The 576,716-nt window shown below is 38.9% G+C and overlaps 8 protein-coding genes and 1 non-coding gene across 17 annotated transcripts; 5 read left to right on the top strand and 4 right to left on the bottom strand.

The window, feature by feature from the left end:
• Window positions 1-66,920: 66,920 nt before the first annotated feature.
• On the top strand, window positions 66,921-77,933 carry ppp1r26 (protein phosphatase 1, regulatory subunit 26). Its single transcript, XM_059357941.1, has 5 exons — window positions 66,921-67,057; window positions 70,770-74,055; window positions 76,815-76,929; window positions 77,089-77,174; window positions 77,279-77,933. Exons 2-5 carry the CDS (start codon window positions 70,841-70,843, stop codon window positions 77,328-77,330), a joined length of 3,468 nt encoding a protein of 1,155 aa, XP_059213924.1. The 5' UTR covers window positions 66,921-67,057; window positions 70,770-70,840; the 3' UTR covers window positions 77,331-77,933.
• A 115-nt stretch (window positions 77,934-78,048) lies between these two features.
• mrps2 (mitochondrial ribosomal protein S2) lies at window positions 78,049-81,048 on the top strand. The gene is made up of 4 exons (XM_059358161.1): window positions 78,049-78,126; window positions 78,369-78,476; window positions 78,558-78,678; window positions 80,105-81,048. The coding sequence occupies exons 1-4, from the start codon at window positions 78,102-78,104 to the stop codon at window positions 80,649-80,651; spliced, it is 801 nt and encodes a 266-aa protein (XP_059214144.1). The 5' UTR covers window positions 78,049-78,101; the 3' UTR covers window positions 80,652-81,048.
• A 3,244-nt stretch (window positions 81,049-84,292) lies between these two features.
• LOC131993022 (small nucleolar RNA SNORA17) lies at window positions 84,293-84,431 on the top strand. Its single transcript, XR_009396272.1, has one exon. It is a non-coding gene; the product is annotated as a small nucleolar RNA SNORA17 (small nucleolar RNA).
• Window positions 84,432-86,110: 1,679 nt separating this feature from the next.
• On the top strand, window positions 86,111-99,295 carry dipk1b (divergent protein kinase domain 1B). Its single transcript, XM_059358160.1, has 5 exons — window positions 86,111-86,569; window positions 87,989-88,123; window positions 95,732-95,839; window positions 97,075-97,251; window positions 97,757-99,295. The coding sequence occupies exons 1-5, from the start codon at window positions 86,501-86,503 to the stop codon at window positions 98,567-98,569; spliced, it is 1,302 nt and encodes a 433-aa protein (XP_059214143.1). The 5' UTR covers window positions 86,111-86,500; the 3' UTR covers window positions 98,570-99,295.
• An 873-nt stretch (window positions 99,296-100,168) lies between these two features.
• LOC131992692 (uncharacterized) lies at window positions 100,169-101,623 on the bottom strand. Its single transcript, XM_059358355.1, has 2 exons — window positions 101,372-101,623; window positions 100,169-101,023 (listed from the first exon to the last, which is right to left on the bottom strand). Exons 1-2 carry the CDS (start codon window positions 101,556-101,558, stop codon window positions 100,185-100,187), a joined length of 1,026 nt encoding a protein of 341 aa, XP_059214338.1. The 5' UTR covers window positions 101,559-101,623; the 3' UTR covers window positions 100,169-100,184.
• Window positions 101,624-103,145: 1,522 nt separating this feature from the next.
• ttll11 (tubulin tyrosine ligase-like family, member 11) lies at window positions 103,146-130,073 on the top strand. Of its 4 annotated transcripts, XM_059358352.1 has the most exons (11): window positions 104,088-104,214; window positions 108,213-108,302; window positions 108,441-108,540; window positions 109,016-109,149; window positions 113,630-113,920; window positions 114,025-114,309; window positions 115,315-115,410; window positions 115,500-115,612; window positions 123,231-123,464; window positions 125,240-125,346; window positions 128,388-130,073. In XM_059358352.1, the coding sequence occupies exons 4-11, from the start codon at window positions 109,018-109,020 to the stop codon at window positions 128,699-128,701; spliced, it is 1,572 nt and encodes a 523-aa protein (XP_059214335.1). In that variant the 5' UTR covers window positions 104,088-104,214; window positions 108,213-108,302; window positions 108,441-108,540; window positions 109,016-109,017; the 3' UTR covers window positions 128,702-130,073. The 4 variants fall into 4 exon arrangements, with proteins under 4 accessions (XP_059214333.1, XP_059214334.1, XP_059214336.1 ...); XM_059358350.1 differs by lacking the exon at window positions 108,213-108,302 and having other exon boundaries at window positions 103,146-104,214; XM_059358351.1 differs by lacking the exons at window positions 108,213-108,302; window positions 128,388-130,073 and adding an exon at window positions 125,499-125,535 and having other exon boundaries at window positions 103,147-104,214.
• A 3,678-nt stretch (window positions 130,074-133,751) lies between these two features.
• LOC131992217 (disabled homolog 2-interacting protein-like) lies at window positions 133,752-341,637 on the bottom strand. Of its 5 annotated transcripts, XM_059357702.1 has the most exons (18): window positions 341,556-341,637; window positions 317,581-317,705; window positions 306,801-306,930; window positions 233,587-233,699; window positions 222,494-222,612; window positions 181,985-182,138; window positions 179,747-179,845; window positions 175,297-175,851; window positions 159,974-160,118; window positions 158,126-158,270; window positions 156,496-156,732; window positions 156,171-156,372; window positions 154,931-155,118; window positions 150,418-151,306; window positions 147,841-147,978; window positions 140,627-140,829; window positions 139,848-139,935; window positions 133,752-137,756 (listed from the first exon to the last, which is right to left on the bottom strand). In XM_059357702.1, exons 1-18 carry the CDS (start codon window positions 341,593-341,595, stop codon window positions 137,589-137,591), a joined length of 3,738 nt encoding a protein of 1,245 aa, XP_059213685.1. In that variant the 5' UTR covers window positions 341,596-341,637; the 3' UTR covers window positions 133,752-137,588. The 5 variants fall into 5 exon arrangements, with proteins under 5 accessions (XP_059213685.1, XP_059213686.1, XP_059213687.1 ...); XM_059357703.1 differs by lacking the exons at window positions 306,801-306,930; window positions 317,581-317,705; window positions 341,556-341,637 and adding an exon at window positions 254,831-255,498 and having other exon boundaries at window positions 233,578-233,699; XM_059357704.1 differs by lacking the exons at window positions 306,801-306,930; window positions 317,581-317,705; window positions 341,556-341,637 and adding an exon at window positions 254,831-255,498.
• Window positions 341,638-349,657: 8,020 nt separating this feature from the next.
• On the bottom strand, window positions 349,658-360,301 carry zgc:63972 (protein CutA homolog). Its single transcript, XM_059358217.1, has 7 exons — window positions 360,163-360,301; window positions 359,894-360,069; window positions 359,259-359,407; window positions 357,191-357,250; window positions 355,817-355,862; window positions 355,687-355,736; window positions 349,658-350,061 (listed from the first exon to the last, which is right to left on the bottom strand). The coding sequence occupies exons 2-7, from the start codon at window positions 359,996-359,998 to the stop codon at window positions 349,959-349,961; spliced, it is 513 nt and encodes a 170-aa protein (XP_059214200.1). The 5' UTR covers window positions 359,999-360,069; window positions 360,163-360,301; the 3' UTR covers window positions 349,658-349,958.
• Window positions 360,302-431,427: 71,126 nt separating this feature from the next.
• fibcd1b (fibrinogen C domain containing 1b) lies at window positions 431,428-573,091 on the bottom strand. 2 transcript variants are annotated; one of them, XM_059358165.1, is made up of 8 exons: window positions 572,227-573,091; window positions 535,879-535,962; window positions 528,752-529,231; window positions 514,336-514,495; window positions 504,635-504,771; window positions 481,584-481,680; window positions 440,076-440,255; window positions 431,428-435,129 (listed from the first exon to the last, which is right to left on the bottom strand). In XM_059358165.1, exons 1-8 carry the CDS (start codon window positions 572,296-572,298, stop codon window positions 434,864-434,866), a joined length of 1,476 nt encoding a protein of 491 aa, XP_059214148.1. In that variant the 5' UTR covers window positions 572,299-573,091; the 3' UTR covers window positions 431,428-434,863. The 2 variants fall into 2 exon arrangements, with proteins under 2 accessions (XP_059214148.1, XP_059214149.1); XM_059358166.1 differs by lacking the exon at window positions 535,879-535,962.
• Window positions 573,092-576,716: the final 3,625 nt, after the last annotated feature.

Below are 576,716 nucleotides of genomic sequence, written 5' to 3'. Positions count from 1 at the left end.
GGACCAACCAGCAGAGTGATATCCATGAAAATGCTCATTTTAACTAAAGAAAAATGTTTAATCACTTAAAATGTAACATGTTTTTATGTCAAATTTTGACCTAAAAAGTAACTAGGGGGTTACTCACAGCGGCTGCAGAAGCATTTAGGTCCATTCATTTCAATACAAAATGATAAAACTTCTCACTTGATTTATTACCTCAGAATGTTTTTTTCAGGACAACACTATAGTCTCAATTGCTACTAAAAAATGTTCTTCAAGACAATTTCATGTTAATAGTGTAAATAATGGCCCCATTTAGAAGAAAATTGATGATAAAGAATCGTAAGATTTTGGGGCGTGGCTACCTTTGATGGACAGGTCACTAACAAGGCAAAACGTCATCCCGAGAAGAAAAGCAATGCATATCCACGGCACTGTGTCAATAAAGTGATATATATATATATATATATATATATCACTTCATCATATCATATATATGTCTTATATATCTTCATCGAATCATATATATTTCTCACTCTTTGTTTCATTGCAGGTATTTGCTAAAATCACTCGATTTTCATTTTCATTTTTAATTTTCCTCATTAATGACACTCAGCTTTCTTCTGATGCTCCTTGAGATGGTTCTTCTCCTTCAATGGAGTCCAGCTATGTTTAATTAAACTGATTAGAGTTGAATAGGAAAGGCACACACCTGTGACCTTACAGCTCACAGTGCATGTCAGAGCAAATGAGACTCATGAGGTCGATGGAACTGTCCAAAGAGCTCAGAGTGAGAATTGTGGCAAGGCACAGATCTGGCCAAGGTTACAAAATAATTTCTGCAGCACTCAAGGTTCCAAAGAGCACAGTGGCCTCCATAATCTTTAAATGGAAGAAGTTTGGGACGACCAGAACTCTTCCTAGACCTGGCCGTCCAGCCAAACTGAGCAATTGTGGGAGAAGAGCCTTGGTGAGAGAGGTAAAGAAGAACCTAAAGATCACTGTGGCTGAACTCCAGAGATGCAGGGGGAGATGGGAGAAAGTTCCAGAAAGTCACCTGCAGCCCTCCACCAATCGGGGCTTTAAGGCAGAGTGGCCCGACGGAAGCCTCTCCCCAGTGCAAGACATATGAAAGCCAGGATAGAGTTTGGCAAAAACACATGGGACTCCCAGACTATGAGAAATAAGATTATCTGGTCTGATGAGACCAAGATTGAACTTTTTGGCCTTAATTCTAAGCTGTATGTGTGGAGAAAACCAGGCACTGCTCATCACCTGCCCAATACAATCCCAACAGTGAAGCATGGTTGTGGCAGCATCATGCTATGGGGGTGTTTTTCAGCTGCAGGGACAGGACGACTGGTTGCAAAACCTTTTCCAGAGTGTTCAGGACCTCAGACTGGGCTCACCTGGAAGGTGGGTTCACCTTCAAACCAGACAATGACCCTAAGTACACAGCTAAAATAACATAGGAGTGGCTTTGGAACAACTCTGTGACCATTCTTGAATGGCCCAGCCAGAGCCCTGACCTAAACCCAATTGAGCATCTCTGGAGAGACCTAAAAATGTCTGTCTACCAACATTCACCATCCAACCTGACAGAACTGGAGAAGATCTGCAAGAAAGAATGACAGAGAATCCCCAAATCCAGGTGTGAAAAACCCAAGAAGACTCATGGTTGTACTTGCTCAAAGGGGTGCTTCTACTCAATACTGAGCAAAGGGTTTGAATACTTACGGCCATGTGATATTTCAGTTTTTCTTTTTTAATAAATTTGCTAAAGTTTCTACATTTCTGTTTTTTTTTCTGCCAAGATGGGGTGCTAGTGTACATTAATGAGAGAAAAAAATGAACTGAATGATTTTAGCAAATGGCTGAAATGAAACAAAGAGTGAAAAATTTAAGGAGGTCTGAATACTTTCTGTACCCACTGTATATATATATATATATATATATATATAAAGGTGCAGCTTATTTCCCATGAATCCAGTTTTATCACTAAAAATGGACAACAGCACTAGTACAATGACACAATGTCTAATATAATGAGTAACTGAGATTATTTGACAATATTATCGCATTAAACCTCCACTCTGATCATATTTAGAAAACTATTGCATGAACTTGATACATCTAACATCAGCAAAGTATTCTTATTAATATTTCAATTTTGATTTCAAGCATATTGCCCAGTCTCCTCCTGGATGTATATCTATCTATCTTCCGAGAGAAAATCCCACATTTTCTGTTGCAATATCTCTGTAGTGGAAACTGCTTAAAACCCAGCAGCTCCTGGGACTTCCTCCTCTGGGATGCTGCGCGTTGAAGTGTGGATAGTGTTCATGTTGGGTTACTACAGTTCATGTAAAAAGGGCTAAAATGCTGAGGCCCACTGCAGTGGGGCAGCACTGTGGTCCAATAGAGAAAGAGGAAGAGATTCAACGAGCAGCGCCTGGCACATAGACAGTGGGACAGATGGCCATGAGGGTCCATATGGGGTGGAGAGTGTGTCCAAGTGTTCCAAGCCTTGTGTATCTACATGAACGGAAACGTGTGTTTTCCTGCGTGTGCATGTGTGAAACTATGTGATTTAATGTGCCATATGTGCACCTATGGATTGTGTATCTTGTGCAAGTGCATACAGATAAAAATGTCATTTTGTGTGTGTCCATGTGTGAAGGGAATAAACTAGTTTTTTTGGACAATTCCCTGGCCCTAACATTACCACCAGCACGGGTCAAACTGACCCTCAGCATGAGAGGCTCGTCTGCAGGAGGAGGGCCAAGAACACCGCATTACTAACGTCAGTCCATACGCCACCACACATGGCCCACCAACATGGCACAGCAGCATACACACACGCATAAGCACGAATACAAAAGGAAAGATAAAGCGTGACCCAGTAGGACCAGTGTGGGCTGGTGCTAAAACCAATATGTAAGAGGAACTGAAGAAGAAAGGGCAAAAAATATTGGATTTTCAGAGAGTTTCTAGCTAAAGCTTTTGGAAAAACATCACATCGAGTAATATTTTTGAAACATCTACTCTAATGCTTTTAAAAAACATTAAAACTGCCAGCTTCAGGTATAAGCATCAACTTGACAAGCTTACTGTGATATAATTTATGTGAGCATTCCTTTGGTGTATGCTTCCACATATTTCCTCTGCCTACTTGCTGTATCTAATCCAAGGATCAGTGCCAGTCTGTGGTATTAGAAGGAGGAATGTGGACTTTATGGGAATTAGGTCTGGTACATGACAAACGAGCGTGGACAGTCAGGGCTCCCAGACGCTCATGATAATGTCTGATGCAGTCATTTAGGATAAACAGAAGCTCAGGGACAAATGAGCTTAGTCCCTTTCCTGAAAGGAGCTTTGAAATGAGTGCATAATGAAATGTATAATTTATTTATTCTGAGATGCTGGAGGCCCTATGAAATAAACATGAGCAAGAGGGAAAACGCAAGAGAGAGAGAGAGAGAGAGAGCAGAATAGAATGAGGGTGAGGTGGATTGAGATGGAGGGAGAGAGCAGGGAGGGGAACGTGTGATACTGTTGAAGAGCAAGTGAAAGGAAATCAGAGAGGAAAAGAACGAAAACGAGAGAAAAAGAAAAACGTTCCCTTCATGCGTGCCAACAAATACATGGAGAATGTATTTTCGATTTCTGCGTCATTGTTCTCAAAATGATCTGTGTGCTAATGTGTGAATGTGACGGCTTGTCTGCACAGTTACTTTAGTGTTGATTCAGGTATAACTGAGGTACAGGCAAACATATGTCATAATTAGCCCCTGCATACTAGGTTCCATGTTTATTTAATGCCCATTCTTCTAGTGTTAAGCAATCACATTCCAACACATATACACTTTTCACTTTCAGTGTATTTTACATGGATGTGTTAGGAGAATTGATACGGCACTGGAGGCGGGGCCAGAAAATTTGGCTTCTGTGAATCACATTTTTTTTTTATATATATATTTTTGGCCCTTTTTTTGGCATTATTGATAAAGACAGAGTGAAGGGGGAGACAGAGGGGAAGACATGCCTCTATGGTACACGCTCTACCAGGTGTGCCACCGGGAACGCCCCTCAAAATTTAATTAACTTAATTAATCAAATCCTTATAATAAAAGATGTCGTTTTGTCAGGGGTTGGGACGTTAAAAAAAATCTGTCTGGTGATTTAAATACCTCTTTTTTCCAATGTAAGTCTATGGGAAAAAGTATTTTTGGGACCCACTTTCCAGCCTCTTTTCAGAGCACTCTTCTTGGATGCTTATATATCCATATATAATATGGATATATAGTATATTATCAGTGTTGCCAATGAAAGTAGCTAGCATTAGATCCAAAGTCAGAATTGGCGACTAGAATACATCATATTTTCATTTACATAATAATGACATCTTTGCACATTTATCCACATAATACTTTGTGGTTGTGTCAGTTGCAGTGAGGGAGAAAGATCACCTTAAGTTAAAAAAAAAATGTGGATAGAAAAACTTTTAGCCAACTAATGACAATCTCACTACAGAGACATCATATTTTCGAGTGAAAAGAAACTCACTGAACTCCGAATTGAACTCCCACTTATGTGGCATGTGGCCACTGATAGGTTTGAAGGTTTGGCTATACAACAAATGGTATCAGAGGAAATACTTCACTGGTATCAGTATCACTTTAAGGGTACTGGTACTGGAATTGTAAAAATATATATATATATATATATATATATATATATATATTTATTAAATACATTTTATTTATTAACAATATCCAGCCTTTAGACTAAAAAAGTGCCTGAAACCAAACAAACATAGCTGCTGGCCAAAGTCATCCGTTGTAGTTCAAGGTAATTAAATCCAGATTTAATGGATGTTAATGGTTTTATTTGATCAATGCACTGCATTTAAAATCCTCACACAACCAATTCTGTTATAATGCAACCGCCTCAATGACATGAACAGTTGCAAAACCTTAACAGGGGAATCTTTTCCATCTCTGCCATCCATCCCAGATTAGACAGTAATGCAGCATACAGTATAATACAAAAAGAGCACCCAAGGAACTATTGAGAATGAGAAAGTAGAGGCAGACCTGGAGAGAGAAGTTACAATCATTTTGCATCAGCACTATTAAGAAATTGTGTGTTTGGGTAAATAAAGTAATAAATCCTTTCAGTTGCAGGCGTTGCAGGCAGTTTCCATTCAGACGTCGTTAACATGGCAAGGTTAGGGTTGTCAATTTAGCAATGTAGCTGATTCCTCTGCAGAGGTGGGGGTACGTGGGAGGGGGGAAATCAAAAACCTGTCGCATAACAATCAGACATGCAGCAAGCAAGAGGAAGAGGGAGAAAGATCCAGGTGTGACCTCATTTTTCTAATCAACATTAAGTTAAAAAAAAATACAACGACAATCGCTTCTAACATCAGGTTTGAATTAGCTGCTGCTTATTCCAATTAACATTTAATAACAATAAGAAGAACTCGTGATGAATAGAACAACAAATTAACAAAACAAACCCGGGGTTAGTGATTGTTCTCTGCAGGCAACAGATGCACCACACACACAAATCAGTGTTGCTGGGATTTGGTAACCATGGAATCCTCTTTTGAATGCCTTTAGCGCCTTTATACAATCAAATATAAGACATTTATTTATTGGACCTGTTACAGTGTGATGTGTAACAAGAGGGATAAAGGTTTCAAGCAAATATGTTGCTGTATGCCTTCATTAAACACAGCAACATAACTAAGCTGAGGTGAGTGGGTTCAGTCAGTGTTGTGCGTGTATGAATATTTCTCACAGAGCTGCTACTTGGTTATGAACAAAAGCAGAGAGCTGCATACTGTAGCTGCTGCAGTTTGACATTAATGCAAATCACTGGTGCAGTTTGTCATTTTGATCGCTCTAAAACAAAGATAATGTCAGGTTTTATGTCTGGGTGATGATGATGATCGGGTGATTTATTGTTAACATGACCCGAGTAATGATTCTGGTACCATAGGTGTGGATAAAAGCACAGCATTAGTGCATTATTTTACTGTTTTACTCTTTTAATCGACTCTTGAAGGGAAATACTATCTCGATAAGGACTAAAAAATGTTTAGGATAAAACTAGTATTTCTGAATCAGAAATAACTTCATCAGGTACGGTGGATAACTTCATGCTTAGTCCCTAAGGAAGATGGAGTTTTCACTAAAATGCTGCTGGCTGTGTAATGTTTTTCTTAATCTTCTGAATTTGTTATTTCCAATATCTCTATGTTGGCACATGTCCTTGAAAATAAAGCTGCACATGGTTTCAGTAACCAGGAGGAGTTTTCGGGATGCTGCACTCATCAGTGTATGAATGAATTCCTGATGGTGGCAGGTGGCACCGTTTAGGGTAGCCTTGGCCACCAGTATGAATGTGTGTGTGAATGGGTGAATGAGTGCAGTCTGTAGTGTAAAGGGCTTTGAGTGGTAGCAAAGACTAGAAGTCTTAATAAGGGTAGTCCATATACCAAAGCAGCAGCCTTCTGCTTTTTTCCAAAGCTAAAGTTTGGCCCTATAGTAGCCATTCTATTTAATGTTATGAAATGGTTGCATTTGAAATGTGACAATTACAGTCATGAATGAAACTGAAGTATTTTCGTTTTGTTTAGGCAGAAAAACTTTTTGGTTAGCTTCAGGAAAAGGCATGTTTGATGTTGCGTTACTTGACATTACGTTGCTTAATGTTACGTTGCTTAATGTTACGTTACTTAATGTTACGTTACTTGATGTTACAATACTTGAAGTTACAATACTTGACACTAGGTGTTATGTTACTTGACATTACGTTACTAGATGTTACGTTACTAGACGTTGCGTTACTAGACGTTGCGTTACTAGACGTCGCGTTACTTGACGTCGCGTTGCTTGACGTCGCGTTGCTTGACGTCACGTTGCTTAGCGTTACGTTGCTTGACGTTACGTTGCTTGACGTTACGTTACTTGATGTTACGTTACTTGACGTTGCGTCACTGGACGTTGCGTCACTGGACGTTACGTCACTGGACGTTACGTTACTTGAAGTTGCGTCACTGGACGTTGCGTCACTGGACGTTACGTCACTGGACGTTACGTTATTAGACGTTACGTTGCTTGATGTTACGTTGCTTGACGTTACGTTGCTTGACGATACATAGCAGAACACTTGTCATGCTGCATGACTTTACTCTGCGTGATGCTACATTGTGCGATGCTACACAATGCTACTTTGTGTGACTTTACTTAACCGCACAACAAAACCAATATTTGACTTGGAATAACCCATCATTGACCCAGAAGACTTGTGTTTGTGTCCCATTTCAAAAAACAAAACAAAAAACAGTCAAAGTCGTGTGTTGTTTGACTCATCCACCAACCCTCTCACCCTCCCTGAGCGGACATTGGTGGTCTTTATACCTCCCACCCGTCATAATTACCAGAGCAACTGGAGGTCATCACCTAAAGTCAAAAGTAAATATGGGTTGTAATAAGCTTCTTGCAAATAACTAATAACTGAGCTGATAGTTGTGTACTCTTACAAAGAGTTGAATTTCAGCCCCATGAGATACATATCCAGACTTTGTATCCTTACTAATATTGCATAATCTCAGCCATAACTATTACTTTGTGCAACAATAGACGACACAAGCATCAGACAAATATTTCTTAATAATTTAAGAGCAAAACCACTGTCCTGAAGGTGCCCTGTTTTCTTCCCTGTCAGTAGGAACCTATTTTGAATTCACCTGCTACAGGTTTGTGTTGTGAATGCATCATTGTGGGGGTTATAGAGTGGTTGTGTGCCAGATGAATACAGCACTCCACACAGCAGTGCCTCCAGGTAATGCTTTTCCTATGTTCATGCAGTGCAGAATTCTGGGAGGTGGTATTTTCAGATCTGCTCCGAATTGCCCTAAGAGATGTTCTCAGCTCACAAAAATATTCTTTTAGTGGGGCCGCTTTAAAATCACTGCACCGCATCTCTTTATAGCCATATGATTTATGACTGAACCTCAGAGAAAACAAAGCTGTAGAAAAAGTCTGTTTGGGACAATGCATCACACCAACAACAAAATCTGTTGTTGTATCTTTTGCCAGTTAAAGGAATGGGGATGTTTTTACTTTTGGTTCATCTCCAACATCAGTATCAAATGCATGTATTTTGCTCAGAATATTAAACCCATACATTACTTAATAGTAGTGCATTGGGCCCAGAACACAGCTGCTCAGGGCACTGAATTCTCAATGCAATTCAAGCTCAGAAATTAGATTCAAATCTTTATAAAACTTTTACATAAAAGTGCTTTTAAAACACTTGTTGAAATGGATGCAGTTCATGCACATTGGGTCCTAAGGGTCTTTATTGTGGTTATATAGTAGAACAATAAGCAGGTAGCTACAGTGGAGTTGAACTTGTGCCCTTATTCTTTTGTTCTGTTCATGAAGTACATTCCTTTTCCTAACTGAAACTGAGTTCATCTCTGTTGCAGCTCATCCTGAGTATATTATTCAATTGGAAGTTTGCTAAGATCAAAGCTGGAAAGGAGGTTTTTGGTATTTGGAAAAAAAACACTCTGCATTCATATTCTATTTTGCATTGGCGGACTGATGTGGCTGCTGTATATTAATCTAATGCATGCTCACACTGATTCTTGTGATTGCACCTGACTATGTAGAGTCGTAAAAATGGAAACTCCTTCGTGTTGTGTGAGCAAAAGAGCAGAACAGGCAAGGCGATCAAGGGAGAGAGAGCGAGAGGAGAGATCACACAACCTTTTTCCAAAAATGGCACCGCAGTGCATTGCCAGATTTGCTGTTCTGAATACACCTATCAAAGATATTAAAAGTCTGCGCCAGCTTCTCTGCAAGAATCCTCTTCTCTCTTCATGTTCTTCTCATTCACCCCATAACCATAAAGTGGCTCCAAGCCAAAGAATCCGAGGGGATCGGGAGGTCTTGTCATATGAATGTGTGCAAAATAGTAGTAGTAGTAGTAGTTGTAGTATTTTTATCCATTTCTGTTAGAAAATTGACTGAATCTTCTGATTTGCAAAATGAGTCTATAATGTAGTCTTCCATCTTTCTTTCGGAAACTGATTGGAGGTAATAAATCTTTGTAAATGCAGGTAGAGTGTGTATTTTCGTAGCAATGGGTGCTTGTTTTTTTCGGGATAAAGGCCTTTCAATTTGACTATTGGGGTTTTGGAAAAATTGACTGTGGTAAAATAGCATGGCACCACCAGTAGGTAAAAGAATAATAATTCTACAACCAGCAAAGGAGGTTCATATGCAGCAGGACTAGTCCTGGCTAGAATATTCTGTCACAAAAGACAAATTTAATATGAGCAAGTGATGTGTGAAACCTTGCAAATGCAAAAAGCCAGATTACTAAAGACCCCAGCACAGGAAATCCCCCCAACCCCCACTAAAAGCCATGTATATGTATCAATTCAGTGTTCCCTCAATAAAAAATAGAAATAATCTGTACCACAGGTGGCTAGCAAATCAAAAGCTCACCACATAGTAAAAGGAAAACCAACAAATGACAAGAAATGATAACAATGCACTGCTACTTTTTCAATTTAATTGGATGAAACCGTCACTGCTGCAGAGGAGGAAACATCGTATTTATCAGCATTCTAAGAAAACCAATTTAAAACAAGACATTTATATGCAAATATCATGCAACCACACCAGAACAAGATATGTTCTGTGCAGGTGATGCAGACTCCAGAGCACAACCTTCCCTATGATAATTTAGCTGCACTGTGTACAGATAGTGGTGCCTACACAATGAAGAAACAAGGGCTTCAATAGCTGATTGAAGGAGGCTGCCCGCTGTTTCACTGCATGATACACCGCTAACTCCCGGTGAGCAAACATCTATGAGGGGCTGATTCAAAAATCAAATAAGGTAGTTTCTGATCAGAAACTGTTGGAAAGAAGTTTCTCATTAAGACATCATAACTGCAGAATATTCAGCTTGTATACAACAAGAGCACGGATGTCTTTGTCAGTGAATGTATTCTGCATTAAATCTGGTAGGGAAAAACACATTTTGAAGCAGAAACTAAAATAGTTTCCTTTACAAATAAAAGGTGTCAGGGAAGCACATAAAAGTGCTTCAGGAGAAGAGAAAATCATCATTTTCCATCATTTTTCATGTCCCCCAAAAAAACATGGTTTTCTTGCAAAAGATCAGTGGATGTGCTATAGAAATAAACTTAACTTGACTAATTCTTCTCTGTTGCATTGCATTATTTACAGAAAAGAATCAGTGTTCACAAAGTCCATCAAAATCACAGTTTGACCTACTTTCTGCCAAAAATCACATTCATATAAAACAAATATGCAACAACAAATGTGTTTTGTAGGGAACTTAATGCTACTCAGATTACATATATTGACATTATGACAAATAAATGTTTCTATTAGTTGTATCTCTTCACTGTCAACATATTTCATTTGCTTTCCCTCCACCATCCACTCCTGGCACTCTGTTCCACTCCTAAAAACACAATTATCACACATACGTTTGTTTTGCCAAGTATGTTATGAAGGGAACATAATTGCTGCCTGCTTGACTGTGTGATTATATTCAGTGGCAGCGTTTGGATCCAGTGAAAGAAGTGCAATCACAAGTCATACAGAGGTTGTCGGGGTGGATGGAGGGTAAATAAGGTTTAGGATTTTGACAGGCGAGACAGGGGTTCAGAGCCCGAGTGCCATGTGTGATTAGGTTTAGGCAACAAAAGCACTTTAAGTTATTGAAAGATCCTGATTTGATTCTTGTGAATTGTAATTATGTAAACATGTCTTTCTCATCCTTCTAGTAACCTTTGACTCTTTTGAATATTTATCCAAGACTAATCATTCTCTAGCCATAATCAGGGGCTGTAAGTATTTAAACACATTAAAAGTTTAGTTGCAAAGTTTAGTCTTTTTCTTACTTTTTTTTCTTACTTTGATAATTTAAAAAAGCCTTTATTCACGGTGGAAATTATGTTTCTCATTATTGAAGTTGCGAGGAACTTTCATTTTGTGTTGATTTTGGCGGCCCCTGTGGAGAAAAGCGGTAATGTTTCCATAAACACCACTGCCTCTTGTCATAGAGATCTGAAGTTTCCAGACTCCTTCACATTCTACTGCAGCAGACTCTGACAATCCGTCCCAATCAGTCCTGGTTCAGGTTTTTTAGTGTCTCCGTCCCCTCACATTGTGCCCAATAATACTGCCTGGACCTCCAGCAGCAGTGTTGGTGGTGAACGCCCGGTCCTGCCGCCACAGATGGACCCTGCTACCCAACTGTCTCCGACCCCAGACTCACACAGGTCATACAGACCATGTGCAAGGTCCTCCTGACCACCAGCCTGTCTGCGGCATGCCTCATCTCTGTTAGCACAGGCAGACTGTAAACCTCCAAAAAGGGGTCCTGGTCACAGACCTCATGGTGGAGATCTAACCAAGTCCACTGATGTATGTGAAGTGGACGGATCCTGGTCATTTTCTATGGAAAACGGTAGATCTGCATGATGGATACAACACAGCAGGTTGACTGACCGCTCACTATATCTGAATATGCATTAACATAACTCGACTTCATGCAAATGAAATCCGTCCAGTGCAACACACCAGGCTTGTGAAACTCATATCAAACTGACAAACTGGGCAGAGCTGACCAAATATGAATCAAGATTGTGTTACTGCATATTTTTCACGCCTCAAATGTTTTCAGAAACATATTTGAGTCTACTGTTTAGGCAGGAAAATGAGAAAGTTTGTGACCTGACCTCCTTGTTAAAAACAGTCAAACTAAAACCAGAGCACCTGCAGGGGCAAAGCCAGACTGTCTTAGGTCACGTCTTTCCGTTTTTTTGTAGGACTTGATGGATCTCCACCAACAGCAATTCAAAGGGGGCAGCAAGTTGGATCTGGGTTTGTCTGTTGTGGGCTGTTTGCTGCTGGAGCCTCTGATGGAGTCAGAGCTGAAGTAGTCTTTGGTAAACCAATATGGCATGAATCCTTTTGCCTGTGAATCGGACACAGTGGTAGGTGGCCTTGTTTGCTTATGTAGGTCATACATGACATCAGTATTAAACTGAAACTGAGTAATTAAATTTTGATCCAACCTGACATCCACCCTATTACTTGTGTGCAGAAAAGGATGGAACACTTCCTGGATTGGTTAAAAAAAACTCATTGCCAGAAAACATAATCAGGCAGCAATTAAGATTCCTCTACGAAAAAATGAATTTGCCAAAGCAAATTGGCAAAGCAAACAAGTGATATATCAACACAATTTGTGGGAGACATGATTGTGATAACAGGCTCCTGCTAATAGGGCTGATAATTTCACTATTTGTGTTCACTCTGCTGTGTTTCGCTGTTAACACAGTCATGCTGAAAGTAAAATGAAATTCTCATAGAAAGTGAATGAGTTAGATTTTTCCCTTAAAGGGTCCCCGTTAAGGAACAGGTTGGCAACCACTGCTGTAATCTAATGGAACTTCCAATCTCCAATACTCTAACCTTTCAGCTTTGTCCACATCTTTCTATCCCCACTCGTCTCACCACCCCCTTCCTCCTTACCTCGATCTCCCACATACATGATAATTAAAAATACACTTTACATATTAAGAAATGTCACTTCAGCTCACGGACATACCAACCTTGTCTCCCTCCTGTAATTACCTTCCGTTTGCCTCTCTGAATTCCTCCATCTTTCCCACTCTTCCCCATTGCTTTTGCATCTTTTATCTGCTGATGGAGAGTGAAGGCAAAATTGGCTCTTTGGAGAGAACAATGGGAATGGGAATAATTTCAGGAGTACATAATTTATCTCGGCCTGACTAAAGCTCCTACAGGACACCTCCCCGCCTGCATTGCATTTCATTTCTTTCATCTATCCTCTGTATTGATGCAGTTATAGATAAATTAATAGAACAAAATCCACATAGTAGATACAATACCCCTGATTAAAATGCACTTGTATGTGTTTTGTGTAGCTCTCATGACAACCTGTGAAGAGAGAGACGAAGAACGGCGAACCGGAGAGAGCATGTGTAGTGAGGAGATGTGAGAAATGTTGCAGGAATCCATTCTTAGAGTCTCCCACATTAAATATTCCATCAGAAGCTGCTCTACTTGCTCATACTGTTGGGAACAGCTAGACTAACACTTCATCTGTAACACGGGGTATGGTTTACAGGCCCACTGTGGACAGCTCTTAGTAGACACATAGAGCCATATGGTGAATTAAAACTATAATTACACACATTATTAAGGTGTATGTTAAGATCCCTCTGTTAAGATTACTGCGCTTGCTTTGCTTGATAGCATTATTTGCTTGTATTGATTAAAATTCTCCAGTTTTATAAGCCGTGTGGCTTTGTGTTGCTTGTTTTTCTGGGTTTTTTGTCACCACCAACATGCATGCTGTCTTTCTCTCTCTTTCTGTCCTTGTTTTATTTGGTGGAAAAAAGCTTTAGAAGACGGGCAATTACATTGCAACTGCTGCAGTTTTTTTTTCTCCCTTTTTTTTCCTTGCTGTGCTACTAAAGTGACTTGGGATTTGGCTGCTTGGGGACGACAGTGTGATGTTTTGTTAGAAGCGTTTTAGATAAGTGGCATCTCCACAAGTTCCCTCTCCACTTCAGCTATTCATTCACACCCTTTTCTCTGAGTTTATCGCTCTGTGCCGACCCTGGCCACAAGTCTTATTTTATCCCAGCCCTCCCTTGTTGCATTACTCCCGTCTCCGTCTCCTCTGAACCTGAACCAACCCCCAACACTCCCTTCCTCCCTGTTACCTTCATTACCGTTGCTCAGCTTGCTAAGCTTGATCCTTAACCACTTCCAGAGAAAACAGCATTAAATAACCCTCAGTTTGCAGTGATTCTTAAACGGCTTATGTAACTGCTTCTGCTCCAGCTGAGAAAATGTGTGAGGGAAAGTGTTTTGTATACTTACAGCGCACCTGCAGCTCCAAATCCGAGCCTTACCTTTAAAACAATGAGGAAATGAATCTGGGTCAGGATCGGCCTCTGTGGCGCCACGCTTCTCCAGGAGAGATTTCGCAAACCGTTTCCTTGCCGCTAAAGCAATGAAAATGGGGACAACTCCAAGGAGATAATGAGCATCACTGTGTCTGTGTGTCTGTGTGTATATGTGTGTGTATGCATGACTGGCATTATTTATGAAAATATACTGTACTTCTAATGACCCGACACAAAATACCACTCCACTGACAACAAAAATTCATCATAAACTTTTCTAACTAGTTCATTACCTCCAACAAGGTTTGGGTTTGTCTGTTTGTCAGCAGGATTATGGAAAAACTACTGGCCCAGTTTTCATGAAACTCAGTGGATGGTTGTAGCACAAGCCAAAGAAGAATCCATTAAATTTTGTAGCAGCTGTGAATCACAGGGCAGATACATTCTCAGTTTCATTAACACTGCGAGATAAGGCACGAATAAGGCCTATCTGCGCTCTGCTGCCAGTGCCCTTCTAGTTATTCAAAGCAGTGCCACCACACATACAGTACAAATGAATGCAGCAACAACAGCTGCTGTTGCAGCAACAATGACAATCATTGGAAATGTCAGAGCTATCAGCCATGTCATCTTCTTTGTGTCTCATTTGTTCCAATTCCAGCCCTGGACGTTGCGAGCTGTCTGTGTAAGGTGTGTGCAGAGAATCAAGTTAGCATTTTGGGAGCAGGAGCCCCTCTCATTTGGATTCTGTCAGACTATTACCAAGGTATATGGAGAGGCTCTGTTCCATTAGAGCTACACAGCCAAGAGCCAGCGACTATAATTACACACTAATTTAGCCTCCCATCCAGAATAGAAAAGGCAGAGGGATGAGCGAAGTGAAACAAAGAGAGAAGAGGGAGGTTATAAAGAGTCACAGGCAGAGGGAGAAGGAACACAGGGATATTTTTTTTGTAAACAATGAGAGAAAGAAGATGAGAGAGGATGGATTATAGAACATCATAGATAGAAATTTACAGAAAGCTCATTAAAGGAATAATGAGAAATATGTTTTTCAAACAGGAGGGAACGGCAAGCCTGGCTCAGGCCAAATGTACTTCCAGCACCAAAATAATAAATTGTGGTTATTACTGGTGCAGGTTATAACACATTTAATATTTACATTATTTACTATACAGACATGATATTGAATCGCTTTAGCTCTTGGGAGTGAATAAGCGTATTTGCTAAAATGTCACATTCATTCAAGTAAAGTTCATTCCATTCCATTCCAAGTTATTCTTTAATGTTTTATTATTTTTATGAGCCGAACCCACATTTTTGATACTATTAATAAAGGGCTTTTTTATTAGTATTTAATAATGAAATGTATTTAAATTTCATATTTTTTTTATTTAAAACGTTATTTTTTATTATGTTTTGGGGTTTTCTTGTAGTGGCGAGGTCCACCATTTACACTACTCACAATAAGTTAGGGATATTGTGAGGTCCTCAGTGGATTTCATACTTAAGGTGTTTGTGTCACTTCAGTGATTTTAGGGATAGGGAGGCAATTGTATTAGGGTGATAGACACACCTCATTTTGTGTTTTCCACGTAATGGTCTCACTGTGTACAGTGCGCCTTACATATTGGGCCAATACCAAAAAATACAAAAAGACAACCCTTTTCAATGTGGCATCAATTTCAACATTCTGGGGGTATAAAAAGCTGGCATTGTCAGTAAGTCATTCCCAGTTCATCATTCAAGCAGCCATGAACACACGATGTCACTTAACGGATGAGCAGCGCCACCTGGCCATAGCACGCCTTCAGGTTGGTAGCAGGCAGTCAGATGTTGCTCATGAACTCGGTGTGTCTCAAAGTGTCATCAGCAGACTTGCAGCAAGACACAAAACTACTGGCAGTGTTCGTGACAGAGCCAGGAGTGGAGCCCCACGAGTGATGGACCGCAATGATGACCAGTACCTCAGGACCTATGCACTCAGACACCGTTTTGCAACTGCCACACAGCTGCAGGCCCGTTTACGAGAAAAGAGGGGTACTAGGGTTTCCAGACAAACCATTCGCAACCGACTTCACCGCTTTGGCTTGAATGCCAGATGACCGTTGCAGGTGACTCCACTGACACCAAGACACAGCCGTGCCCGTTTGCAGTGGGCACAAGACCTTGTGACCTGGACAATGCAGCAGTGGTCTACCGTCCTGTTCACTGATGAGTGTCGAGTCACCTTGAACAGAAACGATGGTCGTCAGCGTTGCTGGAGAAGGCGAGGTGAGCGATACGCCGAGGTCAACATGGTCCCCAGGGTTCGCTTTGGTGGAGGAGGTGCAACAGTCTGGGCAAGCATCACCAGTCAGCGCAAAACCGATTTGGTGATTGTAGAAGGCTCAGTCACTGCACACTCTTACCTCAGAGACATCATAGAACCCATCATCATCCCCCAATTCCACCAGCACACCCCCAACTTTCTGTTCATGGATGATAATGCTCCACCACATCGTGCCAGAATTGTCACAGCTCGACTTCAGGAAGTCGGAGTGCCTCATATGGTTTGGCCAGCAATGTCCCCTGACCTGAACCCCATAGAGCACGTCTGGGACCAGCTGAAGCAGCGACTGGATGCTTGTACTCCACCCCCACCTGACCTGGCAGAACTGCGCGTAGCACTTGTGGAGGAGTGGAACGCATTGCCTCAGAACACCATCATGAGGCTAGTTAGGAGCATGAGACATCGCTGTCAAGCTGTCATTGCGGCAAATGGTGGAAACACCCGCTACTGACTTTGTCAATTTTGGTTATTTGGGGCTACCTTTGTTATTGTTTAAATTGTTTGGGTAATAAATATTGCAGTAATGAAAATCGTGCTTCTTCTCATTCATTAATAGTAATATCAAAGGGAACTATTACTTATTTCATTAAAATTCAGACCAAATAGGAAAAGCACTCATGTAAATAACAATATCCCTAACTTATTGTGAGTAGTGTATGTGATGGATGCAGGTTACATACCAATGTACAAGGAATTCAAAGAAATACAATGCACAAATATATACACATATATAATCCAGAACTTTGACACCGTGTAGAGTCTGTCCAGAAGTTATCACTTTGGTAGAGTTGTATTAAGTTACTGTTAATGCTGGCAAAATACGGGGAGGCTTTTATTGTGAAGCAACCACAGGGAAACCCTGTTACCAAAAGTGGCAAAAAATCATCTACAGGTGAAATTTTCAGGATTATATCCTGAACGTTCTCCCATTTTGATGTCTGGAGACACATACAGATCGAATACTGTATTCTATACATTTAAAATAGAACAAATGGCATACATATTAATGCTGCCTATATGTCCGTTTTTCAGCATCAATCATTTACACCGGGAGACATGTCACATTCAAAATTACAGCAGAGCTGTAAGGCATTTCATAACTGGCTAGTATCACAGAAGCTTAATAGATCATGAGACCTTCAGGTTTTATCAGCGTGTGGACATTTCTCATGAAAAATGTACGTATGATTAGGCAATGAGACAGGCGGGGGCTCAAAGTCGTGAAGCTATATATGGAAAGCAAGCAGTGAGGGGTCACGGAGCCAGGAGGTGCCGGGGCGATTGTTGAAACAGGCTTACCCGGCGCAGCAGCAGCAGCACCATGGCTATCTCGACCACAGTGGTCTCTCTGACAGGAGGTCTCGGCTGGGGTTAACTAGATTCAGATCCGTGGCTGCTTCAGGGCCCATCACTGCCCGATGCACTCAACCTGAGACATTTAAGAGGAAACATGAGAGATTTTCTTCTCTGTCGCATGGGTATCTGCTCCTTTCTCTGCTCTGCGCATGCTGAAATGGTCTTTTTCTTCAATCCGTTATTCAAGACTCTTCAATGTTTTCTCTCTGTGTTTATCGAAGCTGCTCAGTCGATCGCTAAATTTAGGTTTTTGTTCAAAGTAGTCATGCTTCAGGGAAGCGTGTTCTTTTAGTTGTGTATACAGCCTTTCATTCCTCACTGCTTCTCTGCACTGAAAGGAATTTCCATCTCTGACTTTGGCTCAGGCTGTGGATGGACTCTTTGGACCCTGCTGTTATTATTTTCAAGCTACTAATGGCCCACCGTGGATAGGAAGGTGCTTATTAAAAACTAATGGGCAGCTGTGATATCCAGAGGCATGATTGTATGAGGTCTGAGGAGAGCAATGTGCACATAATGTAATGCTAAGCCATGTCATCTGTTTTATTGTCCGTCTCTTTACTCTGCAATTTGTCTTACTAAAGTGTATTATTCATTATTTCTGAATGGATGTTTCTTTTACTATTAAGCCAATAAAGGGCATTTCCATGTGACATATAGTTGACTCCAGAGTTGGACTTCAACTTTGAGTGATGATTGTATGCAGAGCCCTCTGGTAACTTGAAGTAACTTGACACTTTTCCCAGTAGCACCACCCACACTTTCACTAAAAAACTTTTTCATGTGTCTGTGCATTTACAAAAAGCCATGTGTGCACCTTTAGAGCCAAATTTAGGAATCAGGGTTCTTCTTTAACTGTGGGCAAGTCCCATCGCCAAACTGGGAGTGCTACTCTCTCCCTCATTAGCTGGTTGAGAAGTCTGATGGTGAACTGTCACACTTACTGATTATATTCATACTATAACTTTTGATGTGTTCCAATAGCCATACTACCATAGTGTTATGTATGCCAGAAAAAGACATCCCAATACATTTATTCATTCCTTAACCGTAACCGCTTATCTGAACTTGGGTCGCAGGGGGCTGGAGCCGATCCTAGCCGACATTGGGAGAGAGGCGAGGTACGTCCTGGACAGATCACCAGACTATCACAGGGCTGACACAGAAACAGACAGCTGATCATGCTCTCATTCACACCTATTTAGAGGCAATTTAGAGTCACCAATTAAACTTAAAGCTACATGTGTAAGGGGTGGAGTGTGTGAAAACAATAAGGAATGGAGTTCATTATTGATTGATGCAGGTTCTGAATGATATCGCTGTCGCTAATGTTAACAGAGGGCTAAAAGCGACAGATGCCAGTGCAACACAATCATTTATTAAAAGGTTATTTTTTTCGTACACAGGAGCCAAACAATGTAACAATAAAAAGTATTTTAATGAAGGTTAAAACAACTAACTGCTTAAAAGTCCATTGAAAGAAGTCTGTTTCTTAAAAGCGGTTTCTCGTGCCCCGGCTGTTCCGGCGTCCGGCAGCCACTTGGAGACACAAATAAGCACAATGCCCAACACCAGCATGTTACTAATGGCCCGAAGGGGTACTTACACCCCAGCCAGAGCGATTAAGCTCTACCACTGTGGTTGTGACACCCTCATAACACTCTGGGTTTTCCGTCGCAGTCTCTCAGTGTCTTTCACCGTCGTCTTCCTCTCTGTACCTTGTTTCCCGTCTGTCTTCTCTGCCTCGCCGCTTCTGTTGATTTCCTTTTCCAGTTGAGACCCCGTTCCTCCACCGTTGATTGGTTCCTGTTGGGGACAAGGGCAGAACCTCCAGGTGCAGTGTGTTTCATTTCACGGTGCATTCACAGGCAGTGGGATAATTCTAAAACACACAGATGAATAAAACCATGCAAAAAACTAGACTTAAAAAACCCAACACGATACACAATAAAATTAATAAATAAACCCAGTCCCAACTGCTGTTTGACACATGTCTTTGGACCAACAAGATCTCAAACCTGTGGCTCAGTTGGTAGAGCGGTCATCTACAGATTGGAATGTTGGTGGTTCGATCGCCGACCATGGCAGCCTACATGTCGAAGTATCCTTGAGCAAGATACTGAACCCCAAATTGCTCATGATGCTGCGTTCATTGGTGTGTGAATGCATTCCCAATGGTGGCAGGTGGCATAGTGCGTAGTGTGTAGTGTAAAGCGCTTTGGATAAAAGCACTATATAAGTGCACTCCATTTACCATTTACCATTTAAATTACAAAATAGGCCATTTGTCAATACTACCCATAACGACCCATATGAGCGTTTCACGGTTCGCGGTACAGGGCAGAGCTGACCACATCGTTCTAAAAATAGCATATACGCCATTATACATACACGTACAGTTTGTGGTTGTAAAAAATCTGCAGATTCTGTGAATTTAGGCTACAAAACCACTGACTTAGGTTCAGTGGTTTCTAAACTTACTTTATAAAACACAGTTTAAACAGCAAATAAATGCATGTAAATGCTGAAAGTGAAGTACTTAAGAGAGTGACCCGATTACCATAAGTTACATAAAAAACTGAGCCACAGAAGTTCTGTGTTTATATGAGCAGTTGCAGAACCAGTACCAGAACACAGCATTAATATGGTTACCTTGCACGGCGGCTGGATTCTTGCAACAAAATGAGATCATGCAAGAATTGCATGATCATGTTTACATGAAAATCCATCTGGTCACACTTGAAGTTATGTGTTTGTATCCAAACCAGCAGTTCGGACCATTTTGTTTCCTGTGAAAAGCAGCTGGCAGCTAAAAGTGTGGTGTGACGACACTGACTGTTCAAAAACAGGTTAGGGTATTTGCTGCAATTGCATCATTTATATCGAAACTGGAGGGTTTTTCTTCCCTGAAAGGAGAGCATAGAATGACACTGAAAGCTTTTCTTGATGGAAAAGATGCTTTCGCTCGTCTCCCGACTGGCTGCATGAACGGTATGTGACACTGATGATTCATCCAATCACCTGTCAAGCATTTTTTCCAATGACGGCTTCTGTAAAGATTCTGCCCCTGGCACCATCTGTCTCTTCAGGTTATGTATATGTTGCATGCTAGTGGCATGGCTGTAGGGATGGCAATGTTTGTCTGTTACCCACCACTGGTCAAGACTGAAATATTTCAGAAGCTACTGGATGGGTTGCAATAACATTTCTTTCAGTTATGGTCCCCAGTGGACGACTTTGATCTGCTGGTGGCCGGGGGGTGACCAAAGTTTTTATATTTTTATTCTGTGAGATATCTCAACATCCGTGAGATGGACTGGCACAAAATTTAATACAGACATTTAATGATGGCCAGAAGATAAATTCTGGCCAGATGATGAAATCCGATGAAATGTCAGGGGATGACCAAAGTGTTTATTATTCCAATACTTTGGTTATGACTAAATACTTGCAAAACAAGTAAAATCCCATTATGCCAGCATTATGTTTTGGGTCAGATCTGATTTGGTTGAATTGATCTTATGTCTCTTTCTTGAGGTAAAATGTCTAAGAGCAACGGGTGAGATAAAATTGACATGCCTACCTTTTAGCTAACACTTTTCCCTCTTCAACTCTGAGGTACGCCATTACTAATTCATGGCATCCATGGGAATCATTCCCACAAACTAGAAAGACAAAGTGTGAGTGGAAATAGCCAAGCATAGCCTTGAAAAGAAATAATACAAAGAGACCTCATCAGTACCCAGAACCATGCCATGCAGCATCTTCCCACAGCAATTCACATTAAATATTCAACACAATCATCTAATTGTTCGCTCTAAAGAGATCATATCGAGCAAATATGTGCCCAGCCAAGGTGTGACACATGAGAGTTTAAAATGAATGTGATCATTATATATAATAAGCATGTAGGAATCGTGTTGCCTGCTTTCCATTTGTGCATCATCACCTCCAAACTGATGAGTCACCGTCAAACCACAAGAGTGAACATTTTGTGACACATAAGTTATGTAAGAAGCAGGTTTGAGTGCCAAAAAATGAAGGAATCTTGACATCCAAAGAAAAAATAGATAGACCTATAACCAACCTTAGATAATCCATGCTTTGCCTACATTTTATTGCTGAATTATTTAAAGAAGATAAAAAATACATGGTACAATCTGACCACAAAATTCTGCAGTTTGATCTGTACTACTCCCTAAACATCATAATGCATACAAAAATGTTGGTTACTTCAAGAAGTCTTTATTTTATTACCGACAGAATCAACTTGCTCCTAGTGGTATTTGCATGTGTAAAAAGACAAACTCCTTACAATTCACAGGTAAGGGGAAAGCAGTGGTGTGGTGTGTTGTTTTGTTTGCCAACATTCTGCTCTCCTCCTGACCTACATACAAAATACATCTGTCTCTGCACGAATACTCAGCAAGACGAATCGCTGTAACACCTACACTCAGCGTCATGCATATGATTGTGATGTTCATCTTCATGTTAAACAGATTATCTATTAAACTCAATCTCATTTTTCATGGCTTTGTTTCCACACATGGTTGCATCACAGCTTTTCTCATGATCATTTTTGCATAAAGAATGTCAGCCATATGCCATACTCATGTAAAGATTTTTTTTTTAAGTGGCAAGATACAGCAGGCCATATCTAACTGCATATTATGTGACCGATTCACCACTGTATCTCTATTACAGTGTTGAAGTTACGAGTCATTCGTTCGTTCATTATCCATAACCGATTATCCTAATTAGGGTCGTGGGGAGGGGCTGGAGTCAGTCCCAGCTGGAGTCTCAGTGGACAGTGTAACTAACCCCATTTGCGTTTTGGCTTTAGAACGAAAATAGACACGTTGTAAAATCAAGTTTGTTCCTTTTTTGTTGCCTTGAGCTTAATTTGTCTTATTCCTTGTTTTGATGGGGCTTTTATTCTGAAGGCACCTTTCTGGTATTGAAAGGAACTTTGCTACAAAGGTAAAGTAAAACAAAAAAAGATAATAATGTTACCAAGTCAAGATTTTTTCCCTGACTTTGTGCATGCCAACATAAGATCAAAATTATTTACTGCATGTTTCTTATACATGTCTTACTGCAACATTAAAAATGTAATACCTCAGGCATCCAACTTTGATGAGAGGAGTCTGTTTGTCCTTCAATTTTCTTGATAACCATTCAACCGATCAACTTCACACTTGGCAAGTAAATTGTTGAAGACCCAAGGAAGTGCAGTGTCTAGTGTGAGCTCTTGCGATCCACGGGATATATTTATTAGTAGTACATTATGTATTGAGAGGGGACCCCTATTTACTGTTACTGTATGATGGGTTCAGCTCTCTCTCCATCGCTTACCACAGTACATTCAAGAACAGATGAAGAAAGAGGGATTGGAGGGGATCATCCTTATTGTACCTTAGGCCTATGTTCCCTCAGGCCTACACTCCCACAGCACACGGTTAGGGTTAGGGTTTTTCTAAGCATTTTTTTCATCTGTGAAATGCATGAAAGACAGGTGAAATTCTTTATTTTTTATTAATCTGAGGGCACATAGAGTTGAGGAAACATAGAAATGCTCCTGACGGAAGATGTCACATTGTAGCAAACTTTTCAAGCATCAGTGATGCCGCTTTTAGAATCAACACTTTTGTTCCTGGATATAGCCTGATCCCAAATGGCCAGCTGTTAACAAGTGACGTATTACTCAGGACCCAAAGGAGCATGGTGACGAGTGTGAAGTTCTTTGGATGAGCGGTTCTCCTGAAAGCTGCAAGCAATACTGGGGGCCAAGCAATCGTCCCAACCCAAACAGGCGTGTATTAAACGGGCAATGCACTAGTTCAAATTAACTATTAAAAAAAAACATGTTATCTTATCTGAATGTGTCAGGTATGCCTAAGAGATGAGCTGTGCGTATCTTATTTTGTGAATCTTCTAATGGATCTTGAATTAAAACAGTTAGCACGAATGCACAATAGATGCAAGATAAATGCATCATGCAAAACCAGGTTACCAACACACTGGGGCTTTCGTTACAATGGCAGCATAAATTCTGCTTCCCCAAAAACAAAACTTATCACACACGCTTAAAAAGGTGGCACATTAATTGTAATTTTCAGGGTTACTATGGCACAAATCTAGATTCTGTGCTGAAAAAACAAGTATGGCTAGGAGTTTTATAACACAATCTGACAGTATGTTTTCTATTTGCTAAGCTTCAATGCTTTTTTATTGAAATTCAGTTCAAGTTTGCAATTATTTTCTGGGCAGCAGGTGTGGCTTCTTAGACAGATTACACATCTGTCTCGAGGCATTAGATAATTCTCCAACTCTACAGCAATTATTTATTTATTTTCATTACACAGTCAATCATGGCTCAGAATAGTGTATTTTCTCGTGTTTTTCAAAACCATTAAACATACTTTTACTGCTGACTTCCCCACATTACTGGATGTGTCCTTTGCAGTGTGCTTTCTAAGCAGCGTATGCATAATTTCCTTCCCAGCATCACCTTATTCATTTTCTGTTTTCTGCACTTGAAAACCTAATAGAGAATAAAATATTAGATGTGACAGTCATTTACTTCCCAATCATCCACTGGCAACACCACCAAAATTTAAAGATATTTCTCTTTGTAAGTAAATGAAACAGTTCAGATAAGATTAAAAGGCACCCGTGGGTGTTTCTGTGTGCCACAAGAATAACTCCAAATCATTGTCATGAAACAGTAAGTCCACAAAACCTTACTAGGTCATTTTCGAATGTCTTCCAGTAAATGAGAAATTAAGTAGGTCTGGCCAAAAACTCTCAGAGTCATTAGTCATGCAACACCACTTAGATTTGACCTCTTAAATATAAAGTCCATTATATTTTGGTTTATTGAAAACTTTGTCATTCTGTAGATTTGCAGTAGGGCATTCAAATACAAGTATGCGCGTTTTGGGGCGTCCCGGTGGCTCACACTGGTAGAGCACTTACCACTAAGGCTGAGTCCTTGCTGCGGCGGAGACGGGTTCGAATCCGGCCTGAGCTCCCTTTGCCGCATGTCTTCCCCTCTATCACCCCTTTTCACTCTATCACTTTCAATAAAAGCATAAAAATGCCTAAAAAAAAAAAAGTATGTGTTTTAGCATGAAAATGCTAAAAAAAAAAAAAAAACCTAAAAACAATCAAATTCAGTTTAATTATACGTTATATTGAGATATTATATCCCGTTTCCTTGCTGTCAGACAGCCCTTTCTGACAGGCAACTAAGCTGTTATCTATGCCAGTTGTGCAAACAGTTATAATCATCCATCCCAGAAACTTAACTGCACTGTATATAGTCATATGCAACAATGCAACAATCTCCAGCCTAAACGACAGAGTAGACCGTTTGACACTACCACCAATAATGACCCATATGAGCAGTTTGCATTTCACGGTACAGAGCGGACTGTTCTCAAAATAGCACACGTACAGTTCGCAGTTGTAAAAATGGCTGCAGTTTCATTGCATTTAGGCAACAAAACCTCTGACCTAGGTTTAGAGCCAAAAAAATCCTGGCAAGGCATTATAAAAGACAGTTAAAAAGTAAATAAATGTACGTACATAAATACCAGAAGTGAAGTAGTTACGAGGACGACACGACTGCAGAAAGTGACATAATTACATCAAAACGTGAGGCACAGAAGTTCAGTGATGTTTAAATCACATTGTTTACTTTTGTTTTTACATGGGACACAAACCCTGTTCTCCTGGGTGCAAGACCAGCCCTTATTCACGCCATGCATTAATATTACGGCCACTAGAGGGCGACGGAGGAGTCTTTAACATAAATATGGGCCGTATTTCGTTGTCTATATTGTCATTTTTGAGGGGAGAGTAGTCTCTCAAATGGATGAAAAACTCCTTTCATGCTTTACTTTTTCCCTGGCAGTCGTTTCACCAATGTGTCCATGCATTGTCCTGCAGAACCATGCATCATTTATGTTTAGTCTTTCTGCCCCCCGTCCTCCGGTTCTACCACCACTGAGTATGTTGATACCTACAGCCCAGGTACGACAATAACTCACAGTATCTGTGTTTTCATTCTTCCATTCACTTGTGATTTGTGATTCAAAGTGACAATGGGAAAGTTTGCCTTATCCCATTACTCAATAGAAGACTATTGTGTGTTTACCGTCTTTCGCTCGCTGTGATAAAAAGCAACAATCACTGCGAGCAGACATCAGAGAGGATCGGAGCTATGTGGCAGCTACTTGCATCTACTTTGAAGTAACACTGTCACTGCTTAACACAGAATTATAAATCCAGCTTTAAACAGTGGTGTTCCTTTTTTACCAGCCTAAACAACAGGGTCACCTTCATATTTCTTCAGATTTTTGTGAAAATCAAATATGTATTCTGGTATAAAGTTATGGTGGCCCAAACTGGTTGTAATCACAGTTGGAAAGCAAGAGACTGAAGGTGACTTGCCTTTTCAGAAGGCGAGTGCAGACACTCCACAATCCTCAAAAATCAGTTATCAAGGTCACATCAGGCCACAATCAGCCTTTATAGTGTGTTTCCAGATTTTGTAGCAAATGCATCACTCCAGTCTTTGTGTGTGGCTGCCAGTATAAAGGATATAAACCCGGGTTTAGATAAAGGATCAAGAAAGGTCGGAGGTCATGGGGGCAAGGGGGAGTTAAGAAGAAGGATTACAGGCTTCATGAGAGAGAAAATGGAGAGCTTCAACTCAAAGTTGCAGTGAAAGTTTGGGACTGGTCCAGATCAATCCGAAAAGTTTGAGATTTTGGTAGATATGTATTTACTACAATTAATCTATATGAAGTAAAAAACAGTGCATTCATGTTGTTCAGGCAGGGACAAAGAGAAAGCAAAGCAACAGTTTAGTTTGCGTGTCAGTGAACTGGTTCACAGAGCTATATTTTATTTATGATAACATACTGTAGCCTTTATAATTGCATAGGACCTTGCAGGTGAAAGAACTGCTCAAGGAAAACTACTGAAAATGCTGCTCTAAACATTTATGGTGTTACTTTGTAGATATTACAATACATGCTGCAATGATAGCAATACTGTTGGGCTTTAAAAACAGTGTATGGTTTGGCAGGGGCATTTATATCTGTGTGTGTGTGTGTGTGTGTGTGTGTGTGTGTGTGTGTGTGTGTGTGTGTGTGTGTGTGTGTGTGTGTGTATGTGTCAACCTCCCTGTAGCTTATCTCACATACTACTGGACCAATCAGTCGAATAGATGTTTTGCACATTAATGACTCGCATGGTTGTGGTGATTCACAGTTGTTGTTTTTTTAAAAGCTGAAAGTGATCCACAAGTGATTTATTATAGCTAAAAACAAGCCTTCGCCCACACAAAAGTATGTCGAAATAAATACTATATGATGGCACTGTGTAAAAAGTCTGAATTTATGCTTTGTCAAGTCTGTCTGCAAGAAGATAGGCGAACAACTTTTAAAATGCTTGTTTTCTGAATGGGGTTCAGGACAATCCGAGCTATGCTGGCTACCCCAAATAAACTGATTTTGCTGTGATTTAAATGCAAGAAATGGATCAAAAGGATGCTGAAATAACTGCATCATGATGCTGATGTGTAGAAAGTCTGAATTCATACTTTGTCAGGTCTGTCTCTAAGAAGATAGGCAACCAACTTTTAAAATGCTTGTTTTCTGACCAGAAATCTGCAGTTTGGTGGGAGCACCTTTGTGGTTTAAGTTCTGGTATTGGGCTGGTTTTGGTTGGACATTTGACTGGTTTTGTCACACAAACCTGGCAACCCTGTGCATGGATGGAAAAATACAGATCTATTTCATTATAAGATACAATAAAGTAATCTATAACACATAACAGTGCTTTCTGTCCTCCTCCTCCTTTATGCACTTTGGGTTTAATACAATGCAACAAGACATCCTTCATTCTTCTCCTGGGTGTCATGGAAGCAATTCTCTCTGTCACTCTCCTTGCGTGTTGTTTACAATGTCTCCTGCAGAAATGTGGCCTGACAGCTGAAAAGATCCACCTGCAGAATAGGGGCGTCCTTGGATTATGCCTGCGGGGAATTCTAATAAGCTCAAAAATGCCAAAAGTGCAAGGACTTTCAGACAGGCTGCGAAGGAAACATGCAAAAATAAGAAGCCAACAATATATCCACAGCATAAATTTACCAGCTTATGTAAGAATGGGCTGCATCTGTGTGTGTGTGTGTGTGTGTGTGTGTGTGTGTGTGTGTAGAGGGGGGGAACACAAGACTGGATAAATTATCCTTAATGCAACCTTTATTATCAATCCGTAAAATATTTTTTGGAGCCCTTTTCTATTTAGCGTTTCCCCTATTCTGCTAAAAAATATTAATATTCCATCAATGAAAGACAGGAGTTTATTATGAAGATGTGTTTACATGCAAATAAGCAGGTCATAGTCCTTAAAGTTCTGGTACAAGATGCTTGTGGTGAAATGAAAGCCGTAAATAGAAACAGACAGTGAACATCGCTAACACAGTGACCTACTGATACCCTAGCACACATCCTGGCTCTCTCACACACTGACACACTACAACGCACACACACAAGCATGCAACAATGGTCACCCCTAGATAAATGGGCAGAGAGATGTGGTGTGACAGGCCATTGAGCCCTCCACAGCTTTAATGAGGCCTGCAGCCAGTGGGGACTGACTGGAGTAGCTTTACCAGTATGTTTCCATTACTGCTGCACAACAGCAAACGCTGGATGCACTATAGAAATGACAGGACACATGTGGCCCACAAAAGAGGAAGCACTTAGCTCTAGGATCCTGAAACTTAATATAACTGCTGAGAGAAGAAGAGAAGAGATATTATGAGATTTCTTCCTGTAAGATTGCAGCGATAAGAGAAAAGATGCATACTGCTTCCACAGAAAATGACATTACGAGCTGTGTAAGATCTATATTTCACTGGGAAGAGGCATGCCGTTCCAGGGATGCGGTAAATGAATCTGTGATCATTGTGAAAAAATGTAATGTTGATTTTTTTTTTTTTGTGGAATTGTGCAGTTTTACGGACCAACAATGATAATGTTATGTTGGTAGATTTATGCACTAGTTTACACATAAAACACAGGTGTTTGTTTGCTGTCTTATGTTTTATTTTGTATCTTTAAAACTCTGAAAACAGCATAGAACATACAATTTTAATTTAAAGAATTTTGCTCCGAAAATGTTATCCTCCTTTTAAAAAAAAAAACTTAAATATTCAATAGAAAGATAATTAATGTATGAAGCCTTTCTGAGGTCATTTTTGGACCAATAAAGTTTTCTTGCTATTGTTTGTTTGTTTGTTTTTTATGAGCAACATACATTTCTTTCAATTATATCAGGCATTTTTCTTTGTCTTTCTTCTTCTTTTTTGATATTATTTGACTTTTATTTATACTTTTATATTTACTTTTTATTTGAATTTTAGAAAAACAATTTACCTTAAATACTCGTTCAGTAAATTTTTCGTTTTATGTCAGCACCTTGTAATAGTTATGTTAAGTTAGGTATGTGTTAACGTTAATCAAGTGTATAAGAAGAAACATGATTAATACACTCATATTAATAGAAAATAATTCTGGGATTTTTTTTGGACCAATAGAATTTTCTTTTTTGTTGATTTCTTGTTTTTGTGTTTTTCTGTTAGCGATGTCCAATCATACACGTCTTTGGCTTTTTTCTTTATAAGTATATTTTTGTAAGTATTTATATATATATATATATATATATATATATATATATATATATATATATATATATATATATATATATATATATATATATATATATATATATATATATTGATTTTATTTATATTTGCCTTCCTAAATATAAATTTACCTTAAATACCCATTTGAAAATATTATTATTATTAGTAGTAGTATTATTAGTATTAGTATTAATAATAATAATAATAATAATAATAATAACAGCAATAATGATAATAATAATAATAATAATAATATACTAATAATAGTATTATTATTATTAATAATAATAATATTATTAGTAGTAGTAGTAATAATAATAACAACAACAACAACAACAATAATAATAATAATGCAATTTTCATGTCAGCACTTTGTATTTCTTAATGTGTTAATGTTAATTAAACTAAAGATGAAGACAACAGTAGCATAGTTTAGCTGAGGGGCTTGGTGCCAGGGTCATTTATGTAACCACCACCACCACCAACAATAACAACAACAATGGCAGTCATGCAAATTTAATTCCAGACAAGTTTGATCTTTGTTTGTTTGAATCTTGATGTCCAAATCAATGGAGGATGAATGAAAGGACTTTTGAAATCATGTGAAAGCTGCTGTGAAGTTGTTGGCTGCTGGTCTGAGGGACAGCTGCAGGAAAAAAGAAGAAAGGACATGCAAACAAAACTGAAAATAACATTAAGAGATGAGGTAAGTTGCATGTAAGAGTGAGAGAGGGAGAGGAGAGACAAGATTAAGACAGTTTTAATAATTGTATGTGGCAGGTGGCGCTATTCTCTGTATTCCCTCAAGATTAGTGAGAAATTTATTTTATCTATTGTTCTTTCTAGTTTTAAAAACTTAGGATCTTTAAACTCCGGCTTCAGTCTTATGAACCTCTTTCTATTTGGATAGATCCCTTGTTCCCAACCTGAGGGACCAGAGTCACCAAGCTTCACAGAGGGTCACGAAGCCTTCTTTTACTTTGAAGGACTTTTTCTTATTATTTAAATTTGACCTATATCTCAACATTTCATTCACTTATGTGAAGAAAACCAAATGGAATTTATATTTTTAAAGTTTGGATTATTGTTTGAGATATAAACTTTTAAAAATCTCTCAGGATATGGGCACAATGGAGATGTGAACACAAGCTACAGTATATTCAGAGCCTTATGCAGTTAAAACAACGTTTAAAGTAATGGAACAATGGCCAAGTATCAAGGAGTAGAAAACATAGAATCTGCCAAAAAATAAGCCTTTTAAGTGTCTTAAAGTAAAATTAATTAAAAAAAACAAAAACATAATCTAACCAGAGAATTGTATGACAGGAAAACTAATCTGACAAAAATCTGTTCAAATTTCATTCAAATTGCTAATTTTACTCGAAAGTCCTGCAGTCTTCACTATGTGGGTTTATCCGTTGTTCTGTGGTGTCATTGTAATGCATTCAATATGATATGAAATTACCATTAAATTATTAAAAGGCCAAGGAACTATATTTTATGGTGGAGGATTTCAAAACGTGTATGAATTAATTTATAATGCAGAATCCTCTAACTAATCAACAAGATACCCAACCTAAACGACAGAATAGGTCATTTGTCAATACCACCCCATAGCAAGCAATATAAGTGTTTTTCAGCTCAGGATAGCCAGAGTGGAGTGGATCATTAAAAAAAATAGCACACGTCATTATACAAACACGTATGGTTCACGATTGTAAAGAAAGGCTCCAGTTTCAGTAAATTTAGGCTACAAAACCACTGACCGAGGTTTTGAGCAAAAAACCTCCTGGTGATATAAAAGACAGTTTAAACAGGAAATACATGTACGTAAATGCAGGAAGTGACATAGTTATGTAAATATTTTATCCAGAAAGGAGAGATAGAAATTAATGAGTATATTACCTCAATCTATTTTTGCATTTGGCATTTTGTTATCCATGATTCAAATTCAAATTCAAAATTTACCCCTGAGGGAAAATTCAGTTAGTCTTTTAGCTCTTGAAGAATGAGACAGCCTGATGGCTGGAGCGAAGGATCTTTTGTATCTCTCCGTCCTGCAACGGAGAGAGAGGAGCCGTCCACTGCTGTTTTTTTGGTCCATAAAGGTTTTGTGTAGCGGATGATCTGGGTATTTCAAGATGGCCTCGAACATGTAGACAGTGCATCTCTCCACCACCTCCTCTTGATATGCAACGTATAACTTGTGAGGCATTCTACCTTATTTAAATTCCCTGTCCTCTAATTATAATTGAAAACACACTAACAGTTCTACATATTCCATGTGTGGGGATGAAAATGTGACCAGACTGGATGTTTTTTCATTATCAACATTATTGTTGTATCAGAACATTAATTGTATTCAAAGCATGTCTCATCCAATGTGTCCTCTCACTCTGCTCCATGTGCATTTGAACTGACTGGGGGGCACGTCCCACTCAATTTCAACTGTCCATTATAAATTTGGACGTCACAGTCAGCCCGCAGGGCACAACCCATCCACCGTGTCACTATTCTATTACGAGTTAAAGAGACGCCCCCTTCTTTCTTCTCTTTTTCTCCCTGGGGCTGAGCTGACTCCACCTGCAGAACCCAAAGGACCGAGGACCGCCAGGAAGGGGAAAGAAAAAGGAAGAAGGGAAGTAACAAAGTGAAACAGAGGGGATGGACAGAGTGCACAGCAGAACATGTGGGTGGACTGACAGCAACAGATGCAGATCTAAGGGTGGCAGAGGTGGATAGGATTTCAATGTTAGAGAGGCTGAGAAAATTAGGGATGGCAAGATTGGCAGAAATGATTACACCAAGGCGCCATATTTTTTACTTTTGCACCAGTGGTCATCATAATTACTTTGCTAAAGAATGAACAAAGACATTGACAAGAGAAAACTAAAAATATCTCAGACTCTTAAATAATTCACAGTGATGTTAAATAGTAGAAAAGACAGGAAATAAGAAAATCCTGTGCAGTTACACATCTGCTTGAATTTGCACATCTGCATTTTATTTCCACTGTGTTCAAGTGTTACTGGTGCTATTCTCAGTACTCTCTGTTTGTCTTATTCTATATTGCGTTCACAGTTGCTGCAATGACCCAGTTTCTATACAGAGATCATTAAAGTTTCATATGAATCCAGTGTACCGGGAATAAATACATAACCAGACTTTAGATTTTAACAGCGCATCAGTGGACCTAGAATAAAACATCACAAGTTGAATTTTTTAAAACAAAGAAGAAAAAATGGGAAAAAAGGACAAGGGAATCATAGCAGGTTGGGTGTGTTTTTGTGATGTATCATGTAATGAAATATTTGTCAATATAATATTAAATTTGTATGAAAGTGACTATAATATTAAAGACAAATTACATGTGTTCAGTTTCATGTGTAATCACAGTTTCTTTTCATTTGGACATGTCAGAGAAAAGACAATTTCAACAATGATTTAGTCTCTTAATACTTTACGACTTATGTACTTTGTCTGTGGCTCTCATGCCGAAGCCCATTGGTTCATACTGATATAAATCTTTAAGAAATGGCTCCCAAATATATAGTTTCATTTTTATTTTTAACATTACTCAAATAGAAGTAAATCATCGTTTTGTTAGGGACTATTTTCAGCTGCGGATTAACACACAGTTGGTGGTTTCTGGTATATAATTCCAGCTGCAGGAACTGAGTTGAAAAAAAAAAAGACAGTTCCCTTGTTTGTGGTAATGAAAAAAAACATGCAATCCAGTGCAACAGTATGGCTCATTAAAATGATTTTAATACTTGTTGACAACAATTGTTGGTTTGGGATTTATCATTAGATTATCAGCAAGCTAAAAGCTGTTTATCTCCAGTGGGATGTAAAAATGTGGAAAGATTTATTGTGAAATTTACCACATGCAAGCAAGTATGCACACCGGGTTAGCCATGTTGCCGTGTTTATCCAAAAAGAGAAGCCACAATATATGGATTGAGAGCGCAGCTGAAATACAATGAAAAAAGAATATAGCTGTTAATGCACTTGCTATCGTTATGTTGATCACTGATGCTAACCTTAGCCACAACAGCTAAGGTTAGCATCAAATTTGAGGTCCGATTAGTTTATCTATTGTGTCGCTAACATCAGCAACATTAACATCTTTTGTTTGGTTGTTTAGGTAGTTGTTTGTGCATTATTGAGAAACCAAATTCATAAAATGTTGCCTGATTTTAGTAGCATGCTAACTATGAGCTATGATTTGGATATATGGCATCAGTTGGAACAAAGTATTTTATTTGTCAAACTCACATTACCGCAGATGGAAATTTGCTTTGGGGGGTTGTAAAAAAGGGCTTCAGTTTTAGTGAATTAAGGCTACAAAACAACTGACCTAGGTTTTAAGGCAAAAAGCTTTAAACAGTAAATAAATACATATAAATGCCAAAAGTGAAGTAAATGGACCTTCCGATCAGGGGTCGCTCTACCAACTTAGCCGCAGCCGCCCGTCGTAGTTATGAGTTACGTGAGCCACGTAAGTTAAACACAAACCCTGTTCCCCTGGGTGAAAATCTGAAAGATGTCGGCGGAGGATAGTCTAAAACATAAATGTGATTTTGTGTATTTTGCTGCATGTACAAACACCCTATATTGACGTTTTTGAGGCAAGACCAGTCTCACATTTCCATACACGTAAATCCTTGTTTACTGTTTGCTGTGAAATGTATCATTTAAGTCAACATAAAAGCAACAAATTTTCTTTCAAGTCCTGTAGGCTGGGTTTAACATCATGTCCACTGCCCACCAGTTATACGATAAGTAAACAATGGCAGCTGACAGTCTCAGCTCAGTGGCTGCTGGCATTGTTGGAGTGAAGGTTATACTAAAGGCTCAGAGCTGTTAGTTTGTACCTCGATATCTTTGTCAAAATACAGAGTGACACTCCAGTTGAACAGCCTCTGTGAGGTGTATAAACAGTGGTGTATAAACAGCAGGGCATTGTGCTGTAAAATGGCTTCTCACCTCTTATTTCCCTCATGCACCGACTGCTCTGACACAGCCATGACAGCTGTAGCCCTGTAAAATCTTTCTGTGTTTGACAGCTTGGCCTCCACCTGACCACCTTCACCAGCCATTAAAAAAAACCAGCCTCAACTTGTGGAGACGCTGCAGCACATGCATCTACAAGATTGGGAATATGCTGTAAATATACCATGATTCATAACACACACAACATCAAGCAGTTCATTAATGATCACTCATGAAAAGTGCATGTTGGAGACATCAGCGCCGACGTACATAAGATCACAGGAAGGCATGCTGTCTATCCAAGCTTACAAATGTACATTAATAATTCAGCTGCAGTTTTGTTCGGTTGCTTGCTGTACGGTGCAACTGGCTGCTTTATTTTCAATGCAAGATCTTACTTACTTACTGATAAAGTCATATTGATGACTTTAACATTTGAACACTTCCAGTATAAAAAAATACAGAAGGAAATTGCTGATTATGCTTGATGCATATTTTATTTTCATATTGCCTTGCTTCAAATTAATGCTCAGTTCCTAATCCTAACTATAGACAATCCCATTTACCCAAATGCAAAATTAATTCATCCTGAATTCATTGAAAGGCCTGAGATTGTAGGACCTATAAATACATTTTCAGTCGTAGAAAGAAGGGGTGACCCTGTATAGTTGACCGTTTAACGATTCGATCTAAGGAGCCTGATTTTACTGCCAATCTCACAGTCGAATCGTCTCAGTGGTGGAGAAATGTGGTTATGAAACAAAGGATTGTTCCATTCGGGCTTTATGGGGTGCTGAGGGTCTGTTTTCACATACAACTATCTACTGTCTCACATTTAATCATGATCTTGCCTATTTTGGTATAGATATCAGCCTATTAAGAATACAATTAACAAATATTTGACTCATGCTACATAGTGTGCGTGAATAGAATATAAAGTTACAATATCCAAATCTGCAGGATTTCGGATACAAGGACAACATAGGGCTACTGTTTCACAACCAAAGAATACATTTATTAATCAGAGCATTCACATAAGAACATAGCTAACTGTCTGAACACTAAATCATTTTTTTAACTTATGACTGATTCTCTATTATAATCAGCAGGGGGAGGTACATAGAAACAGCTGACGGCCGCAAATGTCTCTCACTCTGTCTTGTTGACTGTCCCTCCTCTTCTCTGTCATTTCCCTTCTGTCTGTGGATTAGAGGGATAAAATTAGGGCCAAATGTTCTATTTCCAACCACAAGTAGCAAGCAGGCTGAGAAATCCACCAAAGCGGCGTATTCTGTCTGTCCATCAATCTCCACCTTGGTCAGTACTATGGCGAGAACTTCACCTAGACACAACAAATATTTGATATTTTAGATGCATAAAGCTTTAATAGAGGGGGATCAATGAATGGGGCTAAACAGGTGTGGAGGGATGGTAGATGGGTTGAACAAACCTTGGATTTTCACCCAGGAGAATGGGGTTTGTGTCCCATGTGAAAACAAAAACGATGTGATTTAAACATCACTGAACTTCAGCACCTCACATTTTGTACATCATGTTTTTAGGTGTTTTTCATGTTTTTTTTAATCTATCTTTTATACCGGGAACTATTTTGCACCAAACTTAGATCAGTGGGTTTTTTGCCTAAATTTAAGAAAACTGCAAACTTCTTTTTACAACCGCAAACCGTATCTGTGTGTACAATGACGTGCGATTTTTAGAACGCTCCACTCTGAACTGCGAACCCCAAAACACTCATATGGGTTGTTTTGGGTGGTATTGACAGACCATCGATACTATCGTTTAGGTTGGAGATCTTGTTGAAATTCTCAGGGGAAACCTGTCATATAACAAGACTCTTGCTGGTTGCCTGCTTTATGTTAAACTGTGTTTTGTCAAACAAAGCAATTGCAATTAAATGAATTACCTGAAAATGAATAAATGCATCTTGACATATTACAGCACAAGCTTCTCTGAGTTTATGTTATGAGTAAACTGGATTCACATTTCCACACACTTCTGTTCTACAGATATTGTGAATAGAGCGCATGGAGATAAATAATAGGGAGCAGAAACTCTCACGTCAGGTGCAATAAACCATTGCAGAAGTCGAGGACTCTCACTCTTTCAGTTTAGTTTTTATCAATACACCAAGTTCTCCTCAAAAAGCATCAGCGCTTCACTGCCACAAGTGTGATGTGTTTATTGCGATCCACCTGGTACACATTTTGCTGCTTCGTATCGGTGAGGCGTGTATGTTCAGTCCACTCTTTCTTTGCTGATGTTAAAAAGCTGCTCATACACTCTGTGCTGTATTATACTTTAATTCAGAATGGTGATGTCTTGATTGTATCTGGCTCATACATATTTCAATTATTTGGCATGAATTGACAACAATCTTGTGGGAGCAACTAGTTATTAAAAGTCCTGATACCTGTCGCTTATTGTAGTTTAGCTCCTCTCCCTTTTATGGAGAGTGCAGACTTTCATTACACATTTTTCAGTCGTTGAGTTTCCTCAGGAGAGCCAGCACACCACTAAACAAATTGCTCTTTTTCAAAAAATGCATTTTCAGCCTTTGATCCGCTTAGGATTAGACTATGCTTCCTGGAAGTGTGGCTGCAGACGACCACACAAAAATCTCAGCACATGGCCTAAGTCCAATTTCAACTGCATACTGTCAACAAAATTGAATGGGCCATTAGTTCAGTGCAACTTCTTCACCCCCCGTGCGCTGCTGCCACCACAGCAAACTCTCTCGCAACAAATCCCACATCACCTGAGGTACGCGGGCCTCCGGGCATGCCAAGAAAGTCTGAACCTTTCTCAGCTGAGGGTAGTGCTCTACTTCTAGTCCCCAAAGATGACGATCACATCAGATGGAGCACAGTGTGTTGCACGACCAAGAGATGTAATACTCTGTATTCACGGACAATACAAAATAAATACCTATAACCAATATAATACCTATAATACCTCAACACTTTGTTTTCTTTCTCTGGAATTTGTCAAACCGTCACATCACAAAGCAAATAGACCCGTCAGTTATCATTTATGAAATCTCATTTTAATCATATTTAAGTAGCATCTCAAACATTTTGCAGTAAAACCACAAATAATGCTATCTGATGTCATCAACAGAATCCATCAACTCGACAAATAACAACAAGACAGATAATAAAGCTTGGAATAGAAAGGAGACACAACAAACAAATTGAGTCACAACAGACAAGGCTATAATTTTCACCATGCAAAGGTATTGGTTTATGGCTTTGTTTTGATCTATTTGTTTTATTTTGAAATGTATTTTGTTTGTGGTTGAGGCACTTACTGTGTTGTTTGTGTGGAACTGAGCTTGTATAGAAGGGAGTTATCAAATTGAAAGTGAAGTTCTCCCTTTGTATATCTTTCAATGGTGATATTAAGGCTCTAATAAACTGTTTTTGACTACCCGGGTGGAAAAAGTATACTCCAACACAAACTTGCATTGACACATCTTGAGATACCAACTTATTGAGTTATTATGGTCACAACAGAAGCAAAAACATCAATTAAGTTACTTACTGTGCCGATCACTGGTTAGTTCTTGCTGCATGGTGAACTATCATGGTGTTAGCCACGTTAGCAGCTCCGGGGATGGTGATGTCAGTCGGTCCACTAATTGGCCCAGACTGAAATTTAATCCAATTCACTATTGAAGAGATTACACCATTTTGTACAGACATGCAGGTTCTACAGAGGATGAATCCTACTGAGTTTGATAATCATCTGAATTTCTCTCTAGTGCCACCAGCTGGTCAAGTTTTCACTTATGCATTGAATTATATTTCCATATCTAAAAGGTTTATTGGCACCAAATTTTGTGCAGACATTCAAGGTTCCAAGAAAATGAACAAGATGACCTTCATGTTGTGCATGAAATCGCTGTAAGAGCATGTTAATGTTGTTGTTCTTGGTGAAGGACTTACGGCACAGGCATGCTGATGTCGTGTCGAGGTCTGTTCTTCTGTCAAATAGTGTTTCCTCCTGTTCATATCCTCCTGTAGTGAATAAGGTTTGTTTAGATTAGGGTTGAAGGACAAAGAATAGCAACAGGGAAACAGTAGTCGCTTTTCCATCAAATTTAACTGCACATTTTGAAGATTTGCATGAGAAAAGCGTGATGGAAACACCAACATTCAATGAAACTTTGCTTGAGGTGTTTTTTCTGTCTTTTAACTAACTGGAAACGATTTTTCAGAATAAGTTCTGATGTAGTGAACATTTAACTCACATGATCAGCAGTTTTCGCTCTGTCAGTCAAGACGAGAAAGAACAATTATAAGTTGCCCAATTTAATCTATTTCCTGAAGACTAATTTTCTCTCGTGGGTGGCCAAAGCTGTCCGATTAGCAACCTATTTTTATTATCTCTTGCTCAATCTCTTCTTCTCCTGTTTACTGACAGATTAGTCTACAGCAATACATAACACTGCCGTCTTCTGACCAAAGTACGTTTATGCAGCTTCGTTTATTCATTCTAAACCAGTTGATGGAAACGTCCCTAATTCTCATTTTCTTTAAAGCGACATTTCAAAATTTTGCTTCAAAATTCGATTCAACTTCAGTGGAAACAGCTAATCTTTAACCCAACATCAGCATGGCTAGTTCTTGTAGCATTCTTGTTCCCATTTGTATTCTGAATAGTATTTACCATTTGAGTTGGCTTTGGTTGACAGCTTGTGTAGAGAGCAAAAGAGGCGGGATGCATTGGCCGAAATACAATCTTAGAACCCATCTGACGACAATTAAGCTTTTTAGTAGCTTAGCTGACTTAGCGAAGCTGGCTACTTGTAAAACAACATGGTCATAGACATTGTCTCTTAACTCCAGCTACATTCTTGTGTCTTGAGTTGCTAATCAGACTTCAAACAACTACTGGTGCACAGAGCCTTGTTCCTGAATATCCGATATCCTCTGGCTCCGAAATTGCCTCTTGATCAGCATTTTAGCATTTTCATTGTGTGCATGTTAGCATGGTAATGCTAGCTTTTAGCTCAAAGCACTGCTGTGCCTAATTAGCCTACAGCCCCACAGAAATTCTGACTGAGCACTCTGTGTTTAGTACACATGTAAATGAGTAGCTGAACTTTAAGAGTTATTAAAAAGTCATGTTAGCTATAAATGTGCACTTGTCTCAGTAAAAATGAATCAAACTCCATCTACTCATTCATTGTAGCTGCAGGCTTGTCTGTTTCTTTTCTCTTCAGCTGAGATAGATGGGAGATAGAGGAGAAAAGAGTTATTCTTCAAACAAAATGACAGCCGACAGCCAAGAAAAAGAACAGATTCGAACTGTAGTGGGTTTTAGCAATGTCTTTCGAGGTGAATGGCAGTCTTCTTCATTTCTTTCTTATATTGACACCTATTCTTACCACCAGTGAGGCTAGAAAGATATTACAACCCTGCAAAAATTAAAGCAATATTGCCACTTGGGAAGGTTGACTCCTGGAAATGCCACATCTGATGGGTACAAACACAAGTAATCGATCAGTGGTGTTGAAGTTAAAAGATGATAAATGGGGACAAGGCTGGGGATGGTCTAATATAAACCTCCATTTTGTCCGAAACCTGTTGCTGGTACATGCATTTTCATCAGGCCGGAGAACTAAAGATACAGGTTGACAGCTGTAGTTCCTACACTTACTATAGGGATATATTGGTATTTCGAACCCAACACTGTGCTTGTGTGCACACTAAGTTCCTTTCAGCCCACTTTATAAGGCAGCCTCAAAAGCTGATATGAAACCACATGCTTACTGGTTCACTGTGTCCTCCTTCCAGGCATGTTTGTCAGTTTACAGAGCTGATATTAAATTGTACTTCTGATGGTGCACACTGTTTCTTTCTTCCAGGCATCTTTTATTTTCTGAGGCTGTATAAACATTGGGAAGAAGCTACCATGAGCAAAAACAGCATGGAAACAGCTTTGATGTGTGTGTTATGGGAGAAAACATGCATATAAAGAAGGTTTTCATCCTGCACAAGCAACATTAAATCATTCTCATTACTATGCAACCATGATTGCTGGCTATAGCTATAGTCCGAAGTCAAAGAATGTTTCCCAGCAGCAGCTTAGCGTTTCATTAACATCAGAGTAGCTTCAACAAAGTTTTGCAACATAGTGAATCATATTAGGATTTCTTTGTGACCTTCACTCTAAAGCTTGGGGGTGTTATTTGGATCATTTCAATTCTAAAGGACAGTTGCAGCTTGCAATACCGATTTTTCATTCCAACTTAATAATTTAAATAAGTTATGACGAGGAATGAACCCAATATGATAAAACGAGAAGACCTAAGGAATTCATTGGTACCAAGCATCCTAGTCTGCTAAGGAGGGGGCTCCAAAGTTTCTCATGCAGTACAAATGTGTTATTTCTGCCTATTCTAAAATGGTGCATTTGAGTATTTCATCATACAAAGGCGTCCCTAAACAGTCTTGTAATGCATAAATTGAGTATGAGACTCTTGTGAATTCAATAAGCCGAATTGTATTCATGTGTGATGATTGCAGTCCTCATAGTGGCCATTTCATTGTAGTAAGACCAAACTTGGCATCATTCTATTAAATGACCTGTTGTGACCTCTAGATTATTAATAGCCTCATGAAATTTTACAACCACAAACTAGAGACTTAGAACATTCAGAGGATGTATGGCTTCCCTTGGTATACAATACAATAATAGACTGTCTGAGCAACTTCCAGACCAGAAGTGCTCTCCATCCAATCACAGAAAAATGCAATTATTGCAGTAATTTCCAAGATGTCAAAAGTTTTTGATATCTGTGATGTTCCTGAAGGTTTAGGTGTCCTGATGTTGTATTTTGGAGGGATTTGTGACCATTTTTATCCATTTTCAAGTCGTAAATTCCGCACCAAATCTATGTAACAAATGGTGCCAACCCAAAAGGTTAAACTTTTATCCAACCATCAGTAATTAAAACATAGTTAACAACTATAGTTAATCCTCTGCTTAAACCCTAAATCTCTAAATCACTTGCTCCCGTCTGTAACTCTGGTGGCCTACATCAGTTCAGCTAAAAGGCACCTGTTTTAAGCTTAAGCTTGTAGTGTCGCTGAACAGATATTTGGAGACGTGAGGGTGTTTACTCCTGAGGTCTAAAGCCAACATTAAGCTTTAAATGCTTGTTTGTGGATTAGTGTTTTATTTTGTTGGGGAAGAAATAGACTGTACTGTAGAGAGGCGTGCCTGGTGAATAAACAGTCTTCAGAGCAACCAACAGTATATATTGCACATATGATTTTTTTGGGGGTGCATTGGGTGGAATTTTATGAACACAAAAAGGCCTCCTGGGAAATTCCCCTTTCATCCAAATTGATGTTTGGAATTGGTCATCTCCAATACACTGCCTGGTGTGTTTCCATTCTCCTGTTGTGGGAACGTGGTTTGAGTGGATAGATAGAAAATTGAAACATAACGAGGAGAAAGGCAAGGGGGAAAAGAGCAATAAAGTTACCAATGAATGAGTGTCAACCTGATAAAGACCTTTACTGCCCCCCACTGGTGGTGATACACAAATCATTTACAATCAGACACTGAGAGAGAAAGATAAACTTGCAGGATTTTTTTTAAATCCCTGGATGTGATCGAGCAGTTTATGTAATCATTGTGTTCTCTAGTGTAACTTATCATCTTTCTCTTGCTATATTACACAAAGTTTCTGTTTAGGCTGCTGTAACACTTTAATCCTTTTATTTGAACGGTATTTGTGCCACATGCTTCAGTAGCCTACACCTTTGATTAACATTCTCACATGTTGCCAGTTCTCCCTTTGACTGATCATCGAAAAATCCACCATCTTTGCAAACATGTTTTCTCACACTTTAGCTGAAAAAGTAGAGCTTTGGAACATTACACTATCTCGGAAAACCTTTAGGCACTACAGTGTTGTCTCCTAGCAACCAACAAAAAGGGTTGGCAGTGCAGCGAGAGGTGACATTATCCCAAACCACCATCCAGTGATTCCATCTGTATGACGGAGGACTTGCATGTCCATGTTTTATTAAAAGGAAAATGTGGCAGAGGCCCACAGGGGACGAGATTTTTTCTGTTGTTTTTTGGGTTGATTGGTGCACCAGCCACAAGAAAAAAGGTTCATTACTAGAACATCGTATCAAGCTGCTGCCAGGCTTTTTCCCCCAAATAAAAAGTTGAGAAATCCCTAGATTAAGTGTTTGTTTTACCTGAACTAAACAGTGCATTAAAGCTGATGTGATAAGCTTTTGACATCCAAAGATAATGATTACAAATGAATTGTCTTTCAGGAGGTGCGTTTCGATGACCCGATTTTATGTAGAAATGCTTTAAATTGCAAAAACAATTGAAATATAGCAAAAAAGTTTGAATTTTGTGAATAAAGGATGTCATAAACTCACCAGCCACCTGATTATGTACACCTGTTCAACTGCTCGTTAATGCAGATATCTAATCACCCAATCACATGGCAGCAACTCAATGCATTCAGGCATGTAGACATGGTGAAGATGACCTGCTGAAGTTGAAACTGAGCATCACAATAGAGAAGAAAGGTGATTTAAGTGGCTTTGAATGTGGCATGGTTGTTGATGCCAGACAGGCTGGTCAGAGTATTTCACAAACAGCTGATCTACTGGGATTTTCACATACAACTCTATGCCTTGTTGATGCCAGAGGTCAGAGGAGAATGGTCCTTGAAACACATGGGCTACAGCATCAGAAGACCGCACAGCCACTTTATTAGGTACACATTTCACCTAATGAAGTAATTGATGAGTGTACATGAAGAATGGGCAGTATTTACAGCATAAAACTGGGGTGAGAACACAGACTTTCGCCGCTGTATTAGCAATATTAGCAACGTAAATTCACCCGGTGCTGGGGGTCTGACGGACCGTCCCGACTCCCCTTCGGGTGGTGGAGGTTACACAGGTTTACGAGAAGGCAAATTCTTGTCTAATGTGAGGTCTGAGAGAGAGAACAGGGCAAAGGGGGAAAAAAACAAAAATACATTTCAGATTCCCTCCAGTTTCTGACATTGTTTTTCACTGATGGACTTTCGACTAGCTCTCTTTAAATTATGTAAACTTGTTGCTTCTGGATGGTGTGTCATTTTCCACTACTTACATGTGTAGTGGCTTTTCAAAATAAACTTGTTCGCTTCAGGCAAAAAAATAGTTGACTAAGGTTAGGGTATAAGAAAAGGATTGGGCTTAAAGCAACTACCTCCACTACCGGACGCAGTTTCGGGATTAATCAAATAACAACGCTGACTCTTGGTTTCACATGGGACAAGAACACTGTTCTCCTGGGTCAAAGTCCGGGGTTTGTTTGATCCATTCAACCACCCCTCCCTTCCTCCCTCCCAGCCAGAGCAGAGCTTTGTGCTACTTACATAACGTCTGTTACACAAAGCGTATAAAATTGCTATGTGAGGAGTAACCAACCTCACGCTTACCTTAATGAACAAACTGATATTCTCAAAACAGTAGTGGATGGAAACAAGCATTCATTCACATTTCATGATGATTTTTTCCTAACTTCTGTCTAAATTTGTGGTACATTTATGATGGAAACGTTGCTAGTAAGTTTGCAATTTGTCCTTGAATACCTGGAGCAAAAAAATAAACTTTTGAAAGCTTTCACCCTGAAGCCTCACTGGATATATACATGACCTGAACTGGAGGCTGGAAGAAGCGCTAAGGAGCAAATATTTTCACCTGCTATAGGAGCTGAATTTATATATCATGGCAGCAGCTTTCCTGTTGAGCTACAGGAGATCTTTTCAGTAGAGATTTGATATTTTCACTGTACACTCCAGCTCTCTCCTTACATTTCTGTTTCGCCTTGTGTGAGGGCTGAGTTGGCTTGGTGCTGTTATGCAGTCAGATAAATGTGGAAACAATGAAGGGCAGCGTAACTCAGCTGGGGGCTTCTGACTATCAGTGCTCCTGCCAGGTGGCTCTCATCCTGAAACTCCAGTACAGAGACTCCATTCTTATCTTAAAGTTTTGTTCCAGAGCTGGAGTTCTTTGTGGAGATGAGCTCAAATCTGTATCACTCAGCACCCTGCACTCGCTCTGAGAGGATATTCGATATCCCATCAGTCAGTTTTAATCCAGGGATCAATCAGCCAAGGCCTCATCTTCTCCTGTCATTGAACGCACAGGACTGTTTCTTGTGGGTCATGAGCTCTTGTGGAAGTAGCCCCATGTTAGGGCACCACAGGAATGAGTTCTTAAACCATGAAGTAAGTTAGCATTTTAGCTCCCTGGGGTTCATCCTCTCTCAGTGGATGGGCAAGATGCCTGAAATAAGTTATGTGGTTAACAAAAGCTTAAGAGATGTTCACATTTTGTTGTACGACATACATTTTATAGATTAAGTGAACAAACAATCTATTAGGCTACGATTTAGCTAGCTTCTCAAAACTGTTGGTTAGCTTGTCGGAGAGTGTCTTAAGCTAACGGTATAGTGACATCATAGACTGTATATAAATAATGGACGTAGTCACCGTGATGTCACCCACTGGTTTGTGGACCGCCCGTTGGAAGCCTCGAGTTCAGCGTTATACTCATCGCCATCTTGCGTCACCATCTTGTTTCCGATACGCGGAGCAGACCATAATTGGACTGTGGCGGAGCGCGAGGGATCTGACGACACTGACTACACGCCTCTCTACACCGGCAACCCGACTGACAGAAGCCGCTGCTAATTCATGTTAGCATTAATTGGAGCCTTAACTGGGATGTTAGTATTGGCTAGCAAAAAACAAAAACAAAATGTATCTTTCTTACCTCAGAAAACTGAGCAGCGACTCCTTGGAGTGTCTGTTAGTCCAACCAAACACTGAACAAGACATTTTTACTGAACAAAATGTTCAAATAAACTGTCATTAAGTGAAAATACAGTGTGAAAGGGTCAAAGTTACGTCCTCTTTTATATCTATATAACGTTATATATAACTTTATTGACACGTTGCCGTGGATATGCATTGCTCTGCTTCTCTCCTGATGACGGCTCGCCTTGTCAGTGACCTGTCAATCAAAGCTAGAAACGCCCCAAAATCATACGATTCTTTATCTTCTATTTCCTTCTAAATGGGGCCATTATTAGAAATATTGACATCAAATTGTCTTGAAGATCATTTTTAACTAGCGATTGAGACCATAGTGTTGTCCTAAAAAATTTTTCTGAGGTAATAAATCAAGTGAGAAGTTTTCAAATTTTGCACTGAAATGAATGGGCAGATTTTTTTTTGCACCCCCTGCTGGAATTTTCGGTGGATTGCAGGCTTAATGCACTTCCTGGTTGGCATCCATGCTCAGACACGGAGATTGCCGCCTGAGTGACATTCAAGTCTTGCAACCATAGCACAACGTAAGCTTTTTACTTCTGTCGACTGCATTAATGCTTCAAACATGATAAAAGTGGTTTCGTTTGTGAAGATTATCCTGCTGAACCAAACACGTAAGCATCAGAAACATGTGTTTGCCACAGAGCTTATTTTCTCCACAATCAAAACTTGCTGTAGTCCCATAGGCAAATTCTCAATAGAGCGCATGGCAATGCTAACTTCGGTGTTGGACTTCAAAATACAATATTTCGTTTGCTTTCTATAGCATGTGTAAAATATGGGTCTTTTCCCATAGATCACATTACCTATAGATTTCTAAGGTACCAAAATGATGCCCAATGTGATGGCTCCTCCTAACTAGTATCTATGCCCTTAATTATGCATAACTTGACACTTTAAGGGCACTCATTGAAATACTTCTTCCCTAGAGTGTTATTGAAGAGTATTAAAACACGACTTATCTTATACCTAGATTGTCAAATTGAAAATCTATGTGAAGTTACCACATATGGTTCCTCACAGGTCTAGGGGTTTCCCCCAATCCCCCAATTTGTATATACAAAGAATAAAAGAAAAACACACATAAACCATTTTTATTGAGGAAGCACTTTAGAATAAATATGCACATATAAGAGTAGAGGAATATTTTTTGAGAAATAATTGAAGAATAACTTTTTTAATATGATGGTAAGGTTTTTTTTCACAATTATTTTTTACATTGAATACAAAGTTTTACTGTAATAACAGAAGGTTCATTTTAATGTAGCAATATGATGTTAATGTTTTGTAATTTTACATAGAATTCACTGTAACATTTGTAACATTCATTCATTTTTCATGAGGTACTGATACTGGCAATTATAATAAATATACAAACAGAAATAAAACACAAGTCCAGCTCAGTCCACTATAGCCACTTATACAACTGCTTCATTAAACTTTACGAATCAGTTTTGCTCCATGTTGAGTTACAGGTGGACCTTTCAGATCCAGCAGACCATCTTCAACCTCAAAATGTTCTCTTTTCTGCTGCACTACTTGCAGGTTGGTGGCTTAGCTGACAGCTACAAAAGAAAAGAGTACGTTTTTGAGTTATTTGTAATAGGAAAACAGTAACAGTGAACTGTAGATCCACAGAAAACTAAGAATATTGACATTTCAATAGTAAATACAGAATATGATTGACATACATTTTAGATATATAATAAGAAGCGATGATAAGAGTGGAAAAAAAACATTATAAGTACTGTTGGTACCACTAATTTTTTCTTATAATTTAATCTGAAAAGCTAAATAAATCACAAATATTGAATTACTAAATACATTTTAGTAGTATTAGGTCTCACAGAAAAAATAAACACCAATGTATGCCATTAAAGTATAATAAAAAACAATTGGAAACTTCTATAAATTGATTACATTTCTCACTGGATCACTGTATGATGTTATACAAACCTGTGGCAACATCCAATGCAGTATTGAGTACTAAAAGAAAAAGGACCCTAAGTATAGCTTACTAAACGGATTGTTTGTCTAAAAATAGACACTCCATCACTTACGCTAGTGTTACCTGAACAGGATGTATGATCAAATATGGTTCCTCTACTGTTTATGCTTAAAATTTTATTTTAACTTATTTTTGAAACCCTAAGCAAATGGCACATATCTCAACATTTAGTAAGACTATTCAACCACATATTGTGTGTTTCGTCAACTTACCATGGTTAGTTTTGATGTTATGAATGAAGATCTACGAGTAAGTAGGGTAGCAAAATCGTACTTTGACAACTGTGGAGGCACGCTGAAGACATTTGATGCACTCCGGTCCACTGCTGATTGGTCAGATGCAATGGTGTGAGCATCTGTACTGTAGCAGGATCTTCACTGATTGGCTGGAATAAATCTATGTGAATCTACAACCTCACATAAAGGCCATTTTCGATGTCTGCTGAAGTTAACATACATGGTTCCTCGCTCGATTAAAGGATTTTAAGCCTTAATATACTTTAAATTGTTGAGTTATGTAAATTTAACTCAATGTACAATTGTAACAAATGGGGGAATCAACTATGGAGACAAAAAGCTTAAACTTAAAATAACTTTTAAAACATGCTGTAAACAGTTTGTTTCAGCTGTAATGTTAGACATTTTAACATGGGGGTCTATGGGGAGCGACTCTTTTTTGGAGCCAGCCTCAAGTGGCCATTTGAAGAATTGCAGCCTCAGAGGTTTTCTGCTTGAGCCTGACCTGGCCCCAGGGATACAGGCTGTAGAAGCACATTCATCAGGGTCAAGGAGCCCTTCACCTTGGACCTTACCCTCCCAGGGGCTGTTGCCCTTGAAAACATAGCTCTCAGGGTCACGAGGCTAGGCAGAACCCTTGAGGGTATTGTAGGAGTCTTCACAGTTGTTATGTGCATTATCTGCCAACTGCAAAGTCCATTTCAACATTAAAGCTGAACTGGTTGTTGTTGTTTGTATAAAAAAAAAAAAAAAAAAGAAAGAATAACAATATATATTCGTTTAAATCTAATGACTGAAACAGTTTTTGACTGTAAATAAAAAATAATTTGTTTTCTTTGACAAAGTTCAAATTTTAGTCAATTTACTTAATAAAATAAAAAAAGCTGACCAAAGTAACACTAGCTGTCCCCATGTGGCTATGAAAATCTATACTTGCCATTTTAAATATGAATTCAATTTAGTCACAACTCGAACATTATTAGGAAACATAATATCATTTATAAGCCAAGCGGAGGGGTGTTACTAGGAGCTCACTCTAAATAATTCAAAAATAAAAAGCTGCTGGGAAGTTGCTGCATGGTTAGAAGAGACTTGGGGGCTTTTGCTTCTGTTCTTTTGTGTAGTTGTGGTTTTGCATTTTCATTTGAATTATAGCTGTAATGTAATTCCATACAGTGGCAGCACAAATCTACTCACAGAGAGTGAGCGTATTTTAAACTACACCTCCACACCTCTCTTGTTCTCAAGTAATCTCTTAGCCCCCCACCTATCCCGCAAACACACACACATACACACACACACTCACACTTACTCCACTGCTAGCCCCTAGTGGGACATGCATATTTTATAGACAACCTTTCACTCCAATCCCAGTCCTGAACCCGGGGGAGCATTCTGGTTAAAAGTCACATCGACTAAGCAAACATTTTCTTGCCGGCTGCCAAGAACTCAGCAGGACGCGTGTTAACTTCCACCGATGATAATCTTGCTGTTTTATTGGATCATACAGGATCTATGGAAGGCAATCTAACCTTGTCACTTATATTTTCAATCAAATTAATTAGTTTTAGTCCCGATATAAGAGCTCAATGTAACTTTCCAGCTTTGAGTTACACACTGGATTCTTTCCATTAAAACACATGCACAGATGTGCATATAAACTGGCCTATAAACGTAACTCTCCTGTGTTTATCAATGATCCTAGCAACACTTTTCCACACTGGGCCTTCAGGGACAGAGGAGGGGCTGCACATGATGTCATTCTTACTTATAATGAGGTTGGATGTGCTTGTTAAAGCCCCAGAGGAGGGGGAAAAATAAAGGGCACATGGGGATACCGTCCCTTTAGGAGACATATGGTTATAGTTTGAAATTCACAAACACTCCCAGAGGCTCGAGGTGTCAACTGCTAAAAGCTCAGAAAATGTAAAACCCAATTTTCACCTCAGGAACAAAAACCCTTTCTGAGTATAAAGGTGAATGCAACAACTAATGGTGTTCTCATATAGAACACCAGTTACATTATGGAAAAATAATTTCCCCTTTGCTTCCGGAGCAAAAACAAAAACAAGCCAATAAGTCGTCGTAATGTGCAACTTGGAAGACGTTTGTTGCAAATTAGATTTTTCATCTTGGCAGAGGTGTTCTTGAATGGTTCGCACAATTAGAAATTTGAGACAGTACGCTAATTAACTATGCACTTCTATAACCTCATAATGGACAATTAAAAATAAAAAGAAGCAATCTTCTTTTTTACATTTGTGTATAGTGCAGTGCAAGTGATAAACTTCAAAACAACACATGACATAGAGCAAGACAAGCAGGAGGACTAGCCTCAAACAAAATGAAACCAAAGCAAAACAGCAGCAACAACGACAAGAGAAGCTTAGATTTTCTTGTTGTAGTGCGTGTTTAGATGTGTGTGTGTGTGTGTGTGTGTGTTTGTGTGGGTGGACATGCTTTCAGTGTGAAAGACAAAGAGAGAAGAGAGAGCTAAAGGGGGCACACAACACAATATTACGAAAGAGGAATTTCATTTTTAAAAGAAAATTTAAATTAAGAGAAATAAATAAATAAAAGGCTTTCTGACGGCATCTGTGGTTGGGAAAAGAGGTTGGAAAAATTGTTGACATGCTTCTGCATTAAAGTAGCAATTTGAGGCATGTTTGTATGCAGTAAAATATACACATACTGCACTTGTTTATTTAGGGTTTTCCTTTCTGTAAATGCATACAGATCCCAATAATTGTGTCTATTCTGGCACTCTAAAGCAGAAATTGATACAACAAAACACTGACTCAATATAAACAGGAATATTTTTACTTTGTTTTACTGTAAACACCAGGTGTCTGAATTCATGGGAAAATACAAATGTATGCAGGTCAGTCATTTTGCACTTTTGCATTTGCATTTTGCAGAAAACAGTTTGAAATCGTCATGATATTCCTACCACTGCCTTTTGTACTTCTCTTTCATGCAGCGTTTTGTTTGGACTTTGAAATCATCTCCATTGTGCAAGGGGAAAAAACACTTCTTGCTGAATGCAGATCATCTCCTATAAGCGTCATCTGGCACAAAAGATTAATCATATTCAAATGATAGCATGAATGAGTTGTGGAACAAAGTCCCAAGTGCATTACTGCCATGTGATTTCCATGACAGGAACTCATCAAATCATCAGCATTCCCTACAGAGTGGAGGTGTTGAAGGCAAACATATACTCTCTCTCCCTAGCCTTTTCTCTCTGGGTATATGTTTCTCGGTCTCTGGAATATTCCATTAAGCAGAGAAAAATGGATCTGAAGGACAGCTGGGCTCAGCCAACCTGCTGAGAGAGAAATTAAATGTACTTTCTGCACCAATCAATACCCCGCTGTGTGGAGATGATAGAGGGTTGTTGGGGTTAGAAATACTGTGTTTATGTGACTGAGCTCTGAGGGTCATCACGCACTCTGCATCTGCAAACTTTAGATAAAAAGCCGTTTATGTTTGCTAAATCAACACAGAGCTGTCTCTAGGTGACCTACAACGCATATAATTATGAAACAAAGGTTGTTCTTATGCATGCTTTAGTGCAATGTGACTTTTCATGCTACTCTTTTTCATCCAGCCTCAGCATGTACTTGAAATGTCAAGTTGTTCTGTTTCATTTATTCATTTAGCTGCCTCCACAGAATAAATACTAAACAGTTACCACAGTTATCTTCTGCTACACATGTTCTACACCGGATGTCACTTTCCTACACTTCGAGTTTGCCATTCCCCAAAAAACAACCCCATATGATGTTGATACAGCAGCATAAAATGCCCCATAAACGCCCCTACAGAACTTCCTCCCTTCTGGATTTATGTCTATTATTTTACTTATTAGTAGTTTCACAACTTTAACCTGACTGCCACGTTCCCATACTTCAAGATTGTCTTCTCCCAAGAAGCGACCCCATATGTTGTTTGTAGAGCAGCTTAAAACTATGGACTGTATATAAATAATGGACATAGTCACCTTGACGTCACCCATTGGTTTGTGGACTGTCCGTTGGAAGCCTCGAGTTCAGCGTTATACTCATCGCCATCTTGCGTCGCCATCTTGTTCCCTATACGCGGAGCAGACCATATTTGGACTGTGGAGGAGCGAGAGGGATCTGACGACACTGACTACAGCCTCTCTACACCTCAACCTGACTGATAGAATAGCTGCTAATTCATGTTAGCATTAATTGGAGCATTAACTGGGATGTTAGTTTTGGCTAGCAAAAAAACAAAAACAAAATGTATCTTTCTTACCTCAGAAAACTGAGCAGCGACTCCTTGGATTGTCTGTTAGTCCAACCAAACACTGAACAAGACATTTTTACTGAACAAATCGTTCAAATAAACTGTCATTAAGTGAAATACAGTGTGAAAGGGTCAAAGTTATGAGACCAAATCGGTAAACGTCCTCTTTTCTATCTATATAACATTATATATAACTTATATATAACTTTATTGACACGTTGCCGTGGATACCTGATGATGGCTCGCCTTGTTAGTGACCTGTCAATCAAAGGTAGCCACGCCCCAAATCATAAGATTCTTTATCTTATATTTCTTCCATTATTAGAACTATTGACATCAAATTGTCTTGAAGAAGATTTTTTACTAGCGATTGAGACCATATTCTTGTCCTGAAAAAAATTTCTGAGGTAATAAATCAAGTCAAAAGTTTTCAAATTTTGCACTGAAATGAATGGGCAAATTTTTTTGCAGGCAAACTTAGCACCCCCTGCCGGAATTTTCAGTGGATTGCAGGCTTAAGGCACTTCCTGGTTGGCCTCCATGCTCAGACACGGAGATTGCCGCCTGCTTAAAACACATATTTGCAAAGGAGCAAGTGAGGATAAGGAGTGTAAAAGAGGACAAGGACAGAGGGTAGACAGGAGGGGGTCAGTTGACAACTCAAACAAACACAGGACACTGACTGAGGAGCTGGCGTTCATGTCTCGTGTCAAACCAAAAGTCCATGTTGTTATTTGAAGTTACATGACTTAACTTCTGTGCATTGGGCTTTATATCACCTACGTAACTACCCAGCGAAAATGTCATCCATTTATTTTACTTATTTAACTATCTGTTGTAAAGCCTAATCTTTCCCTTTTTTTCTAACATTAAGAAAGGAGTTTTTAACTTTAACCTGACTCCCACGTTCCCATACTTCAAGAGCGTTGTCCCCCTAATAGCGACTCCTATGTCGTTTGTACAGCAACTTAAAACGCTCCGTATTTGCAAAGGAGCAAGTGAGGATATGGAGTATAAAGAAGGACACAGTCATTGAGTAGGTGGGAAGGGGCTGTGGACAACTCAAACAGGAGCTGCCGTTCATGTAACATTTAAAACTCTCAGTCCCTAGTGTTAAGTTTTCTCCAATACAGTATAATGTAAATCCTACAAATCCTACAACATCTAAAAGAAAACCAGCAGTTTTGTTGCAACAAGACAAAGGCTGTCTCTGATGTGGAGAGTGAAAACTGGTTATGCAACACAGCCTCTGTGCGACATTGCAGGGCATCACCATGCCCCAGGTGGCAAAAAGCAAGGACATAGACTTGCAATAACAAATAAGCATGTGGTGAAAGCTTGAGAACACTGTGATAGCAGGAGAGCCAAAAACAACAGACAACTACTCATGTTCACTTGTTGGTCAATAGCAAACATGCTGACAAACACTTCTTTCCCCTTGAGTGGGATACAAGAACAAATTAAACACGGCACAATCGCAAAGCTGAATTAGGCAGATTTCACTCGCTGATTGTGTTGGAAGTTGTACAAATTAATTTGCAGTTGCCGTGGAGAAGGTTGCAAAAAAATACTGACTGTGAACTGAAAAAAACAAGTTTAATTTCCTGAGGTGGCAGGTTTTCTTCTCATGCCAAACATGATGCCACAGCTCTGCTTAAGTCTGTACTGTGCATGTTCACGTGAAAAGCTTGTCAGAGATCAGTAAATCATCCTACAAGTCAAACCTGACAGAAGAAACTATTGTGTTCTTTCTTAGAGACTTACATTCACACTAAGAATAGAAATCCTCAGGGGAAAATAAGCTGCCAAGGATGTAAATCAATCAGAAAACAACATTATGCATTGCGATCGAAGCTTCTGGAAAGGGCAAAGACGTGGCTGAGAATGTCTTGAGGTAGTATTGATATAAAATCATGTAAATAATGTACATTTTCAGCCACCAGGGTGTGTAGACATTCAATATTTAACTTAAATATGTATTATGTTGGCCATGAAATGCAACATTCAGTTACAAATTGTTATGTTGCCTGCCTTCTCAGGTCAGATATTATGTACGGTAAGAAGTGTTACTGGCATATCTGATTGGCTTAATTTATTTTATTTTTTTTCTGTTGAGAATCATCACTCGCCCTGTGTGTTTATGTGTGGGTGGACCTGCATATGTGCATACATGTGTGCTGAGTGGATGCTGGGGCACAGCTGGGGTCTTGGCTTTCTCTCTGAACACCATCTTCAAGCCTTTTTACATCTCATTGTGGAACCTCCGCCTACCAACTCTGTATCTGGTTCAAGCATGATGAGTCTTTTTTCACCCCTGTTTCTTCTAACTGTCGAGTGTATGTTATTCTAGTGGTGTCAGAAAACATTTATACCCTTGAGTATTGCAATATTATGTTTTGTGTATCGGTTATCAAACATTGTGTTGATTTTTAATAGTTTATATGCAAGATTCGTAGCAGACAGATTGCACCAAAAGTAGCGCTATGATGTTGGATGTTACAAAGACTGTGATAAATGCAAAGCACATCCCTGGACTTAAATTTGTCTCATAAATACCTGTAAACGCACAGAGGGTGATTTACAAATAGTCCTTGATTTGCACAAATTTCTAATTTGTAACTTGTATTTTGTGTTTTACAAATAAGTGTGTATTTGTAAATATATTGTGTATTTGTAAATACCCATTTTTCATTTGTAAAAACAAAAAAGACATTGTAAAACTGAAAATTCTGTTTGTGAAGTGTGACTCTGCATTTGTGAATCATCAATCACACACACGCATCTCTTTCCTCAAAGACGCATTTTTGAGACGTTCTTGACAAGATCCACACAGATCCACAAACAAATAGCTTGTGATTTACAAATGGCCCGCCATAGGATTTGTAACTTGTGTGTTGGTTTTTACAAATAAATGTGTATTTGTGAAAATAAAAAAAGGCATTTGTTAAACTGAAAATTCTGCTTGTGAAGTGTGATTCAGCATTTGTGGATCATCAATCACACACACGCATCTCTTTCCTCATTGACGTATTTTTGAGACATTCTTGTCGAGAGAATCCACAAACACACAGTGATTCACAAATGGCCTCAACAGTAGTTGGCAGTGTTGTTATGTGCATTGTTGGAGCTGTTGTTTGGACTCTGCTTAAGGTGGACTTACACTTAAGTATCGATTTTGCGGTAAAGCCACTGTACATAAGTAAAACTGTTTTTCCTTGTCCTACATTACATTAGCACCTATACCGTGAAAATAAAATGAAAACAATGATAACACTATTGCGACTGTGCCCGTTTGGTTAAAAGTTTAATTACCCTGCGTGGCCAGCACACCAGAGCAGAGAGGAAAGAGACCTGCTCTAAAAGACAGTTCAGACAGGGAAAATTTGTTTATGTGGATAGCAAAACACGTGTGCAAATCAAGGACTATTTGTAGATCACCCTCTGTGCGTTTACAGGTATTAATGAGACAAATTTAAGCCCATACATCCCACTGTTCTGATTGCCTGAAAGTCAATTTTTGTCTGTTCTTTAAACTATGACATTCTTCCCTTATCAGGCTGTCTCATTCTTCAAGAGATTCTACCAGACTAACTGAATTTCCCCTCGGGGATAAATAAAGTGATTTTGATTGATTTGATTATATTGCTTTGCTTACATTGCAATATATCGAATCCTAACCCCAGTATTATGATGTGTACTTTATCCCCAGTCTTGCCAATTCACAGCCTTGTTGTTCTTCTCTATATGCATAACTTGTGATACCCCCCTCCCCTCTCTATACTATCTCTATGCATATGGCACACATGGGCAACATACGGCCCCTTGAACAATCTCAATCCGGCCCACGGTGGCCACAAATGGAAAAAAAACGACCTCCCCCCATCAATAAAACACAGCATTATGTTGATGAATCTTGGAGCATATGACTACCATGAGTCTGTACTGTTATTTTACTCCTTTCCAACATCAGACACTGTCTACTATTAGACTGGACTAAGGTTTTGAAGAAGTTATAATTTTTTGGCCATTTTTCAAGGCTTTATTTGATAGTGTGAGAGAGAGTGAAAGGGGGAGACAAAGGGGAAGACATTCGGGAAAGGGCTCCGAGTCGGGCCACCCGCTTGCGAGGTCAAAGCCTCTATGGTACGCGCTCTACGAGGTGTGCTACCGGGGCGCCCAGTCTGCCACCTTCTTTCTAGTGGCCAGCAGGGGGTGACTCCACTGGCTCCAAAAAGAAGTCAATCTGAAAATGACAGCATTCATTCATTCATTCATTCATTCATTCATTTTCTTTAGCCGATTATCTGCTCTCGGGTCGCAGGGGTCTGGAGCTGATCCCAGCTGACATTGGGCGTGAGGTGGGGTACACCCTGGACAGGTCGCCAGACTATCACAGGGCTGACACATAGAGACAGACAATCACTCACACTCTCATTCACATCTACGGACAAATTAGAATCACCATTTTAACCTAAGTGCATGTTTTTGGACTGTGGAATTAAGCTAGAGAACCCGGAGACAACCTACACTGACACAGGGAGAACATGGAAACTCCACAGAGGCCAAAGTCGTACCAGCAACCCTCTTGCTGTGAGGCAAGAGTGCTAACCACTAAACCACCATGTAGCCCAAAAAAGACAATAGTTCTCACTAAATTTAATTCCACAGTAAACAGTTTCCTGATGACATTATGGTCTCCGTTCCCTCGTTTTAAGTCTTCTTCACAACAAGATCTCCAACCTAAATGACAGAATAGACCGTTTGTCAATACCCCCCATAACAACACAGTACAGTACAGTACAGTACAGTACAAAGCGGAGCATTCTAAAAAATAGCACACGTTATACATACACGTACAGTTCACGGTTATAAAAAAGGCTGTAGTTTCGGTGAATTTATGCTACAAAACCACCGACACAGGTAAAACGTCCTGGTAAGGCATTATGAAAGACAGTTTAAACAGTAAATTTAAAAAAATCGTAGTCATGAGGAGGACGTGAGCCACGGCATTACTAAAAATTTAGGTTACGTACAAAAATGTGATTCACAAACTGCGAGCTGTTGAAATTACATAAATACATAAAAAGTCGTTTACTTTTGTTTTCACATGGGACACGAACCCCCTTCACCTTTGCTCGACCCATCCACCTCCCCTCTCTCTGCACCAAGTGTGACAACTTTGATGGGAGACCATCATCTCCTTCTTCAAAACAGAACAGGGTTCATTTTGTATATTATGGTCCCATTTAGATTAAAATAGATGATAAAGTAGGGTATACGCTCGTCCAAATATTGTCACTTCATGCCAACAGATACATAACTCATGCCTGATGGATAAATGTCTATTATCAGTACTTCGTATTTCAGAGTCAGACATGAGTTTGGTGGTCTTGTAAAGAGAGGTGATTGAATTGATACAGAGTTATAATTCATTCTTGGTTAGTTGCACAGTTAAACAAGTTAAATATAACAGAAATAAATATATTCATGTATAAGATAATGTGATTGTTCATAAATAGTAAATAAGCCTGACCTAAGGCATGTACTGCAGTGGTATTAAAGTTTGAGTAAGCTACACACTTAAAATCATCTCTGCAATGTCTTCTATATTCATGTAGTTTGACATAATTCAGCGCTGTGTTTTGAGTTTTAATTAAATTGTCCGATGTGTGCCCCTTCCCTTACTTGACCCTCTGAAAAATGAACCTGTAACCCACCCCTGGCCTATGGTACTGGCTCAGCTGAAGCCCATGAAGGAAACAGCAGAAACTGACAGGTCTACTAACAAGAATCAGCAGACAACCGCACCCTTGTTAACATAGCAAGAAAAATGCTTGTCTCCCTGCATTTGAACTTGCAGAATCTTCTTTTCCCAGACCGCCCGCTCTGAATGCACAAACATGCCAACATGACGTGCACTTTTGGTGTTTGACAGGCGCATTAAGAAAAATAATGGCTCTGCCGTGTGGCATTTGGAGCTCTGGATCAGTTTCATTTTGGTTAATAAACATCAGTCATGTTCATATCTGGTTGTCAAGCTCCTCTAAGGAGATGATGCAGGATGAGAGCAGACAAATTAAGATTGAACTTTTTATTGTAATTAAGGCTGTAACTGTACACTCTTTCTCTCATTTGAACACTACGAACACTGCCAAGAAAAAGGCTGAGGCACCACAGTGGGTCTCTGCAGCCCCCTGTAGGAGCAACATGAATTATGACTACTATAACAACAAATGTCCCCTTTGAGAAATTCATATTTGAGGTTTTACAAAAGTCTACAGAAGATGGGAAAGTTTTTATGTAGTAATGAAAAGTTATAATGAATGTGTCTTGGTGCTGTAATTACTTCTGTAGAACATGAAGAGCAAACTGATTTTTAGAATAAAGCTCCCTGCGTCTTATGCTCCTGGGTGCCATAGACTGTATGCAATATATTATATGTATAGATACTAAAAAGGATTCAATCTCCTGTATTCCAACCCTGGCTTAGCTGCAAATGAAACATGCAATAAGATGCCATGTTCCTCCAGGCAGGAAAAATGAAATGCTCTGATGAAATATTTATGCTTTGGTTTTGTAAGCAGGAGTAAGTTGCATTTGTTTCATTTTGTACTTATGGTTTATTTGATCCATTTGATTTCACTTATCGTCATGCTGCACACTGTTCATTCTCTGTGACTGTTGTATAAACAGATAAAAGATAGAGGAAGTATATTGTATGTTGTTTTTACACAAGTCTACACTGCCATCTGGTGGTACATTGCAGGAAAACCTTATTGTATAGCATGTAGTTATATTTGGTATCAATGGATGGACATTAACTTGAATTGTTTCATTATGTGATGGTAATTAAAACTTGACAGGGTTACAGAGTGGTTTAGTAGCAATAATACCGACTAGAGGTGTAAATCAAAACTTTTATACAATATCATAAAATGTCTTTGGCAAAGATATTTGCTGATAGCATAAAGTCTGCTACAAAATGATTTTGATTCAATTAGATTCAAGGGTCTGCGAGATGATGTCATATGCCAATTTAATGCACACATCAGTTACATTTGTATCAACTTACAAAAAGCAGCTAAATATGATCTGAATTTGTTTTTTAATTAAGAGTAGGAATTTCAAAATGAAGGCGTATCTGAAAGATGATGATACGTATCAATATTGTCACTTTTGCATCGATCATAGGCTGAACCTATGTTTAAGTACAGCATCTTATATTAGGTTTCATGCAGTCCACTTCACATGTTTCTCAAGGTTATTCCCTGTTTTATTTCTATTTTTCTAAGTAAAATTGGGAATCATTAAAGCTTTGTAATGGGGAGTCATTTAACCTTTTGAGGCTTACACCGCTCCCTTTGGACCTCAGTATTTGTAAGGCTGGTTTTCATTCTGGTTTTTCATTCTCTTCTCGAATGTATTAGGAGACATGCAATGCAATGCAATGAAAGATTCTTTTGATGTAGTTTTACACTCTTTCAATACCAAATATTATTTGTAGTTTTTGGGTGGCTTGTCAACTCTTGCTCCAACTGTGTGTTTTTAAAAGGTTATATTCTCTGCTGGCTCTGGTGATATTAACTTCAGGGTTTTTACTTCTTTCACCAAATTATGGACTTCATTTAATCCATTCCAGCTTTTATGAGCACTCTCAGACTTCCTAAAGAGCACACCGAGAGGTGGTAAAAATGAATGTAGTTTAGCTTTTGCAGCAACTCTCCCATCAAGTTAAGTAATTCACATATAATTTCAGTGTTAAAACAGTTTTACTATTCCAGATCAACGTGTTCACTATGATATATCACAAATTATGACTGCTCTTTTTAACATTGTGAAACAGCCCCATGTTCGCTGCTGTAAACATGTCATTCAGGTTGTTAGACTGAACTACTTAGTTAGGTTTAGGCACCAAAACTACTTGGTTACGGTCAAGCCCCAGAAAAAGCATTGGGTTTTGAAGCCAGTTTTTGTATTGGCCAAACACTGGAATTACAATTTTTGGGTCCATCACAAGATGCAACTGGCCAAAAACACTTTTTTCCTAGAGATTATAAACTTTGAGAAAGAGATGTTTGCAGATCAGCATCTGAAAAAAATGTCACTATCAGATTTATTTATTCCAATAACATTTGGAAATTGGAATTCCCATTCAAGAGAGAGTAGCAGCAGAGGTCTCTTGTGCACTTAGGGGCCTTATAGATGCAAACGAACCATAGAAGAAGTTAATTTCATACACAGAAGTCAAACTTTTATGGCTCAATGCGCCACTGAGCAACTTTCATAGGAATGATTGGGGCCTCGCCTCCAATGCCGTATCTAGTTCTCTTTATACATCCATGGTTAAGAAGAAAAGAATCAGGGTTTGCACTAAATTAACTACTTTCCTATGTTACTACTGGACATGGTTGTGTAGGTCACGTAAGGCTTGTCTTGACTCCAAGGCAAAAAGGTTGGGGAACTACTGACATAGACCACAACATTTTCACAAACTAAGGTTTGATATTTAGGTTCACTTAAAATTACATTGACTTTTTGTTTCAAACTGGACATGAACCCTGGCCTACTAGGTTAAAGTCTTGTGTTTGTTTGTATTGATTGTTTCTGTTTTTATGGCTACTACATCACATTACTTCCTGCTTTGCTCCATCATAATTACTACGGCCGCTAGAGGTCACCACCTGGTCACAAATAAGCAGCGCCTCCTGGCTCAAAATTATGTGGATTTTCTACGAATTCAGTGCATTGTTTTTTTCGTCGGTATACCTAAAGATTGTCCAGATTAATACAAATATTGCTTTTCATTAATGGCTTGTCAAGAAAACTGGTTACTGATTTTTTTATAACCTTTAAAATGACTAAATGTTCCAGCCTTTTTTATGTATTATATTCATAGTGTACTGGTTTCCACCACCAGCAGTTAACTTAACATATTTGTAAGGCCTTAAAGGTTCATACACGTGTTTAAGTGGTTAAAGTTGGTGGTTAATTTAAACTCTGGTTATCTTGAATGTTCCCACACTCTTCCCCTTCCAGGCTGAAGAGAGCATGGTTGCTGTCCGTGGTGCTGAACCTCTTCTTTTTTCTCCTTGGCAACTTTTCTGCCTGCATGGCTGAACATAAACTCAGCAGGAGAGACATGAAGAGAAAGGACAGAGAGACAGCTTTGTATTTCCATCATTTCTTTTGTTTTTATTATCAAATAAACGATGTTGGTCTGAGAACTGACGTGATCCTCTGACGTCTATTCTCTTCGCAACGTCAGATTCAATTATCACCAAGTACCAAGAACTAGCCCACCACATCCTCATTTGCATGCAAATGAAAACACCAAATGACTTGGCAAAGTGCATTTCAAGGTCAGGAACATACCAATATGTTGTAGTGCTGCTTGTGCCAGTCTTTGCGCCGCCATGGAAATGGGGCCAATTGTTTCAGTAACATTCCCATTAGTGCTATTCACATCACATCACTTCTTGCAGTGAAACGGAATAGAGGATCCCACACAGTATGCAATTATAATAGTGTAGTTACAGTATATTGGCTCCTTGTCCTCAATACTTCTATGGTTCTACAACAGACAGGCTGACGTTGGCCTGATAAAAACACAATGTGAGCAGAGTAATTACATTCCTTTAAGGCCTCATATATATTTCTTTTGTTTATAGTTTATGGGAGTCATAATCACATTCATTTTTTAATGAAACGTGACTAAATGAAAAGATTTAACCCATCCACTGATGTCCCTAATGGCAGCAAATGCTAAGATGCTAGATGAGGACCGTTAACCACAAATTACACCATTCACAGCGCTTTATTTCAGTGACCTCTGTTAGATCTTTAGATGTGGTGTGGTCCATCCACATGATGAGTATCTACGCCTGCTTGCTCGACTTTCAGCTTCACTTCATTTTAACAAAAAATATTGATTATAATTTTGTTCGCAGTCAACTACACTTCTCATGACCTTTTAAAGACATGCTGTGTCTAATATATTATAAATTGCTGTTAGCTGAGGGCTTGTTCGTGTAGCACAGCCTGAGTTATTATTGGTGGCACAGTGATTGCAGATCAAACATATGTAAAGCTTCAAAAACACACATTTAGCTTTGAAGCCCATGGCTGATGTACTGTTGATGAGTACACCAGTTACTAAAACATTAGATTCAAAGATTAGTATTTGCACCAATATGTTGCATCTAGCAGTGAGGATGCAGATTGAATACATCACCTTTCCAAGCCTGTAGTAGAGCCTACAGTGGCCTTCAGGTAACTTCATATATATATATATATATATATATATATATATATATATATATATGGGAGATGGAAAAACTGAATAAGTTCTGTTGTAGCGAACATTTAACTTGCATGACGGATCAGCTGTTTCTGCTCTGACATAAAAAAAAACAGTTTTTATATTATAAGTTTCCCAGTTGAATCTAATTCCTGAAGACACATTTTCTGTAATGGGAGGCCAAAGTTGTCCAATTTGCAGCCTATTTTTTATAATTTTTTCTCTCTTGTGCAATCTCTTCTTCTATTTACTGACAGATTAGCCGACAGCAACACATTACACCGCCATCTTCTGACCAAAGTATTATTTATGCAGCTTTGTTTATTCGAGGGAAACGTCCCCAATTCGCATTTTCTTTAATGCGACATTTCAAAATTTCGCTTCAAAATTCGATTTGACTTTAATGGAAACATGGTTAGTAACTCACTCACACTGTGCATTTTTTCATGACTTGTTTGCAACCATCAAGACAATGAAAAAACAGATTATCAGGCCTTAAACTGCCTTAGTTCACCTTTGATATTTTTTAAATATGATCTTCACGTTGTCCACTCTCTCTTCTGTCATTCACTATCGATATAATAATAATAATAATATATACATGTCCTTCCAATGTATATGGATCAATTTTCCTATAAAGATAAGAGCAAAATGTCAAAATGTTAAAAACTGGCATAAATAGGCCTACATGTATCAATCAACACACACAACATGAAACACTGGTAGGTTGATTTTAAAACAGCCATTCATAGTTCAGTCTTTTATACTGGTATGGTAGATGTGCCAGTTTTCACACCACATTAAGAGGAATGATCCATGGAGGATCTAATGTCACTTTAATGTCTACGGATTATATTCACAGTAGTGTTTCACATTATTGTGCAGTTTACAGACATTTATATGATGAGAGTTAAGTAACATTTGGTTTATATTTATATTTTTGATTTTCCGATGGCCTTACTTTCAACTTCCTGCACAATCAGCCAGGTATGAATGATGAATGAGATGGATACTAATGTTTCAAAAAGGGAGGGATTCCCAAATATATTCCTGTTTCCACCTTTTAAATGAGAAGATTTGCTGCTTTTCAATGTTATAATTCACATGAAACTGAATGTATTCAGATTTTGGGCGACCTTTTCACTGTTTTTTGACATTTCATAGACTATATGGTTAATTAATTATTCAAATTAATCAACAATGATAATAATAGCCCTGAAGTAGTCATAGATATTATAAAAAAGGGACATACTGGTTCAAATTGGTACTGTATTTGAAACGCAATATTAGCTCCACTCCACTCCACTGACAAACAGCAAACTCAAGGCCAAATAGAACAGGATGCTTACTTAGAGAAGGCAAAAAGCCAGACACTTTGGTGGATTAATTGCCTCTTGAGAAGCAGTGTTGCTTTTTGGGATCAGGAGAACAACCCTGGAACGAAACCCATCAAACTGTGGCATATCCCATCTGAAACAACAGAACATGACTCAGAGCTCTTGTAGGGTGAAAAAAATCTGCACAAACAGGAGTGTTATTGGTATTCGTTAATAGTAGCTATATATATTAAATATAAAAACATTTTTGTTTTCTTTATTTTGCTTTTTTCAAGGTTACACCCAATGTACAAAACAATGGATATCTACAGGACAGATCATTTTTCAGAAATGTATCCCAGAGGACAAGGAACATTCTAGGGGTTTGCCATATCGTATCGTTCACGATAATATCGGTATATTTTTTTATGGTTAAAAAAAATGCATATCATGACATTGGCAACGTTCCTACTTCTTGATGTAGTGGTCAAAGTTGTTTTAATCACAAAAAGCTACTTACTCCCTGTCGCTAAACACATGCAGCTTTCAAAATAAGAGCACAGTGTGTTAGGAGAATCCACCACAGAATTTACAAAAAGACTGTCAAAATAAGATTCCTTAAATAAAACATACAATAACCTTTATTCTCCCTTACAAAATTTCATTAAAATATGCCCACGGAACCCCTAAATGGTTATTTTTATTATTTGCTCATACTCAAGAGTCAAGAGTAATTTTTTTTGTATTTGGCAACTGTTGAGATTTGCACTTCAAACTACATTTTAGATTTTTAATTATTTATACAGACTACAAAAAAAATCATATTTTCTATCTTTTTAAGTATTTCCTAATATCGTCAAGAATATCGTTATCGCAAAAATAGCCTGCAATATCGTGATATTCTTTCAGGGCCAATTTTGTAAAGGTAATAAAAAAAACTTTTAATTTTAAGAGGCTTTATGTGATTCATGTATGTTAAAAAAAATGTCTTTGCTTGGCAGGGAATCCGTTTGATTGTTTGTTGTTGTATATTTATGTGCATATAAGGAAAAAAAATCTGTAGACTCAATCATTCACTTGACAGTCTTTTATTAACATCCAGGGGCAATGAGAGTAAAAAGAGAGTTAGTGTCTCAATGAATGTTGCATTAAGTCAGTTCTGCTGGAGTCACAAGAAAAAATAAAAATCCTAAATTTGTGACAATTAGGGGTCATAATTTAAAAAAAACCCATTTGTGTAAACAGCTTATGTTAAATGACTAATGGTGTTATAGTTTACCTCATATGCCTTTTTCTAGCCCAATTTTTCGAATCACTTGTGACTTAATGTCAAGCAGGCATTGCATCCCAATGAAGAACTTATCCTGTGCATATGCATATAATCCCTTAACCCCCTCTATTTGTAAATCCAATTTGTCTTGGAACCGCTTTTGTTTTCCTGTTGGCTTTATTGAAGCTAAGGACTGTCAGGATCTTTAATGCATTGCCATTTATTTAGTATTTATTACCTATGTGTTGACATTTCCAACAGTACGCAATCTGCCAAAATACCTCTTTGCAGTAAGGTGCTTAAACCTTTTATGTAGAGCAACGTTCATTAAAGAGCTGAATAGAGTTAACGTGATAGACTCATGCATTCTATCAGACACCTTTCTTGAAGATTAATGTTTTATAATATGAACATTGTGAATAAACCAAAGTGACAGGCCACAAAATCCTATTAAAATGATGTTAAATTAAATTGCATGGAGTACCTATATCCCTTTAGATTACATTGAGTGGCAGTTTAGAGAGCCAGCATGTGATTCAGGGTCCTACAGGTTCAAGACCCACGATGCCAACCAGGTGATTGGTCTCATAATAACTGTTTTAACAGAAAATTCATTGAGCACCAAATTAACCTTTTTGCAGATAAGACAGGTCAACTTACAGTGTTATATAGCACAATTTTAGCAAACACAAGGTTTCCAAAGTGCTGCACTAACAATACATATATAACACAATACAAAGAGATGTAGAAAACAATAGAACAGTAAAATGCAATAATATAAAATAAATTTAAAATAGGATAAAAAAATAAATGGTTTTGCATGGTGCGCCGACACCAAAACTTTTGTTTCCTCTCTCCTTCTTTTTCAGTACCGCAGACAGCGCAGTTATCTCTCTCTCTTTGGTTATAAAGTTGTCCTATGTTGTGATTTTATGTGAGTGATGTCATACAATAGCTATTTTAGGCTTTTCAGACTTCTTTTTGCTTGGAGGTTTAATGGTATGTGATAAAGAGCAAGCTGTGTTTATAATGCTGGTTTTAAAGGTGCGCCGGAGCTAATAGTCCTGTGTTGTTGAGATACAGGTGAGTTCTTGATGTGCTCTTGTCTTTGGGTGATCCTATGCAGTAGATCCTGTAGAAATGCAGGTGAATGTATGTCTCTGAAAAATAATTGGCAGTAATTGTGTGCGCGCTTTAACCCTAATGTCAGTAACTAGCTAGATTTTTGACAGTGGCATTTTGACTGACTTTGCAGTGGTTTTAATATTAAGTTCTACAAAATTTAAGCTCTGGCTAATCCTGCCTACCCAGACATGGACCTTACAGCACGTTAGTGGTCAGCCAGTATCGAAGTTCAATACACTGATCACTGTACTAGTGATAATGTCATAATGTCTGTAAGTTTTAACACCATCCACTGTCTTCTTGTAATGTTTGTTTTGTGTCATCCACATGTCCCAAGCATTTTTGTTATGAATAAATAAATAAAATAAAATCTGCAGTTGTCCACTAAAGTCGCTTACTTCAGCCAACAGCTCTAGCAATGATGACAAAAAATAATTCATGCTAACCCTCCCAAGGTGCCGCCAGTTGAAGTATTGTATTAAAGTATAAAATGGACTGGATTAAACATAATGCATGCATTGCTGTCACATTAAGACCGCAGAAAATGTTTCTTTGGGCCACTAATGGTCCGCAGGCTACACTTTGAGCACCTATGCTTCATTAATAGTCTATAATGGAGATATTACAAAAAAGCGTTTAAAACATGAAGGAAATATGAAGTAAAATTGTATGGTAATACAATGTGTTGCTTTTATTTCAATATAACTTAGCCTACAGCCTTCAGTAAATATGCTGTCAGTGTACTGTGAGTTGTGTTATTCTGCTATATGTGAGATTAAACTTTCTAATAAAAAGGCGTATGATAGTTACACTGTCGCTAAGACCTGGGATACTGCAAAAAAAAAAAAAAAGTATGATAAAGGTTACACTTAATTGTTCCCGGAAAAACGTTTCGTTTATTAAACATTAACTGATCAAATTAGACATAGCCTACCTATCACTGTGTTGTTTTATTGTAATAATGTAAAATATAAATTGTATGCATGCATATCTTCCGGTAAAAAAAATACCCGATGCCATATTTGAAAGGGTCCATGCTTGGCTGGACTCTGGGTTTAAGGAAGCTGGTCCAGCCGGCAGTCGGAGCGGAGGAGGGGGACTCGACGGCGAGAGCTTCAGGCGGCGGCGGTGTGTGAGCTGGCGACGGACACCGAAATATCTCCACGACGGCTTTTCCAAACAATTCAAATCAACGCAGCAATGAGCACATCGTTTCTGTAGCGGTCGTTTTGTGACATATCCAGGTGAGTTTAACTTGTGCATTTGTGTTTTGTGGTTGTGGCTGGGTGGAAAACTAGCCGAGGCTAGGAGGGTAAGCTGTGGCTCAATACAAAGGCTTTCTTTGCCGGAGAAAATGCCGGGGCTGCAGCAGCCGGGAGGCCCGCCTGTGTCTTTCAAGTCACCGACTAGCCACTGTTATCCCTCCAAGGTTTCACGCCAGTACGTCTATTTGTCCTCAAAATGTCACCATACTGTTTCATAAAGGCGTTTTAGCGAACATTACTTACGTTCAGCGGCGTTATCGAGCGAGTACCGAGGGTTTTGACAACCGTGGCCGGTACCAAGAAACATGGTTGCTCTGCGGAGTCTCCTATCGCTGCACGCCGGGCGTCGGTGCAGTCCGTGCCGCTAGAGGGTTACGGGGACAGCCGGGGTTTCTCTCTTGCAACCAGGAAAGCGTCCGGGAGGGAAACGCACGCAACAACACGTTCGGTTATGTAATACAAGAAAATGCTACCCATTAATGTTGGCAAGTGTGGTAAAACTTTCTTTGTACACATGATATGTCAAACAAAGTTGGCATATGACTACGTTACGCTACATTTTAGCTCGGTTTATGTGCTTCTCGGCGGTTTTTTTCAGCGGAGCGTCTTTGTTGACCCACCCTGGCTTCCTGTAGTTGTTTGCACTTTTCTACCACGTTTAGCAGGTTATAATCACGGAGGAGATGGTCAGGCTGTAGTCGGGCTGCACATTCCCCCTGCAGGGTGCATACTGAGCTGGAAGGGATGATTTACATTTGGGGTAGGTAGGTTAACAGAGGCTGTTGCATAGCGACTTTTTGACTGGTTAAATGTCCGAAAGCATGCATGTGCAGGGAGGCACAATACTGACTGCTGCACGATTTATATCTGGACATTCATATGACACATAGGCCATCCAAACATCTACGGAGTCCGGCAGGTACCCGGAGTTGCATCTTTTATTCGTTGGCAGTAATTGTGTTTGCACCATGTAACAGGACACAAACGAGCTGCAGTCATTATACATATATTTAAATTAAAAAACCCAGTTAGTCAAGTACCATTGAAAAGTACAGAAGTTTCTTGTACTCTCTTGTAGTAACCAATTCCCAGTAAAATGTTAATTTGCAGATTACTTTTTCCAACATCTATGAGCATTATGAAATGTGATACATTGTTTCCCCAAAAAGTATACAAATTGCAAACATAAACACATTGCTGCACCAATAATTGTAATAAAATAGCAAACTATGACAGAAGGGTGCCATTCCTACTGAACAAGGACTGCTTGTTATTTTAATAATTGCAGTTAGTTTAGCTGATAATACCTTTTTAAAAATCTGATATTGCAGCTTGCATTAACAATACTACTTGCATAAAATAAATGAATATTGTATTTTTCCCACCAGCGATTGAACTCCAGTAGCCCATTCCACTCACGATGTGACAACTTTCCATATTTATTCTGTTTTGCATTACACAGTTGGATGTGTGCTCAGTCAAATCTGCCTTTCAACAAGAACTTAAACATCTTATGTAGCGTAAAAGCTTGAATGAGAGACCAATTGGAAAACCACTATAATTTAATGCTGTTAATCTGAGGGAACTGATACAATAATTAGATTGCACATTTGTATCAAAGTGCAACGGTTAGCCTGCCACTGACACTTTGCATGCTCCTTGATAAATAGATGGACTGGTCCAAGCGACATGTCACCTCAGTTCCTAATCATAATTGTTTCCTTTGATACCTGCCAGGCTCAGTAAATTCATATCTGTTGTTCTAAGATTGATGCAATGGGGTCTGGAGACCTATACTGGCCTTTTAGAAGGCTCCATGGGGCCTCCAGGGGAGAAAAATGTTATTTAACAACAAACAGGACCAATAATATACTATGATAATAGTGTGTACAAAGTCATCACATTTCAAGTGGAATATTGTTTTAATTTGCACCATTTGTGCTGTAATAAAATTAATTTAGCATCCCAATAACAGCTTGGGGCAGCCCCTAGGCTGCATTACTAACTGGGCAAATTGGACACCTGCCTTGCAGCCTCACACTCTTTGGGGTCCTGAAAGCCTCAGATTCACTGTGTGACTATTACTTTGCGGTAATTTGATTAATTGCAAATTTGCACGGTAAAATGCACCATATTGGATAGTAAGGGCCTTTAATCCATGCATCTTCGCTTATCTCAATCTCCATGCACATCTTGTCGATGACTGCGAAAATCAACTCTTAATACTTAAATGTTTTAGATACAATTTTGCTTTCCAAGGCTTTTATTTCTCTAAAACTAGAAAGCAACAACATCCTACCAGTTATGTTTGCCCCGGGGTCCACCAGCAGGTTAATCTGGAAACGAGAGGCCCTGTGTTTTTTGGCATCCTCTGGCCAAAAGACCTGCGGTTCTTTTGGCCAGAGTTCTTTTTGGTCTTTCTCTTTTTCTCGAGCAGTTATAAAAATCCATATTTCCCCTCAGCTTGACATAATGTAGCTGGATACTTCCTTCAGTGGTTTCACAGTAAAAGTGTACCAGCAACACTGCCTCCTTTTACCTTTTAAAAGGAGCAGTGTTGTCATTGTCCCTGTGCAGTTTTGGTGTATAACAAAAATCACTTTTATAAATTTGACTTTTTGGTAAATGGGACCACAACAGGGCTATGAGAGAGAAGCAAGCCTGCCAATAGAAGGCTTTTAATGTTAAGAAGCTGTGGGGATATGACACACTCTACACAAATTCAAGTCAAATTGCACTCAAATCACACTCCTGAACCCTTAAGCCCATGTCCCAGAACTATGTATCACCTTTTATTTTTAACCTGTTAACAACACATACAACAGCCTGCAATAAGCTACTGCAAAATGGTCACATCAAGTTCCTCCACAGGATGGCAGCAGAGCACTGATATTACCCTTTCTGCTGCATATTGAGGATGTGTAGCTGCAAGAATATGTGTTGTGATTGGATGTCTCTTTTAGTATTGGCCAATGTGACAAAGTGTAGGTTAAGTAAAATAGCGGGAAGGAAAGGAAGTGGAAATGAACATATTGTTATAGTCTGTTTCCAACAAATCTACTTCTATTCATTAGTTGATGTGTATATATGTAGAGGGGGGAAATGTTATTTTCTTGAACCTGGTGTTTAAGCCAGTTTGTAGGCAACTGACAAAATGAAATGTTCAGAAACAAATGTAAGTACAGAGGTACTTTTTCAACATTATTATTTGTTACATAGCACCATGTTTTCGTCTCTGTCATGGTGAGAGATCAACAACGGGGACAGATCATGAAACTAAAAGTATAATAATAATAATCAGGTACAATATTAATTATAAAGTAGATTGCCAAATTATCTCAATATATTATATTTCTGCATAATTATTCAGTTTTTTTCATCAAACTCAATAAAATGGATCGGTTTGCAATTCTCCAGCGGTATAATGGGCTTCATTCACAGCTCTTGCAAAGGACTGGACATGTGGACACAGAATAAATAATGTTTGCCATCAGGGTACTAAAGACAGTAAAGAAAATACTGACCATTTGCATTTTTAAGCAGCCTTTAGCTGGTGGACAGTGATTTTGTACCGTTTGCCATTAAAATAATTTAATAAATGATACACACAGGAACTCTAAAGATAGGGGCTTTATTTTTCCAAACTAGTTTGACTTTCCTGTTACCATTTCTCTTTCTGTTTTCTTCTCAGGTTGAACAATGTGCTTGTGATCGGAGGCAGCTGCACTCCAATGGTGGAGGACATCACCTCACTTCACTAGAATGTACTTGATGAATGTACCACCTGTCGCAGCGACACAAACAAAATGGAGAACATGTGGCCCACCTGGAGGCTTTAGACTTCCAAACTGCTTCAATGACTCTGACACTGAGTTGTCCACCATAGGCACACCTATCTCTGATAAGGTCCAGATGATCATAGAGAGCCTTAGGAGCACCCAGTCCTCGCTTGAGATGGGCGACGAGATGGAGGGAAATGTGCTTTCCGGACAGGAAGGTCATCCCCAAGTCTGCAAGGGTGCAATGGGATCTTATGTGGAAACCAAAAATAAAGGTCCCACTGAAAACCAACAGGCAGCTATTTCCTCTCCAATCAACCATGAGAGCAGTGACTCGGACAGCGATGATTCTGTAGACAGAGGAATTGAGGAGGCAATACTTGAATACCTGAAGGAAAAGGATGATCACAAACGAAAGGCGGAACCGTGCTTCACCTTTATCCAATCATCCAAAATCCCCAAGAAAACCCTATCTGTTCCTGAGATTTCCAAACAGAACACTGATGGCAATACATTTTTGATTGCAAGCAGCCAGTTTCCAAAAAGTGTCAAAGCTGAAACTGTCACAGCACCAGCTGTTATTCCTATCAAGAAGTATATCAAACACAAATTGGATGTGACTAAAAGTACACAAACCAAAATTTTAGCATTGCCCAGAGAGCAGACAAAGAGCCCCTCAAAAACAAACAGCCTCTTCAACAAAATAAAGTGCCCGGCCATAGTTAAAGTGGAGGAAGACTCAAATGATTCCAGTAGTGACGATGGCATTGAGGAAGCTATACAGAGATACCAGTTAGAGAAAAAGGAGCAGCAAAACAAAAGGGAACCTTTCAATCCATATGTATTCAAAGAGGACTCTGACTCCACTAGCGATGATGGAATTGAAGAAGCTATTCGCTGCTATCAACTTGAGCAACTCAAAGAGAAGAGTGTCCTGAACACAACTCCACACAAGCAAAAGCCCTTCACAAAGTCATTTATACATTCTGTTGGAAGTACAAGCACGGAAAATATGAAGAAACACAGACTGAGGAAGAAGAAGAAGAGCAGAGCAGAGAAAGAAGGGAAATCTGTTCAACCTCCTTCGGCGTCCGTTTCCATAACCAAGAATACACTCCCAGAGAGCTCGAAGGGTAAAGGAAATGGATTGCTTTTGTTTAAAGTAGAAGGTTTTAAAGAGCAGTCTATCCCTGCCCCTCCAAAGGTTAGTACACCTGCAGAGCTCATGTGTGCTGAGGCAATACTGGACATTTCAAAAACTGTCATGCCTGGGGCCTTCCATAATAGTGTTGGCCTTAGCAGTTGTGCCCCCATCGAATCTTCCTTGCAATCTTCAGCTCTTGACAACTGCCCAGATGAAGAAAGTGATGGCAGCTCCATTGATAGTGAAGAGGGGATAGAACAAGAAATCAGGATGTTTCTTGAGCAGAAGGCCCAAATGCATAAACAACCGCCCACTGCTACGACTCAAGAGCCTCAAAGTGTAAATGAACCAGAGAAAGCAAAGGCAAAACAAGTTGTGACACAAAAGAAACCTAATAGATTGTCTTTGACACAAAGAAGAAAACGTAAAGAGGAAAACTGTAGCAATTCCAACACGTCCGGGACGGATAACAATGTCAAAGAAACTGCACCCAAACCTTCATCTGAGCACGGAAGTGGAATCAGCCCATTGGTGTTTTTCCGTAGAAGCCCACCACATCCAACAGCTGAATTACATAAGACGGAGCAAAGTGGAGAAAAAAGCAGCTCGCTTGACAGTGACGAGGACCTAGACACAGCTATAAAAGACCTGCTCAAGACAAAAAAGAAGTCAAAGAAAAAAACCAGAGACTTAAAGCGGAAATCAAGGATGTGCCCCAAGGATGAAGAACCACTGCTGGGAAATACTCTAAAGACCAAAAAGTTGAAACCTGACTCTATTTCCCAGCACAGCCCTTTGAAAACAGTAGAAAAGAGTAAGGGTAACATGAAAGACAAGTCTGGATTGAGTAAAAAGACTATTTCACAAGTTAAACCAACTCATAAGAGTAAAGACCATGATATGCATGAAGGTGAAACGGCAACTGGGGTTCAAAACACCACGTTGCTCCACAATACTCCAACTGCTCTTGAGATAAAGGAAGATAGCAGTTCAGTAGACAGTGATGACAGCATTGAGCTAGAGATCAGGAAGTTTCTGGCTGAGAAGGCAAAAGTTTCCATCACAGAGAAAAGTAAAGATGGAGAGTTGTCGAGGAACGGTTCTGCTGTGTTTTGTCCCCCACTTAAAGATGAAGACATCAAACAGGAAAATCAGCTGGCTGAAATTCCACGAATAAGTATCAGTCCTCTCTCCGGACAATCTCCTCTGAGAAGTCAGCCTCCAACGCCACCGAGTTTTCTGCCAGACTTCTCTACTGTCGCTGCACAGTCGCATCTGTCCTCAGCCCAATCCTGCAGTCTTCTGGAGCCAGCAGATGGGGCGGGGGCAGCTAGAACAGAGCAATGGAGGCCCAGCACTGGGAAAGGTGCCGTCCAGGACGTCAGCCCGCAGATGGAGAGAGTTCGGCCAGTTCTGAGTCCGAACATTGCTCATTCTCGCTCTGAGTCAATCAAGTGGCGCCAGAGCCTCGGACTCCCCACAACTGACACTCGGACTCATATTCGAACTCCATTCCATATCACTTCATCTAAAATTAACGAGACTGCTTCAGCAACCCCACCATATCAAAGCGGGGGGCCCAGATCACAGACTCCAGTTACTGCCTGGTCCTCTGCAAGGACCAGCAGATCCCCTTTCCCTTGCTATACAGAGACAAATGTAAATACAACTTTCAGATCTCCTGTTTTGAATCTTTTGACTTCTGCCGGGCAACATCCGAGGATATCCTTTACACAGAGCCTTGCACCCGGCCACAGGTCACAGTGCCCTATAGAAGGAGAGACAGAGAGTATGGTGCATATTTCTAAGGACAAGAGTGTGTTTGTCGAGCTGGAATCTAATAGGACCAACCATGTCCAGGTTCGAAGCAGGGAAAGGATGGAGGGAAAGGAGAGAGCGGACTTGCTAAGTGAGATAAAGAGAGAAGGCGAGAGCATGAAGATAGATGATAAAGAAGTGCATCTAGACAGAACAGACGACGAGTTTCTAGATGAGGCAGAATGTGAGTCAGGCAACAGGAGAGAACCAGAGAAGAAGCAGGGCTTTTCCACATTGTAAGTATTTTCTTTGGCCTCTATGTCCCATAGCATCATAATCCAATTTTATATGACTTCATTTCATGATTGCACCCTGCTAATAAACATAATGTAAGCTATGGTCAAGGTCATTTATAGGCTTGAAGGGAATTTTTGTTCATGATAAAACAAAACAGGCATTTTTTAAAAATGTGTTTGTACATTTATATTGCTATGTAACACAATTGCACCATCATGACTGCTTTTTTGTGCTCTGAGGTTAATTCATATCATCAATTATTTGAAAAGCAATACAGTAACATATTGGTACAAGACGCAGACTGCATAAGTAGTGCTATCTAAATGCAGAATACGTCCTTGCAGAAAAATGACATCATCCTAAATATCTTTCACCTTTTATGTGACCAAGAAAAATAACCTCAATATGAAGAAATAAAGATTTAAGGTTAAGACCAAATGCTTAAGATTTGGATGTATCTTTTTAATGTCACAGAGGGACAACACAAATTTGCGATGTTAATCAGAAATATACATGCTGTTATTACGTTATCTTATCCCATTTAATGTAATATGTAGATTTTTTTCAATTACTCTTTTTTTTTTTTTTTTTTTTTATGTGCAAAAGTGAAAGTGTTATTGTAATATATTTCCATCACTGCCATCATTACAGAGATCTCAGTAAAAGCCAGAAGATGAAATATATTTTATGATTAGATCAAATCCCATTTTGGTGTATAGTGAGTCAAAAAATAACAGCTTGGTACCATTACTGGATGAATTATTGTGAAACAGAAAAAGGACATGCATGCAAAACAGTAAATTCTCAAGTGATTGACATAAATTTAATCAGCAACTATTATGAAAATCTGTTAATCTTTTCAGTCAGGCAAAAATTCCAAATTGGTTCCAGCTTCTCAAGTGGAATGATTTGCTGCTTTTCTCTGGCATATAGACAGTAAATTGAAATTCTTCAAGTCGAACAAAAAGAGAAATTTGAAGTTGTCACATTGAGCTCTGCGAAGTTCTGCCGGGAAAAGATTAATCAGTCGATCAGGAAAACAATAATGAAAATCCCTCATCAGTATAACTCTCAAACAACAGAGCAATATGGTGTGTCATAATCAAAATGCCCTTTAACATGCAGTAACATTTAATAAAATCTATGTTTAGTCTCCTAAATGTTTTAGAGAATAATACAGCTTACTGTGACTTTAACTGCCCAGATTCTACCATGCCAACCGTTTATTGTATTCATCACTGTGTAGCTGGGGCTCTATATATCGCTTTTTTATCCCTCCATACCTCTTTAAATAGAAACCACTAGAGGTGGGAATCACCAGAGGCACCACCATACGATTTTATTGTATTAAGTATTTTGCAATATGGAGAGTATTGCCATACAATATATTGCAATTTAACTGTTTAACTGCATTTTGTGTCAGAATTGTTTTGTCAAATAAGGGAAAATTCTGTCTATTCAACTCACTTCAGTCTTTTCATTTCTCCCCAACGATAGTCAAACCCACAGACTGACCAACAAAGTATTCAGTCATTTTGAACTTAACCGATATCAAACAAGTATGAATGACAATAATTGCAGCAATTTCTCAAACTTTCCTCAACTTTAAACTTCACTCAAATCCTGAATTTTTCTTCAGAGAAACATAAAAAACAAGCCTAACTTTGCAGCGTTATTTCAACATCTTCCCGGCACGATATCCTGATGCCTATAGATTCATTAGATCTTCTAGTTTCATGTTATATCTCTAGTATATTCCTAAAAGTGAGCCCACTACAGCCTCCCTCCAAAAATACGGTGAGAATACTGACAGCCCGCCAGAAGTCAGAACACTAAATATCGATACTTGGCGGCCATATATCAGTATAATATTGCCATGCAAAATATTGCGATAATATGCTGTATCAATTTTTTCCCCCATCTCTAATAACCACACTGCTGAAGCTCTAGATCTGGGTGCTTGTAATTTTGATAATTCCAGAAAATAACCTTCTCACCTCACACCCAACAGATGGAGAGCCTTTCTAACTTTTGCACATAAAAAGAGAAAGCCAGCTAACATTTTTAAAACACTTAACCTTTTATAGGCACCATTTTTAGACCAATTTTAAACCCCATTTGGTTCTGGAACAAGCTTGGATCCTTTCTCGACTACCATGGAGATATTGTACTACTGCTTCCCAACAACGTTTGTTTTTCAGACTCAGTGCTCTAAGCTCATTGTATGGTTTAAACTCATAGATGGGAATTTAAAGCTCAGTTGTTAATGAAAGCCACTATTAACAGTCTTGGACTTATTACCTCTATGGCTCAAGTGATGTTCCAGATTCCACAGAAGCCACATAGTTACTCCTCTCTGTCTTGCTAAACTTGATATTTAGTGTGTTTATTTCTTTGTCATGTTGATTTTTTTTCTTGAATTTCCTATGTGAAAAAAGGCTATTTATTTTTGTTTATGAAAAAAAAAGTTACTGAACATGCTGTGCATTGCCAGGTTTTGTAAATATTTTGTAAGAAGTGTTTTCTTTTTTCTTTTACTCTTTCAGAAAAAAACAACCTTTTGCTGTGTCTTTTAAGTGCATCTGTGTAATAAAGAGTGGAATCAGAGCTAAAATGGGTCTTTCTCATTAATAATTAATGATTTGCATTATAGTTTCTTACGTTTTCTGGCCTGAAGATGGACTTTGAAATCAACCATTAGAGCATAAAGTCATTTTTGGGAGTTGGTCTGATGTGTGTCCTGCTCTGCCTTGCCCAGGTCTTTGTCCAGTGCCATTGACCCTGGCATCACCTTCAGACCTTACATTGCTCTTACCTCAGAGGAGAGAAGCACCATATTCAACAGGAGGTATCTGCCTGAAAAAAGCAAGAAGGTACAATTATGTAGAGACTTGGTTTTTGTCTTAGGATCCCTTTATAGTGAAATCAGACATTCAGTTAGCGGTTAAGCTAAACTCCCCAAACTCATTCTGCTTTGACCAAAAAGTTGCCCATATCCAGAGTGTGAAATATGTTCTACACAATGCTTGCAGGGGGTACCTTCTCACAGTAACGCTCCCGTGCAGAGCAAAGTTGTGCAACGTGTCAAAAGAAAGCTTCAGTTCATTCCAGTCAACAGGTGCGTGTGTGTGTGTGTTTGGACTCAAAAAGTTAGTGTTTCCACAGAGAATGATCACAGTGATGTATATAAAAACATTCATCTTAGATTTTCATCTTTTTCAGGACAGGAAGTGTCCAGTGTCCACAGGATAACAAGATAAAACTCTACATTTGAAACATGCTTGTAGAAGGTTTTTGATATGACAGTATGTAGGTTTAATATTTTGCACTTTTTTAGGAATGCACATTTCTTTATGCAAGGTTGCTGTTAATTTTGATGTTGCTGTTTTTTACAAAACATTTTTGAGTTGGGTTTTGAAAAAAATATGTTGCCTTCTGTAATGTTGTGGGTTATACAATGAATATTCTACAAAATATGTAGGGGTAAATGGAAGAAAGTTCACATTGTTTGTTTAACCAATGAAGAGTTTTTCACAGCTTTGTACTAAAAGTAAACCTTTTTTTTCTTCATATTTCCACTGAATATTTTCGGTCCAATAATGTCAGGGTTTTTGTTTGTTTGTTTTTTTTAAACTGATTGGACTGTCCTTAATCAGATGGATCTACAGTTGGGCTTCTTTTGTTGTAGAAAGACGAATTTTTATTGCTAAACGTTTGTTCTAAATCTGGAGTTATTCTAGCATTTTAATGCAATGACCAGTTAAAACATATATTCAACAGCTGTTACGTTTTTTTTTGCCAAACATTCTATATAATTTATTTCTTAAATTAACGATAGATTGTTTTGTCATAGCTAAATAACATGGGGTTGTTATATTCAGTTTGAATATTTGTCCAATAAAGTTCGGGAATTTCAAAGAATGGTGTGGCATCTTGGGTATTGTAGTTCATTATTAGCAAACTGTCACGACATCATTTTACGGCAGTGCAGGAACTACAAACACGCAGTCGCAGTTTGCTGACCTTCTGTGGTAATCAAGCAAGCATGGCTGCTCGGGCGCTGACGAGAGGTATCCGCTCAATGTTATTTTAATTATCCGACGAAGTAAATTATCGTCTTTATATCGTGAGTGCATGTATGCCACTTTAGATGTAAACAACTGTTTTTAGGTTGGTTTGTCTTATGCTTGTAAACCAAACTGACAAGTTAGCAAATGAGCTAACGTCCGTGGCTAGCTAGATAGCTAGCAGTAATCGCTTACTGCAATTTGATGTCTGATATTCTGACCGACATTTCTCTCTTTATATGTAGGGCTTTTAGGGCTACGACACTCCGGGGCGGTTACACTCGGATACCCCTGTGGACATCACTACTCCACCGCAGCGTCCATCAAATCACCCCAACCAGAAATGATTTCAGGTAAGTAAACGAGCTAGCAGTGGTGTGTGAGAAAGTTTTGTATCTTCATACTTTCAGCAATGTTATTTCTCCTACATACAGATAAAGTACTAAGCCTGCCACTTGAGAAGCCAGACTTTTTCCGTGTGTCAGAGCTCTTCTCGGTGAAAGACCTGTTTGACGCCAGAGTGCATCTTGGACATAAAAAAGGCTGCAGGCACAGGTTGGTGTGAATTCCCACATCTTAACTGTTTGATTATTGCAATTAGTGATGGCCAAATGAAGCCCCATGAAGCCTTGAAGCTTTTCATCCAATTGGTTCAAAAAAAGGTTCATTTCTCGAGGCTTCATGTGCTCACAAACCCCCCTACTGGTCAAAACCTTTATTGTCATTTCAACTATTTGTGATGGCCTCTTGTCTGTCTGCAACAGTGTCAGCATGGGAATAATCACTACCAAGAACAGTTTAATTTGATTTCATGTGGTTCATTCATTTAATCTGTTTTTGATTAATTTATGGGTAATGGTAAAGTCTATTAAAGTAAAAAAAAAAAAAAAAAAACGTGTCAGTATGATTTCAGTCAGTGTTTGAATAAATCCAATAGGACATGAGATGTTTATGCTAAACTTGTTGCAGGTTTTTCCAAAGATTAGACAGTGATTGTGCTTATGAATACTGGGGTGATGATGATGATGACTTCATTTTGACTAAGAAACAATATTTTTGCCACTGTGCTTGGACTCAACTTTGCGGGGATCCATTGCGCTTTATATATGTTCATATATCACGCCAACACTCGAACCATTACCTGAACCAGCGAGGCTTCAAACGTCAACAATGATGTTACTCGCCCTTAAAGAAAAAGCCTCGATACGCGCTTCATAAAAGACTTCCTGGATTTCTCGACACACGCTCCGAAGCCTCAGCACACTCTGTCCCATCACTAATTGCAATGATTTTTTAAGAGAGAGATGCTCTCAGTAGTGACATGGGTGGGTATTGTTCAGTCAGTTAAACATTTACTCCTCCTGGCCCATACCTCATATTTGACAGACGTCTTTGTTAAGGATCCTTGCAAAAAAATAATACCATGACCATTTTAACGTTTTTCAATGAAATGCAAATGTAGAATTATCATGCAAAAACAATCCACCCCTCCAGTATCACATTCACTTTGTTTAAATATCAGTCAAACTAATCAAAGTTAGATTTTTTTTCTAACAAATTATGCAACTACGTATCTATTCAGCCATGTTAAGGCAGAAGTACACAATATTGAAGCAATTCTACTGGTTCAACCATTTAAGCGTTGGGGAAATGAATACAACAAATGCTTATTTTCATTATCAACAGGGCTTGTACAGAAAAGTGAAATTGTTTAATTTAAACGTTGTTTTGAAAGTGCTTGATTTTCAACTTAATAATCTGGTGTTTCATCAACAAAATCACTCATATAAACCAACATAACATTAGCTTAGCATGGCAAATAAACGGAGCACAACTGAAAATTGTTCGATAGTGTCTATTAATAAGTCAATAATATACACAAAGGTGACGGTGCTGCGACCTTGAAAATTGAAGCACCGTCAGCCGCTGTGACCATTTTTTTTAATTATTTTTTTAACCTGAATCAAATTCTCTTTCTTAGGCTCATGGAGCCGTACCTCTATGGCTGCCGTATGGACCAGGATATAATTGATCTCGACCAGACTATGGAGCACCTTCAGCTCGCCCTGAACTTCACTGCCCACATAGCATACCGTGGTGGCATCATACTCTTCATCAGCCGCCAGCGTCAGTTTAGCCACCTGGTGGAGAGCACTGCTAAGGGTTGTGGCGAGTACGCACACACACGCTACTGGCAGGGCGGCCTCCTTACCAACGCTCCCGTCCAATACGGCCCAGGAGTCCGCCTGCCAGACCTCATCATCTTCCTTTCCACCCTCAACAATGTGTTTCAGTCACATGTGGCGATCAGAGATGCAGCAAAGATGAATATTCCCACAGTGGGTGTGGTGGACTCAAACTGCAACCCCAGCCTGCTGACATACCCTGTGCCCGGGAATGATGACACTGCAGTTGCTGTGGAGTTGTACTGTCGCTTATTCAAGATGGCTATCAACCGTGCCAAGGACAAAAGGAAGCAGGTGGAAATGTTGGGTGGCCTGTTGCTACCCTCCACACCAAGCTCATGACATAATACATTTTGAAATAAGGGACATTAAAAAATGCATTCAAAAAGTTAAAACCATCTGCCGCTCCCCCTCATCATGCATCTGCATTTGGGGAAAAATCTGTTGAGTGTTTTAGGCTGAGGCCACAATGCTTTCTTGTTTTGACTCGCTATGTGTGTATTACTCTTTCATGAATCTTGTTTCTGTCACATATGGTCTTCTGCTCTAATTTAACATTTTTCTTACATTTTGTCCAAATATAATTGTTGTGCACCACTGACAATGGCTGAACTATGGACTGAAATACTCTCAACTGTTGACATTCTGAAAGCAGACAGCATTTTGTGTTGCTGTTTTATTCATAATCACAGTCACAGGTTGTAGAGCGCAACCTAAATAAGTAAAACACATAATTTGATATCGTTGTCTGTGTTTCCCTCCAATTATTAACTCACTGATTTTTCTGTCTTGTTCACCCCTAAGACCATGTTGGTAGATATGAAAAGAGGGTGATTTTCCAAGCTTGAATTTTACTCTTAAAAAGCTGTACAAACTCTGATAAACAGTTTGGAAAAAGAATATAAACATCTGAAAAGTATTTCAATAATCTGGCAAAGGCCTGTTATCATTTCGCAGTCTTATATTGCATCTTCAAATTGTTTATCTAACCAACAGTCTAACTAAAGATATTCAACTTACAAAGGGAAAAAAAATCCCCACACAGGAAATTCAAACTATCCCAGCTTGCTGTATTCCAGATATCTTTTACTTAAAGTAATTTCTAAGAAAATGTGCATCTTGGCTGTTTTTTAAATTTTTTTATTTAAAAGTTTAATTTAAGTCACTGATTTCTCTAAAAAATTACGATCAGCAGTGGTTTGAAGTTTTTTGCTTCTTTCAAATTTGTCACCCTGTTAAAATAATCGCCTAACTCATTCTTTCAAGTTTTGCAGGAAACACAAGCCTGTCAAACATGACATGGCAGGTATCATGAGCATTAATGTTACTTCAAAGTGTCATTAATATTCATGACACATCCCATGTCATGTTTATGACACGCTCATGTCACTCTTATGTAGACCCCTTCAAAATAAAGTGTTACCATATCTTAAGTCACAAAGGCATGTTCAAAATATTGCCTAAGTCACATTTTATTTTGACTTAGGCATAATAAATCCACTTAAGTCACATTTTATTTTGACTTAGGCATAATAAATCCACTTAAGTCACACACTTGACATAGGCCATTATCTTAAAGGGGTAAAATCACATGATCTGATCAACTGATGATGTAGGCGATTTTACCATAGGTGGCCGGCATCATGAGTTGATTTAGGCAACAACAAAAAAAGCAATTTTGACAAAATGACTTATGCGATTATTTTAACAGTGTGACGAATTGTCTTAGTTTTTATATAATATGAAGCCATTTAGCTGATTTTCACTAGCTGTTGTTGGCTAAATATGATATGATCGTGCTGACTAAAATATTCCCTGCTATTTATAAAGTAGTCTGCAACTTAATATATTTTTATGGGGCCATCAATTTAATATCTTAAAGGTAGTCGCTGAACTGCGAACACGCCTTTTACTCCACTAAAGGCGCTGTGGTTGCTTTTTGACCGCTCAGAGTTTCCGTAGCCGCTTTTAAGCTGTCTGGTGCTGGCTCGAGTTGATCTTCTCTGACTACACAGAGAGAAAAGCGCAACAAGGACAAAATGGTGAGTGAATATGTGACTTTAAACTATACATACGTTCACAACTGTTTTTTTTTATTTTATTTTATTAGCGAACATGTCTTATTACTGATAAACACCAGTTTGACGTGCGGTACATTTGATAATTTAACGTCACTCCTTAACAAAATTCCATTTATTCCAACTGTGATATTAATGCAATGTTCATAAAAGCCGATGTTTACTTTCTGATCAATGTTTCCAAAGTGTTTTTTTTCGTGTGTGGTTAGTAGTTTACTGCTTTCCCTTACATGGTGAGCAACAGGCTATTTATAGTTTTAAGCTGTCACAAGTTGAAGTCCGAGGTGGTATCGCAAATAAAGAGTTTAACTAGTACTTGTACTTGTTATTTACCTTTCAGGTCTTAGTACAAGCTAAATTCTATCCAAATTATTCTGTTTTAGCAGGTTTACTGAGAATGGGTGGGGCGGCACGTCGAACGTTTGAAAGCCTGTCAAACCTGTATGTGGATACATGTGAGTGCATGTGTGTGCAGGCGTCACTTTTTTTTTATTTTATTTTTTCCTTTTTTTTTAGTTAAGTGGATCGATAGTATGAGAACGTATCTTACCAATATCCCAAGTTTTAGTATAATTCTTTTGGCCAACTTTTGGTAGGGAGAAATGTTTCTAGAATTTTCAAAATAAGAGGAAATAAAACTCGCTGCTGGGACACACTTCACTTCCTGCTGCCGGCCACTGGGGGGCCTGCGAGGGTTAAATAATTATACGATCTGGACAGTATATTGAACTATGAAAAATAGGTTTGCAGCTAACGTTTTGGTCCATCTCAATCAGCTAGCACAGAGGACCAATACAATCAGGGAGAAAAATCACAGTTGAGAAGATGTGCGCCTTAATATTATAGTATTATGCCTATAATAGATATATAATTTTCTGTCATCAGCTACCTTTTGCAGCATGGTACAAAATTTGATCTAAGAGGGGTTCCACCCTGTCTTAAATGATGTATGCAAACTCATGACTGATTAATAAATCAGCTGACAGAATGATAATGGACGAGTGGGACATAAGATGTTGTGTATAATATGGGTTAGTTAAGTTTATAATTAAGTTACCTTTCTTATTTATAGATGTGGCCTTCAGCTCTGTCTCATGGATGGATGGACCAATGCACAATAATCTTTGGTATGTAAAAAATATTTCAGTTGTTATAATTGTGTATTGGAACACATATAGACTGTCTCTTCTGACGATTGCTCTTTTTCATGCACAGAGAGAAGAAGTGTGGACAGCTGATGTCAGATATTGAGTTGACAGCTTTTCAATGATGGTAACTGGTCTTGTTAAAATAAAGTGATACTGTAACTGAACACATGAGGGTTAATTTTGCCCCTTGAGACGCAACTCTGACTGCAGTGTCTCTGTTGTGCAATAAGTGGGCAGACAGTAAGACACTGGCTCACGATTTCTCAATTTACACTGTTTTGTGGACTTTGGGTATGGAACCGGGCCAGATACTTATGGACACATGGTTGATATTTAATTCCAGTTAAGTAAATCCTGAGTTACTTTTTTTACTTTCAGTATGTTTTTGTGGTTTCCTGTCTTGTTTATATGCCTTGAGGCTACTACATAGTTCCTGTCAGCTACACCACAAATTGTAATAAACAGCTTCAGAATTGTTATAAAATGCATTTTGTGCCATTTTCTTTCAAGATAAACCCATGTTCACGTAGATATAATTAAACAGAACTTGACTGCAGCTGTTCACATCAAATACATGTTATACTATACTACATAGGCACATAGGACAAAAATATAGTTGTTGCCTAGATTGTTTCCTACTACTAATAAAGGTTTTCATCATATAGGGGTCCTGAGGAGCAGCAGCAGAGTCACTCAAGAAGGTGAGAATTCATGCTCAACTAATACTCGACTATTAGTTTCCCTTGCTCACGTCCAGCTTGCCCCTCGAGGCGTTGCAGTCCAACATTGTGTTGAGCCTGTGTCATGAGGTGGCAGAGAACAAAAGGTGTACATCATCATCTGCATTCAGTTCCTATAACAGTGGGGATTTGGATTTGATGGAGTTCACCAACATATCACTTTAATAACAGCTGGTTAAATGGTTATTGGGATTTGTAAATGAATATAACCAAAGATCAAATTGTGATTTGTCTTCACAGTGTAGTACCTCGATCTGGCAACTCGACATTTGAAGCCATCTGCAGACACTGTATGTATGTACGTACGTATTGAAGACCTTGAAAATGAGAATATTACTTATGAACACCTTGAAACAAATGTGTCAAGATAGCAGAATGAACCTTTGTGATATTTTGTTGACCAGATATTCAATAAAATGTTAAATGTAATTGTAATTGTGTCTTTTATTTAACTTGCGGGAAAGTCAGACCAATACATCTTGGCTGACTTTGCAGCAATAGCAGTTGAAGTTGTTATGTGTTTCCCCTGGCCTTTTTTATTTTATTTTGTAGTAGTAAACCCAAAAAAATGTTATCCCCATTCTTAATATTTTTTCAGATTGTCATTTTATTCCTTGCATATGAGTTAATGATAGGGTCCAGGTTCATGCTATGGAATATTAAATATCATTGGCTCATATCTGTGAACAACAAAACAAAATAAAAAATACCAAACTCAAAAGGAGTTATATGACTGCTTATTCAGCTTCTCATCATAAGTAACCTGCAGTTAATAAATAAAGCAGTAACTTATTCAAATTTCACTTTGTATTTCAAAGAAATAATGAACAATTGTTCATGTTGGATACAGTTAAATGTTAATCTCTATTCGAGCTCCATTAGCAGCTAACTTGAACGTGACTTTGATCAAGCCTCCTTGTCCATCAGCCCCAAAGAGTTTTAGAAATCTGCTTAATTTTATTTATTTTTTCTTAACTTTTCTGACTTTCACAATTGGCAAAATGTCCATCCTCCATTTCCCATAGAGATTTTTAGTCATTTTGTCTTGAATTTAACGAGTCAGCTCGACATTTTCTCCACTTTAACTAGTCCAACGGGCTGGGGCCCATACTCGTACTCGTCCAACTGCAGTTTCTCTGTCTCCAATGACTCCCTGTTCCATGCTGTATTTCTCCATCTGCAGATATTGGAGATAGCTTTGCACACAAGACAGAAGAACCTGCAGATGGTGCCTACACGCATTTGGTGGTGTCATCAGGTGATCTTTCACAGAGGAGAAAATACAGTTTTCTGGTTACTGCCAAAAAATCCAATATCTTAAGTCGTCATTTCAGCTGCAAAAGCTTATACATATATATAATCCTATTTATTAAAATAGGCCCACACCAAATTTTTTTATATATAGAAAATATTGTTAAATTTATATATATATATATATACATACACACACACACACACACACACACACACACACACACACACACATATATGTATGTAGCCTATGTATGCCAGATTCACCTATGTGCTGTGAAAATGGCCTAAATAGGCGAGAAATTGTATGGGTTTGAATTTCAGTCAAGTTTCAAAAAGAAAACATAAGTTGTATGTTAACAATGTTTTTGAAGCAGCTTTATTTGTACAGAAACCGTGGAGATGCAGGCGAGATTTGTGTCGGCGGAACAAAAACACATCACAGCTGAAATCCCGCATCTTTCCCTTTAAAGGAGCGCAGTGATGAGTCGCTGGGAAACAGAGGTTGTGTGCTGATCGGCAGCCCCTCTGCTTATTACCCTGTCACATTTGTGTACAGTTCAATATGATTAAATAACAGAACAAGATTCTTTTATATTAATCGGATTTGCTGTTGCTGATCGCGGCCGGACCCGTCAGGAGGTCTTTAATTGTTGGCTATAATGGAGCTTTTGTGGCCCATATGAAGCTGAAATGTGAAAATGCTCAATTTCAAGGACGGACACTTGATTTTTTTTTCTTTCTCTTCGGCGAATGGTCTGTGGTGAAATAGGATAACAAATCCCTCAGGTCAGATCCAGTGTTGTTTCAGCTCCGTAGCGTTGTTGCAGTGAAAGCTGAGCTGAGCTATGATGCGCTTAATAATTAGACGCGGGTTTTGGTTATTTGCGACGCATGGCGCAGGTTTGCCGTAACGATGTGATCAGATCGGGATCTCCGGTTTCTCGCTGCGCTGCCTCCGAACAGAGTCGCTCATGATGCCGAGGGGTTTGCGGAGACTGGTGCATTTGGTGCTGTTCTGCCCTCTGTCCAAAGGGCTGCAGGTATGGACAGCATGATGTTGTTGTTATAATAACAGGGTTCACTCAGCAATCTACATGTAGGCTATGTCAAACTATCTGCGTCCAGACCACATCATAACATTTTGCGAAAAAGATACCTAAAAGAGAAAATCAGTGCAAACCAACATATCTGCTGTCATTGTTTTGTTCTAAGGTCAAGTGACCAGCTGTTTATTCATTATTGGTTTGGCCTCAGGGGTGGAAACTCACAGCAGTGGCGGTCTCAGGCTGTCCGAGGGGCAGAGGCGAAAAAAATCAGATCGAATCACACATGTCACTGCATTGTGTCTAAATAAATTTAAAGCCACACAACAGGGCTCTTTGTAATTTTTTCTTCATTAGCGGGCACCCTAATGAGCACTTCATCACATATTCCCAACAGGAAGGGCACCTAGAGGACATGTTATGTTTTCTCAATTTAAGGGCACTCTGGGGGGTGCTTTATAAAATAAAATATTTAACTAGAAAGGCCCCTTAGGATGCACTTTATCATGTTTTCTCCATATACGGGCACCCTAAAGGGCACGTCATCACATTTTCCCAACAAGAAGGGCACCCGAGACGGTATTTCATTATGTTTTCTCCACTGTCAGGGCACTCTGGAAGGCACTTTATTGATTTTTTTCCACTAGGAGATAGCCTTAGAAGGCAATTTATCAATTTTACAGCAAAATTATCAAACCATAAGGGCATGCTTTTGCACCTCAGAAGCACTTTTGTGACTTTTTTTTTTAATTTTACATGTCCCCGACCTACCAAGGACTCACTGGGTTGATTGAGATTACTTTGGCATGTAGGCCATAACTGAAAAACATTACATGGCAATTTTTGTAATTAATAGTGTAATTTGATTGCAATAATTTAATCTAATCTGAAAACTTTTGGTTTTGTGAAAATTAAACATTGAAATATTTGCAAAATGTATACAGACACAAAAATTTGTATTCCACAAACATTTTTTTAAGTGCAAATAAAATTCATTTGGCATATTAAGCATTTTCACTTGTTCATGTGCTGCTATTTCTGTTGTGAATGCTCCATCATGATCAGCTGCAGTAGGGAAATACTGCTTACACATTGATGCATCAGAATATGTAATAATATGTCAGACAAAAGGCACAAGTACTTTTCATACTTTTTAGCACATTTTCCCAATAATACTTTTACTTTTATTTGTGAATTTTTAAAGCAGAACTTTTACTTACAATAGCTTTGAGTTGTATGTTTATGTTTTTACTTTAATTAATAATCTGAATACTTATTTCATCATCTTGGCTTCATCCTGTGTCAAGTCAAGTGACCAGCTGTTATTTCACTCATAATTTAGACCTATTTTATCATCATCAGTTATCATGTCTTCCTGTCTAACTGTGTTGTTTTTTCTCCTCTCACCCTCCAAAGAGTCGTCTTCCAGCCATTAAGGTGAAGTACCTTCTCCTGGCATGGCTGGGCATCCTCATCGCCAGCTGGGTCATCTACATGCAGTATGCCTCCTACTCTGAGCTGTGCCGCGGGCATGTGTGCCATATGGTGATTGTAAGTACAGTCTCTCAGTGCTGTGACATCCAAACTCCATCACTGTGATGGTGGTTGGGATCAGCATCATGTCTTCTTATTCTGCTGCACAGCCATTTCCGACAATGGTTTCCTCATTGATTAAATATCATGTTGCTGAGTTAAATGGTTGATTTGTGGAAAGTGATTTGAAATTATGGTCAGATTTTCACTTTATGTGAGTAAAAAAAAAAGACAAGAGATCAATTAGGCAGCATAGATATGATGTAGGGATCCACTATATGGATTTTTTCTGACCTTCACAATAATAAATGCTCCTCATGGTTGATGCTGATATGATAACGCTTCATTTTAAATTTCTGTATCATAAAACAAAGTTTATAACCTGTAGTTTATACACACTTGAGAGTAAGAAAGGCTCAGATGTAATGAGCAAAACATGGAGGATTTAATTTTCCATAGATTTGACCGAACCAGATCTACATCTCTCACAACAAAAAAACAAAAAGTTCTGACTCTGAAAATGTTCATTTCTTTTTTATAGTTAAGTAAATCAAAAAACTTTCTGCCGAGAATTCAAATTCAATACTTTGACATAATTAGTCATATCAAACACACCAATGTATTCAAGTATGTACATGCTGCACTCATGAAGTCAAAAAAAGCAGTTTGGCTTTGTATTATTGGTCAATACTTCATTAGCTGCAATTTAATTATTGTAATTATAGAACATAACACACATTACACTATCTGCAAATAATCTATCCCCCTTATATATTACCCAGGGGGCAAAACCCATATTTTTTGGAAAACTGACACGGAATGTTGTAAAAGGTTTCACACCAGAAATGATATCTAGGACCTTAAAGGATCACAACCTGGGTGGACAACCCGGTCAACTAGCTACTGGAAAGCTACAGGGGGCCAAAATCCCCCTTTTGGGGACATTTTCCTGGCGAAATTTTGTAAATGCAAATATTTAGGTACTACAAAGGCATAAATAGTCCTACAACTTTAAAATTTGGCAGAGAGTATCCTGACACATAGGGGAAAACAGGAAAAAAAGATGCTGGGGTTTACTGCAACTCTAGTTTAAGATATCACCCTCAACATGCCAAAAAAGACAAAAAAAATTACTGTTCGCCTGACAAATGCTCATGAAAATTCATATTTTTCAACACTTTATGTTGAGTATCTATACCTAACATATATATAGAAAACTTCCCTAATTCATAAGCTTCCATTTGAGTCCAAGATGGCCTTTCTACTAGCTACTGGAAAGCCATAGGGTGGGTCCAAACAATGCAACCCCTATTGTGAAAAAAGAGTCAATTATGCGGATCAGACTCCATTCTATTTCTGAGTGGTTATTTGGAGATAGATTTGGAGAGATCATTCTATAAAAAACTGAGCCAACCTATCGAAAGAGCACAAAATACACTTTCAGATGATGCCTTGGTTAAGCAGCTTGGTTCCCACTAAAGCTACATGAGGGAACTGTGCATTTTGTGGTCTCCCCAAAATGAACAAGCAGTGCACTTGTGGTCTTCTGGATTGCTTGCTGTTCAAAATAGGTAAGTATGCTTAAAAAAATTATTTCTTTATAAAATACTGAAGGATTTACATTAATATTATATACAGAAGGACAGTATGTATGTTTGCCACCTATGCTAATTTTAGATTTTTTGATGTTTCAGAAACTGAGAACTGTTTCAGCTTGCTAGCTTGCTAGCAAGCTATTAAGCTAGCAGCAACATTCAGCTAACATTCTGAAAGAAACTGTAAGTCCCTTGTACTGTATTTTTCATTTTATCAATATATATATATATATATATGTTTATCACTGATTGAGAGTATTCCATGTGATGTACCAACCATTTGTTGCAGTGCTGTATGGGATTGATGCCACACCATGATGTACACGATGAAACATCTATACTGTATTTAGCACAAGTAAAGAATAGAGTGAGTATATTGAGACAGGCTGCACTACATATGCTTCAATATATTTTTATAGAACATTATATTCAGTGGTGGCTAGTGGTGAAATTGATTGGGTGGGTTAACAAATAAATTATAAAGTAAAAGTAACTCTCTCTCTCTCTCTCCCTCTCTCTCTCACACACACACACACGCGCGCGCCGTGATCCACCTCATTCATGTTAGCGCCTGCCATTTTTCTTCTTCTTCTTCTTCTTCTTCTTTTTCTCTCCCATCTTGTCATTGGTCTGAAAACAGCAGTATTGGGCTAAATGAAATCAGCCCAAATGACAAGTAAATCACGGGGGAGTAAAACGACACCTGTCAATAAGTTACCGGCCACCAGCCTGCTTCTAATTGGTCAGAACCGATCGGCCTGTGGGCTGAATGAAAGTAGCCCAAATGGACAGCAAATGGAGAGGGCGGGACATGGACGCGCCTGTCAATCATTTACACCCGGAAAATAAATTAGAGCACCCATTTAGAGATATCCATGTTTTCCTTTTAACTATTTGGTGCTTTTGCCACTTTAGATTTGACTAAAACTACATTACATTACATTACATTACATGTCATTTAGCAGACGCTTTTGTCCAAAGCGACTTACAATAAGTGCATTCAACCTGATGGTACTAGACATAGACCATAGGAATCAAGTAAGTACATAACTTTAAGAGCTAACTGTCATTGCTACAGGATACCAAAGAGGTTGGCTCCTTTCCTCGCAGCCACTGCTTATTGCAAATTATACACCTCTTCTTGGATTTAAATTTTTCAGTGTTTCGCCTGGTGAACCTGACATCATGGTGTGAGGAGCTGAATCCTGGATCAGCTAAATCTGATGCTTGTGCACTCACATCAGCTGAACGTCTCTTCTCAGCATATTGGTAGCTCCTTTCATTTATGTACCAATTCCGACATTTTGGGTGCCACTTTGGTGCACTGTCTTCCAACCATTTTTCTGACACAGAATCATGGTGCAGTCTTTGGAAGACTTCATCTTGACGCGCATTAATGGCTTTTTTAAACTTGGATTTCGTTATGGGAGTAATAAAGTGTAGGTATGTATCAGACTGTCCTTGACATATGATACACTTTGTGTAGTCAGTGCTTTTGTCTTCACAACCCTTGCCACCAGACCATGTTTCAGCCGCATGGCAATATCTCCCACGTTTCTTTGGCTGGCTTGTCATCTTGCTACAAGAAGGAACATACAAAGAAATTACTCAAATTATATAATTGTAAATTTAAAGTAGTGGATTAAATTGTGAAAAATTACAATATAATCAGTGATGGCTGGTATAAATGGGCTAGCAGGGCTAAGCCCTCCCTATATTATGCAATAAAGATGAGAAAGTTATAGTTGTCTAAATAAAATACAAAAGATTGTTGTTTAAAGTTTAGTTTTAGTTTGTCTGAAACACAGGCAGCAGCACGTATCTCTGCATGTCTGGCCGACATCTCCCAGTGGATGTCCTCACACCACCTCAAACTCAACCTGGGAAAGACTGAGCTACTCTACCTCCCAGGGAAGGGCTCTGACCTCTGACCTCCACATCACTGTCCAGAACACAGTGGTTGTCTCCACAGAAACCGCCAAGAACCTTGGCGTGACTCTTGACAACCAACTGTCCCTCTCCACAAACATCACCGCCACCACCAGATCTTGCAGATTCTTGCTGCATAACATCAGGAGAATCCGTCCGTTTCTCACTCAGAAGGCAGCTCAGGTCCTGGTCCAGGTCCTGGTCCAGGCACTGGTCATCTCACGCCTGGACTACTGCAACTCCCTCATGGCAGGTCTGCCTGCCAAAGCCATCCGACCTCTACAACTCATCCAGAATGCAGCTGCTCGATTGGTCTTCAATCTTCCCAAATTTTCACACACAACACCCCTCCTCCGCTCCCTGCACTGGCTACCAGTGGCTGATACGCTTCAAGACTCTAGCTCTGGCGTACTCTGCTGCTAACGGTTCAGGTCCTACTTACATCCAGGACCTTGTCAAACTCTACACCCCTGCCCGTCCTCTCCGCTCTGCATCAGCCAAACAGCTGGCGACTCCCACCCTCCGTGGGTCAACTCGCCTCAAAACCTCCTCCAGACTTTTCTCTATCTTGGCTCCCAAATGGTGGAACGAGCTCCCTACCGACATCAGGACCTCAGACAGCCTGCACATCTTCCGCCGCAGGCTGAAGACATATCTCTTCCAACAATACCTCGGTTAAGCCATGGTCACCTAACACATATATATATATTTTTTTAAAAATTGCTCTTCTTCTTCTTCTTCTTCTTTTCTATTCTTTTCTTCTTTAACATATAGCACTCCTGTAGCAATGACAGTTAGCTCTTAAAGTTATGTACTTACTTGATTCCTGTGGTCTATGTCTAGTACCTTCAGGTTGAATGCACTTATTGTAAGTCGCTTTGGACAAAAGCGTCTGCTAAATGACATGTAATGTAATGTAATGTAATGTAATGTAGTTTTAGTCAAATCTAAAGTGGCAAAAGCACCAAATAGTTAAAAGGAAAACATGGATATCTCTAAATGGGTGCTCTAATTTATTTTCCGGGTGTAAGTGATTGACAGGCCCGTCCATGTCCCGCCCTCTCCATTTGCTGTCCATTTGGGCTACTTTCATTCAGCCCACAGGCCGATCGGTTCTGACCAATTAGAAGCAGGCTGGTGGCCGGTAACTTATTGACAGGTGTCGTTTTACTCCCCCGTGACTTACTTGTCATTTGGGCTGATTTCATTTAGCCCAATACTGCTGTTTTCAGACCAATGACAAGATGGGAGAGAAAAAGAAGAAGAAGAAGAAGAAGAAAAATGGCAGGCGCTAACATGAATGAGGTGGATCACGGCGCGCGCGTGTGTGTGTGAGAGAGAGGGAGAGAGAGAGAGAGTTACTTTTACTTTATAATTTATTTGTTAACCCACCCAATCAATTTCACCACTAGCCACCACTGAATATAATGCTCTATAAAAATATATTGAAGCATATGTAGTGCAGCCTGTCTCAATATACTCACTCTATTCTTTACTTGTGCTAAATACAGTATAGATGTTTCATCGTGTACATCATGGTGTGGCATCAATCCCATACAGCACTGCAACAAATGGTTGGTACATCACATGGAATACTCTCAATCAGTGATAAACACACACACACATATATATATATATATATATATATATATATATATATATATATATATATATTGATAAAATGAAAAATACAGTACAAGGGACTTACAGTTTCTTTCAGAATGTTAGCTGAATGTTAGCTGCTAGCTTAATAGCTCGCTAGCAAGCTAGCAAGCTGAAACAGTTCTCAGTTTCTGAAACATCAAAAAATCTAAAATTAGCATAGGTGGCAAACATACATACTGTCCTTCTGTATATAATATTAATGTAAATCCTTCAGTATTTTATAAAGAAATAATTTTTTTAAGCATATTTACCTATTTTGAACAGCAAGCAATCCAGAAGACCACAAGTGCACTGCTTGTTCATTTTGGGGAGACCACAAAATGCACAGTTCCCTCATGTAGCTTTAGTGGGAACCAAGCTGCTTAACCAAGGCATCATCTGAAAGTGTATTTTGTGCTCTTTCGATAGGTTGGCTCAGTTTTTTATAGAATGATCTCTCCAAATCTATCTCCAAATAACCACTCAGAAATAGAATGGAGTCTGATCCGCATAATTGACTCTTTTTTCACAATAGGGGTTGCATTGTTTGGACCCACCCTATGGCTTTCCAGTAGCTAGTAGAAAGGCCATCTTGGACTCAAATGGAAGCTTATGAATTAGGGAAGTTTTCTATATATATGTTAGGTATAGATACTCAACATAAAGTGTTGAAAAATATGAATTTTCATGAGCATTTGTCAGGCGAACAGTAATTTTTTTTGTCTTTTTTGGCATGTTGAGGGTGATATCTTAAACTAGAGTTGCAGTAAACCCCAGCATCTTTTTTTCCTGTTTTCCCCTATGTGTCAGGATACTCTCTGCCAAATTTTAAAGTTGTAGGACTATTTATGCCTTTGTAGTACCTAAATATTTGCATTTACAAAATTTCGCCAGGAAAATGTCCCCAAAAGGGGGATTTTGGCCCCCTGTAGCTTTCCAGTAGCTAGTTGACCGGGTTGTCCACCCAGGTTGTGATCCTTGAAGGTCCTAGATATCATTTCTGGTGTGAAACCTTTTACAACATTCCGTGTCGGTTTTTTTACTTTGCCCCCTGGGTATATACATATATGCATCCCTAATATGATGTTTGTAAAATGTTGTTGAGACAGAGTGGTGAAAAACTCTTTGCAACAAATTCAAGATGTGGAAAAGCTATGATTACTCAACTCAGTACACATTAGATTTGATTTTAGCCAAAAACAAAGTTGATGCAATTCTATATGTTTCATGAGTTACTGGTTAAAGAGAATATGCAGTTATTATATGTTATTCTGCCACGTTTTATAATGTTTTTGACTAGATTTGAAAGTTTTGTTGCCCCAGCTGTGACACAGACGTGCAGATAGTCTTGAAGCAGAAACAGAATACAGGCTTCATGGAATAACACAATAATATTTCAGCTTAGACAACTAAATAGCGTGCATGAATTCTGCATGGTAGGACAACTGGACAGAGGATTGTCTTTTGAGGACGAGGAGGGACAGTTGGGTTTACCTCTTCCTTTATACATGGCCTTTAACGCTGGGCCTGTAGCTTGGCTCCTCTCCTGCTGTGCCCAGCTGTTAGCAGAGCTTCAGCTGCTGAGAACAGAACAGACTCTGACATTTAACGAGACACTGAGAAATACAATGGCGATTAAGGGGATAACATCTCAGAGTAATTGATGCACAATGAAAGATCAATAATGTAACCTTATCATAACGAATAATCAGATCTGCACAGTGAGTGTGCATGTGTACAGTTTGTGGAAGTTTGCATGTCTTTATTTTAAACACTATTAAATAATGTTGAAGAAAATGTAATTTTAGCTCAATAAGATCCAAGAAAAATGTAATGCCAGATTGTGTTACTGCATTGACTATTTCTTACCTCAAATGTTTCAGAGGCATATTTTAGTGCATTGTTTAGCTTTTACATGAGTTTCTGACCTGACTGCTAGTGAAAAAAGGCGAGCCTAAACAAAGCACTGCCCACCATCTGGCACGTCTTTTATATTTGTTTGCCAGATTTGCTGTATCTCCACCATCAAAACAGTGTTTTCATGGGAATGCATTCATGAAGCACCTCACACTTCCTTCAAAGATCTTAAAGGAACAGATGGACATTTTTGGAAATGTTTTTTTGCTTTCTTGCAGATTTAACTTTTGATTTTAGTCAGGCTAGCAGTTTCCCCCGTTTCCAGTCTTTGTGCTAAGCTAAGCTAACTGGCTACCTTACTATTCAGATGTGAGACTGACATTGATCTTCTGTAACCACTTTCTCTAACCAGGATGCAACTTTTAGATACATTATTGCAGAGTCTACCAGAAAAGTGCCCTCACACACACAGGCCTTGAGATTTTACTGTACAGAAGCTCTGATGTATAAATGTTGGATTGAGCTTTGCAAGAGGAAGAGACACTTGGGAAGATTGACTGCTTCCTGTTTAATGTTGTGCATTTCCTGTTTCCTTTTGCAGTGCGATCACTACAGAAGGGGCATAATATCAGGCTCGTCCTGCAAGGCACTGTGTGATCAGAGAACTCTGACCCTGCAGCGCTGCATGTCCACCTCCTCCACACATCAGGTAAAAATAAACAAACTAAACAAAACTTCCGTACCAAACACACTTGGGATTAGGGCTAGGCCATATGGACCAAAAGTCATATCCCGATATATTTAGGCTGAATATCAATATATGATATATATCCCAATATTTTTATCAGAAAGTGAGAGCAAATGGTCAGTCAAAGTCAAATATGACATGTCACAAGTAGTTATATTGAAACTTTCTATTTAAGTGAACATAAATACTGTATAACAACAGGAGTACTTTTTTTTTCAAATCAAAGCTCCATAAAGTGCACATTTAAATAAAAAAATATCTTAAAATAAAAATAGCCTATGAAATAAAACAGGCCAATCTTTTTCCAAAATAAATATATTAATATGAGATTTTTTTTTTTTTAACTATATCGATATATGCGATATGGTCTAATTCCATATCACTTTTAAAAAATATATTGATATATCTTTCATATCGATATATCGCCCAGCCCTACTTGAGTACATGTTTGTGATAAGCTGAGACACAAGCCTTTTTTTCATCTAAAATAGTGAATGAAGAAAAAAAGATCAGACATCCATATCAGCACCAGCACTTTTTACAAGACAGGGGCAATCTACTTACTTCTTCTCTGCACTATAGATCCATTTGCACATTTTTTTTTACATATACATACTTATTTATTGCAGTTTTATTGTTTTTATTGTGTTCATTGTTTTTAATCGTCACATATTTATATATTTCCTGTTTTTATATTTTTTTCTTTTCTTGCACCACGTGGAACTATAAGAAACACAATTTGGATCTCTGTGTGGCTGGTACATATGTTGAAATTGAAAAAAAAAAAAGGAATTTGACTTTGACTTTGATTATGGTCTTTAAATATAAGCATATACCCCAAAGGCATTTTTTCTAATACATAAATAAAAGAAGGATTTTAAAGGATTAAAACTATTATTAGAAAACATGACTTTCAATTTTGAGAGCACAAAATATTTAGATTTTGTGTATTCATGTCAGGTTTACTGCATGTTTATCTTCCATTTGAAAATGGTAATTTTAAGCAGAGCTCATTAGTATAACAGGTAATGGTGAATCAGTGTGAAAAATAATCCTGTTGACAATTCTAAACACTTTTTCAGCTATTAAACTGATGCCTCCATTAAAAAAAATATAACTTGCTTTAGTTGTATACATATAAAAAGCATTATTTATAAGCTGTAATTTCTTATTATTGTCACATTTTTTACTTGCAGGTGTACAGTGGTCTGTGGAAGGAGAGACCTGTTGTGATCAAGTGTGGGGTTGAGGATGTGGTGAAGACTGACGGGGCTCCAGACTCGGTGCTGCGGCAGGAAATGAGCTTATTTGACAAACCCACTCGTGGAACCTCGATGGATGAATTTAAAGAGATGCTGCAGAATTTCCTCAAGGTCTTTCTTTTGATACGCAGTAACACCATACAATAGGGCCGTTTGATTATGCAAAAATCATAATTATTATTTTGGTCAATGTTGAGATCATGATTATTTAACATGATTAATCATTGACTCTTTCTCATTCATTTAACTTGCTTTAACTTTTTCTTTAAAACAACTTGGATTTTGGATGGTGGATTTTGCCACTAAAAATTTATTTTTTTTTAAATGTAAAGAAATTAGATAAACAAATACAATAAATATATGTACATCTGAATAAATGACTTAAAATAATAAACACAAATAAATGTATATATAAAAATAAAATAAAATATGTTTTAATGTTAATCCACAAATTAATGAAATTTTCTACATATATTATATATATTCAACATATTCCTGTCGTACCTGTCTGAAAATAACTTTTAAATAATTTCCCATCCTTACCATATGATATAACATAATGATATTATATTATAATAATACATTTATCTCATTATATTATACCTCCTTCTTGCAGGCTAACCTTGGTGAGCAGCCGTCTCTGAGCACGCTGGTGGACAGGGTCATTACTCTGGCTGATGTTAACCAGGATGGCAAAGTGTCCCTGGCAGAGGCCAAGTCCATCTGGGCTCTTCTCCAGATGAACGAGTTCCTCCTGATGGTGGCGCTGCAGGAGAAGGAGCACACCCCCAAGCTGCTGGGCTTCTGTGGAGACCTGTATGTGACCGAGCGTGTGGGACACAGCTCCCTCTACAGGCTCGAGGTGCCTCATTACCTGCAGGCTCTGGTCCCAGAGGCCCTGAGCTCCAGCCTCAACCACTGGCTCGCCCCGGCCTGGCCCCGCAGGGCTCGCATCACCATCGGCCTGCTGGAGTTCGTGGAGGAGGTCTTCCATGGCTCCTACGGGAGTTTCCTAATATGTGACGCCAGTCCTCGCCATGTGGGCTACAATGCAAAGTATGACTGCAAAATGGCCAACCTGCGCAGCGTGGCGTCTGAGGCAGTTGTGCGGGGATTTCTGAAGGGGCGGCGTTGTGAGACTAACGCAGACTGTACCTACGGCCGGGACTGCACGGCCACCTGTGATCGACTGGTGAAGCAGTGTAACACTGAGGTTGTGCAGCCCAATCTGGCAAAGGTGTGTGTGCTGCTGCAGGATTATCTGCTTTTTGGGGCCCCCTCAGACCTCCGTAGAGATCTGGAAAAGCAGCTACGCACCTGTGTGACACTCAGCGGCCTGGCGAGCCAGATGGAGGTGCATCACTCGCTAGTCCTTAACAACCTAAAGACATTACTGTGGAAGAAGATTTCTAACACTCAGTACTCCTGAAAACAGGTTGAGATGATCCGACCTGTACCTCTATATAATGAGTAAAATATTACATTTACGAGTTTTGCTCACAAAGCTTTGCCAAATGTCTTAGAGGGGGGTGGTTATTAATGTATTTTCACACTACATTGACTGTGAATAACAGGAAACTGTGAAACTGTAAAACAGCAGATGAGAAAGTTTTTTTTTTCTTTCGTTTTCCAATTAATTCCTTTGAGAAGCACATTCATCTGTTACAGACTTAATATTCTCAGGGCACTGCCTATGAATTTATTTGTAAAATAATCTGTGAGTAAACTTAGTTTTTAAAATAGTTTCATAGAATAATCTTCTGTCTATATCTATAGAGGCAGAATGTCAGATCTGACAGGGTGTGATCATTTTTGTACAACTGTAAATATTTGTTGTTTTCTGTGGATAAATGAATCTCCATGTGAAGCAGAGATAAGATACAAATAACGGATGGAATCATGCATATATACAGTAGCACTGTAATATCCCTCCTGGTATTGATCTGATATTAATAATGTATTTAAAACGACCTGAACAGGAGTTGTAAATGATGTTCAGATATGGTTAAACCTGAATGAAATTCTAATACACAAATAAACACAAGTTGGTTCAAACAATAGACTTTAAAGTGAATAAAATTGTATTTATCTTAACTGGGTAAATGATGTCAGTAAAGAAGAAATCAAAAGAAAGAAACTCTGGTAACTTAATCAGCTTTACTGACCTTTCAGTATTGGGATATAAACTGGTACACATTGACTTTTTTTCCAGTGTTTCAACTGCCATAATGTATTTGCAGAAAAAAATCTTGTTTTTCGCATTATATAAGAACAGTGGCATGTTTAACTGTCAGGAAAACATACAGGCCAGTCTCCAGCATGGAAATAATTATCATTATGGATTGACTGTCACATTGGTCTATAGACCTAACTGGGTGGAACATTTTGAGTGAAGTTTGCCTTAGCATTGTGAGTGATCTAGATTTAGCTCAGTAACCTTCTGTACAACAACATAACTTTCATAACTATATCAAATAAGTTTTTTCTTTGTTTGTTTTGATCGTACCAACTCTTCATAATTTAGCTGAAAACTTACAAGAAGATTACCATCATGAAACATGGAAAAAAAATATGTTCAAAATGATGCTCATCACACTTTATTGTTTTGAGTTCCTTTCAAAGAATTATGTCAGTTCCTGAAAATGATCTCAATGGAATTGTATTCTTTTTTGGGGGGAGAGGGGGGACTACTGAGTAACAGGGGGGAAATGCTTCAGAGACACAGTAAATTATGAAAATGATAAGTAAATAAACAATGACTACAGCTCTTCCTATGATTGGATAGGGTCTAACATGGCCTGTAAAATAATTCAATATTTTTTATTGCTTAGAAGTTGATTACTTTGCACTTGGTAAAATCCTGCATATGGCAAAAAAAAAAAAAAAATCTTTAATTTTGTGAATAACTACTCTACTTAAAAAAATAAAATAAATAATAATAATAATAATTGAATAATTGAATAATAAATAGTTGAATTTGCATTGAAACATATTACAGGAATAATGAACTAGGACAGCAACTGCATTGCTCATTTTTATTAGAGTTAAAGATCACTGCACTGTACCCGCATACGTCTGTATCTGATGGTATGCACAGTGTGTGCTACATGAGGGCAGGTATGTGTAGCGGTTTCGAGCGACACTTGTGACAGATCTGTGCTGTTAGTGCCTGGTTTACTGAAGCCACTGCCCTGTCCTGCATGAAGCAAGGTCCTCTCTGCACTGGTTGTCCTGCTTCTTCCCAATCCTCTCTTGGTTCTCTTTGGCATGAGTTCTGGATCTAGAATAGGCCCTCCTTTGGGTGTGTATGGAACATGTACCTCTGCCAGAGCCTTTTGCAGCTCCAGATCACCTTTTACTGTAGGCACTTTGCTGGTCTTGACTGGCCCCAGTTCCCTGTGAGCTGCAGACCCTTTTTTGGGTTTCTTGTGGAAAGGACAATCAATCAGACGGCAGGTATATACACCACTGCCACTCCCCTTAGTTGATCTGTGTCCCTGCTCTTGTTTTGAAACGGATGGGGGAGCTTTCTGTTTGATAGGTGGGAGTACAGGCAGTGTAGATGGGAAAGACAGTTTTGTGTCCGTTTGACAGGGAACCCTGACTGATGAGACCTGACGGGTCTTAACTCTCCGTCCAGGTGCTGGAAGTGGTGGTACTGATATCGGTTTCTTTTCAGCAGTTCGACCCACACTCTCCTGTCGACGGGGTACCATGACTGAAGACATTCTCTGTGTCTTCGGTGCCACCTCATGGAGAGGAGGTGGCGCCACGAAGGATGCAAGGGAGGCACTGGACACACTGGATGAAGGTGAGGGAGATTCTTCTGCAGATGGTTTGGGAGTAATTATCCTTTTGTACTCCTCTTGAAAGAAAGATTTCTCTGCAGAAGTCAATAAAATAGATTAAAAAACCATAGATAGGGCTCTTGGATATGTTGACAAGTTATTCTTCTCTTTATTATAATGCAATTATAAACTTGTCATGCATGATGACCACAAAGCCAGACTGAGAAAAGACATATTCTTGATATTAAACTGCTATCTGCTTTTATTTTCATTTAAGTTTAAATATAAGATAAGAGATCAGATACGAAATGAATCAGTCTTCATATGTCAGTATGTGGGCCTTGATCAGCTCTGTACATTCTCACTTGTAAGATAATATATTTAAAAATTTGAGTCACTTTTTCTACACATGAATGCCTAGATCAAATACCACTCTGACTTACCCCACTGCTCCTGATGCCCAAAGGCGATCTTCTTGATATCTCTAGATTCGTCCCTGTGCTGTGTCATTTTATGCACATGTCTTGACAAACATTCTGGGATGTCATCTGGCTTTGCAAAGATTGCTGCTCTGGCCAAACACTCCACTAAACTTTTCACCCCATATGGTGTGGTATTTCTAGCACTCATTTTTAAAAGATATGACCCCCCTCTACTGAAATAAATGTGATGTGGAAATGTGTGCAGAATGTCTAGTTTGGGCTTCAAGCAGGAGTACAATTCCTTTCTACTGTCATAAAGGGGTTCTGTTCTATTCAGTGGATTCCATGTTCCACCTGCACAATTTTGCATAATACAAATGCATAAATGCTCTTCTCATAGCATTTGCAGTGGATGTATTATTATGCACATGCAGCAGAGATCACTACAAGAATTAAACTATGATCTGCACTATTTGCAGGGAAAAGCCTGCCTTATTTTGAGAAACTCACATTAAGGAAAAGGCCCCAGGTACAGGTTAAATAATACATAAATAAATAAATAAATAAATGAACAAATAAATAAATAAATAAAATAATTGGTTTACCCAATTATCATATCAATGTCCTGTTTTCATGACGTACAGAATACAGCATAATGCTTTGCTCTTATTGGGGGACACAGCCACTAAAACATGGCATCCCCATATTGCCTTCAGGTACTGTCGGAAACAAATACTTATTCTGAGTAGGTACCAAAACAGCATGTTAGAAATGCTTTAGTGTTAGCAGTACATCTCTAAAAATCAACAGATACATACATACACTTTCCTGGAATCGGTTGTTTGTGGTATTGGTGTGTTTTTGCTTGTTTGTTTCTTAACTTTCTGACCTGATCTCTGTTTTTTGTATTTCAGAATAAAAACCTGCGGCTTCAAAACATACTGACGTATAAAGAAAACACATCAAACATTAGATGCGCATATTACAGGCATTTAAAACTACTAGTAGATACCAGTTTTTCTTTATTATTAACCCTCTGGAGTCACCAAAAGCGGCAAAGCATGATTTCTTCATCACATCTAGACGTAAAAACAAAGCAGCGTGGATCCCTACTGTAAATTTACCTCTAAAGTTCTGGCTGTAAACTCCATGAGGCCAGTATCAGTTTGATGATGATATACCAAGTAAAACTGGAGACAAGGTCAAATATATTTTGTATAATATGATAGAACTGGATGCAACCCTCTTATATGTTTTATTTTTATACCTTTGTTCACATTTGCAAGATTTAATTTTTTTATTGAGCATGATAGTGTTTTGAAAGTTAAAAAAAAAGATTCAAAATCACATTCTATGTTGGACTAAAGGACTAAAAAAGACACAAAAAGACCAAAAAAACCTGACAGAAGACACAAAATGACATAAAATAACTAAAAAAGACACAACAACAACAACAACAACAACAACAACAGACACAAAATGACAAAAAAGACACAAATGACCATAAAAGATACAAAATGACTTACAAAGACACGAAAAGACAAAAGACAAAAGGATTCAAAAATGGACAAAATAGCCGAAGAACTAGAGTTAATGTGCGGTAAGTCATAAAACCACAACGCCTCCTGAAAGCCGGAGATTACGAGGAGCTCTAAAGGCAGCATCAGCTGGGTTCAAACCAGATGGAGGCTGGGCAACGGGCTGCTCTGCCTCATATCAGTCTACGGTCTGCCTTCTGCTGCCGCTGCCGAGCTACTGCTGCTTAGCAACACAGGGACGATAACACCGAGAAGAGCGGAGAAGAGGGGGGCTGTGGGGCATCGTTACAACGGTGGTCGCCGCTAGAAAAGTAGATAACGACACTCGTAAGTTAAAGTCTGTCATGAGTTAAAGGGTAGTCAGTCAGCTAAATGAAGTTTGACAGGCTAACGTCAGGTTTAGCTATCCTCAAGTAGCTAGCCCCGGTGCTAACGTCAGGTTATGTCAACGCCAGCTTGTGAGAGCCGCTAGCCTTTTGAAGTTGCTAGTTGACTTATTGTGGCCATCTGGGAAAAAGGCGTTAGCTACTGTTACTTCTTTAGCCTGAGCCGGTGACTAGCTAGAAAACGTTAAAGGGTGTGAGCACATATCAGCTCACTCACTCTTTAAAAAAAAAAAAGAAACGACCAAATGTCTTTTACAATTTAATTAGCCATTTGAGCTAGCAATGCGTACTACATTATTTCAGAATACCGTTAGCTTGCCGGATAATTTCACCCTATGGTACAACTGTGCCCTGCCCAGCAGCGCCACTCATAGCATTTCGCATAATGACTGACCATTATGTAAAAGTCAAGATTCAAGTGGAGCAAATGAAATCACTGGGCGAGGACGCAGAGAAGGAGCAGGGTGTGGACAGTGAGGAGCAGGTGCCAGTGTGTTCCCCCCCTGCTTCTGTCTCACCAGACCCTCCCAGCACCATCACCATAGCAGGAAGAGATACAGCCAACACCTCCATCACTTGTAAACAGAGTAGTAAAAGTCGAAGTAAGCTGGGGAAAGATGACAAGAACTCTTATGGCAAACACATCTCAAATGTTCCATTGCATGGGTCTGTAGTTTCTGGTCATATTGGGAGGAATCTGAATAGACTAGGGCATGAGCGGACACTTCACATTAAAGGAACTGGGAAGATACTGCAGGGCAAGTCGGAGACTAATGGGAACTATGTTACCATCCATCCATCCAAAAACATTCAAGAGAAACACCGTGAGGACGGACTCAAACTTGCAAGGAAGAGAAGACCAGTGACAGTGGATACTGCGAAAGCCAAAACCTCATTGGAGGCACTGAAGATAAGCATCAAGCAACTTAAGTGGAAAGAGGTGTGCTGCATGAGTTTTTTTCTTGTTCTTTTTACTGTTTGTCTTCGATTAATGTTTTTTTATGCATGTGCTGTGCAGGTTTTATTCTTATGAAACACCAGTGTGCTGGTTTAACAAAGCAGTGCAAGGCTGACCTCCCTGACACCAGCTTTCGGATGACAACTGACTTAAGTGATGGTCACGAATGTGCATGGGTGAAAACCTCTGTCTTACCATATTATGTTTGCAGAAACAGGTCAGGATGTGTGTGAGATGAGCTGGATTTTGGTTGTAGAAGTCCCACACAAGCACAGGCTGCCTGTAGTGTGTCTTTGTGTAGGAAGAGCTTAAAGAAAAGGCAGACGATGCACATTTCTTATAGCTCTCAAGGATATCAGTCTGCACAGCACTACTATAACCTGAGATAACTTTTAGTGGGCATTTAACAGTTGGTAAAAGACAATCCTAACAGCTGCAGCCCATAAATGTTACTGTAATGGACAATTAAGACAGCATTAAAATCAATCTAGTAATTACATTAGCCAGCATCCCCCTGGAAAAGCTATTCTGTCTGAACAGTGCTTTACATTACACTCGGTAATAGTTTACCTGTGTGTTTCGTTCCCTTATTAACTCAAATCTGAAATTATATAATATATATATATATATATATATATTATATATATATTATATTATATATATATATCAAGTGTGTTTTACAAATATTTCTACACATTGTTGACTTGAATTTCAAATATTTATACATTTTATGCAAAATTTGCACTTCGAAGACCGTGTCTTAACACGTGTCTTAACACAGCTATTTATATTTAAAGCTGTAGCACCTTATGCACAGCTTTCCAGTAGTTAGACGACCATTTAACTGTATGTTTATGTCCACTATAATGCTAAAATAAATGATGAAACTCAATCCCTTTTTGGTTACACAAGTAAAAAGAAAGTTCCTAGATAGACAGATTTTTTTTCCCGTTTTTATTAATAACCTGTGCTGGTATAGAAAAAAATCACTATAAACATACCAGCACACAGTTTATTCTCTTCCCAGCTGTTTTATCTTTGCAGCCTTGGGTGGAAAATCTAATCGGTTTTTTTGTCTATACCTTCGGTAAGTAAGTGATGACATAGTAAAAATGGATCAGTGTGGTCACTTTCTTGTTAGTTCTAAGGTAGATTTAAAGTAACCAAATGGTACTTTATTTTTTACAAAGCTGTGTCTTGTCATTTCTATCTTCAATAACTTGATATTGCTTTTGAATTATCGAGAGGGCCCTGTGACTAGGCAAGTTTGTTTTTGCTGATCATGTGGCAGGCTTGTAGTCAGGCTAATCATCAGCACACTGGGGCTTTTGAGGCAATATTAATATCAACTTAACTTGTATAATATATGCAAAACTTGCATATATGTATCAGTTATTAAGAACTTTCTGAATTATATATATATGTAGTAAATTGTAAGTGGAGTCATCATTCAAGAAAATAATCTGGAGGTTAATTGTTAATGAAAATATTGTTAGTCGCAGGTCTTATTTCAAGCATAATTTGATTATTTATTTCCAGTGTCCCTATCAAAGTTTGAAGAAGTCATTGATTGAAAACTTGGCACATTATTAATTAGATGACACGATCCCCTTTAACCCAACCACAACCTGATAATGCCAGTGTGGATATAAAATTACAGATGATGGATGTTGATGAAAGTTGTTCTAGAAGAAAAGCAACAACTTATGAGAGGGCTAATTGATCTCGTTCTTCTTTCTCCAGGCCACTAACACCATCTGGTCAATTTGAATGTGATGCAAATAATACCTGCTATCAGCCATTACTAACATGGTCTCCATTATGCATGAGAAGTAAAGAAGGGCAATACGATGAGACGGGCGGAGTAAAGACTCTACTTATCACCGGTGACCACGCAGTGACACTCAAACCCTTCCAGGTCTGCTATTGGAAACGGCAGACAGAAGGCCTATACATTACAACGCTTTGTCCTCACCGTGTACCCCCAACAAAGGCGCTATAGATCCTGTGCTATTTTGAAAGTACCTGTCAATCTTTCAAGGGGTTGAAACTGCAGTAGCGTTGTTTATCAATTATGAGATGAACATTCATTGGTGAAAATCCCTAATGGAGCTGTGAAATGAAGCACGTTTACAAAAAACATATAAAGACATTTTAGTGACTGATCAGTTGTACATTTGGCTATTTACTTCCAAATTACTACGCCTCTACATCTGCAGTACTTTCTGGCTTTAGAGACAGCTGTCAACTGACTTACAGCATATGGCATTCTCTTAAACAGTAGGAAATGATTAGCCTTAAGCGCTTCTAATCCAATAGACTTAGTCCTCTTTGAGGCGGAGAGAGAATGGCAGGCCTGAGGGTCTGAATGAGAACTTTAGAAAATAAGACAAATAATTGTATATATTTAATCACAGGCTTATTATTATTAGGATTCTACAGGCTAAGCTGACATTTTAAAAAGCCTACCACCTGGAGGCTACCTTGGAGCAACTCTAGAAAAAAGTAACCTGTATAACAGAAGTTATACTGGAGGCATGACAGATGTGCTGCAACTTGAAATGACATGTACATATATATGGCTGCATTTTTGTTACAGTACCTAAAAAGTGCTTTGGAGAGAAAATGAATTAGTGTCTCGAGAAATGAACACATGATTGAGTCCACAACAATGGGTTAAAAGTGTTCCTGTGTTTTTCTCTCCATACATAAACAAGATGCCTATTTTGGGCGCTGATCTTTAGAAACTACTCAAATTACTTCGACCTCCTTCCCTGATACGATTAGACAGTTATACGCTGGCATCTGTGTGGCAGTATTTATAGCAGGTCCTGGCTGTCGAGCAGGGTTTCCCTATTTCTCACGCTCTCATGCTAACTCATTAATGAGATTCAGCTCTGTCAGAGATCTATCTTACAGCTGGGCACAGGGGTGGGTCATTTGAGAGCAGAATTTTAATAGCGGTGACGATATACTGCTGCCCTTCCAATACAAGTTGACATCAGATCCTGATATAATAAAGTTAAAAATAGATTTCCAGCTCAATTTTGAAACTCATACATATGTGAGCTGTGTCAAGTTTTAATATATTAATGGAAATCAGGGAGTGCATCTTTAAAATAAATTATTCAGAGCAGTTTCAGCAGGTTATAAGGATGAAGACACACTATAAAAACAACAGAAAGACAGTGATAAGCCTTTACTGAGCAGATACGCCAGTTTACTGTCCTGCCAGTGCAACTAGATAACTTCAGGAGAAAACACAATCTGGATATTTTGTCATGAAATGTATTATTCACATATTATAAGAGGAGAGAAAGCTTCCCTACTGAAACAAGGTTGATCTTCCCATTAGTAGCTGTGTATCACTGACACAGAAGTTCGACAATCTTCACACAAGCATTTGTGATGCATCAACAAACTGAACTGTATTTCTATATTTTTATATTTAAATGAAATCCAAATATTGAACGTGGATTTATTGCAATGTGTGTAAACACAGTATCACCCTAGATCATTTGAGTGGATTTTTAATAAAGCACAGTGAGGAAACATCCAACAACAGACATCAATGGCTGATTACATTTTCTTTAAAAATGTTTTAATTAATAAAAAAAACAGATTATGTGTTAATGCTGAGAAGTGAGAAAGCATGTGGGAGAAATGTAGGTGTTTGATAGGTGTTCATGCACTTGTCAGGGGTCCAAACACTTCTTGAACTCTATCTCTGCTTTGATATGAGATGGAAAATTAAATTGGAAGTGCAGACATGTAATTTGGATATAGCTGTAAATGACACTATAATGATAATATATCCTTTCCTTTTGACTATGTTGTAGCAACACATTTGGTGTTTAATATGTCTGTTTGTATTGTGGGCATGAATAGATGAGTAGAGGACAAAAGCTGTGCCTTGTGCCAGAAGGATTTCCTAGCTTTCTAAATCCTTTTATAGTATCACTTTGTTTCCTTTTTCCCAGCTCCTAACCACAGACTCACGCACTACCTACCATCTTTAGGCAAGATTATCCCTGCGCTCCAGGATCACCAGAAGGACAAACACCCTGCCAGTGCCCTGAGTCATATTAACAGATTAAGCCTCATTTACAGTTGCAGAAATGCATGATTTAAATAATAATCATCCTTTGATTATTTGTTTGCTTTAATCATCTTTTATACCCCTCTGTGACTGTTCTCTCTTTCTTCAGTTTCCTCTGGGAAGACGAGCAGCCTGTGATATCTACTGGCATGGCGTTTCCTTCCATGACAATGAAAATATCGTCTCAGGGCAGGTGAACAAGTTCCCAGGTATTTCACTGCTTCTTCGCCTTTTCTATAACCTCCTGTTGTGGTGAAGCACCCCACACAAATGCTGTCAGTGCAGAGATGGCTTCAGTTCAGCTTGCGGTCCTTCATGTGTACTCAGTATTCTGTAATCATAACAGCAGGGATTGAGATAAACCCTTACTGATCCTCATTGCTTCAGTACTAACCTTTTCATGCCATGGCAGTAATCATGACCTTAGAGACTCTAGAGATTATTATTATTAGTAGTAAGAGATTGACATCATCAGAGTCTCCTGGCTTGCATTTATCTTATATTTATGTATGTGTCATATCAAGTTATATCTTCCTACAAGGTCATTTTTGTTTGCCTTTTAGTCCTTCTATATATTGTATTTGCAGTAAAATTTCCTTTGAAGACTGCCTCCCCAGTGCCTTTTTATTCATGTCCTTCTCTTGTATTTATTGCACCGTTGAAACGGTTTTCTGTGCATTGCAGGGATGATTGAAATGCTGAGGAAGATCAACCTGAGTCGGGCAATGCGGACTATGCAGGAGTTATTCCCCGAAGAGTACGACTTCTATCCCCGTTCCTGGATCCTGCCTGAGGAGTGCCAGCAGTTTTCCACCCAGGTACAGTTGCATAACTTCATAACAGAAGCATTGTGATTCTGGACGTGCATTTAGGGTGTGTCCAGCTCCACTTTTGCCAGTTAAATGATGCAAAATCTGGGCCGCAAGGGATTGTATTTTGTCTATTATGCAATTACAGGGGTGTTTAACTTAAATTAAACATTTCTCCTGAAATGGTGGATTTGGAAAACTGGAAAATAGATCAGTTTTCTGCTAAGGAAATGGATCTGGCTGGTGGATGCTCTGCCTCCTCTGTCCATCAATGACTCAATTTGACTGCATATGAGTAAAAGCACCGATAACCTATTTAACTGAGGAGGCAGAGCACTGCTGCTTGTTCCTGTATTTGAAACAAGCAGACAGTACGCACGTTGTGAACCCTAAACGGCCTTTTAATAGCTTTTTAGCTTATATAGGTTTGGGGGTTTTTGGTGTTTTTGTTGGTTAATGATGCAGTCCCTTTCTGCTGCCTCAAGATAGATAACAATGCACCTAACCTTCCTACATTTTAAGACCAACAAGCCCACTGCCACAAGTATATTTGCACTGGGCATGAAAATGACCAATGTGTCAGTCTGAACAGTGATATTTGTGCTGCTTTGTGCTGGGTGTAGATGGGATCCTATATGTTGTCCGAGTAGAAATTAAGCAGATATAGAACTTTCAGACAAGTTTGTGTTGGCTGTAGTTCACAAGAACAATATTAGAGCTGATTGCATTAGTAAAAATGGACACAATATATAAAAAGTGGTTTTATTTTTTAGTTAAACCTTCATGTAAGCTGTGAGGATAAAACTCAAGGACTTTGCAAAGGACACTTGGCCAAGACAGCAGCATAAGAGGTTGCAGACAACAATACAAGAATGGATGAAATGGATAAACCAATAATAAAAAAGAAATACTACTAAGGGTGAAATTAGCTGAAACAGACACAAATAGCAAAGGAATGATTCAACATAGGATTTACAAAATGGGCTAAATTCAGCCAGAGAAATTGAATTGAATTAAATACAGCTTTCTGACAGCAGGCCTTCTGACTTGACACAGCAGCGTCAGTGCAGTTAATGGCTGCATTCAGTGTACACAATGCAATGCCAAGAAGTCAACGTGCTAAACAGCCTGATCCTGGACCTGGGTAGATGCTCCATCATGCCCACCGAAAGTAGTTACCGCAAGGCATAACCCGCCCTATTCTGCCTTTTGATTGGCTTACTCTGCCTCTGATTGGCTTACCCTGATATTCTTAACCTAACCTTACCCAATCTCACGCCTCGTGCCAAAATCTAACCCAACCGCTGGTAGGTCAGTACGCTGTAGCACCCTGGATCTGGGATATGCATCCGTGTCATTCATTACACCTGTGCTTTTCCTGCTATCAAGTCAAAATGGGACTGCGGTTGAATGGAATTTTTTTTTGCTTATGAAGGTTTGATAACTGAATGAAATAACCATAAAGTATCTAAGCAGCAGCCATGACTAGAGCTGGTTGAATTCCCTAATGCTAAGGACAGGTTTTCCTTATCTCCTGCAGCATAGGGTCATAGACTGTATAATCCATGGACATAATCCCAGTTCAATCCCAGTTTATCCCCAGTTCATTACCAGTTCATCACTCATACGTTTGTGAATTATGATTTTGAAGCTCAGTGTGGTGGCTCTGACTGCTGCCATCCTGACAGTGCCTGACTCCACCTAACTCCTGGCTAATCCAAAAATGGGCAAAGAGGTGGAGCGTACGTCACCTAAGGCGAGCCAAATGAAGCACCTGTACATCTGTAGAATAACATGTTATACCTATATTGCAGAAATGTAACAATTATTGTCATACAATCATACTAGTTGGTATTTATTTCGATAAGTATGAGAGGACAGGTGACTAGAAGCCTATATTCCTTTAATATTCAATACGAACCTTTAAACTGGGTTGTCCATGTTCATGTACTCTGGATGAAACAACACGGTAAGAACACACAGGAATGCTCTTATAGTAGTCCAGGTCCATCCTCGGAACGTTTTAGTTTTATTGGTGTCATTTTGTAGCCTAGTGTAAGAGCAGCCAGATTGTCTTAGTGTCACAGTTGATTTTTTTCCTTAAGTCCTAAAGAATTCTCATTCATTTCGCTCCTTGACTATTTGCCCATGTCTTTTCATTTTGCAGACCATTTTGAGTGGCTTGAGCTGAACGTAAAGACCTTCTTCCCTACATCCACACATGTTTTGGACAGACAGAATATTATCTGGATTATTTCTACTATAGATACAGATTCCACAATTGATTCCTAGAGTAGCTTCAAGAATGAAAAAGAAAGTCTGTGTTTCGTTTTTCCATCCTGCTTCCTCTCAATTGTCACTTTAGCAAATACAACACAGATGCTGAAGTCGCAGAGTCTACTGTGACACTTCTTGAGCTTTTATCTCTGTCCTCTGTTTGCCATGCTACGCTGCAACAGTAGTGTTCTTAATGGTATAACTTGTAAGCCTTGCTCGCTTCATTGCTCAATCTGCTCGAGGGGAAAGACAGACTGTAACTCAGTTATGCATTTTACCATTTATGGTCATCTGGCACTCTTTAACACATGGTTAAATCCAGTAAGACTCTCTTGCAAAGGAAACACAGTAGTGAGAGAGTGGAGGCACATGTGACAAGGAGGGAGAGCCGCGAGGAGAATAGGGAAAGAATGAGCTGCATTTCCCTGGTTGACTACAGTGCAAAAGCGTGTCACAACCAGTTACCAAGTCACCCTAACCCTAACTACTAGAATGGCCATGACAGCCATTCTGGCCGTTCACACATTATTTGCATTTCATCAGTCAATGAAATCTAAGAATAAATGGATGTATATTGTTAGGAAAGGCAACAAGTGAAGGCTGCTGTGCCTCTGGTTGTCAAAGCTGAGCCATGACCACATTATCATGAGTGCTGGTGGACTAATGAGTCACGAGTGTTTAGTCGAGTACATTCCAATTGTTGCCACAGAGGAAAAATCATAAAAATACAAAAATATGACTGTGACTCCAGTTGGGAACGCTGTGTAAAAACATAAAAAATTGAGTGCATCAAATTCGTAGAGTAAGTATTTACAAAAAGAACAAAAGTTTCCCAGTTCGAGCATTACATATTTTCTCTTTGTACTGTATTAAATTGAATGTAGGTCGCAAAGTATTGCACATTGCAATAGTTTTTCAGTGTGAGTGGCATTGGAGTTGTAGTACTTTCTGGATGTAATTTTAGTGGTGTGACTACAACAATGACCATAATATCATAGATTAGACATTTCATACACCAGACCAGCTGATGTGCATTCAACCCATGTTGGACCCGTTTAGAGGCTCCAGTCTGAAGTGTAGTTCATATACTTCACTGATAAACCAGAAAAGTGTAATGTACCAGGCTTCATGATCAAAGAAAGTTTTTGGATCACGTCTACTCTTCTGACCATTCTCACACATTCCCACACAGTCCCTCTCTCCCTTCCAGTTTATGTGGGGGAAAAAAATCAGGATAGAAGTACTCAGAACTCTGTTATGCTTTGTTATTTTAATCAAATGTTAGAATAAAATATTCACACATTTCGGAAAGCTTGGGGTTCTATGGTTACATAAGTTTTATTTCAAAAACTGCCAAATTATGCCCTGGTTGTTCTCGTGTTAAATAAACTGAAAGCGTGTGAAGTGAGTGTATAATTTAGGAGAAGAGTTAAAAATAAAGAAGTTTGATTGGATATTGTGCATCATTCAGATTTGAGTCAGATCCTTTCATAAATTCAGTGCATTTATTTACAAAATTGAAATTATATTTCTCATTAAAATTGCATTTATCTGATAAGTACCCATTGTGTAACTGATTTCAGCAGGTGCCAGTTAATTTGTTATGCAATTGTGCACACAGAGGGGCGATAATTCTGAATTAAGGAAAACAAATATACAAGTAATGGCAACATATATCCAGCAGAGGGCACCATAATATCACTGTTTTATTCCAGTCCAGTTTACAGCAGACAACGCTGCTTCCCATTGGAGAGACAAAATGTTCTGTATTGTTGATTTTCTATAATTTGGGAAGAAAAAAGAAAACACGTGACTCAATTAGATGATGGATGTTTTTAAGCTTGTAGCTGGTTTATATGGGTACTAGATAAATTAAGTTAAATAAGAACATTTATGCACAATATTTTAATGCCCTTGATTTTTGGGTTTAATTTTGGCATCAGAATGCTGTCATGTTGTTCTCCGCTCCCTCTGATTTTTTTGAATGTTTAATTGCACATATCCTAGAACACAACCATTTACTGCATTACAAGATAAAACAATGTTCGGTTGAGTTTTATGACAAATTGTTAACATCTTTCAAAGCACCATAAAACTTTGATCCCTCCAACTCTGTGATCTTTGTTTTAAAGTTTGCCACAGTTTTTGAAACCTGTGTGATTCAAGTGTTACCAATAACAGTCTTGTATTTCTTGATTCACCTCTGCTGTAGATTCGCATGGTGAAGGAGAACGATGCCACAGTAAATCCCACCTTCATTGTCAAGCCAGACGGAGGCTCTCAGGGGGACGGCATCTACCTCATTCGTGACCCTAGTGACCTAAAGATCATGGTGGGATCACAGGCCAAACAGTCTGTGGTCCAGGAGTACATCCAGAGGCCGCTACTCATTGACAAGCTCAAGTTTGATATCCGCCTCTATGTGCTGTTAAAGTCCCTGCAGCCACTGGAGATCTACATTGCCAAGGAAGGTCTGACACGTTTTTGCACCGAGCCCTACCAGGTAGCCACGTCAGTGCTATTGATGCATACTTTGAAGCTGTTCATTTGCTTTTGCTACCATGAAACATACAGATAAGTAAGGTCACTCTTATCCCGATCATGTAGGAACCAAGCCAGAAGAACCTGAGCCATGTCTTCATGCACCTGACAAACTACTCCCTCAACGTCCACAGCGGCAACTTTGTCCACTCAGACAGCCAGAGCACAGGCAGCAAGCGCACTCTGTCCAGCGTGCTGTACAGGCTGGCAGCTAAAGGCGTAGACATCAAGAAGGTGTGGTCGGACATCATCGCCCTTGTCATCAAGACTTCCATCGCCGTGGTGCCTGAACTTAGAGTCTACTATCAGGCTGATATACCGCCTGGTAAACCGGGACCCACTTGCTTCCAGGTGGGTAGCGTCTCTTAGGAAAACAATGTTTATAAGAATACATTGTTCCATTATTCACACATAATGCTCTTGAACATGTACCAAACACAAACACATCATGCTCTTCTACAATCATTTGAATTCCCTCCTTAAAGACTGCCAGGATCCCCAAAGTCCATTTAAAATAAACAAGTATGTTTACAAAGCATATGAAGTGAGATCTTCTCTCATAATCATCAAATTCAGACATTTTCTAGGTGATCTGCACAGTGCAAACAGGAACTGCAAGTCTCAAAAAACATTTTTTTCATGAAGCAGATGTGCCAAAATAGAAAAAAAAGACTACAAACTAAAACACTGATTTGTGCGGAGGTTTAAGATCAATATTCAGATATTTGGCGAAGTCCATCCTAAATAACTTTTCATTGGTTTTCACTATTTCTTGTTCAGTGCACGGATCAAGCTTGACTCATCTTCCTGGCACTGAGCAGAACTTGACAGTAGACTGGAATCTGATGAGCTGAAGTTGTGCATGCAATTTGGCAAAGGAGCCTTTTTATATAATTTTGTTCATAACTTTCTCTTTTTTGCCATAAACTTACTGCATGCACAGCCTCCTCCTTTTAAAAAAAATGTTTTTATCTTTTTTTGTCAATAACTTCGTAATTTCTCAACATAGACGTCTAGAACGAAATGTATTTTCATCACAATATATACACAAACTCCAGTTTAAAAAAAAGTTTGACTTGTATTTTCCACTAACCTCTAGTTCTATTTTCCCTACTGATTTCCACCCACATCATTAACAGGTGCACAGCTATATATACAAACATACTGTATGTTTAAATGAAAAAGAAAAAGCAATTAAATGCATAAAATAAAGCAGACCAGACAATTTTTTACAACTTCTGGTGTAAACCATGACTGCTTTCTGCATAAATCTAAACAGTCTATATTATTCTAAAATTGATAGAAAGAGAAATAAAAGGTACAAAACATGTAATTAAGGGTGTGTTTGTGTCTCAGATATTAGGTTTTGACATCCTCCTGATGAAGAACCTGAAGCCAGTATTACTAGAGGTCAACTCCAACCCCAGTATGAGAATAGAACATGAACAGGAGGTAAGAGTGAATAAAAACATTGGAATAATCATTGTATTAGTATCATTAATATTCACTTTGCTGTAATACATATTTTTGTTTTCTCTCAGGTGGCTCCAGGAGTTTTTGAATATGTTCCCAGTCCGGTCGACGAAGAGGTTAAAGTGAGTGTGATCCGGGACACTCTGCGCCTTATGGACCCCGGCCACAGGAAACCCTCAATGTAAATGCTCACACTCGCACAAACAAACACACACACAAATACATTAGACACACAGTTTCAAAGTTCTTACTTCGTCCTCTGCTTTGTCTGCTGCTCTTAAAGAGTCCACTTTTAAGGACATGATACCTTACTCTGCCCGTCCCTCTTCAGAGCCCAGCTCTGCACCACTCAACAGCTCTCCATAAGCCTGTTAAATGGAAAAATTAAATTCAGCTGAGCCGAGGTGGAAATTCACACATTACTGTAAGTGTGCTGGCTCAATCTTTCTGACTGACCGGCCCTGTGTGGTGCCTGGCAATAAATCTTCTCTACCATTAGAGTTTGTGGGTTTTTTTCCCTCTTAATCTGTTTTTCTTTTATGACAAGAGGATTTACTGTTTCTATTCCACCATCTCCATTTCTCGCCTCCCTCTACCTTCTCCCTCCTTCGCTCATTTCTTTCTTCCCTCCTCTTCAGATTATCTTCTCTATCAGATATTTGATCTGCTTTGTTCTGCAAGTGACAGGGATATCTTCTCAGGGATAATACCCACTTAACAGTTACATTCATGACTGTATAATGCGCCCATAATGTGTTTAATCCTCGTCCCTTCCGCGTTGCTGTATTTTCATCCAGCTAGAATCAGCAGAACCACATCTTGCACTTGTCCAGGGATGAATTACACCACAGTATAATGTCGTATACATATTTAGAATTCTGTTCCTTTTCAGATAATTCCTATCTTTGTACTCTTAGAGACCCCTAATCCTTTAATCTAATGTCCCTCATACTTTTAATGTTGACTCAGGCCCTGAGTTTGTTGGGTTACTCAAAACCTTTATATCTAAAGCTCTTACATGACACTTTTTTTTTTAACTTAAAAAGTTAATGGATTAAGCATTTAAGTCATTTTTTCATGCAAAAATTTAAACATCTGGTTCCACCTTCTCAGTTGAGATAATTTACCAAATTTGTGACAGAAAATGTATTATCTTTGGGTTTTGGACTGTTGCTCAGACAAGATAAGCAATTTCGAAGATGTCACCCTGACCGTTAGGAAAATTGCTATGGGCTTTTTTTCAGTGTTTTCTGAAATTCCGAAATGAAAATTATAGCTTCATCAATAAATAAGCAGTGCCAGTATAAGTCTGCTGCAGATATATCAATATCAATGATGTACTAGCTTATAAATACAAATGAATTGGATATTAATAAAACAAAAATCAAAGTATTCATTTTGTTATTGAATTGGCTGATATTTCAATATCAGATTTTTTCTTAATATTTACATTGGGATCAGCTAAAAAAAATCCACTATTAAGTTATAATGAAGTAAAATAATATTTTCATGTGGCTTTTAAGTGTTATTAATTAAAGGAATCAATGTTCACTTGATCGTAAAAAGTAGCTTTAAGTTATTTAGACGTAATTTGTTATTAGCAATGATCTTAATATTGAACATGACAACAGATTGTATTCTAAAGCATACCTCTGTTTATTTCCCTGTTGTTCTAGAAGCACACAGACACTTTATCTACCAATTTGAAGCCCCCTAAAGCAAATTAAGTTGTCAAAGAATCTATATAAAATATCTAAGAGAGAATATTTACAACCTGCACTCATGTGGTGAGAAGAGGCTTAAGTCCAGACTGGAGTAAGGGGCATCAGGGAGGAAAAAGTTTAGTGATCTTTAATGTAATATAGTTCAGTGTGTCTTTAAAAGTGAAGCACTGCTTATTGTGAGCTGTGGAAGAAATGGTGATGCAGACAAGGGCAGGGTTTATGATGTGGCTAGCATGAATATTGGGATGGAATATACCATGATACAACATATTATCTGGACATTGTATCTTTAGACAGCAACAAAAACATTAAAGTGCTAAATGGCAATAATGACATAAAATAGAAAGAAACTATAGGGTGCAGGTGTACAGGTCATGTGGCATTTGTGATGTTGACAATAAGACAGTCAGTACTCGGCTATTATATTTAAAAAAATCTATTGATTATCAGTACCAAGAAGTGGACCAAGAGTAAAGCTTAGTCCACTCCTATCTGCTTGCTGAACCTGATAAGTCTACACATCACAAATCAGAAGTGTTATGCTAAAAAACATAGAATGTTATTTGTAAACACAATAAACAGGAACTGCAGCAATGATTCATGTGTGATTTATTGCAATTTCAAAATGTGTTAGTATTCCTGTCAGGTTGTGATTGCAGGGAAGTGTGCTGTCAGCTTTGCAGATGGTGACTGAGTTTTGTGGTTTAGGGGGGGTGGATATGCAAATTATGTCCCAACTAGCAAGTGCTAATGTTTATTAAATTAGCCATTAGATTGGATATGCTCCGAAAAATGTAATCATCACTGCAGCCAACGACACGGATGCAAAATAGGATCTCATTAATCATTCAGTTCCACACTGTGTTCATTGTGTGTTTACACTGGCACAAAAGCAAATGCATTGTACATACATGTTTGTCTGGTGATAAACACACATTGTTTTTTCCTCATTGTATCCCACGTTAAATTTGATCCATTTTAAATCGAGCCATTTGTGTGTGAGAAGTGGTGGAAGTACTCAGATCCTTTACTTAAAGGTATAATATGTAACTTTTCCACATTAAAATGTCTAAAAATTACTAAATCTAGGTTATATTTTCTTGATTCGTGTACTTGCACTACCCCATTTTTAAACCTAGATTATCCACATGGTAATTAAGGCAATGGTCAGTTACCATTAATTTGATTGCCTGACAATGGCATATCCCATATGGTTGTCTGACAGAATCTGTTATAAACTGACTTTTTTTCATCCAGTTTTAAGTACAGTAAGATAAATCTGAAGGTGCAGGAGATGATTAAGGGGGTAGGAAAACAAAGTTAAGCTACAAGTCTGAGTTTTCTCTAATCTTTATTTTTTGTAAAATAGACAAGATATTGGTTAAGAGAAGGGGTGACGAGCTAAAAAGTTTGAAACCACTGAGCAATACTTATTTTATAAGTCTCAATGTGCAACCAAGTGGAGTAAAAAGTACAATGTTTTCCTTCGAAGTAGAAGCATGAGGTAGTTAAATTGTAATACTTAAGTACAAGAAGAAAAAAAAACTGTACTTAAGTATTGTACTTGACTTAATGCACTCACATTCTTTCCAACACGCACCCCAGCTAACTGTAGCTAAAAATCCCAACATCCCAAAGCCACTAAGATTATTAAAAGTAAACATAACTAACACGATTAATGCAAGCTTCTTTGAAAATGTGATTGCTGATGAAAAACAAACTCCACCGGCTGATTAAGAGAAATAAGCAGAAGGGATGGAAAATTGGGTAAGCAGTTTGCATTAGAACCAGACAGTCCTTTGATTGGCATTTTAACCATTTTGATGCTACACTATCACAAGATCAAATAAATCTCCAGGACGCCAGTAGACTAAGAAGAGATGATTTAAGCTGTCTTTCATATGCATGTAGTTAAAATTAGTTCAGTTGTGTTTCAATGGGGACTGATTTGATTTCCTTTCTTCTGCAAACTTTCAGAATCATTAACAAGCAGTCTTTTGGAGCACAAACAAAATGTTCCCGACATCGTTACGGGAGGTTAAGTAATGCATTCGCTGCACAGATGGTGCACCCGTAAGTAAATATACTAGTGGCGTGGTCTCTGACAGCTGTTCTGCAGTGGGATGGATGGGATTCAGTCATTCTGAACGCAGAGTTTAGACTGAAGACACCCCCGCATGAATTTGACTTGTCAAGATGAAGTGCAGGAGAGGTGAGAACTGACCAGGCACACAATACAAAGGTGCAAGGAAAAAAAGGTGTTGCTATTTAAAGAAGACTGAGTGAGAGCTTATATAAGAGAGATAAGTAAATATAAAATGGCAGAACAAAGATGGAAAAAGTGGCATTTTAGAGAAAAGGGGGTACAGGTAAATGGTGAATTATGAGGAGGATGGTGTGATGGTATCAGTGACTCTCAGACATGTACTTCTCGCACCCGTCTCATTAATCCTGTGCATGATGTCTCTGAGGATGATTTATGAGCCATTATGTGAGGTACGTGTGAGTGTGGGTGAGAACAAAAAGCTGCTATTAGTAGGCACACATTTCTTAAAATAGTGTTCAAGGGACACGATTACAAAAGCATCATCTGCATAAGCAGAAATGATACATGCTGAGTTGGATTGAGTCCAGGGCAACTCAGGAACTCTGTGTCTAAAATGCAGTGTCTTTTTAATTTGTTTTGTCATTGTGTGATTGTGAAAGCTTTGACTTAAATGCCCATAACCTTCATTTTACACCTGTAGTAACAGATTTTTTTTTGTCCTCATGCAGACAGCAAAAACAAGTTACCACCCTTGAAATATCAACACCTTTTTAAATTACCAATATGTATAATTCAGTGGCATCTAGCAGTGAGGTTGAAGATTGCAACAAAAGGAATACCTCTTCCCTCATCTGTCTCTTGGCAGCCTTCGGGTAACTTAAAAATGCAAAACAGCCAGAGTTTGGTTTGTCCATTCTTGGCTACTGTAGAAAAATGGCATAGTTAGATAGCGAGTAAGGTAGTCTTCACAAATAAACTCTAATTTTTTAAGTGTAAATGCAATTGCCAGAAGTAAAAAAGCTAATTTGAGGCTATAAACAAGCTAAACCATGGTCACATGACTTATGTGTTTTAGCTCTGTTTTGGGTCCCTACCAGCTCCTGAGGGAAATATTTGTCTCTTTATTTACTGAATGCTCCATTATGTTCACCAGTTAGTCACTTATTGTGTCTGTCTGCCGGTTGGTGCTGAGGAGGTAGTAAACTGCTGCCTGCTACTTCTGAAAAAAAGCATTATGGGAGCAGTGAGAGTAAACCAAAAGAATTAGGATGCTCCAATGAGCTGAAACTTGCTCTCTTGTCACATTGTCATTTAATACATTGATACATTGTTGCTGTTATATTGTTTACAGCTGCTTTAAGTTTTGTGATTTGTGTCGTTGCTTGGATAGAAACAAGTGAGAAAAGGGACAATTTAAATCATGCACACACATATTTATTGTAACCTATGGGAGACCAATTTGTTCTATGTGTGTTTTGGTATGACCCGGGCAATAAATTCAGATTTCTAAAACAGAGATTAGTGCGAAGATAAAACACATCTGGCACCTTCCAAGACTTTTGATACTGTGTAAAAGACTTTGAAGATGTATTCATCGGGAGGCCAGGAATAGCATTTACCCCGGTAATGACAGCTAAATTAGGCCTAGCGCTTCTCACACACACTCAACTAACATTTGGCACCAGGCGTCTGTATGTCTTTTTAATAACCTGCCATCCTTCACCTTTTACCCTCGCGCTTCTCCTCCATCATTTCCTCCTCTCCGTCTGCTGGGAATGTTTGTCGACATTCCCCTCACTGTCTGTCTGGCTGTCGGCTTCTGTTGAAGATGTGTCCGTTTTAGCCGAGCCTGTCCTGTCTAAATACATGTGGGTGGTGTCCTTCTGACTACTGAGGGATGATTGATTCTATTAAACATTCAGCAGGGCTCTCTCACTGCCATTCACACTGCTTACTAATTCATGGAGAAAGAAACTGCCTCATAAAACTCTGCAGTACTGAATCCCCTTGACGTGGATGTACCTTTGTGTTTTTTTTGCCTGTGTGTTATTTGTTGACCAAGGGAGTCGTCTTTACAGACGCTGCACACCAACACAGAGGCTTTCACTTATTCTCATTGATGAGACCTGTGCTCAGGTTGCTATGATTTAAATTATTGGAGTCAACTGCACTCTATGAACTAACTAAGAATGATGAAAATGGAATTGGTACTGCCCAGCAGAAGCCGGTGCAGCAAAGCTACAGGAGAGGGAGGAAGATGTCAGTCAAGCAGAGTGTGTACACGCCCGCACACTCCTGAGGGTGAAAACGCACAGAGCGCAGTTCAATTTCTATGTGAAGGATGCAAATTCCTTTGGGAGAAGCTCAATGGGATAGCTGGCAGCAAGAGAGAGACAGGTAGTAAGGAGGGCAATATTAAAAAATTACATAAATTGTGACATAAAAGAGGTGGAAAATAGTGGGACGGTAGCCAATAACACCTGACACTCATCATATTTAATGTAAACAAATGTAATAAGATTTCATTTTGAGCCAAGATCACTACAGCAGCGAAAACGGCAGTAAACTGCATCGGCTGTTAATTTTCTAGATTTTCCTCTGAGGCTGAAGTGAAGTGACATCCTAAATAACTAATCTCTTTAAATCTTATTGAGGCTTAAAGTTATGCATAATTAAGGGTGTGGCTGCTTTGAGTGACTGCTTTGGTGGGTGCCATCACCAACCAGGCTTCATCGAGCCCACCTTAACTCATCTAGCTCCACCTCTTTGCTCATTTTTGGGTAGCTGGGAGTTCGGAGGAGTCCATTCAGCTTCACAATGGCTCTTTGGGTGACGTCACGGAGATTACATCCATATTTTATACAATCTATAGTAACAATATGCATGGAAACAAAAGATGGCAAGCTAACTAACATGAGCCATGTTTCCATCTACTAATTTATATGTGCATTTTGAAGATTCACATGAGAAAAGCTTAATTGAAACACCACAATTTGACAAAACTTTGGAAAACGCACATACAAGTTTTTACGCTCACTTAAGGGGTTTGAAAAATGTGCTAAATGGGAGATGGAAACACTTTTTCTGAATAATTTCTTACATAACGAACATTTTACTTGGATGACTGATCAACTGTTTCCAAGCTGACATGAAAGAACAATTGAAACCAATTTCTGAAGACTTCTCTTCATTTTCTCTTGTGGGTGACCAAAGTTGTCCGATTAGCAACCTCTCTTTGTTGTTATTTTTTGTCTCTTCTCCAATCTCTACTTCTTCTTCTACTGTTTACTGGCAGATTAGCCTACAGCTCTACATTACACTGCCATCTTCTGACCAAAGTACATTTATCCAGCTTTGTTTATTCGCTCTAAACCAGTTGATGAAAGCCATTCGCATTTTCAATTTTCGATTTTAATGGAAACACAGATGTGAGCAATGAGAATATCAAGTTGTATGTTGGAGAGAAACATTGAATCTAAGCAGGATTCTGCTCAGTGGGAAACTCCTCAGAGTACCTTTTTAATTTTTATTTTATTATGATTGTGAGCCATTTCATACCGCTATAAAAAATGCTCAAAGCTGTTCTTTTAATATTTTAAAACAAGGTTGTTCTTTCTTATTTGCACGGAGCTCCCATCAGACAGTAAAAAGGCTGTGAGATGAGGGAGTGAAAGAGAGTTATTTATCCTCCATACAACATTATTCTTCCCGTTTCCCCTGCCAAGCAAGGCTGTAAGTGCAGACTCAAATGAAAAACTTGGTGCATTTTTCTGATCTGTAACACGGCTGAAAAAAGCTCTCTGGGTTAGCCTTCTGTCCTCGTGCTTCAGTCCTGCAGGGCTTGAAGGCCATTACTCAGACCTGCTGCTGGACAGCACAAAAGCAGTAAATGTAGAGACGTCTGTAGTTTCTAGCTCTCTGTGCTTGGCCAACTTGCTAATAGATTTTTAAAAATATCTGTCACTGAAATACAATGCAGTAAAATTTAAAATATTGTTTTTTTCTGCCCTATGATTTCATGGTTATAGTTCCCAACTGAGGGCTGCTGGGCTGGAGCAGGGGGAGGAGATTCCCATGGAGGCGGAGACTCAAGAGGATGAAGGAGCTCTGCCCTCGCTGTGTCTGAAGCAGGTCTACCCCAAATATACCAAACAGTTCAACTACCTGCGGCTGGTGGAGCGAATAGCATCTCTCTTCATACGCTTCCTGGGGGTCAAGGGTAACATGCGTCTGGGCCCCACTGCCTTCCGAACCTTCATCAGGTACAGTTATTTTATGGGATCTAAATGAGCTTCTTGCATAGCATTTGCTGATCCTCCTGGTAGGAGTGGGCGATATGGCCCCAAAAGAATATCACGATATTGCAGGCTATTTTTGCTTTAACAATATTCTTGACGATATTAGGAAATACTTAAAAAGATATAGAAAATATGATTTTTTTTCAGTCTGTATGAATAAATAAAAATCTAAAATGTAGTTTGAAGTGCAAATCTCAACAGTTGCCAAATACAAAAAATGTACTCTTGACTTTTGAGTATGAGCAAATAAACAAATAAAAAAAATAACCATTTAGGGGTTCCGGGGGCATATTTTAATAACATTTTGTAAAGGAGAATAAAGGTTATTGTATGTTTTATTTAAGGCATCTTATTTTGACAGTCTTCTTGTAAGTCCTGTGGTGGATTCTCTTAACACTGTGCTCTTATTTTGAAAGCTGCATGTGTTTAGCGACAGGGAGTAATTAGCTTTTTGTGATTAAAACAACTTTAATTGTTAGCTAATGTTAGCTCGCGGCTAACGAACGGCATAATGCCTGTAATAGTCCAAAGTATTTAATTCGGCTCGCGTGCACACACAGACGCACATGGAGAGATGATGTGGGTGCGGGACTGATACAGATACTTTGCCAATATCATGATATGCATTTTTTTAACCATAAAAAAAATATACCGATATTATTGTGAACGATACGATATAGCACACCCCTACCTCCTAGGGTCTGCAGAATATTCACAAAATGTCCAAATAAAACAAATTCATAGAAAACAAGCACTTTTTGATTCACTACTAATATTAGGTTCTATTGCTTGAGATGCCCAGTATACTAACTGTGTTAAAAGGTTATTCTTTAATCTAGGTATAAGCTGTTGTCCTGTATGTACACACTGAATGGGAGATGTATGTGTTTCACTTGGACCAGTACTCTAATAGAGCTGAAAAAATACAGGATTTCTGTAATCTAGTGCAATGTTTTTCATGGAGAATTAGCAGTCCAGCAGCCTTATTTTGGGCTAATAGAAGTTTATCAAGATCATTTTTATTCACAGCACACTACATGTCAATATGCAGTAACCAGGAAATATGTTGATCAAGTCTTACTCCTTGAACTGTGTAGAAAGCTAGAGCTGGCGAGTTTTTTTTTTCACTTCAGATGTTTCAGAAACACATTTTAGTGTGTTGTTTAGCTGAAATTTGAATGAATGAATATATGAACAAATTAATGATCTTTTTTTTTTGGCTACATACTTAACATCTTAAAAATCTAATTTCACTTTTTTTTTTAACAACCAATAACCAAACAACAGGAATAGGCTAAAGCACACAGTTTATTTTTGCCTATCCTACAGTTTGAGAATGTTTTGCCGCCATTTTCCTGCTTAAAAATGGACGAAGCATCGCCTCAACTTGCATGTGCTGCTCAGCGATACATCATGTGTTTCATTGCTCTGATGGTTTTAGGTCTATTCAGGGGCAATTTGGTCCATGCTCCTTGATTACGCTCCTTGGACATCGAAAATGAACTATGAACTTGCAGACTAAAATGGATTTGTGAATTTGTCTGGAGGCGACAGGCTAGGCCTTTCATTCTTTTTAACTTTTACCTAAAGGCCACCATAGGTTCTCTACATGTTTGGAAAGGGATTGACTGGTATTCAGTTGGTTGTGATCTGCAACCTCAGCACTAGAGGTCACTAAATCCTGTATACTACTCCTTTTATTCATGTGGACTGACGTTATATTTCCTGATTGCTTGTAGGACCTGTAGGCTGAGCAACAGTAACTTCTCCATGGCTTCAGTGGACATCCTCTACATAGACATCACACGTCGTTGGTCAGGAACAATGCCTGACTCTAGAGAAGCAGGTAACAGACACACACACAAATACACACACATGTGCATGCAAAAACAACACCCCCCCACATAGAAACAACATGTAGAGGACAGAGAGCTGGGTATCCTTGAGACTTGGAGCAAATAATGTGCTTGGAGATAATTGCTTGTCATTCTTTGTCAGATTCCCTCTGACACTGCATACCGTAATTGAAATGAGCTGAGATCACAATGTGACAGTGAAGAGACTATCCGACATGAATTATTCAGACGTTGCACCTTGCGAGGAATGTTTGCGAGGCGAAGCGGATGGATGGAGATCACATGGACCGGGATGGAAGGGTCTGTACAGAGGAGATTGTGGGCTGAATTTAGAATGAGCTCATACGTATTCAGGGAGACTGAAGTGTCAGGGTCTGTTATTTCTGTGTATGTGCATTGGAGGATTTGTGGAGGGCCAAGAAGAGGCATAAAACTCATATTTACAAATGATGATGTTTTTTGGCTGAAGGAAACAAAGTTTTAAAAGGACACATGAAGGAATTCTTGAAAGTTCTCTCATCTTGTGATCTGTAACAATTCAGATAATTCCACAGCCAATGACCTACCATCTCTCACCATGTTTTTGTTTTGTTTTGTTTTCTGCACATTTGTCTGTCTCTTCTAGTTTGTGAATAACAGTAACTGCAGGAGCAAATATGAAGGACAGTTCATTTTTTTCTTATTCATTCACTAGCCTTCAGTCGCCTTGTCCTGGGCCCACTAGACGAGCTCTGAAAATTAAAAAATGAACATGATTGACTGATCAAATTGTCCTTTCTCATTGTTTTCACCCTTCTAAAGCAGCAGTGGCTCAATAGTTTAATGAGGTGATTATTTTCTGGATGTACAGTAGTGTTCAAAATAATAGCAGTCCAATGTGACTAACCAGATTAATCCAGGTTTTTAGTAGATTTGTTATTGCTAAATGGCAAACAAGGTACCAGTAGGTGCAGTAGATTCTCAGAAAACCAGCAAGACCCAGCATTTGTGATATGCAGCTCTTAAGGCTGTGTAGTTGGGCAATTAGTTGAAAGGGGTGTGTTGAAAAATATAGCAGTGTGGCATTCAATCAGTGAGGTCATCAATTTTGTGAAAAAACAGGTGTGAATCAGGTGGCCTCTATTTAAGGATGAAGCCAGCACTTGTTGAACATGCATTTCTCTTTGAAAGTTGATTGGAGAGGGGAAAACTTATAAAGAAGTGCAAACAATTATAGGCTGTAAAATGATCTCCAATGCTTTAAAATGGAGAGCAAAAACCAGAGACACGTGGCAGAAAACGGAAGACAACCATCAAAATGGATGGAAGAATAACCAGAATGGCAAAGGCTCAGCCAATGATCAGCTCCAGGATGATCAAAGACAGTCTGGAGTTACCTGGAAGTGCTGTGACAGTTAGAAGACGTCTGTGTGAAGCTAATCTATTAACAAGAATCCCCCGCAAAGTCCTTTAAAAAAAAAAAAAGGCATGTGCAGAAGAGGTTACAATTTGCCAAAGAACACATCAACTGGCCTAAAGAGAAACGGAGGAACATTTTGTGGACTGATGAGAGTAAAATTGTTCTTTTTGGGTCCAAGGGCCGCAGACAGTTTGTGAGACGAGCCCCAAACTCTGAATTCAAGCCACAGTACACAGTGAAGACAGTGAAGCATCATGATATGGGCATGTTTCTCCTACTATGGTGTTGGGCCTATTTAACGCATACCAGGGATCATGGATCATGGATCAGTTTGCATATGTCAAAATACTTGAAGAAGTCATGTTGCCTTATGGTGAAGAGGACATGCCCTTGAAATGGGTGTTTCAACAAGACAATGACCCCAAACACACTAGTTAACCAGCAAAATCTTGGTTCCAAACCAACAACATTGATGTTATGGAGTGGACCTTCATCCAATTGAGAACTTGTGGAATGACATCAAAAATGCTGTTTCTGAAGCAAACCCAATAAATGTAAATGAATTGTGGAATGTTGTTAAATAATCTTGGAGTGGAATAACAGCTGAAAGGTGCCACAAATTGGTTGACTCCATGCCACACAGATGTGAAGCAGTTATAAAAAACTGGTCATACAACTAAATATTAGTTTAGTGATTCACATGATTGCTAAATCCTAGAAACAAAAAAGTTTGTACAAAATAGTTTTGAGTTTGTAAAGTCAACGGCAGACACGGCTATTTTTTTTAAACACACCCCTTTCAACTAATTGCCCAACTACACAGCCTTAAGAGCTGCATATCACGAATGCTGAGTCTTGTTGGTTTTCTGAGAATCTACTGCACCTACTGGTACCTTGTTTGCCATGTAGCAATAAAAAATCTACTAAAAACCTGGATTAATCTGGTTAGTCACATTGGACTGCTATTATTTTGAACACTACTGTATACTGCTCTCCTCTTGGTTGCAAAACATACCAATGATCATATAGAGCAGTATTTTTCCAGTGTATTTAGATAATTGCGATAACAATAAAGGCATTTGGATTGATTAGAAGAGAGTGCCTTGGAGTTCTTTTTGATTTTGGATAAAATTAATTCAGAACTGTCTCAAAAATTTGGAAACATTTTTTGAACAGGTAAGCAGAGGATAGGACATTTGTGGAAATTAAAAATATTTCAGGTCAACTCGTGAGGATATTCACTATTATCCTCAAATGGAAATTCACCACAAACGACTCATTGTGGGTGTTTTTTTATTTATTTTAATTAGCAAAAAAATCGTATATATCTTCCCATCGCTATAGTACAGCCATTACATTGTGCAATCAACATTTACTTTTAATGATGAGTTAAATAAAAAAAAGCATCTAATAACACTTAAAGTATAAGTTGACAACCAGCTTAGTTTAGGGCAAATACAAAAAACAGGGAAAACAATGCACAATCCAACCACCTCACCTAATCTCACAATTAAACTTCATATGTTTGTTTATTCCCTATCAAATACAGACTATTGGCATTTATTTCATCTTCACATTCCTTCCTGTGTATTTTCTTTGGCATCACCTAAACCACACGTTGTTTTGTTGCAGGTATGGGACTACAAGCATTTGTGGAAGCCTTTTTCAACTTGGCAGGTCGCAGGTTCAAATCCCTGGCGCTGAGGGAGCAGGTCGTGTCGCTGCTGGAGCTGTGCGAGGCTCAGCTGGAGACCCAGTCGTGCGTCGAGGAGAGGCGCTCCGTGAGCTGCAGCAGGGCGATGCCACGAGCCATCAAGACTCAGACGCTGGGCCTCGCCAACCCGCAGCTCAACTCCCCCGCTCCCCTGCGACGGGCATCCAGCCAGGACTACCGGCTGCATCAAAGACTCAAGCCTCGCACACTCAGGGCAAACGTGGAGAACTGACGAAGGAGGGGAGGGCGGGGGGGCTCCAACTAGACATCCAACTCCCAAACACTGCCTTTAGCCTTCTCCACAGGAGCAGGGAAATTAGGTGTCCCTCTCTCATCTGAAGCTCCTGCACAGGGGAGGGGGGTGATGGGAGCTGAGAGAAGGACTTGCTTGACCCCTGCTGGCTGACTTGCAGGAGAACTGTTCACAGCCTGATTGCTTTTTCTTCAGAGGAGGAAGATGTCCACAGGAGGGGGTGGGGAAGATATAGAGTGTGGGATATAAGGAGGATGGTGCATTTCTTTCTCCTCTCCTGGTGTGATCATATATGAAATGGTCCAGTCAGGAAGAGAGTACGGCTGCTTTTAATATACTTACTGATTCTACAGGGCAGCTATTTGCTTCCCTTCACCTTTTTCTGCGGCAACAACCTACACTAAGACAAACTTTCTTTTCAGGGATAACATTAAATAATCCAGCTTCATGTTCAAAGCAGTTTCACACATGAATAAATAAATAAATAAATGGGTGTAAGGGAATGTCCTTAGTGTGTGTATTATATTCTTGAATTTGCACAACAACTATTACATTTGCACAGAAATGGATGTGAGGGTGACTGAGCATTTGTGTGGGCATATTGTGTATGTCTGAGTGCATGTGTACTGTATTTATTTGTGTTTAGCTCAATGGTGGAAGCCTATTTATACCGCCAGTGGCTCAGCTGTGCGTCCCAGCTCCGTGAGCCCATTAGTGATGAGTTAAGTGAATAAGTATTCAAAGGGAAAAGGCCACGCCGCCACTTATCCTCTTTCAGTTCAGCAGCTATTCCAGTCAGGCAGCCCTCAGAACCTCCAGCGAACACATTTTTAGGATGATTACTTTCTAGCCACACAACTGCCATTAGGAATTAATTATTTCACATGTAATTGCATGGCACAAAATTTAGTCACATGCATTGTTTCTTAAATGTGATTCAGATAGCCTTTGTAATCTGACCTCATCTATCTGATCTCATGTGTGATGTGGCTTCACACAAAACTGCCACTGGTGGACGCCAGCCTGAAAGGTTTTACATTGTCACTGTTATTTCAAATTGTAAACACTAAAATTACTTGCTGAACGTTAATTTAATCGTATGTTTGTTTATGAAGATTATCAAATGAATTTGTCACATGCAGACCAATAATGGAGTGTTATGTAAAAGAACAATCAAAGACGGTTAATTATACATGGTAAATTTGTGCTATACGTGCTGTAGGACTAACCTATGTACTGCAGTATGTAATTGTTAAGTAGTATTTATAAGGTCATTAACAGTGATTATATGAATGAAATGTATTAATAGCACTGCAACAAATAAAGGTTATTTTGCTCTTTGAACTGAAAATGTGTGATGTGGCCATTTGGTTAATACTTTCTACAGTTATAATTCTATTTCACCGCATATGTTTGCTGGATGTGCATGTTGCTGCAAATACTGAAAGTCCTGTATATACACCATTATGGTCCTACCTCAGTGATTTCCCCTATGGGCTCATTAAAGGACACCATTTGTCACATCATAAGGGGATGATATGTCCTTGATGGCAGCACTGTTGGCAGTTTGTGCTATTTACATCTCTGCCCGAAATATCTCCCCTTTTTTTCTGCATGTTCTTAGACCTTAGATATGTTTCGCAACACAACCATCTGCCAATGTTTTCTCGACCTTCTGTTGCAGAGGCTGTCAATGCCAGTTGATGCTGTAGCTCTAGTGTCTTTAGTCTTCTTAGTTTTTTGTTGTTGCCCAGTGGTCCAACAGCTGGGGTATCTTTCTGTCACCAGTCAGAAAGATATTTACATCCAGCTTCCACTGTTTAATTGTGTGCAGGTTTGCACATTAGACAAGAAATAAATTGAATCTGGTGTGTGCTGCTAATGAAAAAGGCTGTGAATTAGAGATGGACGGATTATGCAGGAGCTTGTTTCACCCCTGTCAAGCACACTTTTTCTATACACATTTGTGCTTGTGTCAAATGACAAAAAGTTTAAACATACTATACTATTACCATGCTCAATGTGGTATTTTAATGTATTTTTGGCATTTTTGTACAAACTACACTTTGATTGATTTTTGACTTTTTTCGACATACTGTACTAAGGTGTTTTTATTTTGTTTTTTGGACTTACTATAACATGGTGGTTTTTAAAAATATATATTTTTAACATATTATACTGTTACCATGCTCAACAAGCTATTCTAAAGCAGTTTTAGGTGTTTTGGACAAACGACTATGACCAAATTTCGCCGTACTTTATAAAGTGAATTTTTTTAATCGATTTTTGGACATACTAAAATGTTGTTTTGTTCATATTTTTTAAATGTGTTATGCGGTTATAGGCATTTTTGGACATATCACAGAATTACCAAATTTTGACAATTTTCGTCATACCATAGATAGATTTACTGTTTATCAACAATGATGACGTATTTTATGGGCAGAGCCTAACTGGTGTCTGTTTAATGACTTGCAACCACAAACGTCTCCGTCCAACTTCAAAGGGCGTCTTTGAGGTAGGTAATCGATAAGAATGAACGCCATTTAAAAAAAAATGTTTTCTATTCTGACATCCAACGGCACAGCAAGACATTGTTACCCCTGAAACTCATCTGTTTTCCTCTTTAGACATTTTTAGGCATTTTAAAATGTGAACATTTTTGACAAAAATCAACATACTATAGTATGACTTTTTTTGAGGGGGTCATTTTTGGACATCCCATAATATGGTGTTTTTTCACTATCTGTGGAAAACCTATACTACAACATGTATCAACTGAGTATAACTGACCCATTTAAAACATTTTTAAGCATTTTAAAATTGAAACATTTTTGGCAAAAATCGACATATAACTTATGTCTTTTTTTTGAGAGGGTCATTTTTGGACATCCCTTATGTTTTTTTCTGTCATCTATGCACATATTATGCTCTTATATGTATCACCAGACTACAATTGACCTATTTTAAGCATTTTTAGGCATTTCAAAATTTGACAATTTTTGACAAAAATCAACATACCATAGACCAATACTTTTTAGCACCAATGATGGTGTATTTTGTGGGCGGAGCCTAACTGGTGGCAGAAAGTGACAGCTGCTGGTCCCAGCATTGAGAGCAGTACAGTTGTCAAACAATATAAATCATCCAGATGTTTTTCCTGATTATTTTTATGGTTTATTATCAAATGACTATGATTATTTTACATGAGTGAGCTGACCCTTAACAATGTTTTGAGATTTCCTGACCCGTATTCACTGTCGGGATGGTTAAAGACCCAAAATAGCATTAAATGGCCAAAGTTTGAGTGGTTGAACATCAAGATGTATTCCTACTATGTTTGTAAATGTTACTTTATGTCGGCAGAAACTCAGTGGGAAACTATTAACGACAGACCTATGAAAACGATAAGGAAATAGAGGGAAACAGAAGAGTTTCAGGGTAACGATGTCTGGCTGTGCCATTGAATGTCAGAACAGGAATCGTAAAAAAAAAAAAATGTCCTTCATTCTTACCGATTACTCTGTCAAAGACTCCCTTTAAAGCAAGACGGAGACATTTGTGGTTGCAAGCCATTAAACGGACGTACTGGACCGCTGAAATCATGTGAAATTCTTACACACAGCTCAACATTTAAAAATAGAGCGGCTGCAATCCGTGATTATCAGTTACATTAGAATTTTGGAAGATTTCAGTGGCCCAATCCGTGTGTTTAATGGCTTGCAACCACAAATGTCTCCATATAGCCTAAAATCACGAGACATCGTTACCCCTGAAACTCATTTGTTTTCCTCTTTATCCTTATCGTTTTTATAATTTTTTGCCACCAGTCTGCGCACGCAACTGCCAGTGATGTAGTCGGGACGTCAACTCCCAAAAAAGTCTATAGCAGAAACTTTATATACTAAAATATTGTTGTGTTACTGTTGTGCTCCTTTTTAAATATGCATTATGCCATTACCATGCTCAGCAAGCTATTCTAAAGTGGTTTTAAGCATTTTTGGACAAATGACAGAATTACCAAATTTTTACGTTTTTCGACCAACCATAGTATGACTTTTTTTGTTTGATTATTTTGTTTAACCTGAGAAAATTAATGCAGACATAATACTAGGCCATGCCACTGAGAATCTGCTCTTTGCCTGGGTAAGAGTAGAAATACAGCCAGATAATCACTGCCAACCATGATGTTCTATGAAATGAGTAGTGATCAGACTGTATAAAATATAGTAGTGATGCATAAAATAGACATTCGAAGCAGATGACACATATTTCTTTGCCTTTGGAGATCATTTGTAGTGGAGTTAAAGTAGGCACTCCTGGGTTGTTACACTGCACTTGGCATCAACCATTTTGTCATTAGTAATTGGCTTAATATGTGGCTTTGTTTACTAGCCTTTGATACTTCTGAATCTTGGGTGTGAGCATTGAAGAGTACCTTGTTTTATCAACCTGATGTCCTAAATGTCTTTGTGAGCCCCGCGGAGTCGGTTCCACTTGGCCAAATAAATAAGTGTGCCTCACAGGGAGCAATTAACAACAAAATAGCTTTCTTTTAAATACACATGAGGAGTAGGCTGTTAATGAGGTCCAATTTCCCCACTCGATCATACTGTATAATAATAAAGATTAATACTGGCTGAGCTATACTTGGCAACAAAGTGTGAGCATTTTTACACAAAATCTGTTCAATTTACAGCTACAGTTATTTGAGAGGGACATGTTGCTACAAAATCCCCCACTACCCTTCCCACTGTGGGGAATAACAATCAGGCGGTATGTAGGTCAGGCTTGCTGAGGAGTAGGCACTGCTCAATCCAGCCTGTCACATCCCTCCATCATACCCTCCACTCTGCCTTTGGACCTCGAGTCTGAGCATATGGTCTCTCTAGCTGCTTGTCATCTATCTAGGCCTGCTTGAGTATTTAATGAACATGTGATTCATCTTCCACACACTCAAATTAAGCTTCATTTACATTTCATAAAAACAAAATGTCACAGAGAACAATGCAGACACAAGGCCACTGGATTTTTTAAAATAGCTAAATAAAACTTTAATAGGTCTAGTTGCAAATGTACATAAATTGCACAGCCACATTTTGTCAACACAAATTCCTCTGTACATTATTGTTTTGTCACTGTCGTCAAAGGAAGCAGAATCCAGCAAATACTTTATACTTTCAACATACTTACAAAAGTATTTTCTACAAGATAATAGAAAACATACAACATCTTTTACTTTATTTATAGCTTTATATTTTTGATTGATCTTTTGTCAGACTGGCTGAAGTGTGAAGAGTGAGTTTATGGTTTTCTGAATTGGAAAATTTGAACTGAGGTGGGAACATGGATGTGATAAATCAGTTTATAGCTGAGACGTCGAATTAGAAAGCAACATTAGTGCGTGTCTTCTACTTTACTTGTTGTGGATCTACTGATGTGGCATCCATGACAGCCTTATGCCAGTTTACTTTTATTATTGTGCACTGCAGTTTAAAGCAAGGTTATGTAACTTCTCCTGAACAACCCACACACTGCTGTTTTGCTAATCTACCGTCTTAACTAAATGCTCAACTTTAGTTTTTTAGGTAGGTGAACAATCGTTTAGTATTTAGAGAAGAACTTAATCAGTAATGTGCCTTGTACAGCAAAATGTATCTATAATTTGCTAATGTTCGCTCATCTTAGCCACCAAGGGCTACTCATCATAACAGAATGAAGGCTTAATAGTAGTTCAGCATAAATCTAATGCTAAGTTGGCAATACAGGACCACATGGGGATGAGTCAAAGTAAAAAAAAATGAATAAGAAATGTGCCTTTTAATATAAACTATAATTTGATAACATTAGCTAGCCATAGCCACCTAAAGCTAGTTGTAATAACAGACCATGTAAGGTTGTAATGTTAGCATCACAATTTCTAGCTGTTTAACTAGTGTAAATGATAAACAGTAGTTTAGCTAAACTGAATCAGTGATGTGCTTTTTACAGAAAAATTTGCTAAGGTTAGCCAACCATAGCCACCGAAGCTACTCGTCACAACACAACAGGAGCAAGGCTAAACGGTGGTTTAGCATTTAGCTAAAACGCTAAGCTATTGTTACAGAAGCAACAAACTGAATCAGTAAAGTACCTCTTTACAGCCAAATTCACCTACACTTTGCTAATGTTAGTTAATATTTGAAACCAAAACAACTGGTTAAAAAAAGACCATGTAGCATTTAGTGTGTGTATTGCTTAAACAATTCATTTTTAAGAATGTATTATTTCTACTGTCGAAAGTAACATAGTCTTGATTTAATCTCTGCAGTTGTACAATACTGTTTTAGGAATGAATGCCTGGTAAAAAATATGTTGAGGAGGAAAGTCCTACATCTCTGTGGAGCTGATTCTTCAGTCTGAGGCTATTCCTTTCTATTTAAACAAAAAGAAAAAGGTAACTCGTTATGCTTATCTGATGAAATTGTTTGTGAATGAGCTATACCAAAAATCCCTTTCTTAGGTTTTGAACTTTGCCACATTTTTAAACACCTGAAACAGGTGCTGTGCTTTAAAAACAAACAAACAAAAAAAGCTAATTATAAACACCAACCATTGAACGTAAAAGTGCATAGAGCTAGACTGATGAGAAATACAGGATTGTGTGGCATCCTCCCCGACTTCCCAAGAGTCAAACTCCTACTTAATCAGTTTTTTTGGCTAGTGATATTACACTCTAAATACAAAAAACAATAGCTTTAACAGGGAGAACACTGAAAGGTTAATTTAATTGTATAGTTCTACCCAATGAGGACAGATGACTGACTGAGCTATTTTGTATTTACAATATCAATAATGATACAGCAGAGTTTGAGCACAAGATACATTTACAAAAAGCTCTGTTAACATTAGGTAAAAATAGTGTGAGCATTTTATTTACACGTTCCCAGGCTGTCCAGCCTCTTGATGCACTCAATTATCATATATCCACTGTATATATGTCTGCAGCAAAGCATTCATCATCGTCATCATCACCTTCGAATTGGCAAAAAAAAATAAAAATAAAATGGTGATACTGACGCTACCATTGGCTCTAGAGCAAGGATGAAGCATGCAGAGCCTCACACTTTGATGTATACAGTCTGTTACAGGTAAGAAAAATGAATACAAAAATATACAAAATACAGATGCTGAGATGGTATGGAGCGATGAGAGCGATGCAAGGAGAGATAAGAAGGACCAAACCCCATGTTAAGACCAACTGTGAGTTAGCATCTTCACATTCAGAAGAACGAGGGATGAAATAGGAGTAAGAAAAAGAGAGAGAGAGGAGAGAGAGATGATGCCACTAGGATTAATAGAGTCACAGTTTGGATGCAGCATACTTCATTACCACTGACAAACAAAGCAGTTAGAGAGAAAATGTTGTAACTAAGGAGGCCATTATTACAACGGCTCACCAGTCCAGTGTATAGTATGAGCGAGTGTGTCTAAACACGTCTCTCATTAGCTATTGTGCTACTAGAGTGAGAAGACCACACATGTGACTCAAACCAAAAATCTAAATCTGGGTTTTATTGATCTGTGTCTTTAAGAGCAATGATTAGCACCAGATGAAGAACCGATCACTTGACCGTGCAAGTTGTGCAAGCTACGCTGGAGCTGTTTGGAACTACAGTGCAGAGATTTTTCCCCACACGTAGTGCATACTATATGTAAAGGGTGAAGCATTGAAGAATTTGAAAGTGGGGGTGACTGAGGCGATGGTGCTGATCACTGCTCGGTGTGATCGTCTCCTCCAGGGCTCTAAAGCAAGCTACACACTACAGTCTTTCATCGTAAGAGAAGAAAAATAAAAACTCCTAAATAAAGGGCTGCTTTTATATTTGAGATTATCAAATATAGATATGTGTGTATACTCTATAGAAGAAAAGAAATGCATACATCTATATTAAATTTCATTAATATAGTATCACATAGAATTTACTTTAGTGTTCATAATACATTTATGTGTGTACAAGTCTATTTTTGTATCCTTTACAAATCCACAGTATAAGTTGTGCCTTTTTTTGCAGAAATAGGGGAGCTGTGGGATAAAGTCGAGGTGTGTTCCTTACTTAAGGCGTTTCATGTACCAATAGCTTCTCTCAAAGTGCACTACATAGGGATGGAGGGGGGGGGGGGGGGGGAGCGGGGGCTCATCGGGACGCTCAGGAACACACCCAAGGAGTGGAAAGGGACATAAAGATAATTTTGGACTAAAAATATCTATTTTTTTGAGCTCCTATTTGGTTCTTTATAAACAATGACTTTAAAATAAAGCACTAGAAAGTAATCCTCTCGAGACAACTAACGTGATAATCCTCAATCCTGCGTGTTATTGTTTTTAAGTGGGTCCACTTGGTCGTCAAGAGGGTAAAGAATAAAGAGAGAGGAGGAGAGGAGGGTGACCGTATCTGGCGGTCGTCACTGTGTGTGGTTATATAGTGGTTTGTCCCAGGCGTAGGCAGGGTCTTGAATTGTCCCAGCGACTGCATACATCCACTGGCAAAGTGTCTGACTGATGGACAGCTTTGAGTTTCATATGTACAAGTTCTGCCCCGCCTCCTCTGGCCATCACCCTCGTAACGAAGGCCATCTGGTGATCTTGTCTTCTTGGGGATCTGTCTGTCACACTAAAGTCCCGCCTTTTTCTGAGTGATGACCTCACTCCTGCACTGGTGTCCAAAAAGTTATCTTCACAATGTCTGCTTTTTAAAAAACACACACACACCCTCGCAGTCTTTCAAACAGGCATGCAGCCGTGCATGCATGTAGACGTCCGCTCATTGAATAACTGTACACGCACAGGCACTCAGCACTCATTCGTGGGCAGATGCCAGCCCGTCTAGCAATTGCTGCTGTTCCTGAACTCTCCGTTTTCAGTGATCTGCAGTTTGGTGGGGTTGGTGGGGGAGATGCCGTTGCGGGTCTGCACACTGTAGCGCTCCTTCAGCTGGGTCAGAGCACTCATCAGACGGGCGTTGGCTGCATCCAAAGAGGCAATACGCTTCTCCTGCACACACACATAAATACAGTTAGAGACACATACAAATATTCAGAGATAAGCCACGATGATCTGTTCTTCCTCAGTTGGAGGTTGTGGAGCCTCATGCAAGAACATTTTCTTATTTTTATCCTGAACATTTCTTACTTTTTTTTGTGAGACTTGCATCTACAAGTCAGATTTCTCAAAACCCTCTTAAATGCACAAACTTGCCTCACCTATTCATAAGGAGGTGTGCAGATGAGACTTAATCATTAACATTATCAATGCCACCAAATTGCCATATAAGTATACCTATTATGCTCAATTTTAGGCAAGTTTTACTCACAAAAACGTTACCAAAGAGCAAAATAACAAAATTCAGCTTCAAGTCCTGCTTGAACTCGGCAGATAAAAATGTAACAGATTTCGCAGGGTAAGTTTAATGTTAGAAGAACCAAAAGAATAAAAATATTATAGATGTCATAGCAGTGGTGAGAAAAAGTTAAGAGAGAATGGTTTGACATAAAATTAGATGTCAAAAACACCCTGCTTAAACAAATATGCCATAAACTTTGTAATGTTATATTACAGTAGGTAATGTACTGGACATATGCTGGACAGCATCTTTTATAAAGACCCTGAGGCTGCTGTTAGACTGAAAGAGTTCTCTACAGTCACAAGCAAGACTGACAACTCGCAAGTCCTAAACTTTGAGTTCCAAGTCCTAAACAAGTCAGAATGCACCCTTCACCAAATGTATTGCAATTTAAACAACAGATTCATAAATACAAAAAAAATCATGCTTTCTCATTTTTCTATGTATTTGTTTAAATACATTTGTACAACTGAACTTCATCACATAAAACAGTAGTGCTGACAATGCATATAGCATGGATGGATGGATTGTATTTGCTATTTTCACGTCAAAGGGATCAAGTTCAAATACAGTCATGAGTCATTGGTGTTAAAGTCCAAGTCAAGGTGCAAGTCTGTTAGGATTTTGTCAAGTTGAGTCTAAAGTCATTAATTTTGTGACTCGAGTCACATGACCTGGACTCGAGGACACACCTCTGGTGAACACACTTATACTTTATACTCCAAATGAATTCAGATGTGTGAGTGAAGGCATTGTAAGTCTTAAGTCATGTGTTTTAGGGGAAACATCTGTAAATAACTTGTATTACACATTTCGGCCCATTCCTCATTTGTGTGAGAAAATGTGTGAGAAAATGCAGCAAATGATGCACCACTTACAAAAACATTGTCATTTTAAAAGGTTCTTGCATGAGGCTCACTGTGTTAATAATACAATGTAGGCAGCACTGAGCCACAGACGCAAACTTCCCTCCCTGTCTTTATAATGAGATTTTTTTTATTTTGGTTCCCTCTGTTCCCTGCATGTTTACTGACGGAGACAACTTATTGCCTTACTGTGGCCTGTTTGTTTGCAGATGCAAAGTCTCATTACTTTAGGCGTGAAGGAGATTAATCACCTACGCATGTTCTTGTCTGGGTTTGTGCAAATGTCATGGTGCACGATAGTTGTTTTTTCTATCTATTCTCTTGTAGAAAATCACTTTGACATTAATCTCCAATAATGCACATTTGTGCTTAATTTTATGTTTGCATACACATAATTTACACTTTCCCTAGCCTATAGAAGAAATGGTGTGACTGAAACAAACACTCCAACAACAGTGATGCCCACACAATTTTTTTCTGCTTAGTTTACAATTATATTCCCGACAATCGAGATTTTTAATTCCTTGCAGCCAGGGATTCGAAAGCAACACTTTCTTTCTTGTTTTCCAAGACAGATTTTAAACACAGTTTTATATGAATAAGAACCACATGGATTATAGAAGAGCTACATGTTGACAGAAAACGAGATAAGAAATTTGTAAATGTATGTTTCATAAGACAGAGAGTGGGAGGGAGCTGGGAAATTCGGCTCAGCCATTCAAGCTTGTCAGTGCCAGAGCTGCTATGAATTAAACATCTCTTTGTATTTCAGTATTTCCTCAAGCAGAGGACACAAGTGACAGCACATACAAATGTGAAACACGCAGACAGAAAGCATCTAAAGAGCCATATGCAACATGTCATGTGGAAACTGACCTGTGCATCTATGATCTTTTGTTTGGAGTCTACCACCGCCTGCATGTCTGAGTGATCCTTCTTTAGCTCCTCTTCCACCGACATTAACCTGCAAACAGGAACATTTTATTTAAAATCTTGAGAACATGAACAGAATTTGCATTTCCACAAAAAAATCGTCCTCTTCTTCTCCCTACCAAGGTTATTATAGTTAACGAAAACTAACGAATTAACGAAAACTAGAATTGAAAAAACATTTTCGTTAACTGAAATAAAAATAAAAAATTGTTTTTTGCTTTTTAAAAAAACGATAACTTACTGAAACTGTATTGTGTGGTTACAAAACTAACTAAAACTAACTAAAATTCTAGTGAAAATGTCCTTAGTTTTCGTTTTTGTCAACTTTTTTCATTCATAATTCAGTGTATTTATTTGAACATGCAACACATGGTAAATATGTTTACTGAGACTGGGATTCAAAACACCCAGAACTGTAAGAGTTAATAACCTTATTGGGGCTGAGATGGATAAACCAAAGGAAATAAAGGAAACATTTATTATGACCTCTTTGAATCACGCACCCAACATATAGCCCATTACAAAAAAAACTAAAAGTAACACTAAAACTAATAAAAACTAAACTAAAACTAAGCATTTTCAAAAACTAAAAACTAAACTAAAACTAGAAAACTCACTCTAAAAATGAACTAAAACTAACTGAATTTGAAAACAAAAATTCATAACAAAATTAAAACTAAAACTAATTAAAAATCCCAAACTATTTTAACCTTGCTCCCTACCTGCTGATGATGCCCTTCATCTGGAGGTCCTTGTCGTCCTGCTGTCGGCGCAGACGCTCCTCCGACTCCTCCAGCCGGGCCTGGTACTCCATCAGCACCTTCTGGGCCTGTTCGTCCTGACCTTTCAGACGGGCCTCGTACTCCTCCAGCTTCTGCACCGACGCCCGCAGCTTCTCCTGCAGCACGGCGATCTCCTGCTGGTACTGCACAAAGAGAAGCCGAGAGATGAGGAGATTCTCATCATCGCTTCAGTCATTATCATCATCATCATCAACCCTATCAGCAGGGTCCCCTTATTCATTACCATAGCTGACAAGTACAAAAAAGAAATGTCTCAGTCAGGCCTCAGATTATGTCCTGTTGTTACTGAGAGAGTATAATTTCGGTCTAGAATATAGAAGGGAATCACACGGTTCATTTGCAAGCCATTTGCATTATTGCACTTTCATACTAGACCTTAAAAAAGTTATTTTTTTAATCAAATTATCATTTTCTTTCCAATCAAACACTCCAACTAACATGGAAAAGCTTTCATTAACACCGACAAAGCTTTTATTGCAAAAAAAAAAAAAAAAGCGAAAAACTATTCAATTCAGCCATTTCCACAGTCAGACCACTGGTTCGGCTTTGAAACCAATGACCTGTTGAGAGGTTAAACTGGCGAAAAGCAGAGAAAGAAAAGAAAGGAACTTTAGGATGAATAAAGACAAAGAGGAGGTGAGGAGTGAGGGATGCAACCAGTGAAGTAGGAGTCTGTGATATAAGCTCTGAAAATCTCTCCCTGACCCCTCGCTGGACCTCAGAGAGGCTTTGAAGGAGTTTTCTTTGGTCTAGGGGGAAACTAATGGTAAAATCAAATCTCTTCTGGGTAGAAAAACACATTTCTTATAACAGTGCAGTATACTGTGATCAGTCAGCGTGTCACTGGAAGAGCAGAGAGAGTCAGACTACAGACAAGGAATCAGGAGTGAGAGCTTAGAGCCGTGCTGCAGCTCTGTGAGGCTGCACTGAACATATACTGTACTAACATCAGCATGCTCACAATGGCAATGTTAACATGTGTAATGTTTACTACAGGTATGCTCACCATTTTACTGACAGTAATGATATCATTTGCTAATTAGCACTAAATGCAAAGTACAGCTTAGGATGATGGGAAATGTGGTTTGTAAAACATAAAAACCTAATAACTTTAGGGGCAGTCCATGGCCTAGAGCAGGGATGGGCAACTGGAGGTCCGGGGGCCGCATAAGGCCCGCACCCTCACTTGAAGTGGCCCTCAGTACAACTACATGTATTTGAGCATAAAATCTTAAAGTTCAGTGTAAAAATGCACAAAATGACTTCTTGCAATTAATGTTGTCTGCTGTTATTGCACTATAAAAAAGAAATCACAGTAAATGTTTATTTTTTATTAGCTTCAAACCTTTTGTATTCCTATTTATACTGTTATACATGCATTTGAGCATGAAATATGTTAAGTTACTGCACTGAAAACATATTGAAAATCGCAGTTTCATCTTATCTGGTGAAGTGCACGGTCCTATATGTGGACCTGTGGTAGTGTCGATGAAAAGTTGTAGGAGGAGGTTGAATTTCCACATTGTGGGTTTTAATAAAGTAATTAATCTAATCTAATCTAATCGGAAATTTAGGACAAAAATTGTGCAAAACAATCGCCAAATTTATCACAATTCACCCTTAAAGGGTCATAAATCTGCTACATTTATGCCAATTCAATCGTTTTTAGACATTTTGCTGCAAAAACAAAACCTCATAGTGATACTAGAGGATCACCAAAGTCAGAAAAACTCAACCTCCATGAGTTTTTATACATTTTGTTGCAATACAGGCCAACTGACTGACACTGACATCTCTAAAGCCACGCTGCTAGCATGAGTAAAAGCTGTAATCAGATCTACAATCAGTTTGCCTTAAATCCTTGCCGTGCTTTGAATCACATACTAACTTACTATTTATACCTTGTATGATGTCAAATTGAGTATATAGCGCATACCGATTTCATTATATGTGGATTTTGCCTATGTGAGAAATGCCTCGATGTATACTACACTGGCAATCATTTCTTAGTATGCGGCATGAGCTTAATGTATGTACTCAACTGCCCCATAATGCATTGCATCTCTTCAGACTGTGCAATGGGAAATCTTGAGCCAGGCTAAAGCTGTTCATTTGTCACTTCATTAAGTTTTAATCTATTTTCAGGCTGAAAAGTCACCATTTAGACCCTCCAAATATGTGGTATGACACCGGTTCGAAATTTTGCTGCAAGGTTTTCAGAGATGAAACAGCAGCTGTCCGTCATTTCATGTAATGCAGTCACACACCTGATCATACTTCAGTCTGAACAGGACTGATGCAATAAATACTGTACTGTATGTAGGCAGTAGGTTAGAACATAGCCATAGTGTTTTCAGTTGTTGCAGAAAATGCTGCTTTCTAGCTGATAATATCAACCTGATCCTGACAAAATTCACTTTTATTATAGCTCACAGTAATACAATCTCTATCAACATTAAAATATCAATCATTCAATCAATAGTTGACCATTATATCTGTGTATTATACCTGAACATGATGATCCAGCCATTACTGATGACAGACTATGAGAGCGACCCTGAGTGATCAGATTCAATAACACACAGCGAGGATGCTGCTGGAATCATTCATCTTTCCGCTTCACCTTCTACTTATTTTCCCACGTCACTCTCCTGCCCACCTCTGGGACATTTTTCCCATCATCCCACTCTTCCCAGGAGGAATTGTGACCTTATATAGATTTATCTTATCGGCTCCTCTTCCCTTTTTCCCCCACGCTTCTCTCCACCTCTAACATCCCTCTGCTCTTGTCACCAGATCCCCTGAGAATGAATGACATCTACTGGATCTGTAAATGCTTTTGTCCTGCACTGCTCTCTCTCAAACACATTATACATTAACTCGGTACTCATCATGTCTTTCTCTATGCCAGTGGAAGGCTGCGAGACAAATCTGGCCCACCAATTACCATAGTTTACATAAGATCTTTCACATTATTTTAATAAGATTTATTGTAGATAATGTGAATAAAAGACTAATTTCAAAACACAACAAATAAGACCTTATAACATTAGAAGCAATGTCTTATTCTGCACAGTGCATGGTGCTGAAATGAAGCCTGCATTCATTCTTTAAATGTATTCTGAAATGAAATAAAAGAAATAAGCAAATAAAACATAATGAAACAATAAAGGCCTGTTTCCACTCCAAACCGGCCTGTGGTTTAACATAAATGCTTACCCCTGCACTACACTCTGTCCTCTTATCTGCACCCTCTCTATCTGTCTGATAAGATTAACTCAGAGCTGGGCTGTCGACTAACAGATTACTTCGTTTTTTATCCACAGATCTGTAAAAATGGGTTTCTCCACAAAGAATCATGCAAAAGCACAACTTTTAATCTTGTGTTTACCAGAAATGTGCTCATAAGTTTCCCGGAAATTAGTCATTTAGCGTAAAAAATTACTAAAACAACCAATTAGTCAACTAACAGGCAGCCGTAACTCAGAAAAAAGCAAAATACTGATGGAATAAATACAGAATGATTCAGATATTTTTCTCCTCATTACTCCTGATCTTATTTTCAGTCAGGTATTTTGGCTGTGTTTCAATATTTACTGTAATATATTTTTGCTGGAATATAACCCCATGTCTTTGCATCACGGACATTTCATAAGTATATAAATAAATAATATACACAAAGGAGATGTGAGATGTGCACAGGTCCTATTTATTATAAACATAACAGTTCTTCATCTCAGCGTTTTTTTTTGTTATTTGTTACTGTTCTTTGATAATGTGCGTTTGAAATTCAGCTAACAGATGTAACTAATAGAATTAACACATCTGAATATTGATAAAACAGAACGGGACAAAAGAGAGTGGGAAACAAATACGCTTTGAACAGATGCATCTCTGCACCTGCTGTCCTGAGGATGATCAAGGTAAATTGTTTATCCAACCAAACCAACATTGAACTCTTTCATTCACAGGACACAATTGAGTCAAAATGGAAGAGAAAGAGTTGGACAATGTATGAAAACCCAACCAGGAAGTTCAAATACTAGAAGGAGGTTTTCATATACATTATTTATCTCTATTTTTGTCTATCCAGTAACAAAAATCTACTTTTGCTACTGTTGAGTTATATAGTTAATGAAGGAGTTCAACTTAAATGTATTTTTTTCTGTAATAAAAAACATATAACTAACTGTCAAAATGGATTTCAAAATCAGATCAGCAGAACAATGTCAGTGCTTCTAACAGGTGCCATTATTTGCCATTCATGTCACCTCAAATTCCTGTATATGATTGCATTTTTGTATATTTATTTATGATTTTATCTGCCCCTGTTTGTACAACCACTTCCCAAAAAGTTGGTGAAAATCATAAATAAAAACATAATGCAGTGATTTGCAAGTCTTTTTTTTAAACTACATTCAACTAAATACAGTAGTAGTAGTAGTAGTAAGACAATATATTTAATATTCAAACCTTTTTTAGATATTGTAATTCAATGGTACATTTCTGATTAAATAAAGGATAAATAAAATAAGCAAAATGAATAATAATGATGTAAATTGTTTGATTAGGAAGCCCACAATTAAATAAAGAAGGCCTATCTATCATGCAACTTGGGTGAATATAAGAATAATATATGATTATTACATGAGTGATCAATAAAAGCAACAAGTTCACTATAAAGCGTATTCTCTGTGATACAGCATAGTATTGAATTCATTTTCTTTTTTATAAGCACTTTATGTTCCCTTTTAATTCAGTTTCTTTTCTCAATATGAGCTTATGTACAACATATGACAGTTATTATTAGTGCAGTTGGAAATGTAGTATTATCTCCCAATAAATTATGAAAAATAACTCCCATCCTTTGCAGTGACAGCAACATTCATCCTCTGCTTCTTGCAGAATCAAACATCAGGATAAAAAATTGCACAGAAGAAAAATCCAACCTTGCTGTGTTTCACATTTATTATGCAGTGAAGCAGTTGCTCATATATATATATCGAGAGGCATTCAACTGGAAAATTAAAAGTCAAATAGCATTTGTTGTTAAATTAAAAAAATGCAAATAGTATCTTATTATTTGATTTCCTGGATTTTCTATTTTGATGTCTGCTCCTCCTAACAAGACACATGCGTGCCCTCATTAGTCACAGAACACTAGATATATACAGTATATGTAAATGGAGTGAAAGCTTAAAATGGCTACAGTAGGGCCTGTATTGTTAAGACTGTATCGACCATTAGCTGCAGCCTGTGTCTAAGCTGCTGTGGAAGATGTACTGTTTTCCAATCCTCCTCTTGTTGCTGCTCGGCTATTTTAAGGTGGCTGCTGCTTCTTTGTTAAGACTCAAGTTATTGCCTTCTTTGGTTGCTCTCCCTGCCTGGGCTGCTGGCTTCTATAAAGTATGAGCTATGTTAGGATGACAGGTTTGTATTCATTATGGATGGGGCAAAAAAGGAAAAAAAATGGGAGAGCATGTGGCAGCCAATCAAAGCAAGTGAAGCTGAGGGTGAATGGTTGTAAAGGTTGCAGAGAAAAAGAAGCAGGAACGAAGGCAGAGGAAGCAGCAAAAAGCCTCTTTCTGTCTCCGTGTCTCTCACATAGATGCAAGCGCACACAAGCTCCAACATGTCTGTGTGAATGTACTGCATGTGCATACACACACACATACACACACACCTGCTTGGGGCTTTATAGTTCATTCCAAAGATGGTAAGGAAAGACGGGGGAAGTTATGGGGGTGTTATTCAAGGTGAAGGGGGACATTTTTTTTAATGAAGTAAGAACGTTAGAACTATAATATCCAATACTGTTGAAGTCTCACTGCAAACTGGATTTCTCCAAGTTACTTTTCATGTCGAACAAAGACAAAAGACAAGACAGTTTTTGATATTTACGTCATCCAAATGCAGTCATTAGTCATTTATTGATCGACAGCTGTACTTATTTTCATTGTCAATTCTTTGATTTGGTTACTTTTCAGGCAAAACGCCAAATATTCCCTTTTTCAAAGTGAGAATTTGATGCTTTTTGTGGTATATATGATAGTGAACTGGGATTCTGTGGATTTTGAATTGAGTGACATGTCCTTGGGTTGTCAGAAATTATCACAGGTATTTTCCACTGTCTTCTGACATTCTATGGACCATGATTATTGAGAAAATAAGCAGCAGAGTATTGGTAATTAAAAAAGTATTTGTCCTGATATTCAATACTGGCTGTCTGACAACCAAGCAGATATTCCTTCCTGTTGCCTCTTGTTGTTCACACAAAATGTGAAGCAACTTTTCATGTGGTGCGGTTACATACGGTCAATGCAAGAGATGTGAATTCACAAATGGAGATGCATCCTTTTGATTCATTAAAAGCAATTAAATCAGAGCAATATCTGTTTTTTAGGGGGTTTATACTGCTGTAGTAGCTCCGTAGCAGCAGCCATTCAGACTCTTATTCACAGATCTGGGACTTTCTCAACAGATACTAAGTAGCAATAGTGGTTATTTCGGCCGTGGTTGATGAAGAAAAAAAATGGCGTTGTTGGTATCTATGCCTAAGCGGTTTGAGCGAGTAATGCAAACAAACACAAATGACCCTCCGGTCAAACTTGACCCGCAAGCCGAAAATCTGCTTTTAAATCTTTACTACGTTTTGTGTGAACACATCTTAATATCTCTCTGCCATTATTGCTGATGCTATAACTTTCCTGCAGTTGATAGCCACGACTGGGTTCACTGCGGGCAAATAACATCCCAGAAAAAAAAACATCACTGAGAAGGCAATTTCAGGAAAATAGGAGATTGAGGTATTACGGGGTCACATGCAGAGCCAGACTGATCCACAATATATCCTATTTACCTCAATTTTATGTATTAAATGCGCATATTATGACTTTAAGTGACAATTTGGGCATGACTAAGAGACCTCAGGCTTAGAGGCAGAGTGGGAATAAATCCAGCAGACAATTAAGTGAAGAAGGGGTGTTTTAAGGAGGGAGGTGTATGCAGGAACTAATGAGGGGAAAAGAAGGAAAGAAAGGAGAGTTAAGTAGGGGGATCAGGGCTGAAGGTTGAGGTGGATTGTGAAAGGAGGGGTTGGTAAAGGTCAAAGGTTGGATGAGGAGGCAGGTTACCTTCTCCACCTGAGTCAGATCCTCTCTGTTTCTCAGTGACTCGGGCTCCATCCCCTCATGGTCTAAATACTGCACATTCATATTCAATAGCCAGGCTGCTGTGCGGTCCAGCGCACTGGGGTTCACTGGGGAGGGGGCCTAGTGAACACAACACAACACACACACACACACACACATGAGCGGAGTGCAAGTGACAGGGAGGGGAAGGGGGGGCAGGTTGCAATAACAGCACAGAAACAACAGAAATAAGCTTGAAATGCACCAAATCATCTGGACTCAAAGCAGCAGGTGGAATGGATACACACCCCTGTTTTCAAGCTCACGCATACACCAGAGCACACACACCTCGAAGATTTAAAATATGTGCGAGTGTGTACGCCGACAGTGTCATACCAGCAGCGAGGAAGGTAAATACTGTAAGAATAAATGAGAGAAATAGAAATCAGCCGGGAGGCAGATACCAGCAGTTAAGGTGTGTGTGTGTGTGTGTGTGTGTATTTCTCTCTGCCAGTGATGGACAGATGAGTAGAGAAGGAGGCCGTGGGCTGTTACAGTACATGAGAGGAAACGTAGGATGTTTTTATAGTCCAGCACACTCTCATTAGCATTGAGGGCTTTTAAAAGTCTGATATATCGGAATCTGAATGGCTGCTAATGGACAGAATCAGATAAAAGAAAAAAAACATCAGCCTTCAACTAAAATGTATAATATTCCACTACATTTTTGGCTTCAGTACCTTCAATAGTGACTCTACATTGAGTTAAGACATAACGGGGATAATAAGGGGATTAGATTCTTTTGAAGGGTTGTATGAGGTACTTTTTATAGTCATTTTTACCCACAGTGGATGGTGGTCTGCACACCCTCAGTTTGACACTTCATGACAATGGTTTGTCGTACTCCGACACTGCCCCTACTGTTCAGGTGTGTTTTGCATTGTAGCATTCATTTCTGAGCTTGTGCACAACCAACGCTACAAGCAAACGCACGACATGTGAGGCAGCCGTCATGCGCATGCAAAAGTATAATTAAAAGCAAATATATCTATGTGTGTCCATAAAAAGTGCTTGTTTTTGCCACTGACAGGCTCAGATTGTTCTTTTAAGTGTCTGACAACATTATGGACAGGTCCCTACAGTGAAGGAGAAGGGAAGAAGCCTCATTATGAAATCCTGTGAGAGGTGACTTGTTGCTGGGAGACGATGGTGCAAATGAAGAAGGGAGTGCCGGCAACAGTTTGTTATGTAGGGAGCGCAGAAATCATAGAGGTCATGTAAAGGATTTTCCAATGTCATGGCTGAATATTTATGATTGAACAATGTGGACCAAGTGTTTGAATTTGATGGCCACCCGTTTTTATTTGAGACAGAGTAAATGGATAATGAGCTCCTGCAGATTGAAGAGCGGACGGGGAAAATAAGAGGGTGAAGCAGGTGCTGCAAGGCTGCAAAGCTCAGGAGATTGGTGGTGTTCCTGTTGGTGCTGTGACCCTCTGCACACAGACGAAGAATGCCTGTGGTGTAAAGAGTGGCTGCCTGATATTCAGATTTCAGAACGAGACTTCTCCTTGAGCAAAACTTTGTTAAACACAATTTCAAACAGATTGAATCATGCAGAAGGTAAATGTTCTCTGTAGGGTCCTTTCCTTAATGTTGTCAGACACTTATAATAACAATGTGAGTCTCTCAATGGAAAAAACAAGCACTTTTAGTGGACATTGATGGTGAACAATTGCCTGTAGGATTAAACTGAGTTGTGCCTGTGTTGTGGCTGCTGGCTGCACTCAATACTGAACCAATTTATAAAATGTTTGTCCCCATTAGTTACACAAATGCACTGGATAATAGTGTCCAGGTTGAAGTTTCCCTTTAGGCTTTGCTATTTCAGCGACTGATAGTTTGTGCTGACTTCCCCTCACATTCAAATTAAATGAAGGTTTATCAGTAAATCAATCCTGCAGACTTTTCCATAGAGAGGAGAGCAAAGCATTATGGTTAATATGCAGATGCACTCCCCTTCAGCCAAAGGGCAACCACTGACCAGAGATTTTAATTACAGCCTATAGACCGCCAATATTGAACATAGACTAACAAGCGAAGGCGCTGAAGAAACAAACAGAAACCTCCCGCTGTGATGACACACACTGTATCAATACACTGACCCAGAAATATCCTGTATGTTTGTATTCATTGGGTCTGCTTTCTGTTGTCGTGTGAGCACATATATATCGCTTGTTAATGAGATGCTAATTGTGCTTCCACCACCCTCATTCTTAGCCCATTAAACTTGACCAGTAAAACAGTGGTGAAGTGATGAGCTGCCTGTATGCAAATTACTGTTATTACACACACAAGGACTGTAGTTCATTAGGGCACAATGTGCAGAGTGTCAGTGCTGAGTCCACCCACACAGCCTTCTTCAACATGCTATGAGACAAATGGGCGTTTTGTAATAGGAACTTTTTCCATCACTGTAATTTCAGGTGATTATATAGCCTGAGACGGCTGTAGCTGGCTGTCTTGAAAAGTGGCTTAATTAATGTCATCTTTAATTATTGCACTGTAAGTTTCACATACCTGTTTGTGCTGAGCCCTCTGCTTGGTCTCAGGACTGTCACCTTTGGAGGAAGAGGACTGCTGTCGTAACCGCGCGCTGCTGCCAGGCCAGTCGGGTGAAGATGTCATCATGTTGCCAGAGGAGGGACGGGGGTAGGGTCCGCTGTTGAGCAGATTTGGGGGTGTGCGGCCGCGGGAAATGTTCTGAGGCGGAGGTTGATCTATCCTTCGCTGCGGCCCGGCGCTGTTCTGTCTGGGGACAGTGGGCTGGTGCTGTGTTTCTGTGAGGGACAGCTGTCGGCGGTTAAACTCCCCTGAACGCCTGGTGTACTCGTCCCCGCTGCTGCCCCCTCCTCCACCTCCTCCTCCGCCGCCATGGTTCAAGAAGGCGTGCTTCCCTCCTGGTGGTCCGTCGTCATTGTTGCTATGGGAACTGACAGAACTGTGGCACTCTGAGCCCGAGTCGGTCATTCCGCGAGGGGACACGGGCAGGCAGGCTGCCATCTGGTAGACCGGGTTCTGGAAGGAGAGGGGGGCTAGTAGCTGGGCGGGTCGGCCTGGGGTGCTTTCTGTGGCCAGGGTGCTGGGGGTCTGGCCTGGCCTCCTCAGAGTGGGACCTCCAGGGATGTTGCCCTGTGGGACTCTGGCTGCCCAGCCTCCTCCAGAAGGTGTACCTTCACCCAGGATGTCTGAGGAGCTGGGACCTGGTCCACCTTCCAGACTGCGAGGGTCCTGGAGGTCCACCATGGACAGACTCTTGCTGCCATTAGCCATGCCCAGGTCGGGTTCATTGGTCTCAGAGTAGCTTGAACTGCGTGCTGGGGAGGGCTGGATCCCTGAGCTCCTTGTCACGAAGAATAGGTCCTTATTTTCCGGGGTAGGGGAGGGTAACCTGGTGAAATCCACTAATCTGAAAGACACAGACCGAAAAATAAAGTAAGTCTGGTGTACATATTGAAACCTCAGCCAAGTGAGATCAGTCACAAGTGATAACCTTGAGCTTTGGACCCACAAAAAGTTAAAACATCATTCTGTAGTTTTCACCATATGTATATGTATTTATAATACATTTTCAAATCTAGCCAGAAATAACAATGTGTAACAACATGACACAAAATAGGATAAGATGTCATAAGATCAGTACAATTAACAAAATGATCAAGAAGATGAATATAAGAGTTCTCATCATAAAAAACACCTTAGGTAACAATACACCCATAGTTAATCTGCTCTGGTATATTAACCTGGAGCATTTCTCCTTGGTTCAATTTTTATTCACATAGAAAAAACAAAACCTGAGCAAATCAAAATGCAATCTACATGAGAACGTTCACTCTGCCTATTGGCCAGAGGTGGGAACAAGAAAGTAAAAATAGGAATAAAGTCCTGAGTTCTGAACTTTTGCATATTTCTGTGGGAGAAACTTTGCTATGCAATTTAACCTGGGGAAATGGAGTTGGCATTTTCTCTTAACCTCGGTAATTAACTGAGCAATATACCAGGCAGAAGTACCAGTGGAATACCGAATGTGCTATGAGGAAATGTCTTGACTGCTCATTCTTCTGCTAGCTGCTGCTGCTACTACAACCACAAAAGTGGCTACAGCACACCTTGCTACAGGAGCTGTCCAACTTGTAGAGTTGGGTTGGATTGAGGTTGGATGACATTGTGACCATGTCTTTTCAAAGCTCTCAATGCGGTTGATTTGGTCCACACCGGAGTGCAATAACTGTGATCACACCTGCCCAAACGAATCACACCAGAGGGGAAAATGAACCAGAGACCACTTCAACCGGACAACCAAGTTACCCTAGAGTAGTTTAGCATTTAGCTAAAATGCCAAGCAGTTGTAGCAGTAGACTTAACAGCAGAACAAGTGGAACTAAATTAGTAATGTGCTCCACATGACTAATAATTTGAAATTAACTATTTGCATTTTTACAACCTTTCCTGTCCTCTCCTCTCTGCTCTGTGTAAACAGCCTGCGGTTCTGTCCGATTTTTAGTCAATATGTGTCGTATGACACAATAATTTAATGCTTTTAACAGGATCTAGTTATTCTGACCGGTTTATTTTTGGCAACCTCTTAAATGACACTTGTAGAATTAAGTGATTTTGACAGAAATATCCCAATTTTAAGCTTTGTTTTGGCTACTTTTTCTATGATAATGCCTGTTTTGACAGTTTCTTCCTACCTTAAATGTGGCAATCTTTTAAAGAAATCATACATTTTAATGGTGGAGTTCAGAGGGTTAAACAGCAAAATTAGTTGTTAACAAAACATTGTAAGCTACTGGTCATAACAGAGCTAGTAAGACTGTAGCAGCAAAACCTAAACCGTAATTTGGCATTTGGCTAAAGTACAAAGCAAGAGTGAGAGTAGCAGAAGTGGAATAGAGTCATAAGGCCAGGTTTTGTGGATGTGTGGCCTCTGCACTCATTTGGTCTGTCCCCCGTTCCCTCACCTTCCCTTCCTTCCTTCCCTTTCCGCCGCCAGATGGAGGCTTTATTGCCAGAAAGACGATTACCTTGACAGACGTGATTTATCTTCCAATAATCTCTGTCATTCACATCACGCTCATCTCCTCCCTCTTTCTGTGTCCTTCTCCCTCTGTTCCATTACCCTTCCTATCCAACTTCTTTCTCCTCTTCATTCTGCTCAATTTCTTCCCCTCTCTCAATCTCGACCCTGTCTCCTTTTCTTTCTCCTACTCTTTATGTCACCGGTTGGTGGATGAGAAGCAATTAGGTGAGAATCGTGAGCTCATATGAATGCCGTTTCGGTATCACGGTGCGCTGATGAGGCACACACACTGACACACATACGTCAATATATGAGCAAACAGTTACTGTGATAAAGTAAGGGGGGGTTGGGGCTTTGACATCAGGTTATATAGGGACATCACTTAATTAGTTCTATTGATCCCGGCCCTGATAATGACACCAGCTGTCTGACTCTCTTCCTGCTGTCTCATCTTCCTGTTATGTACAGTATGATCTCATCTGCCTGCCTGTGTTATAGTGTTGTGTTTACTGGTGTTTGTGTCTGGCTATTACTCATATATCTCTGCTCCTGTTGGTGCCTGGGCCTTTAATGTTAATCTTTCTAAGTGTCACCTTGCCATTGTTCTGCCAGGGAGTAAGAGGACGGGAGATAATCGAGATAAGGTGCTGTCACAGTGTGTATTCATCTACTGGAGAGTAAACGGGGTTTCATCTGGCTGATGTAAACAAGCAGGGGTGACACTCACACAGTGTCATGGCCTCGGCTGACAAACATTAACACTCAGCAGAAGTGCTACTTTGTGAATGCAATCTATTGCAGAAGCAAAGCGCCCTTCATGTTTCCAGTAGGCGGAGGGATTTATTGGTGACCGACCTTCTACAAACCGGTGAGTTCATTCCATTTGGAGAATAGCTGCCTATTTTTAATTTTTAATTTAGTAATAAAAGTACTGTTGAAGGACTTTTTATTTTGGTTAAATAAAGACAGAGTTTTGTACATTTAGTCCTTATTATTAATTGCACTTCAAAAACTCAAACGACACTTCTTAATTATGCAGAGGAGGACCGCAGAACCACACAGCCTTAATGTATTAACTATCCTATATTTATGGCATATATCCGTGCCAGCAGCTGTACCACCAATATACATTAGCTGCCTGTTCACTGTCAGTTACATATTCTGTGCTGCTCACTTTTACACATGCAAATAAACTCCAATATAGAGAAATAGAAAACTAGATAGGTATTGGGAGAGCAAAGATCTCCTCCAAGGCCAATTCTGACTTATTGTGCACCTTGAATGGTCCCATTTTTATGAGTTGGGAAGTTGTTCTTCTGACTTGTTTGTGTTAATGAGCCTCAAGTCCTAATGCGTAAACAACCTAGACGCAAAGAAGTTGCATCATATTTTTTTTCTCGAATCATTTAACGGACAGTAAAGAAACAGATCAGGTGAGCCAGGGTAAGGGTTACCATACATTTAGAGATATTGTTCTGACTTCATGTGAATTTTCTAAGTTGGGAAATCACTTTTCTAATTATTACAATGCCACATGAATGTCGCATTAATGTCTTATCTTGTAATATTAATGGAAAAGAAAATGAATACCGTAAGTCTATCTCCTCAGTGATTCGTATATGCTCCAAAATTTTATTGTATATTTTTTTGGCTAATGCTCCACCCTTTTACCCTTTTTAAGTTTCATGGGAATTGGGCGAGAGGTTATTATGTAACCCTGCTGACCATCTGACAAACACACCGGGCTAGAAACATAACCGCCTTGGGAAAGGTAAAACTAAGTTCAATCTTTGAGGTCCCCAGAAAATTTGAATTTTTCTGGATGTTGATTAAGGGGTCCTGCTGTGTTTCACACACTGCATCTAATTATCCTCTGATCCTTTATTGATGGTAAAAAAAAATAACCACCAAACAGTGTCATCTGCATACATGAATGACCTGTGTGTGTGTGTGTGTGTGTGTGTGTGTGTGCATGTGCATGTTCGAGATGAGATACTAAATATATCCTACCCTGAAAGGTCATTGTCTATGACCATCTTCTGCAGGCCGGTGGAGATGCTGCAGCTCGCCTCAGCGGGGGGCAAGCCCATATGCTCCGAGGATTGTCCGGGTGTCATCTGGACGCAGGACGGGTTGGACAAAGCGGTGCTCACCTCTCGCAGGATCCTGGGCAGAGGACCCAGCTTGGAGGCTGCACTCTGCAAACAAAGAAACACAATTATGTGTTAAGCCAAATTAAATATTACTCTGGACCACTTCAGCTGGGGCATTAATTGGATTTAATTTCCTCTTGCTGTTTTGTTGAATTTGACATTTGCATATTTTTTAGACCTAGTTATTTTCCCTATGCCATGCAATCAACTCTCTTATTCAGACAACATAGTGAATAATAAATCAGGCTGGCCAGTCTGATGGACTCCTCCAGACTCACTGAGATCTCTGAATTATTGAAAGACAAGGTTTCAGAGCGCTGCATGCTCTACACCCCCACAAAAAAACTAAAAAAAACCCTGCCCTTTATCTAATTATTACCAGTTTCCCATCTGCTTCCGTAGCTAATGTAAACGTCCTTGTAAATCCATTAATATGCCTCACCCAACCTCTGAGGCTTCACAGTGTTTTCCCCTTGTGCACTGTTTATGTAATGCAATAATAAATTATTGATTGCTGCACGATAAACATCCTAATGTAGTCTAAGCATGTTTTCAAATCCTCAAGCTTGTGATAATGAAGTGAAGACCTCTGGACCTGCAATCTATATATCTCTATTTCATTTTGATAAAAAACCAAAGCATTCCAATTCACAGTAATTTGAATTATTTTATACAGAACGGTGCTGTGCAATGAAATTATAGCATACCATTATTCACTTTCATTTTTGCTGCAAGTCTCAGTATAATGTCCCTGACCCTAAACTTGATCCATCATATTCATATTTTTGCTTACAAAACATGTTGCAAGGGGAACTTTGTACGCAATATGTGCAAAAATATGTGATTTTTCCTTCAAGCTTCATGTCTGCAAACCCATGTCTAATTGGGGCTACATTTACACTCATTTAGCAGAGACTTTAGTCTAAAGTTTTGCACAAAATAACTAACTAATTAAAACTAGTTGAAAGTACAAGCTGATGACAGCTAATGCATTAATAAATGTATACATGTACTTAGGAGACAATAGGTCCAAATAAAACACTGCCAAATTAAGCTTGTTTAGTGAATATTTACACTTTTTAAAGATAATAAAGTACCTGGTCCATGTGGGACACCACCTCAGAGAGGAGGGAGTGCAGAGTAGAGAGTTCCCTGCCGAGGTCGATGTACCCCTCGAAGCCTGCCGTGTTGGAGATTGTCTCTGGGTTTGAGATTTCAAGCAGGAAGCGTTGCATGTTGGTCCACTCGTGCTCCAGGAACTGGTTCATGAAGGACATGTACTCTTCCTTATTACCAAATCTGATGGCAAACAAGGACAGGAAAGGGAAATAGGGACATAGAGGGATACATAAATGTTATTTTAAGAAATTCCACAATTCTCTGCTAAAAAGCAAGCATCCCTTTATCCAAACACACACTCACTTGGTGAAGTTTGCCAGGTTTTGGGTGACTTTAGCGATGAGCGTAAGTGTGCGTGCTGTGCGGTCATCTGGATACTCCTGCATCAAATTAAAAAGCGAGGGGGACATTATGGCGGGACAGAGGAACCGCAGGAACAAGGACGCGCTGATCAAACGCTCGCTGATGTCCGGTCGACCTCGGTTGCTGCACTCCTGCCGCCATGACGCAAATACCTCCTTCAGTTCTCGTGGAAACACACTGTAGGGGAGGATAAAACACGACATCAGTTGAGAGGACCAAAAATGATCTTTACCACATGACTGGAATTAATAGCGTGTGAAATAGAGGGTGTATACATAAAAAGGTTAAAAGATTCTTTAACTTTAAGTATACCACGGTGGGTCATATTAGTCTGTTTTCTGCATATTTCCCGTTATCATTTATATATTCCCAATTCTGAGATTCTTTAATTTTTACTTCTACTCCCAAATGTAAGAATAAAATTAATTTATCTAATGTTGTACGAGTTAAAAATGCTGTTAGAATTAAAAGAGCTGCACAGGTCTCTTAATTTGTTCAATAATAGATCCTGGAGGACTGTAGCAGAGAAACAGAGGTGAGCACTTCTGAGACATATTTTGAGAGTTAATATAAAAAAAGGGAAAAAAGGTTATGATGAATAGCATGTTTGCTGAAGCGATCAGCGTAGTTGTAGCATATTATTTGCATCTGATTTCAACATTTGATAGACGGTTAGACTGCTTTTCCAACAACAAGAAGGACACCGTTGCTGATTTGATTGCAATCACTTTCCATACATCCTGTGGTTCTAAATTCTCATTATTCACAATGTTTTAGCAGCTCCACTTTGCTTTTTCTTTTCACTTTAGCATAATTTTGTCCCTACTTTAAATATATTTTTGCACAAATAAAATAAACTTTTTTAAAAATGAAATCCGTGTCTCTCATTGGAGTATATGTGTGATTAATCATGTGATCCCTCGAGTGCTGCTCTGAAAGGTTACTCCTACACTTCTCTGCAAGTGGGAGGAAGCTGCTTGATGAATGTGTCTTTGTCTTCACTTTTAGTGGAGTTTTACTCCAAAGTTTGCTCTTCGGAGCATTGTAGATTTCTTGTGTTACTTTAGAAAACAGAACAGATGTCTTTTAAAACTGACAACTGCTTCGAACTGGCATGAAAGCAAATTAAAAGCCCCTTTAATGGCATTGCTTAAATTGTGATTAAGACTCTTCAGAAAAACGGTCTGTTTCAAGGAGACAATGATGCGATAAATTCTTATATAAATGAATTCATTATATGTAATAAAGCAGAATGAATAGTAATTATGGCTTATTCTGAGGAGGTAAAGTGTGTGCCATTAGACACTCCTAGTTTTAAATTGTACACTTTCATATATTCTATTATTGGCTTATTATTATCATTGATGCATTTATGTAATCAGTGTTCATTTTCTCAAGGTAGGGCTAATTTTTACTCCTTAATATACTGTAATGAGGTTAAATTATAATCATAATTTTAGATTGATCTGCTGAGTATAAAGTTGTACTTAAATACAGTACTTGAGTAAATGTACTTAGTTACATTCCAGCAGTGAGTGAATGTCAATGAAAGCTGTGTTTCAGTATTTACCAGTATGAGTTAATGATTTTGCAAAAGGCCAGCTCACAGCACATCTTCAGGTTGCTCTGGTGCTCCTGCAGGTCGCCTGAGGAACACTTGGACGGATCCACCTCACAGTTCTCATCTGACTCATACAGAGCCTTGATGAACTCACCTGGAAAAACAAAGCAAACAGACCAAAAATCATCCTCTGATCAGCATCTTTGCACATCCTGCACTAAACGGTACATCTTTATTTAATATTAAAACATTTTTTAATTGTATATTATTCTTAAAATTGTATATTTTACACATGTGTTATGTTGTTGTATCTTCTTTATATTTCATTGTGATTCTATACCTTTATTATTTTTATTTTTTTTCCTCCATATATTTCCATATATTTGTGCACCAAATTAAGCAAATTCCTTTTAAGTGCAAACCTACTTAGTGTATAAATGCTATTCTGGTTCTGAAAGAGTACAAAATTAAAGAACATCATTTTTTAGACCTATGTCCTGGTGTATCTGTAGGAAAAATACAGCAGCCAAAAAAGGAACCGTGGTGCTACTTTTTTTTGTTTGCGTTGGTGATTTGAAGTGCTTGCAAAGTCCTGCTGAGCTGAGCCGGGACAGAGGAAGAATATGATGCGAAAGCTACAGGGAACAGAGTTTAATGTCGTCCTTGAAATTCTAGTAGGCTGAACCATGAACTAAAAACAAAAAGAAGAGAAAACGACTTTTCAAGAGAAATCACTCTCTAGTTTGACCTGTGACAAAAAACCCTCACAGACTGACAGACCTAGAAGATTCATATATACGGCAAACAAGGTTACACTGACAAAAACGGTGGCAAAGATAACAATGTCCTTTTTGTCTCGTCCACAGGGATAAAAGACGGACCATTACTGCTACCATCTCGATGAGCCAACATCCCGTAAAGGGAGCCCATGGCTGTCCTTGTGGTGCCCCAGTCGCAGTTTCAGCGATTTTAACAGTTTAGCCACACAATAAAAACTCCTCCAAAAACACTGATGCATAATTTACCAGCCCTCCGTATTTCTCTGAATCAACCCTGAGAGGAATGCAAGGCAAAAATGCAGCATCACTATATCCAAAGACTCACACGGAACGACATAAACACACACGTTAATAAAATTAGCTGCATACAGAGAAAGATGTGACGGGAAGGATGTGTGCTGTTTGTAGATTAAACTGCTGCTGTGTACATTTCTGAATCAGGGAGGGAGAAAAGCACACAGTGCATACAGAGTGCTTATTGTTAGGGCTGCAGACGGACAAACACTCGATCTCACCTTGGACTAACATTGTAGCAGAGGGAGCAGGAGGGAGGGGGGTCAAACAATCATCCTGTGATAATTTTCTGCAAAGCTAATCCTGTCAGAGGTTTGGAATTGACCGGATGAAACATTTTTCCTGTCACAGTCTGACCGCTGTTGACCACGGTGATCGTCCAAAACAGAAATTAAGATGACAGAAGAGTTGCTTCAGTTGTCTCGCTGTCAAAATGATCCCTGGGTGGAGTGCACTAATGCATTTAATCTCTAACACCACTTGTGTTTGCTTAATTATACCGTCACTGATGCATTTAAACTGCTGATGCGGCAGTTACACGAACATTTCTGAGTCAATTATTACATTTAAGAGGCAAACGTGAAGATAAAAGAGAACAGAAACATGAAACATGCAGCAGAAGAAATGGACAAACACGGATAAAACAGAAATATATTAAAAAAGATGAACTTCAAGTATGGACTCAAAACAGCTTTTTCTTGATTTTAAAGCTATTTTTTCCAGACGAACAGCAGAAGATTACAGCCTCTGCCGTCGCTCCTTTCCAGATCAGCGCTCCACTCACCGAGGGCGTCCTGCAGGTACTTCTGCCCCACCAGTTTTAAGTATTCCTCTATGGCCTTTGTCGCTAATGTGTTCTCTCTGAAGATGAGGTGTTCGTTTTCCCCGCAGCGATCCACCTCTGACATCATCAAGTCTGTGAGGAAGTCCTGCAGAAACAACAACAACAAAACAAGACGAGCACATGGTTAATGACTGCACGGACATCATGATTGTCCACACTTAAGGATGTCCGTCCATTTATCTTGAATCTGGCATTGGAGGGGAGAGTTTTCCAATTTGGAAAATAAAACTAATAGCAAGATGTAAAATACGAATTAATTTGAATGAAAATGAAATTACATGTATCCCCAAGAGAGAGTTGCTGTTGGCAGGGAGAGCGAGCAAAAAACAAACGAGTGGGTTATAATTGGAAAACCAGATTGGTCATCAAGGTTTCGTCTGACTCATCTTCATCCACTTCCTCTGTTTATCCTGTGATATTTTACATTATTATTATTTTCCGCCTGCGTTCATTTTCATCAGTCCTTTAGTTTATATTGGGGATTTTGCTGCGGCAGACTGTAAGGACAGTTAACCCTCTGAGCCTCAAAACCCACCAACAGGATGCTTTCTGTTTTAAAAGCTCCAATAATTACACCATTTATTATAGCTATAAACAGTACAATGACTATTATCAGTCTTAATGAATACTGTGTTGCAATACTTCTGCTGGGAAAAGTATCCAAATAGTGATATTTGATCTAATTCAATTGATATTTCTCAATTAAAATGTTTGTGCTTGCACTAACCAGATCCTGTAAAAAACATTATTTTATATTCTCCTCAGTGCAACTGAGAAGCAGTGAGTGACTTAACTGAGACCAACAGTCATATGATGAAACTTTGACTGAACTGCATGCCGTTTACACAGAGCAGAGAGGAGAGGACAAGAGTAAGTAGAGGCTGTACAATGTAAATAGTTTAATATGTTTAGCATGTGGAGACCCCATTTTTCTGCCAATATTAACACTTGTAGGCACTTGAAAATGTTGTATATAGATATTTTCCCCCCAATATCTGTAAAAATAAATTATTAAAGAAATTAATCTTTTTTTCATACAAAAGGAAAAAATGCACCTCTGTAGAAACAGTACTATCAAGGAAAGGAATAACTTTTTTTGTCATTGTTTTGAGCCTTTTGTCACTAGGAGTGACTCCTTTCACATACATGTGGTGATTTGATTCTCTTGTCAACATAAAAATACTGATTTTAGCAGCTTTAATTACAATGCAACATGAACGGTTTTATTTTCCTTGTCTTGCAACTATTTCTGCCACAATATTTCTTTGTAAAGGTTCACTGTGCTGCTCACAAACTTGCCTTCATTAACTCATACGATGACACAGGTAGACATCAAAAGTCAGAGTAAAAATAATCTCATATATCAGTTGTGCCTGTTTGCAGAATGGAATAACACTGTCTCTCAGTTTACTACACTGCCGCGCTGCGACAGGTTTTCAAATCACATTTTTACGACCAGTGAATGTGAACAAAGCGTAATTCTGTCATTATAATAAATGGAGGGAAACAAAATGGCTCTACTCATATCATCTTTTGGATCTGACACATCCCGGAGCTGAAACTCAATATGTGGAAAGAAACAGTGTGTTTACCACCGAACGGATGAAAAATTGTGACAGGACTCATATTTTCATTATAATGGCAGCAAGCATTTTCTTCAATTTCATTCAAATACTCAAGAGTGATTTTGACAACTGTTTTGTTGATGAGTGAAAGAAGACAGACTGTTTCCCACTCATACGAATGGAGAGTAGGAAATAAGTGAGAAAACATTGATGCATGCTACAGCAGCAAACTCAAGTTTCTACCAAAAGTTATAATGACTTTAAAATAACACGTCAAATCTAAAATGTGCATTATCTTTCTTTTACATTGGCACATTGGTTGGATTTTTTTTATTCAATGCTCTCACTCATCATATAACTATCTTGTTTAAGAGTGATCCAGACAAAGACGATATAGCAATCATCAGGTAATAAAAAATAACAGGTGGAGAACGCTACCAAAGCTCCCAAAACTTAAAGTTTGAAAGGGAGAGATGGAAATGGAGCCATCTGGGGATGAATCATCCCTTGTTTGGATCCCTTCAACAAATTTCTGGGTGTACTCTCATGTAAGTCCCCTGGCAGCTTGTTAAACTAGGGGAACCAGCGTGGCAGCGAGGGAGAAGAGAGGCAAGTGACAGATGTACAGAGAGAAAAAGAGAAGGAGAGGAAGAAGAGACAGAGCGGTGGTCTTTAAAGAACAGAGGAGGAGGCGGAAAGAACGCGACAGAGCCTCTCAGACGGTTTCTATAGCTGCTGCAGAAGCCTGTTATCCGGCTAATCAAAGATACACCACAGGGAGCCAATCACCCACTGATGTGCAGCGAAAGGAGCCTTTTTTGGTTAACGCATTTGCACACATGCAGCACCTTCATACATATACACACACACACAACCTACAGAGGAAAACCTAAACTTTTAACAAATGTGCGTGTCAACACTTGAATTAAACACAGATGTCTACAGTATAGCTGTGTTAGTTTGTGCTTGGTCTGCTGTTCAGACAGATAATGAGAGAGAAATGTTATAGCATCTATAAACAGAAGTATGTTTTTCTGTTCTAATTGTGCCACAACATTGAATCAAAGGCGATTAAAAGTGAATGTTTTAACACTGATCAAGGGAAAAAACATCTTTTAATTACTGAACTAACTGAAAAATAAAGGGGAATTTCTGCATTTTTCTACCTGGACACTAATTTTCCCATGTTGTTGTGATTTAGCAACTAAAAAAAAAAATCGACCCAGTATTGATGGAAAACACTGCAGCCGGAAGCCACAAAACAGATTACAATGTAAATGGATGGAGCAACTGTGCACCCTCAACATACATCCACGAAAAGCCAGGCTGAGATGGTTATTAGTATAGTTTCTAACCATTCCATGAAACAATAAGGTATCGCTCTGAAATCTAATGAGATTCTCATGACTTGATTCTGGAAATGCAACTAGAAAGTAGTGGGAGAAGTGCCATCAAGTTTGTCGTGCTGGAGTACAGAAAGAGTAGTGCTATCTCAAAAATTCTCAATAAAAACAAAAGTCCATTGCGCATTTCCGAATTGTGCCAACAAACTACATGCAGCCTTCACTGACTACCTTTATTAGATACGAACAGGCTGAAATTGTTGCTAGTTGTGCTACAAATGGTTACTAACTCTCCACTCCACAGATTATTGGGTCTGCAGTGAACATGTGGACCTGGATGATTACTGCCAGGCAAAGAGGAGAAGAATTAAAGTACCAAAACATGTTCACCTAAAAAAACAGTATGGTTCCAGGAGAGAAGAATCCTGCTGCAGGCAGAGCGGAGCTAACGTTAAAGTTACGGTGTTGATTTTGGGCCTGTTTAAGAAGTGAGTTCCCAAGACACTGTCAATGGCAAAAACAAACATTTTACTGGAAACACATTTAAGTTAATGAAGGAATTGCCCTGCCTGTTAACATTCTTTGGTTGCTGCAAGTCTCTTTCTCAGTACCGGATTGATTTAAAAAATGGTTATTCCCTTACTCCCACTTACTCCCAAAAATATGAAAAAAGGTTCCAGGTTGAAAAATACAAGTCCAAGTTTTGGTGAGTCAGTATCATGAGAAAACCTACTGGGGGGCACTCCAAGCAACTCAGTGAAAAGGGTAAATGAAAGTCAGACAAAAAAGACAATTTCTAAGTCACTAATTATCCCTTGGAGTAAAGTTAAATCAATCATTAAAAAATGGAAAGAGAATCCAAAGGAGTGACTGTGCAAGAAGGAGACTAGTCAGGGAGGCCACCAACAGATCTATGACAACTCTGAAGGAGTTCCAGGCTTCAGAGGCGGAGATTGGACACATACAACAACAGTTGGCTCGATGCTTCGGCAGTCACAGCTTTACAGGAGGAGACGAAAAGAGAAGAGAAAAGAAGAGAGAAAAGAAGAGAAAGAGAAAGAGAAAGAGGAAGAGGAAGAGAGAAAGCCACTCTTGGAGAAGAAAAACCTCACATGACATCTTGGCTGCAGTTTGCCAGAAGCCATGTGGGAGACTCTGAAGTCAGCTGGAAGAAGTTTCCTCAGTCTGATGAGACCTAAATTGAGCGTTTGGGCTATTAGACTACACACCATGTTACACTGCACATCATCATAAACACAGCATCCCCACTGTGATGCACAGTGGTGGCAGCATCATGCTGGGAAGAAGACTTCTGAGGGTAAAGGGGAAATTAATTCAGGGAAATCCTGGGGTAAAAAAACTGATGTAGTCTGCAAAAAAAAAAAGCGACTTGGGAGGAGATTTGTTCTCTAGAAAGACAGTGACCCCGAGCACAAAGCCAAAGATACAGTGACTTAAAAACAAGGCTTGTCCTGGAGTGGCACAAATCTACTTAAAGGGAGTGAAATCAAGCATTCGTATCTTAGATTTGTTATTAATTTTGGTTTAAATTCAAAAGCTGTTTCACATTGACGTTAAAGGATATTTTTCTATTAATCAGTGTGAAAAATGTCACATTAAATAGACTATGATTCAATGTTAAATGACAAAACATGAGTTTAATGCATTGTAAATCCTCCCTACACTCCTATTCCTAATGATACTTTCTAGTCCAGGAAACTCATTTATGCCGACAGCATTACAACTTTATAGGAGGAAAATGTCATCCCAATTATGATCTTTCCTCTAACCTCTACCCCCTCTGTGGCTCTATCCCTCCCCTTTCTCCTCCCTCATCTCTGCTCTGCACTCCTTATGTGGCCACTGAGGCGAGCCAAATCCAGGCCTGATTAGAGAGGACGGTCGGATGAAATAGAGGAGACTGAAACTGAAAGAGAGACATCAAAAGAGACATGGAATAATTCCTTCTAGCAACCTAAAACAAAAATTAGATCCAAACTACTGCTTGCAATCACATGCAGTGACATGCAAACACATGATTTGTATCTTTTTTTAATGTTTGGAAGTTATTACAACACATGGATGTAAGGGAATTCAAGGCACCATCACAGTGGATTTACACACTATCTCATCTCAGCCTGAAGTACAAACTGCATTTATTTATGTCAACCATTTTTCAGTGTGTACCATATGTTCTTAAGATTGATTTCCTAACTCCCAGGTGGCCTGGTTCTCATTCCAGTATGCTACTTAAACAAACTTGTTGCAACCTCACCATTTCCTTGATTTGTTTCCCCCCAAAGTTATGATATTACAGGCAAAATGGTACTGTAATGCATCTGTAAGCTGAACCATTGTCAGAACTTTTGTGCTCACAGAGACGTCAACATCACTAATTTAAGTATGCTGCATTGTTGCAGAAAATTCAAACCATGGGCATTTTTTCCAGGACTTTCCAGACAAAAATCAAATCAAGTGTGCTGCAGAATACAGCCTGGTAATTATGTTATATGTGTTAAAACATCCTGTGATGCTGTACTTAAAATGCACATAACAGGAAACTGTAAATGTAAAAGACTATGAGTTACAGCCACACAAGCGCTACTTTGAGTAAAATTCTAGGATCAGCATGCTTATGTGTTTGCATGAGAGTGTTAGAATGCTAACATTTGCTACCCCTTACAAATCTGATATTGTATTTTATGAATGTGTGTTAATAATTATGTAAATGGTAAAAGTGGTCTAAGTGCACTTATATAGCGCTTTTATCCAAAGTGCTTTACACTACACACTACGCTCATTCACCCATTCACACACACATTCATACTGGCGGCTACCAGGGCACACTGGTGCCACCTGCCACCATTGGATTCATTCACACACCGATGAACGCAGCATCGCGAGCAATTTGGGGTTCAGTATCTTGCTCAAGGATACTTCCACATGTAGGCTGCCATGGTCGGGGATCGGACCACCAAACTTCCGATCAGAAGACGTCCAGCTCTACCATCTGAGCCTATTATGTATGTCAATATACCAAAGAAAATAAACTAAGGCAAACCAGTTAGAATAAATACCAGTTATGTCTGTTCAAAATTTCATGGTATTCTTTTGTACAGTTGTTGACTTTTTCCAATCTGACCACAGACTGAATATGGATATAAAGATGGAAGAAACGCCTCCACTTCCTCCCATCGTACAAAAATTAAGACAAAATATGCTGGATATGGGCGCTGCCATCTTGTGCTTTTGATGTCATTTGGAGCCAGAGTCTGCCCAGTTGTGGAGCAGTGGCATTAAGTTCTGACCGATTGTCAGCCTAATCAATCACGAGACCAGTCAGAGCTGTCAATCCTGATATTAAAGCCCCTTTTTATAGCATCAAATAACCAATTAAAACCAAACTTGTGAAAATAATGAACACTTGAACTTGCACCTGCATGATACCTTAAATGGCAGACCATCTTTGGGAAAAAAATATTGGACATGTACCTTAATTTTTTGGTTTGACACATCCTACCAACTAACATGGAGGAGATGGGATTTATGACCTGTACTGCAGCCAGCCACCAGGTGGCAATCATGGTGTTTTGGCTTCACTTTTGGGCCCATGTCATGTCGTCCATCTTGGTATATATTCTATGGTCCGGACTAAAGTGGTGGACCAACTGTGAGACCGGCATCACCATCCTTGTGGGGCTAAAAAGCTTAGTTAAGCTAAAGTTGGCTTACTGCCTTAACATGCTACAGCTGTCAAAGCTTAAGCAAAAAACTTTATTCACAGTAATGGATTACCTATCTCAAAAAACTTTTACAACCCATCAAGTGATATTTATACCACAGTGGAAACCAATGACTCAATACAATCAATACAAAGTTTTTTTAGTAGAGCATTAGAGAAAATGGTCAGTAATGCAAAGAGTGTATATGACTTGTTATAAGATGTTCAATCATGAAGAAGCACCGGTAATATAAAGATTGAGCAAACACGTCTTGAAAAGAGCGACTAGAGCTCCTTATCCTCTTCCGTCATCCCTCAGATTTTTTCTCCGACGCCCTCAATCCTGCACCCTTAGCCCCCCTCCTCCCCCTTCCCTCTGCTTCAGTGCTAATAAGGAGAAGTAGAACGCTCTCTGTATCGCTGCCACATCTCATCACCCAAACCATGCCTCAAAAAAAATCCAGCAGGGGAAGGAGGGTGATATGAAGATAGGGTCGGAGTGGAGGGTAGATGGTGCAGGCACGGCTGATCAGATCTAATAAATAGTAGGGAACAGAGTCCTGTTGGAAAAGATGAGAAGATCCCTGTAGATGGGGTTACTTGCCATCAAAAACTCATAAAGTCTTGTCCATCGCGCTGCTGTACACACAACAATCTAATCACCACTAGGCACAGCCCTGTGTGTGTGCACTGCTTACATCTCTATTCAGCAATATTCCACTGCACAGTTTGCAGCCGCAACTTCTGAAGATAAATAAGCTACCGGAGAGACGACACAATCTGCAAGATCATGATCAGAACTCTTTCACTCTGACAGACAAATCAGAAAGCAGAATAGGATGTTTTAAATCACTTGCTTTGCAATTACCGCACATTGCAAAGCAAGGACATCGAGTCTGGGAAAGAAAAGAAGGGGGAAAAAATGATGAGAAGAGGGTAAGGTTTTTCTTTGCACACGCTCAGATGTTGTTTTTTTGTTCCTATGGTAATATAAAGCAGATAAATACAAGAGTGGGAGCAATGAAATACCTTAAAAGGGTAATATTTGTGCAGGAGAAAGCAAGAAGAGGTAAAGTAACAGAACATTTTCTTCTTAATTGAGTCTCTTTAAAACTGCATGGACCTTGAGAGTATGTAGATGTCTCAATTGAGTTTAAATTTCACTGATAGATCACTTTACCCAGCTGTGTTCTGTGATGAATATAGACCCTGTGATGCAGAATGTAAAAAAAATATGAAGTGCATCATATGTGATATAAAACAAAATATTCAGATGTATTCATAGCAGCGCTTACTTTTCTCTCAGTGTGTCCTGCTGCTGAACTTATAACTTAATGAGAGAATGTATAGTGTATTCCAACCATGTCCAACAGAGCATGAATAAAGTTTTTCATTCGGCAAGAAATGCTCATACTTTGTTCACAGATTGTTTTTATCTTGTGAATGGATAAAAGAAACATCATTATTGGAGAAGTCATGGATTGCGGAACTAATGGGATTCATTAGAAAACAAACAAAATGGAAATTACCTATTGATAGTCAGGTAAATGTGTATATATATACACCACAATGCAGCAAATGCACATTTATGTGAAATTACAAAGTTTCACTCAATAATTTGAAGTATTGAAACAGATAGGTAAGAAAAGATTAATTTAATCTGTGTGTGTGTATGTGTGTGTGTGTGTGTGTGTGTGTGTGCGTGCGTGTGTGTGGGGAGAATAGAAAGCCTATAATATTAGCAATTTGACTGATCGATGAGCCCAGTGTTTGAGCCTGGGGCAAGGGCTGAGGAGAGACTCAGGGGGGAGAAAACAGGAACCACTCCAGCCTCTCCATCCTTCGCTCTCCTCATCTTTCCATCTCTTTCTGCCTCCCCTGGTTTCCCTCCCTGGAGACCAGTGGCTAGTGTTACAGAGTTATAGCCTGCAGCTCTTCCTGTGAGGGTCACATTGGGTTGACTGAGAGGACTGGGGGCCGAATGGAAATGAAAACGGTTCCCCTGTAGGCGCACAGGCTTGTCATTCAACACAAAAACAGGAAAGGCTGCATCGCTCCTGATTTAGCTGCTAGTGCACATGATCATTATGAAGTAAGGTTTGACTGGAGGGGATCTTACAGCAAGTGTCATCAGCATCCAAACATCATGTTTGCTATGCATGTTCCCTTTATGTGTGTGTGTGTGTGTGTGTGTGTGTGTATTTCTCTATGGCTGTCTGTCCTATTTTCCTATTTAGTGTTAATTTAAGTGCAGTGCACGAAGCCTCCACATCGCATTTAGTCTCATACTGTGTTGTAAAACATTATTTAAAAAAGCCAGTTGGTTATGATGTTTCCATTTGTTGGTATTGCAGTTTAATTTATTTTTACAAGGCTTTCTCGACAACAATCAGCATTGTGAAACAAGGCAGAATACAGCTAGATAAAAGTGATATTATCTTACCTAAATTCATAATTGAGATGTGTCCTCGGGTTCTCAGTCCAATCAACCTTTTTGTCCAAAAACCAAAAAGTGTTGGTATTTCACCAAAAAAACAGCCAAAATGCCAAACCCAGAGCTTCGGAACCGTAGCCCACAAAGCAATGAGTGATCTCCCAGTGGAGGTGTCCACTTCCCCAATACAGTCAGTATGCTAACATGTTCACAGTGTTGATGTTTAGCAACCAAAAAAGTTGGGACACTTTAAATTGAATATATGTCAAGAAGGATTAGCAACTGATTGCATTATGTTATATTTATGTTCTAGACAACGTCAGGGGTTGTATTTACCATGTTCACCATCTTAGTTTAGTGTTTTAGCATGCTAACATTTGCTAATAAGCACAAAGTACAGCTGACGCTGATGTGAATGTCATTAGTTTTGCAGGTTTTTTGTGCTGCACATGGCTTGTGGCCTATATAGAGGCAGATCTCATCCCGAATATTTTCTGAGATGGACTCAGGAACAGGAAACATGGACAAACAAAAGCGACCAGGTACAAAACTGTGATAGAAAGCTTGCCAAGCTGAACTTAACCAGGGGTAAGGCTCAGCATGTTGCCAGGGATATGGAACAATGGAGGGAACTTGTTGTTTTGTACTGAGTAAATAATGATCAGCAGCTATTATTCACAAATTGGATTTTACTCATGTGAGTGTATTGATTTATTCTTCCATATTATTGTTTTCTTCCTGTTTCAGCACTCGATTAAAATGCCTTGCTGTGAGCATTTATGTTGGACATTTAAAAATATATGAGACAAATAAATCTCGTAAAAAAATCAAGTGACAAAGACACTGAAAGGAAAGACAGGGAGAGAGAGAGACTAGTCTTTGTAATCTTAGTGCCAACAGAGACGTCAAGAGGCTTCCAGATCAATGTGTGGAGCTGAATGTTTCTCTGTGCAGCCTGCTGCTGTTTGACTCCACAGCTTGCTGCAGTGCTCCTTCCCTCTCTTTAACTTATTTTCTCTCCTCCTTGTCATTGCCTTCAACTTTCTCTGTTTCACCTCTCCTCCATCACTCCAGGCTGTCAGGGGATGGTCAATAAAAATCCTGCTGGAATTACTAAACAGTCTGAAGATATGATGCATTGCCTTTGTAGTGCAAATTCAACAGGAGAGACTACGAGGAGAGCGAGAACACTGATGTTTGCTGTGTGTTCATTTCCTAATCTATAACATAATAATAGAGCCTATACAATAGATATATGGCTTCATGACTACACTGTAAAAAAAAATCGTAAAAGTGGTAAAAAGTCTGGCACTTACCATCAAATAACAGTACAATTATGGATAATATACAATAAATATCTGTTATATATGTTATATATATGTTATATATATATATATATATATATATATATAAAACCTTGTAAAATAATACAGTAAATTTCAGAAAAAATACTTGCATTTTTGTTAGTTTTTTTTCACAGTGTAGCTAGCGTCTCAAACACTTCAAACTCACTGTCTATCTGTCTGTCCGTCTGTCTGTCTCCTCCAACATCCATCTTAGTTTGTCATAAAACTGTGCCCCTCAACATTACAGCTATTTAATAGCCTGGTGTCCCAGACATGACAGTGGCAAACATGGAAGGAAAAATGATTGTCAAAATCAAAAATAATACTGACAACTTCCCTGTTAATGTGCAGGGTATTGACATGTGACTAGCGTGCTATGAAAGCTGCCTGATCCTCTCAGGGGACAACTGATTCATTCAAAGCCATGTAAAAAAAAAGCCCAGAATACAGAAGCACCAGAGCCCTTCATGTCATGTTAGTAAATCATTTGTCACATCATATTATGTACGTACGACAAACTGTGCCTGTGCACCACAGCTGTGGTGATGAGCATCACTGCCCACTGAAGACAGCGCTGAATGCATTAATAAGAATGTAACGGGAGCTGTGCTGCAGGGCCGACGACGAGGATGTAGAGAGGAGAGGCTCACATATTTCGCCCTCTTAAGCAGGGGCTGTTAGTTTACCTTGAGGAGCAGTAACATAAAAACGCAATGCCATAATAACCAGAACACCACCCTCCTCTGACCAGTTATAATAAGGATAAATCCTCCTTATCGTCGCTTCCAACAGTTGGCGTGGCTGAGAGGAGCGGCAGCAAAAATTAGAACATAATCTTCCCGAAGGGGCCGAGGCGTCAAGAAGACTAGATCAATAACGGCGAGGATCCATGCCAGGAGTGGATATTTTCAGATGAAAGAAAGGTGAACTTCTCCAGGCGATTCCAACACAGCAGAGGGTTTTGTTATTGTTGCTGTGGAGCTTCTAATAGTGCTGTTTGGGTGCACGGACATAACAGCGTGTTCCACAGAGGAGGAGACAGACAGGGGTCATGACCTTCCAGCACAGGAAATCAGCAGAAATGTTATCAGTGGATTTCTGATTCCAGCTGGATTTAGAGCTTCAACTTCAAATAAAATCAGTTGACATAGAAAGTAGACTATTTATTATTGTTTTTACTGCAACCCAGAGCCAAAGTGTACACTTCTGACCTATTGCTTTGCTGTCTGAAGCCATATATATATATATATATATATATAACTTAATTCACTGCAGCTCTACTTGCTCATGCATAAAATTGAATAGCTGACCTGCAACCACCTGCTAATGTCTTGTGATTTATACGTAGGTGTGTGTGTGTGTAAAGTTAGCATCTGCACGGCGAAGCAGGGCGTGCCCGTCGCGCTCACCAATGCATCCAGACATCAATACAGCATCCGTAATGACATCTCTCCGGAGAGCTCTGGCCTCAAGACGCGACCGAGCGTGAAAGAGAGATGAGGGGAGACAAAGACGGAAAAGTAGGGAAGAGAACAAGAGAGAAGGAGCGAGTGTGCAACCGAGCAGAATATATTCGGGGTGTAATTATTCGGTGATGGCTGATAAAATGACACAGGAAGAAACAGAAGTCGAGGAGGTGTTGCATACTAATGCCCGGTACAACCTGCAATCTGCATCTCTTAACAATAGCCAGCTGCAATTACGAGCTGTTTCCCACCTGTGCACAGCTGATTAAACACGATGCACATCAGCAGAACTTCAGAGCTGCTGCTGCATCTCCGAAACGAAACGTTCACCTCCCGTTCACCCCCTGCTTAAAGTAAGAGAGGGTGCTCGTGCTCCTTTGTGACTGCCTCATGCAACGGCAATGCAAAGTCTCTGTCTGAACTAGAAGAAATCCACTGTGGTACAGACAGAATTAGAGGCTGAATCATAGATTTGACTTGAGACTGAATGGTTGGAAGCTTACGTGACAATACCAAGGAAGAAGGGACCAAATAACCGAAGGCTCTATTAAGCATTTGGAGGAAAACAATAAAATCAGGCTCACAGGATTTTCCCAGAGTTTATCTTTGCTCGAGTAAATGTGGTTGATTTCTAAATATAACTCACCAAGACCGCACCCAAGTTGGCAGTGCATTAAAAGAACTTCATTATTGTATTGTAACCGGACAAACCGTGCAACATAGGCCGAGATATGTGTATATAAAGCATCTTTGCAGAGGATATCCTAATTAGGCCTGAGGAATATTTCAGAATAAGTGCTTACTTAGTGTCGCTATGATTGGCATGCCATGACTGCTTTATCCATCAAGGCTAAAGGAAAAACATGTACTCAAGTGTACTGCCTAAATATGTCAGACCACTTCTGGCATGATGAAAGCCTTTCAGAAAGGAAGCTGCAGTAGCTAACAGCAGCGACACTTGACATTCTGAAAGCGGCTTTCATTAATTCTTCCTGTTTACGTCAGTCCAAATGCTTGTGTTTGCCTTTTCTTCAAAAAGCAACAGCAGCTTTTCTCTGTATTTACAGACGTGCAAAGATAAAAATTAAAATTCTGTTTGTTTGTTTTGCTTGAGCATGGGGTATATGTATAGGGGCTCTCTCATGATGAGCGTCCTTGAAATATCATCTGTTTACAAGCAGTTTATACAGGAAGAAAGAGCAGGAGGTGAGAGAGAAAGAAAAGTTTTTAGTGCTCTGCTCAGAAGGTGGGGATTAATTGAAGGTAATTAAGGATGTGGCCGTCTCTCCGGGGACCAGCAGAGGCCTTTCTCCCCAATCAATCAGCAGCTATCAGTCCTGAGCCTAAACTGGTACAGTGCAGATAGACATCACTTCTTAAGCACTGATCGTTCATCACTCCGCTGAGCTGTGATAAAGTCAAAGAAAGTTTCAAAGCTCTTACTGATGAGATACTGTCAAGAAATTGAGGCACAAGCTGTCGCGGGAAACTGACGAGGCAGACAAGACGCAGGCGTTAATGCCGTGGCGAAGAAAGCAGCCTGAAGCGATTTTCCACTAAAAGCAGACAGTTATTTCAGACATTACAGGGACAACAAGATGACAAAAAAAAAGTTCTTGTGCTCATTAGAAATGCTTTGGAACTGAGCTAAATCCATCAGTGTTATCTTACTTCTTTCATCACCGATTAATGGGCTGATAGGTTTGGTAATTATTTGATCTATTAAATAGCCCAGTATATCTTCCCAGGACCAGGGATGGGTACCGATAACCGATATTAAACAGACCCCGAGGCCAATTAATTAAAGACTGTTGTATCTTTTAGAGGTATTTTTTAATATTTTGATGTAATTTATTATCATGTGCAGCATCTTATCTGCTCTGTGTCGGGTCTTGGCTCCTCATATACGCTTTTTACTGTAAGGGAAATAAAACTTTTGCGAGTCGAAAGCCAATACTTTATCAATACACTTGTTGAGATACAAGAGATTTTTCTATCTGCTGTTGAAACAAAATTTAGTTATATTTATTATATGAATACATTCTAATCCTGTTAAGAATGTATTATTTTTTTAATTACAAGTTTTAAAAAGCAACTCAGCTACTAAGTATTACGTTCTTTTATTTTTATTGTTTTGTTCTGATAAATATGACTTGTTCATTTGACTCCTGTTCGCTATGATTTTGTGTCTTTATCTTCTCTATCTATTATTAATTTTAGCCTGATTTTGTCTTGCTCTTGTTCAACAGACCTATTTGGCCTTTTGTTGTTTTACTGCCTTTTGCCTAACTGCCTTTAATTAAAGGTGCTGTATAAATAAAGGTATTATAGGAATAAAAAAGAAACGATAGGTGTATTGATAAGAGGAGCAGTACCGAAAAAATCCTAACAATACCACATTTTTTAATAATAAAAATAATAAAATTAATAATAAAAAGATAAAATTTAAAAATAATTTCTAATCCTGTTATGAAGTTTTCCTTTTTTAAATAATATATGTTATAAAACATAACTTCTTACTAATAAAAAAAGAAGCGATAAATGTATTGATAAGAGGAGGAGTATTGAAAAAATCCAAAGGATACCATATTTTCTTCTTTAAATCCTATTTACACATAATAATAAAAAAATATTGAAATAATGATAATTAAGAATTTCAAATCCTGTTTTGAAGTTTTCCTTTTTAAAATAATATATGTTTAATAATTAAATATCAAAAAATTAAATTAAAAAAAGAAGCGATAAGTGCATCGATAATCCAAACCAGTATGGATGAAATACTAAAGATACCACATTTTCTTCTTCACATCCTCTTTCCATCAGCAGCCAGTACTATATCTTTCCCTCTTACGTCTCTTTAATATTCCGGGTCAAAATGCTAATGTGTCTTTCACCGCTCTGCAAAGACAAACGCCGTGCTGTCAAAGCAAAGTAAAATACAGCCATTTCGGATGGATGGGAGATTATCTGAGTCCAACGGCCCGCTGTCATGGGAGACTTAGCTCCTACTGTGGTAGACTAATCTCCCTGTGCTTTCACTGCTACAGACAGCAGTGGATATATTGTGCTTCTGTACTGCATCGGTATGCCGCGAAGCACTGCAGGGGATACATGTAAGGGATTAGCTTGAGTTAAAAATGTAATACAGGCTAGTGGTGCAGCAAGAGGAAATCACCTGTCTGTCTGGTCTTTGTCTGCTCTGTATTACAGCTGTGGGGGGTCAGCAGTTCATAAGATGAGCAGGCAGCGGAGGAACAGTTAACCTGTGAGCTTCATAATGTCTCGTCTGGCAAGATAATGCTCTGATATTATAGTTTTTATCTGTTATGTCTCAATGGGGAGTATAAATGTGGAGGAAATAGAGATAAACCATACTGTTGCTACTAACCTTGGCCTTGCCGGTGCTCTGCAGAATGTGGACCAGCGCACACGCCATCTCCTCCTTGTTCTTGACACTAATCCCGGGCTCGAGCACCGAGCATAGCAGCATGTAGTTGTTGGTGGTGTACTCTGCAAACTCCTTGTACATCTCCATGGGAAGGATGTTCATGCTCTGATAGCGTGCCTTGATCCTAATCATAGGCCCAGATGTCTTGCCCTTTGGGGGGTTAGGCGTGCTGACTTGATACCACTTCTCCATAAACTGCCGTCCAGTGACCGCCGCGACGGGGATATTGACGAGTCCAATGTAATTGTTTTTATCTTTCTTTTTCTTCTTGTCCGTGTCTTTGTAGAGGTGGGCTGTGATGCTCTTGACAGCGGGCAGGTTGTTGAACTCAAAGTGCTCGCCCCAAAAGACATTGTCAGTCTTGAGTTTACAGGTGGTGCGGGCGTAGAGTGAGTCATCGAGGCAAAGCTCACAGAAGTATTTCTTTTTGGCCGGCAGGTCCTTGGCCTCGATGATCCACAGCCTCAGCAGGTTCTCCACCCGCCGACTGTTGTCCTGGAGGAGATAAAAGGAAGCCGTTTCGTGAGATCTTTTTTAATGATTTTTTCCAAAAACACCACCACTGGAAACTTTAAGAGAAAAAGAAAGTTCAAAATGTTAGTGGATAAAACTTAAAAGCCTAAAAAACAAATCTAGTAAGGCTATTTATTTGTGGCAAAATCACAATTATTTCAACTTTGGAAAAAAATGTATCTATTTTAATTCAGTTTATCCTATTTTATGTTTTATTTTTATTGAACATTCTATTCTACTTATTTACAGATATATTTATTAATGCTTGTTTGATTAATCAATTACTTTAGTTAATTTATAATCTGTTAATATTATTATTTTAATTATTGTAGTTATTGTCATTATAGATTTTATTTTCTTTGTCTGTGTGAGTGTGTAACTGCATGAGGGATTTGTATGTTGATGCATATGTTCTGATGAAGAAAAATAATAATAAATCAAAAACTTTGGAAACATCATGCGTTTAAGCTTTTTGTAAATTGTATTTATTAAAATAAACTTTTTTTAAGAGTGAATTTTCTTGACATTTAAATATAATTACAAAGAAAAACAAATAAAAAAATACATGTGAAAATTTGATAAATAAAAAATACAATAATAATAATAAATAATGATAATATAATAATATATAAATATATTTCATTTAAATAACTATACACTTTCTAAAAGACAATAAAAAAGTATACTTAAAAAATGATACCTACTGAAAACTACATAGCAATGAGTATAAATATATAAAAAATATTTATATAAATAAGACAAAAATAAATAAGATCAAATATGTCGTCCTGCATTTTTGTAAACATTAATTAATATCTTCCAGCCAGTAACTAAGAGATCTGCTCTAAAGGAAAGAGCAGTGCTGGATTTAAATCATAAGACAATATGAGAAAATCATTGTAGAACATATTGCGGTACAATAATCGTTTTATCTTGATTATCTTGTTTTCATAATTTTTGGAAGACAAAATCCTTATTGAAAATAACAATCGTTCAGCCCTATAATTTAGTAAACCATAAACTAAATAAATCAAATGACTGCAGAAATAAAGATCCAAACAAGAATCCAGCTCTAACCCTGATTTTGAACTTTCTTCATTTTAAATGACAAAAACATTCCAGACAGGGCTTCAATCATTTTATGTCGGCAATTTAAAACCCTTTCTCTCCTGCGTTTGCAGTCTTCTAAAGAGCTAAGAAATCTCACTCCTACATTATTTCACAGAGTGCTAACCCATTCTTATGTCATCAATTGATTTTGCCAAGAGCGGGGCATATTTTTGGCCCATTATTCAGACTGCCTTGAAAACTACCTCTGAAGATGAAGACAGGAAAAGAGGAGCTAATAATTACATTATTAGAGAGAAATACCAGAGCCTCTCATAATGACAAGGACGCCACTGGATGTTTGAAATAACGGTCGCTATTATAAGAGAGCTCAACGGTCTCTGGATGCTTTTCCTGCGTTACGACATTCATCTGTAGAATGAAAAGGAATTAATTTATTTCATAGCTTTCTGTGGCTCAAAATTCCTCCCAATGTCAGGTGTTTCTGAACTCTGACAAACATTTACTCTGATCTTTAATGTGTCTGTAGTTCACTCAGGTGTTATCTGAGTGAACTACAATGGGAGCAAAAATTCAAGGCATTGGAAGATAGAAAACCTAATCTGTAAAACACTAAGAGTAGAAATATATGGGGCATGAGGATCATATCTCAGCTTCACCTTCTTATAGAGAGTAGAAGAGTGTTTCTTTCTGAGCTGTGAGAAAAACTGGTGATAATACTGACTCCTGTATAGCAGGTAACTTCTATAGCTTCACATTTCTTCTGTAGCATAATGCTTTAAACTGATAGTTATGAGTTTTGAAGTGGGTTGTATGCGATACTTATCCATAGTCAGTGTATTACCAGCAGTAGATGGCAGCTAAAAATATTTTAGCCACTTAAAAAAAGATCCACCCAAAAAAAATCACTACCTTTATAGGTTTACACTAAATTTACAATATTTTCATTGCATTACAGACAGAAGCAATCTTTGCTTTCTACAAAGCCACCAGACTCCTTTGACAAAAACAGTAGTTTTGCCTCCCAGAACACATGAGTTGCTGGTCTACCACTGTCCTGATTGTTTAGCTTGTTTGTGTTATTGTGTCACTTTGGTGTTTTAAATAGTTAGTTTAGATTAATCAAAGTCACACAATATCACAAAGAAACTAACCAATTGAGGCAGCGCTTGTCCAGAAACTCCCCTGTTCTGCAAGGTAAAATTACTGTATTTGTCAAAGGAGTCTGGTGGCTTCGACAGGAGCCGAGATTGGCTTCTTTTCCCTGCTGAAAAAGTCTGTCTGACTGGTGGTAAAGCTGAAAAGATACTCTAAATATAGCATCCACTGTAACTGATATCTATTTTTTTAAGTGAGTTACTTTCAGGTACTCCTGACGGCTTCTCTTAACGTGCCAACTGCCATTACTGTAGGTAATACACCTACTATGGATAAGTACCTCATACAACCGTGCTTCAAAAATCTGAAATATCCCTTTGAGCCTTTGCAGTATTGTTACTCTCACGAGTTTTATTCCTGCAGATTGAGAGCTACATCTGAGTCCCTGCGTCCCATGTGATCAGTGTTAAATAACGCTTTGTCAGTAGTGTTATCAATTTTCCAAATTTCCCTCTTGACACAGCAAAATGACTCCCTACTGTAAATCAAGGTGCTCTATTTCGCCAATTACAAATTAATCTTTGTGTAATGTCACACGGAAACGTATAATCACGCATCATAATTACCCATAATTATCAGCTTATACACGAGCTGAAATATGCAGGTTTAGCATTTAGGGAAAAAAATCACTGAATATCTTTTTATTTCCTTTGTTATTTGACGCGTCTCCTTCCTCCTCCAAAACATCAGCGACAGAAAACAGACTTTAAGGCGAGGTCATGGTAACAAATACTGACCTGTAAACCACAAACTTAAACAGGTTGAGTCTTGTGTGTTTCCTGCAGAATGCACTGTCACATTGTTCCCTTCTTCCTCTTTATGAGCAAAATATGTTTTCAATAAATGCAAATATAAATACTATAAATAACTTTAAGACTGTATTTATCTTGATGGTTTTGCTTATCCTCCATATGCTAGATGAATGGTCCAAACAAGTGTTTGTACACTTTATTCACATTGATGTGTTACCTTAATCTTGGTTTCTTCAGTTAAAGTGTGAAATCAGTTTTTATCTATTGAATACAACTCTTGAGACTTCCTTATCTTGTTCCAAAGAATCTTGGTATCTGACTCCAGTTTTTATGTTTGCCAAAAAAAACATTGCGCTGCATCTATTCTTTCAAAATCATGGAATAATTAAAAAACGCAAAGCAAAGACGGAGAGAGACAGAAAAAACACCTCCATGCCAAAAGGAGGCAATGAGAAGAAGGACTCTGGTATTATTGTTAAAGAACATTCTCTAAAGTTGTTATTAGTGAGTCATTTACTAAATAATGACAGATGAAGCTACGGGGTGAGGACTATTTTCTTGGCTTGACGTTTTTGCCACTCTCCCTCAGCCACAGCTGTGTTTGTCAAGATTACAGATGGTATCGATGCTCAGGAGAAATGCACTTTGGGAGTGTTGGTGTTCCTCGCTGTAACCTCTGTGTCCTCTGCTCTGGAGGTGTACAGTGCCGGAAAGGGCACAGCTGGATGTATCAGATTGCATTGTTGTGCGAGTTACAACACAATGTCAACACATTGTAGCTCGCCGCCTTTACAACAATCAGCGTTGCAAAAGTGTGGCTTGGAATTGGGACACTTGCATGTGAACTTATTAGTGCTGATTGCTGCACACAGCCTCATCACCACCCACTGCGTGTTTACCTTGTTTGGTTGTACTGCTCTCCTCAGATTCTCCATCCATTTGTCTCTCTCGGCTGATGAACGGCAGGAAAAACATTTGCTTCCTGTGGAGGTGGTGACCTACCGCCACACAGAGAGAGACAGAAGCAAAATGAATGCTTTAATGATCAAACACTATGCATAACAATGACAGAGAAATAAGTAGAACAGAATGTTTTTACTAAACTTAGTTCTGAAATACCACTTTGTCTCTGACGGCAAAGAAGCTTATCAACAATGCACACACATGCACAATAGTGGATCTGAGGAGATTGAGGATGACTTGGCAGAGTTGAGAAATGACTGAATGGTGTGAATGGACAGAGGACAGAGATGGCTGCTTGGCAGGCGGGATGATGACTGGATAATTAAAAAATGCACAGCGGGACGGGAAGAGTATGGAGAGAGCAGAAAAGAGCGAAGCAGAATGATGTAATGAGCAGGATAATAAAGATTAGCGGAGATTTCTGGTCTCCATGGTAGACAGTGTAGGATTGCAAATATTCAGTAATTTCTCTCACCCCGAGGCTCCCAAAGGCTTTTTAGCTACATCTGCATGTATGCATATATGTGTCTGTGCACATGTGGATCTGACAGTAATTAGAGGCAATTTGTTGGAAAAGATCCCAATCCGCCGATGATCGTGACGATACTTTCACATTGCCAGTGACTCAAACAAATTATTGCTGTACTTTCATTTAGTTTCTACAAGCAGAGAAATGTAATGTCACTTCCTTCTGTATTTTTTAAAACAGAAAAGTCGTCTTTCTGTGAACTTTCGGTTCTAATTGGCCTTACGCAACAATCAAGAGCGAGAGAAGCTGCTGGATGTGAAAGTATTTCTCTGCACTTTTAATTCACATATCAGTTTATTTTAATGATTGTCATAGACATTTTTTTACATCTAGCGATTCAAATAATCAGAAAATAAACATTATAGAATAGTAGTAGCTGCAGCCCTCGTTGCTAAGGAGAAAAAAAGCCATTCAGAGGCTCAAATCAGAGTCAAATGTTCTCTTGTTTTGTTGTGACTGGGTACATAAAACAGTTTCATAGCTTCGGTTGACCCAAAATATGAAAAAAGCTGATTAATGCAGCTGAATGTTTTATCAGGCTTCAACAGAGCATCCTTTTTTAGCTTCCTGCTAGGCATTAAGAGCACACTTTAAATATCTAAAAGGCATAATATGCAGGATTTTACTGAAAACACAAAACAAAGAATGCACAGACTCGTACAAAAATAATCCCTCTCAATCATAACCCACTAGAAGTTTGGAAAATTGTCTGACCCTGCCCCATACCAGTTCTTTTTTTGTGTTTGGGATGTGTTTCTGGGCGTCACCTTTTGGGCGCGGAGCTACAAAAATAGTGAAAAATACAAATATAGCAAGGCAAAAGATCTGGGGTTTGGATTAATTTTGAATGTTGTGTTTACAAACTTTAAGCAACAATCCTGCATAGTATGCCTTTACCAGAGGCAGCAGAACCAGTCTTAACACCACACTGACATATTATCACCTTCTAAAGATGACAAACAGGCATCTAGACATTAATTTGGGGTCATTGCTTTAGTCCAATATTCGCTCTTCTTTTAGCAGCTAAATGCTCCACTCTGTTCACTAGCTTGTCGTTCATTTTGTCTGTCTGCTGGTTAGTGCTGTAGATTTATCAGAGCTTCTTCTCTAAAAACAGCTTCCTGCTACAGCTGGAAGGTTGATAAGAGCAGAGAGAGAGAACCAAAACATTAAAATTGTTAAAAGCTGAAGGGAAACGCACAAGTCTGGAGATAATTCCCGGACCGTGACCTTTTACACATTACACACACTCATTTGACCCATGACAAATATGACAATGTTGATTAGTGCAGCTTTAATCATGGTGATGAGAGATTTCTTATATAAATGCACCTTAAGTGCAGCTTGAACATTTTGACCTTTTGCTCAAAGAAGCAGAAATGACTTCTGTATTTGCATATTTTTTGTAATGATGATTTAGAAAAGCTCTAAATGTCACTAACCAAACATCGTCAATGCAAAAAATATAACCAAAACTTTTATTTATGTAGTCTTGAAAGCCTGAAACACCTGATCTATGGCTGTGCATGGACACTTTGATGGAGCAGGGGCAGTAGTGGGAATGCTCTCTAGTATTGGTGTGTTCCTGTACTGTATATGCATCTGTGTGTGTGTGTGTGTGTGTGTGTGTGTGTGTGTGTCTCACCTCAAAGCAGTAGTCCTGCCCGAGGATGCTGCTGTGAACAGGCTTGATGACAACCTCGTCCTCCATACTTAGGTCCAGGGCTTCCACAGCGCTACTGGGGCTGAGCAATGACTCATGGGAGCGAGACTCCTTCAGCCTTGGCATCAGATGAGATCTAAGAGTGACAAAAGGAGAGAGAGGAAGAGAACTGAGTCACCCTGCAGAGTCTGAGCAGAAAAAAAAAAGTGAGAGAGAGGGAGCATATGCAGCGCGCGTATCAGCGAGCGTTCATGGTGAGTGTGAAGGAAAGAGAGTGAGAGGATGACGAAGAGAGGATGCTCCGCTCGCCTCAAAGTCAACGAGTCCTCAGCGTGACAAGCTCGCACACTACATCAACACATGTTCATGCACCCACTTCTAAGCTCACTTGCTAATGGATGCTTTGTGACTCCTCATTTACAACTCCAAACATCAATGGATAAATGAAAAAAAATCTTGAAAGATTTTGAGTCAAGCTGCGCTGCAAACCGATGCAGTGGAACCACTATAAATAGGAAGCAATTCATATCATTGATTACCATTAATGGTCAGGCTCAGACAGTTTCCATGATGTGATAATGCTTCACAGTGATAAACATATTTCTGTGGAGCTTCATTTGACAAAAACACATCACACAGACTCCATCAGCTCTTCTCTATTGCAGTGTGACAGGAGCTCACAGTGCACTTTAGAAAGTGCTCAATATTCTGACAAAGACAACCCCGAAGCCCTATTCTTGGCCATTTTCTAGCCAAAGAAGATTAGGGGACAAAGTAAAGAGCTTTCAATTGTCTGCTGTGTTTGATGTCGCCCTACTTTCTGTGTTATTCGAAGGGTTAGTGAACGGCTGTCAGCAGGATAGAGTGTTTGTCTCAATCAAAGACTGTCTTAAAGAAGAAGACGTAGCTTCCAGGTCTGAAAAAGTGAAGCCAATGAAGAAGTGCTGTGAACCTGCAGTCTTTTAAATTGCCAGCAGGGGGCGACTGCACTGGCTGCAAAAAGAAGTCAGATTGTATGAAAGTCAGCCTACTTACTTTCCTAATGAATTTATGGTTTCAAAACTAGTATTAACTCTTCTTTAAAACAGAATGATGTTAATTGTGTAAATGATGGTCACATTGAGAGTAAAATACATGATTAGGCAGGGTATGTTTTAGGGAGTGACCTGGATACCAGGGTAGAGGCGTACCAGTGCATATCCATGGCACAGTGTACATTTAAACAGATGCAAATGATGTGTTTTTGTCTTGGAACTTCAGTTCATTAAAGGTAATTTTTAACATTTTAATCACCTAAAACTGTCTTCTTCAGCATTGGGTTGTACTAAAAGACGCTCTAGTGTAGTGTATCTGTAGAGCCTGACTGATATGGGATTTTTGAGACCGATGCCGATACTGATTTTAGAGGGGGGAAATTCATTTATAAGTGATATGGTGGCTGATAAAGTAATTTTTTGCGTTGGAATGAAATTATACCTTTCTTATGTGAATTGTGCACCAATTTTTCACCACTCTGTGAATAAACACCATTACTGTTCAGTGTCAGTCAATTGCTGAATATTTAAAAAAATAAAATAAAAAAAGAATAAAAAAAATGAATAGCTAACACCATTTCTAAATCACTTCAAGCAACATTTTCTGCATTATATCGATACCGATAGGCTATTTGCCAATATCGGACGATGATATCTGTCAACCGATATATCTGTCAGGCTCTAACTCTAAGAAATCAGTTGTTCATTTTTTTATTAGTTTATTTGTTAGTACACTGTCTTTAAAGCCTTTTTCTTGAGCCAAACTTAGCCACCAATTTAATATTACAGTTAACCTGAATTACAGATGCAGCCTGCTCACCAACGCTAGCATTAGCATTAGCCGGCTCTGTCAGACTGTTAATCTGTGTAATCTTTTGCACTCCAACCTCTTATCTGAATATGGTCACTTCTGGCTTCAGAAAAACAAGATGCCGTTGGCCAAAACAGACGTCCAAAAACCAATGGGTGACACAGTGGCCACGCCCACTTCTGTTATAAAGTGCCCATTAACACATACAATCAACATTGCTGTGCTTGATATTTAGTGTAACATTTAGTTTGCAAAATTCAATATTAGCCAATAATTTTGATATATATTATTCACCATGACATGAACTAATGATATTTTTGTATTTTATGTATGTACAACCCTTGGTGCTCTGGCAGGTCTATTAACCATCAACTTTACAGATGTTCCACTCAGCCTCACAGTGATAAGAGGATGAAGAGCTAAATATGCTAGCAAGGGCTGTAAGCATCAACAGGCAAAAACATTAGCCCCTGACACTAGCAGGACAAGGAAGACGGGGGTCAACTGCTCGTGTAATGAGTGAGAACATTCTGTTAATAGTCCCCTCTGTGGAAGGCTTACACACTAATCCCATGTATGTGAGTTGGCCTGTGAGTGTGTGTACTGTATGTCTAAAAAAAACAGCATTCTAGGGAAAATGCAGCATCCATAATGACAGATTAGCAACCGCATGCAGCTCTTTGTAGAGACAGCCAGCTTTGTTGTCAAATCCACAGTCCAATGTGAAGTGGATAATGATCTGGATTCTCTTTCTCTCTCTCTCTCACACACACACACACACACACGCACACACACGCACACACACACACGCACACACACATTACGTCCTCTGAAATGCAGGAAAATGCATGTGCAAATACCTCAAGGATAGCTTTGCATATGAGCGTCTAGTTTTAGGAGCCTTTTTCCAAAGCACAGCTGCAGAGGAAGTGTGTTTGCACCTAGCTCTGCTTTGTGATTGGCTGGCTGGGTACCGGGCAGAACAGAGAGCGAGTCAAGTAAGCGGAGAGGAGGGGAAACGAGGGTTTTCTAGTGGGATGTGCTGTTAAGAGACAGGAAGGGATGAAACTTATGTCCACAGTCCCAAAATCTGCATAATGACTATGACTCACAAGCAGACAGGCTTGGAAAAGAAAAAATCTGGCAATGCTACAAACATTGCCAAACATTTTAATGAATTGGTAGCATACACATTTCTAATAATTAGTCTAATTGGAAGCATGCATGGATTCTTCCTGTGAAAAAGGACTTGACTGAAACAGCCAGTGTAGCACGCCAAAAACAAGATCCTTTGGAGTAATATTTTGCATGTCGTGAAGAGAGGAATGCATCTACAAAAAATATATTCTGCTATTATGGTTCTTCTTTTTCTCCCAGCATATCATATTAGCACATTAGTGTCAGTGGAAATGGTGGGAGACTGTGAAAGTATGAATTGATGAATAATAATGCTGCCTGTCATCTGCATGGCACTGTATTAAATTGTACTGTAACGTGTAATTTACAGCCTATTGTCGGCCACTTTGTAATAATGACAATGAAAGACTGTCTGGCATGTGAAATCTGCTCATAACTTCTATATCACTCAGTTTGACACACTGTTCATGTTTAGCCTCTGCAAATAACAGCTGGTATTAAAAGTGGGGGCTGCTGTCCTCGTCTCCTCGTTTCTCTAGTCTTTGCTTCCCTTCCCCCAACATCGCCTATTCTCGGCAAATGTCCTTCTTTGTCCTTGATCCTCTATTTCTCTGCCTCCATTTCTGACTTTCTCTCATTCGGTGTTTACCTGAGGTGGAGAAAGAGGGGTTATAGTTTATGTTCGGAGGATTCTTTCAGACTCTCTGGTACACGTCTTTCCATCCAGCTCCTGTTTTTCCACTGTTCTGTTTATGTCTCTCACTCTGTTTATCTGCCTTCTCCTCTCTTGGCCACCAATCAATCCATCCCCTCTTGGTCTTCTGGGCTTTATTCGAGGCCACCTAAATATTTCAGATACCATGCAGGAGATACTTGCAGTGGCCCCTACACACACAGGCAGAACTACATAAAGCCCTGTAGTAATATACATAATAGAAAAGGCCAAGCCATAAAGATGAGGCTTTGTCAAGACCTTGTCAGAATTACAGTATATGTTGCAAAGAGCGCTGTTCTTACTGCATCTATAACACCAAAAAGACACACAGGTTTGTATTTCTATATGAAAACATGTCTGTTTCCAGTAGAAATATTGCACAACAGGATTACATAATACAGAAGCACCAGCAGCTCTGCATCTCATTGCTGGTTTCCACCTAAATGGCATTTTTGCATTTTTTAATGAATGAATTTGTCCCTTCTGACCCTCGTGCACCCTGTGGTGTTTTAATCAGGTGCCATGGTGATACAGAGAGGAGGTGACTCAAAGCAAAAGTTCTGCGTCTAGACGAAAACCTTGGAGACGCTGAAAGAAACAGCAAGTGGCAGAATAGCATGGAAGCTTTGTCTACAGTAGGCACAACATCAAGGTGTATTAAAAAAACTCACTCTGTCTGCCAACTTTTCCAACAGAGCCAGGTGTACACTAGAGATATTTCAGTTTTCTGGCATTTATACTCGGGTTTCTGTGCACAAGTTTAGAAAAAAGCCTGAAAAACTTAAGTGCAAACAAAGAAAGGATGGGCAATGGAAATATCCTCAATAATTCTCACCATGTGCTGCAACAGTTTATCGTAGAAAGAAACTGTGAAAACTTTCTGACAGTCCTTGAATGGATCATAGGTTACATTTATGTTAACTCACCAACCAAAAAGAAGCTTAAAATTGTGATATTTCTGTCAAAATCATTTTTAATGACTAGATACTGTCAAAAACATAAAATTCTACTCCTCAGCAACACTGTGAAGCCATGATTGATTCTGCTGTGACGGTCACATGAGAAATATTCGCTGAAAATTTGTTTACACAGATACGAGAGGAGCAGACAGGAGAGGTTGTAAAAATGCAAATAGTTCAATATGTATAAAATGTGGAGACCAAATATTTTTTTCCAATATTCCTGACACTTGTGGACACTTGGAAAAGTGTTTTATGTATAAATTACTAATAAATTACTAATTACTTAATTATAAAAAAAAATGAAAAAACAAAAAACTTCAAGAAATTCAAGTTGTTTCTTTTTTTTAAATTATGTATGTCATATATAATATTATATATATATTATAACTGTGTTATACGGCACAAAACACATTTTTGAGTTGTTCCCACTTATAGCCATGATTCTGCAGGACTTATATATTTTATATCGAAGTGGCTGCAGAGAGTAAAATGTAAAAAGAGCAAAAAAAGCCCTGAAACTTCTTGGGGTTCAGATGGTTAATTACTTGCCATTCGAACACCTGGTTGGTTGGCAGGGTTCACTATTTAGGAATATATGCCAATACATCAGGCCAAATCACAGTCTGCCATCTAGACGCACTGTGCCCTGCTAAAGTTCAATAGAAACTTAGTTAGGAGAAAGTAGAGGGGGGGCAGAGTGGAGTAATGGATTCTGAGTGTGTCTGGGCTGCACCCGGTGCGCCTTGTCTCTGCATCCTGTAAAAAGAGTTCATCTGATAGCCTGTCTGGGATCTGATAGAGTCTAAAACCTCGGGCCAATATAGGCGTCAGAGCACTTAGACTTCTAACACACTGACCTGCTGGCGAGCTGGCTGGACCACAGGGGACTATATTTGTACTGATGCTCAAGATAGGCAGAATTAATGTACTCCAAATAACAGCACTCTGTAAGTCTACATCCTACTGGGCTCCTACAAGAGTCTGCATTGTTCCACTAAAACTAAATGGACAACAACAACAGCACATTAGAGTGCATGTGAAGTTAATCTCCACATAGTAAATAATATAATACCCTTGTTGTCTTATGCTTCCACTCACGTTGCCGTAATAACCAACATGCAGAAATAACCCCTCATGGCCGGAGCTAAAGCTTCTGACATAACCTAACACAACAAATATTTTTCTCAGGAGACGCCTCTAGTTAATGCTAACGTTAAGCAGTCTGATGTTCCTGCTAACAGTGTTTTCTGTGGTTACTGCCCTGCACAGTGTTTACACAGCATGCTGCTTTGCTGTCAGACCAGCATTTACAACGATCAATACACTCTCCACTTGCAGACTGGCACAGCAATTACTTACTAATCATGCTCTCTACCAAACAAACACATGCATGCATATCAAAAGGTAGAACCAGGCAAAGATACACAAGTTGATTAATGATTGCACACACTATTTTTGACTGTTATGTAAAACCTGACTAAATAAGTAGAGAAACGTAACAAATCAAAGCACAAGCTTCCAGTATGGAGTATGAAAATGATGTGAACTATTAGCGATTTTTTTGCCTCTCATGTGTTACCATTACATCCTTGTCACAGAGCTAAGCATCATTGTTTCCAAATGTGTAATTGTTAAAGAAAATATATTGTAACAACAACTATGACTGACAATGAATTCTTTTTTTAAATAAGATTTATGTCATATAAATTGAGGATAGACATATTATATTTTGGGCTATCTGAACAGGAAACTGTGCTATACTGAGGGTTTTTTTAACAGGTTAAAATATTTTTTTTTGCAGCGGTAGTATTGTAGTATTGTGGTGCTCCAAGTTGCCCCCGCCTACAAATCTTATTTTACAGACTCTTTGCAAAAAAAATGGCAGCATTTTCAATGAGAATAAGAATAACATGAGAATAATGATGAAAGGATGATCCTTCCCTCCAACATTCTGCATATTGAAAGTGCAATATCAGTCAAAATAATCGCAATTCGATATTTTTTTCCAAATCGTGCAGCCCTACTCTGTGGTGGCCCGACACCATGCTAGGATACTTTGTTTTCCTCTAATTTGTTAACCATCCAGCCCATGTACAGCCATGAACGCAGCATAGGAGACATATTTGGCCTGAGCTCTTGAATAACAGTGGTTAGACGAGTGGTTTGTAAGTGTGTACTTAAGGTGAGGTTGCGATACACAGAGTTGTCATCATATTTAATCCCTGCGGAGTTTCGAAATTCATCACAGCTGGCTTGGCTTGTAGACGGAGCTCAAACCAAAAAAGCTCTCGTCAGCCAGCAGCACCAAACACTCTGCAAGCACCTGGGCCCTGAACTCAAACATCCAAGCGGAAAACATCACAACGAAACACGCACACAATGGCACAGTGATTGTCCAAGCTTGATTATGAAACACATGCACTGCAGAGACAGGCAAGCGGACAAATAAGCCATTATTCATGCATCAAGCCTCACACTATAAAGTGTCCATTATTCCCACTGCTTTGGCGCTGAGTCAGTGGAAAGGACCACAGGCTGTGATGAAATAACTACGTGTCTGTCACAGTGCAGAACGCTCTGTCACGGGTCTGATCGCTCATTTGATCGAAGCAGATGTGGAAAGTCGTTCTCGGTGCTTGGCGAGAATAATGACGCACTCACAGCGGAGAGGAAGTTAAAGTCTTCCCACAGTCAGTGTCAGAAAATGCTGCTTCATGCCTCTATTTCACATGTTATTCTGCAATACAATGGCTTTTGTGTTGAGTAAACCCATGAAAATGTACATTTTCATGCATCAACCTGCCATCTGTCGATCGGCATCTGCACCGAAGTGAACAGTTGGGTGATGGGTAGCAGGAGGATACAGACAACAAAACAAAACGTCTGGTCCACAGTGAGAGGCAGAAAGGAGAGTAGTGAAGAGGAGGCGAGGGAAAGAAACAAGGGGGATCCTGTCAGATGTTGCTGGTGCAGAACGGCGAATGCGCGAGCTGAACCACTGACATGTGGCTCCAGGCCTTGGAGCCCAAACACCAATCAGGGAGGCGAGAAGATCCAGTCAACAGAACGGCAGAGCAAACCTCATTCACTGACAAAGTCGGACAGAGAGAGAGTGATCTCTGGAGACAAAGACAGAGGGTGAGTGAGTGAAGTGAGCTGGAGACGCAGCAGCTGATGTGTCAGCCTCCCTATAATTCCCTTTTGACAATAACCCCTAGAGGAAAATTTCCACACATTGCATTGAGACACTCTGAATCAAAAACCCTCTTTCTGCTCATCCATCCGTGATCTCTGAAAGTCCTGATTGGCTGTGTCATATGGCCATGAGGGCTGTAACAATGACAGCGACGGGGAAACACGGAAATGTGCATTTAAACAGATGGGTAACATAGATGAGTGGGCACAGTCAAGTCCGTGTTGGTCCATATCCAGTGCATTAGAGCTTTTGCGGCACCTGTGCTGGTTGATCGGCTCTTTAGGCTCTTACAGCGCAAGCGGACTAATGCACACAAGACAAAAGAGATATTATGCTGGGAAGAGGAGAGAGAGAGAGAGATACTGCTGGAGGCGTCCCTGCGCCAAACAAGAGGGAATAAAAACTGAGGCTATGGTGTGACCACTTCTGTGAAGAAAAATAGTAGGAGCTATAGATGAGAGCACATGTTAGCTGGAAGTATGGAAGGACAAAGAGGGGCTTTCATTTACAGGGAGGAAGGAAGCTTTTAAAGGCAAGAATGAGACACATGCAAACACAGGCACACCCCTTTCCACTAAACACACACACACAGGAAGAGGGGGAGTTAGCTTTAGCATTTAGTATCTTCTAAACGTTTAGCTCCTCCAGGACAGAAGCTCTCAATCTTTTTTCAGCCAAGGATCCCTCACATGATACAGAATTAACCTGGGACCCCTCATACATGTCCCTTGGAATAATTTGACTTTTTTTTTTTTAAACTTTTTTTAGTCTTAATATAACAAATATTTCAAAAATGGTTATCGTGGCCAAAATAATTCACAATGTTATCCCCTATCTATAGAAAATAAAAAATGTTTTTCCCCCATGACTAATAAATATATTTATATCTTTTTTAAATTAGTCTTTTTGGCAGATGGAATTATGAAAAAAAGTGGAAAAAACCCAAGAAGAAATTGAAAGAAAAATCGGCTTTTTTGGCAAATTAATGCCAAAGTACATTTTGAAAATTGCTCATATTTTGACAGATGAAAAAAAAAAAGTGAGTTTTATGGCAAATTAATGTCCCAAAAATTGAAAGACAAAGCAAGAATCCCTGGAATATTTTATACAATATTTTTAGAAGCGTATTATTATTATTATTATTATATCATCAATATTTTCCTTTCCTAATATCAGGGGTATTATCAATGCCGAAATATTGCAACTCCTCTAATGTAAAAAGAACAATACCAGAGAAATGTTTTAACAAAATATTAGACATGTATTATTCATATTTGGAGATTCCAGGAGATATATATGTTAGAATATAATGTAATCTATGAACTATGTTATATTTTAAAAGGTTAGTACTATTTGTGGAACTATGAAGCCTTTTCTGGCAGAGTGAGTGAGAGTTAGTTTGAGAACCACTGCTCTAGGAGTCTGTTTTGAGGAGTCTGAAGAGATGCCTGACTCAGAGCTTTGGCAGACACTACAATGTGGGAAACATTGGCTGGTAACTGAGATCAGGTGGTTGGAGAACAACTGTTGGGAGAGCTAACCCAGCCACCGAGCCAGGCTGTAACACAGACCCACACACACACACACACACACACACACACACACACACAAACGTGCATAGCTTGATTACAGTGAGAGCGTAGAGTCTCCCGCTAGGCTGGGAGGTAATTCAGTGTAACATCTGCTAGGACACTCACTGCAGGAGACCAATACGCAGCGCTGAGGAGCTGCTCTGGAGCGCGGCCGGCCTGGGTTTGGCTGTGAGGTCATGTGCTGAGTGAAAGAGAACAGAACAGCTGGCTGCGACTACAACCACTGGACGGAGGAGATCACACTAGCAGCTGCAGCACACAGCATGCCAATTACCTGTGATGATCTGTGAGGGTTTTAATATATTTTTAAATAACATTTGTGGTGATTTCATGGGAGTTTTAATTCGTGCCAAGCTCTGCAGGATGTAACACATGAGGTACATCCTTTTTACTCATCTCGTTTCTCTTCCCAGGTGAGCTTTTAGAGCCAAGAGTGAAAGGCTCTTTAGCTTCTGCAGTACAATGGACTTTGCTACAGCCAGAGGAATGTCTCTGTGTGGGTGTGTGCTCTAGTCACAGTAATTACATCAGGGGGTGAGGCGATTGAGAGAGGACAGCCAAAACACTGCTATGACAGAGCATGTATAATGAGGGCAAAGGTCACACTAATGAGTAACTCCTTAAGTAGCAGCTATGGTCAAAGGTCAAATGTCATTCTAATGACCAAGGGCCAGCTGGGAGCTCACCAGTGTTATATGAATGGTATATTGATTTAAACAATGCACCTAATGGGATGTGTAGGAACAAAAACCCACCATGATTGAATATGGCTGTACTAGAATTCGAACACACTATTTGTTCTGTAGTCATACAGCCTGGTGGAATACTCTGTCTCATGACTTCATGTCCCTGGCCCAGTGTGACTAGTCACCCACACACATTCACACACACATGTGTGCAGTACCAACACTCACATACACATGAAGACACTGGCAGAAATGGAGCAGAAGAGAAAATATGATTGTGACTGGGGATGCTATGCTGAGGGCCGTGTTACCAATTACTCCGGATATTTTACAAGAAAAATATATTCATCAGTGATGCTTAATATCTGTAGAGTGCTTGCTTTGATCTTTAATGTCCCATCAGCAATGCTGCAGCTTTAAAATTGTGAAAACACGCTTAGTATTTTACAATAGGGCGCCACAGGAATGAGTTATTAAACCCAGAAGTTAGCATTTTAGCACCACAGGGTCTGTTCTCTCAAATTCAATGAGGATTTTAAATGGGTTTTTAGTTAGATTAGATGCCTGAAATAAGGTCTGTGGTTAACACAAGCTTATAGGCGTTCTGTTATACGACATTAAATACGTTAGCAAATACCACCACTTGTTAATTTTAAAGTTTTTACTTATTACGTATTGCTAACAAGTGGCTAAATGAGACTACAGTGGCTGTTGGGGACATTAAACTCTCACTAGTTGTCTCACAGCCTCTAGTTGTGTTTTTCAGTGCTCTTGCAAACTCTTGTAGATTGTAAATGATGTTAATATACAATTTATTAGGCTATGGATTTGCTAGCTTGTCTAAAACGCTGGTTAGCTTGTCAAAGAGCGTCTGAAGCAAACATTAGTGACATTCACGCTTTTAATGCTGAAAATGCAAAAATGGTGATTATTTGTGAAGATTATCCTGCTGAACAAAACATGTAAGCATCAGAAACGTGTTCTCCACAGAGTTTATTTTCTTCAATGATCCAAAATCCAATTAAAAAATCCCATACACGAATTCTCAATAGTGCCCTTGGTGATGCTTGTACAAAAATTCATAATTTTGTTTGCTCTCTATTAAGAGCTTGAGATTAAGAGATGGTCGATATGTGAAAATTAATTACATTTTTGGTAGTGACGTGAAAGTAATGTGATTGACGTGTAATTGGTGTAAACCCAAACAGCCAGTGACACCGACCACCACTGCAAGCCTAATTGTGAATTAAACAGTGCACCAATGTCTTTTTTAAAATGCAATTAATAAGGAATTATCTTCCTCCGTCCCATATAACTCCATTTACTACAATTCGATATTAAAAGGAGAACTACATCCATTTTCAGATTTCGTACACGTGATTCCTATGGTCTAAGACAGTCCAAAAATATGAGTTAACAATCCAAAACCTAGAGTGCTATGAATTCAAATTTGTGATATAATCAAGTCTGGAGCTGCTCCATAGACAAATAATTGGGGAAGATATTATAGATGACATTCAGAGCATCCAGGGAAATAATCTAAGCATATGGGTACATTTCCTGTTTCAGAACTGAAAACACTTCAGTAGAATAAAGCTATTTTAGGTTTTTCCATTCTGTGGGTCCACAAAACTAGTCCCCCATTCACTGTGTATGAAACAGCTCCAGACTTATAGCAAATGACGTCACAAGTTTGAGACTTTCTTCTGTGCTTTCTGGCTTTGAGAGAGAGTAGCTTACAATTAAATTTAACTTTCCCCAGGCACATATTGGAATTCTTAATTAAGGGGTTGTTCCCTTTTTAAGGTTTTTCTCAGAGTTTAGATCAGTCGATCAGCAGTCTGTATATTTATAGTATTTTTAGAGTATTTTTACCCACCAACAGAAAAAGGAACAGACTGCCCCAGTGCTTGGATAATGTATAAATAATGTTTTCATTTAACTTACACTGTCAATAATTTGGGTGTGATGTCTGGTGAAGTCATGGGCCAGGAATTGATTATACCATAAGCACACAAAATGAAATGAACTACAATCAATACGCTGAATTACTCTATTGATTTTTGCTTTTAGCTACATATATTCTGTATTATTTATTATTAAAATGTGTGCCAAAAACTGCATCCCTGAGCTATATTTAAAAATGTGAATGATTGACAGTAATTAAATGCAAAATATTGTTTTACTCAAAAAAAACCAAACATTTAGCACTAGAGTACCCCCCTGCATTTATCAAAACTACGAGGAAATTAATCAGCTCTGGCTGATTCAGACACCTGTCTTGCAGAAATATGTGTTGGATGAAGGCTGGTTCCTGTTTGTGATAATTATAGGTGCCTTTAAAAACCAGCCAACTCAGTCCACATTGCCAATGAAAAGCCTTGACAGGTCAGGGCTGCTTCATTATTTGAAACCTAAGAAAACAGCTTTCATGACAAAAGAAACATCTTTTTACTTTTTGCTTTGTAATTCAAATTACCTTTGACCAACATTTCCGCTCGGCACACTCATTAATTCTGCACTAAAATACCACAGCAGAGAGGAGAGCGGGGCAGAGGTAGGAGAAGACGGAGGCAAAGATAATGTAGTTATCACTATAAGACGGGGGGTAGTGAAAACGCTGGCCTAATTGGGCCAATGTCTGCCCAATTAACTGACTTATCATCTGTCTTCAGGCCATCCAGCGATCTTTAATGTTGAACCCTGCGGGGAAGTGATGCGTCAGAGCGGTTTGAGAGACTGTCCTTCAACATAAGAACCTGACTTTGCTCGATAAAAGATGATTTCTTCATGTGAATCATGAAGTTTTTCACTATAATATACCATTATGGCACTCTGAGTTTAACCTCCTGAACACCACCAACCTGCCAGAACAACCCAAAAGTATGTTTTCTTAAAAAAAATAATTGCCAAAAATGAACCATTTATTGTCAAAATAAACTGTTAAAACAGACATTGTGGTTGGAATTTGAACCTTCTGACAGTTCTTGAACGAATCTTTGGTTACAAAAGTTTCTGTGAGAAAAAGTTACCAAAACGAGGCTTTAAATTGTGATATTTCTCTCGCAGTCACTTAATTATATGTCTCATTCAAAGCGTCGGCAAAAATAAACCGTTGGGAATAACTAGAAACTTAAAAAAACATTAAATTCTGCACTCCTCAGCAACACGGTGGTGCCATGATTGATTCTGCTGAGACAAACGGTCATGTGACAAATATTCTGCAGGCAGTTTACACAGAGCCGAGAGGAGAGGACAAGAAGTTGCAAGTAGAGGTTGTAAAATTGAAAATAATTCAATATGTATAGCATGTGGAGACCACATTTTTTTTTCCAATATAAATGGAACTTGTGAGCACTTGGAAAATTGCTCTATGTATAAATTCCGTTTTTTCCCCAATTAATAAAAAAAAAATTATCTGAGAAATTCAATTTTTTTAATGATTAAATATAATGAACATAAATACAAATGTAGACATTTTTTGAATTGCTCCCACTTCTAGCCATGATTGTGCTGTTTCTATAGAGGTGCAGGACTTTTGAAATACAAGGCCACAGTGAGTAAAATGTAAAAAGAGCCCTGAAACAGCTTGGGCTTCAGAGGGTTAACATTTCCCATTTGTTATTCCTCATTATTGCCCTTTATTGATTTGGCATTTAATTGAATCAACTGCGGCAAAATTGACTATGCTCTAATCACAAAGCTCCACAGCAACAATAATAAACAGACTATTAGGGGCAAGACAGTCACATATCAGTGGCTATGACTCAGCTGTGAGAATACTTGAGGCAGAGCAAGGTCATGGAAGCGCTGTGTGCATCTGTGCTCCTGTGCTAAATTGGCTGATTATTTAGGCTCAACATGATACCGCTGTCTTCCCATATGTTTCAAACATAGCCTATAAATAAAATAATAGATGTCATTCTATTGTTTAGCACGAACTGAGAAAAATATAAATTAGTTACAAGGAAAAAAGCTTTTTCTCTTGAACTCTTGCATAACTGTTAAGTGCTCGGGGAACTGATAACGCCATGTGCAAACGAGTAAAAGAGATGAGGAAGTGTGTTTTTCACTTCTTGACCTGAATATTCAAACGCCCCTGTGGCATTGGACAAAGAAACAGGCGAACAGTCAAGTTCACAAGGAGAAAAAGAGGGCAGAGACTTTCTTCCCACGCAACACGGCAAAACTCTGATGGGAAAAACAACATCTAGTCTATGATCCCTGCAAACACTATTTTTCCCACTTTATTTCGCCTTTTATGCTTGCATTTTATTAATACCAGACTTAGACAGCTGAAGTAGCTGTTGCACATAATTGGCTCTAAATTGTAAAGCATACCGTCAATACCCAAACTCTTCTTTGCACTCTAAAGCCAAGTTTTGCCTCTGGCACCGAATACTTTTCATGTTCAAGTCTAAACGTGTCCTCGTTTTTTTGTTTTTTTTCTCCGCACCTTTCCTCTCCAACTATTCAGTGCTATGTGCTGCACTTTTTCTCTTTTTTAATTAACTATCCTGACCTTTTGTTAAATTCATAATTCATAAAAAAAAAGTACTTTATGGCATTTGTGCAGCAGAAAATAGTTTGATGAAGCCACAACGCACAGCCCTGTGTGAACCGTGGGTGGATGCAGAGACAGAGGTTTTTTAAAAAAAAGAAAAAAAAAGAAACCCACAGTGTGCAGCTGTGCTGTAGCCATCCACTGCAACAAGCACACATATGAATAAAGTATTGAAACAAAATGAGACTTACGATCTACTGAATATGTGAAACATGGTCCAGCAGAACCTCTCCAAACGCACAACTCTGCTTTGGGTCGCATTCCTCACTCACGTCTGGTCTCAGTGTTTTCCCCGACTATTTTTGAGTCTCTGGGAACGTGGCTGGAGCCTCTGCCCTCTGAGTTACACCACACCGCTCCCAAAGGATGTCTGTTGCTACTAACACACCCCTCTCCACATCCCATTTAAAAAGACAGCGCTGTTATTTGGGAGCCTGCCTTTAGCTCTGTGTAACATTATACTGTGATGAAGTAATGCAGAAACACTATGCTCATGACATGCACCTAAGATTCCAGGTGTTAGATGTGGTGCTTTAAATATTATACAGCTCCAGTTTATGTATATTATGATAATGTAAATCTGATGAATTATCCTAGACAATACATCCTATAAGAAATGAATCCTGAAATGTGCATTTTAAGCAACTTTGTTGTACTTTTTTCTTTCATAAATGAACTTTTTCGTCATGATTTTACAGAAATTTCCTGTATTTTTTTAATTTTTCTAAATTAAGTGCAAATGCCATAAAAAAAAAAATTATATTTATATCAAAATTTTAAAAAGTATTTTTTTGAAACATAGATATTTTAATGAATGTCATCTGTATTTTTATCTGAATTTTCTGGAACATAACTTATTGTTGTTTACTGTTATTTGATATTAAGTGTTTTTTACTTTTTTTTTTTTTACAGTGTAGTTTTACTGTGGTGTTTGCATAATAATAATCTCCAATTGAAACACTGCCAAAATAAGGAACCGCAAAGAACGCCCCTGCTGTCTCTGTTCCTAATAGAAAGACAGCAACAATTTGAACCAACAATGGTGTGAAAGGGGTGAAATAACAAAAGAGCTCACAGCCCGTTGTGAAGTTATTTAGGTGCTACTGTCTGAGAAATATAGCAAAATCTATATTTTGTCCAGCTGAGGCCAGTCCCTAGGATACACAGATCTTGTGTCATCATCAGATCTGTCTCCCCTGCTTTTTCTACCACTGACATAGACCCTGAGTTGGCAGCCAGGAAGTCAGCTTGCCTCCTCCTCCCACCATGTTTCCCTGTAGCAAGAAACAAAGGCCCGGCCTTCATCACCACCACTCTGTGGGAAAATGCTGGGTCCTTGGCTGGAGAGAGGGACTCCAGGAAAAGGGAGGAAAAAAGAAAAAAGAGGGGAGGAAGGCACAGAAAAAAAGAAAAGCGGGAGCAAGAGAGAGAAAATGAGAAAATGAGGCCAGCCAGGTTTAAGGAGGAGACGTACTGCCAGATGTATTGTATGGTTGTTTTCTCATAGCTGGCAACCCAGTGAGGGAAGACTGATGTCACAGCTAAGACATGCTGTCAAGAGACACGTCGAATAAAACTGATGATTGAGCTCCAAAACAGCAAAAAGCCACAAAAAATGCCAGTCATCTCTGAAATAATTACATGGAAACAGGTCCAGTTTGGCATGGACCAGCTCCGACACTTATTAAAAGCTTTCTGAATGACAGGAGTATATTTCAGCTCGATCATTTAACAGAAATTGCATGGACGTCATTATGTAAAAAGACTTAAGTGGAACTCTACAGGAGCCGGCTGTCTACCTCAACAATGGAATTCATTGTGAACTATACAGCAGAAAGGTCTCTGCTCCCCATTATAGATGGGCCGGTTCTCCAACTCCAAAACAATTTAAGTATCATTTTGGGAGGTGAAACTGGAGGAGGTTTAATGTACTTGTTCTCCCTGATGCAATGGATTAGAATTGCTTGCTCTTATCACAAGTAAACAGACCTGCATGCCTTGCTGTTTTGGAGAAAGGCTGGGTAAAGGTTAACTACAAAGCCAAGGCAAAGCCTAGAGACTAAACACTCAGGGGGATTTCCTCATTCCTCTGGTCTGGGTCATGATAATATCATACCTCATAGGGTTGTTTGGAGTGGGACTGCTCGCAAATATAATGCGGGAAAGAGAAAAGCTATTCTATCTATAGAAGTTTGTTTGTAATCACTGTAGCAGGAGAGGAATTCTATCTCTACATCTTTATTCATAGGAAAAAGCATTTTAAACAATGGGCTTCTGTACTGAGTCATGTGGCTGCACGACTTTTACATTTTGCATGTGCATTAGTGTGTGCGGACCGGGTTTCACACACACAAACATGAAAATGTATTTGTAGCCGATGTGATTTTGTGAGAAAAATCAATGTCAAATTGTGCCAAGGAGAGTGTAGGCGGGTATGTGCGAGGTTATGAACCAAGTGTGCAGCAACAGACAGCAACAGGATGGGGTCATGGGAGAAGGTGGGGGAGACAGGGCTCCCTTGGCTAACTGTCTGTCTGTAGGCAGTCCCTGAGAGGCCTCAACTCTGAGAAGTTATTCCCCCGCTAACCACTAACCTGTTTAGTAGAGCACCACCTGTCTGCGCAGAGGTAAAGAGAGGGAGGAGGGGAGGCAGAGTGAAAAAATAAATAAATCATTGGTGGATACAGGCCATTCCAGGCAAGCTTCCACAAGTCTGCATCGCAGAGAGGTGGGTGGCGGATGGAGAGAGGGTGAGACATGTTGGACAAGTAGGTGTTGATAGAGGGCAGGCAAGAGGAAGGAGATGAGAAAAAGATGAAGAGACTGACAAGACGGAGAAGAGAGCAAATTGAACTTGCATTAATGTTCCAGTGACTCAATAAGGGAGAATATGAATATGTCTGCAATAAGGAAGACCGCAAGACCAAGAATAATGACTGTAAATGCTATTGGACTGAATCTTGGCAGCGAGTGTTAAAGTTTAATTAGACTCTTCTGTTGGTAAATTTGAAAGGTAATCTGCCATTTGAAAATTGGGCAATATGATGGTATATAGGCTGTTTGTCATCAGTCTGTTCTAGGGTTCTGTGGTATAATAGGGTATTTAAAAAAAACAGATGGTGTGATTTTCAAAACTGTCAAAAACACAGACACTCCTCTTTGATGGTAAGTTGCTGTAATAACATAATGTATTGTAGTACTTGCCACCAGAGGTCAGTCTCTCCTTTTCTGGTGGAAGAGATATCGTTTTCCAAACCACTTTACATGAAACAGCGCCAACAGTCTTATATGACCATGCATTGCCAATGCTATTTTGATGCTATTTACTGGGCAGCTAACTATCTAGCAACCTGACCATCTCTGTAGCTGCCGGCTCCACCAGCGAAGTAGTCTTCTGAAGGCAGGGACTAGAAGGAACGTTAGCTACCAGCCAGCTGTTGGGATAATTTTCTGTATCCAATATAACATGAAGGCTAACTAACTAGTGCTTGGGTTGCTTGATAGCTAGCTTGCAATGTCCCCAATGTCTTTATGGTACACTGGTTATAGAAAATGGGCTGAAGAACACTCATTTGGCAATAGCAATTCAGCTACCTGTGCTGTGTTGGGATGAAGCATTGTTAAATTTTATTGAAAGGCTAGTTAGCTAGCTAGCTTGTAATTCCACCATGCTTTTCATTGCACACTGGATAATAGGCCAGGCCTTGTGCATGTACTGCTCACGCTGCAGTGACACAAGAGGCTGTTGAATATAGGCAAAGTTTCCCAAAAAAACATTTCAAATAAGACTTGTCTATGTAAGCTAATTACATGTTAGAAGCACAGCATTGTATGTTACATAATGTAATACATGCTACTATGATTTCAATCAACTTTATAGCTTTCATACTGTACAGCTCATTTAAAGTCAAGAAAGTAGGGAAAAATAGAGACTGCCCAACCCTAGCCCATCCCGTAATATGTTTGGTCGTATTAGGCAATTGCTGGCAAAGTGTTAAAAGATCAGCCTAATCCAAAGCCAGCGCCTCTCTGTCTAGAAGTAGGGAACAGGGAGTTAAGTGCAAGGAAATGGTAACAAATGGAGGCATTAGAGATCCCTCCCTCCATCCCTTCATTCATCCCTCTATAGCCTGCCCTCCATTTCATTGCATTTGTGTAAAGCAGCTTACTGTAGAGACAGACACACAGAGAGAAAACAGAGATGGGACAGAGACATTAGCTCTCCTGTGTGTTTGTGAAAGAAATATATAGACAAAGATAAGGGGTATGAGAGCAGAAGGACAGAAAGAGACCTGTATGACTGATGCTTGAGAGCTCTCCCCTCGTGTTGTTCCTATTGACTCTGCACTACGGCCTTCAGGGCAGGAGAGAGCGAATGAGTGATTCAATTATTGACAGCGCACAACGCTGCCCCATCATGAGCATATGTTCCTCTTTCATCCTCTCCCAGGCAGAGTAAAGGAGATCCAGAACACTGAATGTCTTTAATGCAGCCTAAATAAACCATCTTTCATTGACAATGTCAAGCTCGATTGAAGTGGATATTCTAACCTTCAATTTGCCAATTGCGCATCTCAAATTTCAAGGTATTAAAGTCATTGAATACAAGCCCTTGGAATAGAATCTAAGGCTGATTCTTTTCATGCTTTACATTCTTTTACATTTTGACAAAAACAAGACTGAATGCTACTGTGCATTTTGTGTGTGTCGAAATGTTTATAGTCTCCTATAAATGTTTGAATCCTGTAGCCTTGAATGGATTCAAATCAAGCATTTTACAATGATGGTGTTAGACCAATGTTCTGTTTTTTGTTGTTGTTGTTTTTTTAAATTAAAAATCACTAATTTGAGAAGCCTGATTTTCTGAACACCAACAATTAAGTTACAATCTTGAAGATCTTCGTGTCAGTCTCTTTGGCTGAAGCTATGGCGATATTTGCAGGTATGTTTTTGGGTCTCACTCGTTTTTAAAGTTTCATCATCTGAATCATCGCTCTTTTCTTCTGTTATTAGCTTTGGCTTGATTATTATTATTATTATCGTTGTCTTTGGCAACACCTATGGCGATAAGTGGTAATTGCAGGTTTGTGATTGGATCTCATTTGCATTTGAAGCTTGACTGTCAATAGTCATCACTCCTGTATTATTCGTTCATAATAAATGGTAAATGGTAAATGGACCTGCACTTATATAACGCTTTTCTAGTCGATTTGCGACCACTCAAAGCGCTTTACACTACAGACTGCACTCATTCACCCTTTCACACACACATTCATACTGGTGGCAGAGGCTACCCTAAACGGTCCCACCTGCCACCATTGGGAATTCATTCACACACCGATGAACACAGCATCGGAAGCAATTTGAGGTTCAGTATCTTGCTCAAGGATACTTCGACATGTAAGCTGCGACGGTAAGGGATCGAACAACCAACCCTTCGGTTGGGGGCCAACCGACTCTACCAACTGAGCCACAGCCGCCCGTAATAACTGTTTACTTCCAATGCTAGCGCAGGCCAGGAAAAACTGTTCGCCGATTCAGGCACAAGTGAGTTGAAGAGCGAGTCACTGACTGTACGCCACATTTTTTTTCTGGAAATGTCAACACTAACCCTGAGGTTGTAATACTGCAAACACAAGGGCTTCCATCAGTGTGCTATAGGCTTGATTACCAATTTGTTACCTAATTCGGTGATTAGAGTAACATAAATTCATCATTTCGTGATTATATGCATCAAAGTGTAAAATCTACCATTTATAAAAATGTATATGTACCGTGATATAGCTTGTAAAATATCACCATGACAGTTATAGGCTATATTGCCCAGCCCTAAATAATTTGAATAAAAAAACTTGAGATTATTACTTTAAATTACAAAACTATTATAGACAACATACAGATAATAGTCCTTAGAAAACACCAATGATGTTCATATTAGTGGAGTCATGATTCAATGTTGATGATTGAGTGTTAGACTGGGCGATGTCTCCACCCCCCTCTGTAAACCGCCAGTGGTTCAGACCTATTGACCCCAACTAGAGTGGCCCATGGGTGCGGCACTGACCCACTCCTCCCTCCCTGTACATGTGTCTGATCAAATGCTCTGCTCCACTTCACCAGCTCTCAGTAAATCAATGGACATCGCAGGGATGATCTATGACAGAGTAATTACACAGAGACAGAATGACGCGAGGAGATGGGAAGGAAGTAGCGGAAAGATATTGTATACTGCTAAGCTCTGCATTGATTCCTGACTTTCCCTGCAACACAGATATATCAAGACCATTATGACATTAAACTTGATGTCATAATACTTCAGAGTTCAATTTCATGATATTAATTTTGCACATTACATAAGTTCAGCCCAAGAGCAGGAATTAAAAGCAACGTGCTGGGAGGTGATTGAACATTGCATAAGAGATTAAGTCACCCAGAATAAATTAGTTCACGAAATACTGGAAAATTAACAAAAGCAGAGTGTCAGCCTTCTTATGCTTTGTCTTCATTTCAGTCATCTCCCCTTTTCTTACACTGTTTGTTATATCTCCATCTCACATTCGCTCTAACCATCTTCCCTTCTTGCTCCAACTGCATGTTTAAGGCTTTGAAAATGACTAACAGCTCTATTTCTCGCTCTGTCATCCCTCATCTAGGTTTCTGGAGAGCAAGCTGTGACCTAAAATAGGATTGGAACACAGGGCAACACACGCTGAAAACATATGCATATCTGCATACATGCATGATGTGCAAATATGTATTCATCTCTGCAGAAACATTTGCTCATGCATGATACAGTATACAGCACCCCAGGCTGCGGGAATAAAATAGGAATCACACTGTTACTGCATACAAATACAGACTGACACAAATGCTTGTAGCATAATATGTAGGAGTCAAGCTCGGTTTTGTTCTGGAGGGCTCGACAGCAGGCTACAATCAAGAGGACCACCAGCTGAGCTTTCACACTGAAACGTATCTGCATACTGCAGTAAACAAGCCATAAAGCCATCAAACTATCATTTATCTGTTTACTAAACCAAAGATAGCTTTCTCCCGTGAAGAAGCCATCTCGGAGGAAAATAAATGTTTGGGTGAATGTCGTTCTCCTGCAGAAACTGTTTAGCTCAACTCTTCCTTCATAATGTGGCAGGGAGGCTTTGGATGTTGAACAGCTACTGACCGTGTTTTCCCCGTCCCCTTAATGAGACACATTAATATGGAATAACTTAATTAGACCTGATGTGTAGTTGCTGACTAATTTCATGCATGTAAAACTGTGTATGGAGCATTAACTGGACCGTGGATGTTTGTGGAAAATTCTAATCACGGTCAGGAAATATATTTAAATAATCCATGCATGAAATGTAAATAAATCTGTGACATCTTGCAGGAATTTGCACTGATTGACTATGATTACTTTGAATCTAATTCAGGAATATAAGCTGCCCCGAGGCCTGGACAAAATGATGACTATCCACCAATATCAGCCCTTCCACTCATCTCGTCCTCTCTTGTGCAGACATTACAGTGCATATACAGCGAAATGAGCTGTTGCTCTCTCAAACTCTCTATCCTCGGGACACACGGCTCTCTTTCTTTTAACTGCTAATTGCCTCCAACATATGACTTGGACTGAGAATGTCAGCCAAAATCAGCCGGCTGACCTCACAGCGTGGCCCAGTCATCTGATTTGTGTTAGCTGGCTGCCCTCCGTCACACAGGCCAGCTTTGTGTGATGTTGCTACATTTAGGTTATGGCCACCTCTCACAATCAAACCCACATCCCTGTATTATCAGCCCTGGTATCACATGGAATAAATGCAGCGCTCTGAATGAAAGCCCTTTGGGAGTAAAAAAGCAATTATATAATAATGATTGAGTAACCTGAATGTACGCAGGATATAGTAGAGTGTGTGTGCGCTCAGGAGAGTAGCCTTCTTTGCATTGTCACTGATACAGAAGAAGGAAGAGGAATAGCACAGCTGGACAGAGGCAGAGCAGCGTAAACAGTCTCAATGAAGCATCCTCTAGTCCATATTTCTATTCACAGCCACACATTCGCATGAAAAAAAAAATACAACCTCCCACTGCATGAACCCGAGCAAACCCAACACACAAAGGATGGCGAGTGACATGTGAAAAGCAAGGGTAACACTCACCAGGCATTGTCAGAATTCCACAGAACAATCAAAGGCAGGCGGGGAGAGAAACCGAGGCTCAGCCAGAATAAGAGAGGAGAAAAAAAAAAGAGGAAGAGAGACAGGGATGGATGAGGGCAGAGGCGATTTCAAAGCTCCATTTTTTTTCCCCCTGCTGCCGATGCAGACTCGCCACTTCGCTTCCTTACTTGTGCTTCTCTTCCTCCTTCTCTCCCTGACTCCTTCTCTCTTTCCTCCTGCTGCTGCTTTAAGACAAGGGGTGGGGAATAAGCGCTACAATGCTCTCCCTCTCTCTTACTGCTCCCTCTCCTCCTCTCGTTCTCCCACCCTCCTCTTGCTCACCCTGTGCAGAGCATGCCCTACTTCCTGTGTTGTCTCTGAAATGGGACACACACTCTTCTCTCTTCTGTTTTTCTTTCATTCGGCATGAATGAATTTATGGGTACCCCCGACACTTGACTTGGGAATGATGAGGATTGGTCCTCTTTTCCTCCTCTGCTGTCTCTCCCCCCCTACCAACTCCGGCTAAGCCCACTCCCTTTCACTGTCAGTGATTGACTGCACCTCCCATTTCTGTTTTCCTGCACAGGGAGGAGCCTGCATATGGTGTGCAGGGGGGGTTAGTGGATCACATGCATGTGTGTGTGTGTGGCGCAGCCTAGCTTGGCCCTGCCCCCCCCTTGTGTTGCTCCAGTGGGAGTGTGTGTGCTCTTTGTCCTGTCAACTCTGGTACGAGGTGTGCTGCTTTCCCTGTCAGCCACCACTGCTGCTGCTGCCGCCTCCGCTGTCTCCGCTTGGGACTGGGGTGGGTGGGGGTTGCTTGTGCCGGCAACCTGCCCTAAGCGTGGACTTGGTTCAGCTGGGAGACTAGGACTCCTGCTGGGGCTCAGACAGAAAAAACACTGTACATATGAGACTGGAGCTCAGCTTTGGCAAAGTGACTTGGCTGATGGGGCCAGCCAAAGGGTTGGTAGTAGCTAGACTGGAATGTGGGTGGGAGGGTTTTGCCATGCTCAATTTGAGCTAGGATTGGTAGACTGGCAGAGGAGATAGGGGTGAGTTTGAGGCTATTTCTAGAGCTTACACACTGACAGGGCTGGCACGGGGGGATAAAGGGCCAGGGCGGGACACACCGATAAGGCAGGGCAGCTGTGGAGAGCTGGTTCAGAGGAGCCACGGCCACTATTCTGCACTCCCTGCACGTCTGCAATGATGTCATCAAACATGACATCACCCTTACCCTTACTCTCCCGGACACATGACACACACACATACACACATACAGATGCACTTGTAAACCAAATGACCACACAATAGGGTGTGGAGGAGGGTAGAAATACTGAGTTCACACCCATTCCAATCAAAAGGTCACAGACACATTGTTGCTTTAAAATTACCAAATCACGAAAAGTACCTCAGTAGCTCACTGCTGGCCACCTGTTTCCTCCTATAGCTGACTAATAGTTCTCCCTTTAACATTTCTAGTGACAGCTGATTATACATTCACTCTATTTTAGTGCTAATCTGTAAGGTTAACATCCCAATTCCAATCACATAATACATGTAGATAGTAAGTATCTTTATAAATATAGATTTATACAGCAGATAAATGCAAACATTAATTACGGGTTCATTAAAACCTGTCCCCTGACGTCTTGGAAATAAAACTACTTAACTGTAACAGCAATGGCCAAAAAGCTGATTTTAATTCAAATTTCAGCATGGCATGTTGTGGATTATAGATTAATTACTCATTCTTAAAGTGAGAGCAATGTCAGATGCAATTCAGTGCAACTGCTCTGCAATCACAGAGTGGTGATTAAACTCTGTGGCACATTTTGAAACAACCATAGTAAGCTGTGTTTATATATAGCATACAGCTTTTAAATGTAAATTCACTTTAGAAATAAACTTTTTGTAAATGTGTCAGTGTTTATGAAAATTGCAAAAACACAGTGGGACTAGTTCAGGCTAACTGTGGCTAATGCATTATCCAACACAACCAAGTTGTATCAGCAGTGATGGCAGAAAAAAGACCTCAAGTATTTCATATCTGCAGTACATTCTCTTGTTGTTGTCTAGACATTTGTTATCTACCTGTTGGGTGTGATGTCCTCAAATCAGATAAAATATTTCTTAACTGGGTTCAACAGTATGGATTCCAGGTTGCAACTGTTTGTAAAGATTTGCTTTTGGTAGTAATTAATAACGACCACTTTTTAATATTTAAAAAATAGAGACATCAAACTACCAAATGTGCACCCCAAAATAAATGCATTTTTAAAATATTTCTTGCATTAGTAATATTTAAATTTTTATGATGGATCTGTGGAAAACATGACAGCAGCTGCACCACTGGTATTTTGTATTGTAGGGGTTGACAGTGGTCATGCTAACTGTAACATTTAAAGTCTGCAATGTATCAGATAAAAAAATTAACAATAAAAAAACTTTTGTTCATTATTAAGCTGACATAATAATAACCTAATTATACTAAATATTGGGTTATTATTAATTGCAACTTTATTTTCTGTTTTGGCAATCAAAAGCTGAAGCCTTGCAACCACTTTTAAAAGTTAGTATTGACTCTATTGTGAAAATATCAAAGCCTTCTAATCATCATCATCAACATCATTATTTTCCTAATTGAAGATAACATTATTAAAAAATAGCCAGTCTAACCAAACACTCTGCATTTGCACAAGTGAAATAAAGATTGTCAACAAACCTACGTAACCTACCAAAAAAGGAAATTCTTAAAATATGCTGTGCAATTCTGTAAAGGACAAAAATAAGTACACACTGACTCAAAGTTCTTTCAATGTATCATTTGAAAAAATGAAAACAGTGTGTTTTCTGATAGAAAGGACATAAGTTCAGGGAGCTGTTTGTGAAGGTTTGTAAATACAAAATGAAAAGCTGAATGTCTGACCAAGACATAATCCAGCTAACAATGACAGTGCTCAAAGAACACAGGGACACTGAGATCTGTCAAGTGCTGTCTCATCTCTCATATTCTTCACTGTTTGTTCCCATATTTACAATTCTCCATGTAGTGAGTGTGCAACACAGTGCATGGACAGCCATCAGTAAAGAATGCAACAGTCGAATAGATTCTAGTTTGTTGCAATGATGCGTTTCTACAACTGTTATCATGCAAATGTAAACGTGGATGACAGGAGAGCATCCTGTGGAATGTAATGCACCTTTGACTTCAGTGGCAGCTCGTCCTTGTGCTGTGAGCAGGCAGAGAGGTAAACAGGCGGTTCGGCACCTTGCTTCTTAAATGTTTGTTTCTAACTAGGTCAGACTGCACCAGCAGAGTCGTGCTGCTGTTACACCACATATGCCCGTCTCTCTCTTTTCCCCTTTTCACTCAGTTTAATTCAGTTCAGGCTATATGAGATAAATATTACAGCGATGGTGTTTTATTAACGGAGCATAAAAATAAGTATTTATCAAAAAGAATGATAAATTACAGTTGCCATGTTATTAAATGTTAGCTGAAAGTGAGAAGATCTAAGATGAAGATGTGTGGTGGTTATATCAATGCTCAGAAAAGAAGTGATTCAAATAATAAAGAATATAAAATGGCAATATGTTGTAGAGAAAACACTGAATATCAAGCCAAAATTAATAAAACAGGATATGTAGGCGTATTTATCCCCATCTGTGCTTCCCCTTTATCGATTAATTTTCTTAATAAAGCCTTTAAGGGACATTTCACCCCAAAAATGCACATTTTTGTCTTTTACCTGTAGAGCTGTTTATCAATCTAGATTGTTCTCTTGGGAATTGGCAAGTTTTGGTAATAGTCAATACTCAAAATTGCTAAAATACATCTGAAAACTCAACAGCAATGTCTCTTTCTGGAAAGATAATCCAAATATAGGACCTAGTTTTAACATAAACCTGCTACCAACAAGGTCTGCTGATTAGCCGGGTGAGAAATTGTTCCACTTTATTTGTGAGAAGGTACTTTATGGGTGATGTCTACAACACTCCACCACAACAATGTAGAATCATACTTAAAGTTAAAGAAAAATACGCTTTTTTGATTTTGGGATGGACGGTCCCTTTGAATCAGACATACCGAAACGGTCTGACCTTGGTGAGAGAGGCACAGCGAGTGGTGGATAGTGAAGAACACCAAGAGCCCATCAAGCTGCAATCAAGGTCTGAAGTGCTCCACCAAACAAAGGTTTTTGCGCACACTTTTTACAATCCAACACTTAATTCATAAAAACCCATCTGGAATTGAAACAACAGCAGTAAAGTTAAAAAAAAAAAAACATGCAAAATTATGATCTGGTCAAAGATTGTGATGTAAGAAGGCAGGTGATGAGACAGTGTGGAGACACGGGTTTTACGCCTTGCAGGGTTCCAGTGATGCAGCATTGCTTACACACAGAAGGGCCGTGAAGTCTTTTTCAGATAAAGATAAGTAACGGGAGTCATGTGAACAAAGACTGTGCACTGGCTTGTATGAGGTAACACTGTCTGACAGGTGATCAGATGATTCTTTTATCTTTGCCAGCCAGTTTGCACACACATTTGACTCTTCATTCAAAGCATTGAGAAAGCCTGGGCTGTCTATATGAGCCAACAGAGCAATAATCATCACATTGAGGGTGTGCAAAATTATTTCTTATTGGCCAAATAATGCACTTCTCTCCAATTAATGCCATTCTATTATATAGTTTATACTAATGCCCAACAACTTCTTCTTCCTGCTCGCAATGCAACACCTCTTAGAGATGCAACAATGTTACTGCCATTGATGTTGCAAATCTCAAAGTACTACTATACTTACTGCTTACTATAGAGTGTCTGTTATATAGGGAGTAGTGAATGAGTGAGCGAGGGAGTCATTTTGGTTTCTGGTGATGTGAGCCACCTGTGATGTGAATCAGTCTGTGAAAAGTCAGCAGGGCCAATCAACATTTGGATGGAAGGCCAGCTTGACTGATCGCTGCTGGCTTGTATCACAAACTGAAAAATGAAATGAGGATAAAGATGATCAATCTGCTTAATAATCCTAAAAAGGGGTTTCATTTTGTAAGTAATCTAAATGTAAAGACATTCAGTAAGTTAGGATGTAGAGCATTCTTTTGCTCCTCATATCACATTCCAACATATGTCTTTATCACTCTGCGTAGTTTTCAGCACTCGAGTACAACAGAAATCTCCTTTTGGCTGAAATATCATCCAGGAGTGCCTGATCATCTACCACTGTCTGTAATTTCTAGTTTACATTTCCTTGAGCTTTGTCTTTGGCCAAATGAATATTGTCAAGGGACTATGGTTCATTACCATCACTAAATTGCACTGATCCAAATGATGAAACTGAAGCATTTGTTAAATACGTATTCTGCCTTTTAGTCAGTTTGGATAAAGTGCAGTGAAATTCATACTGCAGTATGTCAGATGCACAAAAGTGGAGGGACCTGACGTTTGCAATATATGGGCTTTTATTAGTCCACGGCAGAATAAAAACCCTGGCGGACTCCCGTCACAAAAATTACACACCACACACACACACACACACACACACACACACACACACACACACACACACAGACTACAAATATAAGTGAAAGGGAGGGTGAGCAGTAAAGTGGCAGAGAGGCCTGTTAGTGAAGTGAAAGTGGTGAAAAACCATCTAGAGTCATCACCATGGTAATTTAGTGGCTCTGTAAGAGTCACTGAGTACCATCTGGACTGTCAGTGCCACTGACCTCTTTTACACATGCATGTGTGTGTGTGTGTGTATGTGTGCGTATTCTCAATATAAAGAAATTATTTGGATGCCCTTTCGAAACAGGTTTTTCTCTGGCCAAAAAGTTGTATTTATTTAATTATTTTGTTGCATGAATTAATTGAGGTGAAAAGTGGAGGTTGACGAGTCGAAAGGATTTCCACACCTTCTTAAACATCAAATTCAAGGACTTTACAAGGGCTGTCCAGGCTCAATTCCCTCAAATTCAAGGACTCAGCATGGCATGCTTTGACCCACAGACAAGGGTTAATTACGGTTACAACACTGAGAATTTTTATCCTGAGAAAAAGCAGGTTTTACGGAAGCCAGACCAGAATTAAAAAGAGAAAGACACTGTAAACACTTCTCAGTAATGCTTTATCTCTATGTCTATAGTCTTTAGAGTAAAATTCCTAAATTTAGACAATGATGCATCAAGAAAGGAAATAAAGTTATAGTATCTATACTATCTGTGCATGATAATCTCTGCAAAACCTGTGACCTGTGAGTGGATTAAACAGAGGAATGAATGAGTAAATGAGTGTTTGCATGTGTACTGAGCAGTCCTTTAAAGGGATGCGCAGGGAGCTGCTTTGATGGGGCCCTCGGTATTCCTGTCACGCCCAAAGCCCTATCCATTACAGCTCATTACCCGGGGAGAGAATAAAAGAGAGGAGACCCTTGGCCACGCTCGCTCGGGCTCACAGAAGGCCCAGCAGGGTTAAACATCAACAGAACCACCAAAACCAACCAGCTGGGCAGGTGTCAGCTACACTAGGACTGCCCCGGGGATGAATATGGAGATGGTAGAGTGATCAGAGGAGCAATATACAGCACAGCTCCCGAGAACACATTGAACCTAATTTGGTACAATGGAAATCTAACACATTCTGTCCATTTTCTATAGGGACGAGGCGTGCATACTTACTGATTCATTGAGGAAGTAAATAACAAGTAAAAGGTTTTCCAACAGTGCAGAGCTGAGAGGTGCATGGAACCAAGGCCATATGAAATGTAATTGCACATTAGCATATCAAAATGGAACATTCGACTGCAAAGCTTTCTTGAGTGGGTTTGAGGGACTTACAGCTGAATATGAAAAGATCAGTTTTTGGAGGGTTCAATCCAACTGCATGCAGTAGGGCACGGCTCTTTTATCGTAAACTTGGTGTTTTTTGGTTTTCGGTTCGCTTCAGGTTCCAGAAGTGAAAATCCCTTTCATTATCTCAATCAGGATTTTGATTATTAGCCGTAATGTTGTAACCATCCAATGTTGCTTACCACAAGCGGGGAGATGGTAAAGATTATGGTATATGCTCCTGCCCATGATATCAACCTTTTTTTAGGAAAAACTTCATAGCATCTGCAACCCCGAGACAGGTAAACAAGTTAGCTGGATTTACTGCTTTGATCACGTACGAGTGCTAAAACTACTACGGTTAGCTTGGTAGTCTTATAATTTGCAATGGTTAATGAGAAGAGTAGTTCCTTCAATATGTGAAGTCTTGTACTTCTGCAGTCACTTCTGAACTAGTACGATCACATTTCAATATTTTTTAAAAATGGCAGACTGAAAAACTATGCTGTGCTCTACACCATATTATTGTCAGAGTACATTCGCCTTTAAGTTGACACCTACCACAGACTGAATTTAATCTTTTTCATAGAATGAATACAAGCTGTTTATTTTCTGGAATTTTAATTAAAAAACAGACTTATTCAGGCGCTTCTGGACATTTCCATCTGAGAATATTTAACAACTAAACAGATACCAATTTGTTTTTCCTGTTTTGACCCTGACAAACATCTCCTACCTGAAGGAACATTTCAGTAAGTGGGTTCTTTGTCTCTGAGTGTCTGAAACAAATAGAAGCAGTAACTCCAACCAGTCTTATTCAGAAGAGTTTTCTTAGTTAATAAACTAAACTACTTCAGGGACTCTGTGCAACAGATGATCTAACCTTGGACATCAATCTATAAAACTTGTTCTGTTTGACTGTGGCAGGAGACTGAAACAGAAAAACAGACACTTCAAAGCTGAAAAGCCATCTCTGTCCTTGAAGCAAATGAAGAGCCCTCTGTTTATGAAAGCAGGACGAATCAACCTTTTCAAAACACCCACCTCTGCCTAAGCACCGAAACAACAGCATGTTACTCTTGAATTAATAAAGTCCTCATTATTATCTCAAATAGAGAGGGATAATGCCATGAAGCCTTACAATCATCACCAAATTAGGGTCATTAAGTTTGGAGATGCTACTGCTATCCTAGTATGCATGTGATGGAGCTTAATAATGCACAGTGGTAGGTGAATCCTGCTCAGTACAACACATTATTACCCTGAGAGCTCTGTTTCATCCACACTGAATCGTGCTGATGCATTGCAAATGAGATGGTGAGAGGGGAAGGATGCCAAAGAGAGAAGGAGAAGGAGAAAGATGCAGTCTTCTTCTGCCTAATTATACTGCTGCAATGAACATAATGAAAGCGCTGCTGTTGTTTTTCTTCTGATTGGCAAAAAAAATCTTTAACCGGGCATTTGATTGTTGTTGCTATAAGTGCAGTACTTCCCTGGACAGTGTCCTGGCCCGCAGCCTTGCTATGTATGCATATAGTGTGCTAGTGATCATCACAAATAAATACTGGATCAACATTCAAGAGGACTGTGCACTAAATGAATAAGCTTGTACCAGAATTCATTGGTAATACATTTGAAAATGTGAAATAAAAAGATGTCTGTGTGTGTGTACATGTGATCAACAAGCATGTGGCCAGCATCAGCATCAGGTGGGATTGAGGGGATCACTGGAAAAAATGGGAATTAAAAGATGGCAAAGGAGACCTTTTCCCCCCCAAAATGAGGAGAGACAACAGTGTTGGGAGTAAGCAAATTATGACAAATATGAACAAGAGGAAACGCGTAGATGGGGAATGCTGGTGCAGTGGCACGAAATGAAGAAGAAAGGGCAGAGAGAGGAGAGAAGAGGATCTGGGGACAAGTCTGTGTGAGCGCAGGATTGGGTTTAATGTAGCAGAAATCCACCAGTGAACTGCAGCTCCGTACAACAGCTCCGAACATAACTATTAGCATGAGCGGAGCAAAGTGACAAATGACAGCAAAGCAGAAATGGGCCGGAGAGACAGAGGACATTAACACAAAGAGCGAGAAGAGAAAGTCAAATGAGATTTATGCAAGCTACCACCTCCAGGACTGACAGTTAAGCCAATGCAGAAGTGCCTTAAACCTGCATCTTTTCTAATGGCCAGTAGGGGGCGAATCAAGTCAGATTGTCACCAAGAAAGACCAAATGTGTGTCTCCTGTCAGATTGTCAAAAAAAAACAAAAAAACAAATGTGTGTCTCCATCATAGACTGTAAAAAAAAGGGGATGTGTACCTGTAATCTTTTAAAAGAGCAGCAGGTGGAACTCAACTGGTTTAAAAACGAAGTCTGATGTACAGTATAGAAGTCTATTAGAAAATTTGCCTACTTCTCACATGATTGATTACCTCAGCAAACATTTTTGTATTAGATTAAGGTCTCAAATGTTAGTTTCAAGTTTTCTACAATACAGCATGATGTTAATTTTTCTAAAATACGGTCACATTTAGAGTAAAATAGACAATAAAAGAGGGCATGCATTAGGGCGGGACTACCTTGTGATTAGGAAGACACTACCACAGCAACCTGTATATTAGAATAGAGGCATAGAAACGCATATACAAGGCACATCTTTAAAGCCGTGAATTTTTTTTTGGATGTTTTCCATGTTTTCGTCATAGAACTAGCTAACCAAGGTAGCAAACCAATGCTAGCATTAGCCGACGCCTCCTCCAGCTCGACCCTTTCTTCCAAATATGGTCAAACAAAGAAACCAAGTTGGCGATGACCAATTTGGCAAAATTAAGGCTTCAAAACAGTAGTCCACAAACCAGTGGGTGATGCCAGTTTATACATTGATTTCTTATATACAGTCTATGGAATTGAGGCAGGGGCTTATAATACAAAAGGTTAACAGATGCCGGGATGTTGGCAGTGCAAAAAAGTGAATGTCTGTAAGTAAGTGAGTGAGATGTGGAGAGAGATGGGGGAGGGAGAATGGAGGGAGCAATAGAAAAGGTTGGATATTACAGTCGAACCACCTGGGGAATGTTTACAGAATTTAATAACTCCAAATGGCATCACTCCCTCACTATGCCGCTATGTTCTCACATACACACTCCAACACCCCCACCTGCAACAATTACCATGGCACCCATTGGTGCAGCTTTATGAAAAATGACAGGGGGTTTGTATCAAGGGCTCTCGAATCCTGTTACAGGCAGCCATTCAGTGCTACAGGCTAAATCTTCTTACAACACACATGCTGATACCGCTGCTTCACTCCCTTATATGGGCAATGAAATTGTAATATTATCCCTGTCAATTCAAAACAAGATAAATTGAGCAAGGACCTCACCCCGATAATGAGTTTCACTGCCAATATATTTTTTCACCCCCCCCTTTATTTGAAACACAAACACATTCAACAAAAACGCTTTTAAGCAGAGGGTCCTATTATCTAAATGTGTGTCTATTCTTTCCATGTACTGTAGGTACTGTTGAAGTGTTTATCTCTTCTATTCTCATATCTAAAAGAGGAATTGTTCCACTGCTGTAGTACCATTAAGGATGTAGAGTTTGTCTACATTATTGTTTCTAGTCTCATAACCTCTGGTGGGTTGGGATAGGGTTAGAGTGAAAAAGAACTCAACAGCCTCTGTTTGTTTGAACAGGAGCAAGGTATTCCAGACGTCCCTCTCCTCAGCAACTTTTTCCAGCTCTTCCAGATATATAATCTCTCCAACTTGTTCTGGGTCTTCCTCAAGGCCTCTTACCAGTTGGATGTGCCCAGAAATCCTCCAATGGTAGGTGCCCAGGAGGCAGATGCCAGAACCATCTCAACTGGCCCCCTTTGGAAAAAAGGAGCAGCGACTCTACTCCAAGCTCCCTCCAGATGTCTGAGCTTCTCACCCTATCTCTAAGGCAGAGTCTAATTACCCTACGGAGGATTGTATCTGTGACGGTATTCTTTTGCTACCCAAAGATCATGACCAAAGGATAGGGTTGGACCGGTATATCCAGAGCTTCGCCTCTCTGGCTCAGCTCCCTCTTCACCACAATGGTCTAGTGCAACGCATGCATCGCGGCTGACACCGCATCAAACCATCTATCTTCATCTATCTTCATCTCAGGCTCCACTTGTTCACCTCACTCATCAACAAGACCCTGAGATACTTGAACATCCATTTCATAGTACTGCAAATTGAAGGGCGTTCATCAGTGGGCCAAAGCCTCAATCACCATTGTGCCAAGTTATTTGTCGATAGATAGGGAGTTTTCAATTAAAACCAAATTAAAATTAAATTAAACAAATAAGAGTTTCTCTAAATAAGTATTTTCCTTGCAATGAGGAAGCAGAAGAAGGCCTTGAAATAACACTCATAGATAAAATGTGAAAATAAGAAATCGGAAAAGTTAACAGATCTCTTATGGCAGAAAGTCAAAGACTGTCATTATTTTGATGATAGTTTGAATTGAGATAACACTATGACACAATGTCAAGTTCCAACTTTACTTTCCCTGTGTTTTATGTTGATGCTACAATGTCTTTGTCTTCCTTCATGTGCATTTTATTGTGTTCATCCATTTTCCATACGCCTTTTATTTTCTTCAGGAGCCTCTCCCAGCATGCACCTATGAGATCTCTCAGTATGCAGTGTAGTATGCAATGCAAAAATAATTAAAGCATATTGCTGAGCAGATTGTCTGAGACAAGCGAGACAGGGGACAGAAACAGGAAGAGAAATACGGATGTAATAAATCGGTTCAGCCATTTTATCCATCTGCTGATATTCATAGTCTGTGAGTGACGGCACAAAAAGCTCCCCTGCTGTGTGAAAGAAGCAGTCCTTCCATAAAAACATATGAGTCATTGGTGCCCACAGTGCTGAGAACTGAAGTTATCTTCACACACACACACACACACACACACACACAGACACACACACACACACACACACAGACACACACACACACACACACACACACACACACACACACACACACACACACACACACACACACACACACACTTAGATATGCATATGATTAGACACAGATCACAATCAGTTTGTTGCATCCAACCATCACCGTGGCCACAGACACCACACAGACATGTATTCCTGTTATATATGGAAGGGTGGATATACAGGAAGACAGGGGGCGGGTCTGACGACAGCAATGATGTCATAAATGATTTGGGTGCACTCAAGGAAACAAGCACAGTTCTGTCAGTCAAGATCAAACACACAAAACTTTTTACTTCAGTACTGAATGAGTCATACAACATATAAATGACCCGGAATCCCAATGACCAGCAACATCTGGTGTGATGCAACGAGCACGAAAGAGAAGGTGGAGTATATTAATAATTCATTTTTCTGGGCTTTTTGTCCCTTGTCGAATAGGATTGGATGAAATTTCAGATAATTGAGATTTCTTGTTTAAGTGCTCACACCCAGTGCCACTGTTATTATTATCATTAATCCTATTTTTATTACCGCAAGTACTGTTATTACTATTATAACTAAATCATTTCCACTATTATCAATAATAGTCACATTTTAATTAATATTAGTGCTATCATTACTGCTATTACTACACTGTAAAACCCAACTTGTTGTTCATCTTAAATATTTGACTGTCCATGCTGCGAAAGAATTTTATGTCAAGACCACAAAGACAATGAAATTAACTCAAATTAATCTTGCTATTTGCCTCAATAGTGTAGGTTAAAATTAATTTTTGCACAAATCTTTGTTGTGTTGAAAAGGAAAAAAGTTATAATGACAAACAAGCAACATTGGGTTGTACTGTGTACTGCTATTATTATTACATTATTTCCATACTAACGATTATAAATCGTAGTAATTTTTTGTTTATTACTGCTATTACCACTACTACTATTATAACATTATTTCCATTCTAACTATTATAAATCTAAGTCACATTTCTATTATTATTACCGATATAATTTCTGTTATTACTGCTGTTAATAGAATTTAATTATATTCACTGCTACTTTTGCAGTTATTATTGTTGTTTGTGATATTATTGTTGTTGCTGTGCATTTCTGTCTCCCCTTCACATTATTTGTATATTTTTTTATATGGATTGTCTGTACCGTAATTTAATTATGTTGCTCAGTTTGGAGCATATTACTTCTATTTCACTTTGTCCGTCCTGGGAGGGGGAATCCCTCCTAACTTGCTCTTCCTCAGGTTTCTTCCATTTTCTTTTCCCTTTAAATAAACTTTTTCACTGCTGCTATCAGCACATTGCTACTTATTTTTGCACTTTACCACCACCATCAATTAGTGGAATAGCGCGACGCCGTTAGACGGGTACTAATTTGCTGCAGTTGATGAAGACATTTCTGTCTCTAAAAGAAAAAAGTTAATTTAAAAATAAAAAACTACATCTGAAACAATATGAAGAGATGAATCGCACTTCGTGCTGCACTGTCCACCCGAAGCACTCTGCTGTTTCCAAAGACTCTAAAAGCCGACATGTTGCAACTACTATGATATTCATCAGCGTGTCCACAGAGTACAGCAAAGGTCAGCGTCGATCAGATGAGGGCGCGGAAGCTGGCGAGGGTCAGATCGGCGCTGATACAAATAAAATGTGTGGAGCAGACCGGAGCAGCAGAGAGCAACAAGACACATGCAGGTCAGCACACAAAACAGTGACAGACCATCATATGGAGACTCTTGATTATAACTAAACAAACATATCATAACCTACATTTCTTTTGCGACTACAAAGTGATATTCATGCTGTAAATGGATCTATTATTCGACTATGCTGTTCTACTTTTTCAGAGTACATTAAATCAAAGTATGGTAGAGTAAAAAACAGTAGTTGATACAGTGTATGGCAGCGCATAATAAGAGTGTACCAAGTGTCAAGTACTTCAATAGTATTTTATACCACATTTTAAAACGATAAAAAAAGAATACAAGATCAAGAATCAAGAATACGCTTTAAGTTCAATAGCATTGAAAGTACCGAAGAAAACCAATCGAAGGTTGCACAGATAAAACAGCCATTCACATGAATACAAATGTGTGTTCAGTGACTTTTTCTGAGAGAGCACTGAGAAGATTTAAAAATATATATATATTATAGATATATATATCCCATTTTGTGTTCATGGAATGCTTTTTTTCCCTCTTGTTGCTGTGATATCAAAAGAGGTAGCAAGTGTCTTTTTTATTGAATCAAAGTTTGAACTTTTGTTATCTTGACAACCAAAGTGCTATAAAAATGTTCATGATTCATTGTGATTTAACCTTAAAAAACCATACACTCATTAAGTTGTTAGTCACACGACATACCGCAGATTTAAAAAAAAAAAAAATACCCAACTGTTTCTAAACATTTTAAATTGCTTCCACATTTCTGTAGTAGCTTGTCTTCCATCAGAACAGTTACAGTAAGAAATTATCTTACTGCAACTTTCACTTCCTATTCTGTTGCCTCAAGAATTACTTTCACCCTGTCGCCATCTCTAGATGATACAGTACATCTGAAAGCTAAAAAAAACAACCTGAATTGATTCTGCAAAGTGTAATAAACTACAAATAGATTTAAATCCTTTAGGCGAAAAATGCAGTAATTTGTTTGTGTGTATGTGTGTACAGTGTCGGTGTGTGTGCGCCCACACACTGCAGCTTTTTCAGTGCTCAGTGAGTGTCCGGCCTCTGATTAACACAGATGAATATTTCATTTTAGAAGTCCAGCTGCTCCTCATCTGCAGGTCTCTCTCCTGAGACTGCCTCAGGCTACAAGGCCTAACAATGTCATCACAGCCAACACACACTGAAAATGCATGTGTGTATGTGTGTGTGTGTGTGTGTGTGTGTGTGTGTGTGTGTCTGTACGATGCTCTCATAAAATAATCATAAGAAAAATACATGCTGAGGGATGTTATATGAGAATGCATGATGATGCTTGTAAGTTAAGTAATCAAAACTTATATAAATGACTGAAATATTGTGCATAACTCTCTGGTGGTAGAACGTTTGAGATGCAAAGTGAATACTAAGTGTTCCCTGCATGCACTGCATCTCTCACATTAAAGGCTGCACATCTGCACACCAGGGAGTTTCCAGAGTATAGGATTTCCTCCCTCCTCCCTCCATCTCTCCTTCGTCTCATCATCCCTCTTCTGCCAGTTTTCGAGCCTGTCTTCTTCTGCAGCGTTTTCCTGCCTTGTGGGGAGGCTGCTCCCGGGCTGACAGGAGGTGTCACAGACTCCTCTCACAGCACATTACTCTCTCAATCTGCAACTTTTTCATGCTTTCTCCCTCTTTGTCACACAAATACGAAAGCGCACACACACGCGCCATCCTTTTTCTCCTGAAAGTCCTAGACCACCTCTTCTCCCACTACATGAGGATGTGTGTATTGAGACGTATCATTATATAGGAGTCAATGTGTGCATTTGCAAGTGAGGTGTATGTGGTATGTGTTTCTCTATTAAACCAGGAGAGATAAGACACCTCCTGAACATTCCAATTTCCTGTCCGATATTTGCTCGGCGCTTTATCAGAGGGAAACACATAAATGCTGATAGGTTAGGAGACCTCGCTACTGTTTGAAAAATAGAGAAAAGGAGGGGGGTGTGGGGATGAGAAGGAAATTGGAGAGTGATGAGTTGGAAATGGACGGACGGGAGTGAGGTTAGAAAAATAGCCGGCATAAAAAAATGTGCAGAAGTAGGACAGAGAATGAGAAAAGACAGCGGGACAAAGAAGGGGACGTATGAGTTCATTTTGTCCGACTGCACCGGGGGAACAGTTCACTATGTTCCACACTGAACAATCGCTAGTGTTCCCTTGTGATAGTTTGACAGTGATGTTAATGCCTCATTAAAAGTACGAAGAGAGGCAGCGACTCGGCTCGGAGTTTTGAAACCGAAAGCAGTAGAACATCTCTTCAAAAGCAGCACCTCCATTAATTAATCTCCACAGATGGACACCTTGGCTTTTTTCCAGACGCAGCAAAGAGAGTTGCCGGGAATTACAGCTATTACTTGTGCAGGCATGGAAAGATCATCAAAAAACATACAGAGTGCGGGTGCAGGTCAGCATAGCCCGGTGTGGAATCGTAATTGACGTCATTAGGAGAGGGCAAATGTTTGCCAAGTGGCTGAACTCCGGAGGAAATCAGGAGAAGTTATCAAAAACTGGCAATTATCACTGCCTGGAGCGAAACACCATCACATGGGGTAGAGCTGTGGACGGAAGACTTAACATAGATCTGTATGGTTCAACTCTGAGGGCAGAGATGGCAAGGACTGATGATTATGGTATGTGGGACAGCCGGATGAACGAGGCGAAGCAAAAAAAGTTTATTACAGTATATTTTTGCATCCCAGTCTAATATACAATATATATTGCATATCAAAATATAAGTCACTATTTCTGATTTCAAAGGTTCTTAAAAGTCCCCATCCAGACATGTTTTAAAGAAAGTAAAAATGATCTGAAATGATTAACATTTCTTTTAACATGGTTTTCCACCTAAAAGTAAGAAAACACGAGAAGAGAAATTGACAAATGTGGCCCTGCCAACAAGCGCTGCTCGCACTAGGTTGACCGGTGAAAGAGCAGTGCGAGCCGGCTGCAGAGCTCCGTGCCCGGCTCACCATCTGCAAACTGCAGCAGAAGTTACAGAATCTGGTCTATTTTCTTTGCTGCAGTAAGCATTAGAGAGATTCAGCCTCCAGACTCAAATGAGGAGTACTTAGACTTAGACTTAGATAGGTGTAGTTAGCATGTATATGTTGTTTTTTAGCCAGTTTAGCAGTAGCTGCCAAGACATTGGTAGTTGTGACACTGTTACAGTGTGTTTTTGCTCTCTGTACTGACAGGTTAGCTCCACACTGGAGGATACTTCAGGAGGTTCCTTTACTGGCTTTTGATTGGCTTTTCAAAATTGTGACGTACCAAATCTAGCTTGCAGCGAAGTGCATATCGCCCTTTAGTGTAAAAACATGTCTATAGTGACTAACGTTGCACAGATACAGTCAGGATTCTCAAAGTCAGACATTTTAGAGGACATAAATAAAAGTAAAAAAAAAAAAACATTTAGTGGAGAGGGAATAGGCTTAGAATGATCTTTTAGTAGATTCAGAACCTCATAAATAGATAAATAAATTATACAGAAATCTTAAATCTTGTATAATGTGTGAAGTTGAGCTTATATGATCTAATATGTTGGGTCAGTTACATTCATAAAAAGGTACCTATTCCTTATCATATGCTAATAAAAAAGCCTCAGCATGTGTGATGTGTCTATTTACAGGGGAGAGCAGAAAGTTTTATTACTCTGCATATTATTAGATGGTGATGCTTCAGGCGATAACTATTCCTGTCTTCCTCTTTTGTTGGCGCACGTCTTAACAATTTACAATTTAAGTCGCCTTTCTATTATGATGATATTATTCCTATGGTTTCTATTGTCCAGCCCAAATGTTGAGGCAAAGCCATATAAATCAGAATCCGCCACAACTCTCCTCGAAACCAAACGTGCTATGGCATGACACAACAGAGGACAGGAGATTCGTCATGTATCACAGAGAGAAAGAGGGAAAGAGCGAGACATATTAGAAGTGACAGATCGGAGAGTCACTTCTTTTCACGATACACTGACAACACAACACGCAAATGTCAACACTGACCTGAATAACCAGCCATCAGGCAGAGGAGAGACACCAGAATAGACCAGACACATGAACAAATCCAGCATTCACAAACAAACACCTACCTGTCATTGTCGACGCTCCTGAAGCCGGGAAGGATGTGTCTGAAGCTGGAGTTGCGGTCAAGTTTTGGTTGACTCTTGGTGCGTTTTATCGAGCCCTTCAGCCGCCGACTCAGAAAGCCCTGATGGAGAGACACAGAGACAGTCAATAAAACATTGTCACTGCTACTTTGCGAGGGAAGTCTCTGAGATGTCAATCATCGGGCTCAACTTGGCAGCGGGACGGAACATATTAATACCGACATTTGTGATCCACGTCCTAAATTCGGTTGAGGCCGCGTGTCATGAATAGTTAATGGGTAATAAATGAGTATAGATCTTCATATCAGAGTGAGAGCGATGTTCACAGTTGGAAAAGTGAGGACAAGGTCAAGCACACAGTATTCCCTGAATACAAATAGGCATAAAACTACCTACACATGCACAGACAGGACCTTGACAATAAAAAAAAGACTCTCAAAAAGCACAGACATAATATGCTTGTAGGCAATATTTATGCAAAAATGACAGTTTTTTTTCCAGAAGCAGTAATTATGTCAGTTTATGTTACAAACTGCAACGCGCAAACATGTGTTTTATAATCATGCATTGATTCAATGGATACACCCCTTTATTAGTTTTCTCATTCTTCTCTTTTCTGCGTCTGTGTGTTTACTTCTTCTCCTAACATCTGCAATCACACTCCCCCAAGCACCTCGCCATCTCCATGGCAACTGTTGGCTGGCATTAAGAGCGAGAGAATATGAAGAAATGAGATGTGGTGCAGAAATGGCAGGCTGTTGCAAGTTTTTGAGACAGAGAGAGACAGAGAGCGAGAGAGAGAGAGAGACAGAGAGAGAGAGGGGAGAAAAAAAACTAATATTTCTTCAGCTTTTTTTAGACTTCACTGCTGGGAAGACAAGGATGAAAAAGAAGGACTTTGAAAAACGAGAGTTGATGGAGCAACTTACGAGGGCGGCACGGAGAAAGCTGGAACTTAACAAGCAAGCCAGCATGCTAAAGAAAGGACTAAACTAGATTGTGTTCAGGCTCAGGTGTGGCTTTTTAACCAAATCAAACAAAAGCAGCACTTCATTCATCGGCTTAACCCTGTGGAGTCTTGGGCTATCTTGTCTGTTTTGGGATATTTTTATTCTGCCACTAAAAAATGTTAACCATGCCATGTTGGTATCATATTTTTTAGCACAACCTTGGACTCGAAGCCTGATTTTCGACACTTGTGACTCGTGACTCGACTCTGATTCTGACTCAAGCATATTTAAAAAATGACTTTCTCAACAATGCAGATAGTTGACTTTGGAATGTTAATGTCTATTCAGATTCTGTGGATTTTGAAACCACTGGTTGATTTTGGAAGAACTGGTACCACTTTATATTAAGGTACATCTACTCCACATTGATTAGTTGCTTATTAGCATGCAAATAAGTAACACATTGGCCCTTAATTAGTCATTATTAAGTACTTATTAATGCTTTATTCAGCATGGCCCTATTATACAACCATTAACTAAGAGTTTTCCCTCAGTAACCTCAGAATTAATGCTTATTAGTAGTAAGTAAGGAAGTTGTTGTATATGAGTTACGATCTTAATATGCTTTATAATATGGACTTTATAAGGTGGTAGTACCACAATAAGAATTATTCTCCCTTAACACTCAATGAATATGGTCTTTTCCTACATAACTACCACCTTATGAAGTCCATATTATAAAGCATATTAAGATCGTAACTCATATACAACAACTTCCTTACTTACTAATAATAAGCAATAATTCTAAAGGTTACTGAGGAAAAACTCTTAGTTAACCCACTGAAGCCTGGAAAGCAGATACGTCGTTTTGTAGTATTTGTATAAGCTCTCAAATACTTTTTGAATTTCATTTCTATCTGCTACAGAGGCTGAAAAATCTATTATTTATTAGAAGCGTTGACACTTCTGTTGAATTTCCAGAAAAACTTCAGGTTTTAGGGGCTGATTTTAAAATCGCCCAGAGGTTTTACAGACGTTTTAGGCCTCAATGGGTTAATGACTTACTGGTTGTATAATAGAGCCATGCAGAATAAGGCATTAATAAATACTTAATAATTACTAATTAAGAGCCAATAAGGTACTACTTTGCATGCTAATAAGCAACTAATTAATGTTGAATGTGTACTTTAATATAAAGTGTTGATATAAATTCCCTGAAATGGAGACACTAGCCACGTTTTCAACATTAAAGCAAATATCAAGCAAAATTTTGAAATGTTACCTTTCCATCAACTGGTTTAAAGGAAATAAAGAAAGCTGCATAAACATAATTTGGTCATTAATGTATTGCTGTAGGATAATCCATCAGTTAACAGTAGAAGAAGAAGAGATTGCGTGAGAGAGATAAAACAACAACAAAAAGAGGTTACGAATCGGACAACTTTGGCCTCCCACGACAGAAAATGGAGAGAAGACCCAGAGAGCGGAACAGCTTCTTTTTCTTTTGGGGTTTGCAGCAGAGCGGGAACAGCAAATCAGTCATGGGGGTTAAATGTTCGCTACGTCAGAAATATCTGGAAAAGGCGTTTCCATCTCCTGTTTAGCGATTTAACTATTTTTACTAAAAGACAAAAAACACCTCATGTGAGGGTAAAATCTTTTATGTGCATTTTAAAAAGGTTTTTTAGTGTTTCCATCAAGCTTCTCTCATGCGAATCCTCAAAATGCACAGAGAAATGTGTTGTTGTAAACACTTCTGTGTGCTATTATGTTTAATGTAGACCCATTTCATTTGTATATCAGCTCTTTGAAGGTACCAGAATGGAGAACTCGTGGCAATCTTGGATCTCTTAGACTCAACCTTGATGACTCCGACTCAAACTTGGACTCTTGTTATTGACTCGGACTTGAACACTGGGGACTTGGGACTTGGAGTCAAACAAAGATATTTATGACTCAATTCAGACTCGACTCAGGCTCTTCTTTGGTGACTCGGACACTGGGGACTTGAGATGGACTCAGACTCAAGAGTCAGTGACTTGACTACTTCACTGCAACCTCGCCTATATGACCCGATAACTATTTCTTCACTTTGTCTTACCAAAAAGAAAGCAAAAAAAACATAAAAATGGATTTGAATATGATGTGGGTTTTTTTTTACTTTAAAAAACGCAATCATGCTCAATGAAGATTTCTAAATGTTGCAAATGTGAACACGGGTTGCAAACATAACATATACAAGCTAAAATGAGCATCTAGTTCTATATTCTCTATATATTTTCTATATACACTAAATATATTTGACCGTATCTACTTGGTCTATCATCATCAAACAAAAACTGGCATTGAGTTTCAAGGCAGAACTTTAGAGTGAAGTCGAGGGCAGAACTTGATGTTGCTTCGTCTTTACGTCATGAAAAAGTAATGTACCGTGCTTTCAGTGACTCCAGAGTGTTAATATTAGACTGAAATGAGCCACAGTGTAGTGAAGAAACTCATAACCCTACCTACGGAGCCGTGGTCTCATGCACATTTCACAAGATAGTGACAGGGGACACGCAGCGAAAAAGACCTCCCTCAGCCCCAGTCAGGCCATTAACACACCTGTATAATTACCACCTACAGTGTGAGCAGCTCGCCCTGGGCAACAACGGAATAGGGATAATTAGAGAGAGACTTCCAGACAGGCTGCCAGCTGATCACAGAGCAGCCACAGCATCCTGATGAACAACACCTGTCATCAGAAAAACACTCTGGGCGAGGAACAAAGCAATGCTAATGTCAGTATATTCATGCTTACGCCAGTCACGGGAGTGACTCAAAACACTAGCTGTGACCAAGTATATATTTATTTTAGGACTTTTTAGTGTTTTCACATTGCAAAACAAACATCGAGTCTAGCAAAAAAAAAAGCTGTATTCACATGAAAAAACATTATTAAAACATTATTTTCCGAGTGTACAGTGCCGTCCCACAATGCAATGCTCAAAGAAAGTCTACTAGGAGCTACTCACAGCTGTTAAACATTAAAACCAACTGCAGATGGTGCTGAGAAAGCTTGAGGAAAATCTTCAAGTATTAAAGAGGCACGTCAACAATTTCTACTCTTAAAGTTCAGTAGTAGTACTCAACGAACTGGTGAATATAGTTGAATAATTTCTTCTCTGTGGTGCTGGAGGGAGCTTTCCAAAGGTCTGAGACAATAAGTCAGTTTGAGTTCAGAGACTACAAATTTATAACAGAAGGTCTGCATTACAAACTTGGACAGGGGGATTGAAAGACGTGGGAAATTCCCAGGCAGAGAATGTCTGACAAAAGATGCCACAGAGGGTGAAGAACACAGATTTATTGTTCTGCAAAAATAGTTTATGAAAACTAGAGTGTCCAGACAATAAGCCTCAAGCAGGAAGCCAAAAACAAAGACATTTCTGTTTGTATCCACATTTTCTTATTTTCTAAGTAGCCATTGATTTTTTGGCATTCCTCCAGTGTTTTCTTATTTTTGGTCTCTTCTTAGATAAGAGGACATTTGAGTCTCTTATTAAGATAAGAAAAAAACATTTTCACAGTCCCCAAATTGCCTGTCCAACACAAGAAAACACAAGTTTAACAGCTGAGGAAACATTAAAAAAACGAACAAAAAATATCACAAATACCATATGATCAAATTTGGATTATTATATATCACATATTATATTAATTTATTAGATTGTCATCAGTTTTAGGTGGGTCAAACTTTGTTTCAGTTAATCTAATAGTACATCGATTTCACTGCTGCTTAAGTTCTTCTCTTTAAAGCCTTTTTCTTGATAGCATCTCTTTCTATTTCTTGGTCATTTCCCAGAGTATTTGCACACGGCACAACACCTGTCCTTATATAGTGTTTAATGGGCATCGCATATGCTAATAAACAATTATGATCAAGTGGAATTCATTATTCAGCACACCTGGGTAAGAGCAGATTTGGCTGGAACATTTGGTGCATCTGGAGTTTTTTCTCTTAACAGAAAATTAAAAGAAATTGAGGAGACTTCTGCAGCATGAGGCACACTGTTGCATGAAAATGGAACACAGCTAGTGCCGGATTTTTTTAAGCTTGTGGGAGGATCTTATGCATTTTAAATACAGATTGTCACATGAAACATAAAACAAATTAACTGTCATTCATCATCATAACTATGACTGATCGTTTGCATGCATAATAATGATCAGACTTTGTGTTTAAGATAGTAATCCGACACGGTGTATGTGCGTCTGCAGAAAGTGGCTAGCAAATGGATTACCATTGCTACCTGCCGCCACTGAAAGCTGTTCAGAGGCTTTTAACTAAATGAAGGGCTGAGTCACTGCTGTTGGTAAGAGACCGGCACCTGGGCCTCCTGACAGGGTTGCTTTCTGAATCAAACTCACATTTTCTTTCTTTTTTAGCCATCATACACAGCATATGTGTATGTGAATGTGTGGGCATGTGGTTAGATTAGCATAGGCACCATTTTAAACAATGACAAATATGAGTCAGACTCTTTGCAGTACGAATATTGTTTTTCCTTGACTGCATTATGATCTGCTCCTTCAAAACACATGAGGAGAGGCTTTGAGTGGAGGCAAAGGATTTTGACTTTTTGAAGGCAAATATGGCAGTGCGGTAGACATCCTCATCTATGCATGCAAGCGGTGACACACACCTTTCATCATTTCTCAATATCATTCAAAATCACATCCAAATTTATAGTAATTCCACGCCTCTTCGCTGTAGTCCCCGAGGAGTGTGTGTGCCTGCTGCTGTTGGCATATTCACAGCTAACAAATTAAAATGCTTCTCTTTTTTCTCCATCCGCAGAAATAAGTCAGTGAATAGAAACCTGTCCCTGTAGGCGAGGCGGATTGATTAGTGGCTGCTTGTTCTGTTTTTACTTCTCTGCTTCCCCTGATGGATGGACTCTAAAACCACGGAGGGGGAAAGAGAGACAGGAAAAGGGAGAGAAGTCAGGGAGAAACACAACCCTTTTAATTTCTCTGATTATTTCGTATTCCTCGATTCACAACCTTGGTGCACGAGGACAGCGATGCGACATTATATAACGCTGCTTTCTAATTCAGCCAGCCTGTCACAGCCCTGGCAGAGCTATTGCACAGGTTAAAGGTCAACAGATAGTAGCGGCCGATTTCCCCACTTACAATCAGTCACTGAGCATGACTGATGCTTATATTAACACCAGATTAAACCCCACTGGAGGGAGACACACTGCAAAAACGTTAGCATTTAATTTGCCTTCAGCATCTGCTCATGCAAAATGAGTGAGAAAAAAAAACATGCAGGAAGAGAAATAAAGATAGAGACATATGGTGAAATAGAGACAGGACAGAAATAGAGGTGAGACTAGTCAAAAAAAATGGAGAAAATGACAGTAAGTGGCTGCCAGAGAGGGATGAGCTATAGGAGCAGGATAAATGGGAAAAGTGGAGCACAATGTGGGGGTGGCAGAGCATGAGTTGATAGAAAAAAAGCAATAGAATGAAACTAAACGAGGGGGAAAGTGAGGAGAAAAGTGCAGCAAATGAGTGACAAGGTCGTCAGTGGATCAGGGCTCAGCAGAGCACGGCGATGGCTGCAGAGAGAATAGAGCCACAGCTGAAACAAGACATGGTCAAATACAGTAGAATTAAAGTTTTTTTTCCTCTCTGTGGTTTATATTCTGATCAAGCATCAGCATATGGTTACATATGACTCTAGTTATTACATACCATGGAACTGTTTAGTGGCATTTCATGATAACTGAAAAACACACTGTAAAAAGCTCAATAACTTCCCATTTAGTTACACTGTATGTGATCAGCCCTTGAAGCGACACTTCAGATTTATTGAAGCGGGGTTGTATTTATCCATAGTCAGTTTATAACCTACAGCTTTATCTTGCCTTCAGACAGTCCTGTTTAGGTCTATGCAAGGCAAACTGCAGCCAATTCATGCTTTCTTAAAAGCCACCAGACTCCATTGACAAAAACTGTAATTTTACCTTGCAGAAGATGGCAGTCACTGGTTTACCGCTGCCTCCATCGTTTACTTTTTTGTATTATTGTGTGACTTTGGTGAACAATCCCCTTTAAAACACCAAGGTCACACAGTAACACAAGCAAACTAAACAACTGAGGCAGCGGTAGACCAGTAAGTCCCTTACTCTGCAAGGTAAAATTATTTTTTTTGTCAATGGAGTCTGGTGGCTTTGAAGAGAGCATAGATATGTCTTCAGTTCCCCAAATGTTAACGTAAAAATGTTCAAAAAAATATATAATATTTTATAGTATACACTTAAATGGATAAGTTTAAGTCACCTTTTTTAGGTGACTAAAATACCTTTTGGTACAGTACCGCTGTCTGCTTCTCCAAACCGATCATCTACTGCAGGTAATACACCGACTATGGATAAGTACCTTATATAAACCCAATACAATAAAGCCAAACTATCCCTTTAAAGCCAACATGGCCAGTGACTCCAAGCATACACAATGAAAACTGACACCTAATGAGACATCATACATCATGTCATTGTTCTATTGTGTGGAAAATCTATATAAATGTACGCATGGGAATACCATTTCCCTGTGAGCTTGGTTGAATAAAAACTACAAATATCAATGATTTCACACAGGAAATACATAATAATCGCTCAATTAATTAATGTCCGGTGGGCCTTTCATTAATATCATGTTTTTTCTGTCCTTTTAGGTTTCATTTTGTAAACACATACTTGCACACAGAAACATGATACGGCCATTACAGCCAGTTCAACCTGACAGGGGGCATTGCGCATGTTAGGGTGAATTTCAATAAGCTCTTTAATTATTCCACATTTCTACGGTAGACAGCTAATTAGTGGAAGGAGGGGATGGATTAATCTGACCTCCCCTCGAAGGGGTGGAGAGGCTGGTTTTCACCAACTGTACTGGTTCCAAAGGGAATTTGATGGCTGTGAAAACAACAAACTTGTCCTTATTTACTATGTTACTCTGCAAATGTGTGTTAGCTTGCGCATGCCCTTGTGTGTATATGTGTGTGTGTGAGTGCATACTTGATCGTAATCTCAGCCTGTCCAAGCCTATTAAATCAGAGTACCAAGAGGACAGCTCAATTTTATCGCTGTGCTTTTTTTTTTTTTTTACGTTTTCTTTTTTCATGAAATTAAAGCAACAAGTTAATTCTATTCCCTCGGCTTGGCAATTCCAGGCTTCCCTAATGGGGGCTGATAGAATCAGTGCCTGGACAATCAGCAGGGTGTTCCCTGCTTCCATATCAACCTCTCTTGTCCTCCTCTAGCACAACCTGATGAAAACAAGAGACATACCTGTCCAATTAGACCCCCTGCTATTATCTGAGAGGAGAGGGGTTGGCGGGGGGAATGGAGTCGGGGAGAGATTGGATAAGGAGCTAAGTCACAATTGAGAATCAATCCAGCCAGCTAGTGCAATCAGCGGGACGTGGACGTGACAGACTTAGATAAGGTTTGTTTGTCTGCTCTTTAAACAAGCACTGAATAAGAGAAACTACCAAGTTGTAACTTTTATTTTTAATGTATGCAGTCTTTTCTGAATTGGCTGTGGAAGATTATGCTTTGGAGAGATTTTAGTTTCCTTCCATGCCTACTGGGGAGAAATTGTTTTTGAGAAGCGCCGGAGGATCTGCTTATGAGTGAGAGTGTGTGTGTGGCATGCATTTGTGTGTGTGCAGACATTGAACCAAGTCTCTGCAAAAGAACATGAGAGAAAAACATTTTGACAGATTTAGCTCAAGGCCTAGGAGGGGTACTTTAGATGTCACCACAACTCTTTTCACTGGAGGGAGAAAAGTGAGGGGTGGTTTGTCATTGCTAAGAGTGGGAGATGCAGGAGAGGAGGGGAATGCGACGGCCTGCATGAACGTCGTCCTGTTTGCATTCCTACATTTATGTGCACCACCATGCCTGTATCCAATCCACCCGACAATCCATCTACAAACTATAAATATTGTGTATTTCTCTACTGTAAGTGTATCAATTTGATCTGTTAGCAAATATATTATAATATCAACAACTTTCTAGTTAAATATGATTTGTTAGCACTAGTTAGCACCCAACAAAAGCTGATGAAAAAGTTGCTATAGGGAACGAAGTCCACTGTGCCACCATTAGCAGCCAGAAGGGGGCAGTGTGTAGAAAAAGTGCAGCCAAGGGTCAAACATTATCTAGAGAAGCTTTCTTTGTGCTAGGAGTCACTGCTGCTTAGCAATAAGCCCACAGAAATAAGTTAAGTGGTCATGTGATGGAGGCAGGATGACTTTGCTGCAGTGCTCTCTTTCTTCCCCGGAGAATACAAGGAGCTATGCAAGAGACACTTAATCAATATTTAGCCCCTCTATCTGACCCTTTCTGTCTCCTACAAGCTTTTTATTCTTCTTTTCTTTTTTAAATCTCCCTATATCCACTTGGTGATTCCTGGTCGTAGAAAAATAAAATGGTTCAATGACTCAATTCACATTCACAAGACAGAAAGAAGGGAGGATACACACAAGCACATACTCACACATTCACAGCAGGTTACAATTGATATTCCCAGGAAACACTATTTCCGGTCTTTTATATGAACAGAAGAGAGTTTGGCAAGCTTTAGCTCATCAGGCTGTGGTGATTTTACATGTGCAACTCCTCAAATACAGTTACAAATGTTTCATGAGACACTTTATTCTCACTCAGCAGGTGGTCCAATACCAGTGGGTCTGGCCTGTTTGTTTTTTTATTTACTCTGGGCTTCTACTAAGCTTTAGAAGCATCCCAGTTTGTTTTAGTACAGACTGAACAATATCTTTTGATAGATGAGTGGTTATTTATCCTTTTATTATATGTGTGTGTGGGTCCGTAGTTGCAGATGTATACGTATATATATATATATATATATATATATATATATATATATATATATATATATGTAGGCATATGTGGAATAGCCCATAATACATAATAAGTGTATTTATGTATGTACATCATTACACTAATATACTGCCCTTTTAAATGTATTTGTCTCTATTTTTTTTTTAAATTTCAGCCTGTTATTATTATTATTATAATTCATATATAATTATTAAAACAAAATTATTCCAACTTTACAGACATATACCTACATATACAGCCCATTTTGTTTTCAGACACAGTCCTCCTTAATTGTGCTTTCATTTGCAGTGTGATGTGTTTGGAAGAGATTGATTAATAAAGTTTTGAGGAGATATACATTTTATCTGTCAATAATACATCACAATGTCACAATCATTTTCATGGAAAGAGGGAAAAAATATTTTAATCCAACTTTATGAGCAACTGTTGCTGCCTCCTCGTTGAAATCACTGGATGCTGTCTATGAGTGTCGCTCCACACAGGCTGAAAGTTAACATGCGTTGGAGAAGTGTTTATGAGAGACGGAGTGCTGAGTGCTCTTGGCCCTGCTGGCCTAACATTTACTGTTTACAGTTCACCTCCAGGCCGTCATAACCCCGCTCATTATTTATTAATGGAAATATGCACTGCTAATTGCTAATTAGCTTGAAATTGATGACTCATAGCGGAATTTTTTGCTTCATTAACTGGCTGTTTATCTATTGAATTAAACATGGCAGAAAGCATAGCAGATTTGAATTAGAGCAGGATGACAGACAAAGCACTGCTCTGTGTGTGTGTGTGTGTGTGTGTGTGTGTGTGTGTGTGTGTGTGCGTGTGTGTGTGTGCGTGTGTTTGACAGAGAAGGAGTGTGCAGGTGAAGGAGTGTGCGTGTTGGCTCACATGTCAAAATTATTCGGCGTGACATGCAATGAAAAATCACACAGGATGTAAAAAAGCCAGCAGAGGATGGTGTGCTGAACTTAAACCCAAGATGTGTAGATGTGTGATGTGTAGACGCTGAACATCAAAGGCCCTGTTCCAACATTTGAAGTAAATGAGTTTCAGATTGGCATGGGTCCATCTGGACACCAGACCAGCCTTCCGTACACACTGATCTTACAGCTAAAAGCCTCCTAAGGCACACTAAGGTGGAGTTGGAGACAAAGTCAGAAGACAAATAGAGAGGACATGGATGATACATAAAAAAACTCACAGTACTCACGGTGACTCTGAAAGGTGTGGCTGCGGTGGCTGGAGCCTCCATAGTGGGTGTGTTCTTGTCTGAGGAGCTGCCTGGCATGCTGCGTCGGCGTCCCGACCTCTCTGGGGGAGACTCTGGAAAAGGAGATCGACCTTTAAGCATATATTTTTCACAACTTTAGAGACCAATTTTAACTATTTGGTGATTAAAATCATCCGCTTTTGCCAAAAATAACACGAAAAGATTGAAACCACTCATTTCTGGCCAGGAGATGATTAGCCTAGCTTAGCTTAGCATTAAGACTGCATGCAGAGAGAAACAGCTAGCGAGACTCCCTCTAGATTAAAAGCAAAACCACAGCTTTGACACTGACAGAGTGTTAAGTCAGGGTTTAAAGTTGGGTTGCTCAATGGACTTGCACAGACTGCTGCAAGTGAAAGTTCTGATATGGCTGAAACATATTTAACCATGACTAACCCAAACCACAGCTTCAGATGTTTAAATCATGTGCTTGTGCACTACAAGATCAAAGCCAAAATGTTTTATGAGAACATGCAAAAAGAAGTGTTTATGGTTGCATTATGTTACCACTGGGCTGTATTATATAACACATTCCTCCATGAATGCATCAATGAGTCTATTCAGGGATTTAAAAGGCTGGTGCTGATTTTCCTATCCTTCCTCAGTTCACTGAACTTATCTGTTATCTTTTTTATCTTCTGTGTGTCAATCTCATTCTTTCTGTTAACTTGTACACACTGTACAGAATAGTATGAGATCAGTGTGAAAGAAGAGTCAAACACTGTGCACGTGTGCAGGAGCAGCAGATCTGGACCTGTCCGAGAGGAATGTGAGTGATGTTGAGCATGCATGTCTGAACAGATTTCAGATAGCCATCACTGCTAACTGCTAGCTACAGATCAAACAGGTTAGCCAGTTGATGAACTTGTGTAGCACCAAATGATAAATGGAAAGTTGTGTGGACCATTATTTTCTGTTGAACTGCATCTTTGACAAGACATGTGACATGAGTTGAGATTTTCACAATAAAAGTCCCAACTAGGTCAGCAGATTTTATCTGGGATATATTCTGAAAAGTAAATTAATAAAACAAGCCTTAACAAATGTATATTAATATGTGTATAACTAGGTCAGATTCACTGATATAATCTTTTGAAACACACTGGGTCGTCCCGTCACTGAGACCGTGTTAGATTATTTAAATGAGATCTTTGACTGTCTGCAACACTGGAAACTAATGAAATTAATGTTAAGGGTGTGTGGCAGTGCGACTCTAATAAGGATGAAATTATGAAGCAAATCTTCCTCCTCTTTTTCCACACAACACACACACACACACACACACACACACACACACACACACACACACACACACACACACACACACACACACTGTAATATACAATATGAATAAGGAGTGTTCATGATTTTATTGGGAACTCCCCACTGACTGCTGATCCAATCATCTCCAGATTTGGTACACAGCATCTCTAGACTCTCAACACTCAAAGTTATCAAAGCTTGGGGGTAAGCCTTCTTAATTAACAAGGTACCTCATGGGCAAAATATTAGAATAACTATCTTAACAAAGCTTAGTCATAATTCTTCACCAGACTTCAAAATGAATCTATTAAAACAAAAAGTGACAGGATTTGGCATAGGATATATGACATTAAAGCACTAAACTTGATGCCACAAACTGCTGATTTTTGTATCAATTTTAATTTTAAAAAATTTCTCTTTAGAATATGCTGCGAAACAAAAGAAAGAGCCATGAAATTGCATACTCTGGTATAAATAATGGCTTCAGCTAAAAGAGGACTGTAGCAATCGGATACTGCAATAATACTACCAAAATTGGATGAACCCAATTTTGTGCCAAAAGTAATATGACATTTGCATAAACAGCATCTCTAATGAGCCACACACACAAGCACACGCACTTTAAGTGTGGTGTGTCTGTCAGCGCTGTCCTTTCTATTAGCTTGTCAAGCGGAGCTGTGCTAAATTAGCTGTCTGCTGTTTAACCGGCTGGTTGACTGAATTAGCGCACGCTGTAATTGAAGAACGAATGGTGGAATAGCACTTCCTGCTGTGCAGAGCTACTGGCTGGCATCCCAACCCCCATAATTCTCAGCTCAACATAAACATAAACACAGTCCACGACAACAAACAGCAGACGAGCGCAACATGCTCCGACACAGAGCAGATGTCCTCGGTCGCAAAATCAAATCTCTATAATTGAAAACCGGAACCATCTGGATCCTCTGAGCAGCCATTGCTCCATTGCTCTGTGGAGGTAAGGAGGATTTGATTTTAAACTAGCTTAGTCTCTGTGTGACAGAGACATGCTGAGCCTGTCCTGGAGTTTGTATTCCAGAGGTGAGAAATTTGGATTTGGAGAGAAGACATCTGCATTGGCCTCATTTAGCCTCATCACTATCAGTACACAAGAGTCAGGGTGTGACTAATGAGAGGTAAGTATTATGCCTGTCAGAGCAAGTCTCCAGTCCCTGAAGGTGTTCCATGTAAATAAGCCAAGTCAAAATAAAACACTTCTGGTCTCTGAATCGTGGCCTTTAAAATTACATTTAACATTTTATTTGCAAAGCTGTATTAAGTCATCCAATATAGAGGTCTAAGAATATATAAGTTGTGAATCAAGTGTTACCTTTTGCAGTTACATATATGTTTTTATTTTTCTAGAAGTTTACCTGTCAAAAAGGCTTACATGATCTTATTTTCAAGTGTCAAGTCAGGTTTTTTGGGTGTCAAGTCTAGATAATAGAAAGCAATGTACCAAGCATTGTACTGTGAGGTAAATTATTGTTTTTGAGAATGGAGTCTGGTGGCTTTGCAGAGAACATAATGGATATAACTGCTTGAATGTTCCCCGTCAGACTGATATTGATTGATATGGGCCTTTTTTAGGTGGCTAAAATCCATATAAAGTCCACAGCAGAACATCTGTTGTAGGAAATACACTTATTGTGGATTTTGGATAAATTAGTAATACAACACAACTTTAAATACCCCAAACTATCCCAACTCTCCAGTCTCTTGGAGACTGGCTGCAAGTCCTAAGGGCCACGATCACATGCACAATGTATTATTAAGAATTTCTGCAGGGTGACGGAGCTGGTCCCGCTCCACCCTGCAGCCTGTTTCATGCATACAAATGAGTGGGCTCATTAGCGATATATGACTGATGTTTGTCTGAACTTGTCATCATAGTAATGGAGTTTTTCCAACATCTGACTCTTAATTTTTTGTACCTTCAGTTGTTTTCTTGAGTGACAGCTCAAATAAAATGTTACAAGGGCCATTTAAAAAACACTAAAAATGAGTAAATGATGTCCGGGAATGAATGTGTGGAGAAGTAGACTCATGAAAACCTGCTTAATCCATTACCATGGTACAATATTTAATAAAAACTGGAATACGGAACATGTCAAAAATCTCTCACTTCATTATAGAAAACAAATATGGTGGCAATGAAATGAGTGCTGCCATGACAACAAGTGTATTTAATCCTATTAAATCTGAAAATCAATCATGAGTAAACAGGGCAGATAAGGTAATCATGAACACTGACTGAATTAAGTCGGCAGTGTGAATTTCTTCCTCTTGTCACAAATTATTTCTGCTCTCCACTTCCCCCTAGTCTTCTTAATTTCTTTTACAGAAATCTCACCACTTGGTACACAGTTGGCTGCCACGAGCGCTCAGAGGAAAGCTCTCACACACAAACACACATCATTTAGTTGTGAACTAATTGCTGTGTGAAATTGCAGTGTGCACTTCCACATGTTGTCACCATCTGCGCGTAAAGTGTCTCTACAAATGCATGGAAAATGTCCCTCGCCACAAGTCGCTCCGGTGTCTCCGAGTCTAACCTCCGAACCAACAGCAAACAGATCCGGGCGCTCAATAAAACTTAGAATAAAACACTTAACTGAAGCAAATCATCAAAAGCTGTTTTGCACTACATGTGGTGGCTGGTTTCAGGTTGTTAACGATGCTTGTTTAAAGGAGTCTGTCTCACAGCTGTTGATTCAGATATTTCAGGACCTGGAGATGTATGAAGGAGCATCTCGAGTCTCTATTTAACCCATTTAGGCCTAAAATGCCTGGAAAAAATGCCTGTAAGACCTATATTTGAGAGCTTATAAATTTGGCTTTTATAAGAAGTTGAGTTTATTTGTCCAAACCTTCAATAAAGTTTTTTAAATCAACGTGTTTGATTGCGACACTCCCACATGTATTCTGATGCATTTCATTGGCCAAGAGACCGAAAATAGGTAGAAAAAACTACAAATACTACAAAACGACGCTTTAATGGGTTAAGTAAGGTGAATCAAAGGGTCAGAGGCCCCACAAACAACAGCTGCTGTGTCAAAAGGTGAGGTATCTATGAAAAGCCAAGTCTGGAGGCCTCAAAGATGCAGTGTGTAGAAGTTAGGTAGATCTGCTGGCAGAAGGGGAAAACACTATTTAGAATTAAGTTTTCATGAGTGTATAATCACCTGGATTAAGATTTGTTGGGTTTTCAGCTTAGAATAAGTCCTTCATATAAATACAGGGAGCAGGCCCTCTTTCAGGGAGTCTGCCTTGTTTCATCTCCATGTTTCTACAGTTGTCCAGATTATTTTGTGTTTTTTTGTGACCTGAAGGCCACTGTAGGATGTACTACATGCTTTGAAAGGAGGAGTGAAGAAAAGTAGGTTAGGACTGGAAAAAAATATTGAAATTATCGAAAAAATTACGCTACAAGTAATGCCATTTCCCTTAAAGATACAGGTGCATCTCAATAAATAGAATATCATAGAAAAGTTTATTTATGTCAGTAATTACATTCAAAAAGTGGAAATAACACATTATTTAGATCCATTACTCGCAGAATGAAACATACCATGTCTTAATTTATTTAATTTATTCTAATTGCAATGATTATTGCTTATATTTAATGAAGACCTAAAATTCAGTGTCTCAAAAAAAAAGTAATATTCCAAAAGACCAATTTGAAAAAGTATGTCTAATATGGAAATGTTGGCCTCTGAAAAATATGGCCATCGATATGCACTCAATACTTGGTTGTGGCTATTTGACTTGAACTAATGGAAATTGACTTTTCCATGATATTCTAATTTATTGAGATGCACATGTATAGTAAAACTGATAGAGTTGTTTATTTGTAATCTTTCTTTCTACCTAATTTGATACCCATCATGTGAATAGAAGCATTCAGTGGCATAAAATGCCACCAACACTGCTTTTTATTTTTATCCGATGCCACAGGTGGGTAGTACAGGCATACTTCAGAACATTTTGGTGACATGTCAACATGCTGAAATGTTGATGAAGAGTGGGTTGTAGCTGCTTTAATGGCGGGTCAAGAACTGAAAAATTCTTACGGGGATTGCCTGCGACGAAACCATACAAATAGTATTTTTTCCGTAGATCTGGGTACAAACAAGAACAAATACAGGTATCATGTGACTGCAGAAGTTTTACTTCATACTTACTTACTTACCAATAACTTGGTTATTTTGTACAATATCTAGAAGGTATTGAGTACTGTTAATCGGAACTAGGGAGGGGGTAATCAGTCTGTCACAATCTGCAACCTCACCGCTAGATGCCATTAAATCTTGCACAGTGGCCCATTAAGGCCACATATTGTATCATATGAACCTTATTTTCAATTACTCCTTGCATATCATTCTATTTTGTCACTTTATCCTCCACATTCTCTTCCTTATCATGATCATATAATTGTTTTTCTCCATCACAGATCCACTTTCCTCCTCTGTGTGCACTCAGATAGATTAATGTTCTCCTCGAACCTCCATCCTCTAAATTTTCTTACAGTATCATCACAACATCATCTTCTAAATCAAATCAAATTCTCATCTGTCATTACCTCCCCATTGTACCTGTCTTACTGTTATTCTCTTCCCCAAAAAGTCACACCACCACCTCTGCCTCCTTCATCACCATCTACCCACAAATAGAGCCATCTCTCTGATTCCACCCACCTCCAGGCTTTCTCACAGTTGTTTAATGGGACTGTCGTAATGCCAGTGAGAGCCCTGGGGGGCCTAAAGCCGCACAGACTAGAAGATAGTCACTTGCATTTCATTTATGCACAGGTGTGTCCTGGTCTGGCCAACAGAGATAGAGACACTGTAGCCTGTAAGTGAACATATCTCTTAGTGAACAATTAATTAAAATGTTAAAATATTTTTCTAAAAGTCGCTCTCTTGCCGAGAGTTAAATGACATTGATTCCACTCTCATGTCTGTAAGTGTAAAGCCAGTTAGCAAAGTTTAGCATTAAAGTAAAAAAAAAAAAAATACTCACATTAGCACATTTTAAAACCTTTAATTAACACACTGTACCTTGTTAGTTTAATTGACACAAAAATATAAGTGTAAAAATCACGCTGTGGTGTTATGAGGGTTCTTGTTGGCACATAAAGGTTGCCATGCAACCAGGGGAATAAATATTTCAAGCTTGTAACTTGATGTTCCCTTGTCTTTGTTGACATTCCACATTTTGTTTCTGTATAGATTCATCTCTTCCACTCAGGGTCAGTCTATTAGAAGACCAAACGAATCCACTGGTACCAACCTAGTCATAATATTTTGTTGGGAAATATGCTAAATAACACTCAAGAGTTAGGCAATATTTTGGAGAGAAAAAAACTGGTATGCCCATTTTTAGAGGGGTCCCTTCACCTCTGCCCTAAAGATATCCGAATAATCTGGTGCTGTGGATACCCACAAGCCTCCCCTTTGCAGACATTACCACTTTATGCTAAACCTGCATAATTATAGGTCCAAACCATGCAGTTTTCTTATGCAGTATAAATGTGTTATGCTCCCTTATTATATAACTGTGTGTTTGAATATTTCTGCATACTGGGGTCCCTAAACAATCTCAGAATTGCATGAATTGGGTTTGACTGGAAAGCTGGGACTCTTATTGATTCAGTCAGCCCAGTTGTATTCATGGTGTTACCAGGACAAACTGGAGACCTAGGGCATTCAGAGAATGTATGGTTTTGCTCGGTAAATTGACAATAAGGGGGTTTCTGAGCAACTTTCAGAACAAAAGTGCTCACTATCCAATTGCTGAAAAATGCAATTCTTACAATAATCTCTAAATGTTTTAAGTTTTTGAGACCAAATAGGACAGCATGTGTTTTTCTTTAGTGTTCCTCAAGGTCTTGGCGTCTTTATGTGGGGTTTTTGAGGATCTTTGACCATTTGTATCACATTTAGTAGTCAGAAATGCTTAAATTTAGCACAAAATGAGTGTAACAAATGGCATACACCCAAAAATGACTTCAGCAACCGCAGCATCTATCCATCAATCGTTGCATCGTATCTTGCTTCCTTCCCTTAACATTCACTTATATAGGTCAGACTGCATGTTTCCTTAGTGTTTCCCGAGCAGGCGCGCTGACCAGTGCCAGCTAACCTTTCCTTCCTCTCAGACCTCACCAGCACAGGATATTCTAGCCTGCATCAAGATTGCAAACGAATGGTTCAAAGCCTCTCCTACTTCTGAAAACTAACTGTTGTTCAATATTTCCAAACGTTTTGTACGTTGCTATCAAGGGGAGACAAACAGGATGACAATAGTATGAGTGATTCATATTGTGTGAGGTGTACAGGGAAACAGCAGTCTGGACAGGCAGGTGGAAATGTGTCACAAAAACTGTTAGAACACAGACACACAACTGATAACATCTAGTTAATCATCTAAGGGGACAAACAAGAATGGATGAAGAGCATTTTGCATAACGACTTATTTTTGGTGTGGCTGTGCCAAAGTGCTGTGCTCATATAATAATAATAATGACAGTTGACTTTCTCAACACATTTTGCCTGGAGTGATGTGCTTTATGATCTTTTATCACTGGAGGAGCTGGCTGTGCTAAGTGGCTCTGTGATGAAAGAGGAAATTCAAAAAGGTTGTTGTAACTTGTTGTTGCACGGGGTTTTTAATCTGCCTACAAATGATAGCGACAAGAAAAGAACATTCAATATCTACACTCTGTACTGCTGGTGCCACTAATAATCACTCTTTTGTCTTTTTGATTTGTTTTCCTACAAATGACCAAAAGTCCCTCCGAGCCACTGAAAAGACATGTCCATGAACATTTTTGCTGCTGTTTCTGTGTAGTGAATGCTGTGTACAGTCTTGCTCAAACATTATTTCAACTTAACAAGTTAATTGAGGCAAGCACAAACAAATTTGACAACCTTTCTGTGGTGACTAGTTTGGGTCTACTGGCTAAATCTGTTATACATTCTAGTTTCAGTCACAACAGAGAAAAATAGCACCTTATCTGCTAGTTAAGGGTACATATAAATCAAAGTTTTTTTTAAATTATTTATCTATTTACACATCTATTAGATGTGAAGCATCCATTGCATTTATTTTTTGAGTCTTGTTCGTGGCCACTTGACGAACGTAAGGCCAATATTCACTCTTTTTTCGTCTCCACCAAACCCTGAAATAAATATCTTGCGATAAAAAAACAAAACATCATCTTTAGTCCCAAATCCTGACCCCTGTTCTAAAAAGCTGGATTTGAGGGTAAGCGAGATAACTTCAGCTCTAACCCTGGGTTTTCAGTATCACAAAGGTGGTTCTCTTTTAATCTGGCTGGATCACCATCACAACTCATGCTGAAAAGCTAACCTGGCCGGGACCAGGTTATGTTCTCGATAAGAGATCAGTATCTATAAAAGCACCGCCTACTAACCAATCAATTCTCTTGGCACACCCTTTTTGGAACTAAGAATCCTGATAACTAAACTTGGAACTAAGAAAGTTGATAACCACCTTCGTGATGCCACTTATCCGTGACTGCGGTTGTTAGGTTTAGTGAAGCGAGACAACGAGAAGATATCTTGGGTATGTTGAACTCGCTTCACAGTACAGGGCTCTGATTGTCCTTTAAAGGCACAGTCACCAGAAAATCAGAGGTACGTACATATTTTTCCTCATACCTGTAGTGCTAGTTATCTGTCTTACTTGTTTTGGTGTGAGTTGCCAAATGTTGCATATCGGCCATAGAGATGTCTGCCTTCTCTTGAATCTAATGGAACCAGATGATACTCAGCTCGTGGTGCTCGAATTGCCACAATAATCCATTTGAAAACTCAACAGCAATGTGTCTTTAAGAAATCCTGACCCGTTTTCTCAACATAATCCAAAGACATTTTAGTGTAGGAACTTAGTAGGAACTATTTTTCTGAAGACTACACTACAGCTGTATCACTGTGCAGAAGAAATCATTCATCCAATCATTGATGAGAGGCTTTGAGTGAGCCATGAGTCCCCCTTTATAGCTAATAAGGGATTGTGGGCACTGGCAGTGGATTTTTAGGGGGGGGAGAGCAGCTCAACAGTAGATGCCACAGAGAAGTGGTGTACATTAATAGTGTCCTCCTTGGTCTAGCTAGACCCTCGCTTCCTCCTAGCCATTTAGTTCCATTAAATTTGACAAAAAGCTGTCATCTCTACAGCCAATATCTCCAACACTCTGCAGCTCACAACAACAAAAAAAATCTAGGTTAATAAGTGACTCTACAGACAAGAGGAAAAATGCGTAGGTTTGTTTTGGGGGTGAACTGTCCCTTTAATGTTGGTGGTAATATTGTTGTATCTTGCTTAACTGAGTCAGAGCCAAAACGTACAACATATTTACTTAAATTCTGATTAATTATGTATCAGAAGCCAATTTCAAAGTCCTGCTTTATAAATTTAAATTACATATATTGATGCATGAATGAAGGATTAAGTGGGAGAATGCGACTCCCAAACGACAACTTTCTAATGCACATAGTCATTTGATCCACTATAAATATTAAAATATTCTAATAGCCACTTTAAATTGGGTATTGGAACAAGGCAGGCACATAATCCAACCTGTGCTCATCCAGCTAATGAGAGTTTAAGCACAGGATCCTGTTATCAATAGCTGCACGTGTCGGCATTTCAAGAAGTCTATACCCCGAGGGCGGAAAAATAGCCTCCGAAGAGAATGCAGAGTGCTCGTGTTATGACAGGAGGGAAAAGCAGGAGAGGATTCAAACACATACATATATATACACATACATTCTCTGTGGGCCGGTGAAATGTGCAGCGAAAATCACAGGCTGTCAAACTGTGTTTACTGTGTTCTCTCTACCTGAAGGACTATTTTCTCTTGGTCCACCCCTCCTCTCTTCCTCCCTCCTTCACAAATACATCACTTTTCTGTTTTTCCCCTCAAGGACAAGACAACTAGAACTTGTCTTGACTGGCTGATAGTTGCTGTGCTGCAAATAAAAAAAAAAAGAAATCAAAAGAAAGAGGCTCTGTCTGTCTCTGGAATATAAACTGTGAATTAATGTCAATCAAAGAGCAATCTGCCAGAGAGGAGATTTCTCCTTTCATTTATTTTGTCAGAAGGCAAAGTCTCATTAGTGGTATTTCTGACTCCCAGTCGAACAGTGATCCATGTAATGGAGGTCACAGTGGAGGGCCCACCCAGGCACACACTGTATTACAGGCACAGCTTTGAATTGTCAAGCTTTATGGCTTAGTCTAAAACCTTGTGTTAGTGAGAGAGTGAGAGAGACAGGGGAGAGGAGAGAGAGGGGGAAGAGTAGGTACACAGAGACTCTAATGTGTTAACGCTGAACTGTGAGGACAGCACTGGACTTTTGACCTCTGAGATGTGGTATTTACACAGTGCAGAGATGATGGGGTGATAAAGAGGTACTGCTACGTCTCCTTGGAGCGACTCTGTGGACACGAGGGAGTAAAAGAGAGTCATTTCAGCCTATAACAGCCACTAGTTCTGATAAAGTCAACTAACTTTCTGCTGGAGGAATGATAAAAACATCGAAACACCTGGAAGTTATGCCAGAATCAGACACGATAATGTGATTTAAGAATATGCAACCAATCAAATGAATCCTATAGAAAGTATATTAGGCCTTCTGCATATTTTTTATTATGTATGTCATATACCACTTATACGGTACTTTGTATATCCTCTGCATACATTTAAATATATTCATTCATTGATGTTCATACTACTACATGCAACAACCTATTTAACATGCCAACATATGTTTTCTCTAATGTGCAATGTCTGAAAAATGCAAAGTACTCTCAGGAAAACAAACAAACACAAAAAAAATATATGTTAATAATAAATAAATTAATGAATTAATTTATGTATAATGTGTATTATATGTATGTCTTATTTTTTATATTCTTTATTCTGATTTTTATATCTATATGTCTGTTTCTTGAGCTGCTGTGACGACTACATTTCCCCACTGCGGGATAAGTCATATCTTATCTTAGCTTATATTATCTTATCTTAACTTAATAAACAGTGTAAAAAGTGCAAGCAGCACCACAGCTGATTCAAGCTGGATTCTATATTTGACCGTGTTCTAGCGAAATCCAGAGAGAGGGGCTCTGCTTCATGTTTGGTTTGGCACATGCATGCCTTTGTCTGCAGTGTGTTATGGGAAGGCAGTGGAGAAGGGTGGAGGTGGTGGAGGAGGAGGAGGAGGAGGAGGAGGAGGAGAAGAAGACTGGGTTGCAGAAGGAGGAAGTTTGTGTTTGTGCAGGGGGCGACACAGCAGTAACATTCCTGCGACTGCCGACCGAGATCCCACTAACTTCAATAACATCCACTAGCAGACGCTCAGATATGAAACAAACACCCCGTGCAGGCTCGCCGTCACTTGATAACGTTAACAAACTGACATGTGACAGCTCTTGGAGATGGTTTCCCCGCTGAAAACACAGGTTGCACAAGGTAAAACTAGATTGACAGGCCGACTTTATTGGCAAAGTTGTACACTGTAATAAATTATTTAGCAGTCATTTCATTTGACTTAATATATTTGATCAAATGTATTAAATATAAATGCGTCCTTGATTTTGAGGCAGTTGTTTAAGTAACTTTAACATAAAAATGTTTGAGATATAATCTACTTATTTTGATCACATTAAATATAATATTTATATGTATGTAATTCTAAATCAAGAGAATTTTGAATGACTCCAACACAATAGAATTAGTCCGTTTTTAATTGACAGGCACTTCCTGTTAAGTTGCTATTAACTCAACTTGTAACGTAGTTTGGTTTAATTAATAATATTGCGTGCAATCTGTTGCCTCAATTTTATTGAGTAGCTATTGTTTATCTTTTTTTACAATGTAGTTATGCGCATCACTTGTGCATGACTATTGAGATCCGATCTTATGGATTGGTTTTGGATGCAAATGTGTTTGTGCATGTGTCTTTTTTTCATTACATATTGTGGTTGGAATTAAAAGCAAAACCAAGTTGGACTGCTTTCAATGTTTTTTTTTAGCAAAGTTCCAGGAAAGAAAAGGATAGCAATGGCTAAACAAATGCAAGTAAGATAAACACTATAATTCATCTAACCTTGACAGTGTGCATTTATTGCATCTGAAAAATCTATGCTTCCTTGCACGTACTGTCAGCTATATGTTTTCAGGGTGCAGGATGGCAATGATCCTCTATAGTTCTACAGCTATTTCCCCTCAAATCGCTCTCCGGCTCTGGTTTGTAATCTGAGTTGATATCTATGGATTAGGGGGGGATTAGCCTGCACCTGTCCCCCTGTTATTGGACTCTTTTGGGTGCTCAGAAAGTGACTGCGTCATCTGGCCCGTCTCCATGATTCACCAAGCTGAGGGAAAAGGGGGTAGACAAGGACACAGACTCCAGAGATGAGACAGATAAGAAAGTAATCCTGGGTTAAACATTGAGATGATGTGGAGAATCCTGGCGGTCTCACTTCACTGCTTGATTGCTATATTAACTGTCCCTGCCCCCTGTCTCATGTCTCTGCTTCCCCATTATATGGTGCCAGAGGCAATTGATTACATTTTCATTTCTCATCCTATAATCACGGGCAGATTACGGGACTATAGAGATGTGCAAAAGGCCCCAACAACTCTCCCCTTTAGGAGCAGGACATGCAGACTTTATTGTTGTTTAGCTTCTTTTCATGGCTGTTTTGTGTCTTGTTGCAGTCAATACACATGTCCTTATGGTATTGTGTTTCTTTGTAGTTGTTTTGTGCTTTGTAATCGTTTTTGTCTTTTTGTCTTTTTGATTTTGTTTGTGGTTGTTTGTAGTCGATTTGCTCCTATTGTAGCCGTTGTGTATCTCTTTGTAGTCATTTTGCATCTCTTTGCAATTGTTTTGTTACTCTTTATTATGTATTATTATCAAGATTTGAAATTACCTATATGGGGATAGAACATTTTGCCCATATAATCCATCATCATCTATTGGCACATGTCTCTTTGAGTGACATTTTGTCGGTAAAGGCCAGGGGGGGGGGCGACCCTTCTGGCCCCTGGGCCTGTGCCCAATAGGCCAGTTCAATAATCCATTCATGCTGATAATACAGTCCTGACAAAGCAGATAGGAAATTATTTTTTACTCTTATCTTTGTTAATTTCTTCAGTGTTATCTCATATATTCTCCTGTCCCTTGGCCTGATTTTATATGCTGAAAATTAAGGCAAAATGATCAAAGAATGGGGGTTGCCTCTGCTTATTAGTGAAGCCTTTGTTTTACTAAAACATGACCTTAATCTCAGAGAGGATGCTCGGGCACAAACTGCAAAAACAGATCAAAGGGCTAATCTGTTTGAAAGAAAACAGGAAAAGTGATTCCACTGGCCGTAAAGTTAAGGTCTGAACTGTGCGCTGCTGAGCTCTAAATCTATGTTTCATCTCCATCATGTTAATATTTAAAGTAGATTAACACTTTGAGGCATGAATCATTAGTACAGACTTGTTTCCAGCCTTCCTGTGTACACAAATGTAACGTATGCAGTCATTATGTTCGCTGTGCTGTTCTGGCCATGTTTCCCATCAACAGCCTTATTTCTGTCCTCACTTCCCATCATCTGGCTACATCATAAACAGCCTGGCAGAAACTAAACATGACGCAGAAGCCCGGATCAAAAGTGCTTCTTGATAATGACCCATTGAGAATATGATTACGTGCCATAACTGTCTGTGGTAATGCATTATTGAGTTGTTATTGAGTAGTTCAAACAGTTTCTCGCAAGCTACAGGCTTTTTTTTTTTTAACTGTTGTGATATTTCACACTTTCACGCAGTTGTTACTTTGCTGCTGTTACTGCATGCTGAGTTGTGTTTGGTTGCTGCTCTCACTGGAGCAGTCACAGAGCTGTCAGTGCCTGCGTCTGTCAATGTATTTAAAATATAGTCAAACATTTTTCCAGCACTTACTGTCTAAAGCTTATACCTCTTTGGACATGTTGGCTTGTTATGCAACTACTACTGTTGGATTTGTTTTATTGTTCTGAAATTGTCTGGTTCCCATCAGCACTAAACTTCCTCTGACAAAGTTTCCCTTTCCCCTTTCTTGTAATTTTTCCCTTTTTTGTTTAGTTTCGTTCTTCCTCGTTTTAAGAGTGCAACCATTGTTAGAGTGGGCCTGTACAGCCCACTGAGACTGTATGTCATATTGAGCTATACTGTACTGTACTGATGTTGTATTACTTCAAGAAATGTTCAGCATCAAAGCATTGCACTTTTAAAGGAATCATTTTGCAATTATGCTTAGCAACTTTTTGAATAAAGGTAAATGAGAGGATCAGATGAGAGTGGTGTCTTCTCATGGATCCAGGAAATGGTTAGCGTAGCTTTGCATAAAGACTGTAAACACAGGGAAACAGCTCGTCTGGCTCAGTCCAAAGGAGACAAAATTTGCCTATCCTCCCTTTCAGTATTTATATAACACTTAGACCTGCTTTATAATCAAATCAGACATGAAAATATAACTTTTTTAATAACTGATCTCATGGAAATACAGGTACTCGGTAAGAAACAGTTAATAAGGGACAAAATGATGACTACAATACGAGTGTGCAATAATTTATAATTAACACTATATCATCTTTAATCCGTACAAAGTCTGGTTGTCCACTCACAGCAATTAAATAGACCCCTAAGACCACAAACTACTATTTATACTTGGACACTAGAGATAATGTTTATTATAGGGCTGAAAGATATTTGATAAATATATAATATATAATAAATATATCTAATTGCAATTATTTGAAATGCAATATGAGCCACATTCTCCTTTTCATTGAAAAAATGTATTAAAAAGCTCAGGCTGGGATCCACAATACTTAATTTAGAATAGTTTATTTGACATATTGTTCCTTTAACAAATATTACAGCTGCTGCAATTTGGATATGCTCAAGGCCACATTGGAATGTTGTTAAAATTACGATTAATGGTTCATCCCTAAAACTAGTTTTAGCCTTTTTTTTTCTCTTTTTAACTTTAGGCAGAGCCAGTCTCCATAATCTAACCACCCAGCTGTTGGCTCTAGCTTTATACTGAACAGACTGTATATCAGAGTCATTTTTATCTTATTTATCTTTACTAAAATATGAGATGGAAGACTGGGGAATAATGTAAGAGATGAATGTTTTAAAATAGTATGCTTGTGTGTGTTTGTAACACATTTGGCAGCTGGTGTTAAGGTAAGGTGCTGCCAGCTTTCAAGTGAAAATATGGGTCAGCAAGAACAGGATAAGCTGAACCCCTGATGGCAGACTATCTGATACCACATACAACAATATGATGGCAAGCAATAACAACTCAACCAGAAAAACTCTTGGCACATCTACTTCATGAGACAGATGCGTAGGAGAGGGACGAGTAGATCAAAAGTTGAAAGCTCCCTCACACTGTCTAACTTGCAAAAAAATATTTATATGCAAGGTTTCCGGTGCTAGAGTTTCATATAACAAGCTGATATCAGTCCAGTAAGTCTTCTGAACATCAGGCACGAAACAAGAGACAGAAACTTTACTTTGATAAAGATATCCACTTATTTTTTCCACCAAAATGACTCATTCTGAGGGGATAGAAAAGTTTACTACAGCCAGGACTTTATAATTTAAAGTTGTTAACAAAGACTGAAGATGAAAAGAGATAGATGATGGGATCTGTTCTAAAGAAAGTGAACATATTCCATTCACAGGAGAATTTAGAACAAAGGCTTTGATTGCATCAAGAGTTTCCAAACAGCATAACAAGTCAGAACAGACAATGCGCTCTCTCTTTCTCTGCCCGTCTCTGAGATAAGCAGTCATTTTGTATGTAAATGTCAGCAACCCCTGCGAAAGAAGGGGGAAACAGATCCAGAGTGATGTGATGGTGAACCGGGCTGATATAACTTTTCCATTCGCAGATAACGCCTCGCTGACATGCACACACACGCTGAGAAAACAATAACACATGAGCTCACGCAACCGCCACCTGATCTGTCCAGTGACAGCGAACACACAGAGAGGGGGCTGCACTAACTTCCTCAAGATAAACTCAAATAGCTGCTCGTGTTGGTGAACAGGAACTGCCTTTATAGACTGTGCTGCCTGGCTTCTCGAATGAGACACATTTCAGCGATATCGCATCATCTAGCTCCAGGCACATAGAACTGTTTACTGGAGAGAAAAAAAGTTTATTTTTCCTTCTCACAAGCCATATTCAAATAAATTTGCAAAAACATACAGACACACTGAGGGGCGGGCAGCACAGATGGACTCTTCTATCACTGTTTATGTACTTCTTTTTTACATTGATATTGCAGTAGTGATATGATTAAGAAATCATGGAGTAGAGCTGCTGCTGGGTCTTTGTGGTGATCACATAAAGGTGTTCTTGCAATACTTCAGGTGTACTGTGCTAATTACATCTTGCAGTGTGAAATATGGACATAATAATTATTTTTGCTGACCTGAATATCACCCGTTGTGTTTACATTAGGGCTGGGCGATATATCGATATAAAAAATATATCTACATATCTTTAAATGTGATATGGAATTAGACCATATCGGATATATCGATATAGTTCTTTTTTTTTTTTCTTTATATATAAAAGCTGCCCTTAGGGTTTGTCATATTTAGTTATTTTGTAATGTTTGTTATTCTTTTCTCATTTATTTCAGTCCAGTAAGTCTTCTGAACATCAACAAAACAAGAGACGGAAACTTTACTTTGATAAAGATATCCACTGCTATTCCACCAAAATGTCTCATTCTGATGGGATGGAAAAATTTACAGCCAGGACTTTATAATTTAAATTTGTTAAGAAAGACTGAAGATAAAAAGAGACATATATCTGATATGGTCTAATTCCATATCACATTTAAATATATTTATTTCAGAAAAAGATTGGCCCATTTTTTTTCAGAGGCTATTTTTATATTTTTTTTTATTTAAATGTGTACTTTGTGGAGCTTTATTTTTTTTAAAAGGTACCCCTGTTGTTATACAGAATTTATTTTCACTTAAATAATCAGGTTCAATAAAACTATTTGTCACATATTTGGCTTTGACTTTGACTGAACATTTTCTCTCACTTTGAGATAAAAAATATAGGGATATATATATCGTATATCGATATTCAGCCCGAATATAGCGGGATATGACTTTTGGTTCCATATGGCCCAGCCCTAGTTTGCAGGTTTTTATTACTTTATAATGTCACCTACACTTTAGGCAACATGAAGCCAGACAAAAAGCAGGTTTTACTGACTATTATAAGTCCTGGGTGCAGCGCCTAGCATGTTTTCACAGCAACCAAGCCCAATGAACAGAAATGAAAAATACAGAGACACTGCTATATGTCATTTCTGGTCTGCTGTTTTATTTATTGAGGATATTTTGTTATTTTTTCACATCCATAGGTGAATATTCTTAAGAATTAAAACTGCTCTTTGAAAGGGTGTACTTGCATTATAATCCTATTATATTATCATGATGGCAGAAAATGGCAGAAAATTGGTCTTAAAATTACAATTATATCGTTTATGGCAATCATTTATTGAACAACATATCGTCTAACAAAAATAGGCATGCTGTATGATTTGTGCCTTTACTTTACATGGCAAAATAAATCAAAATGACCAATGGTAACCAACACAGGTTTTAATCCCTGTTTACAGGATAATTGAAATGCTTGCTTACACTTCAGCTCTTAAAATTTGTCATTACCCACCATCAATTTCTTACGAGTGCCCAGTCAGCACAATGCATGTCCAACTCTTAAGCAGGTGACAAGCAGACACGCTAGCTCACTCATTAGCTACTTCCATCCTCAGCTGTGTTTAATTCTACCTGATCAAGCAAGTAAGTTGCTAGATTAGCCCAACGTGGCATTTTACCTGCTTAAGTACCCAGGTTACTTTTGGCTTTCCACTGTAAGCTCATCATCTGTGTCACGAAACCAAGAAACCTGGTTTACATAATCAGGGCAGGGGGTTAGACAATCCTGATCTCTCCTGGAAAAAGCACATTTTTGGCGGTGCATACGTGTAACCAGCTTCCTAATTGGATTTATATATTAGCACATGTGCATGTCAAATGCACGCAACTGCCGTGTGAGAGCAACAGAAACAAAAGTACACTGATATAGCTACTTTTTGCACTTTTAGCTCTGTTTTGGTCTCCACTTACTCATAAAACAACAAAAACAGTTAAATGCTACACTACTTCTTTAGTTCTTTAGCTAGTTACTAACTTGGTGCATCTGCTGTTTGGTGCAGGTGGGTGAAAACAACTGCCTGCTTATTCTGGCAACAAGACTGATGAGAGCTGTGAGACTCAACCAAAACTGTTGGGTTGTGAGTTTTAAAACCAAAACAATGATCTGAGGATTAAAGCTCTGTATAGCTGAGGGGAGTTGCATAGTTGTGTGATAATCCTCTGTGGGATTCATCACTACAAGCGACTCTTTTCACATACATGTAGTCATGTGATAGTCATAAAAAATACTACTTATATCTGCTGTTAGAAAGCAAAACAGATGTGGAATATCAGTACTTGTTGCACTACTAAAAAATATGAATAATGCTGGCCATGACGCAGATACAGAGACAGCAGCTCTGACGTTCTTCGCAGCATCAAAAACCACTTGCTTCCTTTTGATTAAATTATAATAATTCCCTCGAGTCAGGAGATTAGGTCAGATGACCATGTGATGGATTCTGCCGACGGGCCCACATTAAAGTCTCCACTGATGTACAATAACACGCAGTTACAAGTTTAGGGACATGCAAAGCACAAACCACAACTTCTTTCAACTATCTTGACCACAAAAATCAAAGTGTGTGGTGCTCTCGAGAGTGGTCTTTTTCCTTCATCTGGGAATAACCTCTCCTCACCCTGTCTGCGTGTCACTGCGTTAATGTGTAGTGTGTAAAAAAGTTTTTTTTGTGAGAGGAGCTTGCACTTAGCCACAAAGATCAAGGCAGAGTGTGTGCGTCTTTGTGCATACGCTCAAATACATGCGTGCGCGTGTGTGTGTGTGTGTATGTGTGCATGTGTGCATGTCTTTGAATGATACAGACAGGGGGAGACTTCAAAGCACCTCTTTCATCAGATAGAGAAACAAAGTAAAGACATACAAACGGGCACCTGCACACTCTGTTTGTCTCTCTCTGGTGTCCTTGTCTGTCTCTTACTATAAAAGACTAACTACACTTACATAATGCAACTTATGGGCAAAGACAAATACAAGCAGGGTTCAGTTTCAGCGAAAGTGAGCCTGATGTTTTCCTGCAATTTGTCTCCACAAAGTTTGCATCATATCCACAGCAACCGAGCAACAGATACGCAACAGTCTTTTACTTAATATCTTCGTTGGCAAGTTACAGCAGTTCACTTGGAACAAAAAATCAATAGGCTGAAGATTTCAGAGCTACTACTTTTTTTTCTCTCAATTCAAGTAACTTGAGCTAAGCCTTGGGGGCAGACTTATCACTATAACCTTGCGGTTCAAACAGTGCCTCCAGTAGCGAGTGCAGGAGTACTGAGAGGCAGAAAAAGGCAGCAAAGTGAAAGAAACAGATCGCTGGAGGACACGAGCTAGCTGAAGAAAAGTAGTTATTCAGTGTAGAAAACTAACTAACTGACTTGAAGCATTTGTTTTGTTGCTAAATTGTTGTGTCAAACGGTATATTTTAATCTTTTTGATTTTTTTCACCTTCCAGTTTTACTACTTTTGTTTTTCTGCTGTTCAACTGTATCTTTTTCTCTTAGTACATTTCAAATAATGTTTTTATCTTGCATTTTTAATTTTTAATTTTGCTTTTAATGTCACAATGTGAAGCACGTTGAGCCAAATTGTATGTATGTTTGCAATATTATTATTATTATTATTATTATTATCATATTGGATACAATCTGGGGAAAATGTGTGCAGAGAATGAAATTATTAACAAGAATTTACTGTAAATTTACACTGAGAAGTTTTAAATTGTACTATACATGTACAGTAATTTAAGTTTAAGTAATAAAAAACGATGATCCTAATTGTGTTGTAAACTTACAAGAATATAGTAATATACTTTTTACTGCAAATTCACGGTATTTCTAAAAAAAAAAAAAAAATGTTAAAAAGCTGTTTAAAAAATACAGTATTCTGCTTCCAATTAATTGCAGTAAATTTCCACTTAAAAGGTTTAAAGGGTACTGTAGATATCCAGTAACTTACTGACAGAACTGTGAACCTAAGTGTTGTAAATTAACAAGAATACAGTAGCCTAATATGGTGTAAGTAAAGTAACACACTGCATTTCTAAAATATAGTAAGAAACTGTAAAAAAACACAAAAAAACAACTACTTTGCATGTGAAGCTGCTACCAGTAAAATATTGTAAATTTACATTGAAAAGTTTTACAGTGTAGGAACAAAAAATATTCACGTCTGAACAGAATGGAGCTCAAACAAGTTGACACTGAGCCGTGAGCTGTCAAGTTGTGGTTGTGCAATTTGAGAGTAGCATCACCTTGTGAATAGTGACACCAAACTGTCAGCTCACTGTGTTTCTCATGAAGCACAAACACATGAGTGTTGCTATGGTGTCCAAAAATAATGTTACCATGTAAGTAGTTCTCATATGAATAATAAAAAAGGTTTGAAAAGGGGAACAGCCTCTTCCTGTGTCGCTAAATGTGTAAAGAGAAGTCTAAATGATGATTAGCCTGTTAGTGAGCTACATATCTGTCTTTTCTGAGTTTTATCAGCTACATGTTGCAGAAACGAAACCCTGTGTATTGTGGTGTATACAAGGCTGCCTAGCGAACTTTTTTAGCAGTAGTAGTAGTATTTATTACCCCTGCTGGCAGCCGGCCTGGTGCGGCTGCGTGACCGGCTTCGCTGACGCTGCAGTCTGGACTTGCCCAGGAATCTGTAGTAGTATGAGGGTCTTCCAGATCCCTTCCTAGTGACCCCGGCCATGGTGCTATAGTTTCCACTCAAAAGATATCTCAACAAGTCTTCTTGAATCTGGTTTCAGTGCAGATAAACTCCAGGCAACATTCTCATGGACTTCAACTCTTGTTTATCGCAAACTTCCCTAAAGAGTCCTCTTTGCAGTCACTCACAGTCTACCTAAGTCCTCGTGGACTGTGTCCTGATCAAATCCACTCCATTGTGAAACCCACTGGAGAAAGGAAAGATTAAACCCATAAAGCATCCACCTCTGTTCAATACTTGTGTCCTGTCCCACAAGCTGAGACTTAAGCTCCACCTTTGAACACTCCCCCTCAAAGTTTCCCACAGCGAGATCCCAGAGGCATGATGTCCGGAATACTGTGAGTGTGTATCCTGAATGACAGGAAAGCTGTTCCTGTTCCCAGTTCCAGAGTACACTAGAGGAATTTTATAGACAGTCAAAAAGCCAGTTCCTTCTCTTTCATAAAGAAGTGAAAGAGTCTGTTGTAACACAGATATGTATCCAAAACCACTATCTTCAACTCCTGTGTGAGTGTGTGTAACAGAGTGTGAGAGAGAGAGAGAGAGCGCGTGTGTGTGTGTGTGTGTGTGCTTTGTGCTTGAGAACAACAGGAGAAAAAGTTTTGGGCTGCAGAGAAAACATGCAAAGATAAGGGATCCAGTGGAATGGATTTAACTAGACAGCTATCAGATTATAGACTGTTTTACTCCCCTTCATCAGTCAAACTAATCTGTTACAGACTCACAGATAAGACAGCAGCTGGTCGGTAAACAAGCCCTACAGAGAAGGAAAAACAACAACCCACTGTTAGTGAGTCCTGATCCAGTTAAAGTCATGCTCCGGGTTTTACAGCTGAACCGCTTTAATTTGCCTCCCTAGGCAAGAAAGGCATGGCAGGGAGTGATGGCCTATCAGAAGCAGATGTAAATAGGCTGTTAAAAAGTGTCAAACAGCCAATCAGAGAGTGCTCTGAAGGACAGGGTCAGGCAGATGGACCATAGTCCACAACTAGACATAATGACACCCATGCACAATTGCAAGGACGCATGAATGTGTGTGCACAATGGGACTGGGAGATGTTAGAATGTTTTTTTCATTGCGATTTCCATAAAAAGTAATCTGATAAAAGCCAGACATGGTTGATAATTACTTTATTTTTAAAACTGTGTGTATCATAAGCATGCTATTGATGCTATCTTGTGTTTATAATGATATAATGTGAATTTCAATATGGACCTGCACTTATATAGTGTTGTACCATCTTAAGTCAGAATTTGTCAGTATGTGTTAGGGATTTTTGTGGAGCAGTCTCACTCCTCTGTAATTTGTGCAGAGCAGCAAGTAGTCAGGGCAGTCAGCCAGCACCACACACATTTACTATTTGTCTTGCAGCTTACAAAGTGGCAGAAATCCACTCTAAAGCAAAGTAAAACCAGCAGGTGACTTTGTGTTAACCTGTAGTCCAGTTTACGAAACAACAAACTATGATTTTATGTTTAATGTTGAGCAAATGAACAGAAATTGTGGTTACACATTTAAAGAGTGACAGTCAAGTTATCCCTTCTGCTTCCAAGTATTGGATTTCCTGTCTGATACCATTACTACAACAACAATGTCCTAGTCCTATCAGAAGTCCTTCAAAACCAGAAACTTTTGCTTCCCGTAGCCAACAACAAAGACAGTGTGTACTGATGGTATCACATATTTAGACTTTTAGGAGCAGTGTGTAGGAATTCGTCTAGGGGTGAGGTTTAACCAACTGAGTACCCCCTTCCCCACCACTCCCTTTCCAAGTGTGTAGTAGAATTACAGACTTTATATAAAGATGGACAAAGCGGGTCCACTTCCTCTCACTGCACAAAAATGAAGCCAAAATATCCCAGAAACAGGAACTTTCATCTTGCACATTTGAAGCCAGAATTATGTAGTAGTGATGGGCTGTTGGTGCCATGGCATCAAGGTCCCACCCATAAACTTCAGAATCAATCACAATCAATTAAAGCTGTCGATCATGAAGTTACACCCCCTTTTATAGAATCAAATATCTTATTAGAACTAAACTTATCAGAAAAAGTAACATTTGAACAAACATTCGAGTGATAATAATGACCTTAAATGACAGAAACCATCTTTGGAAATAATGTATTCCAAGTGTACTTAGATTTTTTTAGGTTGGCCCATGTTCCATCTGCTGACATACTGCAGCCAGCCACTAGGGGGCGATCAAGATGTTTTGGCTTCACTTTTGGGGAGCTGTTCATCATTATACACAATTTATGAGTAGAGACGTCTTTATGAAACGTAACAATGCCCTCTCAAAAGCCATTTTTTTTATTTCGTCTGTTTGGACTTTTGTAGAAACAAGGTGCCAACAAAAACCCAATCTTCGTCTTTGTTTTTAGGTGATTATATGCTAATGAAAACATAATTATGAAAGTTATACTCCAATGCTGCCAATCGAACCTACAAAATCCTACACACTATAACTGAATTAACTGATTAATTCACTGATGAAGGGCACGATTAGATATATCATGACTGAAAGCTCTATAAAACTTGTGATAACCCACAGAGACATCACTGAATAAGAATTCAGAAACAAAAGCATACATAGCAGTCACAAATATGCATGGTCACAAACAACAGCCTGAGTAAAAAACACAAAATGCAACCTCTTTGTAATCAAAGCCTCCCACAGTCCCAAGATAAATGGATGTAAGTATCCCTCTCCTGCTGTCTCATACTCTCCCTCTGCATTACCTCTATAGTTGCACAATTGTTCACTGTGATGCCGCTTGTTGCTAGTGAGAGCAGTGGGGACCATAACGCTGCACGCTGTGTGGAGTTTTTGTCATTACCTCAGCCCATAAACCCACAAGGACAGAATGCAGCAGTGTGTGTATGTCTCTGTATGTCTCTAACATAGGCCTGACTGTTCCCCCCGGTCCCACAGAGAGTTTTTAGCAGGACCATTAGTAGGTATGCATCACTCCGGAGCGAGTCAGAGCCTCGTATCGGGTAGCGAAGGGAATGTAAGGACCTCCAGGCTTCACTCGCTGCTGCAGGGCACTGCAGGAAACACCCTGAAGACACCGTTATCAAGTTCTCATGGAGAAAACAGTGATAAACACAAAGTGTGTCGAGGTTTAGCCTGTGATGTCACATAAATATACACAAATAAGGGCTAGTACTGAAGTCATGTTGCTCTGGCTGGTGTGAGGCCACACTATTTTTTTAATTACAAAGCTGACTGATTTGTCCTGCCTGCCTAACAGTCAATGTGGGAATAGATACCTACAATGAGCTCTTGTTAGTCAGGCCAGGAGCCTATAGACAGCAGGACCGGAGAATCAGGGTCATGCAGAGTTCGTGTACTGCTGCTGGTCTCTTCTGGCTCCAGAGGGCCAATAAAAGGTCAAGAAAAAAAGGTAAAGTAGACCACAGGCTTTTGTTTTAATGTTACTGCCAGTTCTCGCAGTGCGGGATGGGGCCCAAACAAGTAGCATAAATGATTCACAAAGTGTTATGCTGTAATGTTGAATATTGGCTACATTAAAGGAAGCAAGATATTCAGCACATGAAAAACAAGAGACACTAGAACAAATTGTTTACATTTGTCCTAATCTAATTTTGAGAATATTAAAGTATAAAGCATCTAATATTGTATATCTGCTCATGGATAAGAGGCTCGTGTTTGTGACAGCGTGGGAAGGATATATAAATGGCGACCTGCTTGGCTAAGCTGTAATGTTAGCGAGCTCAGGTGAGCTGCCAGTATCAGACTATTCCTTCCACATTGCCAATATCTCACAATCAAGATTTCCAAAAATAATGGATAATTTGCTAATACTTTGTGATTTTATGAATCAGAGTGTATGATTTGGTAAATATATACAAAGAATTCTGAATTGGATGCACTTTGTTTTATTAATGTTGTTCACAGTGTCTCTTTTTTTAAATTTGGGGTTGTGTCATACAAAATATGTAATATGTTTGTGAAAATTTCCCCATTGGTGGACTAATAAAGGAATATCTAATCTAATGTAGTTTTCATTTTTGGGGTGAGCCGTCCCTTTAAAAAGTGAAGCAGTCTGAGATCAGGTACTCATAAAGCTACCAATCAAATTTGGGTCTTAAAAAACACCCCACAAAGTTTCATACAAGGAGTTAACACCAAAGGGGAGATGATCATTAAAATGCTCAAGTTGGTTAGTCCTTTCTAGTCAAGTCTTGTATCTAAAAACTATTAAAAACACATATGGGAGCCACACTGTTACACTGAAACAGTTCCTTCATTATGAACAGAGACAATCGGCTGCAGTTTATTAGAGTAGATGCCACGAACACCATCCTGCTTCTAGTAATAATAGTATCAAATGTGTATTCATCTACTGCAGAAAATAGTCCCCATCATATGCACTTTTACCTTTACATTTACCTTAGCTTAAATAATGTTTCAGTAAAACTACAGTTACCAGCTGTTTAAGAGAATGATTTGCCTTTTTAAAACAGGAAATGAAATGTCTGTAACTCAGACAATGGCATGATAAAAATAACACTACTGACAGCCTAATCCTTTATGTCTAACATGGTGCTGTGTTTTCTAATAGAATGGGGTGTAATAAAGATAATGCTGATTTGCAAGTTTCTTAACACACTTTGATGGCATTACTTCAAAACCAGGCATTTCCACAAGGTATTTAATAGCCCACTTTCCAGGCAGTCAGCATGCTGAATAGTTATTCTACAAGAGCAAAGTGGAAAGGGTTGGGAAACAACAAGTCTTGCAGGCGGATAGAGACGCACTAATGACTTGAATATAAATATATCAAGATGAACGCATTTACTTTACTGTTGTGATCAGCATGAGCCATTAAGTGTGCTGAGTAGAGAATCACTGAGCAGGAGCAAACATTTCAGTTTGGTGTTTGCAAGTGAATGTATGCACAGCCTGAGGGAAGCCATTATTTCCTGTTCCTCTCTATGACCAAAACACACCCAGGAGTCAACGACAAGGGCTTAATGTTAAGTTGAATAGCAGCATATGGAGCTAAATGAATTTATGTTAATCAAACATAATGAAATGCTTTCAGAATTGGGGGAAAGCATCTGCTGTCAGACTCTCGAGACCAGAAAGAAACCTGGGAGATTAGAGTGAATAGAGCTACCTGTTACATCAGGAATCACAGGTAAAAGTCAAAATGTCTTACCTGTTGATGGACCAATGGAGGAATGAGAGGAATCAGCATGGCAGCAAACAAGAAAGCAAAAAGAAAAGTGCAAGTTAGACCAGCTGGGGCTAAAGAAATGTTGTTTTCCTGCTACTTGATTGCTGATTACTTTCTAGATTATTGATTCATGGTTTGCACCATAAAGCATCAGAAAATAGTGAAAAATGTTCAACACAATTTCTCAAAGTCCAGGGCGATGTTTTTAGATGTTTTGTTCTGTCAGTCTGAAACCCAAATATTTGCAGATTAATGTAATTTTAAACTGAGAAATGCAGAAAATCTCCATATTTGGGAAGCTAAAAACTGCATTTTCTTCCAGTTTTGCATGAAAAATGATTTTAACAATTTGATGTCAAAATAGCTACAGATTTTACTGCTCATTAATCGTTGCAGCTTTACAAAGTTTTATAAATTTCTCAGTACCATGTACAATATCAAATGTTGACTTTAAAGAGTTTAGTATACATCTTAAGTAATGCAAAGTAAACATTGTCACATTTGAGATGGTAGTTTAAGAACAATGACAGTTTTTCATCTAAAACCTCAAAAGAAAAGTGAATAAGAACAGAGCTAATCCAATTCAGAGTATATTCTATATGCAATTCAGTGTATATTTACAGTCCCAGTAAAGAGTTTGAACTTAATAAATTGTTAGTACAGTTTTTTTTATATAATGTCACAAAGGATTAGCAATTTTCTCTTGTATGCAAATTTCAACTTTTATTTTATTCTGTGTGTATGTTATCATATTTTTATGAAGAGTTCAAGAAAACAACATAATCACCTCTATATCTCCTATATATTCCTTTAACACATGCTCAGGGACAACATTAATTACACACACAAGGACACTCAAAAGAAACACAGTGGCCACTGGTAACAGCAAAAAAGCCTTCTGAGAATATAAAATATACTTGTGTGAATTAAATTGTCCCAAAACCAAGAAAGTCAGTGAACTTTTTAAGCTGTTAAACATTACTTAGAAATGCTGGTGAAGTCTCCAGCTGATGGGGAAAATGGAACTAATTCCACTTTGAGAGCAAACAAAAAGACAAAGAGAGATGTATCGATTCCCAGCACGGCGCAATCTATTGTCTCAAAATAGATAGTGGGCCTCACGCAGAAAGTGGCACATACTGGCTATTACACCTAAAATATAGCCCCCCATTAGAGCAAAACACCTCAGAGAGAGGCACAGGGATTAGACTGCTCTGAAATAACCAGCATGTGATAAGAAACCATAAAGATTCAAGGATTGAGAGTCCAAATGAAACTTGTTGGTCTCGAAGTGACAAAACATATTAGTATGGATCACGAGGAGTGGATAAGACACAATTGATTGCTACTGCTGCTTGAATATCCTTGGGCAGATAATAGTTTACCCTCTAAAAGACGACTTGACTTTATTATATATAATAAAGTCACTGCTGCTTTGGTGTAAACAGCAACAAACTCCTATAAATGTCAACAGATGAGAGCGAGTTGGTCTTTTTCTTTTTCCAGTTCTCTCATCCTGATGCTGCAGAGCTGAACTGGTGATGTTGTATTGCATTATACAGAGAGGCATTTCTATTATTGAGCCTGCCCTCACTGATAGAGATGGGGTGGCCAAAACAACAGAGACGCCTGTCAGTATATGGCAATACAACTCAACAACACCATAAACTATTAACTAAGGAATTTATTGAAGGACTGTTATTAATTTAATTTTTGCATACCTAATAAACTGGTAACTGCAGTGGTCGACTGCTAGGGATTTTTCAATGGCTGACGCTCATTTTTTTCCTGTATCTGGTAAATTATTAATTTAGAATACTAACAAATGGGAAACAACATTGCTGAACTTAAACATTTACTTAAGACCTTTGTAGTCTCTCTTTGCATTAGTAGATCTTTACTCTGTCTGCACCATTGATTTTAAAAGGTTTTAAAAGTATCCTAAGTAGATGTCCACAGGCGTTAAAACAACTAAACTTTGTAAAATAAAAAAAGGAAATGCTGAATGTGCATTTATCAGCAAATAACAGAATATCCTTGTTTCTGAGAGAAGATGAGAATGTGCAACTTGAATAAAAAAAAAAAAAAAAAAAACACTATTAGTACAGGGGCTGTCCCTGGTGTTGGCTCAGTGAAGTACTCTAACAGTGAAATAATCAAACTTGTGAGTGTAGGCATTGGCTGATGGCGATAATCTCAAAATGGCATTAATCAGCCTGATATTGTAGATATGGCTGGAACTAATTATAATTGATTTACATGGAGATGATGTTCTAAATGATAAAAATAGTCTATACATGTGAGAGTTTAAAATGGCTATCACAATATCCAAGTCCAAGGTAGTGGCATTAAACTGCTTGTTTTGCACTCAAAAAATCCAAAGATATTCAATTTACGATTAAAAAAAAGACAAAGACAAGCAGCACATCCTCACAAATGAAAAGCAGGAACTGGGCAACATGTAACTATTTATCAGGATCAAAATACTTGAAAATCTTTTTTTTCCATTAGTTGAGTCAAGGACAGACTTCACACTTACATGTAACATCCTGTGGGCTTAGAATGAGCCAAACAGCACATCTAAACTGTATCACTACTGACCCCTTCTGGAGAACATGCTAATGTACAGCTGTTGGTAGCAGCACTCAGCTATGACACTTCAAAGTGTCCTGTTGCTCGATGGCTTTAACAGATGCAGACACATAAAATGCACCGTGGGAATGGCTGTGGATCATCACATGACAGAACCAGTATTAACTGAAACATGTTGCACCACATTGCAGGAAAAAGTTCTGGCTATAACTGCACTAGCCTTGACTCAAATTCAGCTTTCTTGTTGTGGTTGGCTTCAATTATACGGCAAGAAAATGGAAAAGTCTGAAAGCAGATAGAGGTAATCACATGGTTGTATAGCAGATATATGATATCATACGGGCTAACTCTCCACTCCAACATCTTTATAGGGGTGTCCGATCAGCTCCTAATCTGAATTAATCCTTAAGAATTTGGAGAGAAAGGATAAACAGATGGGCAGAGAAATCAACCACCCTTCTCTAATAACAGATAATAAGAGGGGCCTGTCTGTTCTCGAGCAAATGTTTTTATCACAGAGAAAGTGCAGTGTCTGAGTGGATTAAAGGGATGTCCGGAAGAAGATCAAAGCCCGTCGAAAATCTCCGGCTATCTGAAGTGACATTTAACGAATACACAAATACACAGGATTGGATAGGGCCCTAAAATAGCTTACTTTTTAAGAAAGCCAGAACTCCCATGCCCAGAGAGCCAGTCATTAAAGTTTGCCGCATAACTTGAATTTCTCTCTGAAGTCGACGTTTGACTAGTAGCTTAATACTCCTGCTGCTATAGTGACAGACTGGTGCCATCTACCCATGCTGTCTTTTCTTCCTCTTCTTATTCATGCTTCCCACTCCCTCTTGGCCCTAGAGTAAAGGCCAAAATTTCAGAATGTACTATCCCAAGCAGAACTCATTATACAAGACTAGAGACAGACAGAGAACAGAGGAGTCTGTGTGACACTGTTGGCCAGGGACAAACAGATACGCATGACAGAGGAGGAGGAGAGCGGGGCAAACTCTTTTTCTTTTTTTTTGTAGCGATGATTAAAAGGAATAAAGAGCACAAATAAGTAGTGAAGAGGGAGAAGGAGATGAGAGAGGTCTCACTAATGAAGCAACCACTTGAGACGAGCACAGCCAGACCTCTGGCAATGTTGTTTTCAACTTTAATGTCAAATGTTCAACAAAGGCACTCATGCACATTCATGCAGCATCATGCTCAAGAAACTTGGATTCATATACAGATTCACACATGCCCAGTGGTCGTCACAAACCGAGTACAATGCAGCATTGCATTGTTTTATATTATCATAGGAAAACAAGTGATTTTTGGGGAACTGGTGAGAGAAAATGGCATGTGTGGAAACTCTTAAACTAACTGATATATGTCAAATAAATAAACATGACATCAACCCACCCTGCACCTGATACTGCACATGCTTTAGCAATATTAAACCCAAGGGGGATTCCCATCCTGTGATAAGTATATGAAAGAATTCTCTCCAAAATACTTGCAGTAAAAAGTCCACAAATCTGAATCCCAGATTGGATAATAGACAACAGATGAGCAGCCAGAAAGAAACTACTGAATAGGACATTAACAGCCAGCAGAGCTAACATTCAGGCTGTCAGCCATTTCTGCAGGTGCTGGTAAAGAACATGAGCATTGTGTGTATTCATTAGACCTGTAACAATTTGTGTTTTTGTACCAAACCAGCACAATATTGGGGTCATGGTCTGGTTCACTGAGCTGCACACAGAAAACGCCAAATGAAAACTTAACACATTCTGACATGATTTCTCTGACATCATGACAAAACTCCTAGGACTACATCTCCCATTAGATCCTCAAACCTGCTTATTAGGAGATACTACAAATATTGATGCACGATTAAAAAAAGCTCAAAAGAGGTTTCTCTCACTGGCCTTGTGCGTTGCCAGGAAGTGCATCGCCATCACGTGGAAATCTGACTCCCAACTTTCTATAGGAAGATGGGTTTCAGAAATGAATAGCTGTGTTCCACTTGAAAAAATTACATAAACACTCAGGAATAACTATACCGGTGATACTTTTACAGAGATGTGGCAGCCCTATTTAGCATCTATGGACACATTGCCAGCTTCTATGGTGGACGGGTTGTAGTTTTTGCATTCTCTTTGTTGTCAGTGCTTTCTGTTGTCTTCCTTGCCTCTCCGAGGTTTTTATTTTTTTTTATTATTAATTAATTTTATATCATTAATATTTTCACTATTTATTAATTTTATTTATCTATTTTTTTTTTTTCTCTTCTCGCTTTTCAGTTTGTGGGTGGGTTGGGGAAGGGGTTTGGAGTTGTGTGTTTGTGTTTTCATGTATATCTTGTTGAATTGAAAACTGAAAAAATAAAATATTCTAGAAAAAAGAAAACACCAAATGTAGATTGATGCACATAATGTGGAACCAAAGTTCACAAGCTCAAGTTCTGTTTGGGCAACAGGTGCTGAGGTTAGCGCAACAAGTCCCTCACACTATGGTGAGTGCTACTTAAATGGGTTTGGATGCAGGTTCCTGGTAAGCTACAACAGCAACTAAGAGAGAGTTGTGTACAAGACAAAGAATGGACACACATCCTGATCCAGTTTGCAATAAAATTGGGGGAAAAGCCTACAATCACAATTCACAAGAGCCTAGGGTAACTAAGGTTGGATAATATCCAACAGTATTTCTGTGACTCTGACTTTTTATTCTTTATAATGTCTTATAGAAAGAGCTATCACATATCTTTTTTTATACTAGTATTGTATCGAAGTTTAAAGTTCCATAAGGATTACATTCAAATCTTCTTTTATCTGATAAAAACTCCAAAATCATCACACTTGAAAAGCCAGAGCCAAAGAACAAGTTGATTAATGACTTGATTATCACAACAATTGGAAATTAATTATCCATTGATCAACATACATCCAACATGCTAAAACACATTAGACTGCATCAACCGGATTTGCCGATAACAAGGATGATGAATATTTGAGTGCTTAGAATATTTAAGCACTAACTGAAACGCTCCTCCTACATGTTTCATTTTTTATTATTTGGATATTTTCAGTTTCATGGCAGAGCAGATGCTTGTCAGTAGTCTCTTGTGACCCCTTGCCTTTTGGGAAAGTGTTTGTTCAGTGTTCGTTCAGTGAAATACAGAAATGTTTAAAATGTTCCTTATTTTAATGATAAAAATAGTTTACCAAAATTCATCAACAAATCAATAATTTCCTGCACTGCACTCTTATGTAACTCTTATTCTTGTTTTTATACCCATTTATTTCTATTTAGTTGTGTTCTCATTTCTATTCTTTTGGCTCTTTAATGACTGTTTTTTAATGTGTATGTAACTGTGAATTGTGTTGTTTCTGAAATGTGCTGTTTAAATAAATTTGCCATTGACACTTACACCGCTGTCTGTACAAAATAAATGGAAAAAAAGTATCCTTATGCATTTGGATTTCTATCTGCTGTTCCAAACGTGCAACAAAGCCTGTCTCCTAAACCAGGGTATGAACAGAAACATGACTTTTTCACACACTTTCATCCATATTATCAATCTAAGGTTATCTTGTCTCTCACACCTTTTCTTTTCTGTTGATAAAAAAAAAGCTTATCATTTTTTGTTATTTTTATTTTTTATTTGTTACCAGTTTAATGTAATATGCTGGAAAATGCAAAAAAAGATGAGAACAAAGTAATTAAACAACAAGTTCAATAGATCTCCATTAGATCTTGATTTGTTCACATACGCCTTTTCACTGCACAACCAGCCATGACAAGACAACAGCTACATTTGCAGTTAATTAAGGCACATAAAAATGAAAAATAAAAAACCTGCCAAACACCTCGAAGTTCAGTATTTATAGTGCTATAGTGTCATTTTATAAGGTGCTTATTGTCAGTCTGGCTGTGCAGTTTGAAGCTTGGCCAGTGGTCTCTCCTGTGGCTGTCTACCTCTCGTCTTATCTCCCTCCTCCACTGGTGGGCTTCAGGTCTTACCGGCCCCCATTGAGCTCCAAAACACAATGGTCCAGCTCACAGCAGAGGGGGAGTCCTATAACCTCAAGGTCTGCTACCACCATTTCTGTTTACCAAGGACCGGCTCAGATTACAAAGCACCCAACAATACAAACAACACAAACACTAACCTGAAATTGTTCTCCAATGCTTCTTGTTCAAGTGTTTGTAAAAGCATATAATTGAATTGTGTCAGTGTAAGCAAGAGATGGCTTCTTTATGACCCAAAGTGCTCCAATTTAATCATACTTTATTTGCAAAATACATTTTGCATGCAGTGTTTGGACAGTGAAGTGCACAGAGAAATAAAGATATAACAACTTCAAGATCACTCTGAGACTACTTAAAAATCAAACTGGGGCTGAAGCTTATTATTTTTTATTATTTACTTGATCAACCTGATTATGTTTATGATGAATTGATGAATCACTTTGTGCAATAAAATTGAGATAAATACCTACTATCACAATTCCATTCACAAGAGCCTAGGGTTACTAAGGTTGGATATTATCCTACAGTATTTTTATTCTTTATACTGTGCACTGCAAAAAAAGAAAAGTTGGGGGAACTCAAAATTTCAAGGCAACAAACTTCGATAAAAATTTTAGGTTGGACAATTAAACTAAATATTTGAAGTTTTGTTTTTGAGTTTGCTCAACTCTGAATTGTAGTTGTACTAACTTATAATTTTACATTGTAATAATTTTTAATCCTTACTTCTGCTAAGTTCTGCAATGTGCTGAATTGGCACGATTGTAACGTCTATGAAATGTCAGCTAATGTTGCGACCACAATTTTGAGTTAGCATTGATACGCTAATGGCTACTCTTGTAGCTGTAACAAGCAGCGCCGCTAGCATCAGTTAGCCGCTAGCATCAGTTAGCCGCTAGCATCAGTTAGCCGCTAGCTTTCGCTAATGACCGAATTTCACCGCTTTCCTGCGCTTCACAACAAAGAAATAAGAGTTAGCAGAACTATTGTCCCTTGTTGTGAACCCCAACTTAAAGATATAAGTAACAACAACTCACCAACTTGTTTTTGAGCAGACAACTGGCTTCCTTTGTTGTGCTAACTTACATTATTGCCCTAAATGTCAGAAATTTATATTTCCAAGTTTTACCAACTTAAATCACTGTTTTAGGCCAAAAAACACAAGTTGGCTTTTTTGCAGTGTGGTATATGACTTATATTTGTGTTACACTAGTATTGTTTTTTAGTTTAAAGTTCTGTATCATGAAAATTATAAGGATGGCATCTTCAAATATTCTTCAATCTGATTAGAAGTGCAAATCCATCACATTTGAAAAGCCACAGAATGAATAGATAAATTACTTGATTATAACAATTGGTAATTAATTACCTTATTTTGGCACTAAATCCACCTAACACTTTTACCCTGTTTCTCTCACAAACACACAGAGTGACACACTAAACACATTGAGGCCAACGCTCATCAAAGAGACAATGTCAGCATTACAGTGTGAATAGCCCACATTCTGTTGTTGACATTTAAGCAAATGCTTACACAGAGAAATCAATCCTCTGTAGATCAAACAAATAAAGCCTGAAAACACACTGGGAGCAGCAGAACAGTTCGCACACAAACACGAGAAGGGATTATAGACACACATCTGCATATAAGTCAAATAGACTGACACTTTATTGATCCCACTGGGGGGCAAGAGATACGTGCACATGCATGCACAAGTACGCTATAAGCTTCCCACAAATTTCCACTGTCTATCTCCTTTTAATAATCCCGTTCTTATTTAATCTTCATGGCAACTCGCCTTTAAATCCCAGGTCAAACATCACGCCACTGGAGAGCGATGGAAGAACAGAAGCAGAAATGAGTTTTGTGCTGTGTTAGGAGGCATTTCACAAACTTTCTAATATGCAGATCAGTTTGTTGTTGCATGATTGAGGCTACAAAACAAAACAAAACTTGCATCTGTTCTCCTGAACCGTTCCCTAACTTCAATTGTTTTTTGAACACAATCTGCTGAAAACTCGGTGCCATCGAGCTCCGGATTTCTCTGTGTCCTACTTTTGTCAATGTTCCTTTTTGGGTGGGTTTTTTTACAACCAGTCCTGCTTCATGGCAACAGACTAGAAGATAGTTATTAGTTTATACAAGGTGATGAAATATTGCGGCCATAAGTAATCCAAATTCTTTTTGTAAGGTATCTGTAATAGTCTTTGCTCTGACAGGACATGCTATAAACCTGCAGGAATAAAATTAGAGGACAGAGAGAGCCAGGAAGCTGGTTTTATAGGTAAGGAAACATGTCATTACAGAAGTGGGACTGTATTGCTTCAATTATCCTCCTCTTAGTTCATTCCTAAGCTTTTTATTGCTGCTCTTTATAACATCCCTCTTTCTTTGTAAAGAAGAATCACCATTTCTACTCCTTTAACTGCTCACTTTCTTTTCTTTGCTCACTCAAGATTCCCATTAACACTAGACTCTACCGTGACAAAGCAAATGTGGGCAAAACCAACCACGCCTGTGTTGATGTGTTGACGTGGCTTTAAATAACTGCATATCTCATAATGTCCTGTTTTATTCTGTAAAACTTGATACTTTATGTTGGAATTTATGGAATTCCGTCACAGCCCACGTAAGGGTCTCTACTCCCCATTCAGCCACAGAGACTCCATTGTCATATGAACAATAGGCAGAATTTGTTAAATGGCCATGTGAAATTTAAGTGGCCCATGGAGTGAGGGTAAGGAGGGGTCACTTGCGATACAGGCAATACTGAAGCTGGAAATTAATGTGAATGTGAAACTTCTCTATCCATCAGCCGCTGAACTTTGATACGTGCAAATGTGCTGAGTGGTAATTGAGCTATCACCTACATGTACACAGTCAGGCACGCAAGGGCCAACTTCCATCTCTGTAATTGTAGTCAATGTGCTGCAGAAATGCATGAACACACAAACACACAGAGGCTGGATCCTATAGAGGGGCTCCTCTTGAAACAAAGGCAAACATACACTCGTGATGTGCCATACAATGAAGATGACTCAACAAATTAAACTGGGATTTGTGGAGGGGGTTGAGGGTGGGGGGTTGTCCATTGAGGTTAGGGGGCTGGGTGTGGGTCGGACAGTTTCTATAGAACACACTGTTGACAGTTTGATAGGGACTATTTCTAGAGTAAAAAGTAGTTACAATGAAAACTGTAGACAGTGTGTTCCTGTGGAGAACAATGATAAGCTTTCTGGAAAGTGATGTCACTGGTCAAATTTCTACATGTAATTCCATGTACCTTCAATATTTTGATGAAACTTCAGTGAAAGACATCTCAAATTGTATCTCTAGTTAGTAGAACACTTAGTCATGGAAAAAAATATTAGACCACCCTTTTTATTACCACCCTAAGTATGAGATGGACTTAGTGGCAAAATAAGGTCATTAATTACCAATTGTTGTCATAATCAAGTAATTTATCAACTTATTCTTTGGCTTTTCAAATGTGATGGATTTGCAGTTCTTATTAGATTAAAGAATATTTGAAGATGTCATCCTTATATCTTTGATCATGATTTTGGTTATGATCAAGAAAAAACATGGGAAATGGCTAGATATCAGCTCTTAAATTAAAGTCCTATTAGCTATATTTGTTGTTATCATTATATTTGTCCAAAGAAATGTACCTTAAGTTCTACCAGGCATTAAAATGAACAAAACGAAATTGGTTATTTTTTTCCATGACTGAATTTAGAGCACAAACTTTCACCACGGTCATGCCCGTTCTTGCAATGTTGAAAAAAGTTTAAAAATAATCTGTGTGATTTGGATCAGCTCCTAAATTCAATGGGCTCGTAATGGGGCCCATGCTACACCCTTCCATCAGAATTTCATTAAAATAAGGTCAGTTGCTTTACTGTCATAATGCTGAAAAACAGACAAAGTAAACCAAAAAACGTATTTTCTTTTCTTTTCATTATTTGGGTGAAATTACCCTTTAAATGAATCTGAGTGAAATGCATCAAATTCAGAAATCAGAGTGTATAGTTACAAAAAAACCACAAAGCTTCAGTTTGAAGATAAAACATACAATACTTCTTAAACATCCCAAGGGTCAGGGTTGTAAACTTCCAGCAGCAGATGGTTTTCTTTTTGCGTTTAATTTATGGGTCACAAAACACTGAAATTCTTGTCTTGTAACAGCAATGAATGTATCTTTGCACTGAGGAAAATACAGTTCTTACAGTAACCTATAGGCTTACTACAATAAATGATGTTTTCATTATTAGAATGATTTCATGATATACACTTAGAACCTGTTTGCAACAGCTTTCCTGTTAGCATTTAGGTTAATAAGTCCACCATAAGATCGCAATGCCACATAAGAAGATTTAACTAATTCATGAAAGTAGCGCTGCTGTGAAGTCTGCATTGCCTGGAAACACCTGTGTCAATCCTACTGCTGTGTGACGGCAACAGCTAGACAAGAAGCATAGGCTCTTCATTTGTTTGGTCAGTGTGAGACTGTCTGAAAACAGATGTTTCAAGCTGAGTTTACAGCGCTGTGACACTGAAGGAGACGGGGCTCAGCTCTGACAGGGTGCGATTTAGATGTCAGGAGGTGGAGCTTGGCTGCAGTCCAATTCAACCCATTCCAAAAGCATTTACTACATTTCTATAAAGAAAATCTAAATCATTGTATGCACTATAGATTCATATACCAATACAGACTTGCAAAAACATTGGCTTATATTCCATCAATCTACTTTAAAGTAGAAGGAAAAAGTGACTCAGTCATCACTCTTGGCTACCATGACTTAATTAATTCCTCGCACCATAAAAGTTGCTCTCACTCTATTTTTAGGTGCTTGTTTTGTATCAGTCTGAAAGATGAGTTCAGAAAGCAGCATGGCTCCTTGATATCTGACAGATACAGTAGCAGTGACAGCTTTTAAGAGGAACAAGTGAAGCGGAAAGACACAAGGTGTTATTAAAGTTTGGAAAAAACTTTAAAGCTCTAACAGCTGATCAAAGTGAGCTACACCTTTTTAATTTCCTGTTATGGCAACAAGCCCTCTGACTCCATCGCTGTCAGCATGGCAGTCTAACAAGTCGGCACACACACAGACACATGGACAAAGACACACAAACTTGAAGCAAAGACAAACACTTAAAGTGAATTATATTTGCTAATCAACGTGGCCTGTAAGTGCAGTCCTCCCTCTGATCAACAACACTTTATCTAGCGTGGGAATCCACATCCGAGCTATAAACAGCAATCTCACAGCGTCTCTCTTTCGACACACATGCACAGACACATTGTGGGTGTGTTTGTGTGCATGTCTGTGTCCTTCCGCAGAAGAAATGGAAGTTGGCAGTGAGGCCAGAGGGAAGAAAAAGGCAGATTCTGTAGCTTCACTCACACAGGGCCTGTATCTTTTTCCTCAAAGTGGTACAGCCCCAATGACAAAAGGTACAACTTCTGTCAGTGTGTGTGTGTGTGTGTGTGTGTGCGTGTGTATACATGCAGTGTTGCTGGATGTGTGTATATATTCAGAGAGATCGAGGGCAGGACACAGGAGGAGTACAATTATCTGGGACAGTGCAGTCTCCACCAGTTGGTTCCACAAAGACACTGACAAGCAACTCAATGCTGCACTTAAAATCAGGCTATTATAACCTCATAAATCATTCTTTTAAACTATATTTTATATCTGCATACTTGCCAATTCAACACAAATTGTTGTATGATTAGAAATGTGTGTGTGTGTGTGTGTGTGTGTGTGTGTGTGTGTGTGTGTGTGTGTGTGTGTGAGAAGGGCAGAGTTATGTGACAGGAAGTGAGGTACATTGGGAGGGAAAGGGGAACCTTTGGGAGTGGAGTTCATTTCCCCCTTTCCTGTTTTCTGTTTTTGCCACAGCATGTTCAGCCACCTTAGCTGTTACGTCACCAAAAATATTTCTCTCACTCCCACAGTGTGTGTGTGTGTGTGTGTGTGTGTGTTGTCCTCAGCATAGTACCTTTAAAATCAGGTCTAACCAAAATATACCCTTAGACAAATTTTCAACAGATATTCCCAGGTCTCTAGGACTTCAGGAAAGGCATGTCCTCATTTATCACATTTCTGTCACATGTCCTGATTTAGCCTGTAAACATGTATGTATGTGTGTGTGTGTGTGTGTGTGCGTGTGTGTGTGTGTGTGTGTGTGCGTGAATATTTTCCTTTCTAAATCCAATAATCCATCATGAAAGGTGTGTTCACAAAGTGTCAAAAATGGATCTTAAACAATACCACTGCTATCAGAACACCCTTTCTCATGTTTAAGTAAAGATGGATGGACTGCATGTCCAGGAGATAAGCTTATGAAATTGAACTGTCTATTATATGTTCAGTCAGTCTTTCTCAAAAAGCAGCATGTCTTTTTATTGAACTGAATTACAAGCCACAACTCTGTGGAATGTGATGCCCTTGCTTGATAACAAAGAAACTAATAAAACATTGTGATACGTTACAAATGAGATATGTTCATGTAAGTTTACGTGATAAGAAAGGTTGAGATGTCAGGATGTAGTTTGAGTTACGCCTTGTTTCTGAACAGTTTTGTGTCATTAATTCTGTATAGTACTTGGACTACGCCCCTTTAGTTATCAACGAAAAGAAATGCATCTCTTTACAGATGGATAGAGATGGGAGAAAAGTTAATGTGTGTCTTTTTCCAAATTAAGGATACGGATTATGGATTATGCACACTAAGGCAAAACAGGGCAAAAAATACATGTATAATGTATTATACCTATTGACAAATAAATTCATATTTATGAATATAGAGATGATCTCTCCCACTTTTAATTAACTTTGAACTAGGTGGTGTAGCCTATGCTAACCAAATTTTGCTAAAATTAGCAAAATAACATTACTCAAATGACACAATTTAAGATAAAGGATTGAGAAAAATAGCCTGTTGGCTAATTTGCTAAATGTTGTGGCATACAATTCATATGGTCTGTTTGAAATCTGCCATTAAAGTTAAAATCTTTCCAACATTTTCTAGGCTAATTCTGCAAGCCGAAAAAATAAAGGAGCTCTAAAACGTTCTCATAAGAATGAATGGAGTTTTGGTTGACTCGCATGCACACGGAGCTATGTGGAAACGAGGAGTTAGTCCCTTTCCCAACTTTCTCTCAAGTTTGTATGTAAACTCTACATTTGCGTGCAACACTTTTTTGTTTTATTTAATAATTAATTGCTTCACTGCAGGCCTCAGATCCTTTCAAATGAACCCTCAGTGCCCCACCAGCCTCAGATGAATATTTATACATTTGATGGTTGTTTGGTGGCGTGTCTGAAAGCTGAGTGACATGAGACAAGTTAGCAAGACTTTAATCTCAAGTTCAAGGAGCTTTTTCATCTGTGGAGCCTCATAAATTAGAAAACAGTCAAAGGTGCACTTAGGCAGCAACAGAACTTATAGCATTGTAGTTGAAAAAGCGTCTAACTATATTGTCCATGCTGGGTTTTTCTGGGGTCAACACCTCGAATTGTGGCTTTAAAAAGCTGAATATTCTCAGAGCGTGCAGCAGGAAGACTAATGCATGCAAACAGTGCGTGCTCTTTTCTTCAGTCCAGTTTCATTTTGTTTTGACAGCCAGGGGCCTGATTCAGTGATGGGCTTTTGTCTCCGCAGATTTTATTGCTTACCACTCTGTCTGGAACTTTGTGATGAAAGCCTGTTTATCTCTACATCAATGTCAAGGCAGATTTGAAGAGAGAGGGGAGAAAAATATAAAAGAGCGAGAAGCCCAAGCGTAAAGATTCCTCTTTTGCATTGCTGTGGGACAATTTCTTACAGAGCATTACAAGTTTACCATTAAAAAGGACGATCTGTTACGACTTGTGTCTCATTTTCTACGTATTGGTCATTATTATATTTAATGATAACATTTGAAACACAGTCACACTACGAGACTGATCAATCAAGTTCAGTCAAATGTTTACGGAGCAGAAAACCAAAACAAATTGTCATTTTATTACCAAAACCGTAAACATCCAGACATTTTACAGAACAACTTTCTGCTTTAACTTTGACCAACTGTACGTAGCCACAGAATTTGAAAAATATCAGCTGATTGAATGGGCGTCAACAGTAGGGGTCTGGTTGAAGGGGAGGTGGATGGGTCAAACAAACAAAGACTTTCACCCAGGAGACGGGGGTCTGTGTCCCGTGTCAAAACAAAAGCCTACGATGTTGGAATTAAAATCAGTTAACATCCATTTGTCACGTTTTTACTGCCACTTCCAGTGCTGCTGTCACCTTGTAACACCTTAACTTCCAGCATTTACATGCATTTATTTTACTTTTTTTATTACTTTTTTAAGGTCTAACCAGTGACTTTGTGGTTTGGTGGCATAGTCATAATGAAACTGCGGCATTTTAACTAAACGTAAGCACTTTGAGCAAGCACCCACTGAATGGGCTGATAACCTTCTCAAGCCCCTACTTGCCCATTCTTATGGGCTGCTATCCACTGATTATGTCCATTCAATCGTCTGATAACACAGCTGACATAGCACACAATATTTCCTATTAAATGAGAGATTATTACTGACATTTCAACTGCACACACTTTCTGTCCTACCTACACTACAGTGTTGTTCTACATCCTGCTGTGAGCAATGTCACACAAACACTCTGTGCCACTCTGCATTACTTTGAGGAATAAATCTTACCCTAAAAACTAACCTTGAAAGCAGGAAAGAGATGTTGGCAGTATAAATATTCTAAACTGTTTAACTAGACACTGAACCACTGCTGGACACCCACTGGGAAGGGACCTGGAATATTTGCTCTGTTATCTCTCGGCTCATTGAAATCTCAATGGGTGGTCCGGCTCCTTGTGAATCAATGCAACAAGGCTTTGTTAGACATTATGGCACACACAATAAATTTTGTACCTTTACATATACACAACACAAATAACATTGCATATGCAAATCAATGCACGCAATCTCACAGAACATCAACTCCTTGTGAGACATTTGCATCCCAGAACTGTCCGCTGTAAAGCCCACATAATGTGAAAGTGGATATGACTCATTGCCTTAGTTATTTATTTATACGTCGTCTTATTTAAATTCTACCGCATTGCTGCAACATCATTAGTTTGGTGACAACATTTAATATTTTAGATGCATAATCTTGTCATGTGTTGGCATCTCAGGTTTAACTTGAGAAATTGATTAAGAGATGTAGGATTTTTGTGCAAAAATTCACCACCTGTTGGCTCTGTTTTCAGATTTTAGAAAATCTCTACTGTGATGGTAGACTTCTTTGCCAATCACAGTTCATTTGAGAGCCAGGATGTTCCATTTGGCTTTTCTACAAATGCAGATGACTTCAGATGGTGAAAGCCTGATTCAGTGGTGGAAATCCTGCTGAGAAAGCTGCTATTCAAGAAAGGACAACAACTGCCTACACTGCAAATCAAACCAGAAAAAAAGAAGATGGACTTCAAAAATAGAGTCTATAAGAGTCTGCCAATAAACACAATAAAATATGTGTGGAAATCGGCAAAGCATTTCAGAGAAGGAGAGTTAATGTTACTGAGCCTAAGGCTCATGGCTGCGGCTACTTTAAGTTCATGTTTATGTAGTTTACAAGTTCGCAAAAAATACAGAACAGAAATTCTCATAGAGTTGCCCCTATATAACAGCATTAGGATCACAATCAGGATGGGGATAATTGAAATGAATGACTACTTGGAAAAGTTATTTTATGAAATGGGCATATGCCCGTGCATGTCTGGTGGGAGCGGCGGAGGACAAATAGGGGGGAGCTGCAGGAGGAGGGCTGGATTTTCAAATTCCGAGGTCTTTTGCTTTTTCCGGAAAACTGCCTACCAAATAAAGAAAGAAAACATTTGCTTTCGTTGTAAAGCAAATTCCCATCGCGTGGAATTCAACTTTGGTAAACTTTGACTGGCAGTCATAGTCTCAACTAAAAGCAAAGAAGTGTGTGTGGCCGACCCCACTTGGCTTTCATTGGCTATAGTTTTCTTAGTTAACGAAAATGGCTCCTTCTCCCCCTTATCAGCAACACAGCCAGAATCTTTCTCTGCGTTCCAGTGTGCATTTTCCCGTCACAAGACCAACAACCACAACAATTCAAACAGACTAGAAACCAGCAAACTGATGTCCATGTGCATCTGATCCTGCACTCATCATCAACATCGCCTCGGCGGGACACGGACACTTGCCTGCATTAGCCTGCGACTGTGCCCTTAAGCTAAGAAGCACAGAGACTGACAGTAGTGATGATGTCATTCAGAGAAAAAAAAATGTTGAATAGACAGTGAATAACAGAACAACTCCTGGGACTTGAATGAAAGCTGCCATAGTAATTGTACTGGGATATAGAGCATATTCTGATGTACAGCTTGACATGTTACATTCGAACATTTGGATGAAATATGTCAAAGATTCTTTGATGCGCAACCTGATAATTAAATGTCAACAACAAACACCTAAAAGTCTCAGCTGTTAACAGACCTTTTTCCTGTTTGCAGATTGATTTCACAGACTTTCCTAGCGAGTCTTCAACAGCACCCTAAATGTATTGAGAACATAGAAGCATCTACTGTAACTACATCTGCGTGCAGCATGGCAGCCTACAACATACAGTACATGCTGACACTGCAATGTGCCTATTGAAATTCTAAGCCTACATGAATACAACCAGACCCACAGTGAGCCCATACATCCGTTCAACTGGCAGCTTCAGTGGAGGGTGTGAATGTCAGAAAGCTCAGTCAGGGTTAAAGCCTCTGTTGAGGGCTACATCTGCTGAGAGGGGCCGCAGAATTCAATTATTAACAGCTACATATGGACTCCAGCTGGATTCATAATGAGAGTCAATATATCAACATATTATTATCTTATTATCTTATTATGAGAGATGCTCAGCAGCCTACGCCTTGATGCACGCTTCACCTACAGTCAATACAAATACACACTAACGCAGCATGCAGAGGGCTGATATGTGCATTGGTCACAACAAAGAGGTCAAGATACACTTGGGCAATTTAGAAGTTGGTGCAATTATGTTTCCTCCATTTAAATTTTCATCACAGACAAACAAACTAATGGACGGAGTAACAGACATTTGTTATTACCACCCATAATGACTCATATAAGCGTGTAGAACCTGATAATGTAATAAATTCCCGATAATGTAATAACCCCGATAGTGTAATAAAAATCTGCACTTGAGTCCAATAAAGTATAACACCAAGCACCTTTAGATTTCAAGAAGCTGTTGAATGCATTCGTGTGTCATGGATACCTCGTTTGTGAAAAACGGATGAACGGGTCAAAAGTTAACAAATATTCAACTTTGACCTGTTGGTGGCGCTAGAGCTCTTGAGCTAGAGTTGCCTACACAGTATCACCACTTGAACCCAAGTAATGGGTGGTCTGCTGTTAAATTATTACAATATTGGGGAATTATTACATTATCAGGACTTGCGAAATGAAGGCTAACCTGATAATGTAATAACCTCCCATTAATGTTATACTTTATTACATTAGTGGTAAAAAAGTGTATTACATTATTGGGAAATGCACATTATTACATTATCGGGCAGTTATTACATTATCAGGTTTTATTACATTTTCAATGGACTCAAGTGCAGATTTTTATTACATTATCGGGGTTATTACATTATCGAGAATTTATTACATTATCAGGTTCTACATAAGCGGCACAGAGCGTTCTACGCGGTTTACAGTTTCGGTGAATTTAGGCTACAAAACCACTGACCTAGGTTTAGGACAAAACTTCATGGTTAGGCGTTATCAAAGACAGTTTAAACAGTAAATAAATGCACATAAATGCCAGAAGTGAAGTAGTTATGAGGGCGACATGAGCCATTGAACTACTACGTAAAAAAGTGAGGTATGAAAAAAAAACAAGTTACGTAAAAAGTTGTTTACTTTGTCTCCTAGGTGAAAGTCTGCCATTGTTCGACCCATCCCGCCCCGAGTCTGACATCCGCCATTCAAACTCCACATCGCTGCCAATCATACTACTGCATCAGAAAAAGATGGCGACAGAGGACAGTCTAAAGCATAAATATGAGTCGTGTTTTGCTGCCTGTACAAACGCCCTATATTGCCTTTTTGAAGGGAGACCAATATCGACAATTACAACCTCTAATCCTTTCAATTTAAAAATAGTCAATTTTCTTTCCAGTGAGATTATAGACTCCCTGTTTATTGTGCATTTCTATGTGGAAGTGTATGTTCCCTCAGTGGTGAGCAGTGGGAGTAATTGTTTGGTTCAGGAGTGTTTTGGGTAAACACAACCTAAATGCAGATGTTAAGCACTTAATTGCTATAACAAAGACGACAATAAATAACTTCCCACAGCCCTCGTTAGTGGTCTGCGCTACAGAAAACAATGAAATGGTTAATTATATAAGTTGATTATGATATCAAGGAGCAACAAATGCCAGTGCACACACAAAGGAAACAGCTGCAGCTACATGCCTGAACATGTAATCTAAAATAAAAGAGATCAGTTTATCTCACACAGAGAGTGTGTCTGTAGATGCACAATGTTCCCTGACAAACACGTGTGTGTAATTTCGTTATGCCAACAAACACGCTCTACCCCTTTTAACTCGCCAAAGCACAAATGCACATACACAATGAAACCACCTCCGTTTATTGCTGTCAAACATATATCAAAATCCCCCTCTGTTGTCTGTGATTTATGGCTCTAACTAATTACATAGCTGTTCTTTAGAGAGCCAGGTCGGAGGGGGGGAAGGAAAGCTGGAAAGAGAGTGGGGGAAATGAGGGCAGGTCATGTGCTGCTAAAGCCTGGAAGCTAGTAAGGTGTTTGTGATGAGGAGACACTGTGGACAGGATGTAAAGTAAAAGACTTTGATATTAAAATACAGCCCCCCCACAGGGTTCATGCAGCTTTTTAAGAGGAGAACAGAACCACTTTAAAAGCAATTTCAAAGTCCCAGACCAAAGAGCCTTTATCGTCACGTCTAAATTGTTAACAAAATTGCAATTGCAATCACATTTACAGAATCCAATTAATACTCGCAACAAACAATATATCGACATTTTGTTTATTTTACTGACTTTGGTTGCATCTTTTGATTATTTAACGCCTGCAATTCCCAGAGTAAAGGATTAACAGCCGACTTATCTCGCTCTTACTTTAGCTCATCCTGTATAAGACACCAGAAGAGAATAAAACAAATATTGTGTTTGTTTTTATTTCAAATAATAAAAGACTTTAGGTTTACATGAGTGGAAATTAACAGCAGAATATGTTGAAAATCAAGCATTTTTCAAGGAGTGAATTGAAACTGAAATATTTTTCATTATTATCAGAAAAATTATGGTTAAAATTATTTATTTCCAATCTTTGGGCAAACCCTGCCTACACATACATAACAGCATGTTAGAGAATTAAATATCTTTCCAAAGTGGATTATGTTGTACAGAATAAATACAGGGCACTCTTGCTATTGAATCACAGCCTCAATCATTGCTTTACTTATCAACATGCAGCTGCGTGATCTTTGATTTCATAACAATTAAAAAATATCTTAACAAGTATGCGCAAGATGAGAGATGTTAATCTTGATTCTTTTCTCATTTGTTTAAGGTTTGTCTTCCTTGCTGAGACAGTTTCACAATAGCTCTGTTGGCAAAGAGGTCACTCCTCTTTAAACACATCACAGCCTCTAGTCAACACTTCAGGTAAGGAGGAACTGACTGACAACTTTAAACATCCACTTTCAAAAAGAAATGCAAAAACGTCAAAGTTCCAGATGACAAAGCCCTTGTTGCTGTGTTTATCTCATAGCACAGAGCAAGTGTATTGCACCGGAATACACACCAGAGATTTACAACGGGAGAGAGGCAGAGATAGCAGAGATATGTGAGTAATTCTGGGATGCTATTATCTCTTTAGCCAGTGAGGCAGCAGTTTATCACAGCAGTCAATCACCAAGTAATCACTATCTGCAAGAACTCCTTCCACTTTCACTGCCGAAGAACACTTGGTCAGCTTCCGCTGCCTGGGCCTCCGGAGATAAAGACGTTACAAAGAGTGAGTGAGCAGACTCACTGACAGATTAGCTCGGCAATTTTAGTTTGAATTAAGGGCAATAAATAAAATGCATCAGTCACACACATTCTGCAGTCTGGAATACAATACAGCCATTCTACTGAGGTGTTTATTTAAAGCTAGTGCTGAAACATTTAGCTGATTAGTCGATTGATTTTGGTGTGATTTTCTGATTTATTAAATAGTTGGTGCGTTTACTGTCATCAAGCTAAATGCAAAACATTTGCAGATTTCAGCTTCCAATATTAAAGATTTGCTGCTTTTCACTGTGTTATATCATTATAAATTGAACATCTTTTTTTTTTTTGACTGTTTGTTGAACAAAATTAGCAACTTTAAGATACCAACTTAAGTTTTGAGGAACTGTGACAGACATTTGTCACTGTTTACATACATTGTATATACTAAAATACATTTAATTAAATAATAACAAGCAAAAGATTCACTTAAAGGAATGCATCACCCCCAAAATGACCATTTATACATCAATTATTCACCCTGTGTGTTACCTAGAAAACTTTGGATTTTAAATATGACTGTGAGTTAATAAAGAATCCATAAAAAGAGAACATTATTTGATGAAACTGAAGTAAAAGGGGAATGCGTTTAATAAGAGAAAAACTATTTCATGACATCCATTTTCAAACTGACACACAACTTATCCAGTATAATCCAAGTCTAATTTCTGCAGTTGCATTCTCAGTACTTCCTAAAACAACTGTTCCATATGATTTCCAACAAAGAAGAAGACCAGTTTGTTTGTGTCCAGAAGTTATCTCTATAAGACGTGTTTCTTAAGCCTAACCCTGTTCTTTTCCCCTAACCTTAAGGAATGTTATGCCTAAACGTAACCACTTTACAGCATTAACAATGTGTTTAAAACAGCTATTGTTCTCTCAGGTAAAATAGCGGGCGTCAAATATCGTATTTCGTAGGTGAATAGCATCGAAAGCTTTCATAGGAAATCATATGGACCCCTTCATGAGAATATGGACACATGCATTTTGGCTATAATCTTATTATTCAAAAAACGTATAAACAGTCTTACACACAGACAAGCGCACTTCATGCAAATGTTCAAATTAGCAAAGTTTTAGCAAAAATGTTTCGACACTTGGATTATGCTGTTTGAGAGTTTGTAAAAGGATGTTTTAATAAAGTTTTGCTATTGTTAAGCGGGGCCCCCTTTACTTCAATTCATAGAGAATTGTAACTGTGGAGGCATGCAAGATGTTTTTTTCAGGATTTCAATTAAACAGTGGGTGAGTAACTTCTGTACAGATGATTATTTTGGCGTAAAATATTCCTTTAATGACAAAAATGATTATTTGCAACCTTTAACAAATCCATGTCAATAAATCAGGTTATCCAGCTGTACAACAGCTGTTATCTGTAATACAGCAGGGTGTTGAATCCAGATCACTGCTGACCTCCGACCTCTACGTCTTCTCTTATGATCCACACTGATCCCTGTCTGGTGCTCTAGCTCGCTCATCTTCCCCTTCGCTGACTCTGCCACCTTAGGAATGTCATTCCAGTCGGTCCATAATTCCCGCTCAGTGTTCCCAGTAATCCCTCTTCTCCGGCTGCTCCGAGCCTACTTCCTTCCCCACAGCTGCCGGCCCGGCTTGCTCTAATAATAGGACAACAATGCCCGCCCCACGCCCGGACACATTGCACTACTACTGAAAAGAAAAAAAACCCAGAACATCTCAAAAACCCTCTGCTTGGATATCTTTTTTCATGTTCGACCACACATGCTTGCTATAACAGATAAGTATTTTATGGAAAAGGTCAGAAAATTAGAAATGTCACCGCAATTATTGACACCCAGCTCTCAAAGAGCAACATTAGATAAACTTGTTGACGTTTAGTACTTCTGTACGTGAATAATAGACTGCAGCATGTAAACACATGTTGGTGGAGGAATGATGATGAGGCTGCACACTCAAGTGAGCTGCTATCTGTGGTAGAGTCAGAGAAAACACTGTAATCATGCAGGAGCTGATAAATGAAGGCTACACTCTGCTAAAGTAGTTAAAGACTACCTTGTGCCTTTGCCACTGTGGGTTAGAATGGGACTACTCCTCTAACAAACAAACTGAAAAGCTTTGGATTTAATGTCACATTCATGTCGCATGGTCCTGATTTCTGTTCCCATCTTCTGCTGTCCCACTTGTAGAAGCTCTGAATCACATGTTACAGCACTTTTAGTTACTGAACCTGACAGCCCTTTTCATTTCTCCCATCAAAGATTCTTTCTCCCCCTACTTTCCTTCTTTCCCTGACAGATCAGTGTGATAATTTTACTTCCCTGGCACGTGAAAAGCTTCCCTCCACACCTCCTCCTCTCTTACAACCCCCCTCCGCCATTCCAACCAAGAGAGCAATCCCACAGAAAAGCTCACAAAATCTGCAACTTAACCCCCCTTTTTTTCTCTCACAGACTTATTAGAAGCAAATAAAAAAATGAAATAAAAAAAAAAGCCAGTGCTCACCTCAGACAAGGTCCCACTGCCGCAGGGAATCCAGCGGGAATATCATCCTCAATCCGCACAGAAAACCCAAAAGCAACAAGTAGTAACTCCAGAGATTCCTCCTCCTCCTCCTCTCTCACTTCCTTGCTCTTTCTCCCTCTGCTTTGCACTCATTCAGGCTGCAGTAGCTGCAGTGGACTGAGCAAGTATGCGTGTGGTGTGTGTGTGTGTGTGTGTGTGTGTGTGTGTGAGAGAGAGAGAGAGAGGGTGTGAGTGTGTGAGTATGATCCTGTGGACTCCTGCAGGGGTATTGACTCTTAGCAGGGTTCAGGTCCTCCCCCTTCTCAGGATCACAGAAGAAAAAAAAAGCTCACCCACACACCGACAGACAGACAGAGAGCAGGAGAACTCTCTCTTTGTCTTTTCTCTCACTTCCTTGCTCTTCAAATGTCTGTAACTCCCTGCTCTACAGCCCCTTTCATAAGAGAAAGCAAATGAGAGAGCGACTGTATGTATATGTGTGTGTGTGTGTGTGTGTGTGTGTGTGTGCACTGGGAATGCCGTCGTGCTTCAGCGCCCGGGGCCGGGAGGAGGAGAAGGAGGCGGAGTTTAGACCTCAGAGAGACGAATTCCTACCTCCCATCCAACCAATCGGAGGGCTTGTTGCGGTTGACCAAAAACCGCGGGGCCAGGCCGGGCCTCACTACCACACTCCAGCTTTAAAGCATTAGCTGGAGTTTGCTGTGCACTTAGCCTTCACTCTGCAGCAGTGGTGTGGATGGTCATCACTGCTTTTTCTTAGGGAAATGACTAGTCTTTGCACACAGTGGCATCTTGCTTTGCCTCACTAATGTCTCAAAAACAAGTATTCTATCCTTATTACAGTGCCAAGCCAAAGAAATGTATTTATACCATGTTTCAGGCACAAACTATAAAACTTTATAAAATATTATAAAGTTTCTAATGTACTAATATATGACAAAAACCCTATGTATGGCAGCAAAATACAGAAATTAGCTGATTTACGTCCCTACTTAGTGAGTTTTAACTTGCAAAATCAATCCGAGCAAGTTTCCAACTTGTTTTCAGTCACCACAGAAAGCTACCACAAAAGGTAACGGTTATGTCACAGAAGGAGGAAGCTGTTTAGAGATGTTGCCTTGTCTCTTCCCACGTCCCTCCCTTCTTCCTGCCAGGAGGAGAACAGCACTCTCATGTTTCTGCTGCCGTCCTTGGCAAGACATTTGTCAAGCCAGGCATTTGTCCACAAAAGTGACAGCAGAGCTCCCCCTCCTCCTGCAATTCACACCAGTTTACTGCTGGCTGCTTCAACTTCAGCTTTTCAACACACTAAAGACTGAAGGCTGTGTCATAAAGATAATATGATGATTTTCTTCTTTTCTGAAACTGCTAGGCATCTTGTTAAAGCAGCAGCATGTTCAAGTACAGGTTGCTGTTATTAATCAACATCATTTCTTTATTGTTGCTGTAATATGATAGTTTCATAAAGAAATACATGATAGAAGACAGTATTTTTTTTAGGAGTCTACAGCTACATAGGGCTGGGCGACATGGCCAAAATTCATCTGGATATAGGTCATTTCATCATCATAATGATATATATATATATATATATATATATACATATACACGATATAAACAAAATACAGCATGTTTTCTGATAATTCTATATGACAAGCTAAAGCCTTTGGTTTATTCTGGAGTAAATTAAATACTTGACAAATAAAAATGACTGACTATCTTCTTGTTTAATCCAGAACATTAGTGCAAAATGAACATAGCAGTTTTAAATGATAAGTTTTAAAAACAGATAAATACACATACATTAAGCCATCAAATGTTCTGAGTAGTTTTAGTGATTATGTGCTTGTTATTATCAATATAGATGACGTAATTGCGTATGACGATATCTCAATTTATGATTTCATCAAGATATGATTCCATTAAATGGCGATAAATTATCATATTGAATTATCGCCCAGCAGCTCGAAGTATATAGGTATGTAGACAGTGACAATGATGTAAAAATGGCATAATGTTGACCATGTTGGTTTTACATCTTAGTTTAGCTTGTTTGCTATGCTAATTATCACTAAGCATAAAGCACAGCTGCAGCTGATGGGAATGGCAATCGTCCTGCAGGTGTTTGATCATGTACCAAAGTACTAAAACTGAAGTATGGACATGAATATGTTGCATTTTGGATGGGAATCAATGCAGTTTTTATCAAGAAATTTCACTAAAAACCACAAAAGTCAACCTAAAAGTCTCACAAGGGGAAAAGTCAACAAATATATTAGGATTCATCATTTCTGAAGCATGGATGTTTGTATCAAAATGCATGAAACTCCATCCAACGGTTGAAATATTACAGTCTGGACCCAAGAGGGAGATCGACAGACCAGATCAACACTGCCATCCCTACAGTTATGCCATAAAATGAAAAGAAAAGCAACAATGTTCACAGAAAATAGGTGTGGCATGAACATGTGCACTATAGGAAACATTTACCAGACCAAAATGAACAAGACACAAAGATAAAATATGGAAAACGAGGCCTTTGGTTCTACTGTTTCTTTTATAAGCTCTCTGTGTGTAATTTTATCTATTTAGACTTTAATAGGCCGTTCAGTTTCTTTAAGGAGCAAGTTTGTGTTTACGGTTAAACAGAACTGATATAGTGATGACAAGATGTTTCCTTTATTCAACTGTTTTTTAATTTATAATTATGCTTATTATAATTACAGCAACGGAGCACTGAGAAAGTCAAGAGGTTGGAATAAACTGATGACAGACATGTTTCCTCCACTCCACATTTAGCAAGTCCTGACTTCCAAAACCAAAATGGAAACAGCTCCGTTTCCAGACACATCCAGTAAACGTGAAATGATACAAATTGTTCTTTAGTCAGCGACATTGTTGGGATGGGATAAATATGTTGATCTATTACCTTCATATGTTTCTTGCTACTGAGGCATTCAGCACGACTATAAAACTCTGCAGTTAAACACGTTGTTGGGAGTTTGTCAGTTTGTTGTGCACTAAAGCTCGGTGATAAGAGTTATTTGACACACTGTGGCATGTGGTGTCACTCCCTTTTTACTGATCACTTCCAAATTTCCAAAACAGTGACAGTTAGTGAGGTTTTTCCCAATGTTTTTTGCTTGTAACCAACCACTTTACATACCACTAAAAACAAAACAAAAATTCAGAAATATTTAAGACCACTGTCAATGGGAATTTGCATGAATCATACATGCAGGGGCATAGTTTCAATGCTGTTATCTTTACGTCACTGTGGTAAACTGACCATCCAAGTGTTTGTTTTCATTATTTGAACCAATATTAAGTTTATAGGAGCCCAGACTAGGTAAAGCAGTCATAGCAATATCTTTTTTTTTTTTACTTTAATGAGAAAGAAAAAACAGAAAAAAATATGTTGATTCAGAGATAAAAAAAAAAACTATTCTGATATAATATAAATGATCAAAATAATATGGCAAAGAAACTGTCTTGCTAATTTGTGTGATAAAGAGCCAATACTTGCACTTAGCCAATCAGATGCTTCAGCCCACCTCCAGTCTGTCTAGTAAGTAGCCAGGAAATCTCATTCACTTATGCCAAAAGCAATCTAAAAACTGGATCTGCAACAGGTTTAAGAGATTCTACGGGTAGGCAAAGTATGTTCTACCACGTTGGCATAAGCTGTTTATGTACTAGTTGTACTTTTGTGTAACTTTTTACACTTTTCAGGTTGCTGGTTTGGATGTATTTTCTATAGCACTGGTAGTTTTTGCAGGTTGCAAGAAGTTGAGTTTATTCTACAGGTGCATCTTTTCTTATTTACTTGTTTTTAAACTGATTTGAAGCTGTGATTTGGATCAACAATTCTGATTCCAAAGAAGTTGGAAAGCTGGTCAAAACTTAAGTTTGAAGATACGATATATGATCTTTGTACAGTTTAAGTCCAATGGAATATATGTCCAAAAATGATCAGCAAATCATCGTTTTATGTATGTTTTAGTCCTAACCAGTTTTAGAATTGGGGTTATATGCAATGTTGTCATGTTTGTCATACAGTTAGTTGCGTCATGTGCTTCTATTCCATTATGTTGAATGACATCTTGGCTCGTGCCGATCTTAAATTCTTCTGAGTCTGGAATATATTTCAGTTATAGTACTCATATACTGTATTAAGCACTACATACTGGTTCATTAGCTAATAGTGCCCTGCTGGTTTTAGAGCAGATTTAGATTAAACCTGTAAGACTAGTCTCGTTACGGTCAGTTTGGCTTAAGTCTAATTCCACCTCTAACAAATAGTTACCAGGAAAGAAAACACTGAAAAGGGGTGAGAGTAAAATTGGGAAAACAGAAACCCAAAGGCTGAAGTGACATAATGAGTGAGCACTTTGGTATGTGGGCTATAGAGTTACACAGGGACACAAAGTGAAGCAGTGAAGTCTGCTCCTATAGACAACTCTGACACGCCTCTCCTTTTATCTGCCTCTCTGTTTGTCTCCCTTTCTGTCTCACTAATCCCTCGCCCTTTGTCACCCTGTTTATTTCCCTCAGTCCATTTGTGTGTGTTTATATCCAAGAACGTGTGAAAAGTTAGAATGAAGACTATGTTTAACCTTGCGTTTGTTCACTCTAAGCAAGAGATTCTGAAAGTCAGGTTCTTGCAAGTAAAATGTGTGACAAGAATTGAGTGTTTGAAAAGGATCATTCTTAGAAAAAGCAGTGATGTTACTGCTGAAATAAAGTTAAGAGCATGACAGCAAAAATAAAAAAAAAGGACAGGATATACGAGGGAGATGAAGAAAAACAGACAGTATGCCAACAGAGAGTAAACAAAGAAAGAATGGAAAGTGCCAGCATGACAAACAGGAAACAAACAGTCTGTCTAATGTGCATCTACTGTATCTAAATGATCTGTTTCTGGAAGTAATTCCATACTGAGTGTTAGAATGCTGAAGAAATGTTTGTGCATAGGCACAACTTAATGCATACACAAAATGACACTGCTCCTCAGAAAACTGAGTCAGAGAAAAATTAGCACATAGAACGACATCAATTCAAATCCGTTTCTGGTTTCCTCTTGCCAGTTAAAGCAGAGAAACACATGAATGTGTATTTCAGTTGTCGGGACTGTCAGGAATGCCATCATTTGCCATTTACAGACACAAAGGCACTTGTGTGCGGCACGTGGGGTCAGGCTGCTACCATGCCAGCAAGTGCTTTTAGTGGAAGGATTCCAAAGAGAATTGAACTTATAAAAGGCCGGAGCTGCGGCGTCCTGGGGCCCAGCGGTCTAACATGCATACCAGGCAACTGCCAAGGTCCTGGGTTTATTAGGACCTTTATCACATGTCATATACGCCTCATCTTCTGTCGGTTCTTACTGCCAACTATCTAATAGGGTTGTCACGATACTAACATTTTCAACTCGATACCAATACTCAGGAAAATATTCGATTCTCGATACCATTTTCGATACCACAAGGATAAAAACAAAGACCCCAAAATTTAACAGAAAAATTATTAACAAGAAAAATGCAACATGTAAAAATTAACAGAACCACAGGTTAAATATTTATAATAAAAAACAGTTGTGCAAAAAGAAACTGCAACTATGATAACAAGCTTCAGATACTCAATACTTTTGAAAATGAGTATTGTATCCGGATACAACGTTTTAGTATCGATAATTTTTGAGTATCGATACTTTTGACAACCCTACTATCTAATAAAGGCAGAATCTCCAAAAGAGTAACATAATTAACTCAGATTGCCTCATTTAAACTGCATGGTTCGGCTTGACTCCCTATTTGTACCAGGTCCTTTCCTCTATTTGGTTTTCCACTGCGGACAGCAGTGTAATGAATTATTCAGCTGATCATCATAGCGACGCATGCATGAAATGCTGCCATTCTGCACTGTGTCATTTTAAATATGGGTCTTGTGCAGTTGCTATTAACGTTAGCTTGGTTATTTGAAGATGGTGCGTTTGTGCACGATATCCTGTGTCATACTAGTTATGTTTCTCTGCGATCAATCATTAGCCCTGTTTCCATGTGTCGCATTAAAGATAATGCGAATTAAGAACATTTCAATCAACTGGTTTAGAGCGAATAAACGAAGCTGCATGAATGTACTTTGGTCAGAAGATGGCAGTGTAATGTAATGCTGTGGGCTAATCTGCAAGAGAGAAAAAACAACAACAATAAAATAGGTTGCTAATCGGACAACTTTGCCACCCACGAGAGAAAGTGGAGAGAAGTCTTCAGGAACTGGATTCTTCTTTTCGGTTTTCTGGCAGAGCAGAAACAGCTGATCACTCATGTGAGTTAAATATTGAATACGTCAGAACTTATTTGGAAACATCACTTCTATCTCCCATTTAGTGCGTTAGCTATTTTTCAAAAAAGACAGAAACCACATCAACAGCGTAAAAACTTCCAAAAGTTTTATTGAATTGTGATGTTTCCATCAAGATGTGCAAAGAAATTTGTTAATGGAAACATGACTGTGTATGTGAATGTGTGAGTGATTATCTGTGGTGTAAAATCACTTTGAGTGAAGTGTAGCAATAGATCTAAACATGTATGCCATTGCTATGCTGTTATTCTTTCCTAATGTACCAGCCTTAGCTTTTGGTATAAACAGTAAATTGTGTTTAATATGAAATAATGAAAGTGTCTCTGACAGAATTTACAGAAACATACATATACAAACCAAACAGGGCTGCTTAATCCTAGACACAAACACACATACATAGTTGCCTTCAGTGCTCCCTTTGAAGTCCTGAAATAGTCTTGCTTTAGCTGTTTTTAATTAACTGAAATCATGGAGTCACATTAATTAGTTGGATTATGAGATACTATATCACTGTTGTCATATCATAACCTTATGTTCACATGTGGGAGTTTTTATATACGGTATATACAGAAGAGCTTGTGACATGATGTGAAGTTTTGACAGCATGATTGTGGATTTATTTTACTGTTATGTTAATAAATAAAAAAACAGACCAGATAGCAAATAGCAAAACAATTTAAATCAAACTTCTGAATTTTTTATTCGCTGCTTCTTCAAAGCTCTCATTTCAGGCTCACGTTGCTGCATTTTCCCATCAGCGTTGGCACTGAAATAAATACTCCAGTGGATCATCACAGATCTGTCAGTGGGTAAACCACATAAACAATGAGGAAGGATAAACAAAACACTGATTAAGATCAGTTTATCTCGTCATTCTAGCATCCTACCTCTGATTAGAATCTCCAAGGAAAAGGCTCAAGTCTTGTAACCGTGCTCTTTCTGGCTATACAAGTTTCCTTTCACATAATCATCAATATTTTCCAACTCTCTCCTTTCCTCAGCTCACCACTCTCGCCCTTCCTGGCACTCTTTTCTCAGTGTGGGACCAGCACATTTACATTTACAAAGACATGAAAAGCACATTCCCCAACATAAATTTGTTGTGAGCGTGTAACAAGCTCATGGCTGTGTTTGGCTCAGTTTCTGCATCCTTGCAGTCACTATGACTTAGACACACATCACACACTTCCAAAGAAAAACATGCCATGGACACACATAAACACGGCCGCACCCACACACACACAAGAACCACACTAACATGCTTAACTTCGACATAATGCACAATCATTTTCACAATTTACCTCGACTCTCCATTGTCTCATATACTCTGCATTGCTTTTCTCTTTCTTGCCCCCCCCCTCCTCTCTTCCTCCTCCTCCCTTCCTCAGCAGAGCTGTTGACTGACAGTCTCTCATCAGGGTGGCTTTCTGACAAATGGGGGCCAAATGGAGTCGTGCCACTGTTGCTCCTGGCCGCAAGTCAGCTCTGTGAGGCTATTGCTTAGCTCTGCTCTTACAGTGTTATTTATATCCACCAGCACCGGACTAGTTTTAAGAACTTTGATGAACTTTTCATGTGTCATCTCCCATGTGGACCTCACAGCTGTTAGTTAGCAATCTGCTGTTTTCTTACTGTCAACTACACTTGTGCAAAAATGCATTTCTTTATTACGGTTTAGAAAATGCTGAATTTCTGTACAAAGATTTTCACAATAAAATGACCAAAGTGGATCACATAAAGAAAGAAAATGTGGAGAGATGTTCTTGCACTTTTATGTTAGATCCCTTTTACAACATTTTTTACTACTGTGTAAATCCAAAATAGAGTTAAAAGTTCTGTGCGAGAGAACTCGAGTCACCAATGGCCTTCTCTTGACCACAGGAATTTTTTAAGGATCCAGACAACTTTACCTCCAGTTCAGTCAGAGGAAGGTAGAGTCTGTGTTGTATCAACAGTCAAACACAAGCAATGATTCAGGTTAAATTACATGGTTGCTACTAATGGATGCCTTAGGTCAACTAGTTTCATATGATACCAGTTTCTTTTCTCAAGCTTTAAAACTGAGCTCTATAGCTTATAACTTTTGCAAATTCAGCTTCATCTGACACACCTGGTGCTTCTTCACACTTTGTTGGCTAGAAATTTGTCTAAATTTGTCTCTTTTTATTTTGTTGTGCTAGCTGTAACCTGACTTTTTATTGGGCCTCTAATTTTTGCTGAGGTATTTTGACTTGACCTAATTTTGATAGGGTACAGTTAATTTACATCTTTACACTAGTGGTACATGTGGGTTTTATTGTGAAAATGGTGCAGTCAAAACTTCACCATATCAGGAATGTGTTTTAATGATAAGTCGGACCAGAGATATAAGTCAGTGAGTAAATTGTTGTACTTGATCCCCTTTAAGGCTCAACCATAGACCTTTACATAGGCTTTCCTGGGCCTTGGCTCAGTTCATCCATACCATTTGACCTCCCCTGATGGTGGGCCTGCTAGGGATCAAAATTTTGTTTGATGTTACTGAGATGTACAGTAAATTACATGCATTAAGCTAAAAGCTGAGAGTCTAAAAAAAGAGTGATATGAAGAGAGACGGGGCAAACTAATTTTAATTTATTTGCCAACTGCTTTATTGTGGTTTCACACCATAAACAGGCAAATTACATTCTAAGAAGACCAACAAACAGAACACCACACTCAAAAGATTGCTGGAGACGTCTTGGCATTTTATCGTCTGAATGTCTCTTATACAACATATATCACAAATTACACGCTCATAAATTACAAAAGACAAACACAATGACTTAAAACTCCTCTGTGTGTGTTTACATGTTTTTTTCAACACAAACAAGAATGGTCTCAAACCAAGCACTCAGTTGTAATCCGACAAAGTAACAGTTTGACAAAAATGCAAACTTTTTAAGAGGCAAAATGCTTAGTCTTAGTTATTCTGAGACAATTGCCAGTAAGAGGCTTTTTAAAGTTGCAGAAAGCTTTAAATACAGGACTGAAAGAGCCTCAAAATGCACTGAGGACAAATCAGGACGTGATTGTTTCAGCCACATAAGGACATGTCCAGGTCAAGGATACATTTATCCAAATATATAGTGTTGTGTCAACACCTTTGCACCTTTGACCCCTCAGAAGGACCACCTAGTCAAGTTTTTAGAAAATATATATATAGCTCAATAAAGCTAGACCACTGAGGACTTCTCTCTGTGTGTTCTTCTGGCTCTTTTGAATCCAGCTGTTTCTTCTCATTTTGAGTTTTATGGTGTAGTACTATCCATTATGCAAATATTCACAGCAATCCTCTTGTGTGGCTGCATGGCTCAGCCCAAAATGTGTGATGAAGGGGTTTTATATATATTTTTTCCTTGTCTTCAGAAACATCCACAGTTTTCCCCACAGATAAAGTCAAATATAAGCAAAGAGGCGAAATCCCTTCAGAAGCAGCCACTCGAGATACATTTGAAAAGAATTTTAAAGCCGAGTGTGAAATGCAATCAGCCTCAATTGGATGTAGACACAATCCGAATGTTTTCCTGAGAGATACCAGGTCTTAAAGTAACAATAGGCCTGTGGTTTGGAACTAACGAGAAGTGAAAAAACATTGATTTAAGTAAAAATATATGTATGTTTCTTTATTTCCAAATAGAGACCAACACATATCAGAAGTCATCAGAGCTAGTTTAGTAAGCAAAGCCTGTGCCACAATACACAGCCAGCCACCCACATTCTTTTCCAGCTCAACTAATTCAGTGCCACTTGCCTTGACCTCTGGAGAAGCATGACAAGCAGCATGCCTTCTTTATTTAAAGCTTCTGATAATGCTACAGTAGAGAATTATCACCTGACTATGCAGCTTTACAGTTCTTTATAGCGATTAAGAAACAGAGGGAGAGTTGCAAAGTTGTTTTCACAGCAAAATAAGTTTGCCTTCGTTTAGCTGTCCAGCCCAAGTTTTTACTCCTTAGGTTCACTCTCACTGCTCTCAAAGTGATTTTTCAAGAGAAAATTTGACAATTTTAAACCTTGTCTTTACCTGTTTGTTTCAGTATATAATGTGAAAATGGTATGGTTGTATTTTTCTGCAAGTATATTTTAATTTTTGACATTTTGTGATGCAATGCATCCTGGTAAATGTAGACAAAGCCGGTAAAGCTCTGTGAAAAGGAGCACTCGGCTTTCTTGAACAAGCACACATTGCAGAATGTATCACATCTACCAACACAAATTGAAGTTGGCAAATATTCCCGTTAAGCTAGTGACTAGCTCGTGAAGATACCGTAGTGGAGCATTTAGCAGCTAAAGTGTCAGATCTTTCCCTCAGGCGTTGGTGAGACCAGAAACAGAGCCAGGAGAAAGTGAATTGTGATGATTTGCATTCATCAGATGGCCAGAAACTTAAAATGCAAGGTGCTTTGGAACAAATATTCAAATTTTCCAGATTTAAAGTTGCAGTAATCAAACAAATTACTTCAATGGTGATGAACCAAAAGAGAAACAACTACCAACCCTACTTTGCAGCCTCTTCTAGCTCAATGTTTTGCCTTCATTGCCCACACATTTATTTGGCAGCAAAAACGACATGCTGTACACCAACTGCTCAACAACAAACAACAGACAGACGAACTAAATTAGCGACCAGGTAGTGAAGAAAGTTGAACATCTGACAAGGTATTTTTCTCAGGAGTTGGTGGCCTATCTATCCCCTAACGTCAAACCCAAGTCCAAGCCATATTGACCTTTGCCAAAATATCTTTCCAACGAAGGTATTAAATCCAGATTTTCTTCCCAAAAGTACAGAAATACACGCATACAGTGCCAAACACAAACATGTTTACAGCTGGAAGCTGGACAGACGAAACATCATGTTTTTATCAGTCTGTAAACCCTCCAGACAACACTCATCTGCCAAGGCTGCAACCTCGTAGTGAAGAAAGTCTCTTGTACACAAGAATGAACTTGACTTGACCTTGAGGCATGGGGAAAGATAGAGTTTCTTCTCTTAAAACAAGATTACAATTCATAAGCTGACAGACTTGTTCCTAAATTTACACACCATGAACCACCCGGCTCCACAGTCGGGCTAGATTTTAGCACATGACAACACAAGAATAAATCTTTTATTAAAACTGAACATTCTTCAAGAAAAAGCCCTGCAGTGCTGTCACCCACAAGACCGCAGTTTCATCTGGAGAAAATCTGGGAAATTTCAGAAGTGTAGTCACAAACCCTAATTTACCTCAAAATGGAAAATGAAAGAAAAGCCCCTTGTTTTTCACAAAAATGCTTTATAGCGAAAGAGACGAAATCTCAACAAGTTTAATCCCCGTCTCATAAAAGTTCTGTGCGCGCTCACACACACACACACACACACACACACACACAAGCAGACTCAGACAAAAAAATGTCCCTGTGTTTTCCCCTCCAGTACATGAGCAGGCATTCAACCTTTCTCAACTAGGACGAAAACTATGCAGACCTATTTACATGTCAATGAAGGCCATGGATAAGGACTTTTCTCATCCTCTCCCTTTATACTTCACTCCCTCTCATCTCTGTGTTCCTATGTGCTCATTTTGATGCCTAATACAGAAATAATTGTAGTGGGATTCACAGTTTATTCCAAAGAGAACTTTTGGCTAGACTTTTGTGTATTAAAACTTAAGATGCAGGTTGACTTCATATATTTGATGAGTGAGTGACACTTTTATATGAGCTTGTTTTATATGAACAAGTACCACTCTTTTAAAAACACTGTTACAAATTGCTTCACTCATACAAAGAAAATATCTAAATTAATAAAGTAAAAATACAGCACTAGGAGAGAAAGACAAAACTGAATCATAAGACGGATGGAGAGCTATAAAAAAAAAAAAAAAAAGCTTGCCTATAAAGATTCAGCAATCTGATAAATTGGGGAAGAGGATTCCTCAGGTTTGGGGCTAAAACAGTGTGATCACCCTTTGTTTTGCAGTTGGAGTGGGGAATGGATAAAAAGCTATGATTTGAGGATCAGAGTGGTCAAGAAATAGAATAAAGAAGAGGAGATCAGAAATGTAACTGGGGCCAAGGTCATGCAGTGTGTATGTAATCTTGAGGTTTATTCTGAACTTTACTGGAGGCCAATGGAGGGATTTGAGAACTGGGATAATTTGGGACTGACTGTAAGTTCTAGTTATTAGCCTGGCAGCTGCATTTTGAACCAACGGAAAGCAATTTAGATCAGCTTGACTGAGTCACATGTAGAGGGAATTACAATAATAAAGACAGGAGAAAAGTTCAGTGTGAATTAAGAGTTCAAGATCAAAGGAGGAAAAGATGCATCTGATTGTTGTGATATTTCTCAGCTCAAGAAAATAGAACCGGGTAACATATTTAGTAACGTAACGTAGAGTAACGTGATAGCCAAAAGTCATAGGCTGGTCAAAGATGATGCCCAGATTATTGGCGGTAGAGTTGATATTTGAGAGAAAGGGACCGATAAGCTGATCAGCTGCAGTGGTAAAGTAAAAACTAAAAACAAAGAATTTTTGTTTTTTCATGGTTTGAGTGAAGAAAAATTACAATCTTTGGTGGCAGTTAAGCAATTACAATAGAAAGAAAGTTGATCAAGGCTATTGGATTTGGCAGAGAAATAGATATGCGTTTCATCGGCATAACAATGACATGACTAGTCTTGAAAGCGACTGAAAAAGTGACCCTGATGCATTTACATCTCACTTATTTACAGTGAAAAGAGAATGGGTCCAAGGATTGACCCCTGAGGGACTCCACACAGCAGGGGGGGATACATGATTGTTGATGCAAACAAACTAGTAAAACCAGTAAAGCTGTACCAAAAAAGCCAACCCACTACTGTACAGTGGGAGAGAATATTGAGCATCAACCATTTGCCATCTGTAACAGGAAATAGGTGTATAAAGTTACAAAGTGTCTTTGCTATAATGGCCGGCTAGATGCAGACAACCGATCAACATCTACTTTAAATGCAAAGTACACAAAGCAATGTGCAACATAAAAACACAAAACGCATAACAAAATGCATAGCAAGCATCTGCTCTTTTTTTATTTAGATTTGGTACAAACAGCAGTGATGTCTGTGCATATGCATTTGTGTGGGTCTGTGTGTGTGTGAGAAAGAGAGAGAAAGTGAAAATTGATGCCCACAAGCCTCAGGAAGCGTGAACTCTTCCTGAGGCTTGCCTGAAGTGAGAGTGTAATCGGATGATATTATTACCCTTTGTACTCTCACTTTTCGATTTATATTGAACCTTTAGGAGGGATCTTATGAAGCTGTGGGCCCTGAGAGAGGCCAAGAGGAGACAGAAGTCAATCGCTGTTTGAATTTCACATTTTATGCTGGGAAACCTCATGTGAAGGTGAGAAAATGCTCAGTGTTCCCACTTATTTGGGTAAGATTGTTAACAGAAGTTCCAAGCCTCAGGAGATGGATAAAAACTGCGAAGTTTCGTCTTCAGCAGTTTTCTTTCCCCTTCTCCATCATGGCAGACAGCCCAGTGCATAAAGCAATGTGGCTTAGACGCTGGTGAGGAGAAACTTGGGTCTCTTGGAAATATGTTCTCTGTTGACTCATTCTGTTAACCACATTCTTCATCAGCAGCACTGCAGAGTCCTTCCCATCGGCCATGAAGACAAAGCATCGTCTTTTCTGGCCCAGTTAATAATACACCACTTTTTCTGCCTTTTAACTATCTAGTTTAGGCTCTAACATTTGGAGCAGTGGAGAAAAAAAAAAAGGAGGCAGCGGAAAATGAGGGGGAAGAGAAAGAGTGAGCACTCTCACTGGCCTACAGAGCAGTCTAGATCCCCCTGGATTTATTTGTGTACATAACTCTTTCTCTTTCTGTCTCTCCCCTTCTCTTTCCCTCTCCCACTTTCATTCTTTCGTGCCGCTCTGAACGCAAACACCCACATGGTGCAACCGCTACACAGCATACAAATATACAGATTCACATAACCATCAAATTATCTCGCTGCTTTTGAACAGAAATGGTACACCCACAGCCCTTGCATATGCCACAGTTAATTATTCCATTCAAAGAGCAAGAGGAGAGCTCCCTCGCACTAAAAACAGCCAGGCGGAAGACGGACGGAAGACGATTCCAGAGAGACATCAGCCAACATGAAGTTTCTTAGCTGCAGCAAAACTTTACAATGCTGTTAAAGTAATGATGAAAAGGGCCGTTAGGGCAAAATGCTGTTAGCAGGCTGTTGATTTCATTACATACCCATGTAACACCCCTCACCCCTCAACCCCCTTCCCAAAAGGACACACTGAAGTCTCATTCATTGGATCACAGAGGCCCTAGTCAACAGCTTAAGAGCCAAATGGAGAGCCGAGTCATAGTAGCGAGTTAACAGGAAAACCATGTGACCTAACTCACTTGTCCGCAAACATGCTCCAACTTTTTCCACAGAATCGCTCACATCATTTCTAGTCTTCTCCCTCCCACCCTGAAAATCTCACTCACCATTCTGTGCCTCTGGATGGGTGCTGGTGTCAGGGTCCATGTTATCTTCACAGTGTGATGAGCGCCCAGATTAACATACCCATATCCTGAGGCAAGGTCGGCTCTGTAACTGAACTGAAACTGCTACTACAACTACCGTTTTCTTTCTACTGCCGCCACCGCCACCTCCACCTCCGTCTCCTCTCTGCTGTTCTCTCCAGTCAGAGCTGCTGGCTCTGGTCTGGCCCCTGCAGCCTGCCAGCTCAGCTCAGGCTTCTACTGCTGTGTTACATCTGTCTGACTGAGCCCCTCTCTGGAGAGTGGAGAGAGAGAGAGAGTGAGAGAGTATACCGGAGCACGGAATGGGAGGGAGGAAAGAGGAGCAGTTTCCACAATGTGGTGGATAGAGAGAGAGAGAGATATGGGTGGAGAGGGTTGTGGATGTGCTGAATGTTTCCACTTTGATCAGTTTTACACGCTCAGCATTTTTTTTTTCTCGTCATAAAGAGAACATCAGTTTGGAAAACATTCACATGGTGTTATATCGTATATTGGTAGTATTGCAGCCTGGAGGTTTACAAAGGGTGGACTCTGACCCGGTTGTGCTGGCTGGGCTTGGATTCCACACGTCTCAATTTGGCACGCAGAACAGCACATGCTGCTTATGCCGACCTGAATTGAAAGCTTATGCAGAAAGTAAACAGTGGGGCTGCAACCATTATTTCAGTTTAAACAACAATTGTGTCTATGAAATATATAATATGTTTTGCATACTTGCTCAAAACTTCTTCTCAATTGCTTTTTTTGTCTGACCTATACTCCAAAACCCCAAAAAGTGCATTTTGGCCTGTCATGAACAATTTTTATTAGACAATATATTATTCCAGAAATTGTGATAAAGATATTGTAATTTCAAGACCAATTTATTCCACTCATGTAATGATAATATAACAGGGTTATAATACAAGTACACCCTTTCAAAGATCAGTGAACTATATTCACACATGAATAAAAGTATCGGACTATCCTCACTAAATAAAACAACTCACTTTTAAAACATTTCAGTATTTTTCATTATTCATTGGGCTCAGGTGCTATGAAAACATGCTTAGGCAAGTGCTGGTGACATTATTAAGTAAACAAACCCACATGTAAACATAGCAGGCAATATCAAGGTCAGCCAAAAAAAATGGTGATAAGTCCATGTTGTAAATATTGTGACATGCCTATCTACAATGATACAAAACTGGAAATGTAAAGTTTGGCTGGAATGATGGCTGGATTGGTTAGATGTAAACATGTTGGGTATAACTTTGCAATGTCCAGTTCAGCGATGGTATTCATCCTTCAAAAGAAGTGTTATCACAGCATCTCTACTGACTGCAACAGTCTGATTATTACTATTTGGGATACTACGTCACTCAGATGGAGCCCCACCAACCTTCACGTTGAACCTGTGGATGTTTTGAGTTATTTTTTCGTCAAAATGTGAGAAAAGACACTGGTCTAGTCCACACATAAACTTTTTTTAAAACCTAGCTTTTTCTGTTCGTTTTGGCCTTTCATCCACACACAAATGCTATTTACTTTTATAAAACTATTAGTTTTAGCTTAGAGTATTAGCCTTTGTGAGTCATCACAAATACAGCAGCATTTTGTGCAATGGTGGTCATGGCCAAAATAGTGTCACTTATAACAGGACTTTTTTACATGTTTGAACAAAAAAGTACAGTTACCCTTCCACTATAATGAGGAATAAAGGATGCACTACTGCACTGCAAAAAAGCCAACTTGTATTTTTTGGCCTAAAACAGTGATTAAAGTTGGTAAAACTTGGAAATATAAATTATTGACATTTAGGGCAATAACAACAAAGGAAGCCAGTTGTCTGCTCAAAAACAAGTTTGTGAGTCGTTGTTACTTATATCTTTAAGTTGGGGTTCACAACAAGGGACAATAGTTCTGCTAACTCTTGTTTCTTTGTTGTGAAATGCGGGAAAGCGGTGAAATTCTATCATTAGCGAAAGCTAGCTAACTGATGCTAGCGGCTAACTGATGCTAGCAGCGGTGCTTGTTACAGCTACAAGAGTAGCCATTAGCGTATCAATGCTAACTCAAAATTATGGTCGCAACAATAGCTGACATTTCATAGCGGCGTTACAATCGTGCCAATTCAGCACATTGCAGAAGTTAGCAGAAGAAAGGATTAAAAATTATTACAATGTAAAATTATAAGTTAGGACAACTTACAGTTGAGTTGACACAAATCTGAATTCAGAGTTGAGCAAAGTCAAAAACAAAACAAAAAATATTTAGTTTAATTGTCCAACTTAAAATTTTATCGACGTTTGTTGCCTTGAAATTTTGAGTTCACCCAACTTTTCTTTTTTTGCAGTGTGAGGTCACTGCTAAATAATAACAATAAACATGTATATATATATATATATATATATATATATATATATACCTTAGAACATTGTTTGCAAAAAATATCTGTTTGTGTGGACTAGACCATTCACAAAAATAATCCATTATTTAATAGTGTGCTGGCAGCATAGACTGGAGTGACTGGCACTGAGTCAAACAATATCATTCTGGCTAATGAAAGCTAATTGTAATAATAAACTCTAAGGGGTAGATGCAGTCAAGCAGGACTTTGTTTGTTAAATTAAACATCAGAGGGAATTTTAAGATGCTTAAAAATACATGCGAGGCAGTATTTCAGCTACAAGGCATGTTCAAATCATTCAACAGCCTTTGGTCAGTTATCCACTTCTATTTAATCCTATCTAAAGTGTTACAGCTTCAGTGAAAATATTTATGGCGAAACTAAAAACTGGAAAGTAGGGCAGCAAACAGTGCCAAGGAATAGTAAGCAAAGCCTTTGGATTTTCCAGCATTTTTTAAAACTTCAGACACACAATGTGGTCTGATAGTCCTTAAAGTCACAATAATGGGCACAATGGATCTGCATGAAATAGTAACACAAAAGCAATTGCATGTTGTGGTGTTTTTTATTTGCTTGAACGTGCAAAAAAACCCGAACCCTTGGTTTTAGTTACTAATAAATGTTGTTTTATAGCAGTGACTTCAACCTAATGTTTCCTGCATGTGTTGATCAGATATTCTTGTTGGCCAGGAGGATTTTTAAACAATTTCCCTTTACATATCTGTTTAATTATATGGATATTTCAGGAATGTCTTTCATGACTGGCTGTCTTCAGTTAATGTCACAGAATCTCAATGTATTTGAGGCTTATTTTTCTGTCTGTTACATTTTGTAGTTTATTTTTTCACAGTCTTCATGGGCAGGTTCACAACTTCTATTAAACCTCAGAAGACTAACAGCTACCCTGAAACTTAAACTCATAAAAAATCTTTTTAAAAGTTTGAGTGTTTTGTTTTCTGGAGGACTAAAGGATGTTCAGGTCCAGGGGCAGCAAAACAACTACAAATCATGGTGATCTCCACTCTATGCTTCATTTTAAGGGTGGTTATGGTTGGCTATTGTTTTGCTTTATTACTTATTACTACAAACTAAGTGTTTGGGGTTAAAAAAAAAATAATAGAAAAATATAATCTTTTGTTTTAGGTGGGAGGCAGATATCCCAGAGCTTATCCGAAGTTTTGAATGAGTTGTGGAATACTATAAACCAGTCATCCAAGAAAAGAAACTTTACAGTATGAAACTTAAAGCTGACACGAATAGTTTATTATGCCATTTGGGTACAGTTTTTATCTTGGGAATGCCAAATTTCTGGAAAGTGGTGACAGAAACTTGTCCACTATTTTAGACATTCTTGTTCCCCTGTCTCCATTTGTTCTGATATTAAACGATCTCTCGGCTTCAATTACAAAAAACCCAACAGCGTGTATTTTAGGCTGGTCTGACAGCTGCCAAGAAGAAGGTTACAATTAGATGGGAGCCTCCACATACACAAACTGCAGCGATGGGTGCTACCACAGCGGCCGATCTATATGTCTTTCTGTAGACAGATGTCACCATGATAGTGTCCCAACCATACAAGAAGCAATCACAAAACTTTCTGAGCAAGGGTGCACGTAGTAGGGGGTTTTAAAGTAGAAAAGAGCTCTTGGCCTACTTTCTAAATTTTATGTCCTGAGCCTGATAACTGTGCAAAATACCATTGCAATTTATTTCTTTTTCTCTTTTTTTTGGCTGCATGTCGCAAACCTGCAGTGGTATGGACCCAACCTTGTAGATGATGCACATTCTACCAGGTGAGATATTGGCTTCCAACAGTTGCAAAACTTTACACTAGAGATGGTCCGATCAGGTTTTTTGGGACCGATACGATCACCGATCACCTAAAGCCTCACCATCCGATTACCGATCACAACCGATCGATCATGTGGGACGATATTAATATTTACATTTTACTCCCCCCCCCCATCATTTCATCCACTCATGCACAGGCCTATAGCCTTTCATTTATGTTGACCTTGTAATCATTTATTTACTAGATACTATTAGATTACCTAGATTGACCTTATTTATTGCATAGCAGTAACTTTAATATTACTTCATAGCAGCAGTGGCACTGTGGAAAACAATATGCCTAAATGGCCTCTATAGGGCAGTCAAGAACAGGCAAGAGCTTCATGTTGAAAGTTTAATCATTTATTGATACTATCCATTCGGCGATGGATCGGATCGGTGATTTTAACCTTTGATCTGATTTTTCGATCGATCGTTTTTTTTATCATATCGGGCCAATCCGATCAGTTGCCGATCGATCGGCGTCATCCCTACTTTACACAAATGTAGTTTAGATCAAAATGACGGGGCCATTGGCACCCTGAATGTACGACCCCTGGCCTGATTTGGCTTCCCTCTGATCCCATTGCTATCTGTTTAGTTCTCAAATTTAACTTTATTCTTAAATCCCACTCTGGCCCGGCGTCTGAGAGAGTTTTTTTTAACATTTTGTGTCCCCTATTTGGGCTTTACAATCTCTTTCACTAATTGTAGCAGACATTATATTGCGTTACAATACTGACTCAATTTATAAGATTTAAGCAATTCTGCTTATGCAGGAGCCTTTTACATTATTGGTTATTATGTTATGCCTATTCCAGATATGTATGTGCAATATGTAAGCAGGGTACAAAATTAGCAGATGTATGACTGGACATGTATATTTACTTGCTTACATTATAGTGACTCTGTGTGCTTTCTGTGGCTCTCCCATATTATTGTTTCGAACCATTCCTTATGCATACAGTGTTTCCATTTGTTATTTCTATTCACTGTTGTAATGTTGCCTGTATGTCTATATTTATTCTGTGCAAATAATCATAAAAGTTTGATCAAAAAACAAAGAACCAACAGTTGAGAACTTTTCCCAAAGCAGCATCCAGAAAAAAGTTTCACCTCAGTAAAATTAAGCTTAGCTGTTCAGGTGGGAGCGTAACAGCGTTCTCCGTCTCTAGCTTGTTTGTGGCAGAACCTCGACGAGTTCAAAAGAACAGAGCAGGCAGCAGCTCACTATTCAGTCGGAGGATGAGACGAGATGAGAGCCCTCTCTGATTTGCTGTGGATTCCTATTCATCTAAGTGTAGTTTTTATTCATCATGCTGCTTATTTAGAGCCTGTGTCATGCAAGGACAAGAGCAGGTGGGGCCTACACCAATGAATAATTTAGTCAAACCGTTGGAGTGTTTGTAGTGTTGTGATGTGGAATATGATTTGAAAAGCATACAGGTGCACACGCATGAGCACAAATGCAGCTTTAAAGGTTAGAGACTGAAGAGGGGACTAGAACATGTATCACTGTTTGTTTTTCAGGGACAAATTAAACAACATTCCTTCTGCCAATATGATATTTAAAGATGCAAACACTTGTTTTTGTTCCTGTGAAATATTGTTTGCCAGTGAACTCTTTAAGGGTGTTTTAATGAAGCTCTATTATCTCACCCCATCACCAATGTTAACAGTAAGTTGTGAAATATTAATTTGGATAAATACCTCAAAAGGTGACAGAACAGAAAGTATGAAATTATATTTAAATGGTACACAAATAACCAATAGAGTAGAATATTAATGTATTGTAATGTATTCTAGCTAACATGCAGGAAAGTGTGGCTCAACTATGGAAATCTGAATCAGCAATTCAGAAATTATCTTACATCATCATCATGGAAAAGTTTAATTGGCAGCATTGCAAAGGTACCCTGTGATTAGTGAAGTAGCTGGCAGCCTGTCTGTCTCGTCTCAGATAAACAAACTCAGACTAATCACAGATGCAGTGTTACAATGCGTCTTATGCTCCTTTCTCATCATCACGTCATCACCTGTATCAGTGAATATAGATCACAAAATGAGCTGCACAAAAAAACCTCTCCTCTGCTCCCACTTTTCTGGTCCTGTGTGTGTGATTTACAGCTGTACAATTGCAGAAAAAAATGGCATTACTTTAAAGTCAAATATGTGCTATGCAAAAAATGTTGGCTAACAGCCGTCACTTTGAGCAGACAGAAGGACATCCCTGCTTGTCTCATCAACTAGCCCTTGGCATACTCTTAACAAGAATGCAACCTCACTAGGGAGATAAAAGGGTATGATGGAAGTGTCCAAATCAAATTCCAGGACGGAAAGAAAAATGGAGGTATTTAAAGCTTTTGGGCCGATAACACAAAATATAATGAGAAAAGGAGGATTGAGACACTTAAAGTTGTACCAAATAATCAATGCTTAACTAAAACCTTTTACCTGAGAATAGAGATTCCTCAAAATTCATTTTTTTCATGTCATTAAGGGGTAAGAAATACATTTGTTAATGCTTTAAAGTAACCCAAAATGCATAGTGTGCTTTATAAATGGTGCTAGATATTATTTATTTTATTCTTTATTTTTAAAGCAATTGACTGAAACTAAACAGTAATTAATTTATTCCTATTTACTCATTATTTTCTCACTTATCATGTATATAATTGTCTGACAATGTCATACATTGTTTCTATGATGTATAATAATGTTAAAAATAATTTCTTAAAGTTTTAAGTTAGAGAAAGTAGCTCTCTGGGCCATAAAAAAGGTCTATTTTCATTCCAGCTCAAAAATGACTGTATCGGCTGCAATATCAGTTATCGGTTGATTTTCCCCTCTAAAATCAGTCTCAATAATCCCATATCGATTGGGTTTAATTGGGTCCTCCTCCCCGGCTCTACAACACTGAGTGATGCTCGGCAGTGCCACTCTTATTTTAGAACAAACTTATCTGTCCCCTTGACGTTTTGCCTGCTATATTTGTGTTTTTTCGGCAATGTGTCTGGCATTTTTAATAGCTTTTTTTGTATTTGTGCTTGCATTTGGCACCTGTTGCTACATTTTAATAGAGTCCAGCCCACTTCCTACATTGGCCAGAGCTTACACACCCAGTGCCCGAAGTCTGATGCCCAGAAACTCCCCGAACACAAGGAAAACGTAAGGTTACTGCAGGTGGAGACAGAGGGATTTTTTTCTGGATGTGTACAAATGTACACATTGTTTTCTAAGAAAATTCTACTGATAGTGCCTTTAACACTTCCTCTTATGGTCAAGGGTTGGAAAATATCTGAAAGCTTGATTCTAATCACAGCACAAAGCATTACTAAAATCACTGTAGTAACAAAGAGCTGTGGTCTCACAAACCAGGAATTCTATCTTTATTCTGTCCGACAACATCACAGGATTCTCAGGACTAAACTCAATAAACTTAATGTTCTGCTCTGTACTGTGAAATAATGACATCATGAAAAAGCACTTAAACTAAATGACCTTTGCAAGCTGATTTAAAGGCGGCTCATATTAGGTTGCATGCCAGTAGACAGCCCAGCAACAGTAACTGTGGGATACAAATACTTGAATGTCAAACCTCAGTGCCACCTAGTGTCTCATTGTGTATGATTCTGTGTGTGCATCACATCTACAAACCTCACCAGTTTTTACCGAGCCGATCCGTCTTGTCCGGAGACATAAGCGCACGGACTGGCACATCCGGAAAGTAATGGTATTATATTACACGTGGCCATAAAAGCAATAAGGAAAGTGCAACATGCCATCTGTCATTTGAAAGGGAGCAGCACATTTTTCAGAGTCTGTCTGAAGTGCAGTGAAGTGCTATGAAGCAGCAAGCTCTCCATCTAGTGGATATGAGGTAGAAGAAAAGAGCATCAGCACTTTTAAAAGGCTCACCCAGGCATGTGAGCAATGCAAGGCTCACTTGCATGTGTAAGTGTTTGTCTGGTTATGTCACTGAGGAGCAGAAAGAAGTGCTTTTCTTGGGTTATATTTAACCTTTCTATAGGAAGAGTCTGCAGATGAGTGCTTAATAATAAAATACATTTTATATGTCTGAAACCATGTTGAACAAGAGTTAAATATTTGATTTAAAGGTTATTAATCATTCTTATTTCATCAAACAGTCACAAGAAAGTAATTTAAGTATTTCCACTGTCTGGATGTGAGTGTGTGTGCATGCTGATTACTGCAGAGGTATGTCCTCAGGCTACTCACCGCTTTCAGTGGACAGCTGGCTGTGGAATTCTGGGAACTGCGTCTCCACCGGGACGCTGATGGTGCGCCGCAGAAGATGGACCTTGCATGACGCAGGGCGCCTCTCCTGCAAAAACAAGGAACGGATCTGCTGAGACAGAGAGAGAGAAAGAGGGAGACAGAGACATAGAGCAAGAAATTCAAGACAGATAAAAGGCTGAAAAGTTAAACAAAAGGCACAGATACAAAGTAGGCACACAGAGAAGATAGCGCACGGAAGAAGAATGAAAACCAACGGAGAGAAAAATGAAGCTGCTAGAAATGTAAGAAATGCACATACAATAGCGGCCGAGGCTTCTTATCTATGTTCTCGTGGTTATTCTGGTCACCGTGTTTGATGCTGTGTTGGTCCAATAGAGCACAAACGCTGATGATAAATGAGGAGCCATTGGATAAAACAAAACAGGCATTAGCACCACATCAGTCTGTGTCAGCCCGTATCTTCCTATAGCTTGCATACCAAACGTTTGGCTCCAATAGATTAAACAGACAAAGGCGAACGGATGGCCGGTGGTGACTGAAAGAAAAAGGGGAAAGGGCCTGATGTCCTCCAAAAGGAGTGATAATGGCTTATCGAACATCCTCACACCTCTCAACTCAATGCGCCCCCCCAGCCCTGTTCGACTTGTTTTCTCTATCCCTCTATTTCCATGTCCAGCTGTTTATCTCTCTCATCCTCTCTGTGAGCCACCTCTTTACTTGCCTCATGGGACTTGGGTCTAAGGACAGCTCTCACTGACATGTCTAGTGGTGTGGGCCATAATGACTAAGCAATATGAGCAGTAATTTGAGTCCCACAATTCATTGCCATGATTCTGTCTAGAATAGCTACAGTAACGTAATGTCAGGGCCGTGAAATCTGACTTCCATGAATAAAGGCATTTGGGGGATTTGAATATAATCTATGGTTGTAATAATGCATTAATTCATTCAAATATTTATTTGTAATACTCAGTTCATTTGAAGGATGAGCACAACCTACATTCAGATGCCTAAAATATTACAAAAGAGGAGAAAAAATGCCTAAAAAACAAGATATAATTACATGAACTAAAAGTTTGATTATTAAATGATCTGATATGAAACCCATTTTACTGCTTTTCGGTTAAAAGGCTAAATGAAGAAAAATACTGCAAAAAGGAAACAGTGATGTATCTTTTCACTCTCTTAAAATTCAATTAAGATAATTGCTTTTGCCATGGACGTGAGCATTGATTTGATTACAGCAGTTTAGCAAATTGGCAAATCCCACTTGAATTGAGGCTAAATCCAAACACCCCTTAAAGTAACCTCAATTCAGTTTTTTGACAGCTTTTGACAGAGCCCCCTCTACTGGCAGTCATGTATAGAAATGTAGATTAGTGGAATGAGCTGAATTTGATCACTAATTTTACAAACCGTTTGCTTTAAGGCCCAGAGGAAGCGAAAGCTTCACAACAAGCTGAAGGTGAAAATGAAAAAAAAAAAAAAAGTCCAAACTCCATAAACCCCTCTGGAATCACACATTTCTTTCAGTTTTATTACCTTCATATTGCAGCCCTCAAGACATGTGACACTCTTGCTGAATGTTGAGATTGCTATCCCCTCTCACACTGTTTAGAATTCACTCTCCTGATTCATCCTTTCTGGCTCTCTTTGTGTCTGTAGAAGCATCATTTATCTGAAGATTTGGGACAAGTCACACTGGCTGCAAATAGCTAAGGGCCTAATTACCTTTGGCAAACAAGGCCACGATCACTTATTAAATACACATCCTATTACAAATAACAATAACAGCATCAGTTCAGTGACACTGCACTTAAATAGGTCAGACAGGTTATTTGTACAAGCAGCATATTACTACCAAGCAACAACATCCTGGGCTGAAAAGGAAAATGCCAAAAACTGCAATTCCTCAACTGGCCACTTGAGGCTCAATCCTCATTGACACCCATGTTAAAATGTCCAACTTTACAGCAGAAATAATCATTATAACCTGGTGCAACAGTGGTTTTGGTGTATTTATCTAATTTCCTTTTCATGACAACTGTGAAGGTTTTTCTCTTTCTTTTTATATCGCACAGTTTAAGTAAAAAAATAGGGTAAATAATTTGTGGATAGACGGCTGCCCTCACATTTGGCTTACTGCTGTTAACCCCTGCTCCACCTCTTCACTTATGTTTTGGAGAAGCCAACGTTATGAGGATTCAGGGATTGCCATGATGGCGATGGCCGGAGCCACAGGAGCCACCCACTTTGAGCTTCATTTCGGCTCTTCAGACATCAAAGACACTACATCCATAATTGTCTACAGTCTGTGACCTAGTATAAAGAGTGATAAAGTCTGTGTAGAAAGGAGGTCGGTGTGGATGGATGGGTCAAACAAACTCCCATGTGAAGGCACAAGTCAACACTGACTTATTTTTCATCATAGATATTACTTGCATCACAAACATAACATAGGTTACCTTGCGTACATTACTTACAAACATGATTTAAGCCGGCCCATTTTAACCCAAACCATGATCTTTTCCTGAATCTAAACAACTTTTGTTGCCTAAACATAACCAACTGACCGATTCACAACTTTCAGCCCTTTTTTAAAATGTACCACTACATTTAAGGTATGAGGTTATGTTAATCTCCTGCCTCCAGTAGGGGCACTTATTCAGGAAAAACTTCTTTGGCTCATATTAGAGGGGAGGAAGCAATGACCTATGTGATTGAACAGGTTGGAGGTTTTATTGAAAAGGGGATTAAACAAAAAGATAGAAACAAAGGCATAAAGAAAATAATGGCTATGTACTTTAAAAAACCCCTACAGCAAAACGCCTCCACAAACAAAAATCAATCAAAACTTCTGTGCAGGGACTCTTAAGTCTTTAAACACACTTTGATTTTTCTTTCCTCTCACTTTCGACCATTTTTGTTCACTCTATTGTTTGCTCATGGTGTTATGGAACTATACGGGACTATACAGGCCAACCTAAGTGTAGCACTTACTGTAGACATAATCCTTATAGTACATCTATTTATTTTTTTACCACAAGATGTTTAGCATGCAATGAAATAACTGTGTCGGATTCACACATTAAAGGCAATGAGCAAGTTCAGACTATTCTCATTTTTAATTTGAGGCTAAATCTGAATAATTTAAGTGCATTTCAAAACAACTCAACTGTTTTGTTAGACATGTTGCATCACAAGTGAAACTGGAACACGCTTGACTTCTTCACAAGATGTTAAAGGCTTCATCTGAATCATTTTCTGTGCAAGCGTGGCATCATCAATTGCCAGAGGGAGGAACATGGAAGAACATCTGCATTGATTAAACTAAGCTAAATTTCTTCTATGAATCAAATCAACAACTTTTACACTTTTTCCACCAAGGCAGTTGAATGGCCAGGAAAACTGGTTCCAGAGCGGCACCAATTCTTTGCTGGTCTTGAACCAAAAACCATTTACGACAGGGGCTTGGAGCGGGATTATCATGACCAACAAGTAAACTAAAACGTGTATCATTCATTTGATTTGTTTGACTGCAATGCAATCACTACAGGCTAGCGTTAGCGGTCTAGTGTTACTAAACGTTAACTTCTTACTTTCAGTCCTAAAAAGTATGTAATAGCCGCCCTTAAAAATCAAGGCGGGCAGCACAAATGTGTTGCACCAGTCTGCTACTTATCTCTCTGCACTGGCTCCCGGCCGCAGCCCACATCAAAGCCTTGTCTCTTGCCTACAAAATGGCAACGGGCACAGCCCCTGCTTATCTGAATCCCTTTGTTCAGGACCACAAACCCTCCCACCCACAACGCTCTTCGAGTGAAAGACGTCTGGCTCCTCCGCCGCTGAACGGCTCTACGTCTGAAACCAGACTCTTCTCCCCTTTAGTGCCCCGGTGGTGGAACGAACTTTAAAAAACTCCATCCGATCTGCTGAGACTTCTCAATATTTAAGAAGAGACTGAAGCCCCTACTCTTTACTGAAGACCTTCACACTTGATCTACACTGATGACTATGATAAGTATCACACTGACCGCTTTCACGACCTACAAGCACTTGCGTCCTTATGGACTCAAACTTAACCCAAGGCACTTACTCTTGCTGGCCCTCATTTATCAAACAAGCGTACGACAGAAAGTGAGCATAAAGTGGACGTAAGATCATTTCTACGCAAGGCTCGGCATTTATCAATTTGGACATGACCGGAGGGTACGATCAGATCTATCATCTGGTCTCAGCTCATGTACACAAATTTGAGTCAGTGTGAAGTCCACACATCTGAGTTTTAAACTGAAACTGAGAGAAGCAGTGTTTCGTCATAATATTATATTGCCATAGCCTTCTATGAAATAGGAAATCATGTTAAGTTGTACTCAAGCATGTTAATACATCTGCATTGAACATCATGGTACATTTTATGCTTACCTCTTATACTCTTCTATAATCATGTAACTATTTTATAATCATGTCTTGTACTACTTTATATATATTATAATCATGGTAATATGCATTATAACCACGTTAGGATGAATGACTTCATGTTATTCTCTGTATAAATGCTGTAATGATGTAATTGTGTAATAATTGTTTGATTTAATGTGGACCCCAGGAAGAATAGTCTTCATCTCTATGAAGACTAATGGGGATCCAAAGGATACAATTAACAATCTGAGGGAGAATTGATCTTAGACTATAGTATCGATGCCTGGAGCTGATAAAACTCTGCCGTGTTTTGTTTTTTAATGGTGACAAATTAAAGCATGTTTACACTGTAAAAAAAGATAAACTATGGCTACTCAATAAAATTGAGACAACAGATTGCACGCAATATAATTAATTAAATCTAACTACGTTACAAGTTGAGTTAATAACAACTGAACAGGAAGTGCCTGTCAATTAAAAACGGACTAATTCTTTTGTGTTGGATTCATTCAAAATTGTCTTGATTTAGAATTACATACACATAAAGATTATATTTAATGTGGTCAAAATAAGTAGATTATATCTCAAATATTTTTTATGTTAAAGTTACTTAAACAACTGCCTCAAAATCAAGGACGCATTTATATTTAATAAATTTGATCAAATGCATTAAGTAAAATGAAATGACTGCTAAATAATTTATTACAGTGTAGGCTACGTCATTTATCATTAAAACATAATATTAAAAATTATTAAACATAATAATATTACATATCATGATGTATAAATTAAATATTTCAACCTCACTGGGAGTTGAATGGTCCACTACTCTGCTGACAGCTTCCTTTTCACTTTTTATGCATCCAAACAAAACCAGTTTGTAGTGTTGCAGCTGTTGGACGTCAGCGTTTCACTTTCTGACTCTGAGAAATTCCTCTTCTTTTAGAATTAAAACTTGCTTTACAACATTGTTTACCTCCTTCAACCAAAAAGCTGTGAAAACATTTAAGACTGTGCTCCAAATGTATGGCATGGAATTTAAATGACGCTTGTTTCCTGCTGCCACATTTATCAGCCGATTATTCTTACGCTGTGATTGGTGACATACGATCGTTTGATAAATCACACAGGAACCCTGTCGTAAGACGAAATATACGCTCAGATCTGCGCTTGTTTCTACTCGTTTGATTAATGAGGGCCGCTATGTGTCTTGACTTCATCCTTGTTTGTGTTATATTAACTCTTATTTGTACGTCGCTTTGGATAAAAGCATGCATGTATGTATGTCTGTATGTACGCAGACATACAGTGACTTAATGACGTGGCTCTCTATCCGGTGGAGAAGCAAAGCGGTTCTGAGAATGTTCTGGTAGAACCAACTGTCGAAAAGGGGTGCATGTGATGTGAAGTACGTGTTACATTATTCTGCCAGAGAATACAGAGAAATCAGAAGTGCATATGTGCATGTTTGACCTCACAGCAGTTGATGCTCTGACCCATTGTTCTAAAAAACTGTTTATCCGTCTAAACTGTGTCATCACACCTTCTTCTGGAGCGAGCCATTATCAAACTGTATCATCATTTTGACCTGCAGTTTGCTGACATCACAGAAATCCAGCAGTGTTAGATATGACCTTTCAGAGTCTGGGTCTTGAGATGGATGCATTTAAAAGCTGTTGTTCTTTACTGCTGTGAACCAAAAAGCACTGTAGCGGGAAGGCTGCCAATGGGTCGATTCAAATAATTCCTCCCTGCAATTATGGTTCCATTTTCAGCATGGCATACCTCAGTACTTGCAGACAAAGAAAATCTGAAGCCACACTTTCAGCTGCAGTTCCAGCAGCCATGTTGGAATGTAGGTTTGGCACGTCCAATAACTATGCCTTCTTCGGGAGCTCTTGTGAATTTAAAAACACAGGAGTTGTGTCCGAGTTCCAACCATTAACCAAAATTGTTTTTGACAAGATGCTTTTTTCCCTAAAAGGGCCGTGTTGTGTCCCTGTTGCTGTGCTGAGAAGAGAGCTCAAGAAATTACCCAAGGCAGCTATAATTTCATTTGTTGCTGATGGTGCTCAGATAGTGGCATTAGTTAAAAGAAATGGCTTTTGCAATGGAATATTAAATATTATTTTGTGCTATTCATTTCGCAACCCAATTGGCCAGGTTCAGCCATAGACACTAATGTGCACAGCTTATTGGCACCAATGGCAATAAGTGCATGCATAATCGTGATAAACCTTTTGGTAAGTGGCTCTCATTGAAATGAATGGGATCAGGTTAAAGTTGGGGAGAGGCATGCAAGGAATTACATAAGATGACTTAAGTCTTTTATGAGGGAGACTTTTCAGCAGTGAATTTTTTCCTTTTTGGAAAATGAAAAAGGGCTGGCAAACCCAAAGTAGATTGTACGTATTTGTACAACATGTTAAATGACCATAAGTAAATCAAACCCCAAAAATGTAACCATCATCCAAAATTGTGGTCTTTCAACTCCCCTACAGGGCTGGACTGGGACAAAAAAATCAGCCCTGGCATTTTTTGCCCCACAACTGATAACTCACCAAGTATCTTAGTACTCTCCTAACCATATAGATATCTGAACTATATCACTCCACACTACACTACATTTAGCCTACATAAGTAGCCCTCATCCTAGAGTGTCAAAACACAGGAAGTCAGAAAAGTTTCACTTTTTAATATAAATGCAATAACATGCAGCACAACAAAGCAAGATAATAGGCCTGCAGGAAAAAAAGAACACACAGTACTGTAAAAGTACAGTGGAAACTCCATGCTCATTTTAAAATGGTGTTCTACTAATGCTCACGAAACAAATGTTTACATATCTAAAAAGATCCCTTTGGGTGGGCAAATTAGCCTGCAGAGACAGAAATGTCCTACTAGCAAATTTAACACTGTCACACTCATATCATAATTTTCACGTCCAACTGCTCGTCTGTTTATTAACTCCAAATCTATCAGCAACATCAAGCTAGCACAGACAACAGCAAATCAGCTTCAAACACTAACAGAACTGACCAACATGAAATTATGACAAGGCACTAGAATGTTAAACTGGTAACAACAGCTAGCCTAGCATGTTAAACTGGTAACAACAGCTAGCCTAGCATGTTAAACTGGTAACAACAGCTAGCCTAGCATGTTGCTGTGCCAGTCAATGAACTTCAACCAATTAAGCCATCAAGTAAAAGTCCATAACTGTTAAACTTGATTAAAAGTTCAGACGTGCCAAACACACAGAGGAGGCAGCAGAAACTTACCTCTCTTCCTACTCTTGCCCCCTGGCTGCATGCGCACCCGTTACTGTTTGTAAACAAGACACCGTCTAAACACGATACATTGATGTAGCAAGCTACACTGTGTTCAAAAAGTTAGCAAGCTAACAAAATAAAGTTATTAACCTCACTTCATGATATTTGAGTCAGGCAGAGAAATATTTATTGCTTCTTACCGCATGTTGCCGGGTGCTGCTATCTTTCCACCTCTCTCTCCTAACTCCCTATAGGTTCATTCCTCCATCATCACCTGGCGGCGCCGTGCTGAGTCAGCTCCAACATTTTTCGTTTATAGTTATACTATAGTATAGTTATAGTCATAGTTCGTTTAGTGCATTTTTGCAGCATCTGCCTGAAGGGATTGTCGTTTGTTTTTCTCTTAATTTATCGGCTACTTCTATGCATTTCTTTTACATTTTTATTTTCTGGCTGTGCCGTGACTGATTGATTGATGGACAGCCGACGGGCCCAAGGAGGAGGGCTCTCGGCCCTCCCTCTACCTGATTTTTGATGACCATTGGCCAATGAGACTGCCGGGCCGTGACATAACTGGCTGATTGACAGCAGAGGGGGCCAAGGAGGAGAGGGCCTTGGCCTTCGGCCCTACCTGTACCTGTTTTATTGACCATTGGACAATCAGTCAACCAAAAAATAAATTAAAAAAAAAAGTTTTTGTTTTTTTGTTTTTTTCAAGTGGTTCGGCCCAAAAGTCTTGCCGGCCCACCGGACATTTGCCCGGTATGCTAAATGGCCAGTCCAGCCCTGCTCTCCTATGTCGCTGTTTAACTGCTGTTTTAGACAAAATTAAAAATATATAAAACGTAGGACCTAATGCTGGACAACTGGTATGAAATACTGTCTGCCACATTGTTTTAGTAACTTAGTAGCAGTAAAGTGGGTCATTAAAGTCAAAGTCTACACGTGGAAAGAGAAAGAGAGTTAGGCCACATAGTGGTACAACCTGGTAATACAATAAACCCACAGCTTCTGACTGCCACGCTGCACATGACCCTTCGTTTCGGTCAACTTTGTGTTTCACACAGTTGAGGAAGTTTTTCTTGTCCAATGAATATTCTAACAATGCATTGCATTAAACCAGGCGGCAACCTCCGGGTCTGAGCAGGGAGGCAAACCAGGAAGTGCCTTAAGCTGCATTCTACCGAAAAGTCCAGTAGGGGGTGCTAAGTGTGGCTGCAAAAACATTTCTGTCCATTCATTTCAATGCAAATGAGAAAACTTCTCACTTGAATTATTACCTCAGATTTTTTTTAGGACAACACTATAGTCTAAAATACACTAAAATCTTCTTCAAGACAAATACATGTTAATAGTTCGAATATTGGCCCCATGTAGAAGAAAATAGGTGATTTGGGGCGTGGCTACCTTTGATTGACAGGTCACTAACAAGGCGAGCCGTCATCAGGAGAGAAGCAGAACAATGTGTATCCATGGCACTGTGTCAATAAAATTATATATAAAGCTATATAGATATAAAAAAGGACGTTTACCAGTTTGGTCTCATATCTTTGACCCTTTCACACTATATTTTTACTTAATGACAGTTTATTTGAACGTTCTGTTCATTAAAATGTCTTGTTCAGTGTTTGATTGGACTAACAGACACTCCAAGGAGTCGCTACCCAGTTTTCTGAGGTAATTAACGTTTTGTTTTTGTTATTTTTGCTAGCTAAAATGAACATCCCAGTTAATGCTAACATGAATTAGCAGCGACTTCTCTCAGTCAGGTTGAGGTGTAGAGAGGCTGTAGTCAGTGTCGTCAGATCCCTCTCGCTCCTCCACAGTCCAAATATGGTCTGCTCCGTGTATCGGAAACAAGATGGCGGCGCAAGATGGCGTCGAGTCTAACACTGAACTCGATGCTTCCAACGGGCAGTCCACAAACCAATGGGTGGCGTCACGGTCACTACGTCCATTATTTATATACAGTCTATGCATTAAACAGATAAATTACATTTTATTGTACATGTATTTGATTTTTATTAATTTATTTATTTTTATGTATTCATACATTATTCACACTCCCGTTGTGTAGGGGAAGCAGGGCAATAAACTGTTTGACCGCAGTGAAAATGTTGTTTATGAAAGGCTAAATGCCAACAAATATAGATTGTGTCAAAATATTTCATGAGATCACAATCTTTTTCAATAAATTTTGGCTTTTGGACATTACTTCCTTCCTGCTGCAGTCAGACTTTACAATCAATACTGCTCTCAGTAGACCACACAAACCAGACATTGACAATCACTGCACTATAAACACTTTACATTGTATATAATGTTCCTAAAGTTTTTATTTTATTTTTAATTGTTAATACTTTTTATATTTTTTTAATTTAATTCATATTGTAAATTGTTCATACTTTATTTTATTTTTTACTTGTTTATTTGCTAATACCTCTATTATATTTCTAGTTAGGGCCTCGGGGCAATCGCACCGAGCACTGGTCCCATACAGCTATAGCTGTAGGGACCAGTGCTCGGGGCGTCATTGTTATACTGTGGATTTTTTCTTCTTCCTCTTCCGGACACAATTTCGTCCCGCTACTAGTCCTGCAACTCTTCGAGCTCATCATAGTGTACACACACCGGCAGTAGCCCCTGTGGCCCTTTCAGAATTTTCTAGTTGTTTTTTGCTATCCACTTTGCTGCTGTAACTCTTGAAATCTCCCCATTCTGGGACAAATAAAGTGAATCTCAATCTTACAATGCTCTGGAGTTACTGGAAATATTCGGATCACACAAGTCAAAAGCAATCCTATGCAGCCATTTATGGGATGCAATAAAATATGCTGAATATGCATTCAAATGTTGAACTATTCTGTACAGCCCTAATATTTACATGAATTTAAGATGTGTTGGAAAATACACAGCTATGTGGAGAAATGGAACGGAATAGAATGGAATGGAAACAACAAGGACAAAGGACAAAGGACAAAAAAATAAAGAACATGAACAGACGAGAAGCACAACAATGACACAGAGGGACATGACAGACAGGAGATGGTACGGTCTGCTCTCACCACCTCCTCCTCGTTCAGAAGCAGCATCTGACAGTCACCAACCACGCAGTACTTCGGGTTCCAAACAGTTTGCTCTTCATAGGAGTGACCACGTGACATCCAGTGCCTCGACGGACACCGCACATCTACGAAGGAGAATCACAGAAAGAAACATATCAGTTGTGAAGGGGAAAAAAAGTTTGTTCACCTGATAATGGAGCAGAATATCACAGTTCAAATAGCGTTTACCTTTAAGAGGAAACATAATGCACACAGGCTCCTTGTCTAGTGAAGAGAGAGCTGCTTTTCAACTTATTTGCTTTTCAAATAACTGTTTTACTCAGCCAACACAAAAACTCTTCTCTTAATAAGAAATGCCACTGAGGTAATGACTGCTGCGTGCACTCCACTTTCTTCACTTCAATCATTCTGTGGATGTCAGGTGAAGAAATGATAAATATAAAACAACTGAGACAGGCATAAATTGGATTCTCTCGCATCTCCTGTGATGAGGTGACATAAATCTCAGAAAAGCAATACATATGCTTTTTTTCACACTGGGAAATGCAATCCATCAATTCTCACACATGGGTTACTGTTACTGTGACTGCAATCAATCTGCATCAACACAGAGCATAATCCCACAGTTTCATTACAGAGAAAAAACCCTGATTAGCATCTGTGGTGTTTTCTCTTCACACTGAGTGCAGTGAGAAAGCACATTTCTGATGGCTAAACACTTTCAACATCCACTATAATATTTCTGTGAAGATACACTGTTAAACCTACAGCAAAATCTGAACAACATTCTACTGTACTGACACCATCGGTGTCAAACTGTGTATTGCAATACAATCTGGCAGACAAAATATGCAATTACAGCATTTAAGAGAATGACAATAATTAAAAGAATTAACTGTAAATTTACAAAGTAAAGTTTTACATTGTGATGTAAATATTCAGTAATTTACCAACAAACTGTCAACAAGTATACAGTAATATAATGTATTTCTACAAACACACTGTATTTTAGAAATACAGTACAACTGTAAATACCCGGTAAATGACAGTAAATTACTGCAAAATTACACTGAAAGTTTTACAGGGTACTGCAAATATTAGATAGTCCTTTATTGGCAAAACTGTGTACACTATTGTGTTTACAAAAATACAGTGATATTCTGCAAAATGATTTCTAGCAGGGCATTGCATTTCTAAAATACAGGAAGAAAGTGCTAAAAAAAGAAAGAAAAAAAAGGACTGTGCAAGGCTGCTGCCAGTTTATTCCTGCACATTTAAATTTAAACTATAAAAAAATGTATAGTGTGATGTAAATATTTAATGATTTACTGACAAAACTGTTAACTCTTGTGTTGTAAACTTACAAGAATACAGTAATATTCTGCAAATTAATTTCTAGCACGACAGTATTTATAAACTAGAAAATTTCCTCTGGGGAAATTCTGAAAGGGCCACAGGGGCTACTGCCGGTGTGTGTACACTATGATGAGATTCTTTAGAGATTTCAAACAATTAATACTAGTAATGTTATGATACTATATTATATACAAGGAGCACACCTACAACAAGCATTCCTTTTCAAGTATTTATTTATACAGCAACATATGCCCTTCAACCTCAAAATGTGTCTGTGTTGTGTTGAAAATTTACAAAAATACAGTAATATTCTGAAAATTAATTTCTAGTTGGACACTATATTTCTAAAATACAGTAAGATAATGTATAAAAAAAACAAAAAAAAACAACACTTTGCAGGTGAAGCTGCTGCCACTGAATTACTGTAAATTAGTACTGAAAAGTTTTACAGTGTTCAGATCGCCTGTTGTGCAGCTCTTGTGTGTAGTTCAGTAGAGTGGCATATGTGGGTCAGGGCGTGCTGCTTGATGGTACAGTACATAGACGCTCTTGTTGCTAAGAGAGTAGGTCCGTGCAGAGAGGCATCTCTGCATGGTGCTTCAATGTGTTTCATCATTTGATATGTACAATATATACTGTAGCAATACTTGATGAAAAAGCAACTGAGAAGGCACTGAAATACAAGGTGCGCTTTAAATAATAATTCACAAAATCCTGTTTATTTCATGCCGTTCACGCCAAAGTGTTGGTGCTGCGGGTTGCAACTTTGAAACCGGAGGTTTTCATCTCTCTTCTTGGGAATGTAAAATTGGGAAACAGAATATAAAACTAGTGTGCTCTGAGAGACTTTCACAGCGAATATTCAATATAATGAGACATATATTATTCCTACGTTGCACAGCGAATTATTGACATGCATTTTTTAAGAATCTCATGTGGCATTCCTCCTGCATGCCGGACATGAGTGTGCAAAAAAAGCAAATAATGCACGCGTTAAGTTTCCCAACCCTGTCAGCTGCTTCTCTTTGATCATTTTGTGTGAGTGACTGAGCTTCATATCCCAGGTAGCCTCATCGGCGTGCCATTAGACTAAGTCACACATTAATGCACATTCACACACACAGAGGTAGAGTTACAGCTTCCATCTCATCAGCTTGCAGTCACGTTGTGGATAGGAGCAGGTCAAGCACACACCGTTTTCCATTTAGCTGAGCTTTTTAAAGACACGTTTTTCATCCTGGTGTTGATTTAATTACGCAATTCAGACTGCAAGCTTTGGCATCATGAGTGAGAGACATGACAGCGTGGCTTGGCATGCGAGGCTTCATTTCCTTCAGTAAACGGTGCTGCTGAGTCTTGTACTTTCATCGTGTAAATCTCTTAACCAACAAAGCTGTTCAGCATCTACAATAGAAAGTAAATGAAAGAAATAAAAGGCACAAAAGTCACCAATGCCATAAAAAAACACTTATTTAAATTCTCCAGTAGGAGAAATTTGACAGAACTCATTGACTCTGGTTGACAGACGGACCAAGGACAACTCGCTGATGTGATAAAAATTTTATGGATTTTTTTTCATAGCCTTGCAGATTTATTGATCAGGGCTCATGGCAGGAACGTATTCTGTAGTCTATCGATATTTTGCAGGCTGGGGTATTAGGATATGTGGATATACTGTATACATATACAGCATTTTCCTGCACAGAACACCTTTTACTACTGATGCTGTTCAGCAATATAACATAATAATGCCAATTTAATAAGCCTTTGGCTTGTGTTGTTTTCAGCCAATTAGCTTTTTTGCTAGACTGTGACAGTAGCATAACAACCCAATAAATGTTTTCAGGAGCATTATTGAGCATCTCATTTGAGATTGGTAAATGGACTGCACCTATGTAGAGCTTTTCTAGTCTTTGTGACCACTCAAAGCACATTACACTACAGACTGTGCTCATTCAACCATTCACACACCGATAAACAGGGCATGTGGAGCAATTTGTCGTTCAGTATCTTGCCCAAGGATACTTCGACATGTAGGCTGCCATGGTCAGGTATCGAACCACCGCCCTTCCAATCAGTGGGTGATCGATCTACCAACAGACTGGTCAACTGACCGCCTAGACTGGTCTCCCCTAAAAAACAACCCCATGGGTCGTTTGTACAGGCAACAAATTACAGCCCATTTACATTTCAGACCGTCCTCCACGGCCCTCTAGTGGCTGTAGTATGAATGACGGCGATGCGGACTACAGTCATGGAAACAATTATTAGACCAATTCAATTTCTTGTTCATTTAATGCCTGGTACAACTAAAGGTACATTTGTTTGGACAAATATAATGACAACAAAGAAAAATAGCTCATAAGAGTTTTATTTAAGAGCTGATATCCAGGCATTTTTGTTTTTATCATTATATTTGTCCAAACAAATGTACCTTTAGTTGTACCAGGCATTAAACAATAAACAATAACAATAAATGGATGAATATAGAACAATAAATTGAAGAAAACAAGTCTAAAAATGGTCTAATAATATTTCATGACTGTATAAAATGGCAGAAGTTGCACTCGGGCAGACAGGAGTGATGGTGGATGGGTCACGTACATTTATTTACTTTTTTTAACTGTCTTTTACAACGCTTTACTGGGAAGTGTTTTGCCCTAAACCTAGGTCAGTGGTTTTGTAGCCTAAATTCAACCAAACTGCAGACCCTTTTTACAACCGCGAAGTGTACATGTATGTACAGTATAATTACGCGTGTGATATTTTTAAAACGCTCATATTAGTCGTTATGGCTGGTATTGACAAATGACCTATCTGTCATTTAGGTTTGAGATCATGTTGCTCACTCAAAGTTTTGGTGTTAAACTACCATACACTATATATGGATCTAATTTAAGAGGAAAATAATGGTAAATACAGTAACTAAAATCAGAACGAGAGGATCAAATCATTCTGAAGCTTCCACAAGGTAAAGTACAGACTATTCTTCTGATAAAGAGAATTTTATGTTACATGTCTCGTCCACTTTCTCTTTCATTTGCTGTGCACCTAAAGAATTTTCTCTTTCAACACTTCTTCCATCTAACCACATCTATTTGCCAGACATTATCTTACACAGGCTGAATGCTGCAGCTGTCATGTGGTTTCTGGTAACTGCAAACACGGCAAATGGAAAGTCAAAGATGAATAAAGCCACAGCACCTTACCTTTCTCCTGATTGTGTTGTGTTGTGTGGTTTGCTCCTGCAGGTAGATAAACAGCAGCGATAGAAAGAGTACTAGAATATGTGACTCAAGTAAAAGTACCGTCACTGTCACTGTTCTTGTGTAAAGATGTACTTAGATAAGGGCTGGGTGATTTGTAGAAAATTAAAAATCATAATATTTTTGACCAAATACCTCAAAGTGCTGTCTGAACCTTAGCCTATTACGGCACATGTCCAAGATTTGAAAACAATACAACTTTGTCAAAGATCTAAATCAAATACATCACCGGAAAGGTCTTGGACTGGAGAGTAACATATATCAATTTGAAGGTTCTATAAAATTCTTGCTTTGAGATATTGACCTTTGAACCTTAACCTTGGGGCATATTTGAAGGCTTATAACTAAGGGACAAAAAGGGTTACAGACATGAGACCTACTGTTATAGAAAGGTGTTGACATGGACTATAATGTGAACATACTCACTAAGGGGTTGGGGTGGGGTGCTTTAGGATATGCTGAAAAAATAAAAAATCCCCCATTGAACAAGACAATATTTAAAGTCTGATGCCAAAAATGTGATTGACATCCCCTCAACCCCTGGAGAGCCACTAATTAAGTATTTCCAACTTCCAATTTTAGGGGAAACCCTGTTTTATAAAAAAAAAAAACTACAACTCCCTAGACCTCTCTTCAGTACTTATGTCGACATCAGCACCATAGTTGTAGTTCTTCCGTTTCAGGGTTGTGCTAGGGTTGTGAAAACATATTTCTACCCAATATATCGAATATCACACACTGTCTAATAAATAATTATACTGCATGTGTATTATCTATGCTAAAAAAAGACAGCAATGTTTGTTTAATGAAGATATTTTAACTAAAACAGGAGAGCAGCACGCAGCATTTAGTGGATCGGCACGTTACGTTACGTACACGCGTACAGCGTTACACAAATTGCCTACACTGGAAAAAAAAGATTTTTTGGCCCTGTAATTATTATTTCAATCATCTATATAAATTCTACAAAGAAATACGAATCCAGTGCTTTTACTTTAAAATAGCAGTTTTTCATGTAGTACATTACTTAGTGATTGTTTGTTATTAAGTGTTATTAAGTTTTGTATGTAAATTGAATCATTCATTCCAAGTAATATTCACTAAACCAGTTCATTGGCTTGATTAGTTGATATTTCCAAGTAAAATGTAATTGAGGGACATCAGTGAATCTGCAATTTACTTGTGTATTTTTATAAATTTAAAAAAGTGGTTTTATTAAATAAATATTACTTTAATATTAAATATTACAGCCTGAGTAAAGATTACAAACACTTTCTGTGTGGAAAAACTTGCCTAGCTTTTTTTAAGTAAATGTCACTCCAATTTTTTTCAGTGTAGCAATACTGACGTCCTGACTGACAGTTTGTTGCACTCACCTGTGTGAAGAACACTGTGAGCTTTGAGCATCATGGAGTCCACTATCTGCTCCAGCTTCTACTTTGCTCGTTCATTCTCAAAGCATAACATAAGCAGTTCACTCAGCCGCTCTGTCCCAGCGCCGCCTCAAAGTTTCCAAACATTAAGAGCTGAGAGAAGCTCATAGATGTGACAGCTACTTATAATCCAGTCCAACAGAAGAGAGGTCTCACAAACCTGAAGACCTGTTCTTGATGCAAAACATGTGGGCGTGGCTAATGTCGATGCAACTTTTCTTTTTCTTTTCTTTTTTAACTTCTTCCACTACACAATACCACTAACCATAATCTGATACTGACATAATCCTTAATATTAATTGTTGTTTTTTTTGCATTTTTGTACTGACTGTTCTCCGGCTCAGTTCAAGTAAATGCCATGATAAACTTTTTTTTTTCTGCAGCTGCTGATTTGGCTTATTTAGTTTGTTCCATTGTTGCACAATTAATTGTGACCTTTTAAGGTGACTTTTACTTTTACTCTGGAGATGAGACTTGAAAGAAAGACTCTAAAAAAGTGCAATAGTTGACTTTTAGAAAGAGTAAAATTACTCACATTAAAAAATACATTAAAAACTGTCTTTGTTACAGTAATGTGTGCATGTTTTGGTTACTTCCGCCCCCGATAAATAGTAATACATCATCATTATGCAGTCTATATCATGTTAGCTGCTCCCGCTAGCTCCAGATATGATCAAAGAGGTAACTAACCATAGGGTTCTCTATAAGGTAAGGTTACTTACAGCTGAGTAACCATAACTAAAAAATTAAAAAAAAGGACTTTGCAACAAAGATTTACCATAAAGCTAGCTTAACATAGCTATCTTATTTTGCAATAAACTGTTGAGAATAAACTAGGAACTGAATATTATCGTTTAACAAAATCTATTGGAACTTTGTGTTCCCTTTTTTATCTACAAATGGAACCAACAAATAGGTAAAGCAGCTTGTGCAACTTTCAGACCTGTTTTTTCCCCACGCAAAAGCACCAGTTAGACATTTTTCAATAACTACTGCCATCTACTGATAGGTGAAACTGCACTAGAGCTGCTGAAGGAGTGGGCATTTATATTTAAAATATTAATTATAAAACAGCCAAACATAACTGCACCTGCAGTACAATTTCTGAATGTCAATGGAGCCCAGAGTAAAATATAATTACATTAATAATCCGCAGCACTGTACAATAGAATAACAGACTAAATTATATTAAACCCCCATGCTCCTCCGGCGTTTCCAAGTTATACTTGATGAAACCTCTTCTCAAGACTGTGGGGGTGTAAAGACTGTCATTGACATTAGGGGTAGAAGGTACACCTTTTATTTTTTTATTAGTGCAGAGACTCGGTGTGATTAATTTTTTCCTTGACTGTCACAGCAGGACACTCACAAGTGCAACTAATAACACCAATGAGGGCTCCATGTTCCAATTTAAGTGTCTCAGTAAGCCATGCCAGTCAGTCAGCATGCACAATACAGAGGTCCTAAAAGTGGAACACCTTCACAGAGCAGAGCCCTTGTTTAATTAAGAGTATTTGTGTTTTTCATCCTGCAACAGGTCAGGCTGTGAAAAGGTTTGACCTGCAACTTAGAACCAGTTATCTTCAATCCGAACAGTGGTCCCATTACATAACTGGAAAAACCTCCGAGGGCTTGCATGGCCTTTAATTACTGATGTGATGATTTGTTCAGAAAACAAAGGTTGTATGAGGCCTTGGTGGATTTTGTAGTGAAGATATACAGACATTTAACAGGTAAGATGAAGTCTAGGCAAAAATCTTGGACCATGAGGGTAGGTGGGCCTCTGCTTCATAGACCTGCATGGACATGGACGCTTGCCTTAGCAGACATGAAGTTTTCCACTTTTCTTCAAAAGGTACAAAAAGTTCCCAAACCAACAAAGAAGCTCTTATTTGCTGAAGCCAGAGGACATCTAATGACAGATCCAAAGTGTGAGGCATCATCAGAGCTAATATGGCAGCCAAAACACAGGAGTTAGATGCAAGAAGAACACTTTTTTCTCATGTTGTAAAGACTTTTTAAAAGAGATGACTGCCATAAGGTACTGGGGCCCTTCCACAAAGTCCTCTGTGGAGATAAAAAAAGATGTCTGCAGTGACCCTACTCGGGACAGTGTGCCCAAATCAGCCTGGGACTGGTGCTAAACTGGCCAATTATTGAAAACATATACAAATTAAGTGTGCTGGTCAAGTTAACTGCCCTGTCTGTGGAAACTATGTGGGGCAAAGAAGCTACATTTTTGTATTTCTATGACATAAGGCTGTATATATGGTTTAAAGAAATATACCAATATCAGTATTTAAAGGAGAGTACATAACACTGGTACTTTTTGACTTGAGATGTTTCAATGCTACTTGGGGTTTTTTAGGCATTAGCTTAAACTAGGGATGCACGATGTTATCTGCACGTAGATAACCGGTATTGGCCGATATTGGCTTGAAAATTAATTATTGGACATCGGCCCACACGCCTATATACGCCGATATAATTAACTGATTAAATAATGGGATGCACATCACCTCTCTGTTGCACCTTGTTTGTAGCTCATAGAATTGTGCAGTGTAGTCTGAGCCCACCTATTTATTTATGTTCTGATTAGGGACTGAAGCTGCTTATATTTTTTTACTTTTTGTGGTTTTGTTTGCACAGTGCAGATTGAGTCGTCACATATTGGTAATTATTGTTATTGGTGATTAGTTAAATTTGAATTTAAGCAGCAGTCTGTAAGGCACATTTAGTTTTATTCAATTTGGGTTTAATTGCTGTACAGTTGCACTTTTCACATGTTCCCAGTGAACACAGGTTATGTTTACTTATTATGTCAATTGGGAAATTGGCCAAATTTGCCCTGATCGTGGGTATTAGTTGTGCATGAAAAAAATATCAGTATTGATAATCGGCTAAATGAGTTGAAAAAAATTGGCATATCGGATATCGGCAAAAAATCCAATATTGTGCATCCCTAGCTTAAACTAATAGGTACTGATACACAGCTCTATTTAAAAAGATACATAATTACTGGCAAAGGTGGTACCCAACAACAAAAATGGCCACTGTCGCGGTCTAGACATGCAATACATGTTTTACATTCACTATGTCCAGCTAAAAGACTATTGATTGAATTAAATGCCAAAGTTCCATATGGGATGAATAATCTGTCTTGCATATTATCCTTTTTATGACACACTCTACCTTTCACTTTTTCCCCTTTTACTCCACATTTTTGCTCTTAAGAAATAAATGTATGGTTTTGGAAAGTGTTTCTATGTTGAAGCAACAAGATCCTTTTTTAACCAAATAGAAGTGAATAATTAGGTTACACATTACTCTGCTATCTTTGTTTGTTACCTTGGATTGTGGGGCAGTTATGTAATCAAGCACATTTTAATGAGGCTCAGATAAATAACAGGGAAAAGAAACTAGATCATGTATTCATCGGGCTTGTGAATGCATGCACTGATATCTGTGTCCAATGAAAGCACGGTGTCATGGATAAGTGCGTTTCACACTGTGTGTAAAAGATAAGCAGTGTTCCAATCAGATAGCAACTAGATGCTCTGATCTAACTCGGAAGACAAGCATGGACACATTTTATTTGCATATACTTACAGCCGTGCTGTGCTGCTCCCTCCTGTGTTCTACATACCAGTGTCCGACTCAGATCAATAGCTGCACAATATTAGCATTTCATTCCCCCTGCATCAATAGCTGACCTCTGCAATATGACAATAAACCTCACCTTTCACCGGTTGCTACAGAGTCCTTCTTTCAGGTATTGATGGAGAAAGCATAAAAGGCCCTAATGGAATTAGATCAATATTTTAAGTTAGAAGGAGATGCCTTGCAAACAATTTGTGTTCCTGGTTTCCTGTTCAAGCAACAGAAGAGTGAGTGAGCGACAGAAAAAACTGTGAGAGAGGATGTGATCCAAGCACAAACACAGAAGATGCAGAAGTATGTAGGCTGCCTTGTTGTCTCTTGTACCGAGACGACTGCGTTTGGAGCATAATCTAAAGAAAACAGATGTTAGCGAGGTCATTTTTTTCTGGATAGTTCAGGTTTTGTTCATGGGTATCACACAAGTGCTATGAAAACAAAGAGACCTGACACCACATCACAGTCTCTGCACCTTCGACTCCTACATAATATGGATTCCAGCCTCTCAGTTCACCTAAATCACACTTTTGCAGGAGTCTGATTTAGAGGTTTGGTATATATCGTGAAAATGGAATACAATTCTTCACTTTTCTCACCAAAATACCCATCAGACGTGTGAAAACTTCACATCTGGTGACATAGAAGCCTACGTGGACCAAACTGTGAATAACCGTTCATTGCTTTTAAACAAAATGCATTCAATGACCACATTTTTTCAATCACACTCCACCACCTGCAAAACACTTTATATTTGCAGGACATCCTTCAAATGCTGACACACTGTTTTGTGTGTTAGAATTATCAAAATGCATCCAAAAGAGAATGATGGTACGTTTTGTGGATTTCTGCAGTAATTCTGTTGAAAATCTTTGCAGATTATTTCCCCAAAAATCAAATAATAATCATTCCAAACACAGCAAATTGCAATTTGAGCCGAAAGCCACCCATGTGTATTAGTCTTGTTACCAAACAGATAGAAGTTGACGGCTTTGGAATAAATTTGATGTTGTTGTTGTATATTATTGCAGCCCTGGAATTAGTTTGTGTAATCTTTTTTATTTTTCACAAGAACTAAATATGCAATATTGAAGGATATTGCTGCCTTTTCAGTTCATACTTAATAAAGTAAAACCTATTATTCTGTAATGAGATACTGATTTTTTTTTAAAAATGTAATCACCATTCAAACTTTAAAGTCCAAAGATCATCATTTATGTAATGCACCTGTTATTATTGTCTTAAGTCAGTGTGCTATGAGAGGAAATGTATGCTTTCTGAGTGAGAGCTGTTGCCAGTGTTACGGTAAAATGAGCTCATTTTGAGACATGTATAAAGTGTTTTTTGGTGACTGCGAGGTGAGATGAACTGTGTGGCCAGGACACATGCTGGTAACGGAGACACTATGTAAATATTACCTGCTAATGACCTGTGCATGATGATGTTTATTAATTGGGATTGCATGTCACATTAAATTACAAAATGTTCGCGTTGATTGGCTGCAAGCAAAACGATGCAATTATCACCATTATTTCTTTCTGGATTAAGGTATGAAAAAAATAATATAACACATGTACTAATTGACAGGAGATGTTTTAATACTACTTGGTACTGGGTTATTTTGAGATGAAATATAGGGATTGAAGCTATGAATTATTTTATTAATTATGCCTGTGCTTTACTTCACACAAAAGTGTATTCCAGTAGCTTGGGTGGCCACTGTAGACTGACTCGAGGCTATAAGGATAATATGATGTAACAGTGCAAAAACTCCTTGAATCTTACTGACTGCTGTATTCTCACTGTTTACCTGGAATCCTAAAGCTTCATGCTGTTATGTTCTTGGCCCAGTAATAAGCCAGTTGATAGGGCAAATTACTAAGAATACAACTGTCATATTCACTTTAATATCCATGGTCAGAGATAGTATGCACTCATCATAACCCACTGAATAAGCACTTAGGAAAGAGATGCATCCATTTAAATTGTAAGTCATAAATCCTGTCTGTCTACACGCTGCTGGCTACACCTTCATGCTCCGATGCAGCTTTAAGAGATTTAAAGCCCCGGGATTCGCCGTGCCGCTGATGAAAAGCTTCATCTTGTTTTCTGCTCATACAAAGCAATGCTGCAAAAGGCCACAAGGTAAGCCCACATGCGGAGACGGTGATTGAACTTCCTTGCGGAGCTTTCTGGAAATGCCATGCTATAGCAAATAAATGCCACAAGCCTGCCTGGCTCTGTCACCAATCACAACTTATAGGGTGCAGGTAACGCAGAGACAGAGATGATGCAAATGCACAAGGTAATCTTATTTGAACATGGATTGAGATGAGATTCCACAAGGAGCATTTGCAGCTCTGGAGGATGTCACAGCGCCACTGACAACCACTTATTTAAAGTCAGGCGGACTCAAGGGTCTCACTGAACCATAGCTGTCAAATAACAGGCTCGGAGAGACGGCAGTATTAAATGCACTCTTGGAGCATGAAGATAGTACGGGCAGGAGGCCAGAAGAGTGGTGTCAAATAGTCAATGGCACAATGGAGCGAGCTGGAAAAAGAAGAAAAAGTCTCTGTAGCTGCTGCTGCTTTTAACACCCACGGCATTAATATGAAGCTCGAGCAGTTTCGTAGCTTCTGGTCATCAATTAAAATGTAATCTTACAGCTGCAGCTTTCACTCATGTGAGGAAATGATCAAAAGTTCAGTTTCTTACATATGAATGTGTTCAAGCTAAATCACTATTGCTGAACAGTACTTGCCAAGCACACATGGGGTTGTCTTGGAGACACTGGTGCAAATACAACCGAGGCGACTGACTACTTGAGCAGTTTAAAGCAAACATGATACAATGACAACAGAAGGACATGTACCAACCTTCATCCGCTTCCTACAATATCTTCTTTTTATCTACACTGGCAAAACCTATTGTTAGAGCAGTAGAGGAAAATGTTGTCACACTCCAGTGTACTAAGGGTTTCTGGAAAGGATCAATGCAAGGTCGCATACACAAACATCGAACACCACTTGGGTAATAATAAATTTAGAAAAGGAAAAATTATACAGACTGTAATCTAGCAGAACCTTCTATTTTAGTTTCCTCAGTATTGGTCCCATAGTCGCTTATAGTTTTCTATATAACGCGGTGTTGCTTTATAGGTGTTACGAATTTATTTTTCATATTAAAGGGGCTGTACAAGACATTCAGTTAATATAGCAGTAAACAAATATTTGCTATAAGATATCGTGGATTTACATAAAAAGTAATTTATTTTTGATGTCGGTGGAGGACAGTCTAAAATGTAAATTTAAGGCGCACTTACAATTCATTAAGCCTCACTTCCAACAAAACTAATACGCTAATTACATGTACATTTATCAGTAAAGGAGGCCGAGGAGTAGCTAAGAATTTGACACACAGAGCAGGAGAGAGAGAGAAGCTATCACTAGCTGCTAAGCTAAGTAGCTAACAGTACTGAAAAACAGATGAGATTAGGGATAAAGTCGCTACAAGAAGTTAGATATGGAGCCGTTATGGAGTGTAAAACCGAATGAGGGAAGCAAGGAAAAAAAGTATAAGCAACAAAAATAGTGCCAGCGTTAGGGGCACTAGATTTAGAAATGCTTCTGTGGGTCACAGTTGAGGGTTGGAACAAACAACATATGATTGGGAGGTCTTTTTGGAGATATAATAAGTTGCATAAAATCACATAAAGATTTTCTTAGAATGTTTAAACTATGAGCTTGCCCTTAGCTAATTATATATTCCTTTATGTGTTGCTAGAGAGTCTTTAGTAACCGCTTTCCTTAAAAAATTCATACCAGACTCTTAAAAGTGAAATCATAAGACAACGGCTGGATTTATGGTGACTGAAGAACAGTGGTGGAAAAAGTATTCAGATCCCTTACTTAAGGAAAAGCACTAATAGTCACAGTAAGATTTCATGCATTGATTCTGTCAGTTACTTCTTGCCACATCTTCTGCTTCTGCATATTTTTTGTGGCTGGGTTATTGTTACTTTCCATATTCTTCCAGGACAACTTGATGTTTTGTGTTTCTCTTTGTTGTCCACTTTGGAGAAGCTAGCTCAAACTGACAATTATGCTCAAGTAACTTTAAAGGACCATGATGTGAGTAAAGCGTAACTATGGTAACTGAAGAGCACATGTGCTGTATAATGACAGTAACCACAATAAAACGCCCTGGTCTAAACACTTATGCAAGAAGATAGAAGTGGCTTTATGCAGTGCCAAAAAGAATCACTAAACTGAGGGAAATATTTTGCAGAAGGGACAAACTTTATGGTAGTTTATGCATAGGGGCCCTGGGACAGAAGTAGGACGTTTGGGCAAATGCTTGAAGAAACACTATCGCCAGAAGTAAATTTCAGTGCAACTTTTGTTTCAGGTTATTGTCACATCTGGCTTGACATAAAAAACAAAAAAAACTAAAGGAGGGCCACATATGCAGTCTGAGGCAGATTATATTACATTCTGGGAATTTTAGCAAGACATAGATGTTTGTCTTGCTAAAAAGGATTAAAAAGATTCTAAAATTCTAAATAAATATAAAAATGCCACAAAATGTCACCTGAAATAAAAGCCATGGAAGTGGAGAGGGAAACAAAACCTTCCAGGTTAAAAATCATAAAACTAAATTGCCATTGTTGTAGTTCCGTAATATGACATGGACAGTTTTGTTTGGAGTAAGTTTCCTCCTACTTTGTCAACAAGCACACCTGTTCTAGTCAGACTGACTGGCTCGTTAGCATGCCCACTCATTGTCACACACACACACACACACACACACACACACACACACACACACACACACACGCACCGACAATTAGTGAAGTTCTCTGAATAACAGCTGGACTGTGAAAATTAAATGTGAAAAAAGACTTGTTGTGAGTAACATTGGGTCCCTGTGTTTGTGTGAGGACAAGGCTTTGAAAAAACTCCTAAAATGAGTAAAAAACAAACAAAAAATAAGGACACAGAGAAGTTCAGGAGCTGAATACCAATACCAAGCGAATGGATTCAAGAAGGTCAATAAGAAAAAAAAAAAATCCATTTTGTAGTTGACTGTGAACCCCATTCACCTTAACTTTTAAGCCTTGACTTGATAGATATTGAGTCATATCGCTTAGCTGGTGAGTGGGAGCTGCGTAGGAAGTGCTACACTTGACTGTGATGGAGGATGTTTTGGTTACATACAAACTGACCCAGACTTTGGTCTCTCAGTAGCTGCTGGTTGAGCATCATTTGTCTGGACCGCCATCAAGAAGGAGATGTTCTTGTTCCATATGAGGTGGCACTGAGGTTAATGACCTCGCTGCTATAATTGATGGATATATGAACAGAAGGTTTGGTTGAAAGTCTTCATTCGACAGTTTTGAAAGCCGCATTTGACATTTTGATTCCATTAATTTCAAATCTAACTAGATGCCACATTGGCAAAAAACATTTTGAGAAGAGTGAGGGTACAGATCAATGTGGTGCACCTAAGCATACTTTTAAAAGGGTTTAAATTGATTGAAGACTGGCAGAGGCTTTTGGCTGAGTCCAGGGAGAAGAAATACAACAACAAGACAGCCATAAATTATTAGAATGAAGTCTGTATGCATTAGCCACTGGAAGTATTTCAGAAGCCTGGTCCCTAAAATTATTATCTCTATAAAAGGTTTTTGGTATCAGAAGTGTTCGGGTTTTCATGTATAGTCCAAGTGTGTAGTCTAAGTAGTATTGTCTAATCATGTTTGAGCATTGGTTGAAATTATGCCTTGGCACCCATTGGCTGACCCATCAGCATTGACCCATCAGCTGACGACAATATGTCATCTGGACCTAAATCACCCACAAAAACTATAGATGTTTGTGTATTGTGTGGAGAAACGTCACCAATTCCAAAAAGTTGGAATGCTGTCAAATGCTGCATGATATCTAAAACCCAAACTGGGCAACTTTTTTTTTTTTTGCACTCATTCTGAATTTGATGCATTCTGTTATTATTTACGTTTTATACAATGTCTCAACTTTTTGAGAATTAGGTTTTAATGCAAGAAACAAATTGCATCCAAGTCAGATTATAAAATTGCCTTTGACTTTGGTTTAAACTGTTAACTGAGAGTAAACTTACTAAAAAACAATCCGGTCATAGATGTCATGACTCAAATCCAACTATATTTTCATGTTTCAAGTTGCTAACCCACTCTGTTTGAGTGTTTTTGAATGTGCATTTTAAGTGGCAAACATTCAAACTGATATCAGACAAATAGCTAGAGGTTCAGAGGTTGCTAAAAACAAGATTTATGCCAATCTTGTATGATGGTTATCTACTGGTATGACTATGGTATGGCCAATCCAATGTTCAACCAACATCAGCGCTCACACAACAAATGCTCTTAATAACTTTTTTGTTATCTTAATTATTCTATTTCGTTCTGAAACATCAGCATCAGTAATATCAGATATGACTAGCTAGAATGTCCAATGATGAATGGATTGGATTTAAAAATGAAAACACAACTACGATAACGTAATTTTCTCTGTGGAGCAAAACATTCTTCTGAGTTTAAACCAAAGAAAACATGCTGGGTCTAAATAATGATTCAGATTTGATTTCATCTTTCCTTTGAGTTGGAACACTACAATTTCTAGGGAGATCAAATAGAAAGAAAAAAAGTTGAAAGAGGCTGCTTAGACAGTAGATCAAAAATGTGTCAGGTACTCTTGGAAAACAGGGAAGAAAGCAGGATAAACAGGAAGGAAATTCTGGCACTCAAAAATATAAGAAAAATAATGAAAAGCTAATATTAAACGCCTTTAGTATAGTGGCCAAATCATTAAAAAACTACTTTTGGCCACTGTAGATATTTTCTAATGATTTTATTAATTATACAAAAAGGCTTCTTTAATATTTCCTTCCACAATAATACAATTAATTTAATTAAATATGAAATTATATATATATATATATATATATATATATATGTATATATATATATATATATATATAATACAGTCAAATACAGTCTAAAAAAGGTAAATAATTAATAACAATTTGGAGAAAATTTTTAATTCACAATACAAGAGAATTATTTAGTCTTTAGACTAATCTATTTCTCACTTTATGGCCTTTTGCATTAATCAAATAATGTGAAAGTTGACTTTCTGATTATCTGAAGAAGAAAAATTGTTGCTTGAGGAAAGGGGCTTTAAATGGACAATGTATTCTCTCCAAAACTGCTCCATTTTTGAAATTCTGGCTCAGGTGCCATGTGGACGCCTCTATTCTCAGGCAGTTGGGCACCTGTGTATCTGCAGTATAGGCTCCGTGCAGGCAGTGCGGAGTATTGGTCTCACTGCTATCTGATTGATATGTGTTGTGCAGTTTCCTGTTATAACAGTGTTCCATGCAGGCCTTTGTTGGCTAAAGCCTTTATAGATAGAAGCTCCAGTTTTACTGGGAAGAAACACAAGTTGTGCTCAAGACTCCTGTGGTTTGCCGAGGATTTATATTCTGTAGTCTCAGAATACTCGCTGCAGTTTTGCCCTCCAGTATCTTTTTGTTTTTATTTAGCCAATTGTGACTCACCAAGGTCCTTTACTGCTTCTCTCTGGAAGCTTTAGTTATTCTAAAGAACAATGTTGCACTCTTTGAGTCAAATCATTCTCAGCTTTACCTTTATCCGTGTTCCTGGAGCATTATCACTTATAAGTGCACAATAAACAGTAAAGTGCACTTATTTTGCCTTTATGCCCCCACAGTGGATACTAGATTAAATGCTGTGATGATCACACAAGGTCTAAAATTAATTTTCTGTTACTGTGTCGAACCCCATATTTTTAAATTTGTGAACTGAGAAAAAACTAAATTCAAATCTATTGCCCTCTATGTGATGGCTCATCCTTGGCTCACCAGTGTTTCTCACATAATGTGCGCAGTGGTTTTCTCCACCATCCCTTTTTACATCCACACAAGTTAAAAAATCAAGGTTAGAGGGATGAATATATGAAAACCAAATATTGCTAAAGGAGAAAGATGCAGAAACTACAGCATTTGAACTTGGAGTAGTTGGCTGTCCATGACTCTAATGCTGAAAAAAAAATCCTATTTTAAAAAAGGTTATCCTTTAAGTCAATGTCATTCTTTGAATTAGTTCTTGGGAGAATGTTTTACATGTGTGTTGTATTAAGTAGTGAAAAGGATAACAGGAGTATGAACAAATGTCATTTGCCAATGTGCTCTTTCTGAAATTTAACTCTACTATGTCCACATGCAATGTTACATATTTTAGAATTTTTGTTGAACAGTTATTGATAATGGTGCCCTTGCATGCATAAGGAAAGCTTGAAGGGTCATGTTTGGAAAGTCTAGAAGAGCCGTACAATGAAATCATTATCAAGTTAGCAAAGTGCTAAACTGGAAGTTAGTCGGAAATCAGTACAGGGTAACCCAAGTACAGGGGAACTTTATACACACAAGTCAAACTTTTTTGGCTTCATGCACCAATGAGCAACTTTCATAGGAATGAACTGGGCCCTGCCTAGCTAATCTCAAATGAGATCTAGTCTGGAAACCAGCTGTTCATTTCTCCGTAGAGGAGGCGTGGTTTACGATCCTCCGGAGCCGTTTATTGGGCGCTTAGAATGTCTATCAAAAGCGTCTGTAGGTAGCTCTTAGCCAATCAGATCAGTTATACCAGATGACATATGTAGAGCAACAGAAATGGATGTTTGTTGTGTGTGTGTCTGTGAGAGTGTTGCTTGCTGCTTTGCTTCTCCAGTTCTCGCTTTCTGCAAGATTATTTATTTTCACGCTTTATTCCCCCTCATGTCATTCAGCCACACACATCCACTGATTTTATGGGGAATAAACAAGCTGCTGCGGGTCTCTGGGGGCTCCGCTGCCCCCTGGCTCGTAGCCAGATCACCGGCGTTAACCGGCTAATAGCTAATAGCCCCGCTACGGTACCGGTAGCGTAACGCTACCGATATTAGCCCCGCTACCGTAACGCCGGTGATCTCGCTACGAGCCGGGGGACAGCGGAGCCGCCGAGAGACCTTTCGCCTTTCAACTTTCGCTTTAAACTATTTAAAACACCATCTACAGCTAAAGAGAGTTTTGCGTCTGCTGCAGCCATGTTGGATCTGTAAGAAAACTACAATCTTCCGTATGCCGGGTAGTACGCATCATCGTCTTGCCGTCCCTCCCCGTTCTGTGATTGGATCCCTAAAACAGGGCTAAGAAACCTCTCTGGTTGCCAGACCCTTTGGCAGTTCGAAATGAAATTGAGCGCGCAAGGCAGTCTGGGTATACCCAGGCTAGGCCCTGCCTCTAATGCTGGAGCAAATTCGCTTTATACATCAATGAGCTAAACTCCATTACAAGTTGTGTTTCCATCAACACATTTCTATGCACATCATGAAGATTTGAATGAGAAAAGCTTGATGGAAACACCAAAATTTGATTAAATTTTTTTTTCGAAATATGTGCATAAAGGTTTTTACGCTTGCTTGAGGTGGTTTTTGTCATTTTCGAAAAATAGTTAATGCACTAAATGGGAGCTGGAAATCTCTTTACAGAATAAATTTAGACATGAGGAACATTTAAATCACATGACTGATCAGCTGTTTCTGAGCTGACATGGAATTACAATTATAACTTGCCCAATTGAATCACATTCCTGAAGACTTTTCTCCATTTTCTCTTGTGGGCGACCAAAGTTGTCCAATTAGCAACCTCTTTTTTGTTGTTTTTTCTCTCTTCTGCAATCTCTACTTCTTTTCCTGTTTACTGACAGATTAGCCTACAGCCATACATTATACTGCCATCTTCTGGCCAAAGTATGTTCATGCAGCTTTGTTTATTTGCTCTAAACCAGTTGATGAAAACCCTAATTTGCATTTTCTTTAATGCGATATTTCAAAATTTTGCTTCAAAATTCAATTAGACTTTAATGGAAACACGGCTACTGTGATTCTACTGCTAGATGTAGCTACATAACGTCAGGGAATTCTGTAATGTTGGTTGCAGATGTTGTTTAACTTCTCCTCAGTTTTGGATCATATTCCTTACTTTACTACTATTGTGATGTTTTTGGTTAAGAAGCTTTAATTGGTGATTTTTCATGGCAAAAAGTGTCATTATATGCGACGTTACAGTCTTAATTACATCTGCATTGACAATATAGAGACAGGGAGAGCACAGATGTGGAAGACCTGGAAATGCAGATCAATTAGAGCAGACTGGGCATTTTCAGGAGGGGGCTTAAAGTGATAGGCACTATGTTGGCACGTGTCAGACAGAGGGAGAATAGAGGTACAGCAGCCAAGCCAAATAATGCAGGAAAATGAAGGCATGATATGTGAGAATCAATAATGAGAAAAGTCAAATTCAGCTCCAGATTCACTTTAATTTGATTCCATAATGTGCTCTTTGCAGGTAATTGTAGAGTGCATGTTCTGTGTGTGCACTGTCACACTTGCTCATGTTTCTCTTATACAAGTTTTTGCCAGAGTTCTGTGGCTTTTGTTTTTCTGCTCCTACTTTGAGGAAAACGCACCATATTTCAGGAAATGTTCTGCTGCCAGTTACTCTCTGTGCAGTTTGGCTCTTTTGATTAAGAATTTTGCACATTCAAACTGTTGTAGAAACTGTGCCAAGGCAATCAGAAAAATGTATTGTCATCAGAAAGGAGAGCAGTGTAGCATGCAGCAGGAATGCATAACTAAAAGAGTGCATGTTGTTTACCTCCCTGATGCATCCAACATGTCCTTTTATTGCTGGTTTACACATCTCCTCGCTTTTACTCCCTGTGAACCTTCACATTTCTCTCCCGCACTCGCACGCATTATGTAATCCTGCTCGCCACCTGCTATTGTCACTGCTGTAGGCCAAAACAATACACTTAAGGGGAAAATTATGGCTTTCTTGTTCACGCTGAGATTGCACTACTAATAACGCTCATCTGTCCAAGAAGCCTATGAAGCAAAAAGTGCATCTGTACTACCGACTCCTCAGAGCTGTGCTGCTGCTGCTGTTTTTCTGCTGCTGGTTTGTGCACAGATTAAGTGCAGCAGAGAAGACATGAATCAACCTGAACTGAAGGAATACTGATGATGATTTCACCTGGGAACCCGCATGGAGCTGGTGATGGGTGACAGGCAAGTTGTCAGAATGAGAGTGATGCTTGAAGTGTCAGTAAATCATGAACAATGCCGTAGCAGCCACAACAACACGAGGTTCTGGCGTCCTCCAAATACGGCTGTGCAACTGGGAGTCGCAATTTAAAAATCATTATTTTTCATTCAAACAAACACTACCTGAAGAACTCAGGCACAAGGTTTCTGTTTATAGAACATATTGAAGATAATGACTTACTGCTATTCAACCGGCACTGCATCTTACCTGAAGTGAACATAACAGAAAACAAGCTGTTTTTCCATCATTACTATCTATTTTCTTTCTTTTCCTGTTTCAGATCACCTGCCACACTGGAAAAAAATATCAGACATTATGGTATGGGCAGAGGGGGGCCAAAACAAAAATGATATTGCAATTACCAAGCTATATCTACTTGTCTTGTTATCTGACTCACAAAAAATGCTCCTACAATACATAACTTGGTAAACTTGGGGGAAATAGAGAAAATAAAGGAGAAAATGCCTAATGTTTGGATGGATTAAAAAGACAGTGGTTCACTCATAACCATAACCATATTCACTCATAACCCCAACACTGCCCTAAGTTATGAAAGAGGGCAAGATTAAAGTATAGGTATAACCTTCACTAATAAAAAAGGAAATCTGCTGATTCAAGTGTCGATGAAAAATGGTTAGTGAGTTATATATGGGGGCGGGGCAAAACCATTGGGCAGGGCAAACACACTGTTGAAACAGGAACTCTCTGCTGAAACCAATGATGTCTTTCACAATAGTCCATGACAAATGGTTTAAGAGTTCAGGACCCCATTTTTGCGACTTGGCATAAACAGTTGATCAGCTGTCCTTTGGCTCATGTCTAACCTTTACACCGAATGTTGTGCAAAGTCTGTGAATCCATCTGCAAGTTCTGCACTGATTTGTGATGACCACTCCCTTTGCCATGCTCCGTTTCAAATCAATTAGCATGAAAACAAACATACACACCTTCTTGAAGACATATTTAACGGTCAAATCAAATTTTAGCCACCTAGGGAAAAAACTGTGACTGGGAAAAGGTGGGGTCATTTTTGTGGATTGACCACCTGACAGACTGATCGACTTCTGACCCTGACAAACCTATAGAGCTGTCAATCCAGTCGCAAGAGTAAATGTTGGTATTTTAGATTTCTGCAAACCACTGATATTATGAACATTTCTTAACCACTATAACCTTTTTTCATTGTGACATGTGACCATTGTTGCTTTAAACACACTGTTAAGGTGATGATTGCTGTTTTAAACACATTAAAGCACTTTGGTTAAGGTTAGGCACCAAAACAACTTGCTTAAAAATAATGTCAGACATAACTTTTAACAACAGGAGACAAAAACACACCAAGCAAAATGTCCAACAGCTTCCATCAACGGGGTTGGTTGTTGCAACTGACAGCTTTTAACTTCCAATTGCCCCATTACCAGACCAAATACACACACACACACACACACACACACACACACACATATGTATATATATATAAATATAAATATATATATATATATATATATATATATACATATATATATATATACACACACATATATATATATATATACACACATATATACATATATATGTATGTATATATATATATATACACGATTCTCATGTGGTCTGCTGATATTGTGAAAATTATATTGCTGCCTTGCAAGATAAGCTGGTTGGAGCTAAAAAAAACAATAAAAAATGGATGAAGAGATCCGTCGGTTTAACGGTTCAACTCACAGAGAAAATAAAAATTCACCCTTTCCTTCGTATTGCCCTGGCTTGTGCAAATTGCTAGTCAGTTTCCTCTTACAATCCAAATGAACCTGTACCTGAAACCTGAACCTATAATGAATACTATGTTTCTTTCTCTTCATTTAATAAAGAACTTCTGCCCAATGCATGCTGGCATATGATCGCCCTGATCAAACCATAAACAAATGCATTGTAACTTCAGCAGCAAATCAAGTAACTGTTAACTTTTGAATAATGTGGCCAATGGAAAAATGTGTGTTAATGAGCAATCCAACACATTATTTTAGCTGTTAATCTTCAGAGTCATTCAGAGTTGAAATAGAGTCAGAATTAAATTTTTCCCTTCACCATAAAAGTTCTCATTATTTGCTACTCTCAGGTTTTTGTAGATCTCCGGCTCACTTTGAGTAACTTTAATGAGTTGTGAAGCTGTGCAACAAGGGAAGAAAAAAACAAGCTCTTATTATAGCTCTATTGATTTTAAATGCCACAGTCTCCACCAGTATAGTAACCCAACATTCAGTTTGTGTAAGTAATTATTTTCTTTACCTCCAGGTTATCATTGTAGTGGCTCTAATCAAATGCATTACATAACTGATGAAAGTGTAGTCTAGTTCCCAGCTCAATACCCAGCAGGATCGTCCTCATCACCAAGGACAACTCTCAACATCCACAGGCCGACCACAGCACATGCAAACACACTCTGTCACTGTTCCCCAAACCAACCTTGCTCTCATCTCTAAATTTTCAAGTTTTGAATTTCTATAGTAATGAGGCATGAGTAATGAGCATGCAAATTGTGTTGTCTCTGCATAGGAGGACACTGAAAACAGCACTTTACGTCATGAACTCAAACACATTACACACGGTGTAAGTCAAAGGAAAACAAGCTAAAGTAGCACAAGCTTTGTCATTGTATCTAGGTCAGAAGAATGCAATATTCTCCAGTCCATATGTACTTGCACAGCTGTGCTTTGGATGTGAAGCAGTCACAGTAGCCGGAGCTACTCCACCTTAATGCACTCCCTCCAGCACTGCCATATGGAAAAAGCCACACCTCCTGTTTTTCCAACAATAACAATTATCATGGTTATTACCTCTTAAAAGCACAACACAGGTACTCATGGGAATACACAAGATGAAAAGAAACACACACAAGAAGGAATATGGACAGATGGATCCAGAGAGGGAGAATGGGAGAGAGACAGAAGCCAGGGAAACAAGAGAGAGAAAATGTGTCATTTAACAGTGTAAGGAGGAGAAAGAAGATGCATAATGATGCAGGGTTACAGAGATACACATCTAGTTTTGCATTTACCTGACAGGGAATCAGAAGACATGCTCTCCTGCTGCTGCATCTTGAATGTTGGCTCCAGCGTGAGACTGTGTGTGAATGTGTGTGTCCACAAGCTACAGAGTGTGAGCAAGCCAGCACGCCTCACTGTGTGTTTTGATGACGGAGTCCGCGTAGCAGCTCAGGGAGGGAGCGAGCAGAGGGAGGGAGGGAGCAACAGAGCCAGGAGGAAGGTATGGAGGAGAAGAAATTGGCTTCTTCATTACCTCACCAAGTGTCTCCAATTCCTCTCTTTCTCATTTTCCACGAGGGTGCGTCTCACACAGAACACATGTACTGCAGATGGTGATTTATGAGGTACACAGAGGCAGGGAGGTGGGAGGAGCTTATTGATGGGAGGGATCTGGATAGGTTGAAGAAGAGGAGGTGCTGATGAGGGGAAGAAAGCAATCACCTTGTAGTATAGGCTTACTCACTCAGGCACTGAGCCATTATGTGTCCCTCCCTTCCATGTAACCTTGCAACCCAGAACGCTAAGCCAATTCAGAGCTTACATGTACCACAACATCAGTTTGGCTGTGCGTCAGAGATCTTATCTTTAGTGAAGTTAAAGCCAGTGCCAAAAGGCCACCGTGTCTATAAAAGAACCACAAAGAAATCCACACACTCCATTAAAACTCACAAGGTTCAATATAAAAAAAGTGCACAGCAACATTGTAAATGAAGCAGAGTGTGTACTTGCTTGGATTAGTCAGAGATTGTTAATGTTGTCCTTGACTGCTTGTAAGACGAATGACGTGTTGTCTTTCACTTGATTAAAATCCTGCAGCCAATACATGACACCAGGTCTGTTATGCAAATTTAATCTGCAGTTTATAATTTGAAGGATGTCCTGTTTCTAAAACAGCGTCATTATGCATGCCTGCTTACACACGACATTATGCTTGCCTGGATGCCCTTTGAAAGGGTCAATAACTTTTTCCATTTTTCACACATGGTCCGTATGATAGACTGTTTAAAAGAAGTGGGAGTAGCCACTCTGAAATAACCTGTTGATTTTTGAACTACTATTTTGAAGCCTTAAATTTGGCCTTTTGGCCGCCACCATCTTGTTTTTTAACCAGAAGTGACCATATTTGGATGACAGGCTGGAGCTGGGGAGGTAATATAGGTTACTAGCCCAGCAGAGCCAGGCACTGTTATCATAGCATCACTTAGTTACCAGCTAGCCTACCACTAGCACTAGCTAGGTTAGCAAGGGTGCATCTATTATTCACCTTAACTGTGATAACTGGGATGCTAATGCTAACACGCTTTAAACAACAAACTAACAGTCAGAGTTAGCGAGAGTGACTTTTAACCCAACTGTAAGCTGAACAAAACTTTTTTATCGGCAGTTAACTTTTCATAAACTTAATATACAGTGTGAAAGGGTCAAAGTTCTAAGATGAAGACACACTTGACAACACACAAAAACCTGCTCAGATCTATTTTAATGTACACAGGCTTTGCTATGCCTCTATTCTGATGGACAGGTTGTCTTGTCAATCACAAGGTAATGATGTCCCAAAGCATACCCTGCTTTATTGTCTATTTTACTCTAAACTGGACCATAATTTAGTATCATGTTATGTTAAAAAAAACTTTAAACTAGCAATTAAGACCATAAATTAATTGGGAAAATGTTGACTGAGGTAATAAATCAAGTGAGAAGTAGTCTCATTTTCTCATCGACTTCAATACAATCTGACTTCTTCTTGCAGCCAATGGAGTCGCCCCCAACCCCCCTCCCCACACTGGCCATTAGAAAGAATGTAGCTTTAAACCACTTCTCCATTGACTTCACTTTTCAGAGCAGGGGCTGGCACCCTCAAAGTCAAAACGACTAATGAGACCTTTTTTTTTGGACTCGATGATTATTAAATTAATGCAGTTATTAATTTGGTCAGCTGGCTGTCCCACTTGGCAGCACTTCACAGCACATTTTCAGAGTTGTCCATTTTGAAAAGGTCACACCAATGTTATCCCCTGTTCTCTGCTGTCTTCTCTCAGGCCCTCAAAGTTTATCAAATGCCAGTGTTTCTCACAGTCTGTCTGCTCATTATGCATAAATAATGTATCATTCATCTAGGTTATTAGTTAGCTTCTAGCATGTAGTGTAATTAACGGACAGCAGGAGCTTCAGCCAATGAGCCCAAAGCTCTGTGGCAGGTATGAAACATAGCTGCCTTGTGACAAGTTGAGCCATGCTATGTTCAATATGAAAGCTCATTCTCAACCTATTTAAAATTCCATCTTGGTCTACCACGAGGGCATATTATTTAATACACATCTAATTTTTCATGAAGCAAAAACTTTTAAACATGCAGAAAAGATTTAATTTTATTCTAAAATATGCATTCAGATGAAAAAGTAGATCATCCACTCTTAGAAGCAGATCTGGGATGCTGAATAATCATGTTGCACCTCCTCAGGAAAGAGCAGTTTTGTGTTTGGAGAAGCTCCTCCCAGCCCATCACCTACATGTCTTCTGCTAAGATATTCCTCCTACCTACAATGTATCGGCCTGCTCCAGCCCCTTTTGCAGATTGTGCCACTCTGCACAAGCATTGCACTTCTTCCAAAATTGCAAACTAAAGTGAAGTAACAAAGACATGAATGGTGGATGCTGTAATCGTTGCAGCAATAGCATGAGACCCCCAATTTTCTTAAATCTGTTTTCAGAGGAAGATCTCTCATGCTATTCATCTGCAAATATCTACCTGTAAGGGCCAAACTGTGCAGTACAACTCTTTGCTGGATCCAGTGAAGGAGAATATAGTGTATAAGAGGTGTCACAGGCATCATTACATGTCATTTCGCCCACTTTTATCTTAACATTGCGTAAAATAACCAATTGAACCTTGTTAAAATAAAAGAACAGCCACACTTGACTGCTGTACCTTGATTTTCCTGTATTCTGTTGCTCAGCTTCCTGTCAGAGGTTGCACGCCATGTTATGTTGTACTTGTTCACAAGATTTCAGATTGTTCAATTTAAAAAAAAAAAAAAGTAAAATGGGATCATTTAAATGAACAGAAATCCATCAATATAATTGAACGCCCTGATTCAGGCATATGCTACCTCACGACCGTTGCGCTCTTCCAATGAATGGCGCCTGGCTCTGCCCCCCGTTGGTCCAAGGCAATCCAAACTCTTTGCATTTCTTGTTCCCTGCTGGTGGAACACACTACCAGTTCCTACCAGAGCAGGGGCGTCCCTCTCTACCTTTAAAAAAACTCCTGAAGACCCAGCTCTCCATAGAGCATCTTCTCTCCTAGCACCACATGACAATTCTACTCCTTAAAGAATTGTCACTAGCACTTATTGATGCACTAATGGCTCTTATTGCACTATACCTTGATTGCTTTTATTCTTCCTGTAAGTCGCTTTGGATAAAAGCGTCTGCTAAATGACTAAATGTAAATGTAAATATAATTGGTAAAAGCTATAGTATGTCCTTGTAGGTTCAGCAAGACAAGCCTATCTCAAGTTGAATTTGTTTTTTGGAGCAGAGCAGCTCCAATAGTATTTTTTTAATTAAGCTTTGAGTTCTCACAGTCCCCCTTTCACTACCATGTTGACCTCTCTGTCGAGTAGCCAACTATTTTGATGTTACACGGTCGCCCATGAAGTTGAAATACATTTTTTTTAAACTTCTTTCCATGAAATGATTGTGACAATGTGATTCATTCTTGACAGATAAAGTGTATATCTTCTCAAAACTTTATTAATCAATCTCTTCCAAACATATCACAATGAAAATGAAACCACAATTATTGTGCGACCATGTAGACTTACTTTTTAATGTAATGTTAATTAATGCAAAAATGCTGTTTTTACCCTCTCAAATTTTGAGATTTTATGCTTTTCTGTGTTTAAAATATAAGCTGTATATATTTGGGTTTTGGACTGATAAAACAAGACATTGAAACATATCACCTTTGGCTTTGAGAAGCAGTGATGGACATTTTTCACTATTTTATGACATTTTTTAGGCCAAAAGATTGATTAAGAATCCAATCTGAAAATTTAATGATAATAAAAGTAATTGTTAGTGTCAGCCCTGGTGAGGAAAATAAAATAAACAATAAGGGATATGATGGGATGTGTGTGTTTAATGTTTAGTGAGTTTGTAGACCTTATTGCCCACGAGCCAAACCTGGGTTGCAGTGCTGTTAGACAAAACTACAGGACAACACAATGTAAACTGGGAAAAAAAGCATGTTTTGGTGTGCTGACTACACTGAAAACTGCATTCATATAAGCTACAGACTACTTTTCTTAATTATTAATATTTTTAAAACTGCTGTGATGCCAATTTATACACGCAGTTAATAAAAAACTCCTTAGCTTACAATCCCTACCCTGCTGGATCAGATAGCTCTGTTTGTGTGTGTGTGTGTGTTATTATCCCCAGTTTATTGAATTTCTCAGTGGGAGCATGTTATCAGCGTCTGTTTCTTACAGCTTATTCTTAATTATCCTGTTTGTAAATCTGCATCCCATGGAGAATTTAATGACACACAGGGAGAGAAGGAGAAAGCCATATGTCTCTTTGTTTACACACATTAGTTAGTTTTCATATAGAAATATATGTTTTTTCTTTAATCGCCTCAACCAACGAGGCTTTGACTGAACGTACTGTATAGAAAATAATTAACAGTGAGTGAGAGAGACTGTATACACAAAGTGTTTGACGATTTAGTGGAGTAAAAACTAAATATGCATCTTTATACTTGCTCACTTTATAAAGTCGAACCTCGTTTCATATTAAGTAGAGAGAAAATAATCTCCACAACCTCTTAGTACCTATCTTTTTAACATACATTTCTTGTGATATCTATGGTACACATCATTGTATTTTATATGGTAGAGCTGGGTGGTCTTCTCTTCAAGAGGTATTTTTTTAACCCTGACTGGAAAATCACCATACAACCTCCCTGAACTGCTTCATCATTCAGATGCATTTTATCAGACACGCTCTATGACCTGACTCATACTTCATGTTCCACACGTTCGGTCTTAAACCTCCCAATCTCTATTGTAACTGCATTTTACATTTTAATAATTTAAATGTATCCATATAAACTATCTAACCTAATTGAAACATTTCAGGGCTTTCTCCATACAGTGCTTAACAGATTTATTAGACCACCTGTAAAAATGAGAATACATAAATATTTTTTAAATCTTTCAAAAGTTTGTTTAAAAATTAAATATTCCTATTTATTAAGGAAATAACAAAGTGAATTCACCTTTTTATACCCAGATTGTAGCCGGGTCACTGGGCTTCTCTGAGGAGTCAGAAATTAATCAAGCAGAACATTCAACCACTCATTTTTCTGTTCAGGAAGCAAGTAAATAACTATAATTTAACATCTTAATCAAGAAATAATAATGTGCTTTACTATTTTTTTTTTTTTTAGAAAATAGTGAATTTGAAAATTCATACATAACAATAGCCATTATATTTTAGCATTAAGAATATAATTTCAGTTAAAGAGTTTCTGCATACTGGTGTATTAACCATTACAGAAACATAAAAAATGATTTTGGTAATAACTAATGTTGTGAATTTAGGATAGCTGTTGTATAAACCGGTGGTCTAATAAAATTGTTAAGCACTTTACATGTATTTTTTAAAATTATTTTTATTCATCTATCAAACTATCAAGCATTATATCAAAATGTAGGGTATTTTTTTCCTACATATTTCTACATACTGTATTTTGAGATTATAATTATTTTTTATTAATTTATAAAAACCTAGTTGCAAAATTGTAGGGCTTTTTGCATATTATTCTACATCTTGATAATCCTAATTTATCTATCAAATTGTTTCCTTTAAAAAAGTTTTAATAGCTTTTAGTATTTTTCTTTCAAGAGTGTATGCCTTTTCTCCGTCATTAAATCTCTATATTTAGTTTTTCCTTCTACAGGGTAGCCACTCAATAAATATAAATAAAGGTTGAATGAATGAACAATTCAAAAATAATAGGCAAGCTGCATTAATTCAAACTGACTCTGATGTGAATGTCTGGCAGTGGTGGCATGTTTATTGAAACACCACCATCTAGTGAACATTTAATCAAATTGCAAGATCCTCTTTCACTTTGTGCAATATTTATTCCTCACAGTGTCATTCATCACTTGAAGGCCATAACTACTCACAAAGGCACACAAGCATCTGTGCATTTATATATATACACTCACTGATGTGAATAGGTACATAAGCACTGAAGTAAAAAAACAACAACCACATACACACATAGCCACCCATTGACCTGATCTCTGGACCTAGTGGGGAGGATTATTTTGGCTCCACAGACACAACACCCGACTAAACCATGTCTGCAGTTCCTTTGTTAGGGCCTCATGCCGGAAACACTTTCTGCAGACTGAGGCTTAGTGCATATTTTTGTTTAGTGAGGTAAGCACGCACAGCTGACCAGTATAACCCTAAATATGGCATGGTATAACTGGCAGATTTGCTGCAATTTAGGATATTAAAAGCAAATTTTAAAGTCTAATTAATTAAACCTCTGCAGCCGTGTACCATATCTCTAATCCATATTTGTGAAAGAATACAGATAACAAGACCTGCGATGCTCTCAAGAAGTATAGCCCAAGAGCTGATTAACAAATTTGCTTGTTTTTGTGATTAAATGTAAGTTTAATTTGTCAAGACTTCGCCTGTGGGGATCAGGGATGTGTTTCCAGGGGAGACCTGCTCAGATCAGCATCATGATATACAATGACAATGAAAAAACTATGATTAAGTATTAGAAATACAAGGGAGAGATGTTAATTTATCCTCAGGAGTGCTGATTAATTTGAGGCTGTACAAGGTGGTAGGGAATTTTTCTTAGTACGAGCTGCGCTAACTTGATACAAACTACTACTAATACTTATAAATGCAATACACAAACAGTTGTGTGTCCTCTACCAATAAAGGAAGTCTTCTACAGCCTGACAGATCAATAATCTATTGAACTGTATGTACATGCAGATTGATCTGGTGCCATGTCTTTCTGAGTGTTTGCTTGTCAAGTTTCTCTTTTTGGGAGGTCTAAGTCTTTTGGAAAACAACTTTAAAAATAGTTGACTTTCATCATAACCTGAAATTCATAATAATAAGTAGTACAAGCTTGCATATATGCAATGTTATGTTCAATAACAATGCTTTATCAAGAAAACATATCTTTTTTTAAAGTTTTTTAATTTTTTATTAATGCAAGCTTTTTATTAAAACTATTATGTTAAACCTGACTTAATTTCTAGAAAGTGATGTAACCTCAAATTAATAAATATATAAAAAGCAGAAAGGGCAATAATGCATAATGAGGTGTAGGCAAAGAATGCATACTATAAAGTGGTGATTCCTCAACTGAGACCATTATTTTCCAAATCTGGGCACCTTTGACTGTAATATCTCACTGATTTAATGGCAACGATAGTCATCCAAACCGTATGACCACATGAATGTGTTCCTACAAACAAACCACCTCGTATTCCACCCATGAGAATGCTTTCTAAATTACCACCCCTACTGTGGCAGACCATCCATTCCTCATACCTAAACTAATAATTAATAATAATAACACATTTGATTTATATAGCGCTTTTAAAAGGTTCTCAAAGTCGCTTAACATAATACATGATGTAGCTACACATGGGCTACGCAATGAAGTTAATTTACATAACTCCAAATAACAATGTTGACTTTTGCAACACTGGTCTCCTGGGCCCTGTTTGTTAAAGCCATCCACTACCCCTCATTCCCAGAGAAAGTGGACCTTGTTGTGCTTTATATGCCAAACTCTGGCTTAAACCTCTGCCTCTGCCGTTACACTCCTTAACACCACTTTCACATTGGTATCCTTCATATTAACTAAAGCCACTAGAGGGTGCTTCTAACTACAAACATAAATATGGGTTCTTTTTATCTGCTTGACAAACCCATTGTCTAAAGTTTGTTTGTGGCCAGTTTAACCTGTGCTACTGTAGGAGAAGTACGTTTATGGTTACCTACAGCTTCAATTTGCATAAAATTTGTGAATTGATTTGAAACGGACCAGTTGACATTTGTTTGAGGTGTCCTGTTACGCAGTGTTAACTTACACCTGCCAGTCAATAAATATTTTCAGTGACTTTGGTACAAAAAGCTCTTTAAAGGACTGAAATCAAATCTCCACAGTACAAAGTGGAATTTACAATGAAAAGGTCAGAGCAACAAAATAGTGTAAATGTCACGTATTGAACTTTTGTTGAACAGAGTGCTTTATGAACCATTCAATCCATCTCCAAACAACAGCCTGTATGCTTGGCTCAGAGTCCTTGTTCAGCTGCCATCATTCAGAAATTGGCTTTGTTTTTAATGATGGATCAGTCCTCTGGAATGGCTTCATCCATCCACTTCATGTAGGCCAAACTGCCGTCCTCCACCGAGAAGCTCAGGACTTCTGGGTTTGCATAGGGGTGGATGGACCTTGATGGGACCCACACAAACACAAACATGTAAGTCATAGAATATAAATAAACCCAACAGTAATGACACATTTCTGTACTAGGCAAGGGACATTTATTTGTATAGCACCTTTCAACTAAAGGCACTTTATTGTGCTTTATATGAGACATAAAGGTAGGGAGACAAGATATAAAAGAAAGAACAATGCAATATAAAATAATAAGGCTGTTCTCTCCCCAAAAGACGAACCCATAGGTCGTTTGTGCAAGCAGCTTTTTAAGGCCCATATTTATGTTTATTGTTAGGTGGCGTCCTCTAGTGGCTGTAGTTCTTCAGATGGGAGTAAATAAGGAATACAGGTGACAGAATATACAGAGTGACAAAGTCCACAGAGGGAAGAGGCTGTGGTGGGTGGATGGGTCAAACAAACACATGACTCAGAAGACCGCTGCTTGTGGCCCAAGTTAGACCAAAAGTCATCGTATTATAACTTAACATAGCTAATGTAACTACGATTTCCTGCCACCAGTAGGGGCACTAAATAGGAAACACTCCTGTGGGTCATATTAGAGGGCAGGAACAAACGTATGTGTGATCGTATGGGTTGGAAGACTTGTCAAAAAAGACACAAAATCACCTGTTGATATTTTCATATAAATATGTGCACTGTGCTGTCTGCATAAATAAGTTCAGATACGTTGTTTTCCGTAAGGTAGTGGGAGCATGTAAGTGTTGAACAGGAGAGGCCTGAGAATGGAGAGTTGGGGGGACTCCACTTTTGTGTATGCAAATAGTCTCTGTCCTAAAAAATAGGATTCAAAGGAGATCAGCACTATGCCAGAAATTCCCACCAGTTTTCCAGTCTGGTACAACTGTAATATGCTGTGGTCGCCGGTGTTGAATACTGAGATCTAATAATAAGGCTGAAACTTTTCCACTGTCTGTGTTTTAGTGGATGCCATTCAAAAACCTTTACAGTCTCTGTGCTTTGGTTTGGTCAAAATTCTGACTGTAAAACACCACAACAATTATTTCATAGCAGGAAGGTGTTAAGCTATTGAAAAACAGCCTTTTTAATGACTTAACTTTGAAATGGGAGGTTTGATATAGGCTTATAATTGGTCATTAGTGAGTTGTCAAGATATTTCTTTCTCTAAGGAGTGGCTTATTAACTGCAGTTTTTAGAGCCTGTGGGAAATAGCCTGTGAGTAGAAAAGTGTGACTATTTGCAGATCTGATGCCATGCAGTTAAAACATTGTTGAAATAGCCTGTAAGCAGTATATCATGACAGCAGGAGGAGAATTTCAAATGCTGCACAGTTTCCTCCAAGGTTATATGGTTTATAGGATTAAACTGGCATGCTGTTTTAGGTGCATGTAAGGACAATACAGACCGTCTACCTGATGTGGAGGAACTGACAGCTTGTTTCATTTTCTGTATTTTGTCAGTAAAGAAGGAGGCATTCATGGCATAATTTAGTGCATTAAATGTCCAAGGGCTACTGACACGGGAGGGCTGATCAGCCAGCCAACGGTAGCAAATAAGGCATGATCATTGTTATTGCTCTAGGCAGTTATGTCAGGGAAGAAGGACGTGCATTCCTCAGTTCTAAATAGATGTCATAATGAGCAACCTTCATTCTTCTTTTCAACGCTTTTAAAAATGTTTTTACGAGCATGCCATTCTTCAATGGTACCTTTGTCTTACCAGAGACTGCCATTGCCTTGGAGAGAGCAATGGCATCAACATTTTTTCAGAACTGAAATGATCAACAAGATAATTGACTGACACAAAAGTGCCCTGAGACAGTTATCTCAAAGGAAACACAGGAATGATCAGAAAGAGCAATTTAAGTCACCACAGCCCACAGAAATATTTCTCTTAACATTTCCAAGGCTGTGGTGGAGAGATGATGATGAGATGGAGTTGTTCTTTTGTTTGTTCTTTTACCAGTATTGGAAATCTCTCCGATAAAGCCTGAAACGTTAGATCGGGTATCAGGGCATGCACAAATCGATGCACCAATCTGATATCATATTATCATGTCATTTATCAGCTCATTTACGCTACATAAGAACAATAACAAGATGTGTCACTCGCTTGCCGATCTATACATCCTGCATGACTGATGCTACGGATGTAGACTATAGAAAGAAATGAGAAAGAAGCAAGATGGCTCTTACATTAGCTAAATTCATTTGAAAACATTATTTCTATGTCCAGAATCGAGGATGGAAGTAGCTAACGACTGTTTACATTTCTTTCTCATTGAGAGTAGGTTTTGAAGTAAAACATGGTGTCTGAACTTCTCCAGATGGAGAGGATTAAGCCCAGAATGCCTCTTATTGTGTGTGGGCTTTGGCATGTGCTGAGTCATCCAGTCCTGGGGGTTGTTAACATCAACATCAATAACTTCACAGTCGAGGTCAATGCACATGGTAGACAGCTGTCAATATTTAGGTGACCTCTAGATCTTTAAGCATACAACACATTAAAAAGAGGCCCATTTTTCATGAGAAAACTGCTTGCATTAAAACAAAACTCCATCTCTTTTTTACGCACTCTGGCTTTGTTTAAAGAACTGAAGTTGGGGTTGGTTGGCTGGTTAAGAACTGCTGCACTTATCTTGGTCTAAAAAAGTTTGAGTGAAAGATAAAATGGGGTTGCACTGATAACTCAATCATTAAATACGATTTGCCTGCCAAAGACCGGCCATTTATTAAAGCTAAAGTGTTAAAAGCATTCTTTGCCAATTTAAAGTGGACTAATTGGTTTGAAATTTGATAAGAGCAGATTTAGCTGAGTTCATTTTATTACTCCTGAACAAAAAAAGAAAAGGAACATGCAGTTCAGAAGAAGATCACAAAGACCTGGGAACTGGAGGGTAGCCGGTTAAAATCCTAGACGGACCAGGTTTGTAGATACAGAACTTTAGGCACCAAAACTACTTGTGTAAGGTTAGAAAAACTGAACAGGGTTAGGGTTACAAGAAATGACTTCCAAACATAACTTTCAATGGGACACAGGTGGGACATGAACACTGGTTTCCAAGTCTTCTGGTTCAAACTTGGGGTTTGTTTAATCTATCCACTGTCCCTTATGTGACATTTATACTACGCTGCCGGTCACTATTTCGCGTGAAAGCAATGTAATTTCAGTGCATCAGTTTTCATCTGAAATCATGTGAACTATTCATGAGAACAGCCTGTCTCTTTAGACATTTGATGCATGTGTGATTATAAATAGGAAAATAACAACAGAATTAAATGAAATTCCCCAAGGGGACAATTAAAGTACATTATTAAAACAGACTGGTGTTTCACAATGTACTCGGTTGGGGTGAGGGCCCACAAAGTGGCAGTGACGCAGAGGGGAGAATTTAATGGCAGCACTAACCAGTGATCCCATTCTATCAATGAATCCCTGAAGGGATGAGGAAGGGGAAAGGGGAGAGTCGAGGGAGGAGGAATTAGGAAACTGATTCATGAGCTGGTTGTCAGCAAGCTGACATTGAGGCTGTGTGCACCATCTTTGGTGTGGCAGATGAGTGTCACAGCTGAACAAGAAAGCTCCATCAGTACTTTAACTCCAGATCTGCTTGGGTGGAAGCCACCTGTCCTGAAAAGATGCCTACGTCTCCAGGACAGATTGAAGGTATCAATGCAGTTGATCCCTTTTAGACTGCAAGTATTGCCGAGCCATGTGTTCAGTGATAAGAATCTGCTGAACCTGTTGATCCTTCCATGTGGATCAGTGGTCCAGTAATAAAAAAACGGCCTTCAACGAAATCCTGGCTTATTGCTGCCCTTTGGCCCCAACATATCAAAGGATGATTTATTTCAGTGTGTTTGCTTATCAGCTTATCAACGGATGTTTCTCTTTAATGCGGAAGACCATCGCATCTGCAATGTAGCATGTTTTAGTGTCTTATGTTTCTAATAATGGAGTCTCCCACAACCAGAGTTATAGTCTGAATCTTCTCTATAGAGGCGTTCTGACCTTTTCTCTGCATGAGACTTTAACATCTCCACTTTCGCTTCAAGGAGATGAATTAATGTTTCAAACCCGTTTTCCTGTTCCATGCCTGAGTGTATATGGTTGGTCTTTATGCCCACCTTTGGCTGTCTGCCAGATGTCCTGGGATGACACTGGCTGAGCAGAATACATGAATTTTCCCCTCTGTGAGAGAACAGTCAAACACTTATCTATAGGTTTTGCACCCAGATTATCTCAGCAGGTAGAAAATCCCATTAACAGCAGATTCATTCACTGGTTTTGCCTAGGCGAGTCTTGGGAAAGGCACGGTGTCATTTAGACACAGCTGTCAATCTAAATCTTGTCGAGCTGAGAGGCAGTAGACATCGGCAGAGTGTGGTGGAGTTCAGAAGATGTCTCCAGTATGAATATCCCTGTCTGGTGTATGACAATTTTCTGTAACGGTTTTACACTTTTTTCTACACTTTATTGATTCTGATGTGCAGAAAAGTGTAGTGGGTCCCAATGTACAACTGTCTCAGTAGACTACTAGTTTGGATCTGTTAACGTTCAGGGTAGAATTTCATAAATTACCTTCCCAAAATATTTATTATTCATAGTATTTGTCCTTAGAGATTTAGTAGTTTGAGAAAAGTAAGAAGTATGAAAAAAGTGGCAAAAAAAGTGAGAAGAACCATTAGTCAGTTAGTCTGACTTGGTTATTTCAAGTAGTGTGTATGTGACATCAGTATATACCAACTTTTGTAATCAGTTACATTCGTGATCAACAATTTAAACAAACATCCACATTCAAAAGCAGATATTTCCAGAGACAGAGACTGCCATTGCCTTGGAGAGAGCAATGGCATCAACATTTTTTCAGAACTGAAATGATCTACAAGATAAGTGACTGACACAAAAGTGCCCTGAGACAGTTATCTCAAAGAAAACACAGGAATGATCAGAAAGAGCAATTTCAGTCACCACAGCCTTAGAAATATTTTTCTTAACATTTCCAAGGCTGTGGTGGAGAGATGCTGATGAGATAGAGTTTCCAGTATTGGAAATGTCTCCGATAAAGCCTGAAATGTTGTAGCAACTCATCTGTTTCTACTTCTCTCACTGACCCTCTGCTAAGCCCCGCCCCTTTGCTGTTCGCCGCTGCTACTTTATCAAGCTGTTGGAGCGAGCATGGAGGCCACGCTGTCTCAAATGCTCCCCTTGAAGAAATATTATCTAACTTTTGGAAAATTAAAATGCTATTACAGAGAGAGAAGCAGACTGAAGGGTCTTATATGTGTTTGTAGAATATATCCAGGATGTCAAACTGACTCTGAAGTGAAAACAGATTAAAAAGATAAAGATAGGAGCTAAAGCCTACATATCAGTGTAGAAGTGAAGCGCCACATTACCTGGCGATTGAGACAGAAGATGAAGAACATTGTGAAACACGGCAGGTGCTCACTGGATGTCCAATTTGTTAACATATATAGCGGAGTTATTTCAAGTGACACAATGAGGTTGAAGTTGAAAATAACTGCAATGAACCTTGAAATCAGCTCTACAGTTGCATACCCAGCTTAAGCATTATGTTAGTTTGAAAGTAAACAAACATTGCATGTACATTTTTCAATAATGTGAAATAAGTATTACATAAAGCAGCCTCTCACCTCACATAGTCTATGACTTGCTGGATCCTGGAGGTCTTTGTTTTCACCAGCTGCAAAAACAGTGACATCTCATCAGCATTCCTGGTGAGTACAAATGTTTATCATAAAAGCAATTTCTCATGAAGCTTACCATCAGAACTTCACTTGCATCCTGGATTTCACCTTTCCAATAGTACCTAAAGAACCAGAAAACCCAAGACATTAGAACTGCACCGCACATCTACATGAGGGATGGTGAATCAATAGGGGCTGAAAAGTACCAGTGCACAGTGAAGAGCCTTTGAATTCAGTGAAAAAACGCTTTTGTGAACAACTGTATTTTCCGAAATAACACAACAATCAACCTTGCCCAACCGTTTATTATGGCCGCTGAGATTCACAGTGATACTGTCAAACTGTTCCAGGCAGGCTTTTATGATGTCAAGTGCAAAACTGCCTCTCTGCTTTTAAACATGGTGCTTTTTTCGTCTGGATTATGAAAGACAGCAAAAAACAAAATAAGAGCCTTTATTTAAAGATGTGAAATGTCAAAATAAATGTTGAGATGTAAGGCGAAATAAGCCTGGATAAAACTGAAAGTCCTTCATTACACAGGTAAACACATAAAATCCCTAAAAACTCCATCAACACTCTCACCCCTAAACTAGTCGTTAAAGCTGACTTTTTACTTTTCTGGTTATGCATTAACAGGAAAGCTAATCCATGCATACAAACAAATGACCACTTTGAAGGCTAACTCAGTTTCTAGAGCTGGGAAAACTGATAAAAGCATTAAGATGCAGCCCAGATAAACTGGTTTACAGATAAACAGCTATGCCAGGGAGAGAAAAGAAGAATATGTGTTTATGTGAGCTTAACATGTGAGGGACATTATAACCACTGCAAAAAACATTTTTTGGCCCTGTAATTATTATTTCAATCATCTATATAAATCCTACAAAGAAATATGAATTCAGTGCTTTTACTTTAAAATAGCAGTTTTTCATGTATTGCATTACTTAGTGATTGTTTGTTATTATGTGTCCTCAGTTGTGTATGTAAATTGAATCATTCGTTCCAAGTAATATTCACTAAACCAGTTCATTGGCTTAATTAGTTGATATTTCCAAGTAAAATGTAATTGAGGGACATCAGTGAATCTGCAATTTACTTGTGTTTTTTTCATTAAAAAAAACCAAGTGGTTCTATTAAATAAATATTACTTAGAAACAACCTGAGTAATGATTACAAACACTTTCTGTGTGGAAAAACTTGCCTAGCTTTTTTTAAGTAAATGTCACTCCAATTTTTTTCAGTGTAGGTTTTGTGTTGGTGCCCCAGTTGGCTACACAGTTGTGTCATGGTAAGGGGGAAAATATTGTATCCAGCTTTGTCACAGAGAGAAAAGAAGAACATGTTTATGTGCGCTTAACATGTGAGGGTCATTATCACTATGTTATGTTTTGTGTTGGTGCCCCAGCTGAGTAGAAAGTCGTGTCATAGTAAGAGGAAAAATATGAATTACATTGTGGAGGTCCTGGAGAGAATGTTAACGCTGGCTGCAAGCCGCCGCTCCATGATCGCCCTGGAAAGACGACAGAATGGTCAGGAGCGTGAATGGAAAAGGGGGGGGGGGGGGGGAGACATGGAAAGAGATGATGTAAAAATTAAACACTTACAAGCCACCAGCTGTTTATCAATTACAGCATGAAAGCGAGCCCTTACATTATGTTGCTCTTCAACAAGGCCGCAGGAAAAAGGACTTTTATGCACTAAATTCAGAAAAGATGTTAAAGTTTGCTTGCTAAGCGGATATTATAGTTTATTACCAGCTCAGTCGTGCCCCCTCCTATAACCGGTGGCTCCGATGGAGGTGATTTACATATCTGGCACCCACACTGTGCACAGCTACCTCCTATCTTGACACGTGGTAAATAGATCTCATTTACATGCAGCTAAAATGCCAACAAAGGAGATGAGAGTGCAAACACAGCGCTCTATATTTTGACAGGACTTCTCTAGGAAAAGTCAAACTTGCTGTATGTCTGCCTGATAAAATAAAAAAAAAAAATCCAAATCCATCCCAAAGCTAAGGAATTTAACAAGCATGCAGAATAAGGGAAAAGTTTGACTTTATTTGGCAAAAACACATTTTGTTGCATTGAGTAAGATCTGGAGTTTGATACCATTGATACCAATCTCTGTCTGATCAGTAAATATGAAGCTTGGGCGAGCAGCCGGTTAGCTTAGCATAAACACTGGAAGCAGAGGGAAACAGGTGGCTTGGCTGTTCAAACAACCAACCAGCACTTCATAAGCTCACTAATTAAATAGTTTTATCTCATTTATTTAATCTGTGCATAAACTGAAGTGTAAAAAAACACGTTGTGGTTTTCCTGGTCAGATGCAATGACACCTATAAGGTTGCCAAGTAACCAGCAGGAGTATTTTCATGAATGTTTTTGTACAGATTAAACAAATAAGATATAAGATGACAAGTTAATTATTAAGATTTAGAGGTCCCAAAAGGTGAAACAATTCCTTTGACATACAGTATTTGAGCTGAATTGTTTATGGCAAAACACTACAGGCAAGAAAAAATGCCTTCTCTTAGACTAGTGGAAAGAAACCCCACTACACTTTGTCATTTGTGTCAAAAAAAAAAATTGTGTTAAACATAACATTTCAGAAAACTGAGTAAGTTTGGTGTTGATGATACATTTTTTATTCTATTTACTTGAAGTTTCCTGCAAGGCCGTTTTCTCAAACAGATTTTTCCCCCAATACTCTGAGACAGAAATCTCCACTTCAGTAGCACTCAAATACCCAAGTTTTATAGTATATTCTGAAGGTTACAGAAAAGAAGTTCATATACAACAGCACATTTTGTTCCTTAAAACTAGTGCTGTTCTTAGTCCACTAACACCCACACATACAATTTGGTTGACTAATTGATTAGTTGATTTAAACTGGCAAAAGTCCAGTTGATCGACAAAAAATCATGGAAAAAGCACCAATTTAAACCTTGATATGAATGAGATGTGCTCATAAATTTCTTGGAAATTCAGCATGAAAAAAATAAAACATAACAAGTAACTTGTTAATAAACTGGACTTTGTCTATGAGTGGGCAGCCCAACTGAAAACATGGAAAATATAGATTTTTTATGGCTGTTCTAAAATATTTTCTAAATCCACAGAGCGATAAAAAAGTATATTAAAATTTTCCTTTGTAAAAACCTTTGACTCTAATACATGCCGGCGATATTAAACAAGAATTTTGAACCTTGTTATATCAATTGTTTCATTTTCTGTTCTGAAAATACATGCAATTTTAACACATACTTGTTGAGAGAATTCTTGATTTTCATATTATAAAAAATATATTTTAAAAAATGAATAATTTAAAATAAAATAATGAATAATAATTTAAATTTAAAATATCTTGTAATGCAAAAAATATGAATTAATATGAATTATTAATAAATGTAATTAATCAACTGGGGAAGTTTAACCTTTACATTTATAACCTTTTTTTTCTTTTTCTTTTTCTTCAGTGGGTTGATGACTGTAAGATGTACCCTGGTAATGTACCTGCCAATGTCCTTGGCTGCCTGTTCGTTGGGGCTGTTGATGAGAAGGACACAGTGATGGCCTGGCACGTAGCTCCCTGTGAGGGCTGAATGAAGCTGGACCCCAATGGACCACAACCCAGGATACATGGACACAGTCAGGACCAAGACCTGGAGATAGTTGAGCGGAAAAAGATGCAGACAGTTATCCAACAGAAGTGAGGAGCATGTTTCTGATGTCTATATCTGACATAAATTATTTGGTTGTTTCATGTCATTTTATGTTTGGATGAGGCAAAGCTAAAACTCAATTTAATTATGTGCTGCCCTCTGAAAGGATTGCCCTGTTTGGATTGGATTGGATTGGATTCAGTATTTATCCTCTTATTATTTGGCGCTGTCTGTCACAGATAAATGAGTATGGGCCTTGGCTTGGACGCAGTGACCAATTTATAATCTGTCCTACTTCTCTGCACAGCACAGCATCCCACAGCCAGACATAGCTTCACACAAACATGCCAGAATAAATACAATTAACAACAATTTAGTATTTACGACGCCAAAGCCTCTTTGTTATGAATTACTTAGGACTTTTTTCAAAGTTTAAAAATGAGAAATGGTTATTAAAGTGTGTGGAATAATGACAGTAGCTCTTACCAAACATGACATCAGCAGCACCGAGCGGAAGGCAGAGAGGAAGACAGGCTCTTTATGGCATCGCTGGAACAGGCACTCCATCCTGCTAGTGGCAACAAATGTCATTCCCGGAGTCCGACGGGTGGAGATAATAAGCGGGACAAACTTCGTTCATAAACCCGCTGAGACTTTTCCCCCTGAGATAATTAGTGTTCCGTCATTTTTATATGCATTTCAGCCGCGGTTAAACAGCTGCCGCGTGAGAGAAAAACATTCAGAAAACTAATTACCTTTACAGAAGGAGTGCATTGTGTTGACAGGTACTTTGGGTCCTGTGGTCAAAGGCACAGATAAATCTCCGCGCCGTTCAATTGGCTGCTTGACACTTCCTGACACGGCGGCGACCAATAAAATTGCCGGTTCACCTTCGCGTGCCCTGCCTCCGGGCTCCGGGTCATAAACGGATTAGGTTTCTTTACTATATAAACCACAAGTTGTTTCAGGCTCACAGCGGCGAATTAAAGCCGGAATGAGAAGAGAATAAACTTGTTTTTATATAAGAATGTGCTTGTGTGTTGGAAATAAACTAGGCTATAGAGTTCACTAGATTCTAAACTTATATTTAATCAGCTTTCATTAAATATCCTATACTGTGCTGATGTCACCTGCAGTCAATGATGGAAGTAGCCTACTTTTGAGGCAATTTACTACTTTACTTACATTTCTATTTTATGCTATTTTATATAATTCAGAGGCGAAAACTGTACTTTTCACTTCATGTGACAGCTGTAGTTGACCTACTTACTTTACAGATGAAGATGTTGCATACACATCATATAATTATAATTTTAAAACAAGAAAACCACTTAGGTAAAGGGGATCTGTTGATTAAATCAACTTATTAATTAGTGTACTAAGTATTTCTTTAGTTGACAACAGCACCAGTTTTAAGTAATACAATATTCTGTTGAATATGAACACTCTCTGTTTGTGCTACTGAGAGAAAACAGGTTAATAGAATAGGCCTAAAGAAAATGTAATGGATATTACCCTAAAACTAAAACTAAATATGAGATGAATTCAACAACTATCCAGAACAAAAACATGACACTGGATGAAGCCAAAAGTCTTGTTTATTTTGCTAGCATATTAGAGTCAAAGGTTTTTACAGAGAGGATTTTGGAAATTTCTTCATAAATAAAAAAAATAATACTGTCAACAGCGATAAAAAAATATTTTTGATGTGTTTCTTTCCCAATAACATATTGTATAAATCAGACTATGAATGATGTATGAACACACCCCTCTGTGAAGCCCTTCAGAATATAGATAGGAAAGAAACTGAAAAGTTTGGTGTATGTAAGTGCTACTGATGTGGAACTTTCTGGCTCAGAGTTTGAAAAAAAACAACATTTTGAGAAAATGGCTTTTAAAGATATGTATTATAAAATCCAAACAAAATAGCCGATACAGATACATAAAGTAAACATCACCATGAATCCTCCAAGTTGATTCATTACATTAAGTAAAAACATTTTTGAATAAGAAGTTTCCTGAAATGTGTTTAAATATGCAGATGAAGCATTATCTATTGCTAACCTTTGGTGAATTTTGGAGAAAACTACAGACATAAATAGACAAAGTGTAGTAAAATAAACACCTTAATGTGTATCCAGACATGTTATGGAAGCAGAAAAAAACCTTAAAATTGACCAGTACATGAAAAAATTATGTTTTTGCCTGTAGCACATTTCCTTTCACACTTCAATACTTTTTTTACACATTGAATTTTAATGAGGTCAGAAGGAAAGAAAAATATGTATTTGAAGAAAAGGTTTGATTTTTGAAATTATCATTTTTATACAAACAGCAGTGATACAACCCTGAGCATCTGGGACTTGTTTACTGGTTTACTGTAACATTATGAAGACATGTTTTGTGAGATTATTAATACTGTCAGCTGCTGTTTTGGAATAGATTAAATCAATATGATAATACAATGCACAAGGTCCTCATATACCTTATTGTTTATGTGTTAAAAACAGCATTACACATTTAAAAGTCTCAATACAACAACTAAAATAAAATAAGCTATTTAATCACTGCAGTAAATTGCATAAAGACTAAGTGCCAATGCCCAGATGGTAAAATTTGAAAGACATAATTTATGTAAATCATGTTAATGTTTAAAGGACACAAACTAATGTAGCTGCTATCAGTCTTTTCAAGCCGTAAGGAGGAGGAAGAAGCTTTGAGTGGCATGTAATAATTAACACTTGGCAACTAGACAAGGCAGATGTGTTTGTTTTCACAGTGAAAGAGCTGATTATTCTGTAACAAGATGAAAACATGTGCAGATAAACAAAACAGAAACAAACTCATGCAAAAAAAAAGTGTTTCTGGTTTGCTGATCTTCTCTGTTTGCAAATGGGAAATCACATGCAAACACACAGATCTAGTGGTGTGGGTACACAGTCGCCGCCATACACGGTGACGACAGAAACTTTGTGATAAACAGAAACTGCCAGGACCCTGCCAGGCTGCATGTGAATGAGGAAGTTACAGAGGGAAAAAAAGGGAATCTTAAAGAAATATGAATAATTCAGAGGTAGACTGGTGAAGCGAGAACGAACCAAACGGATATATGCTGCTTGGTATTTCATTGGCATACATGAAATAGAAGTATGGTTGGAAACTTTATATAAAAGGACATTTGTAAAGAAAAATGATGTCAGTATTGCAGCTATATTTGTTGAATACAAGGCCTTAAGTTGGAATACTCTATTGGCTGTGTAAAGCCAATTCATAGGTTAGGATTACCAAAAAGTGGATGTATGCAGGATGTCCACATGGGGGAGTTGTGGGTCCATGCATTCCTCCCTCCATGCCCTCCTTCCATTGTGAATACATAAAATGTAGAATGTTCATTTAGCATGTATAAAACTCTCATCGACTGAAATGAAATGTAAATGCTCCAACAAAGCAAGTTGCATGACTCATCCCATTCCTTTTTTTTTTCTCCTTCTTGACCTCTTCTTTGCCGGCCCCCTCCACCTTCATCGGACGCAGCACAGATCACAGAGCGGACAGCAGGGGGCGTCACAGGCACCGCCGCTTCAGAAACTAACCAATTTATTTCCCAAGCTCACACAGGCTTCATTTGAGAGCCCATCAGAGAGCTCCAATAGAGCCACTTAAGCCACTGTTCCCCAACATGAAAGAAGGCAAACCAAAATAGAGAGATAGGAAGAAAGGCGAGGAGCTGGAGGAGAGGCGTTTGATCTGCTTGTTCTGGGGCATCACTCAGAGGGGTTCACTTCCCCTAAGGAGCGCTGAGGCCTGTTTGTCCCTTAGAAGTCTAATGTGAGGAATGGGATAATTTTTATTTCTGTCTATGCCTCTTGTCTGTTTGTGTATAATGAGGCCATAAGGTCTACAGTAAGAGCTGAAAGGAGAAAATGAGAGACGAGGAGTGGAAAAGTACAAAGGCATCTGGCAAGAGGTGCCTTGCCTAATTCGCCATTAAACTGCGATTGTCTCTTGGTGGGATCAATGAAGTTGTCTCGCTGCGAGATAAAACCGAGCAGGTCTAGCAGGGAGAATTAGAGAGATGAATAGAGAGAGGTGTGTGAACAGGGAAACAGAGAGGTTACAGAGAATGGGAAGCTCTGAAGAGCTCACTGCTGTTGTCTCCCTTTCTGTGTGGCAGAGCCATTACTGCCTTGAATGGGAGGTAGAAGATGTAGGGACAGAAACTGCACACACTGCTGGACACACAGAGGTCAGATAAGTCCTAATGAAGGGACTATCCAGACTGAGATTACCTCGAAAGGAAGAGACTGGTCCTCCCAAGGAGGTTAATTAAAAAAGTCGTGGGGGCGAGCAGGGAAGTGTCTCCATCACCGCTGTGAACCCTGGTGACCCCTCCATCCTCTCGGACAGACACAGCCATCCATCACAGTTGATTCCTGGGCTGTCTGGCTCCTTCTGGTGCCCCAGAAATCCCAGAGTGACTAAAAACACAGAACTATATGTAGCAGCGCCACAACTCTGACAAGCAGCAAGAAAGAAAAAAAAAATACACCACCGCCGAGACATCCCCTGCTGAAGTCCCTCAGGTAATGAAACCTCTCCCCTCTCAAGGATCAGACAAACACCATATCTTGTCATCTTCCCTCCTTCTGTCCCTCGATCTTCTTTTTTTTTGCCCTCTGTGTCACAACTACTGGAGCACAGTAGGCCATTTATCAGAAATGCCTGTCATGTTGTTTATTTCGTCTGTGCTCTCCAGAAAAGATGGGAAAAATAGAGTATTTATGTTTGTTTAGCGACATAAGCACACTGTTCATATCCAGAAACCATGGGTAAGCATTCAAGCTCAATGCTTGCCGCGAGGAGAAAGCAGAATATGGGAGCATTACCTTCCTCAAACACAGCATAAAAAGAATCAGCCACCATCAATGAAAAAATCCCTCCAGCAATCCCTGCTGAGAAAAAAGATTTGTCATCCCTATTTCCCTAGTTCTTGGAGGTGAGGACAAAGGTGTGATAGTGTGCAAAATGGAGAGACACAGTGAGGACTGGCTGAGTGAGGGAGAGAGAGTGAGAGGAAGTGGAGGATAAGAGGAGAGACAAAGACGGAGAAATTGAGCGTTTTGGTTGATTGGGTTTGAGAGAGGACAGAGAGCCTGGAGCAATCTTACAGGAGAAAGTTAAACATTTTCATAAATCTGTTCTCGTGGAGTTCACCTGCAGCGGCGGGAGGCTTAAATCACGTCACGCTTGATTGGTTGAGAGGGAGAAGCCGATCCCAAACGTGGAGGGGGGGCCACCTCCAACGCCGAGAAACCTGTGCTTCCTCATTACACTTTTCTCACCGCGAGCCGTCTGCAGCATAACCATTCCTCGTGCTGACGCAGGTAGAATGAGCTCATTCCCTCTCCATTCACAAGCTGAGTGCACCAAAATTCAGAGAGGGGAGAAGCATAATAAGTTCAGACTCCAAGTTAGAGTGCCTGCAGGCAATAAAGTGGAGGATGAACAGTGGAGACTTGATGGTGGAAGAGTGTGTGCGTGCATGTGTTCAAAAGAGGGTTACATCTGGAAAAAGGAGAAAAACGATGCTCTCAACTGTACCATCTCTTTACTTTAATTTTACAAACCCTCCTAAAAAGTATTTATCTGGAATATTTTCCACAGGGATGCTGTGATCAAAGACACTCACATTTAATTGAAATGTATACACATACAATTATGGTGAGGATTCCAAAGAATGAAAACTGAGCAACAGTGTTGGGCTCATGGCAGGTGTCATGGTCATACTATATGTACTCTCACATTAAATATAAAAGCAGACACATACAAAGAATTTTCCAATGATACATATAAACACATAAGCAAAACAAAATGTTTAGTTCTGCAGAAATTCCATCAGCAAAGGCAAGGTCATTTGGAAAAACGTGGAAAAATAAATACATCGATTGATGTGCTGCCCAATGAAGATCAAACTTTGAGCTGGGTGTATAGTTGGGATGTGAGATTGTGTGTGTGTGTGTGTGTGTGTGTCAACCTCAGACACTCAACCATCAGAAAGTGGCATTATGGAAATGCAGGAATCACCATGAAAAGGGCAGCCGGAGGCATGCTCAGGGCAAGATTTTATATACAGCACCTAATCAGTCAACCGCCTGCCTTCGCTCCCATTTACCCTGTTTATGAGTCACCCCTAAACCTTCAACCACTTCATCTAATCTCTTCTCCTCCCTCTTCATGTCACAATGTCAACCAATTCCTAGTCTCTCATTTTCCTTGTGAGCATTTCCCTCCCTTCCATGTACTTCACTTACTCTCCTGTAGTTTAAGATGCTGCCACTCCCACCTGTCCTGCAGTAACCTCTCTGTTCCCACCCCCCCCCATCACCTAACCTTCCCACTTCAACAGCCTAATGGTAAATGTACCGGCCCACCTTCTGGGGGTGGAGCTAGACTTTGTCCGATTTGGTTTAGGGGAACGTTTTTTTTGCCCACTTTCGCGGATATTTGGAACTAGAAAGCTTAAAAAACTCTATATCATTTGCCAAGGAAAAAATCATTCTGTAGAGCATATTTTGTTTAGAACTGTCTGAATGCTGAATACTGAAACCATACCACAACAAATGCTGAGGATGACTCATTTTCACTCCTGCAGCCTCAAGCTTCCCATTTCTGTTTAAACACCTTAAGCGATGGCATCATGCAAATAGATTCTCATCTACAGCATTTCTGAAGAATGCTACAGTACTGCCCGTGGGTAGCCCGGTTGCTTGTGACAACACGGCAGCAGGTGTCCATGGTGTAGATGCTGCATGTTTAGCCCAGTAGAAGGCAGTAAACACCACCCAGTGAAAACAAACAAAGGCTACGGCCTTGTAAGCGAGTGCCCGAGGCTGTGACGGTGGTGTGAAGTTGGTTTGACAGCCAGGTGGGGTCAACCAAACATACACATCTTTGTTAATGGTTGACGCTGCAAATTTGCGGGTCAAAGTTCACAGTTGAACTCCACACAAATGTGGTCGTCAATACTCTGATTTGACCAACAGAAAGAAATATACTCAATTATATTAGATTTCTTTAGGGGAAAGCGTAGTTTTAGTTAGTGTAACAATACACTCACAATTCAATTATTACTTTTTTTTTTAACAGAATGAGCTTGCAGACAAATTATGACTGAAAGACTAATTACCCAGACAAAAAACCCCCACAAAATTTCGGAGGTAGGGTGTAACTGCAAAAACAAAATATATACTATACAACTTCAATTATATTTTTTTGTTAAATAACAAGAAATAAATTAAAAATCTGATTTTTGAAATAAATCCCACATCAAAATAAATAAATGAATAATACAAATGAATAAAATCTTTCCTTCAAATAAACAAACTAAGGCTTCAATTTTCCCCTAGTTTGGAATGTACATGTTTTTTTCACAGCAAGATGAGGATATCATCTAATGCAAATGTTTGTTAGCAAGATAAGATATTCCTTTCATAAACTTCAGTTGTAGCAGCAAAACAAGTAGAGTAAAACATATAAAGAAAGTAAAAATAGAACAGAATAATAAAATAAAGAAAGTACGGAGCCCCTTAAGGGACATTGAAATAAAAAAAAATCGAAAAAAAAAAAAATTATACTTTTGCAATATCTCGCAAAGGTTTTGCGAGATATTGCAAATTTTTTAGTGTCCAAGGAGAACAGGAAGTTAGACATTTGATCACATGGAAAAAAACCTTGAAGCTGCACAGCTAATCCTCAAGCATTTACTGTTGGGCACTGCAATACACATGGTTGCAGTGGACAGTAAAATACCTTAACTGAAAGAAACAACTACGGGTGTTACGATGCATCGCGAGACAGTTAAAAGTCGATACAAACATGTGACAATTTAAATCTGTTGAGGTGAAAAAATTAATCGTGTTACCCTTTCTGAACAGCAGAGGACGTAATCTAATTATGATTTCACTTATTCAACGGCATATGTGCATTTCAGCCCCACCCCCAACCGGAGGGGAAAACAGTCTATCACTGTGTGGAGACTTTGCATTTAATGAAGGAGCCTCCTTGACAATTCTGTCTGTTAGCAAACACAAGAAACATGTCTATGTCATTTGTATCGACTTTTAAGTGTCTCGCGATGCATCGTTACACCCGTAGTTGTTTCTTTCAGTTAAGGTATTTTACTGTCCACTGCAACCATGTGTATTGCAGTGCTCAACAGTAAATGCTTGAGGATTAGCTGGGCAGCTTCAAGGTTTTTTCCATGTGATCAAATGTCTAACTTCCTGTTCTCCATGGACACGTTGTTAGACTGTATCTATAAAAGATGTTTGACATAAAGGCAATTACACCGTATACATGTGTCCCCAAGTAATAGTAGTAGAAGTAGCATAAAACAACCCCCATGACAATGTTATGGCGCATCTATAGATGGTAATATTCCTCTGTAATAACTTCTTCTCTATTGATAATCAGGGGGAAATAACACCATTCGAGGGTATTTTCAAAACTAAAGGATTCTTAAGAATATATTCAGGAATGGAGCCCCAGAAGCTACCCCCTGTCACTTCAAATTATTCACCACCAGATTGTCTATTATGCCTCTAGCCATTATCTCTGCCTGCCTAAGTTTTGTCTGTTATGACCCCCTGCCTGCCTTTTGGACCCTAACTCACTTGACGGATCCCTTAATAGATAAGTTTGCCTCATGCCCTCTGCCTTCCTGGTATTGACCTCGAGTTTTTATTTTATTGGACTGGTCTCAGAGTTGTGCTTCTAGGTTCAAACTTGTTTTTCTGAGCCGTTATACACTTCATCCTCTCTGGTACCAAGACAGCCGCTTCTTCCCTGTGTTAATTGTTTTCCACCTGGGCCTTGTTCAGCCCAGCTTATTATTCAGACCTTCACTGCCAGCCAGCTGATAACCTCCAACTGCTGCGAGCAATTAACAAGAGTTCACCTACTGTAGCGTCCAGAAGGAGGGATCCCTTTAGAGCCAGAGGAGAGACAGAGCAGGGAAGGTTAGAGCAGAACAAGGAGGAAAAGAGAATATGAGATAGAGAGAAGGGATGGACCCTTTTTTTATAGTCATTCAAAGGAAAGTCAATGCTATTGAATTGGTTGGTTCATGCAAAGTGCTGATAAGGAAATTACCACTTTAAGAGGATGCTGCATTTGCACGTTTGTGTGTGTGACCAAATACTGATAAGGATGTTTGGTATCAAGGATGGACAACCTGCTCTGCAAGGTACAGCAAACACAGGTGTCCTGACCCATTAGGAAGTGATCTAAACTAAAGACCTGGTCAATATCTCTGGTGTTGTATCGATTAAGCGACTGTGACTGGTTTGCTGTGGTTCAGATGATGCAGTCAATACAGATGAAGTGTTAGACAGACTCTTATCGAAGCCGGCTTTGTCAAAAACATCGTCTCCCCTAGTTTATAACATCCTGCAGCATTGTTAAAATTTTGGCAGCCCAGCCACCAGAAAAAAATATTGGCATTTCTGCAAAGCCTAGATGCATTGATATGAAACATATTTAGCATCCTTTGGCATCTGTATGACTCACCAGGCTTTAATCTAACTCCACTGTAAAGTCATCTGTATCAATATAAGGCCCTTGCCTCAGAGCAAGGGCTCTGGAAGTCAGGTGACGTAGTATAACGACTCTTCTACTCTGTAGCAAGAGCAGGTTATGGTAGATGGGTGGCTGGTTAGTGTTCAGTGTGAAAGAGATTGTAAACTTATGTTATTTAACACCTGCAATGATAAAACAACATAACACTTAATCCCATAAGTAATTAGCCCCCAACACTAACCACGTGTTAACCAATTATACTAAAAGTGGCAGTACATGGAATTTAGATCATATCCATTGCCTCCACATAGCTCTCAACATGGTGGTGGCTGAGCCAGCAAGCTAGTGGCTAGAGGCTAACGGTGCGAATGCCAACAATCCTAAAACTGTCCAAATTGGAGACAGTGTAAGCTGAGGAGGGACCGGTGGATGGACGTGAAGCTTGGTGGCGAGTGGAACACACAAAGGGACTCATGTATTAATATGTACATATTAATTTGTTCAGACATCTGGAGGGAGCTTGGACAGACACAATTATTAAAAGAAAAAAAGGGATTGTTTTTCAAGATGAAGGCAAATCAGTAAAGTAAGGAACCCTGGGGGAAAATGGAAAAAAATAATACTTCCCTGAGTTAGTCATCCTGGGATCCATCGCTGTTGTAGGAGGTGAAGGGCTTCCTCAGAATCTTGGCTACGTCAGAGAACATCCCTATGATGGCTGGGCACTTCTTTTTCTTCTGAGGCAGGAGTGTTGATCCATTCTCCAGAAGGACAACTCAGTACAGAAAACATCTTGGAAAAAAACTTAAAGTTTGTTGTTTGAGTTTGACATGCTGTGATCCACTGCTGTTGCTGGAGGTGACAGGCCTCCTCAGAATTTAGCAGTGAGATATATATTTTTTAATCTATTAGCAAATGTGGCGGCAATTTAGAGTTTCCAATTAAGAGGAATGTTTTTGGAATGTGGGAAGAAACCAGAACACCTGGAGGACACACAATGTCAGCACGAAGAGAACATGCAAACTCCACACAGAGAGGGCCAAAGTGTCAAAGTGAAAAATTTAGCAGAGAGAAAAAATATTTTTTATCATGAAGCAGTATTTTTTGCAAGATTTTTTGAAGTCTAGAAAAAGGAATGTGGGAAGAAACCAGAGCACACGGAGAAAAATCCATGTCAGCACAGAAAGGGCCAAAGTCTCAAGTGAAGAATTTAGCCTGGAGAAAAACATTTTTTTATTATTTATTTATCATGAAGCAGCATTTTTAGCTGGATTTTTTTCAGTCCAGAAAATGAAATGTGGGAAGAAACTGGAGCACCCGGGGAAAACCCAAAGTCAGCACGAGGAGAAAATGCGAACTGTCCTGCAATCACTCTTAAAAAGGATGTTTTTGTTTAACCGTATCAGTTAAGTGGGCATTTCAGGACATCCACTTTTGGACACAGAAGTGTTGGCTTCATAAATTGGATCCAATTTTTTGCTTGTTATTTTGAAAAATTTGCAGACTTTTGTAACAAAGCTGGGGCATGAAGCCTTCTGCAGCTGCCTTTTTAATACCTTGGCAACAGTGTCCTCGAACACCACAACTTCAGACACAATGGCAGCATGCAGCAGCTTTGCAGATCCAAACTCCAGACAAAGTTTCTTAAAGATGGTAATGTGGAGGTTTCCAACAGTCTGTAGTAGATAGAAACTTTTTTTTCTCCCAGAGTCTTCATCAGATTCTCCACAATTCCATCAGAGTCCAAGTCCTGCATTGATGAGTGGGCGATGTGGTCCAATAGCTTACCAACAAACACAGTGAGAAAGGTCTTCTCTCTCTCTGTGAACTCCTTTGCACCGGTGGAAGGAACTGAGCTCAAAATGGCAAATGGCCTGGGTGCCTGTGAAACTCTTTGACTGGGGATCCTTGCTAAGGGAACTCAAAGTGGGACTCGGATAGAGAGTTGTTGTCATCCTCTGTGCTGAACTCCCCAACCATGTCATCATCATCTTGACCGGATGCCTGAGACTGGGGACTGGGGATCCTTCAACAGGGGATACAAAGAAGTTCCTTTGAGACTCTTTGGTATCCTCTGTGCTGAACCCCTGAACCACGGTCTTGTCATCTCGGCTGGGCGCCTGAGACAACTCTTTAACTGGGGATCCTTGATCAGAGTACTCAGGGTGAAACTTCGATATAAAGTCTTTGTCATCCTCTATGCTGAACCCCTGAACGGATGGTCTTGTCACCTCAACTGGATGCCTGAGACTGGGGACTGGGGATCCTTCATCAGGGGACACAAAGAAGTTCCTTCCAGACTCTTTGGCATCCTCTGTGCTGAACCCCTGAACCATGTTCGAGCTATCTGGACTGGATGCCTTAGACAACTCTTTGACCTCTGATCCTTAATATTATTATATATATAATAATAATAATATAATAATAATAATTATATATAATATAATTAATATTGAACTCAGGTTTGAAGTTCCGTATACAAGTTTTAGGCTTGTTGGCTGCTATTTCTTATTCTTTTTTTTTATTTTATTAATTTAGACAAAACACAACACAAATCACCAATGAACAAACAGAGAAAAACAAGAACAAAACAAAAAACACAACAACAACAAAATCACAAAACCAACCCAAATAAATAAATAAAACCACAATAATAAACAAGAACCTTAACACATCCAGCCCTTTCTTATTCTTTGATTAAGGATCCTTTATCAGGGGAACTAAAGAAGTCATATAGCGAGTTGTTGGAATCCTTTCTGCTAAACTCCTGAACCATTTTCTCGTCATCTGGGCTGGATGCAGGAGAAAACTTGTTAAATGCTGATGCTTCATCAGGAATGTCAGCCTGGACCTTTGGCACAAAGTCTTTGGCATCCTCTGTGCTGAACTCCTGAACCCTGTTCTCTTTATCTGGATTGGATGCCTGAGACAACTCTTTCACCTCTGATCCTTTAACATTGAACTCAGGTTTGAAGTTCCATATACAAGTTTTAGGCTTCTTGGCTGCCCTTTATTATTCTTTGATTAAGGATCCTTTATCAGGGGAACTAAAGAAGTCATATAGCAAGTTGTTGGAATCCTTTCTGCTGAACTCCTGAACCATTTTCTCGTCATCTGGACTTGATGCAGGAGAAAACTCATTAACTGCTGATTCTTTATCAGGAAAGTCAGCCTGGACATTTGGTACAAAGTCTTTGGCATCCTCTGTGCTGAACTCCTGATCCATGTTCTCGTAATTAGAACTGGATACAGGAGAAAACTCTTTGGCAGGTCGATCATCAGGGAGAATAGGTTGGGACTGCTTCACCAGGCACCTCCCCTATATGTTGGAACTGTGGTAAACCATTTCCTGAGTTGGAGAATCTGGTGATTCAAACTCAAATGATTGCTTTACTTTTAGAAGAGAATGACTCCCTGATATTAATCAGTGTGCGGTTGACTTGCTTGGCCACTTCTTCTGCAACCAGGTGCTGCAGCTGTTCAGAGTCTCTAGAACTCTCCTCTATGACTACTAACAATTTCCCAAGACTTTGGTGAAGAGAATGTCCAAGTCAAGCTTCAATGTCCTCCACTGTCACTGTGTTATAGTTATGGTCCCTGTGTTGAGATTCAATCTGATTCCTTAAAAAGAAAAACAGTCATACATTAGTTAACTGATCTGCTCTGAATTGTGACATTCCAGCATTTACCACTGGTATTGCTGTCTGAAGTTTTTTAGACTTAAGGGGTCAAAACTTTACCCAGATAACTAATATTCAGCAACACCATAATTTGGAATTACATGCAAGTTCATATTCAATAATGATGTTTGAGAAAATATTATAAGGAAATAACACAGATTTTGGCTGTGGAAACTTATGTCTTACATTAAGGCAGAAGTGTTGCTGAGGTTGTTGATATTGTCCATCCACTGGTAAACCTGAGGTGTCACATTGTCCTGGACCAAATTAGAGACCATCTCTACAATTTCATGACACATGTTGGATAACGTTGTGACTGTGTCATTATCAATGTTGCTGTAACCAGGACTGTCCACTGTCTGGAAGAAAAGATTAAGAATGGTTAAGCCAAACAAACATTTACCCAGTGTCTAACAAGTTGATTGATGACCTCCAAGTTTAACTTAGTCAGCCTTTATATCATTGAGATACGGCATTATCCATTTTCTCACAGTATCTGATTTGAGCATATGCAGGTCCAAATCACTGCACCTCATCTCCCTCATTTCATCTGATGGTATCTGACGGGAAGAAAAACAAAAAGGTTTTAGAATATTTTACACATTAAAAAAACATTGGTATTGGACTGTAAAATATACAATACAGTCTACAAACTCTGACAACAATATTAACAGTTACAGTTGGCTATTGATGCTGTGGACAAGTCACAAATTGTCTATTAATTCAATCTGCAAGATGTGTGCATTCAGATAGACTATAAATATACACTCAAGGGCTTGTGGTCTAAATACAGCTGTTGTGCAATGTTGCCTTTAACGAACATTTAACTGTTGTAAAGTTTTATGTCTTACCCTATCCATGTTGAGCAATGCTTTATCTGTGAAAATTGAATCAGGTACACTAGACGGGGAAATGTACAATGCCAACATTTCATTCTGACGACTGGATTTAATTTTGGCTATGTGGAAGAATGCGTACTGTAACCCAGGCATCGCTAAAATTAAACCAGCCAGACCAAGCATGCAGCCAATACCGGAAAAAGCGGAATACAATTTTTTGTTTCATAACACCAGTCACACTTCTGAGACACTCTCAGTGAGCTGCAGCCAACGTAGATTGATTATATGGTTTAAAAAGAGAGAGAGAGAGAAAGAAAAGGGCTGTTTTTTAAAATCAGTCTGCTCTACTTCTCAAATACTGTTGATTATGTTTTGTCATGTGTAACAAAATGTGGATGTCCCCCCAGCTGCCGTTCTCTCATAAGCAGCACTCAAACTGCACCACGCACATCTCCACTTGCCAGTGGACCATAATGAAATCACAGTGCATTTATTTAACTAATGGAAGATTTGCTTGGCTTAACAAGGTTCCTGTTAAAAAGAATTAAATGGCTATTGTTGGTAATTACAAATGCTTTGAGAAGACAGGCAAAGTCAGGTGTGTGACTAGGTGGCGGTGGTGGTGGTTGGGGGGGGCTGTTCTCCAAAAGTGCTAATTAAAGTGGGAAGGTGTATAAAAATGCTACAAATTAGCAGTACTTCCCTTGTGGTATCAAGTATTTTGCAGGTTGCATGAGTAAACATATTTGCTCTGCCTATTTATCTGCACATATTTGTTGGCCTCCACAGTCTCACAGTGCTACAATGGGGATAGTTGGGAGGGTGGAGGTTTACAGCAGATAACAATAGAAGCAGGAGCGGCATAGATCAAACGATTTTATTTCTGTTGTAACTGGGAGAAGGGGGCTCCTTCGGTGTCTCTTCTGGGACTACTGCTCCAGATTCTGATATCCATTTTCTCTTTGTTTTCTCTCTTGGCCCTTTGAAATATTTAGTGAGAATCCCTGACTAACACATACACACATTAAGTGTGTGTGCGCACATTTACAATCACTATGCTCCCTCCAGGCATCAATCATCAACTGTGCACTAAACATCTGGATGTGGACAGTCTTTCCCTCAGGACAAGAACACTTCAGATCTCTCCATTTTAGCATAGAGCTCACCCGGAGGGATTGCTTCTCCGAGCCCAGCACTGGCACCTCGTGTTATTTTACCATTGGAGGCTCCACCGAGGAATCTCCCTCAACAACTACCCCTCTCCATCTCTTTATTTCTCCATCTATCTCTCCTCTCTGTTGGACCAGCGCGGCCATAACCTCCTCCCACGGGTCAGACTTTGCCTGCCTCTTCAATAGTTCACTCTCTTCACCTGCACACACTGACAGTAAGAAAAAATATGCAACCTTGCATGTATACCTATATAAAGGATTGATGAATTTACTGTTGGAAAAAACAGGTCAAACATGATGTATTTACGGGCGGAAAAAGCACATCTTCAGGCAATAGGATGTTATGTATGACCTTCCGCAAGGCTGAATCATAAACCATTAGTTCTTGATGCAAGTGTAGCTTCACATTCTCCAGCATGGCCTTAACCCTCAGCAGAGCACAATTTCTAAGAATTTCCCTGCAATCTGTACCACCTTGTTAGTGCACATGCACCATATGAGGCCTGTTGTATTAGTTATTCTAATGCATGTCTTGTTATCCATATAGATGAGAGAGGGAATAGACCAACAGATGGTCAGGGAAAGAGGGAGTCACAAGCACAAAATCATCCTCCAGGAATGTGAGGATCACATTCATAGCTTGCACACACCTAGAGACCCACAGACACAAACACTTTCTGCCACCAAATATTTCACCACTCTCCAATTGTGCTCCATTCTCTGCGATGTCTTGGCATGGAGCCAGACAGCCGATTGTGTGTAAAAGTTGCGCAGGGATTGCCAGTAGAGATTTAATCTCCGCTCCCTTTCCAGGAGTTTCCTGTTGTTGTCTCCAGGTCTGAGAGGTATTAAAGTGTATCAATAATGCGGTTATTTCACAGATATGAATCATCCAAGACTATGAATTGTACAGGAGTATGCCCCGTTGGCTTTCAAACTACAGCACATTTCATTAACTACTTGCAAACACAGAGAGCCCTTCCATCTCTGGAGGAAATCCACATCCAATTTCAGTGTTTATCTTCAAATACAAAGCATTTGCTAAGCTAATTGGTGATATACCCGTAAATGGGACACCTGGTGATTTACTTACAGAGTAACAAGATATATATGTATACAAATGAGACTCTAGTAAGATAATGAAACCCATTTGGAAAGGTATTGCAAATATTAATAGCATTGTCTTTTTTTTCTTCATATGAGCACCTAACACAGTGACAGACTTTTATTATTACGTTTGAAGAAAAAAATAATAATTTCAGCACTCACATCCTGTGCAAAAAGCTGCCTATCAGTCCTTTTGAAGAGTGATAGTCATAAATTGTTTATTAATCCTGTATAGGACATTAGATTAGATATGCTCTTAGCTGGAAAATAGATCCATTAGTGTGTAACTGCATGGGAGGCAGAGAGGGAAAAACCCTTAAAAGGTTTTCCTATTGCACCAGTTAGCTTATATTTCTTGAGAGCAGCCTGGCATGAGAGAGACACAACAACAACAGGAAGAAAAAAAGACAGTAAACTGTAGGTAAAGTCCAGACTAGGTAAGTGGTTTTCTTAGGATTCTTTCACTGCTGTCCACGTGACCTTTGTTCCGTCTCTGTGCAGCGGCCCGGTGGCCTGTTTCTTCTATTTGACACAATGAAGACAGACGAGCTGCTCAAAGACGTGCTCTGTTTTGTCCAATTTTTCTCTCTACGGGTTTCCTCTGACTGTCACACACCTGCACGGACTGCATTAAAAAATGTGTCGGCCTCTGTACGCTCCTATACAACCTGTGCACACTGGGATGTGAAGAATAATATGTCACCATCAGCACAGTCAACAAAAATGTACATGATCCAGTTACAAAATAGACTGTATATAAAAAGTGGTCGTAGACCAGACTGTTCTCATAGCTATCACAACTATCACATGCAATTTGGTCTATTTATGTGGCATACAGATAGCAGCTGCTTTGAGGGACAAGACAGGACATGAGGGGGACTGCATGAACCTACGACTTTGACCCAGGAGAACATCATCCATGTTCCATTTAAAAATTCTTTACTTTTAATTTAACTTTGTCCAGTAGTTATATTCTGTTGTTTTTTCCTAACCTGAAACAAGTGTTTTTGTTTCCTTAATGTAACCAAATAGTTTTGGTGTCCAAATCAAACCAAGTAGTTCAATGTGCCACCAATTTAAAACAGTAATCAGCATGTTTAAACCAGCGACCGTCATTTCAAAGGATGTCATACAAATCGCATTGCCAGTTTTTGTAACAAATCATACAACCCCATTTATGGGAATATGTAGCTTTCCACCATGATGTCACCCATTGGTTTCTGGTCTGCGGTTTGCAGCAATATGGCCATCACCTTCTTGGTTTTTTGGTGCCAAAATGACCATGTTTGAGCAATCTGTTAAGGCTTAGATATCAACTCATGTAAGTGCTAAGTAGCTAGCTTTCTTAGCAAGGTGCAAAAATCACCAGCTGGTTGAATCCTGCCAAACACTGAACAAGACACTTTTTAGTGACCAAAATGTTACAACTCACTTTCATGAACTGTAAAAAAGGTCAAAGTTTCAAGATGAAAAAATGAAAATGCAGCACAGCACAACCTGTCAGTCATGCAGTCATGGCCCAAACATTTATCAACAGCTTACAAATTAAACATCATGCTGTATTGAAGAAAATGTAATACTAGCAAATCAAACCATCAATAAAACATTTGGAAAAAAGGTTCACAGAGGTAATAAATCAAGTGAGAAGTAGTGTCATTTTCTCATAGACTTCAATACAATTGGACTGCTTTTTGCAACCATCACCAACCAGAGTCGCCCCCTGCTGGCAATTACCAAGCATGCAGGTTTAAGGCACTTCAGCATTGGTTCCACTTTTCAGGTCCAGAGGTTTGTATACATACCAGCTTAAGACCATCTCGAGTGTCTCTGTATGAATATGAAAATTCTAGTCATAAACATATGTGATTTTAATAATTGTATATGGAAGAGAAATTATATTGAAAAACTGCTCTCCACTTGCTTGATCAATCATATTTAACTTAGATCAAGCTCCATGTGTTATTAATGCCTCAGATAATCAACCTGTAATGTAGGCTACATAATGAATGAATGTAAGTCATTGGCTTTGAGTAATGAAGTGAGGATGTACTTCACACTCCAAGGAAATAGCTGGGCACCAAGTATAGCATTTGATTCATGTGTTTGGCCTACTCTAAACCCATTGGGACTGACTAGAGAGGACCATTAGTTTTGTTGTCATTGCTAACTGCATCACACAGGAGACTTTGCTACATAGAGAGAATATTGCTTTTCCAATTTCACTCTTTTAGATATATGGACTGCTGATATACAATGAGTTCATCGATTTCCACTCAAACCTTAAAATAATCCGGAAAACCTTGGTAGTAAGGACAAATCTGCAACAGAATGTATCAACAGTGTTTCATTTCCCCCTTCAGCTCTTCCACGTCTGTCCATCAGTGGCTCATTCCACCCACTCAATCTCATCACTTGTCAAAACATTTTGCTGACTGCAGTGGTCCAGGTAATAACTATTGTGGGGGGATGCAGTTAATAATATCAAGTGGATCTGAGAATTCCCGCCATCTCCTCCTCATCGGCACCGCAAGTATTGAAAATCAATGTCTATAATAATGAAAACCTATTGCCACTCCTGGTGCATTCTATATGGAGTTCAACAAATCTACTGACCTGATGTCAAACACATAATAATGATTCTTACACATGAACAGATCTGACCGCTAACTACTGTCTACTGACTGGAAAGTAATGGCAATAAGACAGTTTTCATTGCAAGCTGTACTCCTCCCCTATGTTTTTTTCATTTTGGAAATGAAAAAATGAAAAAATAAAAGCAGGTTTGAAAGTTTGAGTGAGGTCTGAACCGGAACACAAACATACTTTATTTAACAAGTGTTGAAGATTTCAACTTCCCTGTCACGTAAAGCAGCAAGTTTCACAGGCTCTTGAACAGAAAAATCTTTGTAGCAAATATCATGACATAAAACTGGAATAAAATCACTATCCAAGTGAAAATTAGAGATGGCAGCACTCCCTGACTGGCCTATAATAGGGTTTTTATGTGCAGTGGTATAAAAAGAAATGTAGTGATCTGTGAAAAAGGGAAAAAGGGAAGAAAAATTACAAAGCGCCTCCAAGGACCTGTCTCGTTATTATTAGTTTTAGATGAAAAACACAAACGCTACCCAAGAGGCAGCGGCATGCAGCAGGCAGGCATTCTCTGACATTTGAAGGGGCGGCGGATTGAGAGTGGGAGAGCTGGAGAAATAGCAAAACTACTTAACTACTCTGTGAATGAAAGAAGTTGGAAAATCATGGACATTTTCTCCACGTCACTGAGTCACAGAAATCAACAAGGTTGTGCATCATTTTGTTAAAAAAGAACATGCATTGAATGTACTCACGTTTTTGGTGAACTGAATATATCCATTTTCTCCCCCAGCTCGTGCCACTTTCTATGTTTTGACATTTGTGATTCCAACTTGTCTGCATTGCACTTTACTTTGCTTTGTTGTTTTATTGTAATTTTTTCTGTCTTCCACGATGTTTTTATTTCTTGCCTGTAAAGCACTTTGTAACTTTGTTAAGAAAAATGCTATACAAATAAAGTTTATTATTATTATAACTCATGAATGTGAACACTTCAGGGGGAACAGACATCAGCAAAACAACAGCATGTATAGTGATGACAAAAACAACACAGCTATCAGTATATGAATATTTTAAGGACTATCGACAAATTTAATACATTTTTTGACCAGAGAGTGTATAAAAGTTGATCTAGGCACCGTGATGCAGCCGCACTCCAGTTCTGAAGCCTCTCAATTAACATTTTGACCGTTGCCATGTGGTTGTTTTTTTTTTGCAACCAGTGCATACGCAGTACAGATTAGGAGCCAAAAAGATGCTAATTTATCAGTTAACACTAGTGCTAGCTCACTAGCTTGGTAAGCAAGGGGAATTTACGGAAAGGGGGTTATTTACGGAAGAAGATTGGGGCCAGATAGGAGAAAAATATAATGAGAGGAGGCTTTTTTTTCTCATTATGCATTTCGAGAAAATTGCGAAATGACGAGAATAAAGTCGAAATGACAAGAATAAAGTTGAAATGCGATTTTGAGAAAAATGTTGAAATGTCAGGAATGAAGTCAACTTTTTTTTAAGTCAACAATCAACTTTTTCTGTTTGGTAAAGTTGGAAAGATATTCACAGATTTGTTGTTCCCATTTCGATAAGAACATTGTTTCAGAGAAATGGCACGTCTATCCGAATGGTTAGGTAGACTGCAAGCTACAACCTGATTTTCATCAATGTAATAAAAAGAGCAATAACCACAATATTTAAAGGTGTAGTAGAACTAAAACCCCCCTAGACATAAATGAGCTATCCTTGATAGTAGGCTACTGCAACCATTTTTTTTATGAGTTATGTGAATGATTTAGACATATATATTTGATGTGTTGAGGGAAATCAGGTTGTAGCTCACAGGCTACTTTACTGAACTTAAAAAGTTGACTTTATTCTTGACATTGAATTTGAATTTTATTCTTGTCATTTCAACTTTATCCTCAAGGTGCACAATTCTTTTTTTTCTCCTACCTGGCCCTCATCCTCTTCCGTAGTTATTCAAAATTAATAGACAACTCTTAAAAGTGTCTCTCAGTACAACCGAACACTGAACAAGACATTTTTAAGTGACATTTCTAATTTTGTAAGTTTAAAGCTCTCAGATAAAAACCGCCATTATAGCAACCTAGCCCCACTCATAAACTATACCCCATTTTAGCGTCTTTTTTTACTCTAAATGGGAACATCGTTTACAAAATGGACAACATGTTGTATTGAGCAAGACTTGAATCTAGCAAACACATTCAGGAAATGTTAACTGGTAATAAATCAAGTGAGAAGTGGGATCATTTTACTATTGACTTTCATACAATCTGAATTCCTTTTTATAACTGCTTGGTTAACTGCGGGGCACTGGAAGGAATACAGGTCTGGAGGTTGCGGCTTGATTCAAACTAAAAAAATAAGTTCAGTGGAAGCATCCAAACAGTCTCAGAGCAGCTTATTTAAAAATAAAAACGGAAAAAAATTGAACATGAACTAGTTCTGTTTTGTGGGACTTTGAACTTGGAACAAGATTCAAAATGTGAACTATGAATGTGAACTGATTCACTTCTTTGGACTGTGAACTTAGCTCAAAATTCAAAAGTGTGAAGGAAGTATGAATGTGAGTTAATTTCAATTTGTGTGAACTGAACTTTGAGCGAGCTCTTGTCAAGTGGGAACTTGCACAATACTAAAAATCAGTTTCCCAAAGTTCACAGAAGACATTCAAAAGTTTACAGTTAAAAAAAGTCCTGAAAAACTGTTTGGCATAAAGAGATGATGGAGGCTCATGATATTTTGCCTGAAGACATACTTTGCAAAAATCTGTAGAGAAGGCAGTTGCATCAGTTTCAGCTCTTCCTGCAATGGTGAAGACAGGGGTACAGGTGAGCAAGAACAGCCAGCGGGGTAGAAGCAGGGAGAAAAAGAAAAGGCTCACTAGTCAGAATTTTGCAAACAAACTTTGGATATTTCAAAGCAGAGAAAACCTCCTCATTATTAAGTCTGATCAAGGATTAGTTTGTACCATATGACAGTTTCTGTGATGAATGCAGCTTCGTAAAAAACAAATGAGCATTACACAATCATTAGTATGCACAAACACGGTGAACTTGTGTACTTGATTATTTAACAAATATCCACAGTGTATTCAGCAAAATGGCACAAAGTCCACAGTCTCTGTTACTCAGATCCCAGAGAGGTTGTTCTGTTGATCTCTGTGCAGCGGGACAGCCCAGCCTGCATGCTAACTGGTCAGTTTTTTTTTTCTTTTTTCAGAATACCAAACAAACACACAAGGTGAAGACGTGCCAATTCATTTCCAGCTTACCTCAGTGTTGTACTCAGCAATCCTCTGCTCATTTACACGTCAATCATGTCGCTGTGTGTTAAACGCAACAGAGTGGGTGTTGACTGTCAGTCATGTTAATTATGACAAAACATTAAAAAGACAAGTAGGCTTTTATTTTGGTGACAACCATATAAATAACCCTTTTACTCACAGCACAAATGTGTGAACAAATTTAATGCTAAACTTGCATTTTTAACACCTACCTTCACACTACTGTGTGCCACTGAAAATGGTAATGTCGAGCGGAAGAGGAAACGGAAGCTTAAAAGAAACTTATTTTACGCTGAGAACGCATTTAGTTCAAATGTAGAGAACATATTTTATCTTAAAAGAATTGTTAAATGGGACACATTGTGAAAAACTCACTTTTTTAGTGCTTGTGTACATACGTTCGAATGGAGTGTCTGCCAACGCACAAACTCAAACCACTCAGTCAGGTTTTTGTGGGCTGCAAAGATCAGAAAACATGGGATTTAACAAGCAGATTTTTCTGTTCAAGATTTGGCTCTCCTACTGTATGTCAGGGCTTTTTTGGGAAGGGAGGATTGAAGAAACAGACGCTTAAACTGAATGTTTTAGACAGAGCGTGAATACAGGTATATTCAGACTGACAGTATCAGAAGATGTGGTTTTTGAACATCAAAGCGTGTAAACATGTGCTAGCAGAAACCCAGAATATAAGTATGAACCTGAAAATGAACATAATATGTCCCTTTGAATAAAAAAAGAGAAAAAAAATCTGTTCTCCTTGACATTTGGATGGGTATTTTTAAACCAAGCCATGAGTAGAAGTCACAGTGAGTTGTCATTACAGAAATATATATATATATATTTTTTTCCAGAACATTCTCCTTATTTCTACACTATGATTAAAATCTGTCATCTTCTCCTCTGCTCGATGACTTTTTGTTTTTTGATTGAGTCTTATACAGTATATTGAGTCCATTTTCTGTAGAGGACCACACATTTGCGATTATGGCTTTCTCTGTGAAGCCTCTAACTCAAAGTGAAGCTAAAACGATTGATGTGTCGGTGTCTGTTCATAAAGCCATTACTTTTTAAGTCCCGACTTCCCCTTCTTACAGCTAAGTTCAATCTATGTCTAAGATCCTGTTCTCTGACTCTGCCAGAAGATTGTTTTTGAAGACATTGGATGAACTGCAGCCCAGTTTTCTTGAGAAGTTTCACTTGTTCACATTTGAGTAGTCACATTTTGGAATTTATTTTCATCTGACGAAGCTAAAATGAATACATTTAATGTATGATCACACTAGAAAAGCTGAAAGTTGATTGAGCACATGGCCTATGGCTTCTCCATTTTCCCCTGTATTCCCACATTTGCCATTTTTAACCAACAATAATTTAATTAGTTTAAGTAACAATTTCCTAAAAGCTGCTCTAAACATTATTCTTTATTCTCGTAATTATGGATCAGATGACTGTATATTATGAAAGGGGTAATTCACAGTGATTAACCAACAGAGAATTAACACCTGACTGTTCAGCAATTTACTCACCTCTACGGAGCATTTTAGCATCTCTCAGCTCATTGTTCTGGTTTTATGGCCTGCAACTTTACTGTTTTGGCCCGCAGTCCTCATCAATCTCATCAACCTCTTTTCGGGCCACAGCAAGCAGCTGTTTTTAGTGATAAAGCTGTGATAAACTGACTGTACGCTACCTGCCCAGCCCCTGACAAGACATGGTAAGCAACCAGGTGTTTCACAGAGGAGCTGGTGGAGAACAAAAACAAGGCAAAAAGGAGAGTGAATATAGGAAGTATATTTGTCAGGTGTCTAGAAATCTAGCTTCAAATAATGTTGTTCCATGTCTGCCTCATGTGTAAACAGAAAACTGTTTGCTAACACATTTGCTGTAATGACTAGCCCTGACAACTTAATGAGGTGTCAATATGTCAAAAATGTCAATGTGGGTTTACAGCTTGTTGCTGCTCCCATGCTGTAAAAAAAAAAAAAAAATCAATGAATGCAAGTTTAATAAAATCCTTTCCCAGCTATTAGGTGCTACATATCCATTTCTTCAGAGAGTACTTGGTCCAGCTATTATAAATAGCTCTCAAGCCACAGGGCCCTTCTCGTCTTACTTCAAACATGTCTTACCCACCTTCATTTAGAAGGAAAAAGGATGAGACTCTAACAATTAAAATACCTACACACAAGTCTCCAACAGTTTTTTAATCTTTGAAAATATTCAGAGAATTCACAGTCCTCCCCAGTGTTGAGGTTGTCCTTGTCAAGACTACTATTACCTTTCCTTTTAAAAAAAAGAGGCAATGATTGTTCATTTTTTGCAGTTTAAGATTCCAGCTCAGGTTGTAATATAATGGGATATACTATCTTGTTCCATAACGTGATAAAAAGGGCAAGGTGAAATTTACCTTTCAAACAGAACACTTGTCGATGCTTCCTTTTAAATAAATGGGTCTAGTGGAATACAGTGCTCTCCTTTTTGATAATACTTATAATGAGAGCCAAAGTCAGAAATCTTTTCGTCTTTCACAGTGGTTTTTACATAAAAATCCAGTTCCTAAGAGAAACTTTTGTTCAAAGCTTAAAAGAAACTAACCTGTATTCAACCAAGAAAATCACACTTCTTTCTCATGCTTTCTTTTCACTCACTGTATTTATACCTACAATAGGTAATGCCCTATAATTAAGGGCATTACTTGACTGCAATGAGTTTTTAATGTACAGGGCGTGTGGCGCGTCGCTGGTATTTAGCCTGAAGTAAAAGCCAACTGAGTGGGCAATGGAACCTAATTCACCAGCCTCTATAAATATCAAAGGCCTGCTTTTAGAGAGATTTATTTAATAACAGGCTACTGATAGAAAGGAAGTTGGATTTCTTGCTGTTGGATACTATTGCTGATATTAGCTGACTTGCTATGTCTTGTGTTGCTGCACTTGCTTTATTTTTGGCCGACTTCAGCAAATCTAGTTTTTGATCACAGGTGATGTAATCTGTAATCTCAATTGTTATTTTTGGAAATATGTTAATCCATGGGGTGCTAAATTTCTAGCTACAATGTCAGGAAATGTTAATGACAATTACAGTAAATAACACCTTAGAATCGCTTAAAAGCAGAGCGATACATCAGGTTAAAGGTTCCCAGTGATGTTGTATTATATAACAGCACCCATGGAATGCCTTTTGTCCAATGAAATTACTTGGTCCAAACTAACTGTTGTGTTATTTGTAGATAACTCAAAGAGCAAAAAGGTGCAGTTCAATAAGACCCATATTGAGGTTTGTTGTTAAGCGGTGACTTTCAGTGACCATAGTAATTATGATGATGGCAAAGAAAGTGAGGTACAAAAAGTATGTGATCCAGGACACCAGTATTTGTGTTCCCTGTGAAAGTGAAAGTCTACATTTGTATTTTAAATTGTTGAAAATTAACTTCTGTAAGTAAATCTAGTTCTATGTCACCTAAGTATTTTCATCCAGTAGTTATTTCTTAGGCAAACACTGCTCTTTTTGCTAAATTTAACAAGGTAGTTTTGTTGCATATACATAACCAAGTAGTTCAGTATTCAAACATTAACCATGTGTGTAAAAGAGCAACTGTTTCATACAGTTGAATATATTCCATGAGAGATATGAACAGTTGTGCATACATTTGTGTTTGCAAGATACCAAATTAACTGTTCATGAGAAAACATTGACTTCTTGCATTTAACAGTGACTGTTATTGGACCAAAGTCATGTACGATGTACTGCATGCCCATTATGAGTATTATTTCCAGGGAGGCTCTGGTGGTATTTCTGTAGCTGTTGACTTTCTCAGATGCAGCAGTGTCTTTTACTGAAGAGTGAAACAGGCAGCCAAACACCAACTGCCAAAGTCCAAACTCTGTTGTGACACTGTGGGGAATTGAGTTGTGCCAAAATGAGCACTGCTAGAAATCAACACAGTTTCTCATTTAATAGGGGAGCATCATAAAAGACATGCAAAAATGATGCTCATCTTTTTTCTTTTTTCATACCGTCGCAGTTATATTGGTTGGAGCTCCCCAAAAGACGGGAAGAGAAGCAGAAGGGGAGAGGAGTGTGAGAGAAATGAGGAATATAGAGAACTGAAAAATTATAACCATGGGGGACTTCCAGGAGCTATTTGATCGCACGCCTTGAGACTCAGCTGTGGTGCCAAATGTGCCACAAAACAAACAATAGAAATACAGAGCACACACATCCTTATGTTACCTGTTAAGTTGGTTAAGTCTTCTACAAATCCAGCCAATATAGAGACTTTCTGCAGTTCAATATTTAGAGCTGTATTCATTTTCAAATATGAAGCAGAAAGACAATACTACTGAATTTGATCTAAACCCATTTGTGCATTTCAATGGACATTTTTATTTTATTTTTAGTTAATGCATATGGCAAACATTTTGGAAAGTGTGTGACTTTTTATTAGAATTTTGGAAATTCAAACCCAGCTCCTATTGTAAGTCAAAAACAAACATTGTATCCAAAATACAAACACTGTCTCAAAAAATGTCCCAAAATGAACCCAATTAAAAACGAAATTTGTTGTTGCCGCTTAAAATCATGCATTCTTTTATATCAAGTTTTCAGAGTCCTGGCTTAAAAAACACAATTTTACAGTTTCCAACAGACTGAGCCTTTTTTCATATTTGCCATGTAAGGCAAATATATGCCATTTTCCTGGTATCCAATAGGGTTATTGCTGCTGTATTATGAAGCACTGTAGTACTTGATGTATTGCATTTATTATACAGAGTTTACCACAGTCAGGAATTCAAAGTTTGTGTGTTGCAATTCTGAAAACATGTGAATATTTGGTATTTGTGAAGTTAGGTTGATTAAAGAATTGTACAAATTGAAAGTGGAGAATTTTCAAGCAGTTTTATATAGGTGACATCTTTATCTTTTTGAGTTTTTTTCTTGTTTTTTATTCTCTGACATGGCCCAAAAAATAAAATGCATTAAAATCAACGTGGCTGCTAATCAATGACATAACCCAGACTGTGAAAACAAAAAATAAAACCCCCACTTAATAATTCATTTTTGTGTTGTTTTTCAGTGGTGGTTTGTAAATAAACATGGTCAAATGGTCAAAATCCTGAAAATGAATAAATATTTGGAAGAAAATAGCATCTAACACTATCTCTAAAAGTTCTAGAATTTGAAGGCATTTGTGGAAGTGGCCATCCTTGTCTTCTGAGGTTAAAAGTTTTGTTTTAAAGGAATGCACAAAGGTTAAGGAATGTTGTAATATGCTGTTCTTCTCACACTATCTGCACAAACACAAATGATTAAAGATGATGTTGACGGTGTAGCACATCAACACACATCTGGGCTCTCCCTCTAAAGCCAGCCTGCCATACATGAACATGAACATTCCTTCATTCAGTGACTTGGACGGGATGACAAATCTTCATGAGAATAAATCACCAGCATCAAAGCATCATCCCAAGCTCATGTCTCTTCATTTACATAGCTGTCTGCCATGAGCATGACACACAGAGGGGGAGACGTAAGTAGATGGAATGAGGGACCAATAAAGCGTTACCTTTGAACATTCACATCTCTGAGATCATATATGTAATGCTGCAAGAAGAGATGGATATCACAAAGAAGCCATAAAAGAGGGAAGAGAAGAGACAGAAAAATAGTGAGAGAAAAGTCCCAGTGTGACACGAGTCACAGCAACACCTTCTGTAGAAGCCTGAAGTGCACAATCACACATATTTGACCACTTTTATTCATGCTCAAATTTAAAATATCCTCCAGGGCATAAACACTGGAAGGAACTGTACAACTTCTGTCTGCAGTAAGATTCATATTTCTCACATTAAAAACTGAGGTTATACTGGGTCATTTAAGATGCTAAAGATACACTTGCAGACAATTTGCCAACTGTGATATCCAATTATAGCACTTTTTAAAATATATATATATAAAAATAAGATTTATTTATGTATAAAAATAAAAAGATCCTAAAGAAAAAAAAAAACGCTTTCTTCCACCCAACCATTGTTTCCTATCTGCTACCAACTATAACATTCAAATTAAAGGGAAACTTGCGCAAAAAAGAATTTAACTTTTATAACATTGGGGGATTTGCATCAGCCAAAAAAGAAAAAAAAAACATAACATCCTGGCTTTAAATAAATGTTGGTGTAGATAGATTGATAGATTGTTTCTTTTGAAAACTATGTATCCAATGTCAATGTGAGAACAATGTGAAAAGGGTCACTCGCTGTGACAGGGGTGTCAATTCTCACGCATTGAGCATGGGACACACACAACTGACAGTCAGTACGTTTACATGACACTTGAAAAATCAAATTATTGCCTTAATCCGTCTATAACTAGACAACTGAAGTCCATGTAAACGTTTTAGTCCGATTTATGTTGGAGTTCTCCAACTCAGATTAAGACACCCAGATAATGCGACTGGAATTCGATTTTCGCCGGCATGCTCCTCTCGTCAGTTATTTAATTTTCTCAGGTGTATGCAAACTGGGACAAGGACAGAAGTCCGATTAGATGCCAAAATCGAATTTTAAACATAGCTCGATTAAACTGTGCATGTAAACGCACTGAATGTTCACAGGCTCTCACGCCACACGTTAATTTTCTCACATAATGTAAAATGTTGCCTACTAACATGCTTAACAACCATGTCATTCCAACTCCACAATCACTGTTTGCAATGCAGGATATCTGTTGTGAATGTAAGCCCCCAAATTAAATAACCCTGATGACATCATTATGAGAGTATCTGGGTTAATTTCTCAGATTTGATCGAGCTCGTACAGAGCCACAGAAGTCATTATGTAACCGGCTGAGCAGTACTCCTCACGACTAGTAGACTGAACATCAAGTGAAAAAATGGTAGAGCAGCTCTTTAAAACAATCTTTTATATAAATAAAAAATAAATCCAAAGAACTCTCTGCATTGCTTGAAAGAAATCCAAACTTTTGTCGAGCTACACATTGCTCCATCATCCCCATGGTTCTTGTCTGCCATCAAACCTGATATTTGGATTAATGCCATGGAACAATTTAGTTGTGTAAACTGGCCAGATGAGACCGCATTCTCAATCTTTTTCGGCATGGGTGAGCAAAACACTATTGATTTCTTCTCTGCAGGTGGATTAAGAAACACGTTTGCCTTTCTCAAGAGAGCGGTCTTGAGATGACTTGAGTGTAAATATGAAATACTTTGGCGTATATGTGTATGTGTGTGTTATACAGGCAGGCAGACAGACAGACAGAGAGATGGATTGTTAGCTGGAAGCCTGGCACTGACATTTGGCTGTTTTCTGTCTGACATTTCTGCAGTCAAACAAACAAGGTCCAATCTGTCATGTGTCAAAAAGCAGCATGTAGAGATTCCCGACTAGATAAAACTAAGAAAAAAGAATCAAGCTGTAGATTGTTTGTATTTATAAAAGTTTAACTTAGTTTGGTAGGTTATTATGTTATATGACTGACTGACTGTTAGTAAATATTTGATAGGACCATCTACACACATTCAGAGTGGCAGATTGAAACTTTCTCTCTTTAACTTACGTGTTTCACCATTTCTTTCTTTCTCTCATGTAAGCTGCTCTTGCATGTTTTCTACTTCACTGCATTTACTTACCTTTCCATTCAAGTTCTTTTGTAAATTTGTATTATAATTATATCATCAACTTGTAAATGCAATCCATAGTCACCATACTACGCAAGGAATCTAAAATAATCAGCAAAGCTTTATATTAAGGTCCTTGTAATAACCATTAATTAACAAGTAATAAGGCCCTTGTAAGTCTTACAAGATGCTAATTAACATTATTGTGTGTTTATAAGCTTATATAAGAGTTAATAATGGCATTACAAACACCCATGACCCACCCATTATGTCTTTGCCATGCGTTTATTAATCTTATTTTGTTTGCTTATTGATATTAAAATATACTTTATTGCTCATCTATTATAAGTTAACTATGCTTTTTGCAACTACTGGATCTAAAGCGAGAACAATGCCTTATTACTTGTTAATTAATGGTTATTAAGGACCTTATAATAAAGCGGTACCAAATAATCTATGTTCAAATGCATCTAAGAAATGGATGTGTAAGGAGGTTGGGTAGGAAGGTTATAATCTTTACAGGACGAATGCTTCTGTTGCAGAACATCTCTTCCTTCTTTCATGTCATATAGTCTACACAGTGAGCTAGTGACAGGGCAGATACGTTCTAGTTGTCGGCCTGTATTTTCCTGCCTCTATAATGCTGTCTTATTACCATCTCCCCATCCCAGAGGAAAAGACCCCTCTCTACCTGTGATCTCCCAGCGCTGACACTATCTGCTCAGTGTCTCTGCTGATGCCATGCAAAATGACAGCCCAAAGTCCTCTGTTCCACTGCCAGATAACGGTGCAGGGGGCCCATAAAGCAGAAAATACCAAATCACATTCTGCTAATACCCTTAGTGGTGACAGCCTCCGTCTTAGTTCACTTGAAATCCGCTGCAGCAGAAATACAGAGGGTTGTCCTACTCTAGTGGCTCTGCAAGTTTTGCTAGAAAAACTCTTTTATTGAGTTTGCATTGGGGTGAACAAAGAAAATGCCAAAGAAAGCATCAAAGCTGAAACGACGTGTGAGAGGGTTCTATAAGAGGTGACAGTCATACTGAAGCAGCAGCTTTTAAATGTTTTTTTTCTGTGAACTGTTGCAGTTTTGCTGTATATCTGCATATATGGGTGAAAATACAACACAACAGTGTGAGTAGCTTATAGATATCCATGAGGACCTCAGAATGTTGAAAGTACAAATTGAGGTAGTTTGGGCATAATCAGGACGTCTACTAAGTGCCTCCCCGTGGAGGTAATCTGGGAAGGTTCCACCAGGTGGAGAGTCCTTTGGGCTGACTCAGAACATGTTGGCAGGATTACAAATCCTCTCTGGCCTCGTAACGGCATGGGGGTATCCCAGAAAAACGTAGGTAGAAAGAAGGTGTTGGGGAATCCTTTGCTGCTATTGTAATCCAGAAAGATTAAGCAATGGAAAATCAGTTCATATGCATATAGGGGCACTATAGGGAGATAATCTTGTCCATTTCCTGCTCTGGCTTGGTTCTCGAGGTTGACCCACACAGCGCTTCGTCTCACTCATCAACAACACCAGCAGCCGTCTGGCAGAGGCAAGATGCCAGCAGTGGTGGGATGACTTCCAGCAATCTCATGTGGCGTGCTGTGCTGTAATGACAGTGAGGCCATGTGGTGGCAGCTCCACCAAGCGCTGCCCCCTCTGCCCTTGAGAAAGTCCCGCCAGTCCCACTCCCTCGTCTGGAGGACAACAACGCTGCTGCTCAGCGGCCTGGTCTTTGCTCTCTAACAAGACAGCACGATGATTCTCGGTTGACCTTAAGTACTCCTTATTCCAAGAAGAAGGCTGTGTATTAGTGGTTTGAGTGGATGCAGTACAACTTTGTTTCAATATGTGTTTCTCCTTTAGACAGATAATGTCAAAAGCAATGATAGCACTGACATAGCCATTCAAATGCACACCCTCAACTCTGGCTTTTTATCACTGCCATTGTGGGGAGGACAAGAAGTGAACAAACACATGCTAAGCTCTCAGTCTAAACATAGGCTTGCCCGCTGCCTTTGCAATGGCATATCAAGCTTACATTTTGGCAGGCAAGGACCATCCCTGTTGGCAACCATATTCTAGTTCAGTGGAACGTGAGGAGAACATATGTGCAGCAGTGACTAGACCTGCCTTTGTTGGCTTAACAACCTCCCACATTCTGCGTTGCAGAAAAGGATGGGTGGAAAGTGGAAATGTGTTCTTGACCGTCTGGTGTTGTGCTCAGGTCTCTCTACAGGTTCATGTTTAGGACTCAGAGGAGACCGGTGGGCGTGAGAGATTAATCGTGCACGAGGCAAACAGAGCTGATGTTTCTGGATCTGCATGCGTTGGCTGTGCTGTCTCTCACCTTCTGTTTAGTAGGTGGATTGTTGGATGTGCCAAATGAGTCCCAGGTGATCTGTTGCATGTGCTTACAGTCCGTGTAACAGCTTTGGTTGGCCATGCATTTAATAAGGTTGGTTAGCAGAGAATAAGAGTTGGCTTTAAGTTAGACAGACTTGACCTGTTATCTCAATAAATTATTCATATGCAATCTATGTAATACGATAACTTGGTTGCAGTAGTCATTGTAGATCTTTGTTTTATCTATTGCATGCAACTTCTCAGGCTGATGTTGTGCTCTCAACAAACCCACATACAATCTCCAGGTATCTAGACTGATGTTGAAGCACAATAGCTTTGAGTGAACTTCAGAATACGTGGAACAAGGACCGAAATGTAGTTAATTATAAACTATGGCATAGTCATACTAGCAAAAGACTATGACAAAGCAAACATTGTCAGGAGGAATAACCACAGTGTTTACCTTCAAATATGTCAGTGTCATGGTGTTGGGTGCAAATAATGGGTTTTACAGCCCTGTTGGATGTCTTGGTAAGTTCACAATGGTCCAGATTGAAATGCATTTGTTATATATTTGTTATATATATATATATATATATATATATATATATGCTAACAGGGCTAGAGACTGTCCTCCAATAAAAATCACCAAAGGTTGTTTGTCAAGCAAGTTAAAATGTGTACTAATTATGTTTGTAGAATGTAGCGCCCTCAAGTGGCTGTAGTAATCATGACAAACCAAAACATGGAAGAGATGTTACGTAGTGTAAAAGCAATGGCAGAAGTGAGGATATGTAACTTGGAATTAAACTAAAGGATGAAATAGTCCACTTAGGGTGGAAAGGTCAAACAAACGATGTGTTTATCTTCTGCCAGTCAGGTCACAAATTTTGAAAGTGCTCCTACAAAAAAGCTATCTCACCACCATAAGGCTACCCCCCTTCCTGACTAAACAGCATTACATGGTTGTTGTTACATTGTCTTTTTATGCCAGTATCTTCACTCTCGCTAAAGAAGCCTGCTTCGGGGGTCAGATGGGGCACAGGCTTACTGCTGGGAGCTCACTGCTCCCTAACTTAGACTGCCATTTATATTGGATTTCCAGTGTTGTTGTCCGTTTACAGGATATCACATTCTGTTACATTACCTTGCTTTTCATGGACTTTCTTTTTAATCACTATTTCATTGGTGACAAACCATTGAATATGTATGAACTGCTGCTCTGACAAGAATGACTCACCGACAACAGAGCGTAGATTATAGTCAGTCTCTCTCTCTCAACTGAGTGGTGCAATGTGGATGTCAAGACACACAAAGGGATGGAAAAAAAAACCACATGGCAAAACCAAACATACGAGCAAATAAACAAACAAACAAACAAACAAACAAACGTGCACACAGATACAAACCACACCACAAATGCTGTCATCTTCATACAAAGACATTCTGCAGGCTGTTTGGTATTTCTGGTGCAAACCTCTCAAGACTTTAATGAGTAAAATGTTAGCTCATGTTGGGTGGATGGATTTTCACACTAGGCAAATTCTGCCAGAGAGGTTTCACACAGAGACATTGTTTTATGATTCGCACATATTATAGAAATACACACACACACCCACACCCACACAGAAATAAACACAGATTTAGGGAACACTTCACATGGTTGGAAGTTGCCTACTGCAGACATTGGGCTCTGTGTGTCTTCTGCTCTGTATTCAGTGGCTGCCTATGGTTTGGATATAACTCATTTCTGAAAGCAAAAGCCTGACACCCCACTGCGTCTCCTGTTGGCTTACTTTTGTTTTTGTTTTTCTGCTGCTCTCATATTGCTTTCCAGAGCTTACTCACTTGAGAACAATCTGCCTGAATTTACTGCAGCTCTAATGCCATTTTCCCCAGGAAAGGTGACCTCCACTCCAGGTTTGATGAATCTGTCATAGCTTCTCAGCCACCTCAATTCCTGCAGTTAATGACACTAACAATTTAATGTGTATCTTGGTGCTTGTTGATGGCTTTTTGCAAATAAGAGATCTTTCACATTTAAGTTTGTTAATGAGGGATATAAATACTGCAGCTGGGGGTATGTGTGAATGCACATATATTTTGGGGTGCTTATGAAATCATATTGTAGTAAGTTACCTTTTTAAAAAAGGCAAATACATCTCCATCCTCATTTCCTCCACAAGCCTTTTTGTGAATTCATCAAATGTGAAATGGTGTTTCATGTGTGCTATAAAATGTTAAATGGATGTTTTACGTGTGATGTCTTATGTTTAATTGTGAATATATAAATGTAATTCCACATGTAAATCTACTTCCTTCTCCTCCATCCTTCTTTGTGTCAGAACAATACAGTAAAAGGAAAGAGGAAATGACAATGTGCTTTGATTACAACCTTTGGAGGTTAAAATGAAAATCTAAAATAAATATGCCATCATAGATCACACAATAGGGATTTATAAAAAAGCTGGGACACAAAATCTCTTGAAAATTTTGTATGCCAGTTGGAAAACCATCATTTTAAGATATTTACACTAGCTAAGTATAAATATGTAATTATTTCTCCCAAAGTAACCCACATTACAGTGAGAGCATCCTGTACATTTTTAACGCCAGTCTCCTTAACTCGATGAAGACCCACTTAGCGTGATAGTCACAGCAGCAATGGCATCTCTCTGTGTCTGTTGCTAAATTAAACAAAGAATGACAGATTTTGAACGTAAGCTTGACGAAAATGGAATGTGATTCTCAGGAATGCGTGACTTGGACTGACCTCGTTCTCATACTGTGGAACAAAGAAGTTTCTTGCTGTAAGTTAAACATGAAAGCATTTCTACATTTGGATCATGAAAAAGGCATGCATCAACTCGCAAAATCAGGGTGAGGAAGATCCGTGGAGGGAACACCATCTGTGGTAAAAACACCTGTTGACTATATTTTGAGAAAATATGGACCCCCTTTGTGCTTTTTTCACATCTCATCATCATTAGTGCCTTTCAGCAGTTGTGAAAAACTTGAGCTCCAAGAAACAATGGTATTTTCATATTAGAGCCACAGATTTCTTATGCATACCACTCTAAGACATGATTTACATTTAGAGGCACTAGGTCAGCATTAACATAAAAAATTCAGAATGGGAATACTGAATAGAAACTCCAACACCCTTTCGGATAACCTGTAATACGCTGACTAAGGTACAGGACACCAATGGAAATACACATAACTTGGTGCCTTGAGCTCTTTAATGACCTCTGGTTACCATACATCTGATGTGAAAAGGGCTGCAGGGCCATGCAATGTAAAACGGTCCACTCCATTAATATCACAGGAGCTGTAAAGCTGTCACTGCCACTCCATGCTCTTCCCACATAAAGCTGATTTGTGATGGCTCCAATCCGCCAGCCCTCAGTCTCCCTAATGATGGCGAGATCCATCACACTCATTTAATCAGAGCTGAAAGAAAAGCAAAGAAGATGGATGAGGCCATTGTGTGCCTCAATAGGTACTTTATAAAGTCACTCTCGTACCCTGTCCCACACCGCCCAAAATCTGGATGATAATATAATCAGTAATTTAGCGCAGTTGAAGTTGTTGTTTCTTTTTTTTTAATCACCCGCTTGAGTGGTTGACGCTAATGAGCACAAACAACTTGCACTACCGAATTGATGGTTCCATTTCATAGAATGTCCATTCTTCCAAGATCAGTTAAGGCCATGGAAAAGCAAATAGACAAAAACAGAGTGATGAGGATGTGACTGATGAACCAACAAGTCAACTAACAGCCTATTTTGTCCTAACTCGTTTGTCACTGCCTTCCAAACTGACCCTTACAAGCATTTCAGGAATAAATCTGTGATAAAGAAAATTTCCATGAGTGCACTGATCCTACATAAATATAGTGAAGGTTTGATTGGGACAATCAAAATGATTGGTAATGGTTGGGGAAGGAATAAAAAAACCACAGTGTTTAACATCAAAGTCAGATCCTATGTACCCCCAAATACCACCAGACCTGACCAAACAACAGTATAGCAATATCTACCCACTTGTGTCATTCTTTGCATGACCCAACAAATTCTTATAAGAACAGTTTGTATGATATCTTACTAAATCCATTATTGCATTTTTATTCATTATTTTTTAGCACAATATCTACGAATGTTCATCAATGCAAGTCCCCGCAGTGCACAACAATGGCAACATAACTCGCTACTGGCAGGTCTTCAACCAGCCCAGGAGAGCACTCCGCTCCTCATCTCTCTGCACTGGCTCCCGGTCACAGTCTGCATAGAATCAATAGATTCAACTTTATTGTCATTGAACAGAGTACAAGTACTAGGACAACGAAATGTAGTTTAGCATCTAACCAGAAGGAGTAGTAAAGTGCAAGGTATTTACATATACAGTGTATAAATATAGTGCAGGTATGAATTGAATATGCTATAGGATATATACAGTGAATGAATATGTTATGGAAATATATACAGTAAAGAATGTACAGTAAAGCAGCAGTGCAGGTAGATGAATGGATGGTAATAAATAGTCATAAATAGTCAAAAATAGTCATTAATGTGGGCAGATTACAGAACAGTAGGTCACCTCTGTGTAGAGTTCAACAGGGTGACGGCTGAGGGGAAAAAACTGTTCCTGAACCTGCTGGTTCTGTAGCGCAGGGACCTGTAGCGCCTCCTGGAGGGGAGGAGGGTAAACAGTTTGTGGCCTGAGTGGGAGCTGTCCCTGGCTATGCTGCGTGCCCTCCGCAGACATCGCTTGGTGTGGACAGCTTCGATGGTGGGGAGTGACCCCCAGGAACTTAAAGCTGGAGACACGCTTGGCCTCAGCTGCGTAGATCTGGATGGGAGTGTGTGTGCCTCTGTTGGTTCTCCTGAAGTCCACGATGATCTCCTTGGTCTTTTTAGTGTTTATGGCCAGGCTGTTGTTAGTGCACCAGGTTGCCAGGTGCTGGACCTCCTCCCTGTAGACTGTCTCATCGTTGTTGGTGATGAGACAGAGTCATGCACTGGTTTGCAGTCGTGGGTGAAGAGGGAGTAGAGGAGAGGGCTCAGCACACAGCCCTGTGGGACACCAGTGTTCAGGATGAGTGTGGAGGAGGTGTGGTTATCTAACCTGACAGACTGAGGTCTGTTGGTCAGAAAGTCCAGAATCCAGTTGCAGAGGGATGAGCTGATGCCGTGGTTGGACAGTTTAGTAATGAGACTGGAGGGGATGATGGTGTTAAATGCTGAACTGTCAATGAAAAGTCAATGAACAGCATTCTCAAATAGGCGTTTTTATCGAGGGGGGAGTGAAGTGCAATGGAGATGGCGTCGTCAGTACTCCTATTCTGGCGGTAGGCGAACTGGAAAGGGTCCAGGGTGGGTGGTAGGCTGGTTTTGAGGTGAGCCAGGATCAGTCTCTTGAAGCACTTGGTGATGGTGGGGGTTAGTGCAACGGGGCGGAAGTTGTTGTGGCTCTTAGCAGCTGAGTGTTTCGGCACAGGCATGACGGATGTGGTCTTGAAGCATGTGGGGACGACTGCTTGGGCCAGGGACAGGTTGAAGATGTTGGTCAGGACGTCAGTCAGCTGTCCAGTACAGGCCCTGAGCACACGTCCGGGGATCCCATCTGGGCCAGCAGCCTTACGTGCGTTGGTCTTGCTCAGTGCAGCACACACGTCAGCGGGGGAGAGTGTGAGTGGTTGGTGGTCTGCAGGGAGCACAGCCTTGATGGCTGCCTCCTTGTTCTCCCCGTCAAAATGAGCATAGAAGTTGTTAAGTTCGTCTGACAAGGAGACGCCATCTGTTTGTGGGGTGGTGTTGGTGGTTTTGTAGTCCGTAATGGCCTGGATGCCTTGCCACATGCGCCGGGGGTCGGAGTTGGTGAAGTACTCCTCAATCCTTGGCTTGTACCTGTGCTTGGCCTTCTTGATGCCCCTCTTCAAGTTGGCCCTGGATGCGCTGTAGGCCTGATCATACCAGATCTAAAAGCAGTGTCACATGCCTTCAGCAGGAGGAGGACCTCCCAGTTCATCCATGGCTTCTGGTTGGAGAATGTTGTTATCTGTTTGAGGGTGGTGACACTGTCTATGTTGATGCTTATAAAGTCCAAAACAGAAGAAACATAGATGTTAATGTCCGTGTGTGAGTCCAGGGTGGCCTGAGCGGCAAACACCCTTCAGTCTGTGTTCTGGAAACGCTGCTGAAGTGTAGAGTCTGCTCCCTCTGGCCACATTTTAACAGTCTTTTCAACGGGCTTCACACGTTTGATGGGTGTGTATTTGGGAAGAAGAAACAAAGAAAGGTGATCAGATTGTCCGAGATGGGGGAGGGGGGTGGCTTTGTAGGCCTCAGCCATGTTGGTGTAGACATGGTCCAGGGTTTTGTCTCCTCTGATGGGGCAGGAGACATGCTGGTGGAATTTGGGGAGTACAGTCTTCAGGCTGGTGTGATTGAAATCACCAGCAACAATAAAGGCTGCTTACTACAAAATAGCAATGGGCACAGCCCCTTCTTAGCTGAACTCCTTTGTTCAGGTCTACAAACCCTCCCTCTTTGAGTGAAAGATGTCTGGCTCCTCCCCCGCTGAAGGGCTCTATGTCTGAAACTGGACTCTTCTCCTCGGTAGTGTGATGGAACGAACTTCCAAACTCCACCTTTACTCTTGATCGACACTGATGACTACGACTAAGTATCGCACTGACCGATCTCACAACCTAAAAGCACTTGTATCCTAATGGACTCAAACTTAACCCACGGCACTTACTCTTGCTATGTTTCTTGACTTCATACTTGCTTATGTTGTATTAACTCTCATTTGTACGTCGCTTTGGATAAAGGCTTCTGCTAAATTACATTGTAGAATTGTAGAACTACCTGGTTAGGTTTAGGAAAATATCTTAGTTGAGCTTAAAATAATTTGTTACATGAGTAAAGTAGTCAACGTAAATAAAATTAAAATTTACACTCGAGAGATGAACAGCGGTCTCCAAGGTCTGGTGTTTGCTTGACTCATCCAACCACAATCTTCCAATATAAGAGTTTCTCACTTGTTAATGTCAATTGACTTTCCAAGCACTTGCTCTGGGCATCAGATTTTGCAGCCAATGGGATTACATTACAGTTACGTAAAAAAGACCTGTGCTTTATACGGATGCAAAAGGGTGCGTTGTGTATTGGTATCGGACGCCTATGTCCAGGGCAACACATTGGTATTTGACGACCTAAAAATAACAAAAGTCCGGACTGTCTTTGTTGCTCTTTATACTAAGTCAACCGAAATTCCACCTTAGACTCACGGCTCATGGGTTTTAGGCAAATCATAGTGCATTATGTTTCATCGATATAAGCACAAACAATGAATGAGTACAGCCTGCACAGTTCTTAACAAGAACACTTTGGAACACCAATTGGAAGAGGACCGTTTTGGTGGCTCACATGGTGAAGCCATCGCCCACTGATCCGAGCCCCGACAGTCTACATGTCGAACTATCCGTAGGCAAGATACTGAAGCCTACATTGCTCCCAGTGGCTGTCCCATCATGTGTGTTCAATACCAAGAAGGTCTCAGTAATCAACATCTCTGTTCTCTCCCCACAGCAAGTATGATAGCGGTATGCTGTGCAGCAAGTGTGTAAGGCAGCTGAGTGCTAGAGAAGCCAGGCTGAGGTGGTGGACTCATGCCCCTGGAGCTCCTGGGAGTTCACTGTGCAGTCAGCTGCACAGGATGAGAAAGTTAGAGGAGAGAGTGTGGAAGTGATGTTGAGAAGTATGGAAATAAGCCTGTAATTCTCCGTCTGTAGGAAAGTCTGTTCATGACCGGACATGAATAATCTGCCATGGGACCTGTCCTTGCACTCACATACACTTTTGGTGAGCCAGTAATGGAAGGAAGGATGGAAATAAAAAGAAAATCGACCTCCAAAAAACAACTGATAAGTGAAAAGTGGATCCAATAAAATTCAAAATTTAAGTGAACAGGGCACAAGGTAATTTGGTTCTTCGAGGACTTTTACAATGAAATATTAATAAATGAGTGATATTTCTTTGCTCTCACTTTTGTGCTCAGTCATGGCCATTGCAAAAGGCTTTGCTGCAACTGGCCTTTACCTGTTCATGAGGGCAGCCAATTCCACACCATCAATGGGGATGGCTGTGCTGTGTACGGACATTACATCTGCGATTCAGCAGAAAGTTGACAGTGTTATTCTTTTACCTAAAGGTATTGAACCATATCCATCTGGGCACAGCAAGCCACTAAACCATCTGGAGGTGTGTGTGTGTGTGTACTCTGAGGTTGGTGGTGGGTTGATATATTGGGAAAACAAACGTGTGGGCAGAGGTGGGGGTGGACAGTGGGAACAGGCAGAGGGGTATAGGGGTGTTGGAAGTGTGCAAGCAGCCAAACAAATAGCTGACTCTGTATTCCTCCAGGCAAAATTAGGTTTCTTCTCCGGTGAAGCTGCCCAATAAACTCTGCAATGAGGTTAGAGTCATAGCTAGACAGGACTCACGGCTTATCACTTTATGGATGTGTGTGCGTGCGAGCATGCATTAGTGAGCTTGTAAGCCTGATGTACAGAAAAGAAGGCAGAGAAGACAGAGGAAGGAGAGGAATATGAAAGAGGAGACACACACAGAGAGTGAGACACCTACATTTGCTGTTTGAGAGAGCTAAGCCCAGTGGGACAGCCCATGCCACCATATTAGATTTTCTGCTTTATTGCCTCAGCCAAACTCTCTCGCCTCAGGTCACTTTCCTGTATAAGGGGACGGCACATTACTCCAATCTCCTCAAAACCTCCCACATATGTTGATCCAAGGCCAATGCTTTAATATCGGCTGGCTAACCTCTTAAGATCCACCCCAGGTTAATTCAATTCAAACAACGTAAAGAGCGAACATGTCAATATTGAAAATTATTAAATTCAGTAATACATGTGGGTATATCCTATTTCAACAGGCATGGGTCTTTAGAGACCAGGAGGATTCAACTTAATAGGGAGCTGCATCAGCAGCCGCATCAGTACTCATTTATTTAATAAATGATGAGGGGTGTGTTGCTTGAGAAGCTTCCTTCACCCTTTTTTATTCGGTCATGGGCTGGATGAAGGCTATGCAAATGATGAGGGAGGGAAGCTGTAATCTGCCACTGAGACTGATGAGGTTTTAGTAGTTTGAAAAGAAGCAAGGACTAAAATAATCTATCAACGCAGAACAAGAGCAACATTTTCTTTCAAAAATCACTTTATCGGCATTTCTCCTTTATTATCTGCTTGAACTTGAATGACTAATGAAGTGTAATACAACTTCAGATGAGGACTCGCCATTGTTTCCAATGGCCCAATAGTCCGAAATATTTCCCATTAGACTGAAATCCATTTGTCCAAAGGCCTATTATCCCAAAACAAAGATCTTTTGCTCAGACGGCCCAATAGTCAGAAGATAAACCTTGGAATTGTTGGAATCCAGTAACTTTCGGCCTTACCACTTTCCAGATTAACATGTCAGTTTAACAGATCTGGTTTCCTACATTGATAATACTCCTAAATCATATTGTATGACTCCTATTAAAGACTTATATCTAACTCTTGTGTGAACTAAGTTAAAACTGAAGTAAGATGCACGCTACAGTTTGACATTGCGAAACATCTCAACTCAGCACGCCTGCACAATTTCTAGAATGCAGTTTAATAATGTCGTCTTTTCTTACATTTATATCTTAGTGAATTTTGACATTCTCCCCCCCAAAAAAAATAGAATGTTTTATGGCATGGCTACCATAGACTTTATAAATAATGGACGTAGTCACCGTGACGTCACCCATTGGTTTGTGGACTGCCCGTTGGAAGCATCGAGTTCTTTGTTACACTCGTCGCCATATTGCGTCGCCATCTTGTTTCCGATACGGGAAGCATATTTGGAATGTGGAGGAGCGAGAGAGATCTGATGACACTGACTCTCTACACCTCAACCTGACTGAGCGAAGTCACTGCTAATTCATGTTAGCATTAACTGGAGCATTAATTGGGATGTTCATAGTGGCTAGAAAAAACGAACTTACCTAAAAAAATGAAGCGACTCCTTGGAGTGTCTGTTAGTCCAAACAAACACTGAACAAGACATTTTTACTGAACAAAACATTCAAATAAACTGTCATTAATTGAAAATACAGTGTGAAAGGGTCAAAGTTATGAGACCAAACAGGTAAACATCCTTTTTTATATCTATGTAACTTTTTGAAGAAGATTTTTACTAGCGATTGAGATCATAATGTTGTCTTAAAAAAATTCTGAGGTAATAAATCAAGTGAGAAGTTATCTCATTTTGCATTGAAATGCAAGGACAGACTTTTTTTACAGCCACACTTGAATTTTCGATAGAATGCAGCTTAAGGCACCTCCTGGTTTGCCTCCTGCTCAGACCCAGAGGTTGCCGCTTGATGGCAACGCTTTGTTTCAGGAATGGTTAAGTTTAGGTACAAAAAAAAGGTTTAGTCTGTGTTAGGGTTAGGGAAAGATCATGGTTAGAGTTAAAATTACCACTTATTCGTCCAAATACACTACAATATCAACATATTCTCATTTGGTTTGTATGATTTCTTACAAAACTTTTACACCCAATTCATATGACATCTTGCATTGTTTTTAACACGTCACAGGTGCTGATTTAAACACATTGTTGACGTTGTAAATCGGTCAGTAGTAGGCACCAACAACACTTTCTTAAGGTTAGGAAGAACAGGGTAGGGCTTAGTGACTTAACTTCCGACAACAAGAACAACAATTTCCTTGTTGAAAGTCCCCTTTACTATAGATCAATATAGTAGATAAAAATGACAAATGGAGCTCCAGATGTGAAAAAAAAAACATATATCAGAGTGCTGCATCTAAATCTTTCAAGAAAGCACATCTTCACAGAATCACACTTAACTCAGTAGGATAAAGCATATCACATCAGCCTACGCAACTTCTTATGCAGATAACCTTCAGCACCACAGTTGAAGTCATTCAGCAAATATGGTTCCTTGGAAATGATACAGATGAACTCCTGACATTCAACAGCAAGCTACAGATGGAGAGGGCTCTGCAGGTGATTGGTGATGCCTCGAAACAAATGAGGAAATCATGAACACACACCATATGAGTCATCCATCACTCTATGTGTGACATGGCTCAGCGTGTGCTGGAATCTTTAATCTTCCTCATACAAATTCATATACTGAGCTGCACAGACTATTTTTCCCCATCACATGTGAGCTGATCCATGAATGAAAATTTGCAGCAGCCTCAGTCACATTACTGGGACCAACAGGACTTGTCAGATTTGCTGCTGTATGCCATTCTTAAAAACAGCAATCATCCACATTGTGTTTGTTCTGTTTGAAGTCCACATGCTGAACATGTACCTGAGTGAACTCAAAAGAAGACTAGGAAGGTTGTACATAAAAATCCATTATTCCGTCATTTGCATTTTCTTTAAACAGACGAGCACATCAAGCAGCGGAGAAAGTAAAGAACTGGTTGAACTCTGCGTGGCATGATATGCTGAGCAGCTGAAGGGACAAAAGCGGAGTATGAAAGAGCGAAAGACGTTTCTGTGGCAAATTAAATAGAGATAAGTACTCTCTCAAAACAGAGAAAAGAAAAGAAGTATTTGCCAGAGACTGTGAAGTCACACGGAGAAGGAAAACAAGACTATTGAAGCTGTATCTGCTCTATTATAATCAGCCTAGGGAGCAGTAACAAGCTTTTTCCTCATAAATGGACAAATGGCGATGTCACTAAAGTCTGAATTCATGGATGGCGTTGCCTAAAAAATGGCAGCTTTAATGACTGGAGATTCTTATTTTAATGGGAAAAGACTAAATTATGTAATTTAATTCTCTCTGCCACATTTAAAGTCTACTGGCCCTAATCTTTGTGCAGTACAGAGAGCTGCCCAAGCTCTGTGGCATCAGTCAAGTCCCATCACTCTCATGGTCGTTATGATGTAAGAAAGAGCAATAAAATGACTATGAATCACCAGCAACGGCAGTAATATATTTGGACATTCAGAGATTTTATAATTGACCCTTGTCTCACATACTACAATGTTACATCGACTATCAGTTTCTTCAGTTGAATATTTAGTTTAGGAATATAATATGGAGCGCAGGACAGAAAATCCGGTGCTATACTTTGATAGTGCAGATTTCTATTAAATTGAAAAGGTTCATACAAATTCCAGACACTTTCAAGCCAAGGACCATTCCATGCCTTACATCACAATATACAGCGGCCTTCAAATAATAGCATAAAAGCCTTAAACCTAAGAAGTGCTTTATACCAGCATTCTGTCTAATGACCAGCAGGGAGCAACGTATTGTTCATTATGAAATAGGGATGCCCCTTGGCAACCAAGCCAGTAAGTTGAAATAGCATTAGCTGATAACTTAGCATCCTTTTCCCAGTTCCACCCTGTCATCCCAACATGGTCCCTTCTGTTAAAAAATGCCAAACCTGAGACTTCAGACCATGGTCCACACACCAATGGATGATGCCACAGTGGCTGCACCACCTTCTTTTAAACACTATTATGGTTAAAGTCCAACTGATTTGCATTTTTTTTGTCTGCTCCATGATTCACTTTTTCTGCATTCTTTTTAGTTCAATGAATGCACCCCTAGCATTGCATGCATTTGTTGGACTACTGGTATGGCATTCATCTAATAGAGGGAGATCATATTTTGATACAGCCAATCAAATCTCGAAGTAAGCAGAAATGTGTGTGAAGAGACAGACAAAGTATCATAATTTTCCATTTGTGAAAAACAAAAAAGACATTTGTAAAACTAAAAATTCTGTTTGTGAAGTCTGACTCTGCATTTGTGAATCATCAATCCCACACACGCATCTCTTTTCTCAAAGACGCATTTTTGAGATGTTCTGGACAAGATCCACACAGATCCACATACAAATAGCTTGTGATTCACAAATGGCCCGCCATAGGATTTGTAACTTGTGTGTTGGTTTTTACAAATAAATGTGTATTTGTAAAAAAAAAAAAAAAAAAAAAAAAAAAGCATTATAAAACTACAAATTCGAAATTTACAAATTCGAAATTTGTATTTGTGGATAGGAAAACACGTGTGCAAATCAAGGACTATTTGTAGATTGCAGAAATGTATTGAGACAAATTTAAGCCCATACAAAAAGCCTACCAATGCTGCGTTCATTGGGCCTCATTCATGAAACGTTAGTAGATTTGTGCGTAGATTTGCACATAAAAGCCTACGCTACTAAAAACCTACTCCGGATTCATGAACGCCGCGGGAAACTCAGATCTGATCGTAAACACGTGTGTATGATCATGAATGCCAATCCATCGTAAGGTGGCAGCGCGCTCCCGGTAATCAGCAATTAGCATGAACGCCGCCCATGAATTGCTAATGACCACCATATAAGGAGGTGTGTAGAGGCATCCTGTCGACCTGTCAGTCATGGCACAAAGAAAAAAAGAACGAGAAAGAAAAAAGAATTTTTCCGAAGCGGAGATTGAAATTATTTTGGGAGAAGTGGAGTCCAAAAAATGTTTTTATTTTCATCTGTTAGTAGTGGTGTGACAGCTCCTGTGGTGTCTGCGGGCTGGCCAGTGGGGTCATAAGCCACGGCGTCAGTGGGTAACCCCTATCCCCTATGGATATAGAAGGGTAAGTCCATATATAACACACACATGTGATTATGCAGGCTATATTCTTACCAATGAGCCAGCCGTCTCTCACAGCTCCATCCTCCAAACGCGTGCCATGCTTCATGCGTCCCACTGGGCCACCGTGCCACAACGTTTAACAACACACACTTTGCGTCACAGATCAGTTGCACATTCACGGAATGAAAGTTTTTCCGGTTAATGTAAGCAAATGCATCACCGGATGGAGCCTTGATGCGTACGTGTGTGCAGTCTATGGCACCGATAACACCTGGCATGTTTGCAACTGCACTGAACCCCTGCATTACTTCTGTCTACCGTTGTGCGCCATATGGAAATTGGATATACTCTGGCATTAATTTAATGATACCTCTGAAACTGCAGGCAGGATGCGGCTCATGGATGGTTGCGAAATGCCGGACCTGTCACCTATCTCCCGCTGGAACGTCCCTGTGGCTAGGAAGCCAAGCACAGATAGCACTTGTAGGTGTGCAGGGATGGCATGGCTGCGTTTTGTTGGCCTCGTCAGATTAGGCTCCATAATGTTGCATAAATGCAACAGAATTGGTCTCGGTAGTCTGAAACGACTAATCAACCATTCATCATTCTCAGCCAACAGATCTGCCCGATCCCTGAAGTACCGCTCTCTCCAAATAGCGCCTTGCGCCAAATCATGTGGAAGTGCAAGTTCAGCCATGGTTACCATTAACTAGGACTGAGGGCCTTTTATACTGTGGGAGGTTTAATTAGAATTGATCCAGATATGGTAATGGTTTACATCCTTTTTGTGATTTTATTATTAGCCTATATTTTTATTATCATCATTTAACATGTAGAAAATAACGCGTAATCTATTGAGTCAATTTACATAGATAATTCACAATTATGAGTTTAATCTGAATCTTAATCCCGCCAACTAATTTAACTAAATATGTTATATTTTTAATCGTTTGTCATGTTAATATCACATGTTTCAAAGGCATCTGCGTATTGTGTACATAACAGAACGCATTATGAATTAAAATTGTAATTTCCAACAGTGACGAGCATTATTTATATGCGTTCTTAAATTTACACAAGCACTACGTGTGGTCAGCAGCATGTGTAGATTTTGTTAGTAGCTACGAAAAGATCGGAGCTACCAAAATATTGATGAATGCGGAGATGCACGTAAATTTCCGTCTGCGAACGGTTTACACACAAATTTGTTCTGCTCACGTTTCATGAATGAGGCCCAATGTGTATGATGGTTCATGGTGTGATCAGTATGAATGTGTGTGAACGGATGAATGAGTGCAGTCTGTAGTGTAAAGTGCTTTGGATAAAAGCGCTATGTAAGTGCAGTCCATTTACTATTTAAGTCACTCAAATGAACAAAAAGGAAAAGAAATAGGCTTTTGAAACTTTGCTTCACCATGTTTATTCTTGTGTGGTGTAGTTGTTAGCGCTCTCGCCTCACAGCAAGAGGGTCGCCAGTTCCCCTCCGGCCTGCGGCTCTTCTGTGTGGAGTTTGCATGTTCTCCCCGTGTCAGCGTGGGTTTTCACCGGGTCCTCCGGCTTCCTCCCACAGTCCAAAAACATGCACTTAGGTTTAATTCGTGACTCTAAATTGCCCGTAGGTGTGAATGAGAGTGTGATTGTCTGTATCTATGTGTCAGCCCTTTGATAGTCTGGCAACCTGTTCAGGGTGTACCCCGCCTCTCGCCCAATGTCAGCTGGGATAGGCTCCAGTGACCCGCGACCTGAATGCGGATAAGCATATATATTAACACTTTTTGACACATTTGATTCTGTATGTGCTGCTATAGACCTTTTTTCACGGCATATGTTTTGACATGACAAGAAAAGCACAGGTGTATTTAATAACATTGATAATGGCTGCATTCTTCTTTGAAGAAGTCCTGGTCGGCTAGCTTACTTGGACACACAAAGGGTATACACAAAGGGTATTTCCACGGCCGGTGCCCAATTGCGAACTGTTATTTGGTTTTTCACTGCCAAAGAGCCGGCTCCCGGCTGGGAAAACTGGTTCCACAGCGGCAACAACTCTTTGCTGGTCTTGAACCGCAAGTGCTACGTCATGGGCTGGGGCGTGGCTATCTGACCAACAAGACCAACTCGGTGCCGTTGAAAGAGACCAACTCAAACGTGTATAATTAATTTATTTGATTTTTCCACTAGCGTTCGCTCATAACAAAGTCCAACATTAACATCTTACATTCAGTGTTAATAAGAATGTATTCGGCATCCATAGTGATCAAGATGAGCAGCACAGATGTGTTGTAGAGACATGTACTGCCTGTAATTATACTTGCTGAAAGGGCAGAGACACAGACGTTAACAGTGATGAATGACGTGGCTCTAGAGCCTGTGGAAAAGCAAACAGGTTCAGAGCTGGTTCACAAGTTTAACTAACTGCGAACTGCACGAGCACCGGCCCCGAACTGGCCGGGTACCGGCCCCTGGTCGAAAACCAACTTTAATGACACTCAGCCATTGCTAATATTATCCTACCCACCTGTGCTTATCCAGTCAAGTTAAGAGTCAACTTGTCTGCTGTGGAAAAAGCTCTATTGTTTATTGTTCTTTCATTGGACTTGGCAACAGTGTCTCACTGAGCCAGACAGACAGCTACACAAAAACACACGACTTTGAACAATAACTTACACTAGCGCTCCTAAAGTCTGATTTTATCAAACGTACAGGCTTGAACGCACGTCTTCTCTTGAACATTAGCAAGCGAGTAAACACTCACTGGGGAAAGGTGCACTGCCAACGGAAGTTTGCAGGCTAAGTGGCTAATTAGCTGCTCAGCTGCATCACCTTAAACAACATGTAAACATACCTTTAAATGTCACTGCGGTCCAGTGAGATGCTGCTGTTGTCCTTAGCCTTCAATTCCACTAACAACACCATGTTTATCCACGACATTTAAAGTTTGTTTTACTTTGTCTTTTATCCCCCAGGTGTAACACCGGCACTCTGCCAGTCTGCCAGCTGCTGTCAATCAAACAAACAAACCAACTCGCTGAGAGGAAAAGGAGCATTTCTAATAGTTCCCCAAAGGCCTTTTTTCTTCCTTTTAATAATAAAAACGGTTAACAAAATATTAGAAAAAAACCCACATTGACATAATTTTATTATTTGGCTACAAAAAGGGATTTTAATTGGAATTTAAAATTTCATTTTTGCCTGTTTCATTATTCAAACCGTAATCGACACATTATTACTCAGTTCAGTCACTGTGGCAAGTTATTAAAAACCCTATAATGATCATTTAAGGCAAAAAAACCAGGATGGGAGTTTATAAATTTATTATTGAGCAAAAATATTGCACATGAATCTGCATATAAAAAGGTATGTGGCTATAAAATAAAAAACAATGACTTTTAAAAGGTTAGTATACAGGGTTGAAACAATTTGAATCTGCATTTATTAGGTTCTCTCAAGTGATGCAGAGCATGGCGTCATCACAGCTGCACACTTCAGGCCACCATTGTCAACATTCATACCTACACTTATAAAACATCTAAAAGGTATCACACTTGATTGCTTATTGTCGTTTATCCTGTTCCAGCTTGCAGCTCGACACACCTTTGGTGCTGAGGTGAGGTACAGTTTCCACAGCAACTCGCTATGTTAGTCTCCTCAAATCAGATCAAACAAATCTTCAATAAAACGACCCTCCACACTGGATGATCACGTGTGTAACTGAGCTCGAAGCACCTCTGGAGGCCTCTCTTCTCTTCTTAAAAGATTAAAAGATGATAATGATGACGGAGCTTGATCACATTCAGGGTCATGCATTGACGGGTAGATGTGAAATACACAAAATATGACGCAACCACACATCCTTCATGTCCAGATGTTCAGTCTTCCTTATGAAGTTCAAAGGCTATTTTTGTGTGTTAATCCATATTGCCAGTTAAAAGTGAAGTGAAAATCAATAGCACATCAAGCATATCTTTAATGTTAGTGATGTCTGTATTTTGCCCCTAAGCTAAAGAGGACAATAGCATTACTACACATTATTATCAAAAAGCTCATATTGAGGCAACACAAAAAGCAGTGGTGATGGTTACATTTTCTCTGAACTCTGCAGGATTAACAGCAACAACAGAGTCAGCATGACTCTGGATTCCATGAAGAAAAAAATGCTATATCAGGCTGGAAAAGCACTTTGTACAACAACAAAAAAAGATAACCTTGAAAAAAATGTAAAAACTGTGAAGGGGTTTAACTTCTAGAAATTCTTTGTCTTTAGGTTTTTGTAATTTATTAAATGTGTAATGCTGCATAAAAGAGATATATATGAATATCACTGGCCTCTTGTTTGGATTCTGCTGACTAATGCAACACTTACACTGTGTAGACTGGAGTAAAAAATGGGTCCACTGTGAATTACAATGAGAAGGCCAATAAATGCCTCAGAAATTGAAATTGTATGTAGAGCACAGCAGCAGCAACTCTGTCGGTGTGGACACCACAGTTCATCAAGTTAACCATCAGGTAGATACAGGCAGTGTGGCCCAGGTACAAATAACAAAACTGCTCTCTGGCTAATGCTCTTCATTAGACAAGCTGAAATAGTAAACTAAAAACGTAAATGACTACACATTCTGCAATTGGGTTTCAAGCTATTTATTTGGTTAATATTGTGCATTTTACTTTGTTGTCATGAATGTAAAAAATATGCAACTTATTATCAAAAAAAGGCAGAGATGTGTGGTGTGAAGCACACGGTGACAATAGTTATACATTACTAAATGTCCCACAGTTACATGTAGCATGTATAAAGCAGAATCAATATCAATTTCCCATTAAATGCCTGCCCGACCCTTCGCTCAGTGCTTCGTATGTAATTTCAGACAGGATACTGAGGCCATCAGTATGGTGCTATAGAGATAAAAAGCATTAGACTGTAAATTAACCTAGTCTGTGATTGGGTGAAATGCATGAACGGGCAATATGATCTAACATATAAAAAACAAATTGTCCTTATCCACACTCTTTGTGACATTTTTGCTTTCTTAAGAGGAAAGTCTAAACTCTTCTTACTCTGTGAAATTGACCATGTTATATAGGTAGAGTCAGGTGGAACTTGAAAAGTGAGGCCATGCATGCAGCTGTATTCACAAGGGAAGATCAGCATGCGTGGCTTTTGATAGGATATGACAGAACCTGGATGGCACAGAGATGCACTTTTGCAGATCCCTGCCTTTAAACACAAGTTAGAGGAATTATAGACTATTTTTTTCCAGCTCAGGGTACCTTATGTTCTAGTGAAAATGGCAACAAAAAAATCAGGAACTAGACAACACCCTGGGCTGCGACATCTGTTATAATAATGAGAGATTTGAACACACTACAAAAGAAGGAGTCTTGACACTGAGAATCCGCTGACTGATGCAAATGCTGCTACTGAGGGTAGCCATTTCCTTCACATCAATACACGGACACGCAAGCATTTATTTGTTTGGTATGATTCAGTTTTAAGCAGAGTTGTACTCCGATCAGCTCAATGCTTGTCAGTGCTATCATGTCTCTGGATAGCTGCTTTGCCTTTGCTGCTCACATCTACATCGATTTGACATAATGTACAAAATAAATGAAACTCATGCCTCTTGCTTTTTGTCACAAACCCGTGTTCTCTTGTCATTCCGGGTTGAAGGAGGTCTTTTGTGTTGGCATTTTCAGACTTTCAGTCGCTGAGAGCTTGATTGACAGCCTGGTGGTAGCAACTGGCTTGGCTCATTTGAATATTCAAATTAGCCATGTGTTGATTGGTCGTTTGACACACATTTTTAGCCAATAAGTATTAAACTAACAAGGTGACCTGTCAAAAGGCGGACCTTGTTTGTTATTTTCTCAAAAGGAGGACAAATGAGTGTCCAGCTTCAGGCGGACAGGGCATTTAAAGCTGGACTGTCCAGCCTAAAGCTGGACGAATGGCCCGCCTACTACTGAGCCTGTGAGGACTTTGATCAAAGAGTGAATCAACAAGAGGTAACCTGGAACTAAAAAGAAAAAAACGAGCCAGTTTCATATACATGATTCAGACTTGCAATCATGGGCCATTAAATTGTTTGAAACCATTTCCCACTCATGCTTTGAATGTTCATTATGTTCCGTTTCTAGCTAATCAGCAGAGTTATGTTTTTTTATCTCGTCTGAATAGGATTAAAGCAACATTATGGCAAGGTCACACAGCTTTTCGCTGCATACGCCTATTCAAAAAGGCTATGATGGATTTTATCTTTATTCTCTTTAGTCTCTTTTAGCACACATACATGCACAAAGTGATCACACACACACACACACACACACACACAGCACTGACAGTATAAAGAGCAGCCATAGCTCTGAGTGGAGTTAATGCTCTATAATTACCTCCAGCAAACAGGTTGTTGGTCCTTTTTATCGGTTTGTCTGTTAGCACAACATTTCGAACATGCCTTAATAGATTTGAGTGGAATTCGTTTTAGAGCCTTTAACAAAAAAGTTGCATAATATCGAGAAAAACGAAACAGGGAGTCATCATTTCTCAGTGATGGCTACATAGTCACTTAGTTGTCAGTTTTTACTTAATTTGTATTATGCAACAACTGAAGAAGAGATGTAAAATATGATTCAATCTTCAGACGAATGATCGTCCTCCACAACTGTAGATCTCTTAATTGTAGCAATCTTGCAACTTTAATGAAATTTGACATTCACTTACAGTTTTGTACAATTCATGTAGGTATTTAAAAGAAAAATAGCACAAATATGTATCAATATGGGTATTTTAATGCAGGTCTGCGTCAGGTATAATTTTCTATATGTTTAATAAATACCTATTATGCTCTGGTTCATGCTAGTTTTTTGGGCTTCAATAAGAATTATATTATTATATATATTATTTATATTCTTGAATGTAAAAAAAAACAAAAAAACACTTTAGTTTGCTCATGACTGCTGCAGCACTATTAACTAGGGGTGCAACAGTACAGGTAACCCATGGCACGGTCCCTACCTCAGTTTTTGGGCCCCGGTTTCGGTTTGGTTTTGTGCGTAAAGAGAACACATTTTTTTAATCCAAAAACGATTTCTTTATTTTAAAAAACAATTCCAGTATCCCTGGTGTACTGAATAATATAACATTTTCCACAGGCTAGAGAGCCACATCATTATGTCACCGTTTACGTCTCACCCTCTCTGCAAGTATAATAACAACAACAACAACAACAACAACAACCGCGTAATACATTGTTTCTTTACAAATGTTGCTGCTGGCATTGTAAGCCTACATTGGCATCCAAACACAACATGTACAACACATTTGTGCAGCTCAACTTGACTGCTATGGGAAGCTATTACATTGCTATAAACACTGAACCTAAGATGTTAATGTTGGACTTTGTAGTAAGCTAACGCTAGCCTGATACCACAAGACCAGTAACGTTTGCGCGCTACCCACTATCCCGTATCAAACACATTGCAGTTAAACAAGTGTATGATGATTCACATTTTAGTTGGCCTCTCTTCATGGCATTGAGTCAGATAATCAGTCTTTGGGTCTCTCCTGGGTTTAGGAGCAGATCAAGCCCAAAACAGCGACAGAAGTTTTGAAAAAAAAATTGGCAACTATAGCTGCACTGCACTTGAACCCGGCTTCAGTTACAACCAAGCGGCAACCTCCGGGTCTGAGCAGTGAGGCAAACCAGGAAGTGCCTTATGCTGCATTTTACCGAAAATTCCAACAGGGGTTACTCACAGCAACTGAAGAAGCATTTCAATCCATTTATTTCAATACAAAATGAAAAAAAAAAATTGCAATGTGTATCCACGGGAATGTGTCAATAAAGTAAAAAAAACAACAACTATTTCAGCACTATTTTTTTCTTTTTACTGAAAAAAATCACCAATAATAGTTTTCAAAACCAAAATGTTTACTTTACTTTTACATTTAAACACGTTACAGCGGACGTGATCTGAAATTAGGTAGATATTAACATTAATCAAGATAAGGTTTCCCTGACAAAACCACAGTAAATGTAATGTAATCACAGCAGGATCATGCCTCAATTAGATTACCATATACAATAGCCCTAAATGAGATTATGGCAGCTCAGGCTGAGAGGAGAAAAAAAAAACTACTGGAAAAAGAGAATTCAGAATGATTGTAACCTGAGGTTTTTGCTTCCAGCTACCACAATCTACTGCATTATTTGACACCTTTGACATGTTTCATTTAAATATCTGACATTCTAACATTACAAATAGGAAAATAAGGAAAAAGCATAATAGGTCCCCCTTTAAAGAAATGGTCTACTTTGTTCCACTATAATGGAATTCAAGCCATGAAAAAGAAAAAATGATCCATTCATCTGTCCATCACGTTACCGGGGTCCTGGCTCCACTAATAAGGGCAGTTTAGGCATATCTTTTCCCAAGCCATGTCCTCCAAGCACCTTCCAGGGGATCCTGAGGCATTCCCAGACCAGTTGGAATATATAATCCCTCCCGAGTCTTCTGGGCTTCCTCCCAGTCAGATGTGCCCAGAATACCTCCACAGGGAGGCTTCAGGGAGAAATCTTAATCAGATGCCCCCGCCACCTCAGAAGGCTCCATTCAACATAAAGGAGCAACCGTTGCAAGAGTAGGTTAGGAGCTTAGATAGAGTATCAGAGAATCTGAAGCTCCCAAGCCTATCCCTGCAAAGAAAACTAATTTCACCTGCTTGTATCTGCAGTTTTATCCTTTTGGTCACGACCCAAGGCTTGTGAGTAAAGGTGAGAGTTGGGGTGTGGATCAGCAGGAAAATCCCAAGCTTCACCTTCATGCTCTGAGCATGGCCTGAAGGTGAAGCAAGTACAGCAAATTGAATTGAATACAGAGAGAAAGAGACAGAATTACAAGTAGATAAATGCATGCTTTACAAACAGATGAAGAGAGAAGAAGAAGAGAGAGACAGAGGAGATGGCATTAATGTCCCAATTGCTATGAGCTGTAACACAATTAAATGTTACTCATAATCAATTAAGCATGAGGCTAATCTGCAGTGCTAAATCTCTAATTCATTGTTTCATGAAGGACTGAACTTATTATCGTCGTGAGCATAAATGAGCCTGGACACGCTGAGCGAAGAGACATTTTACTCACCAAACAAATGATTTAACTGAAATGTTCGAAGGGGCTGCTAAAGTCACATTTAAGAAAAACCTCAAGAGCCTCAAGAGGAATATAATGAACCACTAAATCTGCCATTAGCTGTGGTAAATGTCAGCAAGAAGACTGCTTTTTTATTTTAGTAGAAAGATAGTCGAGCACGTTCTTGAGTCACGTAGAACCAGATGGCTTGCACAATCTGTTGGAGGACTTTTTTCAGACAAGAAAAAAAAAAGAACATCAGCAGTTGTGTAAGTAAAAGGAAAATTCTTCTTCACATCCATGAGCAAGGTGTGGCTTTTAGTTTAGGTGCATTGTCGCAATTCTGCGAGGCATGAAACATGAAAATAACACCTCAAAATAAAAACTTGCTGTTGCTGTAGTGTGACTTTTGGGCTTTATTAAAAAAATCTCATGTCTGGTTCACAGCCATTGTGCCAAGTGTTGCGGTGTTTGCTGGTGGTGGAGAGCATTTATGAATGTGTAAAAGAAGGAAAAAGCTGACACAAAGCCAAGGAAAAGTAGACAAAGGGGTATTGTACACAACAAATTACGAGTGTGGAGCATACACAAGGAAATGATAGTACATCCAGTGAATTTGTATTCACATAACTTTCCATTTAAACAACAGCAGCCGTGCCACATACCCCATATATTGCATATATAAGTATATAAGGAGGAAATAATGCTGTTATTAAACCTCCAGAGAATGAGTCAAGGGTTATAAGGTGCCAATGTACAGACTGTAAGTTTTTATGAGGCTTGTAAAGCTGCCCAGAGTTGTCTGTGGTGAGTTCCCAGCACAGTTTTTGTAATTCCGTCCAAACTAAAGCTGTGTCATGACCCACCATCAAGCTGTGTACCAAGGGAGTCCAAATTTTTCATGCCAGGAGGCCACAAGGAGAAAAAAAAAGTATAATAGTCCTGAGCTATGAGCCTTTTAATTCAAGAGACTATCTTGTGACTATCTAATGAGCACATTTTAGCACTTTGTGCTGATGGAATAGGATGATTTTATCACTATTAAATTTCACTCACCAGTAAACATCACTGCTTATAGGAACAGGGATGGGCCTTGGATTGGAGAACTACTGTCAGGTCAGTTCAGTCTGCTCTTCTTCGGAGTCATAAGAGAAAAATATTTGCTCACATACAGAGCCAAATAAACTGAACAACTTTTTGGCACGCTGCCTCATCTGGGGAGATGTGGACTTTTCCAAAAACCCTGTGGATCTGTAAAAAAACGGAAGCTGCAACTTGGGAGAGTATTACTACATTGTATTTCAGTAAGCTCCGACTGCACGTCCTCCTGTAATCCTTCCGTATCAACAGAGAAAGAGTTTGAGAACAGTCTTTCTCAAGGGCACCGGAATCTTGAAAGTGCCGGTTAAATTCTGTAATCAGTGATGTGAGTCACATATTTATCATAATTCACAGAAATGTCAGCGTTTGGGAAACTGGAGATAATTTCCAGCAGAGTTGGGAAGTGTGCAGTGTTGCTTCTGAGAAAGTCAACAAATTATTCATGTATGCATACATATGCGATGCAAGCCCATCTTACAAGCTGTTCAGTGTGTTCTAATGTCTGGTGATATTGACTAAATGTATTGTTAAAATAACTCACAGGTCATATACATTAGATTGTTTGAGCACACCTTCTGTAAAACATTTTGCCATTGCTCATTATGAGAATTAAGCCATATTTGGGGCCTTCTGCTTCTTTTCATCCACTTTAAAATATGGTCACCATTGGAATTTATGGGAACCAACATAAATTCTAGTTTACAATACCTGCTTTGCTCCATGAAATAGGAAACTTAGATACAGTGTGCTCTCAGATATGCCCTGGTGGACTGTTGAATATCAACTCAATTGGGTCAACATTACTGCAGAGCTCAGTCCCCGACCTGCATCAAGACTTCAGTATTACTTTCCCAATACAATGCTGCATATGCTACTCCATGGAAACAAACAGGGAATTTAGGCTTTAAATATATGCATTACCTTCCCACCTTTGTACTGTAGTGACTTCTAACCATTTTTTGTGCACACATAAACTGGGCGCCTGGCGGATGTGGCTCGGTTGGTAGACTGGTAACCCACTGATCGGAAGGTCAGTGGTTCGATCCCAGACCATGGCAGCCTATGTGTCGAAGTATCCTTGAGCAAGATCATAGACTGTATATAAATAATGGACGTAGTCGCTGTGACGTCACCCATTGGTTTGTGGACTGCCCGTTGGAAGTATCGAGTTTAGCGTTACACTTGGCACCATCTTGCGTCGCCATCTTATTTCCGATACGGGGAGCAGACCATATTTGGACTGTGGAGGAGCGAGAGAGATCTGATCACTGACTACATGCCTCTCTACACCTCAACCTGACTGAGAGAAGCCGCTGCTAATTCATGTTAGCTTTAATTGGAGCATTAGATGGGATGTTTGTTTTGGCTAGTAAATCAAATCAAATCAAATCAATTTTATTTATATAGCCCAAAATCACAAATCACAGATTTGCCTCAAAGGGCTTCACAGACTGTACATGGTACGACACCCTCTGTCCTTAGCAAAAAACGTAATGTACGTTACTTACCTAAGAAAACTGAACAGCGACTCCTTGGAGTGTCTGTTAGTCCAACCAAACGCTTTGGACATTTTCACTGAATAAAACGTTCAAATAAACTGTCATTAAGTGAAAATACAGTGAAAGGATCAAAGTTATGACACCAAATCAGTAAACTTCCTTTTTTATGTCTATATAACATCATATATAACTTTATTGACACGTTGCCGTGGATACGCATTGCTCTGCTTCTCTCCTGATAACGGCTCGCCTTGTTAGTCACATGTCAATCAAAGGTAACAACGCCCCAAATCATACGATTCTTCATCTTCTATTTGTCTTGAAGATTTTTTACTAGCGATTGAGACTATAGTGTTGTCCCCAATGGTGGCAGGTGGCACCAATGTGCCCTGATAGCCTGGCCACCAGTATGTGTGTATGTTTGAACAGATGAATCAGTGCAGTCTGTAGTGTAAAGCGCTTTGCATACAAGCACTATATAAGTGCAGTCCATTTACCAAATTGTTTCATGCTTGTTAGCAGATCCACAGGTTTACACATTTGGAGTTGTGACAACAACATGACATATTTCACAACATCCCACATTCCTTTGATACTGCTGTGTTTTAATTAAAAAAGGTCCTTATGTTAAAGTGTTCTTCGTCAAAACTGCATTAAATTCTAACTGGTTGAGAAAAAAATAAAGATAGATGTTATGCTAGGTGCAAAACATGATGTAACACCTTTTTCAGCTGTTCATAATTAATTTGCAAGAAAACTTTTTATTTTCTGGTTGATCTCAGTCTATTTGTTTTTAAGAGTCAACTTTTTTAGACTCCATATATTGCCTTAGCCTCAGATACATTTTCTGGCATTTTGACACACAGCATCAATAATAGCAAAGTTATTTCTCCACAAGCATAAAGTTCTAATTATCAAATATCCCTAATTTCTTAGCAGAAATGGACTTATTACTCAAAATCTGTTGCTTTAAAACACATTGACAACGACATGCATCTGGACTCATGGTGGACACAGTCAATGTTGACCTCATGGTGGCGCTAGAGGAAAAGTCAGGGGATGGCAAAAATGCTTACTTTCCATCCTCCGGTTACCTTGAATGTCTGTCCCAAACGTCTTAGCAATCCATCAAATAGTTGTTGACATATTTCAGTCTGGACCAAAGCGGCGTCCAATGGATCAACATTGGCATTGCTACTTCCATACTAGTTGCAAGACTTAAAATACATATATCCATACAAAATAATGTAATCTGACTTAAAATCTCTGCAGGATTGTTCTTGAAATAAGTTTTTTTTTTTACCTCCATTATGGAGGTCGTACTTTCAGCTCAGTTGATTTATCTGTTGCCTTTTTGTCAACATGATTACAGTAAACATGCGGGCCCTATATTTATGAAACTTGGTGAAAGGGTGTAGCATGGGCCAAAAAAACAACCCATTTAATTTTCAAACAGCTCTGTGTTTGTTAACATTGCAAGATTGGACGTGTGTGCTGCATTCATGCATCTGAATAATCGTAACAATAAGTTCCATGCTGGGAAAATTCACACATCGCCCACTCGAGTTGGAACAACAACTTTTTTTGGGAAACGTTTCACAGCACAGCTGATCCGTTTCCTTTGCTTTTCATTGTCTCAACAGCTTTAAACACTCTGAACAATAATCTTCTTTGCAGCAACCATGTAGTTTCCACATTACAACTTCAAGCTCAAGCTAAAAATGTGAATGGCAGTTTAAATTGCAAGTCCAGTCTACATTGCCAAAAACTTTTGTCTCACTGAACATCTTCCATTTCTAAGGTGTCCTTTCCAATAGACACAGAGAAATACTCTTATTAGACCCATATGATTTGTGTTAATATGTATATTTTATTGTCCTGTGCTGGTACAGTACAAACAGGTATGTATTTTGGCAATACATGACTAACTCATCCTTTGTATTCTAAAGCGTAAGCTAAAACCCTTTGTGTAATTTCAATAAATGCCTGTTAGCTGAAACCTCACTTTCAAGCCACCAACATCCTTCCATCAAAGGCTCTCATGGGGTCTGCTTAGTTATTAGCCACTGCTCCATATTTGTGAGATGTCACCAGTAATAAGCAAGTACCAGCATACCTCTGCCTGTGTCTGTCTGTCAGGATATTGGATCCACAGCTCCCACAAGGCCCCATTGGGACCTTCTACCTGCCAGCACCGTCAATTAGCTTAACGTACAATAACGTCACATGCCACAGGGAGACGGGGACTCCTGGGTAAGAGCCTGGAGACGGGACTATTTGGCCTGTGATATTTTCACATATGCTGTGCCTCCTTAACCCAAGAAGAGGAGCTGCATAATAGAATTCTTGCCCGCATGGGTACATTATACTGGAGCATGGGTGGACGCAGGCATAGGGCAAATGATTTTATATGGAATGTAGTGAAATATTTCAAAACTCTAGTTTGAAAAAAAAGTACATATCTTTTTTTCTTTTAGAAGAGGTTAGAAGAAAAGAGCAATGCTCTCTTGCTAAGAGCCAAATTCATGGAAATAAAAGCCTTGCCTTTTTTTTTTTTTAACAAAAGTATGAAATAATGTTGAATTTCTATATGTTTCTGATTCAGTCAATATCAGAATAAATCAAGACTTTTAAAACCTACAGTCATTCTTGTACTTTCAGTGCTGGGCCCTAAATGAACACAACATTTTGTTACAAGGAGAACAATTTCGGTAATTTTCTGTAAGGGCTATTTCTCTTTTTCTGAGTGCTCTTTTTGTCTAAAGAGGGTGAGGCTCATTTCAAACAAGGTCATGTCATCTACTTTGGTGCCTTGGCAGACTCAGACTGTCTAAGGAGCTGTCATGAAAATAATTAAATAAGTGCCCTAGCTGCATGCAGTAGGGTCCCAGCATGCAGAAAGTTTTCCAGCATGTAGGGCAGCATACTGTACATGGCACTGCATTGGGGTTATCCACTGGAAGGGAACACTCAAAGGAATTTCATCATATTTTACCTACAATATAGGGGCTTTCAAGGGGTGAAATAATTTTATATTTTAAGGGAATGCTATCCATTAAAATGAACCAATTTATCGAAAAATATGTAAAGAAAAATATGTGCAGGTTTAATGTATAAAATGTAAATTGCAAGCCTGCAGACTAAAACACTGCAGATAATGTAAAGTGATTTTAAAAAGTTGCTAAAATGCAAATTAAGCTAGCTAGCTGGTCTGCTAAACTAGCTAGCTCAACTTCCAGCATTTACATGCATTTATTTATTTATTTTTTTTATCGAACTTTTTGTCCTAATCTGAGAGAAGTGGTTTTGTAGTGTAATTCTAAGGAAATTGCAGCCTTTTCAGTGAATGAATGAATTAATTGTGCTGTTAACAACCTCCTCATCTACTAGCACGAAGGTTGAGGTGATAATCAGCTCATATGAATGGGCTGATAACTGCTGATATCGTCCATTAAATCAACTCCTGACATTTGAAACAGCTTCAACTTTCCTTCACCATGAGACCACCTTCACAGCTGGTGGACACAAGAACCAGAGAAGATCAAACTGTAGTTGCAGAAACTTCACCTTCATCAACCTGCAGAGGAGCAAAGTTGACAGACTGAAACATGTTAAAATCCAAAGTCCTGATATTTTACTCAGCAGAGAAAGGGCTTTGCAGTCTGAAGGTTGTGGGTTAAAGTCTCACCCGGATTATTTATATTGTCCTCCCTTAAGCAGCCCATTTCTGCTCTTCACTTGGCAAATCACTTCTCGCATGCATCAAGTTGAACTCTGCTCAGTATCCTCCTCCTTCTAAAAAATGCTGAGCCATCTGTCCTGCATTGCTCTGCTCTTCTCTGTCGCTCTTCATGTCCGAATGCTCATTTAAAATGAGTGACTCAGTTGCCCAGTTTGTCTTTTGATTTTCCCTGCCGGTGTGACTGTTTGGTTATAGGGGGTTGTCGCTGTTGCTGCCAAAGCCGGACCACTGAAAAGCTTCCTGATTGTGGCTGCATGTCTGATGTCTATTGGACACAGCAAGTGTCAGAGACAGGCTGTCTCAGACTCTGTTGTTCGGAAGGTTCAGTTGGATGCTCAGCTAGGAGGTCAGCAGGGCTGGCTCTTTCAGCTTGGAACATTTAATGGACACAGGTGGAATGGGCTGGGGTTGTCTTTTTTTTGTTGCAGAAAAAACTCTGTCACAAAGAAAAAGTCGTTTTTCTTTTTTGCAGTTGGAGAGTGCAAAGTTTTTCAGCTTTGTGCAAAGAACCGTTCTGAATCAAAGACAGACACTTTATTTTCTAGTTTCTACCTTTCATTATAGTACTGTGTAACAGAAACATTATCAGAAATGAAGCTGAAAAAAACTTCTGTTTGAAAAAAAAAAAGAACAAGATTCACATATAGGGTATTAGTAATATTTTTTCTAATAAAACAACATTTAAAATAAATAAATACCTGTATTGCTGAAACTAATCTGAGGCCAGAAATACACTGTGGTGGACTTACTCACTGATTGTAATCAATGTGCATTGCAATTTTCAACCTTTTATAGAAGTTATAATAGCTAAAAAAGATTTTTCTGATTTCCTGAATTCAAAATTCCACACAAGATATTTTAAGCAATGCTTGTAGCTGCCATTCAGAAAGAAAAACTCAGGGGTCATGCTTTCATGATTCTGATTTATGAAGAAGGATGACTGTCAGGTAAGGCCGAATAAAACAGCTAAACTCACTATTGCCTCAGTATTTCTTCATCCTTTCCCTTTTTTGGGGGGTGGGGTGGGGTGGGGGGTATTATTGTAATTAAGGTCCTTAAGGTCCATGTCAAGAGCAGACACCAGTCACAGTACACTGCAATACAAGGTGTAATGAAATGTGTGTGGTTTCTTCTCAACATTTCCAGTTTGATATGACACCCCTGCAGAGGTTTAGAAGAAAAGAGCAATGCTCTCTTGCTAAGAGCCAAATTCATGGAAATAAAAGCCTTGCCAACACACAAGGAGATTTCTGAAAAGGACGGTGGAGAAAAAGGAGTGCTGTTTACAAACCTGAACACCTGAAAGCTCATCAGAGCCAAGCACGGGGACATCAAGGCTGTGTGAAGAGGTGAAGGGAACGGCGGCTGCTCTCAAGCTAATCAGCAACGAGTCCCCGTCAGTCCTCTATCATGCCCAGCGCTGAGACTCTTCATGTGATAATAGGCTCAAAGGAACCGGCTCTGGCATGATGCAATATCCCTGCTGCAGCACTCACTAGGAAAGTTAATTTATTGCTTGTTTATTCTATGTGGGAATTCGAGAAAACAATTTGAGAAAGACGCCAACAGCTTACTTTATTTGTACATCCCGATTCACGACGACATGATGAGATAACTTAAGCTGTCTGTTGCGTTGCACATGCTCCAAGGTGTAAATTGATAAATTACAATTTCCATGTGTTAAGAATGATTCCATAAAATGTTTGGATAAGTTGCTTTTTAAATGAAACCTATTGAGTGGAAATTATTGTGGCAGACAAGACATTTCTTAAACAGACAGCATCTCTGCACTATAATTGTCAAGCTCTTTGACAGGATCACAAATCCCTGTGTGTGCTCACAGCAGATCCCATTCTTTCTGAGCACTATCAGCTGTCTAAACAGTGCGGGTGACATGAAACGAAGGTGACACTTACATGAAGGAATACTAAAGAGAGGTCTCCAAGGGGGGAACTGCAAAGAACTGTAATTCCATATAGAGATGAATGATTAAAAAATGGAGATACTTACAATAATATGTTTAAGTTTAGCTGACACATTGGTTTCCATATGCAAATATTTACTCTATAAATTCAATGAGTTAATGTAGACACATAGATGGTTCACTAAACGAGCCTACCAGGCCAAGGCCCAAGGGCCCAGTTCTGGCATTGCTCTTCTTGGCCTGAAGCTGCAAAATGTCACTCAAAGAGACGTCAAACAAACCAGGAAGATTCCCCAAATGACCACAAGAAACATAAAATGACTACAAAGACACAGGAAAATACTACAAACAGACCAGAACAACTAAGACATGCTGAACAGCTGTAAAGAGACACAAAGATACTCACAGCGACTATCAAAATGGGCGAAACAACATCAATGGGACACAAAATTACCACAAAGAGACACAAATCAACAACAGAGAGACACAAAACGACTAGGAACAGATGCACAACAACTACAAAGAGATGCAGAACAGCTGCAGAGAGAAAATAAGAGACTAATGACTATAACAAGGGGCAAAACAACCACAAAAAGAAAAAATGGCCACAAAGAGACACAAAGAAACAACAAAGATACAAATACATTGACAAACAGATGCAGAACTACGGAAGTGCATTGCATTCACTGGATAAAAAAAAAAATTAGACACCTTTTCTCGTAATTACAAGATCCTGATCTCATAATTACGAGAAAAGATCTCGTAATTACGAGATTCTCGTAAGATAAAGAAAAAGGAAACGTCTGTAAATCCTCTCTCAGTGGCAATGATGGCGCTATCGCAGTTAATCTGCTACTACTACCTTCTTGGTTTGAGACACTGGGAAATACTGATGTTTCTTAAAAATGAGGATGGTATTAATATTAGTATGTCAACACTGCGCAGGCATCTCAAGTCGTTAGGACTGTTCAGGCGGAAAGCCCAGTCTGACGTGCTGGATGTCGCTCTCTTTCTTTGTGTGGTTTGGTTGAAGTGATGAAAGTAGCAGAAGCACTAAAGTTAACATGCCCCGTTTTCGTGTTTTTGTTACATGCCCATATAATTTCGTCGGGATTGAACTATGTTTCGTTTGGGTGGCAATGCTTGGTAACGGCTTTTAGCTGAGTTTCTCCCCGTCATTTTGATATGCTACCTGTTAGGATTGGTGCTTCTTAGCAGACACTGTTCGTCTGTATTGTGCATGCATCTCACGCTGTCCCCCGTAAGGGGGACTCTCGGTTTGATCTCGTAATTACGAGATCTTTTCTCGTAATTATGAGAAAAGATCTCGTAATTATGAGATCAGGATCTCGTAATTACGAGAAAAGATCTCGTAATTATGAGATAAGGTGTCTATTTTTTTTTTATCCAGTGAAGTCCAGTGAGTCAATGCGCTTCCGTACAGAACAGCTGCAAAGAGACTAACAATGACTATAAAAGTGGCAGCAACAAAAAAAAACCCACACAAATGACCACAAAGAGATACAGAGCAACTAAAAAGAGACAAAAACCTTGGAGCGGAGATGCAGAACAGCTGCAAAGAGAAACAAAGGGATTAACAATGACTACAAAATAGGGGCAAAACAATCACAGACAAAAAATAACTACAAAAAGACCAAGATAATTACAAAATGACACAAAAAAATTAAATAAACCGAAAAAGGAACACCGATAGATTCACTACAAAGAGACACAAAACAACAACAAAAAGAGGCTAAACAAACTCGTTTGTAGGGAACGTGGTGGGGCCTTTTGTATGTGTGTGCCCTGGCCCCCTCGTAATCCGCCCATGTGTAGACGATCTGATGGTATAAGCTTGACATATTGTGAGTAAGAACATAAAAATCAAACTTTAGCTTGTGTAGTGCGTTTGGGGTCTCTCTGGGGGCGGGGGAAACATATTCTTCCTACAGACAGGCAGGCATAGGAGGACAAGGAGTACAAAAGGTGCAGTGCATGGATCGATTCACAGAGGAGGAGGAAATGTAAGACTGGGAATCAGTGCATTTGTAGTGTTTATGTTATCAGAGAGGAAGTTACAGGCAAAGCGTTTTCATTATATGCAGGATTTATAGAAACAAACTGTATACAGCTTACAGTACAGTATGGCATACTAAATATTGTAATTAAACTGTACTCCACAGGGCTACAACTGCCATTATTGATTATTCTAGTTATTATCTAATTATAGATTAATCAATTTCAATGTCGGAGACGTGCAGAAGTCTGAAAACTATAATATATGCAGTTTACTATCATATGTGACAAAGAAAAACAAGATATTTTCACATTTAAGCAGCTGGAAACAGCATATTTAGGCTTGAAAGAGATTAGCTTTTAGTTGCATTGAATTCATGGTGTGTACAATAAAATCCAATGGTGATGAGGTTGCACAGCAGAAAAGTGTAAATTATAGAGAGAAACTTCTTAAACAACTCCTGCAGCATAATCCACTTATTCACTCCCCATCTGCACGCTCAATATGCTCCAATTTTGACAAAATATTGCTAAATACATTTTCCCCCCCATTTGTAGCATGCATGTTAAACTGCTGACAGTGATCATCACTTGAAACTGTGTTTGCTTACATTTGTCAAAAGGAAAAGAGGAGAAAACTGGATGCCTGGGATGCTGCAGGTTCACTTGTACACCTAATTCAAGATATGAGTGCAACACACTGAAAAACAAAGATTTGACTTTAAAGGAATGGAAAAACAGCCATTATATCTACTTGAATATGGCTTTATGACTGCTGTCAACACCTTGAAGGACGCACTGATGCAGGTTGAAGTCGTTTACTTTCATACACAAAGGAGAGTGTGATTAAATCAACTAATGTCATAAATGTCACCTCAAAGTTACATTTAAAGAACAAAAAAAGTGCAATTAATTGAGATTGCTGTGCAAACGTACACACTGGCTCAGACTGCAGGGAAAGCAGAAAGCTTTCAGGTCCATTGAAAGAACACACAAATACACAAAGACCTCCCTATGAAGTCTGAAGTGCTCCACAGCCTATTAATTGTCATTTGTCAAAAAAATCAGCACGCTCTCTTTGCAAGGTCTTCCAAAAACACTACGGCAGCCAATAAGTGGTCATTACTCGTTGCGTTGGCAGTTCAGTTACTGATCACACATGAAGAGAATAAGGAGAGCTGGTATAATTATCTGTCTACAACACATTTTGTTTCAATTGTTCTGCAGAAAAAAATCTAAATTGCACCATACTGTGAGAAAAATAAAAGAACATTAGTTCACAAGAAATCACATTTCCAATTCTAATAGCTAAAATTGTATTTGTACTGTAGCAAACAAAATAACCTTCCATTCTACCTGAAAATATGCAGTGTATGTGGACAAGTACACAATTAGTCATGTCAGGATTATGTTTCATAAATATCAGTGTGTATATGGCCCTTTATACATATGGCTCAAGCTGAGTTAAAATCTGAGAATCATGCAGCGAAACAAGAAACTCACAAGAAATAAACAAGGAGGAAAAATACTTCTGCAACTGCAATGATAAGACGATGTAGGTAAACAGAAAATATGTGGGCGAACAATCACATGACATCAGTGTGCAGTTGCATGCATGGTTTCTGTTCCGGTGCAATGAACAAGGCTGTTTGAAAATGCTGATAAGCGTGGTAGAGCAGCCTGCACACACTGTGGCGATCGAAACCAAAGCCTGTGATCTGTTTTCATCAGTTTGCCTGTATGAGCAAATTTGATTTTGCGTGGAGGACACTGCCAACCGTACTGGCTTTTTATGGTCTGTGCATGACATGACACAAGGCACGGACTCCGCAGGTCCCCATCTTATCGTTAAGTTTTGATGACCTGGTAGCGTAACATCTTTTTCATGTGAGTAGAAGTGTGCAGTTCTCCCATATGAATAGTAAAGCCACTTAAAAATCCTCTCCCTGTACACACATGAACACCAAATGCAAAGGGCCATATGTGTCTTTTTTATAACCCATATGTTTTACTATTTAAGGGTAGACACTAAAAAAGTAATTAAATGTGCAATTGGTCATATCTAGTCAGATTTTTAGTTCAAAACGTCCAAAAAAATGATCTCACATTATCATGTCAAAGACAGTATGTATTATGTTGCAGAGATATTTACTAAAATTAGCATGCTAACTAGCTAGCCCAGGTCCGTCGTGTCTTGTAATACCACTTGTGCCTTGAGAGGCGATAGTGAGTCACTGTGGCATCGAGTCTGATGCAGATGCAGAGAAGAAGACTGTTGCAATGTTTAAGTCCCCAGAGTGTTTACGTTTCTCCCTGCGGAGGGTACTCGCTCAGCGAAGCGCATAGAGAACATGAGCCATGGGCAACAATGCGAGAGAAAGGAGATGAGACCGATGTCATGACATTTGGGATTACCAACCACAGCACGGACAGCTGTGTTATCAGGGACCAGGCCACAAGAAAACATACTGGGCTTAGCTTAGCTGTGGAGCTAGCAGACAGCATGTCCCCCAGACCGACTCTGCATCGCATCCGCCTGTGACTTCCTCTCTGAGCAATCAGTCTGCCATGAGATGGACATAAACCTCCTTGGGTACCCATCTGGTGCAGTTTCTTCAATGCAGTGTATCGGTTTAGGTGTAGGTCTTAATTTAAGTTTGCAAGTTTGCTTTACATTTTTGAGGACAGTACAAGGTTTAGTGCATGTCTAAATGTACACAATCTTGATTAGTGTCATTGCTGCATTTAGTAAATCATGCATTACTTGCACAAAGTCAAATACTGACCCTATTTTTTTATTGGAGCATATTGTAGTAGGCTAGTTGTAAGGCTAATGCCCTAACTTTTTTAGAACCCGGATTGTAAATTGATAGTGACTAAAGAGGATATAAAGCAACATGGATTTCATTCAGTTGGAAACACACCAGTAAAAAGATAAACCCCCCTATAGCAATAAATAGTAACACAGTTCCATTTGACATTCATGTATCTGCAGTAAGCTGCCTCCCTGCCTTCCCAGCAAGCATGCTGAGGATACAGCCAGGTTGTAATGCAAAACCCCCCATGGGCGTTCACCGAGTAAAGCCAGGGCAACAACAGTGCTGTGTTATCGGTGTCAGAGCCACTGGATAGACTATATCAGATAAAGGGTTGGGGAGGTAGGGCCGAGGCTTTACCTTGCAGCAAAATGGGGTTACAGCAGTTTATACAGCAACAATCAGTGTACAGCAAGTAATCTAAATAGACTGATGGAGATAGGTGTGTGTGCGTCGCGATTAGCTGATAGATTAGAAAAGCATGACATGTGAGCTCTGCCTGAACTAATACAATGCTCTCTTTCAGTCAGGTGTTCAGGTGTTCTGTTGGTTTTCACGGCTCTGCAGTAATCTGAATGCTTACCCTGCTGGCATGCTGAAAAGAGATGCAGGGAAGGAATACTAATATCCCCAAACCCAGAACTATACGGCAAAGCTGGAGCTGATGATTTCAGTATGCAAAAAAGTCTTGATTTTGTGTCTCTTGGGGTCTTTGTGGTCATTTGGGGCCTATTTGTAGTTGTTTGATGTCTCTTTGTGGTCTAGTATGTCTTTTTGTGTTGACTTTGGGTCCTATTGTAGTTTTTCATGTCACTTTATTATTTTTTTCCTTTTGTGGTATTTGTTGTCTGTCGTTGTTTTGACCCTTTTTGTAGTAATTTTGGGTCTCTTTGTGGTCATATTGTGTCTTTTTGTGTTGGTCTGGGGTCTCTTTGTAGTTGTTTCATGTCACTTTGTTATTGGTTTTGTCTTTTTGTTTTTTTCTCTTTGTGGTCAGATTATGTCTTTTTTGTAGTCATTATGTGCCTCTTTGTAGTTGTTTTCCCCCTTTTCATAGTAATTTTTGTTCACTCTGCGTCTCTTTGCAGTTGTTTATGTTTACTTGTGGTTATTTTGATTGATATGTAGTCTATAGGTGAAGTCCAGGGAGGGGCCCTGACACTCCTTGGCCTGTTAGGACCGTTCTGTAATCCACTCATGCTGACAACAACATAGACAACCTATATAGACGCAAGCCTTCCATCTCCTTGTATTCTCTCGTATTTAGTTTGGGGCTGCACATTTTTATTGATTTAGACCCTCTATTTTCCAGTTTTGCTAAACGAATGCACAATTAAAGTCTGACATTTGGGGAAAAACACTTACTCGCTTTCTTGCTGAGAGATGAGGAGATCCATACTCTGATGCCTGTGCATGGAGCTACAGCCGAGATTGATTATCTTAGCGTCTCAGGGGGTTAACTGGGAGTTATCACAGATGCGTTAAGAATAAGTGGATTCCGTGTTCCAAGATGGTGTCCCATTCATTCCTATGACAGTTGGTCTCTGTCACAGTTGGTACAGCAAAATGATTTTCAGGCTCCTGCTCTTGCGCCCATAGAGGGTGCTATGTGCCAGAACTATTTCTCTCCCTAGGCAGTGACTTCCTGTTAAAGGGGACATATAATACTCAATTTTAGGTTCATAGTTGTATTTTGTGTTTCTGCCAGAACATGACTACACACTGTAATATTTAAAAAAACACATTGTTTTTCTCTAACTGTGTAAATATTCCTGAATTCACCCTTTGTCTAAAACACTTCTTTTTTAGCGCCTGTCTCTTCAAGACCAGTCTGCTCTGATTGGAAAGTGTTTAAGGGTCTTCCATTGCACTTTGCACTTTGGAGTCACTGCGCCATCATTGCAGCCTGGTAAAGGTTGTAACAGCACTGTACCAGCACTTTCTACCCATAAATAATATAGTTGTGACATCACAACCAAAAGGAAATCCTATTAGCTGAATACAGGTTATACTATTAGGGGCAAACTTAGGCTAACGATAGTTACAAATTCTTACTGATTACTTTTAAGTAATGCATTGTATAGAATAGTCCTTTATGATGTATTATCCTTACTTGACAGATTTCTCTATGAGCAGTTGGAATGGTATTTAAAACAACTTGACACAGTTCCACAAATAAGCAAACATGTTTTGCTGCCAATTCTGCACTTTGAAGGGGCTAAGTAGATGGCACTGCCAGCACTCACACAGTGTCAAGACCAGACTTTAATGCCTTGTGCATCTCGTGGCTCTTCAGAGATATGAACTCCGTCACTGACATCATTTGCTGTCTTTTGAACTGTGAATTGAAGAGCTAGATCACACGGCTGGCATCCCTCCTCGGAGTTACTCCTTCAGCTTGCCCCCTCCCTATCATGACTCACACTCCTTCAAGGCAATTAGTAGATGCACCATATTGGCTTGGCTTTTGGCCACACACAGACACTTAAAATTTGATCAGTGACAAGTTGCATTGTGTTGCAGGATTTTAAACCACCTGGGACTCTGGGAAAGGATGTTAAAAAATACATTTGAGAAGTGCTTCTAAAGTGCTGCTGATCCTGAATAGTCACTCATAAAGCTAATTATCAGCACTACTGAGAACTCACCTGAATAGTCCAAGAGACAGACAGACGTGAAGTGTATTTCTTATGAAATAAGATGTAACTGCTCATCCACGTGGCTGTAGCTGTTGGGAGTAATATATTTCAAAACTAACTAGAATCTAACTACACAACCAAATTATAAGAGCAATAGAAACTGTAAACAGAAAGCAATAAAGCAATAAAATCAGTCAAGCAAGACATGAAGACTAAATAGCTGTAGAATAACAGCATTTCATACACACCATCAGCATTTACAACATTCTCGATGTGGGTTGGGGAATTCAGAGAGAACATTGTACAGATTTAACTAATGAATAAATATCAGTACTATGTCCACATTATAATAGTTCAAAACCTACTAAAATCTACTGTATATCACTCCTACATCTGACCTTATTCCTCTCAGATATGCTTTTACCCAGACATTGAATATGCATGGGCTACTTTTTTACACATGTATAAATATCACTTGAAACTTACCCTGAACTGCCCTGAAAAAAAACAAAGCAGAACCAAAATGTTGTTGCACATCAGCAGGGCCAAGGCACCTTATCTGTGGGAATTAAGATAGAGCATGATTTAAGAGAAAGCTTATTAAAAGCTAATTCATTTCCTCTGATATCTCCACGTGCCTTATTATTATTTTTTTATTAAAATATATTGCCAATTTGTAAGTGCTGTATAATCTTGTTCTTGGTGATAACAGCTCCAGCTGGTTTGTGCATCGTCAATTAGTTGTGATTGGGATTTTTTTTTAAATGTTTTACTTTGTACAGTTCTGTGCGAGATTGAGAGTAACAGGGACATTTTGGAGCCAAATAATTTTTTTATGAAAGGCATTTTGAAAGACGTGAACTCAGCAGCAACTTTCTGTAAGCAAACAAAATTCAGTTCAACTTTGAGATGCTATCTCAAAACCTTTTGCAAATAAAGCTAAAAACTCTTTGCATGGCCCCTTAATACCTGAAACACTTTACATTCTGGGTCTGCAAAGGCTGCCTCTCACACCAAGCTGCATTGTCGTTTTATCGTGGTTGATGTTCCAAAACATGAACAAGGTTTTCTTTTGAAAGGTAAATGACTTTTAAATGTGCATTGCCCGTTTTTATTCAGCTTGATCGAATCGGATTAAAAAAACAAACTCAAAAATAGCAACCACACTGCTGGAAGCATGCACGGATGCACTGAGACGACCCCACACACTTCAGGGTGTTCCCCATTTATAAAATGTGAATGTTTATTAAATGTTGACAAGAACATTAAAACACAGTATCAAGATTCAGCAAAACAATCTATAGTACTTCACCAAAAAAGAAAAAGAAAAGAAAACAGAGTTAGTTCTGCGCTGGGACTGGAGGAATGGGAGGACTGAGGGAGAGTGGGGCAAAAAGCAAAGCAATAAAGAGGCAGGGAGCTGGGAAGAGAGGAGAGGAGAATTTAGGAGCTATGGAGTGAGGGGGAATTGGCAGCAGAGGCTAAGGCAATTAAGGAGGTACACAGTAAGAAAGATAGAAGGTTTGGGGACCTGGGGGATCGATCAGGGGGTGCTGATGCACTGTAATGAGCAGGATACCTGGGAATGATTAGAGCCTCTGATTTCACTCTTTTATCATCTCTTCCATTGGAGACTTAGCTAGTTTCAGCAGAGAGAGTGACTGTAAAGGCAATCACTCAACAAAAACACAGAAAGAGGGCATGGCAAATAATACTTACACTGAAATAACAAGGGGCAACATAGCATCAACACATACAGTGAGCACAACGTTGTGTTGAGGTGACTAAAGATTTTTGGGAGTGGGTACTCAGGGTTTTTTTTAGGGTACGAGCGCAGTTCAACACAGTACCAGAAGGTGGTGTCCACTCTTATGGGTTCACAATCACAATAAGTAATAGTTCATTATAATTATGTAAATCTCTCTGTTATCAACACAAATAGCAAGGGGAGGCAAGTTGTACATAAGCATCACATTACTTCAAAATTCCACAGAGAGACGCACTCCCGCTCTGTCGTCTGGCTCATGCACATGAGGCATGTACAAACCGAAGCATGTGCATATATGTGTACACACAGAGACACTGTAGACGCACATGTGCACACGCACGCACTCACACACACGCACACATACATCTGTCTAGCACATAGACACAGACATACATTCTCACACGCAGTCCGGTTCCTCCTCCTCCTCCTCCTCTTCGAGTGACTTCGTACACTTCCGACTTAAATTTCCTCTGACATTATCAAACCTTTGTCGCAATAACATCAGCAAGTATTTGTAACATGTGTCTGTGCTTTTGGATGTTGAAAAGAGGTGGCGACAGTCCGCCTAAACGTGACTGTATAGCTGTACACACACAGCCGAGATGCTGCAGAAACACACGCAGCTGGGGGAGATCCTTCCGAGCACCGGCGATGACAGAAAAAACTCACAGCTGTTCCAGTGTCAGAGGTATTCAGTGCAACATTGCTCGGTGCTACACGTTTAACTCAATGTCAGCTGGGGCAACACCCTTCAGCACACATTCAAAAAGTGTCTCCCAGTGCCACAGGACTTCTCCGAAGATGTCAGAAGGATCACATATGTGAAGCAAGGCAGCAAATGTGCCAAGAGGGTTCAAATCTCATATTGTGCCTTCCGTAAAAGATTTATATTTGTGCTGCAGATTTGAACGGGCATGTGCTTTAGGGATAATCACATTCCTCCTCTTCACATCCGACCTTTGGAGCAGCATGGGCCACTCCCGCTTGCAGGTAGACGAAGGGGGGAAAAGTTCTGTAAATACTTCTTCACTTCTTTTTTTTTCTTTTTTTTTTCAATCGGTGGTTCTGTGAAGTCCATGTGCTTGAGTATTCTTTGTGTTTTAGCATAGTAAGAAAACAGCTTCACATGCTCTAAAAGTCATACACACTGTACATAAAATCTACAGATATTTTTAAAGCTCTTAGTACATCCAAATAAACTCGATGAAACTGAAAATAAGTTGATTCACCGACTTAAAGAGAAAAAAATAAGAGACGTGAAAATCTGGATTGCACTATTTTCTGCCCACAGTTTGCCTTTGTGTTTTTTCTTCATAACATTTTTTTTTCTTTTTCAGTTACTGTTTTTTTTTTGTTTGCTTTAGGCAATTTTGTTTCTGCCATAACACATTGTAGACTTCCTACTCAGAAGAAAAAGACGGTGGTTGAGAGCGTCAAATCTTATTTTACAGCCACTTCCTCATCCTTTGCATGACAAGAGAAACTCTATCACACAGATACATCCCATAAGAATCACCTTGAAAGGAGAAAAAAATCAAAACAGGATGAACCTAAGAGGTGGGAATGGGGTTGTTGGTAAAAAAGTAACATGAAAACAGGTCCAAGAAACTAAGATTGACTGGGGAAAGTATGACACAGTTTGATCCTTGAAATTTCTGTCATTGTTCGTTCCTTCCTATTACATGTACAAACATTACAGGCTTTGTTATGTCATGTTAACTACTTAAATGGAGAGTGTGAAGGTATGCCAGCCATGCATCATGTTTAGTCCGTCTCTGCTAAACATTCTAGTCAGTCGAGACGCTCTACTGAACTCATGACAGGAAATTGATAATGTTAGAGAACTCTGTCTGTCTCTCTCCGTTGTAGACAGACACACATATGCACACACTCATATACGCACGCGCACACACACACACAAAGTGCTGGGTTACCATCTGTGAGTGCTGCATCAGTTGGCCGATACTCAGCTGGCAGGCAGATCAGACAAAGTGCCCAATATGCTCCCTAATGGCCCAAGTCAGATGAATGAGATTCTCCGTTGTCTCTTCCTTTTTCTCTTTTTCATCCTTTTTTGCACCTCCTCTTCTTCCACTTCCTCACTCCCCTTTGATTCACTCTGTCCCCCTTTTCTTTCGACTAATTTAACTCTTGTCAAATTGTTTCCTCGTTCTCTCCGTCTCTGTCTCCCTCTAATTATCTGAGGCCCCGCACTTCTTGCCACTACCCTGCTGGGTCTCATTCACACAGATCAAGGATGTAAGTGTGACATAGTGTACCACTGCGCTGTCCCTTCTCACTGCTGAAACACTGCTGCAGCAGGGGGGAAGAGTAGTATCTCCTTTTCATATTTTTGTGGAGGGTTCGTCTGTTTCTATTGTATTTGTGGCAAAAAAGATTATACAGCAGTGGGCAGTGAGACTGAACCACAATCGAAGTGCCATGTCAGCACAGATGGGAGGTCAGAGTTACATGTCAGGAGCAAACTACTGGTGTGTGGTCTTGCAGGAGACACTTGGACCACCACGTCAAACTGAATAAAGCTAGCGCAGTGGACTGTGGGTTCTGGTGTGCTGCTTTTGTGAACTGAATGATCCAAAATATGCATGATGATGGTTGCTTTTTTTTTTTCTAGAAAAGAAAGAGACGAAGGGTAAGGACAAGGGGCCAGCATGATGCTACTAGCTAAGAGATGGAGGAAGAGGAGCAAAAAGGGAGCGAGACATCAGGAGGCAAACAGCAGAGTCAACTAAACTTAAAGACGTATGTTTTAGTGAATAAACAATATCAAGACAAGTAACTCCGCCTAGCTGTCAGAAATTGTGGTTTGTAATGTTTCAAAAAACTTTTTTTTTTCTCCTTTTTATTCTTTTTGTCCATCTCATTTATTCTCTGGGTCACGGGTGGGTCGTATCTTCATCTCAGAGAACTTAAGGGAGTACTGCCAGCCAGTCCAGGAGGACCACTCGATGCCATCGGCATAGGAGGTGTGCTGGCCGCGCAGATACTGGCCGTTAAGGTTGGAGGTGTGGCAGTTGCGGTACCACCAGGCACCGTGGTAGAAGGAGGCGCAGTTGTTCTCAGAGTGGTCGTTGTCCCGGTCTTTGGTGGTGAACTTCATCCCGTTGTGCTTCAGCAGAGAGTCACCTGGGACAGGAAAAGATGTACAACAGAATTTGAATATGTCAGTACACATTTAAAAAGTAGAATAAAACACGCTGAAAGTAGAATAAAACACGCTGAAACAAGCAAGTGCAGCTGGGAGTAGAAAAAAATAAACTTTTAAAGCAACAGGTCAGGGTTCAGCGTTAATATTTTTATTCATTAGCCAGGTTAGGTGAGTGGGACAGAAACTACTTGCCCAAAGTACATTTTTGATGGTGCCTTTGTCAATTCTGTCTGCTAAAAAACAACAGAAAAAGACCAAAAACCTGCCCTGTGGTGGGATGCACTACCAACAGAGTAAAAAAATCTAATTTTTATGAGCTGTCGGACCGAAAAAAACAGAGCCTTTAGGAAGACAAAAGTACAAGCATAAGACAAGGGATAACAGCAGGAAGAATGGGAAAACTGTGGGATGTTGCCAGTGTTGCCAACTCCTCAGTAAGAAAAGTAGCTATGACCTGTCCTAAAAGTCGCTAAATGACGTAACCACCTAATTTGCATAATTTACCACGTGCATACTTGAAATGGACGCTGTAAGAGAGAGGAATAACGTTGTGAAAGACAAAAATGTGAGTAAAAATCACCCTAAATATACTAACTGCAAGTGCACTGTCTTCTGTCACAATTCTCTCCTCCTTTATCCGGCCTCAGGACTGCCAAAGCGACCCAAAAGAGACACCTGTAAACCAGCCATCGGTGTCTTCGCGCATGTGCTATTTGCAGACTGGACACTAAGGGGATAACATCTGCTGCTCCGTGACTGCAGCTGTGAGAGACTGCTGTGGGAGGACTGTGCCGATGTGAGTGCTTTGGGACGAGGGAGCCCCCGTTGAACGGGTGTCCAAAAGTCTCCAATAACACCAGAAAAAGTCGCTAGATTTGTCGCTAGTTGCTTGAAAAACAGTCGCTGGGGGGGGGGTCTGAGAAGTCACTAAATATAGTGACAAAGTCCCTAAGTTGGCAACACTGGTTGTTGTCCTAATAATGTTAAATGTGTTTTGCCATCTCAGTTTTACGCTAACTTCTGTGATGAAGCTTGTGTTATAAAAGAACGTAGAGAAAGCTGTCATGTTTACTAGCGCCTTAGCTTGCCAGCACATGGCTAACATTAGCTTACTAACAGCTATGGTGTCCTCTCTGGGAGAAATAGGATGCTAAAATGATTATTTGACATGCTCAAATTTAATGTTATTAGTGCTACGTGTATTTGGTCAGTGTTTCAGCCCTTGTCCTGTATGGTTGCCCTTGTCCTGTATATTGTGGTGTATTTGTTCTCGCAGTATGACATGCTGAGCTCTCTCTCCATACAAATTGTTGTATTTCTTAGGGGATATCAAATAACAACAGGGCAACCATACAATTGAGACAAACGGGCCTTTAAAAAAATGACCGCCCATTATACGCCTTGCTCTTAAACTTGCAGCAAACTACACAGTACAAAGTTGCAGTTTCTCCCACATCCTCAAACACAACCCAACTGAACTCCAGGATAATTGAAATGTTCGCTCATAAGCTTTGTCTTTATCTGCTGCCATTTTCTCACCAATACCTGATTGGTACTGCACATGTGCAACTCTCAACAGAGATGAGAAGGACTGGGATGGCTCACTCATTAGCAATTTCCATTATCAGCTCCAGAAAAATATATCAAATACCACATTTAAAAATACATCCAATTCCCACAGACTCTTTTGGTCTTTCAACAACATGTTCAGGATCTAATACCAGAAACCAGCAATTACACCAGTGATTGACTTCAAAAATAATACAGGCCTTTCAATTAATCATTTCTATAAACAGAGGGAGATGATATAATAAAAATAAAGCTTCTCCAGAGTACAGCTTCTCATTATCCAAACCAGGAGGTCAAATGGCTTTGTAGCCAATTTTTCAAAGGTTCGGTAGTGACCTTTTAATCTTCCTCTTTTTAATAACAAACCCATGTCAGTTAATGGACAGCAATTTTATATGAGGAGAGAAAAGACATAATTAATGAACTAGTATGGTGATTTAATTCTTTCAGGTTGTATCAACATTAGTCTTTTCGGTAATTTGAACTGGAATCTTGTAAAGCCTACATGATAGTCAGTAAGAGGGCCTTCTTTCCTGCAAACCTGTTATTGTGAATATGATAATGATGTAAGACTACTGCAGGCACAGGCAATTCGAATCACCTAAGTGCCCTTAATCATGGTTTGCATGGTAAGTCTGATCCTCACAATCAAATTGCCGAGCTGAAAAAAATATCTATTCACTATATAAAGATTTCTTTGCATCGATAACTGCTTTGCACGCCATTGCTCTAAGAGGCTTACAGGTAAAATGAAGATACTACGGTAGAAGTGTTCAAAAAAGGATGCTCAAGCAGCTCATAATGTTCAATAAACTCCCCATACCTCCAATGAACTCTCTGTCCTTTCCTTTCTTTCCCTAAGCAGGCTTCACACTGTGACCAGAAGTGGATAGAAGGATAAAGCTGCGAGCAGAATGAAAGACCGCTCGCCAGCCATCAGGTGACGGCTAACAGCTCGTCAGGGCATCAAACAGCCCTTAATTGCCCAGGATGTGGTCGCCCGGCTCCTTACCCTCTCGCTCCGTCCTACTCTGCTCTCCATTTGGCATTACCATGGTAACTAGTCAGCCGGAAAAATAATCTGACAGGCACGTCTGATATTCATGTTGTGTGTTGCTCGACATTGAGAGAAAAGAGACAGCGGGGGAGAAAAGGGAAACAGCTCGGTGACGTCGACAACGGGATGATGTCCAGGGGATGTGGAGAAAGAGGAAAACAAAACAACACAAAACCGAAGCACTTAAAGGCTCATTTGCAAGGCGGTGGTTGTCACCTTGGTATCTGAGGGCCGGCAGCCTCTTCTGATGCCCATTAAAGATCCAGCTGCTCCTGGCCCAAATGAGCACCTGCCAGCTGATCGGGAAGCAGCCGCAGCAGAGAGCAAAATGTTTCTACTAATAATAATAGTAGCGCTGCCGAGAGGGAGGCCGAGGTGAGAGCATCCACTGAGAGTTTGAGTACCCTTCATTTGACTGGATTCAAATGTCCAACAGGCAGGTGAGTTCAAGGTCAGGCCAGAGCATTACAGGACACCAGATCTGGGAATGCTGTCACACACACACACACACACACACACACACACACACACTTTCCCTTTCCTCTGCCTCTCTTATCCTCGTTTTTATTTAGCCTTCTCCTGTTACCCTCTTTCGCACCTGTCCCCTTCGTTCCTCCATCCTAGTTTCTCCCAACCCTCCCTTATTCCTCTCTTTTTCTTGCTCCATCTCTCATATCTGTCCCCATTCTCTCTGCGTTCTTGGCGCAGCGCTCCCCAAAGGTTCTTTAAATTGCTTCTTCATTTCAACGGCGGGTTTTTGTTTACGCTGCAGGTCAAGCAGTGCAATTAATTGGCAGTAATTTAATCAAGGTGACAGGTAGCTGGCTTGGATTTGGTGGTTGCGGAGCAGAGATACAGACACCAGCAGTCCTTCTCTCCGCGCAACTGTCTGCATGGTTAAACAAGTGGAGACACCTACTGCTGCACTGTATAATAACATACAGCACGCACTGAAGTTGGCAGCAGTATGGAAAGCTGTTTCAGCATTTATTACATATCCTTAATATTATTATAATATTGATCAGTTTCCTGCACTAGTGAACTAGTGTCAACTAGACAAAATCTTCACTAGTTAACTCGTCAGAGTGTCTTGACTTTACTAATTAACTAGTTACACACATTTTATTCAACTAGTTAACAAGAGAAGGGAAAAAAACTCTCTAGTTAACTAGTTGGAGTGTCCTTGAAAATTACTTGTCAATAAGTCAGGCTTAAAGTGTTTACTTGTTGAACTAGTAAACGAGTTACACTAGTTGCACAAAATGCTAATGAGGAGGTTGGCTCTCCAGTTCAAAATAAAGAAACACCAACCAATCAGGACTGAGGAATTTGTCATTATCCCACCTGCTTCATTTGCATGTTGCGCACTAGTGAACATGTTGGCTTGAGGAACTGCAACTACACGGTTTAATAATAAACTTAAATGTGATTTATTCTTGACAGATAAAGTGTACATCTTCTCAAAACTTTATTAATCAATCTCTTCCAAACATATTACAATGAAAATTAAACCACAATTAACAGAGGACTGTGTCTGAAAACAGAATTATTCCAACTTCATGGGGAACCGTGTAGTTAACTAGTGGCTGCATGTTGCAGCTTACACGTTAACTAGTTACACTAACTAAGATTTTTTGGCTGTACTAGTTAACTAGTTTAACAAGCTTCATCTCACTAGCTGACTACCAAAGACTAAAACGCGTACTATTTAACTAGCTGGGGTCTTTTTTTAACTCACTAATTAACTAGTGAAGTCAAAATGTTCACAAGCAACACAACTGACATGTTGGACCTCACATTTTGGACCTAACTAGTGGTCCAAAAGGAGGTCCAAAAAGACCCCAACCCCAAGTTAACTAGTGAACATTTTTGCATTCACTAGTTAACTAGTAAACACATTGGCCTTCACTAGTTCAACTAGTAAACATGTTGGCCTTCACTAGTTAACTAGTAAACATTCTGAAGCTCACTAGTTAACTAGTAAGGTAAAAAAGGCTTTAACTAGTAAACTAGTGATTTTTTTTTCTTTCACTAGCTAACTAGTTGAAGCAAATGTGTGTAACTAGTCAACTAGTAAAGTCAAGGACACTCTTACAAGTTAACTAGTGAGGAAACTGATGTCTGATGTCAAGGATTTGGAATAAATGATTAAAATTAAGTCTTCCATATAGCAGGATTCAGCTGTGATGTCTGTATTTATAATTAGGTTAAAAGAAAAAAAAAAGTGTGTGTAATAATCAGAGCACAAGTGCAGCAAATATTGTAAGCAAGTCTAACTAGTTCACTGAGCTTACATACCTGCATTGCCAGAATAGTCCCCCACAGTCAAAGGATATCCATCATCATCAGGATCTACGGAGAAGAGGCCCACTCCAAAGGTTCCATACTGAGCATAAGCGGTGCTATTTTCAAAGTCCTCCAAGTCGATACGAAGCTCATAGTTCCCCTGGATGGACAGGGCATGGATCTGCTTCAGCCCTGCAGGGAGAAAGAGCGAGACACAGACCAAAACAATCCATTACAAAGTACTGCCGTTGTTCTCAGCAAACAATTTGAAGCTATTTCAGCAGCCTTTCAACGCCGCACATTTTCTGGAAATAAGATGTAACATGGTTTTTGGCCCATTTAGAGTCTCCGCCTGTATGTGTAGGGTTTCTTTCCAAAACAAGATTAGAGTTTCTTTTCAAAAGTGTCTGCAGCTCACAGAACTCTTCGCCATGAAAACAAAGTGCAGAGAGTTGCAGAATCCCCCAAAAACTATATATGCGATTTAATATCAAGTATGACACAAACTTCTTTACAATAATAACTTGGTGATCTTCCACAGTGACAACTTGTGTTAGAACATCGGCGTCAACATGACATTTTGCTATGTTTAGTTTGTTCTAAACATGTATTATATCTAAATCTCATTCTGAAAGATTATCTGTTACCCTCCTGAGCCTCAGTATGACTGGGTTGGAACTCATCCATTGCATCCATTACATTGACTGTAAAAGATTGTGAATTTGTCTGTAATGGCTTTGAACTCTCCACGACAAGGTGGAATGTTCTGGGTAAGGGAGATGCTTTAAAATTGAACCTGGCTCTGTACTGTACAGGTGGTAAAAGTGAAATTATGTATTTTTAATAAAAGCAGGAGGTTATGTATCATTTAGAGAAAGGATTACTATGCAGAGTCTTCCAAACAAAAACAATGTATAGACTCATACCAAAATCATTTGTCTAAATTGTTACTTTTGACACGTTTGAAGTGTTTAGTTGTGTCTGTATCTGCAGAGATCATGTCCTCTTCCAGTATTTTCTCCTTTATTTTTTTTATGTTGCTGTTTTCAGGACATTTCTGGGCCTCACCCTTTGGGCATGCAGCTACAAAAAATGTGATTATAGTGAGACAAAATGCCTAAAGCTTGTTAAAAAAACTTGAGTGAATCTGGGGTTTGCTTCCACTTTCGTTGAGCCAGAGAGGAGGGGCCAAGTTTGAATGGTGTGTTTACAAACAATCAGTTTACAAGCAATTCCTGCATAGTATGCCTTTAAAAATTATATATTTTTTAAAAATATGTTTAAAAAAGATATTTTGGACTATTTCTTCAACAAATTAAAGTGTTTTTGTCAAATGAAAAGGCTGATCTGTGGATTATAGCACCGGCAACCAGAGCTTCACAGGCTTATCCAGGAAGGTGAATTGCCTTTTGAACCAACTTGTTCTCATTCATTCAAATGAAACTGTATTTATAATTAAAGTATTATATTTATAAATGATAAAAACCACATCAAGTTTCACCCCACGCTCTGTCCCAGAACATCAAAGACGTGTGAAGACACCTAACACTTACGAAGATTCTCGGCGTGGCACAAAAGATTTCATTTCAATATCGACTGAAAGATGGGAATTTAACGGCAAGGTCAACAACATCTCTGGCCTTCAGGTAATGAATATTTACAGTATTAGGAAGTCAAGTGAAGACTGTGCTCACATATATTATGTGTGTTTTAATGGAATTAACCTTCTTTTAAAAAAGACATTGATACAAAGTATTTTAGCTCTTACTACAGAACTACTGTGATCATTTCAGTTCCCTTCAGATCTGCTCTAAGCATGGAAAACAACTGTGCTTTGACATTGTATATTTATTTTTATATTTTAAAACACAAGCCCAAGGCTCAAAGGTCAATTGGTGTACTACTGGAGGAGGTATTACAAAAAATGATGTGTAATATGGTGAGAGCAATCATTACTATGATTACTCTTTAGCGAGGTGTGTTAGTACGCTAAAGAGTTTCCTGTTTTTTTTTTCTCCTTTTCTAAGGTTAAGCTAATTTGGTTTATAGAAAAATGATGTTCAGTTACCCATCCATTAATCCTTATTAACGTTTGATTTTGCACGTATGATTAAGTGTCAGGTCCCAGCAAATTAATTCCCATAATTATCCCTGAATGAATGAAACACCCTTGAACAGATCTGCATATTAAAGTACATGCTATTACTTTGGTACTGATTCTTAAATGCATTTTTTAGTTTTTTTTAGTTTTTTTTATTACAGGTGGGGGAAATGAGTCATATGACTTGACTGTCGCAAATTTGAGAATTTCATACTTGCTTAACTAACACTGATACAACTCTGATTCCCAAAAAGTTGGGATATTGTGTCAAATGTTAATAAAATAGAATGTGATCATTTCTGATTCATTTCTACATTTATTCAAGAAGACAAAATATTTTTGTTCAGACTGGTTGACTTTTGTAAATATAAACTCAAATGTGTTTTTTTCTCTTTTTCTCTTTGAATGTTTTACAGTGTTTCAACTTTTTGGGAAATAAGATGTAACATGGTTATTGGCCCATTTAGAGTCTCCGTCTGTATGTGTAGGGTTTCTTTCCAAAACAAGATTAGAGTTTCTTTTCAAAAGTGTCTGCAGCTCACAGAACTCTTCGCCATGAAAACAAAGTGCAGAGAGTTGCAGATTCCCCCGAAAACTATATATGCGATTTAATATCAAGTATGACACAAACTTCTTTACAATAACTTGGTGATCTTCCACAGTGACAACTTGTGTTAGAACATCAGCGTCAACATGACATTTTGCTATGTTTAGTTTGTTCTAAACATGTAATATATTTAAATCTCATTCCTCATTCTGAAAGATTATCTGTTACCCTCCTGAGCCTCAGTATGACTCGGTTGGAGCTCATCCATTGTTTTACAGTGTTTCAACTTTTTTGGAATTGACTTGACTTTAACTTTGTATTCAGGACATTCATTCATGACTGGATACTTGACTTAGACTTTAGACAGAAGACTCAAAAGGACTTTTGACTTTTTATATTAGTAAAGTAACATTTTGTTTTTGAAAAAAATATTGATGACTAGGCGATGTGCACAAACCTGGCAACCTAGGACAGCAGCAGAGAAGCAGAGGCCACAAGGCAGCTATGGGGGCTAAAGCAGATATAATAACGGCTGGTCAAGGCTAAAATGCCGCAGTCTGCAGCTCAAAAACCAGTGAAACAACCATCACAACACCCAACTTCATCCGTCAACACAAAATCAGCAAAGAAAGGTACCTGAATGTGGCTATTGAGTTAACTTATTTGCTAACTGGCTAGTCAAACATCTTCTAGATAGTTGTATTATAATTTCAGAGATCCACTCTCCAATGGCGTTAATTTAGGAAGGTTGCACTTGATTGCCACAAAATGTCAATTATTAGTAAGGTTTAAGCAGGCCGGAAGGCTTTAAATAAAAATCTACTTTTAATGGCTACTGCCTTTTAACTGATTTAAATGTAAAATATAAGGTGGATCATCAGAATTTCATGAGATGACTTGTGGTTGAGTCTGTTCTCACCACAGAAACTTGGGACTTACTTCCACTCATAAATCTTTAATTCCAGCTCTATGCTTGAAGTAATTACTCGTGATGAAATCCCTGATAAAGATCATTATAATAAATGAATAGACACACATTTAGTTTACATCTACTAGTCTCAGCAAGTTGAGATTTAAGCCTGTCATCACCTCATCGGATGCCCCGAATCGATCTTTTAATTGTTGCTCAATCCTTTGGAGAGTGTGTAAGACTGAAATTGCCGGAAGGGGAAAAAAAGAGTTTCCATCCCTTCTTCTTTGCCCCCTCCTGCTCTAACTTCCCCCCCTGCTGTGTTGGAGTGATGGCGCGTCCCAGGGCAACTTTTCCTCTCCTGAGTTGATCAAAGGTACAAGAAGAATAGTGTGTCAGGCGGAGATGAGCAGGAGGAACTCAACCTGAACACAAAATTCGAGGCAGGAAGACAAACAAAAGTGAAGTCAGCCTCCAGACTATTAAACAGCCGTCCCTCGTGCTTATAAATGCACTGCAGTGTTTATTAAGGAAACAAAGAAATAAGTTTTGGAAGTGTGCGCTGATGGACGGGCCTCAAAGGCGTCATGGTTAAGATTTAGTGCATGTAGATGAAGCTGCTGGTTTCAGGTTTATTTTACCATCCCTCCTGTGATGTGACTCACCGTGAAAGCAGCAGGAAGGAAGCTGTTTTTATGAACCTACAACTCTGTCAGTTTACCTCCTACTGCAATCATCACCTTCACAAATGAAACTCATTCTCCCTTTTTAAAGCTTACAAACCTCAAACTGACTTTGCCTAATTTGAATTCCGTCGTTGTTGAGAATTGCACTCTGAGAGCGCCTCGTCTGAAGTAGAGGGCTAATTTGATGACAAACACAGCTGAAAGAACCCATTATTATTCAGAGACACAGGCTTGCAGTCTGGGCCCAGGCACTTAGTTTGGATTTAATCTAGCCCAATGGGAGGTTGATCCCACTCTTTTTCATTTTCACAGTGGATCAGAAAACTGGAGGTGGAGAATCAGTCATTAATACATTCAGGTAGCTTCATGCATGTCAGCTTCTGGTTCATTCTTACACAATAATATAAATACTCAAGTATGTATGGGAGAAAAACACATTTCCACATTCAGAGAAACAAAAAATGGCTCATTTGCAGAAATAGATTTCATGTCGTGTGGCCCCTTTGAGAAAAAGTATCAATCCACACAAACACCTAAGGGAAAAGTACCCTGGAGTGATTTGACAAACTTCAAAAGAAAGACTTAGGATGTTTTCTCTTTCAGGAAAAAAAGAGAAAATAAAATACCACATGCAACACAACTCTATTTAAAGACTCCGTAGCTTCCAACCGTATTTACATAACTTTAATTCAGTCCCTAATTAAAGCCCCAGAGAATCTCAGCGAGACTCTAATTCAGAATAATTAAAGAGGAAGACAACTGAAATAACAACAGAGACTTCTTTGGTTAAAATCTAAATGCTCAGGTGTAACTCCCTGTTAATTAAATGCTATTGTTAGGTTATTTAAAATGGGTTCTAATACAAGGGAGACTTTTGAGGTGTTTTGCTTCAGTATTAACATGCTGATTGCTCCGTTGGGGAGAGACTCTCCTCTCTTCTCACTGATTTGCCACTTATGGAAAGCTTAGCAGAGAGTCAAAAACTTCTGTCCTCCTACGCGCTTTAGATGGCCAATTAGGGAATGCTTTCTTTTTTTCTATCTATTCTGACTGGTTTTATATGTTGGTCATATGAAGGCACACTATTTTTAATTGCGGTTTGTTTTGATCGTACTGTCTACCTTGTTTATAACTCTGTAGGACAACATATTAATGATAATAATTTGTTATTATTATATACATTTTGAATTTTCTTTTGAAGTTTTCAAATGCCTTCTAGGTACTTTTCCTTTAGGAATATGTGTGGATTGATACTTTTTCTCAAAGGTGCCACCCGACAGGAAAACCATCCTGCAAAAAAGCCATTTTTGTGTCTCTGCCTGCATGTGAAAATGTGTCACATTTTTTTTCCTGCTAGACTGACGAGCAAATTCAAAAGAAATGGATTGCAGCTATTGATAGCACCATGAACTGTACCTCACCTGCAAGCACAATCTGCCCCATCCTAAGATCCCAGTCACAAAATATATTGTTCTAATTCTTTGCAGCTGAGCGCAATTTGCACAATTTTTTATGTGATTGCAATTACCCATGTGGCAAAGAATGAATGTTTCCTTCGCAACAAGAACGCATTAGGCGGAACTATGGCAGAGAAAAGAAAAATCACATTTTTAGATTGCAAGCTATAGGTCCTGACTGCAGAGGAGCAGAATCATTCCTCAAAACTTCAGGCAAGGAATTTAAACATGACATAGAGAAACTATATCTGGGATTAAGTATCTCAGTGTGTCAGTGCTGTTGGTTATTTTAAATGCAAACCTTCAGACTGTAAAAGAAGATGGTATGATTTCAAGCACGACTTATGAAGTACTTCAGATACCACCAACACTCTGAAGACGACAATGATGTCACTGTAACTGCATGTGGATATTTGCGAATCAGCTGTTTTTGCAATGAGGCTCTTTTGAACAGAAAGGCTTGCCTGAAAGAACAAGACTAATTCCCCAATGCATATTAGTCTGGAACCTCAGTTCATTTTTGATTTCCAAGTGATGTTATCAACAAGTGCAGACACAAATGCCTCTGAAAAGATCTAGTGTATCGCTGAGTGACACATTGAAGTCGGGGCGGTCCCTGGTCTGTTTTCAATAAGGACAAACATGGCAGCAAGGTGATAAACTTTATTTAAAATTACAGTCACTAAAATATTTTTCAGAAATCATTTGAGGCAAGAAATAGCCAACAGAGTAACATAATCTTGATTCATATTTGATCAGCGTAGTTTGACAGTTTGATTTCAATTATGTGAATTGCACTGGATGTCACTCATCCTATCAAACCCACTGACAGACTGTAACAACAGGATATATAAAAAAAGGGGGCCAATCTTGCACCAAATGTATGCATGCTTCTTAATTCAAATTTTTTGTGCAAATAGCACAGGAGCTACAAGCCACTATTTGCTTGGCTGCATTGTTTGGCGCACATTTCACCCACTTTGTTTTTGGTTTATTTGTGCAGGTTTAGCTGCTGCAAAAGCTGCACAATCCTTCTGTAAACTTGCCTGTGTGAGTTTACAGCCATGCTAGCAGCTCTGTGAGGCTGCACTTAGCATGCCAACACACTGAAAATAACATGCTGATGTTCAGAAGATACAACATTTTGTCACTATTTTAGTTAAGTTAGTTAGTTTTGCAGGAACCTGGTCTCACAGGAATCCGTGAAATAGCCACGGATTCGCTTAACTCAAAATCCGTGGAATAGCCACGGAATCTCTCAAATTTCCGTGAAACTGACGGATTTCGCTACAATGCAAGTTAACGACAGTCATATCCTGTGGCTATTCCATTGATATTTTTTCCTATTGGTTTGTTCCAAGTCACGTGACTTTCAAGGTCCCGGCGGTCAGAACAAAAAACATGGCGGACAGTTCTCTCATTTTTAGTGAAAAAATCAATATTTTGACTTAGTTTCTGCATAAAAATGGATTTTGATCACATTTCTAGCGAGAAATATATGTTTTATTTTCTAAATATTCACTCAGTGAATGTACATAATCACTTTGTATGTTGGAATAGCCACAGGATATGACTGGCATTAACTTGCATTGTAGCGAAATCCGTGTCAGTTTCATGGAAATTTGAGTGATTCCGTGGCTATTCACGGATTCCTGTGAGACCATGTTGTTTTGCACATATTTAGTATTGATATTTATCGAAATGTATATTTTTATTAAACATTTCACCTGTTGATGTTGCATGTAACCTATGCTGTCCACCACTTCAAATAATAAATTTCAAATGGTAGCAATGTTGAACTTCATTCTCCCAATAAATCTCCATATTACACGAGCAGCACTATACAGGAATAATTACTCAGTGTCATCTAAAAAAGAAGATAAATAATACTGGCAAAATCAGCATCTCATTTCAGACAATCAATGTGTTTACTGATAAGGAATCTCATTTAGAGTGTGCCTGATTAACAAACACGTCGATGAGACAGAAATCTTTAAGCATCCTTTGGCATTAAATCATCCATGTCATTACAGTCTCCTTTACAATGTGTGCGACAGTAACAACAGAGCTGAGGGCTGAGACGCTGAACAGTGCTGCGCCTTCAATGATGTCCACGGAAAGAGAGAAATTATCTTCATCATGGCAAAGAGACAAAGGGTACGCATAAAAAGCAGGCCAATTTAAAATTTTAAACAAACCAATACATTTGGGAGCCAAGTATCGGCACACTTTGGTAATAAATCTGTGAAAAATGACAATAAAAATGATAAATATCTGCAATTACCTCATTAAACTGGGTCATGGTAATCCATAACTCATTTTCACAGCTCTGAGGTTTATGGGAAAGAGGACAAATTTAGCTTGTTTAGAACATGAAGATGGTAATTTGTCATTTTTATCTTTTATTCATAGTGAGAGGGCATGTTGTGTTCCTCCCGAAACCAAAAAAGAAACAAAGCTCAAGCTCCTCCTGACATCGATGGAACCATTACCACCAGAGATTTCTCCTCCTTAAACGTGATTTTACAGTTAATGAGACTGACATCAATGACTTGATTATAAATTTAGAAGACCTCTGTGCGATGTCTCCGTGATTCTGCTAAAAGGCCCAAATATTAATGATTTATTTGCTTTTATTTGAAAAGTATGTAGGGGAATGTATTGGATGCTTTTAGGGGACAGGTTACAGTCTCTGCGTAGCGTGGCACTACAGGGCATAGAGGAAAAGAATAAAAAACAGATCTCTAAACCCAACAGAGAAATGATTACACTTCTCTCTGCCGCTTGTGACATTTCTCAAAGTTAATTATTCATCATGCTTTTCTCCCTCTGTTGCTGGGGGGCAGCTCCTGAGACTGTTTCAGCTGAAAAAGGAGAAAAGGAGCAGCACTCTTCAGTCTCCTCCTCCTCCCTGCTTCCTCCCACCATAACTCAACCCCTCCCTTGTTTTGTCTTCCTTTTTCTCTCCATCCCTCCCTTTTACTTCTTCTTCCTGTCGAGCTGTTTTACTCAGCACAGATTGTGGATGGGGAGGAGTTAGAAGGGGACGGGGCTATTTCTATCGCCACAAGGACAGTTGCATGCCCTTTGCCTGTTTGGGGGCTTGAAGGGGGGTGGGAGGTTGGGGGTCTGTGAACATGCGTCTGCTGAAAGGCTTACTGTCGTGCGCTCTTAGGGGGAAAAAAAAAGGCTTCCTATCGCCTGCACTTGCCTTGTCATGAAAAGATAGGTGTACAGGGAGAAAAACAGAGACAGGTGTGCGCTGAACTCTTGCTGCTCCCCTGGAGCAAAGTGGTGACATTTGGTGGGACAGAAAGCAAAATAATTTTAAGATTAACTGTCACCTGTGACATGTCTACGCCTGTTTGCAAATTCCCATTCAAAACAGTCCTTTCTCTGCAGAACTGTATGTTACTTATCATAAAGAGGAAGATTTTTTAGCTCTGGTAAAGGACTTTGATTTTAAATGTTGCTATAGGGAGGGATATACTAGTTTTAATAGGTTTTTTGCTATATGCTTTGAAGTGTAAGCTCCTGATCCTCCTCATACAAATATACATAACTTGAAAAGTGCAAATCCTTTAACCCTACCCACTCACTTTTCACTTTGAATGGTAAATGTTCAGACTGGCTGTAGATCAAACGAGATATGGCCTGTTATGGGCGCTAACATGGTCCAAAATTCCTTCATGCTTGTTGAGGAATAGAAAAAGATTGTGGGGGCTGCACTTTTTTGGGTTGCTTAGTTGCAATCATGCACACACAAGCGGCTTGACTGAAAGAACAAGTGCATATGAGGCTGAAGCCAGTAAATTCAAAAGCCAGACAGAATACAGAATATTCTTTAACTCAGTGAACATTTCGGCGGTACTATTTGTTCAGCAGCAAACACACGGTGCCGCTCCCCAGGCTGAGTCTAACTTGGGAATAATGATCTTGGGAATGTTTGTTCACTTTGCCCACAGCGCCCTCATTACTGCTCTCAGGAGTCACTCGATTCATCTTTTGAAGATAGATTCATTTAGCAATATATTATTAATACATATTGTTTCCTTTGAATCCTTATGGGTTTCTGAATAGACAAAAGCTTGTCGAGCTGCGTTTTTCAGATCTGCAGCATTTTCACTGAATTTAATCCAGCAGCTTTAATGGGGAGTTGTCGTAGATGGAGTGCTGCAGGTGTGAAGAGGCCCCTCTGTTGATCTGATGAATGGTGTGTAGGATGACAGAATGAAGAAGGAATTATATGACTAATTTGTGACTTTCATTTCGCAACCCCACTGAACACAGAGATGTTAATACTATAATCATGAAAGCAGTATGACATATCTAAATCAAATTCTAAGCTTGGGTTTCTGTCCATTATTATTATTTCGTGGTCAAGGGTCATATTTAAGTGGGTAGTCTGTGCACAAAAGGCTATATAGGTTCACCGAGGCAGACAGCTGCTGAAAGCAAAGCTGTTTTTTTGGCCATCCAGTGGGGCTTTTAAGTGACAGACAGAGACAGACTGAAAGTTATTATGCTAGTGTTCTAATGTAAGGTATAATTAAATGTTAATCCACCACAAAGTGTACACTGTGCTTTGAAATCCTCTTTCTCCATCAGGGACAGCTTCGACTGCAATAACATTATTTTAAGTGGAAGTAATGATTTGGGTGTTTTTTGTCTACTGAAAGCAACAAAAAACAATATAGTAGCTGCCCGTTGCATTAAATAAGGACAACATAAATCTGTAGGGGTTTGAAAGTGGAAAGGATCAATATGAATTGCTCCATTATTAATGATTTTTTTTTAGCATTTCAGTGTTCCTAAATGTGGTCTATATCGGTAAGAATGCTCTCATATACTTCAGACTCCAGTGCAAAGCATGGATAACATATAAAAGCATAGAGTTTCTGACAAGTGAGTAATATAGCATATGTACATAATTCAATTTTGGGAAGGGGACATGATTTTATTGCAGAGAGCAATAAAAAACACAATAAGTTGATCATAGTGAATTTCCATTATCAGGATAATTATAAATATGATCATGTGCTGTGAAAAAGCTGACCAGCTTACTAATTTGCAGTCCTATATTGATTTTTTTTATTTATTTGTAATTGGCACAAACGTTACATGACATGGCTCTGGGAAATCAACTGCAGTTTACTACAGTTTGTCCTCTAACTAGAAGTAACAGCTAACATCAAGTAGAATGCATTTTATTTTACCAAAATTCCATCTTCTCATTTCATGTATGGTGTAGTCCAATTGTTAAGGACTTTTTAAAACATGTTTTGATGTTTATTGAGATACTTTTGTGAATCACAATTATTTGGGCCAGGATAAATGTGGAATTTTCATACTGTCTTGGGTTATATTTTGATATTTCAACCATATTGTCCATTACCTGTATTTTTAAACCATTTACTTTTAGCTCATGTTCTCAACCAGTTTGGTTATCTTTTTTACTTTTACTTACAATGTAGTCATTTTAAGCTAATAATTTCAACTGTTAAATCATCACTTTTGCTATATTTTAAACACTTTTCAAACACTTCTAGCAATCTAAACTTTTAAGCAGTTACTTACTATATTTTTCAACAATGTATAAATTACTGTTAGCTAAGTATTTTATCCTTTTCATCCTCTAAGTTAGCTAACAATTTTAACCACAGTTACTTACAATCTCTTACAACTATTTATAAGCCTTCATTAGGCTTACATTCGCTAACTATTTTATTTTAACTATTTTCATTTGTTAGCCTTTTCACCCTTTAATCATTGCCTTTAAGCTAGCTAACAATTTTAACTGTTTATGCATAACTTGTATCTTTTTCAAACATTTAGCCTGTACATTACTCATGACACTAACTATAAATAGCCTATTTACCAAGCATTTAGTAACTTGTAGCTTCTGTATTTTTCAATAATTTATTTATTACTTGTAGGTAGACTAATTATTAAGATTTCTGTTTTTGCTCAATAAACAGCTTTCACATGCTCTCAATGTCAACATGTGGTAATATGATGTTGCAGATGTACTGTATATTTCAATTTATTTCACTTTTTTTTAGCTACTCCACAATTATTTTATGTACCTTGCAGTACCACTGGGGCACAAGTAGCCTACCCCTGGTGAATCACTGCTCTAAAGCATTGGTTGGTTTTGTTTGGTTACTATGGTGTTCTGTCTGAAATGATGTAACATCAAGTATAAATATTCATGTCCTGGGAGACATTTAGTTGTTTACTCTCAGTCAGTTACAGGTCAATGTAAACCTTGATCCTGTGGATAAGACAGTGGAACTGTGGCGAGCCATACACTTAGAGCAGCAGTGGTTCTATGTGTGTATCATTCAGAAGCCACTGTCTCACTGGTCAGTGCTGTCCATAGTGAGTAATATCTGAGGAAGAACACTAACCATATACTTACAGTTAAATTGTTGAGGATTTATAGATGTGATAATTATTTTCTCTGGTCTCTACAAATAATGAGGTGTCTGTGACTGAAGCTCCTGCTACTCATTTAAAATTGAACTCTGCTCGACTTTCTCCTGTCGCTGGATCGCTGAAATCTCCGCGCCAGCTGTCACTCCTTTCTCTGTCGCCCCACGTCTCCCAGTGCTCATTTGAAATGAATGAGTGTCGGTCACTTTGTCTCTTGTTTCTGCTGCCGGTGTGAGCTCACAGTAAGACACGGAGGAGGTGACAAGTTTGCTCATGTTGCTTGTAATGTAGCTTCAAGAATTTAATCTCATGTTTGTATTGTAGCCTATCGTTCTACTACTGCTAGTGAGCTCAGTTCGTGGCTCCTTCCATGCACACATTCATCTGTTTTTTTTTTCATCCTCCCTCATGCATTTTTCTGCCCTGACTATTATTAATGAGCGGGTATATTATACTAATAGATAGGGACAGGCGGAGGTTGTTGTAATGTGTGAGTTGCAAAGCTAATTGGCAGGTCGAAATGATGTATAGTAGCGATGAGTCTTGATTAAAACTAATGCATTTACCCCTGCAACTAACATTTCAACCACACTTTAACTGAAAACACATGGCAACCAACAATACATCAAGAACACACACACACTTATTTCACTTCATCTCCGACAACCTCCATGCTTATATACTCCTCATCATTTCAGCCTTTCACCGGTAACATCCACGTGGAATTTCCTCGTGTAACAAGGTCCTGTTATGATATATTATGCATAAAACATTGCCTTTGGTCTAAGAATAATTCATGCAGACATAATTGAGCACAGAAGATGAAGTCAAAATGTCTGCTTTGACTATGCAGTTGACAGTGATCACCTATGATAATTTTGCACATGCAGTTAAGGTTCACATGGAGACAAATGTTTGGATAAGAGGAAGGGAACAGTGTCTTTGTAGGCATGCATGTAAAACATTTTTTCCTATTTATACTCACCGGCCACTTAATTGTGTACACCTGTTCAACTTTTCCTTAATGCAAATATCTAATTAGTCAATTACATGGCAGCAACTCAATGCATTTAGCCATGCAGTCATGGTCAAGACAACCTGCTGAAGTTCAAAGTAAGCATCAGAATGGGGGAGAAAGATGATTTATATGACTTTGAACGTTGCATGGTTGTTGGTGCCAGACGTGCTGGTCTAAGTCAGTTCACAAACTGCTGATCTACTGGGATTTTCATACACAACCACCTCTCGGGTTTAGAGAGAATTGTCTAAAAAAGAGAAAAATCCAGTGAGCAGCAGTCCTCTGGGTAAAAATATCTTGTTGATGCCAGAGGTCAGAGGAGAATGGCCAGACTGGTTTGAGATGATAGAAAGGCAATAGTAACTCAAATAACCACTCGTAACAACAAAGGTATACAGTTGACCGGCTCTGAATGCACAAAACATCCAATCTTGAAGCAGATGGGCGACACCAGCAGGAGACCACACCGGATGCCACTCCTGTCAGCTCAGAACAAGAAACTGAGGCTACAATTTGCACAGGCTCACCAAAATTGGACAATGGTCTGATGAGTTTCGATTTCTGCTGCGACATTCAGATGGTAGAGTCAGAATTTGGCGTAAACAACATAAAAGCATGGATCCATCCTGCCTTGTATAAACGGTTCAGGCTGCTGGTGGTGTATTGGTGTGGGGGACATTTTGACATGCTATCATGTCAATATGGACCAAAGCTCTGTTGAATGTTTCCAGCACTTTGTTGACTCTATGCCACGAAGAATTAAGGCAGTTCTGAAGGCAAAAGTGGGTCCAAATGGGCACTAAGAAAGGTGTATCTAATAAAGTGGCCTGTGAGTGTATGTAGCGCTTTATACTGATTTAAAAAATGACGATCACTGAAACTGCACATATTTGCAATTGTGTTGTCTTGAGTCTGTTTAAAAGTTTTCTTTTAGCTTTACAGAGCACTTTACTGGTTCTGGGTCACCAAATCATTAGCGTTTTTTATTTAAATAACAGTATGTGCAGGTAAGTAGGCTAAATTCCACCCTATTGGTCCACTCCAGCGGCTCTTCAAAAGCAGCATCATGTCAAAGTCAGAAATCATCAAAATTACTGCTGAAGTCCCAAACACAGCCAAGCCAGCTATAGCTTTTTATCCCGCTCTAACCGGATTCATTTATTAGTGATGAGAAGGGCAGGTAAGACATGCATGACACAACACATTTAAATCTATAGGGTCATGCAGATTTCAGTGTTGGCTAACGTCGCTTAAGATTAATCCCTGCGATGCGAGATATAGCTCAGACTGATGGCAGTATTAGATTTCAGGTTTGCTTTCAACCTCTCAGCTTTGTGAAACTAAATGCTTCCAAATGCCATCCACCAGGCAAAATAAAGGAGGGGATTTTGCTCAAGTGGCAGGATTTGAGTCATAAAATCGTGAGAGAGAAGAATGAGAGCCAACAACCCATCACATCTGATATCATCAGAAATTAACCTTCGGGGTGGAAAGACTGAGCCAAGAGTGGTGGAGGGAGATACTGAGGGAGGGAGGAGGAGAGAGAGAGAGGCAGGTAGACAAATGCTGAGAGAGTTGGCAGGCCTGTGAGGCTGTAATTCAGAGAGAAGACCACATTAATATTTAGAGGTGCTCTCAGGTAAAACAAAATGAGCAGAGCAGGCCCAGCTTGACAGGAAGGACTGGCAACAGTCAGGACATAAAGATCCACTGGGTATGCAGCAGTTACACACAGACACATAGCTTCAAGGTTTAGCGGTAGAAGACACAATTTTCTTTGAAGTTAGGTACATTTGCATCACAAAATGTTAACTTAACAATAGCAGGCAGCAGCACATACACAGAGTACAAGACATGTACAGATCCACCCACAAGAGGTCTTCCCTTATATAAATTTAGAGCCTGTTCTGACCTGGAAGACATACTTAAACCCAACATGCCTATATATATATATATATATATATATATATATATATATATATACATAAAACAAATTAAATCCAAGAAAACCCCAAAACAATAAGAACAGATACAAAAAAATAAACCTACACAAAAATATGATTGTAAAAAAAAAAAAAAAAAAGACCAAAATATAGAGAACACTCTGACGGCAGCAAAATAAGCCATTAATTAATAAGTAATATCTCGGAACAGGGTTTCTTTTAATTTTCATACAGACATTGTCAGTCAATTCTAGAAATGATAAATGAACACAACAAAAATAAAGCTAAATAAACAACAGTATGTCCAGTGTCATTCAATTCCTGTCCATTTTAATAATAATGTAAAATAAATTAAATTTAAAAAAAAGCTAAATAAACTAAATAAAAACAAAATTTTTAAATAAATAAAATAACTATTACCATTTATAAATCTGCCCAAGAATCATTTCCTGCAAATGTTTTATTGGCACATATTGGACACAGATGCCAATAAATACTGATATGCCTATGATAGTTTACTATTGTCCGATAACATTACTTTGTCGATATATCAGTCAGGCTCTAATTGACATTGTCATTGTGAGCTTGTGAGCATGCTGATGTCCCATTTAGCTTCAGCTAATGGTTGACACTAATTGACCTGCCGAAAAGAAAAAAAAAATTGCCCCTTGCATTGATTCTAACACACAGAGCAGCACTTAGATCCACTCAGGTAGCTATTAGATGTATTTATATATGGACTCCAGACCAACAGCAATAGAACTGAACCTGACTAAGCTGAATAAAATGTGGCACTGAGAATCCAGAGAACTGGTAAAACCCTCTACCCTACACTTCTTAATGTGCCCTGATGGGTTGACAGGATGGATGGTAAAAATGTGAAATGCATTAAAAGGATTGCTGAGCAGCAAATCTAACTGAGCAGAGAGAATGTGTTGGAGGAGAAGGAAAGACTCTGACAGAGAGGAGGCGGGGAGTGTCGACATGAAGCAGCGTGGCATGATGAGCATGGAGAAGAACATACATGACATGAAGACTTTGATCATTGGCACATGACACCATTAAAGCCGGACAAGGACACCATGATGCTTAAGCCACTCCTCCTATTCCAGGGTCAAAGTAATGAGCGGAGAGAGAGAGAGTCCGAAGGGATGCACATCTTCAGACCCTTCAGCGCTGTTTGCCTGTAATGAGGTTGCTAAGAGTTCAGCGCTAATTAAGCACCAGGCATCATTAGAATTCTATGATTTTTTTTTCTAAAAAAGTCATGACACTCTGCTTCAAATATTAATATGACCAACAAAAAGGCCTTTTCGGACCATTTAGACTACAAAAACATCTGCAAATTCCCTGAGTGATGCAATAAAAGGAGCCTGAAACAGAATTACTCCAAAGAAATACTCAATACCAGCATGAACTACAGCAGGGTATGCACATGTTCCCAAGACTGAGTTCAATGAGGAATGAATGCTCATCACAAGCTGCATTGTAAAAAAAAAAATAATAAAATATTTATTAATTATAATATTTAATATCTGTAGAATAACAGTATATAATAAATGCTTTTTTTATATAACTTAATTATGATGGTAAGTGTTTGGCAACTTTTTTAATCGAAAGTTTTACTTTAAAAAAACAAAACCCAGAAAGTTGCCTTATTTTTACATTTAATTTTACATATATATATATATATATATATACATATAATTTTTTTTTAATTAACCTTCAAGATTTAATACTTTTAGACATAAAAAAATCTATGATGTCTTATTACAAAAACGTGAAATGAATGAGAGAAACATGCTTTTGCCCTGTCTCACTTATTTAGATTCTAATTCACAATGCAGGAGCAAACAACAGGGATGCCACCATGCAGAAATATGCGCTTATCTTAGGAGACAAGAGCGTTAGATATGATGAATTGTTAATCTATATTGTTCTGTTGTCAAATGTCTGACCAGGCATAAACAATGAGGCACCGTAACAAAGTCCTGAAAAAGTGCTTTAATCGAAGGCCCTTAAGAAAACCCGGCTGAATGATGAAATTAATTATTACGTGAAACAAAATAGAAAGGGAATTATATGCGGGCGAGAAGCTGGCTCTTTGGCACGAAGACTTTTCTGCCACTGTCGTTAGGAGATCCGCTCAATCATTCCACAATCAAATTTTCAATCACCCCATCTGTGCTCGTTCAACATTCTTTTATGAGAAGATTCTGCCCATAAATTTTTACATCTTCAGGAAAATAAAAAACCCTTCCCCCTTTTAAAGGGCCTTTTCTCTAGTGCGAGCCAGACTAGACTTTGGTGCTGGGACAAGAGGTGTAGGAATATACCTGCTGGTGATGAGGGGCATCAAATAAAGTACCCGGGCCTTGTGGAGAGGGCTACGAATTGCTCTGGTCCTCATACATATCGAAATTACTGGCAGAATTGCTGCAAATTGCAGCTATCTCCACTCCAGCAGTGCAATCTAGTGCAGATGGAGTGTCTGCCGGGGTACGGCCACACCAATCAGAGGCAGCATACCCCTCGTGAAGGAAGCAGAGGCAGAGCTGCAGGCTGAGGCATCATTGTGTCAGCAGCAGGGCTGATTGGCAAGACCTCAGCTGGCTGGCTGACTGGCTCCCTGGACAGCCGGCATCACTGTGTCGGACTGACTGAGGAGGAATCACGCTGTTAAATAATTGATTGGATATGAATGCAGTATTGGAGGAGCTTTAACTGAAAACACTTACATGTGCTCTAAATAATAGATTGTAGAGGATTCAAGTCCTGGGAGATATTGTAGTTTATATTTCCCTTTGTCATGCAGGATATGATATCATTTCATTCATTCTTTTATTTCTTGACAGTTGGGTTCAACGTCTCAATCACTTCCCCTCAAATGTTTTGATTTGCACCCTATAGCTGGTGCTGGTACTTTGATCAGCAATATTTATTTATCATAAATCTAAAACACAAACTGTCAGTTACACTTCCTATGAAGCCCATGTTAAGAATGCATTATAAACTTACATATAATTCACTATATTCTGCTTATGCTACTATATAACCATAGTTAAAAGCATTCAGAAATATTTATAATGATTATTAACAGTAATTATAGAGCACAATAAAGCACTTTATAATGACTTAGAAAGTCAAGTATCATAATAGTTCATAAGTGCTGGTCTAACTCACCGTCATTGTTTTTGTAAGCCCATGTCTATAATGCATTATGAACATACTTGAAAATGATAATATGCTATAATCCTGACAGAAAAAGTCTGCAAGTGACGATGCATTATGAAGTATTGTGATGTTATTATGCTTTAAAATTTGCTACAATTATTGCTAGAAGGCTCAAGGAACATTTATGAGTGCTTATAACTGTAATTATACAGCCTATAAGGAAATTACCACATTATAAGTATGTTATAATGCATTATAGAAAGTGTTATCAAAATACAAATATTTGTATGTAATGATAATAGTTAGTAGGGTTGGGCGATATGACAGTATTTATTCTGTTTCCTGTGGCGTCTTAGCCAATCTAAGTGCTCGATGCACAAAGGGGACGATGACTTGACTGATTTTCTAGTTTTTTTTCAAGAATTTGTTTCCATCATGGTAGCTATTCTCACATCATCTCGTGATTATAGTCTGGTTTATTGATTTCCCAAATCCAACTGCTTACAAAGTAGCATGATTTTGTCAGAGAGAAAAGTTTGTTCTCTTGTTTTTAACTTCGGTTTTGTCGCAGATGAAGCAGATTATTGTTTATAATCTATGGAAGTTTGAATCAAATTAAAAGTACAGTAGAGTTATCTTAAACTTAAACATTGTGATATATACTGTTGCCATGATACAAACTTATATATTTATCATGACCAAAGATGTTGGACATAGTTATTTTTAACAGTACAGTAACAGTAATAACAGTAATGTGTATTTCTTTGACTGGGAAATTAAATTAAGTTTTCTTACTTTGATAATGTAAGATAACTCTTTGACTTACAATATTAAGTTGAAACAACAAGTGATTAAAAGTTAAAACTGCTTCGGAAACTTAAAAAAAAACAATGTTGTCTCAACTAGAACATCAGAGTGAAATCAACTTTAACTTGAAAGTTAAAACAAAGGTGATCTTTAAGTTGAATTAAATTGCATTTTCAAGGGGGGCAAGTGAATTTTTATTTGCAACTCAAACAAAGTGAAAATGTTTTACAGTGTAGTGTTTAATAAGGTTTCCATGTAGAGTTAGATTTGTTATCCAGAGATAACACTGAAGTGGAGATGAGAGCGTACACTGGTGGTCACATGCATCACATACTGATACATCCATCAGTGTGTCTGTTGAATGAATAACTGAGTGAAGACAGATGCTTGCGTTCATGTGGGTGGAACAAAATATTAAACACCTTAATTCCAAAATACTATTGTAAGTTAGTTCAATGAGTACAAAGAAGGCTGCATCTGACAATGAAAAGCACCCAAACACCCAAACTGAGAGGCACTTGTCGATGACCTCAGAGATACATCATTTAACTAGCATATGCATTCATAGTGCAAACTGAGAATTTTGCTCATATTTCCAAGTATTAAGTGAATAGTCAAGGACCAATGTAATACATAAGCTTCATAAAGCCCTTTTCATGTGGAGCAAATTATTATGGCAGCAATTGTATGAAACACTTTTGCTTGAAACACTTTTAAATTTTTACACTGTCATAGTGAAATATTACACATAATGTTGGCAAACTGCTTGGGCTGAATTACCCCATGAAATGGTTTCCTGGATTATAATTATCAGTGGGTACGGCTGGAGGGAAATCTGCAGGGTGGAAGCCAACAGGCAGTATGAGCCACATGGGTACGGTGCGTGGGCAGGCACCAACTGTAAAGAGGTGCACAAGGCACTAAAAAACAATTGTTTTCCTGATGTTAGGGTCATCTCTGGGTGATCCCAATAAGCATTGTTTTGCTTTACTGCAATATGTTGTACTTTTGTTGTGGAAGGTTCCACGCATATGGAAGTGGAATTGCTAGAATATTATTCACAGTGGCTGCAAGTTGTTTTATAGATACAGTAATATTGTTGGCTGAGCAGGGGAACTACAATGAATACATTATGGTCCTGTAGAATGAATTGGCTTGGATGGTTATTTGACAAGATGTGGACTTGTTGGCAACACACAAGGCACTTCTAAAGTCAGCTAAATTATTCTGATATTATCAGCCAAAGAACGTCTGATTTACTGAAATGTAGACGGAAATCACTAGTGAAATGGTGTGTTTTTACCAGCCACGACAGCAATGCTTGTATTGTTTTCACTTTGTGAGTCTGTGTGTGTGTTATTACGTTAACATGAGGTCCAAGAGACAGTTATTGTCATGTGAACTACCTCAGAGGCGGTTTAGAGTACTCTGCTATGTGTTTCTATGTGGACAGATTTGTCTCCGCGATAGCCTTGTAACCATGCAAGATGCAGTCACAAAACTTTACAGGCGTGTAGTTGAGATAAAAATGAAGGTTGAGTTTGACAATAGAGTGTGGTAGCAAGCAAGGACCCTGGGAGTAGGAAGGTAAGAAGTAGGGAAGAGGCCCCCCTTCTTTATGCACCTATATAGCCCATATTTGTTTTCAGGCGCATGTCAATTATTCCTGACACACTTGGCTAAATGTCACCTTGTTAGTCCGCCCTGGAGACACATACTGTAGCAGGAACTACCACAAAAGTGGTTTTGAGTATTTTGTCAGGTTTGTCAGGTTTATATGTCTGTGTCAACATGATAGCTAGGCGCACGTACAAAACTTTACAGGTGTGTGATTGCGATCAAAATGAATGCAGTGTGGTTCAACTGGTAGCACTGAGTACTGATCCAATCACAAGACGGTCTCTAGTTTGGTAACATTTTAAGAATTATTCTTTGTTAATTGCTAATTGTTACAAACTGGGACGCTGTGTACCTAAATAAAAACATAACATATACAATTCTAAGTTTAGAGGAGTGTATATACAAACATTTTTTTAGCAATTTGAACATTGACCTCTTAAAACCAGCCGATCTGCAATAACCAATAGTAAATAGTAAAATATTAATATATAATAGTAAAATAAATAGTCTGGTAGCGACTGAATTAACTGTTGAACCCATCTGTCCAAACAAATGTACCTTTAGTTGTACCAGGCATTAAAATCAACAAAAAATTGAAGAAAACATGAGTCTAATAATTTTTTCCATGACTATAGGTCACAAAGGACAAGAACATTTTGCCAATATAGAAATAGAATGAAGCTAAAACAGGCTGAATAACAGTTTCTCTTATAAATCAAATTTATATTTTAAAGATTTATTAACATTAAAGACTTTAAAATTGGCTAATGTTGAGTGTAGCCCACTATGAGATGGTAGAATAAACGTGTTGCTCTACAGTGTCTTAACATCCTATTTATAGAAATCACACAAACAGATGGAGCTGGATTCTTGTGTAAGACGTTATTGCATACATCGAGAGTCATTCTATCAACGCTTTGTGAAGACAGAGGTGACATGAAGAAAAAAAAGATGGCTAATGAGTCCTTAAAGTGATACCAACAAACCACCACACCATTGTGTTGAAAGCATGCACTGATATAGGATGTGTAAAACTGACAGCTTGTTTCTCTCCTAGAGTCACGGGGGATCTAATGTTAGCTGTTGTAAACACCTCACAGACTTCAGGATTTAATATTTGCTTCCTCAGGCAGAACAGAGCACCATAAGGACCGGTTTCAAATCGTATGAAAGACGGACGGCAAATTACACTGCGAGAATCATTTTGAAATGTCCAATAATTCTTACAATACGGTTATGGGGGACTATTGTGAGAAGCAGACAGAATGAAGAGTTTTGATAGCAACGTGATCGCAGGAGAAGCAATGGGAGTGACGCGCTGGGATGGATGGTGAGCACCTGGCGAATAATGAGGCTATTTATTCCCTCTAACGGGAACGGAGAGAGTTCAGGAGGAGACTGTATAGAGCCTCATGGAGAGTTTCTCTAAGCTGTGACCTTCCTGCAAGGTAGCAGCCTTTATTGACTCTACAGCAGCTTCAAATCAGCCTCTTATGCAGATTGTGGCTATGCATGCATATAAGCTGCTGCATACTTCAGCTTGGTGCATGTACATCTTATACAATAAGCCTGGCAGGATAATATAGGTATATACTGCTAATGGAGCTTGTTTATATTGTTTATTTACTATTTTTTACTACTTTTATTTTTCTTCCTTTCAATTGGAGGGTTAAAACCTTTTTCTATATCATATTATATATATATATCATATTATTTTTATATATATTATATTGTATTATTACTTTTTAATTTTTAAGTATACAATTTTTATTATATTTATTTATTTATTATATTATAGTTATTATTTTTGTAAAACACATAATTGATAAATAGTAAATGGATAATTGATTAAAACATAATTAATAGTTTTACTGTTAATGAAATGGAATGATACTTTATTATCTTTACTAATTTTGTGTTATTTGAAGTTTATTGTTGCACAAATAAATTGTAAATACTAAGTATTTGTTAATGAATAATTCAGAATGATCTGCAATTCTGCAACTCTTTTTTAATCTAGAAAAAATATTTAGATTGATCGACAAGATATTTGGAACGCTCTTTAAACATTATTTGGACACCTCTTTGGAAAGTTGCATAATTACATCTTTCTAAATGGTATATTTAAATATTTTAAATAAATTAATATTTTATAAAGCATCTATAAATGCTGTGCACAAATAATCAGTCTTCTATAGATTAGAAAAAGATTTAATGGGACCAAATGAACCACTTATTAATTATTAACTAATACTATAAGAATAAACTTGATAATAGCATTGCAAAAAAAGTTTATTGATGGCTTGACAGCAATTGTCAACCATTACTTAACACCTAATAAAGTACAGTACAACACTAAACTGTTAAATAACATTAATATACCATCACTAATAAAAGGCAAATATTATTTTACTTTATTTCATTCTTTGTTAACAGTAAAACTAACCAAAGTCAATCAATTCACAGTTGATTAATGATGACTATTATATAGTGTTTACAAAACATATATGCAGTGGTATTAACTGAAACACATTTGAAGTTTAGTTTAGTAATGTGAAGCAGCTTCATAGGCTCGTTACGAATAAAAATATAAAATATATACCAATTACCATATTTTCCCTAACAACCCACTGGATTATTTCTCTACTTAACCACTGCTTGTCCCGTCTCTTCCTCCAGTGTCTGCCAGCTTAATCGCTAACTAATCCTCGCTAAGGTTGCTCATTTATTACATTTCAGCAACCTCACCTATTTTTCTGCACCCATCATCTCTCCCACTTTCTCAGCTGTCCTGTCTGTCTGACTCCCTTAATGTCTCCATATATAATGCATTTCACAAACCGTATGGGCACGGACACTGTGAAGCTGCCTTTAAATGAGGCAGAAGCGTCACCTATCTATTAAAGACTGGAGTAATAAATCTCCCAGGGAACAATCGATCAGCACTCCATCCCCCTCTCTTCACTAACCTGTGAGTGCTGAGAGGTAGCGACCTTTGACCTTGCAGCTGTCTGTAGTACTGCTGCCAAGCTGAGAGGAGACACAGCAACACATGATTGTAGTGTTTGGCAGATTTTCACAGATAATCCATTGACAGGGTCAAGGCATGTCCACCACAATTGTTTCATGTGTTACTTTTTACTCCTCTATCTCTCCAAACAGCTTTCACAGCAATCAGTGCAGCTGTCTACCACAGACATCTCAGCAGTGACGCTATTCCATCTTGAACTTCAAGGTGATGAAAAGTAAAGGTGGAGAAGAGGGCGAGGTTTATGAATAGCTCCCATGAGTGTGATTGAATGTTTATTCAAACCCTTGGTCCTTCATTTCCTGCCCATGCCGACCTTCTCCAGCTTATTTCAATTGCACGAAACTAAGTGTCCACTGACAGAATAATTGAAAAAAAAAAAAAAAAGAACACACAAAGAAAGGCAAAATGGGCCGTCATCCTCACAGGAATTGTGATGTTCTTTGATTTGTGCTCTCTTTTGTAGATACAGTCCTCTTTAGATTTTCCGCCGCGTGACAAGAATACAAATACAAGCCTCAGGATGCTGCATTGTGGCGGAGGCAAGCTGTGGAGGATAAATGTGTGTAAGGATGTGTTTATGCACGGGTCCCTAGGAAAGAAAAAGATTAGGAGGGCTGAAATGATAAAAAATAAATATGTAACAGAGAAATAGTTGCATAATGTAAACATGTGGAGCGCAACATGGCTGCACTGCTACGTTTGGAACGTGTGAATCAGAAGGTGGTTTTGCCGTTCTTAGATGCTGCTGGTGAGTCTATAAATGCCTTGTTCTGTTTAAGTGGTGTATACCCTTAAGAGCCCTTCATGAGAGAGATGTGGGTGTGCACCGTGCAGTGTGGTGGAGGTCAAAAAAGGATCAACCACCTTGGCACTGGTGAACTTTGTAACAGTGGCAGCTGCATTTTTTTATTCCTTTTTACTTTCAGCAACACTAGACTCTTATTTTATCCTCATGACACCAACTATTTAAGAATAATCTGCAGATGTTTACGTATCACATCTATACAAAAAATATTATTTGACAGAAGTAAAGAAATGCGCTTGCTATTTTTTTTATCACATCTATTCCTTCAGTCCCATTGTATGTCTGTCCTTGTGTATGTGTGTGTGCGGACAGTATGTTCTCTGCAGACTGAAGATGAATGGGCTCCCCTGCAGTGTGTGGCTCCTCTGCTTCTCTAAGCTCTGAGTAGTTCTACAGGCTGGGAGTTAATTGCCACAGAATGTTTCACATTGATCAGAAAAAACATGGGTAAAATTCCTTCTACAAAAATAGTTACAGCTAGATAAGGGGGGGAGAAAAGACAAAAGGCAGTTTTGGCAAATACACAGTATACCTACTGGCTTACCATGTGTATTTGTGTGCAGATGGGCGTGGGTGTGTTTGCATTTTAAAGTGGCTTTCCCAATATTTTTACTCAGTGACTTAGAAAAAATATGTGGTTACATTTTTTCATTGAACACTTTGCTGTAACATTTTCCTGACTTAGACTGTTTTCTCTTCTCATTCTCTCCCGGCTGCCCCTTCCATGTGAAGTGGCCCTCTCTCGCTGCAGAGTGACACAGACAGCCAAGCCCATCAAACGCCCCTCTCCAAATTATAGTCATCCCCCCGCCTGGCTCCCATCTGCACCCTCACTTTCAAATAAACACACACAAAACATGCAAATGTTGCATTCTTTTGTAGCTCACCTACCTATAATCACATGAGCTTACAATACTCAGGTCGGGCTAAGAGCTCGATTATAGCACTCACGTATGACCCACTCGTTAAAGGTGAGCAGTATGTAAAGTGGTTAACACTGCAATCTTCTGCAGAATTTTCTGCAATTTCGGTGACAGGCAGGAGAAAAGACTGTAGAGGAGGAAAACACTGGTTTGCTTTTTTATTTCTTCTCAGTGGCAGCTGTAAGTGTATCTTTAATGAGGCAGTCAGCCGAGTAACGTTAGATCACAATGAGGCACTCGTCAGATAGAGGACAACTTCCAGGCACAGCAGTCAAGACACATGGGTCCTATTACATTGTTCCCCTCTTCGTACTGCTGGGGACCATCACAAAAAATATGATGATATGACACGCTCTGAGCATCCTCAGTTAAAAGAGAATCACTAAATACTAGAAGCCAACTCTGTTGTTGGTTATTTGGTGGTTCTGAAATGTAATAAAAAAGACATCATGTCCGTTGTTTTGCCTATTGGGCGATCATTTTTCCTTTATGAAATCAATGTGCTAATGACCAAACAAAGTTTACTGGTCGAGTGTGCTCTCATTCTGGGATATAAAAGGGTTTTCACTCAAGTTAGTGCTTCTCCACGTGCATAGTACAGTGACAAAAACAATTTTTTTTAGACTTTTGATTCTTGATTCGTAATGTCAACAGATCATTGGTTTTATGCCCTGACATTCCTCATTCCCGTTTCCAATTTATTCTTTAATAAGATATGCTGGTATCAAGTGTAATATGCAATATGCAATTTTTTTTAAATGAAAGTATATGGCCATATCCCCAAATTTCCTCATTGCTGATCCTGCTTTGGGTCTCTGGGGGGAAATGTTTGGTCTCGAATTAAAAGCTCATTTTGATACATTTTCGTTTGAGAATTAATATGTGACAACCGTAAGACAGACACATATGTATACGGATATTATACAGTATAAAAATATCCCCGCATCGATAGACTAACATATTCTAATATAATCATGCATATTAGTCTGGAACCTCTAGGGGCTTCACACCTGAGTTGTTTGGTCCACTGAAATGAACTCTGATGCTTTTACCCAGTCCTCTTTTTTTTTTTTTGCTGGTAGGAATGCTCAAACAAAATCTGTTATGGACCAAAGAACCAAACTCTGGTCCGCTAAAGAATGGGGATCTTGTTCCCTTCAAAGTGCACCAGAGTTCGGTTCGCTGCAGATGAGAACTCAGTCTGAACCAAACGCAGGGAGCGAAGCACAACACAGCAAATTCCGGGTTGAATTTGCAGAAATTTGAGAATCAACATCAGACACAGTAGTAGCAGGCTTTAAAAATGGACAGACGTGGTCTAATGATGAAATAAAGGCAACAAACAAAGGCATCAGATATTCTGTCCAATAGACGAAGGACATTTGTTTACAATGCTTGGTGCGCTGGTGAGCACCGTGTGGAAGCAAACCAAACCAAATGAAAAATGCAAGAGTGTTGCAACTTCACCACTGAATCACACCATATGTGGAAGTGACCTACGTTGATTTTTTGATGTCCAAGGGGAGATTGTCAGCAAGCACAGACCAAAACGCCTCTAGAGCAGCCAACGCCAATCAGAGCAACTAAATGTGTCCCCCGGGCTATCAGATCAACACGACATATCACTGAGTGACACATGCAAGATGAAGCAGTGCTTGGTATGTTTTGGAGCAGGAAAAAAAAATGGAGGCCAGATCACAAACTTAATCAAACATAATGCTAAAATGTGTTTCTGAAAACATTTAGATAGTATTTGATCAGCGCTGCCTAATAAGACAGTTTGATCCAAACTTTGGGTTCATGGCAGATTCAACTGGTTTCCAAGTTAGCATAGAGAAAAAAATAAGTCCAAACACATCCTGTATACAGGTCAAGTACACTGTAAATACATGGGTCTGATCTCGCTGGAAACTGTATATACAGGAAGTATGAGTGCAAAGGGGTTTGAATAAATAATAATGTGTAATCAATATGTCAGCGCTGTATTGTATGCAGCTGTAGACTGAAGAATGGCTTACAACTGCACAGCAGGTTGAGTGTCATGTACAGGGTAGATGGCACCACACTGCTATGTTTTGAGACATCATGTGGCTGAGTTATCTGTTTGTTACTGTAAAAACATGTTTCTGTGTCTGCTTGTTTTGTTCCATGGTGATCGGAATCCAAGGGAGAAGCAGATCCATTTACACAGTCATCATTATCACAGGAGGAGCGTGGGATAAAGGTCCATACATGAAATGTGAGCACTTTCAGATATGCACCAAATAAAGTTAAGTTTTCGGGTTAAGTTTCCCCGTTGTTTACCTACTCGCTCTCCTCCTCACCCTGCTCATGTACTAGTTTTGCAGTTGGATACATATGTTTTTTTTAAGACATCAAGTCCAACTCAAATATGGAATACCACTGCTGCTCTGAAGTCTGTCGTTACAGCATCTGGTTTGCATCTTGCTATGGGAAATGACAAACTGTCAGGGAAACAAGGACACGATCCACAACATTTTTATCCACTTTTAGTCCCCACTGCCTCAGGCTGAAGTTGTTTTTTCTAAAGAAATTTAATTAGGCTTATTTTCAGTTCACGTCTTCTACAGCTGGCTTATTAAACAGTTGAGTAACTGTATTAGCATTTTTGTTTTAGATTAAAACAATCCATGAGGGCTACACATGTCTTATTCTCCCTCAGGCAGACACATTCTCCCCTAGAATATGGGTTTGTGGGAGACAGTGATTAGCATCATAAAACCTGCCAGAAGCGTGGAGTTGAATAATTCCAGCCAAGGGTTAAAGTGGTCTGCAAAACCTGCTTGCTGACTCAGGTGGTGTACAAATCTTGGAGGGTAGGCAAGTTGGTGCCAGTGATCTTTTCATCAGTTTGGACCATCTGTTATCCTGCTCTTTTCCTGTTTTGTGGCCAAAGCAAAGCACACACCCAACACAGCCTAGGTGTGCACAACTGAAGCAACTTCCAAAGCTGGCACAGGAAGAACACCCTTTTATGGGCCTTTTTGCAAAACTTAACCTGGTCAGGGAGGTGTTATTGGGAGCTGTGTCTCGTGTCCCCAGAGGTATAGTCATTTGCGGAGAGGGAAAGCAGCAGTGAGAAGAACAAACACACATACATCTCTGGGGAACTGGATGCAAGTTTTCCCAGATTCTCTTGGTGCTTCCTGTATTTTAGGATGTTGATGATTAACTGGTAGAAGTGGATTATGCAACCTATGCTCAAACAAAAAATTGTGAACCATTTTGTGTGTTTTTAGCAGGTGAGAATCTTATACTGAGAATGGGTTAAACAGCAGATATGAGCCTCAGATTTGGGTTAGTTAGTTCTAGTAGGTTCAGTAGGCTGTGGTCAGCCTATTGAAAGGGTTAGCATATAGGTTGTGGTTTCATTTAAAATAACTATGTAAGATACATGACATGGGAGGTGAACAGGAGTCTTCTATGTTGTTTAATTTATCTATCCACCCCAACATCCTCCTTACACTGTTTTTTTTTGCTCTTTATACATCACCTGATTTACTCCTAAGGTCAGCCCTGCATGTCCTGGCTCACCATTAAGTGGCCTTTTTTCAAATATGATGCAATACTGTTTGCAGGAATAAGTACACAGTGAATAACAACAATGTGAGTTAAGCAGGTGTTGGCAGAAGAGTTCCAGAACAAGAATGAGTATCCTTGCATACGATAACCTTCCATTTAAGATGTTGCAGGGTAGCGTGCAGTGCTATAATGACTGCTTCATTAACCAGCGTGTTAGCCCGGTAGGCAAACTGTGGGGGATCCAGCAGGGGGTCTGTGATGTGCTTTAGGTGGGCCGACGTTAGTTCTTCAAAGAATTTTGTGACCACAGATGTGGAGGATACATGCCTGTAGTCATTGTTCCTGTCATGCAAGCTTTGCAGGGGAACAGTATGGTTTTGAAGCATTTGAACTTGGAGAGACACAAGTTGAGTGATCTGCTTAAGATCTGTGTAGAGACAGGAGCCAGTTGGTCACCACAGGCCTTCAGACAGACGTGTTAGACGCCATCTGGGCCTGGGGCTTTCCCTGTCTTTTGTCTCTGAAAGAGGCGGAAGACACTGATGCAGCATGCAGGTTAAAAGGCAGGAATGGAGGTTGATGGGAGATCATTTGGAATTGAAGGTTCTGTATTGAGTTATTTGACGCTGGGAAGATGTGTGAGCTTTTCAGTGTTGCTCTAATTTCTTTTTAACTGCTGTGGACCTTATCGCTGGCCCCGGCTTGGCTGCAAAACTGTTTTTAAACAAGACTTGGTTTGAACACATGTCAGGGCCATCTGCACTCACACCTTACAGTGTCATAGTAGCTCAATCAGATCATTGGCTCATCTTCCCACAATGTTTACCAAAGGCTTTCCGGATTTTAGTTTTTGAAAAGTTAGGAGAAGACAAGGGATCAGAGGGTCCAAGGCTGTGAGGGAGGCAGAATAGCGAGCATCCCTTTAATGCTGTGTGACAGTGTGTTTCTGTCCCCGGTGGGATACTTAATATACTATCTGTATTTGTGCAGTTCATGGCTGAGGTTTGCTCAAAATCCCCCAGAATAATGAGAAGAGAGTCTGGGTGTTCTTGCTCCATACTGGTTATCTGGTTAGCCAAGCGTTGCAGCAACTCGCTCACACAGGCTTGAGGCGGGATGTAAACACTGACCAGAATAAAGGAGGAAAACTCCTGCGGTGAATGAAACGGCTTACCGTTAATGAAAGGAGCTTGAAGGTGAGGCCAACAGATTTTCTTTAACGCCGTGACATCAATACACCAACCTTCACTGATATAAAAGCAGATTCTGTCTACCCTAATTTCTTTGAAAGACCAGCTCTGATACATGGTCCAGTCTTCAGAGTAGAAAACCAGGCAGATATAATGCAATGTGCTGGCTGGATTCACCTCGCCAGGTTTACGTGACTCAAAGTGCAGCGGAGAGTGAGCAATCCTTACTGGTTTTGTTGAAGAGTAACAGTTTGTCTGTCTTATTGCCCAGAGAGCCAAGATTCATCAGGCGTACACTCGTGAGCAGACTCTAAAAAACCCCGACGCTTGGAGCTTTAGCAGTACTGGCATGTTTCCCCTGTTATTCACAAGACTGCTGCTCTTCAAACTAGAACATCCATAAAACTTGCCCTGTGTGAAGAATATAGTGTCAAAATGATAATAAGGCATCAACAGTACCCCCCCAAACCATTACTGCTTCAAAATCAGAGTGCACTGTTTGTTCATTTCACTTTAAGAAAGAAAGAGAGAACTGACTTCACCTCAGAGTATGGTCTCTTTCTTTTTAACATAATTCTTGTACTTGTATATTGATTACAGGAAAAATACTTCATGGCGGTATGAAAAAGATGTAAAAAACTGAATGAGAAAGGAGGACGGTAATGTTTTCTCCTATTGTAAATAAATACACGGATGACAGAAATCCAATCCAGCACTTTGTATGACAACAAATTAATATTAATTCCTATTACTCAGAGCTACCAAACAACTAGAATCCCATTTAGAGGTATTGATTACGCTACTAATGCTGCACTGATTAATAAAATTGAGTACTACTCGAGAATGTCAAGTGCTTTTGTTTTTCTCCGTATTGAAAAGGTGAACCCAAACTAATCTTTTGATCAGTATAATAAAGATAAAACAATTCTGACTTGAATCCTGTGTGTGTTAATTCAAGGGGAGACACTAGGTGAATAAGGTAAAACTTTTAGATATCTTTACAAACTTCCGCATGTAATTACTTAATTAAGACGATTATTTTTTGTATTACAAGTTGCTGTTTTTATTGGATTAAATATACAAACTTTTGGTGAATTTAGGAGAAATCTACAATCGCAATAGACAAATTGTATTGATAAATGCCTAGTTGTGTGTTTTGGAATGTTTTCTTTCCACTAGACTGAAATAAATCTCAAAATAATAATAAAAAATGCCTTTGCCTGTAGTGTCTTGCTTTAAATCAATCAGTTGGATGTTCGAATGATGTTTATGCAATTTCAAAACGCTTCTTCTCCTAAAATTACACCTTCATACCTGATAGTGTGAGCTAAAACAGCAGCTGAACTAACAACTACACTTTCTGACAAATAGCCTTCAAAACACTTTGGAAACATTTCTTTCTAAAAGCCACTCTCCTGGTGATAGGTTTCACGAAAAAAGAATAGAACAAAATGTCGAAGGAAATTGGTTGTGTCAACTTTAGAGTGATATTCCATAACACTAGCTAAAGTGACAGCTTTGAGTGTTTGTTATAATATTTTGTTTACATAAGTATAAATTATAGCTGCAGTTTCAAACGCGAAGCCAGGAGAGAGGCCATGAATGTCACAAAAGACAATTTGTCTATGCTTTTTTTGGTTGGATTTAAGTGCTGTTTTCAACACTTTACAAAACAAGGTATGTTATTGTAATAGGCCATCTGGAAAAGTAGGTTAGTCTCTTTGGGACAGCATTAAACTGTTTCAGGACCTACATTACAGGTAGACAAGTCTACATCAGCCTCAGAGACCAGGTGTCTAATAGATTTGATGGCAACAATGGAATTGCCTTGACCCAGTTTTATGCTCTTTATACATGCTCCTCTGGGAGAGATTATTCAGCAATATGTTAGTTTTTACGGCTAAACACACATCATGCACAAATCAAACCTGAGCCATAGGAACCAAATTCTCTTTGCTGTCTGCTTGCTTGACATAAACAGTATTCAAGTGACTGCAGATGTGTGCCGTCTTTCAATTTAAAGAAGAAAAGAAAAAAAACAGGTCCACAAGTTCCTACCGGCCGTTCTGTCTCAATATATATGCGATTTTTCTGCACTCTGTCTGCTATTTTTGTAGCTTTGTGCCAAAAGGGTGACGCCCAGGAACACCCTGGACACAACAAAATGAAAAGAAAAGAGAAAATCCAGGCAAAGTGCAGGGTCTTGGCAGATATAGACATGGCCACACACTTCTAGTAAGTGATGATTTTGAGGGAACACCTTTATATGGGACTGTTTTTTTCCCCCCACAAAATCCTGCACAGTAGGACGTTGCACACAAAGTAATTATGTTTGACTAAAAACACTATACCACCATCATTAAACATCAACTTCACCTACACAAAGCTGCATCTCAAGTCCCACTTTTACTGTTATATGCACATCATGCACAAATCAAACCTGAGCCATAGGATCCAAATTCTATTTGCTGTCTGCTTGCTGAAGATTAACTCTATCCAAGTAACTGCAGATGTGTTCCATCTTTCAATTTAAAGAAGAAAAGAAAAATACAGGTCCCAAATTAAAGTCTCTTTATACATTAAAGGCATACTATGCAGGAATTGTTGCTTACTGTTTGTAAACACAATGTTTAAAGTTCCTACCGACTCAACTAAAGTGAAACCAAACCCATGAATCAAGCTCATTTTGGACCTTCGTCTGCTTTGTGTTTCGCCTCACTTTAGATGTATTTTTCTGCACTTTGTCTGCAATCTTTGTAGCCTACTGTTTGTAACAACAACATTTAAAGTTTCAGTCAGCTCAACAGAAGTGAAAACAAACCACAGCTTCACTCTTACTTGAGAATGAACTTTGTGTGCTTTGTGTTCTGTCTCATTATTTATGCAATTTTTCTGCACTTTGTCTGCTATTTTTGCAGCTTTGCACCCAAACGGGGACACACAGGTCCTGGACATAACAAAATGAAAAACAATTTAAAAAATCACACTTCTAGTAAGTGATGATTGAGAAGGAATACTTCATTATCTCTGACTAAAAAACTATACCACCATCATTACAACTTCACAGTGTCAAAGCTGCTTCCCAAGTCGCACTGTGCATCTCTGATTGCTCTCCTCCTCTCATAAATCTTAGTTTCGGAAACAGGCATTTAACAAAATGAGACATTCTTGCCTCAGAGCCGATGTCAATTAAATATAATGTGGTGCACAGCCGCATCAGCTGTCCATTGTTTTGTTACAGCCTACCACTGTATTTTATTGTCTCTGTCAGCTGGGCAGAACAGTGTTCATGACAACATATTTATTTACTTTTAATCAAGTTGACAGCGTGGCATAATGTGTAATGTGTGAAGCACTACAATTTTTCTATGAAAATTATAATTGAAATAAAGAGTGTCATTTATATATATATGTATATATATATATATATATATATATATATATATATATATATATTTCCACATATGGTTGAGTGATATATATTATACACACTAAAATACATCTAACACAAAGTAGACAGATTCATATTTTCTCTCTGAACTACTATATGACAACATGAAATACAGCTCATTAGTGCAGATTGCAGAGCACTTTCTTGTTGATATAATATTTGATGTTAGAAGTAATATCAAGGTGAAAAGTCATTCAGTAATGCAGTTAGAACATCGCCTCACGAGGCATAACACAAGCTGCGGAGGGCTAAAGTTTGATTGTGCATTTAATCATGTTAAATAACTAATACAATATATACAAATAGAGCAGTTCTGTTTGTGGAGTGCTCACATCTCTTATACATCATGAGTGTCTCTGTTTAAGATCTGTTTAAATAATTTACTTATTATTTTGCCTAAATTATACACTCACAATCCACATTATTAGAACTTTTTTTTCTTTACAGAGCAGACTGTCCAAATCAAACAATTCCTCTACTCTATATATCTGAATGTACGAACAAAATGTTTTATACATTTAAAAAAATATTTACTCAACTTTTTGAAAAAAAAAATCTAATTTTATTCCAACCTTTAGTCTCCCTGGTGGTTTGAAATTGATGACTTAAAACCTTCTCAATAAAAAACATGTCATGGGTGCTGAAAGGTCTTCCACAATGGACTCACTGGTGTATCCTCACTTATAACTCCTCGATCCTTGATATGTATTTTAGGATTTGGGACATCCTTCAAGACGGAGCACTGAGATGGATTTTCAGGTCACAAGCCGGAGAATCGAGGATCAGGCAGAGAGGAGGCATGAAATCATGACTTGGGATGCAGCTGAAGTAATACACTACCACAGCAGTTCTGTCATAAAATATGTAGTATGAATCTCTTTCCAAGTGGGGAAGATTTTATCAATTATTCCACACCTAGAAGCTACCAAACTGCCAAATGAACAGATATCCGATTTGGTTTTCCCAGGAAAAATTGGTGCTAAATTGGGTTTAGATCATTGTGTGTGTGTGTGTGTGTGTGTGTGTGTGTGTAGTACCAAACGTGCTGAAATGTTCTCACAAGTGTGATTACGTCATCCTGCACACACGTCTCGCAGGAACTATTAAATGTAGTGAAGGCCACTTTGAAAAAGAACCGCAGAATGCATGATTTGTTAAGTCTGGCTGGCTCTCTTACTCTTCATTTTCTCATTTTGACTCCTCTTCGGAGGACTATTATTGCTGTTACTATCATATTATTAGATATTCAATACATGGAGCGAAAAACCTAAATGAATCGAGCAGCGTATTAAGATAATGAGAAATGTACAGATCTTCTGAAGTGGCGGGTGGCATTAGTGAGCAATATTTGTCTGGCGGAGGTAACTGCAATGAATTTCTTTCTATAGGCTGCAGGCAAGCACGGATCCATTTTTCATTTTTGCCCTGAGGGTAATCGATGATGGGGGTGACGAGACAACAGCACACTCTGAATGAGCAAGGGTACTGTGAAAGGTTCAAAGTAGCCTGCTGGCTCATTGAAATTCAGCCTGCTAAATCCTGAGCTTTCCATATTCCCACCATGTTCCTCCAGCGTACCATAGGGAGATCTAGCTGGCACTCTAACCACATTTTTTATTATGGGCTGCACTCTGTAATGGCCTCAGGTCAGCAAAGAGACCTAGATCTCCATTAATTCGTATAACCTCTGCAAATACTATACAGTATATACAAGCATTTTTATGTCTAGCAAGGACACAAGGTGGAAAGAACCCTAAACTAATGCAGCCCCCCTCATATTATATAATTACAGCTGCAGTCCCAAATGTTTCTGCCGACCCGCAGTCCAACCTATTTAGATATTGTTAATTATTAATCGCTCAAACGTGTGATGAACAAGTGCCTGATATAGTCTGGTCTATTCATTAATTCATTTGAACTTGAATCAATATTTCAAGTGTAAAATATAAGTAGAATTTAAAAAAACAAACTCAGCGGCTGTTGTACCACTCTTTGCCTGCAGGTGGCACAAGTGTTACATTTGCAGCATCTGTTACTTTCCTTTCCTGTAGGTGGCGCAGATTAGTCCATGTAGAATAAAGACTGTGTTCGAAGATGCATACTGATGTTCTGCCTACTTCATACTCAATCAGTATACACTGTGTACTGCCCAGTGAACGATTAAGAATGACATTACTAATATATCATTCACACTTAACTCTGGCGGCCCCGGTCTGACCCAGCCAGCAGCTGTCACATCTCAACAATTGTCTACAATTGTTGCAGTTATGGCGTTGAATAACAGGGTGAAACTGTTTATGCGGAACATAAAGACGTCACAGTGGAGTTGACCTCTCTGGGTAATCGACAATTTTTCCTATTAAAAATGTATATTGACTCCTATTAAAAATGTATATTGACTTCATCATTCATCATAAGAAATGGATGAACATCATTAAATTGTTTTTTTTTTTCATTTTAGTTTTTCTTATTTGTTTATTATTTCTGTATTATTACCTTATGCTCCTGCATCTTTTTTGTATCTAGCCATTTTCCATGGTTTTCTTGATAATAACCAAAATCATTATCAAGAAAACCATGGAAAGTGGCTAGATATCACCTCTTAAATTAAAATCTTAAGAGCTATTTTTGTTGTTATCATTATATTTGTCCAAACAAATGTACCTTTAGTTGTACCAGGCATTAAAATGAACCAGTGAGTAGATATGTATATCCATATGTGTATGTTAATATATGTACATAATATGTTTATGCAGGGTCACCCATAAAGTTGGAATAAAATATATTTTTTACATCTTCCCATGAAATCATTGTAACAATGTGATTTATTCTTGACATAAAAGTGTATAGCTTCTCAAAACTTTATTAATCAATCTCTTCCAACATATTACAATGAAAGTGAAACCACAAAATTATTCCAACTTTATGGGCGACCGTGTATATTTAAAGATACCAAGTAAGAAATGCAATTATTTTTATCTGCCTAATTTAATGCCTCAATTCTTACGTTTATGTATAATGTCTCTGTCTGTTGTGGGAGCATGTTTAAATGAAGCATGTGGCCAAAAAAACGTATTTTGTGAGGTCACAGTGACCTTTGACTTCCAAAATCATATCAGTTCATCTATGAGTCCAAGTGGACATTGAAGAAATTTCCTCCAGGCGTCCCTGAGAAATTACGTACATAAGAAATGGATGAACGAACAACCCTTAAAACATAATGTATCCTGCCTTGGCTTTCATCCTTAAAAAAACAAAAATACAGCATGTGATGGGCCGTATTTAGCATGCCTGCAAACTGAGCTCCCCAGAGAACCATATTACTGTTCATATTACTGATTCTAAAGTGTGTGTATGTGTGTGTGGAATGTGCTTTAATCAAGAGTGCTGATGGGAGAGTATTTCAGCTGTGGTATGGAACGTCCATAACCTTGACCATGAGAGTGTGTTTTTACAGAAATAGACTTTTTCAAGCTCCACTTCCTCCACCAGTTTTATCTAGTACAAACTGTGATGAGAGGGTTTAAAGACACACACACAGACGATCCATGGTGATAGCTCATTAACACTGCTGCTCAATCCAAATTTCCTCAGGAAACAACATTTCTGCAAATGCTTAGCGCTTTTGGGACTGTTGGGACGGGTGTTTTTGTTTGTGTAAGCAGACCAGATTTGGTGATCAGTAATGCACTCATAAGAATATAAAACAGCTTACTATCCCAATGTTTTCCCCATGATGCTGAATGGGCAATGAACTTTCTTTGTTAATGACAGGTTTTATGAAGTTTAGAAGTTGTTTTCACATTAACTATGATGTAGTGAATCATCTCTGGTGGGCGTCCGACCAGCTTCACAGTGTTGTTTCCTCACTCACAACGCCACTGTTTCTGTTAGCCACACTCGGGTCGGATGGGTCGAACAAACAGTGGACTTTCACCCAGGAGAAACTTCCATTTTTTAAAATAACTTCCTCACGGCTTTGTGAATTATGTTTTCTTTTTTAACTTATGTTTTTAAAGTAACTTACGTGGCTCACTTCACCCTCCTTACTACTTCACTTCTGGAATTTAGGTACATTTATTTACATTTAACTGTCTTTTATAATGCCTTACCAGGAAGTGTTTTGCCCTTAACCTACACTCAAAAAAATAACTCATTGGATAAAATCAATTAAATTGTGGGCAGAATTTCCATCCAACAAATATATGTAGTCCAAACTCAAAACAAGTGCATCGATTCAATATAATGTATTTGAGTTAATGTAGCTCACTTTTTTACATTTGGTCAAACTCAAATTAAAAACATGTATGTATTGTATTTAAATTGAGTTACCTCAACTCATTTATGTCAAGGAGAGCTAAAATAAAGAAATTGTGTTCGTTCAACCTAAAAACATAGAATTGGAAAACTGAAAGTCATTCTTTTTGGGTTGAAAGGAAGGACAGGGGAGTAAATTAATACATTTTAGGTTACACTTCTTAAGGTACTTTTGATTTTATTTTAATTGATATATTTTCATTAGACAAACAATACATTAATGTGTCACATCTAAGAAGGGCTTGAATCATTTTTTTGAGTGTAGATCAGTGGTTTGTGGCCTAAATTCACAGAAACTGCAGCCTTTTTTACAACTGCAAACTGTACGTGTTTATGAGAAGTTATGTTCATTTAATGTAATTTTGTGAGATCAGATTGCACGAATCACAGTGCAGCCACAGTATGTACGATGTGTGGTCAGCAGGAGTAGCCCTGAGGGTTCTCGGATCAGGACTAAAAGAGTGAGTACATGAATGGTGGCTAATGTTTCAGAAATGCAACACTCAAGAACAAAGCACGGTTTCTCATTAAAAGAGGCTTTTTACTGAATTCTTTCTTTATAGTTCACGACTATAGATTGTGGATAATTGTGGTGAAATGATCGCAGTGTCATGGCTTTACTTTTCCACTAGATGGAAACAGTTTCCACTTTGGCCGTTTTGTATTTTTAAGCAATAGTAGCCCAACTATTTAGTCTAGTCTAGTTCCCTGTCACTGCAAACCACTTTGAAAGAAACTTGTGTTTTGGATGTTATTAACATTCTGGTGGTGTAAGGGGCACAGAGACAATCACCTTTAAGGTTCTTTAAATGTACCTGAATTCAGGACTATGTTGGACAGTACTGAAGTTTTCCTTGTAATCTTGTATCGTCTGTCATTGGCATTGCTGCTAAAGTTATTTGGTCTTGACGTGCTGGCAAGCCTGGTCAAGTAGCCTTCAAGCTGTAGCGTTGCCAGGTTGGTAAAACCAAGTAATTATTATCCATAGAAAATGAATATTGACAAATATAATAAAAACATTAACACTATAACAAACCAGGCAGGCAGTCTGTGAACACATCCAAGCTAATTTTAACCAAAATAGTTGATCTTTAAGCTGCCAAACTGAACAGAAAATTGCAGAACCTCGCAAATTCCTTGGGTGTAACATTTTCTGCCCCAGATCCAGTTATTCTCAGCGTGTGGTGTCAACCAAACAGGGACCACCAGGGAAATCACACATACTCATTAGTAAATATACTTACATATTTGTAGTACTGTATGTAGGATTTATGTGTGGGCAACAGCTGAAATGAAACGCTCAACAGCTCAAGTCACATGTCCTATATTCACAGTCGTATGCATATTTTTCTGGTTGTTGATTTTCATACTTAACACCTGATGTGAGAAACTTGGTTTCAGGCTGTGTCTCATGCTCCCCCGCTACCTGAACAAATGTCAGGCCAATTAAAAAGAAGCTACAAAGGCCAATCTGTGATGGAAAGAACTGGCTGTCTATTTTTAAACCCAGTAATGCCTCCATGAGTTTTTTTTTCTTAACATGTTGGCGTATGATGTAAATGTGTGGCATGAATGGCACGAGAATGGCAATGCTGGAGCTGAAGAGTACCCCCAGTTGAAAAAATATTCTGGTACATTTAATAAGAAGTGGTGTGAAGACGAAGAATTTGGCTTCGGAAAAGTTGATAATTTCACAGTTGAATTCATTCTTTGTTGGCATTCTTTTCCTGTCAAATTTGAGGGGAGGCATGGACTAATGTGTCATGCTGCCAGCAAGAAATAAAAGGATTTGGACAAGCACACTGTGAAAAATACAAAGTATAAGCAGAAGGCGACCGTTTGAAAAGCTGTAAGGTTAAAAAAAATTAATTATACTGTTGTTGTGTTTGTCACGTGAAAAAAGAAATATTGTAATCAAATCGCTGGTCTTTTGGCTTGTGTTGTGATATTGTGGTGCTAAACAGAAACCTCTCATAAAGTGCACTTTACACACAGCTTTTAATTTGCTGCAGTTGTCTTTTTCGCTGTCACTGAAGTGGGTTTTTATTACTGAATTCTTGATGATATAAAAGGCCAAAGTCATCTAATCTCTTTCTGTCTGCTTCTCTTTGGGTGTCTCTTTATCTTGCTCCATCACTCGCCATGACTAGATATTTCACAGTCTGTGACTGAGTCTCTTTCTTCTTTCTGCTTTGAGTTCTGTACTTGTGACTTCATCTCATCGTGACTGTCATTGTGTTGTTGATAGGTGTTTTTATGATGTCTAATCAAGATTTAACTACTGCTAATGGGCTGTGGTTATAAATATAAAAAGCTACTTTACAGAGTTTGGCCTGCAGGTCACATATGCAAACTAAAATGAATGCTTCACAGTTGTACTCTTTTCCACCAACCAGTCTTTTTTAGCCATGACAGCGCTTCACCTATGTTGCTGCAAAGGTGCTATGAAATTGAATACATGAATACACACATTTTCAACCCAGCATCAGTTTCGAGGAATGCACCCAGAATTAGTGTCGCCAATTAAGTATTCAACAAAACGTAAAATATGGTCACCATCTCCCCTTCTTCCTGAGTTATAGCGTTGAATGAGAACTTTGAAATGTCACAAAGTCACACAACACAACCGCCATATATTGTATAGTACTCTGCAGAGCTGTCTGCTCCACTGAACTCAAATAAACCATTGTGTGCTCTCTCTCTTTTCACTTTAAGGATGAGCAGCTGGAGCAATGAGAAAATGTCAATCATTCAAAAAGTCATGAAAACCAACTGAACAACAGCGCACGCACAGTATTTTCTTAAGCAGAGTTGGATGACTAACCGCCGTACATTGCTGCAAACAAAGTAATCATGCACATTAGTGTTTATTATTTAGCATGCTGCGTCCTCACTTCGGTCTAACCAACAGTTAATGACTCAGCAGTGCTGCTAGGGAATAATGTATTTATTTTACATTCTGTTTGTTTCCCTATTTGCGTGACTAAATGATGGGAAGCGAATTGAACATGTATGGTAGTGTCTTTTGCCATGCTGTGCCTGTGCTTCATATTTAGCATTAAGCCACCTCTCAACTTATAGGTATGCATTGCTTTGCACGGGGGGTGCTGATGGGGACTTCATGGTGCATTCAGGTGCTACTCGTAAGTACAGAAGGATATACATTCGACAGCGATACAGAATGCCTGAGAGATTTACTGCATTATGCTGTGTTTCTCTCTGAATTGTCACCTGGTGTGTTCATCTGTGCTCTCCTTTATGTAAATCAAGATGTTTCCAGAAGAAACTGATGCAAAGAGGCACAAATTGGTGCTTAACAACACCCCTCTGGTCAAGAATGTATTATGTGAGGTCACAGTGACTGTAACCTCTGACTTCCAAAATCTAGTTAACCTTCAGTCTAAGTGGATTGTGGCAAATTTGAATAACTTTCCTCCAGGCGTTCACAAAAGTGGGACTGTAGGACAGACCAGAAAAACATATTGCCTCCGGCCTTGGCTGTCGCCAGCACCGAGACATAAACGCACACGCATTTACACAGTCACACACCCGAGCCACTTACCGAGCCAGTGTTCACCAGTGATCTTGCCAAATCCCTCACGATAGGACTCCCATGGTCTGAAGAAGTTTACCGAGCCATCCTCCCTGCGTTGGATCACCTACACAGCCAAGACAAGAGGTCAGGGGGTCAGCTGAGACTCATCTCACAGTGACTGTTTCATCCTACTCTGTGATGAGTCATTCAAAGTCCCACTGTTGGTCGCTAAGCTCATCTAACCAAACTAAATGTACTCATAAATGCTTGCTCTTTCACAAATGAATAATGCAGATGCTCTTCCCTCTAAAAAGGCAATTTGTCGGAAGCTAATAAAAGGAATCCATTAAATCTTGACTGACTTTGAATCAAATCGCTATGGATTCTGCATCCTTAATTGAAATCCCAGGAAGGAGAAGATATTCATAAAACAATAATCCTAAACACACACACACAGAAATTCCTCTTCTTCTTAGTCTGTACCGTGAATCATGAAATTCTATGAAGTAGTGGAGCGTGGAAAAAATGGATGGTAGGTTATTTTTTTAGAACTCTGTGTGAGAAACAAAGGAAATATTAGCAAAAAGCAGATATTTAGCCATTTAACTCAGCTATGTGTGTGTGTGTGTGTGTGTGATGGTGCAGTATCCATGTTATCCAGTGAAATAGTCTATGCATTAGAAGTGCTGACGTTCCAAGTGCCAGGTTGAGGATGAAGGGAAATTGGAAATGTGCTCCTGAAGAGGAAATGCATGCAGATGGAAAATAGCTTAGGACTCGCTGTTGGAAGGCTGTGTTAATGTTGAAATGACAAAGGAAATTCCCTGAGACAGTTTATGTTCAGCGTGACTAATCCCCTAACATACCATAAGGTACCAGATGGCACTAGCAGCCATATTTGCTTTTAACATCAGTGTAGACAAAGAGCTAAATCCTGCAGAGCAATGGCAAAATCTTCATCCTCATCATTTTCATCCTCATAATTGTCTTCATTGTGATCATCTTAATCATCATTACTGTATCATCATCACTTATCAACAGCATCTAGGAATTATAGGGATTTTCCTCCCTTATTCCAGAAATATCATCATCTTTAAACCAAAATGTTGTTGTTAGATTTAAGCGCCTTCCCCTCATCAATGCAGCAATCTATGTCAGGAAGCTCAGTTCTCCGACCAAGTAAAATTTTACAAGCAGCTAAAAGGCCCTTTAACGATAACTACAGTGTTCTTCTGCATTTTTAAAACTGTCAACTATAGATACAGATACAGAATTTTGTGATACATAATATTATATTTTAAACAAACTGTTTTGAGCATGGGATTTGCTTTTTTCCCTTTGTTTTTTGACCAAAATGCATGCCGAGTGGAATGTTGTACATTTTATAGTGAAACAGTAAATAACCTCAAACCCAGTTTGATGGAATATATATATATATATATATATCAATGTTAAATAATTGCACAAAACAGCAGGCCAATGTAGTTTTTACCAAACATAACATGATTGAATAGCGCATTTTCAACCCAGCCAGCAGCAGAAAAAATGTTTTTCTGCAAACCACATTAATCTGCAGCGATTTATTTTGCTCCGGTGATGAAGTAGTATGATGATAAAGGCAGCGCAGGTTTACAATCGGGGGCAGGAGGGAGGTGGATGGCACCAAAAAAGACTTTGAACCGGGAGACCTGTGTACATGTCCTGTTGCAGCAAGTTCAGAATCAGAATCAGAATTACTGTATTGATCCCCAGGGGAATCATTTGTTACAATTGCTGCTGTGTAAGAATATAAATATAAATAAGTAAGTCTGTAAGTAAAATAAAGATAAAACAACAATATGAAATACAAATGCAAGTCTTAAGTAAATAAAGATCAGTAGAAATAGAAACAAAATAGAAATATAACATTTGAAGGAAATAGAGATATGTACAAATAGAGAATTAGTCTATATCTTGTCTATGTCTATAATTGCTGTTTTTTTAAGCCTTAATCTGTTACTTTGATCTGACCATCCAAGTGCTTTTTGTGCCTAGTGTTAAAAAAAGTTAAAAAGGTATTAAAACAGTGATTGTCGCTGTTTATTACTTTCTACTGCTGTCACTTTTGCATTGGTCTTCACTATTCAACACAATGAAGAAATACAAGGCTACACTGTATTGTAGTCAAAGTGAACTTACTGTGGTCTGCTTTGGTTTTGAGTTGGATTTTTTAGTTCTCTGAAATAAAGCAAAATTGAAATCTAAAACTTTGTCACAACATAAAACAGACATCAAGGAGTTCGTTTTTAGTTAGAACTGCAGTAAGACTTTGTAGAGCAGTGTGGATTAATACTCACTTAAGTGGACTTGTTCACGGTAATGACAGAACATGCCAGTGTAATGGTGTGGCTCAGTGATGCGTTTTGGACAACAAAAAAGCCAATAGCACAGAGGGAAAAGATATTTCCCCACACAGCATTGGCTTCACAGGCAGTAATTGTCTTTACATTTGATATGCTGACCATTTATAAGTAAACATGTTAACTCTATTATAGTTTTTTTTTATGTGCAACTGTAACATACAATGACACTGTTTCTTCTGCTTCTGCACCTTCAATGCATATACTGTATCCTGATGATGTTTTTATTTCAGTGAGGCCTGTACGGAGGTCATAGTTTTGCAGAGTGCTGCATGAAGCTGTCAGCTAAACATAAAGAAACAAAGGGATTTGTATCAGCTGTTGCATAAGACTCTCGCAGGCTTTGCCCCAGTCACGGTGCATTAGACCATCAGACGAGCGCCCCAGTTATCTGTAACGATGTCAGTGATTATGCTTCTTAACTTCCTTAAGCTGACACGGAAATCTAACTTGACAGTTCTACGGAATTTGACTCCTTATATTAAATTTGAACCTGAGGTCAAACGAATAAATATGACTGACTGTTATCAACATCAGTAATAATTTAGCACAGTCCTGTGGTACTCATTTACAAATGATTTTATGTAACAAATGGATTAATAATAAACCATTGTGTCGTTTCAGGTTCAGCACAGCACCACAGTAATATATATCTATTCAGTGGAGGGGTATATATTATGCTGCAGATTTCAATATTAATGTATGATATACAGTGTATATAAATAATGTTATCAATCATTCATATAGAGGGCTGGAGGGTAGCTCATTTTCACATTCCATATGAATTACTTAAACAGCTTAATTCACAGATGGAGTGGTGTCAACTACACTGTAATTCAGTAAAAAATACAGTACCAATGTTGGAAATTCATATCGCCAGGTTTGTTTGAGAGTGTTATTATTGTAAGTGTGCTCAGTCACAGGGTGTGACAGCTGAATGAGTATAGGCTAAATTTATATATATATATATAATTTGATATGGTTCTTGTGGCTTGCCTTTGCACAAATGTGAATTCTAGTCATTTCATTTCTCTATACCGAGTCTTTAAGCATATGCATTGTATCTTTAGTCAGTGGCTTCAGAGCAAAAAAAAGTACCAACACACATAATTGTAAAGTCATTCGGATGCACTTTTTATTATCTGAATTTTTAACTTCCATTTTATAAATGAAATGCTTTTAATATGTTCATCATTCATCATTTTTATATTAGTTCAGTGTAAAGCACTTTGTGCTGCATTTCATGAATGAATGAAAGGTGCTCTACAAATAAAGTTAATTATTTTATTATTGTATTTGCAACAGGATCCATTTAATTTAGAAAAAAAAAAATAGTCCCATGTGCCCAAAAACTAAAAAGAGTATAGATAAATGGCTGTATCTCAAAAGCATATACATGCATATGCAGTTTAAAAAAAACATGGAAGACATTTAATAAGCAAAATGTAAAATCAAAAAATCTTTATTTTGACTGTTGATAAAATTGTGATTTTTCCTTCATTCGTTCATTATCGTTTAACCAATTATCCGCACTCGGGCTCTCATTCACACCTACAGGCAACTTAGAGTCACCAATTAAACCTAAGTGCATGTGTTTGGACTGTGGGAGGAAGCCGGAGTGTGATTTTTCATATATTTGAAAAATGTCAAAGTTGTCCCAAAGTATGTTTGTACCAAATTCAAAGACAACCAGAACAAGTTTGTTATTTTACCTTATCATGTAAACTATAGTTTTTTGGCACAAATGGGTTAAGTCACTTGAAAATACATTAATAATATATAAATAAGAAAACAATGAATAAAACTTCCTTATTGTCATGCTACACTATAGTATGACTCATCTCAATTCAGTGGCATCAACATCAGAAAGACTTTGCTTTAAAGTTTACATAGATACATCTGTTTTCAGTGCATTCACTGCTGCCTGATTTTTACATTGCCACCCACAATAAATACACTATCTTATAATAAAAAGATTTAGATTCATTAAACATGTTTACCTCAATGAAATCTTTTCATGGTGATATTAAGTGATATTATGTGTGACTCAGCAGGGCCAATATCTTGTTAATAAGACTATTACTGCAATGGTGTCCTGATTAGACTAATCAAAAGACCTTGGTAACAAAAGGCTTTGGCATTTGCCCGTGCAAACAATGCACCGTCATCATGTTACTGATATGTCAGCAGGGCACTCAAGGACTGTGAAGGAGTCAGCCCCTGTTGTGTTTTGTACTGATTGCCTGGGTTAACTGGTGTGATTTATGTCAAACTCTGTGGTAAAGGCACTGCAGTATAAAGCACAACTGTCTTGAATGTGGAGGCCAACTGCTGGTTGAAAAAATTACAACATTCATGTCACTAAATTCCCCTTGAAATAATGACCTTCCAGCCTCCTTATCTCACTCCCTCCTTCCTCTTACCCTTCCTTGCCCCGACATTCAAATTAGCTGAAATAGAGAATACTGCAAATTGATAACGCTGTGTTAAAAATGAGGTGGAGGTTTCCTTTTCATCCATCCCTAATTATTTTTTCCTCTCTCCCCTGGCACTCGCTGTATTAGCAGCAGTTAAGGAGGGAAGACAATTGCGAAAAGTGCCCTCTCGACTCCATAAATCACAAGAAACTTCAGGAAAAATCTTTGATTTTTTTCTAGAAATGTACACCAAAGACAGTCAAGTCAGTCAGTGTTTATGAAAATATTTTAGCCAACGATAACTCAAACCCCTACTTTCTATTCAAATCGGTTATGGCAATTCAGAACAATGTAATGCACAAATTATAGCAGCGATGAAAAAAATCAAAGCCCGTCTGACTGCATACATACTGTGTAGCCACCTGACATATGGCAGATGTCTGGGAGACTGGAGATGGAAAGAATACAAATGAAAAGCAGTATGCTTTCATACATATAGACACCATCTACATTTATACAAGAAACACAATTAGGAAACAATCCTCAGATGATAAATTTAGATTTAGTCTTATTGAAACCAAGCAGACATCCTTCATGCTGGCTTTCCTGCCTCAGCTGACGTCTCTCCCTAGTGTTTGTCTGACAGAATACGTGAATCACCGGCCTACCAGTGGTACCTGCTACTGTGAATCACTGCAGCATGGAGAAATTGACCAGTGGTCACATGAAGCGGTACTCTACAGCAGCAGGTTAACCAGCAAACAGTTCAGTTCAGATTTAGGTTAACACTCTTGTCTTTCTGGCCCTGCCTCCTTCCATGTCTAGCATCCTTGTAAGACTGGAGAGCTCCTCTGAGGTTTAATTGCATGTTGACCCTGAAGGTCAGTACCTGTGTGTGTGTTCCCCGGAGACATGGAGCTCAGAGACTCCAATCATTTTCTTTCACGTGTTTCGAGAGGGGAAAGCAGTGGTCAAAATTGGAGGGTTGAGATAAGAATGGGATTTTGGGAGTGGATGACTAATGTTACTGGAGGGGCAATATACGTGTGATACATACAAGTGTGTCTGTTCTTTGTTTGTATTCATGCGTGTCCATGAAGCTATCTGGATGCATGCTTGTTGTGATGCTGCACGTGTACTTTCACACATGAACACAACCATGAACTTATCTAGACATTTCCCGGAGGAGAGGTTTATGAGACCGGACATTAAGTGGACTTTATCTGGTCTGATCCCCAGTGCAAAGTTTGTGTAATGTCTGATTGACCCAGTGTGTGAATAGAGCAGATTGCTGTTTTCCAGCAAGCGAGTGTTTTATGAGGTTTTTAACATGCTGCTTGATTAAAAACAAACATCCAAGCATAGAGAAGAAGGCTCATTTACATTAGGACAGCAGTGAAAATGTTGAGGAAATTAGGAACTTCCGTTGGTAAGCGATCAATGACAAAACTTTCAGACAAATTCAAGGAGTGACAAACTGACTATGGGGCAAATTAACGAAGAATTACTTACCGCTGTTTATACATAGAACCATGAATTGCACATTATATGCAAACCCTATCGCCTGTCTTAAGATCAAATTCACAAAGATATTGCACTTTTCATATTACTGTGTAAAAACGGGCATAAGGTTTTGGAGCAAAGAGCAATTTCCCTCTTCTTTTGCATCTGGTTTGCAATTATTCATGTGGCACAGTAATGCACTTGAGGCCAATGCGTCAATCGTGAAGGGTGAAGCCAGAAATACACTCCCAGTGCACGGACAGCAGTGGACACCAAGGGGATCAGCCCTGGAGCCAGAGTGCACCTTTCGTCCATACGTTCCAAATGTAAGCCGATTTTGGATGGTAACAGCAGAAATAATTAGTTGATTTTTTTAACATAATAACCTTTTTTTAACAACTTTTTTCTTCTTTCTTTTGTTAAGAAAATACATGTAGGAGAGCTTTATGATGCACAACTGTCTGCATCCTGTGACTGCATCCCAAAAATAATTTTAAGCTCAGTTTCCACAAACTCTTTGAAGATGTTAATAATTTCCCTTTAAATGAGTGTGGCATTTAGAGCTAATCTTCATGAATTGGACCGTTTTTTGCACTGACACTTATTTGCATAGAAAGGGGCCAATTTCGTACCAAATACATGCATACTGCCCGATGTAATATGTTGCATGTGAAAGTAGTACAAGAGCACTGAGATGCTATTTCCTCAGCAGTGCAGTCAGGGATGCATTTTAATCCTTTTTGGTTCCCTAATAGTCACAAGATTTCTTTTAGTCTCGTTTGTGCCCATTTAACGGACGCAAAAGTTGCACAATCTTTTTGTGAATTTGCAAATAAATAACCAAATTAGGAATCGGCAAATGGACCACGGTGAAATCTACATCATGTCCTGCCTCCTGCATGCTCTACCCAGGTGCAAGCACCACTCACCTCAACCAAACAGAGTATTTTTAGTAAGAGAGAAAAGGTCTGATATGGACAATCTCCTGACATTGTCAAGAGGTTATATGAGAAATGGCATATGTCTGCATGTGTCTGCAGGGAAAGCCAAAAAAGGTCAAAATAAATGTGTGGGTTTTGTATTTTAGCACAAGCACCATATACTTGGTTTGTGCGTGTTTGTGTCTGAAATTGTATGTCCGTAGTGTACATGCAGGATTGTATAAGCGTGTGGGTGTTAATATTAATGTTAAAGTTTGTGGGCAACATGAGAATTTTCTGTTGCTTCTGGCCTGTTTTATCACTGATAACATGCAAGTGAAGAACATTCAGAAATATGCAGCCAAGAGGCAGATAAGCAGAAAGTACAATCTGCTCTGACTCTTACACTATGGCTGCTCATAAATAACTTGCTCTCTACACTGGTCAGCACAGTGGTAAAAAGAAAAAGGGCAAAGAGGATTTTTAAAAGACCGTTAGCACCACAAAACAGCAGCTTTTCAATTTCACCTTTAAGGAAACAAAAGTCAAAGGCCCATTTCAGAGTGTATCTGTCTATAAATGTGCATTGAGTACACTTTTACAGTTGCACATGTTTATACTGTGGCTCAAATACTTGTGTTTTATAGAGCCTTGGCTAGTATGTCACCTCAGCCCACCTCCAACACACACACTGTCGCAAACACAGTTTCCACTGGGATGTGGTTTAACATCCCAGCTGACAAATCCTTACACACAGTGTCTGGCTAGAGGGCAGTGCCTGACATCAAAGCCGTTTCTGTCAAGGTCAGAAGCTGACAGAATTGTTCTATTTGGGTGTGGGGTAGGTGAAGTTTTCGCAATACACATACTAAGAGCTGCAGTTGAAACACAACAGACATTGCATTAAAAGGGTTGAGCAAGGTCAGTGATTCACAACATAAAGTACAGGACCATCCAAATCTGACCCGTGAAATCAATGACAACCACAGCCTGTGTTTCCATTAGTATGCCAGTAGAAAACAATAATAATAGCTAATGGAACCCCATACAGACATGCCGGTTGATGTGAAATGTATTTAAAAAAAAAAAAAAGGACTTGGACTCCTTAATTATGTAAAATGTGTCTGGATTCCACTGTAGCCTACATACTCGTGGGAAAAGTGTGTATTCACTAAACTATGTTGCTAATTATCTTTAGTAAAGAGCAGTGTAGGTTACATGGTGGTTTCAAACCTTTTTTATAGTACCCCCATAACCCTGTCAGATTAACTCAAGGATCCCTTCATCAATGTCCAATGTATGTTACAAATAAATGTAAAAGTAAATCTTTGTACAAAAGAAAATATTTTCATACAGCTAAACTGTCAGTATTTAGTTTGGTTTGGTCAACAAGGCCTAGTATATTTCTACTACAACTACCACTTGGAGTGAAGCTGAATGTTTTAACAGTTTATCTATTAATGCAGTTATAATTTAAACTGTTCAGTTAGCTTAACATTTGAGCTGATTTATAACACTATATGCTAAAATTTGTATCTATTTACTTTGCTATCATTACTGCTAATTAGCTATTTATTTTATATGTTTAGTCGATACTTTGAGCTAACCATGATGAAATATTTTAAGCTAAGCTAACGTTCAACAATTTATCTATCGGTGTTAATAAATTACTTTACCATTTCAGCTGCTATAATGTTATACTTTACGGTGACTTACTTAATATAATTAGCTGTTATTACTGTTCACTAATTATTTTACCTTGCGCTAACCATTTCAGCCACTGCAATATTTTAAGCTAATGTTCAACCAAATACTAGCTAACTATATCCTGTTTATCCATTACTTTTAACTAACCATTTCAGCTGCTTGAGCAACACCTAAGCTAACTTTTACTTTTAGCTATTCATTAAAACTGTTTAGTCATTATTTTTAGCCACTCGGTTAAACTTATGTGCTTTACATAACTGCACCATGTAGTGTTCAGTTGTTACAGCTGGTATAGGCCTATTATTTAAATCAAATCATAAATAGTTTTTTCATTAGTTAGGTTAGAGCATCTTATTGTTATACACACTGAAGTAAATTTTAGTATCAACTCCAATATTAAAGAACTCACATCATGGTTAGACCAAAAAAAAAAAAAAAAAAAAAAAACAGAATCAGAACATCCTTTTTTTGTGCTTTTGTATTGTGTCACAAACTATTTTTGTGTGTTCACCATCTGTGTGCAACAGTAAAAATAAAAGATGATTCTGGGAGAGCCATGGTTTCGGGTTCCTCTCATCTTGTAGCTCTGACACTCTCCATCAGCCTTTCTCCATATTGCAGTGTTTTTATTTTATCCCTTTTCCTTGCAGCTCTTGGGTAATTAATTCTTTATACACACTGTTCTACATGCTCCACAAAGCCTAAACAACCCATCTCTCAGAGGCAACTTTTTTCTTAGAATTACCTTCAACGTTTCTGTAGCGGCACATATTTACTGTAAGAAAACGCATCATAAAGAAACTGTACACAGAATTGTTTCATTGTGGTAGCTCACAATATGGCGACTGTTGTTTACGAGTTACAAAAGAAATCAATCCAGAAGAAGCAGCTGGCAAACCAGTAATTACTAAATGTATGTCCTATAGTCTCACCTTCTATTCATGTTCCAGTTAATTACATCCATTTTCTTTACTAAAGCAAGCTTATGCACAATCATTATACTGGCTAGACATGTTTGTTTGTTTTTTGACACTATTAAAGACACACCAAATTATCTCCAGTCACAGAAATATACAATTATTAATGACATATTATGCACATTTCTCTGTCCTCATTGAACCTGAAAGTTGCCAAGTTGAACAGCTAATGTTGAGCATCCCATATCTGACTTTCTTCTCACCCTACTTTCTGCACCAGCCTTTTTTTATTGCCGCATGGTAACATAGTACAGCACAAAGGGAGACAGGCTGTACAGATGAAGGAAAATACCTTTGAGGAGGGAGAGCGGTTGCTGTAACAGGTTTTGTCAGAGTGTCTGTGTCAGCAAGGCGCCATAAACTAAGTATTGACAGTAAAAAGTCTCATGTACTCTTCCTCCCCAGTCAGGGGAACCCTGTGACAGTTCGTCAGGAAAAGTCAGACCTGTGTTCCAGAACTGCAACCTCGGTGCAGCTTGTCAAAGAAAAAAAAATGGAAAGGAAATAAAAATTGGAGGCACTTTCTATGACACACATAATGCATCAATTGTACATTGTACTCTGCTTATAGCACTATATAATTAAAGCTATCAAGGCACTCAGGCGCAAGTATTTGTACATTGCATTAGTGGACTGTAGATGTCATTCAGTTGACATCATCAAAAAGCAATTTCAGATATGACGTGTACAACGCATACTATTTTTATTTTTATTTTTATTTTTTTAACAATGCTTTATAGACTGTTCCTGCATAAAGATTTAATGACATTTTTGTTCACTTTACTTAGGGTGAATACTGGCCATTTATAGTGACTTCTAACCAGTTTATAATGTATTTTATCTGCCTTTACCTCAGGAATTTCATTGCTTCACTTAACGTACCCATTGACAACTGATAGTTATTTATTATAGCATTATAATACATTCTAAAAAGATTATATATTATATATATATTATTTATGTATTACAACAATGATAATTATAATATACTATGATTCTTGCAAAAAAGTTACTTAGTGACAACGATTATGAAATAATAATAATTATGAGTATATTATTTTATTATTATTGTTATTATTATTATTATTATATTAATACAACTAATAATAACCTGATAAAATGCTTTAAAATGTGTTATGTGTAATCATAAAGCATTGTGAATATTTATGAGTGCTTTTAATGCATTGCAAGTATTTCTATAGTGGCAAAAAGTGCTACTTAAAAGCGACAAGAATGACGAATGAAAAAAAAAGAAGAGCGACATGATTTCTCCGCAAAATCAGATAAATGTCATTCTAAAAATGAATAAAACAACACTAGTTTCTTTTTTCATAAAAAAGCCATTTGTCAAAAACAAAAACAAAAAAATTCAAGAGACAGAGAGAGCTATCTTATCAAAACCGCCCAACAACAATTTGATTGATAATGCCTTGATTGGACACACAAAAAACAGTTGTTGTTTTTTGGTAATCTTTTTCTGCAAATAAACTCTCCATATGTAAATACAATTACTCACAGTACACAACAGGTCAAAAAAATCAAAAAGTGAGCTAGATTTTGAGGAAAACTATTTCAACAATAACATCAAGTGTGATGGTCAAATGGGTGAACAAGAAGAAAATCTCTGATCCTTAACCATCTCTCCCAACACTTGCTAAAGGGCTGTTGCATTGGCATGATCACATTAAGCTCCCTGTAATCTCTGCAGTAGATGAAGGCTACTTAACAAGCTGCCTTAAGCTTTTCAGCAGGCTTTCTGTCAACTACTGGGAGCCCACAGCGTGCACAGACGGACACCCTGACTGACAGACCAGAACACAGGGAAGAAACAACACAAGCACTCCGAAGCTGATTGGGGGAGATTTATAATCTGGCATGTGACTGGGTGGAAAATAGGAAAGGTGCCAATAGCTTGTTAGCTCCTGGCATGTACACACTGTGCTCACACTATGTTTATATGTTTGCTGCTTTGGCAGCAGATGTCACTTGGTACCGCTGGTCTATACTGACTAACTGAAGATAACTGGTAACATCTTCAGAGGGTGATTAATACATCAGCCATGAGGGACAGAATTACAGAGAATAATGAAAAAATTAAAGAAAAACATGCGTGTTGAGGCTAACAACATCAGCTCCAAAAGCGACCTCCTTTCATAGATTTAACATAGATCAAAACAGACAGGCAGAGGAATAGCTAACAATTTGATTACATTGTTAAGAATATTGATGATATGGTGACAAATTCAACACTGTCTGATGAAAGCACTCATAAATCCACAGCAGTCAGCAGAATTACTATCTTCAAAGGGGGACTGCAAACATCTGTTGGTGAATGTTTTATAATCCTATCAGAAAGACAGATGTGTTCGGAGCACAAACGAGAACAGAAGGAGAAACACAGTCATCCACAAACTCTCTCTCTCTCTCTCTCTCTCTCTCTCTCTCTCTCTCTCCCTCTCACACATGTAGACACCATTTCCTACATTTACATGTACTTAAGTGAAAAGATTATTCTAGGCTTTCAGCATAAACCTGATTTTTTTTTTTTTTTACCAATATAAACAAGAAACCAGGTTTTCCTTATTGGGTTATGGGATTAAGAGCAGTCAGATTAACACAGGTAGATTTTTGCTAAGGCTTTTTGAACATTTTTTTTTCTAATCTGCCATGTGCATGACAAAGACCCTGTGCATGGAAAGACTTAGTATCACACCAGCAGCAGTGTGGCAGGACAAAAGGAAAGAAAACCACTTATAGGCATAATTATATATATATATCTTAATCATTCGACACTCCAATGAAACCAAAATAAGCCACTTAATAGTTGCTTTATTGGGACGAGTGGATGGGTCGAACAAAGGTTGAACTTTTACCCAGGAGAACGGGGTTCGTGTCCCGTGTGAAAACAAAAGTAAACAATACGATTTAAACACCACAGAACATCCGTGCCTCGTGTTTTGTGCATCACGTTTTTACGCAACTATGTCATCCGGTAGTCACCATACCCTCATATCTACTTAATTTCCATACATTTATTTACTTTATAAACTGTCTTTTACAACACCTAACCAGGAAGTGTTCTGTCATAAACCCAGATCAGTGGTTTTGCAGCCTAAATTCAACGAAACTGCAGCCTTTTCTACCACCGTGAACTGTACAATCTTGTTGGCAAGCTAACAAGCTCACAATGTCAATGCTAACATGCTGATGTTTAGCAGGTGTAATGTTTACCATGTTGGTTTAGCATGTAGGCATGCCAACGTGATAATTTAGGGCTTGATGATGCTGTCATTCATTTTGCAGGTATTTAATGGGGAAAGCATAGTATTAGCCATCTGGTATTGCTAAGAAGAAACCTTAGGGGGGTCATCCATTCAAGAATGGAAAATTTCATGGTAATCCATCCAGTAGTTGTTGACACATTTCACTCAAAAACACATGATTCATGATGACACTATGAAACATGAAAACAGCAGGGGGTCACTGAAGTCAGCAGGCTACATTGTTTGGGTTCCATGTACAACTCTTGATGCAAGGTATAATCTGACTAGCATATAAACTTTGTTGTACAACAGAAACAGCATGTCTTTTGCATATAAATATAGCGAATCAGACTGCTTAAGCTTCAATGGAAAAATATAATGAGGTGTAAAACATCCAAACATAGGGCTACAGCTCTAATAACAGTGTCCTATCTGTGTGTCTGTGCATGCAACAGAGATAATATATATAAAATCAGTGAATGTCCCTGAAGCAGCCCTCGCACAGCTGTAACCTTTCCTCACATAACCTCCAGCTAATGGCCTTAATATCCTAAAGGACATGTCTGACACTACCTGCAGTAATGCTAGTGGTAGACAGCCAAGCTTTCCTCTGCACCACAATAAACTGTCTCCTCAAGCCAGTTAATGAGGGCACAAACAGACATTCTTGTCCCAGAAAGTAAATTAAAAAGTCAATAGACATCTGAATAAACTCACAGTCCACACAGTACAGGCAATGTAAACATTATGAAAACAATTATGTTCTGAACAAAAGTTAGATTGTACTCTGAAGTTTTCCATTTCCCTGCATGACAAAACAGTTACAGATAAGACACAACTGCAAAAAACATCCATCCTGGATTTTCTTTTTTTCCAAACCAATAAACTAACAGAGATGAAATATTGAAGAGCCTGTGAGCCAGATAGAGATACTGAAAAGCCTATACCGTACACTCAAAATGCTCAAAAGGCACTCCAAGCCTCTAAAGGAGTGATACAACATGCACACAATCGTACATTCAATCTAAAACTTTTACATTTCAGTTCTTAGCTGAATTGAATATTTGAGAGTGATTGCAGTACTTCTGATAAAAGCACCATTTGATAATGCAGCTCTACACTGCACTCTGATATATCTACTCTCATTCATTATTTATGCCATGGTCATTTTTAGTCCCTTCCTTTTAACAAATAAAATAGTAATAATAGAAGACATTACCCTAAGCCGTGAGGCTGTGTTTAAATGGCATTTGAAATCTCTCTTTGCTGAAACAGGTGGACCACCACATGCCCAGAGGATTACTTTATCTGAGTGAGGGGCTTGTGTGTATACATATTTTAGTGTGTGTGTGTGACAGCATGGGTCTGTAAGCACATATGAACACACATTTACTGTAGCATATGCTTCTGTGATGATATAGATTTTTGTTTTGTCCAATCTGCTCTCCTGTGTGTGTATGTGTTTGTGTGTGTTTTGAACGGGCTCGGGGCCTAGTAATGACAGCTTTTTTCTTTTATGTCCTATCTGCCATCATCCTTCCTACCTCTGTGCTCAGACAGTCTCCAGGGCGTGAGTTATGGCAGTGGTGAAATACTGACCAATTTCCTCTGACAACCATCCACATCAACTTGTACTAATGTCTCTTCTCTTCGCTTCCTATTAGTCCCTCGAATAGACACTAGAGGACATAGTAGTCTACTGACTCAGAGTCTATTGAAGTGAAAACTACTCTTACACTTGCTTTAAAGACGCCAGGTTTATGGCTATCCGTGAGAAGCTTAAATGTCAGCCTGGTCTGCTAGAAATTATGTTCCCATACAACAAAACTGCATTGTCAAAGACGTCTTGGGGAATGTATTTTCCCTCGGATTACATTTGCTTTTGATGTTTTCTCAAATACTTTTGTAAAAGGGAGGAGGTCTGGTCGAGAAACATGGGATTTTTAACCCAGAGATCGATGTTTGTGACCTTTGTGAAACCAAAAGTCAAGGATGACTCATTTTAATGCATGTTCTGTAAACAAGCGTACTTATTTTAACCCAAACCTCAATCTTTTATTAAACCTAACCAAGTAGTTTTATTATATTTCACAATGTTAACCACACGTTTTAAACTGCAATAGTAGTCCAGGAGGGGAAACATATTTCCCTCGCAAGGTAATTGAGAATGCAGTTTAGTTGGAATGGAATAAACATTTTTGAAGACAGGCTTAAAATATGAGGTGTAACAGGATCAAAAGTAGAACAAGAGTCTTAAAGCCAGGAAATGTACTGACAAATATCACTTACACAGTGTCCATCTAAATTAGGTTAGTCCTGTTCCTAGGGGCCGCTGTTCTCCAGCTCTGTATAGGATATTATGGAAACATGAAAAAGATTTCCCCCAGCTCTTTGTTCACTTAATATAATTTTAATATAATAGGATTAGGTTAGTGGACGATAACCACCAGTCTGAGAATCATAAAATTGTACTGGCACAGGTACAATCCATTTGGAGAACTACTCCCAAACATATTTCATCCCTTAATTTAAATAATAAGACCTAGTCAACCAATTAAAAGAGAGGAAAATTAATAAAAGTATGGAAAAGGGTGAAATAATAATTAGACATTGTTAGGGTTAGGAAATAAATAGTAGCTATTTCAGGTTAAGGTTAGGAAAAAAGATCAAGGGCCAGATTAAGGTGAGAAAGCCTAACAATGAACTATTCCCTTCTCCTGGCAGGTTAAGATTAGGAGATATGTTAGTGTTAACTGGATAATATTTCTGAAATATAACATGAAACCCAACAGGAGCACCAATAACTGCTAATAGAATACTGAACCGGGGAACATACAGTAGATAAGCTCCCATCTAACGTTTGCCACCATAAACAAATGGTCATACCAGCCCAAATAAGGCTGTAGTGTATTGAATGGAGAACTGGTGCATTTGATTGCTTTTTACATTCAAGATTGTGTTATTTCTTCCTACAAAAGTTCCATGGTCTCACTTTAAGGGAGGTTTGTTTAGGGTCATGTTTTCCCTGATTGACAGACTCATAGCTGCAGTGATTACTGCTCACTCCACCCACCACAGCTCCACTCAGGATACACAGCTGTGCCTCAATCAGAATTCCCTCACTTAAACCCAATCTCCATATTTTACTACATGCTACGGTATTTATTGTCTCTGTGCTGATATAATGGCCAGCGCTGTAGAGCAAACACTCTGCACTATAAGCTAAATAGGTGATCTAGCACACTTTATAGGCCTATAATAAACACATGACAGTGTGTTTAAATAGCTTCCAAGAAACCTCCATTGCTTCCCCTCATGTATCTTCACATAAAAAAGGAAAAAATAGACTTATTTATGTGTGATCTATGAGTCATTACGCCCTACAGGATGCTGTTCCTTATGTTTGTGTGATTTCAGTGATGTCAGCAGCACCTAATATACTACATTAACATCAGCCAAGAAAACTTGGGTTGCATCCTATACTCATTACTGTAGATTTGTCTTTCTTATGCTCCCACTCTACAACATACACAGATACAGTTCCCTTATACTCTTTCCCTGCATCCTTATTTTCCTCTCTGAGAGGACCTGACAGGCAGGGTGCATGGTCATCTCTTTTTTTCCTGAACCCTGGGGGCAAACACTACGATCTGACTATTTGAACCATTCAGCAAAAACTATCGATGAGGCAGTGCTGTCATTTATGTAGAAATATGGCATTGAGTAATTTACAGTATAGCATGGATTATTGGCTGCTCCCTAGGCTTTAATATTCAGTGTGTAGTTTCATACGAAAAAATGCCTGATTTTAGCCGTTGATTTCTAATTTATAAATTTGAAGCTTTGCCATTTTTTGGTGGCCGGGTCCGGCTGATTTGGCCTGTTTGATTGTGCATTATGAAGGGAATTATGGAAAACTGTTTCTTTGATAACAGAAAATTGTTGCCTTTTTGCAATAGCTGTTGAGCCATGATGGATTTTTTGGGACATTTTTTGAGAACTAAAGCAAATCTTGTTGGACATCAGGGGAAATTAACAACAAAACCTCCACACAAAACATACCAAACAAATCTCCGGTGAGCTCCAGTGAATGAATGAATTGTTCAAAGATCCCACTCAAGGTCATGACTGACTGACGTTCCAACTCTGCTAATTGACATCTAAACTCTGTCTGAGTCCTGGTCTCTTCCCGCCAACATTACTTAAGACAGCTGCATTATCCCAGAAGCTCCCTCAGGGCTATCTTTTTTTTTCTTTCCTTACTGCAAATACAATAGAACAGAAAGATTTTATCGCATGCCGAATTAATGCATTTCAGAGTACAAAGGGAAAAAAAATTAAATTGGAGTCCCCCTATTGTGTTTATTTTTTATCTCTATGTCTCACTTTCTCTCTCTCGCCACGTCTAATGTTTCCATCGGGCCCTCTCTTCTCTGTCTCGTCTGAGTTGCACTCTCTCCTCCCCTCTGTTCCATCCCTCTTCTAAGCAACCTGCTCATCTCTCAGTCTGTCTGCAGCAGCCTCCACAACAGTGCTACAGTATGGTATGTCAAAGTATGCTAATGAGGTGGCAGCATATGGCTCATTCCTTATTTAAGCTCAGCCGTCAGACCCCAGATCCTGTCTCCCTACCTGCCCCTGTTGGATCGCACCACGCTGATCTCTTAATGAGGCTCACGCATTATCACAATCAGCTCATAACACCAGGCAGGATCAGTAACTGCTACATTATCACTTCAATCTGAGCTGCTATGTAAATCCTTTTATAGGACAATATGCAAAGAGCCGTTACTTAACACTTGTGCATTGTGTAAAAAGGGAGCAAAGCTGAAAGCATGATCGCGATCACAAGCTATTTCTGTATAGGAGCACACACTTTGGCACCAATGTTAATTCATGCATACACACACACACACACACACACACACACACACATTCACACAAGCATTTACCGACTGACAGTCTGGTATGTAGCTCTATTCCATCATGCTGTGCTAAGCACTCTGTCACTCTGACAGTCTTGTTTTATTTGATGATAGGAGGGTACGACCTTGCCTATCTCACACAGTTAGTCACCGATTTACAAGTACAGACACATATACACACAACTCACTGTCATGGCTTGAGTTGATATGTGATGTATATGTTGTATATGTAGAGTGCAATATAGTGGGCAGAAAAGGTCGGGAACATTTTTTGCTATTCTATGCTACTTTCTTAGTGTAAGTATAATTATTATACTTGACAATACTTAGGTAAAAGCATTAATGGTAGCACAAGTGCAGCCAAGGTTGCCAGTGAAAAAAAATTATACATTTCTGCAAACCATAGATAAGTTAATCTGCAAAGTTTTTCTTTGTCCGGTTACAAAGCAATATGATGTAGGTCTGCCGTCAGGTGGGATGGACCAACAAACCCACAACATTGAAGCAGGAGACTGGCGTTTGCGTCCCATTGTTTAAAGTTTTGACCAGAAGTAGTGGTTTTGTGTCCTGCTGTTAGAAGTTATGTCTGCGATATTGCAATAGCCATGTTTCAACCAGAGGAGGGCAGTTCCCATGGATATTTATAACACCATACGCAGAATTCAAATACTTGCACTAAAATGTCAAGATTTGGACCTGAATCAACCAACAACACTAGAAATACCCATATATATTGTTTTTTAGCAGAAACAAAGCATTATGATGTTTCGATTGTCGGAAGTTTTGTCCAGAAGTCGTGGTTTTGTGTCCAGTTGTTGGATGATATGTCTGGAACAGGCATTTTTTTTAAAGCCTGACCCTGTTATTTTTTAGCTAATCTTAACCAAGTAGTTTTGGTGCTTAACTGTAATGAGCATTGCCCCTTTTAGGGATTTCTGCCTTCAGATATAAAAACCTACCCCCAGATCAGCCAAAAGCAGTAGCAGGGTTTTAACCACTAGAGGGAAGTTCATTCATCCATTATCCTTAACCGCTTATGCAAACTCGGGTCGCAGGAGCTGGAGCTGATCCCAGCTGACATTGCGCGAGAGGCGGGTACACCCTGGACAGGTTGACTATTGTAGGGCTGACACATAGAGACAGACAACCACTCACACTCTCATTCACTCCTGCGGGGAATTTAGAGTCACCTATTGGTGACTCTAAACACAGTCACATATTGGTTTTTAGCAGAAATTAAGCAATATGATGTGTAAAGACGCGTAGGTCTGCCATCAGGTGAATGGGATCAACAAACCCAGGACTTTAAAGCAGGAGACCAGTGTTCACATCCTGGTGTAAGACATTTTGTCCAGAAGTAGCGGTTTTTAATGTTGTTGGAAGATAGGTATGGAAAAAAAGCCTTTTTTAAAGCCTAACCCTGTTGTTTTTACTGAACCTTAAGCAAGTGGTTTTAATGCTTAGATGCTGCCTCCAGATCAGCAAATAACAAAATGAAATTGCAATAGCCTGGTTTCTGTCAGTAGGGGGCAGCCTCCATGCATATTTATAACACAATAAGCACAATTCAAATACGTTGCGATTTAGACCTGACAGCAACACTAGAAAGACCAATATATATAGCTTTTCAGCAAAAAAAAAGTGGTTTGGCGGTTTTAGTTCCTCTTTAACCAATATTTTGTGTGTGTGTGTGTGTGTGTGTTTTCAATGTTTACAACATGTTGCAGCTCTCATGTGTTTGCAGGACGTTTTTAGCAGCAATAGTCACATGTCACTATGAGAACATTGTGCAGCTGTTCAGACACATTCATAAGTAACTTATTTTTACTTCAAATATATAGAGATTAAAAGCCATCTGTGGGTTGCAGAAACTAACAAAGCCAACATTTATTCTGGCAACTGTGTTGACTCGTTTTTGACAGTTCAGAACATTGCAGACAAATACATTTGCATGTGTTTGGAGCCAAAGATTGCTACAGTAGCAAAGCTATTTACAGGCATGAGAAATCATTGTTATTTAAATTATGGAGACATTTTTTTTTTACACCTTTATAACATTTTCACACATTCAAGGGAGGAAGCCTTAAAATGTCCATCCTAAGTACTTTTTGAAATATCCATGAAAATGATGTTAACAAGACAGCATCACACCCACAAGCTGAAAGAAGATAGCAGATTTGATTTGATAACTAAATGCAGTCGATTTATTTATCCCCTTAAAGCATATTTTATGCAGCTTGAATCACTTTCCGTGGACTAAAAAAGCAGACATTATTTCCATAATAGTTCTTTGTACACATCTTGCACATAAATCTCTGAGTGTGTCTCGACAGATTCCAAAATCAGCCCCCAGATGCTTTACTTAAATGCATCACAACCTGTAAAAAATATAGAGTTGTGATGGATTCATGTAGCTGGAATTTCAAACTGTTTAAGTGTTACAAGACCTTAGTTCTCTATTAAGAACTGCACTTATTTCCCAAAGGACTGCTACTGTATACTTCAGAACAAAGAGAAATAAATGGCTCTAACCAGTAGGATGGTGTGTTAGTGTGTGTGTGTGTGTGTGTGTGTGTGTGTGTGTGTGTGTGTGTGTGTGTTTGTGTGTGTGTGCGTGTGTGTGCGCAGTCACGTTAAAATACATCTAAACCACACTTCCAAATATAACTTCAAACAGCTCAGTGTCAATGTTTGTTCACCTCGCTGTCTCTCATTCCCAAAAGACACAGCGCTTCCAGTATACAATCTCACTTAAACAACTATGTTTACTTTAGCAAGGCCAGACAACTGACAGATGTTTGATCAAGGAATAAAACACACTCACTTGAAGAAACTCCAAGTCTGCTTCTTCTTGTTACCTTTTTAGAATGCCAATTCCTCTCAAAAATATTAATACACAAAGACAAGAATGCAAGATTCACAGACACAACATAAACAGGTCAGACATGCAGCGACTGTAATGGAAACTGTTTAGTCTGAAGCACAGTGACAACTTGCTGAGCTTTGTTTTTATGAGCTGGCTGTACATGTTGTGTTGCTTTTACAGTGCTGTAAGTGTTCCAATATTCATATCAGGAAAGACTTATATAGGGTAAAGCTTACATATTAGCCTGAGTCTGTAATTCCATATTAAGATGCAGTATATGTTAATTTTTTTTATTGACTGAAACCTCCCAACTGAGTTGGATACCATTTCCCCTTAAATATTTCAGCATGCAAACACTGGGCACTAGGCTGGCATAAATATCCCACAATGCAATGCGGCAATGACAACAATGTTCATAACAGACAAAGCAGCAAACAAGACATCATTTATTCATTTTATGTTGCTACTTTGTGCTTTTGTTTGTTTTTTGTTGTCCTTTTCTGTGTGGCTCTACTTTTTATTTTATTTTCTCAAATCTTTATCTGGATGAGCATGATTTTCATATATATATTTAATAGTTTGAAATAAAGACTAAAAAAATAAAAAGACAGCAACCAAGTCAACTGTGTTAAAAAATAATGGATGGCGCCACTGTGATGTCAGCCATTTGTTTTTGGACTCCAGTGTTAAAGCCTTGACTTCTTTATTTTGGCAATCACCATTTTGGTTTTTAGCCATTGCCATTCACGCATTCTACAACCAGCACATACACAAAACGAGTTGGGAGCCAGAATGACACAAGTGTAAGCTATCTTGGTTAGCATGGGGCAATCGTTATTCAAAATGAACAGCAGACTCCTAAGAGTGTCTTTTAGTCCAACTGAATGCTGAACAAGACATTTTTAAGCAATCAAAATGTTTCAGTTAGCTATGATGACATATAACCACAATGCAAGACTCAAAGTTGTATGACGAAAACACACATTGCACAGTGGTGGCAACATGTCAATAATAAGATAACATTTTTACTAAGGTAAAAAATCAAGTGAGAAGTAGGGTAATTTTTCTATTAACTGCCATAGAAATTAACTTATTTTTGCAGCCAGGAGAGTCGCCTCCTGCTGGCCATTAAATAAAATACAGGTTCAAAGTACTTTCGCCTTGACTTCACTTTTTAGGCCCTGAGGTTGCCGATTAGGAGGTACACAAAGTTGGCCTGCAGTCTGTAAGTACTTCTACAGACTCCTTCAGAAGAAAAATCAAAGACTCAAGAGGTCCATAATGCTTGCTGTCAGAGAAGTAGAGCTGAGGTTGACACGGGTTACTATGATTATGCATCTCAAACCGGCAAAGAGGCTCTCATAATAATTACAGTTCAGTGTGTACGAAAAGGTATGTATCACCTTTTATTTACAGAAATTTCAGATGTAGTGTTACATTTGCAGCTTACACTAGAAGCTCTACCCTTGCTATTATGGCCCCACTTACTAAGCCTACTAGACAAATCATGACTGATTGGATATTCTTCAGTTTTGTTGCACCTGTCAGTGCTCTGTTTCGTTGGCTTTCTTTGTCTCACTCCTTTTTAGTCATTTCCCTTTCAGCCCTCTACCCGATGACATCCTCACTTAGATGTGACTAATTAATATTCTGTTTTCTAAATGAACAACACATTAAAAAAAATTGGACTGTTTTCACATGAAACTTGTGCTTAAGATCTCCCCGCTTCTTTCTGTGATTAAACTTTGATGAGACCTTTTCGAATTGATACATGAGGTTCCTAAGGCACTACAACTGTAATCACAGCAGGTGCCCAGAAAAACAGTATAGGACCTCTTGTTCTACATGACTGTGATCTGACTGGAACCGATGTTGCATTTGGAAAGACTCCTTCCCAGTGAATCATTTTTATGTTGCAGTTGTTTTGTAAATAAAAGCAGATTTGCAAAAGTAGTGAAAAGGCCATCAGTTGCCTTCTAGTCCCCTGCTATCCTTTTCATCCCAGTGAAAATGCAGCGGCTGGGTGAGGTTTTTCTATTTTAGGTCGATACACACCCAGCTGCATGTGTGTCAACTGTGTACGTGTTTTCCTCTGACTCACCGTCCAGCCTCCTCCGTCTGTGGTCATGTCGCAGTAGACCTGGAAGCCTGCAGGGTGGTGGACAGGAAACACTGAGTAGATGCCGTCCTCTCTCTGACCACTGGCGTACAGATCACCGCAGTCACGGGGACGCGAGCCTGGGGAGAGGTGAAAGTAGGGGGACATGAAATAAATTAGGCCCAATATGGCTTGCAAAGGGAAAGATTGCTTGGAGCGCTAATTTGAAATTAGTAATAAAAAGAAGATGAGGAATACATGAGATAACACTTGTCACACTTTGTCCTCTGTTGGGCAAAGACATGCACGTAAGTACAGTAAATATCAAGGAAAAGTTCTAGGTTGTGAAGTCATCATGTCAACCTCAAAGCGTTTGCTTACTCAATTTTTTTTTTTAAAGGATGGCTCTTGAAAGGGATAGAAAGAGATATGAAAAGGTGGCGAATGGCTGTGTGGAGAGGGAAGACACAAAAAAGATAGATGGCGAGATAGGGAGGGTGATAGATGACACAGTGGGACAACGGAGTCTAAGTGCGGCGGAGATAAAAACGTGAAAAAAGACGGAACACAAGTAGGTCGAAATGAAGACAGAAAGGCACAGGGGTGTAGTGCGGATGTGAAGACGCAGATATATAGCACCCAGACATAGATTTGAGATAACACAAGTTGTAGGAAAAAGGGGAAAACAAAAGACATTATAGAAGTGGGAGAGGAAGAAGTATGGCGCAGTGATGAGATTAATACATTTGAGCGATACGACGCATATGGGCAGAGAGGAGAGAGTATATAACAGACAGACAGAAAGAGAATTGAGGAAAAGTTAGTGCAGGGAAGAAGAGACAGCGACAAGAAGCTTGTAAGCTACAGCAGAGCAGAACAGGAGCACCCTTGTCTGTGACTGAGACACCCGTTTTACACAGGGGATACAAAGTCTATTCCCCAGGAAGCAAGAGAGGAACTCTGTGATGAGGACAATGTCATAGATTATGCATGCTAGCCTTCCCAGGGTCAAACCTCCAAGTTTAAAACAGCCGGGAGAGTTAGTGAAAAGGCCAGCAAGATTCTTTCACAGTCCTTACACGATAGGGAATGTTTGGTCTCCCTGAAGATTTTACCGTTTCTCAGTGTAAGCTTCAGCTTCCGAGCTCCGACTTTCATCATCATCACATATAAATGGAAACATTTCCCCAGTTCTTCTTTTCATTACAGGAAAACTGAGGCTGTCTGGCTTCCATGGGACATTAAAAAAAGAGACTTTCATCATTATTTAAGAATTTGGTCCTGTGTAACAAGGGCTTTCAAAGTTTTCCAGTTTAATGATCCCTTAGAGCGAGATTTTTTTTCTTCCAAGGACCCCCCTCATAATCATACTTCTACTGCAGGTCCACTTTAGCTTCCCAACTTAGTTTTCCATTGTTGTACCTATCCATTTCAGAGACATGTTACCTAGCTGTCAAAATCTAAAAACTGTCTTGTGATGGCTACAACCAGCTCGTCATTAGAAACTTTACATTTCTTCTGATTCTCTCCCTTTCCTGCAGTATTTATTAGTCCTCAAAGTCATGAATGGCTATATTTATGTGCCTCCACTTTTATTCAGAATATGACAATATTCTCAAATTATTATAGATCATCAAAACAGCATATTACATTTAGATAGTCAAATAAGGTTGTTTTTTTTTTTTTTTTTTTTAATGTAGCATTTCATGCGATATGCAGATATGACTCAGGCTGTAGGAACATACTTTGTACAGTGCAGTCTCAGTTGGAGTTTTTCCTGCAGCACACAGCCCCTTGCATGTTTATGGTCAGCTCTGTGCACAAACACAAAGCATCGAGCCAACAGTTTTGCAAGATTGGGCAGAGATGCATGCCCCAAAGAAAAGCCCTCATCTCCGAGTGAAAAGAGAAACGCACCCGCTTTTTAAACATGATGAAAGACTTGGATATCAAAAGGGGTTTTTGGATATGCACAAATATGGCAGCGCTGACCTTTTCAAAAAGGTGGTTTAGGGAATGAAAGAGGGAGGCTGCATTCACACCTTTTAACAAGTTTGCCACCGGTGGAAAACTTTGAAAATTTCTATTTTACCGCAAAGGAGAAAAATGTCACAAGCAGCTCTAGTCGTTCCACTTTTCCACATTGATTTGATAAATGACATGTTAGGGCTCCTGTCACACATAGTATGCACAGCTAATTGTTAGGAATATTAAGTGGAATATTCATCTATCTATAAAAGCAAGAAGCATCTGTGTGTGTGTGTGTGTGTGTGTGTGTGTGTGTGTGTGTGCGTGTGTGTGTGTGTGTGTGTGTGTGTCTAGGGTATATCTCGCTGACCGTTAGTCAGACTGACCTAAGATTTTGTATGTGGCTGGCGCATGGCACGAAGGTGTGCATCCTCAATTTTGAAGAATTTTTAAATTTATTTTTCAAAATATCATTATTTACGTAGGACGTGTTGCGGCATTGCACTGTTTGTGATCGGATGCCTTTTAGGGGAGCTCCGCCCCATTGTGTGATAGGCCTACACCTGGTCAGAAGCCCAATTCCCTCTGGATTTCCACGCCTGACTCATCTCATCTATAAGTCTATTTAGCCAACCTATCTAGGTTTAAAGTGCGCTACAAGGTTCAATTTTCCAATAATATTCTAATAGTTGCCAGCGAATATCAATATTCAATGTGTATGTGCTGGATGGTGTTCGTAACTTATGAAAAGTAAGTGTTTTATGGAGTTGCAGACGTTGTAGTGGTCTGCATAGCCACAATATATGAAACACAATAGTTCAATCAATCTAAACATTCCACAACACACCTAATAACCCTTACTCACAATTTTTCACATCCATCTGTTTGTGCTGCATGTAAACTTATTTCCTCCTATATCTGTGTCTGTATATATGTCTAACCATGTCAAGTTTCTTTTTCTTAAAATAACTATTTTGTGTCTCTTTATATCTCAATGTACATCCATGTATTACCCAATATACACTTTGTATATTAACGCTACGCAAGAGTATTACACATCATTGTACATCCCACTTTCACACACAACCTCATTTGGCCATAATTGAAAAATCTACTTAATCTCCCACTATACTAATACATACTTCCTAAGGGCACAGCACTAGTTCTCAATAACCATGCAAAAAGCATAGTAGCAATACGTCTATTTTGCACAACTATTTCACTTTTGTGCATGTAACCTCAGTCAGTGTCAGTTGTGCATTGTTCCTCATCACCCAGCCTTCCTGTTGTCTCTTTCTGTCTTCCTGTTATAACCATTGTGAACTTTATGGTGCAATTTATTCCATAGTTTTCCAACCAAAAGGCCAAAGCCAACAAACTGTCTCTCTACTTAATACTTGGACAGTTTGGCATGATAGTTTTGTAGCAGATGTGATTCAGACAAAGGAAATAGTGCATTTAGAGGGGTTTATTTTCAGCTGTGGACTTGGTGCATGATTTAGAGGATTTATGGCAGCAGTTATAGTGTTTTTGCCAATAAATGAACATGTGGTGTGGCTCGTTGGAGCAATTGAGGTCTATGGCAGTAATAGGTAATATGATACGGACAATAATTGTGAGAAGGATCATAAGATTTGTTCATAATTAGAAAAATATGGAATTTAAAAAGTTATGTTCAACAGGACATTGCGTTTTCAGTGATGTGTGTATACTTTGGGTGTGTGTGTGCGTATACTAGCAGGTTTGAGGAGAGTATCTGCTCTGAATCTCGTCTGTTTGGAGACAAAATCCTTCGCCGCATAAGCCCTTCAAAGTAAGTCGCTCTGACATCGCAGGCACCGCACAGTAGGAACTGAACTCATTTAAATGCACCCTGTCCTCGCATCTCCAGCTAACACTGCTCATCTGTGGCAGCTATTACGGCTGTTTCCAATCATGCACATGTCCTGCATCTTACTGTTATTTTTGTGTTTAGTCTTTCTTTGTTTTGTTTTCAAACGCAATACTCATAAAACAGAATAATTAATGTGACAGCGAAAACTAATAAAAAATAAAGAAATCTACCAGACGTCGAGACGATACTTGCAGTTGCATGTGTGCCGCTGACCACAGAAATGAGCTTTTGTTTGTGAATCTTCTCAGCAGTGAAGCCACTGTGAAACACTGCAAAGTCAGGCAGACCATGAAGTGAAAAGTAGGACTTCTACAGTCATAAACCCTGCTGCCGTCAGTGCTGAGAGGGACTTCACTGCTGTCAGGTTTAGATTCATATAACTTTGAAAATCTAATGTGCTCTTATGGGAATCCAATGCAAACAGTACAGAGATGAGTACTTCAAATATCCACAGGCACAGTGGGACAGACAGGCAGTCAAAGATATGCGTGGCTGTGCCCCAAACTTAAACACATATGCTCACAGCCGTAAAAAGAGACACATGAAATATTCAAAATGCACTGTTGAGTATATATGAATACACATTTTAGTTATTTATCTACTGTGCCTAAGTAAGATCAGTTGATATATAGGTGGTCAGTACCTGGTTCACTAATCCTGACAGAATTCACATAGAATTACAAATGGATACATATATGTCAATGACATAGTATCTATTAGCATATAGAGTGAAATATATAGCTAATAAACAGATGTGTTAATGGCCAAAAGCAAGCTGACCCACACAAGAATTGCATAAAACCAAAAATAAAAACAAGGATATATTGCATAATGAATAAACATGGGCTTAGTTAGAGAAGATGTATATGAATTTTGAACAGCACTGATGTTTTTTCTTGTTTTTCTAGCTGTTCTCTGGTTCAGTGTAGAAGTCTTTGATGAAATGTCAAGGCTGCGCTTTACAAAAACACTGACTTGCCGCTGGCTGCTTTGTTGTACTTTGTCCTGACTGTAGCTCTGAGGAGCAAAGAGGACTAGAAACCTGCACAGAACTGCACTTCGAGGAAGATTCCGTGGAATGAATGTAGATTATGCTGCATATGCATGTACAAATAACATGAAGAAATCATACATCCTCAATAAACCTAGAGTTTTCTGTGTGTACCATGCTATATATTCCTTCTAAATTAAAAAGAGTTTATAAAAGTGCAAGAGTGTGCAGCGCTGTCCATGGTGCTGAACAGCTCTACTCCTGACATTTACTTAGCTTTAGGATATCTCTGATTTAAAATAGGTCAATGTGAAACACTCCGCGGACATTCACGTGAAACATACCAGAATCCCAAGTGGTGATCAATTATGTATCAAATAGCAGATAAAATATTCCCTGAAACCTTTATGGTTAATGAGACATATCACTTCTTGATTTTAATGCTTCCTCTATTTTATATTAATCATTTTATGGAAAATTCTGCTTTTTTCCAATAGCTTCCATATTATGTGACCCAGTGACTCCAAATCCACACAGGATAATATTACCCTGGACAAATGACACACACTTTTTCATTATTTGGACTTTAATGCTACCTCTATTTTATATTAATATTTTAATGGAAAATTCAGCATTTTTAACCCCAATAGCTTACATATCATATGACCCAGTGACTCAAAATCCATATCTGATAATTTTTCCACACTTATATATGAGACACAATTTATTTTTTATTAATTCTTTGGACTTTAGTGCTCCTTCTCTTTTATATGTATATTTTTAATGAAATTTTCAGCATTATTTTTAAATATTTTTCCTGCAATGTGAACCACTGACTCCAAACTGATGCAAAATTTAATTAAATTTAATTTTTTTTGTATTTTCTGGACGAATGAGACACATCTTTTTTATTAGACTTTAGTGATTCTTCTTTTTTATATTCATATTTTTTTTTAACTTTCAGCATTTTCAATAGTTTCCCTGTCATGTGACTCAGTGACTCAAAATCCATACCCGATCATTTTACTACACTTGACATATGAGATACAATTTATTTAAAACTTTTTTGGGGAGTGACTTTATTGCTCCTTCTATTTTATAAGCATTATTTTTAAATCGTTTTCCTGTCATGTGAACCAGTGACTCCAAATTAATGCCAAATTTAATAAAAAAATTTTTTTTTAGTATTTTCTGGATGATTGAGACATATCTCTTTTTATTGAACTTTAATGGTTCTTCTATTTTATATTAATATGAATAAAATAGTGAAAAATAGTTCCCCTGTCATGTGGGCCAGTGTCTCCAAACCAATGCCAAATTTTATTTATCGTCTTTGTTATTATTTTCCGGATAACTGTGACACATCTCTTTTTATTGCATTTTACTGCTTCTTCTTATTTTTATTAAACTTCTTTTATGGAAATCCAGCATTTATTTTTCATTGTGAAAAAGTTATTAAAGCCTACTTATAAACCAATTTCTTAAATATTTATTCTAATTTGCTCCTGGCATTATATATAAAAGGCATGAGCTACAAATTGAGCCACCAAGGGAAAAATAATAGCAATATTTTGGCTTAATGTGAGGCTGTTATTTCCTCCTCCCTCGCCTGTATATAGCCCAGGACAGTACAATGTCAGGTCAGGTATTTCTGCTGTGAGGACAGGTGTGGGGAAATTGCTTTCAAATTAAATGCTTCTGTCTGTATGTTGTCGTTGCCTTGCAGACAGGATACAGAAAGGTAGGTAATTGTCTAGAATGCTCATATTAAATTATAGATAAAGTAAACACGGACATATTTATTCTCCCATATCCTGTCTTGTCAATGTCACAAAGAATTGTCAACTGAAGTCTTCAGAATGACGTGAATGCCACAGTCCAGTGTGCTGTCAGTGAATGTGCTCAGTATGATGGTTAATGAACAGGTCAGCATATTTATTGTTACCCTGGATCCGAAATAAGACTACATTTTTACCAAAAAAGAAAAAGGTTTTAGTGAAAACGTCCACAAAAATTTGCTACAAATGGGAGAACTCCTCATGTAGCCAAACATACATATTATTACAATAAATAATGGCAGGAGCTGCCATATGGGGCCTAATTCAGCAGCAGCAACTGGCTGATGTAACCACCTTATAACACTGCACTGCCTGCTGATTTAACATGGATTTTGAAAATATGCACAGCTCAGTAATATGAACACTTTACCATGCCATACCCTGAAAACATAATACCACAAACACATGTATTATAATATAAATAATACAATGTAAACAATATCCCAGCAATATATATGACCTTATAATATTAATTCTGTCTTCAGAGTTTTTAATGTAGCTTCACACCGTGTTGCATCACATTGTGAGTTGTTCTTGTAATTGTGTTCCTCACGGTGCGCATACGGAGGGGGGGGGAAGCTACGCAGCTCATAAATTGACTAATGATTGCCTTAGCAATGGGAAACAATGTTGTTTCTGTCTCTGTCGCTATTACCATAGCGTTACCATTAATATAGAGCCAGGAGACAGCAAATTAAAATAAAGCTCCAAGAAATTATTCCACAATTGAGTTATAATACCTGCTGTGAGATAACAATTATGCTAACTTCTGAGGCATAATTTCACTACCAATTAATTCATCATTTATTACCACCAACAGTTCTGGTGTGTTTCAAGTAACTGTTTACTGATTGCTTCAGATAATATGGTTAAAGGCAAGAGAATTGTGGAAGGTGTCGGGCATAAAACTGTGTGAAGCAGATGGATGAACCACCAGTGGAGACGTTCAGCACCATGGACAGGGCTTCAACCACCCAGGACTATGACTACACATCTCCAAAATATACATGGTCTCTCATCAAGTTGGAATAATTTTGTTTTCAGACACAATCCTCTGTTAATTGTGGTTTCATTTTCATTGCGATATGTCTGGAGGAGATTGATTAATAAAGTTTTTGAAGAAGATACACAATTCATTTGTCAAGAATAAATCACATTGTCACAACCATTTCATGGAAAGAGGTAAAAATAAATATTCCAATTTCATGAGTAACCGTGTATAAGAACAACAGTTCAGTATTTCAGCTATGTATCCATGTATTTATTTATATCCATGTCTGTCTATTTATTTATATCCATGTCTGTATTTAGTATGATAAGATTATTTTACTGGTGGTCTAAAGACTTGAAATTTGGTACCAAAACAATTTAGGCAAATAAATAGTAGTAATAGAGTACAACTTTGGTATTTTAGATCACATAAAAACACGAATGCAAATAATTAATTGCATTAATGCAACAAAAAGGCTCATATTTTGCTATATAAATGTTTTTACATTTTTTTCCTAAAATATAAGTACTTCTATCATAGTAATGAAGGAAATGTAAAAAATGTTTGTGTTGCACAACTGGTTTCAGGAAATACTTCAACCTAAAAGACATAAACACTCAAAGGGGATAGATTATTCTCCCTTTCAGGTTCTTAGTGAAATGTTGTGGTTTCTACTAAAACTTTGTTTACATTCTGTAGTGTTCAACAAACATTATTTCTCTCATACTTATTATCTCTTTTAGCACCTGTCTCTTAAAGCCCCCCACCCAAAGGTGTATATTCTAATGAGCCTGCATGTGACATAGAAATTTGAATGGCTTTTTGAATCTCATGTTTTCTGATCTAAGCAGCCCACAAAAATCTTACTGGGTTTTTTTATTTCACAGTGTGTGGGCTGGCAGGCAGTCCGGATACCCAAATATATGTGCATAAGCACTGTGAGATTTATGATATAAAATCACCAACATTGGACGGAAACACTATGGTGATATTTGGTGCAACAGTTTGTTTGGTCTTTCTCTACTCTAGGTAGACATTAGAAAATATTGTGCATTGCTGTATAGTAATTTATAACATTCAATTAGAGCATTATATACATGTAAATGAAAAATCATTGCTTGGTTTGAAAGTGCATGTATTACCACACTATTGAACCTAGAAGATGCATTGCTATTTGGAATAACGTGCACAGTTACTGCAATTTAAAAGAATTTCAGCAGCTGATAGTAGGTGTGCCAGCTAATTGATCTGTTGCATCAATTAGGCTGATGATGTCACGGGCCAAAACAGATTTTAAGATAGCATATTAATTAATAAAGCACCCAATAAGTCAAGTGAAGCACTTCAGTTCCCGAGAGCCTGAAAAGTAAAAGTATGCCCTCATGTTTGCAGATTTATGAGACATCTTCCACATTCTCAAGCTTTGTTACTCACTCAAAAATGTGAACCCTCTCTCGTGCTGTACTATTGTATGCCCTGTGCTATACATGAACGTCCTTCGCTCCGTGCTCCTCGGAAAACTAAGCAAGGCAAATGCAATGGGAGGAATGCCATGGGGTATTCTGTGCCTGGATAAAAGCCTTCCGATGGGATGATGCCTCAGGCCCTTCTCTGCCTCTCAGCAACACGGCCCAGTGGACATGCAAGTCATTTCTCATGTACAGTAAAAAAATTCCACATCTCTACCAAGGCCACTGGATAATGTGGATGAGATGTAGCCCAGGGAAACATACTCGTACCACCAGGAGAGGTTGACTTGAATGAATATGTGGTAGGATGGATGGCAGACCACACCGGGATATAATTTTACAGAATAGTGGAGTTGGGCTGACAGGGGATGGGATCACGACACGGAGCAGAATACAGCAGCAGAAGGTCAAACATATAGGTAGCCAGTGATGTATGAATAATATATACAGAGACAGATGGACAAATTGAATATCAGACAGAGTACAAAGAAATAATCCAATCCTGCCAGAGGGACAGGTACAGACGGTCAAAGCCACGCCTCATTTCTCTTACCATTGGCGCAGCCCTTGAAACGGGCCCCTCTGACTGGTGCTCTCTGCAGGTCAGCCTTGACACGCGCCTTCAAGCCCACGTTCTCCTTCTGCATGGCGTTAAGAGCATCACTCACGGAGTTCACCACCTTCACCATGTTGATCTGACTGTCTGACAGAAGCTGCAAAACACAGACACGCATAAAATAAATTATTCTGTAGTCATTTTACTTAATATATTTGATCAAATGTGTTAAATATAAATGTGTCCTTGATTTTGAGGCAGTTGATTAGGTAACTTTAATATAAAAATGTTTGAGATAGAATCTACTTATTTTGACCACATTAAATATAATCTTTATGTGTATGTAATTCTAAATAAAGAGAATTTTGAATGACTCCAACACAATAGAATTAGTCCGTTTTTAATTGACAGGCACGTCCTGTTAAGTTGTTATTAACTCAACTTGTAATGGAGGTAGATTTAATTAATAATATTGCGTGCAATCTGTTGCCTCAATTTTATTGAGTAGCTATTGTTTATCTTTTTTTACAGTGTAGTACTACAACCTGTGAATGCTTTATACCACATCTGACCATCTCCGAGTGTTAATTAAGTGTTTTTAAAACCTTCAAAGCATTTAACTCACAATATACAGTGTTTAAAAAATGTATTAGACCTCCTGTCATAAATAATGAGAAAACTTATTTTCAAGAAATATTTTAGAAGTCTATTAAAAGCTTGTTTAAAACAAACTTGTTATGGTTTTTACTTTGGCAAATAACCTGGATTCACCTTTATATACCCGGATTGTAGCCAGCTCACTGGGCTTCTATGAGAAGTCAGAAATTAGCAAAACATTCGACCACTAAAACTAATTTTTCTGTTCAGAAATGCAAGTTAATATCTATAATTTGACACCTTAATTAAGAAATAATAACATGCTTTACTTTTTTTTTTTTGCATTAAAAATGCATTTTTAGCATTAAAAAATATAATTTCACTTTCACAGAGTTTCTGCATACTGGTGTATTAACCATTACAGAAACATTAAAAATATATTTTGGTAGTTCCTACTGCTGTTCATTTAGGACAGCTGTAGCATAAGCCGCTGGTGTAATACATTTGTTAAGCACTGTCCATAAACTGTCTTGGAGTTACAATCAAGTGGCAACATCAAGGCTGACTGCATATGAGTCTATAAGAAAATTACCCTACTTCTCACTTGATTTATTACCTCAGAAACCATTCTCATGATGAGTTTATGGTCTTAATCACTAGTTTCAAGATGTCTTCAATACAGCATGGTGTTCATTTAGCAAATTATGTTCCCACTTAGGATAAAACAGGTTATACAGCAGGGTATGGTTTAGGGCAAGTTGCTACCATAGTGATGTTCAGTTTGATTCTTGGGTCTTTGACCATTTCACAGTGTGTTTTCAGTTCATGAAAGTTAACTGATTGTCTAAAACAACCCGTTCTCATTCCCAAAGCGTAATATACCGACGATTTGTCACACCCCTAGACGTATCATACTGAAGCAAAGGGTACCCTTCCACGTCTGTGTGAAACGCTCTGGGTTCTCAATTGACTCCAATATAAACCCGCTCGCGGCGCTGAGAAACGCTTAGAGCAGAGGCTTACAGCCGTCTATTCACTCCAATAATATCCCGACCACGGCCCTCCATGACGCTGCCAGCGACAATCTGAATGGAGAACCGAGGACCCTGTGCACGGAAGTATTTTTCTCCCTATTTTAAGGATTTCTTTTAATGACATCGTCAACATTTCTCAACACAAACACATCAAAGTCTCACTGATAATTCAACAATAAAATAGCTTCATGTTGTGGCTCTCAGTATAATTTTTTTCTCCTTCGATTCTGAGAAATAAACTTTTATTCGTTTGTTTTACGGCATTTCTCTAATTTTTAGTGAAAAAAAATAAATATTTTGACTTTGTTTCTGCAGAAAAATGGATTTTGATTACATTTCTAGCGAGAAATATATGTTTTATTTTCTTAATATTCACTCAGTGAATGTACATAATCACTTTGTGGCGAAGATCTCGCCAGAAAAAGACGATCCGCTGTGTTTTATTTTGAAATCTGTTTTATTTTGTAATCTACCGCGATCATACCGGATGTGGTCCGATCCTCGCGGATGTGCTGTGCGATCTCATTGAATCACGCTTCACTGTAAATGGCCCTGACTCTGCTCTCCTGTTTTAGTTAAAATATCTTAATTAAACAAACATTGTTGTCTTTTTTTAGCATAGATAATATACATACAGTATAGTTATTTATTAGACAGTGTGTGATATTCGATATATTGGGTAGAAATAGGTTTTCACAACTCTAATAGGGAAGAACTACAAAACGAGAGGTCTAGGGAGTTGTAGTTTTTTTTAATAAAACAGGTTTTCTCCTAAAATTGGAAGTTGGAAATACTTAATTAGTGGCTTTCCAGGGGTTTGAGGGGATGTCAATCACATTTTTGGCATCATAATTTAAATATTGTCTTGTTCAATGGGGGATTTGTTATTTTTTCAGCATATCCTAAAGCCCCCCCACTCCCACCCCTTAGTGACTATGCTCACAGTATAGTCCATGTCAACACCTTTCTATAACAGTAGGTCTCATGTCTGTAACCCTTTTTGTCTCTTAGTTATAATCATTTAAATATGCCCCAGGGTTAAGGTTCAAAGGTCAATATCTCAAAGCAAGAATATTATAGACCCTTGAAATTGATATATGTTACTCTCCAGGCCAAGACCCTTCCGGTGATGTATTTGGTTTAGCTCTATGACAAAGTTTTATTTTTTCACATCTCGCACTCAGAGCACTCAAAGGGCTGTGGGAATCTAAGTCTGTTAGGGCAGATTTCCAAGGTTTGAAAAAAATAAAACTTTGTCAAATAACAAATCCCCCATTGAACAAGACAATATTTAAATTCTGATGCCAAAAATGTGATTGACATCCCCTCAAACCCATGGAAAGCCACTAATTAAGTATTTCCAACTTCCAATTTTAGGAGAAAACCTGTTTTATTAAAAAAACTACAACTCCCTAGACCTCTCGTTTTGTAGTTCTTCCCTATTAGGGTTGTGAAAACCTATTTCTACCCAATATATCGAATATCACACACTGTCTAATAAATAATTATACTGTATGTATATCATCTATGCTAAAAAAAGACAACAATGTTTGTTTAATGAAGATATTTTAACTAAAACAGGAGAGCAGAGTCGGGGCCATTTACAGTGAAGCGCGATTCAATGAGATCGCACAGCACATCCGCGAGGATCGGACCACATCCGGTATGATCGGGGTAGATTACAAAATAAAACAGATTTCAAAATAAAACACAGCGGATCGTCTTTTTCTGGCGAGATCTTCGCCACAAAGTGATTATGTACATTCACTGAGTGAATATTAAGAAAATAAAACATATATTTCTCGCTAGAAATGTAATCAAAATCCATTTTTCTGCAGAAACAAAGTCAAAATATTTATTTTTTTTTCACTAAAAATGAGAGAAATGCCGTAAAACAAACGAATAAAAGTTTATTTCTCAGAATCGAAGGAGAAAAAAATGATACTGAGAGCCACAACATGAAGCTATTTTATTGTTGAACTATCAGTGAGACTTTGATGTGTTTGTGTTGAGAAATGTTGACGATGTCATTAAAAGAAATCCTTAAAATAGGGAGAAAAATACTTCCGTGCACAGGGTCCTCGGTTCTCCATTCAGATTGTCGCTGGCAGCGTCATGGAGGGCCGTGGTCGGGATATTATTGGAGTGAATAGACGGCTGTAAGCCTCTGCTCTAAGGGTTTCTCAGCGCCGCGAGCGGGTTTATATTGGAGTCAATTGAGAACCCAGAGCGTTTCACACAGACGTGGAAGGGTACCCTTTGCTTCAGTATGATACGTCTAGGGGTGTGACAAATCGTCGGTATATTACGCTTTGGGAATGAGAACGGGTTGTCTAAAAATGCCTTGTTCAGCATTCAGTTGGAGTAAAAGATACTCATATACAGTTTATTGTTATACTCCTTAAGGTTTAAATCATATCAAAGACATTTTTTATTATCAACACTTGGCTTTAATATCATTAAAATCTTAAAAAATAAATTTTATATGAGATATTATTATATTAGTGTTGTGAACTTCCACTTTGAAGTATTAAGTTTCGTAGCCATTAAAACCATAGTCCACCATTCCTGCACACAATTTAAATGGTGTCTGAGTCAGAGAAAACAATGCATGCACAAAGTGGGAATTATTAATTTTTTTTGGAAGAGCAGCACAGGTAATCCCAGGAATTTTGAAGAGGAAACATATTTGCATCTGTGCAAGTATAGTGATGTAAAAGAGACATAAAGAAGCTGTCATCATGGCTGAACATCTAAGGTAACACTTGAGTTGCTTGTCTTCTTCAGTTGTACGTCTGACGGAGTAGCTGCACAAGATACCTTGTTGCCCCAGTCATTTGGAACAGAACTCCGGGACTTGTATTGTTGAGAACTTCTAAGCCTTATCATCGGTAAGCACAGGTGTTGCTAAATCAACCAGAACGGAACGCTTACGGATTACTACTTTAAGATAAGCAATCCAAAACATTTTTGCCTTTGATTTTGTCAGAATTACATCACATTCACATAGCAAAGCACCCTCAAGAAGAAAATTCTCCACTTTGGAGTGCTCGAGGAAGATGCATGATCTGACAGTTTCACATACAGCCCAAAATCTTAATAATGTAAGAAGTGAGATCTATCTTATAATTTGTGTTTAATGCCATGTTAATAGCGTGAGGTTGCAGCACGTTCCAACAGGCAACTCAGATGTCAGAGCATCCTTGAACAGGAAAACAAGGACAGTTTTCACAATGGTTTCAACTGAATGAATGTGATGACAAAGTGACTTTGAAAAATTAAGTTTGGCTGTGGGGGGGCATGTTGAAAATGTAAACCAAAGATGGTCTCAAAGGAGGGAAAGTCTGTTGAAAAAAGTTTTGGTATTCTTTGGAAAATAGTTCAAATGTATAGTTAATGGGCTAAATCGTACACTATATAACCTCTGGTGCAGTAAAGTCCTTTAGGGACTTTTTAAAGCACACAAGTGCAAAGACTGCCCCATGCAGCAAAGGCGCCACATGGTACCCTATCCCATAATGCACCCTGGTGAATGCTGTGAAATACAAAGCACCCTGTGGGAAGGCTGGTGATGAATGTCTGTGCTGGGCCTAGCAGAGAACAGGGTAACCTCTCTGATCTGCTGTGGTCACTTTCTTAGCCGTAGCCCTTTAATGTGCTGATAAAGGTCATTTTCACATATTGGCCTAGTTGGCCAACACCTATATTCAGCCAGGTGTTGGGGCCCCATATGTATACCTGCAATGTACTGAGACATATTCACACAGTCTCACCCCTCTCTTTCCTGCACTCCTTCATGCGCATATTCACACGCACACCCACAAAGACCCGCAGTCCTGAAAGTCATATATAAGAGGTTCCGAGTCTTCTATCAAAGGTCTGTGTCTGTGCAGCTATATTCAGGTGTTAAAATTGCATTAGACAGAACCCCCGGTGGCCTTTCCCTGGCCTCAATAACTATGCAACACACCTCCGAGGCACAGCAAGCTGCACTGCAATCATATTACATGGGCGCTGGGGCTTTAACCCACACACACAGTCATAAACAACAACAACAACACATTTACGTACCCACATGAAAGCACAAAGAAAAACCACACGCATGCATACACTACAAAAATGACCCATTGTGCTCAGCAGCGAGGCCAGATGCAGCCAAGAAAACTGGGTTATCCTCTTTGTGTTTTTGTGTGTGTGGAGGGGTATGGTGTATTAAGTTGTTGTTTTTTTTCCCAGATAGATTTTTAAAAGGTTTTAACATTATTTGATAAATGAGTTTGCCTCTAGGTGTTGTGTACTTTCAGTGTTGTACTTTCATTATAGTACACTGCATGTTTGTATTTGTGTGTGCGTTCAAAGGCGACAGACAAAAGCAGAGGAGTGTCTGCAGTCTTAATTTTAAGCCTTGACTGACACATCAATTAGGATCATGATGTAATTAGCTCTCATTAGGCAGCTTTTCAATTGGCTCACAGAATCAGTCACACCAGCACTTAACACAAGGAGCTTTTTTTTGTGAGTTAAGCAATCAGTTTCTGTCTTGTCATCTGTGGCAGACTCATAAAAGGGATGGAATTCAAGCTTTTTATTTTTATTTTATTTTTTTAAAGGAGGACATTTTTTACATGATTCGCACAATAATTTGACGTGCATCAAAATCAAGCTCTTTGGTTGCTTAAATCCAGTTTGGTAAACTGTATTAAACATGATTGAATTATTTTGTAAAAACTCACTACAAAGATGAGCTTTTGTTGAACTTAAACTGAGGTTTTATACAACAGAAATGCTTTCCTGTGGGGGTAGAGTCATAGTACAGAGAGGAGCTGCAAAGCTAGAACTGCCGAGTTAAAGAAAGTCATTTGGTCACGATCTGCCTAATACCACATCTTCACCTCAGACGGCAGCAAGTCCAGTCAACTGGAGCCTGGAGGAGCAAATGGGAGAAGTGAGAGGAGCCATCGAGAAAGTCGCCCACTCTTTTTCCTCTTGACTGGTGTAGCTCTTTGCAAGATGAAAATAATTTAAACCCCCGAGCACATTTGAACTATTCTATAACTTCACTAAGAAGCAATAGGTTTGAAATGTAATGAGAAAACTTCAAACAACTGTATTTTGCTGGACACCTAACAAGCAGTGCTGTTAAAGGACTGGTAAACATATCCCATAAAGATGCTTTGTGAATGCTAAATGTTTCCTTCTTTTTTCTTCAGCCCCTTAACTGAAAGGTTCCCAAGGACACTGCAGCATGGAGTGTAATTACTTGTTTCTTATTCACAATCTGAATATTATAAAATTACTTCTAAGAGGCTCAAATGTATTTACCTTGCACTGCAGCTGTCATGATAAGAGATCATAAGAAAATCCATCTTGTCAGGCTTAAAGTGATGCATTTGTGTCTGAACAACAGGGTGGTATGGACCAATTAGCATCCTCTGAGGAGCCACTGGCAGCTATGGGAGGTGTTAATGTGTGTGTGATGACACAGAGAGGTGACTGTAGTTCAAAACAACAATAGCATCAGATATATCAGAAGTACTTTTAGAGCAAAGAGCAGCACTCAATGCTAGACAGTGATAGTTTATATTATCAACTGCCAAGTATTTTTTGCTCCTTTTCCAACAAGATGGTTACAAAATGATCCTACTAAAGCTAGAGCAATTACTTAAGGCAAGACGCTACTGGCAGAGGAATAGTTTCATGCGCTGGTCAATTGGAGGTTTTAGGCTGTTTAGCCCTAATAACATGTCTTCTTTCAGAATAGTGGGAATAAAACCTCCAAAAACAAACATTTAGGTATATATTTTACTATATTTTATCCATATACTCCTGTGATTTCTCCTAAATTCACTAAAAACTTGCGTTCTATTGTAACATGTAGTACCACAAATGTAGTCTAAACCTCGTCATCGCAGAAACCTCCACTCTCCTGCACAATATTATGTGTTTTACATATTGTATATTGTTGTGACTAGGAATTTGATTCAATATTTTGTCTTCAAATAGTCATTTCCATTCAGAATTTATTAAATCTTGAAAGGCTGTTTTCTCAAAATGAGTTTTTTTCTCATGCTCTGAGCCATAAATCTCAATTTCAACTACATTAAACTTATCAGTTAAAACATGATGAAAAAATATGTTATATGGCTTTTTCCTTCTAAAAAAAACATTGAAACTTAGATATCAACAACATAAGTAAAAATAAATAAAAAAATTATTTCCTGGACAATATATGCAAATGAGTGCATATTTAATGAATTTACATCTAATTTGTATATCTAAACATACAATTTCAGAAAACTTGTAATGGAAAAAAAAATATTGAGTTAATGTAAATAACAAACTAAGGAAGTTTCATGGTGATATCTATAAGTTTAAAAAAATACCCTATTTGACTGTAGTGTCTTCCTTAAAAAATGAATCTGGGTTCTGAACTTTTGGCACCAAACAAAACAAAAACGTTTCTTTGGGCTCTGAGAAACACTACTTTTTGATATTTAATAGTCGAAACAATTCAATGATTTATAAAGAAAGTATCCAGCAGATTAATTTACAATTCATTCCTTGCAGCCTTGCATTGTACATGAAAGCAGATCCCTGAAATAAATCCTGCCAAATGCTGAGTTACAGAAATATATTCATGAAGTTGACATCGACATCAGATGTCTACAGGCTACAGCCACGCTTAATCGTTAACCCCGTCCTTTGTTATCGTGTTGCACTCTGCCAGGCGTGTAGCTCCCGCCACCTCTTCACTCAGATGTTCCCACATCCTGCATTTTTAGAGAACTCCCCATATTTTTTCATCTTTTGGCAGCTTTGTTCATCTGACTCCACCTCCTCCTCAAAAGCATCTGTGTGGCTAATTGTTTTCCCTGCGTGTTCTTTCTCTGATGCCAATAAGCTACAGCTGGAGGTTTGTTTTTTTTCCCAAAAGAAAAATGCACATTTTGGATCCAGAAAGTAAACAGGAGACACCATTCTGGATTAATCTGACAAAGCTGTTTGCATGCTCTCCAAGGGAAATATCTACCTCACATATTTTATCCCTCAGACTCAAGAGAAATATTTGACATATATGAGGTTTCTGAACAAAAGAAACAATGAATAAAAGATTACCCCCATGATGAACAGAACATTCACACACATAAAGGGAATGTTTTCATAGAAAATCTGATAGAGATCATGCGGAGAGTCTCTGGTCTTTGATCAGGCTTTTGATTTTGTCCATGTGTGGCTCAGTGTAGGACTGAGGGGTATCTATGCAGCTAAATCACTATTAATGAAATAAAGTAATGGAATAGCCTCTTAATATTTTTGTGCACTATGTGCTGTGTGTGAGTCTGAGTGTGTGTTTGTGTGCGTGCATGACTAAATGCGTGTGTGTGCATGTTTGTGTATGTATACTTACAGGTGTGTATACAGGTGGGAGGGGTTGGTTTTGTCATTTTTATTGTTTGTTTTTATTCTTATTTTTTTGTAAAGCACTTTGTGTTGCATTTTTATGTATGAAAAGTGCTATATAAATAAAGTTTGATTTGATTTGATTTGATTAAGCATAGGCTACAGTAGGTCTTTCTTGAACAATTGTCCCTCATCAATATGTACTGTAGTTTCCATTTTTATCTCACAATGTGCTGTCAAATATACATAGTTTTGACATATGTATGTACCAACACGATCTCCAGCCTAAACTACAATGTCAATACCACCCATAATGGCACATAATCAGCGTTTGTCAAAACAGGCTTGCGGTACAGCGGAGTGTTCCATAAAAAATAGCACACACAGTCATTTTACATACACGTATGGTTGATTGTAAAGGGCTGCAGTTTTGGTAAATTTAGGTTACAAAACCGCTGACCAAGGTTTAGGGCAAGAAACTTCCTGGTTAGGCGTTATAAAAGACAGTTTAAAAAAGTAAATATATAGACGTAAATGCCGGCAGTGAAGTAAAACAAAAATGTGATTCACAAACCTTGAGCCACAAAAGTTACGGAAGTTACGTAAAAAACGCATGTTACGTAAAAAGTAATTTACTTTTGTTTTCACATGGGATACAACCCATGGCTGAAAGACCACCCCATGACTGTGACATCCACCATTTATACTCACAACTACAAGTACGTCAGCAAGATGGCAGCGGAGGACAGTCTAAAACGTAATTATAAGTCGTATTTTGCTACCTTATATTGACCTTTTTGAGGGGAGACCAGTCTCGTATATACCGTACCATTTGCTTATATAAAATTATTTATATCGAAAGCTTTTCCAGTAATTAGAAACAATAAAGGGTTTTTGTATTTTTTCTGTCACTTCTGTAATTAGAGATATTTTTAAGTACCCTTGTGCCAAACAAAACATATAACTATGTTTACATAGTCCTTTGTTGTTCAAATGACAGTGGTTTGGATGAGTTTTATTCCTTTGAATTGTTGAGCTGTATACAGTATCTTTGAAGTTACTTAATTGAATTATGTTTCCATATTTTAGGTGACTTTTATCATTATCCACTCATATTGAGGTTTTGAAGTTATTTGTATCACATCCCTGGCTGAAACGCTGAAACAAGCACTCTTTACTTTTTCATGTCCTCAAAGGACTCTGCATCGACCACAATGAACATCTTAGGCAATATGTTTTTTTATATTCTACAGAAGGAAAGGTTTCGCCCCTAGATTCTTACCAAAGGTTGTAGGTGTCACTTGCCCAAAACATTAATATTCCACAGGCACATAATTCAGTTTAAACTGTGACCTGTGGTTCAAGGAATTCAGTAAGTCATGCTCTTCCTTGCAGTCTTTTTTTTTGCAGTCAGACATGGTGCAAAACTGAATGTCAAGTCAGTTGAATATGTGAACTACATTTTATGTCGGTTGGACTTCTGCTATAGGGAGAACTTTTTTTAATGCAGAAGGGGTGCACAAGTGCAGGTCACAAAACCCTAGGAGGCATTATACATGGTTGCATGCATTGTGTATGTGCAGGGCTGCCACTGCTGGTCAGAGAGCTAAAAAATACATTAACAACTTTTAATGCAATTCATACTCCTGACAAAAGTTTGCAGTTGTTACCATGAAAAAGATCAATAGAGGCAACAAACTGAAAGCCATTGAGGGGAAAGTAATAAATCCACTTCATAACATCAGTCAAAAGTTTGGACACACCTTCTCATTCAATGTTTTTTCTTTATTTTTAGATTAATACTGAAGACATCAAAACTATGATGGACCACACATTGAATAATGTAGTAAACAAAAAAGCATTAAACAAATCACAATCTAAATATAAAACATATTCTGGTGTTTAACACTTTTTTATTTACTACATAATTCCATATGTGTTCCATTGATGTCTTTAATATTAATGTACAATGTAGAAAATATAAGAAAAAAAGAAAGAAAAACCATTAAATGAGAAAATGTGTCCAAACTTATAATTGATACTGTATATTAAAAAGGATGTTGCATTCTGTTTTATTTACATTTTGGACAATGGTCCAACTTCTTTGGAATTGGGGTTGTACAATAATGGAGTAAATGTATTTGTAATGTACATTGCACTACAAGTACTGATTAATTTATTAACTATTCTTAATCCATCCCAAGTTTGTAAAAATGTTCCTGTGTTTGGGAATTCATGTTCTAATAATAAAAGACTAATTTATACCTCATTTCACCTTCTAGTTTCTTCATAGTTCAATCAACTTTTAAACCTTAAGAGAAAAATGACTTGGTATTTCTTAATATAACTATTAATTTTCGACTGGTATGAGCATTTTTATTGTGATGACATTTTTGCCACATCGCCCAGCCCTATCAGGTTATATCTAAAAATCATAGGCTATGTTGTTGCCATTAACATTCATGAATCTGAAGAGATGAAGCCATGAGGAGTCCCCCAGGGTTCAATTCCTGGGCCTCTAATATTCAGGAGGAGGGAAATAACTGCCAGTATCATACAAGAGTTTTGAGTTAGAGCAAACACTAGAAACAAGCTGCAACATGTCCATCACTTTGAAACCTAACCATAACCTAAATGTATTGCTATCTTCCTTGTTTTTTCTGGTCCCTTCAGGGTTGTTTATTTGAATGCAAATGTGTACTTTCTTTTTGGCATCTGCAAGCAGATGCTGTGAAAAATGAATATGTCTGTTTGTGAAAAATCAAAACACATCGCTCTTAAAGCCCACCGCAATCAGATTTTCCTGCTTATCTCCTCGGGGGTATGTGAAAGGGTTTCTCTCTATATGGCGGGATGAAACTGTTCTGCGGGGGGCTCTGGTGCACACTGAGCCATTACTAACAGTGGCACAGTCAGCTCTGTGTCATCGTATAAATCAGAAGTCTTGGCCACAGGTGGCCCATAGATCACACAGTCACACCATGGTGTCAGGCAGGAACAGCGGATGTGCACACCACATGCCTTGCCTCCAAAGAGGAAATCAATCACCTGGAGTGTCTGGGCTGCCAGCACCACCTCCACTTAGCCCTAGTGCCCACTGCACTATGCCATAGACAACATTAACAGCAGTAGGGACGGGCCCTCCTTCGGCCTCTGTTGCACTACCAATCAGCACCCATGGTTTCTCAGTCCACGGAGGCAGTCCAAACCAATCCAGTGAGTTTTTGAGTGATTTCTAAACAATGTTGAACCCTGAGCTAAAGGAATCTGGCTTAAAGAAAGCATTGGCAAGGCAGAATGCATTCAGTTGTTAGAGCCGTATGGCTGGCAGCTATGAAATCTATTTACTGCACAATAGAGAGACTGAGCCTGATGGGCCAAAATTAAAAGAGCATGTAGTGTGAAGATTTTCCACGCGCATTTAGGAAATGCATCGTCAATAAATCAATGTGGACAGTGCGAAACTAAAGGGGGTCTAATCATGTTTTCATCCAATGTGGAGTCTGTCTTAGACATCGAGGGCAACATTATGTTATCTTATCGTTGAATGTGCAAGTTTCTTGTTTCTTGAGTCACGATTGGGCATTTCTTCCCCTGTGACCTCATCTTCAAACACCACGCTGAGTGAGTTATACTCAGTGGAACACAAGCCTCCTTTGCACTTTAATCTAGCCGTTATTGGGCTTTTACGGTGTAAAGAAAAAAATAACATGGCCCAGTTGCCTTTGGTTTAGTGAATGATGGTGTTTTGATTTTGCAGTCAGGAAAAGGAAGGGACTAAATAAGACCAACGACAAGTCCAATGAGCTGCCACACATCTTAGGTGGTTTCACAATCAATACCTATTGATAGGTGTTTCACAATCCAGTCGCTGAGCACCTCTGTACAGTATTTAAAGTCATGACTTCAGCAGTGAGTCTTCCACAGTTCATCTGCTCTTACTGCTGAACCAATCGCCCTTTTAGATCATAAAAACGAAAGAAATAAACATGCTGGATTGTTTATCTTAATGCAATTTCTAGATATGATAAAAGAATAGTCTGCATGTTCTCAGGCGGCAATTCAGCATTTAACAACTAGTAATGAAGTTAGCATTCAGACATGAAATTGGAGATAATACATGCTCACCATTAAAGATAATGGCCAGTGCATGGATTTTCAAAAATTTAAATATTTTTTGTTTGGATATTATATCACCCTACTCAGGATTTTATGGCTTCGGCTATTTTTGTAATTACCTTCTCCGAGTAGATCTGTTAAAAATGCTCAATTATTAAATGTATCGTGATTCTCTCTCTTGAGTTCTCATTGTGTTATGAGGCGAAGCTCTCAGGACGCTGCTAATAAACCTGAGATTGCAGATTCCCCAGTCACATGAGAGTCAGCAGTGAGAGATTTTAAATGAACATTTAATTTACGACGACATCACTCGAATGTGTCAATCAAAACCATTACTCAAGTGGTTGTATAACGGTGGATAAACACATTTCCTATGAATTCCTAAGAGTAATTCTCTGCTGCTCTTCATTTGTCATCTCTTGAGTTCTCTTCCTCCCGGCAGTATTAGTAGAATTGTTTTTACTGAAAAAAAGCCGCAAACCAACCTCCGCTAATTCTGTGATAAACACATTTAATTTTCCATAAACTTTTTACCATAAAGTCCACCATCATGTTGTTTGTGAAGCTTCAAAATCAGGAAATCAGGTGTTTTCATCAGCAGCCACTTTAGACGACTCAAGCAGAAGTGGCCTTTTTTTTTAAGCTAGACCATGTATTGACATCAAAAGTTTTGATGCATCGATAATCGTTTATAGTCAAATTGTTAGGTGTCTGGAGATTTACAGCTGGTTTGTTTGTCTGTTTCGTCAGCAGGGTTATGGAAAAATTCCTGGCTGATTTTCTTGACACTTGGTAGAAGAAGAAACATTTTGGAGTGGATCTGAATCATGAACAGATACACAAACATTACTTTCCTGGTCATATTTTTAGGCTCACCTGATCTGTTTCCTATGTTCTTTACTGTCAAGCCAATATTGGAAACAGATTTCAATGTTTTGTTAATCATTCTGAGCAATAACAAAGCTCCACATCTACTTTGTGGCATCCATGTTGTTTCCACAATATGACTTGAAGCTCATGAATACACACTGAAGTCGGAACGATTTACCAACTTGGGGAATGGGACTATCCAAGAGCATGTGAATGTACCACCTTGGTGGAGGTCTTTGCTCTGAGTATCATTCTAGTTTATTCATAAAATAATAAAAGACTACCTTTATTGTGTGAATTTGTGCCTCAATTACCACCCTGACCTAGGTGATGTATTCTCTATTAGCTTACAATAATGCCACTCATGTCCACTATGTGTGTGTGTATCTCACCTGTATGAGGCGTCCCTGCTCCGTCTGCAATGTGTTGAGGTCTTGCCCCAGGCTGCCCTGCCCCCTGCGTAAGGATTCATAGTCCATTTTCAGTTGCCCAGCGTGGGCTGACAGCTTGGCCACCTCCTCGGCCAGACTGACGAGGAGAGCCCGATCCTGGCCTTTCACCGACTTCAGGTCAGAGTCGTGGTCGGTTAGCGAGTGAAGCAGTGAGGTCTGCACGCCCTCCAGGCGCAAAAAGTTACTGTTGTAGTCGGGACAGTTGGGGTCGATGAAGATGTTGATGCGAGAGCCGTCGCCTCTCTCGACGGTCACCAGGGCATTGGCTTCATCCTGATTGGTGGAGATGTGGGGGAGGCCATCGGACATGGGCGGGGCCTGGTAGTGATTCATAAAAAGGATGGTGCCTGTGACGGTGACGGCCAGCAATACAGCAACGAAGAGCAGGATAGTGCAGAGCAGGTAGCTGCAGCTCATCCTCTGTAAGGAACAAGGGAGGAAATAAGGAAGGAAAAGAAAAAGGAAGGGTTAGGATCACAGATACTAGAACTCCAAAAGTTACGGCGAAAACCTGCCTTATTCAAAAAAGAAATGACTTTCATCCATCACTGGGGATATTTTGAATGCCAGATGCTCAGTACTCAGCAATATAAACATATTCCCATCTGTCAGAATGTAGTTTTGAATGATTTATGTAGCAACACAATGTAGATTCCTTCAACTGCCAGTCCTGTTGAAAATCAAAATTTCTTTAAAACTCCCTGTATGCCATCAGAGTGGCGGTGCTGCAGTAGAGGGAGGATGCCAGCCTGAAAAACCTCTGGTCAAGGCACTGACGTTGCATCTTTCCACTTCAGAGACAGGACAGAAAACAATAAAAATCCAAAACAATGGTAGACAAGAAGAGAAAGTAAAAAAGGGACTGAGACAGCCTATAGAATTTAAATGAATGAACAGAGAGTAGAATCCTCTTAGAGGGAAAAAGCAGACCTCTACCAGTAACACGCTCTCCATTAACTGGACTATAAAGGCCTGTGTGATGGCCCTTTATGATCCAGCTCCATTTTTCCACTCAGGTCAGGAGAACTAGCGATGGATAAGAGAGAGCAATATGGCCCACCTATGCATGATTAACAATGCCTGGCTCCCCCATATCTTCCTACAAATGAATCAGCAACTGATTTTTTTCTTTTCTGCACTGGAGGATGTTCTTTCTGTGAAAATATGTGGGCAGGTATGTGTGTGTGTGTGTGTGTGTGTGTGTGTGTGTGTGTGTGTGTGGGTGTGTGTGTGTGTGTGTGTGTGTGTGTGTGTGTGTGTGTGTGTGTGTTTGTTTGTGGAAGTGTGAGTGAGGGCAACCTCATTAATATGTAAATTGGCTGTACAAGCACATTGAAGCACACTAATAGACAGCTAATGGTCTGCTTTACAAGAGAGAGTTTATGGTTTCTTTCATGTGAAGAAAATCAATTGTGTTGTCCAGGAAATACTCCTATCCGCTGTGTTTATCCTCAATAGAAAAGTTGCAATTCCCCCAACTACTTGTCCATGCAGGGGACAAAATATAGGCTGTGTGGAAAACAAGTATGCATGGTATACAGGATGTGGGAATCCAAAATATTAGCCCACATAGTGTTGACACAAAATGGGTCCTATCTGAGGATGATTCCTCTCATGGGCCTCAATTGTAGCCTTCCTTGGTCCAATCATGAGCCAAAATAAATGCACACAAAAGGGATTCATGTGGAGCCTGAGGATGGTTTTCTCACATTGGACCCATTTGTAACCCCCTGGCTTCATTCACAACTCACATGGGCAGACACATATGGGGCCCGGAGACAGACAGCAAATTTTGCGAGGCCTAGTGAGTCCCTGCTGGAATCCAATGCTTCTATGCTGCACAAAAAATAAGATTATAGCTGCGATTTTTACAAATCCAACCAACAAGACAAACAACAAGCAAACACGGACTAGGCGAATAACACAGTAGATGTGTCGGGAAGATTATTGCATTTAAAAAAAAAAAAGAAATATATCTGCGTATTATCAGAGACGGCAAGAGGTGTTTTACCAGTGCACACAAAAGCACAAGAATACATCATTCCTCTATTCTGGAGTGCAACAAAACCATTTTAGAGAGGATGGTTGGAAAATGACTACTTTCATCACATATTGCTTGTTTTATTGATTTTTTTTATTTTTACTCATGTAATATAAAAATCCATTTGGTAGGATCTACTAAGTACATTGATTAAATTAATGCATTGGTGTTTTTCTTCAGGGGCTGACTTCACTGTGGTCGCTGCTTTCTGGACACTGCTGGCATCTACAGAAGCGCTGTCACTGCAAACTGCCTCTGGGCTCTATTTGTCCAAATGGGTTGGAAACTGTTTACACACACACACACACACACACACACACACACACACACACACACACACACAATTTGCCCATTCTGGGAACAGACAGGCAAGCACATGCACATATTGCACATGAAAAAAAATTGGATTACTTTGTCAGAAACTTGCCACTTCTTCCTGTTTTTTCACCAAAATACATCATCAGAGAAAAGAGCTCGAGGGAAGTATTGCCGCACGTATCATTTTTTGCTCTATCTTAAGACCCTGACTGCATGATGAAATCTCTCTTTGCATGTCAAACAGTGTTTTTAGTTTTTCTCTCCCCTCTGTGTGTTTGAGTGCAGGTGCAGCTGAGTGATTACGACTGGGTGTGGATATGTGTGTGTGTGTGTGTGTGTGTGTGTGTGGCAGGGTGTCTGTGCTGTACATAATGTGTATAATGGCCTCACGCTGCAGAATGGCTGCAGTGTAACATTAGTAACAGTTTTACTGAGCTCTATCGCCAGCGGGGCAAGACATCAGTGGAAACCATCATCGGTGCTCCACTAAATATTCATTGCTAGCATACTGATTGTTAACTTAACATAGGGAAGATATATGGTGACCCCCCCTGCTGACAGCGAGACACACACAGAGCTGAAACACATACATATTCAAAAATTCACATGCAGCAGCCGTGCATCTAATGAAACCTTTTACAAATATGCCATAACAGGCTCATAATGATGTCCCCATATATATTTATATTGTTACTCCGTCACATACATACCAGAAAAGTGTGTAATAACATGAAAAACTAAAAGGTATTTAAAGTTTTAAAAAAATACTTTGGAAATAGCCGGCCAGTCCAACAGCTGGACAAGGGAGTTTGAGGAAATTCCAGACGGCCATAGAAGAAGCCATAACGGGCCTAAACTTGTTCTGAAGGGAATTTTCGGACTCCAGTATTATCCAGGCTGACTAGATCATGGGGGGCGGAGTATACCGGAGTTCCATCAGAAAGTAGGAGGGAAGATTTGGGCTATATAACCTGAAGCACAGCCCACACAGTGGTGTGGCTTGAAGCTCTTCTGTGTGGGTTGTGCATGTTCTCTCTGTGTCTCCCTGGGTTCTCTACAGGTCCTCAAGCAGTCCAAAGACATGCAGGTTAGGTTTAGTTGGTGACCCTGTTTACATGTGGTTTTAAAAAACCATTTACACCTGTGTATCATGCGTCTCCATTGATGTCCAGCTGACCATTTTTGTTCAGATTTCGCTACTGACGATGCTACTTCCGCTAGAAGTTGAAATTGCCCAGTGCATATTTATTATGTTGGATAACAGCAACAACTTGAGACGCAAGTTGATATCTGGCAATATGCTCATAAACGGCCCGGTAACGATATGAGTCCTCTCCATTTTGATGACCGTTGGCATCAATGCGACCACCACACGGCCTGCATTGATGACATATTTTCCTGTTACGTCCTTGTCGGGGACGCATCAGCGTTTACATTACAAAATATATGTGGTCAAATGTGTCCTAGAAAACCTCTGAAAGTGATTTCAGTTATCCGATCACAATGCAGCATGGCATTTGTATTTAGAGCTGACCACTTGTGATGCATTTTAAAATGCCTGTGTAAACAGGCTCGAAATCGCCCGTAGGCGTGAATGAAAGAGGGAATGGTTGTCTCTATGCGCCAACCCTGTGAGAGTCCAGCGACCTTTCCATGGTGTACATCACCTCTCACCCCATGTCAGCTGGGACTGGCTCCTGCCCCCCGTGACCCGAGTTCAGGACCTGAGTAATAGGTTTAAGCTCTTGAAAATAACTGTTTTGCCTTCAACTCTGACCATTTCCAATGACGTTTTTGAGCTATTTGGACCCCAGTAGATTAAATGATGGTGAATAAGTCCAGACGCCCTGACTTGGACATCTGACCACCGACACCACAGGGTACAAAGTACTTTCTGATGGTTTTTGTATCAACAATAAAGGTCACTACAGTTAGTAAAGGTAGCCAATTCATTGGTGGCATGTAGGTGGGAAAAGCACATGGCTAAAATATTGTTTTTAAGTAGATGTGCAATAATGGATGTGCAATAAAAGCTTCCAGTGACCCAGCGACAAACTTGGCAATGTTCCACTCTGTTTTTTCTGAGGTCAGACTGACATGAAGTCAGATGGAATGACTTGAAGGAAGAAAGCATGACAATGAAGAGGTTTTGCTGCTGCCTTTTTTTGATGTTCAGTAGCAACAACCTGCTTCTTGTCCCAACAGATTACCCCATCTCTCAACTCAAGAGCTGCAATAGGTTAATGACAGTGAGAACGGTGCGCAGGTAGCCTCTAAACACTGTTGTTTTTTTTTTTGTAAATGAGTCTCTCAATCTCACAGCAGGAGCCCTCTCTGTAATTAGCGACTGACTTTCAGACCCTCTCATGTCTCTACTCATGCAACGCCATGGGATTTGAGAGGACAACAGGGGAATTCTGATGGATAGATAGAAAAAGGATAGGCAGAGAATGAGAGAGAATTCTTCTCTATGAAAATGATGTTGTCCTCCCACGCAGGAACATTGGCAGACAGTTCTTGGACGATGGGCTTTGTCTGCTCATTAGATAAGCAGGAAAGCAGCAGGAGCCTTGCAAGCTCTCTCCCTCCCTTGCTCACTTTCTCCCCTTCAAACACGAATATAAATATATACGCACACACATATATGCTGACACTGATGTATACACAGGAAGAAATTCAACTAACGCACATAGAAAAGCAAAAACATCTTAAAATAAATTGGCACACATAGATGTAGCAAGCCTAAAGCACAAAGTCACAATTTTAAAAAGAGGGATTTTTACCAATTCCACTTCCATTTCATTCACCTGCAGCTTGAATAACACTTTCACATCAGTATTCAATACATACTGGAGCTTCTTTCCAAAATTCTGCCACACAATCAGGCTCCTTCTCCTGGCGCTGCCATGATCACTCCGCCGAGTTCAAAGAATCTGCAGCGCCTAATCCCGTCTAATACTTTGTGTTTGAGTTATTTTGTACTTGAACTGAGGTTGTGCCATTGCTGCTGTGAGGTGGCAAAATGTAATGTGTAATGTGCAATAATCCCTCGCACTGCCATCACCAAAGCAGGGAGCAAAAAGCGGATTGTGATGAAAATCGTCGTCAATGATACCTAATCCCCTCCGCAGGTGAGAAAGTCACTATTCATCTTGTGCCCTGGATTTTACTGAAAGGAAGGTGGTGGAATACATATATTTACAAGAGAAATGAAGCAATAAAGGGATTTTGTGTACAGGACACAGTCTTTATTAGTTTGAATCTTCCACTTCTATCCTCTTTGATGTTTACTGGATCTTTTATCAATCGACAATTCAAGCAAAAATGCCCAAAATGTAAGTGATTCCAGCTTCTCAAATGTGAATATTTGTAATTATCCAAATCCATGATTCGATTTGACTAAGGTCACATTTTGAATACATTTTCAAATTAGACATTTTTTAGTACTGAAGGCTTTGATATTGTTAGACTATTGAGTCATTGGTTTTTCAACTGTCATAGACCCAGATCCTTCTTTTAACATTGATAATCTATATTGAAAGCTTATTTGGAACTAAAAACGTGATGTGCACCATATCCAGCAAATAATAAGAAAGACATGCCAGAAACAAAAACGGCCTAATATTCAGCATGTTGGCTACGGCCGTAGGCAGCACTTGGATCAGGTTCAACTGTTTTAAAACTTTTGAGGTGAGAAATCGGCAATGCAGTAACAAAATCTTGATTCATTCGAGTTTGGTGCATCTTGATGTATGGAACTCACTCAGTTTAGGTTGATTTGGGTTGGGTTTATCAAAATTCAGGCACATCGAATGGTTAGTCAACTTTCAGAGCTGTATCCATGCTGCAACGTGCGGCTGGATATCCTGCTCTCGATAGAAAATTAATAGCAATGTCAACAGATCCAATGTATCTCCACCTTTAGTCTTCTATGATTTCTTTAAATTATATTTGGGTTTAGAGGGGTTGGTCATTCATACAAAATATAGGAAAATATATATAAAAAATATATGATTTAAAAATATATATATTTTCAAGTCTGTATAAATAAAAATCAAAAAACAAAATAAAAATCAACCAGGAATCTAAATTGTAGTTTAAAGTGCAAATCTCAACAGTTGCCAAATACAAAAAATATACTCTTTACTCTCTGTGGTGGAATGTAACCAAGTACCTTTACTCAAGTACTGTACTAAAGTACAATGTTGAGGTACATCTAATTAATTTGTGTATTTCCATTCATTTATTTCCAGTTACTTTATACTTGTAGTTTACAAAATTTTGGCAAATATTGTATGTATTGAATTCTTTAAAATAAAAATAAATTCTAGTTTTAACAGTTTGATGTATAACTATACACCAAAGTGCAGCACAGGGGTAAATTAAAATATATTTTATGATCCCCTGAACGTGACATGGATTGTATGCATTAAATACATTACCACCACTGCTAATGCGTCAAACTGCGCCACTCTAACCAGCATCTGTCAAATTAGAATGACTACTTGGTGAAAGCCTCTAATTTAGCTCCCATTGATATTATAGTTCTGAAATAACCCATAAAACAAAAGCAGTGTTGATGTGTTTGTGTTTATGTGTGTGTGTGTGTGTGTGTGTGTGTGTGTGGGTGGGTGGGTGTGCGTGCGTGCGTGCATGCACATCTGCGTGCATGTGCATGTCCACAGTGCATCTGGTGACAGGGCCTTACCTTGGCGGGAGTCTCCCTGGCAGTTTCTGAGTCTGACCAGCGATGTTTGAGCTGGGAGGAGCTGGGCACACACTCACAGAACGTCTGCATGGGACAAACAGACAGGGCCACCAGTGTTGGCGTTTGTTCAAGTCACATGTGCAGTCAAGCATGCAAGCACATGCGCACAAACACACACTCACAAACACACACACACACACACACATATGCATGCAAAAGGAGACAAAGATTTTTTGGATCTGTATTTAAATAAGAGAAAAAAATCAAAATAGTGGGCGCAGCACATTTTCTAAGCCGTCAAATCTAATATGAAATCATTGTTAAGAGATAAATAGTGCTGGCGCTGATAAACTACAACCACCTACACACATAACTGCACACTGACAGACAGATCTGAACAGGCATCTGTACATCTCAAAGGTATCACTGGCTTCAATAGTTTATGACAGGCTCAATGCGTCTTCCCAGAGATGGTTTTGCAAAATCCGTACACAGAGTTTCCTCCTACTCTGAATACAAAAGAAAAAAAGAATGAAAAGGACGTTTTCATTGAATATGAGTGGGTACAGCACATGTGTAGAGGGAAGCATTCACATATGCAAGTGAATGTGGGTGTTTGTATACAATATCTCAACATTGCACGCTGCAGTATATGTGCCTCTTGTGCTCGTGTGCGTCTGGGAGTAGTTCTAGCTGCGGCACAGATAAAAGCGTAGAGTAATTATGAAAGTGGGGGCTTTCTAACTGCTCCGGGAGAGCAAGTCGTTTCGTGACCGTAAACCACGCTGCTCCCACTGTGGAATTGCTCAATTAGCCTGGGACAATAACACTGACAGAAACACACAAAAACACGTGGGCACACATGCACACACAAATGCCTACTTAAGAGCGGATGCAGCAAACAGTAGCAATTAATGTATCAGGATGTGTTCTCTCTGAACCTGGTTATAAAACTGTTTGATATACGTGACTGAGACTAAACATGCTCTTCACACTAAGTTATGACAACTAGGCTACTTTAAAGCTGCAGTAATTGATTTTTAACCACTAGTGGGCAGAAAAAACATCACAACAAGCTTGTTTTGGTAGACTAACAGGTTTGGTTAGCAATTTAGGAAACTGCTGCTTGCTTTCACATCCAGCAGAGATAGAGCAACTTTAGCATCCATTTAGTGTTGTGTTTATGCCTACTTTATATCTTGTAAATCCAATATTTAAATATTATATAATTTGCTCTACTTTACAATGATTCAGTCTCAAACAACATTCAAGCAAAAAAATCTGTCTTTTTGCCGAGTAATTCCAAAGCTTTCCTCACCCAGTTAACTACTTCTGTCTGACTGCCATTTGTTGCTGGCAGGTAGTATACAATTAACTTTATTTTTATGTTGCAACAACTACCTACGGGGGGCTAATGAGAGTAGCTCAGATGCAGCAGCACAATAATTGCATGGGCCTTAACAAAAGCATACAGGTTTGAAGAGGCTTCAAAAGTCCATGGAACTGAAGAGTTGGGTGATTTTCCCTCTGTTTTAACAGGTGTGAATGACGCCTCTCACACTATAATCAACACTGCAGATTTAAGCCCCTTAGCACTCTACACTTCTATTTTTTCTTAGAGGGGTTAGGGTGGGGGACGGGGGATGATCAGGGTCAGATAAAATGTCAACAGCAGATGCAACTCAGAAGTGTTGTACATCATCTCAAAGTAAACAGTCAAGTTGTTCTAATCATAAATCAGATATAAAAGTTAATTTAAATAAATTGTGAAATTGATTTTAACATCATGACAAAGGCATATGATGTGCAGTATATAATATGCATTCCTATGGTCTATTATGTCCAATACGTAGCGGTAGAAATGTTGGGGTTGATACAACTTTGGTGCTATATTTAACCATTTTGACTACTTGAGAATTGCTAAAAAATTGTCAAAAACCCTCCAAAATATCACATGAAAACAGCAAGACCTTGACAAACACCACAGAAAAAATAAACTGCGATAAGGAATCTAAAACTTTTGACTTTTTTTTTTTTATTTCTGCAAGAATTGCATTTTTCAATAATTGGATAGCGAGCACTTCTGTTTTGGAAACTGCTGAGAAACCCACTTATTGTCAATAAACCTAGGAAAGCCATACATCCTCTGACTGTTCTAAGTCTTTAATTTGTTGTTGTAGTTTTATGAGGCTGTGATAATCCTAGAAGTCAGGGCAGGTCATTTTATACAGTGATGAAGTTTCAAAAAAATGTTCTCACTATAATGAAATGGCTGCACATGAATACAATCAGGCTCATGGAATCCACAAGTGTCTCAGCTTTCCAGTCACACCAAATGTATGCAAATTGATTGTTTAGGGACCCTAGTATGCAGAAATATTCAAATACAATAAGAGAAAATATCATTCTGTATAACAGCATAAAGTGGGCATGTCTTTGATTCAGATATCTTGACTTCAGAGTTCAAGGGACCCCTTTAAAAAGGACCATGTCGCCTCGTCGGTGGGCCATCTGATCGTAAAGGGGTTAACTATAGATGTGCACACGTATGTGTAGCAGTTGTGTAGCAGTGGTTGTCTCTGTGTACGTTTTGCAGTTGTCGCTGAGTGCGAACGGCTGTGTATGCAGCTCACACAGACATTGTTATGATGGCTGACCAATAGTTCACCCCTTTGCTCTAAGCATTCTCTTCCAATGTGTACGACAGCAAGGCAGCAAGAAAAGAAGGCAGCAATAGAGAAAAAAGTAAAGGGGGGGAGTGAGTAAGAGATGGAGGGAGATTTAGGAGAGGTGTGCTGAATTCTAATGAGCAGCCTTAGGGTCAGCGATAGAAATCTGTCTGTTCTGCCTAAAACATCGCAGCTGTCTGTGCTCGCAGTACACAGAGGAGCTACAGAGCTACCATTACTAAATAAACACAGACTCCACAGTGATACGGCTAAACAAACTAACAAGTCAGCCACACAGTAAAGCAAATTGGAATGAATTTGTATGTTAAAAACCCACAAATAAAAATAGATGCGTGCATTTTATGCCGAAGTTCACAGGTGTGCAGATATAGACGCAGAGGTGTACTCCTGCTTTGTTACAGGGCGATAAAAACACATCACATATGAACACACAGAACAAAGGTTGTGTGTTGCAGCTGCAGCCCACTCAGATCCCTGACACAGTCTTCCCATTACACTGAGCAGCACGTATCAGAGCTTTAGTTTGTTCATCCCCCTGCCTGCTAATGCTCACATTGGGGTTCTTTGCTGCCTGTGCACACAAACACACACACGCACACACAGTGACACGGCAATAACTGTGGGGCTTCTTGTTGGCAGTGGTCCCAGTGTGGGCATGACTGCTTGGCAGTGTTTGTCTAGTCCTAATCTGACTCCACAAGCTCCACAAGCTCCACCAGCGGAGAGGATTTACACTTAATAGAATATTTGGGCTTTTTTATTGGTTGGACCTTACGAGCAGAATCCTATCTGATGGGCCACGTCTATAAGAAGACAGGAAAGGCTCAGACTTTTGCTGGGTGTGACTGAACGTGTATGTGCATTCTTTTAGAATGAGTGAGCTGATGTGTTTGCATGAGAGTATGTGAGGACATTTTTTTTTTCTTCAAGAATCTCAACAACTATATATGAATGTTAGGAATGTGTTGTTCTTGGAATATACTTGCTCACTTTGCTAAATACCTTTACGTTTGTGTGTATATGTGTGTGACAGGGACTTAAGCAAGGTGTGTTTAAACCTCACTGCTCGCTAAGCCGATGGAGTGGAAGAGGCTTTGCATATATTCACTTGTGGGCTTACTAATCATTTAACGGGACTTGCAGACTGCTAAATGAAAGGACTGAGACTGACAGAATTTTTTTTTTAAAAAGGGAGAGAAGGAAGCAGAATAAATAGCACAAAGACAATTGTGTGCACAGTTCATCACATATGAGAGATTATCATGTTAAGTATGTATTGTCTGTAGAAATCGCTATGCCAAGGGAAAGGTTAACAGCGAATTAGTGAAAATAATTGACATCCTGACATAAATACTGAGGATTTCCCAATAGCCATTAGAAATTAAGAAGTCATTCATATAAATGGCGGAACATCTTTAAATTCACACCAAGGCTTCGTTTTACCATGACAATGCATTGAGATTACTCAACCCAGACATGAGCTGCTTTGTATTGAAAACATTTTTTTGTTTGAAATGCATTTACTATAATTCTAAGTTCTTAGATAATTCAGCAATAAAGTGGAAATGTTCATTAATTTGAGAGTAAAAAATATTTTTTTTTTGTGGAGGAGGATGATTCTCTCTCTGGTACATTATTCATAAACTAATGAACTACTAAATAATGAACCCATAAATCCTTAACTAATGACGCATTCCAGATAATAAAAAAAATCACTTGTACGTTGAATAGGATGATGTGCGATTTCACTTGAGGGGACACAAAGATAGTGGCCAATATGTATTTAATATCATGAGGAAGTCATTATTAGTTATTGGTTATGTGCTATTTAGCAGCTGATAGTTAATCTAAAATGATTGGACTCACATATTTAGAACTTGGAACTCATTAGATCATTCATCAAGTAACTTGTCATTATCATTATCTACAATTCTTAACTCAGAGTTACTCAAGAGCTACTTATTGATTAGTAGTTGGTTCCTGGTGTGTTTCTTCCTTGATAATTACTGAAGATTTTGTGCAACTGATTGGAAATTCTTTGGACAGCTCACCCCAAAATCAAAATTTTGTGTCTTCATTGCCAAGTGTTGGCTGTAGAGAGGTCTGCCTTCTCTCGAGTATAAAGGAAAAAGATGGTACTCATCTTATGGTATCCAATGTCTCTTTCCAGAATTCATGTCCCCTTTAATTGAAGTAATCCACAGACCTTGTTACGAACAGTTTCATGGAGGAACTATTTTCTTCAACAAGATTTCCAACCCAAACGACAGAATAGGCCGTTTGTCAATACCACCCATAACGACACATGTGATCATTTGTCAAGATGAGCTTTTCCTGGGTCACGATACTGAGGGGTGTTCTAAAAATAGCACACAATACATTTTACATACATGTATGGTTTGTGGCCGTAATTTCCGTAAATTTAGGCTATTAAACCACTGACCCAAGTTTAGGCCAAAAAAATCCTAGTGAGGCATTATATAAGACAGTTTAAAAAGTAAATACATTTATGTAAATGCTGGAAGTGAAGTAGTTACAAGGGTGAGTTAAGTAAAAAATGCAAGTTACTTAAAAATAAATGTACTTTTGTTTTCACACGGGACACAAACCCCGTTCTCCTGGGTGGAAGTCTGCTGTTCATCCTCCTCTACTGAGCTGTAACGTTAGCTAGCTTAGTGATGCCTGAAGCATCAAGCAGTTCCTGAAGCATCAAGCAGTTCCTTCTGCACGGTAATATGGTTGGCGAGTGTAGTTTGGTTAAGAGAAAATAGTCCTTCAATGAAATTGCTCACAACAAGCTCTGTGGATTATCTTGAGTAACCAGGTCAGGATTTCTGAAAAGAGACATTGCTGTTGAGATTTTTAACTGTATTTGTTGGCACTTTGAGCACCACAAGCTGAGTGCCATCTAGTTCCATTATACTCGAGAGAAGGCAGACATCTCCAACACTTGGCAACTCACACCAAAACAACCTAGATTGACAAACAGCACTACAGGAAAGAGGAAAGTATTGATTTTTTATTTTGCAGTAACCATCCATCTAACCATTTATGTAAGAGAAAAAATAAATATTATTTAAAAAAAAGGAAAAACTGTGAAAAAACTTTCTCACTACACACAAACATAATAAACTCAGACACATGGACTTCCTGAAGAGGAACAAGGATAAAGGACCTGGAAGACCTTCATGATGTCCATTCTGATCTAATAAATCCATCAAATGTTCAAAGGTTGTCAGAAAAAAAAATCTTATCTTTTGTATGTGTGATGTACAATTGGTGGACTGACCTCACAGTCTCAAGGACTGAAAGTAGGCGTTTTGTTCCCTTTTTCGGGAAAAATACTGACAATAAGAAACAAATTACATTGCAAAAGAGCAGTTACATGATTATGTGTAAAGGTTGGGTGTTGGATATGATTGCTAGATGATTGCTTTTATAAGCTATATTCCAGGTTTGTGTCCCAATCTCATTCTAGTGATCACCAATAACCGTGTCATCTCCTGATAATAACAATATTTCCATAACATTTCCTCAAATAAAGGGAGAAAAAAAAGCATGTGACTGTAATTTGCAGACGATATAGCTTGAAAAACAATCTGCCACAGAGTTCAGACAAAATACTATTATAACCTTCCCTACCTCCTTCATAAAACAAAATGTAATTTGGGGGCAAACAGAAGATTGTTGCATGGGCTGCTGAATATGATGAGAGAGGTGTTTACCTTGCCAGTGCCTATATTCTATTCTGCAGACTACAGAGATTTGGGTCTGGATATTTTAGAGGACACTGCCACAGTGGATGTGATGGACGGCATAGCAGCTTTTACAGACTTCAAAGGGACTATTCCCTGTACAGCTGATGGCTGATGACAGTGCTGGACACTTTTTTTGGATTACTTTGCCACTGGCACATAAATAATGGTTATACAGGGTACCAGGAGGGACAGTGGTGTGATTTAGTAGCAATACTAAGTATATGAGGCATCCTACAGTATAATGGTACATCAATCATTGGTTTGTTTTTCATGCCTTCTGTCCAAATTGTATTCATACTTACTTTCTAGTTTATCTCTGGCTTAATAGAGAGAAAAACTAGGGGAGAGTGTTTTTATGAGGCTATGTTGTCCGTTTCTGCCTTAAGTGGTTTTCTTCTTTTTGCTGATTGGTTGCATCTGCTCGGAGATTAGCTATTTCAGAGGTGTAAACAAAATATTCTTTCAACACACCTTATCAGGACTACCCTCTGGCCAAAAGAAAACAAACACATCTTAACACGCCACAGTTGGAACAGACAGTCAATTAGGAGACCTGAAGAGAAATGCAATGCGAGGTGATGCTGAATGTTTGTGTTGTAAACTAAAAGGGTCTGAAAACAGGGTTATGTTTTTATGTTTAATCATCTAAAATTCAAAGAGATATAAAAGGAAGTGGTTCTGAATTTCTTCTATGACCTCAGCTGAAATAGCTTGCGGAAAAAGCTCATGGATTATGCTTGAACATTTTTGCATATAGATATATTTTTGCACATACATAAATGTATATTATTAGCAATGAATCTGGTGATTATGTTTTCATTTATTGGATTCATTTTTTGGTCTAGAAATTATCTGAACATATTCAAAATAATGTCCATTCTAGTTTGTTTAAGTCCAAGGTGATGCATTTAAATGTCTTGTTTTGTCAGTCCAAAACAAATATATATTCTGCTTAGGCTTGGGCAGTATCACAGTATTATGTTATACCTGGGTATTGTATGATTTTTGATACCATCAAACCTACAGATGCTTCACTCTAAACTGCGAAAGAGTTGATGTATTTTTTTTGATGTGTAGTGCACAGCAGCAACCACCAGAGGTCAGTCTATACAGGTGGTGCTGAGTTGGGAAAAATGGCCAGTTACAGGACTCTGTTTGGGAGTATTTTGGGCTAAATTCTGGTGGGAAAAATAAATCAGTCAACATGGACCAAGCTGTTTGGGGCTATTTCTTGTCATTTTGTTTAGGTAATTAAACGTATTGCCTCCGAAAAACAAGAGAGGCACCTGTGATGCTGTTAAGCGGACATCTGATCAGTTGGCAGCTAGGGCAAGGCAGTAAAAGATAAATCTGTAGAGGCAGCATTTTCAAATACTTAATACTCAATAGAATTAAGGGTCTATTTCAACTATGTTGTTGGAACAGTGGAAAAACTAACTGGGACACGTTTGGTAAGTTGTATTTTCATTCAAGTTTGAATTAGGTGTTTTTAGATGAGTTATCAACACAATTAGGCTTAGTTCCGAATCTTGAATTCAGAAGGTGTTCAGATGTATTTCACTGTATGATGGTACAAAAATACAGAAAGCTAATTAAGTTCAGACATAAAATAGAGGAAAACAGGATATCTCCATATTTGAGATGCTTAAAAGGCCTTTTCTGTTATTTTTCCATGAAACAATTAATATTGATGAATTGTCGAAATAGTTGGCAATGTTTCTTCTGTCGATCTCCTATATGACTCTTCGGTGTGTTGACGTGTGCTAGAGTGTGATATAAACTGTACACTCCTAAATTTACAAACTACAATCAACTGCATCAGCTAAAAAAGATGCATGCAAACACCGAGAGAAATGCTCTTCACCTTCAAAATAAGACAGCATGCAGTGAAGGAAGAGGGAGGAGAGGCCTGCGGGAGACCAGGGAGATGAGTTCAATCCTAAGAGACAAATCACCCGCTCTACCCTCCACTGCTTGTCCTTGGCGCTCGCACTGCAATCGGCCACACACAGGGAGTGAGTCTGTCACCCACTGTCCCTGAGGCGCGCACACACACTGGAATGCAAAAACATATCACCACAGCCGCTATTATAAAGCACACAATCACTGTGAGGTCAGAATGGCTGCTTTGTGAGCGTGAAGTGAAACGGCGAGATTGAAAGAGGGCTTTCAATTTCGTATGGGTGTTATGGCTTTTATTGTTACCTCTCTTCTCTCAGGACACAGATGATCTGGGACTGCTCTTGCTTGTGCTCCCTTATCTGCTAGTTCATTTATTGAGAGGCTAAATGCATGTTCAGACAAGGCTCCATATGTAAAAGCTCAACCACCCTATCTACATATCAAGTACAATTTATTTTCATTTTTCTTCACTTCCCTTCTGTGGTTTCTGTCAAGACAGATGATCTCTTATTGAATTTCCTGTCCTGGGGATTTTTTTTTCAATTTTCTCTTATTACTATGATTTTTTGTGAGGTTTTTTCCTGTCTTCACAGAAAGCTTGGGCTTCAACAAGTAGCAGCCTCTGGTTCTAAAAAGTAAGGCCAATGTAAAAGTGCCTTTAACCTGCATTCTTTCTCATTTCCAGCAGGAGGTGACTCCACTGGAAAAAAACCAAAATAGTATGAAGGTTAATGAGAAAATGGCCCGACTTCTCACTTTATCTATAACAGGCATCTCAGGTAACATGTTCTCAAGTAGGGATTTGTATAAATTCCTATGAAAACTTTTGAGGTGCAACTCCTATGATATCCCCTGAGATGTGACATGTGACAAGCCTTTTTTCAAAACATTGCTTCAAATCTTTTTTAACAGATGATATTCGTTTGGTAAATTATTGTTCCAATTTAGAGTAAAATAACAATGAATAAGGGTTTGCTTTAGGGCGTGGCTACCTTGTGACTGACAGGTTGCTACCATGATGCACTTTGTGCTTTCACAGTGTGTTTTTGAACATTTTGATAGCTTAAAAATATTTTTTTGAACATTTGGTCATTCTATAAGACATCCAAAAGAGCACAGTTGCAGTGATATACCACTATCAAGGAATACCATGGTTGATGATGAATATCATGGTTAATTGATAGTTATATATCGTGGACATTTGCTTATCCATGTTATTAAAAAATATATTTTATTTATCAACAGGGAGACATATTGCACATAAACCATTAAAAAAATGGTTTCAAGTTATAATTAAAAGAATTTTTAACCAAAAACATAGGTTAACATACCATAAAAATCAAATATTGTAATGAAATGTTCAAACCGGCTATCTAGCACTATAATTAGCTGACAAGTTAGCAGCTCCCGATCCACTCTGTGCATGTGCCGGTTCCCAAAAAAAAACATCCAAAATATTGATTACATCCATTTTTATACACTCTATGGGCTTCAACTGAGTGGCTCATTGAAACATTTTGGGCTGTACAAATTAACTTGACTTGAAGATAGGTATGGCTGCAGAAATGTGTCTAATGTGGTTTTATAAATGCAAAAGCAGCACATTTAAACAGTCAAACATTGTATTTGCACTGTGAGGGTCATATCAACAGAACGGCCACCTTGCCGATGCTGCTCCAGCACACACAAACACAGAGCTATCTTCATTAAAAGAACATGCTCATTCTCACATGAAATAGCAGGGAGGTAATTACGATGCTATGTGCTTTACCTTTGTCAGAAATAATCAAAATGATTCTCATCAAGGACGCCTCACATTTTAACTTCACAGGCTTCTATCTCTTTCTACCTCCTTTCCAGTCCCCACTTCAATTTCTCTTTTTGAAATTGCAGGCCACTTACAGTCCTGATTGCAGTTGCAAGCGCAGTTAAGTGCACCAGCACAATCACGCACAAAATCCACACATACCGTCACGCAAACACATACACACACCTTTTAGCGCTGCACACACACACACACATAGACATGCCATTAAAAGACAAGATGGATCTCCGCCCCACAGCCTTGCTATTTTAATAGCAGTGGTGATAAGAAGGCAGACACTTCTTCTAACAGGCAGAAATGAAGAGCCCCCTCTCCTTAATGTATACATTTGCATACATATGTGCAAACCGTACAGGCACTCATAAATAATACATACATGTTATGGATACTGCTGTCTACACTTCATGGTACAGCTACCTTGCAGAATGACTTATGGCTGTAGCTCAAGTAGCACAAAAAGGTGGTCTATTGCTTGTTTGTGTGTGTGTGTATGAATGTGCCTTTATCCGTCTCTGTGTGTCAATCTATCTCTGTGTATGTCTATGTTTGCACACCACAAATCTTGAGTTTGACCTTGGCAAAAAGATCAGATTTTGATGCTGATGGAGCGAGACAAATTTGGTTTTTGCTCTTTTACTCACACAGTTTGTGTGTGTGTGTGTGTGTGTGTGTGTGTGTGTGTGTGTGGTACTTCACTTATGTGAAAAACGGCAGGTATTTTGTATGAGTGTTTGCATGCACGTGTGTGGCACTGCGTGACTAGAGGATATGTTGGTTGAGTGCTATCGGGTGGTAAGTGCTGCATGTTCATTTTCTCCCTGAGGGGAGGTCGTGCTGCAGTGGATACTGGTCTTCTAAGGTCATGGGTTTCTATATGAAATCAACTTTTCCGATGATGCCCACATGTTACGGTATCACAAACAAAAAAAACACAGCAGTTCCCTTCACCTTTCAAGTGCAATATATCACTTCTCATGCTGAAAAAGATGGAGCATGAAATGGAAAATGAAGATGAAGAAATAAAGAGCTGTATTTGCTCCCTACACAGCACGGTAAGAAGACTCTTAACAAGTTTCTGTTCATTGAGGTCAATGGGTAACCGAAGCCTGACTTCCTATCCTTAAAATTGAATGTGACAGTATTGTTTCTGGCTGGAGTCTAGTTAGCAGATACAGGGTGCCCAGCGCGCCAACAGTGTAGTGCTACTTCTTTTCGTGGCACTACTCATAAATACAAAAGCAATTTTCTCAAAAGGGCCTTCACTATAATGGGAGCATTCTAAATTTCTGTGCAAAATAACCCTTCAGAAGCTACGGTCAATGAGTGCAGTAAATACTGTAGAATGGGGGTATGAGCGCATCATGAAGGGGCCTCTTGATGCAGAGTGTGGGGGTTTGATCGCTCCCTTTTCAAGAGGTGAAATCCGCATGGGAATGTTTATGAAATAGTGTTGAAAATGAGATAGTTTCAGTCTCGGAGTGAGTAAATGTTTAGTCTGAAAATGGTGAAAATAAAAGAGACAGACAGCAACTCTTACTAACTATACACAGTACACACATGACCTAGTAATTTGTCCAGACAAATACAAATAAAGGAAGATATTAAAAATAAGACACCGCCACCACTGCAATAAATAAGTATATAAAAGAAAGCTGCTTTTATCCCATTACAAAAGTTATGGAAGAGCATCTTTGTGGAAACTATTAAAGCCAAAAAGAGAGTGAAATTAACTACCAGGCAGATACACATACAGGATGCATGTTTGATGTCAATTGTATTATTTTCATAAAAACAGAAAAAAAAACCTGATAATGAACTGTTAATAATCTGGCCCGTGTATTTGAAGAAACTCAACTAAGCTTCTCAGAAATTTTTAAGAAGGCACATCCAATTAGTGTACCCGCCAAATCTGGTGCCATCATGACCTGCGGTTTATGAGACAAGTTTTTACCCTTTATCATGCGGTTGCTCAGAAACTGATGGTGAATTTAATGAGTTCTGCTGGCAAAAATCTTCAGTTTGTTCAGATACATGCAAGCCTCACATTTCTCCAGAATTGGTTAATGCAACCCTGTAATGTGATGTAGTTATGTTATCAAGAAATGACACAGACATTTAATACTTATACAGCAAAACTGCATCAATGCATAAAGCATTGTACTTATTTTAAACGCAAAATTTGTCATTTTCTGCCACTAGGGGTCTCTCAATCAAAACAGTAACAAAAGTCAGCTTTTTCTGGTTGATTTACCTTTGTGTTCATTGTTTAGAAGGTTTTAACAGGAGCAGAAATATCTGCAAAAGTCTCCTCCTTCCCAGAACAAATGGACCCGTCATTTAAAACCAGTAAAAACACCACATTAAGCAGTTTTATGTTAAAATCTGTGCTTCTCTGGAGCTGTAAGGTGGATAAAGGATGCCCTGGAGGCATGAGCTGCTAAAGTTGGCTTGTTTCTCTGATAACTTAAGATCCAGACATTTAAGAGATTTTTACCAGGAGCCGAATTATCCACAGAGGTCTCCTCCTCTCCAAAACAAACAGTCCTGGTGATTAAAACAGATAGAAACACTAAATAAAGTAGTTTCACATTAAAAAATCTGTGTTTCTCCTATGCTGTTTGGTGGACAAAGGAGGGGCTGCGATCCGGACTGAAGCTAACATTTGCTCAGCTTGTTTCTCTGATAACTTGAGATCCAGACGTCCAATTAACGAAATCCTCAATTCATTTACAGCCAAGATGTAAATATAATATAATATACAAAAATAATATCTTTAAAATTGTACTGGATAAAAAGTTGATGTACATAACACTGACGCATGTATAAAGAGGATATGATGCCATTGGCAGACCACTATATGAACGGCAATAAATTATTATTAAAATTAACAATTTCTCTGGTTTTGAAAAATGTTGAAAACATTTGGGATATTGTAAGAACACAACACAATATAGAACATCTGAGAGTTGCAGAAGCAGTGACCATGTGTTTAGGAGATAAAGCTAATTTACAATTTTATATACAATACAATTTAAAATCAGTGCATATTTAAATCAAAAGCAAGACAACATCAATCATAGCACAGAAACTGTACTTTACTTTAGTATTTCAAGTTATGCAACTTCATACTTCTACTCCACTATGTTCTAGAGGCAAATATTGTACTTTTTCCATGGTTAACTTAACATGAAAAAACAAGATTAATTTGTTTTCGCACTGTTGACTGAGTATTTAAAGTAGTTCAAATCAACCGTACCTGAACAGAAATAATAAAATAAAATGCTGCTTGCGTAATAACAACAACAACAACAACAACAACAACAACAACAACAACAACAACAACAACAACAACAACAACAACAACAACAACAACAACAACAAAAATAACAATAATAATATAATTGGAATATATCAATCTAACCAGGGCGGATGTGAATAAGACTTTTACTTTTGATACTTTAAATGAATTTTAATGCTGATACTTTTGTACTTTTACTGTAAAGGTTTTGAATTCAGGACTTTTACTTGTAGTGGAATAATTTTACAGTGTGGTATTAGTATTTTTACTGAAGTAAGGGATCTGAATACTTCTTCAACCTAGATTTAACCAAGACTTGTCTGTTGTAGAAAATACCGTTAACACCGTTGCCCAAATAAAAAAAAAAATGTGACAGCTTCACTGAAATACAACAGGAGTGTCGGAGAGAGATGTAAAACGGAGGTACACTTTATTCTGAAGAGCTAAGATCTTAAGTCAACAGCCTGAATCCTCGAGACTCAGGAGCTGGCAAATATGAGAGCAGAATCAGTGGCTTGCTCTCTGGCTGTTTGTAAAAGGAACTGCCACAACTGTCATTTTTTCCATGAATGCAGTAAAGCAATGTCAAAGAAAATGTAATCCAAATGAACACTGAAGAAGGCAAGGACTAAATCAAAGTGGAGTGACTGCATAAATAGACCAGTTGAGTGTGGTTAGCTGGTGCTAAACATCAGTCACACTCTGGAAGTAACAGACAAGCTATTCACTATGTTTACCCAACTGGAACTATATAATAACTCAAACTTGCTTCATGTCTGACAGGTTTTCACACCGGCTTGCCACAATGTGTTAGGGGGTATTCTCTAATTTTTTGTAGTTTTTTTCTGCATTTAAACACAAGCATCAGATGAGCAGCTCGGGGTTCCTGGAGATTACACAATAATAGATTCAAACGGGTGACAGATTTGATTTGTGTGGATTCACACAGTTGGGTAAAGTTGCAAATGGGAAATCAATGTGTTATCAAACTTTTCAGAGCGACAAATTGTATTTGTCTCGTTTGGACTAATCAACAAATTCTCTGAAACGCATGCAAATGTGTATACCATGCCAGTTCTGCATCAAGTCACACAGCAACAGTGATTGGTGATGGCAAACATGTTTATATGGTAGGCCCGTACGGAAAATGTGCAAACTTTAAAGCGAATACACACACACGGACTTAATTAATGCAGTCCTCTGCAGACAGTTCCTCTGGAGTTACGAGATTAAACCACTTCATTAGTGTCTAGAGAGACAACAGACAAGAGATGAGAAAGGCAGAGCTTGGGGAGGGGGAACGGGGAGACGAGAAAGAGTAAGAGCCTGCTTTGTTAGTGTTCGAAAAGAGACACTTTCAAGGCAGTAATTATGACGCAGAAAGAATGTAATTATTTTCCCAGAATGCCAGAGGGCTCAGAGTGTCTCCTAATAGTGATGGGTGACAATCTAATAGACCATAGATGTAAGCAGTGCATGGGGCTTAATTGGTGTTTAAACGTAAGTGGCTTGTCTGAACACATCCAGGGCTCTCTCCCAAATGTGTCGGCGGTGCCTCCACCCTGTGATCCTGCCTGGCATGATGTGACAAATTTGATCAGAGAAAAGCAGTGTCACCGTGCATCTCACACAATCTGACAGCTTGCAGTAATAAGCCTGAGGTACGGCGGGTGTTTTAAAACTGTCACGTTTTGCACTTCCCCCAGGGATCCTCAAACTGATTCATACCAAATCAACAATTAGAGGGGGGAGACTCTTTTTGAATAGAGATTGCCACGGGTGACGTGAGGATGCTTTGTTACAGATTGCACCATGAGAATGAGTTCAAAGCAGGGAAAACAGTCGCTGGCAAGAATCACAGCTGTTTCACTTATTCAACTGAATAACTTTTCCAAATGAATAAACAGTGATTTTTTTAAAAGATGGCTTTGACATTTATGCTGAACATGATGGCAAGCGGCGTGAGAGGTATCTCACTCCAAATGACTTTTCTCACGTGGGGTAAAGTGACAGAATAAATTATCCACTAAAATGGATAAACCACTTTGCACCTTGTTGCTGCTTTTCCCAGGGTACTAGTGTGAACACAGCTTTATGGGAAATGAAACATTCACTGTATAACTCCTGCGGGAGAGCTGCAGCGATGAGTTAAAACGTCTGGACTCCTAATGGAAGGCTTGGTCGTGAGAACAAACCACAAAGGTTTTCCTTTTTTTTTTTTTTTTTTTTCTCTTCCGAGCCTCTGTCAGCTCACATTTGCGCACTCTGCTCACACAGTCATTTCCTTTCCTTGCTACTCGGCCAAAAAGTCGATTCAAGAAGCTTAGTATTCTGATTGAAATCATAAATCCATTTTATTCATTTCCAGATTTTCATTTTGTAAGATCTATTATTGAAGAAAAGGGCTATTGAAAGCTCAATATGCACAGTATGCTTTGACATTTAGAGTAAGTCAGTGCAACAAAGTGATGTGGCTGGTAGCATGAGATCTCCGAGTGTAGGTTGTGTGACTGTGGCAGATGCGATAAGCGAGCTGAACTTTATCCTAATAAACGGTGTAGGGGGTTACGCTCGCCGCCGCCCCCGATACTCTGATCAGCGTTTGACCCATGACCCAGCCCACAGCCATCTTCTAATTGTGACAAGGCACATATGGCAGATAATTATTCTGAATAATCTGTTGCCATGGTGATTGCTGACCCTGATGGCCAGTGATGCACCCTCTTCATGTCCGGCTCTGTGGTTGCGGGCAGTTGTGCTTCTTTGCCCTCTCAAAGTGCTGGGGATTAAAGATGTACATTATCACTTTAATCTCCTCTTTAACCCGTTCAATCAGCCCCCGCAGAGAGAGAGAAAGAGCGAGAGAGAGCTCCGCTGAGCTGCATATGGCCACGGACAGACGTATGTTTTACCGCTCGTGTATTTTATGAAAGCTTAATATAAATAAGATTTCATTCTCTCAGCGGCGCTGTCCTATCTCGGTAATCCACTTCAATCCTCATCTCCATCAGCCCCGTTCAGTGTCTCTAAGTGTATGCCCACGATATAAATACATCACGCTACTATTGAGCTCTTACTTACTCTGTTCCCGCCTCATATTCACCAAAACGGATAAACAAGCCTTTCACTCCCGAGATGTATAAAATAGAAAAACAAAATTTACTGGTGAGGCATCCCTCCAGATATCCCCCCTGAGCTCAAAAGCATGAAATATGAAATTGCTCTGAGTCATAATTGAGTGGCAACTCAAGATAATTTGTTTTGAGTTTAAAAAATGTTAAGATTGAAAATGACTCAAATAAATAACAACAGTCAAAAAGCCATTACAAAAGGCATTACGTGCAAATTACCACTCTAATATGGTAATAATTCAGTTCGGAAAACAGTTTTAAAAGATGTCACATTTTAAAATGTGATACCCATGAATCACAGGCACACTTAAAAGATAAGTTGAGTCAAAGTTTTAAGTGGATTATGGCGTGAAGGTGACTCACTCACTCGATTAAACAAATTATATTAGCAGTCATATCAACAAACATGATGGGGAAGTTATGATCATAGATTGTATAAAAGAAGTGAAGTGGATGGACTACCATTTGAAGCCTGGAGTTTGGCATTTGGCCGTCACCATCTTGTTTTTTTGGAGCCAGAATTCACCATATTTGGATGAGATTGTGGAGCTGGGGAGGGGCAAGTTTTGGCTTGGTTTTGGCTAGCAAAAAACTGGCTTTAAAAAAAATGTCCTTGTCAGGAAAAATTGAACAGCCGACTATAGTAGTGCAACCGATAGCTTAATAAGACACAACACCAAAATGTTCCAACTAACTTTCAAGAACTGAAAACAAACCGAAAGGGTCAAAGATGAAAGCAAAGACAACAGCCTAAAACAAGTTCAAGGCTATGTAAATGTACACAGTGCCATGAATACACATTGCTGCAAGAGCCTGACTAATATATTATTGGCCAATGTTGGCCAATATCACAAACATATTGGTATCTATCAGTATTTGCATCTGATATGCGCTGATATGAAAGTTGTCTTTACAGAATATATGATGCCAAAAACAATGCTTGAGTGATTTTGAAATGCTCAGCATTTGACTAATGCTAATAATACAGAACAAATGTTTATTTGGCTATTTATTTTTATTTTATCTATCCTTTTTTTCTATTTTTTGTGGCTAGATTTGACAGTGTATTGCATTGTATGTGCTGTGTATAATAATGTTAAATATTCTCACTTGTTTAGGAAAGCAGCCTTCTGAGTCCCTCTGCATTGTCTTATCATTGCAAAATCAGTTAACAACACACATAGAATAGGCCTATTTTCATTCCAGGTTAAAAAATTAACTTTATCGTCTGCATAATGGTGATTTGTGAGTAGTAACTTGTCAATCACAAGGTAGACACGACTATACCCCATTTTACTCTCAATGGGACCAGAATTTACAAAATGAACATCATGTTGTATAGAAGAAGACTTTAAACTAGAGACTAAGACCATAAACATGTTACAAAAATATTTCCAGAGGTAATAAATCAAGTGCGAAGTAGGTTCATTTCCTCATAGACTTCTATGGAATCATGCTTAATTTTGCAGTGGAGTCACCCCCTCTGGCCATTTCAATGAAGGTTTGAGTCAGCACACTGGCTTCACTGTTCATATCTGGAGGCTACTTCCATTTATTTTATACACTGCTGTTACAATGCTAAATATATTGAGAATGTTGTTTTTCTGTTTGTCAGGTTAGTTTACTGATAGTGTCTAACGGGAATCCAAGCCACCACCATCTCTGTGACCCCTGACCCATCCGGCTGCAGGGCTGACAGCAGCTGTCACGGTCCACATCGTGGAAAACCACAGCACACAGCAAACACATCACAGCCATCTAAAATATAAAACACATTATCAACATTTTCTCTGGCCGGCTGGCTGATGACAGACAGTGCGTTGACCCTGGGGTGAACCATGTCAGCCTATCAAAACAAAGGTCAGCACGCCGAGATCCCTCCTCCTTCCCTCGCTCCTCCCCCTCACATCGCCTCTCATCCCAAACCTGTCATCGTCTCCTCATCCTTCTCTCCTACATCCACTCCCCTTGACCACCCTGCTCCCCAGTGCTAAAGAGTTCCTCTCTTCATCTTCAACACATTTGCAATAAATCAATGTGAGCTGAGGGGCTGTAGAAATACTGTGAGTCTGATTGATTTCTTATGTTAGCACATTACAGATGCCTGTGAGGAGCCTGCCAGATTTCATTCCCCAAGCGAGCAAGGCTGAGAGGGAGAGAGCAGAAGTTTAACATGCAGTGAGGATTAAAGAGGGACACCGGATGAGCTAAAACAAAGCTGGAAAACAATTTTCATGATTTTTCGGCAATTATGTGACAATTACTGTTTCCATCTGGTCACAGAGGCTAACTGAGAAGTTTTATTTTTTTAACTTTTCTCTACAGATTTCTCCAATCCCTTCTGACAAAAAAAATCTCTGGGCATCACGCTTTTTCTTTCTTTTATTATTTTTAAATAAGTTCTCTCACACTCTCTGTAGTCCATTCCCATCTCCTGCAAACTTCATCTATTAGTCATTGCATCTGTAAGGGAGATTGACTAAAGGTGGCAGACAAATGGCTGAGGCTGTGCTGTGCTGACAGGCTCTATAAGGGCTTTTATAATACCAGACTTAGACTAAGACTGGAACTACAAGTACCCTATTAAATGGGAACGGAGCCCAAAAATGTCCATTTATGATTTCCAATAGAAAGTTAAGATGAAAGTGAGGTAGTTTTTTGTGAAGAATAAAAAAGAAAGTTTTTAGCTATACTGTAATTGTTCCTCTCAGTGATCATCTACAAGATTTCACATGTACTGTCTCACCAATGAGGATGCACAGATGGAAGAAATATAATGATTCTTGTTGGATGAATGGGAGCTCCTATTGACAGAGTATGGTGTAATTATAGCCTTTAATTTGAGTGCAATAATAATGACTGTATGGGATTTAATCTATACTACTGCCTTGTCGACTTTTCCTCCCCCTAAACACTTGAAACAAAACTGGGTAATAGAAAAATGTTGGTGTCTGGGGAGTGCTCACTGTGTCCCTTTTCTCCCAAAACGGTTTATAATGTTCATTCTCTATGCATATTTATAGTCGACTGTATATTAAAACTTGGCAATCCACTTTCAATATTGCAAGTCATTGTTTCACGCACTGCTTCTCTTTGCCAAGATTTAATGGAACTTGTACATTTCTAGACGCCGATACCGCTGTGTTTTGAACACATTTGTCCAAAACAATATATGAGTAAACAGGAAATACTGGGGCTGGACAGGCTGTACCTTGCTCTTGATAAATGATACAGACACCACACTTGATCTTTTTGCCTTTATTTTCACCCCTCCTTTAAGATACAGCAGAGGCTTGGAGAACACAGAATGTTTGGGATTGTTGACAGTGAGGCGTTTACAAAAGGGAGCACAAAGCTGGTCAGACTGACTTTTATTACTGGCCAATTTTTCTTAAGTTCAAAGAGACTTTTCCATTTTTGACTGGTCGTATTTTACTGGATTCTATTGTATTGCACAGATCCAATTGCAATGCTAGACTATACAATGGACAGCAAGCCAAGTGACTAAACAGTGCAGTGTTTGGCCAACATGTTGGCCAGGTCATTGGGTAAAATATTATAAACAACGGCAGTCAAATACACCAACAGAACTAAAGGCTCAGACACACCAAACAGAACCAACAATGTCAAAGGCTGGCTGTTATGTCAGTTTGTTTGGGCCAATAAGTTGCACTTGAACACACCACAAAAACAACAGCCAATGACAATCTAACATGTACATTCTGCACCTGCGTTCAGAGGAAAATAACTGTCCATACCAGCAGGGGGCAGCAGTCTATATGTGTCATTTAAAAAAGGAAACTGGAAAGCCTAGGATTGCAGATATACAACTGTTTTTAAGTTAGATACAAAGCATTTGGCCAACACTTTCCCTCAGTACGTAAGAAGAAGGTTTCAATACTACATTCCAGATGGCCTTGTTGTTACGAAAATGTGTTCTTATTGGAATGATCAGACAAAGATGTTTCCCTCTTAACTTCAGTCCTCTGCTTGCTTTCCTCACTTTCATTTCTCTTCATGAGCGCTGATTCGCCAACAGCCAATCAGAGTGATTTCTCACACCAACGGGCTCATCCAAATGCTCAATCGGCTGAAAAGCCAACAACATGGACCAAAAAGGGCCAACAAGGGCCAACTAGTGCCAATGATGCGGGACACACTGCAAAAACCAAGCCCACTGACGGTCATCGACAGCCCAACATCGCCTGATGGAACGACTAATGGCTTGGTTTCAGGGTCTTAAGATTTTAACAAACTCTTTAATAAGGACCCTTCTGAAACATCTCATCAAAACATTAACATTAAAAGCCAGACAACCTTTCATTACTGGGCTGTTGCATTAGATTGCACAGGTGCTAATTATGCCAACCACCTGTATCAATTTTGAGATAAGTCAAAGTAACTTTCAGTAAATAAAATGTGCTGGCATTTCCTTGATCAAAATGCCAACTGGCCTATTGATTGTGCTTATAAACATAATACTTACATTAGCATACTCATTGTGTAACCACATTACCACTCAGGGATAGCAATGTCCATCTGTTGACCAGTCTAGAGCACTTTGGTCAAGACAACAACTCCTGGGTGGATTGCAATTAAATTTAATTCAGATATTCATGTTCCCCACAAGCGTGCTAAACATAGCACACACGTCATTAAACATACACATTGGGTTCGCGGTTGTAAAAAAAGGCTGCAGTTTCTGTGAATTTAGGTTACAAAACCACTGAAAATGTCCTGGTTAGGTGTTATAAAAAGAAAGTTTAAACAGTAAATAATTGTACGCAAATGCTGGAATTGAAATGGAAGTTACATAAAAATAAATCTACTTTTGTTTTCAAACGGGACACAAATCCAGTTCATCTGGGTGAAAGGCCGCCCTTTGTTCTTAAATTAAAGGTTTTCAACATGTACATGCCATGTGAGTGAGCTGTCAATGTTGTAAACATTAAGATATTTATGGGAATAAACCTGATTTTTGGGTACATTGTGGATGACTGCTTGTCTGTGAGTCTGTCAGCATGTTAATAGTGGCATTTAGGTCACAGAAAAGTAAAGCCTTGCAGAGCTGCTAACATTCTGTGGCTACTAGCGAGACTTGTTATTATTGCTCATCACATCATTGTATATTATTAAGAGTAAGGAGTGAAGAGTACAAACTTGGTTCAAGTAGATAGAGGTAAAATATATCCATTATGTTCTTGCTTGTGTATTTTCTCCCTTTTAGCCAACACTTTCTGCAACAGTTAATGTGTTCCAACATCCCTATGTCACTTTAAATGTGTTGCTTTTTACTGTGGTTGCTTTTTCCTGCAATGCACTACATTAAGAGAAGAGTATATATGTAAGCATGTGTGTCAGGTTGCATGTGTCTGCTTGCACAGAAGTGTCCGCATGTGCGAGTGTTTGTTTCTCTGAGGAATATGTCCTGTTCTCCATGCTGCCAAGTTCCACAACATCAGCAGAAACTACTGGTCTGCAGTACTCTACATTTCCATATCCAATCTCATTCAGACTTAGGTATTGCCGAGAGGTGCAGAATTTCACCAGAGGAAACAAGGCAAACCAAATATAGTAAATATGAGCTGGTCTACTGCAAGCCATATAGCGTTGAGTCCGAAATTGCACTGAAATGAGATGCAAGTTGAAACGTGAAGAAAACATAATGTTTTCCTCTCCTGCTAATGAATAACAAGCCAGATGGTGTACGACAGAACCACTTCCAACAGTTTGATAAGGCTGGTTATATTTTTTATATAGGCCAAGAACAATAAAATGTTTCCTCCAGATGATATAATGCATCCAGCTATGTGGGCTAGAGAGGGGATTTTTTTCAATATCAATCCATCTCCTGAATTTTTTTGATTGATTTAACGTTTGAATAATTTAAAGGGAGGGTTTTGGAACAACAACAAGCCATGGGAGTGAGTCCTACAATTCCTCATTTATTCAAATGTGCCACTTTCCCCCAGCACATCTGAATAATGGCACACAGTCTGCCAGATTGAATTTTTGATGATGAATAAATAATGGATGTTGGTGGATAAGTCTGTTAATATATTAGCCATGAGTTTGTCATAACTGTTTAATAGGATAGCTGCAATAAATACATCTCTGTGTCTCTTTATGCCCCCCTCTTTGTCTGTCTAGTTCTGAATATTTTTTATGCATCATTCAATTTTTATCCCTCTCCTAAAACTCTGAATGTTTTTTTCATCCTCATATCAGCCACCTAGCCTCTTTCATGAAGTTTTCTTCTCTCTCTGCATATTACAGCTGTAGAAACAAATCAATTTTTTTCAGTTTTTTTCCCAGTTGAGTAAACATTCCGTATCTGTCAGGGGGAACTGTTTTTGCACGGATTATACTGAAAATAATACTGACCACAAGCCATATCTAGCAGTCAGTATTATCCTTAAAGACAATATGGTATACATTTAAAGGTGCAACTTGTAAGATTTGGCCAGATTTTAATATCAATACATTCTAAAAATGAACATTATGAACAGAATGTGGAGGGGTGACAGGGTTGACATCTATGTATTGAGTTACAGAGATATCTACTTAAATTAGCATGCTAATCAGCTAACCCTGGCCCATCCTGTCTTGTATCTGAGAGGCAATAGTAGTCACTCTAACATCCAGTTTGCCCTCTGAGAGGACGGAGAAGTAGACACAACTATACTGTTAGCTGTACAGCAGTTAGCAGCTTCAGTTTGCAAGTAAAATTAAATTAAGACTCAACTACACACAAACCCATATTCAGCATTTACGGTATGTTAGGGTGACCATATTTTGATTTCCAAAAAAGAGGACAATCGGCACGGCCTCGAGACACAAATTCAGACAGGCTTCTTGGAGGTTGATGAACATGCTTTATTATGCTTCAATGGTGCAAAATTAACTTCTGTAATAAAATAAAATGAAATCTGTAAAAACTTGTAACAAAATAATAGCTCTCGTAGACTCTTTTCAAATAAATGAATAAATAACATGAAATAATGTTCTAAATATGAATTCTTCTGTTAGAAAATCTAGCTTCAACAATATATCTCTTAATAACTGCAATAAGATAAATAATAGAAGAGTCTCACAAAGATACTAACTTAACAAACAAAAAGGATCTATACTTTTCATCTTTAGTTGTCTTTGAGCTTTGAGCTTTGAGATCTCCAGCACCTTTATTAGACACTGAGACATATGTGCCAGCATTGCACACGGTGCACTCCGCCTCCCACCTTTCCCGAACGGGACGGTACTTCGGAAATTTTTTTTGCAGTTCATCTGTGAAGCTGCACTTACGCTTCGGCATTTCCCGTGCAATGCTGCTCCGCTGTTCAATCTGCCCTCTGTCTGCTCTGCTCTCTGTCTCTCTCTGTGTGTGTGCGCGGCGCTGACCCGCCCACTAGGCAGCCTCTTGGTAATTACGTCTCGCAAAATTGTGTGCAAAGCGCCGGTCAATTTACGTGCACGTGTACTGGTCCTATGAAAAACAGTGAACACCGGACATTTTCGTGAATTTATAAAACCCGGCCGGACGCCCTGGACAGGACGTAAAAAGTGGACATGTCCGGGCAAAAGAGGACGCTTGGTCACCCTACGGTATGTTGCAATGGTTAAGTCATCTGAGTGTTTAGCTTCTTCTCAGTGGAGATTACGCGCTCAGCAAAACGCATAGAGAACAACAGCTGGCAGAGAGGAATTACAGTTGGGGATGCAAAAAGAAGCAAAAGTGAGGCAGGTAAGTTGGGATCCAGGCTAGACTCTGGGAAAACCTTGCATAGAACTCCTGCACAGCTAGCTGTATGAAAACAAACTGGATTTAGCTTAGCTATGAAGGTAACAGGCTGCATTCTCCTCACACCTGACTCCGCATTATATCTGGCTGTGACTCCTCTCTGCTGGGCTGTTGTTCTCTTTGCACCTGCTGAGTAGGTGACATCCCCACTGAGAGCGAGACGTGAGGCAGATGTATACGTTCTTATTTGCAATCCCGTATTTAGTGGAGTGTTTTTAACTTATTTACGGCATGTTAATTGATGAATCAAGGCTCCCATGTGTCTGTCAGGTTCAGTCTACAGCGGCTGGCTGAACTGCCTTCAGCAGTTTATTGCAATTACTGGTTTTCTTAATAGTTTTCATGTTGGCTTCATGAGAAGAAATCAATGATATATATTTTGATTGAATTTATTTCTCCACCCACAGTAGTGAGCAAGGGGAATCTGCATGTAGTGAAACAGGAACACAGACAGACTTGTACCGTTGATCAATGAACATAGATGCAGTTAATACATTTAAAACACATGTACTTCTGTGATTTTAACAGCTGTCTTTGCAAAAATAGACTTAGGTCTCTGTCAGACATGCGTCTCATGCTTCCAGTGGGGATTAACACATTCATTAGAATGGAATCCTATTTGACCTGTGAGAAGTGGGTGACACACTTCTAAAAACGCTTCTAAAAATGCAGGGATTGAACAGAAGTAACATCTCCTGGTATAGACACAAGACTCTCCAGGGACCCATCCATTGCAGAGTTGCACAGTTTCTTAATCACAGAATATAATTTCAGGTGTAGGTCTTAATTTTAGTTTGGAAAGTTTGCTATATATTATGAGGACTTTGCAAAGTGAAGAGGGTCATCATACATTTAATAAATCATGCATTACTTGCACAAGGTGAAATACTGCAGCCTATTTTTATGTGGCGAGTAATTACAAATTGTGCTTTTAATTAAAATAATTTTAGTAGTGTTTTTGGTGTAGGATCTCATCAATTCACATTTAATATTTGGCTTGTTATTAGCAAAGCACCTGTCCCTGAAGCTAAAAATATATATCAGTAAAAATGATGCCGTCGTTGAGGATATTCTGGCATCAGATAACGAGGTAGTCTTTCTTTTTTCATGCATCCAATTCAAAGATCAAAACATACTACTTAATACGGACAACAAGGATTTCTCAGCCTTCATCCTTCTACTCAATTAATGCTGCTATTAACCTTGAGACACCTGATGCTGCCTGGCCCATAATGATGCCATTATGTTTTCAACGTTAGCTTAAGCAAGTCATTAGCAGGTAAATATATGAAGTCAGTTTGCTAAGGGAATGACTCCATTTGGCTCAGAGGAGAACCAATAATGTGATTTCGGAGAGACTACCAAGTATGAGAGAGTTAGAGAGCAACGCAGCTCGATCACGGGCATATTGGCAATTTAACAGCAAGATAAAAAGGCCCTCTGTATGCTAGCAGTCAAACAGATGCCGCACTCTAGCATCACTATTTTAACACTGAGCACTGGCAAGCTGCCAGGCATTCTTTGCATTCCAGCAGTTTTCACTGATTGTGTGGTTTAAGTTGATTTAAAACTGCATTCTCATCCTCGTCCCTCCCTCCTGTAATATTCTTCTGCTCCAGATGCGGTGGCCAGAGTAGATTGATTGCTTGATTAAACTTCTCCATTTATCATAAATTATTCACTGGATTTTCAGAGTCTAATTAATTCCCTTATTATTTACTGTTCCGTATGCATTCTTAGTCAGACACGTAACCCATCACAAAAGGGAACTGCGCTCGTGTGTGTACGTGATTAGTTGTGCTTGCGCGCTCGCATGCATGAGCGTTGATTAACGACGAGCCGAGGGAACAAAAAGAAAACGGCCATTATATTGTGAGAAGTATGTTCCCTTAAAAGCCTCTAATCTCTAATCTTGCGTCACATGAACAGAACTCTTTAACTCTTCGATTGAGATCGACGGGAGGAAATTGGACACTTTTCTCTGCAAATATGGAGATAGAGCCCTATCTGTCAGCGGAATGGGTCTGGCTAGTTGTCCATCAAGATGACTGAACTTGTAGCACGTGCACACACTGTGCCTCTCTCATCCCTCACTCCACCACTGTGCCTCATTTCCAGCCCACTCTTTTCCCTCCACCTGCACACCTCTCATCTGCCTCTCACTGGTTATTTCCAATGCATTTTTAATGATGATTTAGCAGGGAAGTGAATGATAAATTTCAGAATGGCGATATTACAGTCTCCCGGAGTAAAATAATGGGGTGAATATACACATTTATCTTTGCTTTAGAGTGTGTTTTTTTTTGCTCTCCAACACCTTAATGACCCTTTTTGGCACACTCACACAAACATGCACGAGGGGCTGCATCCTGCAGATGGAAATCTAATGCCTTAGCCTGCCTTGTCTCCCTCTCCTCTTCACTCCCTCTCACACTTTTAGCTCTTCTGCTGTGAAACCCTGCCCATCAGGTCAGCTTGCTGACACATCTGTCAATACATGCTCTGGGAGGTAGAGTATAACCTTGCCCTGCGGTACCTTCCTAATGTTTTCTACTCAGCAATGCTTTCTTTGAATCCATTCAAAGGCACAAAGGAGACCAACAGAGTGACCATGTACATTATGCTCTCTGACATGTGTGTTTATAGCCACACATTCTCACATCCACAAAATCAACACAATTACCAAAAATCACAAATGAATTAGGTACAATTACTTTTTATAGCAGCTGTTGTGTTGGATGTGAGTGAGCCCTTGGTAATGCTTTGGGGCTTCCGTGATGAGACTTGTTACTGATCCAGGAGCCGACTGGATAAAGACTCCAGCAGCATGTGTGGTAAATCTGATTTCTCCTTTGTTGGAGCTATGTGGGATTTTGAGCAGCTGGAATATATCTGCGTCATCTAGAAAAAAAAAAGGTACATGTGCCCCCACTAGCCTTCTGCCTGCTCAACGCCGATCTGGGACCGACTGTGATTCATATTTTCCAACCCTCCCGTGTCCTTTCTACTCTTCTCGGGGTTACTCTCTTTTGTTTCCCTACCATACTCTTGCTTTGACAGAGTCCTGTTTTCATTCTTGTTCCTGTTCTTTTTTCCCCCCTTTGTGCTCTTTTTCTCTCAAGGCCTTGTGGCCACCTTGCAGCTCCCAGAAATCTGATATTAAAATGTCCTCTCCCTTCGTGTCAGCAAGAGATATAGAAAGGAAGAAAATGAGAAAAAGACATAGAAGAGCGTGAGGGTCTGATAACAAAGGCTGATAAGGAGGAAGAACAAGGCCAGAAACCCATGGGACAGCTGCTGTCATTTATAACCTTCAGCCTAGTAAAGCCCCTGGTTTCACCGGGCTACTGTACATGAATGTTACCCAAAATGGCTCCATCTATCTGCAGCAGAAACCTAAACAAACTGAACACGCTGCTCCATTAAGGCACCAAATCACTTCCTATGCAAAAAGCACTCTTCACTTACGTAACAACTTGACAGTAATGGCTCGTTACCGCTTTGATACACCAACACACACACTCCTCTCACACATTCATACCTTTATTCCAACAATAAGCCTGCACTTATGTGAACCACTTAGGTTCTGATCCAACAATTCAACAATGAATTTCAACTATGCAAAGCTCATATACAGATGTGTCCAAAGCTTAAAGGCGGGATGTTGTAATGATGAAAAATGATCAAAAGAAGAGAGGCGATTAGAGAAGGAATCGTGTGAGAAGAACATGCCCACTGGAAGATGAGAAACATGCTGCAACATTAAGACTTTGAAATTCATTATGGTTCATGCCAATAGAAAGGTGGTGTTATGAAGAGCAGTACCAAAGTGAAATCAATGACACCGAGGGAATGCTTTTTTTCTTGATGAATTGAATAACTCTCCCTCTATTCCCACCCCCATACTCTTCTTTTAAAGAAACAAAGGGTTGATGCAAGCACATGATCACACAAGTAGAGCATGCAAAGACCCACACAAATAAATCACTCTGTCTTTTTATGTACTGTATGACTTTTAACCACAAGCAAACACAAAGACCTAATTTCATCATGCTCTACTCTGAGCCTTCGTTCAAAAGTGATCTACTGTATGTATAGATGTATGTGCAAATAAGACAACGTGTATACACTCATAAGCCCCTTTCACGTGTGCACTGCAACCCAGAAATTTCCTAGAAATCGCTCAAATGAGCTGTTTGTAAGAATGCAAATGTAGAAATTAGTTGCAATGAGTACAATGTCCTTGTAATGGACGATCGATTGGGCGCATAAGTGATTAGAGCAGGTCATAGTTCGAAGAAATCAGTGGGCGTGTTGATGACGTCGCCATCATGCCTCCGCCTCAAAACCAGAGGAAAAACAACCATCCAAGGGTGAAGAAGTAGAGTCCAAACCAGATCAAACCAGCATCAGCATCCAACACTGACAATCTCCTGTTGTTTGCTACATGTGTAAAAAACTTCAGAAACTGTCCAGAGTTCATATGAGAAAATGGCTAAAGGCAATATCGGCAATCCTGTCAAACCCTCACATTACTCTTGTTAGAAGCATCTCCAAGTTTGTGTCTGTACAGACGAAAGCTTGCACATTGACTGACAGTGAGAAAGGCACAGTACAATGAGTTAAAATAATCCAATTTTCACATGCTGTACTTGTCAGTGTGTAGGATTTGCACATATCAATGCATCTGCAAGCTGTGTGTTCTGGTAGGTGATCTGACAAATGGATGGAGCACTTTTAGGGCTTGAGAAACTTATCTTGGCGGGTGTTTCCTCAAAGCCACCCTGAGCGTGGCAGGACGAGCCAGAAGCCGAGGTTGTTAGAGTTGCACTGCTGCCATAGCAGGACCCCCCACAGGGAAATCACAGGCCCACTGAACCAGGGAACTCTCGGCGCTTTGCTCTGCTCCAGTCCACACTGCCTCCTATACCTCCAGCCAGCTCAGCAGGTTCATTAGCTTCGACAAGGATACCCACAAAACCAGCCAGCCCATCATCTCGCACAGCTCCAGTCTTCACCTCTTTACTTACTGTTACACTGTGATTGGAAAGTCACATGTACCAGCTTAGATCAGCGATTTTAAAGGTCACAATTTTCAAATCGCAAAGCTGTCATATTATTCAGAATTTACATAACTTGTGTTTTAACAAGCTGTAGGAAGTGAAAGTTGAAGCCGGCAGCTGTTGATTTCAAAATCTATAATGACTACATGGAAATGTTCTTCGTTCTAATTAATTAACGTTAATTCTTTAAGTTGGCAAAACAGCAAAAAAAAAAAAGACATCTTGGCTGCTGCATCATAAATATGCTCACTGTTGGCACGCTGGTGTCTGTAAATTTAAACTTGGCCGAAGATTTTAAAGTTTTAAAGAAGAAGAAACATCACGCTGTATCATTGTTTTATGTTTAGAGAAATAAACACTGGCCTGTGTACTTTTACTGTCCATAAAAAAACAAAGTAATCCATAAAGCTGGACCTCCAGGATTCAGACCTGTTCCCTGCAGTCTGTGAAGGTAATGATAGCTTAAAGGGATAATAAAAAATACATATTTTGTGTCTTAGAAGGCAGATATCTCTCCAGCCGATACCTCCAACGCTGAACAACTCACACCTTAACAATCTGAATTGATAAATAGCCATACAGGAAAAAGGAAAAAATATGTATGTTAGATTTTGGGGTGAACTGTCACTTTAAGCAGAAAGCCATGCTGCAACATGTTGTATGTCTTCAGTCTAATATGAAAAAAACAAAAAAAAACAATTTTAGAGCAACTTACCAGCTGTTTGTCATTATAGGTATCATAAGTGGCCAACTGTGCAGCTGATAAATATAAAAGCCACATCATGGTTACATACTGAACTACAAAGCAGTACAGCCTATCACTAATGTATTTTTGTGCTTAACAAATTTAACATAAACATAAATCTGTCATTTTCTTGATAGAAAAAACAACAACCTGAACATCAATCAACTGCAATTTTCTATGTGATTCTTTCAATGAAGAAACAAGATGAGTTTGACATTATATACAAACTTCTTTAAATTATAGAACATAATCCAAATTCAACCCTCTGAACCCCAAAACGTTTTGGTGGGTTTGAAAGGCATGTTGTCTTTAGAAAATCACCAAAATCACACCATTTATCATTGAAACTGTAAAACCAGAAACAATCATCCAATCATGTGTAATGAATGCTTCCATCAGGAAAGATAACCAAATCCAAGCCTAAAATAGTGATATTTAATCAAAATTTATTTGTGCAATGATACATTTCAAATTATGCCAAGAATATATCACTTACACTAACCAGATTCTGTTAATGTCATTGAATTATGCGCTCCTCAGTGCAGCTGGGAAGCAATGAACGCTGAGACCTGAGAGGTTGTTTACACAGAGCAGAGAGGAGAGGATGAGAGGTTGTATAAATGTAAATAGTTTGATATGTATAGCCTGTTGAGCCCTATTTTTTCCAACATTGGTAACACTTGTAGGCACTTGAACAATGTTGCATATATATATATATATATATATATATATATATATATATTCCATTTTTTTCTCCCATTTTTCGGTCAAATAAGTTATCAGAGAAATTCATCTGGAATGTTTTCCTTTTTTATAATGCCATTTTTATGATAGCATTATAACTTTCTTATACTGCACAAAAGACATTTTTGAGTTATTTCTACTAGCCATGATTGTACTGCTTCCATCAAGGTGCAGGACTTATATATTGTAATAAAAAATGAGGCTGCAGTGAGTCAGATGTGACAGGAGTAAAACAATAAATAAAAAAATGTCCTGGGACTGCTTGGGATTCAGAGGGTTAACTTACAACTGGCAAGAAAAACGGGAATTAAATATTTCCCATAAATTATTCAGCACTAATTAGAAGATATGGGGGAAGATGCATGCATGAAGGATGGTCAAGCTCTCTCAGATCTGCCTGATGTGCCACAGTTACCACATGTGGGGGCTAGGAGCATTAAAGTGAGTTAGAGCAGATTGATAAATCCTGGCAGGGATGTTTGTGTTTGTGTGTGTGTGTGTGTGCCGTGCTGTCATGCAAGCCCTGATATAATTTCTGAGCTGGGTTGCTGCCGAGTGTGTTTTTGATGGATTTGGGCCTGCAGTGTGTGTTCTGTCAAGAAAACCTTCCTCCTTTTACAGCTTTATGTTGGAGATACATAACTTAAGATCTCACAACAGTTAGGTGATTTGCTAACCTACTGATGTTGTTTGTGACTTTGATCCGTTTGTGTCAGTTCATGGTTTTAAAGTGAAGCTCGGGGTATAAAAATCAAACACACCGTCTGTAACGAAGGCTACATTCACACTGCAAGCCTTAGTGCTCAATTTGGAGTTATTGTTCAGATCTTTTTTGTTGTTGTTTTTTGGCTGTTCACATTCCTTTTTAAATATGGCCAATATCAGATTCCAGGGAGAACTGGTCAAAACCCCGAACCAGCCCAAAGAGAAGTCACACGAAGCTTGCTGTCACACAGGAGTAAACACAGAGGCCACTGAAGTCTGTGTTTACGGTTTTATTTACAAGTTGAGGTGCAGTGGATGCCAGGGAATTCATAAACAGATGATAACAAGGAGGAGGGATGAGAAGAAATTGATCTACATTTTTTAATTATGGCTTTTCGTGAAGCAATGGCTGATAGTTCTTCAGACGTGTGTGTGCGGATGTGAAATCCGAGCGAGGGGTGTTGGGATCGTGACCTGAATGGCTTCACTGAAACAGATTTCATCCAAAATTTAGGGTTTGTTTGCTCAGAAATGTAACAAATATCAATCTTGAGTGGAATGAAACACATTAATTGTGGTATGATTGTTCAGACTGATGTCACTTTGCAAAAACCTGATCAGCATCTGATTTAGGACCAAATATGTAAAGTGAAACAGTTCACACTGTTGTGACAAAAACAGAACTGAGTCATACATGAGCAAAAAAGTGTGTGTGTGTGTGTGTGTCATTTGAGCGTGTGAGCTGGCAGGGAACAGCTGTACTTTAAGGTACTCTACTTATATACAAACAGTCCTTTCAGTGTTTTGAAAAGTTTTGACTTCTCAGAGAGTTATTGATTGCCCACAACCTGAGTGGGCAACCCCATTGGGCTTCACAGACTTCTCAGCAATACTTTGTGTGTGTATGTATGTGCGCATAACCCATTTAAGATCTTAAATTGAGACAAAAGACAAGTTGCTCAAACTCAGCACATGGCTAATTTAAGCATGATGCCATGGTAACAGTTATAGCAAACACTCCAATAAGAAATCAATCAACCCCCCCCCCCCCCCCCAAAAAAAAAAAAAAAAAAAAAAAAATCAATATTGCAGTTTTCACAGCACAAAATTGCATCCCTTGTTGTTTGTGTTTCTTGTCTGGAATTACATTTTTTTTTTTCAGAGCAATGTTGGAGAAAATAAATAAAATGTAAGAACTTTAACAAATGATTACACCTTTAAATTAAATTTCCCTTACAATACTTTATTATTGGTGGCAGCCAGAAACCTTGACTTGCCTTATTGTTCTTTGCATTTCATTGCACATACTTTGTATGGAAGTTTCACCTGCATATTAACTCATGGTCGGCATTTTGTTTCGTTTGAGCATCTCGTTTTTATATACACAAGTTAAGAGCATATCTGACCCTGTAGGCTCAGTCTCTGTCACCTATTATCCGGTGAAATACTTTTCAAGGATGATTTTAAATTGCACTTGAATCTCCGTTTTACTCTAACTGGCCTCCGTCCTTTATAAAAGGGTACAGGCAACAGCACACCTACAGCAACAAATCAAATATGCAGAGTTAGCAGACAAATACTAAGCCGTGCTTTGTGATATTAAAACAAACAGAGACCACAAGAGATCTCTATTACCCCATCCCTCCCCACTGGGTCTGAAATGACTGTGTCAATAGCACCAAGGCTGGAGATAAAGGTTTGGTGTTACTGCTCAAGATTACAGACAGAGACAGGCTGACACAGAGAGAGAGAACAAGTATTTATGTGTGTCTGTGTGTGATAGCAAAATAACAAGTGCAGAAGAAGGAGACGGATAGATGTAGGGAGGAGAGGGACAGATAGCAGCATTAGCCATCCCCATTTCCCACAGCCTCTCATCACATCCAGCATCCCCCGATGCTGTCTGATCCAGAGCGAGTGCTGGGGTTATGGGACATGCTTTGCCTTTTCATCCTCCAGGCTAACCATTCAGCATATTAGAGCTTCATTTAGTCATTCAGAGTTTTTCTTCAAGAACACCGAAATGAATAACAATCTAAATTAATCACATTGGGTATCATTTTTTTCTTCCACAGACTGTTTTTCTTCTGGGCAGTTTATTGATCTGACAGACTGTGCGTACTGAGTCTCATATGACCATACTGTTTAGTATGCCGGAAAAAGATTTAGTATGTCCACATAGATAGTATGTTAAATGCAATATGCCAAACATACCAGGAACATGTTGCAGTACGCAAGCCAGCATTGTTCTCTAGCAATTCTGACCAACAATCAGCTGCATATATATGAGCAAAGGGTCAAGGTTTATGGTTGTATGGGTGGGCAACATGGCCAAAATCTTCTATCACAGCAGGTCGGAGCTACATGAAGCTAATGAACTATGACAATATTTTTGAGCAGATAACTCAGTATTGATATTGCGACAATATTTTAAGGTTGAATACTAGTATTATGAACACAATGTGATTTTTCTTGTTGTCTATGTAAATATAATGATCAGAAGCAAATACAGAACAGCTAGAACAGTGTGGTAAGTTCAATGTCATCACTTTACTGTAATGTAGCCTTTAAAACCAGGAAAGACAACTCTTATGCTTTATTACTATATCCAAAATCTAAGACAATAGCATGTCTCATATCATGATATTGATATAATATGGATATATATTGCCCAGCCCTATATTGCGGTATATACACGGTTGCCTATAAAGTTTGAATTTTTTATTTTTAGACACAATCCTTAATTGTGGTTTCGTCTTCATTGTGATGTGTTTGGAAGAGGTTGATTAATAAAGTTTTGAGAAGATATACACTTATATGTCATTAATAAATCACATTGTCACAGCAATTTCATGGAAAGGGGTAAAAAATATTTTATTCCAACTTTATGAGCAACCGTGTCTAATTTTATGTCACGATAATGGAAAATATGATAATACAGTAGGATCTAAAAGTAAGCTTGTTGTTACTGAGAACAACAAGTTTACGTGTTACAGGTGTTGCTCGCCCAAATCACGCTATTGCACGAGAATTCAACACTGATTTGCTGCATATTAAAGACTGTCCCAAACAGATCCAGCAGTGGAAAGGTATTGCCAATTCCCTACAGGTAGACACATATATTTGTTGCACATAAACCGCCATATTGCCCAACCATACAAGGCATATTATGATGAAGTAGTATGTCCCAACATACTGTATGCAACAGCATATATCTTTTTAAGGGTGACTGCAGTACACTCTTAATGCAAAAAGAAAACGTATGCAATTTGAAACGCAGCTAGAGATTCAGGTATTATATGAAACACAACATCAAATTAAAACCTACGGGAGACATATTTACTACCTGCATGACCTTTAAGTGAATATAACAGAAGGAAAGCAGCTTAGGGAAAACATTGTTCATACCCTCTTAGTCATTGATCAGCTCCGCCTCAGACGTATAGAGGTTACATCAGCCAACTGTAATGTATGGGAAATTAGCTACAGCCTTGAATCTATTGCTTATAAATGACTCAAACAGAGGCCCAGTTCAGCATGCCTCCATGCAAATGACTCATACTCAGCCATGAAATGTACTGAAGCACCAGACAGGAGGCAACATATCATCTGTCACCTGTCAAGCTCTATAACTTACAATGAATGTTCCATGAGCATCTTTAAATCAAGCTTGTGATTGACAAAAAACACATACTTGTAATCAGTCAAAGGAAAACTGAGAGCAAATACATGTATGTTTGGTGTAGAAGAAGGGGCGGGAAAGCAAGGTGATTCAGTATAGAACATTGGGCAGTTTATATCCCCAGCTGCCACCTTTTTTTTAGTAAATTAACTTGGACTTTACAGTAAACTAAGTTATTGAAAGGTGCAAGGTTCTTCCTATGTCAAAACATGTTTTCTATCGCTCTGAAGAAGTTTTCACAGTTTTAATTTCCCAGTGATGTCACATAAATCCCTCCTCATAGGTAAGAGGATAAGAAAGGGTTTTCAAAGAGGCGCCAAGCATTCTCTGTGCCCCCGAAATCCGATTCCAGTGTTTCCAGGGGAGCCCTTTCCCTCATGGGCTGTCAATAGCCCTCTACTGACCTTGTGAAACATTGACAATTCCCCAAAGTGAGCTTTTGCCTGGCTGCAACACAACTGCACGTCTGCTCCTGTCTCAATTCATCCCAACGGGGGGAGACTGGCCTAAGGAGCTCTGGAGTGTTAATGGCTAATTGGAGGATGTCTGTGTTGCACGTTAAAGCACTCTAAACAACAGAAATGCGATTTAGAGATATGCAACTGAGAGCAGGCTTTACATAGGAGGGAGGTTTGGGAAGATGCAGCTAAAGATGCGCAAACAACTCTCCTCACATGAATCTCCTGCTGAGGTTTTACCATCCCTCTCATCAGTTTATCGGTCCCAAGTAGCCTGATTAACACATCGAAGCGTCGCGTCAACACAAGTAGCCAAAGGGACTGTGTGATCTGCGGGTGGGTTAAGACATTATGACAGGAACAGAAGTGCCAGAGCCCGGGGAGTCGGGGTAAAGCTCATGTGCAGCTACAGTACTCTCTCTACAGTGCAGAGATTCGCCCGGAGAGCCACATTATCAAACCCGGCGTGGTAACACTGCGCAAAGCAGATGCACCACTCCTCTTTAAAACCTCCACAGCCCAACTGTACAGTACGTTGTGCGAACATACCTGGTTTTTATGCCGAGTCCCATCTTCGAGTTCAGAAGAGCTGTTCATGATTCCCCATTGGTCATTTACCATCCTACGGAGAATCTGCGCATCAGATCCGCCTGTTTGTTCCAGGCGACCGAGAAGAATAAACCCGCTCCGGGAAAGTCTTTAGTGATTTTAGCTTACTCCATGGAAAAATGGGGTATTTATCGTGGAAAAAAAGAAAAGAAGAAGAAGGGAGGCACAACTACTTCTGCGGCTCAGCAACCGCACAAATTACGCACCAATATTCCTCCCGTGAGTCTCCTGATTATCTGGTCGTTATTCCACTTAAAAAGAATGAAAAATGAGTGTTTACGGGCTCCAGATTTGTGCCTTGACTAACAGATGCATCGCAATTATGTTGGATTTAAAACAAATGAAAATAAACCCCAAAATGATCCAGAAAGCAAGTCGCAGTCCCTTTTACTCCACAAAAAAAGGAAGCGTCAAAATCTTCTTTGGCTCAGATTGCAAAGTGCAACCTGACCCTTTCTGTCCATCCACTCCCGGTTTACAGGACACTTTGAGACGCCAGGTTAGCCCACACTGTGTCCAGTTGTGACTGAACAGGTGAAGACAGGATGGGATAGGGTCGCAGAGCTGCCGCGTTCCTCTTTTTACTCTCTTCGCGATGAAGACTCCAAACGCCGAGCCCAGGGGGATGGATAGAGCCTCCTATATTTGCGCCAGGCTGATCTGGCTGGTATTTCACAGAGATGCCTTTGAAAAGACGGGTACGGGGGGGAAGATTAGCGCTTGTGTGCCGCACGGGGCGCTCCGTACCTCCGACTGTCAATCAACGCTTCCCCTTCGGTACGCACGCCGCGCTCCGAGGCAGCGTTCCTTCCCTGTGCCGCCCTGCCCTCGACTGCTGTGCCGCTGCCAAGCCCGCCCGCTACTTCACTTCCACCGCACCGTGGACCCTCCTATTCCACTGCACACCCAAACATCAGCAGATTATAGGAGAATGTGTACACCACACAGACTGTGGAATGGGTTAATGGAACATAATCCTGGATATCAGATTGCTCCTGCAGGGACAAAAAACGTGTGCATATCTGTTAAAGGATGCAACAAATTGCAGAGATCGTCTCGTCACAGTGTGTGCGTTATTACACCCGGATACCTGATTAGGTTTGGTGATTATCTCCAAGTCTGAATGACATCACCCAGCACTTCTAATTTAAGGGACAGTCTTTGTAGGGGCTGCTTGTCTGGGAGTTAAAAGCAAATGACTATAGTAAAACCAGATTAAACTTGTTTATTTATTGCAGAGAAATCAAATATAAAATCACCAGTACTTCCCTTAGAAGTTTAGAGTAGAGTCTTGAGGTCATTGGACCCTGTTTTAAAGCCAAAGGTCAACAGTGTGAATGGATGATGCAGAATATACAATACAGCAACTTTCACTTTTTAATTACAGTTTTACTATATTTAAGAAATACTGTGCATCATAAATGTGCAGTATATTACAACACTGTGTTATAAATGAATAAATATAATTTTATCATTATCATATCATATTTCATCATAGAGTTTTTCAGTGTAAATGTACAGTAATTAACTGGGCACATCTTTTAAATACATTTTTAAAAACTTTCTTTAGTTTACTCCTGTAATTTAGAAGTACAGTATTACTAGAAGTAAACACAATACTTTACTTTACTTTCATGTACAGTAACTAATTTGTCAATTAGTTACTGTACATTTCCAGTGTAAATTTACAGGAATTAAATACCAGATTTTTTTTTAATTTAATTAAAAATATACATTCAGTTAATTACTATATTTTAGGAGTACAATGTGTTACTAGAGATACATTTGCAGTATATTACTGTATTCTTGTAAATGTATAAAACAATACTGTTCTGTTTTTTCAGTAATTACCTGAATATTTACAGAACACTGTTAAACTTTTTAGTGTCAATTTACAGTAATTAACTGGTAGTAGCTTTCTTTTTTACAGTTTCTTACTGTGTTTTTTAGAAACAGTGTGTTAATAGAAATGCATTAGCAGAATATTACTAGTATTCTTGTAAATTTAATAACAATGCTGTTCAGTTTCAACAGTAAATTAGTGAATATTTATAGTACACTGTTAAACTTTTCTGTGTAAATTTACAGTAAACTCCAGTAATTAATGTCATTCTCTTTCAGTGCTGTAATCACATATTTTTCCCATATCACATAACAATAAACAGTATAAGACAGTGACATCAATACAGTAGTCTTGTTTCTGTTCAGATTTCACTGTAAATTGGCATCTAAGCTTTACAGTGTATAGTTACATTAGCAAGGCTCAGCACAGTAGCACTTGAAGGAAAACAATGAGGAATAATAGTGGAAAGGAAATGCACCAGGATGTGGTGAGTTTATAGAGGTTTGTGTCCCAGAAGTGTAGGAAATTCTCTCCTGTTTATTAAAGCATTATTGATTATTATAAAAGGGTAGTAAAAGGTATCACAGGGTACTTTAATAACCCAGTCGGGTTAACATTATAGCACGTGTGTTTGAACTCTTGGTATAAATTAATCAACAGTTTCCTACAGAAATCAATTCCCACCTTGACAGTTTTTTTCAGTGTACTCCGTTCCTGTTGACAGGCAGCACATCAGTGCCCCCCTCCTTTCCTATACACAGAGTCATTACTGTCAATAATGTGGTCCACAACAGTGGTCATGTTTTTACTCAGTTAAGGTAGTCTGATAGACAGATGATTAGAGGTCTAATCACTGGTGCAGGGACCAAAGCACAGCAGAGATTACTCATTCCTGTGATGAACCTGCTCTTACTAGGGGGAGGGGTATAATGCAAAGTAGGGTCACTGCTACACAATGTGCATTGTCAGCAGGTCTGACATCCACCAGTGGATTGAGGTTATGTTGTTAAGGTGGAATAGTTTTTCACGGATGACAGCCAATTGCCAGTTCAAAGTTATGACATATAGCATTAAGCTTGTTTTAATACGCTGTGAATTTGCATAGTTTTCTTTTCAAATAAAGATTAATTAAATAAATGGTCTTTGGTTCACAGCCAGCACAAAGGACCTGATTAATAGAACAGGGGTGACTGAGTGCTGCCATGCATATTGCACACCTGCTGAATTATGCACCTCAGTTATAATAATATCTCACAAGTATTGTTTAAATCCCCTGAAAATGTGTTTTCAAATCAAGTATGCATCATACCAATGAATATTCATCACTAAATAAGCAACAATCAAAGTTAAAGCTAAGAAAAAAATACATCCCTATCCACTCTTTTTTGAAGTTTGACCAACATTGGCGTGACAACACAAGTGAACAACCCTGTAAATGTATCTTTATACAATGATTCTATAGGTTACGAAATATAAAATCATAACACTGTGAAACTGTCACAGTTTTAAACCTGGTTAATGTTGCATAACAGAACTACTTGGTTAGGTTTAAGCATCAAAAATACTTGGTTTAGTTTGGAAAAAAAGATCATGGTTTTGCTTAAAATAAGTACTTCTGTATGTAACTATGTGACACAGATGTGAGGGAACTTAAAATAACAACGAACAATCAATAGTTGTCTCTAGGGTAACAGTGTTTTTGTTTTTGACGCATCCATCAATTTTGACCTCCTCCCTAAAACGTTGTCTCTTTTCTGCTTTGCTCTCGTCATAATAAATATGGCCACCAGAGGTCATTGCCAAACAACTTACGTCAATAAAGGTTGTAATAAGTTGGACCCATAGACTGGAAATAAAGAGTGGACATAGTTCCTGTGACGTCATCATCTTTGTTTTTTTAACCGGAAGAGACCATATTTGGACTGGTGAGGGGTGGCTCTATGGGCGGATCTGTCTGAAAACTGTGGATATTTCACTGTATTGCCATTGTTGTGTCGACAACCTTTCAATCACAAGTTCGCCACACCACAAATCATACCCTGCTTTATCATCTACTTTCGGTAACGCTTTATATTAAGGTCCTTGTAATAACCATTAATTAACAAGTAATAAGGCCCTTGTAAGTCCTTACAATATGCTTATTAACATTATTGTGTGTTTATAAGCTTATATAAGTGTTAATAATGGCATTACAAACACCCATGACCCACCCATTATGTCTTTGCCATGCCTTTATTTATCTTATTTTGTTTGCTTATTGATATTAAAATATACTTTATTGCTCATCTATTATAAGTTAACTATAAGTGAACTTTGCTTTTTGCAACTACCGGATCTAAAGCGAGAACAATGCCTTATTACTTGTTAATTAATGGTTATTAAGGACCTTATTATAAAGCGTTACCCTACTTTCTTGTAATGGGACCATTGTTGTGTAAAAAATCACCTGTCCAGCCCATTTTAGACGAGTAAGAGCCCCACAAACAAAAATACCTCTCATAGCCTAAATTGTACTAACTTTGTCAGAAAATCATGTGTTTATGTCGGACCCCATCACTCAAGAGAAGAAATTGATTGAAAACAGGTT

The sequence above is a fragment of the Centropristis striata genome, chromosome 19 (assembly GCF_030273125.1).
Source record: "Centropristis striata isolate RG_2023a ecotype Rhode Island chromosome 19, C.striata_1.0, whole genome shotgun sequence".
Taxonomy (NCBI): Eukaryota; Metazoa; Chordata; class Actinopteri; order Perciformes; family Serranidae; genus Centropristis; species Centropristis striata.
The sequence above is the reverse complement of the archived record's forward strand: the minus strand, read 5'-3'. Positions and strand labels throughout refer to the sequence as shown.

What these genes read in the sequence shown, in the direction of transcription:
- zgc:63972 (XM_059358217.1), bottom strand. Translation starts at nt 359,998, where the DNA reads ATGACATTTGTTGCCACTAGCAGGATGGAGTGCCTGTTCCAGCGATGC. An exon ending in GCAGCCAAGGACATTGGCAG is followed by an intron (nt 357,251 to 359,258) that starts GTACATTACCAG and finishes TCGTCTTTCCAG; the next exon opens with GGCGATCATGGAGCGGCGGC. An exon ending in CTCTCCAGGACCTCCACAAT is followed by an intron (nt 355,863 to 357,190) that starts GTAATTCATATT and finishes CTGGTTCTTTAG; the next exon opens with GTACTATTGGAAAGGTGAAA.
- mrps2 (XM_059358161.1), top strand. Translation starts at nt 78,102, where the DNA reads ATGGCTGCTCGGGCGCTGACGAGAG. An exon ending in CCAACCAGAAATGATTTCAG is followed by an intron (nt 78,477 to 78,557) that starts GTAAGTAAACGA and finishes TCCTACATACAG; the next exon opens with ATAAAGTACTAAGCCTGCCA. An exon ending in AAAAAAGGCTGCAGGCACAG is followed by an intron (nt 78,679 to 80,104) that starts GTTGGTGTGAAT and finishes TCTCTTTCTTAG; the next exon opens with GCTCATGGAGCCGTACCTCT.
- dipk1b (XM_059358160.1), top strand. Translation starts at nt 86,501, where the DNA reads ATGATGCCGAGGGGTTTGCGGAGACTGGTGCATTTGGTGCTGTTCTGC. An exon ending in ATGTGTGCCATATGGTGATT is followed by an intron (nt 88,124 to 95,731) that starts GTAAGTACAGTC and finishes TTCCTTTTGCAG; the next exon opens with TGCGATCACTACAGAAGGGG. An exon ending in TGCTGCAGAATTTCCTCAAG is followed by an intron (nt 97,252 to 97,756) that starts GTCTTTCTTTTG and finishes TCCTTCTTGCAG; the next exon opens with GCTAACCTTGGTGAGCAGCC.
- LOC131992217 (XM_059357702.1), bottom strand. Translation starts at nt 341,595, where the DNA reads ATGCAGCAGCAGGAGAGCATGTCTTCTGATTCCCTGTCAG. An exon ending in TTCTGAACGAGGAGGAGGTG is followed by an intron (nt 306,931 to 317,580) that starts GTGAGAGCAGAC and finishes TCTCTGTCTCAG; the next exon opens with CAGATCCGTTCCTTGTTTTT. An exon ending in ATAGACAATGACCTTTCAGG is followed by an intron (nt 151,307 to 154,930) that starts GTAGGATATATT and finishes TGTGTCTTTCAG; the next exon opens with ATTAGTGGATTTCACCAGGT.
- fibcd1b (XM_059358165.1), bottom strand. Translation starts at nt 572,298, where the DNA reads ATGGTAAATGACCAATGGGGAATCATGAACAGCTCTTCTGAACTCGAA. An exon ending in AGCAGGGACGCCTCATACAG is followed by an intron (nt 514,496 to 528,751) that starts GTGAGATACACA and finishes TGTGTTTTGCAG; the next exon opens with CTTCTGTCAGACAGTCAGAT. An exon ending in TTTCAAGGGCTGCGCCAATG is followed by an intron (nt 504,772 to 514,335) that starts GTAAGAGAAATG and finishes ACCTCTCCCCAG; the next exon opens with GCTCGCGTCCCCGTGACTGC.
- ttll11 (XM_059358350.1), top strand. Translation starts at nt 103,660, where the DNA reads ATGACTGACCATTATGTAAAAGTCAAGATTCAAGTGGAGCAAATGAAA. An exon ending in GCAGGTGAACAAGTTCCCAG is followed by an intron (nt 108,541 to 109,015) that starts GTATTTCACTGC and finishes TGTGCATTGCAG; the next exon opens with GGATGATTGAAATGCTGAGG. An exon ending in GCCAGCAGTTTTCCACCCAG is followed by an intron (nt 109,150 to 113,629) that starts GTACAGTTGCAT and finishes CCTCTGCTGTAG; the next exon opens with ATTCGCATGGTGAAGGAGAA.
- LOC131992692 (XM_059358355.1), bottom strand. Translation starts at nt 101,558, where the DNA reads ATGAGTGCTAGAAATACCACACCATATGGGGTGAAAAGTTTAGTGGAG. An exon ending in TGGGCATCAGGAGCAGTGGG is followed by an intron (nt 101,024 to 101,371) that starts GTAAGTCAGAGT and finishes TGACTTCTGCAG; the next exon opens with AGAAATCTTTCTTTCAAGAG.
- ppp1r26 (XM_059357941.1), top strand. Translation starts at nt 70,841, where the DNA reads ATGTACTTGATGAATGTACCACCTGTCGCAGCGACACAAACAAAATGG. An exon ending in AAGCAGGGCTTTTCCACATT is followed by an intron (nt 74,056 to 76,814) that starts GTAAGTATTTTC and finishes TGCCTTGCCCAG; the next exon opens with GTCTTTGTCCAGTGCCATTG. An exon ending in TGCCTGAAAAAAGCAAGAAG is followed by an intron (nt 76,930 to 77,088) that starts GTACAATTATGT and finishes CAATGCTTGCAG; the next exon opens with GGGGTACCTTCTCACAGTAA.